This window comes from Lissotriton helveticus, chromosome 12 (genome assembly GCF_964261635.1).
Source record: "Lissotriton helveticus chromosome 12, aLisHel1.1, whole genome shotgun sequence".
Taxonomy (NCBI): Eukaryota; Metazoa; Chordata; class Amphibia; order Caudata; family Salamandridae; genus Lissotriton; species Lissotriton helveticus.
This window is the reverse complement of record NC_136073.1, coordinates 443,190,717-443,767,432: the sequence shown is the minus strand read 5'-3', so window position 1 is coordinate 443,767,432 and position 576,716 is coordinate 443,190,717. Positions and strand designations below refer to the sequence as shown.

At 43.9% G+C, this 576,716-nt stretch overlaps 1 protein-coding gene across 1 annotated transcript; it reads right to left on the bottom strand.

The window, feature by feature from the left end:
* Positions 1-246,061: 246,061 nt before the first annotated feature.
* Positions 246,062-570,695, bottom strand: LPCAT2 (lysophosphatidylcholine acyltransferase 2). Its single transcript, XM_078671525.1, has 14 exons — positions 570,406-570,695; positions 463,021-463,160; positions 448,250-448,467; positions 444,810-444,922; positions 406,630-406,690; positions 381,041-381,099; positions 375,784-375,818; positions 373,760-373,814; positions 365,878-365,960; positions 339,896-340,021; positions 319,366-319,519; positions 283,699-283,797; positions 258,244-258,385; positions 246,062-246,838 (listed from the first exon to the last, which is right to left on the bottom strand). Exons 1-14 carry the CDS (start codon positions 570,532-570,534, stop codon positions 246,651-246,653), a joined length of 1,602 nt encoding a protein of 533 aa, XP_078527651.1. The 5' UTR covers positions 570,535-570,695; the 3' UTR covers positions 246,062-246,650.
* Positions 570,696-576,716: the final 6,021 nt, after the last annotated feature.

Here is a 576,716-nt window from a genome sequence, read left to right as displayed (position 1 = left end):
TGAGACCTGATATAGCTGTGTCGAATTTCACTATAAGGAAGGCCTCTCTCTTGGACAATTTGAGATTCCAGTCACCTCCTCGTAGGTCTTTTCGACCTTAGATATAACTGTCCACTTTAAATCGCTGGTTTGGTGATTCATCCTTGCCCAATGGTTGACCAAGGGCGCATTTTCCACTTTCCTTTTTAATCTTGATTTATGTTGGGAGATACGCTGGCGCACTTCCTGATTAGTTTTACCGATGTATAGGCGGTCACACGGGCATGTTATCCCGTATACTACAAATTTTGATTTGCAGTTACTGAAAGCATCGTGCTTCCACGAAATTCCATTATGTTGGAATAACGACCCTTCTACTGTGGTTTCGCAGCATAAGCACGTGCCACATTTGTGGTGTCCTGTCACTGGAGGCATGCCCAACATTTGACGCAAGGTTGGTTGTGGTTCAACTGGCATGGCAGCTCGTACTATGTGGTTAGCCACACTATTCTCTTTTTTAAATGCGAATAGGGGGAGTTCTTTTAGACTGGCATCTAGATTTTTTACCAGGTGCCAGTTGTGTCCAATTATGCGTTTAAGCTGGTTGGCATTAGGGCAAAATGTGTCTCAATTGTTATAGATTCTGCAGTAGGCCCTGAAGAGAATCCCCAACGACTTCAGTGGGATTCGAAACGCGTAGGCCCTGCCACATTTGGTCTACGTGAGCATCTGGGTATTCAATTAGTTCAACCCGGAGCTCCTTTTTGTACATCACCTTCCAGTATTAATTTATAATGAGTTTGAACCAGTTTGTCTGACATATAGGAATGTACCCGATAAAATAGCCTATTCCACTGCCATTGGAAATCATATGTAGACCGTGGCTGCTTTTTCGGTTTGTTGATATTGGATATTGTTCATAAAATTTCTTCCTTTTATAGAGTGTATGAATCTCTTTTGGTCGTTTGTGATATGCCTGTTTTCTTGAATGAATGATTGAATGCATGCTGAATATTCCTATGTCCCACGTGTTTGTTTAAAAATTACATTTTGTACTATGCATTAAACCTTGAAATACATCAAAAAAAAATTCAATAAAAAGCTATTGAGTAGCAAATTCCCTTTCTTGAATTCCCTTTCTTGTTTTGGATGTACATTGGTTGATTAAAATTATTCATATCAGTACTGGCACCCCTGTTCTGTTAGTTCATTTCCCGGCTCAGCCTTACTGATTAGAGCCAGCCCTCAGTAGTTTCTCGTTGCATTTAGCGGTCTCCTGTCCGCGAGGCTATTTTTTCCAACTCCATTGGATTTGGAGTAAAGGACTATTAAGTTTCCTTCCCCAGGTTAGGTTTGAATTTATTGTATTACTTCAATCCTGTATTATGTTTTTGATACGTTTTTTGATTTGTTGTTAATTTTCTCAATTTTCTTTTTTTAGTTTCCTTTTCTTCAGTATCTTCACGTGATGGCAGAAAAAGACACGTTTGCTTACACTGAGGATCACATCAGAAGCTTGCTGAGCGATCCACCAGTCTTTGCATCGGTTTCCCTGAGTGTGACAGCGGCTTCTCATAACGAATCTGATAAGTTGATCCGATTAAAAAAGAAACAGATTAGAACTGACCTGCATGGCCACTTTTTATTGCAACATCTCCGAGAGGGAACCATTCCAGGTGGGTTGCAAATAAAAAATATCCCAGTAATTTTTACTGAGGACCCTATTTTCAAAAAAGGTTTTTCATTGATTGAAACCAAATGCAGCAGAGACCTTATGGTCTTGACAGTTGAGACAGCAGTTAGGATCTCCAAAGAAGAATTGGATGAAATCGCCAAATTAGAGGCGGAAATTAGCACTAATCCCACTATAGCTGATGCGAAGGCATTGTTAGAAAAAGTTGCCAAGGAGATACAGGATTTCAAAGACTATACGATCACGCAGAAGACCAATCATTTTGAGAAAGATAAAAAAAGCTTTTCTTTGGATAACGTATATCCATATCTACAGGCTGATTTCTACTCGAAGGTAGACTCAAGACGCTATCTCCCAGACAATCAGGGGAGATCTAGAAAACAGTTTATTTCATTTTCTGAAACATCATCATCAGGCACAGATAGTGACACAGGCAGTAATTACAACCGTCCCAATAGGAATCGCAATTGGAATTCCAACCAACAGCAGCAAAATCAACCTCCCAATCCTTTTTTATCGAGAGGCCAAACACGCCCCAGAGGCAGGGTGAGATACACAATCCCATGGGAGATGAAAACACGGAGACAACACTACAAAAATTAGGAAAGTCACCTATTTTCAATCTCTCTAAAAAAGTTCTCACTCTGGAAGAGGAAAATATTTTAGCTAAGGGATTATCCTTTGTGCCATCTAGAAAGACAGACTTCGTGAGAATGAAATCTGAATTCATTGAATTCTGTAGAAAACTCAGACTGACCATGTTCTTCATTGAGAATCCTATTGACCGCTCCGCTGAAGTAACTGGTTCAAGAAATAAATCCAACTTTTGTCCACCAGCCAATAAGATCTCCAAAGAACTTGTGATCTTTGAAAAATGTGTGCTGTCTGCTATCGCAGACATGGAACACACAAAAAAATGTGTAAAATTTAACACCACTAAAAATCAAATGACTGCACTTAATAATCTAAGAAATGACTCCTCGATCATAATCAAGCAAGCCGACAAGGGTGGGGCTATAGTCGTTTGGGATGCCAACGACTATACTGCTGAGATTATGAGGCAATTAGAGGACCCTACCTGTTACCGTAAAATAGGGAAGGACCCAACAACAGATTTACAGAATGAACTGTTCGCACTAATCCAAGACGGATTCGAACAAGGGTTTGTGGGACCCAAAGAGCTTGAATATCTCCAAATTAAACATCCCAAAATACCGATGTTTTATGCACTCCCTAAAATTCACAAAAGCCAGGATAATCCGCCAGGCAGACCCATCGTGGCAGGATGTGGTTCCTTGCTTGAGCCGATTGCCAAGTACGTCGACTGCTTTCTAAAAGAATTCATGAGTCAGGTAGTTTCTTATCTACAGGACACTACGGATTTCATTAAAAAATTAGAGACAGTTAAGTTCTGTGAAGAGACGGACACATTGGTCACCCTCGATGTGACGTCTCTTTACACTCAGATCCCCCAGGATGAGGCAGTGGCAGTGCTTACCTTCTTTTTAGACTCCAGACCCAGACCCATGAGAGTACCCACTAAGTTCTTGGTTGACCTTGCATCCTTTGCATTGAGAAAAAACTATTTCTGCTTCAACAGGGAGTTCTACTACCAAGTCAAGGGGGTGGCAATGGGCTGCCCCTTTGCACCGGAGCTAGCAGTACTCTTTATGTCTATGTACGAAAACACCTATGTACATAATAACAATCCATTTGGCCATCATATTGGGACATGGCTACGCTTCATTGATGATGTCTTTATGGTGTGGACAGGAGGCAGTGACAACTTGTCCCTGTTCCATCAATGGTTGAACTCCAAGACACCTGACATTAAGTTTACTCTCTCGCAGTCAACCACTAAAATTCCATTTCTAGATGTAGAAGTATTCCCTAGAGCAGGGATACTGGCGACCACCCTTTTCATTAAACCCACCGACCGCAACAAAGCTCTACTGTTCGACAGTAATCACCCGAGAAGCCTCAAAGAAAATCTCCCCTACGGTCAGTTTCTGCGTGTTCGCAGAAACTGTACGTATACTGAAGAATATCGCCACCTTACAGAGAACTTGGTGTCTAAATTATGCGACCGAGGATACCCAAAAAAGCTCATTAGAAACTGCATGAAGAGGGCTAGATGGACACCCAGAGAGACACTCCTTGAGCGTAAAAAGAAATCGGATTTGAAACGCCAAGTGTGTGTCACCACATTTTGCCCTAATGCCAACCAGCTTAAACGCATAATTGGACACAACTGGCACCTGGTAAAAAAATCTAGATGCCAGTCTAAAAGAACTCCCCCTATTCGCATTTAAAAAAAGAGAATAGTGTGGCTAACCACATAGTACGAGCTGCCATGCCAGTTGAACCACAACCAACCTTGCGTCAAATGTTGGGCATGCCTCCAGTGACAGGACACCACAAATGTGGCACGTGCTTATGCTGCGAAACCACAGTAGAAGGGTCGTTATTCCAACATAATGGAATTTCGTGGAAGCACGATGCTTTCAGTAACTGCAAATCAAAATTTGTAGTATACGGGATAACATGCCCGTGTGACCGCCTATACATCGGTAAAACTAATCAGGAAGTGTGCCAGCGTATCTCCCAACATAAATCAAGATTAAAAAGGAAAGTGGAAAATGCGCCCTTGGTCAACCATTGGGCAAGGATGAATCACCAAACCAGCGATTTAAAGTGGACAGTTATATCTAAGGTCGAAAAAGACCTATGAGGAGGTGACTGGAATCTCAAATTGTCCAAGAGAGAGGCCTTCCTTATAGTGAAATTCGACACAGCTATATCAGGTCTCAATGAATTGAGTGAAATCTATAGACTCTAATTAGGCAAACCTTGGGTTTCGATCTAATGCACTGCCCAACTCATTCTTGTCCCTGCTACCTTTACCGTCAATTATGTTTGTGTACAGCTACTTGAGGCATCCATAATCATGACACTGGCACGTTTAGGCCATTCCATCCCAGGAAGTTACTACAATCAAAATCGCCAAGCCTAGAAGTCACACGCTACGCCCTGATTGGGCGGTTCTACCCAGAAGCTCCCTTAAAAGGAACACTGTCCCGAGTGCATCCTTCCACGCATGCGCGAGAGATCAGTGCCGAGTCGAACGCCGTATGATTCCTTGGCCGCTTTGGACCCAAGTAAGTGTGTTTATCCCGCTAGTTGTTATACCGCCCTTCAACTTTTATCAATAGTTAAGGCCGTCCCTTTCCTTGTTTTATAGATTTTCGCAACGCCCTTGCCAGGCGCGAGTTCGTTACGCCCCTGTTCGGGTGAAGCACGGGTGCTCTGTTGAAATTGAATTCACCCGGTAAGAATCAGTGAAGCTTTTTTCATGGCCCGGCTGTAATACTCTTGCACGTATACCTGGGACCTCTTCTTTGACAGCTTCCCCTTCTATGCCCTTACAGCTCGCCTTCTATTCAGGCAACAAGTCGAGTAACTAGACCGGGAAAGCTGACGATCCAACAAGATCGGTAAGATGTTCCTTAAAAAAAAAAAATTCCACGTAACTCCAATTCGTTTGCAAATAGCTAATTGTTCTTTTCAAATATTCCACTACTGTATTGTTTGCCTCTCCGCATCGCGTATCAATTGATTCACCGTTTCCGGTCCCTCAAAGTGTTTAAGACCGGTAAATATTTCTTCAACTCGTAACGGTAATTTACACGCCCATGACGCTTCGCTGTCTTTTGTATATATAATAATTCATTCTCTGCATTCACAGTCAATACTTCACCCGCCCTCCATCTTCACCGCGAGTTTCATCTTCTGCCCCGAGATACAACCAAGTTTTGCTAGGGGTAAGAGAGCTCTTAATCATGGTGTTTAGTATTTGGCTAGCAATTGTCTATGAAATAACAGCCCTAATGAAGTTTGTCCACCTCCAGGCAGTTATCGATCCCTTAGTGCGGATGAACCCCTGCTTCGTCTTACAGGCTTCCCCTTCATTAGAACGCACACCCTGAGTTGCGAATAGGTGAGTATATTAAAATTCTCCCTGAGTGGTGACCCGTGTAGTGTATTGTCATATTTAAGAACCCTCTAAAATGATATGGTCGAATTGTCACGCTGTACATCTTCCATCTTACAGGATAAAACCCCCCCATGAAAGGCCAGTCTTCTTAGCACACGTCTACGACCCCCCAAAGAAATTGGTAAGCCTCTACAAAGACTGGTAGTTGCATTGCAAAGCTGTGCTTCTGGTGTGTCCTTAAGTTGACTCGCAAAACTATAAAAAAATTTGCATCACTGATGTTTCTTTTTCTTTTCTTTTTCCCTTGTCTCAATTGTTATAGATTCTGCAGTAGGCCCTGAAGAGAATCCCCAACGACTTCAGTGGGATTCGAAACGCGTAGGCCCTGCCACATTTGGTCTACGTGAGCATCTGGGTATTCAATTAGTTCAACCCGGAGCTCCTTTTTGTACATCACCTTCCAGTATTAATTTATAATGAGTTTGAACCAGTTTGTCTGACATATAGGAATGTACCCGATAAAATAGCCTATTCCACTGCCATTGGAAATCATATGTAGACCGTGGCTGCTTTTTCGGTTTGTTGATATTGGATATTGTTCATAAAATTTCTTCCTTTTATAGAGTGTATGAATCTCTTTTGGTCGTTTGTGATATGCCTGTTTTCTTGAATGAATGATTGAATGCATGCTGAATATTCCTATGTCCCACGTGTTTGTTTAAAAATTACATTTTGTACTATGCATTAAACCTTGAAATACATCAAAAAATGTTTTCAATAAAAAGCTATTGAGTAGCAAATTCGCTTTCTTGAATTCCCTTTCTTGTTTTGGATGTACATTGGTTGATTAAAATTATTCATATCAGTACTGGCACCCCTGTTCTGTTAGTTCATTTCCCGGCTCAGCCTTACTGATTAGAGCCAGCCCTCAGTAGTTTCTCGTCGTAGGGAAGGTTTCAGCTTCAGCAATAAGTTAAATGCCAAAGTCAAATTAGCAGTTTTAGCCTCTTTTATCAGTCTGCAGTAGCAGGCTGGGAGACATGCTTTTCTTTGACATCCTGGGGGTGGCACAATAAGTGCTGCAGTCCATGAGAGACACTTTAGCTTACAGGCCCTGGGTAACCCTGGTACCATATACTAGGGACTTATAAGTTAGTTAATCTATGCCAATTGGGTATAAGATAATTAAATATGTGTGTGCCATGTCTTCAACTAAGAGTGACCCACACAGCAACTCACACCAACCTGTGAATGAGTAAACTGTGATTAGGCGTGCCTAAGTACTAATGTCCCGAGGGCTTTTGCTACCCCAGATCTTTACTAACCTCAAACCTCCAAAGGTATGTCCTGTTGGGCTATGATGGAAATACAAATTGGGGCCAAGGATTACTACATTGCGCAAGCACAGAATGACACAAAGCGATGCATAGACTTACATTGTATTTACTGTCAAGGACAAATGGTGTTTTGCACTAAAAAGGTTCAGTTTTCTCAATATGAGGCCAATTCACACTCTCATGTCACCATGGGCCCTGCTGCCAGGTCTTGGCTTCACGTTGATTTCGGCAGTGCTGGACCACCGAACAACCTCCCCTCACACCCCTCATCTACTGGGGCATTTAGAAAATGAAGGAGCCTCACAGGCATTGATTGGCGGTCAGGACGACTCATGGGTGGCGGGGCGGGTGAGCACATGGGAGGTTGGAGGGGGGTTGGGGGCTACAATCTACAAAAAATAAATAAATAACCCATACCTTGCCGCAGGGTCCCGCGTCTCTGCTCCTGCTCCCCTGCGTCTGACTCCAGTAGCAGGAAGCAGGCAGCCAGGCTCCCTCCCCTAAGCCAAACATAACGCTGCAATGCAGCATTGTGATTGGTCTGAGCGCCGGGACATGGCTCTCAGTGAGGGGCTGGAGGGGTGGGCATGTTTTCCATGCAGGCTGTAATGGAGAACAGGGAAGTGAGCATGACTGTTTTGGGCTGCCCGAGAGTGTTGATCAAACAGTCATTGCGCACTTAGGAGTGGGCAAACTACTCCTCCCCTCCTCTGGGACCCTGCCCCACCTCCTCACGCAATGCTGCCGCAGCAGGAGGCCGAAATAAAATGATAATAATAATAATACGTATTTAAAATTTTATTTTTCCTTTCTTAACTGCTGAAGAGTAGTGGGGCTACGTTCCTCCGCCTTAGCGGAGGGGCCGCCCTTTTTCGGCCTTCTGCCTTGGGACAAGCTTCTAGAGGCCTCTCTCCAATGATGCTCATAACAGTTCAGGCTGTAGTGGTCATCTGGACATGCAGAATACTCTGGTACAGTAGGCTCTCTCCAACAAAGGATGTCTGGGTGCTCCCCGTCCCCGCTTAATGTCCCTCCCCTTCCACATTCCTCTTTACATTTGTTTAGAGAAATACTGATGCACCTCCAAGAAGACGCTTTTAGACAGCTGGAATCGTGTATTGTTCTTTTATCTAGGGATACAAAAACCTTAGGTTAGTAGATTTAGGGCTCCAAAACATTACAGTACATTTAGTGAGGGGATCTTCCTAAATTTGAGTTAGTGCTTTGTTTTCAGACAGCATAGCTCAGAAACAGAATGAGGCATACGATGTTCGCTGTTTCTGAGCTGTACTCGCTGCAAACAAAACAATAACTCATTATTTCACTTTCCACTCTACAAGCGCATTTAAATAGACTTTCCGCTCTGCGTTGTGCCAGCAATGCTCATCATGAAACAATCCACAAAGAAAGTTGTTCAGGATCACACCGAGTATCTGCAAGGAGCTGCTATCTTGTTACTTGCAGACCCGAACCTGTGACGCATGAACACTTTCAATTCTGCACTTCCTGTTCTGTCATGACTGCTGATTCAAGTCACTTCAGTAGCCACTTAATTTTCACAGCTCCTATTTTTCAAATTTGCAGCAGAATTGGGCTATTGCATATTCCAGAAATGACAAGTCTTCAATAGTAGTTTATCTCTTCCTGTTTCTTTTTTCCCGTCCCTAGATCCCTCCCCTCTTGTTATCCCTCTTTGTGTCTCATTATCTTTTGCTCTCCTGCTGTATTGCTTTTTTTCTCGCTCGGTACCTCATATCTCGACACTGTGCTATAAAGGTGATTTTTCCCACCTAGACCTTTAACTACAGACCTGCCCCTACGTCATGACTTACAGTTTTAGCCAATTCTGACATTTTAGCGAAGATCACCACCCACGACTGGATTGAGAGAACTATACTTCCATTGCTAAATGCCAAACTGCAAGATACCAGATGGAAAGTGGTGTTGAGAAAACAGCCAGACCTGAATGAAGGTGTAACAAGTAGACTGGGCCTCTTAGCAACCATAAAAATACCCGCACATACAAAAGCTTGCAATGCGAGAACTTTTGATTCCTGTGCAAGATTGCAGTTCATCATAGAGCATAACATTCAGCATAGCAAAACAGCAGTGTACAATACTTGCTCACATATTCATCAACAATATACTATAATATAACATAGCCTAACATAATTCAATATACTGTAACATAGCAGCACTGCATGGCGAAAGCTGTGCAGCATAACTGCGTACACGTACACACAAACCTACTCATGGTGTAGCCTAATATACACGCCTGCAACCTTGCAAAACCAATGTCAGCTTAACACAATAGCAAAAGGCATAGTTATAAGAGCGCAGCTTAATACCACAGCTGACTGTTCCTTATATTCACACTTAGGTACATCTATAACATAGCGAACTAACATAACCTAGCATAGAGTAACATGGCAGCACAAATAGCAGCATTAGATAACAGTTCACAATACCGGTACTAGTGAACAATGCATCATAGCATAAACGCATAGGTTTAGTCATTTTAGGGTCATGAAAACAAACGACCATATATGTAACATACGCATCTGAATTATATTTTCGGCGTTACTGCTCAAGACGAGATTGGGCTCCTATGTTAATAGAAATAGAAGAAAGAGGGAAGAGCTAACAACGGCTGAACTAAGAACCAAAATAACCCCGGTTGACACCAGCCTGACTCCGCAGAAGGTGAGATAGAGAATAAGGTCATGGTTGGGTCATAGTAACCCATCATGTTCCGAAAGCAGCAGACATCGAAAATGTCAGACTGGCACGATGTATATCCCAGAAAGGAGCCCGGTCAGGTCCCTCAACAAGATTGCACAGCCACTCGTATATACAGAATTCCAGTCATTTATTGTAATTTTATTCCACTAGTATTCCATGTATAATCAATTTTTTTTCTCCAAGGTTCCTGTTTCCATTCTCATACTTCAATGTTATCTATATGTTCACCGTGCCTCGTGAGGCTTTTGCTAAGCACCACTAGAGGGTTCACAATTCCTCATGACGCATCTTTATTGTTTGATACCCAATGCATTTCAGGATGACTCCCTTCTTCAGGAGTGACTACAATGCAAAATAATAATAAACACCCAACAATCGTTTCTGTTAAATGTATATACAATGCAAAGGAGAATGGCCACACAGGCCCTAGACATAACTCACTCAGATTGTTTGTGCTGTTGCAATATGGGCCATAAAGACATTCCATTTCTTAAGCTACAAGCATGCCTACTTGTTCCGAAAATATCGTTGAAACCAGTTTAGCTCGTGTTCACGATGCAGTTAATTTTAACTGAATACGTTTATTATGACTTTTTTTGCAAAATTGTTTTTTTTTAACTTCTGTATTAACAAATATGTTGTACGTTTAGATTGACTTCACATCTAATAACGGAAAACTAAAAAGCAAACTTAAGTCTCTACTGTCCAAAAATAGAGCACTTCTGTTCAGCAAATACATTCAGTAAAGGGGACATTGCAAACTTAAGCCATAGTCTAGCGTGTAATTACAATACTTAAGTATGCGTGGTGATGGTATAGGTGTGTAATCACGAGAAACAGCTTGTTAAGAGAATAGTTTCCCACCACATTTGAATGCATTTCCATCAATGGAGAGGGGTACAACGCGTACTTTAAAACTCCGGTTTATCCTTTATTGTTGGCCCTTATCTGCCACCTGCTGGCCATCAGACCACAGTGCGCCCTCACGTTGACGAACGGGAGATCAAAAATGCCATTCATTCTAGGACACTGCTCATTGCTCAATGATTAAAAAAACATACACCACCTACCAAAATGGACCTATTCTAGGTCACTTGATAAGCAAAGTCTAAGCGTAGATTATATTTCTGGTTCAGAAATCAAATTCTCGCAAAATATTTCTAGCTCGCGTCGCCAAAGGCAGGGCCGGCTTTAGTACTGGTGGTGGCGCCCTTTGCGACAATGTTTGTTGGCGCCCCCGCCCCCAATGATCACCTCGACACGGATACCTTCACTACTACAATTTGACAGTGCCTCCCAAGTCTCCATAACCACTGTCTCTTACATTAATTTAGCTTTATAGCGCCACTCATACCAGTTTAAGGTGTCAGAACACTTTACACCATACATACGCTGCACAGAGACAATCATACGTGTAAATCAGTGTATAGGAAACGTTACATAAGACAACGGCCTACAAGGTGTGGGAGTCACATGTCTCCATACTGGTAGGCAGTATAGTTTAAGAGTCCTGGGTCTGGAAAAGCACAAATTCGGTATTTAAAATGTAACACCATTGTTAGGGGTTTTCTGTAATAATAAGAATTGATTTCTACCCAAATTACCCTTTGGCAATATTAGGATAAGGCAAGACTGGGCAAAAAACACGTAGTTGTAATATATTCCTTGCAGTTTGCATGCAGCTCTTTGAGGACAGTTAATAGCTCACTGCTCTATATTAGGATTTTAACTTTTAAGCTGAAAGTAACAAAAGGATCTGGCTGACAAAAGTGATAACCCATTGACCTATTTATAGTGTATGCAGTTTGTGATCTGAATGGGACACGTTCCTTGCAGGAGGCATGTAAATCTTCTGTACTACCATGAGTCAAATCTTCCACTATCAGACAAAGCTCCTGGTCTCTCTCCAGGAAGAACATTAATCACTGGATTTATTGTGACATCTTTATTTATGCTGGAAAATTGCTGAGACAAGGAACATGGCATCAGGTGCTTTTAAAACAATAAACATGTCATCCCCACCCCAAGTCAGCGGCAGGTGCAGTGGCACCAATCACACGGCCCTAGAGATGGCCCTGGCCAAAGGTTGACAACATATCAGAGTCGCTACCACCCTGACACCAACATGCATTTTGAACAACTTTTTGAGTGATGAGTCAAACATTTATCCAGAAGCTCTGAAGTTTGAGTGACAAGTCTGCCCACCCCACCCCCCTCACCCCAGCTGACCATCTACATTCTTTTGATCCTATGGACTTTCAAAAATGTGGAAAGATGGAGGTCAGAAGGCCAGAATTTAAGGACTTTCTTTTCTTTAGTGAAATTTAAAATATTTATCTATTCCGAATATTGGCTATTAATATTTTGTGAAGCTAATTTTCTTTCTTCAAAGGTAAAGTTAACTGCTGTTCTTGCCCCAGTTACCGAAATCATAGCCCCTGTACTGACAGAGATATGTAATTCAATGTTTCTCTCCAGCACATACCCGACCATCTGGAAAAATACTATACTTAAACCCCTCCTGAAAAAATCCTATATGGATCCCGAGGACACCAAAAACTATACCCCCATTGCTAGTCTTTCTAGTCTGCCTTTTCCGGCCAAGGTGGTCAAAAAACTAATGAACAATCAAATTTCTAAGTTCATAGAAGATTATCACCGACTAGACGATACCCAATTTGGATTTCGCAAAAGTCACAGTACCGAGACTGCACTGATCAAGGTGTTAGAGGAAAGAAGATCTATCCTTGACCAGGGAGGGACAGCAATTCTCATTCTGCTGGACCTCTCTGCTGCATTCAACACGGTCGATCATACCATCCTGATCGGCCGTGTCACTGCAATGCGCATCCAGGACAAAGCAAGAGACCTATTGGCCTCCTTTCTCTCCAAACGGACCCAGACTGTAACACTGGGCAATTTCCATTCTGCCCAGATGACATTACCGTGCGGTGTTCCACAGGGCTCATCCCTAAGTCTGACGCTTTTTAATATCTATGTATCGGACTTATCCAGAGTCATCAAGGCCCATGGGATGGGCCTAACATTGTACGCTGATGATAAACAGCTGGTGCTCGCTATAAAGAACAATGGAGAAAGAATGGCAGCCAGCTTCCAAAAAGGCATGTTGGCCATCAGTAGCTGGATGGCCAGCAATGGTTTCAAACTTAACTCCGACAAAACGGAGGTTATGATTTTTGGTAAGCTTTTCCCCATCTGGTCCAACTCCTGGTGGCCGTCAGATCTCGGCCCTCCACCAAACCCTGTCTCTAAAGTCAAGAATTTGGGCGTAATCTTTGAGGACAAACTGACCTTTGCATCTCATGCGAACGCAATCGTCTTAGCATCCTATCACAAACTTAGAATAATCAAAAATATCCTTCCATACCTTCCTCCTAATTCAGAAAGGATTCTAGTCGCTGCCTTGGTGATGTCCTCCTTGGATTACTGTAACGGACTCTTTTCTAACGCACAAAAAGGGTTTTTCAAAAACTGCAATATATGCAGAATGCAGCAGCCAGAATGCTGTCAGGAACCCCCAAATTCAAACTCATTGCACATGTAATCAAAAAGTTACCACTGGCTCTCTGTGAGGAACCGAATAAAATTTAAGGCACTGTTCATTGCCTACAAAGCCTCTCGAAACCTAGGTCCTCAATTCTTACTTAACTCTCTAGCCATCCATACCCCCAACAGGCCACTCCGATCTTCCAATGCATACTTCCTGTCAGTGCCACAGACCAAAACAGCCTCTTGGGGCGATCGACGTTTTGTTGTCTCGGCTGCAAAATTGTGGAATACTCTCCTGCTGGAGATCAGTTCATGCCAAACCTTGCTGGCCTTCAGAAGAAAAATAAAGACCTGGCTGTTTAATCAATAATTCTGTCTCTCTCTGTCACGTCCGTAGCGTCGAGATGCCCTTGGGCATTTGAGCGCTCTATAAGATTAAAAAATAAATAAACGCTATGACAGAATTTTAATTCAAAAGCATAGCATCTCCATTCCTTTATTTATTTATTTATAAAGTTTTATATAGTGCGAACAAGATCCCGAAGGATATCAGAGCACTTTACGATAAGTTGGTGGAGAGGACAAAATGAAATATACACAGCAATTGTGGAAAGAAAGAAGAAAAAAAAAACAGTAAACAATGGTACACATAAAAGGTACAATATTAGGCAGACAATATGGTCCGTGACTGTTAGTTGTACTATGGAGCTAGGAATCAAGAGGTAGCCACTTTTTGAGTACTACAACCCCTTATGGTAGGAATTTGCTCACTAAGAATCTTTTGGCTTTCAGTTTGAAAGCTGTCGAACTGTGAAAGGCCTTGTTAGAAGTGGGTGGGAATGTCCCACGCCGAAAGTGCTAAAACCCCCTAGTGGATGAACACAATTGCACAGTTTGCATTTCTGGGCTACAGGTGCACTAGCAAGAGGGAGATTGAGCCTGCAATCCCATCACTCAGCTATGCAGTCGAGCGCTGTATATCCAAAAGCTAAGGCTGATGGTGCCCTGACATTAACAGTGTGAAATCATAGTGCACAGTGGTTAATTTGAGCAGGTGGTTTCTGTTGCTTGGCACCAGCCCTTATGTCAATCTGCCACTTGGTGGTGCAATTTTTCTAATTTAGAGATGAGCATAATAACAGATGTGTATTAATTCAATATAGATAAAAAATTACTAATACCTTCTGCCAGACCAGCAGGCCAGGAGAGTGGCAGTCCATTCAGCAGCACAGCAGTCCTTCTTTCTAGCAGGCTATCCACAGGTGCAGAAGTGTGCTGAAGAGTTTGTGTCTGAGGTCCAGTATTTTTGACCCAGTTGTGTCTTTGGAGTGGGAAGAATCTTCTAGCGGCAGGCTTTTGAGGTGCCCTGCCATACTGGCCCTGGCTCCAGACTAACTACAAATGATATGCAGCCCTTTGTGGGGAGGCAGGACACAGCCTATTCAAGTGTAAGTGGGGCTGGGCCCAACTCAGCCCTCACATCCTCCCAGTGATGGCCCATCCAAGCACACCTAAGCTCCCTATTTTGTGGGGCTGTCTAGGAGGAATACACAAGCCCATCTTTTAACTACACCAATTCATAAGACAAGAGACAGGCAGCAGGCACCAAATTTGTAAGTAAGAAAAATACAAACTTTCTAAAAGTAAAAAAAGAACAATTGATGGCTGGGTCCGAAACGGGGGTGGCATAGTGAGCAAAAGAACAATGGATTTAACCAATATCTCTTGAATGGGGGGTGAATGTTTGATTTATTCAGCATTCCTTCCATCATTTGTTTCCGCAGCACTTTTCGCCCAAAGTGGGATGAGTATGCCCAGACATGAGTCCCTTGATCACTGTGCCACTGGATTCAAGCTAGCCTGGCTGATGAGGGATGTTACCCCAAAATCAGTCCCAGGATGCCTATTTCCGGTCCGGGGAGGACCTGGCTCAGCAGTTCGGACTGGACTATTCCCATGAGGAACAGGGTCAAGACGGATTTGCATATGGCTGGGTCCAAACTGGGGTGGCGTAGTGAGCAAAAAAACGATGGATTTAACCCGGATCTCTTGACTGAGGGTGAATGTTTGATTCATTCAGCATTCCATCAATCATTTGTTGCTGCAGCACTTTTCACCCTAAGTGGAATGGGTATGCCCAGACATGGGCCACTTACTGGTTGTGCGACTGGATTCAAGCTACCCTGGCGGATGAGCGTTGTTATTCCGAAACCGGCCCCAGGTGCTTACTTCCTCCGGTCCAGGAAGGACCCAGTTTGGCAGTTCAGGCTGGACTGAGAACCCATGATGAGCAGTGTCAAGAATGATTTGCATATGGCCGGGTCCAAACTGGGATGGCGTAGTCAGCAAAAGAATTGTATATTTAACCCAGATCTCTTGACTAAGGATGAATGTTTGATTCATTCAGCAGTCTGTCCAACATTTGTTGCCGTAGCACATGTTGCCCTAAGTGGGATGGGTATGCACAGATGTGGGTCCCTTTCTCACTGTGCCTCTGGATTCAAACTAGCCTGACTGATGAGGGGTGTTACCCCGAAACCGGTCGCAGGATGCTTGTTGACAGTCTGGGGAGTTGGCAGTTATGGCTGTAATGTTCCCATGAGGAGCAGGGTCAAGACTGATTTGCATATGGCTGGGCACAAACTGGGATGGCTTAGTGAGAAAAAGAACGATGGATTTAACCCAGATCTCTTGACTGGAGTGACAGTTTCATTCATTCAGCATTCCGTCCACCATTTGTTGCTGTAGCAACTTTCAAAAAGTGGCATTTTCAAAATTGTAATTTAAAATACAACATTACCATAAGTTAGGATTTTTCATTAGAATTCTAAAGACACCACACATGGACCACCATTTGCAAATTACACTTATTAAATGTAATAAGGTAACTTCAATGCTATCCTATGGTAGAGGAAAGCCTTACAGGAGTAAAAAAGGGTTTTTCACTACCAAGACAGGTAAAACTTAAAAGCACTTGTCCTACGTTTTAAATACATTGCACGCTGCCCTCAGGGCTGCCCAGGGCTTGCCATAGGGGTGACTTATATGTATTGAAAAGGAAGGTTTGGGCTTTGATGCAAATCAATTGGGGGATGGAAGAATAAATGGAGGGAAAAAGAAATAGTGAAGAAATATGCAATAAAATCTATGAGGCCTTTTCAAGGTAGCTTTTTTTTAATTGCATGGAACACTTAAATCTTTAGAAATTACAGGGACATTTCCTAGAAAATGCACGATTTTTTCACCAATTTATACAAGCTGGTTAACCTTTAACATCCCTGATATAGGGGCTTCACCCCCAATGCGCAGGCTTGTTTAATACACCATGAAAGTATTGGAATATTTCTAAAGTGCACTTTCAGAACCAATTACTTTTTTGCAAATTCATGTAAACATTGTGCTCTAAAATACACTATTTGGCCCAATTCTTACAACATTGTCTTGGCACAGAGCCCCCCCTGCCCCCATACCTTCCTTTGAACTAAGTATAGTGTGAGAGGAGTTTTTATACAGCACAACGCTAATGGTTTACCATTCACCACAATTCCACCAAACTATACAAATGGCACTGGTAATCCTGCTAGCACATCTGTAGCCCCCAAACTGGATTCGTCACTGCATCCACAAACTGGAAGAATTTTCATTACCACCCAAACCAGGCCCTTTCTGTCCACTTATGTTTTGTCAATGCAGGTTTAAGGAACCTATGACAAAAAGCAATGGCAAAGACAAATGGTTTGGGTTTAACAAGCTAACAAATACATCATTAGCACATTAGGGCGAGTCACATGGGATTTCAATGCAAGTACTCAAGTGGAGGCAAAAGGATATATCCAAACAGTCAATAGCATCAAGTGAGAGAATAATACTTTACTGGGCTGATTGACAAAGTCTCAAGCCCATGGCTGATAAGGTCTGGTTGAAAGATGACCCTACGTACTCGCTAAGTATATTATAAGCATTAGATCTGTTTGATAGCTGTACTATCAACAACCACCCCTAAAAAGGAAGGTGATGGTTATTTTCCCACTTACCTGTACTTAAGAAAATACTGCTGAGGTGTGAGCCTCAAATTGGCATATTTCAATAACATCAATAAGGGAACAAGAAGAAATGTTCGGTCCTTCAAATCATCTCCCTTCATTCATGAAAACCTCAAAATGACTGTAAAGTTCCAGCAGGTGTGCATCTACATTGAAGTGACATCAATTACTGTATTTAGGCTACTAGGTGTATCCTTTTTTGGCCGCAATGACATCCTCCCACTGAGATGGCATGCGCTGTCATTGGGTCATTCTTCCCATTGGGTGGGTAGTGCAATACCGAATGGGCCCCTTCAAGCTGGCTCGTTGGTGGATATATTTATCTGCGCTCCTTTTTGAATACAGATATGATGATAGATTGGGGCGTTGGTGGTGTGGTGTTAAAATTCTATAGAGATAGTCCGACTAGAGAGCTCTTTATTCTTGGGCATTATCTGTGACACGATTGAAAAATGGAGGTGGACCTGTAGAACATTAGTTATTCCTAGGTCCAATCAATGGTTGACATGTTTTGCGCCCTCCTGCTCGGGGGGGGCGGGGGGGGGGTGTCAATGTTGATACCAGCTCTCGTCCCAAGTCTGAGTTTAGAGTGGGATGTTCAACTGAAAGCTTATTTTCATTCTAAAAGTCAATGCAGTTGTCAAGTGGATCATTTTCCATCCATCAATGTTTCACTAAATCTGATCACTCTGGCAAAGGAATCATTGCTTTTTTATCTTTGATAGTCAGATTTACGCATGGCACATTTTTCAAATTCAGATTTGTCTTAATGCTGGGATTAAAGACACATTTTCACTATTATGTGGAATTTCAAGTGATTGTCAATCTCCTGTGTACCTGTAGAAATATAATTCAAGAGCATACCCAATCTAGAATCACATCAAGATTGTATAGTGATAGGTGCTACATATCTGTAGAGGCAAGAGCGGGCCATTTATGTGAATTCCTCTCTGTCTGGTGTACTTAGCTTCATAAATGATGTTTTACGCCGCAGGGAGCAGTGCAAGGATATGAGATGCTATTTACTGCAAACTTGAATGACTAGATTGAAGAGCTGGCAGCTGCATTCAGAATTCTCTGTGGTTTTCAAATGAGTAAGTCAGAGGCTGCAAGGTATATATTGCTGGTATAGACGAAGGGGTAGATCTAAGAGGAGGCAGGTTCATCTTCTCGAGGGAATCTAAGGGAATGGAAGCATGGGTCCACGTGGTTATGTTGACCGGTGCATTGTATGATTGTGAGTATGTTCTTTACAAAAGCTGCAGAAAATTACTTTTATGGTGCTTGTTTAAAACAGTATTTATTGCAAATGTTTGCATTTCGAATTTGCACTAATAGGCAATCTGTGTTCTTCAGTTCAGAGTAATATAATTTCTTACCTTGGAATAGAAGAAAGTGGACCAGGTCCACTATTTATTCAGTGTTGAATGATGTAAAAAAAAAACACACTCGTGCAAAATCAACACTCGACTTGAGGTCGTCGGGATACTTAAATCGACATTACAGTACACGAAGGGATACCAACTTTGCAGTCAAGATTTTTTGCAATGTTATGTTTTCTTATGAAAACTTGCGGAGCCCCCTCCTACCCAGAAGACTGTGTCCAGGCACTAGACAACAGGGAGCAGAAACGTTAGGAGGTAGTGAATAATCAAGTCTTTAGAGGTTTTTTTAAGCTATTGAACATTAGATTTACGGCGTGAAGGGAGGTGGTTTGTACCATTTTCATACATGCCAACATTTTAGGACAGGGACGTGGGAGATTTGAAATATAAAATCGGGAGAATGAAAATTCCCCCTTGACTTCTATTGTAGGAAATGCAATTTCAGGCGGGAGACAGCTAAAATAAAGCCATTTTTGGCTTGAAAAATCGGTAGTCTCCCGCCAGAATCGGGTCAATTGTCATGTATGCATTTTCCTGGAGCTAGAAAGGAGAAGGCTTAGCCACCCCAACGGCCCCAAAAGATGCAAAGTGTGACCAAAAGACCCTTCGGAGGGGATCGTAGAAGCCTAGTTGAAAGATAGGGTTTCAATTTTATCTGAGAAGCATTTATGGCCATTATCCTTGTTGGATATGTATTTTAGGAACGCAACGAGGAAGAAAGTTGTAGTCAGTTGTCTTTCCACAAAGAACAAGATTTCCTGATCCTCCAACTCTACCTGACCTTAAGCTCAAAGTTTGCTCAACAATGCACGCTGACAAGGAAAACAACTCAAACCAGACCACGGATATGTTAAAGACACATTAGGAATCAGCAATCACGTTTGTTGCGCTTTTGTAAACCAATCAGCAAACAGCCTCCAGGAAAGCAACCTCTCTGGCTCTGGCCATTAAGTGTCTTTGCGGGTTTCATGATTGAATTTTCAGTGATTTCATTCTGCTGCAAAATAAATACACATGCATTACCACTAATGCTTGACAAATCAGGCCATTAACGCTTAACTGCAGCATATAACTGAATGTAAGAATTTTACTCAGCTTCAAATGTATTAGGGAATAGCCTTGGGGAAAATGGTTGGTTGATTGGCCAGCGAGGAAGCATCTCGGAGTCTGCTTTAGTGCAGAACAGCTCTACCTATAAAGAGACCCATTCACTTAGCTGTCTTCCTTTAGTCACTTCCTCCAACTGCAAGCATCTACAATATGGTACGGTAACCTAACGCTGGGGTCCAAACAATGTAAATATAAAAGAATTGACTTGTGACTTTCACAAAAATGATAACAAATGTAGCTATGTCAAAATCACTTTTGCTGCTGGCCTAGTAAACAAATAGGACGACGTTGCAATTGTTACTGAAAGGGACAGAGGCAACAAATGTGCCTCAAAGCTTTACATCCAACACTCTAAGCACCATAAAAAGAAACAATTTTGACTTTATAATGGACACAACTAAGACATCACATTTGGGCTTAGATCAAAATAAGATTGGTCTCTTTTAGGAATCTCGTTGGAATTCTAGGTTGTAGCGAACACCTCGTGGATGGTTCTATAAATTGAATATTTGCAATTAAAAGCCATATTTCCAGTTTATTCTTGCATAATCAATGGTGAAAAATATTATAGATATTTGTTTGATTTGCTTAAGTTCAGGAATGGCACACATGTTTCCTTTCTTCTACCACCCCGGCCCCAGTACGGGATGTTATAGACGCTTTTGTGGTGGAGTAGCATTGAGGGTTTACAATAGGCCTCACTCCACAGAGGAGCTCCAGTTTGGACTCAAGCACGTGTTCCCTCCTTTCTGTTTTATTAACACCCTTGGGCCGAGTCCGGCACTCGAGTGCATGCCGCGCCACCTGCATCATCCCGTTGTGCCAGGTGGCGCACTAAATACCTCGCCAACTTTTAACTAACGAAACATATTTTTTTACCGACACTGTTTTTCTTCAGTTTACCACAAACAGACTTAGAATTTCTAGGAATGTTGTGGTATGTGCCACAGATTACGGCAGGGGCGCAACTAAACCCGAAAGTCGGTGGGGGGGGGGTTGGCGGTGGGGGGGGTTGTGGTCTAACACTCTCAGACAGTACTGGCCCTAGCACTTGCCGCACACAGTGCCACAGTCTTTTTTGGCACCCCTTTCCCCATTTCCTCCTTCTCCATGTATTCCCTCACTACCACTCACCAACAATGCACCTCATCTCTCTATAGCACCTTTCTGACAAACATTTCATTTTTTTATAGCTCTACTCATAGGTAACTCACACTCAGTTCTGTGATCTGCATGGTACACGTTCTTTTTAGCAGGCTCATTAACTCTCTGCGCTGTGTGGGTAGCAGGAGGGACCATACAAGTGCACAGTACGACAGTGTGAGTGCAGGGTAAGAGGAGTGACTTCAGGGTGAGTGAGGGTACCGTATGAATTTGGGTGCGGATGTAAGTGCAGAGTGGGACAAATGAATGCATGGTTAATGATGAGCTTGTTTGAGTGAGATTGCAGATTGAGCAGTGAGGGGGACAGGTGAGTGAAGTGTCACATGAGTGCAGGCTGAGTAATGTGCTTGTGTGACTGCAGGGTGAGGTACAGGTTGAACAGCACAAGTGCAATGTCAGTGTAGAGTGATCACTGTGAGTCCAGGGTGAGCCGTGAATGGTGTGAGTGCATGGTGACTAGTGTGAGTGCATTGTGATCATTGTGAGTGCAGGGTGAGTGCAAAAGTGAATGGCGAGAATGAGGAGTGTGTTGTCTGAATGCAGGGTGCATTCCCAGACACTTGAAGTAAGTCAGCATGTTATTGATGACGACGTAGGGTTTCAGATACAAAATAAACTATTGCTATTATGACAGTAATCAGGGATCAAGTGTGGTGGAAATAAATAATGTGCTGATTCTGGAACAAACTTTAAGTTTTGTCAATAGGGTTGCCAGCTCATTAATATGATGTCCCAGATGGTACAAAAATAAACAGTCATCTACGGCCGTATTTTAAGCAATTATCTGTGCATACTTCGAACAGAAAATATAAATAAAAAGAACTTTTAATTGTGTTCTAGGGCAGCCTGAATGATCCATGACTGATAATTAAAGGAAACACAGACAGAAAAGACACTTTACAAATGAATACATACTTTTTTCTTTAGAACCCTATTTAGTGTCAAAACGAGGTCTTTGCAGGCTCTTTAAACAACACATGGCTGGCATTTTTCTTTTGGCAACCCACATTTTTTTTTGTTGCAGATTTACATATCGCGAACTGGACCCACAGGTATTGGAGCGCTTTATGTGAGCCACCAGGTACGTTACACAGGGATGTATTCATTAACTTTATATTTACTTTATATTAATTTTCATGAAATGCATTCTCAGACTATGGCAGTAAATGTAAAATACTAATGTAAGAAATAGGCAGAGTGGGAGCACAGGGAGTCAGAAACCAGAAAAAAAACTAAGCCTCAGTAACCAGAACCAGGTATGTAAATATGCGAATGGTCTTTAAAGACCTGAGAAAAACTCAGGCGTGCAGGAGACAAGTCTCCAGACACTCCCCAGCCAAGCTCACAGGTGCTCGAGCTGCAGCAGCCAGGGCTGAGACACACAACGGGGGGGGCTGAAGCCCTTTCAGCCCAATGGGCGTTGTGCGCCTGGATTACACCTCTCATCACCTCAGGCCAGCCATAACGCTTCATGAGAGAGTCCGCTATCTTGTCGGTTTCCCACGGGATGGACCCTCGGTGAGCGCTTCCAACCTCAGGTCAGGGCTGGAGGGAGGAGGGGCAGTAGGAGGGTGTATGTCATCTTACTTGGCTGGTTCTTCCGATTTGTACTCTTCATTGTTTACTATTGTTCCTTCTTGTGATGGTGCAGACTCTTGCATGGGGACCCTTATGAAGAAGTTCCTGTTCAACATCTTCCTTGCGGTACTTACATTCCTTGCCTGCAAACCACTTGCCATGGCGTGTCCTAAATCTGCTTCCTCTTGTCATATCCCCCAGGAGCACCACGTAGCAGTTAGCTCATCCAGGACCTAGAAACTTGACTGGCATGGGCTTTGGTCCTGATCCTCTGGTGTTGTGCCTTTGGAATATTCAGTGCAGCAGGAGTCCCTTGGGGACATGCTGGCATGACATCCCTGCCAGGTGTACTGGACGTAAGGATAACAGGGGCACAATTGTGGTGCATTGAAGTGTCATCCTGTAAGCTCATAGGAAGTGAAGTATGCTGACTGGATATCAGTGTGTTGCTGCAGCCCTTATCCATAGGATATTGTTCAGGTTGCCATGAAGTTATCCCCTTCACTGTCTCCCTGAGGTCCCAGGGGTGATCTTTTGTTGCATTATTTCCAGTTCTGACAGTTATTATTTGAATTCCGCTTGAACCATTGTCTTTTTTTTAAGGGTTCCAGATATTCAATATGCAGGAAATATTTTCTCCAAAATCTGCAGAACGTGGTCGACACTTGTCATGTTTACAATCTCTATTACGTTGTATTTCATGTATGTATCAATCAGTACCAACAGTTCCTTCCCATCTGGAGTGCTCAGAAGTCTGCACAGAGCTTGAGCCAGTCTCAAGTGCCTACTGGGATACCACCATTTTTCCCTTACGTGGAGTTTGGTCTTAACCACCCCTTATTGTCCTTGACGTGCCAAGTAGCCCATTCAATCCCACATGGTTGCTTGCATGATGATCTTGGCCCTTGCAACAGTAGCCCATTTTGCGTCAAACTGCTTTTCATATCGCATCCCCCATATGGCTGCCACTGGCTTTCTGAATATCTGTGTTTGGCTTGAGTTATGACTGTTTCCCATTTATTTAACTGAGATGCTTCTAATTGTTCATGTGGACTTTGCAGTGATCTGTACCATTTTATGCAGGGATTTCACTTTTGGCACCGCTGCCAGTACCATTTATTGGATGTTTTCTTTCACATTGGTTTTGGGAGTGGACCAACGATTTTCTAAGTGACAAGAGGGAAGGATTGCTGAGTAATTGCTTCTGGGGGTGAAACAACACAGTAAACTGGTATTTTTGCAGCTGTAGTATCGACTTGCCTACTTATAATATTCATAAACATTGGGAAAACACTAATGTTTTGTGGGGCACTAACTGAGTGAGTCTATTTTTCTGTAGGTACCATTTCTGTGGTCATGAATAATCCTAAATGTTCTTATTTTTGCTGATTCCATAGGGATGTGAGACACTCTGCGCATCCCTTTTGTCCTGGTGACAGCATAGGCCACGCCCTTGGCAACAATATTAGCGAAGGGGTTGTTTGTTGCTGACAAATGGTGACCAGTTTAGATTTGTCTCGTCCAGTGAGCTGCGCACAGAAACCCCTTATTATTCCTTTGAAGTCGTTGATGATCCAAACTGCTCAGACAACAATCTGGATACAATGTCTTTGCTCAAAGAGAGAAAGGAATGACTAGCATGAGGGCATGCTTTGGAAAATGCAAGAGATCTATAACAAGATCTATACTCCTTGGTGCTACACATACACCAGGGATCCCGAGGCTGTAGAACTCCTAAACTGGGCATATTAGACCTGGCATCTTTTAGCGTGTTTCCCCTGTCTTTTTGCTTTCTGACCTCCCAGTTTTGACTCTGTTTTTGCTGGTTTAATTAACACTGAACAGCAGTGAGAAAGTGCCAGTGCTCCTGTTGTAAATTGTGTTATGGATTGATGTTTCCACTATTGTCATATTTGATTTACTAGTAAGTCCCTAGTAAAGTGCACTGAGGGTACCAGGGTCTGGTAGTGGGCCTCCAGCCCTAAGTGTGCCACCCACACAAGCCACCCTGAAAAGTGTTCTCAAACCTGCCACTTCAGTGTCTGCATGCAGTTAGTAACTGCCATGTCGCCATGGCAAGTGCACCCACTGGCCAGGCCCTAATCTTCCCTTTTTTTACATGAAAGTCACCCCTCTGGTAGGCCCAAGGTACCCCTATGGGCAGAGTGCTGTGTATGTTAAAGGTAGGTCATGTACTGTTGTGTGTGACATGTCCTGGTAGTGAACTACAGTACATTTCTTTTTTCAAAATGGAAAGGCTATCTGTCCCATAGAATAGAATGGAAGTTTACTTATAACATCTTATAAGCATAACTTCCAATTGGGACAAGATAGTGAAATAGAGTTTAGTATGCCTGAACTCAGAATGTAAAAATGCATCTTTTCGTAAAGATGATTTATATGTTCTGTGTTTGAAAATATCGCTTTTAGAAAGTAGTTATTTTCTTGCTTAGCCATCCTGTGTGCCCAAATCCCAGAACTTTAGAACTCGCTGAAATCAAGGAACCTACCAGGAAGAACTGCTATGAGGAGTACTGCTCCTTTGCTGTGTTTTTGCTTTGCTGGGTTGGCCTGCAGTTGCTGCTTCTGCCTTGGGCCGTGAAAGGACTGGATTGAACTTTCTTTACTTGTGCTGAGTATCTCCAAGGGCTTGAAACTGAGCTTACCTCCTGTTCTGAAGTCTCAGGGACCGCAAAGACTTCACTGACCTCTGAGTACCCCTCCTGGAACCGCAGTTTCAGTTGCCACAGAGGGGGGAAAGCAGCCGACTCCATAACTGAGTTTGTCGCCAGCTCCATGTCCTGAAGGCACTGCAGAGGGTACTGTCCGCATCTCGCACTGCAACCCTAGTCTCACCGATGATGACCTATGCTGCCACCACTGAGCCGCTGCTTGCACAGTGACCTGTGGACACCACACTCTGCACCGCTTCGCTTCACTTCGCGACCCTGGTCTCACTGACGCCATAGATGCACAATGACAGTGACTTCTGTGACTGCATCATGGCCTGGGGGCACTGTTCGTAAGTCTCATGACGCACCGCCCCGTCCCACACCGCTGTCCAGACTGACCAACGCCAGCTCCCAGCAACTGGCTCGGTCACCTGCACCTTGATCTGTCAGCATCGCAACGAGCACTGCCTTCATTCCACCCCACAGCCCTGGTCTCACTGATGCCGCTGGGTGACCGTCACCGAGCTGCTGCCTGCACAGTGACTTGAGGGCACCGCAAGCCGCTCAGCTTCACACTACGATGGTTGCCCAGACCGGCCAGCATCAACGTGATCGGCCACCACACAAAAGGTACTGTTCACGAGTCCGCCGACAACTCCGACCGACACGGTGAAACGGAACTGTTGGATTCTGTTGTTTTCAGTGCCGCGGTATCACCGGACGGGGCTACCGACTTCAAGGAACTGCATTTTTTTAAGTATTCTTGCAAAGTGCAAATTTTTAAGTACTGTATTTTGGATTTGTATCGTTTTGAACTTGTTTTAACTATATAAAAATATTGGATATTTTTCTAAACTGGTGTGGTGTCCTTTGTAGTGTTTTCACAGTATTACTGTTGGTTATGTGCAAATGCTTTACACTCTGAGATAAGCCTGACTGCTCGTGCCAAGCTACCAAGGGGGTGAGCAGGGGTTATTTCAGTAGTGTATCCCCCTTATCCTGACTAGAAGGAAGGGTCCCCACTTGGACAAAGGTGCAAACCATTTCCAATTAGAGTACCCCATTTCTAACACAGCTTGTCCCGCAAAACATACTACACACATTTCACAATCTGAGGAAAGAAAGATGTCTGAGTCATAAAATCATACAAACATTTTCCAGAGATGGCCAGTAGGCAGACTCCTCAACTAGGTCTGCAGCTAGCATTGCTTGTATTGGATAAAGCAGTTGTCAGTAAACATTAGCCAAGTCATGGTATGGACCTGGAGACAGTAGTTAGCCATGTTACACAGAGGTGCACTTTGAATGGGCCACGTCTCTAGCAGATTTGAGAAGCCTTGTCTTACCATACCATTGCTTGTCTTATCTTAGCTTATCTAGAAATATACTATATAGCACACGTATTGTCCTAGTAGAATATATTAGTGCTGTACTGGTGATAAACAGAAAACACCCAATTACATCAAAGCTGCAGTGCCATAAGACTATTAATATATGTCAATCACAACAAAAAACTACTGGGGGGTCTTAGGGATGATTTTAAAGACCTGCAGGGTGAATATCGCCTATTCACATATAATCAACTACAGAACACCCTGGGTCTACACAAGAAAGTGAAAGAGAAGTGAGTCAGCCAAACGGAGCAAAAACTAGGGTGCCAGTGTTCCGAGTGGGAGCGAAATATCCTTCTGCCAAGACCCATCAATCACCCAATGTCATTCATCATCTGGGTTTTGGTACAATCCTTATCAAGGAAAACCGATCTTGATAATTGATCGGAAAAAACCTTGACACATAGAAAGACTACGGGATGGCTGGCGTCCAGAGACTCACTTAAGGGATGACATCTAGAAAGATCAAGGTGAGAATTTCCGAACACCGTAGCACAATACGGTGTAAAAAAAGTGCCACCAAACTAACTAACCACTATATAGAGGTGGGACACTCTGATACGGAACTTTATTGGGTGATCTTAGAAAAACCATATATCCCTACTCACATTAGAGATATCCAGAAATTTCTCTTGCAACGTGAACAGCGCTGGGTGTTCCGATTACGTACAGATGTAGATGGGCTCAACGAGGAGATTCCGTGGTTGGCACTACACTGAATCACCATATACATATTCAGTATTACACATATGCACAGAGTACTAGAACAAGACAGATTGGGGCGATATCTATACATAGTACCACCCTGGGTACGACAATGTAGCGAGACTGTATGGGTCTATGACCCAACCACCGTTTGATCTTGACAATAAGTGATTTGGAGGGTACTATTTCCAATCACCAGTACAGGACATATGGCGTAAATAAAGTGTCTATAACCAAAAGAATATATGGAGCTACCAGGTAAACCATGACAAACAGATATGAATTAAATAACATTCTCCTAGAGTTAGAGAACCAATTGATGTATACAGTTCGTAAACAGACATCTGTTAGAACAACACTTTCATTAGTAGAGAAACGAGGGGCTGAGTGATCACTGCCTCGCTTCCGGGCATGCTCGGATCGAGGAATGGATCTCTGTCTCGCCACGAGTATACTTTTTGCACACATGCGCGGTAAGAATGTCATTTGTGCCCATATAACACTTGCACTAGGTAGATGACGTACTACAGAAAATATATGAGCTGCCTTCAAACTGAGCATGCGCGATGCAGTGTATATTGTCACGCGCATGTGCGGTGATGTTGTAATGACTGCACACATGCGCGGTGAACATGTCATTTGTGCCTATATAACGCTTGGACTAGGTAGATGACGTACTACAATTATAGAAGCTGTCTTCAAACGGAGCGTGCGCGATATAGTGTATATTTCCACGCACATGCGCGGTGATGGTGTAATGTCTGCAGGCATCGCCGCAGTCTGCCATGGGATTAAGGACCCAGCGAGGCTGGGCAAGCCTGCTAAACGATATAAAAACACTTAAGAAAAGAACGTCGGTACCTCCGGTCATTACTCCTGACGGCCCGGGGTACCGACGGATAGGTGAGTCACGACGTAGGGAGAATGCTCGCAAACGTAGACTCTTTGATAACGGGGACGTGCTAGTAATCTAGGTAGGGGAATACTCTGCTTTGTGATTCATGCTGTTTTGGACTTTTTAGCCTATCTTAGTAATGAGATACCTTACACAGACAAGGGCTATGAGATACTAAGAGGAAGAGAGGGGGTTTTGGGAAATGTCCCTCATCTTGAAGAGGACGTTACCAGATACCCCCTGATGAATGGGAGTCCCATTCTTTCACAGGATGGGTACTTTCTTAGGATTAGACTAGAGGTGCTGTGCTAACTGTTGGCCCTAGCCAGGGGCGAGTTGAAGTAAATACAAGACTAATGTAGTCGTGGTGTATGTACATCATTGACGGGTTGTTTTGTCCTTGTTATAGAGCGGGGCCTCCTTCCCTGAGTAATGAGCCAGGTTGAGGTGAGGGCGACACCCAATTGTTATGGGTAAGTGATAAAACATTTGTAATGTCACCTTATAAGGAGAAATCTATAAGCGTTCTGTGACGCTAAAATGCTGTGATTGGAAGTGAGTGCAGTGAAGGAGCATTGTTCTGACATATACATAATATTTGTCTATTACAGGTTCTGGTTAATGTATCCATAAAGCATTCGAGGTGGACATGACCGGTGGAGTATTTTCTACACTATAAATTTCGCACAAGTATAATTTTTCACTTTTGTAGCAGCAGCTGTATATATCTATAGCCTGGTCCTGAAGAATGCCCCGATACAGTTAGATCTTAGTGAGGGCAGAAACATGTTGACCTTCCATTCTGGCTGACGTCTTGAAAGTCTCGAGCGTCAGCATTCTGCTTTTTAAATGATGACAAGGGGACTTGAGGAATAAAGTTGTTATAAGTACTCCTTAGCCATTTTTAGAACACCACTTTCTTATTTTTGTTGCGCTGCACATTTCACTTCTTTTTGCCTATACCCTTCTGATCCTCTCACCTTCTTAAGTGAGTCTCTGGACGCCAGCAAGGACTATGTAGGGTGACCAGTCATCCCGTAGTCTTTCTATGTGTCAAAGGTTTTTTCCGATCAATTATCAAGATCGGTTTTCCTTGATAAGGATTGTACCAAAACCCAGATGATGAATGACATTGGGTGATTGATGGGTCTTGGCAGAAGGATATTTCGCTCCCACTCGGAACACTGGCACCCTAGTTTTTGATCCATTTGGCTGACTCACTTCTCTTTCACTTTCTTGTGTAGACCCAGGGTGTTCTGTAGTTGATTATTAATATATGTCTTCAATTATTTCCAGGAGACCAATACGTTATTTGTAAACCACAACTTCACAAGAGGGATATTCCTTGCTTTTGTCACAGTAACCAAAAAAGGTTCTGCTTTCGGAACTCACCTTCTTAACTCTGGGTGTAAAGATCTACTACGCTTAGCTAGTCAACAGGGTACAAGCTATAAATTATGTCTTGGATTACTCCTTAAAAAGTACAGCCATGAGGAAAAGACCACTTTGCCTGTCAGGCAAAATGTCTTGAGTAATATTTGTTTTTCATCAGGGGTCTGTGGACTTGTCCCATTCCTGGGAAAATATAATCAGTCTTCCTGAGATCCAAAAGGGTTCAAGCTGCTGATTTTACAATCACTGTAGCTACTGCGCTAAATATTAAAGGCTTCCACTGTTTACACTGGACATATAATAAAGTCTTGATAAGACCTAAAGTTAATGTTGCTCGGATCTTGGGGATGTAATGTAAAAACAGCAGGATTTCTGTTTAGATCTCTGTTGACTGCTTTTTGAATCTGGGATTTGTGGTACATCCAATTGTCTAACTTAAACTCCAAATTTTTCTCTGAGATGACTGGGGATGGCTAGGGCCTTTGTTCTGCAAGCAAGATCTCCTTAGGCCAACACGATTCAGTAGCACCCACTATTAAGACACCTATTTTAGTTGACTTAAATTTAAGACTGGCTGGTAAAAAATTTCCCATATTCATCTGTCCGGTTTGTGTGAGCTATGAGCTACTTGACATCCACATATATTTAAAAATATAATTTACAAATTAGGCTGTTCAATCAGTGGAGGTGAGATATATTAAACAAGAGTGGTGATAAGGTAGACTCCCAAGGGACACTCAAGTGAGAAGAGAAGGGTTTAACTGAAAAGGGTACATAGATACTGTTATGAACTGGGGTCCATGCTTATCTGCGTATGATGTGCAGGCTCAGAGACATGTGCCTCTGAACTTCGATGGAACGCATGTCATGCACTGCAGAGGTCAGCTGTATATGCAGAGTGTACGGCCGGTTTGGTGTTAGGCTTTGCATCTGCAATGTCTACATTATAGGAAACATGCAAGTGAAATCTCGACAAACTAAATTTCCCAAAGAACCGTTGAGTTCTCACGAGATTTGTAAACGCGTCTGCCATCTTGGATCCATGGAATATAATTCTTTACAGATTCAGTACTTCTTTGCTAAGCAATTCTGATATTTAGGTGCTGCAGCCTGAATCATGTTGTCAGAACTGGAGATTGAAATTAATTGAGCTTTTATCAAGACTGTTCAAGAACTTTGTTCTCAGTGACAAATGAGTTAGACTATGTACTTTAGTATTGGAGCCATCCTCTCAAAGACTACAAAACCTACAGACTAAAGTCATTCTTTTTATGATTACAAACACTATTGCCTTCAATAAGGCAATTACTCAGTAAATCCTCTCTATTGTACAGTGGCGACTCGTCCGCTGCATCGTCCCACTACCAGGAAACAGCAAAAGAAAGGAAAAAATAAAAAAAATAATAACAATGTCATTATCATTTTTTTTGCCCTCCTGCTGCAGCAGCATGCATGAGGCGGTGGGGCTGCAGGGGAGGAGTGACAGAACACTCCTATGTGCAATGAGTGTTTGAGCGGCCCTCTGGGCCTGCCCAAAACAGTCATGGGCACTTCCCTGTTCTCTAGGCAGTCTGCATTACATTCTGCATGGAGAACATGGCCATCCTTCCAGTCCCTGGCTGAGTGCCGTGTCACGGCGCTCATACTAATCACAATGCTGCATTGCAGAATTGTGATTGGCTGCGGGGAGCGTGGGAGCCCTTGCACTTCCTCCTTCCTGTTTCTCACAGGAAGCCAGGAAGAGGAAGAGGATGAGATGGGAACACTGACCAGCAGAGGGGCATGAGCGTACACACAGAGCCTGGTGTTTTAAACATTACCGGCAACTATTGTTTAGATAGTCATGTTTTGTAACCAAGCGCTAAATAGCCCCTTGCTATGTTTTGGCACACGTGTAAATGCGCAGCAACAGAAGGTGACCCATAGCCCTTTAGTTCACACTGTGGTGAGGTGCAATTAATACGCTGGTTTCTACACTCAATTTGATAATTTGGTGTCAAGCACTGAGTCATATCACACACAGTGACAGCAGCGAGCTCAGTCTTGCAGTTTACAGTGTGGTAGCAGGTGCAAGTTTCAACTCTGGAGCTCAGTGTGGTGCTAAGCGCACTGCAGATAGTGATATCAGCTGCAGAGTTCACAGCGACGCATCATGTGTCGAGCAGTGAATGCACAACACCTTGGTGCAAAGTGCAGTGCAATGGATGGATGAGTGGGTTCAACGGTGATGGCCGGCTAGCCGGCCGGGTGGGAGGTAGGTGATTTAAAAAAAATCTGATCTACTCCCCTCCCCCCCCTTCACCCCCAGCTGCCCCACTGCTGCTTCTAGGCGGCAGCCGCGACTGCTATTGCACAGACTTTGTTTATATCACTTGCCTCAAATATTGTATTGAATTATTTTCATTGGTGAGCAAGCGGATGACTATAGCAGCAATAAAAGAACAATACTAGTAGGTGTTCATTATGTTACAGCTGATGAGATATGTACTCTGAGAATCATTCAGATCACATACTTGATTGATAACTTGCTACGGGTAGGTGAGGATAAAAGAATGTGCATTACAGTTCAGGTTATTCCATACATTACTTGCAAAGGTTATGTTATATCCTTCAGGTCTAGGAATTCATAGAGTTATCAACAATCACACAGAGTTTGTTATACATAGATTTCTATAAGGTGTATCCAATTACATGGTGAAAATAGTGAACTGTAATATCATTGATCAAATTATAAAAAAAAAAATCTTGTTGTATATTTCAATGCCTTTGAAGTCCAGGTTGAGGCAGGCTGTAAAAGAAGGCGAGGTGAAGATATCGGGTCTCTCAATTTCTCTCATTTTCCACAATTTCTTTTTTGCTGTCAAAGATTTTTAACTGCACGTTACACTTTACTTAAGCCAATGTTTTGAACTCAGATGATTTTAAGCTGCCAAGAAGCCTGAGGCTACTGTCTAAGAACCAATATGCATACATAGCACGGTTTGAGAAGTTTGGAAACATTGTTTATCGGCATAGAGAACATGGAAATTAGGGCACAATAACAAGATATTTGTATCAATCAATCAATCAGTAAAATTATAGCGTGATTCTAGTCACCCGTGGGGGTATACAGGTGCTGGCAGGTCTACAGGTTCTTTCGGAACTCTGAAAAAGATGGGGCGGTCCATAGATGATAGGGTAGCTCGTACCATGTCTTTGCTGCTAGGTAGAAGAAGGAGCAACCTCCGCATCTGCTACATCAGATGCGAGGGGAGGGTTAGAGGAAGGGACACGGAGTGGAGGTGTTTGTTAGGCTGATGGAAGATCAGACAGTGGTTCAAGTAGACAGGTTCACAGCTGTGTAGGGCATTGTATGCATGGGTTAGTAGCCGGACTTGGCATCTTTCCTGTACAGGGAGCCAGTGGAGTTCCCTGAGGTAGGGGGTGATGTGGGTTTGCCGAGGGAGATCCAGAACAAGTCTGGCTGTGGTGTTCTGTAAGATCTGTAGCTGGAGGAGGTGAGCTGCGATACCTGCATAGAGCGTGTTGCTGTAGTCCAGTGGGCTGGAGATGAGGGCTGGGTGGTGGTGTGTCTTGAGATTGTAGATAGCCATTTCACTATCTTATGAAGAAAGCAGAGGATGAAGAAGCAGGAGGAGGATATGGAGTTGACCTGAGTCATTATGTTTAGCTTGTTGTCCAGAATGATGCCTACAGTCCTAGCGTGGTCGGTTGAGGTAAGAGTAGGTCCGACTTCTGAGGGCCACCAGAATGCATTCCATAGGGGACTTTTGTACCTGAAAATCAGTACCTCGGTCTTGTCCGAGTTGAGCTTCAGTCAGTTGTCTTTCATCCAGTTGGCGACATCTGTCATATTGTTGTGGAAGTTGGTCTTGATGTTGGTGGTGTCTTCGGAGTGGGAGAGGATAAGTTAAGTGTCATTGGATAAGATGTTGAATCCATGGGGTTTGACGATGCCGGCCAGAGGTGTCATTTAAGTATTGAAGAGGGTGGGGCTGAGGGAGGATCCTTGGTGTACTCCGCAGATGATTTCCTTGGGCTCGGAGGTGAAGGCAGACCTTTTGCAGTCTCTCAGTGAGGAAAGAGGTAATTCATCCGAGAGCAGCTGCTTGGATGTCTATGTTGTGCAGCCTTGTGATGAGTGTGTGTTGGGAAACCATATCGAAGGCTGCCAAGAGGTCGAGGAGGAGTAGAGCCCCAGTCTCTCCTCAGTCGAGTAGAGCTTGGATGTTGTCGGTAGCCACAAAGACGGCTGTCTCAGTGCTGTGGTTGATGCAGAATCCTGATTGAGAGGAGTCAAGTAGGAGGCTCTATTCCAGAGGTAAGGAGAGCTGTTGGTTGATTGCTTTTTCCAATATTTTGGCCAGGTACTAGAGCAGGAAGATTGGTCAGTAGTTGCTGAGTTCACTGGAGTCTCCCGATGGTTTGTTTAGTAGAGCATGGACTTCTGTGTGTTTCCAGTCCTTGGGAACAGTGGTTGTGGCAATTGAGGTGTTGAACAAGGTGGTGAGAATGTGGCTGTTTATGGCTTTGTCTAATGTTGAAGATGTGGTGAGGGCATCGGTTTGTTGGGGCCTTTTAGTGGACTGAGTTAATTGTGGACGTAGTGTCTTGTGGGGCGAAATGGTTCCATTCAGTTAGTCAGATATCTGTGGTGGTATCAGGGATTGTGTGTTGCTTGAATAAGTCAATGGCCTTGGGCTGGGGTTTGAGATTTCTGTAGATTTTGGAGATCTTGTTGTGGAAAATGTTTGCAAGGTTGTTGTAGAGTTTGTGTGAGGGGGTAATGTTATTTGTTGCAGCTGAGGGGTTGGAGAATACATTTTGTATACATTATAAAGTCAAGATTCTTACTAAGTACCCTTTCTTTGAATTTATACATACCTGTCTATTACATTTATTCTGTTAATGTCAACATTTTAAAAAATTGTTTGGATTACATGTACAACATTTTGTTTTTTATCCCCTTTTTTTATTGCACCAATTCTTAGTAATGGACACAATAAAGATTACATACACATTTCTCCCAATCTATTGCTAAGCTACATAGATACTCTTTGTATGGTTGTCAGTGAGTTCAGGAAGTGTAGATACTATAATCACTTCTGTCTGAGCTGGATTTTTAGGTTTGTGCAACTGTGAAAGGTACTTTCTAAGGACAACCCTGTAAAAACGACATGTATCATTTTCATGGTGTTCCATGTATATCCACCTTCCCTTATGCACATAGCTCTGTTAGAATTGGGGGTCTCTAGTTGGCACAGGTAGGTACTTATGACAAATAGGGACCCTCTCTTCTAGTCAGGATAAGGGAATTACACTCCCTAAATAACCCCTGCTCACCCCCTTGGTACCTTGGCATGAGCAGCAAGGCTGTATCTCAGAGGCGTTGTAAGTTAAGCATGTGTGTCCACATACAGTAACCCAGTGACAAAACTACAAATGGACACCAAACAAGGTTGCATATCAAAAATAAGTATATTGTATATAGAGTTACCACAAGACCAATAGACAACAAAAAGAATCCACCGTACTATTAGATTTCAAGAGTTCTGGTAAAAAGGCTTAATTCAAGGTTCTGTGCGAGTCGGTAGCCCAGTCTGGCTACAGCGTTGTTGAAATAACAAAGAGTCTAGCAAATCCAGCGGACCGCGTTGGTATGGGCCCACTCAAATGTCGACAGACTCAGTCACAGTACCTTTTACTTGAGGCGGCCGGCACGGATGTGCGAGCCGGTTCCGGTGTTCATCGCGGTGCAGAAAAGAAAGCGTTGCAGGATGCGTTGTCCCTCGATGTGGTGCAGGCAGCGGCCCGTTGACAGAGTCGGTGGATCCAAGGCGTGCATTGAAGGGCGAGACGGTGCTTCGATGCAGTGCTTGCAGCTTGAGGTGCGGTGACAGAGCTGGTGTTCGGGAGCTGTCATCGATCAGTCCGGACAGCGGTGCGAGTCGGGCGGTGCGTCGCAAAGTGTGCGAGGCGGCTCCCAACTCCGGTGCAGACACAGGACTTCAAGTCAGTAGCAATGACCGCGTCGGTCAGACCAGTACGAGTCGGTGTAGTGAGGCGTTGCACGTCGCGGTGTCCGCCAGTCGTGGTGCAGGCAACCGCTCAATGACTGCATCAAGACAGAGTCGGTGAGCTCAGAGCTTGCGTTGTTCGAGGCGGATGTTGCTTGATGCGGTGCCTACAGGACATCTGGCTGGTGGTGAGAGTCAGTTACAGCTCCCTGCCTCTGTAGCCACAGAAACAGCGTTTCCAGCAGCAATTCACAAAGGCTTGTGAAGTCTACTGGTCCTGAGACTTCGGTCAGGGGGCAAGCTCTCTTCCAAGCCCTTGGAGATCTTTTCACAAGTTGAAAGTAAAGTACACAAAGTTCTTTCTCCTCTCTTTGGCAGTCAGGCAACCACTGCAGACCAATCCCCCAAGCAGCACTTCAGCTTGGGAATAGTCTCTGCTCAGTTTCTTCAGGTTCCTCTCCTCAGCAGAGGTTTCGTCTTGAAAGTCCAAAAGTGATCTACTTTCTTGAGATCAGGGTCCCAAAACTTATACCCCCTAATCCTTTGTTCTCAGAGGGGAGAGGGGCCTTTGCCCAGTCAAAACCAGTTCTTAAGCACTCTGTTTACCAGACTTCTCCTTTCCTTTCACAGCGCAGGGAAGGCACATCAGACGCCCCACAGGAGGTGGAGCCAGCATTGTGGAAGGCAAGTACAGTCCTGGAGCACTTTGTTGACAGTCTTCCTTCTCTTCTTTCAGTGTGCAAGGCAGAGACATCAGACGCACCACAGGGGGTGGAGCCAGCATTGTGGGGGGGAGGGGGCACAGTCCTATTCAGGTCCCAGGTGCAACTCCTCCCTCCCATCTAGATGCAGATCTCTCTATTCACCACTGGGCTGCCCCAGCCTGTTTCCTGGAATCCCCCAGTCCTGTCACTCACAAACCCAGACAAAGGAATACACAACCTCGCAGAGGCAGGCTTGATAGATTAGGCAAGTAAATAACTACTTTCTGGGCATACTACACTTGAATTTCTACCATGTTCTCTGAGCCTGTTAGGATTATAAACATGTAATAATCTAACAGACCATTCTGGCCTTTGGAGAACAGCTAGCCTTGCAATAGTGAAAAACGAAAATGGCTGTAATTCACCATTAGGACATGCCACACACATCAGGGCTTGCCCTACCTTATACTTACAATTCACGCTGCCCTTGGGCCTACCATAGGGGTGTCTGATAAGAAGAAAAGGGAAGCTTCTGGGACTGGCAAGTGGGTGCACTTGCCCTGTCAGCATGACAGCACCAAACTGCACGCAGGCTCTGCAATGGCAGACCTTAGACAAATCTTACAAGGCTGCTTCTGTGGGGGGGCACGACCAGTGCTGCAAGCCCACTAGCAGCATTTGGATTTACATGCCCTGGGCACACTCAGTGCACTGTACTAGGGTCTGACAAGTAAACCAAATAGTCAATCATGGAATCACCAATTAATATATTCATTTACAATAGGGAGAGCATATGCACTTTAGCACTGGTCAGCAGTGGTAAAGTGCCCAGAGTCATAAAATAGCCAACAACAGGTCAGAAAAAATATAGGCGGAAGGCAAAAAGTTCAGGCATGACCCTGCAAAAAGAGCCCAGTCCAACAGTTACCATTGTTGAAAGCCTCACATAGGTCCAAAAGGATCAGTGCTTTAATCCCTCCATTGCACTTCCATCCTAAAGTAGTCAAGAATGACACAATAATGTCTATGTACTCTGTAGAGGTCCTGAATCCAGGTAATCTTCTCTGCTGTTAAGAAACCTGTTCTAAAAATATTACTGATACCACCCGATGGTACCAATTTTTCCGCTAGATATCTTGGGGTTTTGTGGTGCAGTGCCTTCTGTGTCATGCCGCAATTTTTAATTGGATTCTTTCTTCGAGAGGTAGCCAGTTCAGGGCACAAAAGTCAGGGGAGATGTGAGAGTGTCTTTTGGAGCCTGTGTTAACTGATTCAACCTAGTTCTCACCCAGATGCAAAATCCTGGTTGTAACTAGGTGTCACTGCCTACGGCAAGACCACCATAGACATGTTGCATTGAAAGTGGATAGGTGAACCTCCTTATCTTTGACGTTTCTGTATAACTCCAACTATTGCAACATCTTCTACTGTTTCTGATGTAGGGGTAGCTGTCATCGGCTTCCAATACTGGGATGCACTGCGACAGGAAGATCAGTACACTCAGGTTTATAAAAAAGGTTTCATTCTCAAAGAGAGTTGGAAATGTACTCTTGCCTAATTACCTACATTTTCACTCCATGTTTTACTTTTCTGCAATCCTCAAATAATTCCAGGAGGCTAACAGGGAAACTGTGAAAGATTCCAAGACATACTTAAATGCATAAACGTATACATTTGGAAATGTGATACAACTGTATTTCTGAAATGCTAAAAATGCTGTGCACAAGGGCATTGACACATGCAAACTCTTTCCTCCATTGGAAAACCTTATGTCCCTTTGAAAAAAAAAATCCTACCTGACAATCTCATTAAATTTTGAGTACTCCCTCCCCTTCACCCTTGACAAATGGATTTACTCCTCCATTACAGAAATAGATCTCCAACCAGTTTCAGGATCTGAAAACTTTGTGCAAGTGTTCGGTGAACACTCACATAGCTTTTAGGCATTTGCTAACGTTTGCCAGTGCCTCCACCCTATAACACCTAGAACACGTCCCTGTGAGGAAAATTACGCAGGCATAAAATCACACCATACTGCTATAAATCCAATTATGAGTTGGAAATCAACATTTCTGAATAAAAAGGTTGAATTTGGATTAAGTGAAACAGGTTGTTTATAGTAAGCATTCCAGCACTAACATTACCATTGTATTCTCAGGGCAATCTGCATTGGTAATTTACCTCTTTTATGACTTTACATTTTCATGATGGCTTCTTTGGTGGCCTCTTCAATCATATTGTAGCTCGTCTCAGCGGCCCGACAAATCTGAAAGATGGCAACATAGAATTGGTATGTCACAGATAAAGGCTAAATATATTATCACCTGAAACTTTAAGCAGCGGAGTAAGATCTGTCACTGTTTGAATTAAAGGTGCAATCAGATATATGCAAGAAGGCTAAAAGTGCTTTTGAAATATATTAGCCAGTGAGTAGGAATGATTGTATATGACTGACAAAACTTTTACTCTGTAAAACTATAGAAACCTCACAGAAAATACATTGCAACGTTTGGCAAAATGGATTTAAACAATAACATAATAATTTTATTTCAGATTATTCCAGTACTTTATTCTAACTGATTCCAAAATGGTTGCTCCCTTGCACTGCTTTCCAAGCTATACAAACTACAAACAAATCAACAGCAATCTAACAAATTGTAAATCGGAGACCTGTAGACTACCAAAATGTTCTAATATAATTGGCTCCTGGATACTCAATATCTCAGGAATTCGAAGCTAGCACCTGACACAAGCCTCCTTAGAGAATCAATCCACATACCACTATGGCTCATACACCTTACAGATCCCTGTGAAGAATATAGAGTTCTACTAAATAATTTACGTCTTCTCTTCACTTACAGAACATACTTGCCCCAGGGGACAGGCTGTTGGAGATAACAGTTTTAGAATCATTCGATTTCCTGAGCCAAATGCTGAATATGTGCAACAAAATTGTTCTAATTTCTAGTGCTCCGTGATCCTGAAATACATTAGTTCCTGAAAACACTGCTTTCCGTGTTTGTTTTATGTATGTGAAGAGTTCATAGTCTTTGAAGATTGTGTAATTCATTACAGTTTTCACTTTGTTTCAAAATAGTAGCCCCATTGTTCTGAATGATTTGTAATGTTACATTTTAAAAATGTGTTTAAATATTAAACCTTGAAGTATCCAATACAGGGTATACAACACTACATTATACAGACAATACGTTTATATTTTAAGTGTGTATTATTTAACTCACAAAAGAAATGTTGAGGCCAGTGCAAATTCGAGCAGGGAGATGCAACTAATGATAAAAGGCAGTGGAAAAAATAAAACAAAATGTCCAAACAGTAACTGATTGAGAGGGTCTTAATACCAATATAAGCACTTATTTATGCTTTTGTAAATATGAGACTTTACTGCAAATTACTTCCTGAACCACTAAAGATTCTACTCCTATATATTTAATGGAAGACTAAAAACCAATGTCAGCAAAAATGTTACTATTTTTATATTAAGGTGGGATTTATGACAGAGGGTACTCTCAGAGGATAAAGGCATTATGCCATAATGACTAAAAGCCTTTACTTTTCTTCACATGTTGCCATAACTTATTCAACACCTAAAGTCTCTTTTACTTTAGTGTGTTAAAAAAAGGAAAGGCTTTAAGTTCAACAGCGACTATTCCATCAAAACGATGCTCTACAGTATCTCATTTTTGTCTTGAGTATAGAGTGCTTGAACTTTAATTGTTCACTAGAACTCTGTGGTGATGTTCAGTAGAAAACTAGGGAATCAATCAATAATCCTGCTTCGGTTGTAAATGTTTCAATCAGCAATATAAACTATTTTTTCTGACATGGACGTGCAGATATTCATACATTTATGGAAACTGTGTACTCATTTAAGCCTTCTAGAGCACTAACAATAATTAATTTATTTGACAAAATTAAACTCTTTATTTTGTTTGTTTAGTAAACACCCCCAAGGGAAATCATTTCCCTTCTGCGACACCTATTCCAGCAATATGGGACTCAGTTTCATCTCACATTTGTCATTAAAATAGAATGTCAGCACTCAAGTTTTTCATTAGAACTCTATGGTGATATTAATGGCAAATGTATCCTAGAGCAAGATGCCGTCTGGCTGACGGCGTCTAAAGACCGCTCCTGATGCCGGCAGAAATACTGTAGACGAAAAGGTGCGCTGATATGATTTTAAAAGTACCATATGGAAAATAAACTCACCCTCGATGACAGAAGTGTATAGTGGTGATTTCTTTCGTGGCGGCGGAGAAGCTTTTTACGGAGATTTTGGTTGCAGCGTCGGCGGTGCTGGAGGAGCTGCAGAGCTACCGCAAGCAGCTAAGGAAAGCCTGCGGAGTTGGCGAAGTCGGCGGAATTGGTGGAGGCAAAGGTAGAAACGGCCAGGGCAGCGGAGCTCCGAGCGTCGTAAGCAGAGCTCTCCCGGGGATTCCAGCGGCACTGCAAGGAGAGGTGGCTGGAGCAATTACAACTCTCGACGGCACCGACCAGCCCAGGATGGCACCGAAAATAACTCGTGGAGGACGGGGAAAAGCCACAGATATGGAACAAGGAGTAATACCCCCAAAAGGTACTTTACAGGCAACGGAGGTGGGGAAGGCGGCTGGTAAGGAGGCTGGTAAGGACGCCGGGAAAGGTGCCAGGAATACCCCAGGGGAGAGCGTTGACACTAAAAAAAAAAACAACGAGATTGGTGCATGGAGTAACACACGAGGGAGAGGGCCAAACCCAGGGGAGGTGAACACAGGGGGGTTTAAGAGCATAATAGGCTTTTTCTCTCCGGCCACCCAGACAGGCGCCCCAAAAAAAGGCTCACCGGCATTAGTCAAAAATACGGTAACCCCTAAAGGGAAGAAGACTGCGCAAGGGGAATCTCGAGTAGACCAGACAGCTACCATTGCGGCAGGACAGAAGGATCTCACCCCTGGATTACAGTGGGGGGAGACAGCAGAAGACAGCGAAGGCATCAAAGTCAACATAGACAAAGATGGGGGGGGCGAGAAAACTGCTGTTCCCCTGGCCCATGAATATACTCAAGAACAACAGGGCCACCAAGAGACACTTGTGGGAGAGAGTCTATCTGCAGACCCCAAGGACCCCAAAGACCCCTCAGGTGGAAAACAACTGACAACGAAAATGTTAGTACAGGAAATAACTGCTAGTAGTAGCCTCAGTGGCCATGAGGATACTCAGGACATTGGGGACAACTTTTACTCAGTAACGGACGGGTCGGAAGTCACCCCCTCGGAAGCTGAAGATAGCGAAATTATATTGCCTACCAGCTCAATTTCTAGCTCAGAGGCGGGCACTGGGTCACCACCAAAGGACACGGTAGTAAGAAAAAAGAGACTATCAAGGAGACAGAGAGATTCCCACTCCCTGGAGAAAGCCAGTAGTGAGCAACGCCGGGCTAGCAGAGTCAACTCTGATGCAATAATGAACAGGGATTATTCAGCCACCAGGAACGTTTACCCAGAACATATGGCACAGGCGAAGGCAAGGACGGATGACGATGCCCCGTCTCTTCGGATGATACTTGAATCAATCAAATAGCTCCAGGAGGAGACAAGAACGGAGGGAAAAAAGAACAGGCTGGCAACTAAGAATATACAAGGGGCGGTAAGGAAGGTGGCTAAAATCTGAACAGACACCAATACAAGGCTGGGCCAAATGGAATATCGCACAAGCCTCCGTGAAGACTGCCAGGCGAAAGACACAGCTAAGCTCAGTACTTATGATAAACAGTTTACAGATGTACAGTGGAAACTGAAAGATCTAGAAAATCGTCAGAGACGAAATAACCTCAGGATCCTGCAAATTGAAGAAGGAATAGAAGGTGACGACATCAGGGCCTACGTCCTGAGATTAATGAAAGGAGCTTTCCCGGAATTGACACAATGGGAGTGGGAATCGGAAATTCAAAGGGTCCATCGCTTGCCGTTGGTTCTGAAGAAAACCCAATCGAGGGATCAGGAGGAAGCAGCAAGACCTAGCGCAATATTAATATACTTTGGGAACTTCCCACTGAGAGAAGAGGTTTATTCTAAGGCCCGTCCAAATGCAAAGCGCTCCTTTGAGAACCAGTCATTCTTTACCACCCACCGACTTTTGCCATATTACAGTGGAGAGGCGATGGCGGCTGAGGGAGCTGGTGGATCCATGTTGACAGATGGGCCTGCAGGCCTATCTTATGAATCCGGCGAGGCTGAAGATAATCTACGAAAATAACACCAGGGTTTTTACATCTGAAGTTCAAGCCAAAGCCTATATGGATACATTAAAACCAGGAAATGGAAATCCAGCATCCCAGTGATAAGATGGGTTACACACGCAGACTTTGCTTTATGCTAACAGAATGAAGAGAACACATGAAGAAGGGGGGGGGAGGGAAAAGGGGAGGGGAACTTTGCACAGTTTAGTATACTATGTTGGAGGTGTTATTATAGGGGGTGGTAGAAGGGGGAACGTTTATTTCAGCACATCATGAAGGTTTAAATACATAAAAAATGCGGCAAAGGGAGGCTGACCGTCAGACTCCATCATAGAGACCTTAAGTCTGCTTGCTACATTAGGTTGGGTGGAGGGTGGGGGGGAATGATGGGGGAGGGATCGAAGAGAGGGCTGGGTCCGGGTGTGAGGGAAAAAGGGGAGATAAAAAATCATCATCATCATCATCATCTAACAAAGAAACTCAGAATAGGGAACACCGGAGGAAAGAAGGGGAACTTAAAGGTGAACATTATGCGGATAGTCACTATTAATATATGTAGGCTGAACGGTGAAGGGTACGTAGGGATGTGAAAGAATATTTAAGAACTGTGTATGCTGATATGATATGCTTACAGGAAACCCACGTTGAGGCCTCTCGCAAGTTTTTATTGGAGCAATTAGGATATCAACTTTTAACATGCACAACACAAGGAGCTAGAACACGGGGGTGGTGATACTTGCACGGGCCAAGGCTGTAGCAGGTAAAAAACAACTTGCAGATACTTATGGCCGTTGGGCTATGGTAGAATGTCAAACACAGGGACTGAACTTCACCCTATGCTCAATATATGCCCCTACAATAGATGATCCGGAAATACTAAATCAAATTAATATACAAATGGCCAATTGGCCTCTCCCAATAATAATGTGTGGAGATTTTAATATTAATGATTTAAATGGCCTTTGGAAAAACGACCCTGATAGGTTTGTAGGTCGAAAGAGGAAAAGTCATAGAGCTTTGATCCAATTAATGAATGACAACGGACTTATAAGTATGTGGGAACAACAAGATGTATGTGGGGGCAGTACATACTATTCCGCACCACATAAGGCAATAGCACGTTTAGATTTCTTTCTGATTTCTCCTACGTTAATCCCCATCTCTAAAATAAGTAGGCTGCCACGGCTAATGTCAGACCATACCCCCCTAATATTAGAGATCTCAATTCCAAAGTCTCAGATACAACCAACTAGCTGGTCATTTGCGCGAGCTCTATTACAAGATAGTAAATACGTGACACATATGGAAGGCTGGCTTAAGGAATTTCTTGAAATAAATAGGGGGACCGCGCAGGCGGGGGTAGTCTGGGACGCCCTGAAAGCTGGTATCAGGGGAGAGACCATGAGTTACGCCATCAGGCGCAACAAGACAGAAAAGGTCGAGATGGAGGGGAAGATAAGATTAATCACCACATTAGAGGAAGAATTGGTCAAGGTGATTGGCTCTAAACATGACATAAAAGAGATAGCACAGAAACTGGCTTTAGCCAAGGCTGCTGTGGGGGAATCGATAGCCTCGAAAGCGGCTAGAAAATGTCTTGCCTGGAAGCAGGATCAATATGAATATAGTGAACAAGTAGGGCGCATACTCGCAGTTAGAACTCGGCAGGCAGCAACTAGAGGGGATATACATGAGTTGATATCAGATGCTGGGGTAATTGCCAACACTCCTAAGGAAATTTGCATAATATTCCAGGATTTCTATAAAAAATTATATAACTCAGATATGGGGATGGGTAGAGAGGAAATAGACCAGTACCTCGAGTCTGCTTCAATTGAGAGCCTAGCAATGGAGGACACAGCGGCATTGGAGGCTTGCTTTTCCCCTGAGGAAATCCAGGGGCAATCAATGATCTCCCCGCCGGGAAGGCGGTTGGGCCCGACCTCATCCCACTAGAATTCTATAAGACTTTTTTTCAGCATTAACAGAGGATTTCAACAACCTCATGATCGAAACTCAGAGTGCAGCAACACTCCCGTTATCTTGGGGGAGGCCACAATGGTGGTATTTCTGAAAAAAAAGCCCTCAATAGACCCAGGTTCTTACAGACTAATTAGCCTCATGAATAGCGACACTAAAATGTATTAAAAAATCCTAGCGAACCGCCTAAGCTGGATAATCGGGAAAGTAATCTCCCCTAGACAAAACAGGTTTATCCCTGGGAGGGGCACGGCAGACCATATCAGGATGGTGTGCACGTTATTTGAAGGTTAGGCAGCCTCACGAGACCCTATGTCCCTAATATTGTTGGATGCTGAGAAGGCGTTCCATAGGGTCTCGTGCGGCTTCCTCTGGTTCTCATTAGAAAAAGAAAATGTTGGAAAATGGTGTATAGGGGCTTTACAGGCACTATACATAAAGCCCAAGATTAGACTCCGAGCAATGGGTGAGGCGAGTGGAGTAATTAACGTTGGACGGGGAACCCGACAAAGGTGTCCTTGTTCCCCGCTACTTTTTGCCTTTTATATCGACTCCTTCATTAGGAGAATAGAAATAAATAGAAACATGATGCCAATAATATCGATCAGGTATGAAACCAAAATTCTAGGGTACGCAGACGACCTTGCAATCACATCGCCAGAAGCAGTATCGGCTCTGGCGGAAATAGAAAGAGAGGCAGATATTTATGGGGCATTGTCTGGTTACAAATTGAACCAAGGCAAGACGCAAATTGTGATCAATAATAAAATTACACTGGCGGACCAAAGAGTAACAGGTTCAGCGGTGTATCTTGGAATAACAATAACTTCGGACTTACAAAGATGTTGGAAAGAAATCTGGCTCCTGTGATTCAAAAATCCAAAAAGGATTTAGATAGAATGAACAATTTGCATTTGACGATAGTCGGTCGCTGTAACATAATAAAAATGATATTTCTCCCTAAAATCCTATACCTATTTAGGACGATTCCACTAAAATTCAATAGCAATTGGTTCAAAGAGATCGAGGGAGTTGCTAACCGTTTAATTTCGGCGTAAGGCAGAACGCGAAGGGCTATTAAGTTCATGTCCCTGGCAAGGGATCGGGGAGGCTTAACAGTACCCGATTTTAGGGCATACTATTGAGCGTCGGTGCTCAAATATACCATAGGGCTATTAGGGGGTACTACTGTAGATAAATGGAGGGGTAGTGAGGGTATCCCAGATATATATGAACTTAGAACCACGGAGACCAGCAAATGGCTTTTAACATTTAGTGAAGCAAATTATTATAAGAAAGTAAAGTTCAAGACACTAGGGGCTGCAATATTGGTCTGGACCTTGGTCAGGAAAAAGTTGGGTCTGGGAAGAATGAATTACTACACCCCCTTATTTAAGAACCCTTCGCTACCGGAGCTCATCCATGACAATGTAATGATACGATGGGATGAGCGTGGAGTAAAGACCATTGGGGATTTTACAGATTAAACAGGTATAATCACTTTCAATAAGGCGCAACATCTATATATGTTAGACCGTACAGACTTTTACAAATACCTGCAGATTAGGTTAGCCTTGCTAAAGAAGCAAGAAGGCAATAAGGTATTTAAAAGAGAAGAAGTTATGGAGCGATTACAAAGCGAGGAGGCATGCTCAATCTCACATATATATGAAGAACTGAGCCACTACAAGGAAGATGATCGGGGAAAGTCTCGGAAAAATGGAGAACGAAACTGAATATAGTCGGGAATGAGTTTGAAACCTCGCTCAAATTGGCAAATACAGTATTGAAGGTAGCGAACCTCCAGGCGCAACAGTACAAAACCTTATTTGAACTATACTACACCACTCATAGAATAGCTCGTTGGGGGGGAACAAGTGGTATAAGCTGACCGCGATGCCAAAGCATGGAAGCAGATACGATTCTTATGTTTGCTTCATGCCCCATTCTAGACCCATTTAAAAGTTCAATAGAACAGTTTTTGGGTAGAGCAATGGGGATTCATATAAATTTAACTTATGAAGTGATGGAATTAGTTGTGACGAAAGAAGGGGTCCCAGTAGCTCACCAGGAATTTATATTTCTGGCTATGGCTATAAGGATATGTATAGCATCGCTATGGAAAGATCCAAACCCCCCAACGTTTCAACAATGGATGTCACGGTTACTGGCTATGTACAATCTGGAGAAGGCATTATATGAGAAGAAAGGATGGAAGGCAAAGCATCTAGGGAAACAAATTTGGGCTCCAGTTACAGAATGGAAGGAAAGGATGGAGAGAAACTAGCGGGGAGGAGCCAGGAGCGTCATATTTGAGGGGAGAAAAGCTGTTTGAAGGGTGGATCAACAGGATTTATCAACAACAATAAGGTCATGGTGTACGGGGGGCTCTGTACATTATGAAGCTAGAAGAAGGTACTTGACAGGGGTACAAAGTCGCAAGGATATGTATATAGCGAAAATTGGCCTGTGCTTATATTTCTTTTCTCTGTATTCTAAATATGAAAGTATATGGATTACTTTATCTATTTTGTGTAATAAGGAAGTGATGAAATAATGAATTGATGATGATTAATAAAAATATATATATAAAAAAAGAACTCTATGGTGACAGTGCAATATAAAACACTGGGGAACCAATTAATAGATTGATTAAATGTTGGAAGTACATGTTTTCCTCAGCATGTTTGACCAAGGAAGATATTACGTGACTGATGCTAAAAGAGGAGGCATTCAGTCAAAGTGCAGGCATACACTGCTTATGCCAATTACTCATTGTAGTAAAAGTTATAGCGAAGTTTTCTATGTTCAATACACATAGGCACAACAACAAAATCTGTACATATATTTCAAAAGTACATTTTAGGTTATGTCCATATTTTGCTGAACAAACTGTATCCTCTAAGCTTTAAAAAAAACATAGTTTTCACGACAAGGGACAAAGATCGCACCATCATTTTTTGTGTGAAATATCACCACACCAAACTCCATAACTTCAATGTGATTAATTATGTTGCACAGCCATTTACAACTACTAAATTCTAAAGAACAAAAATCCTTTGCATATATTTAAAGAAAGTATAAATAGCAGTCTAGCTTCCATCGTGAGGTCAAGTGAAGATGTATATGTAGAGTCTATCACCAGAATGATTAGGAAGGCCATTTTTTGGTCATTTTTGTTATGAAATGGGAAGCATCTTTATTTAACCATTTTATGATAGAAAAGTGTATATTTTACTTTTAATATGTGTCAGCAACAGTAACATGGAATAACAAATTATTATGTGAGGTGTTAATGATTATGGTGAGTTTTTAATTTTTGTGAGTTTAGCTGTGATGCTCAAAAACACTGGATTGCCTCATCCAGTCTGATCTCAAGCATATGTCAAGAATGCACATATCCTCATTGTATGATGCTCTCCATTACCAACATGGTATAGTTATAGTCTGGGACAGTGTACTGCATCCTCACCTACGCCCAGTAGGCTTTATGTGCTAATGTTATTGCTGATGGTTACTTATATAGTAGTTTGATGAAAAAGGTCTTCATAATGAATATCAAGAAGGGCACAGAGTCTAATTACGCTACTTAGGCCTTAACCTTGTTTTGAAAAAAACTTTGTTTTTAAAGTGCATTAGAAGATCAAGAGGGAAGGAATATATAAAAGGGTAAGTAGGAGGGAATTCTAAATTCCCCAGGGCAAGAACAGAAGAAATGCATCAGCCTAGGCTGGATCTACAATATTTAGGCTTGGGAGAAAAAAGGGCAGAACATTTAAGTACTCTGTCTCACATATATTTTTGAAGATGCTTCCAAATACAAGCGGCTTATGAATATGAAAGGGTAATGTAGAGTGTTTTTGCAATAGAGCACTCATTTTTAGCACATAAAATGCAATAGGAAGGGACAAGCATGGCTAAATAGCCTGGGAAATACAGGGTCGGGTAACCAGTCACACAGCCCACAAACTGTCTTCTAACTTAACACATAGAGCCTGATTCACAAAGATAAACTTACACTCAAAGCAAACCAAATCTGTTTTATTGATTTAGATCTCGTTGGAGTTCAACAATATATACAGTCATAAATAACTATTGAAAAATATATCAAACGAGCTAATCTCCACATTAATATACTGCTAAGACATTGGTAAAAATGATTTAAAAATGTTGTATAAATACCACACTTCGCCACAATCAGTCAGATGTTCTTTGATGATAATTAACTTACTCTACCAGACGACGGTTAACGGCCCACGTCGGCCGTCCCCACAGGATGTGTGGGCCCTTATTCACCCGCTGCCAATATGAGTATGGGAAGTTCTGAAGGAGATGTCGGACATAGGGGGGGCATTAAGGTGTTGACATGGAATGTAAACGGCCTAGATTGCAAGATAAAGCAAGGCCTAATCAATAATTATGTCAAACGATCCGGGGCAGACGTGGTATTCCTTCAAGAAACACACCTGCAAGGCACTAAGTGCGCATTTTTGGCGAGGGGTCAGTATAAGGTTCTGGCACACGCGGGGTTTACATCGGGATCCAGAGGGGTTGCAATACTGATTAAAAAACATCCCCCAATGAAAGTGGCGCAGATATGGAGTGACTGTCAGGGTACCTATGTAGGGGTAAGAGGGACATGGGGACGGAGAGAATATACACTTATCTCAGCCTATGCTCCGCCTAAACTACAAGCGGCAACGTTGAGGGGAGTGTCACACATCATCCTCAACACCTCAGACACGACTCAAATCCTTGGGGGAGACTTCAGTGACGTAATGTGTACGGCTGCTGACAGGACAGGTGACCGAGACAGACCTCACACTATGACCCCACTAGCCAAAGCTATGACGACACTGGGCCTTCTGGAATTATGGCGCTGGCTAAACCGAGACACACAGGCATACTCTTTCTTCTCGGGAGCGCACAAAGTCTACTCCCGCCTGGATTACATCTTCATGGCGAGGCAGGCGCTACAAGTGACAGACTCAGCAGAATATCATGCCCAAGGGATCTCCGATCACTCACCTCTGACAGTACAGATTGGTAGGCGAAAGACGGAAGGCCTCACAGTCCTTAGACTCTTAGCTTGGGACTTACAAGACCCGGACATTATAAAGGGGTTGAGGGCTGATGTAAAGGTATTCCTAGCAGAAAACGTGGGGACCGTAGACTCCCGGGTGATGTTGTGGGAGGCGCTTAAAGTAATGCTCAGAGATAGGGCGCACTGTAGACTGGCGGAGGCTAGGAAAAGGAGACAGTCAGAGATCCAGACCTTGGAAGCATTAATATTGCAGTTAGAGGCCGAACACTTACGCAATATGGACCTAGGGACCCAGCGACGCCTTGCGGATGCACAGGCCCAATACAGACACCTAGTGACGGGGGAGGCTAAGACGCAAGCATTGGCCACTCTCCACCGCATATATGACGCGGGAGATAAAACTGGCAGACTTTTGGCATGGCTTAGCAGGAAGGAGAGAGATGAGCATTGGGTGGATAGGATACAAATGGGTCAAGCAGAGTGGGTGTCTACCGATGCCATGATAGCTGAAGCATTTGCTGACTACTATGAAACCCTATACAAAGCCCTTGATCTGGGATCCAAACTGGAAGCATTGCACCACATGTCAGCGATCACCCTTCCAACTCTTGAAGATACTGACCGAATGGACCTTGAGTCCGATGTCACTGAGGAGGAAGTTAGGGTGGCACTGGCTAAACTTAGAGTGGGGAAAGCCCCGGGCCCCAATGGATTCCCGGCGGAGTTCTTTAAAAAGATGGCTGACCTCCTGACCCGTCATCTACAGGGCCTCTTCCGAGATGCGGAGGAGGAGGGGCAGTTTCCGCCAGACATCAGACAGGCCACGATTGTCCCAATCCATAAACCAGGGAAACCGGCGGAGGACTGTGCGTCCTATCGCCCCATTTCATTATTGAACGTAGAAGCGAAGATTTATGCCACGATACTGGCCCTCCGTCTGAGGAGGGTCATCCCGGGGTTGATACATCAAGACCAGACGGGGTTTTCCCAGAAAGGGCAACCAGATTCAACCTCCGAAGAACGAATAATTGGCTCAGTGCGGTGGAAAGCAGAACAGAGCCACACTGGTTTTTGTCTTTAGATGCAGAAAAGGTGTTCGATGCTGTCCATTGGCCTTTCCTGGAGGGAGTGCTAGAACGAATGGGCTTCGGACCCAAGTATAGGCACAAAATCAGTATACTCTACGTAGGCCCTAGTGCCCATGTAAGGGTTAACGGGGCGATGTCAAGAGCCTTTTCCATCCAACGGGGAACTCGTCAAGGGTGTCCCCGATCGCCCCTGCTCTTTGCCTTGACTATCGAGGTGTTGGCCTGCGCTGTAAGACAAAATGAGAGGATAACAGGGTTCCAGATGGGACCGGCGGATACGCAGAGTGAGAAATTGTCATTATATGCAGATGATGTTCTGCTATATGTCACACACCCGGAAAGCACATTACCGGCACTGTTTGACGAACTGACGAAATATGGCTCTAGGTCTGGATACCAGATCAACTGGCATAAGTCGACGCTATATGACCCAAGGGGACACACAGATTGGCTCCAACTGCCACAGAGACTGCAGACGACTGTAGACGGATTCCAATACTTAGGGATATTCATTGCAACGGATGGCGCCCTCTCCTGTGAACGGAGTATTAGCCGGGTCATACGTGACTTCAAGCTTGATGCCTGTAGGTGGCAAATGCTCCCCTTGACAATACTTGGAAGGGCAGCCATGTTCAAAATGATCACACTCCCTAAACTCCTTTATGCCTTTCAAAATGAATATTTCCCAGTGCCACCTAAGATCTTCCGGGATATTGAGGCGGAGCTCCGGTCCTACTTATGGCTGGGTGGACATCCTAGAGTGCCATTGGCAACATTGCAGCGGCATCAATATAACGGAGGGATTTCTCTTCCTGACCTTGAAGCTTACTACTGGGCGGAGCACTTAACCCCCGTTAACGACTGGATACACGCACCTGCCACACACCCCACATATGCTCTAGAGAGGTACATCATGGGCGCACATTCATGCCTCCACTACATATATGGAGGGAAGGGTCAGGCCAGGTTACTACCGGCTACTAAGATCACGCTGAGGGCATGGAATAAAGTCTTGAATATTACTCGGTGGACACATAGGCCTACGAAGCAGAACCCGCTGTGGGAATGCTCCTGGCTCAAAGAACTTGCCAAGCTGAAGGGGTTCAAAGGATGGGATGCTATTGGCATTTCCACTTTGGGGGATGTGGCCAAAAATGGAAAACTTAAAACCTTTACCTCTTTACAGGCTGATTTTGGCCTACACCGCTCCCAATTCTTAAAATACATACAGTTGAGACATGCATGGAGGGAGGAAGTAACATTACAAGAACCACTCCCAGAATACGCGCCGCTAGAGGGTCGCTTATTACAGGAAAAGATCTCTGAAAAGGCTGTCTCCCTGACTTACAAGACAATCATGAATAATAATCCAGATAGACTGAAGGGTGTCCGAACCACATGGGAACATGACGTAGGGGAAGTGGACGACGTAGACTGGGGAGTGGTCCTGATGCACCCTAGGGAAGTGGCCATCAAGTCCGCTTGCGACTGATCCAGTTCAAGGTCCTACATAGGGTGTATTACAATAGGATGCGGCTTCATAAAATGGGGAGAGTGACTGATCCTAGCTGCTTGCGTTGCGGACAGTGGAGAAGCGTGGCTCAGTGGTTAGAGGCGGCAGACCCGGAAGCTGAGATCGACCGTGGACCAGGGTTCGATTCCCCGCCTCGGTCGGGTCTCCGGCTCAAAAAATTCCACGGACTCGATAATTCTCGCTCCGGCGCCTACTCGACTCACGGGGTCACACTCTGCGACTCTGGGCAATAGCTTGCTTAATCTCCACTACAGCCCCTCGCGGTGGGATGCCTGGCTTTCACCTTGTGGACACCCTGCCGGGGTTTCTCACAGGGGAATACCAGGACGGGTTCCCTAAGCAAGCGCTTAGATACCGTGTCGTTGATTTGCGCTATATATATACATGTACATTTACATTTACATTTACATGATGACGGGGGCTTTCTCCATATAATATGGTCCTGCCCAAAGATCCAGGCCTATTGGGTGGAGATTACCACCGAACTGAGTGAAGTGTTGGAGATAGACATCCCATTAGACCCGAAGCTCATCCTCTTGGTAATGACTAATGATGTAGACTTGGCCCGCCCATTGCTAATCTTTCTAGTCTTAGCCCTGGTAGTGGCCAAAAGGGACCTAGCAAGGAAATGGGGGTGCCTGATACACCCCAGCTTGATGAGTGGAGGAGGGGTCTCGATATGTACATGGCGGCTGAAAGGGTCACATACAAAGCGAGAGGATGGCCTAAGAAATTCCAGAGAGTATGGAGTAAATGGAGACGCTATCATGGTTTAGACGGAGGTCTCTGAGGGGGCACGAGCCTATCTACGCTAGCTGGCTGTGGGTCGACATGTTGAATGTAATTTGGGGGGGTGGGGGAAATTATGGGGCAACCTGCTATGAAAAGAACATTTGTATTGTGATGTTGGGACACTGATATATGACGATAATGGAGGAGATGTGGGGTTGGGGAAGCGGGGACACTGCTTGATAGTGACATGCCAGTTCTGTATTTTGCTATGTGGAAAAAACAATAAAAATGTTTTTAAAAAAAATGTTGTATAAATTATGGGGCATACAAATTCATCAGTTGGGGTGACTGTGCTAGGTCAATCAGATCATTGGTTTTAAGCGCAATATATTTGAGACATAAAGGTCTTCAAAACTGCTTCTGTGCTACTAGTACTGGCTTGCAGGGACAAACAAACAGTACATGCTTAATATCTTGAATCCCTCCCTTGCATAGTTCACATGTTTCAGGCTTGTCTCTTTTGTCTGACCTACATTTTGTAAAGTTGTTTAAAGGAAAAATGCGAACTCTTAACATAGTTATGAATCACCTGGTGCTATGATCCAATATAAACTTCAAGTATCCTTGAATCATCTTAAAGGAAGTCCTGTCAGAGTAGGGTTTGTATATTTTCAATCGGAATCAGTAGGCAATGTCCCATTAGTTACTTAGTCTGGCTATCGTACATTTCAAGAACATCTTTATTTGTGCTGGTGTTCATAATTACAAATGGGTGACAGAACATTGGAGATTCACAGGTGCGGTCTCAAGATTAATATAAAAGTGTGAACTCCTGCTTCTTCCTTGAAGGTTTTGTTCTTCAAAAGGTGCTCTCAGAGCGCCTTCAGGTTTATGAAGAAGGTTATATGCCCATCTGATCACGTTAACCAAGGAACAAAAGTAGGCAAAACTCTGAGCGTAATGGCTGGACAGGGATTGCTTGACTCAGGAATACTAATGTCTGAAGGAGTCTCCCTTCAGATGGGTTTAGAATGTTTCACCTACTTATTAGGATATATTAACATGCATAAGAAAGTATAGGGGGTAATTTTGTCCGATAAAATATCTAGAAGAAATTTTAAATGTCTCCTACCCGAGGAACATTAAAATCTTTTCAAAGTGCCTATGTGCGATGATGCCTTGAGCCCTAATGAGTAAAGTGCGAGGTGCTTTCTAAGGTCTGGGAGAATTCCCTCCCTAAGTATGTGCATGTTGCCACATCCAAGGGACTACCGCATATCTTCCAATCAAAGGCACGGTATTGTCTATTCCCTCTGAAAGACAGCACCTTAGTTATGGTATTATTTATGTTGAAGCACTTTAACTATGCATATTCAAAAAGCACATCCAAATTACGCCGGAGGCCAATCGGAGTAAATTAAAAAATGACAACATTATCGGCGTACATAAAAACGTGTACATTTTGAAGTGCAATTTCAGGGGGAAAATTATTCAGGTTATTAAAACAGGCAGGCAGATCACTAAGGAATAAGAAAAACATAGGTGGGGCTAGAATACATCAATGCTTCAGGCCGTTTTGGGTTAAAGTTTAAGGTTTAATCCCTTTTCTCCCCGTATTAGGACTCTGCATCAACTGGAGGTGTGAAGTGCAGCAATAAGTCTAAATAAGTCACTGAGGATCCCCATTCCAACTAGTTTCCTCCTATCAAAAGCAGAGAAGTCGACAAACACACAGTAAACAATTTGCGATATAGCCACCACTTACTTATCAAGAACAGTTTGCATGATTACAATGTTATCAGTCACAGAATATTTGGGTCTAAAGCCCTCTTGGACTTCCAGTATCACTCCCTTTGTGTACACTCGGTCCCTGAGATGGTCTAAAACACTTGATGCAAAAATCTTCCCTGTTGCATCAAGTAATGCAATTTGGCGATAATTACACGGAGTTAGGCAGGAACGTTTTTATGCAGAGGGACTACAACACTTCCTGTCCAAGCGCTTGGAATTAGTCCAGTTGCATAACAGTAAGAGTAGAAGGGAGTGAGGTGCCTACTCCAGCCCACTGGGTTGCAGGCAGGGCCGGAATGGCCATAGCGGGCACCTGGCAATCCCCCAGTTCGCTGCACGGGTGGAGGCCGGTTTTTGGGCCTCTGGGGGCCGTTTTTGTTACAGGGCCGTTTTTGCAGCTTAACTGCAAAATCGGCCCTGTAACAAAATCGGCCGAAAACCAGCCCCGGCAAAGAGCTTGGCGGCACTCCCCCCCCCCTACCTCCCTCCCCCCTGGGGAAGGGGGTGGGGCGGCCGAGCACTTTGCCAGGGCCGGTTGAGGTTCCCAGTCCGGCTCTGGTTGCAGGGCTTGAATATCTTTGTCCCTTGGGGCTGAGGTGGCTATTAATTGTTAATTGTTGAGCAATTAGCTTATTCACCCCTCGAGAAAGTTATACTTCCTTTAACTCCTTTTTTGGAAGTACTGATTCCTTACGAGTTACAAACCTCCTTTGAATCTCATAGACAGCATCAGTGATTATCTCTTCATAGGGCAAAACGGGATTACTTTCTTCAAGAGAATGGTGAAGATGAGGTGACACGACTACTGCATTCTTCTTAGACATATTGTTGGAGTTCCAAATAGTTTGACTATGCTTACAGGTTAAAAAGGCATCCTTGTTTCCTTCTGTTGGGGGCCAAGACGACATAAGTTGTACTTGTAGTTCAAGTTCGGAATACAGGATAGCATGGCCACCACCTAGAACAAACTCAGTTTTGAAGAGCGAATATTCCTGATATAGGTCGGGACTGGTTATGGTGTAATCAATATTAGAGGAGCCAGTGACCCCCTTTCTGATGAAGGCTGCCTGTACATCCCCATCAGTTCTTCCATTTATTATCACACCATTTATTCAATGCAGTGATTCAGGTAACATTCCTCCGTGTTTATCAGCCTTTATCTTTGCCGGAAAGACTGGATAAGTAATGGATCAAGCTTCTTTGTACTTTTGTATAAGTGTACGATTGTTTACTAATGATAAATGTATTTTATAAGTTCCCACTGCTAACTAATATATTTAATGAAATATCTAAGAGTTGTCTGCCCCTATCATGGAAAACAAGTATTATTGTCCCAATATATAAACAAGCATTTACAATGCAATGGTCTCGGAATTATTAACGGTGGAGCTTATGACATTTTTTTTTTTTTTTTTTTTAAACATAAATAAATGGTATTGTCATTTGCAATGGCAATAGCTGTACAGGCAAGTAAGAAAAATCAAAAGGGGGAGTGAAGAGGTGGTGCTGGGTGGCACCAAGGTGGGCACGTCCTCCTCTTTGCTGAAGTACAGTTAATCAATAGGGTCCACCTCGCGTAGAGTGAGTGTATACCCTGATGTTAATGGAATACACACTATTTATTAAAATACCCCTCACACACCAAAAGGGCCCTTGGTGTCATGCTTCATCATCGGGGTCTTCCCGTCCCGCTGCGGGGCGGGGCAGTGCTGCGACAAGCGACAACGCTGGAGCACCTTTAGATGGGGGTGCTATGTGAGTGGAGTGAGTGTCAGTGAGGTCAGGAGTGATACATAAAGTGATGTTAAAAAATACCTGGCCTGGTGGTAAGAAAAATTATTTAATAGGCACCGGCTGGTATTGTTAAAAACGTGTGATGCGGAGAAGTTAAGCTGGTTAATGGGCTTACTCTCCTGTGTGGGTCAACATGTTTCGGGGCGTGGAGCCCCTTCGTCAGGACCGGGAGAAGATCCCCCTGTCACTCACTAGTGTTACACCACAATAAAACATTTTTTAAGTAAGGTGTATGTACATATAAGTGTAAAGAAAATGTCTTATCAATGTGTGTAGCTATATATTTTATATTTACACAGTTCCTACTACTAACAGATTTGCTGATGTAGTATGCTTTTTAGAGTGAGGAGTCAATGCCCCATGAGCCAGCACTAGACAGAAGGGTATTTAGAGGGTCCACTCAACCCCCAGCACGGCGGTGCTTCCTCCTTTGTCCGGCGGCTTCCGGTGACCTCTCCGCATCACCTACAGAGGCTCAGCGGGGCCGGACTTCCTGTCGGACAACTGTGACAACAACGTGCACGTGCACCCGTCTGTGCATAATGTGCATTCTGCAGATTCCCTTTGTAACGCCTTATGGGATCCCAGGACACCTCTGCATGACGGCCTGTTCAAACCCCACCACCTCAGATTTCCTTTCAATACTTAAAATTAATTTTGATAAACTCATTAAAGTTTATTGAATGCTACCAAATATTCTGTGCATCCTTTTCCAACCAGAATACTCCCATACGTTGCTGAAGTAATTGAGCATGTGCCGAAGGGCAAAAATGAGACACAGCAGCGGTTGCATCCACCAATTCATGGTGTGCCCGTGAGGGCCCGAGAGAAAAGGAACCTACTCGGAGCTAAAACAACAAACGCGACACGATGAAAACAGAAACCCCCTTATCAAGTGAGCTGCGGTGGGCGTATTGTAGGCTGCAAGCACACAAAACACAGATGGTTCAAAGAACCTGCTCCACGCCCTACTCCTTTGAAGGATTTTCTGTCTGCGGTGCCGATATTGCAGGCATTTCCAGCAGCCACTTGGGGGAAGGCAAGAAAAACACGAGTGCAATCAGGGGGAAGAAGGCAAGAGGACAGCGAGAGCAGCGACCTCATCAGCCGGAGGGGGCGGGAAAAAGACACCGACAGCGGGAGGGGGGGCGGGAAAAAGATACAGACAGTGGGGCAGAAGGCAAGAAAAAAACAAGTGCAATCAGGGGGAAGAAGGCAAGAAAAAGAAGAGGATAGAAAGGGAGAAGAAGACAGGAAAGGAACGGCTCACCTTCACTGCGAAAAAAAAAATGGCGGACGCAACTCCGAAAATTTTCGGATTCGGGGCCGTGTTTGGCCGTCCCCAAAAGGGGCGGGGCTTAAAAGGAGAAAGAACAGCACCAACACGCCCCCGAATCCGAAAGAGACGGAGCTTCTTTCGAGGGACGCCTCTCTCCTCCAATGGCTGGCCTCCGTTTAGGAAGCCAGCCAATGGAGGAGAGACGAGGAGAGAGGCGGGTTTCAAGCACCCACTGAAAGACATTAATTCTCCGACTTCCGGTTGGCAAGCCAGCCGTCGGTCCGAGACCTAAAAAGGGGGGACAAATCCCAACCCCAGAACTACCGACCCATTTCCCTGTTAGACTCCACTGCCAAATTGCTGGGGCAGGTATTACTGAATAGGCTGGAAGACTGTGCAAGGGAAAATAAAATCCTGATGCCTACTCAGCATGGCTTCCATAAGGGCAGAGGTACGATTGACGAGAAACAACCTTTACAATGCAGTCATTATATCGCACTACCTTTACATAGCAGTCATTACATCACAACATCCTTTACATCGCATGGCATTACAATGCAGCCATTACATTGCATGTCACTACAATGCATGTCACTATAACGCAGGCATTACATCCCAAGTCATTACAACGCATACCATTACAACGCATAGTACCCTTACATTATCCAACACTTACCCTACTGTTGCACTCCCTGGAGTTAGAATAGTCATTTTTACCCCTACACTAGCCAACACTTACCCTACTGTTGCACTCACTGGAGTTAGACTAGTAATTTTTACCCCTACACTATCCAACATGTACCCTACTGTTGCACTCACTGGAGTTCGAATAGTAATTATTACCCCTATACTATCCAACACTTACCTTAAATGCAATGTAATGGTATGCATTGTAATCGTATGCGTTGTAAAGGTATAATGCGATGTAATGGAATGCGTTGTAAAGGTAGTTTCTGAAAATGCGTTGTAATGGCATGCTATTTAAAATAATGCGTTTTAAAGGATGTTGCGATGTAAAATCTGCGTTGTAAAGGCATGCATTGTAAATGTATGCGTTGTAACATCATACACTCATGATTGACCAATGTCTGAACCTAAGTCTGACCATTGCTAACTATTAAGCTGTAAAGGGAGGGCAAATGTACATGGCTTTCATGGACCTATCTGCGACTTTGGACTCCGTAGGCCAGATTAATCTATGGGCAAGAATGATTGGGATGGGTATTGATCCTAGGTTGATTACTCTTATACGTCAAATGTACAAACAGGCGATGGCGTGCATCCATTATGGAAGGGATGGGGAACGTACTTGACCATTTAAGATTATGAGGGGAGTCAGACAAGGCAGCCTTCTAGGCCCATTTCTTTTTTCACTTCACACAAATGGGGTGGCAGCGGACTTAAAAGGATCAACAGTAGATGTCCCTTCTTTTTCCTCAGTTATATTACCGATCCTGGCTTATGAAGACAACGTTGTCCTAATAGCATGGACAGGTGTAGCGCTCCAACACTTAATAGATGCCTATGTAAGCTTCAAGCTATTGCTGGACCTAAAAGTAAATGAGTCAAAAACTTTAATTTTAGTGTCAGGATCACTTCCTCCTAAAAAGACACCATCTTTTTATATTGGGACTCACAAATTAACAGTTGTGGTGACCTCTTCCTATCTAGGATTGGTTTTTGATATCAAACAAGCTTGGTCATATATGGTGGGTAGTAGAGCATTAACAATGGAGTGAACCTTGGCTGCAGTCTCCAGCTTCACCAAGAAACTTAGTTCAAAACCTTTAGCGGCTATTAAAAAAGTTCTGTAGTGTCAAAAGGATATCGGCTACGACATACGGGGCAGGGGTGTGGGGCACAGTCCCAACAGATTCACTCCAGAAAAAAGAGAATGTTTTTTTTAAGAGGGTTGCTTAGCTCCTTCCCTCTTTCTCAAACTAGGTCATGCACTTAACGTTGAATCTACCCTATGTGTCTGATATGGTGAGACTAGCCCAGATCATGTTGTGGCTTTCAATATGGAAAAGAGACACAGTAGATCTAAATCAGACTATTATACAAAACTGCCTGTCATTAGACAACGCACATAAAATTGCTTGACTATATGTTAAATCCACTTTGCACTCACTAGGTGTACTTGAACTATTCACAAATCCAAGTTCTTGTTCTAAATTCCCTAAAAAAGAGGCTTGGGGCTCTATTTAGAACAAGGCAGCCTATGAAAGGAAGGAATCACATCGTGCAAGAACAAATGTAAAACTTTATTACTTGATCCTTTTTCAACAAAGGGTGAATATCTGTATTTGGACGGTGTGAGAAACCTACAGCACAGGTTCATCCTTCTAAGGGTTCATACCAAGCTGATCCCCTTGATGTTGGGCTTTCCTGAGAAAAAGTATTCCTCTAGAGACTTGATAGCATGTGCATGCAATGACCTATCTGTGGAGTCTGATCTTCACCACTTTTTCTTTTAGTGACTTCTACAAAGAACAGGGATCCAAATATATTTTACCTCTTTTAAAGCGACACAATTTGAATCAATGTTGTATTGCTTTGTTTTTTTCTGGAGAAGCTCCATGACCCTTATGAATGTTTTTGTGTGGCATCATTTCTTTGGGCCTGCAAGCGAAGGAGACATTTTTTATAATGGAAGGCAGCGTAAAATGTTAAGTATCTCCTTAATTGAGTCTCTAAAACATATGCTAATTTTTAAATGTTCTTAAATGACTATAAAGGATGGTTCTCACCTTAAGCTAAACTTTTAGCTATTTATTAATCAATTTGGGAATTGGGTCTGTGTAGCATGCTATTTGTTTCTATATTGCATTTATTGCAAAACGCATTGATATTCATGTATGTATGTTTATGGTATAAAAGTGTCCAGTTAAAGCCCCACTGTGCTAGGGTTGTAATTCTTTCTTTTAACTACTAGTTTTATTAGCTTTTATTGTAGTAGAAAGTTGACGTAATTTTGATATGTACACTTTTATGATCTATGTCTCTAATCTTGATCGAATAAAGTTATTGAATTGGATTGGGGAGTATCTTTAAAACTGTGGACTCGCTGCACATAAAATATTAGGACTATCCTATCTTTTAATGTGCGAAGACTCCACAGTCATAAAGATACAACTCATAAAATACCTATGTGAATAGCAAACAATCATTAACTTGCACAAAAGTCTAAGTTTACCTTTGTGAATTGGTCCCTTCATGAGCAATCGTTGTATCAGCACGTTCTGACCTACAGAGTGCACGTCACACCAGGTAAACACATTCTGCTTGCCACCCAGGGATGCCCCTACTCACTGAATAGGAATCTTTGGGTTCAATGTACTTTGCACTATCTTTTTATTTTATTGAATTTAATCTTGTCACATTCAGGATAGCGCCAAAACATATTCCATTACATGAAAACAATAATAAATCCACATTTATCGTGCATAGAGTTTCAGTCCATCATTACAGTCCTTCGGTCCCCCTTTGTTGACAGTTCCATTTCTACCGTTGGTGAAATACATAGTTCTCCTCGATATGCATATCAGGCACCCCATTTTCTGTCCCATTTTGTAGGTCAACCCCTGGATTTGTAGACCTCTTTTTCAGCCGCCATACATTTGTCCATTTCTGCCACCCACCCTATTGTCAGTGGTCGATCTGCTGCTTTCCATTTCAGAGTGATTGCCCTTTTCACCAATGTGTATCCTTGGGTGGCCAATTGTTGCTCTATTTCTGTTCGGTCAGTTGCGCCCCATTCGTTCAGAATCCTCATTAGAGGTGTTAGAGTGATGTGTTTCCCTAGTACATCTTGTAGCTTCTCTGTGGCCCTCTCCCACAGGAGTCGGATCTGGGGGCAGTCCCATAGAATATGATAAAATGTTGCAGTTTGCTTACATCCACACAGACTTTGCCACTATCTTAACCCAAGAAAGAGCTGCCTGATTTACACAAACAGATTATCTTGGTTTAAGACAGTCTTAACATTGTTGTTCTTGACTTAGAGAATCTTAGGACTTTCAGCTCAGAGCTACAAAGCACTTAATTGAGACTGTCTTTTCTGGGGTAAGATAGTGCAAAGATTAAATGCAGCCACAAAATTATTTTTTGCTGACTTAAGACAGCCCTATTACTGCTTCAAGTACTATTACTGCTTCAAAATGTAACCTGCTACACTTTAATGGACCTAGAAATCATCTGTTTTACCGTGGGACTAATGTACATCAGAGAGTGAATTCGCTCAGCAGTTAGTATATTACAAAATAATTATGTGTTGAGCCAATCTTCTCATTACATATTTTATCTGATAAATATGCACAGGAGGAGGTTAACAAAAACTGAGAATTACTTAGCAAAGGATTCCTTTTTGATTAATTTCCTATATCAGCATTGCACTGTCTGCGAGTTAAAGCTATTTAAAACCAGCTCTGGCAATGCAGATAGCGTGACCAACCATTCGTAAATTTCACGGACAGTCCGTAATTTTGACCGTCTGTTCGTTGTCCCTGAAGGTTTCTTAAACAGACGGCATTTGTCCGTAATTTTAACAGCTGTTGGGGGACAGCCAATCATTAGAGTATATCCTTTTGTATCCCTTCCTTATTATATAGAGATAACTCTAATCACTAGTATATGCTGTAGACCGTTGTGCTCTCCACCATTCCTATGTGACTCTTAGAGTGGTAACTAGACATAATATCGACTCCATAATATCGAATGGACAAAATATCGAGTTAAAAATATTGACAATAATAAAATATCGATAACAAAAATATCGTTGGGAAAAATATCGAATAAAATAATGTTAAAAAAATATCGAGTACAAAAATATCGACTCAAAAAAATCGACAAGACAAAATATCGATAAATAGTGAAAGTAAAAAATATCGATAATATGTAGAAAAAATGTGATTTTTTTTATTTTTTATTAATATTAATATAAATTGTAGTTAATGTTTAGGAGCGGGATGTTGGGATAATAGGGGATAAGGGTGGGGAGTAATTTAAAATAATTAATTAATTAATATATGTTTGTAAATAATTTTTATTATTAATTAATTGGTAAATAATTAATATTAATTAGTTAATTAATTAATATAATTTTGTACATATTTTTAGTAGTAATTAATTGGTAATTAATTCATATTAATTAGTTAATTAATTAATATAATTTTGTACATATTTTTTATTAGTAATTAATTGGTAATTAATTAATATTATTTAGTTAATTACATTAAATAGAGTAATTATTATATATATAATATTTTGTTATTGTTAATTAAATAATTGGGAAAACATTATATTAATTATTACATTACATTAATTACAGCTAATGTGCTAATATATTAACTTCTTTGTTATTTTTATAAATTGTAGTTAATGTTTAGGAGCGGGATGTTGGGTTAATAGGGGATAAGGGTGGGGAGTAATTTAAAATAAATGATTAATTAATATATGTTTGTAAATATTTGTAATTATTAATTAATTTGTTAATAATTAATATTAATTAGTTAATTAATTAAAATAATTTTGTACATATTTTTTTAGTAATTAATTGGTAATTAATTAATATTAATTAGTTAATTACATTATTTAGAGTATTTTTTTATATATAATATTTTGTTATTGTAAATAAATTAATTGGGAAAAAATATTAATTATTACATAACATTAATTACAGCTAATGTGCTCATATATTAACTTCTTTGTTATTGTTAATTAATAATTAATTGGTAATTAAATAATAATTAATTTTGGGTAAAGGAGTATTTTTAGGGTTCAGGGTCAGTTTTGGGTTTTTGGGTAAAGGGGTATTTTTAGGGTTCAGGGTCACTTTTGGGTTTTTGGTTAAAGGGGTATTTTTAGTGTTCAGGGTCAGTTTTCAGTCTTTAGGTAAAGGGGTATTTTTATGGTTCTGGGTCAGTTTGGGGTATTTGGGTAAAGGGGTATTTTTTAGGGTTCAGGGTCAGTTTTCAGTTCTTGGGTAAAGGGGTATATTTTTGGGTTCAGGGTCAGTTTTCAGTTTTTGGGTAAAGGGGTATTTTTAGGGTTCAGGGTCAGTTTTCAGTTTTTGGGTAAAGGGGTATTTTTAGGGTTCAGGGTCAGTTTTGGGTTTTTGGGTAAAGGGGTATTTTTTAGGGTTCAGGGTCAGTTTGAAGTTCTTGGGTAAAGGGGTATTTTTAGGGTTCAGGGTCAGTTTTGGGTTTTTGGGTAAAGGGGTATTTTTAGGGTTCAGGGTCACTTTTGGGTTTTTGGTTAAAGGGGTATTTTTAGTGTTCAGGGTCAGTTTTCAGTCTTTAGGTAAAGGGGTATTTTTATGGTTCTGGGTCAGTTTGGGGTATTTGGGTAAAGGAATATATTTTTGGGTTCAGGGTCAGTTTTCAGTTTTTGGGTAAAGGGGTATATTTTAGGGTTCGGGGTCAGTTTTCAGTTTTTGGGTAAAGGGGTATTTTTAGGGTTCAGGGTCAGTTTTCAGTTTTTGGGTATTGGGGTATTTTTTGGGTTCAGGGTCAGTTTTGGGTTTTTGGGTAAAGGGGTATTTTTTAGGGTTCAGGGTCAGTTTTCAGTTTTTGGGTAAAGGGGTATTTTTTGGGTTCAGGGTCAGTTTTGGGTTTTTGGGTAAAGGGGTATTTTTTGGGTTCAGGGTCAGTTTTCAGTTTTTGGGTAAAGGGGTATTTTTTGGGTTCAGGGTCAGTTTTGGGTTTTTGGGTAAAGGGGTATTTTTTAGGGTTCAGGGTCAGTTTTAAGTTCTTGGGTAAAGGGGTATTTTTAGGGTTCAGGGTCAGTTTTCAGTTCTTGGGTAAAGGGGTATATTTTTGGCTTCAGGGTCAGTTTTCAGTTTTTGGGTAAAGGCGTATTTTTAGGGTTCAGGGTCAGTTTTTAGTTCTTGGGTAAAGGGGTATTTTTTGGGTTCAGGGTAAGTTTTCAATTTTTGGGTAAAGGGGTATTTTTAGGGTTCAGGGTCAGTTTTGTGTTTTTGGGTAAAGGGGTATTTTTAGGGTTATTGGTCAGTGTCCAGCACCTTCCATGATATTAGCTTGACTGGAGTAGCAATAGTAAATATTAATTGGTCAGTGTCCAGCACATTTGCATATAATTGTACATTACCGTGTTATTATATTATAAAATAATGCAACATGGATGTTTTCAAAAAACTTTATTAATTTTTTTTTATTTTTTTATGTGTACTACAATACAATCACAATCAAAAAGAACATAAAATGTTTTTGAAATGTAGTATTTGCAGAATAACACATTATCATTTATGTACATGTTGTAAATTATCACACAAAACTATTTAACAACATTTTTTCTGTACATAAACATATTTATCATCATTAACTTTGAGTAACAAGTATTTATATTGAAATAAATAACAAACCAGTTTTTTTTCAGCTTCTTCCATTTATATTTAATAATGTTAATATTATATATTAATATTATTAAATATTTATTTTTTAAATTTACATTTTTATAAAGTAACATGACAATTATTATATTTGCTCAAGATATGGAAATACAAATTAAGACATTTTTTGGTACATATTTCAGACAATGTTTTTTTAAATGAAACATATAAATATATTATGTTGTAAACTTTATAACTGTATAGGGGAAGAATATGTTTAATAATAATATCTGGTATTGGCAAAAGATTATTTATGCAATGATATACTTTTATAATACTTAGAAATGATTATAAAACATTTTGTAATAATTATTAAAAATAATAACAAATATATTTATTATTATTATTATTATTATTATTAATTACTAAACATAATCATTTATCTCTTCTTTTCTGAAAAAAACATACATTCAGAGAAATAAAAATACATTATTTCAGGGTATTGGTTATATATTAAATGGTTATAATTTTTTTATTAATAACAATAAATAAGTTATATTATTTATTATTATTAATTATTACCATAAACAATTATAATGTTTAGTTATAAAGAAACACAAAGGTATTCAAATAAATGTACACAATAAGAAATTATTTACATATATTATTTCAAGTGTTACAATTTTTTTAAATATTATTAATATATAATAATTACTAATTAATATTAAATATATTTATATTTTTTAAACAGTGTAAATTATAATGAGTCTAGTGTATTAATTTGTTAAAATAACAATGTGTATGTATTATATTTTTTTACAAAAACATTGTATTTTCTATGATACCTTTTCTAAAATGGTTTAAGGGGACTACTTTTTTACCGCGTAAGGTTATTGCGCTTCATTCAGGACTGGAGAAGCTCGCGGTTGGGAGTTGCTTCGCGTGGAGAGAGGTAAGGTTAATTTTACATACAATTTATAACAGAGTGGTAATGTTTGAGGGTATATTCGAACTGTGTAGTGTTTTTGTGTGTATGTATGAATTGTTTATGTAGCGTTTAGGTGAAATGTCGTCGTTATAGATGCGTCGTGTATGTTTTAGTTCTAGTGTTATTTTAAGTGTTAGGAAATGTCTTCTTACATGGTTAATGTTAATTGTGAGTGTATTTACAAATGTTATGGGCTATTTGTGGGTGGGTTTCGTTATGTATGTTTTTTTACAGGTTCCGGTTCCTCGCATGAAAACTACATGGAAGGAAGCGTGTTTTTTTCAGGAGAAACTAATGTATGACTTATTATGGTTTTATTTTGACATGTATCTCCTATTTTTCGTGTTTGCCAGGAGCGGATTTGAATTTTTTTTAACATTTTTCGGGTTTTTGGAGGGTTTTGTATTGGATTGATACATTGATATGCGTGACCGTTTTTTTAAAGTTGTGTGTATATCACTTTAAATACTAAAGTGTCCACACTACTGTTTTCGGGATTTCCTGGAGCGTTTATTTAATTTTTACATATTTTTCAGGTTTTGGAGGGTTTCCCCTATTGGAATTGTCCTACATTGCAATGGATTGTATGGATTGTATTTTGCTTCATTACGTCTTTTTCATCTACAAAAATTGTAAGTATTTAAAGTACTTTTTTTATTGGGTGGGAAATGTCGATCTTTATGTAATGTTTATGTGTGATGTAATTATAAATATTGCATATTTGTTCAGAAATAATGTCCCAAATTTTGATAAGTTTCTTAAACAAATATGTATTATTTATAATTGTTTATGATTTTTATATTTACCATTATTGTAAGAAGACATTAGTATATTTTGTAGACATTTTTATAGTAGGCTTTTAGCTATTATTGACAGGTATTCTAATCCTCTAGTTGTAGGATATAGTGTGACTTGACTTTGCAGTAGTCGGAACATTTGTTTAGTTTGTTTAGTTAGTTTTGGACCAATTTGGGTCACAGATTGTTCCATTCTTAGTTCTTGATAGCTTTGTTCTTTTTTCAAAGCTTCTAGTAGGTTATGGAATGTGGGTTTGGCTCTGCTTGTGGTAGCTTGGAAAGCATTATGCCACCCTTCTACACTGTTGTTTGTTTTAGCCTCTTGGTTTAAAGTACTAAGATAGACATTCCACCAAGGGATTTGGAATTTGGGTTGGCCTCGATGTCCAGATCTGTGCAACCTTCCCACCCAAGTATCTTCGAAATAGTCCAGTAATGGGGTTAGTTTATCTTCATTCCTCTTGTAATATGTGCTGTCAATTAATAAATTATAGTGTTCCGCTACATCGGTAACAGGAACGTAGGCCAGTGCTATCAATTTTTTAATTTGATAGGCAAAGGTGCTATCTGTTGAGTATAGAATACTTAAAGTTGATTTCTGGAGATGTCTCCATATGCTCTGATTGAAATGATAGTAGCAACCCTGGATTGCTGTGTGGGGAAATGTTTTCAAAATGCTATTAATCATAGCTAATTCGAAATCAATAATTATTTTTTGTGGAAAATAATTATTGATTTCATTTTTGAGAACATTTAATATTTCTGTATAAGTGTTTTGCTGTTTGTTAGGTAGCAAACAGTAAATGAAAGGGATGTTATAGTTATGGTATAAACCGTGGATGGAATATAGTTGATAAAAAGGTTTTGGGCATGGTTTAAATGTTCCATCCATCATCCATTGGGGACACTGTTGGATTTTTCTTAAATTACTTGCAGTTGCAAACATTATGATTCTGTTTGTACTGCTTTCATTGTCAAAAAGGATAAATTTGTCTTTATTGTGTGTGATGCACATTTCTGGTGAAATAATAATTTCCTCAAAAGTAGTAGGGTTGGGTTGGGTTGTGGTAGTGAGTCTTTTAGTGTATGCAATTGTGCGTTTAAGGGAGTCAATAGAGGGTAGTTGACCTGAAGCATGGCCTGGGACTTTTAACAGTTCTTCTTTAAGGATTTGAGTTGTTGGTTTATCACTTTGTGTGCTAGCAGTTTTTATACTTTCTAAAGCATCTCTTATTTCAATTTCTGTGACATTGGGGGGATGATTGTGTTCCCTGGTAAATAACACATTAGTTTCCTCAGTAGTAGCCCTTCCATAACATTTGTTTGAGTAATATTTGGAACATTTCCAGAAAACTTTTCTACCACTTTGTCTTTCCTGATTATAAACATAACCCATATAACATAACAGTAATTTATTTTTCTGTGACATAACAAATTCTGCACCTTCTGTCATTTTGTTTTACTTGTTCTAGGAAAGAGTAGAAAGAAACAAAATCAAAACACATATATTTCACTTTGTGGTGCAAACATAATTAATGATGTATTTATACTTACAGTTACTAAAAGTAGTAATCACAAATGCAGAACTGTATTTTGAAGGATTTTCTTGTATGTATTTCTTTATTTACTGTTGGTATGAAAATATAGAAATGCTACGTTAATGTTTACACATAACAAACGTTTTTCCTAGGAAAAAGCAGTTTTCTATTTTGCTTAGTAGTACATTTGGGGCTCGATTCCGATCCGGTAAAATAATCCGGCGTACGATTCGTATTCGTAGCAGATTCCGTACGAATGGGAAACTACCGTCCGACCAGCGAATTCCGATCCGTTTCCATTGATTTCCGTACGATTTGCTACGACCCGTACGAATGACATTCGTTTACCCGTACGAATAAGCCTCGTGCAGACCACCGTACGAATCGTTATCAGTCCGTACAAACTCACTATTCCGATTCGGAACGAAATGCCTGAGCAAGATACGTACGGGCCAAAGTATTCACGCTTCTACATAGATTCGTACGGTACATTCGCCTCACTGCAAGCTCCACCAATACATACCACACGCACACCCCTCGGCCGCCAACGGCCCGTACCACTCACTCACACGCACAAGTACGGCACGCACACCCCTCGGCCAAGCCTACGCGAACACCCCCACCCGCCAACGGCCAGTACCACTCACTCGCACGCACAAGTACAACACGCACACCCCCCCAACAAGCTTACGCGAACACCCCCACCCGCCAACGGCCCGTACCACTCACTCGCACGCACAAGTACGACACGCACACCCCCCAACAAGCTTACGCGAACACCCCCACCCGCCAACGGCCTGTACCACTCACTCGCACGCACAAGTACGACACGCACACCCCTCGGCCAAGCTTACGCGAACACCTCCACCCGCCAACGGCCCGTACCACTCACTCGCACGCACAAGTACGACACGCACACCCCCCCAACAAGCTTACGCGAACACCCCCACCCGCCAACGGCCCGTACCACTCACTCGCACGCACAAGTACGACACGCACACCCCCCCAACAAGCTTACGCGAACACCCCCACCCGCCAACGGCCCGTACCACTCACTCGCACGCACAAGTACGACACGCACACCCCTCGGCCAAGCTTACGCAAACACCCCCACCCGCCAACGGCCCGTACCACTCACTCGCACGCACAAGTACGACACGCACACCCCTCAGCCAAGCCTATGCGAACACCCCCAACCGCCAACGGCCCGTACTACTCAAATGCACGCACAAGTACGACACGCACACCCCTCGGCCAAGCCTACGCGAACACCCCCACCCGCCAACGGCCCGTACCACTCACTCGCACGCACAAGTACGACACGCACACCCCCCCAACAAGCTTACGCGAACACCCCCACCCGCCAACGGCCCGTACCACTCACTCGCACGCACAAGTACGACACGCACACCCCTCGGCCAAGCCTACGCGAACACCCCCACCCGCCAACGGCCCGTACCACTCACTCGCACGCACAAGTACGACACGCACACCCCCCAACAAGCTTACGTGAACACCCCCACCCGCCAACGGCCCGTACCACTCACTCGCACGCACAAGTACGACACGCACACCCCCCCAACAAGCTTACGCGAACACCCCCACCCGCCAACGGCCCGTACCACTCACTCGCACGCACAAGTACGACACGCACACCCCTCAGCCAAGCCTATGCGAACACCCCCAACCGCCAACGGCCCGTACTACTCAAACGCACGCACAAGTACGACACGCACACCCCTCGGCCAAGCCTACGCGAACACCCCCACCCGCCAACGGCCCGTACCACTCACTCGCACGCACAAGTACGACACGCACACCCCCCCAACAAGCTTACGCGAACACCCCCACCCGCCAACGGCCCGTACCACTCACTCGCACGCACAAGTACGACACGCACACCCCTCGGCCAAGCCTACGCGAACACCCCCACCCGCCAACGGCCCGTACCACTCACTCGCACGCACAAGTACGACACGCACACCCCTCGGCCAAGCCTACGCGAACACCCCCACCCGCCAACGGCCCGTACCACTCACTCGCACGCACAAGTACGACACGCACACCCCCCAACAAGCTTACGCGAACACCCCCACCCGCCAACGGCCCGTACCACTCACTCGCACGCACAAGTACGACACGCACACCCCCCCAACAAGCTTACGCGAACACCCCCACCCGCCAACGGCCCGTACCACTCACTCGCACGCACAAGTACGACACGCACACCCCTCGGCCAAGCCTACGCGAACACCCCCACCCGCCAACGGCCCGTACTACTCAAACGCATGCACAAGTACCGCAAGCACACATAACGCCAACACCAAAACGACCACAAGGACCATGCTAACGAGTCGCACTACCACACTGAACATGTCTCCTGTGTACACACCTTTGACAATCAATGTCCTGGTCACAGCCAAGCAGCCAAACAGAGGACAACACCAACACCCACCCCATATAACACCCACCCCAACAATTCAAATTAAGCCACACCCACCATTTGACCAATAAAAGGGACCACACATACAACCCATCATCCTTTGCAACATACCCATTCTTGCGAGGAAACAGAGAGCACACCAACAATTGCAGCCACATACCTTCACACATACACCCTATCACATCTACACCAACACCACCCCCTTCACAATCACAAACACACACCCTCATCCATACACACCATCACACCCTCAATCACATACACCTCACACCATGACCACACCCAAGAATCCAAAATTCACTAACCCGGAGATGGAGATACTTACTGATGAAGTCATCAGAGTCGAGCCGCAGCTGTTTGGCGCATTGGTCAGACAGACCAGCCTGGCAGAAAGAACACGCCTGTGGGAGAGGATTGTAGACCGGGTCAATGCTGTTGCACCCATCAGACGCACCAGGGATGATTGCCAGTCCAGGTGGTACAATCTGCGGAGGATGGTGAAGAAAAAGATGGCACAGGATTACGCCAATGCACACCACACTGGAGGCGGTGGTCCCCGCAGACCTCCTGTATACCAGCCCTGGGAGGAGAAGGTCATGGTCCTACTGCCAGCGGTGGGAGTACATGGAATAGAAGGAGCCATTGAGTCTGGTGAGTGTACAAAAAACACAAGTTACATGGGTAGACTAACAACAGTGCCCAGCAGCATGGGGTGGGTGGCCATGACTCCAAGCAGTACACAACCAAATGGTGGTAGTTGCAAGGGGGAGGCACATAGGGTGCAATGTGTAGGGTAAGAGGCTGCTCTCATGCCATATGTCCCAGGGACACACACAAGCATAATGACCAATGCACAGGGATAGGTAAATATCACACAAGATACAACACCACAGCTTCTAAATATTTTAATATTTGCTGACACACCTTACAGAGATGCATCATTTTGTGACAAAGTAAGGCAGTGTAGCAAGAGAGCAAGCACAATCTACCTGTCTCGCCCTCTGTCTCTGTCTCCCTCTGTCTCTGTCACCCTCTCCCTCGGTTGCCCTCTCCCTCTGTCGGCCTCTGTCTCTGTCTCACTCTGTGTCTGTCTCCCTCTCCCTCTGTCTCCCTCTCCCTCTGTCTCCCTCTCCCTCTGTCTCCCTCTCCCTCTGTCGCCCTCTCCCTCTGTCTCCCTCTCCCTCTGTCGCCCTCTGTGTCTGTCTCCCTCTCCCTCTGTCGCCCTCTCCCTCTGTCGCCCTCTCCCTCTGTCTCCCTCTGTCGCCCTCTCCCTCTGTCTCCCTCTCCCTCTGTCGCCCTCTCCCTCTGTCTCCCTCTCCCTCTGTCTCCCTCTGTCTCCCTCTCCCTCTGTCGCCCTCTGTGTCTGTTGCCCTCTCCCTCTGTCTCCCTCTCTCTCTGTCTCCCTCTCCCTCTGTCTCCATCAGTCAGTGTTTGTCCCTCGGTCACCTCAACGCACATCCCTGGGGCACACACACAGTTGCACACAAGCACTGCACAGGCCTCACAAACTCCATAGAGCTGAATGTTAAGGGATGTCTCACAAGTACCAGCAAACATCTGCTATGTGCCTGTAAGACACCCACCATTTGCTGTCAACACTGTACTGTGTCAGGACACACATCTCAGAAAGCTCTATAGTACACAATGGGCACAGGTGTAGGCAGCACAAGTCCCTCCTGTGCTCATTGCAAACACAAACATCAGGACAAGGTCACACATTCTGTGCACCAACACAAATCCACCATTATGGCAGCATGCCACATGAGGGGACAGCCAAATCATGAACAATGGACGCTTGCAATTCTCAAACAAAGTAATAGCATGGCCTGTTGTACACACCCCTTACAGAAACTCATCCCCGGGGGACAGGCGTTGTATTGCAACACTGTCCCAATTGCCATGTACCACAACAAAACACGTACTCATATGAATATGCATACAACTCATACATGCACATAACAGAAGCTCCAGTCCATTGTGCCCCTCTAAAAAAGCTTGTGCCCCATCTCATTACCTTTGTGGATGTACATAAGTACCAACATGGACATGGGTATTGACAAGGTGATGCGTCTTAGAGAAGTGCCAAGTTCTAAAGCCATGAGCTAGAAGTGGGTGTACAGGTCCAGCGGTGTTGGCATTGTTTGGCCAGCATGGAACAGCAAAAGACATCCAAAGTAGTAGCTGACATGCTAAATAATGATGCTCTGTCTCTTACATCAACATGCTGCATCTAAACTCTGTGCATGCTTGACGCACACATAAGAATTTTTACCGTATCCAGGATGTTGCGTGAAACTTACAAATGCTTTACACGTGTGGTGCCGGCAACACAAGACACAGCAATGGCTGTGTCAGTCATTGTCAAGAGACTGGAAGAATGTATATACCCCATCGTACAATAGCTTTTTCTACCACTAAATACACAACTGTACAATGTCAACAATGTATAGCTTGTGGAACAGTGATGCTGATAATGGATAACCAAACCACATGTCACTTGATATTGCCTTAACAGTGTCTGTCTCTCCCACACACAGGGCAACGTGCGGATCTCCCCCCCAGCCAGGGGGGCCAAGGATTCCAGTCCCAGGCTCAGCAGGACCCAGACCCCACCGGCCGCGCCGTCCCTCAACGCACTGTGGATGACCCCAACCAACCTGGCTCCTCTGGATCCCAAACCCCTGCAGCACCTGTACCAGCTACATCTCTGCCAACCACCGGACCTATTCCCACCACATCCCAGCAGACAGGTCAGAGCCCTGCCCATGATTCACAAGAGAGCCAGTCTGAAAATGAGGGACACCCTTTGTCGGGCGCCCCTGAGGTTGGTGACAACCTCCACCCTCCCAGCACTCGGGGGGCCCGTCGATCGGATGTGCCCACAAGCGCAGGCCGTGCTCATGTGGGTTAGGGTGGTGGGAGTGGCGCAAGGCGGAGGCGAGAATCTGGCCAGTCAGCTGCAGGGACCGGTATGGCTGAACTCGGTAACATCCTTGAGGCATACCGGCGGGACACCAGTGAGGTAAGCCAGCTTGCGGAGACCCTCAACCAGCTCAGAGAACAGCAGGCAGAGCAAATAGCCAGGCAAGACCTGCATTATGGACGGGTGGAGGCACACCAGGCTCAGCTCTTGATGGTGCATAGGGACATTTTCCATGTGCTACGTCAGATGGCTGCCAACATGCAGCCCCCTCCCTGTGTCACAAGGCCAGCAACATCACGGCAAAGTGCAACACCAGCCACAGGGAGGGAGGAGAGGGAGGAGGAGGAGGAGGAACCCTCTGACGTAGCGTCCCATGCACCGTCCATGCCTGCACATGAGGCTCCCCCAAGGAAGGTGGGTCGTCCACGGCGAAGACGTTGAGGGCCTGTGGCCCATGGACTTCTCCCAGGACACTGGACCTGGCATATAGCCCCTGGGTGCAACAGCATCCCCTATGAGACTCTCCCACATGGACTTGCTGGTCCCAGTCTGCCCAATGATGTCAGACACTGTGGGCTGGACTCTGTTGACTGAAACAGTAAGGCATCTCATCTCCAGCTGTGAGTTTTGGATTCCCCCCCTTTCTGTACAGCACCTATTCACGTCTCATGCACTAGAGCACCCAATAAATAATGTAAACATCATACGCATTTGGTGAGTAATCTTTGAAACAGCATACATGTATATGTGTCTGCAAATGTCATAAATGCAAGGTATACAACAAACAGCAGTCATCCACACACTTGGATCAGAATCTGAGTGAGGACACACATTGGTCAGAAATTTCCACAAACTACATACATGGATGGTAAGACACACCTGTGTGGGACAGTCAATGCTGGAGGGGGGATTGAATCCCAATACTGCTAGCACAGGCAGGCCCAGGAGAGTCACTTTGAGGAGTACATGTCAGTGTCACAAAAGTAGTAGTCCATGTAGGGAGTACCTACAACTGTGTCCTCAGGTATGTGAGCTACCATCAGCATGATGCATTACTGTGTATGTGATTAATGCCGCACAGGATAACAGTGGCAGGACAGACTGTGGGCAATGGGCTGGAGCACTCTAGACAAGCACACCTGATTAGGTGACCTACCCCTATGGAGCTACAAGTACGATACTACTGTAATGGGAGCAACGCATACAGAACAACGACACACATCAGACAAATACCTACCCCGGAACGGCCAAATCACACCACACCCAAGAGACAGGGTCATGGTGTGTGTCCCATGTGCCAACTTGACTGACTGTGACAGCAATGTTGAAGTGGTGTGAGCATGTTGTGTTCTGGCACGTGACTGTAAGCTAACAGTTTTCTGATCTAGTGGTGTTGACAAGCTAACACTGTACAATATTGTGCCTATGTAAGGTGTGTGTGTGTTGGACACGGCACATGACCTGGTGGTACGTAGACCCAATGTCATGTGAATCTGCATAGTCGTGCCAGTATGTGTTGCACACACACGCATAGCAGCAGCTATGGCTGAGTACAAAGCATTTTTATAGCACAAGGGTGAATGTCTGGTGTTGTCTGTGTGTAGGGTGGCAGGAGCATGCTCTATTAATGGATGGAAGGAGGGTCATCCTGTAGGTGTCTGTGTTCCTGGATAGTGTGCGCTGCATGTTGGCTGTGTATGCAGCTGCAGCAATGAGTGAAGACATGACGGCAGGAGGGGTGTGACTAATTGCTAAACAAACACATAACACAAGGGCACCCGCAATGCACAAAGTGACATGTGGATGTGAAGGCAGGAGTGTCTGCCTCACTCAGGATCACTGACAACAAAATGGCACAGTAATCACCACACATCACAGTCACTGGATCAGGGCCCTTACGGTCAAGTGGGGCACAAGACACACAGCGTCAGCAGGTGTATACAAGAGCTAGTGTGTTCAAATCCAAACTGCACCAACAAAGACATCTACCTCACACACAACATAGTATTCTAGCCTTCACCCACCCCATGCGTGTGGTCAATATACAGTTACACACCTAACAAGCATGAGGTAACTACGTTCAAAATAGTATATGTGCACATTAGACGAACATGTGTGTTGAGCCACAAGCAGGCACTATATTCTGTAGGAGTCAGACGTCATGCACAACATGATAATCTACATTGTGAGCCCATGGAGCTTTCACAATCATACATGTGCATTGTCAATAAGTCCAATTTACACTAATCATGATGTCACCTGTAATGCCGCTTTACGAATACCTACAAGGCTGTCAACGACTGGCCGTACCTTTCTTCATCAGACTGGTGTGATGCTCTAAGAGTTCCACCTCCAAATAGCCCATTGGTCTGAGTACAAACAACAGACACAAAAGGGTGATCAGGCGAGGGAAGGAGAGGATGGGAACTGCTGGGAGGGAGACCTGAAACAGAGGCAAATAAGCATTAGGACAACATTCTCATGTCACAGACACTTCAAAAACCTCATTAGCTACACTGTACCAATCACACCTGTGAAGTGTACTGTCTGGTGAAAAATAATGATGATTAATCATGCCATCACATCAGATATGATGCTGTGACACAGACACATAAAAACTGGGACAGTCTGTCATCCATTAGAGTCATGTGTAACGCTCACAAGTGAGCACCCATGCAAAAAGATCTATGTAGTATAAACACATTCCCAGGCACAGATGAGGTGGACCTCAGTAACAAATGGAAACATATGGAAATCCAACTACCGCTAACTCTAAAGTCTGTATGTGATATTGGTTAGCCATAAGGGCCCTGTAGGCCAACTTGAGTAAATCCACTACAGATGTTAGTATCACATATGATGAGGAAGCTAATGATCGACATGCAATGAAGGCACTCTGTAGCCAGTCTTTTGGTGTGTCAAGTATGCATCACAATGCTAAACATGATATGCATGTACAATAAATATTAAGTGCAAGTGATGTCCATCCAAGCTACATAATCAGACCCTACCATAGCACAGTAATGGTGCCGGCGAGCAGAGATTCATGTGAATGACCGCACTCCACTGGTGCAACACAAAAATTCACATATGCATCTTTCACACTTTTTACTTTGTCATGCTAAACATACATGGCATCATGTGCATCTAAACATCACTGCTACTCACTGTGAAGGCTGGCGTAGCAGTATTCTCAACCTGCACTGAGGTAACGACATGACAGTGACATGATATACTGCTGCAAGGGGCAATGCATCCATGTTAACTGATTCACAGGACAGTTGTCTTAAGATGTGGAACATACACTGGGCAACACCGACACCACATGGTTTCATGGTAATCACACTGGACTGGCCCACAAGCTGGAGGTGAGGATCCAGTCACATTCAAATGCACACAGTGAGGCTGCAATCCCCCACAGAGTCCGTGGTTGTGACCTCTGACACAATGTCATGCCATGGTATGTGCAATGTTGCTGTGGCAATGTCTACACACATTGATGCATTCACCAGAGTATCAAAGTACAACAGATGACAGAAGGGGTGACTATCCTGTCATGGGAGTGGCCATACATGTCATAAGGTACATAATGGAGTAGCATGTATGCAAGGTGACACCACATGCACATGAACATGTACCACACGTTTCTACACATACCAACGCTAAACAGCCTCATATGAGTCCTTACCCAAACTGACTTCTCCACATGTTCAAGCATGCTCCGTTGATGTGGCTGACGTTGCAATCATAATGAGCAGTAGCAGGATGACCACAATGTACCCCAACGGACAACAGGCAGGGCGAGCTGTGGATGAGAGTGGCACACAAGGGGTCAAGTTCGGTATAATGTCATTTTGTCAATGTCTGTTGAATAGCCAGATGTAGTATGACACCTGTACATTACAAGTGCACACATAGCACGTATGTGTGTAGCATTACAACTGAACATGTGACACAGCACAACACACATCCAAGTGATCTTGCTTACAGTCTGTTCCATACACAGCATGCTACCCATGCAACTCTATAGTCCATCTTTTACTTAAAAGATGAAAGGACTCACCATCATGAAAAGAAGTTGCGGATGAGGTGACCGCGGATATCATCTTCACCCTCCTCGTCACTGGCATCCTGGCCAAGGCCTTCATCCTCAACGGGCGGATGTTCCAGCTCATCAGGATCCAGGTAGAGTGGCACAGCCTTCTCCACTGCCATGTTGTGTAGCATGCAGCACACGGTGAAGATGTCACACACCTTGCGTGGGCTGTATTGGAGGGCTCCGCCTGTCTTGTCCAGGCACCTGAACCGGCTCTTCAGGAGTCCAAAGATCCGTTCGATCACCTGCCTGGTCTTCACATGAGCATTGTTGTAACGCTGGTCTGCAGCTGTCCTGGGGTTGCGTAGCGGAGTCATTAGCCACGGCATGTTTGGATATCCAGCGTCTCCTGCAATTTGACATCATGTACAAGAGTGAATCATATGATGCAGATCATGAAGTTGTGACATACTGACATACAGAGCTCACAGTGTATACTCACCAACTAGACATGCCCGGTGGTTGTGCAGCTGCAGCATCATCTGTGGTACCCTGCTACGCCTCATGATGATAGCATCGTGGCACGATCCTGGATAACGTGCACAAACATGTGAGATAATCATGTTGGCAAGACACACCACCAGGGCATTTATCGAGTGGTAGCGTTTCCTGTTGTGATACGCTTGCTCCTGAGCCTGTGGTGGGACAAGAGTAACATGTGTACCATCAATTGCACCAATTACATGTGGCATACGGCCCAGGGCATAGAATTCCCCCTTGACATCTGTCAACTCTTCTGGAGTAGGGAATGTAATGAATTCATCAAGGTGGAGCAACATTGCTCCCAAAACATCACCCAATACCCGGCTAAACATGGTCTGAGACATCCCTCCCACATCAGCTATGGTAAATTGGAAGGTACCTGTGGCAAAGAAATGGAGGGCTGCCATCACCTTTACCTTGGGTGTCAGTGCACTTGGATACCTGTGGCGTGGTTGTAGGTGAGCCTCAAGCCTGCCCGTCAGGTCCTTGATCAACTGTCTGCCGAACCGATATCGACGGATGCAGTTGCGCTCCCTCATGGCTTCCAAGTCAGGCAACGGCCTTTCCAGAGGGGGTGCCCTGCAAGACACAATTTTAAGGAAATGTCTACAACTGTCTGACTAAGACTATAACAATGTACATGGCACAAGCAACACTGCTTCAAATAATGTAGACAATTTGGAGTGTGGCGTGGGATACACACTGATGCCAGGTCCCACACACTCCTCCGTGGCGAAGGAAAATACCTGTAGTGTGTGGAATGGATGTGACATGCATACAAACGATCAGATGTAAAGGTCTTAGTGACCATGACAATGTATCATGTCAGTGAGACACGTCATGTCAATGTCAGTAGGAGTTTGTCTGCACATCCAGACAGCTGACTGCAATACACACACACACCACATGTGCAATCATTTGCACTGTTCAGCCTTAGTCATGTTGCGGTGTGTACTTTCAGTGACAATTACATGACCATCATCATACAGCATGATAATTACATTTGTCACTGATGGTCTGTGATGCCATCACACATGTGAACGGGTCATTACCACACGTGGCATGGTGTTTGTACATTAGTCACCCTGCCATCACAGCAAGGACACAACATAGATGCTCCTACAGCAGATGCACAGTACTTTCAAGGACTAGTTACTTACCTTTTGTAAACCAATATCTGTAAGGAACAGTAGGCAGTAGCAAAGTGTCACATTTCAATACATACATAGCTTAGGACTAATTAGCCTCCCTGGGTGCCATCGATCTGACCAGTGAGTGGTGGCTGTCCAGGCCACACCGGAACAAAACCAGTGTTGTAGATTGGCAATCAACAAGGGCGTGGCCACGTTTTGGCCGTACCTACAACGCATACACTGGCGGCTGTTACACAAACATATCCCACAGAGAGTGTGGGTAGCAGGCAAAGATGCATGTCAAGTAGCTAAACATCACTCCCAGAGTCAGGGAGGATGATGACATCTTTGCGTAGTGCCTGTACCTCTTGGATACCCTCTACAGCATAGCTAACGGGAATGTGTTCTGTGGTTTTGAGGCCTGCATGCAGATGCATCCTAGGATGGGGTGGTAGGACAGGGAACATGGTCAGTCCGGGTAGGGCAGTGGGGGTCTGACAACGTGCCTATGTACAGACAAACATGCTGCGTGGCTGTACATGCTTGCCAATATACATACAGTACTTTCATCAAGATAGGCCTGCAGAGGCTCAGCGTAGCGTTAGTGTAGTTGAAGGACCTGAGTGACAAGTTGGTCCTCACCGCAGCAACAGGGAGATGAAGGGCCATGGTTCCAACCGCCCACATAAACACTACACTGAACGTTGCCCAATCATCCAAATACATCTTTAGAGTTGAGACATCACCTGTGTCTGGCTAGGTGTCCACAACACTCGCATCCCCCAGTCCACCTGTCCTGTGGTCTTGGGACTGACACTCACGTGCCAGTGGGTCTTCATTACCCTCCCAATACTCATTAGCGCCAATTGTAATGAGGTGTGGCCAGCTCATTGATGTTTACATTCCCATGCAGCATTAAGAGCGGTGTTCTGCCACACAGTTACCACAGCGGAGCCGTACAGTGTGTGGTATCGGGGCCAGCACAACCCCAGAATGGCGCCACGGCTGACACCTGGGGGAGATCTGGCAGTGAGGTTGTGAGTTGAACCAGCGGGGACCAGGATGAACATTCCGATCATGTCTGTCACAGCGGTTCTGGGACGTATGCACCGCCTGCGTCCGTCACTCAGCGAGTGATGGCGTCAGGGGCATATCAACAGAGGCGCAACTGCCCCCAGACGGGTACGGTGGGCCAGAAGCTGACGCGGAGTCAGTGGGCGGGGTGAGGGACATCATGGACATGAGGAAGTGCACTTACTCCTCCTGTGTCACATGCAGGGCTGGGACCGTAGGTCGTGGTGCTGGCTACGATGGCTGCAATTCTGATGGAGCCGTGTGGTCGCTGTCACCCTAATCCCATGCAGCATTGCACTTGCATCGTGGTTATTTGTTAATGCAATTACACATCTCTGACTTCTTTTGTTTACCTGACGAGTTTGGCCAGGGGAATGATGTACTAATAAGGGGCTCACATGTCTCCACACCCACACACATGCACTGGTCCTACATCCCAACCATGAGCTATTGTGGTGCTGTGCCAACTGCTGGAGTCTGAGTGGCTTGTGGGACATATCACACCTGGATTCATATGTCAGGTCCCCGCAATTGGAGCAGCTCTTGTTGTTGTGCCTGACGTGAAAACCGTGGAGACACAGACGGTGAGGGTCACTCACCAACATGAGGCGTTTTCATTCCTCACAGGCTTTGTAAGTGACATCCCTATTGGCACGGTCTTGAGTATGACAATAAAAGGTAAATGCTCAGAAGTGTGAAGACAATGATTTAGGGTACAAAATGTGTAAGCTTTAACTTAGACCGGACCTGCGTTGGTGTTGAGAAACAAACAGAGGACCTGACGTGTGCACGCAGAGGTGACATATGACTACTCAGATAACGTCATTAGGGCACACACAACGCCAAGGATACTTGCAGACCCAGAGGATTTACACACCAACACACAAGTGTACGGTATTACGGAAATTGCCATGTCCAGGGTGACATGTGGGGATATTCTGAGGTGAGTAATACTTTACTGACCTGTTCATGGCATATGCTAACAGCATGCACAATGTAGCACATGGCACACACATGACGTGGTCACACAGGGTCATGCTGTGCGGCTATGACACCTCTGTGACAGTGGGCATGTTCCTGTCATCATGTGCCAGTTCCCTGTACTGAATTGTGGCCCATTTGAGTGTTCATGTGCCTCGCTACATGTTGCAGACGTTAATCGTGTTGAAATTGTTGAATGCATGTGATGCACATGTGCATCATGATTGATGACATGTTGTGCAAGCTATTCACACATCAACTGAGGCACAGGGTCACAATCCCTGTGCTTCTTCAATGTCTGCCAAACCGGGCACATACTGATGTATGTGTGCCATGCTGATGTATGCATCCACATGGTTGACATGAGTGTAGACTACATCCCTGCTGTGTGATTTCCTGGTGTGACTCTCCCAATGGTGACATGAAGGTGGACAGGGACGCAGCCTACACAATCGTTCACTTGACCATGTCTGATGCAATGTACCCCAATGGTACGTGCGTGTGTACGCATCGTTTCCCTATCGCATTTAGGCTCTACGCGAGCTAAGCGTACCCCAATGGTACGTGCGTGTGTACGCATCGTTTCCCTATCGCATTTAGGCTCTACGCGAGCTAAGCGTACCCCAATGGTACGTGCGTGTGTACGCATCGTTTCCCTATCGCATTTAGGCTCTACGCGAGCTAAGCGTACCCCTATGGTACGTGCGTGTGTACGCATCGTTTCCCTATCGCATTTAGGCTCTACGCGAGCTCAGCGTACCCCAATGGTACGTGCGTGTGTACGCATCGTTTCCCTATCGCATTTAGGCTCTACGCGAGCTAAGCGTACCCCAATGGTACGTGCGTGTGTACGCATCGATTCCCTATCGCATTTAGGCTCTACGCGAGCTAAGCGTACCCCAATGGTACGTGCGTGTGTACGCATCGTTTCCCTATCGCATTTAGGCTCTACGCGAGCTAAGCGTACCCCAACGGTACGTGCGTGTGTACGCATCGTTACACCATTCAATGTGTAGCATTGGCAATGGCAATGTCACCGTACTTGTGTGTGAATTTTAAAAAATGCATAGGGAATAACTAGGGGAACAGTGTACTGTTCAAAATGCAACCAGGTTGTCATGGATACAGAGTTTTTTTAAACTCCTACAGGTGTCCTGGAAGAATCAGTTAGCAAAAAGTATACAATGTTGCGAAAGTTGTTGTTCAGCTCTGGCTCTATTTTCAAACCATGCATATGTGTGTAATGGGCTTAGGTGTGATGTGATTGGATGGAACATAGGATGCAAATTATGGTGGCCTATCACACACTACTCCTTGGACTCACAGACCCTCTGCAGCACAGATATAAGGCAGCATGTGGCTGTGGGAGGGCACTTGCCTGCACAACATTGGTGTGCTAACCACAGCTGCTGTCTCTGAATCCTCTGGACCCTGATCAGCTGAACATGGAGAGGGCACCTGCATTCACTGATGGTGAGAACAAGGCCCTGCTGGATGCCCTCCTGCCAAACTTCAGCAAGCTGTATGGGAGACCAGAGGATCAGGTGAGTGATGTGTGCAATACCTTGGAGTGTGCACCTGTTGTGTGTGTGACATCATAGCCACTGTGTAGTAATAGTGGATAGATGCAATGTTGTTGTGAGTGAGTGCCAGGGTGCACAGTGTTGTTAGAAGAGAGTTATTTGTTGTAGTGTGGTGTGTGACAGCATGTCACGTGCTGCATTGCACCCAGATATAGCATATATTGTTCAGTGAGTGTCATGCTCAAAGAGTGTTTTACAGCCCTCATGTCATCTGTAGATTTTCTATGTCATGCAAAGCAGTTGTGTTTGCACACAGGCCACATACTCCTGGACAATGATGCTAATGTGTGTGCCATACGTTGCCCTGTTGTCCTCATGTATTTTGTGCACATATGGGTGTCTTGGGAACATGCACCAGGTATACTGATGTTCTGTAACTTTACATTTGTGACAGGTATCTGCCTATGAGAAGGGTGAAATCTGGGTGGACATCGCCAGGGCTGTCCGGAGAGAGGGGGGGCCTCGCAGGAGGCTTCGAAACATAAAGAAGAGGTGGCAGGACATCCGGTGCTGGAGCCGCCGCATCGCCCGAGTCCAGCTGAAGCTGGAAGCTCCATGCCGGCATGGCGGCAGCCGCCAACTCACCCCCAACATGCTCCGGGTCCTGGAAGTGGTGTTCCCAGACCTCCATAGGCAGTTGCAGGAGGGACAGCAGCACGAAGGGGGTAGGTACATGTCTGTTTGTAGTCATGTGTGTGTGAAATGGTACCTGAAGAGCTCTAAGGCATGGTCACACGCCCATAGTTTGAGTGGTGTGGTCAGACAGGCAGTTAATGCATTGGAATTCGATTGTCCCTCTGTCAGCAGCTGCTTCTTTACATGCCTTGCCCTACTCCACAGTAGAGGTTTGCTTTGGCTAATGCTTGTTTTTGACATGTACTCCTATGGTGCAGTGTCTCAGATTGCATCTTCCTTTGCACATCATCATGTTGTAGGGGGGTATGTGACACCTGTTCGTACCTTACATGTAGCACCACATGTGCACTATGTCTGCCCTTCTTCATATTGTGGCACTGTTCTTGAGTCTCAACAAGTGTTTTATGCACAAGTCAGCCTCAGTGGCCTTTGTCCATGGTACACTTTCTAATTATCTTGTGTTAGCTACAGGTGCACAATGTACATGTGCTATATTTTGGGCTTCTGCATACTCACACTGGGCAGTGCGTGTGTGCATATTCTCAACATCTGTTGCATGTTCTTTGTACATAGTATTGATGGTTTGCCACACAATGTGACTTTGGATGTACAAAGCGGTGATGGCAGTGTGAGGTGATGGAAGACTTGTTTCAGGTCCCAGGATGGCATCACATGGCAGTTCGCCCAGGACTTTTCTAATGTGGCACAGAGTCAAAGCTAATCAAACATGACCAGGTCTTGATTTGGGTGGCAGGGTTGGCTAATGAACTGTTATGCATCATCAGCTATCCTGTTGTCAGGCAGTGGATCATGATTGTGTCTCTCATACAAGTATTTTCCTTGCCTATACCTTGTCTCCTACCTTACATTGAGCGTTGTGTCTCTGACATTTCTCCACTAGTAGAATTGTCATTATGAAGAGTTATGTGTCATGTGACTCATGATGCATGCCATGTTGAGGAATGAGGCCAAATGATTTGCAGCTGATATGTCTGATGTGTACAGGTGACTGATATGTTTTCATTCTTCTCCTTGCTCACAGCATCATCATCTGAATCTGGAGGAGACACAGGCGCGGAACAGGCGGAGGGACACACCGACAGTGCCACCTGCTTTGAGGTGTCAGAGGGAGGCAGTGGCACAGAGTGGGAGGAGAGTCTGCAGGCCGGACGACATGTGACTGACACATCTTACCATGCCGACGAATCCGAGACAGACTCTCAGGAGGGGGTGGAATATGCAGCAATGGTCACTCATTCATCTTTGGCTGCCCTCCCCTCCTCCAGTCCCATCTCCAACCTCCCAGTCCTTGGTGTGCCTAGGGTCCGTGCTAGCCCCCGTCTCTCCTTTGTTCCCGGCACCGCAGCCCCTGCCCCTGTGTCCCCTGCTGCCCTCAGTGTTGAGACAGTGGACCTACTCTGGCAGATTGCCGTAGGTCAGACATCCATGCTGTCTGTCCTCCATGGACATACACAACTGATGACACAGGTGGTGTCGTTCATGGAGGGCATGTCATCAGCCATGTCTGATCTGCGTCGGAGTGTGGCTGCCATTGAATCAACACTGACGGCACCTCTCTACACCCAGCAGCATCTGTCCCCCCCCTCCTTCAGAGCCATCCACCTCTGCCTCTCACATACCTACACAGCATACACGCACACGCCACAGGTCAGACACACCCAGCGCACACACACAGCATAAGAAGCTCAAAGCTCCACGCACACAGTCTCAAGGGCAAGTAGGCACACCCACAGGGAGAGGGGAGACACCTCACACACGCATCCACACACCCAGTAGGACAGACTCACAGCCCTGTACCTCCACCCCCAATGTGTCCCCGGGTTCAGGTGGTAGTTTTTCCGCCCTGGCTGAGGTGTGCAGCCAGGTTTTTGAATCTACTTTCGGCGAAGCCCCAACCAGTGTGGATGAATACACTACACCTGCACCCACTCCACCTGTCCTTCCCTCTCCTGTCCATGCGGTGCCGGAGGATTCCACAGATGGTGCCCCCATAGTCAGCACAGCTGATTAAACGCCATGTGCAGGCAGGTTTGGGTGAGATGACACCCATGGAGCCACAAACTGTTGCAGAGACTCTATAGGACTGGCCATTGGCCTTTAATGAGCGAGGACTCTCATTTGCTTTTCTTTTGTGATTCCGCTGAATAAAGCTAATTTTTTCATTTTCAGATTTGTAATTTGTGTGATGATGTCTGTGACTGCTGGGTGCCTGGGAGCTGGTGTGATGTTCACATTTAGGTCTACTAAAATGAGTCTATCTCCTGAGGGTAATGAGGTTGCAATGGTATGTTTTTGATGTACGAGCTGGGCAGTGGTGGGCACTCTGATGCTGGGCAGTGGTGGGCAGTGGTGGGCACTCTGATGCTGGGACGTGGTGGCCACTCTGATGCTGGGCAGTGGTGGGCACTCTGATGCTGGGCAGTGGTGGGCACTCTGATGCTGGGCAGTGGTGGGCAGTGGTGGCCACTCTGATGCTGGGAAGTGGTGGGCACTCTGATGCTGGGAAGTGGTGGGCAGTGGTGGCCACTCTGATGCTGGGACGTGGTGGCCACTCTGATGCTGGGCAGTGGTGGGCACTCTGATGCTGGGCAGTGGTGGGCACTCTGATGCTGGGCAGTGGTGGGCAGTGGTGGCCACTCTGATGCTGGGCAGTGGTGGGCACTCTGATGCTGGGCAGTGGTGGGCAGTGGTGGCCACTCTGATGCTGGGCAGTGGTGGCCACTCTGATGCTGGGCAGTGGTGGGCACTCTGATGCTGGGCAGTGGTGGGCAGTGGTGGGCACTCTGATGCTGGGACGTGGTGGCCACTCTGATGCTGGGCAGTGGTGGGCACTCTGATGCTGGGCAGTGGTGGGCACTCTGATGCTGGGACGTGGTGGGCACTCTGATGCTGGGCAGTGGTGGGCACTCTGATGCTGGGCAGTGGTGGGCACTCTGATGCTGGGACGTGGTGGGCACTCTGATGCTGGGCAGTGGTGGGCACTCTGATGCTGGGCAGTGGTGGGCACTCTGATGCTGGGCAGTGGTGGGCACTCTGATGCTGGGCAGTGGTGGGCAGTGGTGGGCACTCTGATGCTGGGCAGTGGTGGCCACTCTGATGCTAGGCAGTGGTGGGCACTCTGATGCTGGGCAGTGGTGGGCACTCTGATGCTGGGCAGTGGTGGGCACTCTGATGCTGGGCAGTGGTGGGCAGTGGTGGCCACTCTGATGCTGGGCAGTGGTGGCCACTCTGATGCTGGGCAGTGGTGGGCACTCTGATGCTGGGCCGTGGTGGGCACTCTGATGCTGGGCAGTGGTGGGCACTCTGATGCTGGGCAGTGGTGGGCAGTGGTGGGCACTCTGATGCTGGGCAGTGGTGGGCACTCTGATGCTGGGCAGTGGTGGGCAGTGGTGGGCACTCTGATGCTGGGACGTGGTGGGCAGTGGTGGGCACTCTGATGCTGGGACGTGGTGGGCACTCTGATGCTGGGCAGTGGTGGGCACTCTGATGCTGGGCAGTGGTGGGCACTCTGATGCTGGGCAGTGGTGGGCAGTGGTGGGCACTCTGATGCTGGGCAGTGGTGGGCAGTGGTGGGCACTCTGATGCTGGGCAGTGGTGGGCACTCTGATGCTGGGCAGTGGTGGGCAGTGGTGGGCACTCTGATGCTGGGACGTGGTGGGCACTCTGATGCTGGGCAGTGGTGGGCACTCTGATGCTGGGCAGTGGTGGGCAGTGGTGGGCACTCTGATGCTGGGCAGTGGTGGGCACTCTGATGCTGGGACGTGGTGGCCACTCTGATGCTGGGCAGTGGTGGGCAGTGGTGGGCACTCTGATGCTGGGCAGTGGTGGGCACTCTGATGCTGGGCAGTGGTGGCCACTCTGATGCTGGGCAGTGGTGGCCACTCTGATGCTGGGCAGTGGTGGGCACTCTGATGCTGGGCAGTGGTGGCCACTCTGATGCTGGGCAGTGGTGGGCACTCTGATGCTGGGCAGTGGTGGACACTCTGATGCTGCGCAGTGGTGGGCAGTGGTGGGCACTCTGATGCTGGGCAGTGGTGGGAAGTGGTGGATGTGTTTACTTTACACCAGTTAGACAAACGTTGATATAGCAGTCGTATGTCCTATACGTCTATTACACTGGTGTTGTGCGGTGACGTACCGTACCCCGAGGTCGATGACGTAGGTGCGGTACGTCTCCGTATTACACTGGTGTTGTGCGGTGACGTACCGTACCCCGAGCTGGATGACGTACATGCTGCACGTATAACACTGGTGGAGTGCGGTGACGTACCGTACCCCGAGGTCGATGACGTAGGTGCGGTACGTCTCCGTATTACACTGGTGTTGTGCGGTGACGTACCGTACCCCGAGCTGGATGACGTACATGCGGCACGTATAACACTGGTGGAGTGCGGTGACGTACCGTACCCCGAGGTCGATGACGTAGGTGCGGTACGTCTCCGTATTACACTGGTGTTGTGCGGTGACGTACCATACCCCGAGCTGGATGACGTACATGCGGCACGTATAACACTGGTGGAGTGCGGTGACGTACTGTACCCCGAGGTCGATGACGTAGGTGCGGTACGTCTCCGTATTACACTGGTGTTGTGCGGTGACGTACCGTACCCCGAGCTGGATGACGTACATGCGGCACGTATAACACTGGTGGAGTGCGGTGACGTACCGTACCCTGAGGTCGATGACGTAGGTGCGGTACGTCTCCGTATTACACTGGTGGAGTGCGGTGACGTACCGTACCCCGAGGTCGATGACGTTGGTGCGGAACGTCTCCGTATTACACTGGTGTTGTGCGGTGACGTACCGTACCCCGAGCTGGATGACGTACATGCGGCACGTATAACACTGGTGGAGTGCGGTGACGTACCGTACCCTGAGGTCGATGACGTAGGTGCGGAACGTCTCCGTATTACACTGGTGTTGTGCGGTGACGTACCGTACCCCGAGGTATATGACGTAGGTGCGGTACGTCTCCGTATTACACTGGTGAAGTGCAGGGGTGTGTGGTGCAACGTACCCAGACATGACAGTCGTGCAATGGCGATGTGCCCGTGTGGCAACACGTACAGGTATGTTGGAGTTCGTTGTACTCACCTTCTGCGCCGTCGTCGGTTTCTAAATACGAGGTGGTGGGCGTACAGGATAGGGATGACACGGACAATGGCGTTCATGTCCTGCTTATCGTGTACCGGGTGCCGGTTTTGCCGGAGTGTGGGTTTACGGTAGTTAGGAGCTCTCGTAGCAAAAGAGCCGTACGGAGTGTGTTCAACACGGATCGTACTTCCTGGGTCGGAAGGCGCGGTCTATTTACGTACGGACGCTGCGTGGTGCGTCAGCCGACTGCAATTCGTATGCATTTCCGATTTGTACGGTGTTTTTTACGAGTCGTAGGGAGTGACGCTTTCATTTGTGATCGTACTTGCTGAATCGTACGGGGACGCCTACAGGTGCGATTCGTACGGGGAAAAACGCTCCGAACAGCAATTCGGAGCGCTTTTTACCGGATCGGAATCGATACCTTGATGTAAACATTACATATACTTACTTGTTTAAATAGTTGAGTTGTAGTATTTGGTGGAGTACATCAAGGTAGTAAAGTTCAGATCTGTAGAGAAGATAGAATAAATAAATGTAAAATATTATAAATAATATTTGGAACCGTTGGGAAATTTGAAATATTTAAAAGTATACATACTTCTAAATAAGTAGTTTTGTTTGCTGTAGGTAGAATAGATGTATGATGTATTCAGAATATCTGTAGAGGAAATATAAAATAAATAACATGGTGTTAAGAACATATTTTTCGTTTTTTTTGGAAGTTTTAGACAAATTACAAGTATACTTACATTTTTTACAAGGGTAGTCTTGTCTTTTGGTATAGTTGATGTTGGATGTTTTTATTGGATCTGTAGGGAAGATGTAATATGCAAGATATGTTTAGAAAATAGCATTTTTAATATTGGGTGTTTACTAACAAAAACATATATACTTACATGTTTAATTAGTGTAGTTTTATACATTTGTAGTGTTGAAATAGGAAAATCTCAGAATATCTGTGAATAAAATGTTTAAAATAAAGAATGAATCTTGTGAAATAGTGTTTAAAAACAGCAGTTGGTGTATAACAGAGCATTAATATATACTTACTATCTGATTTTCCAGGTGTAGAAATAGGAGCATGTATTAGGAATTTATTTGGAGTAGTTTCTATCAGAAATGTAAGAGGAGATAAAAATGAAATAAGTGCAAGAGTTAGGAGATATAAGTAAAATAGTAGACTACTAATTTAGATTTCTAAATAATGCACTGTAACTTACTTGAATAATTAGCTAGAGAGCTGGATCTTTAAAGATGTTTGTTCAGGAACAAAATTTTCAGAGTGTTGGCATCTTCTTTGTATAGAGTTAGCAGCAACAAATGGTAGAATGCATGTATCCCTTTTATAGTATGTGTATTTTGTGTGCTTTGATTTGATTGGTTGTAGGATGAAATGAAGCATTGTATAGGCTAGTTTGAATTTTTTTATGTTAATTGGTTAGTTTGTTGATGTGAGAATGGTGGTATGTGGTGATTTCCGCATTAAAGCAGGTTCGTTGTTAAATAAAATAGATGTGTAAGTGGAAAGAAATAATGAAAATGTTAGTTACATGTAAAGAATATTTTTCAAATGATAGAACGCATTTAATAGAATGTATAGCAAATGTAGATAAATAGGAATGTTATAAAAGTAATAGGTATTATATGTAAAATGTATTTTGTATAGAGCAATGACTTTTATTGACGATTAATATGGTATTTTAGACATGAAAGGGTACAAAAAAGAACTCGATATTTTATTTGAAACGATATTTTTGTACTCTATATTTTAGTAGTCGATATTTTTGTAGTGTTAGGGGTAATTTCATGAAAAACGATATATTTGTAGTCGATATTTATTAAGGCGATATTTATGTACTCGATATTCTAAAGAGTCGATATTTTTGACTCGATATTTTTGTAGTTGGTGTAATAAGTATACAAAGTCGATATTTTTGTCGTCGATAATTTTTCAACGATATTTTAGCAAGTCGATAATATTTCAGTGATCCTCTTAGAGTATATCCAGTCATATCCCTTCTCTATGTATATAGAGATAACTCTAACGACTAGTCCCTATGTGACTGTTAGAGTATATCCATGTGTATCCCTTCCCTATGTATATAGAGATAACTCTAACGACTAGTCTCCTATCTGACTTTTAGAGTATATCCATGTGTATCCCCTCCCTATGTTGATAGAGATATCACTAGTATAGGCCTAGAGTATATCCATTTGTATCTCCTCCTTGTGTGATTCTATCTCTTGTACATTTGCAATTTTTTCTGTTTGTACCTTTTTTGTAACGCATGTAATCCTAAGTCTGTATGCTTTCAACTGGTTCTTATGTAATGCAAAAATTTGCAATCTTTTTACGCATGTAACCGTCAGTCCTTATGTTTTCAACTGGATCCTATGTACAGCGCTCTGACACCTTCGGGTAAAGTTCGCGCTATATAAAATTGCACAAATAAATAAATAAATAAAATAAATAAATGTGCCTTTCTAATGCTAACCATTTACTGTGGAGACCAAACAAAGCGATCTAGGATGGGCTTGAAAGCCATCAGCCAATCCTAGAGCTTGCTGGTACTCTGCAGGTGTGCTCCCATTGGCCAATGAGAACAGCTTTAGGGTACCCAGCCACAGTACTTCTGGACATGCAGAGCACGTTTTGAGCCTTTCCCTTTTAAAAAATTTCGGGACCCTTACTCGACCCCTGACCTGTAGATTCAGTAAAACGCGTTCTAAAGGGACCAAGCTTCAAGGCGCCATTGGCTGAATTGGAGGCTGGCGAAGCATTAATGTCAGAATCCGAGCTTAATGCATTATTGGAGGTTTCCTGCAGTTCTGGCTATTCTTCAGGAGATCCTCATCGCAGGACACATTAAACAGATAAATTACAGATAAAATATGGTCTCTGTGCGGTGGTGTAACACGAGAGCACTGAGCCCCAGTGCAAGCAATGATAATGTCACCCCGCTGTCTGTTTGCACAGAAAAAGGCAACAGTAATTGGTGTGCAGAGAACCCTGTGTTGACGCTCCTTCTCCACCGTTGATAGCTACTGCCTTGTATCATTGTCATCTTAATGATTTTCGGGGCCCTGTGCATGACATGTTTAGGGGCCCCCTGTTCGGAACATTTGTGAATATTATTAACCATTTTCTGAAAACTGAAGCTTACATAATGCACAAAAATATTAAACTATGTTAAAGTTTTAGAAACTGAATCATGCAGAAACAGCTGATATGTGTCTTCCCTTGGGGCCCACAAGCCTTAAAACTACACAGGAGAGGGGGGTACGTTGAGATAAATAGACATAAATAATATAGAAATAGATTATCTTCCTAGGGGAGTGAGGGGGCTTTATAGCTTGGGGTCCTTGGAAGTTGCACACTTTGCCCTTGCCTTAAAACGCGTAGCTTTCGTGTAACTGTGTACCACAAAAACAGGACAAAATCGATATAGGTGGCTATTGCAAAGGCTCTGGAAGAACTGTCGAACTCTAAACTATGTGCATTAGTGGTGCCCAGGGCGACAATCCTTGTTGGTGCCCCTTCCATGACCTTCTTATTGTATTCCCTGACTACCACCCACCATGGTGCCCCATCATCTCTCCTTAGCCCCTCTCTCACATTTATTTAATGTATAGCTCATATAGCTACTCATGTATTTACACTGTACAACAAATGGCCAACAGAAGGTCGAGCTGCCCTTAGGCTACAGGGCTTGGGATCACTTTTTAGTATATTTCCCTGCTTTAGCAGGTCTTCAGAAGCACTACTATGGCGGTTGCATTGCTACTACTCCACAGCATACATAGAGAAGTCTGCTGTGCAACTGGCACCCATACCTTTACCCCAGGACTACTTATGGCTCTCCACCTCGACTTTCACCAGTCAAGAACGAGGTAAGCATCTGAGGCGGACCGCGGCGTGTACTGAAGGCGGCCAGCAGCCTGTGCCTGGTTGCAACTTTAGGAGTCCCTCAGTCCATTGTGACTGATTAAGGGGTCGTGTTTATTGCCCACAAGTTACTGAACTCAACCTGCCTTCTCAATTTCTGCTTTCATCGATATCCGGAGAAGAAGCTCGCCATTTTAGATTGAGGATGAGGAGTATGTCCGTCCCATGGCCTATCCTAGAACTTGCCTTAGGAACTACAACAGAGGTGAAAATATTGATGGGCCTCTTCTGTATGCAACTCTGCAGATAAAGACTCAGCTCATAATTAATATGAAAATGTGCGCGAGTGACTGAGCGAAAGGATGGATGGATGAGTGAAAGGGTGGATGATGGGCGAGTGAATGGGTGGATAGGTGAGTGAAAGGATGGATGAGTGATAGGGTCAATGGATGGATTCATGAGTGGATGAGTAGAAGGATGGATGGATGGATGCATGGAAGGAAGGATGGCTAAGTGAAAAGGTCAATGGAGAGAGAAAGGGAGGATGGATGGATGACTGAAAAGGTGAATGGGTGGAAGGATGAGTGACTGGGTGGATGGATGAATAAGTGAAAGGATGGCTGGATGGGTGAAAGGGTAAATGGCTGGATGGATGAGTGGGTGGATGGGTGGAAGACTGGATGGATGAGTGTACGGATGGATAGGGTGAAAGGGTGGATGGATGGATGAGTGAAAATTTGGATGGAGGGATTGATGGAAGGAAGGATACATGATGAATTGGTTTGCAAAAGGATGAATATGTTTGGATATAGATGGGATTACTTATATACTATAGTGCGACCTCCTCTGATTTGTCTGTAAAACATACCTTTTGTCCCGAAGTTTTGTCCTGAATTTTGACCTCCTGTCCTGAAGTTTGACCCTTTGTCCTGAATTTTTACACTCACCGTCCTGAATTTGCACCCATGCCAGTTGGTCCCCCTAGATGCAGATAGGTCTGGCTTTACAGGAATGTTGTGCAGTAACGTGAAGCATTGCAAGTAAATAGTAAGGGAATCGGTTTGTATTTGTGTGGAAGCAAATAACTGTAGAATAATATTGGTGTAGGTTAAAAGGTCAGGTGCCAGTTGCACTGTCAAGCCAGACATAAAATTCCATAAAGGTTCATGACTGCCATGCTCCCATCTGTGCAGCTGCCAAAGAAAAACAACATAAATTATCTAGCTATCTAAGACACTGCAATTGCATTCTAATGTCGTGTGTGTGTGTGTGTGTGTGTGCTCCTGAAAGTGGAAGCACACAACTTCTGCCAAAGCAAAACATGTGCTCCTGGCTCCCAGCATGTGGGCGGAGCCAAAGCCATTCTCCACTGTTGCTCAGATAATTGCCAAGCGACAGCTATTCTGTCAAGCCAGACCATAAAATTCATATGTCATGTCACATGCAGAAAAACAAAATGAAAGGCAGGCTCAAATCAAAAACATACTTCCTTCACATAAAACCTCAGTAAGTTTATTGGATTTAAACCAAAATATTTTAATTGATTTATAAAGTTAATTGCTGCTAGTAAGCTGGCTACATAATAGTATGCATTTTTTAGTGTATGGTTCAACAATTATCAAAAACCCTTCAGTGACACAGAGAGTGAGGCCTGGATGAGCTGCTTCATCAATTAGCTTGTTTGTATCAGACACCTTCTGCCAAAGCTTTGAGACCTTACGAGTCTCGTCTAGGATAAGTCTAGAGCACGATTTCCCTTTCACCATGTCTCAAGACATTTCATTTCTGGATTACGGGCATGACTTTGCATAGGTAAGCTTCCATTGCAATGCATGTATTGTGAAAGTTTCTTGCAGTTCAAACAAAGGCTGTTACTAATGTCTTTTCTTTTACATTGTAAAGGGTGCTGTTTATTATGTGAACATCACCCCTGCCGCACACCCCAACAAGCGATTGTACTTCACTTGGTTGTCATATTTGCGAGGGTAAAAATCTATTTTCTGGATGTTAGAAACTATTTGGTGCACCAGACACCATGTTCTGGCATTTGGTGCTAGTCTTTTTCTTTCTGATACTGTGACAGTCATCTTTACATGTAGGTGGTGTCCATGAATTCTGTAAGGAACTCAGGAATAAATCTATATATTTAGGGTTTAAAACCAAATTACATCTAATTTTCAACAATTTTGTTACACAAACTTTGGCTTTGTTAAATGTGATATCTTAAACTCATATTGATTCTCCCAATTCAACATAAAATGGCATACATTTTCCTTTAATATCGGAAGAATGTTCCAGATTTCCAAATATTTGACGAAACAAGGTGCAGCAACCACAGCTGCTGTGCTGTGCTGCGTCAAAGGGAGAGAGAAAAAATGCGACATATCTTTTAAGATATTGTGCACCTTTTCTGTCCCCCAGCGCTTGCTCACCTTTGGTTTCCATGTTCCAACTTGCAGCACAATAGGGAAAGGCTGTGTGCATTCTCTAAAGCATAGGTTTTGTACTGAAGCGACTTCATCTTCCATACATAAACTATCCTTTAAGACTTTTATCATTTTGTATGTGTGCTGTACAATGCAGCAAACATGCAAAGTGATAAGGAGAAATTAAAAAAATTCCTTGTTACACCTGCCTCAAGGAGGCATAAGCTTTTGGGGCAAATCTCTGTCTAAGAATGTCAGCAGATAGGGATTTGTGTGAAAACCCTTGGGTGGCATGTCAATGTACCACCCATGGAACGCCCACTTGTACTAAGTAGACCAAAATAGCACAACTTTGCCTTACTTTGAGATACTTTTGAATGCAAATAATGGTTTGGTTGGATAGTAAATCCCACTGCAGCACTTTGCGCCAGGTTTGCGTCACAAAAAATACCCAAACCCAGCGCTGGTAGATCTGGGTTTCTGTGTCTTATTTTCCACAAAATCTCATGTTATTCACGTTTTGGTTAGAATTGTGTTGTTCTTCTGGCAGGGAGTACATATTTCCATTTTGAGAAGTTTTAGAGCACGCATATGGACTTCTTGGACCAGATACATCAAAAGGTTTTACCCATTCTGTGTCTATGAAAAAATGCATGAGGGCCATTATAATGTGATATGCATGCTATATTAGTTCAAGAACCATGTGACCCCCGGAGTAGGAGCTGAAACTTCCTTTTCAAAGCAGTAATCGTCCTTTTGCTATTGCACTGCGCTATTTCCAAGCCCTGCAGAATCTGTTGCAGTCAATTCAATTTTATTAAATATGTTTTGGAACTCCGTGGAGATCCACATATTATACAATTACAAGACAATGAAAAATTTTGACCGTATAAAACAACTCATACAGACAGTAATTATACAAAAGTAATTTACCATTCTATTAATAAAGTTCCAAGAAACATTTAAAAAAATTACAAATTTTGTTACAAAAAATTCCATTCGGGGGGCTAAAAATAGCATCCAACAGAGCTGTTGCAGAAGAAATACCAAACTGAATACAAGCCGGTTTTATCCAGAGGCGCCGGTAAGTCAATAATGCAGGACAAGCTAACAGGGCATGTTTGGAGTCTTGAATTGCTAGGTTACAGAAATTACATACATTGGATATTCCGTACCATTTGGCCAACAACTTGTTCAGGGGGAGCAAGTCCTGCCTGAGAAGTAGCCAAAAGCGGCGTAAGCCATGCGGGGTGTTCCATGACAGATAGGGTTGTATCTGTCTGATTGAATAGGAATCAACAACTTGAGTGGCCCCCTTTTTTTGTGTTGTTAAATTCCGATCCCTCTCGTAGCTTAGCTTCCATGTAGCTTGTTTTAGTTGTAATTTCAATTGATTCATGGAAAGCTCTAAGATGGAAGCTTCCTCCAACTCCAAAAGAGTGATAGCTTTCCTATAGTTCTTTATTAGGATCGAGTATGCATTTAGGGGGCCCATCAACTCTTTTGTAATAAGAGATCTGAGAGTGGATGGCTTTCCTTTAATCAGACTAATGACCCAGCGAATCACTCCTGCAAGTCCCTGAGCCCAGCTACTCCTAAGGCCGAGTTCTAGACGCAGGGTTGCAGAGCTACAACTATTATTAACCGAGGTTAAATTTCTCAGTAGGGAGCCCTCCACTGTGTCTAAAAAGCCCCATTCCGCTAGGTCAATTAATTCTACCCCGTAGAGCAGAGTCGGGGGAACTTTTGCCCGAAAGGCCTCCAACAGATGAACGAAGTGTCTCTGACCTGTTGATTTATACAGAGTTCTTAGGCCTTTACCCTGTGACTTTGCTTTTCGAGAACTGCTTTCAATGTGTAATTTATTACTTAAATTACTAGTGACTACCATACCTAGAAAGACGTACGATTTTACTCTTTCTAATTTCTGACCTCCCAATTCCCAACTAATGTGGTCCAGTTTTAGTTTGTTTCATCCCTCCAAGCACATTATCTTACTTTTAGAAATATTTATTTTCAAAAAGTGCTCTTCAGAGAAGATGTGTAGTGCATGCAGACGGTTATTAAGACCCTTAGGGGAGAGGTCTAATATTAGAATATCGTCTGCATACATTAGGCAGGGGATGTGTCTTTCGCCTAAACGTGGAGCAATTCCTACACATGTTGATAGAGTAAGGGGAAGGTCACTAACATAAAGGGAAAATAGGAGGGGAGCTAGTAGGCAGCCCTGTTTGAGGCCATTTGCAGATGGAATGAGCCCGGAGAGACCTCTTTCTCCTCCCAACAGAACCTTGCACCATGTATCGTCATGCAGATCCTGGACCAAGCGTAAGAGGCTATGTGGCATTCCTAAGATGTGTAGCTTTCTCCACAATACCTGACGGTCGACCTTTTCAAAGGCCGTGGAGAAATCTATGAAAGCCACATAGACTCTTCCCTTCCTCGCTCTTATGTACTTATCAACTATTACCTGGAGGGCAGTTAGATTATCCATGGTCCCGTGGTTTTTTCTAAAGCCTGTCTGTTCAAGTGGAAGGATATTTGCAGATTCAACCCAAGCATTTATCCGTTTGAGCAGGCATCTAGTAAAAACTTTGCCGATTGCATCCAACAATGCAATCTGGCGATAGTTCTGGGGGAGAAGACGATCACCCTTTTTGTACAATGGGACCAGGATGCTTCCCTTCCAGGAAGGTAGGACCTTTCCGCTGAATATGCAGGAATTAAAGATAGGGCATAAGAGCTTGCTCCATTTGCCCCTGTTCTGCTTTAACACATTAATTGGGACTTCATCGGGGCCCATAGCCCCTGAGCGTCTCATTTCCCCAATGGCGAGTTCTATGTCTTTTTCTGAAAAAGACTCTGTCGGTTGGCTAATGTCTAAAACCCGTACTTGAGGGGAAACTGAATGGTTACTGGCATAGAGGTTAGAGACAAAATCCCTCCATATGTGTTCCTCGATAGGGATAGGGAGTGGAATGGTTCTCGTTCCGCACCCTTCGCCTATAAGGGACCAAAATTGTCTCAATTCTCCATTAGTTGCAGCTTCCCTTATTTTTACCCAGATGGTATCCTCTTTTTCTTTTTGAAGAGCATATAAGAGTCGCCTCCTTCTCCTTTTTAGTGTTGTTATTTGTCGGGATTTATCCTCAGTTCTATTTAAGTATTGGGCCCTTATAAGTTTATTCAGGTCTACATTGAGCAATTTCAGGGGACAGTAGGTTATTTTGGTGGATTTTTTCTTATTCTGCTTTTCAACCCCTGTTATTATTGAATTCAGGAATAAGGAAAAAAGCTCGTTTTCACGGCCATACCAAGAAGGGAGCTCGGAGATTGCTATATCTAGCATATCCTCCAGGTAACGATGAGCCCTTGCATTCCAATAACATCTTCCCGAACTGTTACCAAAATTTATTTGGTTACTGTTCAAGGACCATTGGTCACATTTAGGGGGATGTACGTTCATTAAGATTGAAATGATTTTATGATCGCTGAAGATGGTATCGATTACAGCAATATCCTTTAATAACTCAAATGAATGAGACCCTGTTATAACATAATCAAGAATCGATTCCCCTTGATACGATCTGTGGGTAAAGTTTGCTGGAGAGTCCGAGGGGAGACGCCCGTTTGCGATTATCCCATCGATTTCTGCCAACTCGTTTAGTAATAATTTACCCCGTTTATTTGTTAATATATTTTCGGGGAACGTTGCCCGAGGAATATGGAGTGTTTCTTCTCTTATTTTGTCAGAAAATAGATTTAAGCTAAAGTTGGAGATTTTACAATTCAAGTCCCCGGTAAGGATAATAACCGTTCCAGGATCTTTCTCCTTAATGCTCTGTATATGGAGGAAGATTTTATTTAAAATTGTGTTAAAACCCGTTTCAGGAGGGATGTAGGCATTTATCAAGGCCAGGTGGATTCCAGCTAAAAGGTTGCCTGACCCAAACAGGGAAACTACCTGGAAAAGTTTACTCGAGTCCAGGAAGTGGTTGTAGTCCCAGTTTATACGGTTGGATAATAGGCAGGCTATGCCCCCGCTGGCATGGCCTTTTTTATTCGCAGTGGCGCTGCCTTCTAGAACGATATAGTCCTTCCCTATTTGGATATTTTCATTGCACCATGTCTCCTGGAGGCATATGATGTTTGCTTCTAGGGATAGGAGAAATTGTATTTTCTCCATATTGTTTTTTAGACCTGCTGAATTCCATGATATTATAGATAAATCCGTGCTAAAGGAACTGATTAGATAATGGTTTTCCCGAAGATTTGTCGGCTAATACTTTGGGCAGCCAATTCCAGAGATCCTTTTCCTCTCTGGGAGTAGTTTGATAAGTTAAAAAGGAGGTTTGAGCATATGATACCACACGAGAATCACTAGACTTGCTTATTTTTAATTCTTTGATTTCACCCAAGTTATTTATATTGCCTGCTGCGGCAAGCAGCATGGAAGTCGGGGGATTCCGTTGGTTTAGCGTTTTAACAGCCTTATTCCGACAGGAGGGCATTAAAACAGGAATTACATCTATTCCCCTACTCTGGAGGTCTTCAGCCCGTTGCAAGATGAGGTTAGCTACCAGTTTAGAGTAAAACTTCACCCTCGTAACCTTCCCCACTTCAGACTCTTGTTGCAGAACTATATCTAGGTCGGCTGATTGAATAAGTTTCAGATTGGCGGATTCTTGGAAGTATTTCAACAGGAGGGATCTGTTCAGAATACAGTCAGGTTCAAAAAGGGGAAAGAAGTCTACCCATACAGTATCTATATTGTTTTCTATGTATTCTTTGCCCGAGGTAACCTTTGCAGGAGCTTCCATGGGTGTAATTACAAAGGGATTGAAAGAAGACATTTTTTCGGCGGGGTGATTATGCTCTTGCCCTAATGGAGTTGGTTTATCTGCTTCTTGGTTCATAGAGCCTTGGGGAGGAGCACCCTGAGCTGTTACACCCTGGAAGGCGGATGCGAAGGGATTAAGTGCCATGGTTGCTTGGGTAAGTGGCTTTAAAACCTGACATGGGGAGGACGATTTATGTGCCACTTTTGTAACCCTAGTATTATTGCTTTGTTGGCCAAAAGTAAATATGTTAGTAATTGCTGACAAGGGGGATGTATGGGTAGGTAAGAAGGGTGATTTTGCCTTGGATGTTAAGGAAGTGTTTTCTTTGGCTAACATATTAACGGGGTTTTTGTTATTTCCCGCTGCCATCTGTGCTTGAGGTGACACTTCCAGTGGGGGAGAGTTTAAGTATTTCCTGAATAAAATTTTTTTCCTCCGCCTATTTTTATCTATCCGTCTTAACAGTTTCCTTTTGTGCTTTCCGTTCTTTTTTAAAGGCCCTATTTTCTCTCTATTATCAGTTTCCCCCTGAATAGCTTCCTCCTCTGTTTCCCCGTCCCCCTTCTGTTTCTTAAAAATTGGGAATAAATTATTTCCAGTTTTTAGCGGGGTTTCCCCATGGGGTTTTATTACAAAATCGTGATTTACTGAGCCATTTAAATTGGAAAATGGATAGGAAGCACCTGTTTTCTCTTGCACTATTTTTGAAGTAGTTGTAGCTACTAGGGGTTGCTCATTTATGCCAATCTGATCTGGGGCCGTGGGAGGGGAGGAGGGCCCCTTCCCGCCCGCTTCATTCTCTTTTTGGGACCTCAGCAGGACTTTTAGGATTTGGGTCACTGTGTCAAGCACACAATCAGATCCCCCCACAAATTTTTCCAATAAGTGTAAGATAGAGGCCAATAAATGTTCTAAGATGCAGAGGGAGTCAGAAAGCGGTTTGTCGGGCCCCTTACATTGGGAGGAATTTATTCCGAACAAGTTTAAAGTTGGGCTAGAGGAAAAGTGAGAGTGTGAGGTTTTGGAAGGGGTACTGCTGTAAAGTTGTAGGCCGGCATGGTTTGACATTAGCGGAGTATTCTGGGGTAACTCAACTGCTGTGGGATCGGATTCTAAATACCGTTGACATAGGACTTCATCTAGAATCATTGGAGACAAACCATTGTGAAATGAAGTTTTGGTTAGAGAACTGTTTGCAGGCTGAGTAGCTTCATCGAGGGGAATTGCCATGATGTTTAAATTGTCTTGCTCTATATCTTTTTTTGTTTTTATAATTACCTCTGGTACTAGGTCAATAATATTTTTCAGAGTAGAAAACAGGGGGGGTGAGAACTCACTCTTGGGGGGGGATTGTAGCGTCCTAGCTGGACTTGGGTCCGCCTTAGCTTTTTTAATTTCAAGATTTTCTAAAACATCATTTAGGGTAAAGTCTAAATGGGTAACTCCGGGATCTTTTGGGTCCATTGCTTTATTAGCCAACCCTAAGGCTTTGTTTTTACCCTTTTCCCAGAAGTTAAAAAGCTGGCAGGTACTTTTCATGTTGGTAGATTGGCTATGTTTGTTTCGAAGGGGATTTGATTTTGTTTTGGAGCTGGATCTTCCTACTATTATTTTACCAGATCTTAGTTTCTTTGTCATCTTGACTGGGGAACACTATCGTGAGTGCGCTATAAAGGAGCGAGTTTTATGTCGATCGGGAATTCTGTGATTACACTGCAAGTAAGTGTTTCTAATGGAAAGGAGCTTAAATGCCTACCCGGCTGCAGATTAACTTTAGGTGCAGTCTCACAAGTAGTTTACAATAAGGTATGACTTACCGGGCCTAAGGGGATGGGCCTAGCCTAGCCTTCTCGTGCCTCTGAGGGCCTCAGAGGGCCCGCCCTTGTCCCGGGCTTCTCCCGGGCGTTACCCGCGCGCTCCCGCGCAGCGGTGCACGGAGTCTCTGTTTATTGACTGACCTTAGGAGGGGGCGTGGCCTTGAGGGAGAGCGTCACCAGGTGTGATCGGTGAGGCAGCTGCTGGGACTCTTGGGAGTTGGAGTCCAGCAGTCTGCTCGCTCGCAGCCCTGAGTGCCTCAAGCCCTTAGTCCTGAGATGTCAGTTACAGCAATGAGCTGCTCCGGTGAAGCGGGACCCGCGGAGCGGGTCCGGCGAAAAGTGGCGCTTACAGATGCGCTTCGACAGGAACACAGAGCGCTATACCAGTCCTCCAGCGCTTGATACAGGAACAGTTCAGCAGGCAAAGGTGCAGAAGGGTATCCGCTGTTGGTGGAAATCCGGCGCCTTTTGCAGGGAAGAAGGGGGCGTGGCCTTGAGGGAGAGCGTCACCAGGTGTGATCGGTGAGGCAGCTGCTGGGACTCTTGGGAGTTGGAGTCCAGCAGTCTGCTCGCTCGCAGCCCTGAGTGCCTCAAGCCCTTAGTCCTGAGATGTCAGTTACAGCAATGAGCTGCTCCGGTGAAGCGGGACCCGCGGAGCGGGTCCGGCGAAAAGTGGCGCTTACAGATGCGCTTCGACAGGAACACAGAGCGCTATACCAGTCCTCCAGCGCTTGATACAGGAACAGTTCAGCAGGCAAAGGTGCAGAAGGGTATCCGCTGTTGGTGGAAATCCGGCGCCTTTTGCAGGGAAGAAGGGGGCGTGGCCTTGAGGGAGAGCGTCACCAGGTGTGATCGGTGAGGCAGCTGCTGGGACTCTTGGGAGTTGGAGTCCAGCAGTCTGCTCGCTCGCAGCCCTGAGTGCCTCAAGCCCTTAGTCCTGAGATGTCAGTTACAGCAATGAGCTGCTCCGGTGAAGCGGGACCCGCGGAGCGGGTCCGGCGAAAAGTGGCGCTTACAGATGCGCTTCGACAGGAACACAGAGCGCTATACCAGTCCTCCAGCGCTTGATACAGGAACAGTTCAGCAGGCAAAGGTGCAGAAGGGTATCCGCTGTTGGTGGAAATCCGGCGCCTTTTGCAGGGAAGAAGGGGGCGTGGCCTTGAGGGAGAGCGTCACCAGGTGTGATCGGTGAGGCAGCTGCTGGGACTCTTGGGAGTTGGAGTCCAGCAGTCTGCTCGCTCGCAGCCCTGAGTGCCTCAAGCCCTTAGTCCTGAGATGTCAGTTACAGCAATGAGCTGCTCCGGTGAAGCGGGACCCGCGGAGCGGGTCCGGCGAAAAGTGGCGCTTACAGATGCGCTTCGACAGGAACACAGAGCGCTATACCAGTCCTCCAGCGCTTGATACAGGAACAGTTCAGCAGGCAAAGGTGCAGAAGGGTTGCAGTCAAATACACAACACACTCTTTAGATTTAGCCAACCACAGCCATGTTTCTAGTGGAAGACTTACATTGAGCTTCCCTAAGAGCCAATAAACAAGCAGGGATAAACATCGTAAGTACATTTCAGCCATGTCATCATTCACATCATGATGGGCATGCCAGATATGCTTGCAGAATGCTGCTTTTTCTTGTACACAATTGATCACCTTTTCTAACAGACAGACTTGTAAACATTCTGCATTCGATTGTACCAAGGAAGCCAGGTATGATGTCCATTCTCTGGCTAGAAATTACCGAGCAATATTCACTGCTACTAATACCAGAATACTGCCCGTTTCTTATGAATTATCTTATGCATGGAAAAACAGCATCACTTCTGCATTCAAGGCCCATGCTATGTATGTCTTGAGAGCAGAGTGTTACTTATTTCCAAGTGTATATGATTTTAACTGTTTGTCATTGCTGGGAGTAAGAGCATGTGTGAATGCACCCCTGTCAGTCTGAACTGCATATCATGGGTGGGAGTTTTTCCTTGAATTTCATAGTGAAAAGATTGCTATAAGCATGTTTTTACAACATTACCAATACAGCAGCTGTTTCACTTGCCTTTATCTAGTCAGAATGTGACTCAAGTATTTTATCTTCTCAAGAAAAGACTTTGAGGCCAAGTCACAAAGACGTCTTTGAGTGTCTGAAGTAGTACTACAGGAGTATAGCTGAGTCACAAAGGCATTTACGAGTAAATTAAGTAGTACTACAGGAGTACAGCCAGTCACAAAGGCATTTATGAGTATATTAAGTAGTACTACAGCAATATAGCTGAGTCACAAAGACACTTACGAATATGCAAAGTAGTACTACAGGAGTACAGCCAGTCACAAAGACATTTATGGGATTATTTAGTAGTACTTCAGGAGTACAGCTATGTCAATGGGCGACTAAAGTATTTTATTATCTCAAGAAAAGACTTTGTGGCCAAGTCACAACAATGTTTTTTAGTGTGGGAATTAGTACTATGGGAGTATAGCTGAGTCACAAAGACATTTACGAATATGCAAAGTAGTACTACAGGAGTACAGCCAGTCACAAACACTTCTATGAGAGTATTTAGTGGTACTACAAGAGTACAGCCAATCACAAAGTCATTTATGAATATGTAAAGTAGTACTATTGGAGTACTTCAAAGTCACAATGATATTCAGGAGTATTTTAAATAGTACTATAGTACAACAGCCAAGTCACAGAGACATGTATGAGTATGTTAAGTATTACCATAAGAGTACAGCCAATTCGCAAAGATATGGGAACATAAAGTATTAGTACAGGAGTACTGCCTTACCTACTCACAAATGTCTTTGTGAATTGGAAAGGTCCATCCCATTAGCAGAAGTTATTGAGGGCTCAGTGCTCTTTAATCTGTACTAACTGTGTATGAATAGTAACTGAATATCCACCATTGAGATGTTTTTGGGTCAATTGAAGAAGTCATCAAAGAGTGCCTGAACTTGTCTCGCAGGAATTGGACTTAAGATACTCAGAAACTGAGGCAGAGTTGCACCCTTTCCCCGTTACTTCTTGCCCTGGAGCCCCTCGTGAGCTGGATCCGTAGAGACTCGGTTGTAAGGGGTTTGAGGTGGTCAGAGGAGTGGGAGGATCGCATCTCACTATATGCCGACAACATCCTGTTGTACCTAGCGTCACCAAGGGCCTCAATTAATAGAGTCCTCAATATATTCACCACCTTCGGCAGGTACTCTGGATATGCTATCAACTGGTCCAAAACACTTCTTTACATGCTCAGGGGACAGTGTTCTATCCTGCCCAGTGGGTGCAGAGTGACAGAGGCACTAAATGTTTATGTTTATGTTTATGTTTGGCATTTATAAAGCGCAACTTATACCCGAGGGCGTCTTGGCGCTGAAATTTGCATGATTGTTGTTCAGTACGGCTTGCGATGTCCAAAGTAATTTTAGAGAAACAACTATTGGTTAAACAACCAGGTCTTTAGTTTCTTGCAAAACTGCAAGAGTGACGGGCTTAGTCTAATATCTTGCGGCAAGGTGTTCCATAGTTTAGGTGCCGCTGTCAAAAAACGACGGTCACCCCAAGAAACTGTTTTGGACCGAGGGACCATTAGTTGGTTGAGATTGGAGGACCGGAGCTGTCTAGGGGGGAGGTATCGAACCAACTGGTCCTTTAAAAATAGGGGACCTTTATTGTTTAAGGACTTGTAGACTAAACATAAGGATTTGAATTTAATCCTATTCTGGATTGTCAACCAATGTAGTTCTTTTATTGTTCCTGATATGGCCGCAAATTTTGGAAGTCCCGAGAGTAGACGTGCTGCAGCGTTTTGTATCGACTGCAGCTTTTTTAGGACCCTGACCTGAGTGGCTTCAAATACCTAGGCATCTACATCACCAGAGACCCTAGGCTATTCCACAACCATAACCTCAAGCCTCCACTGCGGTGGCTTCAAAGTGATGTGGAGCTGGAGCACTGGAAGACTCTGCTGCTGTCCCTACTGGGTAGAGTGGCTCTTTTTAAAATGATGTCCCTGCCCTCTTTCTGTATGTCTTGCAAAACTCACCAAACCCGATCCCTGCGACCTATGTTGCAGCAATGGAGAGTGAGCAGAGAGCACTCCTCTGGGTGGGGGGAACACCCCGAATAGCATTCCTCAAATTGGTGTGAGGATGGTATGATGGGGGAATTGGATTCCCAGATACCAAAAGATACTACTGTGCGAAGCAATTAGCTGCTATTAACGAGGGATTATACTGGCCACATAATGACCCGGGATTCCAAATGGATAGGTGGCTCCTACCGGGGGATCCTTTACCAGGGCCCTCTATGCCGGATAGGCTCGAACGCAACTGACAGGGCCGACATTGCACTCTGTCCAAACTTGGCATACAACTCATAAAAGTTTGGGCTGCGATAAGAAAATCACGCAATCTACCCCTCTGTGGGACTCATACTGGTTGGGAACCCTTCGAAACACTAAGGGCTTCGGTAGATGAAATCTAAAAGGACTCTCGAAGGTGGGTGACTTGTGGTGAGGGGCAAAGTGAGGGAATTCTCAGTGCTGCAACAAGAGTATGATCTAGCCGACTCGGAAATATTCAGATACTACCAAGTCCGACATGCCCTGAACTCATGCCTCTCGATGGGGGAAGACACTGCCTGAAGCCACGCCGCTAGAGGACAGACTCCTTGATGGTTACATGCCCAGTAAGTCCATATCCCTCACCTACCGAAAGCTAATCAATCATATACCTGGTCCCCTTATACAGCTTTGAGTGAAATGGATAGACGACCTGAGGGAACTAGATGATGAGGACTGGGTGGAGGCGCTCATCTCTGCCAGGGAGGTTGCAATCTCATAAAAACTTAAACAAGTACAATTGAAAATCCTGCACAGAACATATTTTTCTAGACCAGCCTTTTCCCGGATGGGTTACGGGAAAAATTCAAGTTGCAAAAGAAACTGTGGGGAGGAGCACACTTTCATATATATACTGTGGTAATGTAACAACATTCGTAAGTGCTGGACGGGTGTGCTTCGGTGTATGGGGGAAGTGTTGGGTCAGGACCTAAACCCGGAAGCTTAGGTGTTTGCTTAATTTGTGGGGACCGACTGACCTAATGAGCAAGGAGAAGTTGTGGGCAACACTATGACACATGATAGCCAAGCGCAACCTCGCCAGAATGTGGGGGGGCAAGAGAGGCCCCTGGTTTAAAATCATGGAAACAAGACATGGACTGGTGTATGTATAGAGAAAAACCTGTATATGTTTCCAGAGGATGTCCAAAGAAATGGGCTCAAATATGGTCTAAATGGAATGAATATCATGGAAACATATGTACGCCTCCCCTTCTCCCTACCCTATCCCACCATGATGAACCAATCCTAGCTGACCACTGAGAAAACAAATTGTATGTAAATGTAATAGGCACCTGCACCATCCAAAAATGCCACATGACCCAATACCGACCAAAATTGTAACCATAATTGACTCACTGTCTTCAATACAAAAGATTAAAAAAAACATATATATATATATATATTACCTACTGGCGGTCGCCAGTAGGTATATATAGTTAGGATTTTTTCTCTATGGGATTTTTGAAAATTCTATGTCTAATAACTTTGGCGTTTGTGGACGGAATTGGCTGAAATTTTCAGGAAAATGGAACATTTTGTTTCTGAGCAGCCACTGAAAATTTGGGGGGGTTTCGTCAAGGGGGGGCCGAGAAAAAAGGGGGGTCCCAAAACGCGTTTTTCCCATGTTAATTTCCATGGGGCGGTTGGCCTCACTTTTAGCCCGAACGGCTGAATGGATATGCACGAAACTTGGCAAAATTGTAGGGACTGTTAGCCTGATGTGCCTTTGCTAGGTCTCAAGATATGTGCTCCAGTGGATTTTGAGAAATTAACGTTCAAAAAAAGATATATATCTGTAAGCGCGCTCCGGGCAGCGCCCCGGTTCGCGTACTTGACGCGTAACGGAACTTCGCGAAGCGAAGCTGATTGGCTCTCCGGTGTCTGTCAACATTCTAAACAGTCCGGAGCGGCCGCCATCTTGTCTCTCGGTAGGATCGAGAGACAAGAGGAGGCCAAAACAAAGGGGGAAATGACCATAAGGGGGCATAGTAGATCCTCCCTGACCCCCTAGGTTTGATGTGGAGGCTTTAAAAGGGCCCCACGGGGCAAAAAAAAATATATTTTTTTTCTTTGTTTTTGCGTGGGGAGCGCCCGGTACGCGCACCGGGAAGCGGTCCGAGGAGCGTACTATGAGGAAAAAAGAAAGACAGGGTATAAAAATTTGGGCAATTTTGTTATAAATGGAAGGTAGTTCTGAAAAGAACTGTTTTTAATTCTTTTTATTTTTTTTATTAATTTTCTGAACAATTTTTTGATTTTTTTTTGATTTTTGAAAACTATTTTGTGTTTTTTTAGTGTTTTTTTAGAGGAAATAACAAAAAAGCAGGGTTTGAACATGTCTCAACAGGAGCAAAAAAAAATAAAAAGGATTCATTGTTTTCTCATCTTGATGCATTTATGATTTTCTCCAGCTCGGTTAATCAAAGTAATACTCTTCTCTCTATAACAAATAGTTCCTCCACAATATATACAAACTATTTTGTAGTGTTCAAAAGGAGCTTGAATATTGTCTGGTCCGGCGAATGAGCTTTGTCCACTGGAGGTGCTGGGGATGACATTTGGGGGATTGGCAGCAAGATGGCTCTGCCTTGGTGTTTCTGGCAGGAACTGCCTTACTTGCTCTTCCTCCTCCTCCTCCTCTTCGTCCTCATTATCTTCCTCTCTACCAAAGTCCAGTGTTGGAGGTGGTCCTTTTGGTGGTGGTGGTGGTGGTGGTGGTTGCTGAGAAGCACCAGCTGCAGCTATTACAGAAGCCATTGTGAAAAATAGGTCTTGCTCTCTGGAAGTAGAAAGTAAGAATGAGGTAAAAACAAGGAGGGGTTTTCATCATTTGGGAAAAAAAAATAGTTCTAAACCAATGAAAAGTGTTATTTTTAGGTCACATGACCTAGCCTAACAACATTAGGAAAGCAAAAGTGAAATGAACCAATGAAAAGTGTTATTAACAAGTCACATGACAAATCACATGACCTGTTATGCTTACGGTACGCGCTCCGGATCGCTTCCGGGAAGCTGCACTTCGCGCTTCGCGGACCGGAGCGCTTCCGGGTGCGCTGAAGCGGCGCGTCATATGACGCATTACGCAACAACGCGATACTTCGCGATTACGCGATGCGTCACGATGTTGTTTTCGAACGTGGCAGTTGCGCAAACGGAACGTTTACCGGTTCGCGGACCAGGTTGCGGCAAGAAATTGAGCTAACGGGAAGCTACCCGGTTCGCGGACCGGAAGCGAAACAAAAAAATATATTAAAAAAAATACATTAAAAAATTGTATTAAAAACATATAAAATATATATTTCGATTTAAAGAAGAATACATTTTAAAGCTTTTGATATTTGCTATTAAAAAACCATTGAAATTCACTGAAAAAACCATAGGTTATACACCATATATAGTTAGGAATTAGCATTTACAAAACCTTGAAAATTCACTGAAAAAACCATAGGTTATAGACCATATATAGTTAGGAATTAGCATTTACAAAACCTTATTTTACTCACACAAAACCATTGAAATTCCATATATAGTTAGTTGCACTAACTATATATCGCGCACCCGCAATCCACTGCTGATGATGTCACATATTACATCATTCATGACATGGTCAGTGACATCACTGATGACATCACTGATGACATCTCAAATGACATCACTGATGACATCACTGATGACATCTCATTTGACATCTCAAATGACATCACTGATAACATCATCCAGTGACTGTGTGTTTCTGTAAAGTTTAAATATGTTTGATATATTGAAGAATGAGTGGATGTATAAGTGTCTGGATGAAGGATTTAGTAGGTGCGTGACTGACTGTATGAGTGAGTGAATAAATGTGTCGTACTAAATGCATGGGTTAGTGACTAAACTGTCTGAATGTGTGCATCAGTATGTCTGTTGTGATGTAAACTGCTGCATGTGTTGATCATTACCTATACGAGAGGCTATATGTGTTATTGATTGGTTGCCCAAGAATTTGTATGGGAGATTGAGTTTGTGTGGGGGTGGCTGGGAGGTGTGTGACTCTGTGCATAGATGTGTGAGCAGTTGATTCACTAGGTGTATGAGTTCAAGAGTGCATGTGGAAACACCTGTATGGGCGGTTGACTGTGTGCATGAGTGTATTGGTGAGTGAATGGATATCTCAGTGCTACATGTCAAAGTAAGTACATATGTAAAACAAAGTACATGTGAGAGTTGGCATATATAAATAACTGTGCATGAGAGCTAGTGAATGTGTGAGTGGCTGTATGGATCATTGTGAACTTGTATCAGGGATTGTATAAGAGAGTAAATATGTGTTAGTATATGTTTGAATAAGTAAGGTGTGTATAACTGTATAGTTGAGGAAATGGAGGTGAGATTGTTTCTTTGCATGACTGACTAGGTGTGTGAGTAACTCCATGGATGAGTGACAGTGTGTGAGTGTCTGTATACACTGAGTGTATCTAAGGTTATATTAGAGTCTGAAGAGGTTTATCGTATTAGCACAAGAATGATGTCAAATGAGATGTCATCAGTGATGTCATCAGTGATGTCATTTGAGATGTCATCAGTGATGTCATCAGTGATGTCACTGACCATCTCATGAATGATGTAATATGTGACATCATCAGCAGTGGATTGCGGGTGCGCGATATATAGTTAGTGCAACTAACTATATATGGAATTTCAATGGTTTTGTGTGAGTAAAATAAGGTTTTGTAAATGCTAATTCCTAACTATATATGGTCTATAACCTATGGTTTTTTCAGTGAATATATATATATATATATATATATATATATATATATATATATATTACCTACTGGCGGTCGCCAGTAGGTAGTTATAGTTAGGACCTTTTATCCATAGGAAATCCGCAACATTCTATTTGGAATAACTTTGGTGCCGGTTGATGAATGCGCGTGAAAGTTTCCAAACTTTTGCTCCTTCCCTGAAAGTTTGGGGGTGATTGGTCAAGCGGGGGCCAAGAAAAAAAGGGGGTCTCAAAACATGTTTTCCCCATGCAATTTCCAGCCCGAACGGCTGAACGGAATTACATCAAATTTGGCAAAGATGTAGTCCTCAGTTCAGACTCGTGCCTTTTGCTTATTTGGTGTAAATCCGTTCAGTAGTTCCTGAGAAAATGACAGTTAAAGTCACATATATATCTATGGGCGCGGTGGACCCGCGTATCTATCCGCGTACCCTACGCGCAGCCTACAAGCACCCTGCCGTGCACGAGCTGAATGCTAATTGGCTGACAACTGTCAAAATCAGGAAGTCCTGGCAACCTTCTTACGCCTCGGTAGAACCGAGGCGCAAGAAACCAAAAACAAACGCCGCAAAATGCGAAAAGAGGGCAGGGTAGACACACCTTGACTCCTTAAGCCTGCTTGAGGGGTCCCACAAGGACCCCCAGGGCCAATTTTTTTTCTCATTTTTTTACAAAAATCTCAGGATGCCCATAGGATCCGCGCTTCCTAGCAATAGAAAAAAAAAAGAAACAAGGTCTCCCTGTAAATATGGTAATTTGCCCACGGGGGCCAAATTGCGAGGGCATTATAAAGAAAAAAGTGTGGGGGGGTCCCAATCCCCCCCACACTGCCCCGGGGATCGCTACCCCCAGGGCTCTTAGTTAATATATGTGGGGGCTCATGGGCCCCCCCACACAGCCCCAGGGACCGCCACCCTCCGGGGATTTTTTTAAATGGGTGGTGGGGGCTCTGAGGCCAGGCGGCCCCCTTCCCGATTTTTTTTAATTGAAATTAAAAATTGGGGGCAGACCCTGGGGGATGGGGTCCCCAGGCCTAACAAAATTAGAAAAAGAAGGGAGCTACACAGCCCCCCTACTTTAAAAAAAAACAGGATCGCGGGCGGAGGCCACGCCCCCTCATTATACCTCTCTGCAAACGCGCTCCCTGGCGCGTTTGCAGAGGGGGAACAAATTCACCTTGAATACTGGGGGTCCCTGAGGGCCAACTAGCCCACCAGGTATCTCCAGTATGCCCCACGGGGCTACGTTGCAGAGAGGTGTTCTGAGGCCACGCCCCTTTTTACACCTCTCTGCAACACAGCTCTGTGATGCTTACTGGAGGTAGCTGGTGGGCTAGTTGGACCCCAGGGACCCCCAGGATTCAAAGGGACTTAATTCCCCAACTTGAAATGTGCCACGGGGCGCGTTTGCACAGTGGTGAAGGTAGGGGGCGGGACCTGAGTTCACATGTGTGCAAACACGCCCTGTGGCATGGTTTAAGTTGGGGAATTAATTCCTTGTCAATACTGTGGGTCCCTGGGGACCAACTAGCCCACCATGTACCTCTAGTAAGCGCCACAGAGCTGCGTTGCAGAGTGTTGTAAAAAGGGGCATGGCCTCTTAACACCTCTCTCCAACGCAGCCTCCTGGTGCATACTGGAGGGACCTGGTGGGCTAGTTGGCCCCCAGGGACCAACAGTATTGAGGAGGAATGAATTCTGATAATGATAATGATAATGATATTTATAAAGCGCACAAATACAAAAATGGAGTCTCGGCGCTGAGTACTGTGAGCAGACCCTACCTAGCACCTCTCACTGAAACAGGCAAGTTTTCAAATTTTTTCTAAAGCTCAAAAGAGAGCTAGCCTTCCTGATTTCCGATGGCAACATATTCCACAGCTTTGATGTACCATACTGAAAGCTCCGCCCTCCCCAATGCATGGTCCGAATTTTCGGCACTGCCAATAGGTTCGCATCCGTAGAACGGAGTTGTCTGGCTGGCTGGTGCCACACAAAGAGCTCTTGCAGAAACAGCAAACCCTTCTGTGTCAAAGCTTTAAAGGCCACAAAAAGCGCCTTAAATTTGATCCGTTGCGCCACTGGAAGCCAAGGAAGCTTCCGAATTTCCTCTGAGATAGATTTGTGTCGAGGAAGGCTTAACAGAAGGCGGGCTGCCGAGTTCTGTACCGCCTGAAGTTTCCTCAGACACTGCTTCTGGGCATTCAAATAGAGCCATTGCAGTAATCCAGCTTGGACTGTATGAGGGAAGTGATGGCCACTTTCCTAGTTTCCACAGGAATATTTTTTTTATCAGGAAGTAGGAAGCGGACACAATAGCATTGGTTTGTGGAATGAACGTCAATCTGTTGTCACGCAAAACGCCTACGTTTCTAGTCTTTGCTGTTGGAGTGGGCAGCACGCCCATTTGTGCTGGCCACCAGAGATTACTCCAGGAAGGTTGTAGATTGCCAAAAATCAGCACTTTTGTCTTATCGGAGTTTAATTTGAGGCAGTGACTGCTCATCCAGATGTTAATTGTGGCCATGCAGTTATGGAATTGCACGGCAGGTAAGCTCTGTTTTTTATGAGCTGCAACCACAATCTGTGAGTCATCCGCATAGGATGTTAATGAGAAGCCGTAATCTCTGACAAGCAGAGCAAGTTCAGTAACGTAGACGTTAAACAACAGAGGACTCAGCGAGCTTCCCTGCAGAACCCCACAAGACAGCAAATAAGTCTCAGAGTTGAACCCGTCAAGCGACACTGTTGATCTCCTTTCCTGAAGAAAAGAGGCCCATTATCATCAATAAACTGAGTCAATTGTACGTTCATAATTTTGTCCACAATTTTGGCTGGTAGGGGGAGGTGAGCAATGGGACGGTAGTTAGAAGTGATGGACATATCTAGGGTAGGTTTTTTAAGTAAAAGGAGAACAGTAGTCTCCTTCCAGATGCAGGGGAACGTGCCAGAGGTGAACATCCTGTTGAACATGTCTGCCAGCACAGGGCTCACTAGGTCCTCCAGTTCCCTCAAAAAGGCTGACGAACACAGGTCCAATGGAGAGCCTGTTTTAGAGGCCAGTGTGTAGTGGTTCACTGTATCCGCCGACACAGGTGAAAACTCATGGAACCTACTCATGCTGATATCTGGAGCCTGCATTTTGAGTGCCGGCGGGCACCTGGGCCATCTCTAAAGTTACAGACAATGTCCAACACTTTGCTTTTGAAATTGGAGGCCATATCATCAACAAACTATCATCAACAAACAGTTGGCTTCCCAGTTTATTCAGTGCCTTGGGAACCGTAAGTTTGTTTATAACTGCAAACAGCTCTTTTGAAGAATATTTCACAGAGTCAATCTGATCTTTAAAGTATTTACTTTTCTCAGTGATCACAAGAGCTTTATAGGACTTTAGAGCTGACCTATAGACCTGTTTGTCAGAGTCAAGGTAGTTCACGCGCCAACGGCATTCCATTTGACGGCATTTCTGTTTCTCCTTGCAAAGGAAGTCAGAGAACCAGGGTGCTGATGGCGCCGCCCTGTTGCCTGAGATGTTTTTGATAGGAACCGCTACATTAATGGCATCCAGTAGCCAGCTATTGTAGTTAATGACAGCTTCATCCATGTTAGCGCAGCTCAGAGGGGCAGAACACTTCAGTTTTGTTCGAAGAGCTATCTTGTCCACTTTACTCCAAGCTCTGCAGGGGGCTGCCTGAGACGTAAGCTTGCTAACCTGATAAAAAAAACTCTTGGGAAGAAAGAAGCTAATAAGAGAGTGATCCGACCAGGGAAGTGGGATCCCCTCTTTAAATACAAGCCCATGAAAAGAGGAGAAGATCCCAGCCAGCGTGTGTCCCGCTTTGTGAGTGGGAACCCCGACTAATTGAGACAGCCCTGCTGCACACAGGGTGTACAGGAGCATACCGGTCTCTTTATTTGCAAGGTCCTCTAAATAGAAATTAAAATCACCTAAAATGGTGAATTCTTTATTAGCTAACGCCATCTCAAGCATTTCGTCAAGATTGTTTAAAAACAGGGTTTTAGTCCCAGGTGTGCGGTACACAAGGATACCCTAAATGACAGGTTGGCACTAAGTTTGCCGGTAAAATGTAAAACTTCGCAGCTGGAAAGCGACAAAGGATGAACCGTAACAGCAATACAATCTCTAAAGATAATTGCTACTTCACCTCCTCTCTTACCCAAAGGCCTATCCGCTTTCACAAAGCTGTATCCCTCTGGGGTGGCGGTGATAAAATCCAGGTCCGAAGCAGCATCGGCCTATGTTTCTGTTATAAAAAGTAGGTCAAGCTTCAAATTTTCTATTATATGGGCTATTTTGTATCTGTGTTTCCCCAAGGATCATACATTAACGAGCCCGCTCTGTAATGTAGTGTTGGGCCGCAGGCTGCGTACTTCAGTAAGCACAGTCGCTGTGTTAGTTTTGTTCCTGGTCGAGAAGGCAAAATCGCAGCTAGGGCAATTGCCACTGTCATTTAGCGAACATACACAACATCCCTCAATTACTTGGTTACAAGCGGAGAGTTCCTCCTTAGAGTAGGTTAGCCAGTTTTTGTGAAAACTGGCAGCATTCCGTGCGCTTGGCGTGGGCCAGGCGCGGACGGGTGCAGACGGGCTTGACTTAGGCGTGCCCACTGCGCACGTCCGCTGCGCGTCCGGTGCATGTATGGCTAAGTAACTTCCTTCCGGTGGACGACTAGACCGCGTCCTGCCGGAAGTCGGACTTGTGTGGAAATGGTGTGAACCGCCCTCCGCACAAATGGCACAGCAGCTGCGGCAGACCGGGGTCGGACCCAGAACAAAGAATATGGCAGCAGCAGGCAGCAGCAGGTAAAACGGCACAGTTAAAATATATCACAGTTTTTTAAAATTGCTCCAGAATTGCGGCACCAGCAGGGCTACTCACAGTCCCTACTCTACCTCAAAACGCGCCGCAGGGTGTGCTTGCAGACATATCACCTTAGGCCATGCCTCCTTCCTTCACCACTGTGCAAACGCACCCTGTGGCGCGTTTTGAGTTGGGGAATTGATTATCTTTCAATACCGAGGGTCCCTGAGGGCCAAATAGCCCAAGAGGTATGTCCAGTATGCGCCAGGTAGCTGCATTGCAGACAGGTGTTCAGAGGCAACGCCCCTTTTTACACCTCTTTGCAACACAGCTCTGTGGCGCTTACTGGCGGTACCTAGTGGGATAGTTTGACCCTAGAGACCCTTAGGATTGAAGGGGACTAAATCTCTCAACTTAGAACGGTGACAGGGTGCGTTTACACAGTGGTGAAGGGAGGGGAGTGGCCTGACGTGATGTGTGCAAACACGCCCGTGTGGCGCGTTTTAAGTTGGGGAAAAAATTCAATTTCAAACTTGAGGGACCATGGGGGCCAAGTACCCACCAGGTGCTTCCAGGAAGCGCCACTGCGCTGTGTTGCAGAGAGGTGGTGCAGGCCCTGCCCCTTTTTACATTTTTGTTATGTTATGTTATGTTAAAAATTCTTATAGAGCGCACTTACACCCAACGGTTTCATGGCGCTATGAGCAAAGGGAGAACGGACATTTCAGCAGTGTGGTAACAGAAAAGATATTTATTCATAGGCTTTACGGAACAGTAGAGTTTTCAGCCGTGACCTGAAGCGAGAGTAAGAAGTGGTTAATCTCAGCTCCAGGGGGAGTGCATTCCAACAGGAAGGGGCAAGGAACGAGAATCTAAGGCCACCATGTCTTTTACGATTAAAGGTGGGGGTAGTGAGCAAGGCTAGATGGGAGGAGCGAAGGTTACGCGACGGGGAATAGTAGTGAAGAAGGGAATAAATAAACACTGGACCTTGACCTGCCAGAGCTTTAAATGTAATGCAGCCTAATTTAAATTCGCAGCGCTTGGCCACCGGGAGCCAGTGAAGGGCTTTAAGCAGGGGGCGAACATGATGGTGTCTAGGCTGATGAAAGATTAGCCGCGCAGCCTGATTCTGTACCAGCTGTAGGCGATTTAGCTGGTACGCGGGGATAGCGACATAAATGGAGTTGGCATAATCAATCCTAGATACTACTAAGGCCAAAAGAGCCAGGGTGAGGGCCTGCGTAGTAAGGAAAGGGAAATCTTGCGGATTTTCCGGAGATGGAAAAAGCTAGAGGAGACCACCGCGTTGATGTGAGGCTTCATAGAAAGATCCTTTTTCTGCTACGCAGCTCTGTGGCGCTTACTGGATGTACTACGAATTCCGATTTACTCACCTGTTGTCAGGGGAGACCTCAGTGCAGCATCTTTGAGCCCAGTACTGATCCTGAAAAGTAATTCTAACCATACTTACCACTAACTTGAATTTCCATCTATAGGAATCCATTGTCTGGTGTCTATTTTCACAAACTACAAATATTCCTAAAAAAATTGCCTGTATGACTTAAACGCATTCTTTCAACTGTTTACAGGAGATGCACCAGTGCTGGATCCAGGATCCACCACTGAGTAAGAAAAAGTAATGATAACAATACTTACCTGCTAAGTGAATTTCCTTCCATAGGGTAACATTGATTGGTTTCACTTTGAAATTCTTCTAAGTGTGGAGTTTTCATGACATGGTCAGTGACATCACTGATGACATCTCAAATGACATCACTGATGACATCATCCACATGACAATCTGATACATATTATCATACACTAGTATAACTTTTCAACACTCATTATAAAATATGAAGTACCATATTTGAAACCATTGATACACCAATACAAGTTTCTAAAAACCCACTCAGTGATTCCTACATCTACACACATATCTAAACACTTACCTATAGATTCACTCAAACATGCTAACAAATATCAATAGAACACTATTAAATATACTTATACACCTACATCGACATTACACCCCAGCACACATCCTATTCACTTATGCAGTCATCCTACTCACTTATGCAAACACTTGATCATACTTATATTTACTAAGCTACACACTTACAAAAACACCACTTTATTTATTCATATAGATAGTAACTCATACTTAGTGTGTTATAAAATCACTATTACAAGTATACAGTTATCCATACGTCACTCATACAATCACTGAGTCTTATGTATACTTATTTATATACAGCAACTGTCACATACACTGCCTTTTGTATTTCTAGTTTGTTAGACATGTATCATTGAGAAATATATTTAGACCTCACCACTCCAATAAAGAGATTCTCTCAACCACAAAACTGTTTCCACATACAGTCTTAACCTCATATACCTACTAAATCAACTATTTACACATCTTTGGACAGTCACACACCTCCCACCCAACCACACACACATTCATTCTCTATCCCACACAAATACTCACTTAACTTATTAATAACTAATGTAGATTTTCACATAGGTAGTAACCAACGTATGTAGTAGTTTACACAACAAGAGATAGAGTGATACAGGTATTCACACAGTTTAATCACTATCCCATATACTTAGTGAGAAACTTTAAAATCGTCACTTAGACAGTCAATCACATTGCTACTAAATCCTCCATTCAGACACTTATACATCCACTCAGGCTTCAATGCAGATTGATATATATATATATATATATATATATATATATATATATATATATATATATATATTACCTACTGGCGGTCGCCAGTAGGTATATATAGTTAGGATTTTTTCTCTATGGGATTTTTGAAAATTCTATGTCTAATAACTTTGACGTTTGTGGACGGAATTGGCTGAAATTTTCAGGAAAATGGAACATTTTGTTTCTGAGCAGCAACTGAAAATTTGGGGGGGGGTTTGTCAAGGGGGGGCTGAGAAAAAAGGTGGGTCCCAAAACGTGTTTTTCCCAAGTTAATTTCCATAGGGCGGTTGGCCTCACTTTTAGCCCGAACGGCTGAATGGATTTCCACGAAACTTGGCAAAATTGTAGATATTGTTTGCCCGATGTGCCTTTGCTAGGTCTCAAGATATGTGCTCCTGTGAATTTTGAGTAAATTAGGTTTAAAAAAAGATATATATCTAGAGCCGCGCCCGGTGCGCGTACCGGGGAGCGCTCCGGGCGCGCCACGCGACTTGCGCACGGCAAGCTGATTGGTTCTCGGGTGTCTGTAAACATTCGAAACAGTCCGCAGCGGCCGCCATCTTGTGTCTCGGTAGGATTGAGACACAAGAGGTGGCAAAAATCAAAGGGGGTAATGAGCAAAAGGGGGCAGGGTACACCCCCCTGACCCCCTAGTTTTGATGTAGGGGCCATAAAAGGGTCCCGCGGGTAAAAAAAAAAAAATTTTTAAAATTCGATTTTCGCAGGGGGAGCGCCAGGTACGCGCACCGGGGAGCATACGGGGGAGCGTACCATGGAGATAAAAAATGACACTTTTAAAAAAAAAAAAAATAGCATTTTTTTATAAATTGGAGGTAGTTCTGAAAAGAACTTTTTTTTGTTTTTGTTGTTTTATATTTTTTTAAACTTTTTAAAACGATTTTATATTTTTTGGGGATTTTTGTCAGGGGAAAAACAAAAACAGGGATTCCAAAACTGCTCAACAGGAGCAAAAAAATGTGAAAATTTAGGGACTGGCAGGGCAGCGGTGTTGCTGTTTCTTTATGGCAATGAGTTCAACACTCTGCTCCCCGTAGCAGAGCAGTTCGTCACACTCCGTGCACAGAAATTTGATGCCTGCAAACACCTGCTGAATGTTAGGGACCATTCTTCCACGGGGTGGTCCCGAAGGTGTTGCTCCACCAGTGGAGGTGCTGCCGCCATCTGTGGGTAAATTCCGTGCCAGCTCTCTGACCCTCTCCCTGGCAAAGTTGTTAGGGTGTCTTCTTTTCACATGCCTGATTAAATTAGCATTTCTAAAACTATATTTTTTCAGAGGATTGCCTCTGGATAAACTACTACCACATATTTTGCAGGTTACTTTTGGAGCGTTGACTTTTTTTTGTCCTTCAGGGATGTCATAAAATTTCCAGATGAAATGGGTTTTTTTCTTCTGCTGAGGAGGGTCCTCATCTAAAAATCCGTCTGAATCACTGCTGGATGACTCTCTTGCAGCCATTGCTGTAGATCAGAAAAGTAGGAGATGAACAAAGTACACAGAACAGCTCTTGCTCTCTCCAAGTACAAAGCAATAGTGAGAGAAATGGGTGGGTTTCACACAATTTGGAAAAAAAAAAGTTCTGAACCAATGAAAAGTGTTATTTTAAAGTCACATGGTTTGACGCGCTTACGCTACGCGCCCCGGGGCGCGTCCCGGGGCGTGTTTCGTAAGCGCATCAGGGCGTTTACGTTGCGCGATCGTATGCGCTTCCGGGTGCGCTTACGCGGTGCGTCGTAAGACGCATCTCGCGGCTACGCGATACGTGTCTTATGACGCAAGGCGTGGCGGCTACGCAATACGTCACGATGTTGTTTTCGTTCGCGGCAATAGCGCTATCGGGACGCTCATCAGTACGGGCCCCGGGGCGCGCCGCAAGATTGCGCTTACCCGTGCGTTCACCGGTCCGCGCCCCGGGAGCGCACCAAAAAGAATTAAAAAAAATAAATGACATAATTATACAATATAAAATTCGATTTAAAATGTATTATTTTTTAAAACTATAAAGATTTGCTATTAAAAAACCTATGAAATTCACTGAAAAAACCATAGGTTATAGACCATATATAGTTAGGAATTAGCATTTACAAAACCTTGAAAATTCACTGAAAAAACCATAGGTTATAGACCATATATAGTTAGGAATTAGCATTTACAAAACCTTATTTTACTCACACAAAACCATTGAAATTCCATATATAGTTAGTTGCACTAACTATATATCGTGCACCCGCAATCCACTGCTGATGATGTCACATATTACATCATTCATGACATGGTCAGTGACATCACTGATGACATCACTGATGACATCTCAAATGACATCACTGATGACATCACTGATGACAACATCCAGTGACTGTATGTTTCTGTAAAGTTAAAATATGTCTTACATATTGAAGAATGAGTGGATGTATAAGTGTCTGGATGAAGGATTTAGTAGGTGCATGACTGACTGTATAAGTGACTGATTAAATGTGTCTCACTGAGTGCATGGGTTAGTGACTAAACTGTTTTAAATTGGGCATCATTGTGTCTGTTGTTTTGTAATCTGATGCATGTGTTGATCATTAGCTATATGAGTAACTATATGGGTTATTGATTAGTTGCCCAAGTATTTGTATGGGAGACTGAGTGTGTGTGTGGGTGTCTGGGAGGTGTATGACTCTGTGCATAGATGTGTGAGCAGTTGATTCACTAGATGTATGGGTTCAAAAGTGCATGTGGAAACAGCTGTATGGGCGGTTGACTGTGTGCATGAGTGTGTTGGTGAGTGAATGGATATCTCAGTGCTACATGTCAAAGTAAGTACATATGTAAAACACAGTACATGTGATAGTTGACATATATAAATAACTGTGCATAAGAGCCAGTGAATGTGTGAGTGGCTGTATGGATTATTGTGAACTTGTATCAGGGATTGTATAACAGAGTAAATATGTGTTATTATATGTTCCAATAAGTAAGGTGTGTATAACTATATAGTTGAGGAAATGGAGGTGTGATTTATTCTTTGCAAGACTGACTAGGTGTGTGAGTAACTCCATGGATGAGTGACAGTCTGTGAGTGTCTGTTTACACTGAGTGTATCTAAGGTTATATTAGAGTCTGAAGAGGTTCATCGTATCATCACATGAATGATGTCATCAGTGATGTGATCAGTAATGTCAAATGAGATGTCATCAGTGATGTCATCAGTGATGTCATTTGAGATGTCATCAGTGATGTCATCAGTGATGTCACTGACCATGTCATGAATGATGTAATATGTGACATCATCAGCAGTGGATTGCGGGTGCGCGATATATAGTTAGTGCAACTAACTATATATGGAATTTCAATGGTTTTGTGTGAGTAAACTAAGGTTTTGTAAATGCTAATTCCTAACTATATATGGTCTATAACCTATGGTTTTTTCAGTGAATATATATATATATATATATATATATATATATATATATATATATAATACTTATTTAAATATCGTACCAAAACACATTCACTGGATGATGTCATCAGTGATGTCATTTGAGATGTCATCAGTGATGCCATCTGTGATGTCACTGACCATGTCATGAATGATGTAATATGTGACATCATCAGCAGTGGATGGCGGGCGCGCGAGTTATAGTTAGTGCGACTAACTATAACGGGGGAATTTCAATGGTTTTGTATGAGTGAAATGTCCAACTAACTATAACACCCCTAAAACCTATGGTTTTTTCAGTAAATTTCTAAGGTTTTTTTTAAATGCTAATTCCTAACTATAACATGTCTGAAACCTATGTTTTTTTCAGTGAATACATATATATAATCAGAAACGCCTCAGTGAATTGGTCCCATAGAATTAGGATGAACTGTGACTCTGAGGAGTGGAAACATTCAGCAAAGAATTCCCAGTATTACAGTAATAAACATCTTGTTAAAATGATGTGCTCTTCGGGCACTAAAAGCCATGATGCTATTGTTTTGTTTGCAATCTTAATATGAAGGTGTAAGTTCTGGGTTTTCTTACATGCCCAGCACCAAGGAACCACTGTCTGTCACGTAAGGTCTTGTATTCGTTTTTGTAGCCCTTAATACTGCTTAATGTTTTAGTAATAGTTGAGAGATTTTAATATGTCTGACCTCAGTGCACTACTCTGTCATATTCCGCCTATATCAAGAGGGCAAAGTAAAGTACCAATTGAGCAGGGAGAGCCAACCCCGAGCCAAACCAAGTCAAGCGTCTGGCTCTGCTCTTACAGCCCATGCATGAGCCAAGCCCTGAACATATTTCTTTTGTAAATTAAACAATGAACATCAAGTAAAATATGATAAAGTCTGTTCAAAATACAAAAAGGGTGTCCTTTAACATGTGTACGCTTTGACCATAATACATCACATTACAGCACTGTGAAGTACATATTATTGTGAGAGTTTTTAACCCCTTCCATGCTCATGAATGATCGGTTCCGTCATGAGCAACGGTGGACTTGTGCTTGTGACGTAACCACTCCGTCATGGCACCCACCCATAGGGGAAGCCCTGGCGCAGCCCCCAACAAGCAACCCATCTACACCCCCAAGCAGGGTAGGCAGCGGAAGAGTTTCTGCTGCCACCTCCAAACCCCCCCTTGGCAATCCTGTGACATCAGCGCACACAGCGCGCACCAACGTCATTAGGAAGCGCTGGACACCTGGAAGCCGTTTGCTTCCAGGCGTCCACAGAGGAAACTAGTTGTTTCCTTGCTCCGGTGGGGTGGGCCGGGCAGATCTTCACGCATTGAGGCAAAGAGGAAGGAGAGAGGAAAGAGTTTTTCCTTTTTTAGTCCTTTCTGTTCCCAGGGGGGGCAGAAAACCCCACTAGACATCAGGGACTTCTTTAAAATGAAAATGGAAGCGACCCCTTTGGCAAGGGTCGCTTCCAGGGGGCATATTTTTAAAAAAAAATTATTTTGCCCCCCCTGGGGGCAGATCGGCCCGTTAATTTGTCCTTTCTGCTCCCGGGGGGGGGGGGGCAGAAAACCCACTAGGCACCAGGGATTTTGTCTTGTGTGTAATGGAAGCGACATGGTTGCTTCCAAGGGAGTATAATCTGGTAATGTGTTTTCTGCCCCTCCTGGGGACAGATCTGCCCTTTTTTGTTGACCTTTCTGCCCTAGGCGGGTGGGGGAGACAGAAAACTCTCTAAGGCACCAGGGATTTATTTGTTTGCAAGGGGGGCACATTTCTGTCTGCTGTTTTATGCCCCACCTGGGGGACAGATCAGCCTGGCAGACAACCACAAGATCAACCGCAAAATCACCCCCCATTTTTCCTAGCCCAATTTGAAGGCCCATCTGGCAGATTGACCATTTGGGTAGTGACATATCGTGTTCTAATGTTAATTGTTTTATTTCTTGTGAATTGCAATTGTGACGCCGTATTTCTCCCTTTTTGTTCTAGTTCAAGGCTTTTGCTCTTTAGTCTGTTTCAGGTTGCAGTTTTGTTATTGGTGGTTCTGCTGTTTGTGTAGTTGCATGTGTTTGGTAAGAGATTTTTTTGTACTATGTAAATGAGTTTAATTTCTCTGCATGAATGTGTTTTTTGCAATTGGTGTAATAATAGCAGTATGTTTGGCTTCTGTTTTTGAGTGATACAAAAGGGGGATGATGGACGGAGCGTTTGAGCAAATCAAACACTCACCCCCAGTCAACTGATCTGGGTTTAATCCATCACCATTCTTTAGCCCACTCAGCCACCCCATTTCAGACATGGCTATATGCAAATCAGTCTGACCCTGTGCCTCATGGGAACAGTCCAACCCGAACTGCCAAGCCATGTCTTCCATGGACCGGAAACAAGCATCCTGGGACCGGTTTCGGATTCATAATCCTCATCAGCCAGGCTATCTTGAATCCAGTGGCCAAGTGAGCAAGGGACTCACGTCTGAGCATACCCTGCCACACTTAGGGCGAACAAAGTGATACAAAAGGGGATGATGGACGGAGCGTTTGAGCAAATCAAACACTCACCCCCAGTCAACTGATCTGGGTTTAATCCATCACCATTCTTTAGCCCACTCAGCCACCCCATTTCAGACATGGCTATATGCAAATCAGTCTGACCCTGTGCCTCATGGGAACAGTCCAGCCTGAACTGCCAAGCCATGTCTTCCATGGACTGGAAACAAGCATCCTGGGACCGGTTTCGGATTCATAATCCTCATCAGCAGGCTATCTTGAATCCAGTGGCCAAGTGAGCAAGGGACTCACGTCTGAGCATACCCTGCCACACTTAGGGCAAACAAAGCGATACAAAAGGGGATGATGGACGGAGCGTTTAAGCAAATCAAACACTCACCCCCAGTCAACTGATCTGGGTTTAATCCATCACCATTCTTTAGCCCACTCAGCCACCCCATTTCAGACATGGCTATATGCAAATCAGTCTGACCCTGTGCCTCATGGGAACAGTCCAGCCCGAACTGCCAAGCCATGTCTTCCATGGACCGGAAACAAGCATCCTGGGACCGGTTTCGGATTCATAATCCTCATCAGCCAGGCTATCTTGAATCCAGTGACCAAGTGAGCAAGGGACTCACGTCTGAGCATACCCTGCCACACTTAGGGCGAACAAAGCGATACAAAACGGGATGATGGACGGAGCGTTTGAGCAAATCAAACACTCACCCCCAGTCAACTGATCTGGGTTTAATCCATCACCATTCTTTAGCCCACTCAGCCACCCCATTTCAGACATGGCTATATGCAAATCAGTCTGACCCTGTGCCTCATGTAAGCATGGGCGTAAAATCCGTTCCGCTCGCGGAATTTGCGGATTTTCGACAAATTCGCAACCCACGAACTCTAGCGAATTTGCCGAAAATCCGTCAATTCGCACGCGGCGGATTTTTTTGCTTGGTGATACAATATTGCGGCGCGCGGCGTGGCGCACGGCGTTCACTTTCCGTCATTCAGCGTTTGCCGAGTTGGTTTTCTCGATATTTTGCGAGTGATGCGCCATTTTGGATCTTGCTGCGGGATCCCGCGGGAGTTGGCGCCCGCGAATACGTCATCGCGGCTTGCCACCTTACCTTGCACAGCACGCATCGCGAGAGTTCGCAATTGCGAACACGTAGGTGCGGCGGGCAGGAACAATCTCGCACTCGCGAAATAGAGATTTTGCAATTCTGCACAGGAATTCCACCAGCAAACAGCATAAACCTTCAGAAAATGATGATTTTTTTCAGAATCACTCCTCAGGTTGACATTTGCCTGCACTTTTTTGTTGCAAGGAGTCCATTTTTGGGGAGGGGGGGAGAGGAAGGAAGTGCCCCACAGTCTCCAACTTCCTGTTCCTGTCCAGCAGGCTCCTCCCAGTGCTTTCTTCATGTGCTGGTCACTTTCATTTGGACCTTGACCTGGAAGGATTACTTTTTGTGGGTGCTGATGGATATTTGGATTTGAGGCCTTTTTGACTTTCTTTGGATCACTTTTGGATTAGAAATCAACTTTCACAAGTAAGTTTGTTGGGGCATTACAGTTGCTGCAACTACAATTTTGGAACTTTTTCAGAACATTAAATAAAATATATTGTGGGTAGCCACAGTATCCAGTAGGACCAGGGTTGGTTATGGGTGCATGCATTATACAACTGTTTTGTTGAATTTAAACATCATTGAGGCCATGGATGGGCTGGGATTGTGCTTAATTTTGTGTTTTTTGTCGTTTTTTTGGGGCTGCTGGTGGGGCCTTTTGGCCAGGGGTAGTGAGTGGTGCATGGACTGAGTCTGCCTGTGGGGTCTCACTCTCTTTAATGTAAACATCCTGGATGGCATTGGATTGTGGTGATTTTTGTGTGTTTTTCGTTTTTTTGGGGGTGCTACTGTTGATTTGGACTGGCCATGTGGGTGGTGGTGGTGGCCATCTTGAGTGCTGGTACAGGCAACATGTGCTTGGGGTGCAAGGGGCCATTTTGAAGAGAGGCAGTGTCTGAGGCCTGCACTTATTTTGCCTAGCTTTCATCCATTATGCCCAGGGGTAGTGAGTGGTGCATGGGCCTAGTCTTTCTGTGGGGTGTCTTCTTGGATTTAAACACCATTGAGGCCATGGATGGGCTGGGATTGTGCTGAATTTTGTGGTTTTTGTCGTTTTTTTGGGGCTGCTGGTGGGGCCTTTTGCCCAGGGGTAGTGGGTGGTGCATGGGCCTAGTCTTTCTGTGGGGTGTCTTCTTGGATTTAAACACCATTGAGGCCATGGATGTGCTGGGATTGTGCTGAATTTTGTGTTTTTGTCGTTTTTTTGGGGCTGCTGGTGGGGCCTTTTGCCCAGGGGTAGTGAGTGGTGCATGGGCCTAGTCTTTCTGTGGGGTGTCTTCTTGGATTTAAACACCATTGAGGCCATGGATGGGCTGGGATTGTGCTGAATTTTGTGTTTTTTGTCGTTTTTTTTGGGCTGCTGGTGGGGCCTTTTGCCCAGGGGTAGTGGGTGGTGCATGGGCCTAGTCTTTCTGTGGGGTGTCTTCTTGGATTTAAACACCATTGAGGCCATGGATGGGCTGGGATTGTGCTGAATTTTGTGTTTTTTGTCATTGTTTTGGGGCTGCTGGTGGGGCCTTTTGGCCAGGGGTAGTGAGTGGTGCATGGACTGAGTCTGCCTTTGGGGTCTCACTCTCTTTAATGTAAACATCCTGGATGGCATTGGATTGTGGTGATTTTTGTGTGTTTTTCGTTTTTTTGGGGGTGCTACTGTTGATTTGGACTGGCCATGTGGGTGGTGGTGGTGGCCATCTTGAGTGCTGGTACAGGCAACATGTGCTTGGGGTGCAAGGAGCCATTTTGAAGAGAGGCAGTGTCTGAGGCCTGCACTCATTTTGCCTAGCTTTCATCCATTATGCCCAGGGGTAGTGAGTGGTGCATGGGCCTAGTCTTTCTGTGGGGTGTCTTCTTGGATTTAAACACCATTGAGGCCATGGATAGGCTGGGATTGTGCTGAATTTTGTGTTTTTTGTCATTTTTTTGGGGCTGCTGGTGGGGCCTTTTGCCCAGGGGTAGTGAGTGGTGCATGGACTGAGTATGCCTGTGGGGTCTCACTCTCTTTAATGTAAACATCCTGGATGGCATTGGATTGTGGTGATTTTTGTGTGTTTTTCGTTTTTTTGGAGGTGCTACTGTTGCTTTGGACTGGCCATGTGGGTGGTGGTGGTGGCCATCTTGAGTGCTGGTACAGGCAACATGTGCTTGGGGTGCAAGGGGCCATTTTGAAGAGAGGCAGTGTCTGAGGCCTGCACTTATTTTGCCTAGCTTTCATCCATTATGCCCAGGGGTAGTGAGTGGTGCATGGGCCTAGTCTTTCTGTGGGGTGTCTTCTTGGATTTAAACACCATTGAGGCCATGGATGGGCTGGGATTGTGCTGAATTTTGTGTTTTTTGTCGTTTTTTTGGGGCTGCTGGTGGGGCCTTTTGCCCAGGGGTAGTGGGTGGTGCATGGGCCTAGTCTTTCTGTGGGGTGTCTTCTTGGATTTAAACACCATTGAGGCCATGGATGGGCTGGGATTGTGCTGAATTTTGTGTTTTTTGTCGTTTTTTTGGGGCTGCTGGTGGGGCCTTTTGCCCAGGGGTAGTGAGTGGTGCATGGGCCTAGTCTTTCTGTGGGTTGTCTTCTTGAATTTAAACACCATTGAGGCCATGGATGAGCTGGGATTGTGCTGATTTGTGTGTGTTTTTTTGACTTTTTGGGGTGTATAACTGATGTTCCTCTGTCTTCCATTGCTTGTAGGTGCACAAGAGAACCACCAGTGCCAGGAAGAAGTCCTGCTGCGGTGTGTGCAGCACAACGTCACGTGTGGCCACAGACAACTCTGCAACTTGTGCAACTGGGGCCTGCTGTTCAGAGTGACATCTGAAGAAGATGGCCCCAAAAAAAGTTGCCCGTAGCTCCTCTAGCAAGAAAGTTGCCAGTAAGGAGCAGAAGAAGCAAGTGGCGCCACTTGCCAAGGAGACTGGTGTGATGACGACCGCCACATTTTTTGGGGAAAAAAAAAGTACGCCTGCTGCAGCAGCGGGGTCAGCTGGGGACCAACTGGGAGCAGCACCTCCGCTCCATTGGGCTCAGTGCCACCACCACCACGCCAACTTAGGTCCAAGCCCTTGAGTGCTGCAGAGGCAGCCAGTATAGTTGTTCAATCACCATCGACCAGTGATGTTGGCTCATCGCAAGAAAGTAGCAGCAATGTCCCTCAAGAATCAACACAGGTTGTTGTAACTCATCTGACGAGTGTTGAACAACCACAGCCGCAACAACAATCACATGTGCAAGTAGTACAAGCCCAAGTACATGTGGAAGGAGAGGAGGCGGCGCTAGGAGAGGAGCAAGCAGAGGTGCATGGAGGGGCACAACAAGTGGCCACAATAGTTGTTCCTCCAGAAGTAGTGGCACATCTGGAAATCGACAATCAAGCCGAGGTATCATTCGAGGAAGCCACTCCTCCTGATGATCATTCATTGTCGTCCACATCCCGAGCAAGGAAAAGATCAAGGGTGTTGGTGTCTACATCTTCTTCAAGCCCACCTCCTTCTGATGATATGGATCTTACTTGGGAACCAGCACCACTGCCGTCTGAGAGTGAGGTTGAGGAGGCACACCATGATCTGACAAAGGTAGCAAAGCGTAAAAGGAAGGTCGTCGAAACTCTCAAAGTTATGGAGTGTGATGACGCTCAACAAGAAGTGGCGTATACTCCTGCTGCTGAAGACTCTCACGACGACGACGCAGTCATCATCACTAACGTCACTGAAGCCCCAGCGGGCATGCAGCAAACAGACATTTTGACCCTAGCCCGACAAGCTGCTGAGCGTGATGATGAAGTCGACGAGGAGGCAATGGGAACACCAGAATCATTGATGTTAACTAGTACACCACAACGTGCCGCTTCCATATTTCTTACTCGCCAGAAGGGACTTCCATCCACCTCGACCTCAATTAGTGGTGGTGAAAGTGCACAACATAGTACAGTTCAGCAATACACATCCTCCACTTCATCTGGCATTAGCAGCACGGCCACCCCCAGTATCGCCTCCTCCGGCCCCCACAGACATTTCAAATCCGCAGTTTGGGACTTCTTTGGTGTTTCCACAAAAAGGGAAAACATAGCCATTTGTAGCATTTGTAAGCTTGCAGTTAGTCGTGGTAAGCTTGGTACCAACTATGGGACTGGAGGCCAGAGAGGTCATCTTAAGAGACAGCACACTGTCCAATGGTTGGAGCACCTAAGGCAGATCAAGGAAGCCCGAATGGCAAGTCGAGAAAACGTTGATGTTCCATCTGATGATGACGAGGAGGAAGAAGTCTCACACACTTCACTTACACCCAGTACCCCTGGGAGCCACACTAAGAGTGTGGGACAGAGTGAGACACCAATGCGAAAAAGTTCATCAGCGAGCGTAACTGGGTCGAAGAAGTCATTATCATCATCCCGTAAAATGGTCCAGGGCAACATTAAAACAATGTTGTTTTCAGACGCGCCATATGACCGCAACCACCCAATGGTGCGTCTGTATAACACTAAGCTGGCTAAAATGCTAGCGCTGGATCTTCTACCTTTTTCTTTTGTAGAAGGGGTTGGTTTTCTCGAATTAGTGGCAGCGCTCTGCCCTAAATGGAAGGTTCCTAGCAGGTACTATTTTGCCCGAGTTGCGGTTCCAGCACTACATGAAGATGTGCTGGAGGTGATTGGGGCAGCTTTGCAGAAGAGTGCTGTTCACACTATACATCTCACAACAGACATGTGGACCAGTGGCGCAGGCACTGATTACATGTGCATCACTGCACACTGGGTCTCTTTTTCAGGGGTTAAAGCAAAGCTAAACGCAGGTGCTGACCTGGACCAAGTTTTTAAAGCTGCTCGGAAACATGCAACACTAGCCATGTTTGGCTTGGAGAAACGTCATACAGCAGAAAACATTTTGAATGAGTTCAACACAAAGGTCTTTCACTGGCTGTCTCCCAAAAAACGCGGCATTGGTTATGTTTCCACGGATAATGGCGCCAATGTAGTTAAGGCCATGGAACTGGGTGACTATTTCAGAGTGCCGTGTTTGGCGCACTATATAAACCTGGTTGTTAAAAAATTCTTGAAGAAAGAAAGTCCAGCATGCCAGTTAGTGGTCACCTGCCAAAAAATGTGCAACCATTTCAGCCATTCTTTTAAGGCAGGGAAGCATCTGAGGAGCCTGCTACATGAACGTCGAATGCCAGTGAAAGCACTCATCCAGGAGGTGCCAACACGTTGGAACTCAACCTTCTACATGCTTGAGCGTCTGTATGAGCAGTTTACGGTACTCGATCAGTATTTCTTGACAATGGGTACAGCTGTGAAGGAGGACCTGAGGTTAAATGCGGCGCAATGGGAGCTAGTTAAAAGCCTGACAGACATGCTTCGTCCTTTTGAGTTCTTCACGCGTGCAGTCAGCAGGGAGGACTGTAATTTGGGAAAAGCTATCCCATTGTTGCGCATGCTGGAGCACAAACTGAAGGCGGTGTCTTCAAAGTTTCAAAAGGATGAAGAAAAGCAAGAAGCTTTTGTTTTGGCGGAGAAATTATTAGAGCGTCTACGTGGCGATGAACGTCTTCAAAAGATCCACTCAGAACAGCATTACATTTGTGCTACTATTCAGCATCCACGCTACAAAAAGGCGCTGGCAGGCTCTGCATTTTTTACTTTTAGTGATGAAGATGCTACAAAGTACAAACGTTGGGTAGCCTGGTCAGCCATCAGGTTTGAAAGAGAACGGAAGCAAATTGAAGGGAAAGGCAGTACATCAGCATCAGCAGGCCATCCCCAGTCAGAAGACTCCACTTCTGCACCTGTGGCTGTGGCAGAAGTGACCTCTCAGCCGTTAAAGACACCGGCAACCGCATCATCTGCACCAGACACAACAGAAATATTGGGTGATGAAGAGGATTGGCTAGCTGAGATTGGTTATGGTTCTGAAAAGGTCCGAGCGAAAATTCGCAAAAGTGGAGGAAACGTGGAGAACTTTGAGTCGATGGTGCAGGACTATCTGAATGACTCAACAGAGGTCTATGTTAATGCTGACCCATTGGCGTATTGGCATGGGAAAAAAGAATTGTGGCCAGAGATCTCCCGCCTGGCTATACATTACTTGTCTTGCCCACTCGCAAGCGTGTCTTCTGAACGTGTTTTCAGTGCTGCTGGTGGCATTGTAACTTGCAAACGGACCCACCTCTCGCCCAAAAATGTGGAGATATTGACAATGATCAAGATGAATGAGCACCTCATACCACCAGATTTTAAAGTACCAGATCGCACGATGGAAGAAGACGAGGAGGACAGCAACATAGATGAGGGAATGAGGTTCTGGTGATTCCATCCGCCACCTCACCATGGTGTGATCTCTACTGGCCCGCAGAGCTAGGCCCGGCCCCAAAACCCAGCCTGAACGTGAAGAGCCTGAGGATTAAATTGGATTGTGACCTTTCTATGGTCAACCAAATTTCCTCAGTGGTGGGCAGTTGTACTAATATTATCCGACAGTTACGGAAATTAGTACCCATCATTTCCCAATCTATGCTACGTTCCATTGTTGCAGCCACCGTGATCTCAAGAATAGACTACGGAAACGCCCTCTACCTTGGTCTACCAAAAACTCTGACAAATAGGTTACAGGTGGTGATGAATGATGCTGCCCGTCTTATTTTTAGATTGCCAAGACGAACTAAAGCATCCCCCCTGTTACAGAGTCTCCATTGGCTCCCCATCAAGGAACGAGTGGAATTCAAGAGTCTGTGTATAACCCACAAAGCCATTTATGGTATGGCGCCCGCATACATTAAAGACCGTATGGCAGTGTACAGCCCAAAGAGAGTTCTCAGATCTTCAGACTCTCAACTATTGGTCTGCCCTCGGTATAAACTTGCTACCAAGGGCGGAAGAGCCTTTTCGGTGCTGGTTCCTCAGCTATGGAACACACTACCTGAGTCACTGCGCAGGGAAGAGAATCTCCTACGCTTTAGAAAGGGGTTGAAAACGCTGCTGTTTAGGAGGTCCTTGTGAACCATTTAGGCTAGTGGATACCTTTCTGTTTTGTTAAAGTTGTTGTTTTACCATCGATTCCTGAGCGCTTAGAGGCCTGCAGGTGATTGAGCGCGTTATAAATCAAAAATAACAATAACAATAACAATAACAATTTCTTCTGTGTTAGGTGACACTGACCTACTCCTGCCTGATGATTTCGCAGAGTATGAGGATGAACTCTTCTTCCCTGACACCGAGGCGTGAAAATGAGCCAATGAATTCAGACATTTTCTTTTTCGTACTTATTGACTTTTATTCCTGTGTTTCTGTATTTCTTTGTGTTGCACAAGTTAATATAATTAAAACTTTAATCACCTGTACTTTTGCTTTTTGGCTGTTTGGGGGTCTTCTACTTGTTTTCGCCTGGGTTGACGGCTCTGGGGCCATTGCTGGGAAGGTCTAATACCGGATAAAACTGGTGTAAACAACCTCCACGAGGAAAAAAGGTTTTGGTACTTTTTGTAACTTAGGGTTCGTTAGGGTTAGCCCTAGCAGCAGGATTACATGTGTTTCGGGTTGTTCTTGATTTTTGCAAATGAGTTATGGGGTTTTAGAGCACTTGTGGGAATGTGTAATTTTTGTTGCAAGCGACTTGAAGAAAATCCATGGTGGGAAAGGGGGGATCACTTACTCTGTGAGAGGCACTTAGTGTTGAAAAGATTTAGCCATTTACACTTAAAGGAAGAAAATGACACAGACTTAAGTTTCAGGGAAACAAACTTACGGTTAAACCACCACCCACCAGATTCAAAAGCAGTAGTATGGTGGGAAAGGGGGGATTTGGCATAGTTAAAGAAAGCCTTTGCCACTATTCTTAACTTAGGGCTTGTTAGGCCGGGTTTCAGTCTGTGCAATGGGGAAAAAAGTATGGAGTCAGGCTTCACATTAGCGAGCCGCAATTCAGCATCCGCCAGGCAGGCAGTGGACAGGGTGTCTTCTGGTCACCAACATTGCTGGACGCAGCGTCAGCTGGAATGGAGGAGTGCCGCTAATAAGAGGAATTGTTTGCTGCATGCAACTTACTTACCAAATTCAACAGGACAACTACAACAACATACAGATACAGTATCCATTGTTTTCTTCTCTGAGTGTGACTGCATTTCTTGGATCTCTCTCTGGCTTCTAAATTGATCCCTACAGCCATTCTATAGGTTTTACTTTGGCTAATTTTTAAACCTAATTTAATGTAAGATTTCCCTTCCCTCTATCCTTCCCTGTATCTGGTCGGATCACTTCATGATTTCTTTTAATATTTTTTCTGCCTCCCCTGTTAAAATCCCTTTCACTAAGAATGTGTCAGTCCGCTGCTGGAGCAAGACGGACCTCATTCTTCTTTCCTCTTCCCTGGCCTCCACAGCCCCCGATTTGACGGATCTCCCTCTTGAATTCCAAGCTGACGCCATCAGCTCTTGGCTTTCTTCTTCCTGTGACACCGCCGCCCCCCTTAAGAAAGTCAAATCTGTTCGGCCTCACGACGCCAACAGATGGTTCATGAGTGAACTTAAAGATCTCAAGCTCAGTCTCAGGCGCTCAGAGCGCCATTGGAGACGCAAATACTGTCCCATGCTCCGCTCCAGGTATAAACTCTTACTGAACAGCTATAAGAAAGCTATTGTGTCGGCCAAAACAGCTTACTTTTCAGAGAAGATTGCTCTCTCTATCAATAAACCCCGCAAGATCTTCTCTTTGGTCAAGCAGCTTGCTACCTCTGACCGCACAAATATCAGCTTTGTTCCATCTCAGTCTTTTTGCCTCACTCTTAATAATTACTTTATTGACAAGATCACTGCCATTAAAAACAACATTTCCTCAGTCTCCCAAACTCAAGTTACCTTTTTTCCCCCTCCGCCGCCTGTGCTACTGGATTATTTTCTCCCTATCACTCATGATCAATTTCTTCTCTTGCTTGCCAAGGTTAAGTCCGGCTCTCCAGCTGACTGCGCCCCGGCTCGAATCCTTCAAACTCTCTTCACCTACTGTCCCGGACCTCCTCTCACCTTGCTTAACTCCTCCCTGGCCCTTGGATCCGTCCCTTCCTCCTTCAAAACCGCAATAGTCCTCCCTATCATAAAAAAACCTGGCTTGGATCCCTCTTCACCCCCTAATTTTAGGCCCATTTCCCTTCTCCCCTACTTGGGTAAGATCTTGGAAAGACATGTCACCTCCTGTCTGTCCTCCCATATTGAGGAACACTGCCTCTTAGCTTCCCACCAAGCGGGTTTCCGCCCTGGCCATTCCACAGAGACTGTTGTCACCGCGGTTTTGGATGAGCTCAAGGGCAAGGCGGATCTCGGCCTTCCCCAGGCGTTGGTGCTCCTCGACCTGTCGGCTGCGTTCGACACGGTCGACCACGCCATTCTCCTCGACCGTGTCAGCGCAGCTGGCATTAGAGGTGTCGCACTCTCTTGGATAGCATCTTTCCTCCAGGGCAGAACCCAGGCAGTCCATCTGGCAGGATTCTCCGCTCCTCCCCACCCTCTAGTGTGTGGAGTCCCTCAAGGTTCCTCTCTTTCCCCTCTTCTCTTCAATCTTTATATCTACCCTCTTATTCTCTCTCTTCAGGAGCTGGGGGTCTCCGTGTACAATTACGCTGACGACCTTCAGCTCATCTTTGATCTGTCCACTCCTGACTCTCCCTCTTTCCTCAGTTCCACTCTAATTTTCATTTCGGATTGGATGATCACTAACCATCTCAAGTTGAATCCCGACAAGACGGAGCTTGTCCTCACGGGTGGTCCCACCAATCCTTGGTCCCCCTCTCACTGGCCCCCCTCCTTTGGCCCCTCCCCTCCACCTGCTCCTTCTGTTCGTACCTTGGGCATCAAGGTTAGCAATGACCTCTCAATGCACGCCCAAGTCAGCTCCGTTGTTTCATCCTGTTTCTTGTCCCTCCGTCTCATCCGTAAAATTTCCCGTTTCTTTTCTACCACTGCCCTTAAATCGATCATTATGGCCCTCATCACTTCCCGTCTTGATTACGGGAATTGCCTCTATGTCGGCATCCCGGCCTTCGAATCACGACAGCTACAGGCAATTCAAAATCAAGCAGCCCGTCTCATTTTCCATCTCCCCAAATTCTCTCACATCACGCCCGTCCTCAAGTCCCTCCACTGGCTCCCGGTGCATTTCCGCTCTTTCTTCAAACTAGCCTGTCTAGCCTTTCTGGCCTATACCCACTCTGCTCCTCTCTTTATTGTTTCTTTAGTCACTCCTTACACTCTGACTCGTACCCTTCGCTCCTCATCTCTTCTTCTCCAAGTTCCCCGCTTCCGTAAATCTCGGACTGGTGGCACCCGTTTCTCGGTTTTGGCCCCCCAGTTCTGGAACAGTCTCCCTTTGTCCATCCGGTCCATTCCCAACTATTCCTCCTTTCGTAAAGCCTTAAAAACTTTTCTTTTTCTCCAGGCCTTCCCAGCTTAGCCCTCTGGTAGCACTGTAGAATCTGACTCCCCCAGCGCCAGGAAGCCGCTTGGCCGCAGTGCGTTTTAGCAAGCTCCTTTTCATTCATTCAAGTGTTTCTCTGAGTGCAGAGATAGGCAAGTGAAAACGCTGCAGCCCTGTACTGTCGCATTCTAGTACTACTTACTTTTCAGTAACGATGCATGCAGTAGGGCATGCACTTCCTTTATGTCACTTAAAAGATTTGTGGTTAGCTTTGTACCCAAAGATTTCTTTATCTTCAATTATTGTTTGTCCATGCTGTGCTTTTTTTTTCTTCTCTCAACAAAACCTACCCAAAAAGAAACCCCCATTCCCATCCATTTTCCAAACCCTAACCCTCTTCCCCCGGGCAGTGTGGTTTTGCTTGATGTGTGACTAAATGACATCAATAATTCCACACACTTGCTGGGGAGGATAAGGTCATAACAACAGGCTGGTGAAGGAATCCGAGGATATATTCTAGACTTACTCAGCTTCAGTACTATTTCTTGTAGTAGTAGCCAATGTCAAAGAAATTCAACGCAAGTACTAGTTATACTTGCAATACTTTACCATTTGTTAGGCTACATTGTGGCACTGTCCTAGTGTACTGTCACCTGCTATATTCTCTATCGTACCGTTGTAATGCTACAGTAAGGACAAACCAGGTTTCATTTTCTTTTTTTCCATAGGCATGCAACTGCCACTGTCACACCACTAGTACTACCGCAATGAGGACATTTCATCCGCCCAGGATTGCCAACCTTAATCCCCATTTCCCGTGGAGCCAGCCCTGGGCCTAGCCCTACTTTCAAACACAAATTACAGGTAAGATAAGCGTTTGGTGGGAGGTAGTATAATGGACTATTAGGACTAGACGAGAGATTGACGGTAGTACTACTAAAGTCCTAGGACTCTTCAGGAAAACAAACTTACTGTTAAACCCCCACCCACCAGACTCAAAAGCAGTAAAAAACAGGTATGGTCAGATAAAGTTTCAAAAAGTATATTTATGTAGCCCTAACAAAATAATCTCCCTCAAGACCCTCCCTAACCACAACGATTGTCTTTCAAAAGTCCCAAAAAGAACCCAACTCCCAAATCCCACCCCCCAAAAGTCTCTAAAAAAGGGGCAAGGGACACTAGGTGCTGTTGACTTTAGCGGCCAGGGCATCATACTCCTTGCAGAGGGTGGCATGGTCGAAGCGGAGGCCCTCCACCAAGTTCTTATAGCTAAGGACCTCCTGCTCCAGCTAGGACACTCTGAGTCCTAAGCGGCGCTGGCGTGCCTTGCAACTCCTGTGGGGGGCAGCTGGTGTCTTTGCTGCTCGGAGGTGGCGGTTGGCTTTGGTAGCCCGGCTCCGTACCGCTGGAGCACTGCGCTGGCTGGCAGCCCGTGGGGGCACGGAGGAGGATGCAGCTGTCCCAGTGGATGTTGTTGTTGTCGTACCGGTTGACTGCATGTCCTCCTCCTCCAGGGCCACCAGCCGCCGATATTCGGTGACAGTGGCATCCAGCCTCCATTGCCGGGCCATTCGAGCCTGCTCCCTCCGTGATGGTCTAGTTGATTTGGAAGGAGCAACTATATGAAGAAAGAAAGACATAGTCTGTAACCAATGCTCCTTAAGATTAATAACACAAAGTGATTGAGCACAAAGTTGTGTCACAGTACAAGTAGCAAATTGAAAGCACAGTACATAACTATTGAGGACAGTATCTATCTAACCTCCCACTTCTTCATCCTTGCTCTAACATTAGTGGGAGTTTAAGGAACTAATTCTACGAGCACTATGGACTTCCATTACAGTCGACTATGACAGTACACCACCAGTCTTATTCTTCTTCTTCTCTCTTGTTTAGGAAAATTGGTACGTTATCTTATGCAAGCCGGCATAATGCAGCGCAGTGAACTTGCACCCGAGAAAAACAGACGCACACCATGATGAGTGAGACAGACTTGCGTTACTGTACCGGTCCAGTACATGCAGGTGGTGAAGCTCTTCCTTTTCTATTACGGGTGGCACTGAGAATACTCTGTTACAAGGGCTACTGCTTAATTAATTTAGCTTTCACCCTACAGTGCAAATGAGTACTAGAAAAGGAAAATGAAGAAGCAAATAATTTGATTATCTATCACTTCACATGGGATGTATTTGATGACATATGGGATGACTTTAGGTGCTTTGCTTATTATTGAGTGAACAGTGATACACCCACACATGAATGACGTACTACTACTAAACTAAAGTTATTAAGAGAGGTAGGGAGTGCCCACCGTAAGAACCGGATATATGCTGTGCTTGCAGTTGCAATACAAACTACTGCTACTATTCATGGTAGTATTTGGACAAAATTACAACTTCTTTCCTTGCCTTTCCTACACTGGAACGGACGTGCGGGTGCGGTGTTACCTGCTCTTCAAGGTAACACTTCGTTCATCCAGTGACCGTCTACTCTCTCTAGATACACATATGCTATCTAAGAGTCAGATAATACCATGATCCAGGCATCCATCCATTCAAAGTATATGCACACATACAGTTTCTGTTTCACCCACCCAGGCTGTTCTCCTTCCACCCATCCTTGCTTCATCATTCACCCAGCCATGCACCATACCATTTTCTTTCCTTCCCAGCCACCTCGGGGACCAAGCAAACACATATCATTCTTCTTTGCCAGCCATCATTAAATTTCTCGTCCTTCCACACTTACTTACACCCTTCTTTCGCTTTTCGTTCATCCCATCCATCAAGTTCATCTCAGATCTTATTGGGATTCTTCTCGCCAAAAACTTCACAGCTAAGTCGAAGTACATTTAGAGGAGGCTACTACCTGGTTGATTTATAATACACCCGTGCAGAAAGCATACTATGCAGTCTTCAATCTCAATAAGTAAGGAATATATAGCTTACCTCTTCCCGCCACCACCGTGTGAACCCTCACAGGAACGTCCGGCACTTGCACCGCCTCCTCCCCAGAGTAGTCCCCCTCATCCAACACCACCACCTCCGCGCTGGCCTCGCCACCAGATGTTCCACCTACAAAGTACATTTAAGAATGTTAGAATACACCACTCACTACTATAAAATATTTGGTCTAGGAGGAATAAAGAAATGTGAAAAAAACTAAATACAATGTAATAATGTATTGCATTATTTCGTGTCCATAGTTCTGTTTGTGCAGATTTGTCCCTGCAACAGTAGTAGAATGGATTGTCCTAGTATCCAAACCAAAAGTAAAGTAGTATCTTATTCTTTCTTGGTGGTCATTCACCTTTTTATTGTTGGCAATTGTCAAAGCATAAACATTTCGAAGACTTGAAAAGACATTATGGACAATCCCAGAGGACTGCACTCAGTGCATAGAGCTATTGCTGACTAGAATGGGAGTCCAATGGAATTGCCAAATGTGCAATCTTAGTTAGCTACACAGACAGACTAATAAGAATAATCTAGTAATACCACAGGGAGTCATAGTCGAGGCAGGATAAGAATTTAGATCCAGTCTACAAGAAGATCAAAGACGATTTAGAAAAAATCGAATGAGGAACGCTAGGAAAAAATAGGTACTCAATATTAAAATTAAAACTTACTGGGGCCAGCAAAGGAGCCCTCGCCTGATCGCTCCTGGCCTGCATCCTGAACAGCACCCTCCTCCTCCTTCTGTGTCCTCTTGCCCCTGGGGGGAGCTGATGTACAACATGAAAGAAAGAAAGACCAGAAAACATGGATGATATTTGTCAACCAAATCAAACATTTCAAAATAACAATAACAAAATATTTTGGCGAAATAGCAAATAGATAGGCAACTATTCCACGGGATATATTGACCGATCTCATGTGGTATACTACGTTATTAGTATTGCTTGATTTGCAGACCGTTGACTTTGAAAGTTCCTATGTAACTCACTAAACAGACTACTAAAAAGGTTTACCTTGGCCTGGCAGGCAGCAGTCCGCAGCACGCGAAGTGACAGACAAAGTCCATCGTGCTTGCAGATCAGTGAATACTCAAACTATAAATCCACCGACCACCACCACTATTTCTTCTTATAGCCATGTGTCTAAAGGAAGGACTGGACTTGAGTCTATAGGGGCTGATTTTGAAGCCCCTTGCGGCTCTTTTGCTCCATTGTTGCGTGACTTTTGTGACGCAGCGGCAGAACAAAAGAGGCGCCATGGTGCGGCGTATATTAACAAAGTGACGCATATGGGAGATGCATCACGTTGTAAAGCCTTGCGCCATCAGGGGGCGTTCCGGCGCAAGGGAGGGCGTTCCTGCGCAGGAACGAATCTTAAAAGTGGCTGAGGGAAATCTACAAGATGTCAATCAGTCACTTTTAGGACAATGATGCGTGACTCAAACCCTGCGCCTGCTTGAAGCCGACGTACGGCTTGATGCAGCATTGGGGAGATAGGGCACCCCAGAGCATTGCTGGAGCTGCGCCATCGTTGGCACGCAACTCCAGCAATGCGCCGCCTTTACGGCACAGATGCGTAAGGCTTCTGTGACGTTTTAGGCCCATGGGTGGTGGTGGCATGGCGCACAATTACTGGCGCATCCCTGCTACTTTGCAGGGATGCGCCGGTAATTGAAAATATGACCCTTAGTGTCTAGCATTACACAGTTCTTTACACTACACTCATACATAATTTCTCAGGCCAATGAAATGAACACAAAATACAAAACAAATAAGCATAGTAGCAAGGCTACTGAGAAGGAGAGCAGTGCACCTGAAATGCATAGAAGATTTTGAAATATAATTTACCTGCAATGTAATCGGCAGCATTATTGCTCTTGGTAAAAAACAAACATTTGCAAATAACAGAGCCGGATAAAACAGAGTAGTGATGAAATAGCTAGAAATAGCTACTACTACTCACCAAGCCCGGGGATCTGTACGCCAAGCACGTCCAGCAAGTCGCGTTCCCGGTCCATGACATCCGTCCAGCGGTGGGTGGCCTGGTTATAGGTCCGCCGGACCCCAGAGAGTTTAAACATGGCCCGGCACACCTTCTCCCACCGCTTCCGGCGCTCCCGGATGCCATAGCCGGTTGCGATCTTGCCGCCTCCCATGATGGTCTTGGGGAGGCGGCGCTGGACGTGAAATATTAGTGCGGCCACCTCCTCCGCACTAAAAATCTCCCGAGCTATCACTGTCTCCCCCCTCAAACGCCCGCACGGGAGCCGGGCACGGGGTGCGGGACCCTTCCCAAACTGATCTGGGTTTAATCCATCACCATTCTTTAGCCCACTCAGCCACCCCATTTCAGACATGGCTATATGCAAATCAGTCTGACCCTGTGCCTCATGGGAACAGTCCAGCCCGAACTGCCAAGCCATGTCTTCCATGGACCGGAAACAAGAATCCTGGGACCGGTTTCGGATTCATAATCCTCATCAGCCAGGCTATCTTGAATCCAGTGGCCAAGTGAGCAAGGGACTCACGTCTGAGCATACCCTGCCACACTTAGGGAGAACAAAGCGATACAAAAGGGGATGATGGACGAAGCGTTTGAGCAAATCAAACACTCACCCCCAGTCAACTGATCTGGGTTTAATCCATCACCATTCTTTCGTCCATCATCCCCTTTTGTATCGCTTTGTTCGCCCTAAGTGTGGCAGGGTATGCTCAGACGTGAGTCCCTTGCTCACTTGGCCACTGGATTCAAGATAGCCTGGCTGATGAGGATTATGAATCTGAAACCGGTCCCAGGATGCTTGTTTCCGGTCCATGTAAGACATGACTTGGCAGTTCGGGCTGGACTGTTCCCATGAGGCACAGGGTCAGACTGATTTGCATATAGCCATGTCTGAAATGGGGTGGCTGAGTGGGCTAAAGAATGGTGATGGATTAAACCCAGATCAGTTGACTGGGGGTGAGTGTTTGATTTGCTCAAACGCTCCGTCCATCATCCCCTTTTGTATCGCTTTGTTCGCCCTAAGTGTGGCAGGGTATGCTCAGACGTGAGTCCCTTGCTCACTTGGCCACTGGATTCGAGATAGCCTGGCTGATGAGGATTATGAATCCGAAACCGGTCCCAGAATGCTTGTTTCAGGTCCATGGAAGACATGGCTTGGCAGTTCGGGCTGGACTGTTCCCATGAGGCACAGGGTCAGACAGATTTGCATATAGCCATGTCTGAAATGGGGTGGCTGAGTGGGCTAAAGAATGGTGATGGATTAAACCCAGATCAGTTGACTGGGGGTGAGTGTTTTGATTTGCTCAAACGCTCCGTCCATCAACCCCTTTTGTATCGCTTTGTGCGCACTAAGTGTGGCAGGGTATGCTCAGACGTGAGTCCCTTGCTCACTTGGCCACTGGATTCAAGATAGCCTGGCTGATGAGGATTATGAATCCGAAACCGGTCCCAGGATGCTTGTTTCCGGTCCATGGAAGGCATGGCTTGGCAGTTCGGGCTGGACTGTTCCCATGAGGCACAGGGTCAGACTGATTTGCATATAGCCATGTCTGAAATGGGTTGGCTGAGTGGGCTAAAGAATGGTGATGGATTAAACCCAGATCAGTTGACTGGGGGTGAGTGTTTGATTTGCTCAAACGCTCCGTCCATCATCCCCTTTTGTATCGCTTTGTTCGCCCTAAGTGTGGCAGGGTATGCTCAGACGTGAGTCCCTTGCTCACTTGGCCACTGGATTCAAGATAGCCTGGCTGATGAGGATTATGAATCTGAAACCAGTCCCAGGATGCTTGTTTCCGGTCCATGGAAGACATGGCTTGGCAGTTCGGCTGGACTGTTCCCATGAGGCACAGGGTCAGACTGATTTGCATATAGCCATGTCTGAAATGGGGTGGCTGAGTGGGCTAAAGAATGGTGATGGATTAAACCCAGATCAGTTGACTGGGGGTGAGTGTTTGATTTGCTCAAACGCTCCGTCCATCATCCCATTTTGTATCGCTTTGTTTGCCCTAAGTATGGCAGGGTATGCTCAGACGTGAGTCCCTTGCTCACTTGGCCACTGGATTCAAGATAGCCTGGCTGATGAGGATTATGAATCCGAAACCGGTCCCAGGATGCTTGTTTCCGGTCCATGGAAGACATGGCTTGGCAGTTCGGGCTGGACTGTTCCCATGAGGCACAGGGTCAGACTGATTTGCATATAGCCATGTCTGAAATGGGGTGGCTGAGTGGGCTAAAGAATGGTGATGGATTAAACCCAGATCAGTTGACTGGGGGTGAGTGTTTGATTTGCTCAAACGCTCCGTCCATCATCCCCTTTTGTATCGTTCTGTTTTTGAGTGTAAAAAACTTTTTGCATTTATGCTCGATGTGTATTTTGTTGTCTTGTGAGTAATTGGTTTGGGTTTTTTTTTTCAAGTGGGATATCGTTGGTTTTTGCTGTCTCTCTGCAGAGTAGGTGCTGGTGAGTGTAGCTGTCTCTTGCAAGTGAATCGTATAGTTTTTGAGTATAAAGATCTTTGTAATAAAAGCACACATTTTTTTACTTACTTATTTTGCACCGTGTTGGTTGTTGTTGACTTGTTTGTCCAGTCTCATTTCTTAGTAAGGAAAATGGCTAGCCGCAGTATTACTGCTCAGCAGGTTGTTGGTATGCTTTCTGAGTCGAGTCTTCCTCTGACCATGGTTCAGAGACCGACTCTGCATCTGAGGCAGAGGAGGGAGTAGAAGATTCAGGCAGTGAGTTTTCTCTCCACATAGAATCATCGGATGATGAAGCTACTCTCAGTGCGGGTGAAGCTACTCTTAGTGAGGAAGAAGGGCCTGTTTTAGAGGAGGACATTGATGTGCTGATAGTGCAGCAAGAGGCATCTGGGCTGCAGCCTGGGGCTGCAAGGCTTTCAGTTGGAAGTGATGACCTCTGGGTTGCCCCAGGCATGTTGCATCTGGCATTGCCAGACTTTACTGGTGTTTCAGGGTGTAGAGTGAATACAGAAAATTGTTTGCCAATACAATTTTTTCAGTTTTTTATGGACAATATATTTTTGGCAGAGATTGTTAAGCAGACTAATTTGTATGCCGAACAGTTTTTGAGGGACAACAGTGCCAGCCTTAGGCCTCACTCTAGAGCTACCCGGTGGACTCCCACAAATCTGCAAGAGATGAAGAAGTTCTTGGGTTTAACTTTTTTGATGTGCTTGCTAAGGAAGACATCAATGTCTTCATAGTGGTCTACTAGTCCCATGATGGCAATGGCTATATTTCGGGAAGTCATGAGTCGTGATAGGTATTTATGCTGCTTCAGATGCTGCATTTTGTCGATAATGGTTTAGCATTGCCACAAGATCACCCTGATTGTGACCTTTTTTTAAGATTCGGCCTGTCATTGATCAATTTGTAGATCGATTTTCTGATATCTATGCTCCAGGGAAAGAAATAGCAGTGGATGAGTCTTTGGTGTTGTTCAAGGGCCACTTGGTGTTTAGGTAATATATTCCTAGTAAGAGGGCACGCTATGGAATTAAGCTGTATATGCTGTGTGACATTAGGACTGGAGATGTCTCTAATTTCAGGGTGTACACAGGTAAGGAATCCAGGATTAACCCCCCTGGTTGTCCGTCCACTTTTGGAGTGACTGAGAAAATTGTGTGGGAACTTGGTAAAGGACTTTTTAACAAAGGTGACCATTTAATTGTAGAGAACTTCTACACTGGTGTGCGGTTGTTCAGGGAATTGGCCAAAGTGGACACTGTTGCTTGTGGCACAATCCGCTCTAACCCTAAAAGTTTTCGAAAAGAACTTGTTTGTCAAAAGCTTGTGCAGGGACAGTGCATTGCGTTGTGTTGCGAGGAACTTCAAGCTGTGAAGTTTTGAGACAGGAGAGATGTCTACATGCTGACTACCATCCATGATGAAAGCACTTCACCTGTGACTATTTGGGGTCAAGTTGCTGAAGCATGCAAACCTGTCTGCATTTTAGACTATAATAGGCACATGGGTGGTGTTTCTAGAGTAGATAAGAGGTTGGAACCTTACACTGCTTCGTAAGGCTTTCATTTGGTATAAGAAGTTGGCTATCCATCTTTTCCACTTGGCAATGTTTAATGCTTTTGTTGTATTTAAGGATTCTTGTCCTGAGTCAAAGATGACTTTTGCTAAGATTTAGGAGTCTGTAATACGCATCCTTGTTGTAGTGGAGCAGGCAAGAGTTCCTAGAGTTGGAGTGGTGTAGGATGTGGCTAGATTGAAAAATTGCCACGTTCTTGATCACATTCCTCCCACACCCTCAAAAGTCTTTCCCAGTAGAGATGTAGAGTCTGTTGGCGAAGAGGTACGCGGAAGGAGACTCGCATGTACTGCTCCTAGTGTCCTTCTAACCCTGCGCTGTGTGTGCCTGCTTGTTTTAGAATGTACTGCATGCAAAATAATTTTTGGGCGCATCCATGAGTGGTAAAATGAACTGCCTGGTCTCTATTGTTTTATATTTTTTGTTCCGTTTCAAGGTTGGCATCGGTGCAATGTATTTAGTTTCAGATTTTGTGTTAGTAGATTTGTATCTATTTGCAATGTGTTTGTGTTTTCTTTTTTGTATAAAAAAATCCTAAATGTGATAGTGGTGTGTGTAGGCTGGCACTTGGCTGGTGGTGTATGTGGACTGGTGCTTACCGGGTGGTGTGCGTGGACTGGTGCTTGGCTGGTGCTGTGCATGGACTGGCGCTTGCCTGGCAGTGTGCTTGGACTGGCGCTTGGCTGGCGGTGTGCATAGACTGGCACTTGGCTGGCGGTGTGCATGGACTGGCACTTGGCTGGCGGTGTGCATGGATTGGCGCTTGGCTGGCAGTGTGCCTGGACTGGTGCTTGGCTGGTGGTGTGCCTGGACTGGTGCATGGCTGGCAGTGTACGTGGACTGGCGCTTGGCTAGCGGTGTGTGAGTAATGACTTTGCTGCTGGTCACTACACACACTGCAAGCCAAACGCCACTCCATGCAATCCGTGAGCTCGTGTGGTTGCTGCGTCAGGAATATGGCCATGTGAAAGTGATGGCCCCTTGAATGGCGCTGTCTGCTGCTGTGAGTGTTTTAATGTGCTGGGCCCGCAGCTGGCGGTGTGAATGGTTTTGTATGTGTCACACGTATGAAAGGTATATGAATGGCCTGTGAAGACGTTGATGCCTTGTCGTGGCTTTACAGCTCACGAGCTGTGAATCAATGGTTCAGTTTCTCGTCCTTTCAATTATTAACAGTGCAGGGAACACAGGGTCGTGGATTTTTGTGGCTCCACGCAGATTCCAGAACTTTCCACCACAGAAATGTGCGAAGAATGTTTATTGGGGACAATTCTTTAGGTTTGCAAGGGATTCTGGGTAACAGAGCCTGGTGAGACTCAGCCAAGTCACCCCATCCTGTATTTCCCGGGTTGTCTAGTTTAAAAAAAATGTAGAGGTTTGCTAGGTTTCCCTAGGTTCCGGCAGAGCTAGGGTTAAAAAACTACAGCTAGGCACTTTGCAAAAAAAGGGTCATTTTTCACTGTGAAAATGTGGTGTGTCCACGTTGCGTTTTAGGCTGTTTCCTGTTGCGGGCACTAGGCCTAATCACACAAGTGAGGTACCATTTTTCTCCGAAAACTTAGGGGAACGCAGGGTGGGTGGAATTTTGTGGATCCACGCAGATTCCAGAACTTTCCACCACAGAAATATGAGGAAAATGTGTTTTATAAAAAAAGTTTTAGGTTTGCAAGGGATTCTGGGTAACAGAATCTAGTGAGAGCCAGTCAAGTCAGCCCATCCTGGATTCCCCTTGGTGTCCAGTTTTAAAAAATGTATAGATTTGCTAGGTTTCCCTAGGTGCCGGCAAGCTAGCGTTAAAAACTACAGCTAGGCACTTTGCAAAAAAAGGGTCATTTGTCACAATGAAAATGTGGTTGGTTCATGTTGCGTTTTGGGCCGTTTCCTGTTGCGGGCACTAGGCTTACCCACACAAGTGATGAACCACTTTTCTCGGAAGACTTTGGGGAATGCGGGGTGGGTGGAATTTGGTGGATCCACGCAGATTACAGAACTTTCTACCACAGAAATAAGAGGAAAATGTGTTTTATTCAACAAGTTTTTAGGTGTGCAAGAGATTCTGGGTAACAGAACATGGTGAGAGCCAGTCAAGTCACCCTATCCTGGATTCCCCTGTGTCTACTTTAAAAAAAAGTATAGGTTTGCTAGGTTCCCCTAGGTGCAGGCAGAGCAATAGTTCAAAAACCACAGCTAGGCACTTTGCAAAGAAAGGGGCAGTTTTACTGTAAAAATAAAGTGTGTCCATATTGCATTTTGAGCCATTTCCTGTTGTGGGCACTAGGCCTACCCATACAAGTGAGGTACCATTTTTATTGGGACACATAGGGTAACAGAGAATTATAGAGCAACTGTTATTACCTATTGACTTTCGATGATTTTCTGCCTTCCAAATGAAGGATAATGTGTAAAAAAGAAGTCATTTTGAAAAATGACCTATAATTCTCATGCTAGTATGGGTACTCCCAATTTCAGAAATGTGCAAATATGTACTGTTTCTAAACTCCATATTTTGTTCACATTTCAGAAATACATAGGTGTCTTTCATACTGATTTTTCCATGTATACATTATCCCAAAATAATTGCTGCATACCTGGTATGTAATAAAAAAACATTGCAAGATGCTGCTGAGTTAATGGCTCTGGGTTTGTCGGGTTCTTGGTGAATCTACAAGTCCTATATATCCCCACAACCAGAAAGATCCAGCGGATGTAACTGTATATTGCTTTCAAACAGCGGTCATAATTAGAAGAAGTTACAGGTGAAACGTTGACACACATGTTTTTTTTGTCAACTCATTTCCAATTTTTCCTATATTTAACGGTTAGTTTCTATAAAGAAACCTTGAAGGATCTACTCAAATGACCCCTTGCTTGCTGAATTTAGACTTGTGTCTACTTTTCTAAAATGTATAGCTTTCCACGATCCATTATTGCTTTCAAACCCATTTCTACCATTAACTGGAAGGAGGTTAAAAGCACAAAAAATAGCAAAAATAGGCTATGTCCCAAAAAAAATGCCAAAATTGTGTAAAAAGATTTGGTTTTCTAACAAAAGTGTGCTTGTTCCTGAAATCTGGCAAGATGGTGATTTCTACATCACAACCCCTTTGTTTTGCCAGGCATTTTCAACCTTTGCCTTCTATTCCATTTAATAAAAAATAAAAACGTAGCTGTATTTTGGCTAATTTGTGGCTAATTTGTGGGTCCCCTCCTGGGGAATCTACAAATCCTGGGTACCTTTAGAATCCCCATGATATTGTAAGAAAAGGACACAAATTTGGTGTGGATACCTTATGTGGTCAAAAAGTTACAGGGGCCTAAGCACTAGCCACCCCAAATAGCCAAAAAAAAGGCTTAGCACAAGGAGGGAAAAGGCCTAGCAGCGAAGGGGTTAAATATGAGTAATTAGTTAAATAAGAGGCAAGACCGTTGTCATGTAAATTCTGTACGCGGCCCAGATTATTGTAGACCAACATTATAGTCTATTAAATCAAATACAATAGGTTTTCGTACAACTGATGTTCTGAACTCACATACTTGAAAGTGTTTTCATATGCATTAAAGAAAAAAATGAGTTTTGGTAAAATACTATTTTTGCCTTCGATCTCTGGGAAGCTACGATTTATCCAGGTTTTATGGTTTTATTTTGTGAAAATCTGCTAGTAAATGGGTATCTATCTGCCTTTTCTTATTTTAAGGCTTTGTTCTTACCTCTTTGGCAATTTTTCTATGTTTTTTTACATAGCACAACCTTGACCCGAAGGTACTAGAGTGCTTTACATGAGCACCAGTTACATTACACAAAGTCACATTCATTGTTTGTAGGCATGGGGAATTAGTATTTCTGCCCAGAATCACAAGATGTGTAGCTGATGCTGAGACTCAATTCTGGTTCCCCAGTTTCGAAGTCAGCCCCTCTGGCAGTAATGCCATCCTCGATATAGGGAGAGTAGCAGGCAAAAAATCCACTTGAAAGCTTGAATCATTATGGCTTGAGGTTCGAAGAGGACCTTGAGCTGAGCCAAAGTCAGCCTTAAAGCTTGAACTTAGCTCAAGCTTTCAGTGCCTCACCCACCTCTACCAGCAAAGTCATTAGGCCCAACTTTAATTTGCTATCATATTCAAACATAATTTCTGCTTGCCTGTATTTCCGGGCGAAAACACATTAAAGCCCAAATAATTTGCTTTCTCCTCACTTTCTTCAAGGTAGTAGATAACCAATTTGTCTGTTGTGTTTTGATGGATGTCAATGAAATGTGATTCATTGATATATTTAACAGAGGTGATATAGAGGTTAATTTGGATGTCATGAGTTTGCATCACACTGAATAAAAATGCAAGAGCATAAATTGAATTACACCTTCTTGTACTGATTATGTGGAGACTTGGCTCAGACCTGAAGCCTTGCTCTGGCTCATCTTGAGGTCTTGTTTGAACCTCGACCCATGAATGAGCTGAACTTTCATGTGGCTTCTGCCTGCCATCCATGGTCAACACAGGATGTGACATTAGAACCAAAGCTGCTGACTTCTGAATTGGGTAACCAGATTGAGTATCAGCTCAACATTCTATGATTCTGGTCAAATCACTTAATCTTCCTGTGCCCAAAATAAAATTTAACATGATTTTGTCTAATGTAACTGGTCCTTATGTAAAGCGCTCTTGGGGAAAGTTTGCGCTATACAAAAGCTGCAGAAACATGCACAAACAGGTTCAAAATAAAGTCTTAAGAAAACAAGCGTTTGCAACGCAATAGGCCTTGCATTTTTTTTTAGAGTTCGTACCTATTGGCGTCGTGATGCAAATGTTTTTAACTTATGTGAAAGAATGCATGCGAGTGTGAATGTGATACAAAACGAGAGAGAGATGGTATATAGAGATAGAGTTATTTGCGAGTAGAGTGAAGAGAAAGAATGAGATAGAGAGTAAAAGAGTTAGAAAAAGGCCGTGTTAGAGAGACAGAGAGTGTGTTTAGAGGTAGGTTGTTAAATCTGGTGAGATAATTGTGTGGTAGAGGGAAGAGAGAGAAATACATCCTGTGATTGTGGCCAAATCACTTAATCTCTCCGTGCCTAACAAAAAATGAATGTGTCCTTTCGCAATGTAACTGTGCATATTTAAAGTGCTCCAAATCCTTTGGGTTGAGCTTGTGATACATAATACCGAAAATTAAAAATGTATTCTGATTTGTTTTACTTACGTGTGGCTAGAAGTAACTTTTTCCCTCGTGATTGGCCTGCTCTTACACCCGTCTTACATTGCTTTTCGATTCCGAAAGGTCTTTGCAAGGTAAAATTATTATCCATGCAGAGGCACTTGACAAAAAGCTTGAAATGCATCCAATAAAAAGTTTATCCCCGTATGCATCTTAATTTACAATTTTGAGAGTAATAGTAATAGATTGGATCTTTAATAAAAGGTGTTGGTATCCTAATGAGCAGAGTCCAGAGTCAAAATGTGCCTATTGCAAGTTAAATGAATGTTAGGGGTCTTAGTAATAAGCACTGGTTAGAGCAGAGTTCTTCAATCTGTGGGGCACGCCCCCCCAGGGGGGCGCACCACCATCTCATGGGAGACGCACACTCCACACTAAGATCTTCCCTTTGTTGGTGTTTTACAGTCCCTCGTCGCAAGTCTTCACCCATTTCAAATGTAATTAGGTTTCGCGTGGGTGTGGCAGCAAAGCTGCCCCGCCCTTGGAGCGATCTTGTAAACAAAAAGGGAGCCTAAGCCCCGCCCCTCCTTTCTATTGGGTAGCGTCAGCGTTCATGGTAAACGCTGGCTTCCCATTAGAAAGGAGGGTTTTCTGTTGCCGCTCTGTCCGCATTTGGAACGGCCCCTCCGGACATGGTAGCCTGCATTACGGCCGTCGTGACAACGTTTCTTATCTGAAGCTTCGTCATGCTGCCTTGTTAGGTCTCGCTAGTTTAAGTAGGAAGCAGCGGCAAAGTGCTGCATGGCCACTCGCTACCGTCATTGCATTTCATATGCATTTTTTTTTACTTTTTAATTCTCCATTAGGAACGTGTATTGTAACACTTGCATGGTCCGCGTTTATTTAGGTGCCGGGTCTATTTACTGTCCCAGTCCGACCCCGGGTGCTGCCGTCCTGGAGGGTTTGCCCGTGTGACTCAGCGCCACCTCAAGCAGGTCACATGACTGGCAGTCCGTGCCTGGTGCGGCCACGGACCGTGGGAGACAGCAGTGTGCGTGAGGCAGGTGTGTCTGTCTGAGGGAGATACAGCAGTGTTTATTTATTTTATTTATTTATTTTATGCGTTTTTATAGCGGACTTTACCCGAAGGTGTCAGAGCGCTTCACAATAGGAACAGTGTGTGTGAGGGAGAGAGACAGCAGCCTCCAATTTGTGTATGGGTAACGGAGAGAGGCAGCTGTGTATGCTTGAGGGAGTGTGTGTGTGTGCGAGGGAAAGATATGTGTGTGAGTGTGAGACATCGCTGTATATCTCAGGGAGAGAGACAGCAGAGAGAGAGTGACAGCAGAGTGAGAGTGACAACAGAGTGAGAGTGACAGCAGAGTGAGAGACAGTAGAGTGAGAGTGACAGCAGAGTGAGAAACAGCAGAGTGAGAGTGACAGCAGAGTGAGAGTAACAGCAGAGTGAGAGTGACAGCAGAGTGAGAGACAACAGCTTGAGAGTTACAGCAGAGTGAGAGACAGCAGAGTGAGAGTGACAGCAGAGTGAGAGAGACAGCAGAGGGAGAGACAGCAGAGTGAGAGTGACAGCAGAGTGAGAGTGACAGCAGAGTGAGAGTGACAGCAGAGTGAGAGTGACAGCAGAGTGAGAGTGACAGCAGAGTGAGAGAGACAGCAGAGTGAGAGAGACAGCAGAGTGAGACAGACAGCAGAGAGAGAGTGACAGCAGTGTGAGTGACAGCAGAGTGAGACAGCAGAGTGAGAGAGACAGCAGAGTGAGAGAGACAGCAGAGTGAGAGTGACAGCAGAGTGAGAGAGACTCAGCAGTGGGAGTGTTCCAGAGAGAGCAGGGTATGCTTGGGTTGTTACACGGTGCGCTGACACACAGGAGCAAAAACAATGAACAGCTGAACACGTGTCTTGGGAGCTTCATGGAGGCAGCCGGCCCTCTGTGAGGGGAGCAGCAAGGAGGGGACGCCCCAACCAATCAAGCGCAACTACTCACATGTGACGGTCTCAAGGGGCGGGTAGGGGGCAGATCCTCTAAGTGCTGGGGTCACTGTAAGACCCAGGTCTTGACATCCTTAATACCCGACCCCGGGAGCTGACAGGTAACCTGTGGAAAGCATGACCCCCCCAATCGAAGCACTCCAACCCCAGAGCAGACAGGGAGCACGTAGAAAGCATGAACCCCCCCCAATCGAAGCACCCCAACCCCAGAACTGACAGGGAGCCCTTCCCCCGTCGGCTTCGATTATAAAATGAACTGGTGTGAACTCAAAGAGAACCCGAATACATAAAAAAATCTGCTGCTAACCTTTAAGCCGTGTCACGCTATATTTTACTGTAAATCACACTTGAAAAGGTCAATCTAAATAAAAGGGCTGGACCTTAACATAGTGTGAGGCGTTTAAAACCAGCAACAAAAGATGAGAAAGGTAAGATCACACCACGTGCTCCCATACATGGAAACACAACAAGATGAAAAGATGCGTGTTGTTGGGTCTCAGCACTTTCATGAACACCTTACAGGGCATCAGAGGTAGCGCCTCATTTCATGAATCAGCCTGAATATTGTATGCTGTTCAAGCCCGCACCCACCCCAAGCTAGAGGAGCAGGCTAGTGAAGTACAAGTTCTACAATTACATCCTTTATCTGTAGACATTGCTAAGGTTGTACGGTCAGGGTAAACAAATGATCGGCCCATGCACACGTGCTCGTAGAAGCCTGGAACATCTGTGAAAACTCGAGGTTGCCATAGCAAACCTTCATCCACTTTGCATCTTCTTACAAAGACGGATTTCTGGCTTATGGGTCCCGCCATTCCATGTTCCCGGATGCATTTTATTTAATGAATATACCTTGATGGTACAATGAGTAAGACTAAAAAAACAATGCAATAGGTCTCGCAGTTATGTGAGTTTAAGCTATTGACATTGTAAATAACAATGCCTTTTATTTTTGTTTTCTTTTTACAAACTTAAATAAAAGCCATTGTTATTTTCAATGCCAATAGCTTAAACATGCGTAACTGCTAGACCGATTGCATTGCAAATGCTTGTTTTATTGTAGAGCTCCGGTAACAGAGGGTTGGAGGGGGGAGGAAGGGGAAATAGATAAGGCGTGACAAGCCTGTGCTTTTGTCATGTAAAGAGCTGAGTTAACTGTTCCAGGAGGGGGTTAATTCTTAGAGCTGAAATGCTTCAGCTGCAGTGGGAGGCAGTGAGTCTCCTGCTAAAAACGAAAGCAAACAGTCAGTCCTGTTCCTTCCCGTTTGATTTCATAGCAGAGGAGACTCCTTGCCTCCCACTGCAGCTGAAATGACCATCTGTTCCTTGCTTTCAGTTTTAGCAGAGTAGACATCCTGCCTGCCACTGCAGCTGAAGCATTTCAACTCTACAAGTTTAACCCTGTCCTGGGAGGGTTAGCTCTTAGCAAAAGGAGACAAAGTTCATTTTAAATTTACACAGGCAGGTACGCAACACCCACAGGGCTTCAAGTTGCCAAAAATAAAATGCCAGATAGCCATGTGTTGTTTAAACAGCCTGCAAATTGATTGTCTTTACACTAAATATGCTTATAAAGAAGTATGTATACATTTGTAAAGTGACTTTTCTGACTATTTTTCATTTTATTATCAGTCATGGATTATTCAGGCAGCTCTAGAACACAATTAACAGTGCTTCTATTTATATTTGCTATTCAAGGTATGCATACACAAGTGCTGACAATACAGCTTTGGGTGACTGTTTATTTTTTATTTTTGTACTGCCTGGGCCATCAAAATAATGAGGTGGCAACCCTGATCATAAAACTGGAAGTTTCTTGTAAGATCAGCACATTTATTTCCTCCTCCCTGATCCCTGGCTAATGCCATAAAAGCAATAGTTTAACATATCTGAAACCCTACGCTGCCGTCAATAGCATGCTGAGTTACTGCAATTGTCTGGGAATTCACCCTGTATTGAGACAACTTGCTCCTCATTCTCGCCCTTCACTTTCACGCTCACCCTGCACTCACATCAATCGCAATGCCCTCACACTGATCCCGATGCACTCACACCATTCACCTGCTTACCCTGTACTCACAGTGATCACTCTGCACTCACACTGCAACAGTGCTGTTCACCCTGTACCTTACCCTGCAGTCACACAAGCACACTACTCACCCTGCACTCATGTGACACTTCACTCACCAGTCCTTCTTACTCCTCAACCTGCAATTTCACTCAAATAAGACCATCACTAACCATACTTTCGTCCGTCCCTAACAGAACTTACATTCGCACCAAATTCATATGGTCACCTCACTCACCCTGCAGTCACTCCTCTTACCCTACTCTCACACGGTTGCATGTCTCACCCTGCACTCACTTGGGTACTCCTGCCTCCCACACAGCGCAGAAGGTTAATGTGCCAGCTACAAAGAATGTGTACCATGCAGATCAAAGAACTGAGTGTGAGTAAACAATGAGTAGTGCTATAAAAAATTCAATGTTTGCGAGAAAGGTGCTATAGAGAGATGAGGTGCATTGCTGGTGAGTGATAGTGAGGAAATTCATGGAGGAAGAGGAAATGGGGGAGGGGGCGCCAAAACAGACTGTTCCACTGTCTGCGACCAGTGCTAGGGATAACCATCGATGTAATCAAATACACGCCAAATTTCTTCACAAGATTCTCATTTTATTTCTCAGTTGTGTTTATGTTGAAACCAGTTATATCCAATTTTCAAATGCTTGTTTTCATGTTAACTCTCTGAGCATACCTTTCCCAAAGAACGTAAATAGTGTGTTAGATGAAGTGCATTTTGGGAAAGGTATGCTCAGAGAGTTAACATGAAAACAAGGTGGAACCGATTAATCATGTAGGAGGGTTTACGGGTTAGTTTAAAAAGATCGTATCACGTGGGAGGGTGAAATAGATGACATTTCTGGAAGACGCAGAGTGCACATTTGCATTAGAAAGATTTAAGGTACGAAAGGACTCTCTACTAGCTTTATGATAAAAATCAGCGTGATACATTGATGTTTGATTTTCTTGGGGCAACATGCTAGATCAATTTACCATTGGAAGGTTTCTTGAATGGTTTTAGCGGGAAAATTTTGTTTATGGGGATTCAGAGAACCACAGATAATTGTTGTTGGTAAAAATCTATATATCTATGTAACTGTACCTTTTGATTTTTAACTTTACAGATATGTACACCTGGCGAAGAACAATAATGTGCCCGAAATGCATTGGGTTAAGCATTTGGTATTCAAATATGCAACTGGGACTCCAACATGCTGTACGATTGAGCATGGTACAAGCATTTGAAAATTGAGTATAACTGGTTTCAACATACACACAACTGAGAAATAAAATGAGAATCTTGGCATGAATTTGATTAAATCAATGGTTATCATCACCACATGGTGACAGCATCCCGGGACTGGTATTATGAATACCACCAACCTCTCATTTTAGAGCTAAAAGTGAATCATTTAATTTCAAAGCTGTTCTGAACAGGGGCCCCCACACTATTATTGGCCCAGGGCACCCAAAATCCTTAACATGTCCCTGCCACCACAAAGTCTGTTAGACAGCATTGCTCTGAAGTAAAATAGGCAACATCATTAATTTATCATCAGTTCTAGTTTTTTTTAAACATAAGCCTGACGTGTCCTAAACCGCCATTGCTTCAGGCAAGCAACTTATCGTAACACTAAGGAATTCTCAATTAGGTGTTCGTTCAGCGCCCTCTCTGTGTACTTTCACCTTTGTCTTTGGATACATAACTGGTTGGTGGGCAATTATCCCATTATAATGCTCCCTTAAACGTTTGTTAATGGTTTCTAGCGAAGATTTGTTTCTCATGTACCAACTCTGAGCTAGGGAGTGCTCCAAAAATCTGATAACACTGTCTCCCTTACAGTCACTGGTTTTGCTGAAAATGTCTGCAGAATATTCAGCTTTGAGAGAAACTTCTATCAAAACTCTCTTGCCTTTCAGTTCGTCCTATTTGTGTGAGATTGAGTTCTCAGCACTTGTGGTATTAAAGACTAAATACCGTTCAAGACTGGATGTGGAGCACAACCTGAGGATGGCAGTAGCAAAAATCCATCCACAGATTGACAGTCTATGTGGCTAAAAACCGGCACACTCGTCATATTTATGTTGGTGGTATTAATATTCTTAAACTATGTCATGTGTAAAACAAAGCATCCTAGTAAAAACAATTTGCACACATTTTATCTTGGAAAATTGTGTTTTGAGCTGTGTAATAAGCATCTGTCATTTCACCACACCCACTCACAAACCTGCAGTTTACTAAACACTGTTAGTGTTGAACATTATTTGCCGGACATGGCCGTGAAATGCGCGTGGCGAACGATTATGTAGTGTACCAGATTCCAGAAATTTCTGTCGGGTGGGGGGGGGCGCAACATCTAAATAAATTCAGCGGGGTGGGCTCAACCTACAAAAGTTTGAAGACCTCTGGGTTAGAGGATGATAAAGTTCTGATATAATATTGTGCAGGGGGCCCAATGCTGTGCATATTGTGCCTGGCCTGCTGAAAACACATTCGACCCTCGCTGCCTGGCAGTGGTTCTCACCTTTGAAAACCCAATGAAGGTTTGACTGTCTACAGCCTGAGCTTGCAAGAACCCGAGACAGGGTCTGTGAATGGGCAATTTGTGATGAGGGCAGAGGACCATCGTGGTTGTCAATAGTGATGAGTGGGAGGTTTAAAATACTAGAAGCTGTACTGATGGTGCATTGCAAGTAGCCAACTTCTGATAACGATGTGGATCTCCTTACTGTAAGTAAGATAATACTCCACTCGCAAAGCCTAGTACAATTGAAGTTTATTAGCAGCCCTGAATCCAGCGAGCTTCTTCTTCACCATGGCTTACGTGTCTTACATGAAGAATACCATGGCTTTAAATGAGCCGGGTCCTGCCAGTGTTGGAGCACCAACAGTTCTTAAAAGCAGGCGCAGAGACCAGTGCCTAACGGGCTCTCCATTTTTACCTTCAGGGTGTGGGGAAAAAAAGCTTACCTCTGCAATACCATCCATCACTGCTTCTGATGTAGCTTCAAAAAAACTCTTTTTTCTGTATTATATAGCGCAAACTTGAGCAGCAGTTACATTACATGAGCACATATTGATGTTTTGAATCACAGGATGTTGAGTCGACGTCAGGCTCGAACCTGCTTTCTCATCTTGAAAGTCGGCAGCTCTCGCCTTACACCACAATCTCAACCCCATGAACAGAAGCATTTTCAATAATATATACAAGGAAGTAATAGTTGTTATACATTTATCTTATGCAACTTACAACCAATGGAGGCAATGACAGAAGAAGCACAATACCAGTGGGGCAGCACACCACGCCCTTAATTACACAGGCCACGTCCCTATGAGACCCCCCTCCAGTTTAAAGCTGTGGGGAATACTAAGCAGTGGGACAGCACCTACTAGAGGAGAGCTGTCATCAAAAGCATGATCGCAGTTCCAGGAGACGTGAAATCTAAAGTATAGACAATTTAATCCAGCAATCTCACTAAATGGGCAGATGCCGGTACCTAGGAACTATAATATTCAATGCATCCACATTCAGTATGCGACAATGAAAGGTAGGGTATGTACAAGTTGGGCAAGTTAAATTAAGGCAAAACTCACACCAATAGGGGAGAGATGCTGTGCCCGTTACCTTTGTGTCTGGGTCCGACAATTCAGAGCGTGTCCTCAGTAAAAGGCCGGTTACCAGGGGAGTGCAAACCAATATTAGCCCACAGAAAATCACAGCTGGAAACTGAAGGATACGATGGGGTCATCCGCGCATTTAAATGCTTTAGAGTTGTGCAAGCGCCAACTGGCTAATAAATTAGGTGCCAGGGAATGGCAATAAAGATAAAGGGAAGACTATTACAAGGGAGCGCTACTAAAAGCAAGGTGCTGCTGAATAGGCAGGCATTTTAAAACCTCTCTTCTATTTAAAACAAAACGTTAACCAACCTAGTACGGTGGTCCAGAGAGTACAATTTACAACCATGTAAATTCGAAGAATAAGGCAGCATTAGCTCTCCGACCAGGCGGTGGCACGCCAGCCCCAGAGACATTAAGGCCATGGTGTCCTTCATCCGTGGTGAAACTTGGGGTTGGGGCTAGCTGCTGAATATCCGTGTGTTTTGCGGAAAGAATGTATCCCACCCCGATGGACAGCAGGGAAAACGTGAAGCACGTGAGCGTTCTTTTACTTGCCTATGCTGCGTTTGGAACATATTAAAAGAAGCAGCCATGGCGGGTTAAAATTAGTAGCAGGCTAGTGGCGACCTGGGAGAGGTGGTGAGGGTGGGTTGTGGAGATGGATGAAGGTGCTGTGCTGGGACGCAGAGGAACGGCAAGAGCAAGAAAGGAACGGCCAGTAATAATAATGTACTAGACTGCTCTCGCGTTTCAGTTTCTCGGATTTCCATGTGTGTCATTGCGTGCGTGCGTGCCGCTGCTCACTCCCGTGGAAATACTCCATGAGAGTTAACATTTCAAACAAGCAGCGTGTGCATCCCTGCTCGTTCCCGAGGCAATACTCCATGAGAGTTAACTTGCACAGGAAGGTGGGACATGCGCTAAGCATCATCCATTAGCACACTTTCATTTTTAAATGACACACACGCAAGCCAATCCGAAGTAAAGGAGGAGTCAGACTCCACAAAGTAGAGCTAACAGATCGCCTACAGCGCAAGCGCTGTGTAGGCTCGACCTAAAAATGGGAGATATCCATTTAGTGGCTGATTTGTACCTGGTTACACCAGAAAACCAGGCTAAAATGCGGGTTCCCCACTTAAATTGTGTGATCTTAGAAAAATATTTTATTTAATCAAATCTCCTTTTTCTTTATATTTGGTATGAAAGCACTTTCAAATATGTGAGTTCAGAATACCAGCTGTACAAAAAACCTATTTCGTGAACAGACTCATGTCACTCCATAATAATCTGGGCCACATACCGGGTTCACATGACAAGTGTCATGCCCCTTAGTTCTGGCAAGATGAGACAAGAACGGTTTTCATTTCAAGTACTTCTCAGTGCAGTGCTATATTATGAAGTATTAATGTTAAAACTTCTACTTGTTAAAGAAATACACTTTACATTTTGAAGAGACTTTATAATTGGCTCGGCTCGGCTCGGCTCTGCCCTCCCTCTTATTTGTTGGCTTATCCACCTCTAACTGCAACACTAAGATTCTTCAAGCACCAGCCAGAGCCCTGTCATCATTTTCTTGCCGAGCATCACTTCCAATATGCACCTCATCTCGCTCGTCGCCTCCTCCTTGAGGCTCGGCTTTCCCAGTCGTAATTCAAATCCTCTTTTCGGAGCAGCGCTCGGTTTTTACTAGCCCATTCATTGTAAAGGCACACTCTTAATGGGAAATCTACCAGACATAGTTTTGGAAGGCCGTCGGCTTCCATTCCCAGAAATCTTTAAGCGTACACAGGCTATCTTATGCTGATCTTGTATAATTAATGGCAGGAAATGAAACGCATTCAGTGCAAGACAGTGGTACCCTGAGGCACTGGCCGAAGAGATTAGTCAGACTGTCTTTCTATCCTGTATAATGGATTTATCAATAGACGTATCAAATTACTGATTTTAGGAGCACACTGTTGCCTGTTACTTCAGATCCATAAGTAAAAAAAACTCAAAAGCCTTCCAATTTTATAATGTTTACGTTGATGGTGGTTTAGCAAATGAAACTTCCAAATAAATATATTTATCTACAAATTTCATTTTTCTCCGATGCACCTGTGGTCTTAATCAGATTTTATTTGGAATTTAATGTTGGAGACATTATGTTGGACAATCTTTAAGTTTCTTGCAGCTGCACCGTGGTTTTAGAGAAGGTGAAAACATAAACATGACAAAGGGAGCTGGCAGACCATTTCTAGTGGACGAGATAGATCCCTATAAAGATTTTCAAACAATCTGGCAAATTATCTATTCTCTTTTACAAGGTTTGGGCGTGTGTGACCAATAATTATCTCCAATGAGATCTTGAACCCACATCCCTTCAAGAGACTTAGGAGCCTGGTACAACAAAACAGTCAGCAGAAGCATCCGGACAATTAACGACGATGAAGGGAAAGTGACCATGTAACTTCTAGACCTCTCCTCGCCATCCGAACAGCTTGCGTGAGTGACTGACCACCACACGTGGCTATCCATTGGGCCTTTATGTAGTTTTTCCTTTTTGAGGTGTCCTTAGCCTCCCAGATTGGTTATATTTCTTCCTTCTGGAAGCAGCTTATCACAAAGGACATGTAAATGATGTTTTTGGCCTCCTGTAAACCACTGGATGATGTAAGGGGTGATGGGTTCAACTCCATAGGTCTGCGGGTGACATCTTGGTGTGTTGATGAATAGGGATTTGCTCTTTATACTGTCTAGGGATACACATATAAATTTGAATTATTAAGCACTTCGTTTCAAGAATGGGCATATTTATATTCAACTTTTTTTTATAGATAATGCTTCCTTCACTGCATGCCCTGTGCTTCATGGTCAGTTGTGAACTGCTTGTACCATTATGCATTTGGGAGAACTGGTGCTGTAATGCCAGGAGGTGGGCTCCCCCACCCTTTGTCTGTACTATCGGGATGATGACACTGTGGGATGTGCGTGTGCTGGAGTGGTACCTAATGTAAGAGACATTGAGCAGTATTTCAAGCATCCCAAAATCAACTTGTTACTCTTAGCCAATACAGGGAAAGAATCCAGTGACTCATGTGGCCAGAGTCATACGCACTGGATGTGCCAGCACATGGGGATCACTCCATAACATGTAAGTAATTTAAAGTGACTATAATTTTAAATTTCATCTACTATAATTCATCTGGGAAAATTGGCGCTGATAAGCATTGTGCTCCCCACCTCCTCTGTGTGCTGTAGCATATGTATTTCTCATTTCCGCCATTTCCACCCTGCTCAAAGGAAGCATGATGGAGCAAAAATAAATTAAAGTGTGACCCCAAATCAATTTACTAAAGTGTTACAAATGTTTCAATCCCCCGAGTCAACAATGCTTAGTTACCAATGCTGCATAACAGCATAAACAGCCCATAGGGTATGTCCGGCGCAGAAGACAAATTAGGGGAAAGATCCGTAACACTTATGTATAAACGCTCTAAAGTTCTCTTCCTCTTCTACTACACCCACAATAAACTACTTGAAAGGCAGCCAAGAAGTGAAACCCACATATTCCGGCATATGTACTTGACATTCACACTCACACACTGTTAGAAATGGGTTTTCTAGTCGGCTAGTGTATGCACCTAAGCCAGGCAGAACCCACCACTCTAGTCAGCGTAAGAGACTTACACACATAAAATAACCCTTGCTCACCCCCTTGGTAGCTTGGCAGAGCAGCCAGGCTTTGTCCAGAGGTAATGTGTAAAGCATTTGCCCAACACACTCACACAGCAGCGACACACTAGGCACAGCACAGAAAGAGACTCCACACAAGGTTATTTAAAAATATCATTTGTATTATGCATAAAAACACATTAGACCACAATCATCTAAATCACTGTGCCACTAGGCACTTGTCATGACTTCACATAGAGCATAAAACTACTTTGCCAATCGGGCAATGGCCATAACAGCAAAGAAAGTGCCAACAATAATTACTTGTAGGCAGCACACGTCATAGAAATATCATTACTGAGCATAATCTACACTTCCATCACAGTGCTTCAAATGCCATAACTCATAACATCAGGGCACAAATATGAAGCAGTTTAGGGGGTACATACACAGCATCACTTCTCCCCACATATCCATATTACCAGGCATAACCATAAACAGCACCGGGGATCTTATTATCGTTTAGACGGTACCTCTGTGCACCATGTAAAGCGCAGAAGTCTCTTGGCATTTCCTATATGGATCACGGTAGTCTCAGTGATGTTGTCCCATAGGCAACACGTTCCTAAACGGGGACCCTGTCCTGGGCTTGCCCCGCAATGCCACCAAATAAAAAGCAATGCCCCCCCCAATGGTCAGGCCTGCCAAAGTGGGCCCAAGCAGGCTCTCCACACAGGAGACATTCCCCTACCTCCACCTTCCACTGACCTGGCAGCTGTCGCTACCCTTCCGCTCAGCTGATGACAATGTCGGGCATTTTCTGTCGCTGGCAGTACTGGGGGCAGCTGCCCACGACCTCGCGGTGTAGCTGCCGATGACAATGTGGAACCCTCCGGGTGATACCCTGAGTAGGACTTGCTTCACTCCCCGACAGCAGTGCTGCTCTTTAGGAGTGCTGGGGGCACAAGCAGATGGCAACAGCAGGTCAACACACAAGGCAACAGTTGCAAAAGTGGCAGTCCCCTCTGAAGCCCAACGATCAGTGGCAGCAGACTAGTCCCATCAGGCAAATGCCCCAAATGGTGGATCCTCCTGATTCACAGCATTCATTTAGTACAGCAAGTGGAGCCAGCAGCTTCTGGCTACAAGTCCCACTAAGTGTCCAGATTTTGTGGGGTCACAGCCCCTGTACTTATAGTTATAATGTCTTTCTTCTAGGGGCACTTCAAACTCTAAATAGAAAGGCACAACACCCCCATTCACATCCCAAGCCCTGGCCCCAGACACACCACAGGGGGGGCAAAGACAGCATTGTAGAAAGCAGGCATGGCGCTACTCAGGTGCAGGTGCAACTCCTCCCACCACTCTAAATGCATACCAGGCCTATTCAGGTGTAAGGGAAACTCTTCCTACTACTCTAAATGCAGCCTAGGTCTATTCAGCCTAGTGCTGAGTCACTAAGGAGAGGCAGGACACACCTCAACCCCCTTATGACTATCTAGAGTGAATGTACATCCCCTTTCTCCTTTCAGTCAAAACCAGACAGTGAATACACATCCAGGCAGGGCACCAAAGACTCAAAAGCGCACAGAAATGGCAACTTTTTAGAGTGACATTTCTAAAATAGTAATGAGAAATCCGCTTTCATCAATAAGCAGGATTTATCACTACTATTCCAAACATACAAAACATGGTCACGCTATCCCTCTCCTATCAGAAATTACCACTGAAGCTCATATAAGAGAATCCCCAATGCAAACCTATGAGAGGGCAGCCTCACAGCAGTGAGAAACCAAATAGGCTTTTTTTCACTACAAGGACATGCCATATAGTTAAGGCACATGTCCTACCTTTTACCTACACAGCAACCTGCACATAGGGCTAGCTAGGTCCTCCCTTAGGGGTGACCTACATCTAGTAAAAGGGGAGTTGCAGACGTAGCAGCCACTTTGTATGCCATGTCACTGCAACAGTAAACTGCGCACGCTGTCAGGATACTGTGAGTGCTACTTAATTACACAGGAGCAGAATGACAATAGTTCCCAATGCCCATCCTAGAACACATCTGCAAAAGTTCAATAATATGTTGTGCAGATATGCCCCAAGGGGGAAAAGGGGATGGGGAGAGAGAAGAGACAGCCAAGAAATGGTGTTTTACTTCTATGGGCCTTGTGTGGATTTCTCAGTCTTCTGTTCAATAGGAAAGTGTTCAGGCCCCCTCCATTGGAGTTTAGCTGAAAACTGTAAATGCAATAACAAGTCTGATCTTACATATGTTAATATTTTCTTATCTTAAGTGATATCGCAAATTGTTATTAACTAATACAATTAATTTTTACCACAAAACTCTACTTGGCTAAGCTCCTTTTCTAAATTTATTGAAGTCGTTTAGTAACACTTGTCTATAATACATATTTTTCTTTAATTAAACTTTTAAATAATATACATTGTCTTTTACTTCCAGAGGAAGTACGTGCGTGACTGGGGATAACCGGAGAATGGATCAACTGTTCCTTTGAGTGCCGATAATTGGGTAAGTATCTTATTCCTCTTATGATAAACAGTTCTTTATTTTTAGAATTGAATTCTCTTACTGTTATATCTTTAGAGGACTTGCTTGTCTTTCCTAGAATTAGATAACGACTACTAACGATTCTTTTCAGTCAGATGCAAACAAGCGTCAGACTGAATCAGAGTTTTTTCTTGAGAAACCTTTTGACCGGCCAGAAAAGATGGTCTGCCGAACACTTACATGCGTTCAGCTGACAAGGATATTAATCTTGTTTACTTCCGCTAACCTTCTAAACACCTGAGGACTTGCTCAATAGAGGCACTATTTCTACATGTGCAGATGGTATTTGCCTAAGAATTTAACAATTTTTGAAAACTCAAAGCAACCACTGACGACGGCCTTGACGCATCTTACCCTGAGTAACTCTATTAAATGCAGAAACATCCGACTCTGGAAATCTGTTGTGGTGAAGTGTGCTGTTTAGAAGGAGCACATGCTTCACATTCCAATCATGATTGGAATAACAACTAGTGCGCTGCTGAAAGAGGCGAGTTAGCAGACACCTTGGAATTCCAATGTTGACAATTGGACCTTCATTTCCCTCTACTGCCAAGGTACAAGTGTTTCTTGAGAATTCTTCTTCCAAGAATACCCGCAACAACAGGGTGATTAGTGGAAACTGTCTTAGGGATTCTGACAGTACCCCCTCTCAAGGAGGTGTTCTCCAATCATGGTTTTGTTTGAAATGTTTTGTGGAAAGCTTTAATCAGACGTGGAGCATGAACATCAAAATGTTTTTCCCAAGACATTTCGTCTGGTCCAAAACCCTTCCAGTCTATTAAATAGTATAGCTCACCTCTAACTCTCTTTGAATCCAGAATTCTCTTAAATTTATACTGGTTTCCTCCTTCCACTTCTAGAGATTCTGGGGGAGTGGATAGTCTCAACCCTAGCGGAACTTTCTTGAACAAGGAGACATGGAAAACTGGGTGAATTTTTAAGTGATCTGGAAATGTCAAATGAAATGTTGCAGGATTGATCATCTTCTCAATGGAATATGGTCCACAAAGCATGTTTGGAATTTGCAGTCACCTTTCTATTTTTTCTTTTTTTTAACTCAACAAAACCAAAACCACTTGGAGGTTAGGTTCCTTTTGTCTCTTTTTATCATCAAAATGTTTATAATGATCTTTAGCGAGTGTCCGATTTTGCTCAGCAGATTGATGGACCCTTGTTATGAGTTGGATAACATCTTTTATTGCAGGTACTTCTACTTCCTTACACACAATCATAAAATATGTGTGTCGACCATAATTCATGTAAAATCGTGAAAAACCTGTAGAAACACTCTTAGCGTTGTTATGAGCAAATTCTGCTGACCACAAGTACCCTGGCCAGTCACCTTCTCCCTCTAATAAAAAAAGCCGGAGATATTGTTCCAACTCCTGATTGGTTCTCTCAGTCTGTCCATCAGTTTCTGGATGGAAACTAGTTTAATATCAAGTTTCTATATGTAAACTACTGGTATAAGCTCTCCAAAATCTAGCTACAAACCGGGAGCCCCTATCCGTTACTATGATCTTAGGGATTCCACGAATTCGAATTACATGTTGAATTAAAGAGTTGTGTCAATTGTTTTGCTGTGGGGATTCTCTTTAAGATTTCAAGAGAGAGGGTGCCCCACTGCGACCAGGGAACAGGGCACAAGTGACAACAAGTCAAAGGGAATCCCTGGAGTGAGCTCGTTTGCTCAATGTGTATGTACCATTGGAGTTACACTAGAGCGTTAAGACTACCCACTATACTCTGCTGTGCTATAGTGTCCAGTCAGGTAATAATTTCCACAGAAAAATAAAATTTGTTAACAATCTATTTAATAAAGGATTTTTCATACAACAATAAAAAAGACACAATGTTTAAAATTCCAAAGAAATATTCTTTGAAAAGTAAAAAGACATACAATCAATATCTCATGTGTACAATAATTAAAAAATTCAGAACAAAAGAGTACATATATTACATATTTGCAGTTCATAGACAATAAGAAATTTCACAAAAACACACTATAAAGTAATGAACCCCTGTTGTAACTGTGGCCCCTTGTATATTTTCGCCACTATAGATTCCTCGATCCAACAGCCTAAGATTACTCTCACTGTACTATACAACTGTGACAAAAATACATGTACATCCAGTTTGTACTAGGCTTCCCTTGGATTCTTTGGCTTAAAAAAATGCGTCGACGCGTTTCGGTGCAATTCATCTGATTTTGTGGCACCTTCCTCAGGACTTCTTGATAGGGGTTTCCTGTGTCCAAAAGATTTCAAATTTTGGTTTCTCTGTTTGGGGAGCAAAATAATGTGTCAGTATCCGTACTCTTAAAATGTGTACTGTTCATCATTTAACGTTTCTCCCTATTGCTTAAATTTCACCTTTGTGGGGAGCATTCGTATACCTCCATACAGTGCAATCTAGGGTCACCACCTTGTATCTGCCTAGACTCGTTAAGGCAGAAACCTTGCACCATGTTTTTGATATAGCCCAAGTTTTTTATTTTTTTATTTTTTTTTAAATTACTATGGTGCAGATGTCATTCTCTCATGGTGTCATACTTTGTCTCTTAATCCACTACTTACAAGTATAACATTTGTATATGGTGACTCTTTCTTCCTCCAAATATATTTCACTGTGGAAACCATTACTGTGGGCATTCCCCATATACATTGGGTAATTGGAATAACTAGAGCAAAATTTCTCATGATCTGACCTTTACATGAAGGGTATTCTCCCCATCGGTAGATATGATAGGGGATCCAGGAGGGGCCTCTGCGGCGTGTTATTTACAATCCCCACTGTCTTGCTGGCATAGCCTGATAGGAGACATATGTCCTGGGTCAGGGACTGTTCATTAAAGAAATAACATCAATTCTCAGATAGATAGTGGTGACTTTTGCAAAATTCTCATATTCTCACCTTTACATCAGGGGTATATTCCCTATTGAAAAGGATCCAATCAAAGCCAGTACGGCGTGTCCTTTGATGTCTGCAGTCTCTAGCTGCTATAGCCTAGTAAGGGACATATACACTAGGTCAGGCACAGGTTTGTTAAGAGAAAGCCATAAGCTCACAGGGGAAAAAGGAGTTTTAATTACCTTTTCGTCTTTAGATAAAAGCCTCCTCGTGTGGGGGTTTCTTTTTCAGTTTGTTTGTTGTTTTTTTCGTCTTTGTGGCTTATATGTGCGTGTATCTATTTAAACAAGACGGTACATTCATCATTGCCTTTCCGTTTTTGACTTTTATAGTATTATTATTGTGCTTTTGTCACGTGCGTGTCTTACCTTAAAATATTATACAACTCTCTTCGAACGGGCATACGATGTTTGCAGACCTCACGGGAACTGGATGTGTTCTAGTGGGGTCAAAAAACGTATGGGATGATTATTTAGAAAACGTACTCAATTTAGTTGTTATCTATTCTTTTTTTTCTGGGGCACTATATCGGATGTTGAACTTTTTTTAGGCACTCTCCACTTTAGGACTTATGGTTTTAAAGTTTGCTTAAACCCTCGTTTAAATCTAACTCTCTGTTGCATTTCATATGCATATGTTGTCCCCGAATTCTACACAGAGTTGTGGCAGTGCTTGTGGAGTGTTAGAATAATCACCACCAGGTCATGGATTACGTTGCATTATAATATTCCGCTTTTCTGCTCAAGCACCTTAGCATTAAATTAAAGGTCTACTGTTCTCCCAGTTTTTAACTAAAACATTGGCCCCCATTTGTCTAGTTGGACTAGCTCAGGCTCTCTGCTTCTTACCTCCGTGTATCGGGTGCCGCGTCTCTGCCTCGTTCTGTTCTCTCGCAATTGTCTATGCAGAACGCGCTTCTATTTACGTGTTCGTTCCGCCCCTCAATTGCTCACAGCTGTGTAGTCACTTGTCAGCCAGGGCATTATATGTGTATGCCGAGTCGCCATCTTGGAGTGGTGCTCGTATCATCAATTTTAAACGTATATACTTACGGGGACTCGCCCTCATGTTCATTTAGGCAGCCTATTTTATGTATATGTAACTTTCCCTGGGTGGTGTCCAGGGCGCGGGGTATTTCATGTCTTTTTGTTCACGGTCATGGACTCGCCATCCCGCCCTCACTTTGTATGTGGCCCTTAAAGATCTTACAGCGCCATCTTAAAGCAGTGTTTGGCCGGCAAAAATGAGAAAATCGACGAGATTTATCTGCCATTAGTTGATTTAATAGGCCCCTTGTTATTTCATGAAATTTATGTTTCTTTACCGGACAAGAGAAAATAAATTTGATAATTTTTACTTTTAATTAATAATTTATATTCACTTTTTTCCGAGAGTTGTCTGTTGATTTATAAGAAAATTGTATTAGCTACATAGCTTTTTTTTTATTATTCTTAAATGCGTTCCCTAGAACAAAAAGTGTTATGGGTTTCATTATTAATTTGGTTAGCTCTTTAACTTCGAAGGAGAGATTTCACAGTTTGATTGAATAGGAAATATACCCTGTTGGTACATCAACCTACTCAATTACATCTCAAGATATCTTTTATTTAGACATTGCGATGGTTTAGTACCCCTTGCGGGCAATCACTAGTGAACAATAAGGGTATATATTTTAATAGTTTAATTTATAACTTTTTTTAAGAGGACTCATCATGTATATGTGGACTAATATCTTTAGGTAGGAGGGAGGATTACTTTCTCTCTATTACAGGAGAACCTCCCACTCTTCCCTAGAGTTAAGGCCTTTCTTTATTGTGTTGAACTTAATCATAAACCACTGTTCTTGTTGTTTACGTCTAGTGGTACTGTTGCCTAGTCTGGTCTGCTCTTTTATCCTTTCTAAGATGACCCACCTGAGATCTTTCTCACTGTGACCTTTTTCTTTCCAGTGGGCTACCAGAGGGGCATTTTCTTTATTATTTTTGATAGCGGACTTATGTTCACCAATCCTTAGTCTCACCTCACGGCCAGTTTCTCCTATGTACGCTTGCTCACACGGGCATAGGATCATGTACACTGCATTTTTAGTTCTACAGTTGTTTAAAGTAGTGATGTCGTGTGTTACTTCATTGTGTGTCACCTTCTTTGTTACTATACATAAGTCACAGATGCAACAATTGCCACATTTGTTGTTACCAACTGCTTTAGTTCCAGTGAGGGTAGTTTGACTTTCTATGACATCCTCCCTGTATGTATGTACAAGGTTAGATCTCAAATTCTTATTTTTTCTGTATGCATATAGCGGGCGTTCCAAGATAGTGGTGTCCGTTCCATTATTAAGGATTTTCCAGTTGTGATTGATTATATTTTTCACCTGATTGGCTATCTTCGAGTGTTGACTAACCATCACAATTTTATCCTGTACTCTCTTCTCTTTTTTATTTAGTAGGCACTCCCTATCGTAGTAACGTGCCCTTTTCAGGGAGTGGTCAATGAGTTTCTTAGGATAACCTCGCTCTCTGAATTTCTTTTTCATTTCACCAGCATGTCTATGGAAATCTGTCAAATCTGTACAGTTCCTTCTCAAACTTAGGAACTCCCCAAAGGGTATTGAATCTTTTTGACTTTTGGGGTGAAAGCTGTTATAGTGCAAAATAGAATTGCGGTCTGATTCCTTTTTGTAGAGTTCTACCTTAAGTTGTCTATCCTCGCTTTTAATACAGATATCCAGGAAGTTTACCCTCCTCTTGCTATATGCTGCTGTGAATTTGAGGTTGGGATCTCCCAAATTCAGCCAAGATAGGAATTCTTCCAATGCTTCTGTGGGACCCTGCCAGATGAAGAATATATCGTCAATGAAGCGAGCCCAGTTCCGGATGTTCTCGAAAAATGGGCTCACTTCATTGTATATATGCTTGTCCTCAAATAAGCTGACGTATATGCAGGCCAGACTTGGGGCACAGGTTGCGCCCATGCTGGTCCCTTTCTTTTGAATGTACAGGTCTTTCTTGAAAAGGAAAATGTTGTTCAAAAGTACCATGGAGACACATCTAACAATAAAATCTTTGCTTCCGCCCTCAATCTCTGTATTTTCTAGGAGGCTGTTCACTGCTATGATTGTATCTTTCTGCGGTATATTGGTGTAGAGTGACTCTACATCGAGAGTCACCATGAGCTCATTGTCCTCGTCAAAGTAGGTCCCTTCAACTTTAGATATCATATCCGCAGTATCGCGGATGTACGACTTTTGCTTTTCCACCAGTGGTTTTAAAAACCTGTCCGCATACTGGCTCAGAGGTTCCAGTAGGGAATCGATTGAAGCCACTATTGGTCTCAACGGCGGATTGTTAAGGCTTTTGTGGACCTTTGGCAGTCCGTAAAATGCTGGTGTTTTGGGATTTGGATTGCTCAGGAATTTCCATTCATCCTCGGTGATGTCACCTTCTTCCAAGGTTTTTTGGAGCAAGGTTTCTACATCTTTTTTTAATTTAGTGAGTCTAGATTGAGGGACTCTGGCGTAGTGCTGTTCGTTTGATAAAAGGCATCTAACTTTTTGGTCGTAGTCGATTGTGTCAAAAACTACGACTCCTCCTCCTTTGTCCGCAGGCTTTATTGTTATGTTAGTGTCTGCGGATAAGGAATTGATGGCCTCTCTTTGCTCCTTATTAATGTTTTGTTCTTGGAAATGTTTTTTCTCCAATAACATGCCTATTTCTAATTTTACGATGGATTCAAAAATCTCCAGATTTTTGTCCACCATACCTAGGCTAGGGGTGAATGTAGATTTGGCTCGTAAGCCTGAGTCTGTTGGTGGTTCTCTATTTGGTCTATTCTCAAAAAACCTGCGTAATCTTATTTTGCGAAAGAAAGATCTTAGATCTTTCTCTAGCTGGAACTTGTTTATACCTGTAGTTGGAACAAAATTGAATCCCATACCTAATACCTGCTTCTCTGCGTTCGTTAGGGTTCTCTGGGATAGATTTATTATTGGGGTTATTTCTAGCGCCAGTATATTTTGTTCCTGGTCCTTTTGTATTCCTGAGGGGCCGGGTTCTGTTGGTAGTCCTGCTCCTGTTCTCTTTGAGCAGGTCTCTTGGAATATTGGCCCCTCCCTCTCCCCCGGAAGTTCCCGCGGCTTCTCTGTGGGCGCTGGTCTAAAAAAGGAGTTTCATATTCCCTGTTAGATCCAGCGTATTCTTCCTCTTCTCTGCACTGTTCTTCCTCTTCAATACTGCTTTCTGATGTCCCTGAGAAGTGTACGTGTTTTGGTCTTCTGGGTTGGAACCTTGTCTGGAATCTAGGTTTGGGACCCTCGTTTCTATAGTTCTCAGATTTTTCGGTGTAATAATCCTTCTGTAAGAAAGGGTAAACTACTTCTTGGCTGAATTTATTTATGTCTTTTCTCAGCTTTTGAGTTTTACGGTTGGTTAAATACTCACAGTACCCTTTCATGTCTGTGTTAATTTCCTCCAGTCTTTTTTTGACATCCTCAACTATATTATTCTCTAACAGTGCTTTTTCTAACTCCTCCATTTCTTTTATTTCTATGAGGACAGTGGTCTGGGCGGTTTCAATAATGAGCAGCATGAGATCTCTACTGCATCTGTTGCAGATGAAAGTCCAAGTTTCCAGGAACTTCTGGTTATCTACAAACAGCCCTGGTTCATTATGAATTTGCAATCCTATAGGTATCTTACCCGCCCTTACATACTGTGTCATAAATTCAGCATGCAATTCAGTCCTAATGATTTTCTTTTTTAGATTAATTAATTGATTCCACTTTTCTCCTCCATTGGGGATGACTGTAATGTTATTGCTGCCTCTATTTGAGCTTAATATTTTGTTGAGTTGATCTTCACTAAAGCCAAAGGTCTTTAGTGTATCCATTCTATGATTGGACAAAGACTATTGGGTTTTATTGGGGTAGGAAAAAACTGTAATAGTCACCATAAAAAACCTAGACTCTCCAGCACAGGGCCGTACTTAAAAGATTTCAAGAGAGAGGGTGCCCCACTGCGACCAGGGAACAGGGCACAAGTGACAACAAGTCAAAGGGAATCCCTGGAGTGAGCTCGTTTGCTCAATGTGTATGTACCATTGGAGTTACACTAGAGCGTTAAGACTACCCACTATACTCTGCTGTGCTATAGTGTCCAGTCAGGTAATAATTTCCACAGAAAAATAAAATTTGTTAACAATCTATTTAATAAAGGATTTTTCATACAACAATAAAAAAGACACAATGTTTAAAATTCCAAAGAAATATTCTTTGAAAAGTAAAAAGACATACAATCAATATCTCATGTGTACAATAATTAAAAAATTCAGAACAAAAGAGTACATATATTACATATTTGCAGTTCATAGACAATAAGAAATTTCACAAAAACACACTATAAAGTAATGAACCCCTGTTGTAACTGTGGCCCCTTGTATATTTTCGCCACTATAGATTCCTCGATCCAACAGCCTAAGATTACTCTCACTGTACTATACAACTGTGACAAAAATACATGTACATCCAGTTTGTACTAGGCTTCCCTTGGATTCTTTGGCTTAAAAAAATGCGTCGACGCGTTTCGGTGCAATTCATCTGATTTTGTGGCACCTTCCTCAGGACTTCTTGATAGGGGTTTCCTGTGTCCAAAAGATTTCAAATTTTGGTTTCTCTGTTTGGGGAGCAAAATAATGTGTCAGTATCCGTACTCTTAAAATGTGTACTGTTCATCATTTAACGTTTCTCCCTATTGCTTAAATTTCACCTTTGTGGGGAGCATTCTTATACCTCCATACAGTGCAATCTAGGGTCACCACCTTGTATCTGCCTAGACTCGTTAAGGCAGAAACCTTGCACCATGTTTTTGATATAGCCCAAGTTTTTTTTTTTTTTTTTTTTAAATTACTATGGTGCAGATGTCATTCTCTCATGGTGTCATACTTTGTCTCTTAATCCACTACTTACAAGTATAACATTTGTATATGGTGACTCTTTCTTCCTCCAAATATATTTCACTGTGGAAACCATTACTGTGGGCATTCCCCATATACATTGGGTAATTGGAATAACTAGAGCAAAATTTCTCATGATCTGACCTTTACATGAAGGGTATTCTCCCCATCGGTAGATATGATAGGGGATCCAGGAGGGGCCTCTGCGGCGTGTTATTTACAATCCCCACTGTCTTGCTGGCATAGCCTGATAGGAGACATATGTCCTGGGTCAGGGACTGTTCATTAAAGAAATAACATCAATTCTCAGATAGATAGTGGTGACTTTTGCAAAATTCTCATATTCTCACCTTTACATCAGGGGTATATTCCCTATTGAAAAGGATCCAATCAAAGCCAGTACGGCGTGTCCTTTGATGTCTGCAGTCTCTAGCTGCTATAGCCTAGTAAGGGACATATACACTAGGTCAGGCACAGGTTTGTTAAGAGAAAGCCATAAGCTCACAGGGGAAAAAGGAGTTTTAATTACCTTTTCGTCTTTAGATAAAAGCCTCCTCGTGTGGGGGTTTCTTTTTCAGTTTGTTTGTTGTTTTTTTCGTCTTTGTGGCTTATATGTGCGTGTATCTATTTAAACAAGACGGTACATTCATCATTGCCTTTCCGTTTTTGACTTTTATAGTATTATTATTGTGCTTTTGTCACGTGCGTGTCTTACCTTAAAATATTATACAACTCTCTTCGAACGGGCATACGATGTTTGCAGACCTCACGGGAACTGGATGTGTTCTAGTGGGGTCAAAAAACGTATGGGATGATTATTTAGAAAACGTACTCAATTTAGTTGTTATCTATTCTTTTTTTTCTGGGGCACTATATCGGATGTTGAACTTTTTTTAGGCACTCTCCACTTTAGGACTTATGGTTTTAAAGTTTGCTTAAACCCTCGTTTAAATCGAACTCTCTGTTGCATTTCATATGCATATGTTGTCCCCGAATTCTACACAGAGTTGTGGCAGTGCTTGTGGAGTGTTAGATTAATCACCACCAGGTCATGGATTACGTTGCATTATAATATTCCGCTTTTCTGCTCAAGCACCTTAGCATTAAATTAAAGGTCTACTGTTCTCCCAGTTTTTAACTAAAACATTGGCCCCCATTTGTCTAGTTGGACTAGCTCAGGCTCTCTGCTTCTTACCTCCGTGTATCGGGTGCCGCGTCTCTGCCTCGTTCTGTTCTCTCGCAATTGTCTATGCAGAACGCGCTTCTATTTACGTGTTCGTTCCGCCCCTCAATTGCTCACAGCTGTGTAGTCACTTGTCAGCCAGGGCATTATATGTGTATGCCGAGTCGCCATCTTGGAGTGGTGCTCGTATCATCAATTTTAAACGTATATACTTACGGGGACTCGCCCTCATGTTCATTTAGGCAGCCTATTTTATGTATATGTAACTTTCCCTGGGTGGTGTCCAGGGCGCGGGGTATTTCATGTCTTTTTGTTCACGGTCATGGACTCGCCATCCCGCCCTCACTTTGTATGTGGCCCTTAAAGATCTTACAGCGCCATCTTAAAGCAGTGTTTGGCCGGCAAAAATGAGAAAATCGACGAGATTTATCTGCCATTAGTTGATTTAATCGGCCCCTTGTTATTTCATGAAATTTATGTTTCTTTACCGGACAAGAGAAAATAAATTTGATAATTTTTACTTTTAATTAATAATTTATATTCACTTTTTTCCGAGAGTTGTCTGTTGATTCATAAGAAAATTGTATTAGCTACATAGCTTTTTTTTGATTATTCTTAAATGCGTTCCCTAGAACAAAAAGTGTTATGGGTTTCATTATTAATTTGGTTAGCTCTTTAACTTCGAAGGAGAGATTTCACAGTTTGATTGAATAGGAAATATACCCTGTTGGTACATCAACCTACTCAATTACATCTCAAGATATCTTTTATTTAGACATTGCGATGGTTTAGTACCCCTTGCGGGCAATCACTAGTGAACAATAAGGGTATATATTTTAATAGTTTAATTTATAACTTTTTTTAAGAGGACTCATCATGTATATGTGGACTAATATCTTTAGGTAGGAGGGAGGATTACTTTCTCTCTATTACAGGAGAACCTCCCACTCTTCCCTAGAGTTAAGGCCTTTCTTTATTGTGTTGAACTTAATCATAAACCACTGTTCTTGTTGTTTACGTCTAGTGGTACTGTTGCCTAGTCTGGTCTGCTCTTTTATCCTTTCTAAGATGACCCACCTGAGATCTTTCTCACTGTGACCTTTTTCTTTCCAGTGGGCTACCAGAGGGGCATTTTCTTTATTATTTTTGATAGCGGACTTATGTTCACCAATCCTTAGTCTCACCTCACGGCCAGTTTCTCCTATGTACGCTTGCTCACACGGGCATAGGATCATGTACACTGCATTTTTAGTTCTACAGTTGTTTAAAGTAGTGATGTCGTGTGTTACTTCATTGTGTGTCACCTTCTTTGTTACTATACATAAGTCACAGATGCAACAATTGCCACATTTGTTGTTACCAACTGCTTTAGTTCCAGTGAGGGTAGTTTGACTTTCTATGACATCCTCCCTGTATGTATGTACAAGGTTAGATCTCAAATTCTTATTTTTTCTGTATGCATATAGCGGGCGTTCCAAGATAGTGGTGTCCGTTCCATTATTAAGGATTTTCCAGTTGTGATTGATTATATTTTTCACCTGATTGGCTATCTTCGAGTGTTGACTAACCATCACAATTTTATCCTGTACTCTCTTCTCTTTTTTATTTAGTAGGCACTCCCTATCGTAGTAACGTGCCCTTTTCAGGGAGTGGTCAATGAGTTTCTTAGGATAACCTCGCTCTCTGAATTTCTTTTTCATTTCACCAGCATGTCTATGGAAATCTGTCAAATCTGTACAGTTCCTTCTCAAACGGAGGAACTCCCCAAAGGGTATTGAATCTTTTTGACTTTTGGGGTGAAAGCTGTTATAGTGCAAAATAGAATTGCGGTCTGATTCCTTTTTGTAGAGTTCTACCTTAAGTTGTCTATCCTCGCTTTTAATACAGATATCCAGGAAGTTTACCCTCCTCTTGCTATATGCTGCTGTGAATTTGAGGTTGGGATCTCCCAAATTCAGCCAAGATAGGAATTCTTCCAATGCTTCTGTGGGACCCTGCCAGATGAAGAATATATCGTCAATGAAGCGAGCCCAGTTCCGGATGTTCTCGAAAAATGGGCTCACTTCATTGTATATATGCTTGTCCTCAAATAAGCTGACGTATATGCAGGCCAGACTTGGGGCACAGGTTGCGCCCATGCTGGTCCCTTTCTTTTGAATGTACAGGTCTTTCTTGAAAAGGAAAATGTTGTTCAAAAGTACCATGGAGACACATCTAACAATAAAATCTTTGCTTCCGCCCTCAATCTCTGTATTTTCTAGGAGGCTGTTCACTGCTATGATTGTATCTTTCTGCGGTATATTGGTGTAGAGTGACTCTACATCGAGAGTCACCATGAGCTCATTGTCCTCGTCAAAGTAGGTCCCTTCAACTTTAGATATCATATCCGCAGTATCGCGGATGTACGACTTTTGCTTTTCCACCAGTGGTTTTAAAAACCTGTCCGCATACTGGCTCAGAGGTTCCAGTAGGGAATCGATTGAAGCCACTATTGGTCTCAACGGCGGATTGTTAAGGCTTTTGTGGACCTTTGGCAGTCCGTAAAATGCTGGTGTTTTGGGATTTGGATTGCTCAGGAATTTCCATTCATCCTCGGTGATGTCACCTTCTTCCAAGGTTTTTTGGAGCAAGGTTTCTACATCTTTTTTTAATTTAGTGAGTCTAGATTGAGGGACTCTGGCGTAGTGCTGTTCGTTTGATAAAAGGCATCTAACTTTTTGGTCGTAGTCGATTGTGTCAAAAACTACGACTCCTCCTCCTTTGTCCGCAGGCTTTATTGTTATGTTAGTGTCTGCGGATAAGGAATTGATGGCCTCTCTTTGCTCCTTATTAATGTTTTGTTCTTGGAAATGTTTTTTCTCCAATAACATGCCTATTTCTAATTTTACGATGGATTCAAAAATCTCCAGATTTTTGTCCACCATACCTAGGCTAGGGGTGAATGTAGATTTGGCTCGTAAGCCTGAGTCTGTTGGTGGTTCTCTATTTGGTCTATTCTCAAAAAACCTGCGTAATCTTATTTTGCGAAAGAAAGATCTTAGATCTTTCTCTAGCTGGAACTTGTTTATACCTGTAGTTGGAACAAAATTGAATCCCATACCTAATACCTGCTTCTCTGCGTTCGTTAGGGTTCTCTGGGATAGATTTATTATTGGGGTTATTTCTAGCGCCAGTATATTTTGTTCCTGGTCCTTTTGTATTCCTGAGGGGCCGGGTTCTGTTGGTAGTCCTGCTCCTGTTCTCTTTGAGCAGGTCTCTTGGAATATTGGCCCCTCCCTCTCCCCCGGAAGTTCCCGCGGCTTCTCTGTGGGCGCTGGTCTAAAAAAGGAGTTTCATATTCCCTGTTAGATCCAGCGTATTCTTCCTCTTCTCTGCACTGTTCTTCCTCTTCAATACTGCTTTCTGATGTCCCTGAGAAGTGTACGTGTTTTGGTCTTCTGGGTTGGAACCTTGTCTGGAATCTAGGTTTGGGACCCTCGTTTCTATAGTTCTCAGATTTTTCGGTGTAATAATCCTTCTGTAAGAAAGGGTAAACTACTTCTTGGCTGAATTTATTTATGTCTTTTCTCAGCTTTTGAGTTTTACGGTTGGTTAAATACGAATGCTCCCCACAAAGGTGAACATAAATTTCATGAAATAACAAGGGGCCTATTAAATCAACTAATGGCAGATAAATCTCGTCGATTTTCTCATTTTTGCCGGCCAAACACTGCTTTAAGATGGCGCTGTAAGATCTTTAAGGGCCACATACAAAGTGAGGGCGGGATGGCGAGTCCATGACCGTGAACAAAAAGACATGAAATACCCCGCGCCCTGGACACCACCCAGGGAAAGTTACATATACATAAAATAGGCTGCCTAAATGAACATGAGGGCGAGTTCCCGTAAGTATATACGTTTAAAATTGATGATACGAGCACCACTCCAAGATGGCGACTCGGCATACACATATAATGCCCTGGCTGACAAGTGACTACACAGCTGTGAGCAATTGAGGGGCGGAACGAACACGTAAATAGAAGCGCGTTCTGCATAGACAATTGCGAGAGAACAGAACGAGGCAGAGACGCGGCACCCGATACACGGAGGTAAGAAGCAGAGAGCCTGAGCTAGTCCAACTAGACAAATGGGGGCCAATGTTTTAGTTAAAAACTGGGAGAACAGTAGACCTTTAATTTAATGCTAAGGTGCTTGAGCAGAAAAGCGGAATATTATAATGCAACGTAATCCATGACCTGGTGGTGATTAATCTAACACTCCACAAGCACTGCCACAACTCTGTGTAGAATTCGGGGACAACATATGCATATGAAATGCAACAGAGAGTTAGATTTAAACGAGGGTTTAAGCAAACTTTAAAACCATAAGTCCTAAAGTGGAGAGTGCCTAAAAAAAGTTCAACATCCGATATAGTGCCCCAGAAAAAAAAGAATAGATAACAACTAAATTGAGTACGTTTTCTAAATAATCATCCCATACGTTTTTTGACCCCACTAGAACACATCCAGTTCCCGTGAGGTCTGCAAACATCGTATGCCCGTTCGAAGAGAGTTGTATAATATTTTAAGGTAAGACACGCATGTGACAAAAGCACAATAATAATACTATAAAAGTCAAAAACGGAAAGGCAATGATGAATGTACCGTCTTGTTTAAATAGATACACGCACATATAAGCCACAAAGACGAAAAAAACAACAAACAAACTGAAAAAGAAACCCCCACACGAGGAGGCTTTTATCTAAAGACGAAAAGGTAATTAAAACTCCTTTTTCCCCTGTGAGCTTATGGCTTTCTCTTAACAAACCTGTGCCTGACCTAGTGTATATGTCCCTTACTAGGCTATAGCAGCTAGAGACTGCAGACATCAAAGGACACGCCGTATTGGCTTTGATTGGATCCTTTTCAATAGGGAATATACCCCTGATGTAAAGGTGAGAATATGAGAATTTTGCAAAAGTCACCACTATCTATCTGAGAATTGATGTTATTTCTTTAATGAACAGTCCCTGACCCAGGACATATGTCTCCTATCAGGCTATGTCAGCAAGACAGTGGGGATTGTAAATAACACGCCGCAGAGGCCCCTCCTGGATCCCCTATCATATCTACCGATGGGGAGAATACCCTTCATGTAAAGGTCAGATCATGAGAAATTTTGCTCTAGTTATTCCAATTACCCAATGTATATGGGGAATGCCCACAGTAATGGTTTCCACAGTGAAATATATTTGGAGGAAGAAAGAGTCACCATATACAAATGTTATACTTGTAAGTAGTGGATTAAGAGACAAAGTATGACACCATGAGAGAATGACATCTGCACCATAGTAATTAAAAAAAAAAAAAAAAACTTGGGCTATATCAAAAACATGGTGCAAGGTTTCTGCCTTAACGAGTCCAGGAAGATACAAGGTGGTGACCCTAGATTGCACTGTATGGAGGTATACGAATCCTCCCCACAAAGGTGAAATTTAAGCAATAGGGAGAAACGTTAAATGATGAACAGTACACATTTTAAGAGTACGGATACTGACACATTATTTTGCTCCCCAAACAGAGAAACCAAAATTTGAAATCTTTTGGACACAGGAAACCCCTATCAAGAAGTCCTGAGGAAGGTGCCACAAAATCAGATGAATTGCACCGAAACGCGTCGACGCATTTTTTTAAGCCAAAGAATCCAAGGGAAGCCTAGTACAAACTGGATGTACATGTATTTTTGTCACAGTTGTATAGTACAGTGAGAGTAATCTTAGGCTGTTGGATCGAGGAATCTATAGTGGCGAAAATATACAAGGGGCCACAGTTACAACAGGGGTTCATTACTTTATAGTGTGTTTTTGTGAAATTTCTTATTGTCTATGAACTGCAAATATGTAATATATGTACTCTTTTGTTCTGAATTTTTTAATTATTGTACACATGAGATATTGATTGTATGTCTTTTTACTTTTCAAAGAATATTTCTTTGGAATTTTAAACATTGTGTCTTTTTTATTGTTGTATGAAAAATCCTTTATTAAATAGATTGTTAACAAATTTTATTTTTCTGTGGAAATTATTACCTGACTGGACACTATAGCACAGCAGAGTATAGTGGGTAGTCTTAACGCTCTAGTGTAACTCCAATGGTACATACACATTGAGCAAACGAGCTCACTCCAGGGATTCCCTTTGACTTGGGATTCTCTTTAAGGCCATGAAATGCGTCATTTTGGAGAAGGTGTCTACGCAAACTAAGATTGTGCTGTAACTTTGATTTAGAGGGAGATCAACTACTAGATCTAAAGAAACTGTGTGCCAAGGGTATGGAGGTATGGGTAGTGGTTGTAATAACCCTTTTGAAGCTTGCCATTCAGAATTTCCGCGAGCAAAGATCTAGCAGCCAATTACATATTGATGTATGTCCCGATTCATGTGCGGCCACCAAAATCTCTTTTTGATCAGATCCTCTTTCTTTTGTATTCCTTTATGTCCAGCTAAAGAACTGTTGTGTCATTTGTACATTACTTGGGTCAGTAATTCCTTTGTGAGTACATACAAGGCTTCATCTTGGTAAGGTAATTCATCTCGGAGATCTCTCCTTGGATCTTCATTAGCCCATTCTTTAATTTCTTCCCCTTTCCAAGACTGTCGTATTTGTTCTTTGAAGAGATTGCTCCAATGAATTTTTCTTGAGGTATTATTTTCTGATCTTTAATTGATTTATTATTATTTTCAGTGTCTAACCTGGAGAGGGCATCCACTTTTCCATTCTTGGCTCCGGGTATGTAGGTTATGACAAAATCATAAACCACGAAGTATAAAGACCATCTGAGTTGACGAGAAGTTAAGGTGCGAGATGATTTAAATTTTTTTCGATTCCAGTGATCTGTAAATACAGTCATTGTATGCCTTGCACCCATTAAATAATGCCTCCACTCATTGAAGGCATCTTTTATGGCCAGGAGTTCCTAGTCTGTGATGGTACAGTTGACCCCCTCTAGATTTAATTCCGAGAACGATAAGCCACTGGATACAATTGTCTTGTTTCCTTGTGTCTTTGAGAGAGAACTCCCCCAATGGCTAGCTCAGAAGCATCTGTCTCCAGATAGAAAGGCTCAGTCAGATCTTCATGAAGAATGACTGGAGCTGTAGTAAAACTCCTCTTTAAAGAGTTAAAGGCTTCTTCCACTTCTTCAGTCCATTCAAAGGGTATTCCCTTTCTTAACAGTTTGGTAAGAGCAATGATTTTTTGGGAAAACTCCTGTATGAATCTTCTGTAGAAATTTGTGAATCAAATGAAACTCTGAATTTCTTTCACTGTTGGCGATTTCCACTCTGCGACTGCCTTAATCTTTTGTTTTTCTACAGTGATACCAGAAGGTGAGAGGATGAATTCCAAAAATTCTGTTACATTAAACAAAATTTCTCAATTTTTGAATACAGGTCGTTTTCCCTCAACCATTGTAAAACTGACCTAACTTGCCGTCGATGTTCCTCTTCGGTATCTGAATAGATCAAGATCTCATCAATGTACACAATCACAAATTTATCATTAAACTCGCTCAACATGTTGTTTATAAAATGCTGGAATGCTGCGGGGCATTGCAGAGACCATATGTATGGCAGTACCTGGTACTCAAACAAACCATACTTGGTTCTAAACACCTTTTTCCATTCATCACCCTTCTAGAGTCTAATCAGATGGTATGCCCCTCTGAGGTCCGGTTTTGTGTAAATTATTGTTCTCTTCACTTGATCTAGGAGTACGGAGAAGAGAGGCAAAGGATAACGATTTTTTATGGTAATTCTATTGATTGCCCTGTAGTCAGTCCAAGTCCTCAACTCTCCTCCTTTCTTCGGCACGAAGAAGAGAGGTGAAGAAAATGGAGATTGAGAGGGTCTGATAACCCGTTGTTCAGATATTCCTTAAGATAATCTTTTAAATGTTGGTTCTCTTTTTCAGTCAGGGCGTAAATTTGACTGCATGGTAAGTTCACTTCGGACTCAAAATCTATCTTGTAGTCATAGGATCTAGGAGGAGGAAGCCTTTCAGCCTACACTTCATTAAATATATCTGCATAGTCCTCATATTCTTTTGGAATATCATTAGTTTTTATTACACAGATTGAGACTACATTCTCACAAAGTTGAGTTGCTGCATTCAAATCTAGTTGGAAGTCTTTTTGAGTGCAACAATTTTCTTTGCAGTAGTCTGAATTCAATTAAATTGTTCTAGAATTCCAGTTTATAATGGGATTACATTCTGTTAACCGAGGGAGTCCTAGAATGAGGTGGAATTGTGGGGCATTGATTAGATTTAACTGCAAAATTTCCTGACGTCCCTCTTTGGTCTTTAGTTGTACTGGTTCTGTATGGCTGGTTATGGGTCCTGATGATAAATTGGTGCCATCAACCGCTCTGATTTCTTCACCTCTTTATTTTCTAATGGCAATTAAACCGATGAACTTGGCAAACTTCAGGCCACAAAAGTTCACCGTGGCCCCAAAGTCTATTATAACCGAAATTTCCTTCAGGACGATATCTCGAAATTTCAATGTCATGGACAGGATACGATGAGGGGACGATACTTGTAAGGTATTAGCTAGCTGGTGATTTGTTGGAGTTGTGTCCTCATTTGCACACACCAATCCAACGCCGCTTACTGGTGGTGCTGCAAGTTTTCCTTTAATGGTATCTTCGGTTTTCTAGGACATATCTTCCCAAAGTGCCTGCTTTGTCCACAATAGAGACACAATTTGTTTTGCCCTCCTCTCTCTTTCTCTTTGGTTAGTGGAGCTCTTATAGTGCCTATTGGCATAGTTTCTGGACCAGATGTACCTTCCATAGATCTAGATGAGTCTGACTTCATTCTCTCGAAACAGGGTACAATTGATCTAAATTCTTTTTTCTTCTCGCCTCTTCTTTCGCTTTCACAAAAGTCTATTTCTAAAAATAAATCCACCAATGCTGAAATCACTGTTGGATGATTAAGAATTGGTGCTAGTGCATCTTTTAACTCATCTTTTACGCCTCAATAGAAAGACCCCCTGCTCTTATATTCTCTGGCCATTCTGTTTCCATCACCAGTTTGTTAAACTGGGCCAGGTAAGCAACTAGCTCTCTATTCCTTTGCTTCAGCTCTAATAATTCTTTGTCTGTTGCTGGTGATGCATTTCTTCTGTCAAATATTCAGAGCTATCCTTTTTTTAAATCATCTAAGTCGTATAATGTCGGATCATCCTTCCCCACCAAAGGCATGGACCACGACACTTCATCCCCACTGAGATAGGACAAAATAAAGGCAACTTGAGACTGTGCACCGGGAAAAAATGTTAGGCACTCATTAAATGGAGAGAACATTGAGTCAAGAAAATTTGGGTTATTTTAGATCTCCACTAAAACGCTCAGGGGGGGGGGTAATGGAATTACTGGTGATAGTGAGTGAACTACTTGGGTGGGAGTGAATGACATTGAAATAGTTGTAGGTCTAGAGTCTCCTAGTGTTTGAGTTTTAAAAACTCCCCCTGAAAGAATCTCACCCATCCTATTGGCTAAATCAGAAGTTTCTCTTCTAGAAGTGACTATCTCCAATTTCAAGGTTTTGTTTTCTTCCCTCACAGCCTCTAGGTCCTTCTCAATACTTCCCAAAATGTCACTATGTTTTTTAGGTCAATACCTTCCGCCATTCTGCTTGGGTGTAATTTACTTTGTGGGCACTTAACTCTGTCAGGATACTATGAGTGCTACCTAATTACACAGGAGCAGAACGACAATAGTTCCCAATGCCTTCCTAGAACACCTCTGTAAAGGTTGAATAATATCTTGTCCACATATGCCCCAAGGGGAGAAAAGGGGGATGAGGAAAGAGAAGAGACAGCCAAGATATGGTGTTTTCACTTCTATGGGTCTTTCGTGCATCTCTCCGTCTTCAGTTCAAAAAGAAAGTGATCGGGCCCCCTCCATTGGACTTTAGGAGTTTAGCTGAAAACTGTAAATGCAATAGCAAGTCTGAGCTGTAATATGTAAATACTTTCTTATCTTAAGTGATATCGCAAATTGTTATTAACTAATGCAATTCATTTTTTCCACAAAACTCTTCTTGCCTAAGCTCCTCTTCTATATTTGTTGAAGTCTTTTAGTAACACTTGTCCATAATAGATATTTGTCTTTAATTAAACTTTTAAATAATATTCAATATCTTTTACTTCCAGAGGTAGTCCTTGCGTGACTGGAGATAACGGGAGCATGGATCAGCTGTTCCTTCAAGTGCCGGTAATTGGGTGAGTATCTTATTCCTCTTATCATTAACTGTTCTTTATCTTTAGAATTGAATTATTTCACTGTTATATCTTTAGAGGACTTGCTTGTCTTTTCTAGAATTAGATAACAACTACTCAAGATTCTTTTCAGTCAGACGCAAACACGCATCAGAATGAATCAGAGTTTTTTCTCGAGAAACCTTTTGACCTGCCAGAAAAGATGGTCTGCCAAATGCTTACACACGTTCAGCTGACAAGGATATTAATCTTGTGTTTTTCCGCTGACCTTCAAAACACCTAAGGACTTGCTCAATAGAGAGACACTATTTCTACACTCCGAACATGTGCAGATGGTATTTGCCTAAGAATTTAATAATTCTTGAAAATTCACCGAAGGAACCACTGACAATGGCCTCAACGCTTCCTACCCTAAATACCTCTATCCGTCGGAGAAATACGGAAACCTCTTACTCTGGAAATCTATTCAGGTGAAGTGCAGGGTTTTGAACAAGCACACACTTCACATTCCAATCATGATTGGAATAGCAACTAGTGCGCTGCTGAAAGAGGCAAGTTGGCAGACATCTTGAAATTCCAATGTGGCCAACTCAACCTCCAGTTCCCTCTACTACCAAGGTACAAGTTCTTCTTGAGAATTCTTCTGCCATGAATACTCGCAATGACATGGTGATTGGTGGACACCTTCTTAGGGATTCTGACACACGCAGGCCCTGCAGCGGCAAGGTCCTGAGACAGGTTTAAAGGCTACTTTGGTGGGTGGCGCAAGCAGCGATGCAAGCCCACTAGTAGCGTTTAATTTAAAGGCCCTGGGTATATATGATACCACTGTACATTAGAGTTACAGGTAAATAAACAATTCCAAACAGGTATAAACCAATCTTACCATGTTTACAAGAGAGAGCGTGCTCTTCAGCACTGAACAGAAGTGGTAAAGTGCCCAGAGTTATAAAACCAACAAACTGGTCAGAAAAAAAACAGGAGGAAGGCAAAAATCTCTGGGATGACTCTGCAAAAAGGGCCAAGTCCAACACACACACACAGCAAGGGCATACACACAACAATAACATGTGCCTGCCTTCCCGTCATGGTTTAAGGTTCTCTCCCTGTAATCCGTTTGTTGTTGGAAAATTGCTCTGAAGTTGGCCAGAGGTGGATAAACATACAAAAACAGTAAAAGCAAGTTAATGGTTCCTACCTAGAATGAAATTGCTCTTGTTTCTAGTTCTAATAGATTATTCCAATGTGCTTGGCATGAGACTCCCTCTGAAGTATATATAAACACATTGGCAAAGCTATTTGGTCTCATCTGCTATATCTAAGCAGAGTGTGAATGAAATTGCCAATGCTTGTTTGGTGAGGCATTGGGCATAGTTTATTTTTAAATATACGATTCGGGATCCATCTTGGAAAAATAAATTAATAATTACTTATTACATCAGAACACCTGATGCCATCTTGGAATGCTTTCTGTTGTACTTTCTAAAAGTAAACATTGCAGGGTGGCCTCCTATGTATCAGTATGCAAGCCTGGGCAGCATACTGGAATAATTTGTGTCATAAAGAAAAAGTATTCCAAGATGTCCAACCATGCATGAGTACGTGTGCTGATCACCAAAGGCCATATACTTTGTTATTAATTTGATGTTCAAAGATGGCAGTTGACCATTTTCAAAAGGATACCGAATAAAACATGCGTTCGATACTGCAAAAATGGATGTAAACGAGGGACTCACTAACAATGAGCAACTGCTGGGTATTTCTAAAGACAATTAAAATAATTTTAAAAAATTGACCATCAACAATGTGCCAATGTAGGGGCGGGAAGGGGGGCTGGTGATCAGGGGGGGATGTTGGCATAGGGAGAGAGTGAGAAAAGTGATGCATTTCCATTGAGTGATGAAAGTAAAATTATAAAGTTCCCCCTTGTCAGCAGTAGAAGGTTGTAACTCATCCAATCAGAAAAAACGCAAAGCAGAAATACTATACGGGCAAGGATCAACACAAAAGAGAAGCGGGACATCAAATAAGCAGCATGGAACTGACATAGAAAAGAAAAAAAAACATCCAATTATGAGCAAGAGCTGACCCAAAGCCCACTCACTGTACGCTAAATTATGGGATATATTATCGTCTGTGACAGAAAGTTAAAGCTGTCTGTAGCAAGATGACAAAAATGTCCATTGGATGCTGAACCATGCAGCTTGTATTATGCTAGGTTTGCGGGAAGGCCAAATCGCCAAACCATGAAATACATTGCCCACTCCTTCCGTTTCAGTGCTGGCTGCCCCATCCTCTCTGCTTGTCCCTTTCCAGTTTTCTTGCCTTCATTCTGTTTGGTGCTGGATTCATGACGCTCTTCAGCCAAGATAGTCCCCCTAAAACTGCTTTATTTTCAGTGAAAGGTGGCAAGCTGTTTCCCGGTTATTCCTTCACTAGTGTATGTGCTTTGTGTCTGATCCTCTGTAAAATTGTGTGATACCTCCCTCTTCATTACAGCTGCAAGATATTCTGTCTAAATTAGGTTTTCTTTTCTTGGTACTTATGAAAAGTATGTCTGAATTACAAGTCCTCTAACTGTTAAATCAGATTTCTACGTGGAGCAGTTTGGGGCATAAGAATTTAAGGGAAGGGGGCATGGCTTGCGCCAGCTGGAGAGGATGGCTTCTCTTTGAGCTCTGCTTCGGACTCGACCCGCGGATGCCGTGAGAGCTGCTTTTGCCATTTTTTGAACGGCTGTGACGGCTGCAGTGTTGGCGGAAGGTGCGGAGACCCTGATGACACCGCTGGGGAATGATTTTATGCAGCGGGACGACTTTGGTGACCTCCGGTAATTTCTGCCTCTCCTGAGACGCGGGCGGCCGCCATTTTGTTCGATGAGCCCGCGTCGGTGTTTTTGTCTCATCTATCCACACGGAGCTTCGCCGGTAATGCCTATAACTTTACAGAGATGCTGCGCTGCATTTTTTGCTTGAAATTTTGCCAAAATCCTTCATGTTCTTGAATAGTTCATGCCTGGTACTCATTATTTAGTGTCATATTTTTATTCTGTGACAAGAAATACGGGCGCCATTTTGGGAATGCTGGAACTACAGGGACAGCGTGTTTCTCCCCTGACACATGTGTCACAATATATTTGAAAGTGAAGTGGGGTTTATTATCCATGACATACATGTGTTGGCTTCTGCAGTAACATCCTATGAAGGCTTATAATTCCTATTAGTGTACTACTGCGACCTTTATTAGAAGTCTTTCCTCACAGTGATTAGATGATTCTTCAAGTGTTTTGTGGCCTTTTATTTCAGCATCCTGTCTAATCTGCTCAATTTAGGTGTCCTTATTGCTGTGTGACTGCTTCTGAATAGGTCTTGTCAACAGTATAGACACCTGCTGTGCTGCGTAGTGGTCTCCTCACTCTACTCTTCTCTGTAGCGCTTTTTGGCTCATTTCCACGTTATTAACATGGCTAATGATTCTCCCACTCTAGCGCTTTTTGGCTCATTTCCACGTTATTTACATGGCTAATGATTCTCCTACTCCAAAACTATCTCACACCGGTGCCAAACCTAGGAGGCTTAAAAATGACTCGCCTTCTCCCATTCCGTCTTCCTCAAACCCTGTCCTGGACTCCATTCTTGAGGAGGTTCATGGTCTCCAGCCGTTCATGACCGCTACCAATGCAAAACTTACACAGATTGAGGAGCGTTGGGCTATTATGGAAGGCAAAGTTTTACATTTGGAGCAACGAGTTAGCGATATTCAAGATGCCTCAGCCAAAATTCCTTTATTGGAGCAGGAGATCCACAAACTCAAATTACACACTGAGGACTTGGAAAATCGTAATCGCAGGAATAATCTACGCGTTTATGGTATTCCGGAAAATGTTGAGGTGCCAGACATGGTGTCCTTCATTCGTAAGTTTCAACAGGAACTTTTGGATCTTCAACCTGCGTCACACCCTCTTAACATCCAGAGAGCTCACCGGCTGGGCCGTGTAAACTCCAACTCCACCAAGCCTCGTGGCATTAGCCTGCTTTTTCTAGAAGTCACAGAATTAATGTCTGTCCTGAAGGCCGCCAGGCTTAAACGACGTCTCCAATGGTCTGGTCATAACCTCTTTATCTCACAAGACCTCTCGTCTGCTCCGAATGCCCGATGCAAGGAATTCTTGAATCTTCGTCCTCTCATGAGACAGCTGAACATTCAATATGGGATCCTGCATCCATGTTTTTGCAAGATTACGCACAATGGTCGTACCCGATCTTTTGATGATCCACAGACGCTTCATACCTACCTTCAAAGTGTCTCTCCTTCTACTATGGACACTGCTCGCTAATGTTCTTTCCTTGTTTGATAACTTCACTGTAGCTCTTCTTGTCTTCACTTTGACTTCCTCTAATCTTTTCTTCTAGTCTTTGTTCCGTTTCTTGTAGTTTCGCTCTTACATCCTTTTCTCTTTTCCTGTATATGTCCTTTCTTTGGCAGCTCGTGGGGATATGTCCCCTCTCTGGTGTATCCTCACCCCAGATGTCTTGGTTGTTCTTCTCTTCTCTGATCACACTTCTGTGTCTTGATCTGTCTACTCTTTTATTTCCTCTCTTTCTGTCTCCCCCTTTCTTTTCTCCTCTTCCCTTTCCTTCTTTCACTTGGTTTCCTTACTTCTTTTCCCTTTTTCTATGTTACTCTCTTCCTAAGCAGTTTATACTTCTATTTTTTTTCTTTATGGTGATCTTCTTCTTGATTCCGAGTGTAATTTGCGTCAGAATTCTGAATGTTTTGGGAGTTCCCTTCTCATGTAACTTATATCTTTGTTGTTTCCCCTTTTGTAGTCAACCCCGTGGCATGTGTCTACTCCGTGTGTCGCCCTTCATTCCTTCCTTCCATCATGTGTAATTTTGTTTCGTGGAACGTACGAGGTCTTGGTCACCCAGTCAAGCGTCAGAAGGTATTGTCTCACTTATCTAAACTTAACTCACAGGTTGGTTTTCTTCAAGAAACACATTGTTCTGATGTTGAATCTCTTAAGCTGAAAAGGCAGTGGGTGGGTCAGGTTGTGATTTCTCCTGCTGTTCATAAAAAAGGGGGGGTTGCTATTTTATTTCACAAAGCTTTAAATGTTCGGATTGTGTCCTCTCAGACTGTGTCAGAGTCCACAAATCTTACCAAGTCTTGTCTTGATACTTGCTCAGGAGCAGAAGATGCTAAGTCCCAACGCCCACCTTCAAATTCCTCAGAGTTCAAAATAAATTCAAAACTCTAATTAATTCAAAGGGGGGAAAGGGGAAGTGGATAAAATAATAAAGAACAAGAAGAGACAGTCCTGGACCCTCTGGTTTCCACTTGGTTCTTCTGTCATCTTGTAATCAGCTCACCGAAGATTTCTAAGGAAACTAAAACACAACAAGAATTATAAGCTCTTTTCTCCTACTCTCATCTACTCTGTCTCTAAATATTTATCCAAATAACCTACCCAAGATCCTGGATTAACCTGCTTCTCTTCTTTAAGCGTGATGTACTTCTATTAGAGGTGCTGGTATCTACATCTGGAAAAACATGTGACTAAGGTTATTCCATTCCTTGTTTATGTGATAATATATATTTTAATGTATGGCTTCTCTACCTACCAGCTTATTATCTTTTAATGCTTCTTATTTTCTCTTTTTAAATTGAATTAGAAATAATCTGGAGAAGTCAGTTTGTCCTGTTTCAAGACCTTGCTATATGAGAAGAACTCGTTTATCTCTGTGAAACTCCTCAGGTAAGTCTTTTCAATTAATTAAATGAAGTTTGTGGCTGGAATTATAATTATTAGACGTTGTGACTAAATAAATGTCTTTCTTTTCTCAATCTCTGTATACCAACAATCCTGGTTATCAATGACGATTTTTCAGGTATGCATACGCTCAGTTACGAATACAGTTCCTCATTTCGTTCAGTATTTTAACTCAAGAATTAACTTAGCTTCAATGTGTGTGTCTCTTTCTACGATGCTGCAATACTGCTGTTCCGACGCTCGGCTGCTGAAGAGGCAAGTCTCACTGGAATACTGCTCAGCTGCTCTGCCGCTAAAGAGACCGATGCCTTGCTGTAACTGCACTGCCGCTGAGGAAACCACAGTTTCACCGCAGTGGAGACTCGACGTTCGCCACTAGGTCCCGCTGAAACAGTTAACTGCACTGCCGCTGAGAAGACCGTATGACTGTTCGTCGCTGAGGAGACTCGACGTTCGCCACTATGTCGTTCAACTACCAACATACACTTCCAACCTCGTACTATAATCTTCTAGCTCAGGAAAACTCTGGAGATTCAATTTACTTCAATAACTATGACTTAAATAACTTTTATGAGAGAGAGACTCTTGTTTCGAACCATACCGGGTAAAAGTCTCGGTGAAGTGCGCATTCTTACAGTTGAGCGCGCGTCATCTCGACTCCCACCGGGAAGCTCTTAGAACGACTAGACCGTCAGCTTAGTTCCAGTGGCAGCCATATTGGAATTCCGAATCCGCCACATTTCAGTCCAACTCGGGCTTCCACCTGACTCTACTCTACCAATTTGGCAACGAGGGACTCTCGAGTCGCCAACAGTTTTGCATTGTGTTGTTAAGCCGCCATGGATCCTGACAGTACCCCCCACCAAAGAAGGTCCTCACAATCTTGGTTTGGTAGGATACCGTTGATGAAAAAGCCTCACCAGTCTTGGAGCATGAACATCTGTCTCTAACTCCCAAGAACGCTCCTCCGTACCATAACCTTTCCAGTCAATCAAATAATACAGCTTCCCTCTTAGCCACTTTGAATCCAGAATTTCCTTTACTTCAAACTCCAAACCAGTCTCTACTTGGATAGGTCTAGGAGGTCATTCTTTTCTTAAACCTGGATCTGCCTTTTTTAAGAGAGAAACGTGGAACACTGGGTGGATTTTTAATTTGACTGGCAAGTCCAATTTGTAGGTCACAGGATTTATCTGTTCAACTATTTGATAGGGACCAATAAATCTAGGTTGAAATTTACGATTACCTTTTAACCTAAGATTCTTTGTGTTCAACCATACTTCATTCCCTATTTCCAACCGAGGAGGTTCTTTTCTCTTTTTATCAGCAAAATGTTTATATCTTTCTTTAGCCTGTGCTAGGTTCTGTGATGCAGATTTGTGAACTAGGCTTAAGTGAGACACTAAATCCTTAACTGCTGGGACTGAGAGGTCTGTGTCTTGCACTATGGAATTAGGATGCCTACCATTATTTAAATAGAATGGATAATACCCTGTTGACACATTTTTTGCATTGTTATGTGCGAACTCTGTCCATAAATAATCAGCCCATTCTCCTTCCTGTTTCAATGAGAACAATCTTAAATACTGTTCTAGCTCCTGATTCACCCTTTCAGTTTGCCCATCTGTTTCGGGGTGGAAACTGGTGGAATATCGTGTCTCAATTCCCAGACCCTTCATAAAGGCTCTCCAGAAATGGGACACAAACTGGGTTCCCCTGTCAGAGATAATTACCTTCGGTATACCATGCAATTTAACTATCTGTGTACTAAAATGATTAGCTAACTGCTTGGCTGTTGGAATTCCTTTTAAAGCTACAAAATGAGCCATTTTAGAGTATGCATCCACTACCACTAGTACTGTGTTAACCCCTTGACAAGATGGCAAGTCAGTTATCAAGTCTAAGGTGATTGTGTGCCAAGGGAATGGAGGGGTGGGTAAGGGTTGCAATAATCCTTTAGGAGCTTGCCGTTCGGATTTTCCCTGAGCGCAAATCTCACAGGTTCTTACATACTGTTCTATATCTTTATTCATTTGTGGCCACCAATACTTTCTCTTGATTAAATCCGCCGTCTTAAGCTCTCCCTTGTGTCCAGCTAACAGATCATCATGACATTCGCGTAAGGCTTGTTTTTGTAATGCTTGAGTTGGTAAATATAATGTTTCTCCATGATAAGGCAAACCATTGAGCACTTCCCTCCCATCTTCTTGCAGAGCCCATTCTTGCATTTCATCTGGATTAAGAGCTTGAGCAATTTGTTCTTTGAGATTCAAGGTATCTGTAACACAAATGATCTTTGAATCTGGAATTATGGCTTGGGTCTGTATTAAGTTTTTATCTTCTCCTGTCCCCATTCGTGACAAGGCATCCGCCTTTCCATTCTGGGCTCCTGGTCTAAAAGTGATTATGAAATCATAATCCGCAAAGTACAATGACCAACGAAGTTGTCGAGGAGTCAGGGTTCTGGCTGATTTTAAAAATTTCAAATTACGGTGGTCCGTGAACACTGTCACAACATGACGAGCTCCCATAAGGTAATGTCTCCATTCCTTAAAAGCGTCCTTTATCGCCAATAGCTCTTTTTCCGTGATAGTGTAGTTGACTTCTGCAGGTGTCAGTTTTCTTGACATATAAGCGACTGGATGTAGCTGACCTGTTCTCTTGTTTCTTTGAGAAAGCACTCCTCCGACCGCCAAATCTGAAGCATCCGTTTCGACATAAAAAGGCTCCATTGGATCTGCATGAAGAAGTATGGGTGCCGAAGTAAATTCTCTCTTCAGTGCCCCGAAGGCCGACTCAGCTTCCTCAGACCATTCAAAATGTGCTCCCTTCTTTAATAGTCGAGTGAGTGTTAGAATTCTTTGTGAGAATTCACTGATGAACCTCCGATAAAAATTTGCAAAACCGATGAATGCTTGTACTTCTTTGACACTGGTTGTTGACTTCCATTCAAGGACAGCCTGGATTTTTCGCTTATCCATGTTGATTCCTGCTGGAGAAATTACAAAACCCAAAAACTCCACTTGAGTGACATTAAAAGCGCATTTTTCGAGTTTAACAAACAGTCTATTCTCACGAAGCTTCTGCAAAATTCTTCGAACTTGTCCTTGATGTTCTTGTGTATTTGCTGAGTAAATCAAAATGTCATCAATATACACAATTGCGCATTGGTCTATGAATTCACTGAGGACATCATTTATAAAATGTTGGAAGGCTGCCAGTGCGTTGCATAACCCATAAGGCATGACCTGGTATTCAAACAATCCAAATCGGGTTCTGAAGGCCGTCTTCCACTCATCTCCTTCTCTGATGCGAATGAGATGATAGGCTCCCCTTAAGTCCAATTTGGTATACACTTGCGCCCCTTTCACCTGATCCAACAATACGGAAATGAGAGGAAGTGGGTATCGATTTTTCTTGGTGATCCTATTTATTGCTCGGTAATCTATACACATTCTCAACTCTCCTTCCTCCTTCTTAGGCACAAAAAACAGAGGCGAGGACACCGGCGATTGAGATGGACGAATGAATCCGTTGGTCAAGTATTTGTCAAGATACTCCTTCAAATGTTGATGCTCCTTCTCTGTTAGGGCGTAGACACGACTACATGGCATATTTACTCCGGGTTCAAAATCGATTTTACAGTCGTAGACACGATGAGGTGGCAATTGTTCAGCCTCTTTTTCACTAAACACATCCTTGAAGTCTTGATACTCTTGCGGTATAGGTTGTGTGTTGATCACGCACACTGACACTTCCGCCGAACATAAAGAATGCGCTGGATTCTCTTTAGCTGTGCTGCACTCATCTCTGAAACAATTATCCTTGCAATACGTTGAGTTCATTTCTATGGTTCTGTCACTCCAGTTTATAGTGGGATTATGCTCAGTGAGCCAAGGAAGTCCTAGGATTAATTGAAACTGGGGGGCATCAATTAAGTTGAAATGAATATCTTCTTTGTGCCCATCTTCCTTGATTAATTGTACCAATTCGGTATGACTAACGATGGGTCCTGACGAGAGATTTGTTCCGTCTATTGCTCTAACTGGTTCGCTTTTTGTTTTGGTGATTGCTTCCAGTCCTACCCTGGCCGCAAACTTCAAGTCGCAAAAGTTTCCAGTGGCCCCTGAATCAACCATCACCGCCACATTTTCCAAGATTTTCTGACGAAATGTTATGGTCATTGAAAGTATCAAATGTGGTGAGGATGACTGCAAGGTGTTTGCCAATTGATGCTCTGATGGAGTTGTTTCTAAACTCGCATCCTCCTGTACAACTCCTACTACAGGGGGTGCTGCGAGTTTTCCTTCGGCTTATAAGTACTTTTAGGTTTTCTTGGGCAATTTCGCACAAAATGTCCACTCGAACCACAGTACATACACAAATTGCTGGTTCGTCTTTTTTCTTTTTCTTCCTTGGAAAGTGGACCCCTTATAGTTCCTATCTGCATAGGTTCTGGTACTGATGAACCTTCTACAATCCTTCCAGTCTCTGATTTTACTCGATCAAATCGGGGTACTACATTTCTAAATTCTCGTCTTCTTTCTCCTCTTCTTTCGCCTTGTCTGAAGTCCAATTCCAGTACCAAATCTATCAGAGCTGAGATTTCCGTAGGACGATTAGTTATTTGCGCCAATCCGTCTTTTAGTTCATCACGTAACCCTCGATAAAATATTGCCGTTCTTTTACTCTCTGGCCAATCTGTTTCCATAATGAGCTTATTGAACTGGGCCAGGTAAGCCACCAATTCTCTATTTCCCTGCTTCAGTTCCAACAACTCGTTATCCACTGCTTGGGAAATTCGCCTTCGGTCAAATATCCTTAGGAATTCTTTTTTTAATTCATCAAAATTCTGTAACAGAGGATCATCACGCGATACAATGGGCATCGACCACGCCGCTGCATCTCCACTCAAGTATGATAAGATAAATGCTACCTTGGATTGCGCATCAGGGAAGATGGAAGGGCGACACATAAAATGCAAAGAGCATTGGGTCATAAATATTTGTGCCTTTTGTGGATCCCCACTGAATCTTTCTGGGGCTGCCAGAGGAATTACGGGGGACAGGGAATGTATAACCTGTGTAGTTAACCTGTTCGCCTCTCCCGACGAAGTAGTTGGTCCCTCCCTGTCAGTGTGATGTGGTTGCCTAATCCTCTGTGCTAACTCTGCTGTTTCCTTCCTGGAATTTATGACTTCCTGTCTCAAACTTCGATTTTCTTCTTTTACCGCTACCAACTCTTTCTGTATAGCGTCTAAAACCACCCCCAAATTTTGCAAATTTACTCCCTCAACCATTCTGCTCGGGAGCAAGTTTTATAACGTGGGCACTTCACTCTGTCAGAGTCCACAAATCTTACCAAGTCTTGTCTTGATACTTGCTCAGGAGCAGAAGATGCTAAGTCCCAACGCCCACCTTCAAATTCCTCAGAGTTCAAAATAAATTCAAAACTCTAATTAATTCAAAGGGGGGAAAGGGGAAGTGGATAAAATAATAAAGAACAAGAAGAGACAGTCCTGGACCCTCTGGTTTCCACTTGGTTCTTCTGTTAGCTTGTAATCAGCTCACCGAAGATTTCTAAGGAAACTAAAACACAACAAGAATTATAAGCTCTTTTCTCCTACTCTCATCTACTCTGTCTCTAAATATTTATCCAAATAACCTACCCAAGATCCTGGATTAACCTGCTTCTCTTCTTTAAGCGTGATGTACTTCTATTAGAGGTGCTGGTATCTACATCTGGAAAAACATGTGACTAAGGTTATTCCATTCCTTGTTTATGTGATATTATATATTTTAATGTATGGCTTCTCTACCTACCAGCTTATTATCTTTTAATGCTTCTTATTTTCTCTTTTTAAATTGAATTAGAAATAATCTGGAGAAGTCAGTTTGTCCTGTTTCAAGACCTTACTATATGAGAAGAACTCGTTTATCTCTGTGAAACTCCTCAGGTAAGTCTTTTCAATTAATTAAATGAAGTTTGTGGCTGGAATTATAATTATTAGATGTTGTGACTAAATAAATGTCTTTCTTTTCTCAATCTCTGTATACCAACAATCCTGGTTATCAATGACGATTTTTCAGGTATGCATACGCTCAGTTACGAATACAGTTCCTCATTTCGTTCAGTATTTTAACTCAAGAATTAACTTAGCTTCAATGTGTGTGCCTCTTTCTACGATGCTGCAATACTGCTGTTCCGACGCTCGGCTGCTGAAGAGGCAAGTCTCACTGGAATACTGCTCAGCTGCTCTGCCGCTAAAGAGACCGATGCCTTGCTGTAACTGCACTGCCGCTGAGGAAACCACAGTTTCACCGCAGTGGAGACTCGACGTTCGCCACTAGGTCCCGCTGAAACAGTTAACTGCACTGCCGCTGAGAAGACCGTATGACTGTTCGTCGCTGAGGAGACTCGACGTTCGCCACTATGTCGTTCAACTACCAACATACACTTCCAACCTCGTACTATAATCTTCTAGCTCAGGAAAACTCTGGAGATTCAATTTACTTCAATAACTATGTCTTAAATAACTTTTATGAGAGAGAGACTCTTGTTTCGAACCATACCGGGTAAAAGTCTCGGTGAAGTGCGCATTCTTACAGTTGAGCGCGCGTCATCTCGACTCCCACCGGGAAGCTCTTAGAACGACTAGACCGTCAGCTTAGTTCCAGTGGCAGCCATATTGGAATTCCGAATCCGCCACATTTCAGTCCAACACGGGCTTCCACCTGACTCTACTCTACCAATTTGGCAACGAGGGAATCTCGAGTCGCCAACAGTTTTGCATTGTGTTGTTAAGCCGCCATGGATCCTGACAGACTGATGATGAAGGACGTTGGGCAATGGCTAAGGTGGTCATCCAAAATAAGACAATGGTTTTGCTAAATATTTATGGCCTGGTTCGTCCTGATCCAAAATTTTGGAAAGATATTAAAGTCCTGATCTCGTCCATTGATTGCCCTGACTTTATCATTACTGGTGATTTTAACCAATGGTTAGACCCTTTCTCTGATAGATTATCCTCCAGTAAATTTCAACCTGATAAGTGTCATAAGAGCTTTCAATCCGCCATTGCCTCGCGTCCTTTATATGATTCACAGAAAATGTGTAATCCCGATTTGTTAGAATATACTTTTTTTCTCTAATGTACATCGCACCCGCTCGAGGATTGATTACATTATGGTCAGCAAATCATTACTCCCTTCCATTCAAATATCTGTAATAGGTTCTATATTTATTTCCGACCATGCTCCTGTTCACACTACACTTGACCTCTCCCATATTTCTTCTAAGTTTAGTTGTTGGCAATTTAATTCCTTTCTTTTGTCTGACACCATTTTTATGAAAGAAAGTGTGGAGTTCTTTAACAAATTGTTCTCCTTTAATATTCCTTCTGACACCTCCATTCCTAATAATTGGGATACTTTTAAGGCTGCTTTCCGAGCATTTACTATATCCTATGTTGCTAAGAAAAAGAAACTTAATAGGAAAAAATATGAGGACCAACTTCAGACCATTAAACAGCTTGAACATTCGTATTTTTCCTCTAAATCATCTTCTGCCCTCTAAGACTTAATCCTGGCCAAAACGGAACTCAACAAAATTATCACTAATGAAGCATGTAACATCCTCCTTAAAATTAAGTCCAAATTCCATGGCGGCCAGAATAAGGCGGGGAAAATGTTGGTAAATTATTTAAAAATCAAATCAGAACGTAAAAATGTAGGTCCTATTTTTAACGACTCTATTAATAAACTAGTTTCGTCGGATGAAGACATTGCTGACATGTTTCATAATTATTACCAGTCCTTGTATACTGATGATACCCACCCTTCTGATGCCAACTTAGCATCCTTTTTTGAAGGTCTTCCCTCTCCCCCATCTCTTCTGGATATATTTGCTCTCTTGGAAGAGGAAATTACTCTTCAGGAAGTAACTCGGGCCATTAATTCTCTCAAAAAATCAAAGGCACCTGGCCCGGATGGCTTACCTGTTGAGTTTTATTTTTATTTTCATACCATTTTTGCACCAAAACTCCTGCAATTATATAATTCCTTTATTTCAGAAGCGAAGGCCTCTGGGTCTTTTCTGGATGCGCTAATTATCATAATACCCAAACCCGACAAGGATCATACACATTGTAAAAATCATCGCCCTATATCTTTAATTAATTATGATTGCAAAATTTTTGCTAAAATTCTGGCAATGCGACTTGACTCCATTATTCCCCGTCTTATCAAAACCGACCAAGTGGGTTTCGTGAAAGGTAGACTTGCTGCGGACAATGCCGCTTGTTTTCCAATATCATTGCACACAGTAAAAACCTTAAAGTTCCTTTGGCAGCTTTGTCCTTAGATTCATGTTTCGTACCCTCAAATGGATTGGTTTTGGTCCCTCTTTTATCTCCTTGGTTAAACTCCTTTACTCCTCGCCCCGTGCCAGTACTTTTGTTAACAATCAATTCTCCAAGTTTTTTTCTCAATCTAGAGGCACGCGACTGGGATGCCCCCTATCCCCCTATTATTTATTCTGTGTCTTGAGCCTTTTTTAGAACGTATTCGTTCTAATCCTGGGATTGCTGGTTTTAAACTCTCATCTACTGAAATCAAATTGTCTGCCTATGCAGACGATGTGCTGGTATATATGTCTGACACAGAATCCTCCCTTCCCCATTTTATGGATGAGGTTCGGTTATATTCCTCTATATCGGGGTATAAACTCAATCTATCCAAAACGGAACTTCTACCCCTCAATTCGCTTTGCTATCAATTTATGTTTAATAATACTGACTTTACATGGTGTCCCTCCAAAATCAAATACCTTGGTATATGGTTTGCATCCTCCTTAGCTCATACCCTTAAATTTACCTTTGACTCCCTCTTAAAGAAAATCCAATCCCTCCTTCAAATTTGGTCCCCCTTATTTCTTTCCTGGTGGGGCAGACTAGATACGATTAAAATGATGCTTACCCCCCATGTTCTTTATACTGTTTCCATGATCCCCTTTAAAATTCCCAATTCTTACTTTTCCCACATAAACTCTATCTGTTCTAAATTCTTATGGAATGATAAACATCCTCAAATTGCCTTGCATAAATTGATTTGTCCTAAAAATGAAGGTGGCGTTCGATTCCCCAATTTTAAAATCTATCACTCCGCCTTCTTGATTAAACAATCGTTTTCCTTGGCCTAGGACTTCACAGATAACCCTGTACCTAAATGGGTTGTCCTGGAACGTTCTCTCATGAAAGATTTTTCATTTCCTCTTATTGTCTTTATGTCAAATTGTTCTTTTTTAACTAAATTCCCTATTTTAAAATACACCCAAACAGTATTACACAATGTTTTCTCGGTTACTCTTTCTCCTCTTCAATGCTTTTTATTATCTGTTGTGTGGTACAATAAATTCCTTAGATACAAAGGCAAATCGTTTTATTTTAAACACTGGAAAGAAAAGAATATTTTATTTGTTCATCAGTTTTTTGATGAAGGCTCCATCATTCCATTTTCGGTAATGCAAAATTTATTTCACTTGCCCTCATCATATGTCAATGAATACACCATTATAACATCTGCCATTCATTCACATTTAGCTTCTTTATTAATTCCTGATGTTTTTCCCTCTTTCACTCCTACCACTCCAATATATCCTTTATTTTCTACTCATCAACCTAAAGCTGCTCTTGTTTATGCAATGTTGTTATCAAATGTTAATGATCGTCCCAAATCAACTGTTGAGACTGCTTGGGAAACTGACCTTGATGTTTCCCTTTACATCTCGCTGTGGGATCGTCTATGGTCCAAACTGTTTAAAGTGTCTACTGCCGCTCGTATTACTCAATCTTTATTGTTCATATACCATATACCATAGAGTTATTCGTACCCCGGTTGGTATCCACAAGTTTTCCTAATCTTCCTCTTCGCTATGTTGGTCATGTTCTAAATACTCTGGGACGCTTAAGCATCAACTGTACGAATGTTATCCTGTTTTATCATTTTGGAAGGAAGTTTGGACTATTTGCCTGCGAATGTTTTGTTGCTCCGTCTCACTATCTCTACATAATGTTTAGGATCCTTATCAACTGATATTGATATTGTATCTTCTTCTGCAAGATTGTTGGACCTGTTCATTTCTCTTGCATTTAAAGTTATCTTATCGTGTTGGAAAGATAACTCTAAGATTTCTGTTCATACTTGGTGGAATTTTGTTTGTGATGAACATAGGATTGCTATTGCTTCTTCCTCTTCTGTTCCCCTAAAAATCAAATTCGATCTCCTCTGGATCCCTTTTGCCACTTATCTTTCTTCCAACTCTCCTTGATTACTTTCTACTATTCCCACAGATTCATCTTTGTTCTCTCTTTCTTCTCCCTTCTCTCTTTTTATCTTTTCTTTTCCCCTGTATCTCCCTACTCCCTTTCTATCTGCCCCTCTCAAAATTTACTTATTCCTCATTGCATATGTTTTTGTCATCCTTATTATGTACTTTGTTCCCAATATTTATGACATATGTATTGTTTTTTTTTCTTATTTTAAAATGTTAATAAAAACTTCTTAAACAAAAAAAAAGAATTTAAGGGAATATGTCACCTCAGTGACGCCCAGTCAAACGCTCAGTTTTGGGAATCGGGTGATAGGCAGGTGTTGGTGAGTCAGAGGGCAACGTCAGCAGCCAGGTTAAGCACCGTGTGAGTCCACTGACATGCAGTATGCGTGATCATAATAATAATAATTCCTATTTGTAAAGCATGTGAATATCACCCCCTTGAGGGTTTCAAGGTGCTGGGGGTCATCAGGATGATTAAGTGAGCCATTGCCTAGAGTCACATGGTGCTGAGCTGCCGCACACGCCGGGGTTCAAACCACAAGCCCTGTGCTGCTCTGGCCACTGCACCACACCTCTCCGTATGTTTTGCAGAGAACATCTGCTCATGCAAAAGACGGCGGTGTTTCCTATACTTGCAACACCTCCTGTATGTCCTTGCTATGGGTTGCCCAGTCACTACAGGGACCCAGACGTTTTACCGACAGCACTACTCTAGCCAGAGCAAGCCAAGAAGAACAGGATGTTGCATCTGGATATAGGAAAAACCCTGCTCCAAGGCCCTCAGACGCCACAGCTGGCTTTTATTTATTCATTTGTCAAGACTCTAAGTGTGATTCTGGAGCTCCCCCATGTTCCCTCAATCCATCTGCTCTATGTCACTTATTCCCTCTCTCTGTATGCTGTACTCTCCTTTCTCTCTCTGGGTTTGCTCTCCTCTCCCCTTTTCCCATCTCCTCCTGTGGAACTTGTCCCCTGTCTTGGCCTGATCCCCTCAACATCCTCTTGTTCTCTTCTACTTCTCTCTTAATCACTTTCAGCTCTGATGGCTCATGCTCTCACTCCGTTGTACTGCAACCTTGCTCTGTCGATAGATACTGAGGCCCACTGTCCCTTGCTTCTTCCCATTTTGCCTTCTCCCCTCTCTGTATCTGTTATTACCACCCACTACCTGTGCCATCTTTTCTGCTTTAGCCAGCTCTGGGTCACTCCAGGCTCTTTAGAGACAGAGCATCACAGCCATGTGGCACAGTTTCAAACACATTATTTACAACAAGGGGTGGTGATGGACAGAGTCTCTGAATTAAGCAGAATACTCTCACCCAGTCAAGAGATCAGGGCTAGATCCAACACCGTTTTTTAGCTCATTGCACCATCCCAGTTTCAGAACCTGGCTGTATGCAAATTAGTCTGTCCCTGGCCCAGTGCATCATGGGAACAGGGCAGACCAGACTACAAAAGCCAATTCTTACACTGGGAAGGAAACAAGCTTCCGGGGACCGGTTTCTGGCATTTCAGCCGTCTTCGGCCCGGCTTGCTTGAATCCTGATGGTGCAATGAGCAAGGGACTCACATCTGAGTATACCCTTCCACGCTTAGGGTGGACAAAATTATTTACAACAAGGGGTGGTGATGGACAGAGTCTCTGAATTAAGCAGAATACTCTCACCCAGTCAAGAGATCAGGGCTAGATCCAACACCGTTTTTTAGCTCATTGCACCATCCCAGTTTCAGAACCTGGCTGTATGCAAATTAGTCTGTCCCTGGCCCAGTGCATCATGGGAACAGGGCAGACCAGACTACAAAAGCCAATTCTTACACTGGGAAGGAAACAAGCTTCCGGGGACCGGTTTCTGGCATTTCAGCCGTCTTCGGCCCGGCTTGCTTGAATCCTGATGGTGCAATGAGCAAGGGACTCACATCTGAGTATACCCTTCCACGCTTAGGGTGGACAAAATTATTTACAACAAGGGGTGGTGATGGACAGAGTCTCTGAATTAAGCAGAATACTCTCACCCAGTCAAGAGATCAGGGCTAGATCCAACACCGTTTTTTAGCTCATTGCACCATCCCAGTTTCAGAACCTGGCTGTATGCAAATTAGTCTGTCCCTGGCCCAGTGCATCATGGGAACAGGGCAGACCAGACTACAAAAGCCAATTCTTACACTGGGAAGGAAACAAGCTTCCGGGGACCGGTTTCTGGCATTTCAGCCGTCTTCGGCCCGGCTTGCTTGAATCCTGATGGTGCAATGAGCAAGGGACTCACATCTGAGTATACCCTTCCACGCTTAGGGTGGACAAAATTATTTACAACAAGGGGTGGTGATGGACAGAGTCTCTGAATTAAGCAGAATACTCTCACCCAGTCAAGAGATCAGGGCTAGATCCAACACCGTTTTTTAGCTCATTGCACCATCCCAGTTTCAGAACCTGGCTGTATGCAAATTAGTCTGTCCCTGGCCCAGTGCATCATGGGAACAGAGCAGACCAGACTACAAAAGCCAATTCTTACACTGGGAAGGAAACAAGCTTCCGGGGACCGGTTTCTGGCATTTCAGCCGTCTTCGGCCCGGCTTGCTTGAATCCTGATGGTGCAATGAGCAAGGGACTCACATCTGAGTATACCCTTCCACGCTTAGGGTGGACAAAATTATTTACAACAAGGGGTGGTGATGGACAGAGTCTCTGAATTAAGCAGAATACTCTCACCCAGTCAAGAGATCAGGGCTAGATCCAACACCGTTTTTTAGCTCATTGCACCATCCCAGTTTCAGAACCTGGCTGTATGCAAATTAGTCTGTCCCTGGCCCAGTGCATCATGGGAACAGGGCAGACCAGACTACAAAAGCCAATTCTTACACTGGGAAGGAAACAAGCTTCCGGGGACCGGTTTCTGGCATTTCAGCCGTCTTCGGCCCGGCTTGCTTGAATCCTGATGGTGCAATGAGCAAGGGACTCACATCTGAGTATACCCTTCCACGCTTAGGGTGGACAAAATTATTTACAACAAGGGGTGGTGATGGACAGAGTCTCTGAATTAAGCAGAATACTCTCACCCAGTCAAGAGATCAGGGCTAGATCCAACACCGTTTTTTAGCTCATTGCACCATCCCAGTTTCAGAACCTGGCTGTATGCAAATTAGTCTGTCCCTGGCCCAGTGCATCATGGGAACAGGGCAGACCAGACTACAAAAGCCAATTCTTACACTGGGAAGGAAACAAGCTTCCGGGGACCGGTTTCTGGCATTTCAGCCGTCTTCGGCCCGGCTTGCTTGAATCCTGATGGTGCAATGAGCAAGGGACTCACATCTGAGTATACCCTTCCACGCTTAGGGTGGACAAAATTATTTACAACAAGGGGTGGTGATGGACAGAGTCTCTGAATTAAGCAGAATACTCTCACCCAGTCAAGAGATCAGGGCTAGATCCAACACCGTTTTTTAGCTCATTGCACCATCCCAGTTTCAGAACCTGGCTGTATGCAAATTAGTCTGTCCCTGGCCCAGTGCATCATGGGAACAGGGCAGACCAGACTACAAAAGCCAATTCTTACACTGGGAAGGAAACAAGCTTCCGGGGACCGGTTTCTGGCATTTCAGCCGTCTTCGGCCCGGCTTGCTTGAATCCTGATGGTGCAATGAGCAAGGGACTCACATCTGAGTATACCCTTCCACGCTTAGGGTGGACAAAATTATTTACAACAAGGGGTGGTGATGGACAGAGTCTCTGAATTAAGCAGAATACTCTCACCCAGTCAAGAGATCAGGGCTAGATCCAACACCGTTTTTTAGCTCATTGCACCATCCCAGTTTCAGAACCTGGCTGTATGCAAATTAGTCTGTCCCTGGCCCAGTGCATCATGGGAACAGGGCAGACCAGACTACAAAAGCCAATTCTTACACTGGGAAGGAAACAAGCTTCCGGGGACCGGTTTCTGGCATTTCAGCCGTCTTCGGCCCGGCTTGCTTGAATCCTGATGGTGCAATGAGCAAGGGACTCACATCTGAGTATACCCTTCCACGCTTAGGGTGGACAAAATTATTTACAACAAGGGGTGGTGATGGACAGAGTCTCTGAATTAAGCAGAATACTCTCACCCAGTCAAGAGATCAGGGCTAGATCCAACACCGTTTTTTAGCTCATTGCACCATCCCAGTTTCAGAACCTGGCTGTATGCAAATTAGTCTGTCCCTGGCCCAGTGCATCATGGGAACAGGGCAGACCAGACTACAAAAGCCAATTCTTACACTGGGAAGGAAACAAGCTTCCGGGGACCGGTTTCTGGCATTTCAGCCGTCTTCGGCCCGGCTTGCTTGAATCCTGATGGTGCAATGAGCAAGGGACTCACATCTGAGTATACCCTTCCACGCTTAGGGTGGACAAAATTATTTACAACAAGGGGTGGTGATGGACAGAGTCTCTGAATTAAGCAGAATACTCTCACCCAGTCAAGAGATCAGGGCTAGATCCAACACCGTTTTTTAGCTCATTGCACCATCCCAGTTTCAGAACCTGGCTGTATGCAAATTAGTCTGTCCCTGGCCCAGTGCATCATGGGAACAGGGCAGACCAGACTACAAAAGCCAATTCTTACACTGGGAAGGAAACAAGCTTCCGGGGACCGGTTTCTGGCATTTCAGCCGTCTTCGGCCCGGCTTGCTTGAATCCTGATGGTGCAATGAGCAAGGGACTCACATCTGAGTATACCCTTCCACGCTTAGGGTGGACAAAATTATTTACAACAAGGGGTGGTGATGGACAGAGTCTCTGAATTAAGCAGAATACTCTCACCCAGTCAAGAGATCAGGGCTAGATCCAACACCGTTTTTTAGCTCATTGCACCATCCCAGTTTCAGAACCTGGCTGTATGCAAATTAGTCTGTCCCTGGCCCAGTGCATCATGGGAACAGGGCAGACCAGACTACAAAAGCCAATTCTTACACTGGGAAGGAAACAAGCTTCCGGGGACCGGTTTCTGGCATTTCAGCCGTCTTCGGCCCGGCTTGCTTGAATCCTGATGGTGCAATGAGCAAGGGACTCACATCTGAGTATACCCTTCCACGCTTAGGGTGGACAACATTATTTACAACAAGGGGTGGTGATGGACAGAGTCTCTGAATTAAGCAGAATACTCTCACCCAGTCAAGAGATCAGGGCTAGATCCAACACCGTTTTTTAGCTCATTGCACCATCCCAGTTTCAGAACCTGGCTGTATGCAAATTAGTCTGTCCCTGGCCCAGTGCATCATGGGAACAGGGCAGACCAGACTACAAAAGCCAATTCTTACACTGGGAAGGAAACAAGCTTCCGGGGACCGGTTTCTGGCATTTCAGCCGTCTTCGGCCCGGCTTGCTTGAATCCTGATGGTGCAATGAGCAAGGGACTCACATCTGAGTATACCCTTCCACGCTTAGGGTGGACAAAATTATTTACAACAAGGGGTGGTGATGGACAGAGTCTCTGAATTAAGCAGAATACTCTCACCCAGTCAAGAGATCAGGGCTAGATCCAACACCGTTTTTTAGCTCATTGCACCATCCCAGTTTCAGAACCTGGCTGTATGCAAATTAGTCTGTCCCTGGCCCAGTGCATCATGGGAACAGGGCAGACCAGACTACAAAAGCCAATTCTTACACTGGGAAGGAAACAAGCTTCCGGGGACCGGTTTCTGGCATTTCAGCCGTCTTCGGCCCGGCTTGCTTGAATCCTGATGGTGCAATGAGCAAGGGACTCACATCTGAGTATACCCTTCCATGCTTAGGGTGGACAAAATTATTTACAACAAGGGGTGGTGATGGACAGAGTCTCTGAATTAAGCAGAATACTCTCACCCAGTCAAGAGATCAGGGCTAGATCCAACACCGTTTTTTAGCTCATTGCACCATCCCAGTTTCAGAACCTGGCTGTATGCAAATTAGTCTGTCCCTGGCCCAGTGCATCATGGGAACAGGGCAGACCAGACTACAAAAGCCAATTCTTACACTGGGAAGGAAACAAGCTTCCGGGGACCGGTTTCTGGCATTTCAGCCGTCTTCGGCCCGGCTTGCTTGAATCCTGATGGTGCAATGAGCAAGGGACTCACATCTGAGTATACCCTTCCACGCTTAGGGTGGACAAAATTATTTACAACAAGGGGTGGTGATGGACAGAGTCTCTGAATTAAGCAGAATACTCTCACCCAGTCAAGAGATCAGGGCTAGATCCAACACCGTTTTTTAGCTCATTGCACCATCCCAGTTTCAGAACCTGGCTGTATGCAAATTAGTCTGTCCCTGGCCCAGTGCATCATGGGAACAGGGCAGACCAGACTACAAAAGCCAATTCTTACACTGGGAAGGAAACAAGCTTCCGGGGACCGGTTTCTGGCATTTCAGCCGTCTTCGGCCCGGCTTGCTTGAATCCTGATGGTGCAATGAGCAAGGGACTCACATCTGAGTATACCCTTCCACGCTTAGGGTGGACAAAATTATTTACAACAAGGGGTGGTGATGGACAGAGTCTCTGAATTAAGCAGAATACTCTCACCCAGTCAAGAGATCAGGGCTAGATCCAACACCGTTTTTTAGCTCATTGCACCATCCCAGTTTCAGAACCTGGCTGTATGCAAATTAGTCTGTCCCTGGTCCAGTGCATCATGGGAACAGGGCAGACCAGACTACAAAAGCCAATTCTTACACTGGGAAGGAAACAAGCTTCCGGGGACCGGTTTCTGGCATTTCAGCCGTCTTCGGCCCGGCTTGCTTGAATCCTGATGGTGCAATGAGCAAGGGACTCACATCTGAGTATACCCTTCCACGCTTAGGGTGGACAAAATTATTTACAACAAGGGGTGGTGATGGACAGAGTCTCTGAATTAAGCAGAATACTCTCACCCAGTCAAGAGATCAGGGCTAGATCCAACACCGTTTTTTAGCTCATTGCACCATCCCAGTTTCAGAACCTGGCTGTATGCAAATTAGTCTGTCCCTGGCCCAGTGCATCATGGGAACAGGGCAGACCAGACTACAAAAGCCAATTCTTACACTGGGAAGGAAACAAGCTTCCGGGGACCGGTTTCTGGCATTTCAGCCGTCTTCGGCCCGGCTTGCTTGAATCCTGATGGTGCAATGAGCAAGGGACTCACATCTGAGTATACCCTTCCACGCTTAGGGTGGACAAAATTATTTACAACAAGGGGTGGTGATGGACAGAGTCTCTGAATTAAGCAGAATACTCTCACCCAGTCAAGAGATCAGGGCTAGATCCAACACCGTTTTTTAGCTCATTGCACCATCCCAGTTTCAGAACCTGGCTGTATGCAAATTAGTCTGTCCCTGGCCCAGTGCATCATGGGAACAGGGCAGACCAGACTACAAAAGCCAATTCTTACACTGGGAAGGAAACAAGCTTCCGGGGACCGGTTTCTGGCATTTCAGCCGTCTTCGGCCCGGCTTGCTTGAATCCTGATGGTGCAATGAGCAAGGGACTCACATCTGAGTATACCCTTCCACGCTTAGGGTGGACAAAATTATTTACAACAAGGGGTGGTGATGGACAGAGTCTCTGAATTAAGCAGAATACTCTCACCCAGTCAAGAGATCAGGGCTAGATCCAACACCGTTTTTTAGCTCATTGCACCATCCCAGTTTCAGAACCTGGCTGTATGCAAATTAGTCTGTCCCTGGCCCAGTGCATCATGGGAACAGGGCAGACCAGACTACAAAAGCCAATTCTTACACTGGGAAGGAAACAAGCTTCCGGGGACCGGTTTCTGGCATTTCAGCCGTCTTCGGCCCGGCTTGCTTGAATCCTGATGGTGCAATGAGCAAGGGACTCACATCTGAGTATACCCTTCCACGCTTAGGGTGGACAAAATTATTTACAACAAGGGGTGGTGATGGACAGAGTCTCTGAATTAAGCAGAATACTCTCACCCAGTCAAGAGATCAGGGCTAGATCCAACACCGTTTTTTAGCTCATTGCACCATCCCAGTTTCAGAACCTGGCTGTATGCAAATTAGTCTGTCCCTGGCCCAGTGCATCATGGGAACAGGGCAGACCAGACTACAAAAGCCAATTCTTACACTGGGAAGGAAACAAGCTTCCGGGGACCGGTTTCTGGCATTTCAGCCGTCTTCGGCCCGGCTTGCTTGAATCCTGATGGTGCAATGAGCAAGGGACTCACATCTGAGTATACCCTTCCACGCTTAGGGTGGACAAAATTATTTACAACAAGGGGTGGTGATGGACAGAGTCTCTGAATTAAGCAGAATACTCTCACCCAGTCAAGAGATCAGGGCTAGATCCAACACCGTTTTTTAGCTCATTGCACCATCCCAGTTTCAGAACCTGGCTGTATGCAAATTAGTCTGTCCCTGGCCCAGTGCATCATGGGAACAGGGCAGACCAGACTACAAAAGCCAATTCTTACACTGGGAAGGAAACAAGCTTCCGGGGACCGGTTTCTGGCATTTCAGCCGTCTTCGGCCCGGCTTGCTTGAATCCTGATGGTGCAATGAGCAAGGGACTCACATCTGAGTATACCCTTCCACGCTTAGGGTGGACAAAATTATTTACAACAAGGGGTGGTGATGGACAGAGTCTCTGAATTAAGCAGAATACTCTCACCCAGTCAAGAGATCAGGGCTAGATCCAACACCGTTTTTTAGCTCATTGCACCATCCCAGTTTCAGAACCTGGCTGTATGCAAATTAGTCTGTCCCTGGCCCAGTGCATCATGGGAACAGGGCAGACCAGACTACAAAAGCCAATTCTTACACTGGGAAGGAAACAAGCTTCCGGGGACCGGTTTCTGGCATTTCAGCCGTCTTCGGCCCGGCTTGCTTGAATCCTGATGGTGCAATGAGCAAGGGACTCACATCTGAGTATACCCTTCCACGCTTAGGGTGGACAAAATTATTTACAACAAGGGGTGGTGATGGACAGAGTCTCTGAATTAAGCAGAATACTCTCACCCAGTCAAGAGATCAGGGCTAGATCCAACACCGTTTTTTAGCTCATTGCACCATCCCAGTTTCAGAACCTGGCTGTATGCAAATTAGTCTGTCCCTGGCCCAGTGCATCATGGGAACAGGGCAGACCAGACTACAAAAGCCAATTCTTACACTGGGAAGGAAACAAGCTTCCGGGGACCGGTTTCTGGCATTTCAGCCGTCTTCGGCCCGGCTTGCTTGAATCCTGATGGTGCAATGAGCAAGGGACTCACATCTGAGTATACCCTTCCACGCTTAGGGTGGACAAAATTATTTACAACAAGGGGTGGTGATGGACAGAGTCTCTGAATTAAGCAGAATACTCTCACCCAGTCAAGAGATCAGGGCTAGATCCAACACCGTTTTTTAGCTCATTGCACCATCCCAGTTTCAGAACCTGGCTGTATGCAAATTAGTCTGTCCCTGGCCCAGTGCATCATGGGAACAGGGCAGACCAGACTACAAAAGCCAATTCTTACACTGGGAAGGAAACAAGCTTCCGGGGACCGGTTTCTGGCATTTCAGCCGTCTTCGGCCCGGCTTGCTTGAATCCTGATGGTGCAATGAGCAAGGGACTCACATCTGAGTATACCCTTCCACGCTTAGGGTGGACAAAATTATTTACAACAAGGGGTGGTGATGGACAGAGTCTCTGAATTAAGCAGAATACTCTCACCCAGTCAAGAGATCAGGGCTAGATCCAACACCGTTTTTTAGCTCATTGCACCATCCCAGTTTCAGAACCTGGCTGTATGCAAATTAGTCTGTCCCTGGCCCAGTGCATCATGGGAACAGGGCAGACCAGACTACAAAAGCCAATTCTTACACTGGGAAGGAAACAAGCTTCCGGGGACCGGTTTCTGGCATTTCAGCCGTCTTCGGCCCGGCTTGCTTGAATCCTGATGGTGCAATGAGCAAGGGACTCACATCTGAGTATACCCTTCCACGCTTAGGGTGGACAAAATTATTTACAACAAGGGGTGGTGATGGACAGAGTCTCTGAATTAAGCAGAATACTCTCACCCAGTCAAGAGATCAGGGCTAGATCCAACACCGTTTTTTAGCTCATTGCACCATCCCAGTTTCAGAACCTGGCTGTATGCAAAGCCGGGCCGAAGAGGCTGAAATGCCAGAAACCGGTCCCCGGTAGCTTGTTTCCTTTCCAGTGTAAGAATTGGCTTTGTAGTTTGGTTTGCCCTGTTCCCATCATGCACTGGGACAGGAACAGACTAATTTGCATACAGCCAGGTTCTGAAACTGGGATGATGCAGTGAGCTAAAAAACGGTGTTGGATCTAGCCCTGATCTCTTGACTGGGTGAGAGTTTTCTGCTTAATTCAGAGACTCTGTCCATCACCACCCCTTGTTGTAAATTATTTTGTCCACCCTAAGCGTGGAAGGGTATGCTCAGACATGAGTCCCTTGCTCACTGCACCATCAGGATTCAAGCAAGCCGGGCCGAAGAGGCTGAAATGCCAGAAACCGGTGCCCGGTAGCTTGTTTCCTTTCCAGTGTAAGAATTGGCTTTGTAGTTTGGTTTGCCCTGTTCCCATCATGCACTGGGACAGGAACAGACTAATTTGCATACAGCCAGGTTCTGAAACTGGGATGATGCAGTGAGCTAAAAAACGGTGTTGGATCTAGCCCTGATCTCTTGACTGGGTGAGAGTTTTCTGCTTAATTCAGAGACTCTGTCCATCACCACCCCTTGTTGTAAATTATTTTGTCCACCCTAAGCGTGGAAGGGTATGCTCAGACATGAGTCCCTTGCTCATTGCACCATCAGGATTCAAGCAAGCCGGGCCGAAGAGGCTGAAATGCCAGAAACCGGTCCCCGGTAGCTTGTTTCCTTTCCAGTGTAAGAATTGGCTTTGTAGTTTGGTTTGCCCTGTTCCCATCATGCACTGGGACAGGAACAGACTAATTTGCATACAGCCAGGTTCTGAAACTGGGATGATGCAGTGAGCTAAAAAACGGTGTTGGATCTAGCCCTGATCTCTTGACTGGGTGAGAGTTTTCTGCTTAATTCAGAGACTCTGTCCATCACCACCCCTTGTTGTAAATTATTTTGTCCACCCTAAGCGTGGAAGGGTATGCTCAGACATGAGTCCCTTGCTCACTGCACCATCAGGATTCAAGCAAGCCGGGCCGAAGAGGCTGAAATGCCAGAAACCGGTCCCCGGTAGCTTGTTTCCTTTCCAGTGTAAGAATTGGCTTTGTAGTTTGGTTTGCCCTGTTCCCATCATGCACTGGGACAGGAACAGACTAATTTGCATACAGCCAGGTTCTGAAACTGGGATGATGCAGTGAGCTAAAAAACGGTGTTGGATCTAGCTCTGATCTCTTGACTGGGTGAGAGTTTTCTGCTTAATTCAGAGACTCTGTCCATCACCACCCCTTGTTGTAAATTATTTTGTCCACCCTAAGCGTGGAAGGGTATGCTCAGACATGAGTCCCTTGCTCACTGCACCATCAGGATTCAAGCAAGCCGGGCCGAAGAGGCTGAAATGCCAGAAACCGGTCCCCGGTAGCTTGTTTCCTTTCCAGTGTAAGAATTGGCTTTGTAGTTTGGTTTGCCCTGTTCCCATCATGCACTGGGACAGGAACAGACTAATTTGCATACAGCCAGGTTCTGAAACTGGGATGATGCAGTGAGCTAAAAAACGGTGTTGGATCTAGCCCTGATCTCTTGACTGGGTGAGAGTTTTCTGCTTAATTCAGAGACTCTGTCCATCACCACCCCTTGTTGTAAATTATTTTGTCCACCCTAAGCGTGGAAGGGTATGCTCAGACATGAGTCCCTTGCTCACTGCACCATCAGGATTCAAGCAAGCCGGGCCGAAGAGGCTGAAATGCCAGAAACCGGTCCCCGGTAGCTTGTTTCCTTTCCAGTGTAAGAATTGGCTTTGTAGTTTGGTTTGCCCTGTTCCCATCATGCACTGGGACAGGAACAGACTAATTTGCATACAGCCAGGTTCTGAAACTGGGATGATGCAGTGAGCTAAAAAACGGTGTTGGATCTAGCCCTGATCTCTTGACTGGGTGATAGTTTTCTGCTTAATTCAGAGACTCTGTCCATCACCACCCCTTGTTGTAAATTATTTTGTCCACCCTAAGCGTGGAAGGGTATGCTCAGACATGAGTCCCTTGCTCACTGCACCATCAGGATTCAAGCAAGCCGGGCCGAAGAGGCTGAAATGCCAGAAACCGGTCCCCGGTAGCTTGTTTTCTTTCCAGTGTAAGAATTGGCTTTGTAGTTTGGTTTGCCCTGTTCCCATCATGCACTGGGACAGGAACAGACTAATTTGCATACAGCCAGGTTCTGAAACTGGGATGATGCAGTGAGCTAAAAAACGGTGTTGGATCTAGCCCTGATCTCTTGACTGGGTGAGAGTTTTCTGCTTAATTCAGAGACTCTGTCCATCACCACCCCTTGTTGTAAATTACAGTTTCAAACACAGCAGCTCATTAAAGCGTTACCGTGTTGTTGGTAGGCATCTGGCAGCATCCCTGCCGTGCTGCCACCGCCTTCTGCCCTGCTACTGCTAGGCATTGCCAAATACAACAGGTGTGGCTTACATTCAACATTTCAAACCAATGGATTTTTAAAGACATTTTTGATGGTTGAGGCATACAATTCTGAGCTGTTTGTAAATACACAAGTGCTGCCAATGAATGTCCTGCTCCTTTTCAGTGAGAGATACAGAAAATGCAATCTTGAAAACCCTCTAAGAATGTGCATCAACTCATTAGACGTCCAATGAAAGCACCACACATATATACATTTTTTTATAGATGGGCAAGTGTGAATTACGATGATGGGAATAGGCAATGGGAGCGAAGCTCAAGTTGTCTATGATGCGACTTGGAACCCAGAGGTGAAAAACATCCCCGTATTTCCCTGTTACCCATCTATAATTTTATGTTATGTATGGCCTCCACAATCATCTGCCTCTGTTTTCAACTGCTGTGCAAGGGCAGAGAAGTAATGAGGAGCCATAAACACCATGGCCTCTCCACCCTGTTCCAAGAGTTAAAATAAAAGGGCTGGCCTCCGGCCACCCACCTCCACCCCTTGCTGTGCCGTCTCCTCTAGAAGCTGTGCTCCCTGATTTCCAGCACTGCTCGGACAGGCTTTTAGAGAGACCTGCCAGGGCACCCTGGAATTCCTTTATGAAGTGGCAAAAGTGGGTAATAGCTTATGTTAACTGTTGTTAGTCAAACCAGTGAGTTACTGGATTTGAATCCAGTTATTCACACTATTGGTCTCTACCAGAGTCATACATAACAAATATTTTAAACTGAGCGCTGGAGAAGTGGCAGTAATCTCAGAACATGAATCATCATCTGCTGCATCTCAATACCTGGATGCCACTCATAGAGGGAACTACTCAGTCCCCCAACATAGGGGATGGCCCCCAAAAGAAGACCAGCAGTGCAAGTTAGCCCTGAAATACAGGAGCATTTGACTATATTCATCCCACAAACTATACTGCACTCACAGACAATAGTCAGAGGTGTTAGTCCCTACAGACAAGTGTGCCTATTGTTTGCTTGGATTTATAGAGCACAAACCAAACCACAGATCAAAAGAGTAGTTTAGGGGGCGTGGCCAAGATGGCGACCTAGAAGGCTGCAGGTCCCATGAGCTCCCCGACCCAAAAACCTCCCGCGGACTACTAGGCGCGTGATTCACCCCCCCCCCCCCACTGAGCTGTACTGGGGGTGGGAGAGCTGGAGGACGCCGCAGGGTCGGTGGGGGGACCACCGGAAGGGAGAGATACGGCGTAGGAGTGGTGATACGCTCGGCCACTAACGGCCGCAAAATGTTGTCACACAACGAGCCCGGTGAGCAAGGTGGGTGGTGACCTGACGGAGGAGCCCCTGTGGTCGCGGGGCTCAGCAGTCACGCCAGGGAGGGCGCCGACTCGTCCCAAGCCCCCCTCCAGAGACTACGGAAGCTCTGGGAGACACAGCGGCCCCAGAGTGGCGAGTGGGCCGCGGCGTGGAAATCGAGGGTGGGGTCGCAAGGCCCTGCGTCCGGTGACCGGGCCAGGCTCCTCCTGGCACAGAAGGGACTCCTGGCGCTCTCCCCCATAGGGTCGCTGCTGGTGACTGGCACCCTAATTGCGGCAGGACACTGCAGATAGCGAGGAGGTGAGGAGACGGGGGATGCTCTGCGAGGGAAGGCAGCCCCCTGAGAGGCCACAGGTGCCATTTTGAGGAGAGTTTTCAGCGGGAGGCAAGGAGGACAACCAGCGGTCCCCAGGGAGACGGTACTTTCTTGAAGTCAGTTGGGGCAAAGCGCTAGTTCCGGGAGCACCCGGCAGGCCTGGGAGCTTTAACAGGGCATTGCTGCAGATTCCATAGCGCCACAGGAGGCGGTCAGCACGGTGGTGGATGAACAGCGAGAGTGCTCACTTGGGAAAAGGGGCACTAGACCAGGACCCAACCACAAGTTACATGGGAAGCTGAACGCGCAATCCACAGACCCACGCATCGAGGCGGGGGGCAGGGGTGCCTTCTGGACAGGGGCATACGGGGTGGTGACCCCACGGAGGAGGCCCTGGCTGCTGGGCGCCCTAGGAACAAAGCTGCAGTAGAGGGAAACGAGCGATCTGCCAAGGGGGCACACAAAGTGGTGGAGCAAGAAGACCGGCACTTCACGCACTCGAACGGGGAAATGTAGGCCTCCTCCCAGCTGGGCAGTGGAGATCACAGGGGCAATCACCAGAGGCATTGAGTGACCATTGGGGCAGCTGAATTGAAAGGAGAGACAGCGGCGAGGGCTGCACAAACAACCGCAGGAGGCACAGCATGGCCGGTCTGAGGAAGAAGGGGGTTCACACACTCCCCGAAATGCTCAGCAAGGGCCTGCCGAAAGGGGACAAGACGCCGTCCTCCCCAGGGGTGACACTGCAACACACTGAGCCCAACGAAGGAGAGGTGCCCATCACAAAATCCTTTTTGGAGACCTTGTTCAACTCCCTCCTCGAAGACTTTCAAGCGCTGAAGCAGGAGGTCGCAGGGGAGGTCTGGGAGATCAGAAAGGATGTGGACGGTCTGGGCGAGCGGGTAGCAGCCATCAAAGAGGCAGACCAGGCCAGAAGAGATGAGATAGAGCAGCTCCAGCAAGAAATCATTCGCCTTGCGAGCGCATGCGGAGGACTCGGAAAACAGGTCCAGACGTAACAACATTCGGGTCCGGGGTGTCCCACTCAAGGAAGAAGGTGCGGATATCACAGGCTATCTACATGCCTTGTTTCAAGACATTCTAGGGGAAGCTGCGGACTTCATCATCAGAATTGATAGAGCTCACAGAGTGGGGTTGGCGAGGCGTGAAGCAACCCCTTCAGTACCAGGGCCAGCCCGTAGCATTGTACCAGGACCTCTCGGCCATCATGCTCCAGAAATGGAAAGCATTTAAAGTGGCCACAGACTTCTTACATGACAAGGGGATCCTGCACTCATGGGGACACCCCTTTCATCTGTTTTTCAAGTGGAATGACGCCCTCCACCTACTACGTTCACTCCACGACACGTGTACCCTGCTGGGCATTGAGCGGATAGAGGGGCCTACATCACCAAAGCCCACCCAGCAGTCGTCTAGAGGAGGATGGCACCGAATTAATCGTAGGCGCTCTCCCGCTGTGAACTTGAAGCCGGACTCTCACACCATAACACAAGAGAGGGCCTATGCCATCCAGGAAGTTGCCAGAGACACTTCACTGACAGACTGATTTATTATTCTGAGGGGGTGATTCTATAGCACTTCTGCAGTGTAGGTCGGGGGGCGGGCGGGGGGCCACAGAGGTCGACACGGTTGCTCGCTCAATCAGGTAACATCACCACAGCCCTGCGATGTGGGACAGCAGGACTGGGACAATCTTCACTTGTTGGGGTATTGGATTTGGGGTTAGGGAGGGAGGTGGTGGGGGGGAAGTGAGTTCAGGCAGGGGACGGGAGTTGGTTGGTTGGGGCAGGTGGGTTTGGGGGGTTGGGGGAGGTGCTGGGTTGGGGGGGTGGGTTCTGGTGTGTCGCACTACAGGGGGGCACAGGGAGAGCATGGGGGGCTTTCGGCTCCCTCGAGCATCTATAGAGCCCAACCCGAATCCTCCCATGGCTGATGATGTCTTGAAGGTTATCACCTTAAACGTGAAGGGGCTTAACAACCCTATAAAAAGGAGGGCCGTCCTATCTTTCCTGGAGAATTCGGGGGCTGCAATATGTCTGCTGCAAGAAACACACCTGCTCTTTAGGGACTGGCTTTGCATGCGCTCCAGGGCGTTCCCTCAGCAATACTTCTCCTCCACTACAGAGAAAAAGGCGGGGGTAGCTATCCTCTTTGCTAAGCATTTCAAAGGCCAAGTGGGGGACAAGATTGCCAAAATCAAGGGCAGGCTCCTTGCGTACAATGTTCTGGTGGGAGGTAGGTCCGTGGCTATAGGGTCGGTGTATGCTCCTAACACCAAGCAAGAATCCTTTCTCTCAGGGGCCCTGGCGGATGTCCTTGCGTTTCAAACAAAATATACACGGTGGGGGGTGATATTAATCTGGTGATGGATCAGGATAAGGATAGGTCAGGCCACCGCTATGGCTCCACAGGGGCAATCTCACAGGAGGGTAAACAGTGGTTGACCAGCAGAGGGTTCTTAGATCTTTGGCGGGAGGCCCACCCCAAGTCTATGGGGTACACATTCTATTCTCATGTACACCATACATACGCTCGGTTAGATCACTTTTTTGGGTCTCCCGACCTAGCTGCCTCAGTCACGGACACCAACATTATCCCGGTGGCACTCCCAGACCACGACGCTTTCACACTTCACATTTCAGTCCCTCGCACAAAATCACAAAAAGGCAGGTGGTGCCTACGGGAGACACTATTACAACGCAAGGGGGTCACACAGCAACTACACAAAAGGATCACGGACTACTTGAGCCTTAATGATAATGCAGAAGTACCAGTGACAGCGGTTTGGGGGCACTTAAGGCCGTGGTGCGTGGAGACCTCATAGCAATAGCAGCAGCAGAAGCTCAAGAATGAAAGGATAGGAGGCAGGCGCTATCGGCACAGGTGTTAGAATTAGAACGGGTACATAGCAGATAAGGGGTCCGTAGAATTTGGTGCCAGCTGAAAGCAGCTAGGGCACAGCTAGCGAGCATAGATCTTGATCGCGCAGAATATGCGGTCCTACGCCTCCGACACACATATTATGTGGGAGGCAATAAAACGGGGCGCTTATTGGCCAGTAAGCTTAGACCTAGGGTCCACAGCTCAAAAATCCCTGCTATTCAGGGCCAGGGGGGGGCACATGCTTCTGGAGGATGAGCAGATAGAGGACGCATTTTGGGCCTTTTATGCCTCGTTCTACTCTGCGGACCCAGCCTTGGAACCAGGGCGTGGGATACCTACCTCAACGGGGTGGCAGTTACGGCCCTTAATGAGGCCAGCGCGCTTTCCCTAGATGCCCCGATACGGACGGAGGAAGTGGTATCAGCGATAGCACGCCTCAAACCTCTGAAAGCTCCAGGGCCAGACGGCTTCTCGGCCGGCTTCTACAAAGCCTTTTGCCCACTGCTGGCGCCTGTTCTTACCAAATTGTTTAACTCCTTCCAGGAACCAGGCTCCATCCCACCGGACATGCTCGCTGAGGATATTATCGTACTGTCCAAACCCTGCAAGGACACCTCACAGTGTGCCGCCTAACGGCCCATTTCCCTGCTCAATTTAGACCTCAAAAGCTTCACGGGATTCTAGCGGCTCGACTAGGTCCATGCCTGCCGGGCATCATAGAGCCCGACCAGTCGGGTTTAATCCCCAACAGGCAGCGCAGTGATAATACCAAGCAACTCTTGCACGTTATAGACAAAGCCCATTTTAATGACTCTGACACGGCTCTCTTATCGGTCGACACCGAGAAGGCGTTCGACAGGGTGGACTGGAGTTACCTGGACAAGACTTTAGCACCCTTTGGCATTGGGGAACGCTTCCGGACTTGGGTCGCTAGCTGTTATGACGCGCCCCAGGCGACAATTCGGGTTAATGGCATAGGCTTGCAACCCTTTGACATCCAGCGAGGCACAAGGCAGGGGTGCCCGCTCTCATCCCTGTTGTTTGCCCTTTATATTGAACCATTTGCGCAAAGAATCCATGACAATCCAGATATCGCTGGTGTCACGTTTGGAGGCGAGCCGCATACCATTAGCCTGTACACAGACGACAAAGTTGCAGCGGTAGACAACCCCTCACATTCAGTGCCAGCTTTCCTAACGGAAATGGAGACCTTTGGGAAAGTTTCGGGAGTCAAAATAAATATAGAGAAATCCTTGATTCTTCCCCTGGGCTGTAACGCCCGTAGGACCGCTGGCGATCTCCGGCAGTTTGGGGGGCTGTCCTCCCGCATGTCTCTGCCGTACTTGGGGATCACCCTGACACCCAGCACAATACAGACGGTTGATCAAAATTACAGGGCACTCTTTGCTCAACTTCATGGGGACCTGAAGAGATGGCGGCAACAACCGCCATCTTGGCTGGGGCGCGTGGCGGCGATAAAAATGTCCCAGCTACCCAAGGTTCTTTACCTGCTCTAAACCATTCCAGTAACTCAACCGCTCGGGATGCTTCAGAAAATGCAAGATGCAATACGGCATTTCGTATGGGCGGGTAAGCGTCCGAGACTCCGCAGGGACTTGGCTAGGCGGGCTCCTATAGAAGGTGGCTGTAACTTTGCCACCGTGCCGAATGGCGCCGAGGTCCCTCGAGTGAGCTGTCCATCGTAGTGAGGAAAGGGCGAGAAGATGTTGCATACCCTAGTGTGTGTGGGGCAGGGCCAAATGGGCAGGGCTTAATGGGCAGGGCTTCTATGCAAGTTCACATGCCTCTTGTTTATAAAGGGTCTGAGACCGATCAGAGCAGCAGATGAGAAGCAGCCTCCTGGTCACAGGAAGTACACGGTGATTGGGCTCGAGAAACTCTTGGAGGCAAAGACCTCCATCAAGGATTACATCTAATTGTAGATGGTAGATATAGGGAGGACGCACACCTGCCTAGCCTCGACCGTGCTCACTAGTTGTTTGGGCTGATTATAATGCGTTACTGAATTTGAGCTTTAACTCGGGCATGTGCAAAAAATAAAAAAATAAAAAAATCCGCCCGCGAGCGGATTTTTTTTCTGCAATTTCGCGAGATTCGCGGATCGCGAAATTGCCAAAAATCCGCGAGCGGAACAGATTTTGTGCCCATACTTAGCTGGCTTCATAGGCTCTGGTATATAATGGGTATGGAGCGGATCCAGGCGACTCTCACTCAGACAGCAGACTCCTTCACCACCATATAGGTAATAATAGGGGTATACCCAAATAACCCTCCCAAACCTGGGTAAAGGACACAAAGCTGCAAATAACAGAAAGTGGTCGGGAGAGATCAATCTCAAACTCCTTAAAGGTTAAGGGACTACCAATTCCCCTACAGTGAGAACACAATTCTCTACATTAATTTTTAAACTTTTTAAACAATGATCACATGCCTAGTCGTACTCAAGATTACCAATTTTATTTGTAGCAATCTGTACTTCAAAATAGTTTTTTTTTATATGTACTATTGTTAGTCATACAAAATACACATACATCTATATTTCACAATCAAATACAAATGATATATAACAAACAATATTCTACTACAACGATGATCCTTTTTTCACCATAAAGATTGTACTAACTCAATGGAGTGTCCCCCTATTAGATCAGAGGGTACACTAAGAGGAAGTCCTGTACTCACACAATCAGTTCTAATAAATTCAGAACCTAAATTCAAAGATTGTGTACAACCAAACAAATAGATCAGGTACAAAAATATCAAAAGACTCCACTTGTCTGAAATGGCATGTCGACGCGGACGCGTTTTGGCCTCCAGGAATCTTGTCCTCTTCAGGACAAGGGTGAATAGAGAACCTATATAGATACACAAAAGGAACCCAAAAGGTATTACACCTATTCAATCGAATATCGAGCATCTCTACGCCACCTCGGTGCAACGTGACCACCAAGAGTGAGAGTTCAGGTAAAAAGCATTACCCACAGTGTCAATCATCCCAAAATTTTTTTAAAAGTGGGCACAACAAATAACAAATTAATGAAGAGGACTGAGGTATCATAAACGTGTGTCACCTCCAACCCAAAGACTCCACGTCAGAAGGGAAAGCGATGTAAACACCTATTACATCACACCACCTTTATATCCACGTTTTAGACTCAACCCAAGCAACTCCTACAAAGGTTATACTCCACCGAAAAATGGTGGTGACCAGCAACTTAAATCTATTCCAATATTCACGGTGCTTCAAATTGTAACCAGGGACTCCACCAATTTTTCTCTATATAAAAAGTATAAAATAACATAAGGTTAGCATGAGCGAAAAAGCCCCTTCAATTTCCAGAGGATGATTGCAACAAATTCACTCAATCTCAACACTAATTCATGGGCCAAATGAAGTCTCTTACCTGCCAGACGGACCAAATCACACTCTGTCGGCTTACGTCCTATCGTAATGGACCACCGGCACCCATTATGCTTCTACAGTGTCCAGCAACTCTGCAAACAAACAACACAGGCACACACAAATCACCAAAAGGAGTACAAGTCACAAATGCTGCAAAACCACCAGCACTTCATGCTACCCACTCTCCAGGCACCGGCAGAACTTCACCCCACGTACTTTCTCAATCTGCGATTGAAACGCGGAACACAGCCTTCGTTCTGCGTACTCCGTCAGGGCACACACCTCTCACTCAATCGCGCACCAAAAAAATACTTTACTCTGCGTCTTACGGGATCGCGTCTAAGCGTACCACGTGATCGGCCCCGGAGTCACCAAAAACTAAAAACAGACTACAATTGCGGCTACACACCATACAATCACTCCTCAGAGGACCAGAGCGGGGAAAAAAAGACTACCCAAATAATATCCTCGGCATCTGGTAAACAACAGGGTGCAATCTTTTTTTTTTTTTTGAAGTTCAACAAAATCTTTATTGGCATAAAGTTATCACAGTTTTCACCGCCAATGGCCTACAACCCGGAGGCCGGCCGAACGTGGCAGTAGCACATCATTCCTTCGCACACAGCCATTTAGCTGGCAACCCATGGGTCCAGCGGCATACTTAGAACCAGTTCATGATGATGCGACGTGTGATTCGGACCCACCTGTTCGTTTTATTACAATAAACTTCAGTTTTTGCCTCGTTCGAGGTTATAGAAGCGTAACATTACAAACAGTAACATTTAGAACCTTAGGGCAATTCCACACTCTTTCGCCATTTGTTCGTGTCATGACTTTGGTGTACCAATTTGAGTTACCATATTTCTAGTTGTGCTGAGTGCTCCCTTATTACACTATAATACGGGCCGATTTACCAGATCTAGTAAATGACTATGCCTCCTCGTCTCTTTCAGTAGTTAATAGGTAGTCTGACAAATAACACCAGAAGTCTTTTGGGCATGATCCATTAGGGAGTTCCTCTTCATATGTAAGTAATTTGTCTTTGCAGTATGTCATCTCTTTTAGCCACGTCGTGACAGTAGGCACATTTTTCCCCTCCCAGCATTTGGATATCTGTCTCTTAGCAATCAGCAGAGCAATCGCACAGAACTTTCCCTTCCCCGCTCTCACATTGGACAGGAGGCCCAACAGGCATACCTTCATGGTGCAGTCTATATCCAGTCCCACCATTTTGCCCAATACGGATGTCACTTTTTCCCAATACTCGTGTATCTTCGGGCAGCACCATGCTAGGTGAACAAAATCCGCCCCATCGTATCCACACCTCTTACACCTTGCGTTATCACGCAATCCATATTTATGTAGCCTTTTCGGTATGTGGTATGTTTGATGCAAATATTTCAGATGTGTGATGCGTAGATTTCCATTTGGGGTGAGCAGTTTAAGTAATGTGCAGGCCATTGACCATTCCTTCTCCACTAGCGCTTCAGGCAGAGAATCATTCCACCTCTGCATTGCTTTCTCGGAGCTATGGGGGATTTCGCTTTGGGCTACCCTGTATAATCTAGACACCAGGTGTGATGTAATTGATGAAGTTATAATGAATTGTAATGATTGTAAGGTGGGCGGTTCTGTCGGGTAGTCTGGGTAAAGATCCCGGATCGCCCGTTGCAGCCTATAGTGTGTGAATCTATAGAGGAGTGTAGGGTTGCTTACATACGTCAGATCGTCCGCTGTGCGGAAGGTTCCTTCGTGATATAGATCCCTGAATGTGGCTATACGTATATTCTTTAGCAGATCCATACCCACTTGTTCGTTCGTCACTGACACTTCCGGATGAAATTGTAGTGGAAGCGCCGGTGCATATAATGGCAATTTGTGAGCCATCCTCCCCAGTGTCTTCCATGCATGCGTAGTGTTGTCTATCGTGTTGATATCCCTCGAGTGAAGGGGCGGTCTTCTATGTGTCACTATCGAGGTCAGTGGAATTGGTGAAGCGTCTCCTTCCTCAACCGCTGTGTGTGTTAGGTATGCCGTGGGGTGGTACCAGTGTGACGCATATTGGGCCTGTGCACATAAGTAGTAGAGCTTAAAGTCGGGCACACAAAAACCCCCCCTCTCGTAGGGCAACGTTAATGTGTGTAGATCGATGCGAGCTTGTTTACCTGCCCAGATAAGTTTTAACACTAGAGAAGTTATGTTTGTGAAGATCGCTTTGGGAGGTATGATCAGTATATTATTGAATAAAAAAAGAAATTTGGGCAGTATATTCATTTTAACTATTGCGATTCGGTCCGCCAACGATAGTGGTACCTGTATCCATCGGGTTATTTTGTCCTCCAGTTCCGTGCATAACCTTCCATAATTAGTCCTAAGAACCTCTTCTGGGTCACCGCTGTACCAGATTCCCATGTATCTAGTAGGTTCCGTGTGCCAGTCTAGAGGGAAATCGGGGGTAAAAGGAGTGGTTGAGTCTGCAAGTGGAATTATTGACGATTTATCCCAGTTAATTTGCAGCCCAGAGTGTCGCCCAAAGCGCACGTATTCCCTCAGTAGGGGGCTTAGGTTCTGTTCGGGGTCACGTACGTACAATAGCATGTCATCCGCGTAAAGCAAGATGTGCAGAGGTCTCCCAGGGAAGTGTAAGGCTGAATGATTATGAGATTGCCGGACTATACATGCGAGGGGCTCCAGTGCTAGGGCAAAGATCAGAGGCGACAGCGGGCACCCTTGTCTTGTCCCTCTTGCTATTTCAAAAGGGTCTGAGATGTATCTGTTTACTCTCCCCCTTGCCATGGGACTCGTGTACAGTAGTGTAACCCATGTTATAAACCGTACCGGGAAACCCATTCTCTGTAGAACCGTGCGAATGAAGGACCACTCGATTGAGTCAAATGCTTTAGCAGCGTCCAACATTACGGTTGCTGCTTTGATCTGCGGCATGAGATAGTGAGACAGTGCGAATAGTGTTCTTGTGTTGTGCGACGTTGCTCTCGTGGGGATGAACCCAGCCTGATCGGGTAGTATCAGGTGTGTCATCAGGGGTTTTAATCGTTCCGCTAACAGTTTGGCAAGGATTTTTGAATCCACTTTCAACAGTGATAATGGACGATAAGAGTCACAGAGGTCTGGCTCTTTGCCTGGTTTTAGTAGGGTAACGATCACCGCCTCCCGTAGAGTCGGCGGTAGTACCGTCTGTTCGAACGCCGCGCCATACATCTCGACCAGATGGGGCGCCAGCATATCCGCAAATTGTTTATAAAATTCACACGAGTAACCATCAGGACCGGGTGCCTTTCCGTTGGGGAGTGCATGGATGATCGTGGTAACCTCCTCTACCGTAACGGGCTGCGCCAGGTATTCCCGTTGAGCGTCTGACAACCATGCTAGCGTCACATCCTGTAAATATCTAAACGTTTCTTGCGGTGGTGCTGTGTTACGAGATGTGTACAGATCTGCATAGTGACTAAAAAAGCTGTTAAGTATCCCCTCAAAGTGTGAATGTAGTGTACCATCCTTGTCCTTTATTTGTGTGATTGGCTGCGGGTCTCTCCCTGCGCATATTTTCCTCGCTAGTACTCTACCAGGTCTGCCTCCTTCGCCAAATTGCCTAGCTAAGGGTCGTTTGGTGACGTATTTGAGTTCGTCATCCGCAAATGTCTGATGTTCAGTAAGTTTAGTTTTGAGTTCCCCCAGTAGGTCTACAGTTCCTGTACATGCGTATTCTTGTTCTAGGGCCACCATGTCTCGTTCCAGCCTGGTTATCTGCGCCCGTATGTCCCTGAGTATAACCACTGTTGTGCTAATACATACACCTCTGAGTGTCGCTTTGAATGCTTCCCACAGTGTACAGGGGTCATCTACTGAATCTGTGTTCAATTGAAAGTAATCCCCAATGGCCTCAGTTATGGCTTTGAGATACAATGGGTCCAGTAGCGCCTTTGCATTAAACCGCCAGCTAAACGGCGGGGGGGTGTAATGAGGTATCTGTAGTGACAGAGCCACTGGGTTGTGGTCAGATAGTGTGCGTGGGAGTGGTACAATGGTTGTGGCCCACAACATGGCATTGTCGGTTCCCAACCAATAGTCTAACAGGGTGCAATCTAACCCTGATCAACTCACATTCCTAATATACAAAAAAAAAAGGAATCCATTCAGTATATCAACCAATACAAAGGGGAAAATCAAAAGGAAAAGGTACTACTACAAGTAAAACATGAGGGGGAAAAAAATTAGACAAACCCACACACCTATGGGCAAAAAAAGCCCATGCAAAAACAATCATACTGTAAAACAGCAGGGCATTTCAAAAATACGACAGAATCCTCCCCTAGCCCTACAGTGAGTAATGGCAACCACAAAGCTCCAGAGGGCAGCGCAGAGATGTACGGACAATGAATGTACGACAGAAATAGATATACATATACATAATGTTTAGATGAGTGTAAAAAACCATATCATCAAACCAATTTTTACACATATATTCAAAAAAATACATATACATATAAATATATATATATATATATCCAAACCAGAAGTTTGCCTGTTTAAGAGTAGACCACACGCAGATTTTCTTTGGATACCATTTATTGAGCAAAGGCAATCACAGCCACGAACATGGTTTCACATCTCATAGTCCTCCTGACGCGTTTCGTGCTATTGGAGCACTTCTTCATGAGGTTCTGGACTACCAAGTGAAGGAACCGGCATTGTTTGAAGCACGACATTTTATGATAACTTCCCCGCCCATATGGGCGTGGCCGCCCCCGCGGCCTGATGGTCGATGTAGTGCTCTTCTTTCTACAGTGAGCTGCAAAGTTCCACGCTTGTTAAAAATATAATAAATCCCAAGTGGGGTGTGAAAAGCTGCATGCAGGTTACAAGATTGCCGCTTCATTTCGCTCAATAACCATTTCTGTTCCTATGCCGAAGTGCCGGTTGACACCTCAGCGGGACTGCGCACAGCGCAGCGGGGTCACTCTTGCGACTCAGGCGGGGCCGCTGAATATCCAAACCAGAAGTTTGCCTGTTTAAGAGAAGCTCACTGTAGAAAGAAGAACACCACATCGACCATCAGGCCGCGGGAGCGGCCACGCCCATATGGGCGGGGAAGTTATCATAAAATGTCTTGCTTCAAACAATGCCGGTTCCTTCACTTGGTAGTCCAGTACCTCATGAAGAAGTGCTCCAATAGCACGAAACGCGTCAGGAGGACTATGAGATGTGAAACCATGTTCGTGGCTGTGATTGCCTTTGCTCAATAAATGGTATCCAAAGAAAATCTGCGTGTGGTCTACTCTTAAACAGGCAAACTTCTGGTTTGGATATAGATATATATATATATATATATATATATAAACACACAAACACACAACACATTGCACAACTGTGCTAGAGAATAACCTAACATTTGCTCAGCTACATACAAAACATGTTACAGATATTCAATATGTACAAAGAACGGAATTCATCCTATTCTATCACAGATAGAAAATGGAGGCGATCAAATCAGCGCCCATATTTCATTGCGATCATATGGCAACCTTTCATTACTCTTCTAGCTGAGGAATTCAATGAACTTGCATGTGCGAAATGCCTCAGGGTGCTGCAATTAATAGAGTGGGAATTTCTTAGGTATCAGTCGACATGTTTCAGCCATGAAACGGTGTGATTTTACCTGGCATTCATCAGGATGGCTGAAACATGTCGACTGATACCTAAGAAATTCCCACTCTATTAATTGTGGACGCAATTTCCAGACACATAATTTTAAGTCTTTCCCTAGTGATCATTCCAATAAAGTTATTTTTGATACACTACGGACTGTTCCTTTTACTTTCGCACAACACTGCCTGAACTCACTAACCCGCTCTGCAGTAGATCTGGCGTCGCAGCACACCGAAGAGACACTCTGTCTCTTTGGTGGGCCCAATGATGAAGCATGTCATCACTAGGTGGTGAGTGAGGGCTTTCTATTAACCACTGAAACGTCTTAAATTGAAGCCGTTGTTTTTGCTCCCCTTTTGTGGTCGTGCTTGAACCCATAGCATTGGACACTCTGCTATTGTTTATTTGTTACTACTGGGGTCTAAGAGGGTCACTCTACGTTCCCCACCTCTCCTTTTGTTTAACTGTCATTCTTGGCCAATATAAAGTCAAGGTTAGGGGGCCATGGCCACTAGTCTATGACAACTGGTAAGCACATTAAAATGGAAGAATTTGTTTAGGATGCTAATGCTCCTTAGCTGGCATTCATTGGTCAGCTTGACGGTGAAGTTAAGGTGGTCATGTTTAGACTAATCTGTTCAAACATGACGGCAAATGACATTTGCCCAAGATGCTTGTACTCATTTGGTTAAAACATTTTGCACTCTGTTTGTAGAACTATGGAACTGAAAGTAGTTGACTTTGGTGAAGCCTTAAAATGTTAAATAAGCTTTACAAAGATCAGGAGCAACGGTTGTGTGGCCTCTGTGTTTTGAGAGAAGGCGAGGTTCTCTGATGACAGGTGAGGACGAGATGTTAGGATCACTCAGATCTCCTCTATGGCATCCAACAATTTGTCTGCAGACTGCTGATCATAAAAAGGGCTCTTCCAAGGCAGCCTAACCGGTTCAAGCAGTGCACCACGGTTAAGAAACACCTCTTTTTGTATAGTCTCCCTACAAATATGTAGACTGAAATTGCTGTGTTTTCTACTGTGAAGTGCACTGCCCTTTGCTGGTGAGGCCCCAGTTCATGTGCTCAGACCCCTAAATGGATATCTGCAATTGGCTAATACCGGATTAGCATATTTAACTTACTTATAAGTCCATAGTATGTGGTATTCTGTGTACCTAGGGCCTGTAAGTTACACGTCACCAGTGGACTGCATCCTTTTATTTTGACAACAGGTGAAAACATGGCTCTAGTTCTTCCACTACAACTAGTCAAGCAGCTTTTAAACTGCCAACTCAGCATAGCAAAATAACCCCTTTGCCAAGTCCAAAACTTCCTTTTTAATATGTATAGGACACCCCTGAAGGCAGGCCTTTTAAGCCTTTTAGGCAAGGTTAAGAATGTTTAGAAAAAATGATGTTTATTTAGCGTTTTACATTTCCTGACAGTAACAATGTCAGATTGTCATTTTAACTGTGGTTAGGCTGGAAGGCTCATTGACTAGCATTGGGTTAGATTAGCTCAAACACTGGAAGAGCTAGCTTCCATTTGAAACCACCAAATATTGTACTTCAAGGTATCACATTAAACCTGACATACTACAAACACCAGATTTAAAGTAACTATTAATATAAAGGTGACTTCATAAAGCCCTAAACCAAAGGAGGGACAGAAGAACGAGATATTTTAACAAGGTCCCACACCCGAGCTCCTCCCAAGAGACAGCTCACTAATTATCAATGTTGGGGTAGTTCCTCCAAGCCAAGTGGTCACCAAGAGTTGAACCAGGTGGCTGTTACTCGTGTCCAGGAAGATCTGAAAGTCAGATCTCAGTGCCCTCACACACCTGTTAGGGTGTCATGCTTTATCATTGTGCGCTCCTAGTCAGGCTGGTGCTGCGCAACCTGACGGGCCTAGGGGCTTATTTGTCGGGGATATTCTGATCCGAAGATGCCATATAGATGAGAGCAAGTGAGATGGCTAGATGAGTGAGTGGTGACTAAAAACAGCTCTGGTATCCTAAAGACAAATATTTACAGGAGAAGGGCACCAGGACTAAGTAAAAACAGTGGTGCTATCATGTGGTCTTCAAGTACCAGGATAGATACTAGTGAAATGTGGTCAACAAGTTTCGTGCCTTGAGAGCCCAAGGATCAGGCGGCACCTTGTCAGGACCAAAAATAACAGTCAGTTTGTGCCCCTGTCTGGGGCTACAATCAATCAATCAATCAATCAATCATTACATTTATAAAGTGCGCTACATACCCGTGATAGTCTCAAGGTCCTGGTGTGGGGGGGGGGGGGCGCTACTGATCGAAGAGCCAGGTCTTGAGGAGTCTTCTGAAGGGCAGCAGGTCCGGAGTCTGTCGTAGGTTGGTTGGGAGGGAGAGTGTTCCAGGTTTTGGCGGCGAGGTAGGAGAAGGATCTTCCACCGGCTGTGGTTTTCCAGATCCGGGGGACTGTGGCAAGGGCGAGGTTGGCTGAGCAGAGGCTTCGGGTGGGTGTGTGGAAGCTGAGTCGGTTGTTGAGGTAGGTGGGTCCGGTGTTGTGTAGTGCTTTGTGTGCGTGGATGAGGAGTTTGAAGGTGATCCTCTTGTTGACGGGGAGCCAGTGCAGGCCTTTCAGGTGCGGAGTGATGTGGCTGCGGTGGGGGACGTCGAGGATCAGTCAAGCCGAGGCGTTCTGGATTCATTGTAGTCGACTCAGGAGCTGGTTTGTGGTTCCTCAGTAGAGGGCATTCCCGTAGTCTAGTCTGCTGGTGATGAGGGCCTGGGTGACGGTTTGTCTAGTGTCAGTAGAGATCCATTTGAAGATTCTGCAGAGCATTTGGAGGGTGTTGAAGCAGGACGCGGAGACGGCGTTGACTTACCTGGTCATGGAGAGGGTGGAGTCGAGGATGACCCCCAGGTTCCGTGCGTGGTCTGTGGGTTCCGGGGCTGCACCTAGCGATGTGGGCCACAAGGAGTCGTCCCAGGCTGATGGGGTGGGTCAGAGAATGAGGACCTCCGTCTTGTCTGAGTTCAGCTTCAGTCTGCTGTCCTTCATCCAGTCGGCTACGGCCTTCATTCCCCTGTGGAGGTTGGCTTTGGCGGTGTGGGGTTCTTCGGTGAGGGATATGATCAGCTGGGTGTCGTCGGCGTATGAGATGATGTTGAGGTTATGTTGTTGTGCGACGTGGGCGAGCAGTGCCATGTAGATATTGAACAGTGTCGGGCTGAGGGAGTATCCCTGTGGGACGCCGCAGATGATCCCGGTGGATTTCGAGCAGAAGGGTGGGAGGCGGACACTCTGGGTTCTGCCGGAGAGGAACGATGTGGTCCAGGCCAGGGCCTTCTCTTGAATTCTGGCATTGTGGAGGCGTGCTGATAGGGTGCAGTGGCAGACCGTGTCAAAGGCTGCTGATAGGTCCGGGAGGATGAGGGTGGCTGTTTCTCCTTTGTCCATCAGGATCCTGATGTCGTCCGTGGCGGCGATAGGGGCGGTCTCAGTGCTGTGGTTGCTGCGAAAACCGGATTGGGAGGGGTCCAGGATGTTGTTGTCTTCTAGGTAGCGGGTTAGTTGTTTGTTGACCACCTTCTCTGTCACTTTTGCCGGGAACAGAAGCAGGGAGATGAGCCGGAAGTTCTTGAGGTCCTTGGGGTCTGCCTTGGGCTTCTTCAGAAGGGCGTTGATCTCGGCGTGCTTCCAGATTTCCGGGAAGGTTGCTGTCTCGAAGGAACTGTTGATTGTTTTTCGGAGGTGGGGCGCAATGGTTGTGCTGGCTTCGTTGAAGATGTGGTGTGGGCAAGGGTCAGATGGAGATCTGGAGTGGATGGAGTTCATGGTTTTGATGGTGTCTTCGTCGCTGATGTTGGACCAGGCGGTCAGGCGGCTGGTGCGGGTGGTGGACTCTGTGGTGGGTGCGGGAGTGTTGGAGTTGAAGCGGTCGTGGATGTCGGTGATCTTGCGGTGAAAAAAGGCCTCCAGGGAGTCGCACAGGTCTGGTTATGGGGGGATGTCGTTGGTGTTGGAGCTGAGGTTGGAGAGTTTCTTCACGATGCTGAAGAGCTCTTTGGTGTTGTACGCGTTGTTGTCTAGGCGGTCCTTGAAGGCGGTCTTCTTGGCGGTCCTGATGAGTTGGTAGTGCCTGCAGGTGGCGCTTTTGAGGGCTGCGTGGCTGTCTGGTGTTCGGTCGTGGAGCCATTTCTTCTCCAGCTTCCGACAGGTGTGCTTGGAGATCCGGAGGTCTTCGGTGAACCAGGTGGCTTTCTTGTTGGTGTGGTTGGTTGTGGCGGTCTTGAGAGGGGCAAGGATGTTGGCGCAGTCGTTGATCCACTGTGTGAGGTTGGTTGTGGCGGTGTCTGGATCGGTAGGGTCAATGGGCAGTATCCGGGCGAGGGTGGTCGTCAGTTGGTCTTCGGTGACCTTGCCCCAGCAGCGGCGCGGCAGCTATTGGGTGCGGTGGTGTGTGGTGGGTTTCCTGAAGGTGAAGTGGACGCATCTGTGGTTAGTCCAGTGGGGTTCGGAGGTGTAGTTGAAGGAGACTTGTGGAGAAGATGGGGTTGAGTGTGTGTCCAGCGGCGTGGGTGGGTGTCGTCACGAGCCGTTTGAGTCCGAGGTTGGCGAGGTTGGCGATCAGGTTGGCGGAGTTGGCATCGTTGTTGTTCTCGAGGTGGAAGTTCAGGTCCCCGAGGAGGATGTAGTCCGTGGAGGCGAGGGCGTGGGTGCTGATGAGGTCGGTGATGGTGTCGCTGAACTGTGGTCGTGGTCCGGGAGGTCTGTAGATGAGTGTCCCTCTGAGGGTCGTGTTGGGGTTGGTGTGAATCTGGAAGTGCATGTGCTCGGCGGTGGTGATGGTGTCGTCGGTGTTAGTTGAGATTCTGATGGAGTCTTTGTGGACGAAGGAGATTCGCTTCTTACTCCGTTGGTGCGGTCTCTGCGGGAGATCGTGTAGCCCTGTGGGATGGCTATGGCGATGTCTGGTGCTGAGGAGGTGTTCAGCCAGGTCTCCGTCAGGAAGGCAACGTAGGGGTCGGTGGAGTCTAGGAGGTCCCAGAGTTCGATGGCGTGTTTGCGAGCGGAGCAAGTGTTGAGGAGGATGCAGCGGAGGTGGTTGGGTTCTTTGGCTGGTGTTTTGGTGGGCTGGATGCTGGTGAGGCTCCAGTTGCGGCAGGTGAAGGGTCCTTCGGTGCGCTTCGGGGTGGCCTGGTAGCAGGGGTGGGCTTGTCCGGTGTTGAGTGCCTGGAGGGTGCTGGAGTCGTAGTGCAGTCTGGCCCTGCGGGGGGCGCGGGGTCCAGGGGTTCTGGCATTAGGTGCGGTCCAGGTGCGGTCCAGGCGCGGACAGGCGCAGACGGGCTTGCCTTTGGCGCGCCCGCTGCACACTTCCGCGCAGCGTCCTCCATAAATGGCGGAGTCGGAGGGAGGAGCAGCTGGGAGGCGGGAGCGGGGTGGCCAATGGGCATCGGAGGGAGCGGGCACAGAAGAGAAAAGGGGGACACAGTCACGGAGGGCACAAATAAACAAATAATAGAAAGCAAAGTAAAACTGGCAACAGGCACTAACAGGGCACAATGCAGCAGAAGAAACACTGGGGCAACAACAATACTACTAACCTTCTAATAAAGGATGGCCTAACAATGTTCACCAGCCTACCCCTGGTTGGTTGCCGGCCAACAGTTCCAACTAGAGGAGATGGACCCACAAGGTTGAAGAGTACATGGAACAGATCGTTAAAAATGCAAGTGATCTGTAATAAGTGATGTGTACCTGCTCGGCTAGACAGTGAGGTAACCAATACTCACAGTGCAAAGCGCAACAGACATTAATTAAAAGTCCTAATTCGCAACATGTAGAGGAACCATTTGGGAAATGGTACAAATGCATACATCAAATCCAATCACGTGATCTGGTGAACAACAGTCTTGCACACGTGATGTAGTAGGATCTACGTTTTAGCATCGTAGTGACTTAACTCGAGAGAGGTAGAGTAATGCTCCTTAGGCGAGATGGAGGGTCCCAATCAAGTTGAGGGACACCTTCATTGGAAAGAGAAAGAAGCATCCACGGTCATTGATTAAAAACAAGATCTTAGATGTCCATTAACGTTGTGGCATGGATTCTCACGTCCTTGTTGTTAAGGATAAGGTGCGAAGTACACGTCTCGACACTAGGTGGAATGAGTAATGAGTGTAGTATACTATCACTGTAGTGAAAAATGCCCCCAATGGTGCATGTGTTCCGATCCTTCAAGGTATATTTAAAGTGCAGATACATCATGCACTATTGTCTTTAGATCAGTTCGCAAGGTAGCCAAAACAAAACATCATTGAGGCAGGCAAAAATGGGCAAGGTATTTTGTGTGATAGCTTGATGGGCTATGTAGGAGAGGGCCACTAGGTTGTACCTCCCACTTGGAAGTCCGTTTGGTAAAAAGCCAGCAGGCCCTCATCGGAAAACCAATTAACTAGCTCTTGTAATATGGCACTGGTGTAGGCTTTCCCCTCAATATCCAGCAATGCAATTAGCCTGTAGTTTCTGTGGTCGGTGTAATCTCCCTTCTTAAAGCGCAGCTGGAGTAGAGAGTGTAGAAACCACCAAAGAGAAGAACGGACTCCAGATGGTGGTAGTAGGAAAGTCTTTAATGACAAAGATTAGATCACTGCGACCTCAGCCACAGCCTTGCTTCAGTAAGCCGCTCTATACAGTCCCCGGCGCTCGCCTTGGAATCTTGGTCGCGGTGACATTCTGAGTGATGTCACCGCGAGCATTCCATTACATGCGAGGCGCCGGGGGGAGTTGAGGTGTGGAAGATACCACACATCCCCCTTCCCTGCAGAAAGGAAAACATAAACATCATAAGAACTGTAGAACGCACCAGGTGACACAGAAACACCCAACAGGGGTGTGTAACATCATCAATTCTAGGCCTGGTGTGGAGCTAGACCACAACAGACAGGGAAGCACCGGTTACATCATCACATACTGATCAAAATGCCTAGGAGGTCCGGTCACCCTCCTGCTGGACCTGATGCTTGGGTGGGGGACCACGGTTTGTCTCTTAGTGGTGGAACTAAAGTCCTGCCTGGGGTCTCCCTCCCTTCCCCTTAAATTCACAGGGCCATTCACTGGCGGATGGTACTTGACAACCCTCCCAAGGTTCCATATTTTCCCCTCTTGTGTCTTGACTGCATTTTTGAATAGCTTGGTGATCTTGGTGGGGTTGGTGTACTCCGACCAACTTGCCTTCCCTGTTGGAGCTCTGATTTTGATACTGTCTCCCACCTTGAATTCTACTTCTTTTGTGGCTTTGTGCCGGTCATATCCTTCTTTTCTCTTTTCCATGGCTTCCTTTCGTTTCTTCAAGCTTTCTGTTTCCTTAGATCGGTCTGACCGCCCCTTGTGCCACTCCATCCATCCTGGGGTCAGCTTCGTGTTGGGTATTCTGGCGCGGAGCAATTCAAACGGGGTGACCCCCGTCGTCTGATGTGGCTTGAACCTGTATGCCTCTAGCTGTCTCCACGCCTCCTCCTTCCAACCTATTCCGCTGGCTTTGGCCAATTGGATGCTTTCTTTGAGGGTTTTATTAAAGCGTTCGACCATGCCATTAGTTTCGGGGTGGTAAAGGGCGCAACGCTTGTGTCTGATGCCTCTTTCCTCCAGGAAGTCTTCCATCTCCTTCGAACACAGTTGTACACCGTTGTCGGTCAAAATGTTGCTAGGTAGTCCTTCCCGGATGAACACCTCCCCTAGAAAGTTGATGACAGTTTTGGTAGTGACTTCACTGACAAACTTTATCTCTGGCCACCTGGAGTACAGATCCACTAGCACCAAAATGTAGGGTGTCCGCTGTTCTCCTGACATGGGGCCCACGATGTCCAATGCCAACTCGACCCACGGTCCTGAAGGGGACGGCCTGCACACCATGGGGGGCGTCTGTTGCTTCAGGACTTTGTCGCTGTTGCTGCATGGAATGCACTCCCTGATCTTCCTTTCAGTGATCAGATCCATGCTCGGCCACCAATAGCTCTCCCTGAGTCTTTGCTTGGTTTTGGTGATGCCCAAATGTCCCTCGTGGGCTAGTTCGACCAGGTTGTTTCTCACGGTTGCAGGAGGTACAAGTCTCGTACCCCTGAATAGACATCCGTCTATTATGGACAACTCGTCTTTAATGGCCAGGTACGGCCGCAGGTCTTCATCCTGTTTGTCACCGTGCTTCCAACCGCCTCTTACTCTTTTGTAAATCTCCTCCAAGATTTTGTCTTCTTCTAACGCCTTTCTCCATGTTTCTTCCCCCAGCGCCCTCTGGATGGTGCAGACATCCTCCACCTGAAGGTCCTCTTCTTCTTCATCAGCCTTCTCCAACTTCTCTCTCGCTCCTTCATCACCAACGAGCCTAGATAGACAATCAGCTGCGAAGTTCTGTGTCCCGGGGACGTATTCAACGTCAAAGGTGTATTCTTGAAGGCCGACTACCCACCGCCTTATCCTGCTGGAGATGGCATCTAAGCCTTTCTTGCTGAATACCTCCACCAACGGCTTGTGGTCAGTTCGGAGGGTGAACTGAGTTCCCCAGAGGAAGTCTCTGAATTTCCCTAGCGCCCAAAATGCAGCCAAAGCCTCTTTCTCGATCACCGAGTAGTTGTTCTCGGACTTCTGGAGTGACCTCCAGGCAAAAGCTATGGTCTCTTCCCCTTCTTCTCCAATTTGAGTGAGGACAGCTCCCAAACCTTTTGCACTTGCGTCGGTGGTGACTATGGTTGCCCGGTATGGTATATACGACTTCAAACTGGGAGCCTCTGCGAGTGCCTTCTTCACGTCCTCGAACTCCCTCTGGCACTCCTGACTCCACCGGAATTCATTCTCTTTCTTCAATAGTAGCCTGATGGCATATGTCCTTCCCGCCAGGTTCCTTATGAACTTTCCGTAGAACTCTAACATCCCCATAAATGACTTGATCGCGTCCTTGCCCTTGGGGGGTGTCAGGTTCACGATGGTGTTTTGTAATTCAGCTTTCGGACATATGCCCTCAGTGGTCACCTTGTGTCCCAGGAAGTCCAATTCAGCACAGCCAAAAACACACTTGTCTCTTTTCACTGTGAGGCCTTGTGACTGAAACCTCCCCAGGACGCTTCTCAATCTATCATCGTGCTCCTTATGGTTCTTAGCAAAGATTAGCACGTCATCCTGGTAGCACATGACACCTGGGATGTCCTTCAACATGTTGCCCATGATCCTCTGAAACACGGCGGCCGCCGAGACTAGCCCGAATGGCATCCTTTTGAATTTGTATGCGCCCATGGGTGTCACAAATGCCGTGAGCTCCTGAGACTCCTCATGCAATTTTATTTGGAAATAGGCTGAGGTGAGGTCGAGGGTAGAAAAGACTTTGGCACCTTCTAGCATGCTCATCATCTGGGTGATGTTGGGTAAAGGGTAACGGTCGACCACGACCTCCTTGTTTAGTGCCCTCAAATCAATGCAGAGCCGGACCGACCCGTCCTTCTTCTTGGCTGCCACAATGGGGGCCAACCATTCTGTTGCTTCCACAGGTACGATTACTCCGGCCTTGCACAGTTTCTCCAGTTCAGCCTTCACCTCCTCCTGGATAGCAATGGGAAGCTTCCTGACTTTGGCCACGACTGGCCTGGCGTTCTCTTTCAGTCTTATTTTGTGGCAGTAGTTTTTCAAACACCCTAATTCTTCCCTGAACACCTCTTGGAACTCTGTTACAATGTCTGCTTTGTGTTCAATAATTTCTTGTACTAGGATCTGGGGATCACAGTTAGGATTCAAATAGACCCCTAGCTCTTTCTGTGCCTGCCACCCCAAGATGTTGTCTCCTACTGTGGACACATATACCTTAGATACCGTTGTTCTGTCGCTATACTCTACTTTCCCCAGGAAATACCCCTTCATGGAGATGGGGCGACCGGCATACCCCCCTGGCCTCAGATCCATTCTTTTCAAGGTTATCGTTCCCTTAGACACTCGTGAGAACTCTTTGGCATTGATGATGGTAATCCTTGAACAAGAGTCAAATAATGCTTCCACTTCAACTCCTCCAACCTTTATGGTGTCCTTAGGACTGCTGACTTGTCCTCCCTCGACCTGCACCACTATTTCCGCACACTCAAGGTTGCTGGGACTGGGGGCTAATGATTCTTGTACCTGCACAACAATCTCGTCGCACACCACATTCGTCCTGCACTCTACTCTGTCTGCTGACTCCCTGCCCACTCTTGCAGTACTGCTTGAAATGTCCTTTCTTCCCACACTTGTTGCACGTGAATCTGAGAGCAGGGCATTCTCTGTCGTTAGCTAAGTGCCCCTGCTTGCCACACCTATAGCAAGTGCCCTTAAACGTTCCCCCTAGCCTGCCTTCTTTGTGTTCTTTACTCACTATTTTCTGGCCTTTTACTACAGACACTGCTTCGCATTCAGTCACCACCTCACTGACATTGGCCTTCTCGTCAAGCTTCTTATCCCCTGCGTCTTGTTTTATTTCTTTGACGCACTGGAGCATGTGTTCCACCTGTTTGGCTATAACAAACATTATATGAAAACATCAGCAAGCAATTGCACCCTGTATCTCAATATCACAGTCCCCCTAGGTTCAAACTCTCCCAGACCTCCAATAACTGACAATGCAGCTTTATTTATTTATTTATATATATATTAACATCAGTATGGATGTGGTTCAGCAATCAGCAACCCGTTCCGACTACCTCAGTATCACTCCAGCCATATATGACCTTACTCGCGAGTATTGCCGGTTCCCAAGTCCTGAGTCGCGTATGTCTCCTGATACACTAACACCAGGGAAGTTGTGCGCATGCGCGCCGGCCACAGTGTCGGTTCTACACGCATGCGCGCAGAACGAGTAATCCGGCGCTTGCGCCGTGCAACAGTAGATTGCACTCTGCATTAATGCGCGGTTACGGGCTGATCTTATCAGACCGTTAGTCTATCAAGCAAGGAGCTGCCACAGACTTAAGTGATGTGTCTAAGCCTGGTAGGAAGCGGGCACCCGATCTAATAACCGAAGACCAGCACTGCATCTATAGGTGCTACCTACCGCTCAAACATGGCCGCCCGCTTTATTCTCCTTTCGGGCCCTTGTATATTCGGCGGGCTTTCCGCGCTTAATTGAACAATTATCCAATTACTCTTCTATATATAAACTCGCCGCCCTCAGCCTCCCTCACATCCACGGAAGCCGCAGACGAAGGAGGAAGCACGAGCGTGCTAGGGGCTCAGTAAGTACGGCATAGCCGTTTTCAATAGGATGAATCCTGTATCCTAGCCATACCCTTACCTGGTAATACTTAAATATACAACTGATGGGACAGAATTACAATATACCCCCTCTTCTCCCTCTCTGCAGTTGGGACCCCACCATACCCTTCTGTCTTAAGCTGGCTCATGAGGCATTGATTCCTCCACTGATAAGTATGCATTTGAATACCTCCACCCCTGGCTATTCACATCCCCTATGTGTTACTTATTCTGTGTGTGACTGTGTGTTTTCTGAAGAAATGCTTCAATATCCTTCACTGCTTACGCATGATCCCATACTCCAATCTGGTATATATGTGTGTGTGTCTCTTTTTCCATTACAGGTGACTAAGAGTTAAGCGCACTTTGGGATCGGCGCATTTTTTAATCTATTGTTCTTATCTTGCAGGCATACTACATTATTAGTGTGGTAGCATATATGTGTTGTAATTATTAATTGTAGTTACTCACATAGTCTATTTCCTTTTTTCACTTTTTGTATATACACTTTTTCTACCTCTGTGGAGAAACACCAGTGAGTGACAGGGGGATCTCCCCTAGGTCCTGACGAAGAGTCCCCGCGCCTCGAAACATGTTGACCCACTTAGGAGAGAGAGCCCATTAACCTGCTCCATCTCTCCGCTTCACTTTTCTTTTAATAATACCAGCCAGTGTTTAATAAAATTCCTTTTTTCCACTAGGCCAGGTATTTTTTAACGACCCACACTTATATCACTCCTGACCCCACTGACACTCACTCCCAACACATAGCACCTCCATCTAAAGGTGCTCCGGCGTATCCGCTTGTCGCAGCACTGCCCCGCCCCGCAGCGGGACGGGAAGACCCCGATGATGAAGCATGACACCAAGGGCCCTTTTGGTGTGTGAGGGGTATTTTAACAAAGATGGTGTATTCCAATGACATCTGGATACACATCCACCCAATGTGAGGTGGCCCTTTTTGATTAACCTGTATTCCTGATAAGAGGAGGACGTGCCCACCTCGGTGCCCACCGGCACCACCTCTTCACTCCCTCTTTTGATTTCCTTAGTCTTTAGACAGCGTGCAGCTGTGGGAATCTTTTTCTCTCGAGTTTATCGAGACACCAGTAGTTCTGGACCTACACATAGCACCCCATTAGGCTGCCTTGTGTTTATTTATTTATTCTTCACGCACATCACAGCTAAACACTTACACATAGTCACCACACACTCGTTCTAAGTAGCCATCCATCATGGAGGATGCGGGAGGCCTCACCTTTGATGATGAGGAAGTCGATAGAATCCTAGCCACGCTTCGCCCTTTTGAAGGACTAAGTAACACCGAACCATGCATGAACGATAGTGACTGGGATGAATTGGCTGTGCTAAGGAGAACACAGATCAAAACGGCCCTACACGGTCTATTCATGTCGGAATATCTGAAATCCAAGACAGCCCCGTCTGGGTTAATAGTTAAAAATGAACCTTTCATCTTTACCCACGACCTCGAATTTAAACGAGACTGGTCCTTGATTAGCTGGCGATGCACCAGAGATTGGTTGGTTCTCATTGTAAAGACAGCGACAAAGCTGACCCAAGAACTCAAAATTGAAATTTCAAAACTGGAAGTAAAAATCAAGAGTTACCTATCCCCTACTGCCCTGAAAAAACGACTCGAGGAACTGAACCAAGAAATGACCGAGTTCGAACTCACTCTGAAAAAAAGTAAATCTAAAAAACATAAAAAAGATACAGAGGAGTTCACACATGAGCGGATTTACCCGTATATCAAGAAAGACTATGTGTCAAAAAGTCAAAATAGTGATCAAGACACCAACTTTTCTGATACTAGCTCGAATAGCTCTAACTCGAGCAGAAATAGCAATCAGGGCGCAAACAGAGGGAAACCCTCCTTCAGATGGCAATTCCCAAGGGGCGGAAGAGGGTGGATACCATACCAGGCACCCCCAGGGTACATGCAATACCAACCGGCACCACCCTTTATGGGTCACCCCTTCCAACCCTGGGACCCACAGGCTCCCCAGTTTAACTACTATCGGCAGCAGCCTTTTTTAGGCCAGCGCCGAGGCCCCAGAAGGGGAAGAAATCGAAAAGGAACTCAGGTTCACTGGAAGCAACCACCGGAGACCGCACCAGGTGTATCAATCCGGAGCCAAACAGCCTCCACCAGCCGGGGAACCTAGTAGTGAACCTGTCGGATCAAGAGCTAACGGAGGCCCAAGAGAACGTTCTGTCGAAAGGTCTAGGCTATGTCCCTACGAACAAAATGGACAAATTTAAAATCTGTCAAGAGATGAAAGAGTTCATGCAGAAACTCAAACTCCGAGCTTTCTTTCAGGACTCGACCAATTAGGGTACCGAGCAGTCAGATACAGGGTTAAAGAAAAAGTCGACTTTCACCCCGCTAGACTCCACCATTCCTGTAGAACTGTTGACCTTCGAGAAAGCAGTGATGGAAGATCTTGAGAAGTTACCCACCGGTGACAAGATCTCCTTTCGGAATACTTCTAGACAGGAACAGGCTGCATTGCAGGAACTTGCGAATAACCAGACTATTGTGATCAAACCAGCCGACAAGGGTGGGGCTACAGTTGTACAGGCCTACAGTAACTATGACAGGGAATGCAGGAAACTGTTGAGTGATGGACGTAACTACCAGGTGCTAAGAGAAGATCCAACTGAGGAAGTGAGGATCTCGATCCTGATAATGATCGAGGAAGCCAGAGCTCATGATTGGCTGACTAGAAAAGAGAGTGAATTTCTAATCCAAGACAAACCAAAAGTACCGTACTTTTACACTATACCCAAGATTCACAAGGACGCCCCCTATCCACCTGGGCGTCCTATAGTGTCTGGCATAAACTCAATCTTGGAACCACTATCTAGGTTTGCGGACGCATTCCTCCGGCCAATTGTTCAAACCACCGATACCTATCTTAGGGATACCAAGGCAGTCCTCCAAGTGATCAAAGAGGTTCCCTTTGACCCGGAACATGATCTCCTTGTGGGACTTGACGTGGAGAGCCTTTATACAAGTCTTCCACATAGAGAAACCTTGGAAATAATAGAGGAAGTACTATTCTCCACACCATGGGATTACCACACCCCCAGACAAGTGGTCCTTGAATGCATCTCTTTGTCCCTTACAAAGAACTTCTTTCAATATGAGGACACTTACTACCTCCAAAGACACGGAACCAGCATGGGGAGCACCTGTGCCCCCAGCCTGGCAGGTCTATACGTTCACCACCTGGAATCTACTAAAATTCTGGATCAGAGCAATCCCTACAGGCATCATGTACTTACATGGAAAAGGTACATAGATGACATATTTGTCATCTGGAGGGGCGACCTAGACTCCGTTACCCGGTTCATGAACTGGCTGAACCAACAAGATCAGTTCCTAAAATTTACTCACACTGCTTCCAACGAAAATCTGGTGTTTCTAGATCTAAACATCTACCCCAAAGAAGGTAAACTTGCAACTAGCACTCACTTCAAACCCACAGCCAAGAACAGTCTGCTCCTGTACAGTAGCTTCCACCCACGCCATTTACGTGAGAACCTTCCGTACGGACAATTTCTCCGCCTACGGCGTAACTGTAGCAACATTGATGACTTTAAGACACAAGCGGCGGACTTGGAGTGTAAACTCCTGAACAGGCAGTACCCTGCGAACATTGTTCGTAAAGGCCTCAAGCGTGCACGTAACAACAACAGGGAAGCCCTTTTGGAGGACACCGAAGCGAAAGAACGTGATCCACGCCCCATCTGCGTAACCACTTACAATACTAACTCCAACCAGATCACTAAGATCGTGAACAAACATTGGAGAGTGTTATCCTGTGGCAAACTGAATTTTCCTAAACCTATGTTTGCACATAGAAGAGGAATGAACCTGAAGGATCTTCTGGTCCATACCAGACCAACAGCAACAGGTGTAATTGAGCCTTCTAGAGTCATAGGGGTCAGTGGACACCACCCATGTGGTACTTGTGTATCTTGCCAATACACAAAGAAGAGCAGAAGTATCACATTTTCTAACCAGTCTACATGGGAACAGCGAGCCTTCACCAATTGCAATAGCCGCAATGTGGTGTACCTAATCACATGTCCCTGCAACAAGGAGTATGTGGGCATGACCAGCAGACCCGTGAAGATTCGAATGGGTGAACACCGCAGCAATGTACGCTGCAATAGGACAACAACAAAAATGTCAGCACACTTCGCCACCGTAGGACACAGTGTCCACGACCACGACCTGCAGTGGACAGTCATCGAGGCCTTTTCCAATGATAGAGACCTTCTATCGAAAGAACAACGCTGGGTGTTCCGCTTGGGGACACACCGCACAGGCCTTAATGATGACATTCCGTGGGCCCAACTGAATACCTAGGGCTCGCTGGGTGTGATACAACTACTGACACCTGTGTTTCCAATAGAATGTCTTTTGGAAATAATAGTTATTCAGTATAATGCATTTCAGTATAAGTTTTCCCTAGGTTCTACCCCTTCCAGTCCTCCCTGAACTGTATTGTGTATATATATTTATATGAAAACATCAGCAAGCAATTGGCACCCTGTATCTCAATATCACAGTCCCCCTAGGTTCAAACTCTCCCAGACCTCCAATAACTGACAATGCAGCTTTATTTATTTATATATATATTAACATCAGTATGGATGTGGTTCAGCAATCCGTTCCGACTACCTCAGTATCACTCCAGCCATATATGACCTTACTCGGGAGTATTGCCGGTTCCCAAGTCCTGAGTCGCGTATGTCTCCTGATACACTAACACCAGGGAAGTTGTGCGCATGCGCGCCGGCCACAGTGTCGGTTCTACACGCATGCGCGCAGAACGAGTAATCCGGCGCTTGCGCCGTGCAACAGTAGATTGCACTCTGCATTAATGTGCGGTTACGGGCTGATCTTATCAGACCGTTAGTCTATCAAGCAAGGAGCTGCCACAGACTTAAGTGATGTGTCTAAGCCTGGTAGGAAGCGGGCACCCGATCTAATAACCGAAGACCAGCACTGCATCTATAGGTGCTACCTACCGCTCAAACATGGCCGCCCGCTTTATTCTCCTTTCGGGCCCTTGTATATTCGGCGGGCTTTCCGCGCTTAATTGAACAATTATCCAATTACTCTTCTATATATAAACTCGCCGCCCTCAGCCTCCCTCACATCCACGGAAGCCGCAGACGAAGGAGGAAGCACGAGCGTGCTAGGGGCTCAGTAAGTACGGCATAGCCGTTTTCAATAGGATGAATCCTGTATCCTAGCCATACCCTTACCTGGTAATACTTAAATATACAACTGATGGGACAGAATTACAATATACCCCCTCTTCTCCCTCTCTGCAGTTGGGACCCCACCATACCCTTCTGTCTTAAGCTGGCTCATGAGGCATTGATTCCTCCACTGATAAGTATGCATTTGAATACCTCCACCCCTGGCTATTCACATCCCCTATGTGTTACTTATTCTGTGTGTGACTGTGTGTTTTCTGAAGAAATGCTTCAATATCCTTCACTGCTTACGCATGATCCCATACTCCAATCTGGTATATATGTGTGTGTGTCTCTTTTTCCATTACAGGTGACTAAGAGTTAAGCGCACTTTGGGATCGGCGCATTTTTTAATCTATTGTTCTTATCTTGCAGGCATACTACATTATTAGTGTGGTAGCATATATGTGTTGTAATTATTAATTGTAGTTACTCACATAGTCTATTTCCTTTTTTCACTTTTTGTATATACACTTTTTCTACCTCTGTGGAGAAACACCAGTGAGTGACAGGGTGATCTCCCCTAGGTCCTGACGAAGAGGCCCCGCGCCTCGAAACATGTTGACCCACTTAGGAGAGAGAGCCCATTAACCTGCTCCATCTCTCCGCTTCACTTTTCTTTTAATAATACCAGCCAGTGTTTAATAAAATTCCTTTTTTCCACTAGGCCAGGTATTTTTTAACGACCCACACTTATATCACTCCTGACCCCACTGACACTCACTCCCAACACATAGCACCTCCATCTAAAGGTGCTCCGGCGTATCCGCTTGTCGCAGCACTGCCCCGCCCCGCAGCGGGACGGGAAGACCCCGATGATGAAGCATGACACCAAGGGCCCTTTTGGTGTGTGAGGGGTATTTTAACAAAGATGGTGTATTCCAATGACATCTGGATACACATCCACCCAATGTGAGGTGGCCCTTTTTGATTAACCTGTATGGCTATAATGAGCACCTCCCGCAGTGGTGGGTCGTCCTTGAGCCATAACTCTTCACGCACTCGTTCCATCCTACATGCCAAAACAAATTGATCCCTGATTCTTTCCTCACTTGCCCCACCAAATTTGCAAGTGGCGGCTAACTTCCTTAGATCGGATACAAAATCTTCTATAGATTCTCCCTCTTTTTGCGCTCTCTTCCCAAAATGATACCTCTCCATAATCGTGCTAGTCTTAGGAAGGTAGTGCAAGTCTAATTTCTTAAGGCTCACTTCAAACTCATTCAGACCCCTTGCCTCCTGCGCTCCTAAGTCTGGGAGATGATCCAGGACCTCTTCACCTTCTGCGCCTAGATAATATGCCAGTAACGCTACCTTTCTCTCTAAGCCCAGGTTTGGCCCACATACAGTGGCGTAGTTTAAAAACACTTTTTTCCATTTCTTCCACTGGATATTGGGATCCCCTGGGGTGGTCAAGAAAAAAGGTGGAGGGGTCACACTCTGCATGCTGGGTGCTAAATACTACTCTGCATATACCTAGAGAAGGGAACACTCCCACTAGACACAGTGACACTGAAAAGGAAAAAAGATGTTAGCATAAGTCATGAAAAGCACACCTTCCTTTGATACTAGCCTCCAAGTGAATATTAGCAGGAACATACAGAGAAGAAGAAAAAAAAAATGTTTGCACAGTCCTAGGGTACGGGGAATGCAGAGCGGAAACCTTGAGCGTAGAATAGTGTGGAGAAATACTGCCACGTTCTCCTGATGTCCCACACTACTCCCCAGCACACAAGATCATTGTGGAGTTCAAATACAGGCAGCGCGTTAATGCAGAAAAGTAATCACTACGATCGTGCTGCACACATGTTCTCCTCAACCGGCTGTTCTTCCTCAAGTTCATGTACTCCTCCCATGCCGCGTTGTAACTCGACCAACTGGACTAAAAGTACAATGCTTAGGCACACTACACTAAAATTCTGTACAGCCGCACTTATGTGATCACTTTGCCTCCCACGTCGCGCTCATAGGGTGCTTTGCGATGTGTCTCTCACATTCGTTCCCAGCACAGCAAATGCGCCTCGCTTCCCACGCAGCACACAGGTTCAGTCACACCTCGCCGGAGCCTGGTCAGCCTAACTCCGGCGTCCAACACAGTTGGAGTTCGTCCCTTCACATTCCCTTAATGCGTCTCCCTCGCTGCTTTGAGCGCACTCCCTAGATGCTGGGCGTGAAAACTGACACACAATACCATCGAAGAAGTAAAGAGTTCGTGAGGGGGGGGCGGTGACGTGAGGTTTCACACGCTGATTTCCACTCGAGGAGTTGCCCCGTTACGCGCTGAGGAGACACGCGTTTGAAGTCGTACAGTCTTAAATGGTGGCAGTAATTGAGCTCGGGCGGAGCTCGCGCCTACATTACTCTTTTTCTCTTTTCTAAGTTTCCCCTGCTTGCCAGGCCGAGGCGCATTCCCAAGTCTCACAAGCCAGGGTTCTGTAAATGTCTAATGCCTGGTTTGTATACTCCGTATATTACAATTACAATGCGCGCAGGCGGGGGTCACCTTACTTCAGGTCAGGAGCAGGGCAGTTTCTGTTCGTCTCGCCCGATTTTCCTCAGGACTACCAGCAATTCTTTACACGGGGAGATCGAAAGCTGTCAGCTGGCGCTCAGCTTCCTCGATGTTCAGTCAGATGTGACTCCACCTCGTTCCCCGGGCGTGTTGAGGTCGCAGGAAGGTTTTTCCCTCGTCGCCAGTGTAGAAGCCACCAAAGAGAAGAACGGACTCCAGATGGTGGTAGTAGGAAAGTCTTTAATGACAAAGATTAGATCACTGCGACCTCAGCCACAGCCTTGCTTCAGTAAGCCGCTCTATACAGTCCCCGGCGCTTGCCTTGGAATCTTGGTCGCGGTGACATTCTGAGTGATGTCACCGCGAGCATTCCATTACATGACATCTTGCTCTTCGTATGTCTGCTTTTAAATAAACTCCTGAGCAGCACTGCTGATATTAAACAGAAAGAGGTTTGAATCTGTCAGCAACGTGACTCGTAGACCAAACACTCAAAAAGCTCATCAAATGATCAAGAGGAAAACGAGAATAATGACAATTCTGGGTCAATGATGTAAAGAAGAAACTCAGAAGACAAACAATAACTCAGTATCTCTGAGCGACTTGCTTTATTTATTCCGCATTTGAATGTATGCAACTTTAGTTTCACCAATAAGTAAATATATTAGGTATCAGTAGATCAAAGTCAGGAAGGCCATAATATACGTCAAAATGACATAACATTATGAAGTATAAAACATATAAACAACCAAATACGAAACATAAAAACTCAGTTAAGAGTCCGATGCATGCCCCCCCCCCCCAGCGTACTGAAATAATATGAGCAGGTACGGTCTGTAATTCGTTCGTTTTTCATACATATTTAATCTTAATTATCTTCATTAAAAAGGCACTAACGACATCACAATGTGCAGCTCCAATAAAAAAAGTCAGCATTTCTGTCGGATGGCAGATGTGACTCAACCCATCACCCTGGTTTTTTTTCTTACTAACCCTCACATGCTCTGGTAACCATGCAAATATGCCGACTGGAAATGTGTATTACCTTTCAAATAAACATTTCATATTTATTAATATTGGTAACCAGGATGAGGCAAACACATTAAAATGCATGTACATTTGATATAAAAATACTTTCGTCACATGATTTATACAAAAATGTTTAAGTTTTGATTCAATCCCCCTTTTTATCAGAAGTCTCTGCGGAATGTTCGTCGGACTCGGGAGAAACTACGTTTGTTGTGCTACCTGGCACTGCAGAGTCTTCATGTATTTTATATGAGAAGTATCTTTGATGTTCTAGGTAAGTGGTAAACAGCTTGGCATATACAGGATGCTTCAAAGCAAAATCTTTAAACTCGTCTGAAAATAGAAAAGAGAAAATCTTTCAGAGATGCAAAGTTACACAGATAAATAATATTCACTGTCTAGTCGTAAAAAATGTGATCCTATTTTAATGCTTATTGATCAGGGTACACTGGCAGCCAAATAAACACCCTACAATAATTCAATTAGTTCAAAAGTGTAAAAATATAAATGTTAATTATTTCTGTACTTAATTCTTTAAATTCTAGATTTTATTTTTTAGGTACTTGAATCAAGGTTGATTGCAGAAACAACTACAGGGCATATTCTTTACCTTACTATGGCAGCAGTCAGTTCCAAACTAAACATGAAGCTCATAGCACAGATATGATGGGAAACCACTAGTTTTAAAGATTAGTTTCTTCTCTAGATTGCAAAGATGCTTTTTTCTTGAGTTATCTTGCATCCGTCACAAAGTTCCCCAGGATTACCTCAGTACTTTGAAACCAAATACGAAAACAGGAATTACAGTACTTAATAGCAATTCAATCCTTGTCACTCTTCACTAATTTCTTTTTTTTTTTTGATTATCAAACTACTGCGGTCCAAGCTCTCCCTATCTATTTTATGAAACTGCCACTGACCAGATCTTATTTCATATTCCAGTGGTATCTATATTCTTTCTGCTGTTTAACACTTTTCCCCTTAACCAATGGCAAATTTCTCTTCACATACTCTTCAATAGTGCTCACTAATCTAACATAATCTTCTAACATTGATGGAAAGCCTTTCACTTCTGCCATTTGGAGCACTTCCTTCTTATCAACTCATAATGGTGCAACTCCCTCAAGATAGTTATTGAGAGTGGGTCCTTGGGGTCACTACTGGAATGTACATCTGTTCAATACAAGTGTTGATGGTGGGGCGAACTTCCATCAACAACATGAGGCATGTTTTATCATGGCAGCTGCTCCCTGTGGCACTGAACATCCACTAAGAACTTGTGGAATGACTATAGGCAATGTACAAACAACACTCTTCTCAGTGACAAAGTCACTACACTCCTCCAGTCGTCTAGACCAGCACGCAGTTCTAAAATGGTGCAAATATGCATTTTCAGTACTATTGTGAATCCACATATTCTATCTAAAATCAAGATTGGTTGGACGCTGCTTTTTCTCTATTCAGTCTTCCTTTCCATAGAAGACTGAATAGACTTTCCACCCATCGCCTATACCCTCTTCAGTCAGGAATATGTCACGTCTTAAAAAGGTTCTTCCTGAGGAATCAACATTACAAAGGGCCTGGCTGAATTCATCAAATTCTTGATCTTCACTTCCACTTGTGCCTAACAAGCATTTGCAATGCAACAGGTCTAGCAATTGCGAGATTTTGACCTATTGGCATTGTGAATGACAATGCCTTTTATTTATGTGTTTAAAAAACCTACAATAATAAAAGGCATTGTCATTTACAATACCGATAGGTCAACGTTTATAAATAGCGAGACTTGTTATATTGCAAATCCTTGTTTTCAAGCGCCCCATAAAGCATTTTCACGCAAATAGAGGCCATGCCCCTTTGTTTGGATGAGGGGTGTCTAAAGCAAGGTACGCTGCCGCTGTTAACGGAAGGGTCGCTGTGATCTATATTGGGAATATTTTCCACGCTATGGAGTTGCAGAAATGTTTTGCAAATAATAAAATCTGATTGAAATGCATGTAACTTTTCTGGTTACTTATTTTAGATTCTAAAATGTGGTTCTTGGTAAAAAAAAACATTACATGGATTGGGGGTTGATTGAAGGTGATCTAATGTGTCATGTAAGTGTCAGTAAAAACATGGGACACCTCATAGTGTCAACTGTATTTAAAGATGTACTCCCTGAAAAAACATTAAAACAATTCACTACCAAATCCCTTATTCAAAAATGTCACCAAAACTAGACAAAAAATAGAGCTGCTGAACAAAGATTGTCACTCTTTAGTGTCTGGTCTAATGGCAGTGTCATTTGTGATATTTCCATAGAGAAAGTGACACAGACATCTCTCAGCGATGTTATAAACACCACATACTCCCGGTGTTCTGTCTTGGAGGTTCTCTGTGCACGGAGTTGGCATGCTTTGCCTTCAGGTTAAAGTTCAATTTTTAGAAACAAAAAACAACACTATGGGCTGGAAAAAGTCAAATATACACATCTGTCAATTTCAGGTGGCCACAAGGTGGCAGCAAGCACATACAGTTTGCACTGTTCAAATGGGTAAATTTGCATCACTTTTTTGCTGAGTGAATGGAAGGAGACATCTTAAGGATTTGGGGGGCCCTGGGCCAAATATATTCTTGGAGGCCCCATCAGGCACATCTTTGAATGTATTACTCAATTTCAGCTCTTTCATATTCTCTTTGGTCAGGTCACTGACAGTGCACAGTCACACATGTTCAAATTCTAAATGTGTTTGTAACTAATATACAGGGATAGAGGTGTGTTTTCAATATTCTAACACAGCAGCAGCTCACTAACATTACTGCAAACAATCTCTATGACACCCTCCAACATCTCCTATGTGAGGTCCTATTGTCACCTAAAAAACTTTTTTTATGGATGTTACTTGAAACATTAACACATTTCTCTGCAAAATGTCTGTAATAGACTCACCCATCACCCACATTATAAATACATTAAAGGAAAAAGCATTATTCAAATTCAGCTCTTTCATATCCTCTTTGGCCAGGTCACTGACAGTGCACCGTCGCGCAAGTTCAAATTCTAAATGTGTTTGCATCTAATATACAGGGATAGTGGTGTGTTTTCAATATTATAACAGCAGGAGCTCACTAACATTACTGCAAACAATCTTTATGGCACTCTCCCACTTCTCCTATGTGAGGTCTTATTGTCACCTTAAAGAAACTTTTTTATATGGATGTAACTTGACACATTAACACATTTCTCTGCAAAATGTCTGTAATAGGCTCACTCATCACCCACATTAAAAATACATTAAAGGAAAACGGCATTTAAAACAATCTGTTTAAGAATTATCCAAGGTCTATAGAGCAAGACTCTCTGGAACAGAGCTTTCTCTATGAAGGGGCCACTGAAAGGCCGGGGCCCTGGGCAGAGCCCACTTTGCCCATGGCTTAACGTCTTTGCCCTTGTGGTGAGCCCATGGTGCCCCCCCCCACATTGGTAATAAATATCATATTATTCACTGCGAACTGCATATTTGGTGTATGCCATGCTGTTCTTTATTGTCCGTCTGTCCTGTCTTAGCCTTCTCTTATTTATACACCGACAGAGGCTGGCAGTGCTGTGGGTCTCAGGGCCCCTGCTGGTTCCCACACTCTGCAGCCAATCAGAGCAGGAGGGCAGACAATGGCAGCGTGCTTCCCCTGCCATGCTCCTTTGACCCCAAATAGCCCCGAGGGTATTGACCTTCTCCCAGAGGGGTAGGTGGTGAGTGTGTGCCACATGAAAGGCCCAGCGCCATAGAGTGTGTTGCGAGGTGGGATAGAGCCAACCGCGGAGAGAAGGGCAGATTAATAGCACTCCAAGGACATGCGGGACTACATCACAGCAATTTATGAATGTAGCTGCTGGGCTAGATTTGGCTGGAAACATGCTAATCCCTGCACAGCTGTCTGAATGGAGACTTTGGTCCGTCTGCCAGCAGACGCACATGCTTGCAGTATCACACGCCCACCCGCAGTGGCGAAGCTAGGCTGCCGAATCTTAGAAGGGGCAGGGTAGGGAGGCAGGATATTGGCGATTCCCTGCGCGGAAGTCGCAGGTGAAAGCACTACAGGGGGGTATGCGGGGGGAGCCAGCTACCCCCTCCTTGCTACGCCACTGCCCACCCTTTTTCTCACAATAGCTTTAAATGCAATAAGGCTAATATTTATTACTTTCTTTATTTAAATATGTATACATCACTACCAGGACAAGAGAAGCTATCCATGTTTCCAGAGTGCGAGTTATGAGCCTTAAAAGGGCCTCGCTCTTTAAGAGTGGCTTTAAATACCTTATCGAGCCCAAATAGATATAACGAAATTTCATATTTAGTACAAACTGTTACAAGAGGTAGGCGAAAGTTAGCACGTGCCCAAGATCACAGCAAGGTGCTACTGGTGCATCGGGATTCAGATTGATGCAGGCTAACTCTCGGCGTGCCCTCACCAGCTCAACCCCATTTCACAGGCTGTGGTAAATAAAACAAGCTTACAATTGCGGATTGGGTGTAATCATGTCGTAAATCTCTGGTAGGACAAAGGGCTAAATAATATAGCAAAGACCCAGACAATGTAGGAAGCAGAAGGCACCCTGCCAGTTGCCTCCCACAGTAAGGCTATCCTTTGCTACAAGGTTAATCACGCCTCCCATCCTTGAAAAACAACACAAGCATTGACTACTAAAGTGCGTATGCATGTCAGTGGTGAATAACAAGCACTTAAACATGTCCCCAAACCTCTGTTAAGAAGGTTTTGGGGCTGAACAAATCTCGTTTGGTGCAGACGGACGCAGGACAGAGCACCGAGCCGCGCTGAGCTGAACTGAGGATGAGGAGAGAGGGGCAGACTCAACAGGGTTCGAGCAGGGCAGGCAATGCGGCGCAGCTTCAGAGCTCAGTCCAGAGCCCCAGAGCGACCTGGTGCATGAGTGCATCTATTGAAACAAGCTGCAGATGCTTGTTTACATCGCGCTTTCACTTTGTTTTTCTTTTAAAGTGCCTACACCGAGTAATAAAGGAGACAATGTAACGTCGCAAGTGAAAGATCCAGTCCGGATGGGCTGTCCGAGAAGGAGACTGGGCGGTAACAAAGAAACCTCATTTGAATCAAAAGCCAGCATTTAGCATAAATGATGACGCCAGCCAATAAGAATGATGGGCGGGGCTTCAAGTCCACTTCTGAAATCTCCTGGATTACAATAAGCCTCACAAAGCGAGCAGTGCATGCACGTTGCAACGCAGGTCTGCGAGACCTAAAAAGTTCCACTTCTGAGTAGCCGCTTTTGATAGCTAACACTACTCTTCTGCACACAAGGTGGGGTTAGTGTATAATGCTTGTCCCGGACATAAGGATGAGTTGTGTCTCTGTGATAAATTAGAGGGTCGGTTGAAAGGGTGTTAACCATTCTCAAGCATTAGCCACAATTTATTTCAGGGTGAACCACAAAAGCTACTAAATTAACCTGTGCTTAACCCTCCGGTAGTTTGACACAGAACCAGACAGACTCAACTTGGAGGCAACGTGTAAATTATTTATGCAGCACTCAAACAATAATTAAGTAAAAATAAAAGGGAACTCCCACAGCAAATTTAGAAAAATAAAGTAAAATGTAATCAACTATTTGGCACCAAAATGACGAAAATCCAATCAGTGGAACCGGAGATATGAAATTCAAACTTTTAAGGCAAGTATAGCACCTGAAAAGCACAAAGCGCCACTCATGGTTATCTACTTGTGCGAGACTGGGTGAAAGCACAAGTTCGGGCTGACAGCGATGAAGGGCAGGTTGTATACAGGGATAAGATTCAGCTAATTGAAAAAGTTAAGTTCTAAAGTCTAGCGCAAAGAGTTCTGCTTATGGTGGAGGAGGCCGCAAAGAGTAGGGAAAGCGTCTCAGATGATTGTTGATGTAAAAAGAACAGCATGCCAGGCATCACAGAAGATTTGGTCAGGCGTCACAGATGGGCATTGCTGGAGATTCGCATTAGCAGTCAATGCTGTAGCGCGAAGTACAGATCTTGTGTTGCTGGTCGTTTGTAGTTGCGGTTGTGCAAAGTCAGGTTCACCAGAGCTTTGCGCTGGCAGCCGGCGCATGCAGCAAGATCTTAGCATGAACTGGCCAATTAACAGTCACAAAGTGTCCAAAACCTCTGGATTTTTCTGGTCTGAATCAGAGGAGTGCACTCTGATGCCAATCATGGGTACAGGACCTGTGGAGGCACCTCTTGGATATCAGAGACTCACTCTTGCAGAGGCCAGCATGACTTAGGCAGTTCCAGTTGCAGGTTCAGGTAGAAGGTCAGCTGAACAGATGCAGGAGCCTCTGAACATTGTCTCCCAGAACAGGTCAGCTGACCTTTGGAGTCACTTAGAATGGGATGAAGGGAGCAGGTCCAGACTTTCTTCTCAGCAAGCAGGGCAGACCTCAAGCAGCAGGCCATCCTTCTTCTATAGTATTCACAGGTCTAGGAGTGTACTGAAGAGGGGGTCTGAGGGTCCCCTTTTAATACCCAGTACTCACTTTGAAGGGGGAAAATCTTCTGGAGTTTCCCCCAACAGAGTTGTCTGAATTTCCTGCCTCCCTGCCCTGGTCCTAATCTATCTGGGGGCACAAAAGGCTGGTGTGAAGTCTTTTGAATGTGAGCTGGGCCCTTTTAAGTGCAAGTGTGTTTGGTGACAACTCTGCCCCCTCCCTCCCATAGGCCAGGGTGGAGGATTCTGCCAAAACCCAAACCCTCTATTGTGATTGTTGTAAAGATGTAACTTCACTCCAGGATAAATCTTCCAGTCCTTTATTTACACAACCACAGCTTCAGTCAGGGGATTGGCACAAGGTGACGGTTTGAAGGTTTAGTTAAAAGGGCATTAAATCATCAGGGGAAGGGAGCCTCCATCAGGGAAAGAAAGAAGGGGGGAAAGCAGGATGGGCAAAAACAATTTAAGATATTTAGGATATAACACAGCACCTTATCGAAGGAACAAAACAAAAGAAGGCTTAGTCCATACCCTACATATGAAGTAAGAAATAATGTGTTGATTAACAACAATATTAATAAAGAAGTTACAGATGCAGAAAAGAGAATATGGGAAGGAAGAAATAGTACATCACTCAATCCATCACGAAATCCTTAAGATACCTAGGTGCACAATACATTTTCCACAAATGCTTCTCAGTGTCTACATGAGAGTGATGCTGTCTGAGAGGAATACACAAAGGCCAACTGTGAACTACACCTATTCATGTGGGCCAGGAACAGGCTGCAGCACCACATGGTTAGCACAAGTAAATGGCAACTTTCTAAAAGTGGCATTTTTCGGAACTGTGACTCAACAAGGGTATTAAATCACCATTACTCAGACACCAAACATAACATTCCTACCTGCTCCTACACAAATGTTTAACAAATTGGAAATGGTGACTGGGTGAAGTGGCACACACAAGCCAAGTGTCCAGTAGTAACAAAAGAAGAGAAAGGCAATACAGTACATTTAATTAAATATAGAAGATTTTGGGGGTGCTTCAGGGTGACGTAAAGTCACCAGATTTCCTTCAAGAAAGACAATGTCCATACACCAGCTTGAGTCCCGAGCACTCCACCAGAAAAGAAAGTTCAATCTTGTATAAAAAGCCTTCTGTGTACTTTTTTGCAAGATAGCATGATAATATTCTTGATGCAAAAGTTCTTAAAAAATTAAGCCAATCTAGCCTGTTTTGTCGCTGAATAGTTATTATCCAACAACTTCCTCAGGGCTTTCATGAGTGATAACATATAAAACACTATTTTCAGAATTAAATGAGGGCAAATTCCCAAAATGATCAAATAACGGTGAGAATAGTCTCAATTGCAATAGTTGTGAAAGTGATCTGCCGACTGGGAGAAAATTGGGACTTAAAATCTGACTTTCCCATTAAAGAGAGTTTTAAAAGACAAGTCCTCAGACACCAAACATGACATTCCTACCTTCTCCCACTCAAAAGGTATCACTCACTTATTTAAAGTAATATAGTAACCTAATGTTATTTTATGGGCGAGGTAGGCTTGCAATAGTGAAAAATGATTTTGATAGTTTTTCACTACTAGGGCATGTAAAACTTTAAAAAACATTTTCTCATACTTAAATACAACACACCCTGCCCTATGGGCTGTAAGGTTTATTTTGCAAGACAATTTAAAACTGCACACACAGGCTGCAATTGCAGGTTCTGAGCCCCGTTTAAAAAAGGCTACTTAATTGGGTTGCACTATAAGTTCTGCAGGCCCTCTAGGAACATTTAATTTACAGGCTCTGGGTACATGTAGTACCACCTTACTAGGAGACTTACAAGTACATTAACCGTGCCAATTGGGATTAAGCCAATGTTACTATGTTTAGTGGAGAGAGCATAAGCACTTTAGCACTGGTCAGAACTGGTAAAGTGTGCATTGTTTTCAATCCAACAAAAAAGGTTTCCGAAATCAGGAAGGGTGAAGGTAAAGCATTTGGGGGTGACACTGCTAAGAAGGCCAAGTTCAACAGTCTTGAACTATTTTTTGCAAATCTTTCCTCAGTTTGGTAACCTTTGACACTATGAATTATCTATACTGAGCATTGTCTGCATTTAATTGCTTTGGTACCTTTATATATAGAGTGTTGGATACCATGGCTTTAAGGCTTTTTTCTTTCTCAATTATCTTAGTCAGTGGTTCTTCTGGCAGTTTATCAGTATTGATGTTTAGGATTAGCCAAGTGCTTCTAGTCTTCGGAATTATGTTGTCATGTGTCCCATTCAGATCAATAGGGTCATTGTCCCCTCTTAATGTTTCTGTCATCAGTGTGTCATGCCATGCAGCACTTGTAGGACTCTCAAGGGTGCATCCAGATTGCTAGAGCTTCCTACTTACCACCCAGGAGAGAAAGAGCAAGAAGTATGTGTGGTACTATATAATCTCAACACATTATGCACTTTTCCTTTGTCATAGTGGCATGGTGAAGAGGAAAGGATATTTTTTGACAAAAAAGGGAAATACCGATTATGGGAGTGTGTATTAACAAAGTGCTTTCCTAAACTGGCACCATAATGAAACTCCTATGGCACTTCTTTGCCATAACTTTATTCTAGGTGTAAATACAGATAGATTTCCAGTATCTTGGAAACCTCATACACACACTGCTCTAAAACAAAACAAAAACTGTCTGCAGCTCATCCCCAATTTAACTTCCTGGCTTGTCATCACTCTGTGCATCAGTGCCGACAGGTTCCGTAGTATTAATATCTCTGTGAGTGACACACTTTGTGCACTGGTTTGAGGCTCTGGATGTTGTTTCAACTGGATCCAGCAGCCTCTTTAACATAATTAATAATGGGATAGTCCCTGGATGTTCCTAGTGAATGGATGTGGCATGTGGTAAAGAAAACATTACTTATCACTAATAACAGTTTCACTTTCGGAATTTGTTTTAGATTTTTATGTTCAGCATTATCATACCAGCGGATGAGTTTGGAAAAAAACCTTGATTAAATAACCTGGAGATCTTTGCTCATAAATGAGAAAATCACAATGACACCTACTGACGACGACCCAATGCCCACAAAGCCCAACACAATGGATACATCTTCAGATTGAATTTTCTGTATCTTTACATGATGTTTTAACTATTTTGTTAGCACTTCTCATCAATTGGGAGTTGAGAATGTACCTATAATCTAGGAAAAGCTGAAGATCCAAAATGACTCTTCCAGTTAGTGCACATATCATTTTGCAGCATGCACTATTCTAGACGTGTGATGGTCACAGGGTCCTAAATGCCGCAGTAGCTGGCCTAGGGATCTAGGTGGCGGTAACCACAAGAGCCACAAGGTTTCTGGAAATGGCCATGATGGGTGGCAACATCAAGGGTGTTTGCAGACAACTCAACAAAGCGTTGCTAAGGGGTCCAAATAGCCTTCAGCATACCAGGCACATATTTTAACAAAATTGCATATAGAGAACACCACGACAGTGCATTCACATCAAATAGTTGCTCCAAATACCCTCATCCTAGCCAAAAACGGCTTGATGTACTAAACCTACTTGGTATACCCTAGCACTGGTCCATTAGATTAGAATAGATTACAAGGCCTTATCATCAACATAACCTTACATGATGCAGCATATTGCCTAACTTACAAACACAGTATCACTAAACCTCATCACTGTAGAAGACCCACGCTCTCTATCCCCACCTTAGACTTCAGGACAGTAGTATAATTTTTTCTACTGGCACATCTCAATGGAGGCAAGAAACAAGGTTGCCAATCTCCCTATATCTGCTCTGGGCTCTAATGTTTCAGGGGACTGGGAAGTCAGATTACATCACTCCATCTGAAAAGACTTGCACTGCTTGCCCTGGAGGCTAGAGTTATCGCTGAAACGAAATACACACATTTACTACCTTTCTACTTACAAGACATAATTCATATAACAGGAGGTGACAAAAATGTAACAAGCACAGTCCACTTACTTTTCAAAATTAAACCCCTCCCCCAAAAAACAGGCATCTTAAGTAGAACTGCTCAAGCGAAGCCCCTACATAGTGAAATTGTCTCTCAGAACACATCAAGCACAGATGCAATCAGCGATCCTTTAGAAAAGAACGCCAATAGTAATTGATGTAATAATAAATATATACTGTTTTTTATAAAGTATTTAAACATTCATTTAGATTTTTAGCTATTTTAAAGAATTTCATTTAACATTATTTCCTATAGGGTTTTATTGTAAGTCCTTACCTCTATTTTCTATGGGAGGATGTTGCAGTACAGTGCCAGGCCATGTGTTGTGCTTGACATTCAACAAAAGTGTAACTAACTACAAAATTGAGAGTTATTACAAAGTGCAGAGTGTGAATACTGAAACGTAATAAACGTACTTAAAGGTGTAGGCTTACTCAAAAGTGCAATGTGTGAATCAGGCCCTGAATGTTCTAATGATCCCATGGAAGAAAGCAATTGCAAATTGATTACCAATGGTGCTATTTTGGGCAAAAAAGGCCCTCTGTCCATGAAAGCTTTGGGAAAAACACATTATGGAATTAGAAGATCCAAAAAAAATTAGGCTGATTGTCATGCCCTGTGATCAACCTCCAATGCACCCTGCCTAAAGTTGGATTCAGCTGGAATTGAAAATAGTTGTCAGGGCTTGGGCTTGCAACAAACCTTGCTAAGCATGGCCTAGGGCCTTGAACAAAGGGAGTTTCTTTTATATACGGTAGACATAGTACAATATCACAAAAAGAAATCCCTGAAAAGAAAGGATCAGTTATGGTTTCTTACGCTCATAATACATTCATGTGTGGTTTAGAGCCACAGATTGTCTCTTGAACTCATTTTAAACCAAGAAATGCAACCAAAATCCTCAGAAATTGGACAGATGTGATTTGCTTAACAAACTTTAAAAAGCGCACAACCATGACCCCCTTGACCTTGCCCCCCCTCCCCCCAGTGCACTGCTCCTGAACTCACAATAATTATACCAATAAACAGGACTTAACAAGGCAGCATCATTAAATAACGCCCCATATCCAAAAAAAGCTACTGTACTCATACCGACTTGGAAGCGTTAACTGTAAAATGAATTATAATGTCAGTAGTGACTTTTTTGTGACGTCATCTGTCACAATAAATGGGGAAATTATAAGTATTATTGTCCAATTCTTGTGCCTGCATGTAGCAAGTATGCTAGTCAAAAAGGTACTCAAATATATATTCTTACAGTAGTGAATCTTTCCAGTTTTATCGGCGTCCATGTCCTTAAATAATTTAGAAACATCAAGGTCTGGGACTCCTAACGATGATCGCAGAATAGCAGTGAACTCCTCTTCAGTAATTAAGCCATCTTCATCGGAGTCAAAAAGCTACAAAGATAAATAAATTAAACAAATATTTATGAGTAACAATCAATAGGGAAGAACAGTTACTTAGTACACAGTACAGGGGTTAAATCACAGGTACAATATAATCCCAAATGTACAAAAGGCTAAAAAACGGACAGCAGCAATTCACTGCTTCTCAAATCATAGCATCACAACCTTTTAACAGCATTAATTACATGCTTATAGAAGAAGATACAAATGACATTTCTAGTAATATTTCTGATGGCTATTTTTCTTCCTTCCTCTTCTCCTTTGCGCTGTAGTAGTACCCACTATATAAAGCTGCATATGGGACGGTAATATATTTATATAGCCACTCTACACCACTCCACGCTATTCCACTATATGCCACTCCACTTTACACCACCACACTCTATGCTATTTCACTATATGCAATTCCACTGTACGTTACTCCAATCTAGTGTACTGCACTCCATTCACTGATATTCCATTGGATGCCTCTCCACTCTATGCCACTCCACGACGCTCTATGCCATGACAGTCTATGCCACAATACTCTACTATACAAAACTATGACAACACTGCACTCTACGTCACTCCAGTCAACGCCACTCAAGTCTGCTCTGCTCTACATCCCTCTACACCACTCTATGCCCCTCTCCTCTCCTCAACTCTACTGTACTCCAGTTCTATCACTGCACAACACCGTAGTCCACTCTAAGACACTAAGCAACTTTCTCTACACCACTCCACCATAATTTACTCTACTTTTTTTTAAACAAATTTTATTGACTTTTCAGCACTTGTACCTTCACAGACTAATTATCATTGGATCCATGTAGCATATGTATAAATTACGTTGCCATCCCATACATCAAACATGCATTGTGACACCACATAGTTGGCAGGAGTCGTTGGTACTTTGCATAACTTGTAAACCATTAGAAAACAGGCTAAATCGGCGGCATTTTCACATTTCTGTAAACTCTCAGGGGGGGGGGTAGCATGCATGGGAGGAAGCTTTACTACAAACCCAGTTCCTCAGTGAGACGTCCTTCTAATAAGCAGCCAGGTCACTGAAGCTGTGCCACCAGGTAATGGTGCTCAAAGTTCAGTGCTCCGAGGCCCCCCCTTGTCCAACGGCACTTGCTGTTTGTGCAGTTCCACCCTATGCCCGCCCTTATCCCAGACAAACTCCCTACAGCAGCATGCAGTGAGTGGAACGTGGATCAGGGTATATGTAGGAAGGTGGAAACCTGACTATGGTTACCCCAGATTTTCTGCCTTGTGTTTAGCTGGTTTTCGACTTAGTTGGCCTGGGATCCTGCTAATCAGGCCCAAAATAAGCACTAATAAAAGAGTCAGACAGACAAATGTTAATTTAAAAAATAAATGGTTTTACTGTATACCACCTATCTCTACTCTAATCCCATTCCATTTTTCAATGCTTTCCCCGCATTAGCATTAGTATAATTACTTGTTTTAGTTTCAGCAAAGCAGATGCTAAGCATGTGAGCTTCCAAGCCGCCATCTTAAAAGCACCTGCTCATGCCCAAGAAACTCCCTCCAAGCAACAGCTCATCATACTGCGTAGATGCAGCTGACGCATGCGCAATAAAGATTTCGGAGCCATTTTAGAATTTATTCGAGTTACTCTATTAGTAAACACGTTGGCAAGCTTCTCTGTCTTTTATGTTCAATGTGGTACATATTACACTATTAGAAGGTAAATGAGAGGATTTCTTCCAAGGAAGTCTCTTTTCTACGAGACCTTGCTCCATCAATCCCCTGTCTGATGAAATTTTTGAACCATCACAAAAATCACCCATCACAATCCGATGCTAACTTTAACATATCTCATTTTCCTTCCCTTTTTCGTTCTTGTTGTCATCTTTATTCTTCAAGTCTTCAAATAATTTTCCCTTCATTTCTTCTAACTGTATCTCTTCATATTTTCTTTTCATTCCCTTTCCATTTACTACATATCTTCTTCTTCTCAATTTATTTGTGCAACATTTACACCATATTACTAATGCTAAAACTATTATTGTTATACCAACTAACGGAAGAACTATTTGACCTAAGAAACTTTTCCCTAAATCAGTAAACCAAGTCCCTATTAAAGAAAGACTCTTTGGATATGTAAGTGCAACAATGTTGCCCTTTCAATATTTTACAGACTTCACCTTCTTTTGCCAATAGTATATCAATCGCAAGACAATTTTGCAAAACCATAGATCTAATTGCAACCATTTCTGTATTAATCATCAAGAAACCTCAAGCAGTATCAGTCGAAAGATGACCAACTACTGTTGACAATTGACAGATTCTGTGTGAATTTAGAATGACACCCACTAAAGGTATCAATGCACTAAATATGTCACCTATTATTTCTGAAAAACTAGCTCTCTTTCTTCGTGTTAGTTCATTGGACTTTTCATTGCTTCCAGTGATTCTCTTTACATGATATATATTCGGAAATACTATTCCGTAGTAGCAACTCCGGTACCACCATGCAGGCAGGTTATAGTAAGCCTTATTCCCACACACACAGTAAACTCTAGGAAATATTGGATCTGTTCCTTCTCTTAGTCCCCAACCTCTGAAAATCAGGAAGTTATGTTCACATTCACTGGAACCAATAAATACATTGTTACAGTCTGTCTTTAATCTATGGAGGCAGGTTTTCCCTGACTTTACAAAGTCTAGGGACATCGCAGCATGATTCTTGGCAGCTGTATAAATTTCCTCTTTCTCAGCCCATGATGGTATATGGGTTTTCTGTTCAGCAGCTTTTCTTTGGAAATCCTGTCTCCTTTCTTCAACTAAATTCAAAAACACTTACTCTTCTTCACGTAATGACCATGTTAGGTTATTCTTATGTGCCTTCACTATATCTAGTGACTTCATTGTTAAGAAAAATGCATCCATAAACTGTGCATCTAAACTACTAAGCACTGGATTCATAGTCTTTTGAATAGGAATTTCTGATTTGAATAATAAGATTGAAGTTTTCCTGTTCTAAAAAATAAAGTTGACAATATGCTACATGAAATACCATATGTTAAAGGCAAATTATGGTATTTGACTCCTTCTGCTAATGAAGCTGGTAATTTCATACAAACATAACAATCACTAATCTCCATTGTGTCTACATACTGAAACAACAATGTTGTAAATGCATATAAAGATGTGTCATTATCTGTTACTGTGTGATGTAAGTCTACCTCATTTTTTGTTTCTAATTCTACTCTATTTCCTTTCATAGTAGCTGTCTTTTCATTAGTGTCTGTGTCTTTTTTTCTTGTCTGTTATCATAAGATAAGGAACTGCTATTGTTAGAAATAGCCATACTAAGATCACTAATAAAATACTACATAGGTAAACTCTACAGCATTTCTTTATACAACTTCGTTTTGGTCTTTCAGCAACCCTGTCTCTAGCCATTTTGGCCTAAGAAGATTCCTCTTCTTTTCTTTTCTTTTGTTATGAATTAAGATCTTTAGTACTTCATAGAGTCCTCACTTCCCCTTCGTCAATCTGTTCTGCATTCACTTCTTGTCTGTCTCTTCATCTAAATCTAGATTCTCAAATTCTTCTAGTATCACATAGGTTCATTCAGGACCCCTGAACTTATTTTCAAAACTTTCCATCTTGAACTATTTCGAATGTTCTTAAAAATTGACTGTTCAGACCTAATTTACTTGTTCTGGGTTTTCATTTACTTTTCTCAAATTATATTTTTGCCTTTTGACTCCACCTGCCCAATTATCACCTTTTCTGACCCTTTTAGCTTGCACTGCACTTTCACCTTCTTTGTCTTTCTCAAGAGCTCTTTTATTCTTGTTGTTGTGGCACAATCTGATTTTTCCTTTTCTGAGTATCACTCTCTATCTGCCCTTGTTCAGGTCTTGTTATTGTTGCTTCTCCTGCCTGAACTGATTCTTCTTCCTCTAACTGTTCCTGTTCGGGTCTTTCTTTAAATGGACTCCATGTACTATAGGTACATCACCAATTTGGTACTGGACACCTTATCTTTTGCCACCCCTGGCTGGTCCTTAAATTGACACAACTGGATGTTCACACAGCTGGGGCAAGGTGGTGTAATCACCCCTTGCTTAGATATACTATACCTATGTCTAAACCTATATCTGGACACATATACACCTATAAGTCACTCCTATGGCAGGCCTTAACAATCCTGGAGGCAGAGTGCTTGGTTTTATGTGAGATGGTGCTCTAGCATGAGCTGAGCCTGTCTGCAGTGTTCGGAACCATTACCTTACTGCTGTTCCAGTGATACTGCCATACCATATACTCTTAAGTGCATTATAATCCTCGCGGTTATTGCTAACTTTAGTTTGGCTTTATCAAAACATGTCGTGTTTGGTGTCATACATTTTGGAATACTACCCCCTCGCCAATTCTGGTGACGGGGGTAGCATTCCACCCTTCTAGAGGGAGAAGACATGTTACTTACTGCAAATGCGGTTAATCCTAACCAGAGCCCAAAATGGATGCTGCTGCCACAGACACATGTCTGACCTCCTGCTGCTGACCGAAACTTGGCAGAGGACGCCTGGACAAAGAGTTTCCGGTCACAGGGAGGTGTCACACCACCGCAGACAGGAGATAGTGAATTGTAGCAGGGAGGGTTGAAAGAAACTAGACACTGCCTGGGGCACACAAGGTGTCACTGGGCAGATTCCAGTCAAACCGGTTCTGGGGTACTCCAGCCCCAATCTTGCTGCAAACTGGACAAAGGAAAGGGGTGTAACCACCCCCTTCCTGGGTCCCACCCATAGGAGGGACCTAGCAGGTAATCCAGCCCCCAGATTTGGAATATAGGTGGGAGCAGTGCCAATGCACATCAGATTATCCTGACAAACTTATGAAACAAAACTCTGGACCCTTCGACATCCCACTCGACGTGGAAGACTGAAGAATCTCCCTTGTGGTCAAGGAGTGACCACCCTGTGCAAACAGGCACCATCCAGCACCTCGACGTTTGCTTTGTTGCAGTTCCCGCCAGAACTCGAGCGACAGAGATTGACAAGACCCAGCATGCCTGCCTTCTAACAGCCCGATAACACAGTCCCTGCAAAGCTGAGACCCGTGGAGGCGACCTGAAGCGTGGGAGCGGCCATCTTGGAGGAACAACGAAGCGCTGACCGTGCAGCACCCGAGGTTCCCTCGAAGCTGTGCATTGGAGTTTGAGAAGATACAGCCACGAGCAGCTTGTGTACCGAAGCTCACCCCTCCACACTCGACACTCGACGAGTGCTGCGTGGGGCCCTTTTGCATCCTCCTGCTTGACGCGTTGGTCCGGTCGCTTGCCCGTTGGCTAGTGGCCCAGAACTGACGAACCTAAGAATTTACACAGCTGGTCTGGTTGCTCCAGACTGGCCCTCGCTCCCCTGAAAAGGAGCACCCGCTCTGACCTTACTGGTCCGAGTGTTAAGCCTTCTTCGAATCCTGCGTGGGTTGCCCTTACCAAGGCTTGTTGACTCCGATCCGGAAGCCGACACCGCCGACAGCGAGAGCCTTTGTGGGACAGCTCGTGATCCACTCCAGGACATTCTCGGTGCCCCAGAGTCCACGTGGCAGCGGAGACAAGGCACCCGACATCAACCTGATTGCTCCCGACATCGCCTGGTTCCTTCTTGGTCACTGGCTAGTGACCCAGACTCTGTCCCCTTTGCTTTCAGGTACCCATCTACTTCGATCCACCCTTGGATCGCGCTGGACACTTCTCTTCTGGACGCCTGCAGCTTCTTCATCTTCAGGCACCATCGAACTGCGTGACGAAACCCGACACACTTTGGCACCTATGCACCCGCTTCCTGTGGGTGAGGTAACTTACTAGCGCCAGTGTTCCCACACTGGTACACACCTCTAGTGCCCAAGTCTAAAGTTTGGTAGTCCTAGTCCCGTCGGAAGACTCCTTTTGCAATAACTTTGTAACTTTTACGCACCATTGACTTTACATTGGTGCAAGCCGTGCTTCCCGCACTGCACCCGAATCCCGCGGGCTACTCCCGTCCTAACTGCTGTTAGTCCAGTGTAGTCCCAGCGATTCACAAGGCCCTAGGCCTTACCTGCCATCGATTAGTGATTGTTATACCACTTTTTTGATATATGGTTTGAGTGGCCAATGGCCTCATCCAAAAACGTGCAACTTGTCTATGTTATACTGTGCTTTTATTTAAACGCTTGGGCTTCATTGCTCATAAAGAGTAGTGGGGATTATTCTAAGAATAAATACATATATTTTGATAATATATAACTTGTGTGGTGTCCTTTCATTTGATATTACAGGATTGTATATGGTAAAACAGCTGGCTTCACATGTCCTTTGGAGTTAAGCCTTTAAGGCTGCTTAGTCCATGCTACCCCTAGGATATAAGGTTGACTTGCAACCACCACTATTTGGACTGATACAGGGTGCCCACAGAACTGTGGACATCATATACCAGGCCAACTTCTCACATTGGTGAGCAGCGGTATGGATTTGAGCTTGCTGTTTTACCTTTGCAATCTTTTTATCAAATTGAAAGATCACATTAAGTACCATAGGTACATATAAATAAAAGCTTAGCATATTTGAGTTCTACTGAACTTAGTGGTTGTAGGTAGAAGGGCTTAGCACCCCCTGACTACAACTCACTAGTAAGGGACAGTAGGAAAACACTTGGTGTAGGTAGGTGCATCACTTACACCACACTAGAGTCATGTCTGGCACAGGTGAACCTACAGGCTCTCTACCTGTGAAGGTTGGCCCTCCACAGGCAACCTCCAGCTATGACAACTTCAGCTACAAAGACTTGAGTGCCCTGTGCACTGCAAGGAAGCTGAAAAAGGGTCACAACCCTACCATTCCTATCATGATAGCCATCCTAGAAAAGGATGACCTTGAGAAAGCTAGAGTAGCTCCCTCAGGATCAGGAGATGGAGTGAACCCCCTAGATACTGAGAACACCTCCCCAGAAGTAGGAAATGAGGAGGTAGACCCTGAATCAGAAGGTGAAGAGTCAGATCATGGTCAAGGGGATACCCAGGTCCCAGTGGCAAGGCTTAGCCAGGCCAACTTGGATCTACATGGAAATGGAGAGGGCCAGCACCTCCCCACAGTACATAGCAGGATTCTTCCAGGCAATAGGAGAGAGAGAAGCCCTTTCAGGGATTCTCACAATTCTAGTGCCTCAAGAGAATCACAGAGAGGAATGACTTCCCCTCAAAGAAGAGAGCATAAGGCCAGGATGAGAGCAGTGAATCTACAAACAGAAAGAGAGGAATTAGCCCTGGCCCAAGCTAGACTTGCTCTTGCAAGAGAGCAGAGATTGAGTGGGGAGACTCCCACTGGTGGCAGCATTATCCCAAAGGATAAAGACAGGTCCTATGATCACAGAACCCTGAGTAAGATTGTGCCCCCCTACAGAGATGGGGATGATATCCACAAATGGATAACTGCTCTGGAGAGGGCCTGCATGGTACAGCACGTCCCCCAAGATCAGTGGGCAGCAATCTTGTGGCTCTCCTTTTCTGAGAAAGGGAGAGATAAGCTCCTCACTGTTAGAGCTGAGGATGCTAAAAATTACACTGTCCTGAAGAGTGCTCTTATTGATGGGTTAAGCTTAACCACTGAACAATACAGGTTGTTGTTCAGAGACACCCAAAAAGCTCAGACTCAGGACTGGACTGATTTTGTAGATTGTGCTACTAAGGCTCTGGAAGGTTGGCTACATGGCAGCAAAGTACATGACTATACAGGATTGTATAATTTGATTATGAGGGAGCAGATCCTAAGTAATTGTCAGAACCAGCTTTTACACCAGCACCTGGTGGACTCAGATCTGACCTCTCCACAAGAATTGGGTAAGAGGGCAGACAAATGGGTCAGAACCAGGATTAGGCCTAAGAATCAGGGTAATGACCAAAAGAAGGATACTTCCAAGGCTCAAGAGAAGGGTGGGGATAAATCTAAAGACAAGTCTCCCACAGGGCCCCAAAACTCCAAGGATGGGGGTGGGTCCCAAAACAACTCCTCTACCCAGAAGAAACCTTACTGCCATGACTGTAAACAGCCTGGCCACTGGAAAACTGATAGCAGTTGTCCCAGGAATAACAATAAGGAAAACATACCTCCAAGTAAAGCTCCAACACCTCCTGTTACAGTCGGCAGTAATCCCCAGGCGGTGGGAGCACCACCAAAAATGTGGGTGGGTTTACTTTTGGAACTCAAGTGGATTGTAGTCTAACCAGGTCCCCTAGTCCAGATACTCTTGTCTATGAGAATGGCATGGGGTTTGCCAACTTCACTGATTGCCCAAACACTTTGAGCAAGTATAGACAGGAGCCCATCATCAATGGTCAAAAGGTTGAGGCCTACAGAGACACAGGGGCTAGTATCACCATGGTGACTGAGAACCTAGTCCCCTCAAGGCAACTTTTACCTGGTGCCACATATCAGGTGACAAACATTGATGGAGTTCAGAAAAATCATCCCATGGCAGTAGTAAATCTCAGCTGGGGAGGTGTCACTGGCCCAAAGAGAGTGGCAGTGTCATCAAACTTGCCTGTAGATAGTCTACTTGGGAATGATTTAGAAATCTCAGCCTGGGCTGAGGTGGAACAAGAAACCCATTCTAAAATGGTAAATCTCCATGGAAAGGTTAGTGGGGCTGTAATGACTACAGCCCCAACCCAAGATGTCCTTCCTGAAAAGGTTGGTAGGGCTGTGCAAGACTCAGCCCCATCTTCAGCAGAATCCCTTCCTGAAAAGGTTAGCAAAGCTGTTATGATAACAGCCCATACCCAAACTGAGTCTCTTCCTGAAAAGGTTGGTGGGGCTGTGATGGCCACAGCCCAAACTCAAACTGATTCATGTGTTGTGAAGCCTGAAACTATGGATCACTCTACACAAACAGAGAGCATGGAGGAGGAGGAGAAATCTCCCTCCCACCAGACATTAGGTAAGGGTCAGCCTCCTCAGGGAACTGATCTTACCCCTTGTGAAGGAACTGCCCCAGAGGTAGTCAGGCCTAGCCTGACAGAGCCCCTGATGTCAGTGGGCCCTTCCAAGGTGGGACCCAGTCTGGAGCAGGTAAGCTGCCCCTCTCTACCCTGCCTCAGTCAGCCCAGGGCTACAGAGGTCAAGGAGCCCCAAAGGGCCCCCTGTCAAATAAAGCACCCCATCAGCAGATTAGGGGAACCAAAGCTAGCAGCCCTAGCAAGGTGAAAAAGTTAAAAACTCCTGAGGGATCCCCCTTACCACAAGTTAGGGACCTCCCACAGATGGAAACTGTTGGTGTTAGAAGCGGCTGTCTCTAGTTGGCAGAGGTATACACTTCTGACAAATAGGGACACACCTTTTCTAGTCAGGGCAAGGAGATCACACACTTAGATAACCCCTGCTCACCCCCTTGGTAGCTTGGCAAAGCAGACAGGCTTATCTCAGAGGCAGTGCGTTAAGCATTTATGACCACATACAGTAATAAAGTGAATACACTACAAATGGACACGACACAGTAGTATTATAAAAATAAGTATTTTTATATAAGGCTTAGCACAAGACCAAATAACGACAAAAATATACCACAATCTTAATAAATACTGTTGGAAGGAAAAATAATAGTTCAAGCACGGTTTCTTCTTAGCACAAAAGTCTTTAGTATCAAAAGCAACTCTTCTTCTCTAAATCAAAGTTCTTGGCAACAATGTAACCCACACGGGAGTCACACGACGTCGAGGCAAAGTTAATCCAAAGGTTCGGCGTCGACCGCGAGGAGCGCTACGTCGAGCCCGGAGTCGCACAGACCCCCAACAACACAGTACCTTGGAAAAGTGAAGCACTCGATGATCAGCGGCGTCGAGATGTCCGGCGTCGCGTCTTCGGCGTCGATCGGGCCTCGGAGTCGGGGCGATCTGCAGCGGCGTCGACCGAAGTCAGGCGGGAGCAGCGCTCACGGGATGAAGCAGGATACGACGTCGTTGATGTCGATGTTGCAAGAGTGAGCAGCGCTCACGGCGTCGAGAGGGCTCGAAGTCGATGCGATCAGCAGCGGTGCAGACACGGGGTCACTTGGAGCTGGAGCCGAACTCACTACTCACTGGCGTTGCTGCTGGCGTCGATCGGGCCCGGCGGCCGGCGTCGAGGAAGCGGGACACTGGAGCCGTTACTCACGATGTCGAGCTGGATTCGGCGGCGTCCGTCGGCGTCGAGATTGCTGGATTCTTTCAGAGGTGCTGGATTCACAAATTCCAGCAAATAGCACTTTAAGCAGATGAAGTCCTTTAGCCCTGTGACTTCAACAGGAGACTGGCACTCTTCCAGCCCTTGGAGATTTTCTCAGCAAAGAGTGAGAGTACACACAAAGTTCCTCTCTCCTGGTTCCTTGGCAAAAATAAAGAAGCAATGCAGGATTCCCCCAACAAACAGCACTCTGGCAGAAGGGGTAGGCAGTCCTTAGATCAGCAGGCTTCTTGTCCTTGGTTCAGGTTTCCTTGTCAGAAGTGATCTGATTTCTTGGTTCAGGGGTCCTTCTCTTATACCCCTTTTTGGCTTTGATCCCTTTGTCCATGCAGGGGAATTTCCCCCCATCCTGGGTTTGTTGTGGGTGTTGCCAGGCCAGAGCACCTGGCCTATTCACTGGGCAGGGCAGAGTCCTCAGCCGCTCAGCAGGAGCGGAGCCAGCATTGTTACTGGCAGGGGCAGGGCCATCAGCTGCCCGGCAGGAGGCGGGCCAGGAAAGTCCCAGGCAAGCACAGAGTCATCAGTCGCCTGGCAGGGGGGCGGAGCCAACATTGTATCAGGCAGGGCAGGCTATCAAGAGCTACTCTCCCCTACTCTCAATGCAAATGCCCCACTCATCCCACACTGACTCATTCAGACTCTCTGGAGCCACCCAGCTCCTGTCACACGCACACCAGAACCATCAGAGACCGGTAGACAGTTAGACAAGAAAATAGCTACTTTCTAAAAGTGCTATTTTCAAACACAGAGTCCAAAAACCATCCACACAAACGGATGCGTTATTAAACCCTGAGTTCAGGGATACCAAACTCGACATTGCACCATGCTCCCCGAGCCCGCTAGGATTATAACATTAATAATCCTGGCAGCCCATTCTAACTGATGGAGAGCAGGCTACCTTACAATAGTGAAAAACGACTATGGATGTAATTCACTATTAGGACATGCCAACCTTGTCAGGCTTGTCCTACCTTATGCTTACAATGCACCCTGCCCGTGGGCCTACCATAGGGGTGACTAACATGAAGTTAAGGGAAGGTTTAGGGACTGGCAAGTAGGTGTACTTGCGCAGTCCTCGTGACAGTCAGACTGCACGTGGTCTGGCAATGGCAGACCTTCAGACATACTTTTACTAGGCCGCTCTTGTGGGTGGCACAACATGTGCTGCAGGCCCACTAGCAGCATTTGTATTTACAAGCCCTGGCACTCCTGGTGCACTCTACTAGGGACTGATAGTAAACCAAATAAGCCAAACATGGAAGTCAATCAATACAGCAATTTCACATAGGGAGCACTTGCACTGTGGCACTGATCAGCAGTGGCACAGTGCCCAAAGCATATACCAGCAAAAACATCGTAAACAGAGGAGGCAAACAGAAAAAAATGGAGGAGAGACTCATGCCAATGATGCCAGGTCTAACACGTGTCCCCTCCAGCTGAAATGTGGGGAGAACTACCCTTACCCTAGGGAGTCCTCATCACTAAGGCGGAAAAATCTGGACAGACCATCAGCATTGGCGTGATCTGTGCCAGGGCGGTGTTCCACCGTGAAGTCCATCCCCTGTAGGGAAATGGACCACCTCAACAGCTTTGGATTCTCACCCCTCATCTGCATCAACCATCTGAGGGGCCTGTGGTCTGTCTGCACCCGGAAGTGAGTCCCAAACAGGTAGGGTCTCAGCTTTTTCAGCGCCCAGACCACAGCAAATGCTTCTCTTTCTATCGCACTCCACCTCTGTTCCCTGGGAAGTAACCTCCTGCTGATGAAGGCTACAGGTAAGTCTCGGCCCTCTTCATTCACCTGAGCTAGAACAGCCCCCACGCCATGCTCTGAAGCGTCCGTCTGGACAACAAATTCTTTAGAAAAGTCGGGTGCCTGGAGTATGGGTGCTGTGCACATTGCAGTTTTCAGGGTGTCAAAGGCCGTCTGACAGGCGTCAGTCCAGTTCACAAGTCGTGGCTGCTTCCTGGAAGTCAGCGAAGTCAAGGGGTGCACAATGTTACCATAATCCTTGACAAACCTCCTGTAGTAACCCGTGAGACCCAGGAAGGCTCTCACCTGAGTCTGGGTTTTGGGTGGTGCCCATGCCAGGATGGTATCAATCTTGGGTTGCAGGGGGGCCACCTTGCCGCTCCCTACTTGGTGCCCCAAGTACACCACTGAACCCTGCCCAATCTGGCACTTACTGGCTTTGATTGTGAGGCCTGCTCTGCGCAGGGCCAACAACACTTCCTGGAGGTGGCACAAGTGTTCTTCCCAGCTGGCGCTGAACACTGCGATGTCGTCCAGGTAGGCGGCACTGAAATCCTCCAGCCCAGCCAAGACCTGGTTGACCAACCTCTGGAAGGTGGCAGGGGCATTCTTCATCCCAAAGGGCATAACCCGGAACTGGTAGTGCCCATCTGGTGTGGAGAATGCTGACCTCTCTTTTGCCCCATCAGTTAAGGCGATCTGCCAGTACCCAGACGTTAGATCAAACGTACTAAGGTACCGGGCAGCCCCTAACCGATCGATGAGCTCATCAGCTCTGGGGATGGGGTGCGCGTCAGTCTTGGTGACTGAATTGAGTCCTCGGTAATCCACACAGAACCGAAGTTCCGGTGAAGCACCAGGCGCTGCAGCCTTTGGAACCAAGACCACGGGGCTGGCCCAAGGACTGCTAGAGGACTCAACCACCCCTAGGGCAAACATCTTGGAGACCTCCTCTTTGATGTATGCCCTGACCTTGTCAGTCACTCTGTAAGCCTTGTGCTTGACAGGAGTGCTGTCCCCGGTGTCTACATCATGGACACACCACTGAGTAACACCAGGAATCAAGGAGAACAGATCAGGGAATTGCCCCAACAAATGGCGACAATCCTGCTGCTGTTCAGGGGTCAGTGTGTCAGAGAGGACAACACCATCCACTGACCCATCTTGCTCTTTTGCATACAGGAGGTCAGGAAGAGGCTCACTCTCCTCCTCCATTCCAGCATCTGTAGCTAGGAGCATGCCCACTTCGGACCTTTCTAAGTGGGGCTTCAAACGGTTGACATGCAGGACCCGCAAGGGGTTCCTGGGAGACTTTAAATCCACCAGGTAGGTGACATCGCTCTTCTTCTCCACAACCTCAAATGGTCCAGTCCACCTGTCCTTGAGCGCACAAGGTTCCACAGGGGACATGACCCAAACTTTCTGTCCAGGCTGAAGCTCTACCAGAGTGGCCCTCTGGTCGTACCACCGCTTCATCTCCTCCTGGCTGGCCTCCAGATTTGCCTGAGCAAGATCCCTGAAGCGCCTAGTCTGGTTCCTAAAGGCCAGCATGTAACTGTATACATCCTGGGGAGGTTTCCTGGGAGATTGCTCCCAGCCTTCTTTGACCAGACTCAAAGGTCCTCTTACCGGGTGACCATACAAAAGCTCAAAGGGGCTGAACCCTAGAGACTTCTGTGGCACCTCACGGTAAGCAAACAACAGGCATGGCAAGAGGACGTCCCATTTGCGCCTCATTGGTTCTTCAAGACCCATGATCATGCCTTTAAGGGTACGGTTGAATCTTTCAACCAACCCATTACCTTGAGGATGGTAAGGAGTGGTGAACTTATAAGTTACCCCACACTCCTTCCACAGAGACTTCATATAGTTGGAAATGAAGTTGGTGCCCCGGTCTGACACCACCTCTCTGGGGAACCCCATTCGGGAGAAAACACCCATCAGTGCCCGTCCCACCACGGGGGCAGTCACTGTTCTGAGAGGGATGGCTTCCGGGTACCGTGTGGATGGTCCACCAAGACCAGGATGAACCTGTTGCCCAGGGCTGTCTTGGGGTCCAGTGGCCCAACAATGTCAATCCCCACCCGGTCAAAGGGGGTACTGACCACGGGAAAAGGTTGGAGGGGAGCCTTCTGCTTCCGCCCGCTTTTCCCACTTGCCTGGCAAGTCTGACAGGTCTTGCACTGGATGTCCACATCCCTTCGCATCTGAGGCCAATAGAAATGGGTGACAAGCCTGTCATAGGTCTTGTCCTGCCCCAGATGTCCAGCTAAAGGAACGTCATGAGCCAAACCCAGTAGGAAGGCTCTGAAGCGCTGGGGTACCACCAGCACACGGGCTGACCCAGGCTCAGCAGCCTTAGGCTCGCTATACAGGAGGTCGTTCTCCCAGTACACAAAATGTGACCCTGACTGATCACCTGAGGTTTGGGCTGAGGCCTGCTGCCTCATACCCACAAGAGAAGGGCACACTTTCTGTTCTGCACAGAATTCCTCCCTGGAGGGACCACCATCCTGCTGCCAATGGGTCAGCTCGGGCAGGTCTCCCAGTTCGGCAACTTGTTCACCTGTGGGTTCCAGGGCATCCCCCTCGAGGTCTGCCTCCTCCTGGACCACGGGAACTACGGGGGACGGTTTCCCGCGCCCCCTGCCTCTTCTCTTTACAGCTGGGTCCTGGGCCATACTTTCAGGCTCCAGAACCCCATCAACACCCTTACTTGCTGTCATGGATCGAGTGGTTGCACACACCCACTCTGGCACACCCAACATTTTCAAATGTGTCTCCCTCTCCACCTTAGCCCAAGGGGAGTCTTCCAAATCATTGCCCAGGAGACAATCAACAGGCATGGCGGGCCTCACAGCAACCTGAAGAGTACCCGAAACTCCCCCCCATTCAAAGGAAACTTGAGCTACCTCACACTCTCTCTGGGAGTTGTCAGCAGCTATCACAGGGTAGAATGCGTGGGGAACAACCTGCTCTCTGGACACCAAGTGACACTTGACAGCTGTCACACTCGCTCCGGTGTCTCTGAGAGCTTCCACTCTATGGCCATTAATGGTCACCCACTGCCTATATTTCTTAGTGTTACTAGGCAGAGGGGGTGGAGGGACCAATTCCATGTCTCCTAGAGAGACCAGGGACATCTCCGCGGGACCCTCCCCACCATGGGCAACCATCTCCTCCCCTCCCAGAGCTACACTAGCCAACTGACGGGGTGGTGCACTGGGTAGTGCACCAGACTTCTTCAAGGGACACTGAGGGTCATAAAAACGGTGTCCTACCTGCTTACAAACGAAGCAGGTCAGTGGGCCCCTATGACCAGGTTTACCTGGCGGGGCCTCTGATTTCTTCACAGAGGGAGGCTGGGAACCTTTCCCTTGGTTCCCTTGGGGATTACTTTGGGGCCCTTTCTGGGACTCCTTCTGTTTACCCTTGTCCCCCCCACTCTTCTGCTGGGGACCCTGCCCACCTTTGGCTGAGTCTCCCACTGGACCCTTGTGGACCCTGGTACTGACCCAGCGGTCCGCCTCTTCAGCAAGTTTTCTAGGGTTAGATATCTTGCTATCAATCAGGTGCTGGCGCAGCTCTGGAAAACAGTTATTAGACAAGTGCTCCCAAGCAAACAAATCATAAAGAGCGTCATAACTTTCCACTTTGCTGCCCTTTACCCAACCATCCATGGCTCTGCAAAAATATGACACATACTCCACCCACGTGGTACCAGGCAACTTCTTACATTCTCTAAAGGCCTGTCTGTACTTTTCTGGGGTTAGGCCATACCTTAACATTAAAGCATCTTTCATATGAGCATAAGACGTCCTATTCTCAACAGGCATGTCTAACAGGGTATCTCTTCCCTCATTCACAAAGCGACCCCACAACCCCGCTCCCCAATCCTTCTCAGGGACCCGGTGGGCCAACAATGCTAACTCATATGCTTTAAACCACTGACCAATATCCTCATTCTTCTGAAAATCTTTGATCACATCTTTGGGAAAATAAAACCTACTTTCTGCAGGCACAGATGGGACGCTGCCACCAGAGGGATTCAATTCTAACTCCTTAGCTTTGAGCTCCATGTCCCTCACCATTCTCTCACGCTCAAAAGCTAACTTCTCTCTTTCAAACTCTAATCTTTTGATCTCCAAATCAGCTTCTCTCCTGCCTCTTGCATTCTCTATCTCCAACTGCCCATTTATCTTAAGTTTTGCCATTTCCACATTGTAGGCTCGCTCCTTCGCCCTTTCTTCTCTTTCTTCAGGGGAAAGACCTTTGGAGGAAACACTGCTGCCAGGAGGGGATACAGGCCCAGTCACGGGCACTTCCTCCTCCCCTTCCTCTGTCGGTACCACCACCGGGGCAGAGGGGTCTCTGGCCTCTAACCAGGCCTCCAATGCTTTGAGATAATCTGCTCTCTTGGAAATGCCTGTGGTAGGAACTTTCAACTGCTTGCAAAAGGATTTCAGCTTCCTTACTGGATAGTCGTTTATCTTACTCCTATCAAACTCCTCCTCAACAACAGGTGTAGTGCTTCCAGCATTACTCATGGTCCAAACTGGCAGTTTCAAAAATCAAGCTTCAGGAAAAGCGGAGAACAAAAATAGAATATCCAACCAAAACAGATTGTGGCTGCGCTATGGTCTGCTTTCACTATGTAGCGCACACTAATCACTGCACATGGGTCATAAATGCAAAGTTCAAAATCCCACCGCTGACCCACCAATGTTAGAAGCGGCTGTCTCTAGTTGGCAGAGGTATACACTTCTGACAAATAGGGACACACCTTTTCTAGTCAGGGCAAGGAGATCACACACTTAGATAACCCCTGCTCACCCCCTTGGTAGCTTGGCAAAGCAGACAGGCTTATCTCAGAGGCAGTGCGTTAAGCATTTATGACCACATACAGTAATAAAGTGAATACACTACAAATGGACACGACACAGTAGTATTATAAAAATAAGTATTTTTATATAAGGCTTAGCACAAGACCAAATAACGACAAAAATATACCACAATCTTAATAAATACTGTTGGAAGGAAAAATAATAGTTCAAGCACGGTTTCTTCTTAGCACAAAAGTCTTTAGTATCAAAAGCAACTCTTCTTCTCTAAATCAAAGTTCTTGGCAACAATGTAACCCACACGGGAGTCACACGACGTCGAGGCAAAATTAATCCAAAGGTTCGGCGTCGACCGCGAGGAGCGCTACGTCGAGCCCGGAGTCGCACAGACCCCCAACAACACAGTACCTTGGAAAAGTGAAGCACTCGATGATCAGCGGCGTCGAGATGTCCGGCGTCGCGTCTTCGGCGTCGATCGGGCCTCGGAGTCGGGGCGATCTGCAGCGGCGTCGACCGAAGTCAGGCGGGAGCAGCGCTCACGGGATGAAGCAGGATACGACGTCGTTGATGTCGATGTTGCAAGAGTGAGCAGCGCTCACGGCGTCGAGAGGGCTCGAAGTCGATGCGATCAGCAGCGGTGCAGACACGGGGTCACTTGGAGCTGGAGCCGAACTCACTACTCACTGGCGTTGCTGCTGGCGTCGATCGGGCCCGGCGGCCGGCGTCGAGGAAGCGGGACACTGGAGCCGTTACTCACGATGTCGAGCTGGATTCGGCGGCGTCCGTCGGCGTCGAGATTGCTGGATTCTTTCAGAGGTGCTGGATTCACAAATTCCAGCAAATAGCACTTTAAGCAGATGAAGTCCTTTAGCCCTGTGACTTCAACAGGAGACTGGCACTCTTCCAGCCCTTGGAGATTTTCTCAGCAAAGAGTGAGAGTACACACAAAGTTCCTCTCTCCTGGTTCCTTGGCAAAAATAAAGAAGCAATGCAGGATTCCCCCAACAAACAGCACTCTGGCAGAAGGGGTAGGCAGTCCTTAGATCAGCAGGCTTCTTGTCCTTGGTTCAGGTTTCCTTGTCAGAAGTGATCTGATTTCTTGGTTCAGGGGTCCTTCTCTTATACCCCTTTTTGGCTTTGATCCCTTTGTCCATGCAGGGGAATTTCCCCCCATCCTGGGTTTGTTGTGGGTGTTGCCAGGCCAGAGCACCTGGCCTATTCACTGGGCAGGGCAGAGTCCTCAGCCGCTCAGCAGGAGCGGAGCCAGCATTGTTACTGGCAGGGGCAGGGCCATCAGCTGCCCGGCAGGAGGCGGGCCAGGAAAGTCCCAGGCAAGCACAGAGTCATCAGTCGCCTGGCAGGGGGGCGGAGCCAACATTGTATCAGGCAGGGCAGGCTATCAAGAGCTACTCTCCCCTACTCTCAATGCAAATGCCCCACTCATCCCACACTGACTCATTCAGACTCTCTGGAGCCACCCAGCTCCTGTCACACGCACACCAGAACCAGCAGAGACCGGTAGACAGTTAGACAAGAAAATAGCTACTTTCTAAAAGTGCTATTTTCAAACACAGAGTCCAAAAACCATCCACACAAACGGATGCGTTATTAAACCCTGAGTTCAGGGATACCAAACTCGACATTGCACCATGCTCCCCGAGCCCGCTAGGATTATAACATTAATAATCCTGGCAGCCCATTCTAACTGATGGAGAGCAGGCTACCTTACAATAGTGAAAAACGACTATGGATGTAATTCACTATTAGGACATGCCAACCTTGTCAGGCTTGTCCTACCTTATGCTTACAATGCACCCTGCCCGTGGGCCTACCATAGGGGTGACTAACATGAAGTTAAGGGAAGGTTTAGGGACTGGCAAGTAGGTGTACTTGCGCAGTCCTCGTGACAGTCAGACTGCACGTGGTCTGGCAATGGCAGACCTTCAGACATACTTTTACTAGGCCGCTCTTGTGGGTGGCACAACATGTGCTGCAGGCCCACTAGCAGCATTTGTATTTACAAGCCCTGGCACTCCTGGTGCACTCTACTAGGGACTGATAGTAAACCAAATAAGCCAAACATGGAAGTCAATCAATACAGCAATTTCACATAGGGAGCACTTGCACTGTGGCACTGATCAGCAGTGGCACAGTGCCCAAAGCATATACCAGCAAAAACATCGTAAACAGAGGAGGCAAACAGAAAAAAATGGAGGAGAGACTCATGCCAATGATGCCAGGTCTAACAGTTGGGCACAGCCAAACCTGGGACCTAAGGGCCCCAAACCTGACCTGTCCCTCCAGTAAGCCAACAGAAGGAACCCAGCCTCCAGCTGTAGGCAGCCAGAGGTTGACCCTGAGAGCACAGTGCAACTCAGTCTAGGAAAGAAAGGCACACATGGTGGAAGAGGATTGGAGGAAGCGGAGCCCTGATTTAGTGAAGCCTCACTTCAGTACTCCATCTCAACACCAGCCTTTTACTTTGCCAAAACACACCAGAGGTAGTGATTCCCTATGGTGGAGACCCTCTGATACCCCTAGGGTGAGGGATTGCTTAGTGGACCATGAGACAGGGGGTAACCATGCTAGTGCAGGTACTTCCTTATATGGCCACTTAGGCAATATAGGCTTACCTGGTCAAGGATAGCCTTATCTCCTTTAGTTTGGGGGGGGGCTATGTAGGAAGGTGGATACCTGACTATGGTTACCCCAGATTTTTTGCCTTGTGTTTAGCTGGTTTTCGACTTAGTTGGCCTGGGATCCTGCTAATCAGGGTCCCAGGCTATCTTCTCTCTCTTTAAATGGACTCCATGTACTATAGGTACATCACCAATTTGGTACTGGACACCTTATCAGCCCCTGTACAGTGCACTAAAGGTGCCCAGGGCAGAGGTGCATCCAAGGCCTACCAGGGGCTGCAGCATATCTTTTGCCACCCCTGGCTGGTCCTTAAATCGACACAACTGGCTGTTCACACAGCTGGGGGCAAGGTGGTGTAATCACCCCTTGCTTAGATATAGTATACCTATGTCTAAACCTATATCTGGACACATATATACCTATAAGTCACTCCTATGGCAGGCCTTAACAATCCTGGAGGCAGAGTGCTTGGTTTTATGTGAGATGGTGCTCTAGCATGAGCTGAGCCTGTCTGCAGTGTTCGGAACCATTACCTTACTGCTGTTCCAGTGATACTGCCATACCATATACTCTTAAGTGCATTATAATCCTCGCGGTTAATGCTAACTTTAGTTTGGCTTTATCAAAACATGTCGTGTTTGGTGTCATACATTTTGGAATACTACCCCCTTGCCAATTCTGGCGACAGGGGTAGCATTCCACCCTTCTAGAGAGAGAAGACATGTTACTTACTGCAAATGCGGTTAATCCTAACCAGAGCCCCAGCATCACAAAATGGATGCTGCTGCCACAGACACATGTCTGACCTGCTGCTGCTGACCGAAACTTGGCAGAGGACGCCTGGACAAAGAGTTTCCTGTCACAGGGAGGTGTCACACCACCCCAGACAGGAGATAGTGGATTGTAGCAGGGAGGGTTGAAAGAAACTAGACACTGCCTGGGGCACACAAGGTGTCACTGGGCAGATTCCAGTCAAACCGGTTCTGGGGCACTCCAGCCCCAGTCTTGGCGGCAAACTGGCGGCAAAGGGTCCCTCCTATGGGTGGGACCCTTCCTGGGTCCCACCCATAGGAGGGACCTAGCAGGTAATCCAGCCCCCAGATTTGGAATATAGGTGGGAGCAGTGCCAATGCACATCAGATTATCCTGACTGAAATTTATGAAACGAAACTCTGGACCCTTCGACATCCCACTCGACGTGGAAGACTGAAGAATCTCCCTTGTAATCAAGGAGTGACCACCCTGTGCAAACAGGCACCATCCAGCACCTCGACGTTTGCTTTGTTGCAGTTTCCGCCAGAACTCGAGCAACAGAGATCGACAAGACCCAGCGTGCCTGCCTTCTAACAGCCCGATCCACAGTCCCTGCAAAGCTGAGACCCGTGGAGGCGACCTGAAGTGTGGGAGCGGCCATCTTGGAGGAACAACGAAGCGCTGACCGTGCAGCACCCAAGGCTCCCTTGAAGCTGTGCATTGGAGTTTGAGAAGCTCCAGCCCCGAGCAGCTTGTGCACTGAAATTCACCCCTCCACACTCGACGAGTGCTGCGTGGGGCCCTTTTGCATCCTCCTGCTCGACGCGTTGGTCCGGTCGCTTGCCCGTTGGCTAGTGGCCCCAGAACTGACGAACCTAAGAATTTACACAGCTGGTCTGATTGCTCCAGACTGGCCCTCGCTCCCCTGAAAAGGAGCACCTGCTCTGACCTTACTGGTCCGAGTGTTAAGCCTTCTTTGAATCCTGCGTGGGTTGCCCTTGCCAAGGCTTGTTGACTCCAATCCGGAAGCAGACACCGCCGACAGTGAGAGCCTTCGTGGGACAGCTTGTGATCCACTCCAGGACATCCTCGGTGCCCCAGAGTCCACGTGGCAGCGGAGACAAGGCACCCGACATCAACCTGATTGCGCCCGACATCGCCTGGTTCCTTCCTGGTTCCTTCCTGGTCACTGGCTAGTGACCCAGACAGGTACCCATCAACTTCGATCCACCCGTGGATCGCGCCGGACACTTCTCTTCTGGACGCCTGCAGCATCTTCATCTTCAGGCACCATCGAACTGCGTGACGAAACCCGACACACTTTGACACCTATGCACCCGCTTCCTGTGGGTGAGGTAACTTACTAGCGCCGGTGTTCCCACACTGGTACACACCTCTAGTGCCTAAGTCTAAAGTTTGGTAGTCCTAGTCCTGTCGGAAGACTCCTTTTGCAATACCTTTGTAACTTTTACGCACCATTGACTTTACATTGGTGCAAGCCGTGCTTCCCGCCCTGCACCCGAATCCCGCGGGCTACTCCCGTCCTAACTGCTGTTAGTCCAGTGTAGTCCCAGCGATTCACAAGGCCCTAGGCCTCCCATCGATGAGTGATTGTTATACCACTTTTTTGATATATGGTTTGAGTGGCCACCGGCCTCATCCAAAAACGTGCAACTTGTCTATGTTATACTGTGCTTTTATTTAAACGCTTGTGCTTCATTGCTAATAAAGAGTAGTGGGGATTATTCTAAGAATAAATACATATATTTTGATAATATATAACTTGTGTGGTGTCCTTTCATTTGATATTACAGGATTGTATATGGTAAAACAGCTGGCTTCACATGTCCTTTGGAGTTAAGCCTTTAAGGCTGCTTAGTCCATGCTACCCCTAGGATAGCTTGTCTATAAGGTTGACCTACAACCACCACCATAAGGGATTGTTTGGACTGATACAGGGTGCCCACAGAACTGTGGACATCATATACCAGGCCAACTTCTCACAGTATATGTACTGAGAGGTTATGGAAGTAGTATAATAAATGAGGGAGCACCACCAGTTTGGCTAAGGATACCCTACCCTGTACTGTGAGCAGGAACGTACCCTATAATGTCATTTGGGTTTGGAGGCGAGTAAAAGCTTTAGTGAGGTTTCCATCTATGAGGTCTTGCTTTTCATGGTAAATATGTATGCCTAAACACTGAAATGTATGAGGTTCCTAGCATAGGGGATGTGCATGCACCAGAAGATGTTGTCGTGGGCATGCAGGGTGCAGCTGACACCAGTTGGCCCAGTTAAACCCCAAACCTGAGGCTACTCTGAACTCCGTTAAGACACACTTGATGCTAGTTATGCTGGCACGGATATACCGAATGTAGATTATTGCTTGTGCATGTTCAAGCATCCTTTTCTTTGCAGGGTGCTTAGTACTGCCTAAGTACCAAAGTTCACAGTGCTATATCTACATGCTGTGCACCTCGTGCAAGGAAAGAAGGCATGTAGTTGCAGCACTCTTCTAACGGAATTCAAGTCACCCCTAACAGGATCCATTAGGAAATTTAATATGCACTACACATGTAGCATGTACCACAGGCCAATCTATATATGGACTTATATGGCCCTGTGAACTTTGATAGGTGGGCAGTACCACACAGCCTGCAAAGTAAAGGGTAATTGAAAATACACAAGCAAAAGCTAACTTAGATCATCAATACAATACACCGTAGCTGGTCACTTCAACACCTTTCACAACCAAGACTCCACCAAACTCAAATTCTTTGTAATTGATCAGATACCCAGGCAAAGGGATGGGAGGTGACCGAGCCGGTGCTCTAAAGAGATTAGAGTCTCAGTACATACCTGAATTAAACACTAAAACCAACAGGGTCTCAGTATGGACGAGGAATTACAGTCATTTGGCATGATACTTTTCTTCTTCATCTGTCCTCTAATAGGAATTTCCTCTGTCCTCTTTTAGTGCATTTACTGGAATGATCAGCATAAGATTTCAATCTTTTCTATTTTTTTTAGTCACGTTTTGTTTGTCCCAACTGCAGTTATTCTCTCTTCTTTTCTTTTATCACTGTACTTTCTCACATATTCTATTGTCACCTTGCAGGGTCGAAGAACACAGGAGATCTGTTCCTGTTCAGCTCAAGCGAACAGGAAGCGAGGACACCAATAATTCTTTCTTTCATTTTATTCTGTAATGGAAATGCTGTCATTTAATTATGCTCATATGGCCCTAATTGTTCATTTGCAGTTCATACTTTTTGGTATTTTTGTTGAATAATATTTAGATTGCCATTTATTCTGATGAGTCAATCAATTTGGACATCACATTTAAGTCATGCCTGCCACACAGATATGAATGTGGTTGCTCCTTTTATTAGAACTGATACACACTTGCCTAACTGAAGTTATAATTTCTAAAAGCAACCTAATGTTAGGACATGTATGTATATAGTAGATCCAGTAATGTACACACAAGATACTTATGTGATTGAGCACTTTAGGTCTTGTATTCAAGACTATTAGGCATGTAACAGTAAGCAACCAGATTGCCCTTTGGGGCTGTATATAATTGTGAAAGAGACAACATTCACATTTATGTTTTTTAAATATGGTTTCTTCTCTTATTTTTTTTTATATATTCTCTGGCACTTTGAGCCAGGTTTACTGCTTTATTTGGATTAAGAATGACAATGTGGCCTCTTTCATTTGTTATATGCACTGTCTTAAATCGCCATGGGAATAAAATGTAGGTGCACTTGACTGGCAAGTCGTTTGTTGATTTCTACTCATGTAAGGATATCACTTCTTTATCGATACATGAAGAGAATGCTTTCTCACCCGTGAACAAGGTGATAAGTTCACCAAAACGCGTTGAGTGTTTGATGTTGGGCTGCGAGCACTCGGCTGGTTCACCAAGATAATGCCAATAAAGAACTAAGCCACAACATACTATCAGAGTGGGCGTCTTTCCTCCACGGCATGTCAGTGGAAATTGCATTTGTTGTTTTGCACAACAGTGGGCCACCTCGCCCAGATGCGCAGACAATACCATTTCAGGCCTAGGGAGCTGCATAAATTAAGCAAAAAAGGAAGCAGGTAACTCTGGGTAGTTAAACCAAAGGTGGTGATGGACGGAGCGTTGACAATACAAACACTCACCCCCAGTCAACTGATCTGGGTTTAATCCATCACCGTTCTTTAGCTCACTCCGCCATCCCAGTTCAGACATGGCCATATGCAAATCAGTCTGACCCTGTGCCTCATGGGAACAGTCCAGCCCGAACTGCCAAGCCATGCCTTCCCTGGACCGGAAACAAGCTTCCGAAGACCGGTTTCTGGCATTCCAGCCATCTTCAGCCCGGCTTGCTTGAATCCAGTGGCAAAGTGAGCAAGGGACTCACGTCTGAGCATATCCTGCCAACTCATGGCGAACAAAGCAAAACCAAACGAAATGATGGACGGAGCGTTGATAATATATGCTTTTACTTGACTGCTTCCAACTGCAGAAATACGTTTAAACTGCCACCCCTTGTGCAGATTCTAAGGTGTTAAGGGAAAAATGTTGTTTGTAAATGAAGTTAATTTGACCAAGGAAATTGATACCACACTGATGTAATTTTTTCATTTAACCATTTTTAATTCAAAGGGCAGAAAATACTGTGATGTGACTAATTCATAGGTAGTAAAAGAGGATCAACAGACAATATTGGTGCAACCAATACATGCTACCCTTCTGTCTATGTCAGCAGGCTTTTCATATAAACATACAAATTAGGTAAGAAAAAAACATTAAACCTGCCCAGCCAACACAGCTAGAACACAATATATATACACCATAGAGACTAATTATTGAATCTTTAGTATCAAGATATAAAAAATTTGTTTTTCAAAATCTGCTTGCAAACCCAATAACCTTATTTCGAATTACCATTTTAAAATCCTTATTTTTGTTTTGGAATCAATTGGATTACAAACAGTATTCAGTTCAACAGAGTGCAGTTAATGTCATTTACACTGCACTGCCATCAGTTTTATAGAAAAGATCAGGCAGCATTTGAGACAGTAGTGGATATAGCTTACCTTAAATGCCAATTGAATTGTCTCTTCGGTGTTGGCAGGATTACAAAGGATATTCACGCCTATCACATATTCTCTAAAATCGATGGATCCATCTCTATCCTGCAGGAGAGAATACATTTTTTTCCAAAACTTAAAACACTGAAAATGTATTAGTCAGAAACACATACATTTAGCATACTATGAAAGACGATTAGTAAATAGACATAATATTTCTGTAAAAAAAACATAAAACATGAGTTATTATAAAAAAAAAAGGCTTGAAGGAGAGAGTAATAAAAATGTTTTGTCATTATTTTTTAGAACACAAGTTCATTTAGATGAAATGCAATGATCTCCACAGTTATTGACCACTCATACATAACGAAAACTACAAATTCCCCCAAGTGTAGCTTCCTAGCTAGCCTGCCAGGCTGGGAGCATGCAAAGAAATACACCACACACCGAGTTCTGGATTATACATCTTAATTCCTCAGAACACAATCCTGTTCTGTTCTCTGATTACGTTATAATTGTTAATAACCACACCTTAACACCTCCCAACTAGTTACATACTTCCGAGACTGTCCAAAACTGCAGGGGTCCTAGCACGAAATCTCACAACACTACATCTCCCCTTTAGTTAAATAAAAAGTACAAACAAAAATGATATCAAATTTCTTTGATGAGTCACCGACCAGATTGAATGATAGGTCGACCAGATCGAATAATGGGGAGGGGTTGAAATGCACTGTTCAGGTACCGAAGGTTCAGGTTCTGATGCTTGATCTAGACTGTCAGGCGGGACAGCTTCATCGGTAGGTGTAAGTGTGGACGCTCACAGGGGTAGGTGTTCAAAATGTGATGAGTCCTGTGTTGTGGGCTGTCTGGGACGATGTGCAGTCACCAGGCATCCTTTTCTCATCACAATCCTCAGAGAATCGACAACAAATGGAGTGTCTGATTTCCACTTTCGCTTCTGCCTAACCAGGACTAGGTCACCTTCATTGAAGACTGTCTCATGGTCTGTCCGACACTGATCAGCGTGGGTCTTTATCTTGCACTTTCGAGAGGTGTCGGTGACATGAACCTTGTCGGCACTCAAGGATCTCTCCACTGTCCATTGTGGCAGTTTGATTCCAGAGGCTCTGTAAAAACTGCAAGGTGGAGGGGCTTTCACCGCTTGTGGAGTGAGGAGTTTAACAATAAGCACAGTGGTCTTGACACAGGGCATGTTTTAATTCAAGGCCTCAAGTGATGCTCTCTGAATAAACCTTTTGAGGGTACCCATAAATCGTTCCCAGACACCTTTTGCTTAGGGTCACAGAAGTGTAATCTGTTGATGTTTGACATTCGTTTTGACTAGGAACTCTCTGAACTCTTTCCTGTTGAACGGCAGACCGTTGTCAGATTTGAGAATGGTGTGAATACTCCATGCTGCAAAGCGGGTCCAGCCGCTTAATGACCTGGTCATTGGTTGTTGGTGGCAAATCCTCTACCAAAGGGAAACGTAAATATTCATCAATGACTACCATGAGATGATGTCCTAGAGGCCCAAATACATCAATCGTAATACGTTAAGCCTTCGTAGGAAGGTCAGACATGGTTAGTGGATGTTGAGTCACTTTAGAGGAAAGGCATATGCAAAGATTTCACTCTTTGAGGTCCCCCTCAAAGCGATTATCTAGGTGCGGGAACCAGACTTAGTCTCCTAGAGCTCTTTTGGTAGCTACAATACTACAATGTCCTTCATGGGCTAGTTCAATGACCTGTTGCCTCAGGCTTTCAGGTATGATAATTCTTGAGCCTCTCAAGACAAAAACCCTCTTTGTTCACAGGCAGTTCATCCTGTAAATTGTTTTAATTCTAAGTCAACAAGAGGTCGAAAGTTCCTTTTCCAGAATTAAGCCGGAATGATGTCTTTGAGGATATGCATGTTCTTGTCTGCATTTGTAACCGCAATAATCTGTTCGATTGATATGGCAGCGGGCGTACTGGACTTCACAATGAAGTTCATGTACTCCTCAGCTGGCTTGGATGTCAGCAGGGATTTGGTCTTTACCCGGCTTGTGTACAATTGTGTAATGACACTCCTGCAGCCTCACACCCCACCTCTCAATGTGAGGGGGCATCTTGGCTTTTGGATTTCTGACGATAGTGAGTAGCGCTTGGTGATCTGTGATGATATTGGAATGTTTTCCATACAGAAACACATTGAAATGTTTGCAGGCCCACACTACAGCAAGACTCTTTTCGGACTGAGAATATGCACATTCTGTCTCAGATAGGCTCCGACCAGCATAGGCCAAAAGGTGTCTCTGAGCATTTGGATGACCTCCAGCCCCACCAGGCTGTGATATCAGTGTGTAGTTTGGGGTCAAAAGAAGGCCATCTCAGTTGTATTCTCAAATGCGTGTTTTATTCCTTTGAAATTTTAATCACGTTCAACAGACCACTTTAAACGGGACATTTTGTTTTGACAACTCTCTTAAGGAGCACTTACAGTAGCAAAATCACAAATGTACCTTGAACAATAGCTGCCCATACCTAGAAAGGATCACAGCATGGCAACACCTTGCGGGCAGCAAGTAGCTGACAGTGCTTTTACTTTGTCAGGGTCAGGAGTCATTCTCCCATCAGAAAATGTGTCCAAAGAATTTGAGTCTAGTCTTGTGAAACTCACACTTTGCTGCGCTCAGAGTAACACCTGCATTACCAAGTAATTGGCACACTTGTGTAAGAGCCTTGTCGTGCTCCTTTTGCATCACTCCACGTACCAATGTAATTAAAAGCATCTGTGACAGGTTGAATTATTCATCATATAACATCCTGAAATAGTTCTGCAGCTAAAGACACTCCAAAACAAAACTTTTTGTATCTAAATTAACCAACATGAGTCGAATGTACATGCAATTCTCTTCAAACGCTAGTTGATGAAGATATCCCTGGTTCAAGTAAAGATGGGAGAAAATGTTGGCACTGTTCAGTTTGATTATCATTCCGCTATGCGTAGACCATGATGTTTTTCTCTCTTGATTGCTTTGTTGTCCTGGCACATATCAATACAGATGCCCAAAGCACCATCACTGTCCTTTTTTGAAATGTCCACTATGGCCAACATCCATGGCTTAGAAACAGTGGAGCACTCAATGATGTCTTCCTTCAACAGCGTATCTAGTTCTTGCTCAACAGCTTTTTGCAAGTGGAAAGCGACTCTGCGGTGCTGCTCCGCAACAAGGCGAAAGTCCTCATTGATGTTAAGTTGCACTTTCATTCTCTTGACCCAGGCCTTAAAATAATGACGGGAAGTGACTCATAAGTTCAGATTGAGTATAGAGGTATGATATTGCGTCAGCTTGAGCTATTTCCTTCTGCACTTCTTTTACTCTGTCATCAGCAAGGTTCTTTAAGTGCCTAATGATTTTCTTATCATCTACCTCTTCTAGGGCATCTATGATATCATCAAAGGTCTTGATCCATGCAGTCCATCCAATGCCAATATTTTGCTTCTTGGTGGTGTTGAAAGGTGGTGGTGGTTTCAGAAATGCACCTGCACCGTACTTCATGCTTCTTTTGGCAGTCACTGAAAAATGGCAATATTCCAAACAAGTTTTGGTGCACTAGGTGCCACTTGCCACTTTGCATGCTTTGGTGGCTCAACCAGGCTTGGTCGTTCAGGCCTGATTAGAGGGTGTGAGGCACTTCCCTCGCTCATGCTGGTAACTACGCTTGTACTTTTGTACCTTGTTGCGACTGCCTCTGGCATCTGCTTTGTACCAATGATGGCTCTGTGTTAGGCTGTGGCGCAGGTTTCTGGCAGGCTTTTGAATGTGCTTCTCTGTAGGATCTTCAACTTCTTCGAGGGCTGTATGTGGGCTGGATTCCACAAATGCCAAATTCAAACTAATTCTCATCGAAATAGCTGCATGTGGTACACACGAGGAGTTTGCGGTAGTGTTGCAAACGTTTAGTGAGAGCAGTCTAGTTTCTTAGGGGATAGATCCTGAACTCATCACAAGTTGTAGTGTCCTCCGCAGTCCGGGAGCATACAAAGGAATATACCACACACAGACTCTGGATTGTAGGTCTTTATTTCACATCATTCAATCACGTTCTGCTCTCTGAATACATCATAACCGTTAATACCCACACTTTAACACGTTCCAACTAGTTACGTACTTACTTGGATAAGTCTGCCAGAACCGAAAGGGTCCCAGCAGACACAGTCTCATGACACTACACCAGGCCCTACCAATATTTAATCCATAAATAACAAAAAACTATATTTTGGTAATATTTACATACGTTTGAGTGAGCTCAACCAGTGAAACAAAATCATTTTGAACAAAGCAAAATAATATTGGCAAACATTGTAGTTACATTTGTTTTTGGCTCCTATAGATCCAATTAGCACCAGGAGCAAAACATTGGGGTCAGGCCAGATAAATCAGAAGGCTGTCAATTGCTCTACAGATACTACTACAGGTTCACAAGAGGAGTATACTATGGCTCTCAACATCACTCCGCTGCACTTGAGACCTGTCTTGGTGGGCTCAGACTAAGCAAATCAACAGCTGCTTACCTCATGGTGAGAGAGAGCCTGAAAAGAGCTTCTGTCTCCCTTTAGGTAATGCCACGGAAAGAAAAGCCCTCCTCGTTTTCTTGCTGAAGGATGCCGACTACACCCCTTTTCTTGATCAGAGCAAACTCAATCAACCAACGGAGTACTGAAATGGAAACATTTTTCACACTTATGTGGTTGATTACGCCTGCTTGCATCAAGGTAAAAAGTGGAGACCACATCCAGCATTAGGAAAGGAAGAGCAGCTTTCATTTATAAAGCAGCACTTGAAGAGAAACAGGAGCTGCACACTGTTCGTGGCTTGGAAAAGAGTTACTGCCCATAGATGTAGCCAATAACACTTCATTAGAGTGTCTTAAGTACCATTTAAGGCAAATTTAGGCAAAAGGCCAATAATGGCTGGTATAGACCTGCTCCAACATTCCAATATTCGTCCTTCTGTTTCTCCTTGTTTATTGAAGGACACAAGCTGCCTTAAGTGAGTGGAATGAACTAATAGCCACTGCAACCAGGCAGATCACTAGTAGCCAGAGGTTCAACAGTGACTGTTAGACCTGGCATCATTGGCGTGGGTTTCCCCCGTATTCTTGCCTTTGCGTCCGGTTATTCTACAGTGCGTTGAACTTAGTTTTTGCTGATCTAGATGCTTTTGGCACTTTGCCACTGCTGTTCAATGCCAAAGTGCAAGTGCTCCCTATAAATTGTTGTGATGAACTTGTGATTCCATGATTTACTAGTCAGTCCCTAGTACAGTGCACTGTGTTTGCCCAGGGCCTGTAAATCAAATGCTGCTAGTGAGTCTGCAGCACTGATTGTGCCACCCACAAAAGCAGCCTGTAAATGTAACTCAGACCTGCCAAGGCAGTGTCTGTGTGCAGTTTGATACTGCCATGTCGACTTGGCAAGAGCGCCCACTTGCCAGGCCCTAACCTTTTCTTACATACGAGTCACCTCTAAGGAAGGCCCAAGGTACCCCTGTGGTAAGGGTGCAGGGTAAATGAAAGGTAGGACATGCCCTGATGTGTGTGGCATGTCCGGATAGTGAAATACTGCCAATTTCGTTTTTCACTATTGTAAGGCTATCTGTCCCATAGGATAGGATGTGGAGTTTGCTTACAACATCTTCTAAGCATAACTACCCATGGGAACAAAATAAAGTTTAGTATGCCTGAACTCAGGATATAAAAATGCATATTTTAGTAAAGATTATTTTTATATTGTGTATTTGAAAATATCACTTTTAGAAAGTAGGTATTTTCTTGCCTAACCATCCAGGATGCCTCTGCTAAGTTGTGGAATTACGGTTGGGCTTTGGAGAAACAGGGGCAGGAGATGTGCATTCTGTTCAGACAGCCACTTGGGTGGTAAGGTATGTCCTGCCTTTCCAGGGTGAATCAGGACTGGTCTGACTAGACCTGGGCTGCATTTAGAGTAGGGGAAGGAGATTTCTTTCATACCTGAATGGTCTGGTCTGCCTTACACAATGCTGGCTCCACCTCCTGCCAGGAAGCTGCACCAAAGAGGACATTTGTTTACAACGCAACAGCAACGGTTGCCCTTGACCGACTCGCCCCAACATGTCGGCCGCAACGAGAAAGGGACTGTTCACGAGTCCGTCAACGCTTTAGCTGGCCCATACCAACGCAGTAGGCTTGAACTGTTAAACTTCTGTTGTTTCAGCATTGTGGTAGCCCCAGACGGAGCTACCGACTCGGAAGAACTGTGTTTTCCAGCTATTTCTGCAATTAAAGGTTATCTTGCAAAGTAACTATTTTTGCAGTATTGTATGTAGGATTTTTGTTGTATTTGGTCTTGTTTGATTTAGATAAAGATTACTTATTTTTCTAAACTGGTGTGGTGTCCATTTGTAGTGTTCTCATTGTATTACTGTGTGTGTTCACAAATGCTTTACACACTGCCTCTGAGATAAACCGGTCGGGTCATGCCAAGCTACAAAGGGGGTGAGCAGGGGTTATTTTGTAAGTGTATCCTCCTTACCTTGACTAGGAAGAAGGGTTCATACTTGGACAACGGTGCAAATCATTGCCAATTAGAGAACCCCCATTTCAGACAGTGACATATGTTCTTGACTACAATCAAACAGTTAACGTGGTTAACACCGTAACATTTTAATTTCAAACGATCTACAAAACTTCTGGATCAATGTACAAGGTAATAAAGAAAAAGTTACTGATGAAAGAATTGTCCAGTTCACAGAAAGTGGAGGTGGGACGGTGGAAGAGGTATCATCGGTTGGATAGACTATTCTCCAGAAAGATAGTTAAGAAAGGTAAGTAATTTGTTCTTCTGATTGATACTTCTAACTGCACCTTGTGAATAGATACCATACCAGTACCTCCCAAGGTGGCAGGTCTGTTAAATGGCTCAGATCAAAACCTCCTGCTGGACCGAAATGACAAAATACCTATCTAGACAGACATGAATGTGGAGGCAGTAGTGCATTGTGAGCCGGTGTACCGTCATCCACGTATCCACCCAACAGATCTCCAGGCAAGCACTTTCCATGTTAATGTAGTGGAAGAAGCTTTGGCCCTTATAGAATTAGGACACAACTCCTTCAGGGGGCAGCTTTTTACCAATGTGCATCAGAATTTCATGTAAGAAACAATCCATTAGGAGATGGTCCATTTTGTGCACTGCCTTCCCCTTCTTTGCACTGGAAATTTCTCCAAAAGAGATGATCGTCCACTCAATGCTCCATGGTCCGATCAGAGTAAAGAATGCCGGAAGGGTAACAGCCTGGCTGACATGAAAAAAATGAACCACTTTCTGTAGAAATGAAGACTGGGTCATCAAAAAGAACTAATCTGGGAAGGAGGTGGTATAAGGTGGATTGATAGATAGAGCCTGAAGCTCATACACGTCTTGCCAATGTTAAGGTGATGAGAGAGACTGCTTTGAAGATCAAATGCTTCACGGGACAACCGTGCTGAGGCTCCAAAGTGGTGCATATCAAGAAAGTGAAGACTTAATTTAAGTCCCAATGAGGCATCAGAAAAGAAGGTTGGTCTGGAAACCGCAAGAAAGCCGAAAGAGCTGATGAATAGCTATTAATTGTGCCCAAAACAAGATTTTGCAGGGCAAGGATCAGACAAACAATAAAACTTAAACTTTGCTTCAATTGGGTCAACTTAGGTGCTGCACTGACCCACAAATTTATTCCAACAAGTGGCATACACTGATTTTGTGGAGGGGCACTTCACAGCCAAGATGACATCAAGGATCACAGGGTGCCAGAGGTCAACTGTCATTGATCAATCAAATGATTTATTTGCATTTGATATATGCCTAAAAGTACAGAATAACATTTTCCTAGTGCCATTTGATAAAAAAGGGATCTAAAATCTGTCACTGATCCATCTCCAAGCGTGGAGATGCACATTTTGCAGGTGCGGATACAACACCCTGCTCTGTTGCTACAACAGAAGATCTTTCCGAAGTGGCAGCTTGATCGGAGGACAGATGCTCATGCCCAGGAGTTCTAGGTGCAGTAGTGGCTCGTGGAGGGAGTGCCGTGGGGCGGTGAGGCGGGCGGGGGAGGGGCAGGGTGGGGGGTAGTAAACTCCGGCTCACCGCCGGAATAATGTAAAGAAATAAAACAAATTTCATTGCGCACGCTGAAACGCATTTGGCATTTCAGCGACCTCAATGAAATTTGTTATTTCTTTACATTACTCCAGTCGGCCGTGAGCCGGAGTTTACTACCCCCCACCCTGCCCCCCTGCGGTACTCCCTCCATGAGCCGCTACTGTCTAGGTACCACGCTCTTCTGGCCTAAACTGGTGCCACTAGAAAGACTTGGGCTGGTCATTCTTGTTCATCTTCAGCACTCTGGCAGGAGACAGTAGAAGAAAAGCATGCAGGAGTACTGAACTACACTCTAGATTGAAGGCATCTCAGACAGAGAGAGACGACATGGAAACTCCAGCACACAAGTGCTAACATTAAGCATTCTTGGTGATGACAAAACGATCAAGCTAGGGTTCCCCCTCATTGCTGAAAAACAACCCGTACCATCTCCAAGTGCAAATGCTGCTCATGTTCCACTAGAAGTCGGTGACTGAGTTCGTCCACCCTGGTATTTAGAGATTGCATCATATTTAGAGATTGCATCAGGTGGTATAACACCAGGAAAATCCATCATTGTTCTATCCATTTCCAGAAGCGTAGTGCTGCCTAACACAAGCTCAAAGACTCCACTCTGCTCGGCTTGTTGCAATACCACAAAATTGTTGTTGCCGTCGGTGAGCACCTGCACCAGCCTTCCTTTGATGGACGGTAGGGAGGTCCTCAATATCAAGAGTGATAGCCCACAGATTCAGAAGGTGGATGTGGGGCTGGAACTACGCTGGAGACCAGATGCCTTTGATCTCCACCACTGCCAGATGGCCACCTCAACTCAAAAGGGAGGAGTCGGTCACCACTGTTAGCTCGGGGTGTGGTAGGGAGAGGGGCATCTGCTGACCTAATCATGGTCCAGCAAGTGCAGGTCGTTTGCTGTTTCTCCCGTTAAAGTTTCCAAAGCCAAGAGGAAGATATGAAAGCACATGGGGCACCCCTGACATGCACCATGGCCAATCTGGAAGGAATCAGACAAGAATCCTCCACAAGACCTCCACCGTAGGTCAATCATATAGGATGCAGACCTTACATATGACATTTTCACTCAGACCCATATGGAACATGACAAGTGGCGGCTGAGAATAGATCTCTGGGAAATGTATAGCTAGAAGCTGTATCCTACAAAGCAAGCAACATTGATCCTTTAGGTTGTGCTAGCTACCGTTCGATCTCTATAGGCAATGTAGACCTGAAGATCATGGCTAAAATCCGGGTGATGCACCTTGGTAGGGTGATCCCCAAACTTATTCATGGATACCAGGTGCTTGCTTGCACGATCAATTGATGCTGGGAAAGAATTTTATGAAGCAGAGTGGCAGTACCTCTTTGAAGTTATCTTCAATTCCGAAATTGATGCAGATATGATCCATTGGTCATGCAGGGGGGGGGGGGGCTGAAAATCGTCCCTCCTTGCCCTGTCCTCCAAATCCATCACTTTATGGCTAAAGAATTCGATGTCATGCCCCTCACTCTAGTACTAGTTCTTATTAAGATTCCACTATGTCCAGGGTTAAACCACTTTATCCAGTTGCATAGTATGGAAGACATTTCCTAATGAAAGTAGTTCTTTTGTTGTAAAGTCAGTCATTTTCACATCCATGGTGGCAAGTGTGGTTTCTGTAGCTTAGAATTTATATGGAGTGGCTCCATCTTCTTATCTGAGGGAGTGTGCTTCGAGGCCAGCTTTGAATGGCTCACTGCCTCTGAGAACAGGACCTACAAAGCTGGGGGGTCAATTTGGTGAGGTAGACTGTCCCAGCATGCAGAAAAGTCTCTCCATAGGCCAAATAATTTATGAGTAGATCCCAGAGTCCATTAGATAGGTCAATGTCTGAAGAGAGGAGCAGTCTGCCCTGCAAGGGGCAGAACTGAAGATTATCTCAGGTCCCAATAGGGGAGAGCAGCAGGACCGAACAGGCTTGAAGGGTAGGGAACTGTTTTGAAGCGGTGGGTGCCGGTTCTGCAGCAGTGCTGCAATATTGGCCCCAGTAACAAAAGCAGCAGTGCTTCACACTTGCCCAGGGGGCTGGTCCGACAAAATTCCCAGGGATGCTTTGAGTTCCCAGTCCGGCCCTGGAGAGCAGTCTCAGCAGCAGGAGGCAAGGATAGAGATCAAAGGAGGTAGCTAACAGTAATACAGGCTCACCCACCAATCGTGTCGATCATCCCAACTCCAGGGGAGCACCACAATGGGCACCGTCCTTCATCATGCCCCAGGCTCAATCCAAACTGCTAATGCCAAATATATTAGGCCCGGGAACTCTCTTGCATGCAGTCCCTAGGAGCCCCACTGGGTCCTTGTGGATGGCCCCGGTTTCTGTGCTAGGATCACTAGTCCAGGGGTCAATCCAGGCAGGTCTAGTGCAGTCTTGGCCAGAGCCTAATTCAATTAGGCGGCTTGGCTAGAAGTGCAAGCCACCCGAGGGATGGATGTGGCTGCTGGTTCAAGAACCAACAAGGTGGCAAAAGCAGAAGTGGTAGCGTCTCGGAGCGTGGACAGGCAGTCAGCCCAGTTTGTTAAGAGCCGCTGAATCAATGGACTGAGTATCACCAAGCCAAGTAGGCTACATGGGGACTGGCAACCCAGAGGCAGCCCATTATCGGCTGGAGTAGGGTCCCAAACCATGGCCGGCTGTTATAACCTACTGCCCCGTTAATGTACAACGCAAGGGGCGGCTAGGCGAAGGAGCAGGGTTGGCACCGCTACAGGGCTAAATCAAGGAGCGACAACCTTGGACAACTCAAAGCTCCATCCTCCTTTATGGTGTATTTTAATGCTCTGTGTTTTGCCATTGTGGTATAAAGAATTTTGTGTTCCTGATTTTGCGGGTGGCATACTTGCAAGCCATTCTGCCTTAATAATCTGCTTGCAATGGCTCAATGACAGTAGAATAGGAGAAGTTTGCAGGTGCATTGAACCCTCAAGTGCTTTCATGCCAACGCTACTGATTTAGATGGGAACATCCAGATTTCAAGGCTAAAATTAGTTTTGTTTTAAGCCTTTCCAACTTAAACCGTACTCTACTCATGTTCAAGTTAAGGGGAAGGTTACATTTCCCTCATTTTTCGATTTTCAAATGTTAACATGCATACAGGTGAAGCCCGACCCTTATTGTTTTCTAAGAATGTGACTAGATTCTTGTTGAGACAAGAAAATTATTCATTCCATCAAACAGTCCAAAGAGAAATTCAGGATGAGGAACCATTTGTCGATTAAGAGATCCAGTACATTCTTACAAGACTTTTAAGAACAAATTTGTGCACTTGTGATATCAACACAAAATTGTCAGCCAAGAGCTGAGGGGAGTTTGCAAGAACTGAACTGAGAGGAATGGTGAAGATATCACTGAGCAAAAAAGCAGAAACCTACAGAAAACGGCGCAAGACCAACAACTTCACGAACATTGTTTAGCTTCGAAGCACCACTGCTGTGCTGGTGCAGAACCAGAATCAGTAGATCGTAAAAGAGATAGAAATTAAGATATATAGGGCAGAAGTGGGACTGAGGAAATAAGGGGTGCTGGAAGAAAGATGCAGATAAAGGCAGCTTCGGGAGAGAGATGCTTTTAGCGAGGGATTGCTGAGAGCAAACTGTGCAGGATTGGAGAAAAGTAGGGAGAGGGGGGGAAAGTCTGCAGGGAAGGAGGTTTGTAACCTCAATTACACAGAGAAGCAGATGTGGGGGAGCACAAGAAAGGGGGGACTCTCGAAGACATTGAGAAAAGAAACAAAGCAAGGGGAGAAAAGAGGGGGTGAGCTGAGGAACTCAGAGAAGGGTGTGGAGGGAAAGAAGGGCAAACATATAGGGAGGTCAGAGAGTGATGGGACAGAAATAATGTAGTTGCACATAAATGAGCAATAGTGGATGCATGGGTAGAAACTACAAGTTACTTAACTTTGTGTGCTAACTTCAATGTTTCTGGACTTTTCCTTCTCAGCATCCTCAGACGCTGAGCATGAACAATTGTTGGTTACATGGTGTTCGGTGGGAACTTCTGGAGGAATCTGCTGTTAGATATAGTATCCACATGAATCAGAAATACCGAAGCTAAACAACTTTCTTAGGATGACTTCTGATGGATAATTTTACCTGCAGATTCCTCACCATAGAATAGCTACAAAAGCACTGCCTAACAAGGTGGAGGGTCTGTGGAGTGGACTCAGACCAAACACAAACACAACGTATTCCAAGTAGGCTAAATGTACTTCCCGTTAGACCTGGCTCTCAAGGAGTTGTGCTTCGTGAACATATGCACCAAAGCCCATGTCGCAGCCTGGAAAATACCAAGTTCCATCACTCTGCATGCCAACACAGTATTAAAAGCCTTAGCATTAGTGGATTGTGCTCTCAGGCTTTCTGGGGGCTGCTTCGTGGCCAGTACATAGCAGATCTTAATGCAGAGGGCTATGAACCTTGTCATGGTCATCTTCTGCACAACCGTCCCTTTCTTTGCTCCAGAGAACCCTTCAAAAAGTTGATCATGCACCCACTGCTCCTTGGCACAATCTAGGTAGAAGCTTAGAGTCTAAACAATAGACATCACCTCTTCTTTCTAGGGTTATGTGGGAGCAAAGAATGCTGGTAGGAGCACAGACTGCCCAACATGAAAGAGTCACGCCTTTTGGTAAGAAGGTTGTCCGGATGTATAGGCCACGTTACACCGCATGCGTTTAGAACGCTTGCCATTACAATGTAGTCATTACAACGACTGCGTTGTTACATCGCAGACCATTACAACGCAAGTCATTAGAACGATTTGCTGTAGGGGGGAGCTGGATGTTGGAATAGTACCATTTACTATTCGAACTGCAGTCTGTGCAACAGTAGGGAAGGTGTTGGATTTAAAATCCAACACCTTCTGCCCTCTACCCTAACAACTTTCATTGTAATTGCATGCGATGTAAGAACACAGTAGTTGTAATGACCATGTTGTAACGGCATGCGATGAGTAAAACTTGTTGTAGCAATGTTTACCGTCCGAATCCTCAACACTAATTTGCCAGGCAAAAAGATAGTTTAGGACGTTTGTAATGAAAGTGTCTGTAGTTCACTCATGCAACACGCGGTCATAATGGCAATGAAGGAGATAGTCTTCAAGGCATGGAGATGTAGCAGGCAGTTATGCATCATCTCAAAGAGCACACACGAGGAATGTCAAGCCCAAGTTATGATCCAACTGTGGCAACACAAACAGTTTAAGAGAGAGAGTGTGTCAAACATTTAATACATCTCATACCAACAGGTGTTTTGAACAAGGAGGGTTGGCCTGGTAAATATAGAAAGGTAGAAAAGGTCCGACAAATAACTTTTTACCTAAGACTAAAGATAAAACAAATAAAAGAACATCTGACATTTGCCTATAAGGGGTCTGTGCCTTGGACACTGCAAAAGGTTACACATTTGTGTCAGTGCTTGGCATAAGTGGTTTTCATGGTGGAGCACCTTGCACTGAGGAGAGCATCTACAACCTCAGGCTGCAAATCAAACACAGTCAATTGCCACTAGGCACTCTCCATGCATTGAGCGGTAAACTGCATAGATTAGGGTGAAGGACTCTGCCCTATTGCTAAGGCAGGATGTATGTGTGAAGTGCTAGCCTTATCCAGGACAGATGCTCATATACAGGAATTCCAAGAAGCACACTCTCCTTGCCCAAACAGGGGCCCCAAGGATGACTTGGACCTGGTTATTATTTATCTTCTTTGAAACTTGGGCAAGATAGGAAGTGGCATGTCCATTCCAGCCAGGAAGCGTATCCCAACAAATGTTCTTACGGAAATGTACATTGAAGCTGCACTTTCTCGACAACAGTGAAAAGATCTTGCAAGGGTTACTCCGGCTGGTGAAAGATACCCTGTGCCACCTCAGGAAGTAAGCACAACTCCTGATTTGCAGATAACACCTGCTCAGTTTGTCCACTCTGGCCTTCAGTGGTCCTATGAGGTGGATGGCGACCAAAATAACGCCCTGAAGCTCCAGCCACATCCAGAGATGCAAAGCCTCCTGGCACAGGACCAAAGACCCCACTCCGACCTGTTTGCTGCAGTACCACATGGCTATGGGGTTATCCGCGAGCACCTGCCATTGATGAATGAAAAGAATGTCTTCAGGGACAGACTAACAGCATGCAGCTCCCAGTAAACTAATGTGGAGCCTTGTCTCTATTGTTGACCAAAGTTCTCTGATCTAATCTTAAGGCATTAATGGGACAGAGGTCCAAGACAGGCATGAAGCCCACATCCTGTTATGGGATTCGGATATAGCAAGAGATACAACCACTGCCTTCCTCCGAGTTTACTACCCTCCCTATGGTGCCTTTGGAGAGCAACAAGGGTGGACAGATTTTTTTCAGAAATCAGTTCTGGTGTGTGAGGAATTTTAGTTGGGGAGGAGAGTAAAGGTAGGGAATAACCTTTATGAAAAATATGCACATCCCATCTGTGAGTCCAGACAGATCATCAACGCGGAAGAAAGTGCTGGATCCTGTCGGCAACTGGGTGGGCATGGACTGCTGAGGGCAAACTAATGTGGTTTGGTGGCCGTTGTAGCAGGGGAGGAGCACCAGGAAGCCTGGTGCAGGCAAGAACATGGTATAAAACACGGAGCTATCAGAGTATCTGTGGCAGCAGCATTAAATGGAGGCGAGAGCTCAAAGGTTGCTGGCCCTGGCAGCAGAATTTCTGTCAAAATATTTTTTTTGTTTCAATGGAGGGCAGCTGTAGCCCTAGCACCGTGGCTGCCCTCTGAGTTATCACAGTCTGCATGGGCTTGGTAACCGGCCCCAAGGTGACAGACCGTACCGGGGACGACCCATAAACAGTACCCTGACTGGAGGCCCCAGCATGTTTGGTCTGGCCCAAAGGTGCATAAGAGGGAGCCAAATACACACTGAAAATGTACAAAAGTGTCTCTCTGAAGACCTTAATCTGCTGGGGGCCAATGGAGGCCAAGGGCATTCAGGTTATGTCTGGACAAGCTAAGGAATTAACTCTGTGACCAGTGATCTCAAGGAAGTGTGACTAACACCTTAAAACTCTCACAACTTCTCCTTGGGGTCAGGAGTGGCGGGATGGCATGGAGTACTACTTCGCTTTTATATGCCTGCCTTTGAGCATGGACTTCAACGTACCATAAGGATTAAATGTGGAAGTAGAACAATCATGGACAGGTTGCATGACCAGGACAGAGTCCAGCCCTTGACTTAGGAGTCGGACCTGCATGAAGGCAGGGACTTTCTTGTACTAATCTACATTCAGCCTAGCCTCCTAGTCTCGAATCACATTTGGATGCATGAGAGCCCACTTATCACACAAGTTAAGGAGTTGTATCCTAAGCCTAGGCACCAAAGACAAACCATGTGCGGCTTTTCAAAAGACATCTGCTTCCTGCAGTCACAGCATGACTTGAATCCTTTCATTTTCTATGGGGGGCATTGTTCCCTAGCACACTGTGAAAAAGTTTGAAAGTTGCTGGAAAACAACAAAAAATTGGGCAACTGTGCTATAGAAATGAAGAGTTAATGCATGGAATAGTATGAAGAGGTAAGCTTATTCCGACAAGACCCTCACACGTCTTATACAGAAGCTGGCTTCCAAGTAACTTTCACACACATAACAAGTAACAAGACACCACGGAATGTAGGGGTATGGGGTGACCGGGTGTACCAATGGGAAAAAAGGAATGCGGTTACATCATTGAGTTATGTTGTGTGCCACAATGTGCCATGCGCTATATAATGAGGTTATATCGCGTGCCACATTGTGCCACGCGCTGACCTACCTCATTACAAAAACCAACAAGAAAGTTATTAAGCTACAACTTAAGATGTGAAAAACGTAGCTTTTCCAAAATGACAATCATCAAACTTTTTGGGTTTAATAATAACTGTCAAATCTTCCTATAGCGCCTTGGTTAGCTCTAATGCCATCTAATTTGGAGGATGAGACGTGCTCACCACCATGATGTGGTACATGACTGCAGGAAAGTTCAGGAGACGATGTAAATGCATTAACAACTGTACTTCTTCCACTACTTACAATTTCATTGTTAGGTGTAGATGTTTGAGACTTGGTTAAAGTATCATCTAAATCCAACCACAATTCACTGTTACAATTACTTCTGACCTGGATTTCATGCAGTGATCCTACTCCAGATGTATATTTGGCAAACCTGCTCATGTGCTAGACTTTGCAATCACCGAGATCTGCAGAAAAAGCTTGCAAACCCGTAGAGGACAAGTGAACCTACTCTCACCTTTCCTGTTCTTTTTTTTTTCTAAACAAACTCTTACCATGTCCCCACATTTGAATGGATAACATTTAACTCCATGTTTTTTATTGTACTACTCTTTGTAGCACTTTTGTGCTAAAGCACTTTATTTCCTCACTGATTCTGGTAACCATTCCACTGGTTTTGAAATAGGCATCCAACAAAGATCTTTCTTAAAGCCCGTCAGCTTCTCGTCAACACAAATGGACTTTTGCTTGTGGTGACACTTGGTGTTATTCTGTACGCCCAGATTAACTTGAAGATCTCTTCTTCCAAATTCAAACTACTGTTCCTAGACAATTGTATGCACCCTTTAAGTACTTGGTTGAAACGCTCAACAAGACCATTTTTTTCTGGATTGTACAATGAAGTGGTGTTGTGCTTGATACATTTTCTTTCATCAAAATGTTTGAAGAATGTGGACGTAAATTTGTGAGCAGTTGGAAGTTAAAATGCATTTTGGTAACCCTTCAATCATAAAGAGTTTGTCCAGGACCTTGATTATACTGAAACTGGTGAATTGGGAAATATTTTAATTTCTGGCCATTTTGAGAAATGATCTATCAGAACCAGAATATATTTAATAGTGCCATTGTGACCTAAAGGTTCCACAATGTACAGACCTACCCTCTCCCAGGACATGCTTGGACATTCAATAGGGTTTAAAGGAACTTTAAATGTTTTAAGACTCTTGTCAGAGTCACACCATGCTACGCATTCTCAAACTAATATTTTAATTTGTTTATCAAGGCCAGGCCACCAGTATTTACTTTTTATCCTCTGTTTTGTTTTGGAAATACCAATATGACCTTCATAGAAGAATTTGAGTAACCTTTTCCTAAAACAGACTGGGGGAACTACTTTACCCAACCAAAACAGCAAGTCATTCTTAACACCACCTGGGCGCCCCATTGTGGCTGAGATCCAATCAATCTTGGAACCACTCTCACAATACGCCGATTTCTTCCTAAGAGAATCGGTGGTAAACCAGAAATCGTTTGTGAAGGACACCACGGACATCCTCAACTGTCTTGAGGAAATACAATATGACCCCAGCGAGGAAATCTTTGTCACAATTGACATCGAATCGTTGTACACCTGCATACCCCAGGACGCGGCGCTGGTGGCAGCAGCCCGCGCTCTTGGGGAGCAGGAGTGGTTTTATGATACCACCCAGGCCTTTGTACTCCAATGCATTGAGTTGGCCCTGACAAGGAATTTTTTTAGTTCTAAGAAACAACTGTTCCTTCAGGTGTCGGGTACATCCATGGGGGCTACTATGGCTCCCAGCATAGCATGCATCTATGTGGGCCAATTTGAGAACCATGTCATCTATCCTAACAGCAATCCCTTCCAGAGCAACCTCCGGCTCTGGAAGAGATATATTGATGACGTTCTGTGCATCTGGTCAGGGACGGAGGAGAAACTCCTCACATTCCTGGAATGGCTGAACAAACAAGATGCCAATCTCAAATTTACATGGACTTTTGATAAGTATAAAGCAGTGTACTTGGACCTGGATATTGAATACAGCGAGAACAAGCTCAACACCAGAGTTCACCAGAAACCCACGGATAGAAATTCCTTATTGTCCTATAATTTGTTCCATCCTCGGGCATTGAGAGACAACTTGCCAGTGGGCCAGTTTCTGAGGTACAGACGCAACTGCTCCTCTACTAACACCTTTTTGGAACAGTCAGAGGTCCTGGCGTCCAAATTGGTACAAAGGAATTACCCTAATAAAGTGGTGAGACAAGCCAAGAAAAGGGTGGTCAATATACCCAGAAGTGCACTATTGGAAAAAACTACCAAGCAACGGGATGAATGTATACCGGTGGTGATGACGTACGACCCGGTAGCTACTAAAATCAGACAATCCATTAGAAAACACTGGTCATTGTTATCGAACAACGACTTCCAGATGCCTCCACCTAGATTTGCCTTCAAAAGAGCTGGTAATCTGAAGGACAAGTTGGTACACTCCTGGGGGCCTATAGAACAGAACAGCGTAGCATCAACTATCCCCAAAGGCCACTATCCTTGTGGCACATGCTCTGTATGTCCCCTTACAAAAAAATGCACGAGTGTGACCCTTAACTCTGGTAAAGAATGGTTCCTGAATCAGTTCAGTAATTGTAATTCCACCCATGTGGTATACAGACTGACGTGTCAATGCGGCCTACAGTATATAGGATTGACATCACGCAAAATAAAAGTAAGAGTGCAAGAACACCAAAGCACCATAAGGGCAGGCAAATTAACAACCAAGCTAGTGCAACACTGTTTCACAGAGAAACATACATTTACCTGGACAGTGTTAGAAAAGCTGAAGGGTAGTCCCCAAAATGCAGAAAGAATCCTGCTCGCTAAGGAGTCACGCTGGATTTACAACGAACATACAGATCAAAGGGGTCTGAACGAAATTATCGAATGGAATAAGATTAGGGCATGAGACCTATATCCTTGCAATGTATATTGACAATGCTGGCCATATTTTTCCCTTGGTTTCCTTTGGTTACATTGTTTTTTCCCTTGGTTACACTATTTATTTCCCATACATATATTTGATGTAAGGGGACATATTGGTATGGAGTGACATCTGTAGCCCTGGGAGGTGCCTGATTGTATAATGGGAACCTCGAGGTACAAATTCTTCACTGTGAGTTATTTGGTTTAATGGTGTACAACCTTTACTGGGAGGACAAATGACTAGCTTAAGATGGCCGCCCCGGATGAGGCGGTGGAGACTGGCTGAGTTAATCCCTATGAATGGTTGTTAAGCATATAAAAAATGTAAAAAATGGTCAGACTGATTCATTAACCCTGGACTGGTTTTGAAGAGCGTTTGCTCTGGTGTTGTGCTTTCTGATATTGACAGACACATCTTCTAAGTGGAGTTCCCATAACTTTCATGTTAACTTTCATGTTGATTTGTCTAAAACTTCAACACTCCAAGATGGCCGCCCTGGCTGCCTGGTAAGTCATGTGACTTGCAGCACATGGGCGTGCCACACTGCCGGTGTTTATCTATTGAGCCTGGAACTCGAGACGGCATGGATGAGATAATACGCTCCGTCCGAGCGGTTACGGTGAGGAGGATCTGGGCGCAGGGGGTTTGAGTGTAGTCCCGCTCCCCACACTGGATGGATTGTTGACCAGTTACGCTAGACGCTAGAGAAGCGGGATGAGATGTCCACACTGGACGGATTGTTTACCAATTACGCTAGACGCTAGAGAAGCGGGATGAGATGTCCGCATGCCATATATATATAAAAAAAGCGCACATACTGGCACTGGTGGTATCGAGTCTGCAATATGTGATCCGGCATTGTGCAGGTCGCAGCAATGTTTATTGTGGCTTTTGAGGGGGGCGCTTGACTGGATGTAACCAATTACAACTAGAGTCATTGCACTTGCATGGTTTGACACGTGGTGCGGTGCAGACCGTGCCTGGCTGTTTGATTTTAGCTATCAGTATAGCTGCATGCGTGATTTTGAGCTTATCGCATATTGTGTTTTTGTTTGCCCCAGCATACAGCTACAGGCTGAAGTGATTGTTGGATCTCACGTCCGGATTTCCACACATCTTGTCCATCCCTTAGGCTACTGGTATGGCTAACTAGGTGGCCTGAGGGTAAATATGTTTACACAACTATGTAGGACAGTGCCTCTATTTCGTTCTATGGGTTTACATGATTTTAACTATTCCTTCGACCTTGTTTTTCCTTGACAGCAAACAAAGAGCAAGTGTCCAAAGTTAAGTGGCAGCATAGTGTGCAGCCCTGATGAAACTGCCCAACAGAATAAGGCAGTGAAACATGTCGGCACTGGCACTAGGTTATGGTATGCATGAGTAGCTACCAGCCTTTTTATTGACACAGCACCAAAAAATCGTCCCTATGAATAAAGTTAATTAAGGGAAGTGGTTGCTGTGTGTTTTATGCACTTCTTTATGTTTTATGTCACTAGCAGACTGTTTCTGCTTCTCACAATTTTTCACATATTTGTGTTGTTTGTGTTTGAACACTCTTTTCCCTCTTTCTTTGAGGACCAAGTGACGACCGATGATGAGACAGGGGCCTGTCTGGAAATTGTATACCAGTTACCCCGTTGGTGGTGTTTCCGTGAGGTGTCACTTGGTCTTCGCGCATTTTTTCTCGAGGAGAAAGTGACTCCATATGTTGAAGGTGGAGGTGTATGTTAGATCTAGTAGGGTCACACGACTGGGTGCTCGTTGTTGGTCTGTCAAGGAAAAGTGGTCTTTTATTGTAATTTGGCGCATAGCAGTTAGAGCACTCCCACACTAATTGTGGGATGCCGAAGGGGTTATCAGTACTTTTTGACTGACCTGCTTCCTTACCGACTCATTTTGACGCCCCTGGACAGGGTCTTGTTGTTTTTTCCACAATGTACAGACCTACCCTCTCCCAGGACATGCTTGGACATTCAATAGGGTTTAAAGGATCTTTAAATGTTTTAAGACTCTTGTCAGAGTCACACCATGCTACGCATTCTCAAACTAATATTTTAATTTGTTTATCAAGGCCAGGCCACCAGTATTTACTTTTTATCCTCTGTTTTGTTTTGGAAATACCAATATGACCTTCATAGAAGAATTTGAGTAACCTTTTCCTAAAACAGACTGGGGGAATTACTTTACCCAACCAAAACAGCAAGTCATTCTTAACACACAATTAATTCCGGAGTTCCCAAAAATCTCTTTCATCCAAATTAAGATTATTTCTCTCTGGCCATTTGCCGTTAATGAATTTACAAATGCACTGTAACAAACTATCTCTGTACATATGGTCTTTCCATTCAGATAAATCAATTCCATTCAACCCTTCGCAGAAAAGAAAATCCACTTTATCGTCATCATCCAGATGGTTTTCTCCATCAACATGGGGAAACGGCAATCTGATCCAAAAAAATCAGAAACCCTGTTCTTAACACCTGGCCAGTATTCTACTTCATAAATTTAGTCTAGTAATTAGACAGATCTTTTACTTAATCTTGGGGATGCATTCTGAAGACCCACTGTAGATAAAATTTTGAATAGCGGCTTATGAACAGATTGTAGTGGTACATGGTAACGGAAATGGTTGAGTGCCCACACAAAGGCTAGCAATCAATCACAGAATACTTCTCTTCTGCTGCAGTCAGAGTGTGAAGCGAAAGCAACTACCCACTTTTATTTTCATTGGCTCTCTGAGATAAGACAGACTCTAATCCCTTACTAGCATCAGTGGTAAAAATGTGTGCTGATGGATCAAAACCTTTAAGGAAGGGTGCATTGCATATTTCTATTTTAATATTTTCAAATACATTCTGGTACATCAATGACCATTCGAATTTTACCCTGCTTTTTGGAAGCTGCCTTATGTGGTATGTTTTCTCAGAAAAATTACGAATAAACTTTGAATAGTATTCAGTTAAACCAAGAAACGCCCTGACATCATCTTTGTTAGTTGAACAGGGTGCGTTAACAATTGCTTCAACCAAACCTTGTTTGGGTTTAACTCCATCCCTGTCCTTGATGTGACCAAGATACACAACTTCACTTTGAGCAAATTTACATTTATTGAGTTTAACTGTTTAGCCATTTGTTTTAAAAATCTCAAAAACTTGCCCTAATCGTGCATCATGTTCCGCTTTGTTAATACCCATGACCAAAATATTATCTTGAAAAACTGTTACACCGACAACACCTTCAAAGATATTGGATATTATTCTTTGAATGAGGATGGCGGCAGAAGTGAAACCAAATGGTACCCAGGTGTAACGGTAACAACCAAAGGGTTTTATGAATGGTATACTTCTTACTATCCTCATGCAGAGGTACTTGGCAGTATGACGTTTTTAAAACGATGGTTGAGAACCAATGCATGCTTTTAGTGACCTTAAACATCTCGTTAATGTGAGGCAGGGGAAACTGATCAGCATGCATATTTCTATTGAGATCTCTGAGGTCGATACAGAGTCTGACCTTACCATTAGGGCGCATAAACCACACCAATAGAGAAACCCATTCACTAGACTCCTCCTTCTCAATGATGCCATCAGGGACTAATTTTTTAAGTTAATTTTGTTGTTCATCTCTAATGGAAATTGGAAGGTGTCTAACCTTGTGTATGCATGGTGTTGCATTGTGTTTCATTTTTTATTCTATTTTCAAAGTTGTTTAAAAAACCCACAGTGCCAGAAAATACTTCAGGATATTCTTAATGAACGCCGGAGTTACTTTTGTCTAGATTATTAATTGAAAGAACTGGGTCTGCACAATTGGGATTAAGAATGAAACCAGTTCAGCCTGATCACTCCAACCAAGACAAAAAAGGTCCATTCTTTTCTACAATAGTTTGCACATTGCTTTCCTGTTTTTTAATTTGAATTCGAGATTACAAGTTCCAGTGAAGTCAATGCTGTCACCAGTGAAGCTTTTTGCAATTACATTGGATTTATCAAGACTTGCGCCTAGTCGCTCTACAAAATGCTGTTTCCAGATATCTTTATTAACAAAGCTAAAGGGTGACCCCCGAGTTAGCAACAACATTCATCATTACAACATCAATGTTCACCTCACACATGGGTTTCTTAACCTTAATAACATTTGCATTTAAAATATCATAGTCTATGTAAAATACAGAATTGACATTTAAGGAATCAGAATCCGCGGATTCATCTGAGTTTATAGCACTATTATCGTGTACATGCAGTACTAAACTCCCACGTTTAGTATTTTTCTTCCTACAAACTTTCACAAAGTGCCCCATCATACCACATGATGCCCATTTCTAGTATTTAGCTGGACATTTCCTAAAATTGGCTAGATGGTCTTTAGAGCTACAACAGTAGCATATTATAGCTGACTTATAGTGACCAACCGGTTTTCCTGTGCTCTTCTTTTCACCATTAGGATTTTTCTTAAGGTTAACTTCAGAACTACTACTGTTCTTGTTACCTTGCCTACTGTAATTGATAGAATTGCTCTTATTAATGAGTTTAATTTCATGTTTAATTTAATTAAATTGTTCTAACACAGCTTTAGCATATCTCCCTGCGAGTTCCGCCTTCTTGACCAAAGGAACTACCTCTTTGAGCAGGGAGTCACTGTTGACCCATAGTTTATCCTGAATGTTAGGATTGCTAGTAAGCATAATGATTTGATCACGGATGAATTCTTCCTGCAGATTACCAAATCCGCTAGTTAACGCCAAAGTACTTAATACAGATACATATTTGTCAATATTTTCCATTCTCCCTTATTTGCATTGGTAAAACGAAATCTGCCAATTGCTACACAAACAATTGGTGAAAAATGTGCATTCAGAACCTCCGAGGTGTGTTTAAAGACATCTCCTTCATGTTGTTTTTTCTCAATTTGATTATATGTTTTTAAACCACCAGGCCCTAAGCAATACAGTAAAACTTTTTCTTTACTTTTCAGATGTGAAATCCTCAACATCAAAGGTTTCAATATAGTTGCAAAAACATTCTTTCCATTCATTCCATGACATGCATGGTTCACACCTACATGGAAGGAAAGGTTTAGGATTTGACAAGATCATTAAAATCACAGCACACATGGAACTTTCATGCACAGCAGATGCTAAATGAATGGAAACTGTAAATAGCCAAACTTGAGATCAGCAGTTACACAGCTATAGAATTCAAGTAAGGAGTATACTTTTAATTCTGCACCACTAAATACAAGTTTCCTGTAAGCAAACAAAGGGTCTCTTCTCAGTTTCAGTATTCAATATTGTGCTGTACTGTACCGTAGAATAAAAGTATCCCAGTTGTTTATAAAATTAAGTTCACTAGAAATTCTTTTAATATTTTTCAATGCATGTGGCAAGTTATGTTGATAAACACCTTAACATTCTAGTGAAAATTACTGATGGATTTTTGCTGGTTTAAACTTAAAATAGATTTCTGCACTTACTATGAAAATGCGTTATCATCAAACGATTAATTGTAAACTGAATTAAGGAATTTTAATGTGGTACTGCACACACCGAATTCTGATTTGGTTTCCTTTACACCGGTGAAAGATACACACACACAGTCAATGCAAAGCGCACTATGAGTACATCAAAATGGCCACCAAAGTCAGTTTACGTGAGCCTTCCACAGGCAATGGGCACACACTGAGCAGCAAATGCATGCACAGGCTTCTGTTGATGACGTCATTACTTTACTCAAGCTTTCGCTGTGAGAACATTCATACGAATCTCTCTCAGCCCTCCTGCACTCAACACAGTAGTTACCCTTCACAATGGTGCCGCATGCATTAACATTGCAGTTACACTTCAAAATGGTGTTCGTCAATTTCTCACCGCACAAGACGTCGCCTGTAGCACTTCACACACAAAGTATAATTTCGTAGATCACGTCAGTTCTGCAATTTAATTTTCTCCGTCCATAGTAGTGTTCTGATACAAATTTTTTAATGGATGCTCGTCAACAACGTAAGGGGATAGACATCATCTTCGATGTTTGCCACATTGAAGAAATGAAGAGTTAACGTTTGGAATAGTATGAAGAGGTAAGTTTATTCCGACAAGCCCCTCACAGGTCTTATACAGATGCTGGCTTCCAATTTACTGCCACACACATAACAAGTAACGGACAGCAATGGAATGTAGGGGTATGGATTGACAGGGGGTAATGGGAAAAGAGGAATGTGGTTACATCATGGAGTTATGTTGTGTGCAAAGTTGTACCACGCACTATGTAATGAGGTTAAATCGCGTGCCACATTGTGCCATGTGCTGACCTACCTCATTACAACAGGTGCACTGGTCAAAGTTTTAAGCAAATCCTCCCTTCACTGTAGCATAGGAGCATCTTCCTTGTCAAAATTGTTGACGGAAGGAGGCTTGCTTCTAAGTAGAGTGCTACTTGCAGAAATACTTCACAGAGCTTTTCAGGGCAACAGAAAGGAGAGAAGACAGCGGTCATAGTGAAGGGAACGCCAGCTTACTGTGACACCTACAGCTTAGTGGTGCAGCTTGGAGGGTGTGCAGAATACAGAAACCACAGGCAGAAAAGGTGGTACCAGGAAACCCTTATCTTGTGTGCCAGCTCCCAGCAGACGAGAAGAAAGGGTATTTCTACTCAGAAAGGTGCAAGGGAAAAAGGGTTGTCGGACAACACAGTGTGATTGTGGAAGGTGCAGAGTATATCAGAGATACAAGATTACAGGGAGTGCAGCAAAGGAGTATCGGGTGCCGCTCGTAGTCGGTTTTGAACTTTGCTGCTTGTGCTGTCCGTGCTTTTGTAAAGGAGGAGAAGACTGCATTGGACCCTTGGCCATCGCCGGGAGACCGGTACTGCGAGGACCATCAGGCTGTGCGTTTCAACAGCCCGCACACCTGCCGCCTCTTCCCGTGTCTCCTCCCATGTGCTGTACCTGCTCACCGGCCCATTAAAACGTGACTCGCGGCCCCCGCTCAGCGGGAGCCGCTCGTAGTTGGTTTTGAACTTTGCTGCTTGTGGTGTCCGTGCTTTTGTAAAGGAGGAGAAGACTGCATTGGACCCTTGGCCATCGCCGGGAGACCGGGACTGTGAGGCCCATCAGGCTGTGCGTTTCAACAGCCCGCACACCTGCCGCCTCTTCCCGTGTCTCCTCCCCTGTGCTGTACCTGCTCACCGGCCCCTTAAAACGCGACTCGCGGTACCCGCTCGTAGTCGGTTTTGAACTTTGCTGCTTGTGTTGTCCGTGCTTTTGTAAAGGAGGAGAAGACTGCATTGGACCCTTGGCCATCGCCGGGAGACCGGGACTGCGAGGCCCATCAGGCTGTGCGTTTCAACAGCCCGCACACCTGCCGCCTCTTCCCATGTCTCCTCCCCTGTGCTGTACCTGCTCACCGGCCCCTTAAAACGCGAATCGCGGCCCCCACTCCGCGGGAGCCGCTCGTAGTCGGTTTTGAACTTTGCTGCTTGTGCTGTCCGTGCTTTTGTAAAGGAGGAGAAGACTGCATTGGACCCTTGGCCATCGCCGGGAGACCGGGACTGCGAGGCCCATCAGGCTGTGCGTTTCAACAGCCCGCACACCTGCCGCCTCTTCCCGTGTCTCCTCCCCTTCAACCTGCTCTCTGTATAATAGGTGGCCTAATCACGCGTGAGCGGGACGCGTGTGCGGGACGAAGGCCGGGATGAAGCCTGGACAAAGGGCGGACAGTCTTAGACAGTCCGAGACTGGCCGTGACTGGACTGGGCCGAACACCCTGACCCCTTCAAGATCGAGACCTCTACTCGTAGTAAGACTAAACTGCCCTAAAAATACTACATGTGATATAGGATCATCACTGTACCCCTTAGTTCGAGTATTGTATATTTTGTTGTATATATACCCATTGCACCTTGCGCGTAATCCACCATTTGCTTAGTATGCCGAAGAAATTAGTGCCCATCACGTCCAATACGATGGATAATTATATGGTTCAGTTGGTATCGAAAATAAATAGTGAGAGGAGGCAGTCATTGGGACTGAGTCAATCTCCACTTCTCCCCCTTCAGAGCCCATCTCCTTCATCATCCTTACTGATAGGCATATCACTGCAGGATACCACCAGTGGTGAAGCTCTAGAATCTAATCTGCAAGATGGTGACAAGTACGATCAAAGCGTACCCTTAGTGGTCGATTTAGAAGGTGATCCTGAAATTCACACAGAAAAAGATGATAACTCTGACCCTGAATTACACATTCATGCTAAAGAGGGGGATCTTCTATCCCCAGAGCACGTAATTAGGACTGTCAGAACATGTACTAAAACCCAGCCCAAGCGCGGCGGGTTACGGTCAGGGACGAGGAGGAAAAGGGTTTCACCACCACGGAAAGTCAATGATAAGAGTTTGAATGTTGGAGAGGATAATGCAAAGCATACTAAGAATATTGTGGATGATTAGCTTTTCCTTAGGATAGCTGAGATGGTTGAGTGTAAAATTAAAGCCATTATTAAACCAATGGTGGCTAAAATTGATAAACTCACTGCGGAGGTGAAAAAATTGGGTGGAATTCAAAACAGGGTTGAGGGGGAGGTTGGTAACATAGTGCCATTAGTCTCCAATCTAGCTGAGATAACGGGGGAGAATGGTTTGAGTGTGGCAGAAGCAGGGAGGAATATGACAGCAACTATCCCCCCAGGTCAGGCTTTGGCAAATGCTGATAACCATCCTGTAGTGAGAGTGAATGCTCAGCTACCAATAACTGTACCATCTGTACAATGTCAGAAGATAGATCCTCCCCAATTTATAGTGGAAGCTTCACCTCTGGTGTTGGTATTGGCAAATGTACCATCCTTGGTAGCTGGACAGTTAGAACCCCCAACATCTCTCTCTAGCAAGGCTTTACACTGGCTGTCAGGTAACATGCAGATGGCTTCAGGAGGGAAACAGCAATTAGCAGGGGAGATTCTGTCAGCCAGAAGGGTACCCTGGATAGGGAACAGACCGAAAAAGTTTAAAGGAGATTGTGTTGTGGTGAACATTTCTAATTCGGCTGTGCTCCCTAATGTTCTGTCTAATATACTCCCCTCCACAACGTAGGAGTGGCACTGTTGTTCCACTCACCCTAAAATGTTTCTATGGCGAACAGCACAATGTTACTTATCCCATGACTCCAGGGCCAAGGTGGGATACCGCGTCGACTAGATGGGGTGGGGGTGGGAGTGTTTTAGCCAATGAATGGGGGATTAGTCTAGGAAACAGATTTGGGGTCTTGTCGGGCTTAAACGATTGCGACGGACTTGAGAGGGATTGTAACAAGGCACGTACTGGATTATCTAAGGAGCGTGGATTAGGTGATACTGTAGCTCTGAGGAATACCCTTACACGTGATATTTCCCCATGTCAGACCATCAAAACGAGTGAATGTAACACCTTCGTTGATTTGGAAGGGCCAGAGGGCCTAAATCAATTACCCGATTCTATTACTGGTGAAACAGTAAAAAACAACACTGATTTGAACTTGAAGGTAGTAGATGCTAGCTTACACGGGGGTGCACTACTTACAGGGGGCAGGGCTAGTGCTGATCCTCGCATTGCATCAAATAGTACCAATTTTCCCGCTCAATCCACCTTGGTCTCATGGAATGTGGCAGGGCTGAGAAATAAGGTAACATCTCTGGATTGGTTGGCTTTTTTGGACAATAAAGATATAATCCTTCTCCAGGAAACCTGGCAGGTAACCCCGGAACTTAAGCAGGGATATTTAAATTTTTATAATTCAGCTATCCCTAGCTTACGGGGGAGACCGAAGGGAGGATTGTTGACATGGGTTAAGCAGGATAGTAGATATTCTGTTACTCAGCTGACCACAAATAGCCCAGACATTCTGCTAATTAAACTTAAAAGTCCTGATCATAAAGACCTTTTTGTTTATAATATACATTCTAGGGGGCTTCCAGGTGGTAAATCCACCGAAGCAGTCGAGCAATTAGATATTCTCCTCGAGCGATCCAGCTCAAAAGGGAACACTATTGTAGCCGGAGATTTTAACTGTTGCTTTGAACCCTTAGATAGCAATGATATGGACCTTACAGTGGAAGAGGACCATATCTGGAAGATCCCACAGTTGACATTAACACCTATTAAAAAATGGTCTGAGGCAGCATTACAACTCAAAGTCTTGTGTGGAGCACGGGTTACGTGCCACAAATGGAAGGATGGGTTCTGATAAACAGGGCGCCTTTACCTTTAATAATGGTATTTCCTATAGCCGCATAGACTATATTCTTACAAATAAGGAGAATTGGTCCACTATAGTTGATATGCGGATAGAGGAGCGTGCAGAGAGTGACCACGACCCACTAATACTCTCATTTAGACTTTTTGAGTTATCTAAATGCGAAGGCTTGAGTGACTGCGTTGAGATAGCTCTCTCAAATGACCATAGACGAATAAGATGGGCCAACTGTGTTATGAATGAGGAAGGTGTTGTGGCTATGAGGGACTGGACTGTCCAGGCTATCGTGGATCTAAGGAATAATTCCACTGTGGAGGCAACGGTTTTAAATGTAAGTCGGATCCATGACAGTTTTTTTAATCAGTTAAGACCTTTCTTTATTAAAAAGGTGATCAAAAAACAGAGTAGGCCAGTGAGGAAGGAAGACCAATGGTATGGTAAATCCTGTAGGGTCGCATATAGGGCTCTATCAGACGCAGTAAAAACTAAAGACATAGTAAAGATCAAATCTGCCCGAGTCATCTATAAAAAAAACCAATTTAAGGCAAAAAGTGACTGGGATAATGAATACTGGAGGGAACTCCTGAGCGCTAGTAAAGAAAGGTCTATGTGCTCTTTTTGGGACATGGTCAAATGAGGAAGGGGGATCAAAAGAGGTGAACCCACTAACTATGTTTCACCAGATGCCTGGGTCTCCCATTATGCGTCCCAGTTTGCCGCTGTGGAAGTTGAGGGAGAAGAGCGTGAGGCCCTTCTGAAAGCAATTGAGGGCACAAATCACCTTTCCTTTACTAAAGCAGATGTTATTAAAATCTTGAACACCATTCCAAACGCAAGAGCTCCAGGCCTGGACTTCGTTCCAGCAGACCTTTTTAAGCATGACAAGGATCTATGGGCATCTTACATCCACTTGCTAGCTAATGGCATTGCGATGGGTTCACCAATACCAGAGACCTGGAAGGGTGCCAAGATCATCCCAATTTTAAAAAAAAGGGGAGTGCTCGGACCCGGGGAATTATAGGCCCATCAGCCTTATAGCGTGTATACAAAAGGTGGTGGCAAAGCTTTTACTGCAGCGTATCCAGGGTTGGATAGAGGAAAAGGACATTCTGTCGCCTCTACAGGCAGGGTTCCGCAGCCACACCAGCACGATTGATCAGGTTTTCAGATTTGTTTTATTATATTGGCGTGTAGTGTTACTGGGAGGGGGTAAGCTCTATGCAGCTTTCGTTGATCTTAAATCAGCGTTCGACTTGGTGCCCCGTACTAAGTTGTGGGTGGCCTTGCAAGAACAGGGTATCCCTATGGATTTATTGACACTCTTAGTTAGACTGCATGAGGACAATTTTGCTCGAGTCCGCTGGAACCAACAGGGAGGCGTAACTGACAAATTCCCCATTGCAAGGGGGGTACGTCAAGGGTGCGTCCTTGCCCCTACACTCTTCTCCTTATACATCAACAGGGTGATCAGCTATTTTGAACACCAGCCAACCGATGCCCCGAAGTTGGATGGCAGGCTGATCCCCCTGTTGATGTTTGCCGATGATACGCTCTTAATTTCGAAGACACAGCAGGGCCTTCAAAAGGCCGTTGGAGTTTTTGAAGCATTTTGTAACGACCATGGTCTTGTCATTAATACATCCAAGACTAGGTTCATGGTCTTACATAAAAGCAAACCAGCTAGAGGGAAGGTGGTTATGGGTGGGGTTCAACTCGAGCAGACCAATGTGTTTAACTATCTGGGCATAACCCTATCATCTAAATTAGACTGGAAACAGCATACCAACCAGCTGGTTACGAAGCACGCCCAATTGACTGGAGCACTCACAAAGGAATTTTATTTATCTCATACTAGGCCAATTACCCCGGTTCTAAAGATCTATGATGCCAAAGTTGGAGCAGCAGTCCTTTATGGGGCGGAACTGTGGGGGCTCAGTAATTTAAAGAGGCTAACGAGTGCACAAAATTAATTTTTGCGCAATATCACAGGTCTACCGGCCTCCACTCCACTGATTCCTCTCCATTATGATTTAGGGTCACATGGCTTCGAGGATATGGCCAGATATAGATCGGTTGCCTACTGGAGGAGATTATGGGTCACCCCTGAACTCTCCCAGTATGCACGGGCCTTCCACGATGTAAGAGATCTAGTAAAGGCTCATAAAATACCTTGGATGAGGGAAGTAAAAACAATATATAAGGCCATGGGATTATCTCCACTGTGGGACGATCCTCTAGGAAATCTTTTTCCGCCTAGGAAAATATTTCGGGACCTGTACTGGAATATGCTTGAGGTGAATAAATATGGCCGATGCACCGAACCATCCCTCACGGCAGATTTTCTGCAACTCAAGCATTCTCCGGCCCTTGAGGCTTATTGGGACTCGATCACCATTCCAGGGGACAGGAAGAAATATCATCAGATCAGGGTGGGGACGCTACCATTAAATGCTTTTACAGCAAAATGGCGCAGGAGACAAGGATCGGCCTGTCCGTTTTGTCCCGATCAGAGGGAAGGCATTGGGCATGTTCTCTTTGTCTGCCCAGAATACAAGGTGCCTAGGAGATCTTGGTTAAAGCCCATTTATGTACAGTTAGGTCTCAAAACGGGTTGTGAAGCGGTCAGGATTCTACGAACTGACAACTCCCAGGCCGCAGTCATAGCTATGGCTAAATTTCTTCATTCGGTGTGGATAATCCGGGCCTGTAAAATGATCCTACAGTAATTTTGAACCTGGTTATATGAGATTGTAAAATGTACTGAGTGAGTAATGTATCTAGTGATGAATTTTTCAATATTTTTCTTTTAATGAAAGTAATGAATTATATACATATGTTTCTTTTTCTCTCTTTCTGGCATAATAACATGTTAATGGAAGCTAATTTTAAAAAAATTAAATTTTTTTAAAAACTCATTGTTTAAGTCTTTTGAAAATACCTAAAGGTTGCAATTGTCTTTTATGATTGGAAAAAATCGAAATAAAGACTTTTTGATTTGATTTGAGTATCGATATGTGCAGCAAATGTGAAGTTTGAGAGGTGTAGAGGAAGCTTAGCTTAGTTCTGAGAAGAGAGGGGCTGCATGTGCGTTGATTGGCAAATGTTTAGTGAATTTGAAATGCACCTGAATATGCCAAAAGAGTTTTCTTGCACTTCAGATTATTCACGCACATATTGTACCAAGACTGCAACCCAACATAAAGAATTCACCATCCCCTGCTGGCTGCTAGACATTGCTGTGGGAGATGGTTCTTGCACTGTGGCTATGAGGACAGACCCCAACTTCTCCTACACTTTACTCTCCCTCCAGCATAGACTCATGTTGCGCTGCTATAAAGCTGTCTTGATAGGGCAGGATGCTTGGCTGACTACGGTGCCTCATACCTGCTCAGACACTCACCAGTGTTCACACTGTGCCCTGGAAAGCCACTGTACACCCAAATGGCCCCTGACCTGTGGACGCCACAGAAGAGGCTAAGAAGCACAGGAGGGCTGCATTTCAGAGGCCAATTATCCATGCCACACAAGTGAAATCTACGGTTTGGGTAATTCTGACTGGTAAACACACTTATGCTTCCGATGGTTGCACAGATGGTTTGGTCACAGCACTAAGCAAACATATCTTTTACCCTGAACATAAAAGTTGGCCTTAACATTAAGGCTTAATATTAAGAATTAATTTACCAGCTCCTATCTTTTTAAGGGGAAAATAAAGTACTGTGAGTATCATATGAACTCCATCAACCGTTCAAGTCAAACAACACCTGTAGCTTGAATGGTTTCCAAAGTAGAAACTAACACAATTTGGGTGTCAGTTAGTTTGTGATCACAATATGGTCAAATGGAACGCTACACCAGAATTAAAAGCTGTTCACATGAACCCAGAGACCAAAGAACACATACTCCTTTTGGACAACTATACATTACATTGAAGTGATGGTCCTTTTTTACCGGTGTTTATGATCCTTTCTAGATTTCTCTCGAAATGGACTCCTTCAATATGATTCTGCTAACTCAGTTTTTAATGTGTGTAATACATAATTTGTTAAATAGAATCAAAGTTCAAAACCTAGATCTTGCAATATCTCATGAGTGCTACCACAAGTATTGTAGTTTTGGCTTCACAGAGATGAGGACTGGTGAAGAGAGAATTTCATACCTGGGGATCCAATAACTTCCTTTGTGTCAGGGAAGTTTGTAACTTCCGCACCCATTTAACCTACATTAACTGTAGAACACTTATAGCGGACATAAAAAGGAGTTGGGTTTCGCTAAGTCACCACCACTGCTTGCCCATTTGTAATTGGTTTAGGCATTTCAGCACACTCTCCCTAGGCATGGGGACCCTGTGCCGTGGGGCAAGAAGTAAAGAATAGGGAAGGACATGTGAGGAGCAGCCTTTTATGATACATGTATCAAGTGCACAATGTTGCAAGGTCTACTCTATGTTGGGGTAGCTATCTTAAATTCTGTTGGAGCTCACTGAAATGTGTTTTTCACACTTTGTGGCGACTGCAAATAAGTTGTCATGCTTAAGCAATTATCAATTCAAAATTAACCGGAATGCAAAATGAATGATTGCACAATGCACGTGACCTGATCCAAATGTAACAGACCCTTTAAATCAGGAAAAAATGGACGAGTGCTCACGAGACCAAGTAAGTGGTTGATTGGCACTCACCAACTGGGAATTGTTTTTTGTTTTTTTGCAGTTTTATACAGCCCGAAGGCGACCTGAAGGTATTAAAGTGCTGTACAGGAGCACCAGATACATTACACAAGGGGACATTAATTGTTTAGGCACAATGAGATTAAGTGATTTGCCGAGAATCACAGGATGTTGAGATGATGCTAAGAATCGAACCTGGTTCACCAATTTCAAAGTTGGCAGCTCTGGACATTCACCAGATTCTCTCTGGTGAATTGTTAGTATACAGTATAGGGCTTAGCTAAACCTAAAGAAATTAGGCATTTATACAACTAAGCCTAACAGATGGTTTGGTTACAACACTAAGCAAACTTGTCCCTTTTACCTTAATATTAAGGCTTCATTGACCAGCCCCAAGTGCAGGGAATCGAGAACTATAAAATGCTAATTTAAGTTAATAATCTAGGTAACAAAGAAATGTTAGGGACCTCCAGCAACAAGGTTATATTAAATATTTAGGGCTAGAATTTATCAGTGATCTAATTATCATCATAATCCTACAATCCAACGAAAAATCCTTACCGGTTAAAATCAATATGCTGTTTGATGGGTGGTCCCCCAAATTCCTATCGTGGTGGGGTAGTGCGGAGACTCTGAAAGTGATGTGAGTCCACAAATTGGCATACTTCTTTAATAATAATCATGGAAAAATAAAAATCACTTTTTGGATAGCGGTTTAAATGTTCTTATGGATACGAAGCAGTACATTTTGTGGACTGCAGGAGGAATACTTTAGTAAGTTTATAACCTGGTTAACAGCATGAGAGAAGTGCCAGGACTGGTTAAGGGAGTTGGCTGGGGCCAGGACGTCACAGAAAAGAGAACCAGAGAGAGGAGGACAGCTGCTGCACGGTAAGTATCTTTATTTAATTTATTTAATGTAATTTCCCCGAAACACCCCCCCACACTTGCAGTAGTTGCCAGCCGCCACTGTTACAAATTGGGGGCTATTACAATGTCGGTTGGAAAGGCTCCAAACGCATTTGGCTTGTTAGACTCCTATTCGGAAGCCTTGTATCCGACCGATGCAGAAACCTTTCCGACTGACTAATTACAATGGTTGGAAATCGTTTGGACAGTCCGACTTGGTTCCAACTCGATTCTGAAAGGCATTCTGAGACACCGAGTCTGTCGGAGCCGACTCGTACGTCTCTACGGGCCGCGATTCCGACAGAGTGGTTACAATGTCTGATTCGGACAGCCTTTCTGAATCGGTCTGTCCGACACGGATCGGCTGTCGGAAATTAGACTTTGGGAGACTGCAGCAGGTCCCCCTTCACCCACAGTCGTCCGGTTGGGGCCTGTGGGTGTACCCATGGGTCCCCTCTTGCCAACCATGAACAGTGTGGCAGGCACAAGGTTTTCCATGCCCATCCCTTTTTTCCTGTGGGAGCCTGTATTGTCTGTCTGAATACAGGCTCCTATTGAAGTTAATAGGAGTCCGACCGAGCAGTGTTCAAAAGCATCGTAATTGGTCGGTGGGACTCCCCGAACCAGAGTCGGTCACAAACCATTCTGAAACGAAGTCAGTCGGAATGCTTTCCGACCAACATCGTAATGAGGCCCTAAGTGTTTTTCCATAGAAAAAAGGGTAATGTAGTTTAAGATTTAACACTTGACTCTTCGTAAACTCCATCTGCATCATGCAGTCTTGCCACATTCATTTTGTCAGATTTTATCAACTATAACATTTAACAAACATTTATTAAAAAATCTATTCATTCTGGTACGATGTCACATCAAAAACAATTATCTGTAATAGCACAGATTTTGTTTTGGTCAACAGATTAAATGTTTACCCTGTCGAAAAGTGCAAATAGCTCCCGGAGGATGTCAGATATTGGCAGCTTCAAGTGTTGTGCAAACTCTTCTATTCCAATTCTCCCACCTTTAGAGGCATCAGCAATTTCAGAAAAAGCATCCAGTTGTGTTCGAACATTATCCCATTTCAGACTGCAGAGCGAGAAAAAAAAAACATTTTACACACAGATAAAACCAAATTATCCAGCAGAAAAGCAAATGAAAAAAAAACAATGCAGTAGAAAGCCAATGGCTTCTGTGTTCTTGTTCGTCTAACATACAGGTAGCTGTGACTGCTACCAGCAAAATAACTTTCGATGCAATTCTTTTAAGAGTTAAAGAATATAGTGCTCCCTGGAGAACATGGAATGTTTGGAAGTAAATTTCACTGTGGAGCTCCTGGAAGTAATGTACGGCATATTACTTTTTTTCTATCCCCTTACCTCTCAGACTACTCATCCAAAATATGAAACTCTTTACATCTCATCTGAATGGTTTGATGCACAGGCCTTCCTCACAAGGTTTGAAAACGTAAATTCTTGAACTTCTCATGGCGACTCAATTTATAGCAGACCAATGAGATTACATATGGAGTGATATGAGGAAGCTATGTCCCATTGTACAGCTTGCAGCTCAAGCAAATTGAGACCAAGAGGTCTGCCTTCAGGTGGAATGTAAGTGAGTAGCAGGTTTGAAAGACTGCAGTGGCAGGCTATAAATATTTAGCAAAGCCCTAACATCAGATCGTATGAAAATGCTAACTGTCTGAAAGGAGGGAGAGTGGTTGCTGCAGAGACATATAAATATATTAGAATAAATGAAGCAAGATGAAAAAAAGTAAGACGTTCATCTCATATGGCTCATTCTGGGATGAGAAGGGCACTGAAGTAGAAGCCATGTGGGTGTGCCATAAAGATTTGTCTGGTCCCGGATCGGTCTTCTTCCCATGCTTGTTCGACTGATGGCTAACCTGGTACTAGTGGCATATGTAGGTGTTTCCTGTGTTTTGTTCCAGATGAACCCTGCTGTACCAGTGGGACCGTGGCTAGGATACCAATCCAACAGATACCTGCTGCCCTGTAGAACCTTTTACATGTCCTTCAGCGAAGATTTTCAGCCGTGCCTCATAGCCGTCTCCATTGCATGCCCACTTTTGGTCATCTGGTTTTCGGATACTGAATTTCTAGTGATTTTTGGGGCAGGAAGGCATGGGGAGGGCTTTTTGATCTCATGCCTTGTGTGATGTTGGTCGTTTCTGAAAGCTATACAACCTATACATTTTTATCTGAGCTGCCCTGACAATCTTGTCCCTCCTTCTTTCATGCGGATACCCTATTCCCTCCAGGCATACATCTAATTTCTCAGAATTAGGACGGTTAGGTTACTAGCCCTCTGACATTATGGGACAAAATGTGATAGGAGGCAGTCAAGTTGGCCTTCTTTGCAGGCCCTTGTAATTTCCTCATAACTTGGTGCTGTGGGAAGGGGGCCTCATGCTAGTGGCAACCCTGTGCCTGAACCATTGTGCTGCTGATCCATGCTCTTTCTGCACACTTTGTCTGTAGTCCCTTATAGATCGGTTCAGAGGGGTAGCCCTGAGCGAGTCATTCCAGCATAGATTCTTGCCATGAAGTCCGGTGTTCCATTGGTGAGCGCACCTCCAATTTTCATCTGGCCTTTTTCCTGTGCTGGTAGATACTGAAGCCTGTAAGTGAGTTATGGGAGCCAGAACATCACTGGAGCAATGTCCTTCTAGAATACCTTCCTGTATTTTACCTTTCTCTTCAAATTCCAACTTGGTGTTCTGTGCCTTCATTGGGATTCAGAACTGTGCTTTTGCTAAAAGGCCATCAATGTTACTCCTACTGCATGCCTTTCTTTGTATGTCTACTTCTTTAAGAGTGCGCACAGTCAGGATCACCTGTCCTCCTGTTCACCGCCATAATACCTTCTTTGAGATCACTTGGAACCTTCTTTCATCCCTCCCGCCTGATGGCATAATTTTTGGGTGCGTGCATACTGGAATTAGATTGCCTCTTATGCACTTATTATGTGAAATCTGTGGTTCAGGAATAAACAATAATTGCCCTACCCTTTTGAAAAGGTGCTGCATGTTTGGAAGCCAGTGGACAATCTTTATTTCAGACAGTTATGGCTTAGTATGCGCTTCTAACCTGCCTAAGACTGTATTTAGGAATAAAGGATCTTCAGAACGTTCTTCTCTTTGAAGTGTGTGCTCCAGGAGTATCCATCATGCAGGGCAGCACAGGTTGCCTATTTACATACAAGTAAAACCCCTCCTTCAAACTATTTATGGTGTTGTATGAAAGTGGTCAATATCTCATGTTACAGAGTCTAACAAAGACAAAAGTTTAAAACCCAACTTGTATGGACAGCGCCATTTTTGGACAGCATATAAGTTGTACTCTTATAAATCATCTATATAGTAAAGATCAGTGTACAGACGGGAGAAGGAAATTGGTCAGGGATCCCAAAAGAGGGCTTTCCATTCAAATGCCCATTAGGATTTTTCCCTACTACCTACTACCTACCTCAGAAGCTGCTTACTTAATTAAAGGGAAGACACATCAGATGTGGATTTCTATAAACAATGAAATGACGTTCAGACTGCTTTACAAAAAAATTCAATACAATTAGCACCCTAAATCACATTAAGATTATAGCATAACAGCCTTCATTAACAACTGTCACCAAACCATGGCATCAGCACTTTATAATGGAAAATAAAAACTTAAGTGGCAGAAACGCAGACAGTTCACAAGAGCGAGCATGGAAGGGCGTATTTTCAGGGCTCCAAAAGCCTAAAATATTGTTAGTTAAGGTACCAAGCAAAATACACCTAATATCAGGCACAGCTCCACAATTAAACACTATGGTATACATAGGTTGACAACTAAGGGGATTGCACAGATAATGTAATGGGTGCTTATCTGGACTTTTGAGGCTTTGTGACCTTGACATATTTCGGCATGCACCTTTCCATTTGGCTCAACTCCACTTCCACGCCTGACATGGCCACTGCAATGACAGAAGGATAAAAGATCACCCACCATGACTGCAACAACAAGCCTGGCAGAGGGGGTCGCATCATACAAAAGGAATCCATCCATTGTACCACCACAAATAACGACATCACCCAAGCCATGGAACACCAACTTCCGATTCCAAACCGGCAGCAAAACTTACATCAGGGGCACCCTTGTCTACCGGCCTCCTGGACCATGTCCAGCCTTTTGCAACTTATTCGCCCCCCTTGTCATAGACTCCAAAAACGAAGTTGTCATCTGTGACCTCAACATCCATCGTGCCAGGATACTCTGGTAGTAACAGAGCGCGTTATAAAACGGCTAAATAAATAAAAATGACCACAATATCAACACTAACAAACTACTCTACAGCATGAACAGCGGACTCACCCAACTCATCCAAGACCCCATGCACACAGCAGGCCCCACGCTAGACCTCATCTTCATCCCCCAACGACTGCATCATGTACAGCCACACCACGGAACTCATCTGGACCGACCACTTTATCGTCCACGTCAACATCACCAGCTCATGAACCTTCATCACCAGTCCGCCCAACACCTCCCACCGCAGTTGGAGCAAAGTCTCAAACGACACATGGATCACTGCACTAAACTCCATCCACCCCATATCCTCCAATCAGCAGACCAGAATATCTGAAACTTCAACAATGGGATCATCAACTGCACCGCATCTCTCCCATCGGCAACACCACCCACAGAAGATCCACCAAGCATGCTGGCTGGTACACGGAAGATCTCAGAACCTCTAAACGATACTGTAAGCAACTGGAAAGGAGATGGCACACCAGCAAGAACATGATCGACAAGACCGCCTTCAAGACAGTCCTTAACTTCTACCATAGACTGTTGAGACAATCGAAGAAAAAGGTCTTAGCCAAATTCATTGAATAAAGCTCCAATAACAGCAAAGAACTCTTCAACATCGTCAATGACTTCTCTAACCCCTCAGTTGCAACAAACACCTTCACCCCCTCACAGGAACTCTGCAACAACCTTGAAAACGTCTTCCTCAACAAAATTGCCAAAATCTACAGAAACTTCAAACTCCAGCCCAAGGCCACCCCCCCCCCATCACAGACATATGACTAACTGAATGGAACCAACTCACAAAATTATAAATTCGGTCCAATCAGAGGCCCCAGCCAACCCATGTCTTCACCACACCTTCAACCTAGGCGAAGCTAGAATCAACCACATACTCATCACTTGTTCAACACCTCAATTGCCACGGCACCTTCCCCGAAGACTGGAAACATGCAAAAGTCAACGCCCTACTACAGAAATCCTCGTCAGACCCCAGCGAACTCAACAACTACCAACCAATCTCCCTGTTCATGTTCGCAGCCAAAATCTTAGAAAAAGCCATCAACCAACAACACTGCTCACATTTGGAACGGAACCTCTTATTCGACTCCACCCAATCCGGATCTCGTAGCACCCACAGCGCAGACACAGCCCTCATAGCGGCTACAGACGACATCTGAGCCCTACTCGATCCAGAGGCTGCGGTTCTGATCCTCCTAGACCTCTCGGCAGCCTTTAATATGGCGTCGCACCATACACTCATCACAAGGCTGCACAACATAGGCATACAAGGAGCTGCTCCCATATAGATTGCCTCTTTCCTCACAGGAAGAATGCAAAAAGTCCACCTTCATTTCCATACCCAAGTAAATCATCTGTGGATTACCCCAAGGATCCTCATTCAGCCCCACCCTCTTCATCACTTATATGACACCTCTGGCCACTGTTGTCAAAACCAATGGCCTCAATGTTATATCCTACGCTGATGAGACAACTCATCCTCTCCCTCTCCGAAGACACCACTAAGGCCAACTACCACAACTGCATGACAGACTTTGCTAAATGGATGGAGGACGATGGCCTAAAGCTCAATACGGACAAGACAGAAGTACTGATTTTCGGAAAAAAAAAAAACTTCCCATGGGACGCATTCTGGTGGCCCTCAGAACTCAGACCTACTCTAACCCCCACTGACCATGCAAAAAACCTAGGCATCAATCTGGACAACAAGCTAACCATGACGACTCAGAGGGAGGGTGGGTGTATACAGGGGCCTCTCTGTGGCAGGATTTCTGGCTATGGGCCATCTACACCTCAACCCCAAGTTTTGAAGCAGTAGCGGTGTCCTTTTTCTTGACCCCTTCCCTGCATGGCCATCGCCCTGAGGCTATGGAGGGCTGGGGAGGTAGTGAATTAAGAAAAACTTTCCTGGAGGTTTTGTTTCTATTTGCATAGTCTTCACTCTGAGCCAACCTTTATTAAGCTTTTATAAAACTAGAGAGGAGGTGGTGTTCCAGTCAAACCTGCTGACTTTGGAAGTGGGAAACCAGGTTCCAGTCCCATCATCGACTCAACATCTTGTGATTCTGGACAACTCACTTAAACTCCCAACCTCTAAAGTAACAAGCATTGGCATAGCCAATAGGTCTCGCTTTTGGGACCTTAAAAGTTGTTAGTCATGCTTTACGTGGCCAAGCAATGGGAAAGGAGGCAGATAGCAGGATGTGGTGGCTCACGCGGGGGACATGGGGCAGGGGAGTGGTGTCAAAAGCATTGGTTAGTTGAAAACAGCAACTACGGAATGGGTGGGGGCTTAGAAACAGAAACAGACAAAATACAAGCACAATGCTAAGCACAGATTTTTTGTTTATGTGTTAAGTTATACCCTTAAATACATTGGCCACGTCCCTTTGAGAGACTCCCCAGTTTTATTCATCCGCTTAAAGCCCCGACTGCACTAGAGAGTGGACAAGGGTTATTGTGGCATCTACCCTGTAGGTACGATATTGTACACAATTTCTAATAAGTTGCATTAATAACACCTAATTTTTCACTCCTTATTTAACTTTCTATTCTGTATGATTTGATTGCTCACGTTTTGTCTCTGCTGATTAAAAAGGTAACTTGAATTGTACAGCTGAAATGTCTGTGTTCCTGCCTTTCGCCCTTTACACGTCAGCTTGCCAGTAAGCAGGTGTTTTATAATGTCAACACCCATGCATGCCGAGAAGTGAAAGCGCATATTTTGCGTAGTAGCTTAAAATTTGTGGGTGGGTGAGTTTAACCCCTCCCCTTAGAGGTTCAGACCACGCCCACACTCGGTTGCTGACCTAGCACTGCCTTGCCAGTAAACCACTCGGTGTGTCCGATTTGACAAATTCCCAGGTATTCCATGTGCCCCCCACTAGCCATATCAGAGGGTTGAGGGGGTGGCTGGGATGTGTTAGTCATTTCCCAAAGTACAGGCTCTACCTTCGGAGCTCAGGGCCGGGGCCAAGCTCCAGGCTCTAGATAAACAACAGAGCAAAGGTGAAAGCACAGCAAAGAAACAGGAGCAGCATGGGGTGAGTGGGGATACATCCAGGCGGTGGAAAAACGTGTGGCATGAGGGCAAGAGCAAAGGTGTAATCAGAGCAAAGAGATCGGAGCGGCATGGGGTGATCTGGGGTACAACCCAGGTGGTTGGCAAAGGTATGGCATGGGGTGACACAATTCAATCTCCCCTAAAGAATCTTTACATTTGAAAAAGTAACATAAAAAATGAATGAAAGGTCTACCCCGGAGAAAGTACTTCACTTTATGTGCGGTGCGTTTTGTTGGTTTGGTAACATTTTCTCCAAGTGTTACGGAGAAAAACAAAGTGTTCGTGTCAGGGGTACATATGTGCCTCTTACACATAAATAAATTCACAGTAAAAAGTCACTAAAATGCGGATTTATATTTTTCTTGACACAATGCATTCTCTTTAAGCAAAATATTCAGCAACCAAATATGGTTAAAGAGTGATGCAGCGTATTCTGACACAGGCTTTAAAACACTGCTTACCTTTGCATGATGCAGAAGCCTGCTGCAGCACAGAACACTTGTGAAGGACAGTACAAACCCAGTGAACGCATTCCACTTGTTTACCCAAAAGCTCAATTATTCTTCTATCTGTACACGCACGTGCGGGTGTGTGCGTCTAACGTAGCTATGCAAAACACCTAAGCTGCACTAATGGTGTAATGTTTAGAGTATGCGGGGCCAGCCTCGTACACGTTTAATGTGGTGATGGCAGTGCAATTGGAATGCTGGTGGTGCTCATTAATCGGAAAGCGCAATCAATATTCTTTGAAGACAGAACCCATTTGTTTACATTTGCGGTGGCACGAAGCCAGCAACAGTGAAACTTAATTCTTTTGCTTCTACAAACGGCAGTATGCAAATCACCTCAAAATGGCAGCGCAGAGAGGAGCCGCAGCCAAACATCCGTTTTCTAATTAGGTCTATGACCTATTGGCTTTTTTCTTTGTTATGCAGTTTTGCTGCACGTTAGAAATCAACCTGTTAATACACGTCTCACTGACCTGACTATACTGGTGAAAAGGAAAGCGAAACAAGAGAGTTCCCTCCATAGCAAGTTATCTATTCAACAACTTCCCAGTAGGTTTGCAAAGAAAATAGTAAGGTATTGTGTAATAGAGCAGAGCAAATGTCTGTAGCTTGCACGTTGCATCAGATTTCTGTTTGATGCTTGCATGTTCCATAATCATGTTACTTACAAAACACTATCCTTGAGGTTCGAGCTCGCAGGTTCCCTTCTCTTGTTACAGCTCACACATGCTCGTTCTGGTGTATTTCCTATGAGCAGGCCTTCAATCTGACTGTTGTTACCAACTCCATTATACGTAAGTAAATATGACTAGGAACTCAAATTGTGAAGTTCAGATTCTAAAATAATTTAGGAGATAGAATACAAAGCACTACGCAAGAGCCAAAAAACAAGCGCTGAAACACAAACGCAGCCACGCGGCCGCGAAAGTGAAACGGTACTCAGCTAAGCGGGTGGGGTGGGGGGAGTGCGAGAGAACACACAGCGATTCCCTTGTGGGAGCGAGCAAACATATGGTGCCAAAGCTTGCTCCTGCAAAGGAATCGCCAAACGTGCATGCATTGCCATTGAAAGCAATTCAATGCGTGCACGTTTTTGGCTGAAAAGCCGAAGTGATTTCTATAGGTCTTTTTCCTATGCAACGCATGCGTGCTGCGTAGGGGAGACCTAAAAATTAATTTGGTCTTGTGTACTGTTACTGGTGCTCATTTAAATCGTTCCAATGCCCTAGCGCCAGGTTCCCCTTATGTAAAACTATTTTTTTTAAAGCAATTAGAAAAGATAGCAATTTATACATGTCATAAGATTCTGCAAGGGCCAGAGCATGATTAATAGAGAGCACTCTTTATGTAAAAATATCCATATTCTTTAACTGGAACAAGATGTTTCTGTCTTTGTTTAGTATAACTGTTAGTCATGGATGAGTAAAGCAGTTTTAGAACACATTTTAAAGTGCTTTCACCTTACCATGACTGTTTAAAATACATACTGATTGCAGTAAAAAAAAATACAGACTTGAGGTAACTTTCTTAATTTCTTAACAAACCAGAATATTAAAATACAGCTCATGTTGGTTAAAAAATATCTAGGTGGCAACCCTATCCAGAGCAGGTGTTGTGGCCCTTGGGCCATTTTATTTCACCTTGCTCACCTGGCAGGAATGTAGTACTTCTAGTTTTCATCAATCTTACGAATTCTATATGCTTTAAAAGGCTTACGTTACCAAACATTTCTCTAAAAAGGAGTCCAATGACAGTAACAAAATGATGTTTCATGAAAAGGCACAATCCGCAAATGTGGGCCACTTTTTTTGGACTGTCCGGGCATAATTGCAATACCAATCCGACCCTACGAATCGTAGGATATTTAAATGGCTACTCCGGACGCACCATCACCCAATCAATCAATCAATCAATCATATCATTTGTAAAGCGCACTACTCAGCCGTGAGGGTATCAAGGCGCTGGGGTGGGCAATGCTGCTACTGCTCGAAAAGCCAGGTCTTGAGGAGTTTTCTGAAGGTCAGCAGGTCTTTGGTCTGCCATAGGTGGATGGGGAGGGTGTTCCAGGTCTTGGCGGCGAGGTGGGAGAACGATCTGCCGCCTGAGGTCGCTCTTCGGAAGCGGGGGACTGTAGAGAGGGCAAGGTCGGCGGAGCGGAGCTGTCGAGTGGGGGTGTAGAAGCGGAGTCGTCTGTTGAGGTACGTTGGTCCGGTGTTGTGGAGTGCCTTGTGTGCGAGGGTGAGGAGCTTGAAGGTTATCCTCTTGTTGACCGGGATCCAGTGCAGGTCTCTCTGGTGGGGTGTGATGTGGCTGCGGTGAGGGATGTCGAGGATCAGGCGTGCAGAGGTGTTCTGGATGCGTTGGAGCCGTCTCAGGAGTTTGGCCGATGCTCCTGCGTAGAGGGCGTTTCCGTAGTCCAACCTGCAGCTGACCAGGGCCTGGATGACTGTTCTTCTCCTTTCAGTGGGGATCCACTTGTAGATCCTACGGAGCATGTGGAGTGTGTTGAAGCAGGAGGAGGAGACGGCGTTGACCTGTTTAATCATGGAGAGGGTGGAGTCGAGGATGACCCCACGGTTGCGTGCGTGGTCGGTGGGTGTTGGAGCGGTTCCCAGTGCGGTCGGCCACCAGGAGTCGTCCCAGGCCGAATGGTTGGATCCGAGGATGAGGACCTCCGTCTTGTCCGAGTTCGATTCAGTCGGCTGTTCCTCATACATTCAGCAACGGCCTTCATTCCTTCGTGAAGGTTGGTTTTGGCGGTGTGGGGGTCTTTGGTGAGGGAGAGTATCAGCTGGGTGTCATCGGCATAGGAGAGGATGTTGAGGTCATGCCGACGGGTGACTTGGGCAAGCGGGGCCATGTAGATGTTAAACAGAGTTGGGCTGAGGGATGAGCCCTGGGGTACACCGCAGATGATCTCGGTGGCATCGGAGCGGAAGGGGGGGAAGGTGGACGCTCTGTGTTGTGCCAGAGAGGAAGAAGGTGGTCCAGTGCAGGGCCTTCTCTTGGATCCCAGCGTTGTGGAGGCGTGTTCGTAGTTTGTGGTGACAGACCATTTCGAAGGCGGCTGACAGGTCCAGACCCTTATCTCCAACCAACTGGATCACGGCAATGCTTTCTATGCAGGAATCACAGCTCAGCTCCTTAGACGACTACAGACCATAAAGAATGCCACAGCCAGACTCGTCTTGGACCTCCCTAGACGAATCCACAGCATCCCCTGTCTCAGGCAACTCCGCTGGCTCCCTGTACAGAAAGGATGTCAGTTCAAGCTCCTGACCTATGCCTACAAGGCCCTACACAACTGAGAACCCACCTGATTGAACTACTGCCTGAACTTCCAGCAGCTTACCAGACACCTCCGATCCGCTTTCCTTTTGCTAACCCTCTCCCCCTGCATCCGACATTGCAGATGTAGAGGTTGCTCATTCACCTACCTAGAAGTGAAGACATGGAACAAGCTATCATTTTTTTCTCTGGACCTCTCCATCTCTTACAGAGTTCGAAAATCCCTGAAGACCTGGCTATTAGGCTAATCAACTGGACCCTGCCAGTGCCTGGATAACCTCACGGGTGACAAGAAGCACTCTACAAATATGCTGATTGATTGATTCCAGTTATAGCGATTACTCTGTAAAGGCTGAAACTGCCGCATTGAAAGTTGGGAGCCTTAACGAAGACCCAAGTTTTTGCATTTAGAGAGATATCATAGAGATCATCATAGTACTCTGCCCATTTGTAATGCTATATGGAAAGTTATATTTCTATGTCACAAGTGTTTCTATATTACCAAATGGATTGTACTGCAGTCGTTTTTTTGAGTTTTGGGCACCTTGCTGAATAGCATAGAGTGTTGAAAAACATTGCAGCTTAAGTGGCGTAGATATATATTAGAAAGGCATTAGCAATTTTTGATAGATTCAAAACCACTTGAGCATTCACAAGTAATTAAAGACCAGGTTTTTCTCCTCCTAAGTCTAGCTTGCTTTTCTTTTTCACTGCTGTCATCCTACCTTTTACTAGCGCTGGAAAGTCCCTTTTTGGCGGCCTCCACATGCTCTAGAAATCATTTTAACATAACATCGATCCTCCCTGCAAGCTCATTCTCAACCCCCCACTGTGCACCTCTCCAGCTATCCAACCACAAAAGTACACCATTGCTCCATTGCTAAAGCTTTAAAGACTACACATAACAAAAGTTGGGTCACCAAAGAGCGATGTATGCCTCGTCAGGGGTAGTAAGTGCTATATAAATGCAATTACAGTACAATACATTGCATACACCACATTTACAGTAATACCATAGCATTCAATGTTTCAGCAGTCTGTTGTAGTTCATTCATACAAGCTGAATAACAATTCATTTTAACTGGTTGGCAGTCTTGCACTCACAGATGAAAACTGCTAAGGGTCCTGCCTATCATCCAGAACTGCATCAGGAAACAGCAAGAAACCACCCATTACCAACTGAATAGCTGTGGAATAAATGAAGAGATTGCTCCCCATGCTTCTGTCTAATGCAGCACTATCAGCACTATAATGTAGTCCACTACTGCATAACCCAACTAGCTACATACTACGACTGCTTGTTCACATCTCACAAAATGACAATCAGATATGGCCGATATTAACAAATTCCATCCCAGCAGCTCTCTCCTTTTTCACCTTTAAGTTATACTTGCTCTGGACCACAAGTTTCAAATAAAATATCTCAGAATGGGCAATAAAGGGCAGTAACCAGCAGAGGAATATGAACATAAGGACTACCAAAAAGGGACCAGGTGAGCTGCACAAAGCTGTCATCTTACTGAAACCATAAACGTGCACCTGTGTCTCTCACGCCTTCATCCATCACACTGCTATGTGCTGCGTCCCATAACACAATAACCGCACCTTGGTGGTCATCACACACGACATGGAAACACTTCCCAAACTTCTAACCACACCCTACATGGAGTAGCATGCTACCCATGTTAGCAAAAGCTTCAGCATCCCTACATAGGACTAGTAGGCAATACGTAAATCTTGCAATATATTCTTAACACCATCAATGCTACAGCAATTCTCCCTCAGCGCTGGAACTCATTTAATCCCATTGTTCAGCTCGTCATGAGCACACGAGCAGTGTACTGCATGACGAGCTGAGCTCGTCATGAGCATGGAAGAGGCTAAATATTAGTGACCGGTTACAAAAGAGAATTACAAAACACTATTGAAACATATTGGGCCAGTAACATGGTCTAGAATTGCTCAGCTTTATGAAAAATAACCATAGGGGCTGGGCTTATCATCCAATTAATTTAGAGAAAATTAGTTGCAAATACTGCATTCTATCAATCGCTATTACCAGACAGAGATAGGGTCACTGCTAAGATGGATGTTATTACGCTATGTGAAAGATATAAAATGTGCATTAAAGGGACACAAACAAATAAGCTTATGGTAGTCAAGGAGGGCTCTAAATTCCTGGGAGTCAATGCAGTATCTATTGGAATATATACAGGACAGGAAGGAATGAAGGAAATCCAAGGGCAGTGCTTTTGTGAAATGAACCCCAGCCCCTTACTACCTCTCATAATCATTGAAGTTTGAAGTTTAAAAGTTCTTGATAGAGCGCACTGTGACCAAGCGGCTTCCTGGCGCTGAAAAATAGGACTAAGGAGCTCAGAAAGTAACCAAGAGGGAGTTAACAGGAGTACGCTTGGGAGAAAAGAAGGGTTTTGAGTGCCTTGCGAATTAGTGAGTAGACTGAGATGGACCTGATAGATATTGGGAGGCTATTCCAGAAACGAGGAGCAAGTACTGAGAATCTAGTGCCACCAGTTCTGGTTTTTCGAAATCGAGGAGTATTGAGAAGGGATTGGTTAGAGGAGCGAAGGGAACGGCTGGGGATGTAGGGGCTAATAAGAGAGTTATTGAACCAAGGGGCAGTGAGAGCACGAGCCATTAAGGCAAGGCAGCCCATCTTGAAAAGGGACCTCTGACAGATGGGGAGCCAATGAAGGGATTTCAAGAATGGGGTGATGTGCTGAAACTTAGGAAGGTGGTGTATGAGGCGGGCTGCTTGAATCTGAATAGCCTGTAAACGACGAAGTTCAAAGGCCGGAATTCCCACGTAGAGGCTGTTCCCGTAATCTACGCGGGAAAGAATCATAGCAAGCACAATGATTTTAAGGGCATCAGGGGAAAAAAAGCAGGAGACTTTCCGGATGATCCGGAGGGACAGAAAGCAGGAGGAGACCACCGAGCTAACCTGGGCATGCATGGAGAGGTCCCGACTGACCTTAATGCCCAAGGTCTTTGCTGAGGCCGCCGGCACTGGGGGAGGGCCAAAGGTGGACGGCCAAAAGGCAGCTGACCAAGGGCTGATGTTAGCGCCAGTCAGGACCAACTCCGTTTTGTCCAGGTTAAGCTTAAGATGGTTGTGGTTCATCCATTCAGAAATAAAGACAAGGGAAGAATGAAACTTAGGCAAAGAGTCAGAGGAAGAAAGATCAAACACAAGCTGGAGGTCATCCGCATAATTGTACACGGAGACCCCCATGTCGAAAAGAGAAAGAATCAAAGATATAAAGATTGAAAAGGAGAGGGGACAGGGAGGATCCCTGAGGAACACCACAGGTGACCGGGCGGGAAGGGGCAGAGAAGCCAGAAAGATGGACCGCCTGAGACCGCCCTTTGAGAAAGGAGGCGAGCCAGGAGAGGGCAGTGCCCCAAATGCCCGCTGCGCTGACACGGCCGAGAAGGATGGAATGGTCGACCGTGTCAAACGCACCGAACAAATCGAGGAGCACAAAGTCTTGGGGGAGGTTGGAATCTGCCCTACTCTTGAGCTCGTCAAGGACAGCCAGGACCACTGATTCAGTCGGAAGGCCGCTTGATGGGGGGCCAAGAGATGGTTGTCCTCGATGTATATGGAGAGGGAGGTGGTAATGTGGCTCTCCAAAATCTTCCCTAAATAGGGGAGAAGAGACATAGGCCTGAAATAAGAAGGAAGAGAAGGATCTAGGCCAGGCTTTTTAAGAATTGGAAAGACTATGGCCGACTTAAGGCATGTTGGAACAAGGCCCTGAGAGATAGATGCATTGAGAAAAGAGAGAGGGGGCTCAGGGCAATTAGTGAAAAGCTCTTTTAAGATATGGGCTGGAGCACAGTCGGCCGGCGAGCCAGACTTAACTTTCTGGAGTAGGGCGAGGAAAGGTTCTATCAAGATAGGAGGAAAGTGATCAAGGGAAGAGGTAGGTGAGGGGGGACCTGGAGAGTGAAAAGAAGAAGATGCAGGAGGAATATTAGCTTTGATCTTGACAATTTTATCTATAAAGAAGTCATTGAGGGAGGAACAAAGTGCTTGGGAGGGGACAAGGTTAAGATTGACCCTATCAGATGTAACTAAGTTACGAACTGTCGAAAAAATCTCTTTGGACTTGTTGGCAGATGATATAATTTTCTCCGAAAAATATTTCGTTTTTGCCGAAAGAACGGCTCATTTGTACTCAATGAGCAGAGACTTATATTTGGCTCGCAAGGTGGGTCAATAGTTGTGCCTCCAGTGGCGTTCAGCGCGCCTAAGGTCCAATTTTAAGGTTTTCAGCTCACCAGTGAACCACTTGTGAGCATCGTGCGGCCGGCAGGACTTAACTTTTCTAAGGGGGGCGACCAGGTCGCAAGATGAGGACAGCCAAGAGTTCAGGGCATCTATTTGGTGGTCAAGGGGAAGTTCGGAAAGATCAGGAGAGGAGGAGGAGAGGGAGGCGCAAAGAGAATTTAGGTCAACCCGATTCCAATTTCAGGCAGAGATGTTCCTAGGTAGAAGGGGTTTCTCAGATGCACCGAGGTCAATGGAAAACAAGATCAAAGAGTGATCAGACCAGGTACAGGGAAGGGTGCGAGGAGAAAGAATGGGGCAAGAGGCTGACCATATTTGATCTAGGGTGTGACCATGGACATGGGTGGGGACATGAACATAAGAAATAAAGTTGAGGCCGTGGAGGGTGGCAGAGAAATCTTTAGAAGACTGGTCTTCCTTGGGGTCGCCGGGCCAGAAGTTAAAATCTCCCAGCAGGAGAACAGACGAGTTATTGACCACGAGCGTGGCCAAGAGTTCTTGCAAAGTAGATACAAAGGAGGGCATGTTTTGGGGAGGACGATACATAAGTACTATAGTCAACGGATCCAGGAGGTTGACTGAGCGAGCGACTAACAAGTCGACACAATGTATGGAAGGGTGAGGAAGTAGTTGGAAGTGGAGATTGGAGCGAATGATCAGAGCCACGCCTCCTCCAATTTTGCCGGAGGAAGGAAGGCAGTAGCAATGATAGGTGAAGAAGAAGGACGAGTCACACTAGGGGATGGAGAACAGTGTGGCAAGGGAGTAAGGAGAGTGGGGACGAGCAAATTGGGAGAAGAGACAGAAATGCCAAGCGAGTCAATGCGCTGAAGCAGGGAAGAGGCAATGGGCTGATGTGCAAAGAGAGAAAGCAAGTGAGCAGGGGAGTAAACAAAAAAAGGTGCAGGGTACCTGGCCCTGAGCCCCGGCCGGTCGCGGACGGGTGCAGACGGGCTTAACTTAGGCGCAACTTCGGCGCGCCTTCGTCGCTGCGCTGCGCGGCCGGGGATGGGGTGTTATGGTGTGGGTGAGGAAGGGGGCGTGGTGGGGGGGGAGTGGCCAGAAGACAAAGTCCGAGCACACACTATTAAAATTGAGAAAACGTTGCTCCCAGGAGAGCCCCACGGGAGGTAGATGCTGTGTCCAAATGCAGGATTAAAAGGTGAGGCGAGCGTAGCTCCCGGCAAAGCGCCTCGGGAGGTCTGAGCTTCAAAGTCTAGCAGGAGTGGCCGCTGTTGGTCAGCAGAAGAAGAAGGTTGCCGGGGGGGGGGGGGGGGGGGGGGAGTGGCCAGAAGACTAGTCCGTCAACCCCAAAGCGCCCAAGATGTCAGCCAGCCTCGCCCATCTCCGCTCCAGCAAGCAGGAAGACAGTGGAGGGGGGCGATCAGCGGGAGGCGCTCCGGAGGGCAGAAGCAGGTAGGGAGGTTAAAAACAGCAGCGCGTGCCGATTCAAAGTCCGAGCACACACTATTAAAATTGAGAAAACGTTGCTCCCAGGAGAGCCCCACGGGAGGTAGATGCTGTGTCCAAATGCATTATCAACTCTCTTGGTTGATTTATAGCAAGCCATGTGATAGGAACAAAATAAACTAATGGACAGCCCTGTTGACTAAGTCCTAAAAATGTCTAAGCTGTGTAACCTGATTATTATTATTATTATTGGGCATTTGTAAAGCGCCTGGTTACGCCACTGGCGTGTCCCCGCGCTGTAGTAAGTGAGGTGACTGTCCCCCCCTCTCCCAAGGAAGACTACTTGCTGAAGAGATGGGTTTTAAGCTTTTTCCTAAAAAGAACTTCAGAAGGTTCAAGTCGCAGTTCTAACGGTAGAGCATTCCAGCAACCAGGGGCAAGGTGTCTGAAAGATCTACCCCCCATACGTGCTTTCCTAACTCTGGGGATCTTTAGCAGTCCCGTTTGAGAAGACCGTAGACTACGTGTAGGTTCATAATGGGTCACCAGGTTAGCCATAAGGTCAAAGGCCTGAGTCTGGTCATGGATTCATTCTGGGTTTTAGAAAGCACAGTGTTGCCAAATGGTGTCCTGGTTCTTGGTCAGACTAAAAATCAGCACACTGAATTTCAAACATACTGGGATTAGAATGAAAGATGACTGATAGATCATTCCACAGAATGGACACTTTGAGCAAAATGGCATGATCACTTGATTGACCACTCCACGCGAATATAAGGCCTGAATATGTGTCCATTTTGAAAAACAGCTTTATATATAAACAGAGACTTGAACACATGACTATCGACAAAAGGCAGTGTAGCCTAGCCAGGTAGTTTATAATAGAGGAATGGTGAGGCAGGCCCAGGAGCTGGTGGGCGGACATATTATCAATAACTGAAAGACAGCTGATGAGATCTATTGTGTCTGCCCAAAGTACAGGGCATTATCACAATCCCGCCTGGAAGAGATGGCTGCTTGAATGACCATACATTTACCTTTGACAAGAAGAAAGGGTAGAACTTTACTCAAGGTTTTGAGTAAGGGGGGCATGCTGAGATTGCCGTGTTTATTTGAGAAGATAACTATGCTGCCTGAGAAGTGGGGTTGTAAGTTCTATGCTATCTGAGGGCCATGGTTTAATGAGGTCTAAACCTGTATGCAGGATTAAGCTAGAGACATAATTCTGTGGTGCAGGACAGGCAAGACTATCATCTTTTCTGTTACACCAAAGTCCACTCTGTTTCATGATGTCTGAACCTGTAAGGGTTATTAAACATGAGATACAACTCTACTGTCTTAAAATCTGTCTACAAAAACTGTGCAACATAGCGAATAAGTATGATCTGTAAAGTACACAATTGAAAGATCCACATAACCTGAAGTTAGCTCTGCTCGTCAGGCCTAAATCTATGTGTTTTCCGATCTGTTGATGTAGATATGCAGTGGGAAGTCAAGCCCTACTTGTGGGGTTTAGCTCTGCTGTTTAAACCCAAAGTTGGGTCCGCCACATACCTGGTCATTGCCCTGCTCTTTAGGATTTCAGTCTGTCCAACCTGAATTATAGCTCACCAGTCTGGGGCACGAGCCTGCAAGAAAAATCTGCAGTAGAGTGTCAGAGTCTGAAAGTTCTGTGTCTCCTGAAGCATGAGTATGCTAAGTAATGTTTCAATCTGCATATTTTGTGTAGACTAAGAAACATATTTGATGTTGATGACCAAACACCCAAGCTTTGTGTCACTTGAGAGAGGTCTGCATGTGTTGTCATGTGTGGAGGGTTAAATGAGGATTGTGGCGACAAGCCCAGGGTTACATGTCATGAAAAGCTAAGGTAGGGTTTGGTGTGAGAGGAAGACTTGTTGAAGTTCTTACATTATTCACACAACTCTGTTTAATTCTCGATTCTCATCTTTCTTAGAATCGGTCTCAGCCACATTCTACCAACATGTGCTTCTCTGCGCTGTCAAGGTCCCCATGATGCCTAACCTGGCTCTGTAGGGTTTAACACCAAAACGGAAGCTTGTTTCCTAAGAGCTAGTTATTACATTCCTTGTTGGAAGATAAGTATTTATTTCTTCATACAAGCTCTGCATAGGCCCAGAACTGCTTCAGCCGAAGAGTATCATGTGAGGCCAGTTCCACCATCAGAGCCTTGTCTCCTATGCCCCGTTCTTAGGTCAAAGGGATTCTAATCTAGCATCCTAATTATTCTGTTTTCTTGCTATTTTTATCATTATTAGTAGCATCAGTATTATTATTATTTTATGTTGTATTTCTTTTGTTATCCTATGTTTTACATATGAATTATTCTATGCTTTATGCACAATAGAACAAGCGAGACAAAGCGGTTCATTTTTATCCAACACTGAAGATGTTCTCTATTGTTGGCTATCACAAAGCTCCCAACCACACACATTATAAAATACCACAAAATAACCAAACAGAACACATTAGGCAGTTCTGCTCATATGCCCAAAGCATTTCAGGTCTGACACTTAGTTGGCTACTACAATAGTAAGTAGTTGCAATGCATTTTAGAGTAAAAAATGTACAATCGCTCCTTGGAGAGGAAGCAGCGGCAAGCCAAATCTAGCTTGGGCTTCTTGTGCTTGCACCGAGACTTGTCTTTCGACTTAATCTTGGATTTACTGAGGACAGCAGCATGGACTTGTACATGGCCTTGGAAAGGGAGAAGGTCTGGGACTTGGAGGGTGTCTGTCCTAGCTTATAATGCTCTATGACATACAGCTTCATCTCCCACACCTGGATGATCTTCTGCTGCATCAGGGATCATTTGAGGTCCGACTTAGAATTATTTTGGAAACTAAGCACCAAAGGCAGACATCATGTGAGTTCATGACCAACATCTGCTCTCCTGCAGACGCGATATGGCCTAAAACATGTGGTCTTCGGAGAGAGAAACATTACCTAGCGCACTGCTGAAAAAACATTTTGGAGGTCGGTAAAAGAGCAACAAAAGTTAGGAAACACAGTTTAGGATCGGGCCATAGGGCATGGAAAAAAGGAAGTGATGTCAGTGCACAAGGGTGACACATATGTATGGCTCTGTGCCATCATTTTCAGAGGTGGGATGAGACTGCTGCTAATTCCAATGGCACCACCAACCGACACACAGGGTTAGTTTCTGAAAAGTTTCTAGACCTAGCCTGGCACTCAGGTAAATGCAAAAGGTAATGAATCTGTGGTTAGAAGTATCCGCAAGAAATGACAACAGTTTTATGCATATTACACAAGAGAAGCACACAACGGCGGACCAAGGTTAAGCACTTCAATCCCAGTTTTATAGTGAGTGTTCTGTGCAACTACTTATAGCACTCGCCGTCGTTGAGTGCCACTGTCAGGACAAGATTCTTTGGAAAGCAAGGTGCATCAAGAAATTATTCAAAAGAACAAATTGAGTCCATCAGTCTTCTTTATTCAAAACATTGCTTAAAACTGGCACACATCCAACGTGTTTCATTCCTTTTTGCAGAAGGAACTTCATTAGGGCTTAAAACAAGAAGCGGAGTATTCACTATAGAAACCATGTGCGGGATGAAGAAAAAAGGAGCGTATAGTCCCTGAGTTACACTCTCAGTTGGGGGAAATAGTAATCAGATCCCAGCTATAGAATTTGGGCGCAGTAGCAGATCAAAGTAACGACATGATAACCGGCAGCTGGATATGAGGTGTATGAACACTCCTCATATCCCAAAGAATCCAAGCCGATATCTGATACTACTTACCCTCTATGTGACCCGGATTACATGGATATTACGGACTCAATTTGTTCTCATGAATAATTTCTTGGTGCACCTTCCTTTCCAAAGAGTTTTATGCATGTGCATTCTGTATCCCGGTTCAGAGAATCACGACTAGTGCCATTTGATGGTAACTAAGTGTATTTGGCAAATCACAAAATCTGCCAGCATAGTGGCATTTTTTTCATTTGTAAATTTAATAGTTGTGAGGTTACTGGGAACTCCTGGGTAGCAAACATTGGTGAACACCAAAAACCATGTACTTGTTATGTATACACAAATCCATGTTGAGTAATATTTCCTCCTCAAAATATATACAAATATAGTCCAGCAACAGTGCATTTCTAAGGCACAGATAGGAAAAGTTCACCGCCATATTTAACTGGTCTGTAGTTAAAGACGTTTCCCCACAGAAGAGTAAAAATAAATTTTCAATATGCAAAAGTGCGATAATTTTGTAATATTCAGCATTATGCATCTAATATAAATCCCACATAGGTACATTTTACGCATGTGCATAGTCCTGGATATCTTCCACTGGAGGGGATTTCCATGACTATTCCTGTGATTCGTGACAAATTCAAAGAGTATGGGAGTGTACTCCAAATATAAAGGAGTCATTCGAGGGCAACTTTCTGACTTTCACAGCTGTTCTTTTGTAAATCAGGCTCACGGTGTTTACGCATTTGAAATCTGCATTGATAAAAGCTCAATATAAATTAAAAAGCAGAACCTATGATCTTACTTCAGTTTCTTGCTAATCTTGGTAAATTCCACCAAGCCAGCTTCCATGGGTAATGTCAGTTCTCCAGCTGAAATCATCAGCCTGCAATCTTCAAAAGTATGATCCGTTACAGGCACGTCCAACGCTCTAAAAAAAGACAAGAAACACCTGACATTAACTCACAATTGCTATAGTAGTACATTATGGGTACTTTCTTTCATACGAGCTCCCATTCATTTTAAAGATACGCTGTAAAGAAGCTTGTTAGCTATCAATTAAACTTTCAATAAATTGCTAGGGATAGACTGCCAGGAAGAAATAATGCGAATTTTAGATCACACTGCTTAAACAAATTGTACCACGAGATGGCAGTCAATCATATGGTTTGTTCAGCACATTGATGTTAATCAGTTGTTTTCTGAAATAATCTATGCTGAATCGTAATAGGAGACGACGTAATTTCAAAATTGTCTAGTCAATCTGTTCAAAATATCATGGGGGAAGGATCACTTGTCCTGCATAACCAGGGTATGCAGGTTGGTGCGTTGTGTCTCACAAATTAAAAGACCCTCATGCACGTGTATTCTGGGTATTCGTAGCGGTATATATTGTCTCCCCGCTTTTGTACACGTGTGTGCATAATCCTTGGGTCAGTTTTTATGCAACCTCCACCTGGAGGATTTACCCTTAGTTAAAACAGTAGTGATCGTAAATGGTGAAGTGCCAGGGGAATTTAAAATACCCGTACAGCCAGATATACAATTGTATTAGGTCTGGATTCGGGTAGTTCAAGGTAACGGTTAGGTGTGCCGCTCTGGAATGATTAGGAATTCGAGCGCACTGCAAATGTGATTCTTAAAAAATGGTCGACATGTTTCAGCCTTGTCGCCTATGTAGGTCAGTAGGCTTTCTTCAGGACCAGTGCAAGGTGAGAAGGTGAAGTGATAATAAATGAAATAACCTGTTTTAGGCAGTCCTCGGTATCATTGTACCTATTTGAGAAAAAATTATACATACACAATACAAAGGGTAAAGAGGGGGATGGAAGACACAACAATTTTGTACAAATAGTCAACAAGTTAAAATTGGCAATACTTTAGCGAAGGCTCGTACTCTTGAAAGGTGTCAACTCATTCATTCTCATGCCTGGTGGTGATTGTGGCATGCGGAAAAGTCATCATCCGGTCTCATGAGGTGATGTGAATTATATTAATCAAGCCACAGCTAGTAATGTGTTTGGCTCTGTGTCATTACTCGTGGGCGGGTGGGAGCGCACAAGATTAGGTGCCCCGTTTATTCGGAGTATAAACACTTGCGTATAGATGCTGACCAACTGTCAGGCATCGAAGGTGGTGTCTTTTAACGGCGTTAGATGATCAAACGCGATAATTGTGATAGTTGGCGTGCATTATTTACTTTGAAATTAGCAATCATAAGGAGTGAGTGCAACTTAGGAGATATAGGGTGCCGTGATATTAATAGTGATTGCTCTCGGCATATTGTGGTAGTCTGTATTGTTTGTTATTCAAAAAACGTGGGGAGCGTGGAGCGCATATTCTCTTGTGCATTTTGAGTGCACCTACCTGAGGAAGTGCGATTGTGCACCTCTTCGGGGCAGGGGCAGGGAGGGAATACCTATCTGCCAAAGAGGAGAGATTGTCAGATGTTATACTAAAAATTACTCACTGTTTTCACGGCAACCGGCATTACTGATGGTACCTGTGGCGTGACTCCTCCTGCGTAGCTTGTGCTATCGCTGCCTCTCCTGACCCGGAAATGCTGGAGTCAGCTTCCCGAGTTAGATATGGCTTTCATTAGAAATGGTAGAGCTACTGCGATCGTAAGGTCCGCAATTAGAATAAAAAATAAAAAATAATTCGAAATAGACTGCTGAATTGCGCGTGTTCGTAAAGCAATTCTTAAGCAGCAGTTATTAAGGTGTTACAGATATAGTATCTCAATTTAGACTGTAGAGATGATTTTAATATATATGTTGTGGGGTGCCATGGTAATTGCTCGTAGTTGTGCTCGTAGTTCCTTAGAAGTGTCTTTTGGAGTGTAGTACATGCTCACAGGCTAGCAGATCTTATTCATAAGTGGCTGTATGAATGTAGGTCTAGACTCATTTTTAGATATATATATAATTACTTATTGATGCTCAACCAAGGTATATTATCATTCAGGCCCATGGAGTCCGTTTTCAATCTGTGTACCCAGCGTTGTTCCTTTTCAAAAAAAATTTTCGCTGCGTTCCTGTCTTTTATGTCAATTGCTTCCAAAATAACCCACTGAAGGTCTGTTACAGTGTGGCCTGCTTCTAGGTAGTGGCTTGACATTTTGGTGGTGCTTTTTATACAATGTACATTGCTCCGGTGCTCGCAGAGTCTTTGCTTTGCTTTCCTACAGGTCATGCCGATGTAACGCATTTGGCACGGGTATGTTATCATGTAGATCACATGACTGGTTTGGCAATTGGTATGTCTCCTTAGGGTCCACGTTAGGTCCGGTAGTAGTTGTATTTCTTTGGTTGGCTTGGTGAGACTGCAAACCGAGCACATACCGCAAGGGAAATGTCCTGTTATTGGTGGATTATCCCATAATCCAGTTCTTTCTCTAGGTCTTTTAGGAGGGGGTCTTGTGTGGACCAGGAGATCTTTTAGATTGCGACTCCTTCTGTTTGCAAACCTAGGTTTTTGCCAGGTTAGGGTGTTGGATGTTAGGATCCTCCAATTTTTCTGGATGATTTTCTTAATTTTGTTCGTCACAGGGCTGTAAGTTGTGACGCAAGTGATGATGTCTTCTTATTTTTTATTTATTTTGAAAGTTTTATATAGCGCGAACAAGATCTTTGCAGATATCAGAGCGCTTCACAGCCGAAAGGAACAACGTGTGATTAAATGACAATTGGGGTGGGGGAGGTACATGTGGGAGCATAGTCAGCCAGATACATCAATAATGATACAAGTACAAATAAATGATAGCGTAAACCCACAGGCAGGTCATTAACACGATTAATACAGAATGCAAAAAAAAGATCATTGGAACTGAATGGTACAGCGTCTGTAAATAACATCCCCAATAATAATTAAGTGTATTTAGCCATGACAATAGCTTTTACTTCTCTCTTAAAAAGTATGGTAGAGGTGATGAGCCTTATTTCAGGGGGGAGTGAGTTCCAGATCCTTGGTGCCATTCCGGAGAAGGAGCGTTTGTACGTTTTTTCCTTGCGGAATCTTTGGGGCTTTAGCAAGAGATTGTTTGTGCCTCTAGTGTTTTTTCTGGATGATTTTCTTAATCTTGTTCGTCACAGGGCTGTAAGTTGTGGCGCAAGTGATGATGTCTTCTTGTGGTTGTTTTAGTGTTATCTCTAGTAGGGACTCCCTAGGTTGGTTCCGCGCTCTCTTTTTGCATTTGTTAATCACAGATGGGGGGTAATCGCGTACCTTGAGTTTTTCGCAAAGGTCATCGGCTTGTTTCTTGTAATCTGAGGTTTTACTACAATTCCTCCTCAGTCTGAGGAATTGGCTGTATGGAAGATTTTCACGTAGTGGGCGCGGATGGAAACTATTGAAGGAAAGTAAGCTGTTTTTAGCTGTAGGTTTGAAAAAAGTTCGAGTTTGTAAGGTATTGTTTTCAGCAAACAAGTTAATGTCCAGGAAATCAAGACTTTTGTTGTTTGCCGTATTGAACTTGGCCCCATAATACACCGAGACATTTTGTTCTGGAGTGCTGTAGACTCGCCTTAACAGAGAATTATTTCCAATACAAAGACACGCTCTACCTCCAATGCCAGGGACCTCGATGGGGAGCACATTTGCCCCGAGCTTGGCAGGGCTCTATGCAAGTACTTTTGAAAGCAACCACATCCATAACGAAACAATCCCTACCTCAGTCGTATCCTTTTTTGGAAAAGATATATCGATGATATTCTGCAGATATGGGAAGGAGACAATGCAAGTTTGCAGGACTTCCACATATGGATAAATTCACTGAATGATTGCCTCAAATTTACCTATACGGCCAACAACAAAAGTCTTGATTTCCTGGACATTAACTTGTTTGCTGAAAACAATACCTTACAAACTCGAACTTTATCAAACCTACAGCTAAAAACAGCTGCAAAAAGAGAGCGCGGAACCAACCTAGGGAGTCCCTACTAGAGACAACACTAAAACAACCACAAGAAGACATCATCACTTGCGTCACAACTTACAGCCCTGTGACGAACAAGATTAAGAAAATCATCCAGAAAAATTGGAGGATCCTAACATCCAACACCCTAACCTGGCAAAAACCTAGGTTTGCAAACAGAAGGAGTCACAATCTAAAAGATCTCCTGGTCCACACAAGACTCCCTCCTAAAATACCTAGAGAAAGAACTGGATTATGGGATAATCCACCAATAACAGGACATTTCCCTTGCGGTATGTGCTCGGTTTGCAGTCTCACCAAGCCAACCAAAGAAATACAACTACTACCGGACCTAACGTGGACCCTGAGGAGACATACCAATTACCAAACCAGTCATGTGATCTACAGGATAACATGCCCGTGCCAAATGCGTTACATCGGCATGACCTGTAGGAAAGCAGAGCAAAGACTCTGCGAGCACCGGAGCAATGTACATTGTAAAAAAAGCACCACCAAAATGTCAACCCACTACCTAAATGTAAATGTAAATGTAAATGTAGTTGAGCTTATATAGCGCACAGCTACCCGCAGTGGGTTTCCCGGCGCTTGCTTAGGGAACCCTTCCTGATATTCCCCTGTGAGATAGCAGGGTATCCACAAGGTGAAAGTCAGGCATCCCGCCGCGAAGGGCCTTTGTGGAGATTAAGCAAGCTGTTGCCCAGAGTCGCAGAGTGTGAACCCGTGAGTCGAGGAGGCACCGGGGCGAGAATTATCGAGTCCGTGGAATTTTTAGCCCAGGACCCGCCGGGGCGGGGAATTGAACCCTGGTCCAGGACCGATCTCAGATTCCGGGTCTGCCGCCTCTAACCCCTGAGCCACACTTCTCCTAGAAGCAGGCCACACTGTAACAGACCTTCAGTGGGTCATTTTGGAAGCAATTGACATAAAAGACAGGAACACAGCAAAAATTATTTTTGAAAAGGAACAACGCTGGGTACACAGATTGAAAACTGACTCCATGGGCCTGAATGATAATATACCTTGGTTGAGCATCAACAAGTAATTATATATATCTAAAAATGAGTCTAGACCTACATTCATACAGCCACTTATGAATAAGATCTGCTAGCCTGTGAGCATGTACTACACTCCAAAAGACACTTCTAAGGAACTACGAGCACAACTACGAGCAATTACCATGGCACCCCACAACATATATATTAAAATCATCTCTACAGTCTAAATTGAGATACTATATCTGTAACACCTTAATAACTGCTGCTTAAAAATTGCTTTACGAACACGCGCAATTCAGCAGTCTATTTCGAATTATTTTTTAATCTAATTGCGGACCTTACGATCGCAGTAGCTCTACCATTTCTAATGAAAGCCATATCTAACTCGGGAAGCTGACTCCAGCATTTCCGGGTCAGGAGAGGCAGCGATAGCACAAGCTACGCAGGAGGAGTCACGCCACAGGTACCATCAGTAATGCCAGTTGCCGTGAAAACAGTGAGTAATTTTTAGTATAACATCTGACAATCTCTCCTCTTTGGCAGATAGGTATTCCCTCCCTGCCCCTGCCCCGAAGAGGTGCACAATCGCACTTCCTCAGGTAGGTGCACTCAAAATGCACAAGAGAATATGCGCTCCACGCTCGCCATGTTTTTTGAATAACAAACAATACAGACTACCACAATATGCCGAGAGCCATCCCTATTAATATCACGGCACCCTATATCTCGTAAGTTGCACTCACTCCTTATGATTGCTAATTTCAAAGTAAATAATGCACGCCAACTATCACAATTATCGCGTTTGATCATCTAACCCCGTTAAAAGACACCACCTTCGATGTCTGACAGTTGGTCAGCATCTATACGCAAGTGTTTAGGTGCCCCGTTTATTCGGAGTATAATCTTGTGCGCTCCCACCCGCCCACGAGTAATGACACAGAGCCAAACACATTACTAGCTGTGGCTTGATTAATATAATTCACATCACCTCATGAGACCGGATGATGACTTTTCCGCATGCCACAATCACCACCAGGCATGAGAATGAATGAGTTGACACCTTTCAAGAGTACGAGCCTGTGCTAAAGTATTGCCAATTTTAACTTGACTATTTGTACAAAATTGTTGTGTCTTCTATCCCCCTCTTTACCCTTTGTATTGTGTATGTATAATTTTTTCTCAAATAGGTACAATGATACCGAGGACTGCCTAAAACAGGTTATTTCATTTATTATCACTTCACCTTCTCACCTTGCACTGGTCCTGAAGAAAGCCTACTGACCTACATAGGCGACAAGGCTGAAACATGTCGACCATTTTTTAAGAATCACATTTGCAGTGCGCTCGAATTCCTAATCATTCCAGAGCGGCACACCTAACCGTTACCTTGAACTACCCGAATCCAGACCTAATAAAATTGTATATCTGGCTGTACGGGTATTTTAAATTCCCCTGGCACTTCACCATTTACGATCACTACTGTTTTAACTAAGGGTAAATCCTCCAGGTGGAGGTAGCATAAAATCTGACCCAAGGATTATGCACACACGTGTACAAAAGCGGGGAGACAATATATACCGCTACGAATACCCAGAATACACGTGCATGAGGGTCTTTTAATTTGTGAGACACCAACCTGCATACCCTGGTTATGCAGGACAAGTGATCCTTCCCCCATGATATTTTGAGTATCCAAAGGAGACTGAACGGATCAGTACTCTATCTCCCCCTATTTGATTTTTTGTAGTCAATCTGTTGCCATTATTTACGAGCTCACAACAAAATCCCGAACACATAAAAAGAATCCGAACCAAACTCCTTATTTTTAAGTTTTTCTTCCCCCTCTTTCTTCTGATGGGAACTCTCACTAACCTTGTTGAAGTCCCCCCAGACTTTTTAAACATTCTGCTGCTGGCCCAGAGGTCTGCCTCTTCAGCCACCTTCCTAGTGTCCATCAGCTAGCTGTCCACTAGGTGCTGGCGCAGCTCGGTAAAACAAATATTGAGCATGTGCTCCTTGTGAATCACCTTGTACAACCCATTGTAATTATGAACCTTGCTGCCCCTCACCCAGCCAGGAGGAGTAAGGCCAACCTAAGGCTGACAGGTCTAACACAGGAGGGTTGTTTGGTGTGTGCAAATGAATAACACATGACTTACCTGTGGTAATGCTCTTTCTAGTGGACACTCCATATAACTGCAGAATCTTTACATTCAGAATATCCCCAGGCACCAGTTTAGATCCGTAAGATTTTTCAGCACAGCCCTGTGTGACCATAGGTGGTGTCATGTGGTTCCACAGACTGTGGAAGGGATGATTGGAGCCACATATAGGTTCCACCTAAGCACACTTATTTCAGTTTTTTCCTGAATATCGTCCACCCTTAAGACATGGAGCAAGAAAACAAATGGTTTGTCTCTGTGTGCAAATCTCGATATTGAGCCCTTTTTAGATGGAATAGTCCATTCCACAGAACGGGGACGCTGGAGGGCTGTGAGGAATCTGCAGTTTGAGATTATGATATAATCACACTAAGAGAAAAGCCTTAGGAAGTTCAAATGGTTTGATTCTTTAATGTGACTGTAGGCTTTTTTGTTTGTGTGCTACATGAAGGTTGGATGAAATACGGCTTTGCACAGCCGTTGAGGAAAAGCCCACTGCCGTGCAGGTCCGTTCTGGCTACAGTTCAGGAGCTAGAAATATCAGGAGGAAAATGTGCTGGTTTCAGTTCAGTGCTGCAGCCTGCACAAGTTTGTGTGAACTTCTATAAAGCACAGCAGCCACAGCGCCAGGACTTGCGCATCAACCCACAGGGGTTTTATTTAGCAAAAATGAAATTAATGGAAGCGCACCCACATGGGAGGAACAGAGATGGACTACAAACACCATGAGGCTGTGAGAGCACCACGCCCATCAGGGCAGGTGTTTTGAATTAAAACTGCATCTGCAGCACGACCCTTCATTTTTTATCCTGCCACTGGTGAAAGGATTTGGATTCCTGAAACGTGTCTGGCTTAACAGTGGATGCCTGTGCCCTGGCAAGGTGATTGTTGGCAAGCTGTTCACATTAAAGAAACGAACCATTTGAATTCCCTGAGGCTTTTCTCTTTGTGTGCTATCTGAAGGTTGGATATATATTATATATATATATATATTATATATATATATATATATATTATATATATATATATATATATATATATATATATATAAATATATATGTGTATATAGGTGTGTGGTGTTTGGCGTGCATCAACAAAGGAGGGCATCCTACAGTATGCACCAGAAAGAACATTACTGAACGCAAGTAATTTGTTTTTCTGACGGATACTTCTAACCGCAGATTTTTCACTTTTAGAGTAAATACTAAAGCAGTACCTCACTGGTGGGTCTCTGGAATCGCTGTGACCAAAACGCCCTGCAGGACTGAACAGCCAAAATGCCCTTCCAGATGGACTGGGCTATCAAGGCAGCAACGCTTTGTGTATGTGTGCATTGATGCCCATGTTGCAGCCTTGCAAATATCCAGGACATGCAGTAGTGGAATGGGCCCTCAACTCTTCTTGAAGCTGCTTTTTGCCATTGCACAGTAGATCTTAATGCAGAGAACTATCAGTATGGAGAAAGCGTTTCTCCACCCCTTTGCAGCTGAGAACCCCACAAAGAGTCGGTAGTCCACGTGGTGGTCTTTGGTTTGATTGATGTAAAAGCTGAGCTCTGTTTTGGGGTCCAAAGGATGAAGTCCCACCTCCATTTTAGAGGGATGAGTTATGGAGAGTCCAATATGAAATGATATCATAACTTTGGGGCGAAAAACCACTCTTTTTTACCCAGAAAGAAGGGGTGAAGGAAAGCTGCACTGAAAGAGCTTGAAGCACACTCACACAACGAGCTGAGATTATTGTAAACAAAGACAATCTTTAGTGTCAGGAGATGTAGGGTACAGCTGTGCATCTGCACAGAACGAGTAAACATGAGGAAATGTAGGACCACGTTAATGTCCCACTGTCGCATCACAAAAGGTTTAGCAGGAAACATGTGGAAAAAACCTCTACCTCTAAGAAAATAAATCGCCACAGGTTATTTGAACAAGGATGGTTGATCAGTAAACAAAAAAGAGCAGAAAGGGCAGACAAACAGCCTTTAACAGTGCCCAATGAAATTCCTTGCTGGGGAAAAGGCAGAACAAATAGTACTACATGGGTCAGGTTAGCTTACAACAGGTCTGTGTTACAGGTGCCACACCAAGCCACAACGTTGTTTTTTGTTTTTAAACATCTTGTTATTGATTTTTCAGCAGGAAAAAAAACGTACGCTAGCATCGGCCAACCTTACACGCGACACAGTAAAATTGGTGTAGAAACCGGCATAATTTCCACAACAGTTTACATATCTCGTATATACTTTGCATCAATGTAGTTACTAGCTACATTCCATAAAAGTCGTGCAAACAGTTCAAGCTATACACTATACATTTCACGCAGTTGCACTCCGCCCATACCCATGCCCATCCTAGTGTTGGTTACGTGGCCCTTGGACTTTCGGGACCTGCCTCTGTCGTACTCGCTTCAGCGGATTGTGCATGTAAGTATATCCGCAAGGGCTCCCAGATGTCCCTAGGCTGGGACGTGGGCGGCATCAATTCTGCATAAATAGTTAGCTGGTCCTGGCAGAATATAAGGTCATGCATCCAATCTTTAAATTTGAGTGCCCTATCTGCAGGCTACCCTGCGTTTAGCCAGTAGTAAGCCTAGCAGTATGTATCTTCTGAGGGAGGCTTCAAGATCTTTTGTGCATCCCAATAGTGTAGTGAGAGGGGTATTTGCTATTCGAGTCCCAGTCATTTGACTGAGGGCTTCTAGTACTGTATCCCAGTATGTCCTAATGTGGGCACATTCCCGAGCCAAGTGCAGAAGATCAGCTCCTTCCCTACAGCACTTGTCGCAATTATCATTATCTCTGAGGCGGAATCAGAATAGTTTTACAGGAGTGTAATAAAGGCAGTGGAGATATTTGAAGTGTATATATGCAGTCTGATACTGCCCGATATTGGCCCAGTTTGCTGATCATCCCCAAGAGGTGTGCCCAGGTCTTCCTCCAATCTGAACCGTGCAGTCTGAGCAACATGGGGGTTGTCTATCTGGGTGGTTCGGTATAGCAGGGCTATCACATGAGCCGGAATATGTTGCTGGCGTGCAGTGAGGCCAAAGTGGGTGGCTTAGTTGGAAAGTCAGGGTGGTGGACTTAACATCGTGTCGGAGCCTTGCATACATAAAGAGCTCCAGAGTGGTAGGTTGGCAATCCTTAAAAAACTGTTCACATATGAGAAAAGTCTACCCCCCCTATGTAAAGTGCCCCCAGGATTTAATTTCGAATTTACAAAGCATTTGTCAACATTTCCCTTCCAATGTGACTGGAATATCGGAGTGGCCTGGTAGCGACATCAGAGGAGAGTATATCGTATCCACTTTCATTCGATCAGCAATGGCCCTCCATGCTCCTTTTGTGCACTCCACTGTAGTTGGGTCTTTACAATTTGGATTAGTCTGAGCACTTATATATGCCAGATATGGGGTCGGGACCAGGGCCCATTGTACGACTGCGAGGTGTGGCATGTATGGTGGTGTCTGCAACCAGTATGCAGTGAAATGCTCCTGGGGGAGGACACATGGAGACAGGGCTCTTAATGCCACCAACACATATGAATACACCAGTCGTGCATGCCCATCAAGAGGCCAGGATCGCAACCTTAGCATCATCTCATGGAACATTGCAGGGGTAAATAACATCCGCAGGATTACAGCCACCCATGACTATCTCGCACAGGGGGATATATTATGTATCCAGGAGACTTGGGCGAGGTCCACTTCACCAATTGCTGGCTTCCACGAATATTTCAAATCAGCAACCAAAAGGACGATCTTTGGTCGCCCGTCAGGGGGCCTGTCAATCTTCGTAAGCCACGCCTGCAAATTTAATGTAAAAGAACTACCCCTGGAGCCACCCGACCTACAAGCCATCTCAATAGAAGGAATGAGAGCGGATCAAACAACCCGCCCGCTTTTATTAATCAACTGTTACCTCAACCCTGCAAAACTTCTCTCCCCACATGGCTTGGAAGCATTCACCACCGCCCTGGAAGATCTATTAATAAGCCGCCTGCACCAGGATGTAATCATAGTCGGTGACTTTAACCTGAGAGGCCTGGACCTGCTACCCATGACAACACCTAGCAGGAAGTCAGCTCAACTGATTGAACTTTTAGCAAATTACAACTTGCAATCCACCCACGGGATACAAAAAACGCGCAATTGCACATGGTCCGCCTATCCGACCTTCAGGAATGTCTCCACTATAGACTATATCTTCATCAATGCAGGTCTGACTAACAAACTTCGCAACTTCACAGTGGACGACAGAGCCGAAAGCGACAATAGGCCCCTACGTGTCACATTCAACCTGACACGAGAACAGTCGGACCCCTACGCCGTAATTGGTATGACCACAGGCGAAGAACATCACTTAGTCCTTAAAAGAATAAAATGGTCGACCAATCTTAGCTACAGACTTAATGCATTCATAGCCAACAGGGTGTCAGTACCAAGGTCACAAGATAGTGTATGTATAATACACCTATGGGAAACGCTGACCAATGACGTATTGAAGTGCCTGGGCAACACTCACCAATCAAGAAGCGGCCAAAAAAATGTCATCCCAGGCCACCAAAAAAACCACAGTCTTAAGCTGGCTAAGCAGGCACTTAACAAGGCAGTGAGAGCAAAAAAGAAAGGTATCCAACCGCCAGGGGGGGGCCCCATTGCTGTTTTGCGAGCTAAGTACAAAAAGAACATTTGGGATCTGAAAAGAAAACGGACCGAACAGAAGTGGCTGACAGTGTTTTCCATAATTAAAGGTAAAGATAATAGCAAGCTCTGGCGCTACATCAACAGCTTGTCATTAGGAGGCGTACATAAGGTTAACAGTGTTGGAGGAAAAGTGTGGGAACAGTATGCAAAGGGGCTGTACACCTGTGAGCCAAATCGGATATCTCACTGCATCACCGAGTGGTCCAAGGCGGCGGCAGCTACCATCGGCTCTGAAAGTGCCCCGAACAAAGAATTAAGCCCAACTCGACCGGGAAAATTCTCGGAGGCGGAGATTGCAAAGCACATCAAAGCCATCAGAACCGATGGTGCCCCTGGACCTAACGGGATCCACGCACAGGTTCTTAAGAAGGATCCTGAATTTTTCGCTTCCAAACTTACTCCTCTATTCAACCACGCATTCGCAACCGCATCCCTGCCATCTTCCTGGAAAGGCTCAATCCTCTTCCCTATCCACAAAAAAGGAGACCACTCTAACTCGGCTAATTACAGACTGATAGCCCTCCCTGATATTGAAGCTAAGGTCTATGCCCGCCTCCTACTCAAGGACTTGGAAACATGGGTGAATAAGAACGGCATACTCCCGCCCTCACAGACTGGCTTCAGGGCTAATTGTTCTACGCTGGACAACTTCATAGCGCTCTCGTACCTCGCTAAGAAGGGCAACATGCGGAACAAGCCGCCCTTGTTCTGTTGCTTTATCGACTATTCAACGGCCTTCGACCGTGTGAACAGAAGCCGGTTCTGGGCAAAACTAGAGTCTTGGGGGATCCCTAGAGATCTTCTAAAGGCCATTAAAGCACTTTACGAGGGGACCTGGGTGCAGGTGAAACTAAGCGCCACATCTGCAACCACAAAAATTGCCACCAACTCTGGATTAAAGCAGGGGTGTGTTCTGGCCCCCCTGCTTTTCAACTTGTATACTGCGGACATGGGGCACGCCCTGAAAGACGCCAACCTAGCACCGCCCAGACTGGGGAAGCTGGTTCTGGGTACGCTCCAGTACGCAGATGACACAGTAATTATGGACCATACCAGGGTAGGCCTCCAAAGAGCCCTAAACAGTCTTGCCACGTACAAGGAGAACGAGCTACATATTAATGTGAGCAAGACAAAGATAATAATCTTTGGCAAGCATCCACACAAAACAAAAGCTTTATGGTCTCTGGGGGAACACCGAATCACCACGGCCCCATTCTACAACTATCTGGGCACATGGGTATCAGAGAGGGCTACTGCACACAAACATCTGAAGTCGCTTAGACCAAAAATTGACAAAGTAATTAAATCTCTAAGACGTCTAAGCCACGGCCCGGCCAGTCCCTCTGCAGATCCGATGCTGACAGTACTCAGGGCTAAATTGATCCCCGCCATTACGTACGGCCATATAGCCTATCCTGGGGCTTTTGAGAAAGTGGTCCAAACGGCACAGGTGAAAGCATATAAGATGGTGCTACGAGCCCCCAAACAGGCACGGATTAACAGGGTGAGACTGGAAATAGGCCTGAAATGTCCTGAACTGGTACTACTGGGGGAATTGCTAAAATATTACATCAGAGTTCTGAAGTCGCCCGAAAACACCTTGAAGCACTCGCTAAAATCCATCTTTGGGGAAGTGGGCTCCCCATGGCAAGCCAATGTGGAACTAGCCATTGATCTTCTGAAGATCGAGGGGCGGAGTCTGCACTTACACGAAATCCCATATTCCGCCTGGGCAAAGGCCGTTAAGCGTCAAGTCCAGTCTATCTCCTTTGAGCTAGACCTTTCCTCGCTCCGGCCCAACCCGCTAACGTTGGCCTTGGACAAGTCCTACATTCCTGGTAAACCTCAACCATACTTACAACGCTCACTAACAATCGAAGTAAGACAAAAAATTCTGTTTATGCGCCTCTTGGCCCTCAGGATAACGGACTTTAACCCACGTTGGGCACGCTCGGACGGAGCCACTGCCTGCCGACTTTGCAACTATCTCAGAGAATCCTGGCTACACTTGCTATGACCGACAGCGATTGCTACGTCCGACACTACGTATCTTGGGCCATAGAACTTGCAGAGAGGCCTTGGATTGGTGTTTCTCTGAAACCACAACATGTTTATTAGCCAGGATAGGCAAGTTCCTCCTCAAAGTTAAAATGGCACTCGAAAACCAACTATAGGATACCATCCCGAAGAGCCCTGCGTCCCGCCGCCCACAAGTTGGCAATCCACAGATAACACAGGGAGTCACCGAAAAGAAAATGGTCCCCATCAGTCAAAGGTATCCAATTGGGACCGGCCAAGGGCTCAATGAAGTCCACAGTGCAACTGAGGATGTTGAACTTTTACACGCCTTCCAGACTCTAAAGTAAGCGGGGTCTCAGGATGACTCTAAAAACTTTAATTCTTTTTAACAATGTATAGTATCAGTGAACATAGTCAGTATCGTGACCACATATCTGCACCAATGGTCCCTGACTGGTGTAGGTCGAGCAGGGTGGGGGGTATTTTATTGTATTTTTACTGTATTTTATTTGAACCAAACTGCATTTTTTTATACTGTAATGATTTTAAGTAATCGCACAGTTCATTAATAAATAAATGACTCCTGGGTGCACCAAAAGTACAGCTCCATGTCCGGCACCTTGAATCCACTTTTGTCGAAGGGTAGAGTCAGTGTTTCTCACTTTACTCTAGGCTGCTCCTCCCCACCCCCCAGGTCAGTCGAATAAGCTGCGATTTTAGGGCTTTGAAAAAGTGTTTGCTGGGCGCATAAAGAATGTTTATAAAAAGATAGAGCAGCTTTGGTAGAGTTGCCATTTTAATCAGTGCCACCCGCCCTGCCAGTGAGAGAGGCATAGCGATCCATCTAGTGATGGAAGCTGTTAATGTACCCAGCACTTTGCCGTAATTGACTCTCATAAGGTTTTCCCTGTCTCTAGTGATTACTATCCCCAGGCATTTTATTTCACTATCGCACCAGGTCAAGGGATAGTCTGGGACGTATCTCTTGACCGCATCTGTGAGAGGGAAAATCTGTGACTTGCTCCGGTTGATGTTGACCCCCGAATACCCTCCAAAATGCAGTATAGGGTTGAGATTGTCCTCTGGATTGCGTAGGTATAGTGTAAGGTCTTCAGCATATAAACAGATTAGGATTTCCCTTTCAGGGTATTGGAGAGCGTAGTTGCGGTGATGTTGCTGTTTAGCTGCCAACGGCTCCATGGACAGGGCAAATAGGAGGGGGGAGAGCGGGCATCCCTGCCTTGTTCCCCTTGTGATGTGAAATCTATAGGTTTTTACGCTGATCTAATCAGAATCCCGTTGGCAGAGACACGTAGCGTTTTATACGAAATATACTGTGTCCACATTGAAAAAAGGCAGGTGTATTTCAATAAGAAAACGCTGTACCGGTTTTCAACTACAAGGCCGTGACTTTAAAAAAACTTCAGTCTCAATACAGGCTTCTAGGGGGGCAAGGAAATAGGACCCCATTATTTTCCAAGATCGTCGTTCCAAGTGAAAAAGGAATAATAGAAAGTTATTTAAGCCAATGACCACTACTGGGAATGAGGGATCTATAGACGCCTACTATTTCCTACAGAGAAAATTTTAGAACGATCTGATAAACTCTCTATTGCATGAACAGAGAAACTAAGTGAAATTAGGAATAGCTTGACAGTGATATACGGAATTGGTTACCGAAGGTGGATTAACAATGGATTATGTTGATATGAATGAGCACTTTGTGATTATTATATGTGTTGGGTCCTGAAGGTGTTTTTAACTACATGACACACCGAAACGCGCCGACAAGAGGATAAAGCATTTTTAAGTTTTCCAAAAAATTATGTTCTAATGTTTTTATATTGTGATATGCATTAAGAAATGTAAAATATTTCTGTGATCTTCTATAATCGCAGCCAAGGAAATTACTGCAAAATATATAAATTTTCCTTAATGCTGTTGTTTTAATTTTAAACAAATGTGTTCTATGAAATGTAATATGAAATGTTTTAAATGTGTTATAATTTTACTTGATTTTTTGATACAAAAAATAGTAATAAAAATATAAGAATTTCAATTTAGACTACGTGTTGCTATATATAGGGACATTCATGCTCTTTTTCTTTGGTTCACTGTAATATACACATAATTCTTGTGTTGGAGCAGTAAATATTATCAAAAGGGAAAACTTTATTTTTAGTGAAAACTATAGGAGCACACTTCATTTATAAGCAGCTTGGCCTGTGGTTTAGTATACAATATCTGGATCCAGGCTAGGAAGGGGAGATGGAAAACCCATGCGTTTCAGGATGCTCACCAGGTAATCCTACTCAAGGGAATCAAATGCTTTGGTGCGTCCAAAAAGACAGCCACCATGGATCGATCTGGGTCAGTGTCTTGCATAAGAGCAAAGAGAGTGCGTAGGTTGTGTGACGTTGCTCTGCCCGGCACAAAGCCGGACTGGTAATACTAAGGCATTCATCAGAGGGCTTATTCGATTGGCTAGTAGTTTTGCCAAAATGTTGGCGTCACAATTTATGAGCAAGAGTGGTCCATATAAGTCACATTTGTTGCCTGGTGTTCCTGGTTTCAATATAGATATAATGAGCCCTTTGAGTTTTGTTTGCAGAAGTATGCCTGCCTTTCGAGCCCCTTCGTAAAGGTTTTTTTTTTTTTTTTTAAAGAATCGGGATGAGAAAATCACTATGTTTTATAGAAATCTGCAGTAAGGCCGTGCAGGCCAGGGGTCCGACCAGACTGTAGATACTTGATTGCAGTGCATATCACGGCGTCTTCAAAGTCTGCTAATAGAAGTTCTCTCGGGGTATCCCCCAGCCATCCCAACGCTATATCATCAAAGTGCGGCTCAAACTCTTTTGGCTGCAATCTATGTGTTGTATATAGTTTTGTAGAATGCATGAAATGTCTCTAATATGTCTGAGGTGTCTTTGTTTACATGGCCATCTGAATCTATAACTTTCAAGATGGTGCTGGAAAATCTCGGTTTTAAGGTCAGCTCAGCCAGAGCCTTCCCTGGTCGTTCCCCTTCTCCTTATTGCCAGGCGCGGTGGTGTTTCCCCAAAAATTTGCATTCCCTCTCTGCTGTCTCCTGGTATTCTGTCAGCTTGTCCCCAAGTCTTTCTGTAGGTCAGTGCTAGGGTCAGATTGCAATTGAGTCTCTAGATGTTTAAGTTTAGCCTCTAGCTTCTCAAGCGTTCTACGAATGTCTTTCAGGATTCCTCCCCCTTTTTCAATGCATAATCTCCTTATGGTCACTTTAAATGCTTCCCAGACTGTGGAGAACTGGGGCACTATGTCAATTTTTCTGGGAAGAATTCCATTATATCTTTCTCCAATTCCGTACTGAATGGGATATCAAGTAGGGCATTCGCAGGCAATCTCCAAGACTAGTATGGGGTCATTGAGCAAGGTGAGGTGATTATTACCAATAAAGGTGAGTGATCAGAGTATGACAATGAAAAGAACAGATTTCCCTCAATGGCCACACAACTCTAATGTAAATATATCTCTAATTAGTAGTGAAATATTAGTGACAAAGTGATCAGAGTATGTGCACGGCAAAGCCGTGATTTAGTTAGCCATGTTTTTAACCCTCTGGTCAGAAACCATCCATCTATGAGAGACCATGAAGAATGCACCGTGGAGTAGCATGTACCCTCTCTATCAGTTGAGTGCAAGCTCCTCCGTGCATCCAATAGCCCATGTTCAGTGACTATCTCTAGCACTTGGCGTTGGGCGTTCGTGTAATGATTGGGTTGTGAGTGCTGTCGGTACATTGTCGAGTCTAATGTGACATTGAAGTCTCCGCCACATACCACGTGAGTGGAGCCTATATCCAAAACTTTCCCCCATCGGATATTGAAGAACTGAGGGTTATCGAGGTTAGGGTTGTAGCAGCATGCAATTGCTATAGACTGGGATGCCATTATCACCCTCATAATGCAATATCTACCTTCTGTATCTGCCATTTCCCCTATGGCTACATATGGGATATTCTTTTTAATAAGGATTACTGTTCCCCGAGTGTAGGTGGAATATTTCGAGACGCATCTGTGTGAAGCCCATCGGGACCCAAAAGTGGTCAGAGCAGAGGGGCCGATGTGAGTTTCTGGTAACAAGGCACAGTGTAACTTATGTCTATCTAAGTAGGCCAAGACGTGGCGGCGTTTCTTCGGGTTCCCAAGGCCTCTCACATTCCTTCTGGCGAAAGTTGTAACTAGGCGGGTCTGGGCGAAAATGTTTTTATATACATGTGTATACAAATAAACAAGACTATTACAAAAATATCAAATTTAAATACAATGCAGTCTTTAATAAATAACCCCTGAATGAAGAGTCAGAATAATTCATACATACTACAACACAAACATCCAACCTCCTACAAACTCATACAGCATTCATAAATACATATATCTGGAAAGAGCGAGACAGAGATTGCACAGTCTCCACAACCTTATAGAATGGAGACTGTGCAATCTCGGTCTCCCTCTTTCCAGATAGTAGTGGCAGTGCCATGTTGGGAGAATTCCCATCCTGAAAAATATGTAGGTACTGGAAATGTATGAGGAAAGGTGTTGATTTTAAAATGTTTCACGTAATGCAGAATGGAATCAAGCGATATGCATACAAATATGTTGAGAAATACACAGGTTTATATAATTTTGCCAATAAAGCAAGTCCTACTCGGGGGAGGTTAGATGTAATGGCTACTACCCAAGTGTAATATTACTTCAACCAAGCTACTCGCTTATAATGTAGAGCGGATGCTTCCCATGTATCATTGTTATATTCTTATTTCAGCATACATGTATCCTTGGGTACCAAGGTGAGTTTATTACTATACACAATTTAACAAGTAGCTGCTTCGTGGCTTCTTTGCAACCGCTGAGATGTCTCATTATCGGACAGATGTTTATCTGAAGGATCTCTCAATGATGCATTACCAGTGAATAGTAACGCACCCTTATCACGCTAAGATGTACTATTATTAGACACATATATAAGAGAAGAATCTCTCAATGATACATTCCCAGTGTTATCCCGTATTGCTAATCATGTGGAAGTAGGGGGTCACTGTTTTAAAGAGTCTAGTCTTAATAACACAATATATTGGTTTGGAACCTTTTCATGGATATTGTTAGATGGGGGCTAGGTCTTGAACTGTTGTATCCTTGTGTGATCGTGTGCTCTATAAAACCAGGGTGTTATACTTGGTTATAAAGACTCATAAAGAGGTCAACACTAGTCTCAATACTCTTTCAATGTAAGAGGCCCCACGTGATATTGTCATTAGGTCCCACTCTGTCAGTGAGGAGTTTGTACTCCCACAGCTGCTCTTTTTCCAGAAGTCTGTGTTCCAAATTATCACTATAACACAGGTGTTCAAGTGCTATTTTACGAGTGTTGTCACCCATTACAGTGTGTGGCATGTTCATTACACTATATGAGTACATAGGATAGACCATATGAGCACCCACACTATATGGGTGCTATATTTTGGTAGTTACATGAACAATCATACTAATGCGACCTGCCAGCACTGCTGACAGGTCACTGTTTTTAATAGATCTTTTTTTTCCACTTACAGACATAGATTAATCACTAGAACCGTATGTATAAAGTGCATGTGCATTAGGTGTGCCTGGTTTGTGTCCTTATTACAGGATTCACTAGGAGGGGTACACACTGGGCTGGACCCAGTGGAGTCCTAATGAAGAGCTATGAGGAGAACAGCCCGAAACATGTTGACAAAAACGCATTATTGAGACAACCAGACTCATTAAGGTCAATTTTCTTCTCGCTAAACGACCTCTGATTTTTAACCATAACAACTAGGGGCGATAATAAAAGAGTGGTCAACTAGTTAGGTATTTCTTTTCCTTCCACTCCCCATCACTGAACTACACATAGTATACAATGAAAATAGCTCCTACGTAATTCGCAAGTCGCAGCACACGTCAATTCGTAGAGGATTGAGAGGAACCCCAATGGTGAAGTATGCCACCTAGGGGCAACCCTGGTGGGTGAGGGGTCTCTAGATAGTATACAAAGAAAATTGCTTCTACGTAATTCGCAAGTCGCAGCACGCGTCAATTCGTAGAGGATTGAGAGGAACCCCAATGGTGAAGTATGCCACCTAGGGGCAACCCTGGTGGGTGAGGGGTCTCTAGAAAATTTTTTTTTTCTAAACAGGTGATTACAACGAATTCTTGTTGTAACCTATCTAATTCCTGAGTCCATATTTTCTTCGATACACTCGATTTATGTCTCACTAGGTAGCTGGTGCAATTGTAGTCATGAAGCAACCACTATCCTAAATGTGTCCTATCGCATAAAGAAATTGAGGGGGAGTTGAAGATCTAAAATAGGGCAAAGGCCTCAGCCCTTTTCCAACACTAAGAAATAATGGAAAAACAACCAGATCTGATCGTGGAGGCCGATCCATCGCTAAGTCTCCTTTCTCCAAAAGAACCTAGTATTCCTGCAGCAAAATGAACAAATTGTCCTCCAAAAGCCACACTGATGTATGTAGAAGAGGCAGAAGGCAGAAAGGAACTGGCAATGCACAGCCCCATTAAACCATCTGCAAGACCCTCCTGTCAGATTTTATGGCTTGCCACCTGCAGAGAAAATGAGCAATCCTGACTCCCAAGGGTGTGTGGCACAAAGGACAAACCAAAGTGGCTTGGAGGTTGCTGCCGAAGATGATGGTGACTGGGGAGTTCGCTAATCTGCTGGATCCCATACCCCGAAAGGACGGGGTGCCTGTTGTTGGGATGGTGGGCCTTGAAACTGGCTTAAGTTGAAACCCTAAGCAATGCCTCAAACAAGGAGAAATTGTTGGGGATACTCCCTTACGGGTGTGGAAAGATCAAGGCAGCATGTAATAGCTCTATTTATTTAATATTTAAAGTGCTCAAGGGCAGAGTCAGCTTTCACGCCATACCGGGGAGACAGGTCAAAAAAGTTATATTCATGTGTGGCACTGAAGCAGCACGCAAGTACCGACAACTCTGCCTAAGCAGTCTGTTGTGTCCAGGTCTGACCAGATTACATACTTAGTCGAATCCTGGCCATCTTGAATGGTAATTTGCAAATTGGCATGAAACTTTGGCATCACTGGTAAGATCTCAGCAGCCAATCCCCATAATGTATATCCCTTCCTAGGTAAGGCTAATGGAAGAAAAGATTCTCTTCTCAAATGCCTCAATTTCTTTCAACTTTCTGTCCTGGGGTAGTGTGAAAAGAATTGAAGTTAACCCTGCTTGTGGTTTCCTGTACTATGAAGCTTTCAGGAGGATGGTGCTGTGTTAGGAAGGCAGGGTTACTCAGAGTAGGTCTATGCCACCTGTCTGTTTACGAATGGCAAAAGCAGGGTTTGGTCCATATACCCATGGGGGTGTCAGTCAGTGCGTCACTGAACAGAATTAGGAGAACAGCTGACGACTGTCTGGGCTTTAACACTTCTGTCAGAACATTGGTCTTTACCTCAACGGAAGGCAACTGTAAAGCTAAGACTTTGTTTTCTTTGCCATGGTTACGCTTACTAGACGGGTGATCAGACTGCCATGGAAGGGCAAGAGTGGGACCAGCTCCGTGTCATGTGTCCAGCCTACTGGCCACTTGTAGAGCCATATAAAATTGTCAACATCATATTGTGGGAAGAGTTTGAACTCGCCATCTCTATTGTAGTGCTGTGTGAGTCAGCAATGACGGCTCCTGAGGGACTCTATAGAACTGTGACATGAAGGTTAGAGCATAGCGAAGTGAATGCACGTTTAGAATCTTTGGTTTGTGGTTACATGCAGAAGAATAAAGACTTGTTATACTAAGCTCCATGTGTGGTGTAGTCATTAGTGGGTATCCAGGCTGGGGAGAATGCTACAACTGGTGAGGAGATAGTGTATAAGACACCCGAATATCAACAGTGCTCTCCCAGCGAGTTTGCTGTGGTCCAGCAAACTTGTGTGGATGCACTGTGTACATCAGTCGAAGTGCCAAATCAACGCTTGGAGTATGTGGAGTCAAAACGAAACGCCAGTATGTGTGAAGCATTTGAAGATGACGAAAGCATCACTGATAAATCTACACATTGTTGCCCAAGAGCTTGCTGGGAAGGACATAAAAAGAGGTCTAATATTAGACTGTTGAGATTATGGGCATACATTGTGTTTGGCGCTGAATGTGATGCTGTGCATAATGTGGTTTCTGTTACAGGCTGATGCTAGGTACAGTGTTTACCAGTGGTTAGTGGTTGTACGTTTATAATCTGTTTTACTTTTACTAAGTTCACTCTGTGATGGTCTGACAGTGGTCCAGTTGGCCCTGTCATGTGTAAACAATTCCCTGGAAAATTGCAGACTACTTCTCACAAATGCGTCTACAGCGTGATGGCACCCCTTCTAAGACAGCTGAAGCCTACATGAATTTCAATGTGAAATCCAGCACACCAACTGCTATTTCATTTGAGCAAATTGTCACTGCCATGAGTCAAGATAGTGACATTCTAAAACTGAAACACAGTATTGCACATCAGGCTTGGAACCAGCACACTCGACCTCTTACCAGTGAAAGTGAGTACCAGAAGATTAAAAATGTGAAAGGTGAACTGTCTGTTACTCAGGAAGGCATTATTTTCAGAGGTTCGAGAACTGTTATTCTGGAGAGTCTGTGACAACAGATGATTGAAGTGGCCAAAGAATGACATTATAGAATCGTTGCCACAAAGCAAGCTCTCCAAGATCAAGTCTGGTTTCCCCACCTTGAAGAGAGAGTTGAAAGACAATTGAAGGCCTGTCATCTATGCAATTGCCTGTAATCGAAAACCACAAAACACACTTTAAACATGTCAGAGTTGCCAAAGCATGCATGGGAAAGAATTGCCGTGGACCTCTTCGGTCGTCTTTACAATGGACAACACCTGATGGTGATTCTTGATGAATACTCCTGTTTTCCACTGATACAAAATCTCTCATCCATCACTTAGAGTCATCGAGAGAGTAGATGGCATCTTCACGATATGGGGTGTTGCTGAAACCTTAAAATCTACATTTCAACAGACAAACATTCTCAATCATCTTAATGTGAAGCATCAGAAGACCACACCTCCTTGGCCATAGGACAATGGCCTTGTCGAACGTTTTATTTGTACTCTGAAGAAAGCTGTTCACCGAGCTGTACTGGAAAAGCTCAAACTTAAAACGGTCTAGAATTCTACTCTTCAAGTTACTGTGTGGCCCATCACTCGACCACAGGAAAAGTCCCTGCAATCTTGATGTTCTGAGAGCCATTACAACAAGTTACCTCAATGGACCACCAGAAGATCAAGTCCTGAGGAAGACATTTGTGTAATAGACTTAGGTCGTACAAAGAAAATGAAGGCCTAAACTGACAAGCAGCTACATGAAAAGGACTTTATTTTCCTGGTCTGTCAATCTAGAAAACAGAAATTGGATGCTCCCTTTGATGCCGAGCCCTTTCATGTTGTGACCCAAAGTCCTGGGAAGTCTGTTACTCGAGATTCCTCACATTTCTGACATGTGGCTCATTGCTCATCAGGCCGTTATGGCAATGTAGAAACTGGGTCTGAAAGGACAAGAGAAAACTCCTTGACTGCTGTGTTTCCTACATTGCCAACGTAGGTCATGGGCACTTCTACTGCCTTTCCACAGTTTAAGACACCTTTGGGAGGAGTTATCAAAGCACCACAAAGACTAATTAAAGAGCTACAATTGTGTATTTATCTGTAAAAAAAATGTTTTGGGGATTGGACAGGAGGAGATGTAGTGTTGTGTGATTGAGCAATGACGAAACCCTTAAGGCTTCTGATGGACTCCTTAGAACTGTGACGTAAGTGTAGCAAAGTGAATGCAGGTTTAGAATGTTGGGCTTGTGGTTTCACTCAGAAGAATAAAGACGTGTTATACTAAGCTCTGTGTGTGGCATAGTCACTAGCGGGTACCCAGGCTGGGGAAGACCCCACAACTATCACCACCATTATCACCAAAAGGTGGATGGTTCCGATCAGAGCCCGAGTCGAACAGTTGTTCGAGCACTGGAAAGTGGCTTCCTGACACAGCGATGACTCAGAATCAGAGTATAGGGAGGCCTGGTAAGTAGGCTACAGCTGAGGTCAAGACAGATATGGCTCAGAGTCAGACAGAACAATGAGTGACATCCTTCTCCGGGGTTGGTGGAGCTATTGCAGAGTTGATTCTGCTAAAAATCGGCATAGATAATTGTGCCAGGTGAAAAGTCACTTCCAGATTTGGAGCCAAACCCAAATCAGATTCAGGGGGCACAGGCAGCACCGAGGGTGGACCCGCAGATGTCAAAGAAAGTAGAGGTCTCTACGGTGCTAGGGGTATGAAGGTGCACAAGAGGGAGTCAAAATGCGTAGCATGGCCTCCTCAAACTTCTATATCTGCTGTGGCATTGCCAGCGGACCCAGTAATTTGGGATGCACCGGGATCAACTGTGGAATTGGCTACTCAGTAGGGGATCAACAGCTAGACCTCGGGGCACCTTAACTTCCTCTTGACTTCTTGGAGAGAGAATGGAAAGGGCAGTTTTAGGGCTGCCGCTTGTGATTCTTCGTGTGAATTGTGACCTACCTGAAGATTTGGATCATGACGCCCCGTAGCAGGACCGGCCCCAGAGCTAGAATGTGTATGTCATTGACTTTGAGCCCTTATGTGGCTTCCTTCAGAGCTCAACTATACACAGCTTTGAGCTCCCAAATCGCCTTTGGGTGCATCAGTGTACTGCTCGTATGACTTGGATTGTGGCTCATCCTAGACCAGAGATATACTTCACAGGGTTCTGTCACAGATATTTATTTGAGACACTCCCTACAAGGCTCAGGCCCTGTGGTTTTAGAAAGGGACATATATCCTTGCACATTGGAAAGAAATGATCAGAGAGAAAGCTTTTAAACAGATGAGAAATAGTTAGGCGGAGCTACGCAACGCCACCTACCACCACACAGGGGCTATGATTTAAAAAATCTTGCAAATCAAGTCTGGTGCCTGGGCATATTCTAATGGTGCGGAATGTTTGATTTCATCCAGGGTTAGAAATGCGAGCGTTAGGCTGGCACGTTATCATATTACTCACATCAAAAGCTAGTGAGGGTAGGACATTAGGGAAAGGTGGCCCAGGCTGGTTAAAGCTGGGTCGCTGGGAAAAGTAGACGTAGAGATTCGGGAGCAGGAACAAGAAGGGAGAGTCATGTCATGTCAGGAGTGGATAGGAGAACCAACCTTATGGAATTAATTAGAGATAAACTGAAGACACATCTCTTAAAAAAAAAATATCACCTCACCCATTAAGTAACGTCTTTCTCTATGCCGCGGTGAAGACTTTTTAACATATTAGGGTTTTGTCTTTCTGTTGAGTGCTCCACTGCTTCCCAGTTGGGTGAATGCTATAAAAGTACTCTACTTACACACCAACAGAAAGTATGCCTTCTTATCATTCTAGGATTCTACAGATGAAGACATATCTGACCATCTAGTTCACACCAAGCTGCACTTGACATCGTTCTATTTCCCAAGTATAATTTCTGTGTCCATGTGCACAACCCAAGTCTAAACGATTTTAGAACTTAGGGCTTGAGTTAGAGTTGGGTGCATGGAATGCTCGCTCACAAACGTAACAGATATCCAGTCCGCAGTATCACAAATGCCTCTGGATGTAATGCACTTGAACTAATGCGGACGTCTCACGTTTGTGAAGGAGTAACTAGCCCACCGAAATCTGAATTATGTCCTTTGATTGATATAGCCACATTACCTGAATATTAGTGCGTTTAGCTTTTAAACATTTGAAATGGTGAACTTCATATATTTCCTTTTTTCATTGGTCAACACTGCAAATAATTATTGTGAACTAAGATCGTTTAAGAAATTACATAATTACGCATTGCTAGCTTCCTTAAAAAAATCACTCAACATGTACAGGTACGTACGTTGCCATTTCTGAACGGACGTTGTTTGCAAACAGATTAGAATCTTGTATCTCTTCTGTGGTAGGAACATGGACCGGCATGAACTGTAGTTAAAGTAAAATAAACAAGCCCACATCAGTATAGTAACTACACACAATTCAGAACAAAGTGCTAAAAATATGAGTTGGCAACTACATTAGGTTTGGCTTATAAAAGAAAGTGCCTTTTCAGACACTAGTTAGTTTAGGCAATAAAAACCACCATACATGCATTTTGTCATTCATTCTTGTATTCACTAATGCAACCTTCCCACAGTAACTCATTCCTGCACATACCCATCGTTCCACAAGGAAACCCACTCAGAAATTCAACAATTATATGCAATCTAAATTAAAATAATAAAGGTCAGAAACTGAAAACATGTTCCCACTAAAACATTATAAACAAGAATTCATTATGTTGGAAGTTACTGAAATGTAGTTATTTACACTTAAGGAGGAGACCAGGAGAAGGTCCCATTCATGTACATCTAATGAGAATACTGAACACATGCACTTGGTACGGTCCACAACACATGGATTATATATTAGTGCCATTGCAATTTTTTCCACTGAAACGTGGCAGACACATGCTTACATTTAAAAATAATTACACATAGTAGTGGGTGGCCATCCTGCAATGGCTTCTTTGTACGTGGTGTATATTTTATTGAAATTCCAAAATGGTAACCATGCGTCAAGCATCATGGGGCCATCTTGGAATTGTACATTGTGAATTATGCCACTGCAAGATGGTAGCTGGTTTACAACCTGTGGCCACCCTGTAGATGAAATAAAATCTTCCACTCCATTGACAAAACGAAAGACATGTGATTGGCCTGACAGTAGTAAAAAAACAAATTAGAAAAGGAAAGAAAAAAAGGGACCCATAAAATGAGAAATGTGAAACTAATGGACTGGCCATCAAGCTCTGATACTGCTGCATACTCATTTTCAAGTGGATGTGCCCATGGGATCAGGCAACATGCCATCACTCGTGGGGTTACAGAACCACCACCCTAGGCTGTTATGTGTAGATGCAAAGTGTGAATGACACTCAAAGAGCAATGGCTGAAGAGGGCTTATGAGAGACAGAGTATTATTAGTGAGAGTTTGGTTTCGGATTAATCTTTTGATTACAAGTGACTGGCAAACAACTAACTCGGTCAGGCCCTCCTTCGAGGGTCTAGTAAAGATAATCAAAAGGCAAATCTCCTACAGTCCCAGTTTGTCAAATTAAGTAACTGACACCAAAACCCTTGCCTGTCTGTGAGATTTCATTAAACAAAATACCTGTTTACAAGTAATGCTGATTTACCAATAACAGCCTACTAGCTTTAACATATGCTTTGCACAATACATAAGCCTGCTTTTCATAATAAACAGATTAGACTTATGGCATCCGATATAACTTTTCCCAATGAGCTAATCAGGCCTACAGCCTTGGTCTTTGAATTGCCACCAGAACCAATTCATGCCTACTTCTATAACCTTTTGCACAAGACAACCAACATGCGGTCACAAAATTGCTAATGCATACAAACTACAGTTGGCATAACCACGTGCAACTACTTTTAAGAGATGCTCACAAATATTATCACAGAGTTTGTCAAAAGGCGTGAAAGTCGATGTAACCAAATACCTCTCTATAGGCTTTAACAAAATCAATAACAATTCACCCTTAAATGTCTATTTGCTTTAATATGTGCTTAACACAATACATATATGATGCCTATTGCTTTGTTATGCCTTTTCATCATAAATAGTTCAGACAATTAGCCTTGGCCTTTGGCATGTCACCACAACCATCTCAGTCTTGCTGCATTGGTCCTACGCATTCCCACATGCAGAAAGTGCAAAACAATCATTTTCCTATATTGGAGGCACATGACTTCTGCCCAATCAAATACTGTACTCAAAATAATCAACAGGAGGATGGAGCTAAAGTCCCTCCCTCAGTACTACTACGGAAAGCCTTTTTTGCTGTTGATCACACAGAAAGTAGCAATAGCTATACTGCCAAGCCACTAGTAAAAATAAAAGCAGAAGGAACAAATGATAGACTGAATGCTGAACAATGCAAAAATGCACCCCCAGTCACAAAGATCTGGGGTTAATCCATAGTTCTTTTACTAACCACGCCACCCCAGTTTGGACACAGCCATATACAAATCAGTCTTGACCGTGTTCCTCACGGGAACTGTCAAGCCCGAGCTTCTAAGCCAGATCCTCCCTTGACCGAAAACAAGCATCCTGGGACTGGTTTTGGGGTAACACCCCATATCAGTCAAGCTGTCTTGAATCCAGTAGCTTGCACAGTGCTTGTGAAATCTCTTCTCTTTAATATGTCTTCAAAGGGGGCTCTTAACAGCTCCCATAGCTGAATGACTGATTCGACAGACGTGCCAGGCACTATTGTAGGGGACGCATGTGAAGCCTTGCATGCGGTACAATTGCGATGCAAGACGCCATCATTCCCAGCAGTTGCATGAACTTGGTCATGCTTGGTTGGGTTGAAATTGTAGAAGTATAGCCCGAGTATTGCAAATTCTGGCTACAATGGGAGAGGCTAGAGCGTTGACTGGCTCCTAAGTACGACTGCATCTGCGAATGATGCAGGTGAGATTTCTGGGCATTGATGGTGAACCCCAGTTGATGAAGTAGATCTATTGTGATCTGTGTGTGTTGTAAATAAGACTGGTGAGTGCTGGCTTTGATGAATAGGGGAATATATTGTCTTTTGAGATGAGCAGCGACAACTTCCAGGCATTTGGTAAAAACTCTGGGTGCTGCAGTCACTCTGAAGGGAAGCAACTTGAACTGGTAATGCTTGCCTGCTATCACAAATCTGAGGTATTTACGATGAGCCGGATGAATTAGAACATGAAAATGTGTCTTTTAGATCTATAGTAGACATAAAATCTGCTCTTTGCAAAAGTGGGAGTACCTGTTGAAGCTTCACCATATGGAAGTGATCTGACAGTATATAGTGGTTTAACTCTCTGAAATCCAGAATATGCCTTAGGGAACCGTCCTTTTTGGTAATGAGAAAACACTTAGAGTAGACCCCCGAGCCCTGGTACTGTTTTAGGACATCTCTATTTCTCCTTTTAGTAAGAGAGAATTAACCTCTTGTTGTAGCAATTGCAGGTGTTGTGGAGACAATTTGTGGGTTTGAGGTGGAATATTTGGGGGATTGCTGGTGAGCTCCATGCAATAACCATGTTGGATGATTCCAATGACTCATTTGTCCGAAGTTATGGACTGCCATACGGGGCGAAATTGTTGCAGTCTTCCCTCGACAGGAGTGGTGTAGTCAGGGGGAAGCGTGGGCAAGTCACTGTTTATCAGGGGAAGTGAAGCAACAAGGTGTGTTGCCCTTACCCCTGCCTTGGAAGTTGTTGCCTCTATAACCACCTCTAAAACCTCCTCTGGATGGAGAGGACTGGTTGTTACCTTTATATGTTGAGGTATTCTGATGTGGGATAGGGTTTTAGACCCTCCTCTGTAAAAGGAGCGACACAAGGAGCCCCTGTTGGACGGAGACTGGAGCACTCTCATGGACAAGGCTACTTCAGTGTCATTTTTCATCTCCTCTAACGCTTTATCTATGCTTGGGCCAAAGAGATGTTCCTTATCAAAAGGTGTATTAAGGATGGATTGTTGAACTTCTGGCTTGAACCCAGAAATTCTTAAACAAGCGTGTATTCTGAGCAAGATGCTAGTATTAACTTCCCTAACCGCTGTGTCTGCAGCATCTAGAGCACTATGTACAGAGGGGTTAGGAATGACTTTACCTTCATTTACTAAGTCCTGAGCCTTAGCTTTATGCTCATCTGGGAGATTGGGAGATATTGAAACAGTTGCTCCATCTCATCCCAGTGTGCCCTGTCATACCTGGCTAAGAGACCCTGCATATTGGCAATGCACCACTGAGTCGCAGCTACGCGCTTGCCAGAAACACCAATTAATTTGGATTCTTTATCTGGTGGAGGAGCATCTCCTGATGTTTGTGAATTAGCCTGCTTACAGGCGTTAGACACTACTAGAGAATCTAATGGTAATTGGCCTTTGATAAATAAGGGTTATGTAGGGAAAGCCTTATATTTTTTGTCAACCCTAGGAGTCAATATGCGTGCTCTTACTGGGTCCTTAAAAATCTCATCAGCGTGTCTTTAAGCATGGGAAGGGTTTGTCTTCCCCCGACAAGTGTAGTGTGTGACCTGTGTGTGGATCCTAAAGTTTTGAACCGGAAATCTTCCTCTAATGATTCTTTTTGCAATGTCACCCCATGATATTGTGCAGCCCTGGCAAGGAGTTATTCATGAGATGCATTGTTGTCTGGAGGCAATGGCTTGGCTGGGTAAAGGTCTGGATCAGTATCTGCTGGGGGATCGATTGTATAATCTGTCCATGGATCTGATGGAAGATGTATGCCCCATCATCAGCATCGTCATCTGTATGGTGTGGTTGTGGAGAATCCAGAGGTGTAATTTACAAAGGATTCTCAGGTAGAGAAGGAGGTGGTGGCGGTGATGGCAGACGCAAATGACTTGTGGCAACACATTTTCTTTTTAAAGGGACCTTGTAAGAAGGGTCTTCATCAAGAAGCTTGCGTTTGTGAGGAGGCTTGGTGTGAATACGGCCAGTGTCCGGGTTAATATAAAGTTTCTTTTGCTTCGGATCTGGAGTTAAAGGAACAATGTCTATATTTAGATCTGTAGGGGTGTCTGCCTGTTTCGGCACCAACGTTTTCAGTGTTGTTGGTTTCAGTGCCACTGCATTCAAGCTAGCCTGGCTGAGGAAGGGTGTTATCCAGAAACCGGTCCCAGGATGCTAGATTCTGGTTCAGGGAAGACCTGGCTTGGAAGTTCGGGCTGGAATGGTCCCATGAGGCACAGGGTCATGACTGATTTGCATGTAGCTAGGTCTGAACTGAGGTGGCGAAGTAAGCTAAAGGTTGATGATGGATTTAACCCAGATCCGTGACTTGAGTGAGTGTCTTTAAAGGTTCAGCACTCCGTCCATGATTTCCTTGTGTTTGACATTTTCGGTGCCCGCATGGAGGCTTTCGGCTCGGAGGATTTCAGCTCCGAGCTGAGCTTGTGTTTGGAACCAGATGGCTTTGGATGACTCTTACAGAACCGGAAGGCTTGACTTGGTGTTGCTGAGCCTGGAGGTTTGGCGTTGGAAATGTCGTCTCGGTGCCGGCCTTGGCCAGAAGGCAGAGGTGGTGCCGAAGCCTTCAGGTTTTTCGGATTAGTTTGTGGAGGCAAGGGTTCTTTGGTACTCGCGTCACCTAGTCCCGGCGCAGTTCTTTGACGTCGAGGTCTATCTCGAGCTACGAGTCTGAGTCTTGAATGGAGAAGGCTCCCTCCTTCTCTACCACTGATGCCCCAACGTCTTCCTGACCGGAGTCTTCATTGAAGATGTTCGGTGTGTCTTCGATGCTTTGATGCTGCATCTCTCGACGTCAAGCCTGACAATCGCAAAGAGTTTTTTTTGATCGGAACAATCTGCAAGCGGCAAAGTCTTGTTCTTTGTGCTCAGAATAGATGCGCTAGCTGCACACTTCCTGTGAGTCGTGCGCGGATACTTTGCGTGGCACCGAGGACAGAATTTAAATGGAGTCCGATCCATCGATGGAGAGCTGACTAGGCGTAGTTAGGCCCGAAGGCCGTCCACAAAGCTTTCCGATTGAAAAGTCGATTCCGTTGTCAAAAATGATATGCGTAGAAGTGGGAAATGCGTACGAAAACAATACCGTCCATCGTAGAGAGGATTGCGCGTCAAGGGGTTCTCTAAGAACGTTTTTTTAGCCAGAGCGCAGCAATACACATTCAAACCAGAAGGTGGACAAAAAACAATTTAACAATTGAGTCGATGCCCATGCGCACATTTACCGAAAAAAGGAGTCACTTTACCTCGTGACTAAGAAAGACTTCTTCGAAGAGAAACAACTTGCAAACATACGGATCCAACACTAGATGGCAGGAGTATGCAAAACATGTGTATCTACAACACACATGCCTCGAACATAATCTTTCAACACTAAATGAAGGTAACGATATTCAAGCATGGGGCATTATGGAAGAGTAGGGATGAAAGAAAGAAAGGGGACTTCGCTCTTACCATGAACCCAGTCATCATGTTGCCGTACCCAGTAATGACAAATACAGCCTTAGTACAAGAGACGTGTTGAACTCTCCTCCATACCCCCATCACCTCATTGCTGCAGGAGATGGCCAGCTAGACAAGTAGGGTAAATGTCAATACACCACCACTAAAAACATAGCGAGACATCATGTTCTTCATTCTCTTCAAATACAAATGTCTTTGTCACGGCTAAACTGACATGGTGGCTAGGTATATTATGTACAAAAAGAGCTACCTCTTTTCCAAAAGGGACTGAGATAGTTTCTGGAAGTGTTAAGATTTTGGGCATGGATGCAGGTGCTGTAGCTAGAACTGGGTTGCTCAGGGCAAACTTTCTCTACCTCAAGGCAAGGAAATTGGCATCCTTCTCCAGCCTGAATATCCCACTTGCAGTGAAGGAACCTGATAAATGGTCAACAATAAAGGAGAGTCCATTTTGGGAAAATTTGGAAGGGACAAAAGTAGGTACACTCTGATAATTTCTGATCGCAGAGACCCTTTAATGACTAGACAAAGTACAATTTGATTCAGATACTAAGGTCCTCATTATGCGTGGCCTCTTGATTTCAATGTGGTGTGTAGCAGCAGCATTTACCTGCCCCATTGGAAATGGGACATCTGTGTTGTTCCAGAGAACATGATTTTCTTTATATGAGGAAGTACCCGTGAATCAGAATTACTACTTTGTCATGTAATTCCACATTTCTAAGGGAAACCCACAAGGCCCAACTTGTATTGGCCTGTATTTCCCCCGAAGTTACAGATAACCTGGGTGTCAGCAATTCTGGGTTACAGAAAATCCAGACCTTTTTCTGTTGCTCACATAATGAGGGACTAAGGGCCTGATTTCTGCTTTGGTAAATGGTACTCTGTCTATCAGGGTGGCAGAAGACTTTACCTCCACCAACCTGACAGACTACCAGTCACAAAATCTCAATATGACTGCTGACTGATCAGTCACCTCCGTAAATTGAAAGGAAGCCCTGAGAGTGCAGTGGTTTTCAATTTACAAAAGTTTTGTGGGTGACCGCTTTTGGTTTTGACTGCGGTTCACTAAACGTTTTCTAAAATGTGAGTTTTTTTAGACACAAACTCCGAAATCAAAATATTGTTCCTAAAAAACAAATAATTAATGACCCCCATACCATGGGAACTTTCTACCAGGGTGTAGGGTGATTTTTATTTTTTTTCAAAACAGACAGGTTTTTGTCCTAGCGGGGACAGGAAAAAAATACATAAAACCATCCACCTTACATAGGGATGGAAGCATAATGTCTTTTCTCCGATGACCCGTAAACCATTGGGCGATCAGAGGAAGCTTTCCATCGACAGGCCCAAAGGGGGCTCTGTCAACGGAACACTTATGGCCGCTCTCTCTAAATGAGATAGGTGGAACAAGGGTTTGGTGGGCAGGGACCTTTACCTGATCTGCAACAGAGTACCCTGTCGACCAAACTCTAGATTGGGCTCTAAGTGTGAAAAGTAAGAAGTGTAAAATTAGCAGTAGGAATTCGGAAAAGCAGCTTGATTTCAGAATTTTGGAGTACAATCTTCAAGTACTACAAAAGGGAAGTAAACTGGGAAACTGAATGTGTGGTGTTTGTCTTTACTCACTCTGTTTGGGATATAGCGGTTTTGTCACAGGGCAAAATCAGAAAATAAAAAAATTAACTTAATGTTGAAGGAAAAAAGGGTCAGCAGATTCTCACCTCAATTTCAACATTTGTGTAGAGCTGGCATAGAGTCATCAGCAATGTCTGTTTACTAAGAACAATAAAAACGTATGTTAATGAAAAGTCAATTTATGGGCAATATAATTTGATAAAATCTCTAGCACTGAATACATTAAGAAAAGAAGTCTACGGTTTGTGATGATACTGTGACAAACTCAACCTGAGTTAATGACAATGGCCTCTGAAGGGTCATGGCCTCTGTATTTGCATTTTTGACTGATGCACCTTTGACCAGATAGCTAGAACTGTTGATCCTAATAAGAGGAGTTGTGCTTAAAAAAGCCAAAGATGATCCACTTAAACTGAGAGGCCACTATCAATTATAATTAGAAGTATGAAAGACATCATATTCGACCTTAGATTCTCTTTTATTACGTCACTTTGGTAGCCCACCAAAAGAGCTACATTTTTGCAGATCATTTTTTCACTTTGATTATTTTGGCCACTTTTACATGTCTCGCCTAGGTGCAGATATAACTGTATTTTGTCAGAAACACAATGGACTTTGGGTCAGCCCCTTGCCAATAGTAGATTAATTTTTGCCCATCTCAGTGTCATTGTCTTGATCCAATGGCTTTCTTTACTGTTCTTTTGTTTACCCTGTCCGTGGGACATTTGCTGCTTTACCGTGCACTTCTGACACAAGGAATTTTTTTTTAACTTTACTTTTACTTTTAGAATACCATGTTAGAAAATGACTTTTCTCACTTCTCTTTTTGCTCTTTTCCTGCTGCTTAAGTCCCCTCACCTCTCCTTTTGGATGTTGCTCCCCCACCACTCCCACTTACATTTTATGCTTCTTAACAGTGTCTGACAGCAGCACACTGCTAACAGGACTCTAGCTTTCCTGCTCATCCAGTTGCTCCCTGTACCTCATTCTTTCCGCTACATATATATATTTTTTTTAACACACACACATTTGTTTTTAGGGCCTGGAAGCTGTACAGTGCTACCAGGCTACTCCTTGCTTTTTGTTGCACAACATCTCACACAAATGATGTTTTTTTAAATTTACTGTACCGAAATGACTGTCTATATTGTGGAACAATGAATTAAATTAGAAAAAAGAAATCCAAATTGCTGCAGGTGTGTCATTATGCATGCACCCACATACACGTGCACTCCAGCTGTCACCAAAGGCTTTTTTTACTGATAAATATTCAAAGATAAACATTTGTATGTTCTCAGGAATAGACAATCATTTTGGAACGGTGTTTATCAGAAACTAAAAGAGAAATTTTCTAAAATGATCATCCCTGCATGTGCTTGCTAGTTCACGCATCATTGGCCGTCTTGGAATTGTATTTTATTTTTTATTCTTCACGTGATGCAAAGAAACAATAGCATAGCCAATAGATCTATAGCACAGAAGACGAGCCCTACAGGCTATGCCAATCCTAGTTTAACCGTGTTACTTGAGAAAAACATTCTTCAGGTCTTCTAAATGGTATTAGGTTTACACATATATGTTAGTAGGTGCTGGCATTTACATAGTGCTAACCTAGCTGTCAAGGAACAAAGTGCTGTACATATTATAGAAGAAGGGGTAATTTAGTATTATGTACAATGCGAATGAAGGATGTGTTAAAATTATATTAATATTTTTCGGCACATCAGCATTATTGTGTATTATATAGAGTCATGCCTCTAACAGATGTACTTCATGCACCTACAAAAGGTGAAATGTTACACTCAAAGTGGCCACCCAGTTAATAATTATACAATTATTTCGGTACAGCACTATAAAGGTTTCATAGAAGTAAAGTTGGTTGACTCTAGACCTGTGTTTATTTCAATAACTATGAAAGGCACAAATTTACGGTGGTGGATATAATTTAACAGGGGTTAACAAAGCTCAATAACATCACTAAGGCAAGAATTGACAATACACTGACTTACATTCAGAAAATTCAATTTAAAGCATCCACTAAATAAAGGTAAAGAAAACATAGGTTTGTGTAAGCGGATATATTTTTTACGCAATTCACTGGGTAACTTACACCGTATACCCCTGCCACGTCCAGGTAACTGTATCCTAAAGAAAACAAAAACATTTAAAAATTCAAAAGAAAGGACTTGCACCACTTAAATTATTACTCATAAGTTCACTCCGAAAAAGATAAAAGATGTGTAGGTGTCCCCTAATAGTGACTGTCAAAAAGATGACATTTACCAATATGTTAAGAATGTTGTATTTATATTGGCATGAAGAATAAGTCAGCGTCTGTGTTAAGTTATTCTTTCTACTCCACCCCATTTGTTTCAAATGATCCCCGCAAGGAAGGACCCAGAGCATACGCCTCAGAACAAAACTAGATACCAAAAGAATGCACCGTTCTCCCATGCCACAGTCTCTTTCCCGATTTACTCTCAGTGCACGGAGCCTGTATGGACTTTAAATATATGCACCATGTAGGGTAATCGACAGGAGGTGCATATGAAGAAGGAGGTAGTGAGGAAAAAGGTGTACTACTGTCACCATGCAAAGGAAAAGATTACTTACCTATAACCATAGTTTCCCCTTGTTGGCATGTTTCACAGATATCCAAATTGCAAGGATCTACAGTAAACTCAATTGGACTGTATATGTACTTAGAGAAAATTCATGATTACAAATGGGAGGGAAAACTGCGCTACTGATTTCACTTCCCATGCACATTTCACAGGGAAAAACCAGTTGGAATCTGCGTAGGGAAAAGGGCCTGAAATGAGGGGAAAACATGATTACATACATAAATACCCCTGGTTATTTCCCACTTCAGAGTAATGAGCCACTAATACTTCACCTCAGAATTACCATGCCACATGGTATTGGTAACTGCAGGTGCAGGATTACCGATACATTAACCCTCACAACTTTTAATGGAGGCCTAAGAGTTCAGGACTATGTCATGAAATAATGAAACCAGGACTGTGATACAGTACTACCACAATATATCCGTTGAGTATACCAGTACTATAACATAATCAGTGTTTCATGGAGGGTCGCAGAAACGAAAAGCACGGAAGGTAAGACTCGTGTAAAATGAAACATCCATATGAAAGTGAGCTATATGTGCAGGGAATGGGGGCAGTAAAGGATTGACTACACCTTTCATAGAAGGTCCTATTTGGCCCAATGAGGGAATGCTCTCCTCTCTTTGCAGTGGAGGGGAATCAGACAGAGCTGTGTACTGGCACTTTTTTTGTTTTCCCTCGTTGGTATTTGTGTGGATGGTGCTCTCTGCACTGTGCAGGCCGATGCACCAAACATGGCAGGCAAGCCTGTTCCTCTTATATGTCGACAACGCGGTGTTATCTAGGACAACAAATGTCCTCCAGAAATTGATGAATGCATTTGGGGAATTTAAGGTTTCCCAAAAATGATCATCAATAACTCCAAAACATTTACTATGGTCAGTGGGAAGATGAAGCAGCGATGTAGATCTTTTTTATTGGGGATTCAGCTATTGTTAGAGTTAAAATTTTGTTATTTGGGGATTCTATATTTGTGAGCAATGGCGCATGGTCGCAATAGGTTGCTAATGCTAGGCCCAGGATGACCAGGAATTGCCAGAGGATTTTGGGGTTTTTACACAAGTAAGGCATTCGACCACTTAAAGAGATAGTAGGCATATGTTAAGCAAGAGGACTGTCCACCACCATATTTGGAGGAGGTCTGTGGGATTATATCTCCAGTAGCCCTCTCCAGGTAGAGGAGAATTCCTTTTTGAAGCGGCTGGTATGCCTGTCTGCCACGCCTCAAGGCTAATCAGTGATTATTCACAGGGAAGTTGGACTGCAAGATCTGCTCCTTCTAAAACTCCTATTACTGTGGTTCTCAATCTAGTCCACAGTGGAAGCTGGTTTTGCCAAATCAATAATTTTAGACTGTCTTGCCCTGGAGCCATGTTTTAAATATCCCTAGGCTCTCTTACACCAGTGCATTCTTCAGTAGTTTATTTAATATTGAACCTTGATAAAAGTCCTATCAAGAGATGGTTTCTTAATTATAGGTTGGATCATAGAATGTGTGCTGAGTTAAGGAAGTCGACCGTTGCCTTTTACAGGTCATCTGCCCTACCGATTGGTTGTCAATATTACTTATCTTGTGTGACACATATTCAGCATTGTGTTGTATTGTCTATTTCGCACATCATTTAGGGCCAGATGTACGACACTAAATTGCATGTGCAAATGGGTTTGCGACCCTTTTGCGGATGCAAAATGTTACAGGGACATGGACAATTATAAATTTGTGTCTCATAATTTATTTGTGACTTGCTAATTAGGAATTGCGAGTCGCTATTAGGAAGGGGCGTGCCAAGGGGGTCCTTTCCTAATAGCGAGTCTCTACTCTATGTAAGAATGTTTTGCGACTGCAATTGCAGTTGCAAAACACTCACAAATTACCGCCCTCTTCAAGAGGGGGGTAATGGGGTCGCAAATGGGAAGGGGTCCCCAGGGGGACCCTTTCCCCTTTGTGATAGGCTACAAAAATATTTTTTTAAGGGCAGACAGTGGTCCCAGGGATCACTAACTGCCCTTAAAAAATGAAACTAAAACATTTAATTGTTTTTTTTTTAAATGCATCCAGTTTTCCCTTTAAGGAAACGTGCTGCTTTTTTTCTTTTTTAAAACTGCTTTATTGAAAAGCTGTCCCAGACATGGAGGTCTGCTGAGCCCAGCAGGCCACCATCCCTGGGAGGGCCAGCCATTCCCAATAGGGTCGCAAATTGCGAGTTTCTCGTTAATATTCGTGTTAAAAATTAAGGCTCTTTTGTGGTATAACCAATTGAGCCTCTCCTTTTTCGAGGGACGAGGGGGTGCAAAGAGCACTAGTAAAGTAACAAGATGCCAAACAGGGAAGAGAGTTATGACTTGAGTAAGAAAGCTGCCTGAGTGCTCAGCACCATTTTGATCAGGAAAATGGATATGTAGGGAGGTTGCACTGAAGGTGCCTGTAGTTCACTGGTACAACAATAGGACATAATCACAGTAAGTAAGAAAGACTACATGGGCAGGAAACACAGCGAAGTGCTATGATTTGGCTTGAAGGACAGACTGCAACTTTGGCATCACAAACTGCTTGGGAGTGAACGTGTATCAAACCTTTAATACATTTAATCACAACTGGAAGTTTGAATAAGGGTTGTTCGCCAAGTGCAGTAAGTCCGAAAGGACTGTAAAATAATCTTTTACATTGCCCTCTCCAAGGTATTTCTGGGTTAATGACAATACAAATAAAAGACATCTAACAATTTTGTTTGTAAGGTTGGTGTATTCTGGGCATTGCACAGTGTCATTAATGTGTCCCAGCATAAATGGATGGATGGTCCTCCTGAAGTTCAGCCTGATCAAAGGAAAGATGCTCAGGAGTGCAGAGCACTGCATTCATCTGGCTCAATAACAGGCCAACAGAATGTTTTGGGCCTGGTAATTCACGTTCTTATTCAGACGTTGGAGCAGCAGAGGAAGTAGGAGGATGGCATATACAAATCCCTTGTTACATTCCAGAGAGATGTATCTCCTAGCCAGTGGTCCTGCAGAAACTTCAATGCATAATATTGTTGACATTGCATGGTTGACACAAGTGAAAAGATCTAGCAAGGGTTCGCCAATCAGTGGAAGACATCCTACTTGGAATGGAAGTGCACCTCTTGGGCAACCAGATGACACCCGATAATTTCTTCCAGACTGACATTTTGGCGTTCAGAGACACCATCAGGTGGTTGGAGATCAGAATGGTGCCCAAGGTGTCCAGCCACCTCCAGAGGCGTAAAGCCTCCTGGTACAGGACCAAAGACTGGACTCTGCCCAGTTGTTGCAGTACTGCATGAACGTCAGAGGCAACAAATGGCATGTTATTTGTGAACATTAAAACTAGGCATATTTTGGTTCTGCCCTAGTATGTTTCTTATTGCAGAAATGTTTTATAATAGATGGCATATATTCTGGTAATGACTATATGGCGGCATACTTGTCATAGCCAGTAGCCCTGACATTATTAATGTAAGCTCAGACAGGGGTATAACAATTTAAAGGGTTATGACCTACTGATGTGAAAACTGTTAAAGATGCCTCCAGCACGGATGATCTACTCTGCATTTAGGGGGATTATTCGGTTTCTGTGACGTTTCATTTTAGTGCATTCTGTGACGTTAGCATTTAGATGGTGACCCCAATGATATTTACACTTGCCACCTTGTACATATTTGTAATGTTGTACATAGTAATTAGTTTTACACATATTAAATATTTCTTTTACTTTTTACAAGAAAAAAATACTTACTGGATATTAATTTTGTAAGTACGGTTTGTTGCATTGCAGTGTTCTCAGTCTCTAGTTCCCAGATCCGCCCACGAGAAAGCCTTTGACTGCTCTGCCTTGCTACCCTAGGAGTCAAGTTCTAGAAAGGGTATCTGGTTCCTAATTTGAGAGTCTGCAGAACGATGGTCTGAGGACACCAGAAGCAAAAGACCACCGTTTTAAGAACTGGAGCCTGCCATCTTTTTACTGCCCTGGACCATCTGATACAGATTCCTCACAATATGCTAGAAGGACTATTCTAGGACTATTGCTTAGCCACAGCTGATGTCCAACTCCTGAGACAAAGTGCATATAACAATCTGTTTGAGTCTCAAATTTAGTCCTCTTGACTATGTCTCTACTTGAAGTACATTGCTAACTTTGCCAATAGAAAGCCTAATTGCCTAGTGAGAGGCAGAATTGTATTGTATTACTTTCTTAAGCAAAATCAACATATTTTAGCTGGCAGTAAAAAGAGGCTTCAGGGTGGGAGAGGATCTCTTCAGATCTGAACCATGCCCAGGAGACTCCGAAACATGGAGAGAGTTTAAAAACCCTCACCAGGAGATAGCCCCGAGAATAAAGAAGCCTGCTGCTGACAATTTGTTAAAAGTTTTCCACACAACTATAGATGGACCTTAATTCGTATGACTGAATGCAGGCTAGTGCTGTGTTGATCGACATAGATCTTGCACTTCCTTGAGTACCCTCTGTACTTTGTGAGGCTGACAGACACATGATTTAATTGATTTTTAAGTGTCATTCAGTACTGAACCTGAGGGATACAGATTGTAAAATTGCTATGACTCACTATCAGTCAATGTGAAAACGTGTCTGTCTGTATTGAGCAAACAAGGAATTAGAGCAAAAGAATACAGTCAGACAGCCACTACTTTTCAAAGACCTATCATATAAGGTATCTTATGCATTGACAAAAAAAGTTTGTGCATGGGAATTCCAATGCCTACCAGTCTGTTTGGATATTTAATCAAAATTGGCTGCACTGGAACGCCCGGGAGGAAAGCACCTGCAACAAAATATTAAAGTTATTACAACATACACTGGCATGTATTTAAGAGAAACATGTTAAGAAATATCAGTGGTATTAATAGTGCATCTGCCAATAAGGTCTCCTTAATGATGCAGAAATGGAAGTAAACAGAAGCTCTAGGTTGATATAACACGTTGATATTCATTAATACTATAATATACGATCAGGGAATATCCTCACTTTAAGTTTAATTATTAGTGCTGTGTAAAAAAGTTGATGTGAATGTAGGTGATCACAGATATTTGACCGAATGCATCCCATGAGGCATATATGCAGATGAGAAGCCTGCTTTGATAGAGGCTGATGCAGCCGCTGTGCCTAGAAGCGCAGAGATCATTCGAAAACTTCTGGTGAAATGTGCCTCCTGGCATTAAAAAACACACTGTTTACAGTCGTTAGGAGGAAAAGAAACAGAAGAGATGCCTGTGAAAGACTTTGTGGTGTCCATCATCAAGGACGCTATGCCAGAATTTCAAAGCTGGGATCTGGAACAAGACATACAGAGGACTCATAGGGACCCATTCAGACGGGATTCAAAAAGGGACAAGCCGAGGAAATATTGGTAAACTTTCGTACTTATGTCATCAAAGAGGCGATACTTTCAGCAGCCCTTAAAGCAAAAATATTCCAAAACGACGATTGTTCCTACTCTATAAGATTAGACATAGCCAGTACCACATTAAAACGGCAGTGGGAGTTAGGGAAGCACATCAAAATTCTTGAGACACTAGGAGCAACAGCGCAATTGAAATTCCCTGCCACCCTGAAAGTTATGTGGAAGAATAAAATGCACAACTTCCGAGATGCCAAAGAGGTTGAGAACCTGATAGACCTCATAAACAGTCAAAAAGGTACACATTAAAACACAGAAGAGATAGGAACTCCGGAGTTTCAAGGGGTGCAATGCGACACCCCAAATGGAAAAAGGGAGGGTTCCCCAGGGTGGGAGGAGGGTCTCATCGAGAAAAATGCACATTTTCCCTTGTAAATAGGAACACTAGGTGGGGAGCATTAGGAGAGAAAATAAAGAAAAAATATCCTCATACATGACACCAATAGACACCAGAAAGAAGGTTTTAAAGAACTAAGGCAAAGGGGAGAAGAAAATGAATAATCTCAGAATATTATCCTGGAATGTTAATGGGTTGAGAGTGCAGAAAAGAAGGAGGAAGATCCTAGAACTAATTAAACTATCTGACAATTACATCATTATATTACAGGAGATGCACCTACGAGAAGAGGAAAGGGGAAACATACTTAAACAAAACAAGTGGCTAACACATATGGTATGCTCCAAGCAATCATGCAATGTTAAGGGAGTAGCTATATTATTTTAAATAGTGGCTAATGTCAAAATAGAGGATTGTAAAGTAGATAAAGGGGGTAGATGGGTAATAGCGACCATTAAAATAGACAAACTAGGTCTTACATTGGAAGGATACTATGGACCCACCATAGATGACCCTTCCCCTCTTAATAAACTATAGACATCTACTAGAATCCAACTATAACATTATAATGGCAGGAGACTAATATTTTTATGAACCCTCTACTTGACAGATCGTCATCACAACACATCATAAGTGCTCCAAAAATGTGAAAGAGCTTACAACAACTGATAAAGAGTTTGGGGCTTGTTGATATATGGAGTCCAATTGTCTGCAATAAAAAAGAATTTACATATCAAAATGAAAAGTATTCCCACACCTCAAGAATTGATTTATTCCTAGTGAGCGAGAGATTGAGAGAAAACAACATCAGTGTCACACATCAACCAGAGTACTTGTCTGATCACGCTGCAGTGAGGTTAGAAATGTCTATGAAAGAAAAAGTAACAGAAAATAGATGGACTTTAGACAAAACTCTTCTTGGGAAACAAGAAGTGTTGGATAGATTAAAAGAAGAAGTGGCCAAATTCTTTGACATAAACTCAAACTCAGCAGCACCATATATTGTCTGGGATACTTTTAAGGCTTATCTCCGGGGGAGACTGATTAGTCAGGCTCCTTTTTATCAAAAAAGAGGAAAAAAATATTTTAGCATATGAAGATAAGATTAAAATAGCACAGCAAACTCTTATAGGTTACCGAAATAATGCCTCAAGGCCTGGGCTACAGAACAAGTTAAATGAGGCTAAAGAGCAGCTGACAGAATTCTTGGAGGGAAAAATTAAAGAACAGTGGGAAGCCAGTAGAATGGCTCATTATGAATATGGAGAAGGGTGCGGGAAACTCCTTGTGTGGAAGGTAAAACATGATCAGTTGAGAAACGAGATCAAGAAAATACAGGAGGATGGTTCTCAAATACCATGCGAAGACAACGTAAGTATAGGGAAGGCATTAGGTGATTTTTTTCAAGAGCTATATAGTGAAGAGAAGAGAGATTCCCAACCAGAATTAGATCATTGGCTGGATCAGGATTCCCTGCCTGAGATAAACCCGGACTTAAAAGAAATGCTAAATCAGGAAACCACCACCTATGAGATAGGAAAAGCAATCTCTAGTCTAAAGAGGGGAAAGGCGCCTGGACCGGACGGCATCCCTAATGAAATTTATAGAATCTTAAAGGAGATTTTAACTCCACACTTATACAAGTTATTTAATGGTATACATAGTCACCAGTCCTCTATCCCAGCTTCATGGAATGAGGCCGTAATAACTTTAATATTGAAGCCTGGGAAAGACCCGTTAAGATGTGACTCATACAGGCCAATTTCATTATTAAACAGTGACTATAAAATCTTTACTCACATTTTAGCGGTAAGGCTGGGCAGGACATTGGGAAGTATTATACATTTCAACCAAAAGGGTTTTATAAAAAATAGACAGTTGAAGGATTTAACACACAAGTTAATCACAGCCATAGATATAGCCACTACCACAAAAACACCACTAACAGTTATAATGATAGATGCTGCTAAAGCATTTGATAGAGTAAGTTGGTCGTTCCTGTATAGAGTTATAAAACAAACTGATTTGGGTGACAACTTCTTTAACACTATAAAGGCAATTTATGAAACACCAACAGCCAGGATATTGATAAATGGCTCACTCTCACCGCCGATTAAGATAGGGCGTGGAACTCGGCAAGGTTGTCCTTTGTCCCCTTCATTATTTAATATGTATATAGAACCTTTGACAAGGAGAATTAGATCGGAGACTGGGATTACTCCTTTTAGATATCTAGACTGGGAGATAAAAACAGCTTTATACGCAGATGACTTGATGATATACACACCGAATCCTAGGACACCTTATAAACAAAGATAAAACAGAAACTATGATGTGGAATGGACCAACAAACTCTCCACTAGAAAAGCCAGAGATTGGGTATCTGGGAGTTAGAATAACCAAAGATTTGAATAATATAGCCCTTATAAATTTTAAGAGAGTACAGCTGGAAACAAAGGCCCTATTAGATTCATGGATGCACCTGCCATTATCTATTTTGGGTAGAGCCAATTTGATTAAAATGATGATTCTTCCAAAGTTCACTTTCATCTTCAACGCTTTACCACTACATTTTAAATCAGATTGGTTACAGAAACTGCAAAGTGATTTGACTAGCTTTGTGTGGAAAAACAAAGCGGTAAGAATAGCATGGAAAAAACTACGCAAAAAGAAAGTGGATTGGGGAATTGCCTTACCGGATTTTAAACTAGATCACTGGGCTTTTTTTCTTTAAAAATACTAGGCATCTCCTTATGGACAATGTAAAAAACATGCCACCCTACTTACGGGTGTTAAAAACGGATCTCCCGGCAGAAAGACATTTTTTCTTATTTAAATATGGTCTTCCTAAATTTTTTTAAAAGATCAGGTTCAAGGTATTGCTAGTCGCTTGTGAAGTTTGGGTACAAATCAAACGACTCATGGGTATACAATATTACAGCAGCGAAGCTTTAATCTGGAAATCTCCAGGTACGCCAGAATGTCTCTTGGATATCCTAGCCCTACCTTTACGGAAAGCAGGTTTGGCAACTTGGGGAGATTTAATTGAAGGGATTTGCACGAAATGGGTAACACAGTCAGCACCATCATTAGGGGTATGCATTTTATATGTTAAAAATACTTGTAGGCTAGATTGTGCCAAAGGTTTATCCAGACAGATTAAAATGTGGAGACAAATCTGGGAGATGTTTTTAGATGAAGTCATGTAAATTTATAAAGAGGCGATGATATAGTAAAGTCCAATGATTAAGGCATTCTAACTTGACTGGAGGTTTGATCAGATCGTATATAGCACCAGATGCATAGTTTAAGAAGGCCTTGGCTTCCTGGGCAGAGGCGAAGTGCAGGACTCCCCTATCAGTATGCACGCAGCCCCACACATACGCCGAATGCCATGTATGAGGACCAAAGGGAAAAAAAAGTAGAGATGCCTGCACGTGTGGCGTGGTTCAAAGAAAGAAGACAGACTAACATGCTGTAATACCTCAGGCCTCGCTTTAGAAAGGAACATAAAACACAATCATGTAGCAAATTCGTTTGAGACTAAAACCAGAAGGAATATAATAAAGCTTTGCTTCGTACAACTGCAAAAACAACAGTTGATGGACAGAATGCAGAACAATGTCATACATTCACCCCAGTACAGAGATCTGGGCCTAAATCCATTGGATTTTTGCTCACCATGCCGTTTTAGTTTGAACGCAGCCATATGCAAATCAGTCTTGACCCTGTGCCTCATGGGAACAGTCCAGCCCGAACTGCCAAGCCAGGTCCTCCCTCGACTGGAAACAAGCATCCTAGGACCGGTTTTGGGGTTTCATCCCTCTTCAGCCAGGATAGCTTGATTCCAGTGGCATGGAGAGCACGGGACCCACGTCTGGGCATACCCGTCCCACTCGGGGTGACAAACGCAAAAACAACAGTTGATGGACAGAATGCAGAACAATGTCATACATTCAACCCAGTACAGAGATCTGGGCCTAAAACCATTGTTTTTTTGCTCACTATGCCATTCCAGTTTGAACACAGCCAAATGCAAATCAGTCTTGACCCTGTGCCTCATGGGAGCAGTCCAGCCTGAACTGCCAAGTCAGGTCTGTGAGAAAGTGGCTCTATATGTACTGAACCAAAGTAAGGTACAGTGTGTATAGAGTCCTGTTGTATCTTATATCTTCCTGCTGCTCGGGTAGAATGCATGTGTTGTGGAATGTTGGATGGGTGGAATGCTAGTGGTTTGTGAATGTCAGTTGGGTGAGGGCTGAGCAGCAGGACAGCTGCTCCTGATGGGGTTTTCCTATCTTTTATCATAACAACTTATCTTAAATAAAGTAACTTGAATAATCTATCTTGAAGTATCCAGCTTCTTTCTGATTACATAAAGCCCACAATCCACAGAGGTATAACAGAGGTTAAAGTCAAGTCTGACCTTACTCTCTAAAGTGATAGCTTGGTCGAGCAGTAAGGCAGTACCAGAGGACAGTGTAAAGCATTTGTTGTATATACTCAGTCAGCAAAAGGTTTCACACACTCAAGAACTGAACTCTAGGCCAATTGTTTTCATATCCAAAGATATAGTTGTTACATTTTTAGAACCAACAGGTATCAAAATATACTTTTCTCGATATGAGTACTCTCATGTAATTACTTTGCAAAGAGGCAATAAACTGTGTAAACACAATAGGTACAATGGTTGCAGTAGGCAACACAATGCTAAACAATTGAACATTGAGCTCAAAGGGTTTTTCTACACAAATGCAGCTGCATACTTTATAGGATTACTTTTGTAACTTCAGGACTGGATCCTAGATTCAGTCCTGGGGTCGAAGCTGAAAACAGTTGAGTAAAAAACATTTTAGTTATTGCAATGATTTTTAAAGAATATAAAAGGTATTTTAAAAGTTGACAGAAACTTTTCAGGGAAAAACTAGCAATGTTATCCAATGGAAGGAAATTCAAAGCACAGGTAAAGTAGGTTCTCGTTACTTTTGTAATCCAGTACTGGACTCCTAGGTTCAGCACTGGGGTATCTACCTAAGACAGGTAAGTAATTACGTTTTAGTAGTTGGTACGATTTTTAAGGAATATTTGTAATTTTCAAAAGTAGACCGAAGAAATTTCACAGAAAAACAGTCAATGGTGTCCTATGGAAGAAACTTAGATTACTAGAAAACACGGTTGGGATTACTTTTGCGGTTCAGTACTGGGCTACAAGGTACAGTACTGGCTTCTCTCCTGATCACAGGTGGGTAATTCGAAATTAGTTATTCGACTGATTTTAAATGAATATTTTAAAGTTTCAAAACTTCACACTTAGAAGATTTTTCGAGTCAAACCAGTCAATGTTATCCTATGGCAGGAAAGTGAGTCATCGGTTTTCAGGTGAGTACTCGACTGGTGAAGTTGAGGTTCAGGGCATAGACTCAGGGGTCCCCCAGGGTCAGGTAGGTACAGTTGGTACACCCTCAGCGGCACAGGGGCAGCAGGGTGCAGAGGTAGTTAGGCCCAATGTTATCCAATGAGAGGCAGGGGGACATCGGTTGGTGGCTGCTGGCTAGCAGGCCACGCGGCTTTGGGAGCTGGGCTCCTGGTCACTTGTCAGGGCAAATGGGGAAGTAGAATAGGGTACAGGTTGCACTGCCAGGGGCACTCTGGCAGCTGGGTGCAGGGCGCTTTGGAGCCATCGGGCGCTCAATGTTATTCAATGGAGATCTTGAAAAGGGAACAAAGGCTGCAGGCTCGGGGACGGAGGATCTTCTGGAGTGACCAACACTTCGAGGGGTAAGTTGGGATCTTGCAGGAGTTGGGCACAGGGGGCCGTGGGGCGCCGGGATGTCTTTTGAGGTCAGTAAATCTTACCCCTGCTGGTTGCGGTCGGAGGGGTCATTTGTCCTGAGGCTGCAAGCATCGTCATCGAGGAGGGTCCTTGGGCACTGAATTCCAGGTCAGAATCGCTGGGGGTACGTCTCAGGGTCTTGATTCACTCCTGCACAGGCCAGGCTTGGCGGGTGCAGAGCGTGCAGGGTTTGTGGTTCCGGGCTGATGCCAGGGCTTGTTACTTGCTCTGAGCACTACCACTGCTCGTGGGAGATCCAGGGAGTCAGAGTCACAAGGCAGTCGGGTCCTCCGGGGTTTTTGAGGTTGCTGACCACTGGAGATGCAGGGGTTTAACAGGAGCAGGTTCGAGGGTCAACAGGCCGGTAGGGCTGGGGCCAAATCAGTTTGTGTCTACCTCTTTTTAGCAGCTGCACGGCACGTCTTCGTGTTCCTTGATCTTCTTTCTTGTTTCGTAATCTGGATCTGTGGAAAAAGGTTCAGGGTGCCCCATAATACTTGGGTGGGTACAACCCCTAGTCCGCTCCTCTCCTGTGGGAGGGGGCAGGAGCCTAGCTGTGATTGGGCAGGGCTCCCCATCTTCAAGATGGCCGGGGCCCGGGGTCGTGCATCACCTCGCCTCTCCCACCTGAGGGGTGGCGTTAGCACAGGCTGGCACACCCACCTCTCTGACGTAGGATTTCCCATCAGTCTTCCCGCCAGAGTGGGGGTCAGAACTGGTGGGGGCCAGTTGCTGAGTACAGCAAGTGGTCTTTAGAAGCTCACAAATGCGGAATGCCTTTAAAGCTTCCCCTGCCCATCCTGGGGGAGGAGGCTTGGCACCTCATCCCAGGATGTGCATTGTTGAAGGCCCAGGAGAACATGTCTGCTGTGTTGTGTGGCAGCCTAGGCAGCCTCTCAGACAAGACGTGGATTGTAGGTTTAGGTTTCAGGGGGCATCTCTAAGAAGCCCTCTGTAATGCATTTTACATTAAATCCCATAGTGTGGGTTTAATGTGCTGAGAAGTTTGATATCAAACTTGCCATCCTTCAGTGTAGCCCTTATTGTGCTGTGGAGTTCGTAAAGACAACCTCCCAGCACCATATACTCTTAAGGTTATCACTGCACTTACAGTGTCCAGGAATGGCCCTGGGTACTGTAGGGGCACAGGGCTCATGCACCTGTGCCCACACCACTGGGTTAGGGTACCCATCTAGAGGGGTGGCTGATGTATGCCAGGGCAGTGGGTTTGTGGGCATGGCACACAGGGATGTGTGCCATGTCGACTCTTTGTTTAGTTCTGCACCAGGACACTCAGCCTGCTAAGGCAGTGTGTGTGTGTGTGTGTGTGTGGCAGGGTACAGGCCCATAAGGATGGCACAATAAGTGCTGCAGCATTTAGGGGACTTCTCTGGTCACAATGCCCTGGGTACCTAGGGTACCATTTACTAGGGGCTGACATGTGGCCATAGGTTTTAGCACAGTTTTTAGGGAAAGAACACAGGCCTTGGGTTCCAGGGCACACCAAGGAAAAGTGCATCAGGTATCAGGCAAAAAGTGGGGGGTACTGCAACAGAAACTCACTTTCTCACAAGGTCCTCCCTGGACTGGAAAACAAGCATACTAGGACTGGTTTCGGGGTTTCACCCCTTTTCAGCCAAAGGCGAAAGCGAATAACAATTGTTTGGCTTTCATAAGGCCTTGGTCCAAGTGTAACTTAAAGTTAAGCTTGCAATCTAGCTGAAAGCCTAGGTATTTATAGCACACAACCCTGGTCAGTGGTTGCTCACCCAATTTCCAGGAAAAAGTATGCCTTTCGGTGTTTTATTGGATTTGGAGAAACAGATAACTTTTGTTTTTTTGGTGGTTAATCCATTCTAACCTATTGTTATTTTGTAAACCATACCACATCAATTTGGGCCCAGCCATAAGCAAATCAGTATTGACCACTCTCAAATTGGAATAGTCCAGCTAAAAATGTCATGCCTAAACCAGAAAACCAGCATCCTAAGTTCAGTTCGCCTTCATTGGGACTCATCAGTGTAGTGCTAGATGCACTCTTGTGGTTGACACCCTGACCTTTGACTACCTTTATTTTAATTATCTTTAGTGTGTTATTTTACCCCAGCCTGAATGTACAATGTCCTGCAAATGCCTTGCTTCTCTTAAAAGTTTCTTTCTTATAATCTTGCAGTCTTTCAGTGGGAGCTGTCACGGAGTAGGACAGTCATGCCAAGAACAGAACGTGTGGGATATGCATTTGAAAGCATGAGAGGGAGAGAGAGGTGTGGAATGTACTTTTTGGTCTCAAAGTGCAGTGTAGAGAGCAGTGATGCACAGATGTGCTCGGTGTTGTACATTGAGAGATGAAGTATGTGATGCTTTAGGACATTGAGAGATGAAGTATGTGTATCTATAAGCAGTTGTGCACAACTGTGCATTGTTTTGTACATTGATGAGAATTAGCAAGTTCTTACTATTGGCTTTGACATGGCCTCATGTCATCCTGAATTCTGATTTTGACTTGCTTGAGCTTTTCTGGGTGCACAGCAGCGCTTGCAAGCTATTTGAGTTATTCAGGTTCAAGGATTGTTTTTGTGAGAGATTGTTTAATGTACCCAGAAGGCATTATGAGCTTCGTCAAGATAAAGGCTGGAACATGCGAGATTGGAGAAGGGAACGTGGGAACTCTTTCCAGCCAGGGAATGCTCGTTTGGAACCTGGCCAGTTCTGGTAGGATTCCTCTGGTGTGGGGGAAGGTCTCTCTCCATCTGGTGTGTTTTGAAATTATAAAGCTGAGGGTTGTTGACCGGGAGTTTGGAATCCGAACTGGGACGGATAGGTCTACTTCGGAGCGTGGAACCCTGGTTGCTGAGCTCTTGACCATGGCTATTTAATTCCCCCAGTCAGGAGTGGGCTAAGATGCAGTGTTTGCACCAGGTGAAGTATTGAGTTTTGACTAGTGCCATTGTGATGCGTGGTTCCAATGGCTGTGGTCATTTGAAGTGTTGAGTTTTGGTTATTACCATTGTGATGTTTGGCCAGTGGCTTTGATTATTTGAAGTGTTTTCTTTGTGATGTGTGAGTGAGTTAAGGTGCACATCCAAAGTAATCATTTGATGTATATATATCTTTCTGCTCTCTTGCAGGACGTCCCAGTATATTTGCTTGAGTCTTATCTCATATTATTTGCTGCTTGTTTATATCATTGCTTGCATATAAACATATATATCTCTTTGTGTATTTTAATGTTGTGCCTTTGGCATCTGGGAAAGCCTTTCGGTTAGAGAGCATTGTGTAAAAAAAAAACACAAGCCTTATTCTAAAAGAGAGAGTCCGTCCTTGCATTTTTTTAAAATAAAACCCTTTTCTAAAGGTGTTGTTTGTTTTGTGTTAAAGTCTTTTGCTTCACTGAGTGTTGAGCCATCTTGTGGGAGCTGTATTATTTGATAGGCGAAAGCAAGACAGTCAGTCAAGAATAGCTTAGTTCTGGTGGCACATTGAGCACAGGATCCACATCTGAGCACACCCTTGCCACTTAGGGATTTACATTAAGCACACAAATGGTGATGGGAGGAATGCTTAAAATAAGTCTAACCACTGCCAATTGCATTCCAATCCATTGTTCTTTTTTCCACGTCACCTCAGTTGGAACCCAGCCACAGGCAAATCAGTCTTGACCTGGCTCAAATAGGAACAGAAGAATGATCCAAGCACTCAAAACTAAGAAAAAATCAATGTCCATCCAAAATTAGTAAATACAAGTCCACGTGTAGGCTGAACTCTTCTCGAATTCCATTTAGGTTTGGAATTCTCATTGATTATATGAAAGTCAATTTTGTTTGAGCTGAAGACTTCTAAATTACACCTCCTTTGGCCTGAACATGGATTAACATGGACTTGTATTCATTAATTTTGGATGGTGTAGAAAGGAGGGATCCTTCTGCATGGTTACCACCACTTTTTGCTTGATGTATTGCTGTTTCTGACTAGTCTGACTGGGATCCTGGTAATCAGGACCCCAGTCTCTCTGCTTTCTCCCCTAAATTGTTATGTTCAGTACTTAGGTACACCCCAGATTCGATACTGTGGTACCCTTATCAGTCCCTAGTATATGGTAGTAAGGTAGCCAGGGCATAGGTACCCCAGAAGTCCATTCAAACTGTAACTACAGATCTGCCATTGCAGCCTGTGTAAGCACCACTCACAAAAGATATAGGTTTCCTACATCTAGGGTCACTGCAATTGAAACCTATAAGTCATCCCTATAGCAGGCCTGATCAATCTGAAGGCAGGGTGCTTGGTTCTAAGTGTGAGGGTGCCGCTACATGAGCAGGGCACCCCTACAGCCTACGGAGTCCATCCTCCCGGGTTGTAAGTAAAGCAGCCATTTACTATATAGAGGGGCACTGTGTGATTACGCAATGACCATCTGGAAATCGGCATCAACGAATCATATCATGTTTGGTATCAAACATATTGGAACCATACCTCCCACACCATAAACGGTGTGGAAGGTATGATTGCAAGCACTGGAGGAGCCCTCCGTTAGGCTGTCAGTGCTCCCAGTACCAGTTTTCTGGACCCGGACAGCACAACATGGCTGCTGCCGACCAGACACGATTCTGCCATCCTGCTGCTGAGCCAAACTCGAGCAGGGAAAGGCAGAACAATGGGTATTCTGTCACAGGGAGGTGTAACACCTCTCCGACAGACTTTAGAGTACTGGAGCCCGGAGGGTGCACACGCCAGCGCCACTCAGTCTGCATGAGGGTCATATTTGGTGCCCCTTGCATAATCCAGTTCAGACCAGCTACTCTTGCGCGAAACTGGACAAAGGACATGAAAGTATCCTCCTCACTGTCCAAACCCTCCCCTGGGAGGGTCCCCTGAATCGTCCCAACCCTTTCCTTAGGTTACTTAAGGGTATACCTGTGTGCAAGTCCCTAAATTCGTCACGGGACACGATTCAATTCAGATACCACTTCAACTTTCACCGTCTGGGCATTCTGGGCTCGACTTTGTCCCCCTTTCAGTCTGCTGCATCGTCTGGACCTATGCATTATACATAAACGTTCCAAGGCCTGTGGGCATCCAAGACACCTGAAGGAATCTCCCTTGAAGCAAAGGAGTCACTTCCTTGCATCGGTAGGCATCGCAACTAAGCTGACCGGTCTGCTGATCCTGAGCTCCGACAGACACTGAAAGGTTTAACAACACAGGTGGTTTGTCACAGCTCTCGAGGCCTGCTCCACCCTCTCACTAAGTTTGAGGCCAGTATCCCTCACGGGAGCCGCAGGAACCGAACCCCTGTGCACCGCGTCGACTTGCTGTTGCAAAGGCTAATAGGCTAATAGGCTTACTTCCACCAAGAACTTCGGGCTCCAAGTAGCCCCAACCTCAAGCATCTCCAGTGACCAGAATCTTTGTCCATACCGCACTGCTTGCACCGTGGTCTACATCTTTTGGTGAGCTTCTTTAGGTCCTCTTGCGACTCCAGGCCAGCCTCTCACAGATGGACATTGAATTTTTCTTACCTTTTGAGTGCTTGGAACATTCTGCTGATTTAGTTTGCCCCTCTGTGGAGGAGCATATTACAGTTGTTTGGTAACTGACCCGGTTTTTCTTTAGCGCCATTCAAGATACTCGGGCTGTATTACTTTCCCCACACTCATTGCAGAGCGCCTATTGTTGTTTTGACCTGGTTACCATTACTCCAATAGGAACAGTCCAGTCAGAACTGCCAGGCAAGTTCCTCCCTGAACAGGAACTTATCTGGCAGTTCGGGCTGGACTGTTCCAACTTACAGTGGCATGAGGGAAAAGAACTATGGATTGGATGGAATGCAGCCTGAGCGTTTACAAGTGACTGGGATCAATTCAAGTATTCCATCCATCATATTACAGTTCTATTTTTGAACATGGACTCAACCGCACAGTAGAATAGGGTCTTGCGAGTTGATTGCACCACAGATCATTCCGCTGTGACCTCATTTCCACAGTACTGTAATTGCATTTATATAGTGTTTATGGATCCTGACAGGGTCTCACCACGACAAAATAATATGGGGTCTATGTATAAAGATTTGCATAACACCACAGGTTCAATTTGGTGTATAAACTAGAATTCTTTATCCACAGACATGGTCATTGATCTTCACCACCAGATGATAGAATGATAAGAATTTCTCTCGGATAGTTACTAGCCTGAATTTCATCTACTAAAAATCCCACAGCTTTGGCAGCGGATAAGAGTAGAATGTCCAAAAACAGGACCAAGTATTTCTTTTAATGTCCACGGATGATTGAAGGAGAGCCTGGGGTGCTGAGCACCCAGAGACCTGATGGCAGAACTAACAAGTGTTGACTTCCATGTATGCACAAGAAAAACAAATTTAAATCTCTGCTATGAAGCGTAACCTGAAGCCCAGTGAATGAGATTGCTGAAAGAAAAACTAAAGATGAGAAAACATATACAAAAATAAAAGTACAGCACGTAGTGAAAGTGTGAGCACCGGGTCAAAACAACAAACTAAAGATATCTTATAAATGGGGTGGGAGGTGGGGTGGTGGTGGTTGGTGGGGAGGGAATAGTACCCAGGTGCAAAGGAGGTCAATCAAAGATCTTATAAACACAAACCTTGCATGTGTATAAAGTATCCAGTTTCTTTCGCCACAGGGAGACATTTTTTTAACAATATAGATGAATAGTCACAAGGCATACAGTAGGAGTAGTTTCTTACCTGTAACTCCAGTTCTGTAGTAGGGGTATCTCAGTTATAGTCATAATCTTGTGAATAGTCCCGCCCATATGCGGGGACCCCGGAGCAATCAAAATGGTCTCTTAAATTGTCTTCCTCTGCAGTCCTGCATTGACACTTAAGAGAAAATCAAAGACAAATAATGCAGCCTAAAACTACAAGGCTACATTGGCCAGCACTTCTTCTGGGAGTGAAAAAGGATAGCCAAATAATGCCTAAATATACACATTTTGTTAGGTTTCACACATAGAGAAACTCCCCTTCACAAAAATCCTTTGAAATGATATAGAGGAAGGGTTAAACAGACAAGCCCCCATAGGCTGCCATTATGTGTCTGGAAAAGGGATACTGTGCCTTTAAGGAACTCTCCAGAGACACTCAGTATCCCAGGATGCACAGTCAAAGGCCTTTTACTTTCAGTTCTTTTTGAAGCTGTATAAAGCCAGGCCTGTAGCATACAGTACAAGTATCATTTTCTCCACCGGGGAGGAGGGTGGGCGCTTATGACTATAACAGAGATACCCCTGCTACAGAACTGGAGTTACAGGTAAAACACTACTCCTTCTGTAATAGGGGATCTCTGTGTATAGTCATAATCTTGTGAATAGAATGGCAAGCCCATCCCCACAACCAAACCAGCAGTGGAGGAAACAGACAGCACCCCTACTGTGCAAACAGATTTCTCAACAAAGCCTGCCCAACCTGAGCATCTGCCCAGGCATCAGAGTCTAGACAGTAGTGTTTAGCAAAGGTATGGACCAACTTCCAAGTGGCAGCCCTACAGATATCTGCAATGGGAACATTACATAGTAAAGCCGTTGTAGCCGGTTTGCCCCTGGTAGAATGAGCCTTAGGCCTACCCCCTAAGGTTTTGTAAGCCTTTTGGTAACATAAATGGATACAGGACACAATCCACCTAGAGATGAACTGTTTGGAAGTGGCAAGACCAGTCCTGATCAATCCGTAATTGACAACCAATTGGTCTGACCTACGAATATCTTTGGTCTTATCCAAATAGAATGTCAACACTCTTCTGACAAACAGGGAATGAAGAGACCTCTGTGGTAACGAATGAAGAATCAAAATATTGTGGGTAGGTTGAACTTCTTTTAATCCACATTAACGCCGGGCCATCGGAGCAGTGCAGCAGCAACCTCAGAGAAAGACCGTCAACTGTCCGTCCTAGAACCCTGGTATGGAACACCTATGCTAAGGTATTCTCAGACAATAACATTCCATAACAAGCATAAGTCACTACATGGGTCTTTCCTTAATACAAAATAAAACAAGGAAAGAAAGAAAAGCCAGAACAGAAGAGAAAAGAACAGAGTAGAAGGTGAAAAAGAACAGTAAGAATAGAGAAAGAAAAAACCAAAAAGAAGAGAAACAAACTTAAATCAAAACTAACATTAACAAAATTGAAATACTGATTATTTCCTATACCGATGAGGAATTTGCTCAGTCCTAACACTGCGCCTCAGGGTAAGTTCCCCCGTACAATCTGAACGGAAATCTGAACGCGCACAAGAACTAGAGGCAGAATTGCCCGCACAATCTGCACTTTTCTCAATGACCTCAACATCTAGTCGAGTGTTAGGAACAATTATTTTAACCAAAAGAGATTTATTCCACCACTGCCCATTGCTGAGCTTGACAGAACTCCCTCTTACATCTATCACCCTAATCGGTGAACTAACCTTAGAAGAACCTTTCTGTACATGGACAGGTTTTTTTATACAAACATAATCGCCTGATCTTATCTCAATATCTTTAGTACACATCCTTGCGTCAAATTAGGTTTTTTGTTTGTTCTGAGCTAAATTCACTTGTTTTCTAACATTCTCATCAGACCATTTTGTACCCTTGACCCATTTGCTCATCCAAGCAGGACAAAAAGTTGTGGCAGCCCTACGTCCCCTCATCAACTCAAACGGTGACACCCCTGCAGTTGAGTGAGGAGTTGTACGGTAAAACCACAACATACTCCTCACTGAGTTAGCAACCACACACTTGTTAGAAAGAGCCCATTGAATGCATTCACAAAGCACCCTGTTCATACGTTCAACTAAGCTGTTAGTTTGAGGATGGTAAAGTGAACTCTTAAGATGTTTTATACCACAGTTGTGAAGGAAACTTTCAAATTCAGAAGCAACAAATTGTGTCCCAATATCTGTTACCAGAAATTCTGGAAACCCTTCCTTCAAAAATGCATCATTAAGGGACTCAACAACTGTTTTGGCAGTTACTTTTTTTACAAACTTGATCTCAGGCCACTTAGAGTAGTAGTCCATGAGCACTAGACCAAATTAATAGGATGAATCAAGAGCATGGAAAGGACCTACAATGTCCAATCCCAACATTACCCAAGGTGCAGAAGGTAATTTGATGGGAGAAAGTGGAGGAGTGTGCAATTTAACAGCCTTATCACAACTTGAACATATCACACATGATTTAACAAACTCATCCACAAGGTTATCCATAAAGGGCCACCAAAACGACAATCGCACCCTTTTTTTTGTTAACGTGGCACCAAGGTGTCCTTCATGAGCATCTCTGACTAAATCTGACCTTAAAGTAACAGGAGGGACAAGCTTATTCCCTCTAAGCAACAGACCATCTTCAATTGTCAATTTATCTGCAACTTGTAAAAACGTTTTAAAATCAAAAGATAAATTCCTCTCCTTAGGCCAACCTTTTTCAATAAAGCTCATGACTTGAACCAAAGAAGCAGCAGCACTAAGAGCTTGACGCCATTTCTGCTCTGAGTCTGCACATAAATGTGGTAAATCCACAGCCGCTACAATGAAATCTTCTTTGTCTTCTTGCCTTAAGTCTAGTTCATCTTCCACAATGTTTGAAGAACGAGACAAAAAATATGCACATCCATTTTTGCAACCAGGAATATATTCTGCGGAAAAGTTAAACTGAAGAAGCTTAGATGACAACCCTGCAATTCTGGGAGTGAAGCTTCTAACATTCTTTCCACTAAGGATAAAAATCAATGGTTTATGGTCCATTTGCAGGCAGAACCTTCTTCCCCAAAATAAATTCCTGAATTTCATGACAGCCCATCAACATGCCAACAGTTCTTTTTCGGTAACCGAATATTTTACTTCCGAAGGAGATAGAACCCTAGATGCAAATACAATGGTCCTAACTTCACTTCCTTTTCTTTTGGGAAAGAACAGCTCCCAAACCAACATTGCTTGCATCCACTGTGAGAGTACAAGTAAGGGATGGATCATAATATTAAAGAACCACAGGAGAAACTAATTGTTGTTTAACCCAATCAAAAACTACTTGACACTCACTCGTCCATTCAAACACCGTTCCTTTCATTAACATTCAAGACAAGGGTCATAATTTACTCGCAAAATCCTGAATGAATCTTGAATAGAACTCACATAATCCAAGGAAAGACTTAAGAGTGGCTTTGTCAGAAGGTGCCTTAGATTTAACAATGGAATCAACTAGACTTGCTTTAGAAAGAATGCCTTTCTCACTCACTGAATGTCCCAAATATTCAACTTCTTTAGCCATGAAAACACATTTGTCTCTGCGTAATACAATACCATTTTTTTTTAAACCTGGTCAGTACTTCTTTTAGAATGTTATCATGTGTGCAACTATCGGGAGCAAAAACAAGAACGTCATCTTGAAATACAGACAACCCATCAATCCCCTTCAAAATTTTTGACATAAGGCGTTGAAACACTGATTCCGGTGAGGCAAGCCCAAAGGGCATGCGTACATATTGGAACGTGCCAAAGGGTGATACAAATGCAGTGAGGAATCTTGATTCAGGAGCTAGTTCAACTTGGTGATAAGTTGGCGTTAGTTCTAACTTTGTAAAAATTTTAGCATCTTTGAGGCCAGCCAATAGTTCATTAATGTTAGGAAGGGGATGCGAGTCCACCCATATCTCTTTGTTCAGGCACCGGAGATCAACACAGACTCTTAATTCACCATTTTGTTTTCGTGCAACCACTAAAGAGGATAACTACAAAGAGGATTCTACAGGTTCTATTATACCTTTGGCACACAAAGAGTCAAGTTCCTTTCCAAGATCCTCCCTGATGCTAAAAGGAACATTCCTCCGCTTATGTTTGATAGGGCATGCACCTTCCTTTACAATAATCTCATGTGGAAAACCTTTAATTTTTACGAATTCACCTGAAAACACATGAGGAAATTGATTAACAAGTCTTTCAAGATCAGGATGATCTCTTATAGCAAGAACTTGATCTTTGGTTCCCGGTCTGAGCACCATACCGAATAATCCCTGGTGAAAACACCCAAAGATATTTAAGCCTTTGTGTGCAACATAGATTTTCCCAGCAATCCTCCTACCCTTGTATTCAAGGATATCTTCAATGTAACCTGACAAGTCAATTTCTCGTCCTTCATATGATACAGCCTTACGATCAGGAGGTAACATGGATATATTAGGCCAAGTTGCTTGATACAAATCCAAAGTAATCTTAGAAATTCGAGCACCTGAGTCAACAAGGAGTCGTAATACTTGATCTCCAACTAAAATGTCTACATAAGGATCCACACACAATTTAGAATCTCCTACAATAACCCCATCATCCCGTACTACAACTACTATGTTGCTCAAATCTTTGGTAACATTCTCTTCCTCTTCATCATGGACAGTTTGATCAGAAATACACTTTACTGTAACAGGTTTACTCCGTGTGTTGTTTCTACTAGTCTGACATACTTTGGCAAAGTGTCCTATTTTATTACAATTTTTACACGTTAACAAATTTAGCTGGACACCTAGCGCCAACGGCATGTGGTTTGTAACCACACCTAAAACAAATGTTACTTCTTGAGAAGAAAGAATTTTGATTATTCCATTAATTTGGGCGTTCGTGCATTTTGTTTTCTACACTTTTGATGTCCTTAGTTTTAACTGCAGGGACAGGTTCACTTTTTGTCTCTTCCAATTCTTTGGCCAACAATTGTGACGTCTCAATGCTTTTTGCCACTTTGATTGACTCTTCCAAAGTAGGATTACCCATTGAGAGTAGTTTGTGTTTGATAACCTTGTCAGTGCAATGGCAAATGAACTGATCTCGAACAAGTTGGTCAGTAAAGTTTTCAAATTGCCATTCAGCTATAAGCCTTCTAAGATCAGTAATGTAGGTATCGACATCTTCACCTGTGTTTTGCTTTCGTAAGAAGAATTTGTGACGGAGCAAGACAAGACATCAAATCTGGTTTGTAATTTTTTTTAATGTTTCCTGGTATTCATCAAGCGGATTTTCTTCATCAACAGTTATAGCAGGAAGAGGTTTTAAATTTCTCTTCCTTCATATCCTAATGAATATAATAGAAGGTATTTTCTTCTTTCGGCTCTGAACCAAGTTGCACCAATTGCGCAGAGATAGGTCTCAAAACCATTGTACCATTGCTTCCATTTGATGAGTGGATCACCTGGTGTCTCTAAAAAAAGGTGCAGGAGGAGTAACACTTTGCATGTTTCTATTTGAAGGCAATATTAATGTCTACTAGAATAGAGAAGAATGTATATAACAAGTTGCTTAGTAAAATGAATTAAAAAAATGTAATATCACATTAAACCACAAGATGGCAGTATTGTAATAAGCAATGACAATAGTAGCTAAATTTGTAAATTGAAAACCTTATATTACACTGATACCAATCCAAACACGAAATGATGTTGATAAAGAGAAGGAAAATAATGCTGTGTGTATCAGCGAAGATAAAAATGAAAATCTTTTTAAATGGCCGACTGACACACTAATGTTGCAAGAAAAGTGTTATATGGCAATGGGAACTGTTAATTGAAGCAGTGCCGTCAGCAAACTCTGTGTGAACATTCGATTCCTTATTGTGCTTATATGCGTGAACAGGATATCTGTGCTGTATGACCAGATTTAAGCACCATTTAAAATGTAAACTTGCTCCTTCATATGCTATCCAAAAATAATGATAATATTATTCAATTGACAGTGAAAAATAATCTCTCCAGGATTGCTTGTTGCTCCTTTTTCATGCCGCCCCCTTTGTCTATTGTGACGTGGGGCTAAATGTCTGCCAGAGTCTCTGTGTTCTTTCTAGGAACACTATTGAACAATGGACTATGACGAAATCACTTGAAGTCCGTGCGTTTCATTGTTGAAGCGCAACGTCAAATATGCAAACGTGCATGCTATACGATGCGTCTGACATCACTCGCGTCACTTTTACCGTTGCTGGAACGCACGTCTTTTCTGCTCTGCTCCCACTACTGTTTTTTAATGCCGTCCACATACCGGATGCAATCTCCTTACTCAATTTGTGTTCCAATCGTCAGATTGATTGTGTAGCAACACTTCCTTAGGCTCCCCGGTGGTTTTTGATGGATCCAGATGTCGTGGGTTCTCGAGGATGGCCTGGCCCTCGTCGCCATAAAAGGTGTGGTAACGAATGAAGAATCAACATATTGTAGGTAGGTTGAACTTCTTTTAATCCACATTAACGCCGGGCCATCGGAGTAGAGCAGCAGCAGCCTCAGAGAAAGACGGTCAACTCTCCATCCTAGAACCCTGGTATGGAACACCTAGGCTAAGGTATTCTCAGACAATAACATTCCATAACAAACATAAGTCACTACAACCTCTCCCCTGGAGTGAAAGGATGTTGAAAAAAAATAGGTAAGGTTATCGTCTGATTGACATGGAAATCAGAAATCACTTTAGGAAGGAACTTCGGGTGAGTTCGCATCACTACCTTAGAAGCATGAAATACAGTGTAAGGTTCTTGGCAACACAAGGCCTGGATTTCACTCACCCTGCGGGCCGATGTAATAGCCACCAGGAATGCAGCCTTCCAGGACAGATGCTGTAGAGAAGCCTTATGAATAGGTTCAAAAGGTTCCTTCATCAAGTGAGACAGCACCACATTCAGCTCCCATGAAGGCGAAGGACGCCGAACCGGGGGAAACACTTTCTTCAATCCCTCCAAAAAATCTTTAATCACAGGAATCTGGAAGAAGGACGTTTGTGAAGGGCATTTCCTATACACAGTTAATGCTGCGAGGTAAACCTTAATAGGATGAAAATTAAGGCCAGATTAAGCCAAATGCAAGAGATATGGAAGGATGACATCTTCTTTGCAGGTGGTAGGATCATAGTTCTTGGACTTGCACCAGATGCAGAACCTTTTTGATTTGTAGGCATAGGAAGTTCTTGTGGAAGGTCGCTTCGCCTCCTTGAGTATCTCCATGCAACTATCAGGTAAATTCAGGTGTCCATATTGCACTCTCAGGAGCCATGCCGCCAAACTCAACGATGAGAGGTTGGGGTGTACCATCTGCCCCCCGAACATCGTGAGAAGGTCCGACCGACACGGCAGCCGCAGGTGGGGTTGAAGAGACCGGTGGAGCAGGTCTGTGAACCTCCACTGTCGAGGCCACTCCGGAGCAATGAGGATCATTCGTGCTCTGGACTGAGACAGCTTGATGAGTACTGCCAGAATCAGGGGAATGGGTGGAAAAGCGTACAGAAAGCTGTTCGACCAGCTGATCCATAGCGCATTCTCCAGAGTCCCCGGTTGGTAGAACCTGGAGGCGAAGTCTTGGCATTTTCTGTTTTCGGCGGCGGCGAACAGATCTATTTCTGGAGTGCCCCATCTGTCGAAGATGTTTCCTAGCACCTCGTTGTTTAGAACCCACTCGTGATTTTCTTGGACCAGCCTGCTGAGTGCATCTGCCTGAGCATTCTGCACACCTGGCAGATGAGTCTGCGCTTCTTATGACAGTGTGCGCGATCTCGTGCCCCCCTGCTTGTTGAGGTAGTACATTGTGGTCAAATTGTCCGTCTGTACAAGCAAGGAGTTTGTCTGGAAGGACGGATGAAAGGCCTTCAGTGCCAAGTGAACAGTTCCAGAAAAATTATGTGATACGTGGATTCCGCCGGGGACCACGTTCCTTGGATCTGTAAATGGTCCGAATGCGCTCCCCAGCCATGGAGAGAAGCATCCGTCACGATAGTCTGAATGGGAATGTCCTTGTGGAATGGAACCCCCTTGAGGAGAATCTCTGCTGAGCACCACCATCTCAGGGACTGTTGAGCGTGTAGAGACAGTCAGATCCTGTTGTCGCAGCTCCCTCGTTTCTGGTCCCACTGATCCTCCAGACATTCCTGCAGTGGCCTCATGTGGAGGCGTGCATGTGGCGTGAGGAAGATGCAAGAGGCCATCGACCCCAGAAGAGAAGACACCATCCTCACTGTCGTAGATGGAAAGGACATGAGAGCCTGAGCCTTCCGAAGGATCGATAAGCGTCGCTCCTCCGAAGGGGACACGCTTGCTGAGAGAGTATCGATGGAGGCTCCCAAGTACTGTAAGCACTGAACAGGAGTCGGGACAGACTTGGACATGTTTATGTGCAACCCCAGCTGGCTCAACAGAACGGCCGTCCTGTTGAAGTGCAATTGCGCTTCCTGGACCAGTCATCCAGGTACGGGTAGACAAACACCTTGTTCTTTCTCAGGTGCGCTCCCACCACTGCCATGCATTTTGAAAAAGTCCTGGGTGCAGACTTCAGTCCAAACAGTAGTACAGTGTACTGATAGTGATTGGTGCCAACTAGAAAGCGCAGCAACTTCCGGTATTTCCGTGCAATGGTCACATGGAAGTATGCATCCTGCAGATCTATTGCGCAAAGCCAATCTCCTCTTTGCAGCAGAGGATACATCTGGTGCAAAGACAGCATGCAAAACTTCTCCCTGCGAATCCATTTGTTTGCTTGTCGCAAATCTAGAATGGGCCTGAACTCGTTTTTGTCCTTCTTGCGTACTAGAAAGAACCTAGGAGTATAGACCTTTTCCCCTTTGAGACAGAGGGACATCTTCTATTGCCCTTTTTCTTAACAGGGTATCTGACTCCGCTTGAAGCGCGCGCAGCTGGAGTAGGGCTGACAAAATGAAGACTGTATCCATTGAAAACAATATTCAGCACCCACTTGTCCTGAGTAATTTTTCTCCACTCTGCCAAGTAATTTTGTATGCTTCCCCCCACCGGAGCAGGTAACGTACGAGGGGAAAGTAATTCCTCAGGGCTTAGACCCGGCTGGGCCCTTGTTCTCCCAGGAGGACTGCTGGCCGCCTCTGCCCCTCTGACACTTCTGGAAGGGCTGCCGCTGGTATTGCTGCTGCTGTTGTTGCTGCTGGCCAGCTTGACGACCTTGCCCTCGGCTATGGGAACTGTACCGCCTCTGGAAAGGACGGAAGAACTTCCATTGTTCCTTTGGTTTCTCCAAAGCAACAGCCTTCAGCGTCTCTACTTCTGCCTTCATGTGGGCCATTTCCTCATTCGCATGTGTCCCGAAGACGGTCGATCCTGAGAATGGCAAATTTGCGACCCTCTGTTGAGCCTCTGGCTTAAGAGAGGTAAGTCGCAACCAGGAATGACGCCTCAAGTTGATGCTATGGCAGTACCCATGAGGAGCCAGGAGAGAGGCGTCTGCCACCGAGCTGATGACTTGATTTGAGACCATCATGCCCTCCTTCAATTTCTCCTGGAAGTCTTCTCGCCTATCCCTCGGGCGGAGCTCAATAAACTGTTGCAGGGACTCCCACAAGGAGCGGTCATAGCGACCCAAGAGCGACGAGGCACTCGCCGCTTTCATCGAGGTGGCAGCTGTACTGCAGACTTTCCGTCCAGCTGAGTCCATCTGACGGCTGGGACAGTCAAATGCTGCTTCTTGGCCGCGGTCACGATTACAGAATCCGGGACAGGATCTGACCTCAAGAACGCCGGATCAGAATCCGGGGGCCTGTACTTCCTTTAAAGTCGAGATGGCACCTACTTCACCGAAGCCGGCGTCATAAACAGCTCCATGGTCCGTTCATCTAGTCCTGGCACCAAAGGCAACAAAGGGCGAGAGAGATGTCTTTTGTGCAAAGTCTCAAAGATCACAAAGGTAGAAGGTTTGGGTACCGTCAATGTGATCACCAACTTCGCTGCCCCCTTCAGCAGCACATCCTGGAATGTCACAATGTCGTCCACAGGCGACACTCTCGTAGAAGTAGAGTCCGATAACGTGGGAGAATACCTCCCGTCACTGGAAGAGTCCGTGTGACGGGACCGTGACCTTTCCTTCCGAAGGCGAGGATGGGACCTTGTCGGGGAGCGACGCTCGCTGCGAGAGCGATACCTCCCTCTGGACCTTGACCTAGACGTCCTGGGTCTCGCAGGTACCGCCGGCCTTTGAGGAGGCAGAAGTGGAGGAGTCTGAGCCGGAACCCCAGGTTGTGGTTTTGGAGGCCGGGGAGGCGGAGGCGGTGGAGGAGGAGGCGGAGGTGGTGGAGGCAGAGGCGGAGGCAGAGGCGGAGGCTGAGGCAGAGTCTTCCTAGGAGGCAGTGGCGGAGGAGTAGGAGGCGTAGGAGTCCTGGGCCTAGAGGGCGAATAGGTCTGTGAATAATCAGATTCCGGTGACCTAAGCAATCTCCTCTTCTTACAAGAAGGCCTCGAGGAGGATGCTCTGGAGGCAGACCTCTTTGCGGACGAGCGCTGCCGCCGCCACCGCGACCAGGAACTCGCCGATGAAGATGATAGACTAACTACCGAGGCACTGGACACCGTCCTGGGCCGTGACTGTCTCCTCGACATCGATTTTTCTCTCCTTGACGTCGACCTCTATGACTTCCCTGTTCTCGACGTCGATCTTCCAGATGTCGACAAACTCCTCGATGTCTAATGTCTTCTCCTCGACGTCGACTTGTCTCTCCTTGACGCCGACCTTCGCGTCGACGTTGACGGCGAACGGCGGTGTCGCCTCGAAGGCGAGCGCCTTCGCCTTCAGGACACATCACAACGTCGATGGTGTTTTAATGCCGGTGAAGTCCTCGACGTCTACCTCGTCCGAGGTCTCGACGTCCTACCCCTCAACGTCGAACGGTGACGCCACTTCGACTCAGAGCCCTGGGTCGACAGGGAGCATATGGCGGTCATACCTCTCAACGCCGACGTCGAAGCCGCCAATGTCGAAGCCATCAACGTTGCCCAGGACCGGTGCCTTTTCTGGGCTTTTTCTTGACTGGGGAGCTCCCCCAGAGGCCGATGCACAGGCAGAGGATGATGGGAGAGTACCTCCATGCCCAGAAGTCCCACCTGGTTCTTGGTGTCTCCTCTGCTCTATGCCTTGGAGACAAATTTTCTCCCTGTCACGCAGGGTCCTCCTGGAGAAAGTGTGTCAGATTTCACAGGAGTCAGGGACATGGGTGGAGGGGAGGAAGAGTATACATAGTCTGTGGGGGTCAGATTTAGCCTTCTTCCTACCACATTCAGTGCACTTGTTGAACAAAGCTGGCATTTTTGACAAAAAGAGGTGGCAAAACTGGCTAAAAAAAACAGCAACTGGAAGAGTAAGACCCCAGACGTCGAGTGAAACACTCAAAACACTAGAAAAGTGCCAAAAATTGAAGTAATACCCAAAAAGGTAGAGCTCAATGCTCCAGGGTCCTGCTAGAAGGAGCCGGAAAAAAGAACTGAAAGTAAAAGGCCTTTGGCTGTGCATCCTGGGATACCGAGGGTCTCTGTAGAGTTCCTTAAAGGCACGGTATCCCTTTTCCAGACACATAATGGCAGCCTATGGAGGCTTGTCTGTCCAACCCTTCCTTTCTATCATTTCAAAGGATTTTTGTGAAGGGGAGTTTATGTGTGAAACTTAACAAAATGTGTGAATTTTGACATTATTTGGCTATCCTTTTTCCCTTCCAGATGAAGTGCTGGCCAATGTAGCCTTATAGTTTTAGGCTGCATTATTTGTCTTTGATTTTCTCTTAAGTGTTTATGCAGGACTGCAGAGGAAGGCAACTTAAGAGACTATTTCGTTTGCTCTGGGGTCCCCGGACATGGCGGGACTATTCACAAGATTATGACTAAACACAGAGATCTCCTACTACAGAACTTTCATATTCTGTTGCACATAAACTTGACCCAACTAACCAGTATTATGAAAATCTCACCTTGTTTGAAAGTTATGAGACAGGAGCGGTTTGTACAGGTGCCTTCTGGAAAAAGAAGTATCTAGGACAAAAAAAGATATAGTAAGAATACCAATCCAAACTGGGATATGTAAAATGACCCCACACAGAACCCAATTTAAATGAATGAGAGCAGGATGTAATAGATGATTAGATTGACAATGACAGGGTTTGTTTAGTTTTCTGAAGCAATGTACTTGTACTCATTTTACCTACACAGGAAGCAAGGATTAGGTAAGGAAGAGCAATGTCAGTCTATCACAGCTCTGGTAAAAATCTGTATCAATGGAGGCCTTCAGTTAAAAAGATGTTATTACTCATATGAAATGCAGTACAAGAGATTTAGCATTCACACAGCATTGATATTAGCATCCTAGTTCTTCTCTCTCTGCATCCTCTATGTCAACTCCCCATCCTTAAACCAACCACTCACCTCGCTTCAGTTGTCATTCCTTTAAATCCTATTTGTTTGCTTCAAATGGGTCCCGGGGCCTATATAGGTGCCACTACTGTGTGCTTTCAATTGGATTCGCACTTGTCCATGCCCCCAGATGCACAGCCCCAAAAGCATATAGACAGGCAGTGTGCAGTTTCCTAGACTTGGGATCTTATTAATGGATAGAGTTCTATCACAGTATAGGGAGAATGGGAGGCTCAGTGACGAACATGCGGCTAAATAGAGTTGTTAATAGAAAGGGCATTACTAATGATAAGTAACTTGTCTTTTAAAAGAGACTTCTGGCTGCAGATTACTCACCTTCTAAATGGATACCAAAAGCAGTACCTGTTTAGATGTGGGTGGGTCTGTGAGTGGACTCAAACCAAAAAAGTCCTGCAGGACCGGGCGGGCAAACTGACCCTCTCCACAAACCAGACTGCTAAGACAATAGTGCTTCCTGAATATGTGGCAGTATGCCCAAGATGCTGTCTGGCAGATGTCTAGGACAGGGGCTCCAGGTACTAATGCAGTGGTAGCAGTGTTGGCCCTGGTAGACTGAGCATGCAGTCCTTCTGGGGGCTGCCTCTTACCCAATGCGTAGCAAATCCTAATGCAGAGCACTGTCAGCAGGACATTGTTCTCTTCTTGCCTATTTCATGCCAGGTTGTAGGATGTTAGTCAAAACATTGGTTTAGACCTCTATGGTGGGGAGTTTGATAAGAACTTAGGCTCTCCTATGCACATGTAGGAAGCAGATTCCTCTGTGGTGAGTCGTGGAAGAGGAAAAAAGGGCTACCTCTGGAGAAGTGTTGATGCCACTATCCTTATGCAAGTCATCGCACCAACTGTCATCAAAGCAGGACTGAGTGAACTCATCAAAGTCATCAGAATCTATGCCAAAAGTGGAGTGTGCAACATCAGCCGAGGTCAGACCGATGATGACTCGACGTCTGTTCCTTCTCCTCCTGTGTCAACAGAGTCAGCATGAGTGTCGAGGACCCAGGGCCAGCACATTTCTGTGGGTCAGAAGTTGAGCCGGAGGCAAAACAGGCTCTGAGAGTCCAACTGGTGCAGAAGGCAAACCTGCCAGATCATTCTTTACCGGAAGAAGAGGAAACAAAACTTACAAGATATTTGGGGTGTTCGAAAATGATCTTGATCTCTATGTGTTTAAACGGAGCTCTGTCCTATACAATCCAAAGACCATGGACTGCAGACCATAGGGATGAGTGCCCCATTAGAAGAAGAGGAATAGGTAGTCACTGTGATAGGGATGTAGAGCATAAAAGGGGGCCATTGGCGAACTCTATGAACCACCAAAGAAGACATTACAACATTTCTTTACAAATTACTGTTTTTGGGCCCAGTTTCTACATCCTGAATGAAATTCTGAGCCAAATGGGACTAGAGGACTGCAGGAAAGAGTTCCTTTTTGCATGGTTACCCCCTACTTTTTGCCTGACATCTGATGCTACCTGAATTGCTGTGCCCTGGGTCCCTGCCAATCAGGTTACCAGGGCCTGTGTTCTTTCCCAAAACTGTACCTTTGTACCCACGATTGGCACATCTCTGGCCACAGGTAAGCCCCTTGTAAAAGGTATCATGGGTGCCAAGAGCAATCCAGACGTCTTACTAGACGCACAATACAGGGAGGCCTTATCGGGGCGCATTTTGCAGTATTTTATGGAGAACAGTGGCACCGCGTCCTCCCCGCGGGTGGAGTGGGACGCCTTCAAGGTAGTCACCCGGGGTAATTGCCTAGGCATGCAGGCAGGACTGCGCAAGCAGGTCGAGAAAGACCTGATGACAGTGGAGACTGTCCTCATGAAGCACGAGCAGGAGGCGGTGGGGGGTGATGACACACCACTGGTGACGACGAGGGAAGAACACGCTCGGCTACTGGATCGGTTGAAGAATCTCAATTATGCCGCACATTCGGCACGTACTCACCACACAGGGGACAAGCCGGGCAGACTGCTCTCTTGGTTGATACGGCGAGACACCCAAACGGCCCCGGTCCTTTTCATCCGTACACCTGGGGGCATGGAGGTCTATACACAGAGGGACATACACGAGACGTTCACGACCCACTATACATCTCTGTATGGCTCCCGCTTGCAGGTTACCGATGACGACATAGCGGAGTATCTATCACCACTGCGCCTGCCTTCGGCAACCGACGCTCAAGGGGGGGGAATTAGGAGCGACACTTACGGAGGAAGAGCTACGTGCCGTTATATATTCTCTCTCCAATGGCAAAACACCGGGTCCAGATGGACTATCGGCGGAATTTTATAAAGCCTACTCTACCATTCTAATACCCGAATTGCTTCGGATGTATGGTGCAGCTATAGAAGATGCCATACTTCCACCATCCCTGAATGAAGCGAATGTGATCTCTCTACTGAAGCCGGGCAGGGATGCACTCGACTTGGGATCGTATAGACCACTTGCACTGCTCAACACGGATTATAAAATCCTTGCGGCAGCGCTGGCTCAGAGGTTGGCGCCCTTGGTCCCTACCCTGGTACACGCAGACCAGAACGGCTTTGTACCAACTCGTAGCACTGCCTATAACATCCGACGGCTGTTTCGGGTTCAACGATACGCCGCATCTAGATGGCCCCGCTCGGGTTGCGTGATCCTCGACCTGGAAAAGGCGTTTGACTCGGTGGAGTGGCCCTATTTATTGCGGGTGTTAGAGAAATTTGGCCTCGGGGATGCATATATTCAAATGGTGGAGCTGCTGTACCACGCACCTGAGGTACGAATTCGTACGGGGAGGCTGCTCTCCGGTAGTGTGCGGATTCGCAGAGGCACTAGACAGGGTTGCCCCCTGTCCCCACTGATATTTGTGCTTATGATGGAACCTCTAGCGGAGCAACTCTGAGTTTCCGAAGAAGATTGGGGTATTCCACTGGCGGACGGGGTGTATTCGGTGTCCCTGTACGCTGACGATTTGTTGCTCTATGTCAGGGACTTGACATGCATGCCACGCACTCTCACTGACATCTTCAGGACGTTCGGTGACATGTCGGGTTTGCGCGTGAATTGGGTGAAGTCCGGAGTGTATTCGTTTTCAGCTGACATGCCGGAGTGCGATGTCGAGGTAATGGGGGAGAGGCTCATATGGTACCAGACTGTCTTCCGATATTTGGGGATCCGAATTTACCGCGACCCGATAGATTTACTAGAGGGCAACCTGGTCAGGGCCATCTCGGCGCTGTCGGCTCAGGTCACATTCTGGAACTCTCTCCCGTTAAATGTCCCAGCCCGAGTCACACTCACGAAAATGATTGTACTTCCGAAATTGCTGTACTATTATGCGACTCTGCCGGTGTACGTCCCAACCCGGATCTTTCGTGAACTTGACTCCCTAACCAGACGCCTAATTTGGAACAAGGGGCGCCCTCGGGTGGTGTTGAAAACCCTCTATGCGGCGGCAGAAGCTGGTGGATTGGCAGTCCCTAACCAGGAATTGTATTATTTAGTGGCACAACTGCAATGGGTCACATACTGGCTTAGTGGCAGGAACTTAAACGATCTGGCCACAATGGATTCGGTGCTGACTGTGACACAGATACATGTGCTGTTCCATCCTTTAGCCAAGGGCCGCTGCCCCGACCAGATACACGTAGCGGTGGCGAGGAAATGCTTTGTGAGGAGCCTTAAAATCACGAATTCTATAAAACCCTATGCCCCAAATCTGCCACTCTTGGGTACCCCTTGGGAGGGGGGGAACACTGACGGAGGCCGCACTGACCTGCTGGACGGCTGTGGACCTGGAAGGATTGGGAGACCTGTATGAGGAGGGTGCTCTTCTCTCCTTCGAAACCCTGGCAGCTAATACTGACTTGCCGCCAGGACAATTTTTGGTTCACGCAAAACTCCTTTACATACTGACGAGGGCCTGGGGCGACCTCTCTGAGGAGCTGCCAACGCACCTATTGGTGCAATATCTGCAAGTGATGAGAAAACTGTTCCCACGTAGTGCACTGGCTCGCCCAAGCGCTGCACTACCACATGCAATTTTCGTCTCAAAAACTGAGAGACAAGTGGAAGGCGGACAGAGGTCACGACTGGTCCGATAAGCAGTGGGCAATGGTACTAGCTGGGGCGGGCAATGGTCCGCGAAACTCACGGTTTAGGTTAATCCAATATTATATAGTGCACCGGGCATATTTGACTCCGGATAAACTGAATCGCTATTTCGGCCTCACCACCTCGGCGTGCCCCAGGTGTGGACTATTGGATGCGAACCTGTTGCATGTCCTCTGGGGGTGCCCTTCCCTCTGTAGCTACTGGGTAGCGATATCGACCTCATTATCGGCAGCGACGGGGGGCTCCCTGCCGCACACGTGGGAAGCTTGTCTTCTGGAACTATTTCGGCGAACGAAACAAACGAAAGCTCAGGAGCGATTCTGGGACCTGGGACTGATAACAGCGAAGCGCCTCATTACCAAGCGCTGGAAGAATAGTGCCCCCCCCCCCGAGCGATAGACTGGCGCAATTCCTTTAATAACTGGGCCAGGGCGGAGAGCGTGGCGCTACATAGAGAAGAAACGGCGGGGCTTCGCATGTACCCTATAGCACAGGACTGGGACGCCACCCTGTCCGCACATCACCAATCGTGTCAGCAACTGGGCATTGCTTAGACGCCAGACTGACGTCGATTACTCTGTTGCCTGCGACTTCCCTACGAACCCCACCTTGCTCCCCCCGCAGAGCCCCTTCTCCCTTCCCCCCTTCCTTTCCTTCCCCCCCTCCCTGCTGTCCTCCCCCATTGCCCTTGTTCTCGATCTGCCCCCCCCATCTGCTCCGCGCTGGCCTTCCGCCCCCCCCCCCCCGACACTTTCCCTATAGGCAATTCCGCTCAACCCCTGCGTTGGTATCACACCGGACACACTTGCTTCCACCGCCTCACACCGCCTTTCCATAGAGTGGTGCATGTACACGTATACTCTGCTCATCAGTAGGTATTAGGTCTCCTGTTTCTATGTCTCTATGATTTGTTAAATATTGTCACTCATTGTTTTCTTGAGTTTAAAGTAAGATTTGAATATGTATAGTACCAAGAGTATATGTGTGAAACTTTGCAATTGCCTGTATGATGTATCGAGTGCTCTCACTATGCCACTCCGGAGAAGAGATATGTAGAAGCAGACGATAGTTCCTGTGGATTAGCAACCGCTGTTGCTTCTGTTATCTGTTGAAATATGGACAGTATTTGTAACTATTGCCAAGTAGACTAATTTGATTTGTTATTAAGTCAGGTGTGACTGTTTTTTTTTTTTACAATATGCATGTCCAAGAGAACGGACATGACACATGTCCAATTGAGTTCCCTAGTCACTGTATAAGCACTGTCTAATGGCTTACTGTCTGCTTTTTGAACCAATACAAATATTCAAACAAAAAAAATGGGTGCCAAGAGCAATGTGACCAGGGAAGGCTTCCAAGGGCTGCAGCGCCAATTGTGCCACCCTTAGAGGCCCTGTACCTTAACACCCACACACTGCCATTGCAGGCTGCATGTTTTGGTACAGAGAAAAGTGAAGACTCGACATGGCACACATCCCTATGTTCTAAGTCTACAACCCACTGCCTGAGGACTAGGTAAGCCACCCCTCAAGCAGGGTGCACGAGCTCACAGGTGAGAGTATAGTGGCATGAACCCTGTACCCCTACAGGGTCTATGTCTTTACTGCACTTACAATGTCTAAGAATGGACTAAGACTATATTGTCTAGGAGTTAGTTGTTACGAACTCCACAGCTCCATAATGGCTTCACTAAAAACTGGGACGTTTGGTAGCAGACGTCTCAGCACATTATACCCACACTGATGCCGGTGTGGGATTTAATGTAAAATGCACTCAGAGGGCATCCGAGAGATGCCCCCTGAAAAAAAACAGCCCTGGTGTGGTTTCTGAATGGCTGCCCACCATTTGCCACCACCAGACAGGTTTCTGGACCCCTGGGTAGAGAGCCTCTGCTCTCTGGGTCCAGAAACAAAGCCCATACTGGGCAGAGGTGTCATGGCTCCTACCCCAGGATGGGCTGGGTCCACAAAGGGGAAAGTTCAAAGGCCTGCCTCTTATGGAAGCTGTTCCTGCCTTTCGCTGACCCCAACAACTGGCTCCCACCGGTTCTGCCCCCCCCACTTTGGGCGGGGGGGGGGGAAATCGGCAGGAAAACCAAGCTAGGAAAAGAGGTATGCCCACCTTTGCCAATCTCACCCCTCAGGTGGGGGAGGCAATGTGAAGCACATCTATCAGTCCCCTCAATCTTGAAGATGAGGGGACCCAGCCAGTTAGGGAGAGGCTCATGCCCCCTCCTACTGGAGTGTGGCAAAACAGGGGGTGTACCCACACCAAAGATGGGACCCATTGGTTCCGACCTGCCTGCCCCTTTTAATGCCCCATATATATGGAATATAGCGGCAACACTGAACTGTAGTGTAGTTCCTATTTCCCTTATAGGCTCTACGCATTGGAATAATATACACTATAGTTTTTTGCAAAGGACTGAGGTCAGTATGCCTCCATCGGGTATATTAAACTTAATTACTTGTGTGCCAGCTAACTCAGAGGTCACTAGAAGCTTCTCGAATAAACAAGAAGGGAGTAGTTTCTGACAACCGCATAAACAGGACAACTTAGTTTCCCTTAGAATCCGAACAGTCTCAGAATCGTGGAAACAAAAGATAACCGTTTCACCTAGTCAATCGTGCATGCTTAATTTCTTCAGAGTTTCACAAAAATAGATGGACGGGCGTTTCAATAAAAGGATTTATTGAACAGTCTTATTTCTCGTGCAAGAGATATGAGCTGTTACAATCGCAAGACAGTATGCACAATATAATACATACAGTGTGAGCAGTAAGAGGAAGAAATACTGCAATCGCATGGTCTTTTAGCTATGACATATATTCATTTAAACATACATAAATAACACAGGCTAAAATGTGAATACTCGTCTGGTGCAATAGTTCTACCCCAGTGTACATAACCTAAGTGTAGTACGAGGTAAGAAGTAGGTGCTGTTTTCTATAGTATAGTTAGCTATAGTTTTGTACTGCCAAGAGTCCCTCTAGTTTCTAGTTTGCTCCATACCTTAGAATGAGAAAGGTGGTAATCTCTGTCCGGATCTCAATCCCTAACACCCAGTGAAGGGAGTCAGGACACTGGAAGCTGGATTCTCTGCGAGCAGAATGACTGCATCTGGTCAGTGCATCAGGCGGGGACTCTAATTCCTTCCTAACTTGCTGTGGCGAGCCATATCGAGTAATGTAGCCGAGACGTGGTTTGCCATGGTAAGTGAAAGTATATTTATACCTGAAAGGTGCCTAGGATTGCTAGCATTGATGTAAAGTCGGGCAGAGGAAGAAGTCATGAATGAACCCCTAAGGAATAGTTGTTCATGCATAATAAATGAGTTCTTGGAGAAATCAATAATCCAAGCAGGTAAAGTCCCAATGGCTTAAGGGTCTGGTTTCGAAGAACTCGTTGTGACATGGGATGGACGGATGTAGGTGACCATGCCTGTATTTGGATAGCATGACTGATGCCTAAATAAGGACTGGGATTCTATGCCTAAATAAGGGAAATTTGAGTTGTGCCCATATAAGGGCATGATTCTGGAAACCTATGTATGGGTATCTAAATCGAAACACAACAGAACCTTGCCTCCTGAGATTCGAGGAAGAAAGAAGAAGGACCGAAGAGCAGTACTGACCCTGGAAGAAGAGGACACCTACTGCTTTGGCCCGACTTTAACCTGTGTACTTCAATGAACCCCGGCAAGTCCAGCAGCCAGCAACTAACAGGGCACGGAGGACCTGCCCTGTACTCATCTAACAGGCCTGGTCTCCCATGAGCACTGGATTGGCTGAAGCCACGACTCATCCCCAGAATCCTGATACAGGTGGCTTCGCGATTCTGCACCACTCTGAACTGGACGCCCACGGCCAGAGTTTGAGTGGCCCAACACCATGAGGAGGTCTCCCCAGTGAGCCTGACCTGGGATCTGGCAATCCGCGACCTCCTTCAAGCTTCAATAAGACACCTGCAGCCTCAGCCTGAAGGGTTCCCCCAATGCCAAAAGGCAACCCTGCACCCGATGCCCCACAGCCTTGGGTGGCCCAACCAACAGTGTCCAGGCATCCCCCAGGAACCCAACTTACCTCTCCATCCGGTGGTCACCTTCAGGAAGCCTCCCTACCTGAGCATGCAACATATTTACCCAATCGAAGGCCTCCATTGGAATCCACAGGGTCCCCAAGGTCTTCTTGGCACACTACACCAAGCCGCACCTGTACCGCAGGTGGTGCAGCTCCTGTGCCATTTGTAGACCCCTGCAGTGCTGACCTTAAACCCAGGAGCTTTGCTCCCACAGCCAAGTGGCCTTCTAGTAAGCAGTCCCTAACCAAAGACCCCCTTAGCCCCATTGGCAAATATTGGGCACCTGTACTGTGTACCCGGCAGCCCCAGTGGTTATGCAACTTGAGTGCCTACCTAGACCTTGGTCCTAACCCCCAAAACTCCAGCTCGTGAGTCAAGTACTTACCTGTGAAACCGATAACATTGGTCCCTAGGGGAAAAAAATGTTTATGTGTTTTTGTCCCTAAAAATGTTGTGTTGAACTGATGTTTGTATGGAGAAAAAGTAACTACAATGCAAATATTTAAAAGTCTTACTTATTGAATATTGTGAGATCCCTGGCGTGGTATCTAGGCATACCACCCCGTATATTCGATATAATCTAAAAGTAATCAAGAAGTATTCCAAAAGTAGTTACTGTGTAATTTAAACTGCTTTTTGAACCAATACCAACCTGTAACAAGTGCAATTTCAACTACATATCCTTGTTAAGTCTTGCATTTGAGAGTATAGTTTACTTACTTGTGCAAAGTCCTGCTTTGTTCTAAAAATAAAACATAAGTATACTTTTTTTAAACGTACCTAATTGGTCTGGATTCAGTCTCTACATGTGCCATCAGTCTGGTTTGACTGAATACAATAATTGCTTAACACACCTTTTGGATAAGCCTAACTGCACGCCCACACTACCACAAAGAGAGCTGTTAGTACTAATTTAGCCTCGGCTATACCTTTGGGGATCCACTGGACTGTGCACACTACACCTTACTTTGGTATAGTATATACAGAGCCAGCTTTCTACAAGAACCATCATCCAAAGTGAAGCCCTAGGTACGAAATTGAAGCATACTGCCTTCAATTCACTTCTATGATGCCACCACATGAAAGTTGCAGAAACTTAAAAATATTTCCATGCCTGAAACACACTTTTTTAATTTGAAAATACGTTTTTACTAACGTTTTCACAAACAAAAGAGTCATCAGCAAGTGAAAAAAATCACTGAAGCAAACTTGAGGTGGCAGCATACATATGTAGACAACAACTGTTGTGGCAAGCAGAAGTTAGAAGTATTGATGCATTAGCTGACTTCCTGCAAAATATCAAACGTTATAATACTAGCATGCTTTTGAGGAGGGTCAACATAAATAAACACATTACCTTTTCTCTGAGTGTGAAAGAGGAAAAAAGGGCAATTCCCTCACCTTCTGTCATGGTGACAATACGGTCCAGAGTTAGAAATGTTTGAAAATGTGAGATTCACAGAGGAATCTATCACTATATATACACTACCTTGAACTTATGAAACAGAACCAGTAAAGAACTTTGCTGGTTAATGAGAAGTCTCAGATGATAAAGAGCATTAGTATTGCAAACCAGAAGGGGGTGCTCCTGACAGGCAATGAGTACCTCAGCTAAAAATAGTGAGTCATCTGCATATAAGAGAATAATTATATCCTTTGAAGATGAAGTCTGCCAACCCCCACTATGGCCCTCATTACAAGCAGCCTGGTTATTTGCAATATGTGCTGTAACTTCTGTTACCCCCCATATTTCACAATTATGGGTTTTGAGAAAAACATTGGCAGGTCAAACTTGTTGGTATTTGTCGAAAGAAAAATGTCCAGTATTTACAGGAACATGAGACATTTGGTGCGATAATCACCAAAAGCAGCATGCTTTCCCCCTAAAAGTCATAACTGGCTGTTGTTTATCACACATGATAAATTTCAACTCAGCAGCGTTGGATTTTATCACTTGTGATAAAAGCTATATAATTTACCAGGCCACTAGTAATGAGGACACAAGACAACCTTTTTAAACACGGTGGGGCAGTGGTTCTTAACTAGTAATCTGCAGCCCTTGGTGGTCCGCAAAGCATGCTCAGAAGGTCAGTGACTTAAAAAAATTAAATATGAACAGATAATCAATTCAGTTCAAGGAAGCTTTATTCTATTGTAAAAGCAATCATAAAAGCATACAAACAATTCATTCAAAACTAATTTCTTAAAAACCGTAATAATAGCATTATACAAGATCAAGTTAAAAAAGAAATTACAATATGAATACTAAAATTTCAGACATCGTACTGTGCAAAGTAAACATTCAGATAATCATAGATTTCCTCTGACGGAGAACTTTTTTCAGAAAGGATAACATTCTCAGAACAGAGTTGCATCGGCTAGTAACTGTAAAAGTAACAGTGCCTGGCGACATTGTCGTAATCCAGATCTCTGTAAAAAAAGGGACTAAAAACATCTGCCTATCACTAGAGTAAAACTTGCAAAATAAGATGATATGAATCGTGGACTGGGGGAAATGGAATCACAAGGGCAGAGTTGAAGATCATGTGACCAATCGTTCATAACAGGGAAAGTAACTAAAGTATGGAATGTTCCCAACCTAAAGCGGGTTAATAAAAATCTATCATGGGCTCCTGGGACGAGAGACAAATAGGGTTGAATATTAAAAGTTGTTAAAATTAATTGATGATTAAGGACCGAGGGCTTTAAAATCTCTATTGTAATTCTCTGGGTATCAAGCAGCGTTAAACACTCTTTTCTCAGGTCCTTTCTGGATACTATTTAAATGCAAGAGGGATTTGTATAATAATGTAACTGGCCCAAATCTTTAAAAAAGTTGTGCACATATCTCAGCCAGGGAATCTTCATGGCTCCTTCCAATTTCAATATGTCTGAAATGATGTCTCTGTTTAAGCTAGTCTGTGGTTTTGTCCACAGGCTGTGCCATAATAGCACAGGCACAATCCTAATAGAGTCAGTAATGAACTGAATACCCAGTTCATCATGGCAGACACATCCTGAAGCACTTTTCGGTACAGCTAAAATGTATTTAAGAAAGGAGTTCTCAACTATCTGTATAGGGGAAAGATCTGCAAACCCTCATATTCCACTCCCGTAAAGTGCAGCAGAAACACATTTAGCCTTATATACTTTAATTAGTTCTGCTGGTGGTCGCTTGCCAAGCTTCCTGGCGAAGATAGTGAGTGCAGATGTAGAGCGTAAAAAGGCTAGTCATTCTGGGAAAAAAGGATGCCCAGATAGGAGAATTTTTTTTGTATCCTTGATCCTTTTGCCTTCAATAAAAATATCTTTGTTAATCCAGAAGCCTGTGCCACAGCGCATGATAAAGGTTTTAGTGTAATTGACCCTTAGACCAAGGTCTTTCATAAAAAGGGTAAAGCTGTTCACGACTCGCTGTAACCCCACCTGAGTATGTGCCATTAAGACAGCGTCGTCAGCATATAGTAGGGCTGGTATTGGACGACCGTTAACCTGAGGAAAGTCCTGGTTACCTTTACATAGGGCTTCTTCCAGCCCGTTTATATATAAATTAAAAAGAAAAGGGGCCAGGACACAGCCCTGCCTCACACCACTCTTAATCGGGAAGGCGGCTGTACACTCGCCCTTTACCCCATACTGTACGCGTGCCTTGGCATCGGAATAAAAACTTTTCAGAAAATAAATAATATTTACATCAACCCCCAGGTCTCCCAACAAATTACATAATTTCGAGTGGACCACACACTCAAAAGCGGCTGAGAGGTCCACAAAGGCTAAAAACAAATTCCCTTTCTTGGCCCTGGTGTATTTGCCCACCAATAAGGAGAGAATCAGACCCTGTTCTATTGTCCCTAGTCCGGCTCTAAATCCGTATTGCAGGTCGGATAAAATTGAGTTAGCATCAGCTCAGTCGAGTAAACGCTCTAACACGTCCCGGCCTGCAACCTTCGTGATGGGAGTCCAAAAGGAAAATGGTCTGCAACAACCCGGATCATTCCGGTCTCCTTTTTTAAATATAGGAACAATTACAGACTCAACCCAGGTCGATAAGGGTCCAGAACTACAACTTGCGTTGAGGACCTGGACAAGAAGAGGCCCCCACAGAGATGTGATTGATTTAAACAGATCAATGGGGACCCCGTCTGGTCCAGGAGCCTTTCCGCCCCGGCCGGCATGTAAAGCCCTTTCGAGCTCCTCCAGGGTGAAAGCTAAGGAGATAGACTGAAAAGAATCACTAAGAATTTGAGTTCCTACAGAGGTTTCAGCTCCTCCATATACCGGAGTAAAATGCTCTATCCACCAGGTTTCCGGGATAGCTGACTCTATAGTAGGGTTAGTATCGCTGGATAAAAAAGTGTTCAGATTGCCTTCCAGAAACCTGCGCTGTCATTGTTTACTGAGGCTAAATAGAGAGCCTCCCAAGTCTCGTCCCTAAGTATGTTCTTCCTGTCTTTCAGGACTTGATTATAGGCTTGTCTAGCTCGCTTTACTTCTGAAGCGATCCTTGGCTTCCTAATAAGTTCTTTTTTTAAAATTGTGTGTAATTTGGTACACTTTGAATCAAACCACCCCACCTGTACCCTCTTGGCCTTGTGTTGTCTACCAAGACATTCCCTGATTGCCTTGGTTACCTTCTGAAAAGACACTAATAATACCGCAGGAGGAGTGTCTTTGTTGAGGCATGTATCTATATCCGTGAGGGATTTAACAATGATTTGTTCGAGCATCTCTGTCTGGTTCACCATTGCACAGCGCAGAGAGTAACCATTAGTACTCGCGATAGATAAATTCTCTAACAGTCGATCTCTGTGGTTGGTAACTACAACATTCTTAGATGGCAGGGTGACAGACAGAGCGAGAAAAGGTCACAGAGAATTATCAGGGACATAAAAGGAGTAAAGTCTAGGAGCATAACTACTAGAGGCCAACATAAAATCAATAATGGAGTCCGAACCCCGACCACTAAAAGTTGATGTCATAGGGACAGGTGGTGAGCATAGCTCGTGAACAAAACCAAGATCAAAACTGTAAATAAGTTCATTCAGTAGATCCCCTAGAACAGTGTGATTAAAATGTAGGGGGCAAGCGCCATCTTCACATAAAGCCCCACAAAGGTTAGTCCCAGCATTAACACACACAGTGCAATTAAAATCCCCCACCAACAGTAGCATGATATCTTTCCTATTGCTTTTGCTTAGCAGGCTCAATGATGGATGACATTACAACGTATGCTTTTACCACGCATGCCTTTACAACGCGGTATTTAAAACGCATGCCTTTACAACACATAGCGCTTTGGGGTGCTGGATAGTGAATAGTTTAATTTACTATTCCAACTCCAGTCCCCGTGGATAGTAGGGAAGGTGTTGGATAGTAAATTAAATCTATTCCCTATCCTAGAGCACCCCCCAACGCAATGCGTTGTAATGGTTTGCGTTGTAAAAGTTGCGTCGTAAAGGCACTGCATGGTAAAATTTGCCTTGTAAAGGATGTTTGTAAAGGATGTTTCCCCTCAATGATTTATGCATGTTCTTAAATACAGCGCACTGTTGCCCTGGTGATATATTATTATAAATATTCACCATAGCTAAAGTAAATGTTGAATCAAAGTCCAGGACAAGAAGTTGGTGATAAGAATCAATAGCAAGCTCAGTAATCAATTTCAGGTTTAGAGTGTTCGACACATACACGCACAAGCCACCCTTTGCTCTGCCACTCCGGGATTCCACAGCAGGGATGTGGTACGCCCTATTCCAGTTTAAATGGATGGCTTCTTCAGCCCAGGTCTCCTGAAAACAAAGGACTTCATAGTGGCGAACAAAGTTCCACTATAATTGAACATTCAATTTAGAGCCAATACCAGCGTTGTTCCACGATACAATTCGACAGACCTATTTCTCTTCAACAGGTGCAAGAGGTACAGGGGAAATTACGACAATCAGAGTAATAGTAGTGTGTACAGATTGGACTACAACGTTACAGCTATTGATTTTACTGTGTACGGGCTCGTTACCAGGGTCATGGGTCAAAGTGACTTTCTTGTCGTTCAGACTCTGTAAATCACCACTTCCACACCGTCCCTTAGATTTAAAACAGGACACGTAGTTAAGTCAATCATTGGCCTCCAAACCGCTAAAAATGGTTAGAAGTTGGTAGGTAGTGGCTAAACGGTCTCATTTCCCAATGTCTCTCTGGGGCACGATTAAAATCTATATTCAGAGCAGGTTCTAAAGGACGATAAAAATATCCTAAAGGTAGGATGTTTATGTCGTGTGGGGTAACCGGCCCATTCTGCCCCCTCTCTATAATTGTACGTACCAGGTGTGAAGCCCTGAAAGTTATAACTACACAGGCTTCTCTTAACTATTTTGGGGAGGGGCCGACCCAACCAAACCTGCGGATCATTTTAAATTCCGCAAAGAGACATTCCTTCAGGCCGGTCCTGGAAGTCAAAAAGTGGAGAGCCTTGTTCCTTAAAGTAGACCAATGTTCAAAAACATTAGTAGCCAGTTGTGGAACATTGGTCAGAATCACCGTGTATGGTGTTGCTTCAGGGGGTAAATTTAAGTTTTGTGAGGGATCATAAGCAGTATCGTGATATTCCTGCTGATTTTTGTCAATAATGATAACGTCAGAGCTTCCCCCTTTCTTCCCCCCTACAATTTCCCTACTCTCAGAGCAGTAGGGGCGATTGGTAACTATAGCAGAATTCACGGTCTTATTCCTCGATTGTTCTACGATTAGCCCATTAGAGGTTGAGCCCATAGAAGACTCTTTCCCTATGCCAGATAGTGTATGAGCTACTGGTTTAGAGGAAGCGGGCTGTACCAGTTGATGGGTACCTTGTGCCAGCTTTGCTATCTTTGATAACCGGGATTCTATAATGGAGATTTTTACATGGATGGGTTCCAAAGCAGTTACCGAGATGGACTTCAATTTGCCCCAAAAAGCATCGTCCTGTAATAAATTTACGTTAGTAGCTGTTTCTGTCTGCTTATTTGGACTACCCATCTCGCTTACACCCTCTGCCAGTTTCCTTTTCTTCCCCTTCGAGCAGATAGCGTTCTTGCCCTGCTTGGGGGTATTTTTTCTTTTGGCCTTAGTAGAGGTAGAGGGAAGTTCCGAATTGTGAATATGTGGACGTTTACATTTAGCCTTTTGGCCTCTCGTTGTGACAGTATGTCTAATCGGGCTATATTCAGGAGATATTAGGGAAACGGGGTTCTCAGGAGAATCTGTTACAGTTAGTAGTGGGGGACAGGTAGCAGTTTCATGGGGTAAAGGAGACACATTATTAGAGTCTAAACTTGGTGCCCTAAGGTTAGGGGTGAGGGAGAGTCTGCTCTGAGGGCGTGACGGTTCGAATGACAACCTCCATTCGGTAAGTTGAATTTCTCGAACAAGAACAGACTCAGCCCTCACCAGAAAGGCATCAAGTGTCCCCACCACGGTCCTGCCCTTCTCTTTATTCATACTGGAGAATACTTCTTACTGGAACCCCAGCCCTATACTGCAAATTTGGCGACTTCCTGGAGATTGAAAAACCACCCTATATTATGTGCTAAAGAGGACAAGCTAACAGGCCACAGATACAATTAGACATTCAAATGAATAACCATAAAGTAAATAAGTATGTCAACAGTAAACCAAAGTTCTAGGGTACAATTTTGAAATAAATCGGCAAGTTAACTGAGATAACCCACTGGCTGGAGCAAGTTGAACGATCTTATAGCACAATGCAGTGCAAACAAAGTCCCCCTTTTATTCAAAGGGAAAGAGACAGCTTACTTCGTGTCCGAGATGAAAATGTTAAGGGGGTGGCCCAGCCCTGCCTAAGCCTGCTGCTGACGGGCGCAGACGGGCGCACCCTTGGCCCGGGCTTCGCCCGGCACGTCCAGCGCTGCGAGGTAGAGGCTGCGCTTTATGCGCCGAGCTGACAAGTGCCTCCCCCTCGTCAACAGGACACGCAACAGCTGCGGGGAACCACGTTGCACCCTGGGCTTTGTAGTCCTAAGGGTGATGGTGCAGCAGTCAGCAGCAGGGCAGAGACTCCGGGGCGAGCGTTGGCAAAAATCGGAGCCCACAAGGAGAGTCAGCGTGTCTTTTCCAGAGATGAAAGGGCGATTACAGGGACCCGCACTGCGGGGGTAGAGGCTGCACTTTATGTGCCGAGCTGACAAGTGCCTCCCCCTCGTCAACAGGACACGCAACAGCTGCGGGGAACCACGTTGCACCCTGGGCTTTGTAGTCCTAAGGGTGATGGTGCAGCAGTCAGCAGCAGGGCAGAGACTCCGGGGTGAGCGTTGGCAAAAATCGGAGCCCACAAGGAGAGTCAGCGTGTCTTTTCCAGAGATGAAAGGGCGATTACAGGGACCCGCACTGCGGGGGTAGAGGCTGCACTTTATGCGCCGAGCTGACAAGTGCCTCCCCCTCGTCAGCAGGACCCGCAACAGCTGCGGGGAACCACGTTGCACCCTGGGCTTTGTAGTCCTAAGGGTGATGGTGCAGCAGTCAGCAGCAGGGCAGAGCCTCCGGGGTGAGCGTTGGCGAAAATCAGAGCCCACAAGGAGCGTCAGCGTGACTTTTCCAGAGATGAAAGGGCGATTACAGGGACCCGCGCTGCGGGGGTAGAGGCTGCGCTTTATGCGCCGAGCTGACAAGTGCCTCCCCCTCGTCAGCAGGACCCGCAACAGCTGCGGGGAACCATGTTGCACCCTGGGCTTTGTAGTCCTAAGGGTGATGGTGCAGCAGTCAGCAGCAGGGCAGAGCCTCCGGGGCGAGCGTTGGTGAAAATCGGAGCCCACAAGGAGAGACAGTGTGTCTTTTCCAAAGATGAAAGGGCGATTACAGGGACCCGCGCTGCGGGGGGTAGAGGTAGCGCTTTATGCGCCGAGCTGACAAGTGCCTCCCCCTCATCAGCAGGACCTGCAACAGCTGCGGGGAACCACGTTGCACCCTGGGCTTTGTAGTCCTAAGGGTGATGGTGCAGCAGTCAGCAGCAGGGCAGAGCCTCCGGGGCAAGCGTTGGCGAAAATCGGAGCCCACAAGGAGAGTCAGCGTGTCTTTTCCAGAGATGAAAGGGCGATTACAGGAATAAGGAGTCAATCGGTCACAATTGCTGCACCGATACGTTCATGTTCAATGATATATATAAAGAAGCAAAATGTAAACTTGAAATGTTTAAAACGTTCTGTAAATGTGAAGAAATGTAAAATTGGAAGATGAAAATTAAGATAGAATCCTCATATTGATTTGTGGGAGCACTGCAAGTGCATCAATCATAATACAGTATGGACAATGAGTGACCTCAATAAAATTTAAGAAAGCTCAAACCTTCCTATTAGTATACATTTTTTATATTGGTTTGTGAATTAAATTAAATATTTTATTACTTGCGTATTTGTTTGAAGAATGCCTTTTCTGTATTCAGTGGGGGTCCCTGAATTCAGTAATGATTAAGCAGGGGTCCACAGAAGTAAAACGTTTTAAAACCACAGCTGTAGGGTCAGTGCACAGGTCTCAGGGTAGAGATCTGTGTTCAGAATGATGGTTGACAATGGCAATTCTAAAGAAATGACGTTGCTCTTCCTTGATCAGAAAATATAATCTATCTTTTTCAATATCTACAGAAGTGATTCAACTCCTTATCTGCATTGCTCACAGTATCAAAGATAGAGCTCTTATGCATAAAGAATCTACCCAGAGGAACTGAAGCAAGTCAAAAAGATGGAATATTGCTGTGATATCCTTGGTCTTTTTGTTAACAATGAGCTACCAAAAGTAGGCCCGCTGTGTTTGTTGTGTCCACTGGCCTAGCAAGATCTCTGCTCACAGTGGTTTCTTAGTCTCTTCCAGAGGCTCTGGAGATGGCCTTGGAAATCTTGGATGATATGCAGGTGGAACTGAAGGAAGTTTTAGACCATACCCTTCCTTGATAAACCTGAATACCCACTGATCCGGAGTAATATACATCCAACAAAAGAAACATTTGCGATGCAATAGGTATCACATTCGTGTGATTTTGAGCTATTGGCATCGTAAATTACAATGGCCTTTATATATATGTTTTGAAATCCTGTAAGCAACGACTAGAAGTACAAAGTGTTTATAAATAAATGCCATTGTCATTTGATTGGAATAACAAGCAGAAAATTACAACAGCAGCTTTCCATATGGTGATAGAGTTAACCAGTTAAGTTGGAAGAAACTTAGTTAGGGTTAATACTGCTATGTTGGGTGATTAAAAAATGGTGGTAGATCAGGATTGCAAAGCGTTGTAAAATGTTGTGAGGTCCGCATGCAAATGCCCTGTAGGAGGATCGAGGGGTGGGGTTTTGTGAAGTTGTTGTTAGATTTTTTTTTTATTGATTTTTAATACAGTTGGGCAAAATCAGAGTACATGACTGGTTCAGGCATTTATTTTCAATTGTTTCGTTGTCAATTATCAGCCTTTCAGTTTGTGTAAATAGGTAGATTAGATCCTCATTACGGCAAGATGTATCTTTTTTTTAAATCTTTTTATTATAATCAAGGCACAAGTTGATCAGACAGTATGTACAAACATTGTATCCAGACGTCAACATTTTTATGACAATTTGCATATGGATAGTGCACACAGTATAGCAGATGACAATATTCCACTCATTAATTTCACGTCTCCCCGCCATTTTCTTCATCAGAATCCTCCTCCGCCCGCACCCTCGGTGGCTCAAAGATGCATCCTCTGAATTTAATCGATGCCCCCCAAACTCTGCTCCACTTTTGAGGACAGCCTCGATTGACAAACACCGCCTTCTCAGCCACCATAGCTGCGTCCATATCTGTTGGTGGCTCTTCTGCACCCTATTTTTGTGCGATGTTGCGCTTTGCAACCATTATCTCCAATGGGGCCCAAACCTGTGCTGGGCTAGTAAGATCATTTGGTTCCCAAACATTTAGCAAGCATCTCTTGGGTTCTGGCACTAGTGACACTTCCTCTGCTTGTGATATTGTTCTCATCACCTTTACCCAATACTCCATGATCTTCGGACACTGCCACACGGTATGGTAGAATGTACCCTCATCCCTGCATCGCCTCAGGCAGTATGGGTGCGATTTTGTCCCTATTTTACAAAGGGTGAGCCTTGTATAGTAGGTTCTATGTAGAATTTCGAGATGCACTAGTTTGAGTTTTGAGGGTATTCCCACCTCCCCCGGGAAGTCAGTGCCTCTTGCCATTTGGAGTCTTCGAATTCCCCCACTTCCCAGGACCACTTTTCCCCGAGTGCCACGTGTGGATCAGGTAAGTTGTTGACTAATTTTCGATAGGTGAGGGAAGTAGCCCGTTTGAGCATACAATCCTTCAGCAGTCTGTCCTCTGGGTGGTGGCCTCTGGGACATCGATACCGGATGGTATGGCAGCTTGCAGCGCATTTTTTATCTGCATAGATCTAAATATTTCTGAGGGCGCTAGCTCGTACTAAGTTTTAAGACGTTCAAATGCAATTACATCCCCCTTTGTGCCACATCTCACCCACCGTGGATATAACAATTGCGTCCCACTGAGCAAATCCCTTATAATTCCTAAGGCTACCCAATCATTGTGTATCCCAAAGAGGAGTAAGTTGGGTTAGAACTCCCTGCCATCCTAATTTAGGATGTGCCCCGTGCCATATGATGACCGTCTGCTTAGTGTGTCCGAGAACAGTGGGGGCTCGCTTCTTATTATAAAGTGCAGACATCATGCCCTCCACCCCTAATCCATGCCTGTCTGCTTTGAATGCATGGTCAGTTTGTGGGGCATGTATCCGTTGATTGACAACCTTCAGCTGGGCCGCCCAATAATATAATTGTATGTTTGGGAGTGCTATTTCGACATCATACCACCCTTTAACCAATTTGACCTGCGCTATGCATGCCGGTTTGCTCCCCCACAACAGACCGGAAACCTGAGCCACTGTCTTTTTGAAGTAGCCTGGTGGCACTGGGAAGGGCGTATTTTCAATGTGTACAGGAATCGACGGAGCGCCATCATTTTAAAAAGTGCAGGGTCAGTGGTAATGTGCCCCAGTGTACTGCATCCCTTTTTAAAAGTTCCAGGGGAGGTACGAGATTTCTTTTAAAGAATTTATCAGTCAGCCGTGATATATATACCCAAATATTTGAATGCATCCTCCGTGATCTGCAGTGGACAGTCCTTTGAGAGTTGAGGTGGTGAGCCATGAAGTACAAATAAGATCGATTTGGACCAGTTTATGGTGTACCCAGATGCCCGACCACAACGTTCACATATATTTAGGAGTACCAGAATGGATCGTCTAGGGGAGGCCATGTACAATAATAAGTCATCCGCATACAGCGAGATGGGGTCTTCCCACCCTTCCGCCCATCTAATTCCCTGGATCATTGGCTCCCATCTAATCCATGCTGCTAACGGCTCCAGCACTAGGGCAAAGAGCAGTTAGTGAAAAGTCTTGGGATATAGGACATTTAGCCGTCACATACGCCAACGGTTTCGTATATAATAGATGTATCCATGGGCAGAACTTAGGGCCAAAGCCCCCAGGTGAGTTAGCACAGTGAACAAGAAGGGCCACTCGACCATATTGAACGCCATTCTAGCGTCCAAGGAAAGCAGAACGGCTGGTTCCTGAAGATATGGTATTCAGGCCATCACTCCATGCAAACGCCTCAAGTTCAGCGCTGTATTTCTGCTTGGCATGAAACCGGACTAGTCTGGATGTATCAGGGTCGTTAGGTGTGGGGTCAGTCTTATTGCAAGGATTTTAGCCTCTGCATTGATTAAGGATATGGGCCGATACGAGGTACATTCTTCAGGGGGCTTTCCAGGCTTTGGAATCGTCACTATAGTGGCTAGTCGCTGATCTGGTGGGAGTTCACCTTTTTGCAGGCTATCACAGTACATATTTAGCAGGTGTGGGGCTTTTGGCCCTGCCGTCTTTTTATAAAGTTCTATGGGTATACCATTAGGTCGCACCACCTTCCCAGATTGCAGTGAGCCGATCGCCACTTGCAGCTCTTCAGCCGTAAGATCGGCCTCAAGTGTAAGGGCCACCTCCAGTGTGAGCTTGGGCAAAGCAATATCTTTTATGGACGTTAGCGCCTCTTCCATAGTCCTCGCTGACAGTGATGTGTAAACCTGTTGAAAGTGTTGCGCTAACGTGTGCACTATTGTCTGCGGGTCAGTCACCACCTGATTGTCCCTCGTTCAGGGTTGTGCTATCCACTTTTTCTCTTCCTCCCTTTTATCGAGCCATGCCAGAATTTTTCCGGCCTTATCGCCGGTTTCATATATCTTTTGTCGTGTGGCTGACAGTTGCAATTTAGTTGCCTCCCTACGATTTCCCCTATGCTCTGGTTGTTTAAGACGCAAGCATTGGGCCGTAGCCGGAGTTGGGTTGCGGGTGTATTAGGCATCGGCACTATGTAGCTCTAGTTCTATAGTATTGAGCTCCTGCTGCTTTTCAGGCTTATGACCTACAATGGAAGCCATTGCCTGTACCCGGAGAATGGTTTTGTAGGCCTCCCACAGGGTGGTCGGAGAGTGGACCGACGAGATATTTTCTTGGAAATAGTGTTGTGTTGTAGTGACAATAGCTTTCATGATCTTGGGAACCCGCAAGTATCCAGGAAATATGGGATAGATTTGCTGCCGCACTTTGTGGTGATATGTGTATGTTAAAAGCACTGGAGAGTGGTCAGAAATACCTCTGGGTCTATCCTCAATCTTTACCACCTTTCTGAAACTATCTGGAGATGCAAGAATGAAAAGTAAATTGTCGTGCTGCGGGGTGGCGATGCCTCCATATGTCGGTGAGACCTAGCGCATCCAGAAAGCTCCCCAGGTGAGAAACACCAGTTGCCTGTTCCCTTGTGGGGTGCCAGTCCAACGTCCCATCTACTGTGGCATTAAAGTCTCCCCCAATCAGTAGTTCCCCGTCTGGGAGATCAAGTAGGAAGTCACTAAGGGCTGGGAGTGTGACGACATGAAGGGTTGGAGGAATGTAGACTGATACTATATTGATAGGGAGCCCTTCCCATTGACCAACAAGAGCCGTGAAGCTGCCGCCTGCGGCCGTCTTCGTTTTATGTATTATTAGCGGCGACTGTTTTCGAACTAGGATACCTGCACCTCTTGAACCCGAGGAAAACTCTGAGTGGGCAACCATTTTAAACCCCCACCTGTCTAACGCTTTGCAAGTGGTACCGGTGAGATGCGTCTCCTGAAGCAGAGCCACAGTCGGGGAGCATCGTTTTAGACATTGTATGACTAAGCCTCTCTTTATTTGGTCTCCCAGACCATGGACGTTCCACATAATTAATGACAGGGGAGCGACCTGTGTTCCGGGGAACTGCCGTCGGTCAGATGCCTGTGGGTCCTGTGCGGTCATGACTATCAGTGTTTAAATTGCATCACGGAGTTATATGAGCAATGAATTTGTTGACCAATATACGGAAAGGTGTCATACATGCGTGCCTTTTGGCTGACTACAATCAAGAAAAACCACAACCATAATAACAAACCCACTCCCTCCACCCCCCTCCTTGCCTCCCTGCTAGACGAACTTAAAACTACCCGCCACTCCCAACATTGCAGAGCGCTCCATACCCAATCCCAATAACAGTACTTGTGTGTAGGGGTGAGAAGTCCGTGGAGTGCTGTAGCTTACCCCCTCCTCGAAGACCAATTGCTAACAGAGTTCCGCCGCAGCTTTTCAGCAAGTCTCTCTGCAGCGGTCCTTGGTGTGCCCCCAATCAGGGGAAGATGAACATGTTAATGTCAACGTATCGTTACTCATTTATGGGCAAACCTTAGAAACGTCACTCAAGTCCGGCGAATTCCAATTGCGCCACATCACCATCATTCTTCGGCCTCCGACCGCTGCTTACAATCGTCCTCTTGCTCTTGTCTGCGATCCTTAGGGTCCTCTTTCACCCTCAGCTGTTGCTGGAGTCTCTCCGACCGTCTGGACCCCTCCACTCGCCGCCACCCTTTGAGCCAGTCATGGGCCTCCTCTGGCATTTAAAAAAAACAGGACTTTCCATCCGCACTCCTAACAGGCCTCTCACTCATTAACTTTCCCCACCTGCACATTGCTGCTTGGAACAAAAGCAGACAACGTTACAGGCGCTGCTGAAAGTGTCCCGATGTCAGAAAAAGACACTGGGACCAGTTCAGCATATGAGGTGGCACTTCACTGAAATCAGGAATCTTTGCAGCAGTGTAGGCGGCGTCTACCCTCGGAAAATAGTGGATAGACAGCATCTACTAGTGACTCGAGCCCTGTTTATATTAAAAATTATTTGGGAACCCTGAGGCTAGCTTAATAAAGCTGTCCCTCTGCCAGTACTAAAATCCCAAAAATGTATTTTAAAAGTTGTAGAGGCCACCAGTGGAGTCAAATCAAATCAACTTTATTCGGATTCACAAAAATAAAACCATAACAGTTGCATAAAATCCATAGTACATTAAAGCGACAATACATTAAATAACACACTATTTAAGATATGAAGAGTACCCACTGCACAACCTCTCATTACAATCTATAACAGTTAAAAACAGAAAAAATAAAAGCATCACTCTTGGTTGGATTTTCCCTGCAAGGATACACTGGTCCTCCTCCACCTCTAAGATCTTAATAAATCATTAACCAAATTGCTACATATCCAAGCAGGTCCTGGTTTTCACAGTGGATTTTAAATAACCCACAATAAAGAAGATACAGTCCTCCTTCAACAATTGAAGATACAGGAGGTCAGGACGAGCCTGGGTAAAGTTCATCCTCTTTAAAATAGGGACTAAAAAACGCCTTAGGGATTGCAAAAAATTTACAAAAAAGCACAAAGTGCAGCAAATCCTGTGGAGACTGTCTGTCGCAGCCACAGGGTGCTAACACTTGACCTATGCTGCATCTTTTGGGCCTGGCTAGCAGAAGGTGAAAGAGCTTCATGCGAAACCTCATCAATAAAAACCGCTCATGTAAGGATAAAGACACCAAAAGATAAGGCTCGGTATAAAGAGTTGTTTTAAGCAATAAAAAGGTACGTACAAGTTTCCGAAGATCCTGCTTGTTCCTTTCCATTTTCCTGAGTGTGAGGAAGGACTCCCTAATTAAATCCACGTCGTTTTTAACAATAGTTTCAGGATTGGAATATAAATCAGCACGCCCTAGCCCTGCGAGGCTACTTTTAATATAGTTAAGCCACGGTATATGAGATGCATTATCTAAGGACATAATCATTTGATTTTAAAAGAGTGTAAGTGTTAGCGCCTGAATCAACCAACACTTCAACCAAAACACCAGTGGGCGGAATGCCAGGGTATAGCTTCAAAAGGGGAACCCCCCAGTTCCTCATGGGCCGCCAGATTCGACATACCATGAGGCACACACAGCAAGCGCTTCAAAAAATTATTCTCAGTCACCTGAAGAGAATCCACTGCGATATACCTTCATATTTCACTTCCATAACTAGCTATGGCAACACTTTTCACTTGGTACACTTTCAGCAGAGCTGCAATTGGTCTCCTCCCAAGTTTAGAGGCAAAGTTAAAAATGGCTGCATTCACCCGGGCCAAGTACCCCCATTTCCTATTAATTAGAGGCCCCAAATTGATTTGGTCATCCAAAAGGACCCCAAGATGAGAAAAAAGATCAGTGCGGGGGACTTTAATGGGGCCGACTCGAAATGCAAAACTTTTTGGGGGGGCCGGGACCCCACCTGCATTATATATGATTTAGAATTGTTGATTGATAGGTCCTGATCTGCCATGAAGTTGGAAAATGCATCTAGCAAGGATTGCAGGGGGATAGCAGTAGTATACAAAAGGACAGCATCGTCAGCATAAAGTAGGACAGGAAGGCCACAACGCCCTACATATGGATAATCTACCCCCAGTTCCTCTTAAAACTCTGTCCAATTCATTCATATAAAAATTAAACAAAAATGGGGCCAGGATACAGCTTTGCCGTACTCCCCTCTTGATCTCAAAATCCCAAAAAAACAGGGCGGTCCTGGGAGAATCTAATATTAGCCTTGGTTGACTTATGAAGATCCTCTAAAAAATTAAGAATGTTATTCTCTACCCCCATTGCCCTCATGGACTGCCACAGTTTAACCCTATTCACGCAAACAGATGCGGAAGACAAGTCCATGAAGGCAAGATAAACAGTACCTGGGCGCGCAACTGTATATTTACTCAACAACATGGTTAAATTGAGGCATTGGGCCACGGTTGATCTCCCAGGGCGAAATCCAAACTGAACATCTGAGAATATCTTCTGCTCCTCTGCCCAGGTGGATAGGCTTTCTAAAAGAATATGCCCACAATCTTAACCACCGAATCAAGAAGTGAGATTGGCCTATAGCAATAAATGCTAATCCGCTATTCCGATCACCCTTCTTGAATACGGGGACTATAGTAGAGGAGGCCCAAGACTCAGGGCAGCCGTTCAATGCAGCAGCATTAAACACAGCCACGAGAACTGGTGCCCAAAAAGATGGATCAGACTTTCACAAATCCAGAGGGATACAGTCTGGTCCTGGAGCTTTGTTGCTGGTCAACCCTGCAATGCCAGCCTCAACCTCACCCTTTTCAAAAGTCATTACAGTGGTGTTCAAATCACGACACGGCTAATCAAATTGCTCCATAGGACTTCCAAATATTGATTTAAAATGGAGCACCCACTCCTCCTCGGTAATATGCAAATCCAGAGCCCCCAGCTTCATAATCAAAAAGCAGTCTGTTAATAAGGCTCCAAAACCTTGAGAGTTATTCCATGGGTGTTTGACTCAAGCAGCTCCCTCCAAGCCTCCTCCTTCAGAGCGCCCTTGAAGTTTATCCAATATTATTTTATATTCTTTGCGGTATGCACAAACCTCCGATTGATTTCTCGGCTTAGCTGACAGGGCTTCTCTCAACCTTTTTGCAGCCTGAGAGCATGAAGAATCAAGCCATCTGGGAGTAGAGGTCACTACTCCACGGGCTGGGGAACTTCAAAGTTTGCCAACTTTGGTAGAGACAGCTTTATAGTAACTGATCACCTTGCTAGGGGATGTACCTACAGAGGTACACAGAGCTAACTCAGAGGCACAGGATTCTCTCACTGCATGATTACAAATTATCTGGAGAAATCTGGGACCATTTGAGCAGATGTGTACCATCAGTTGGTCTAAGCATACCCTTAATTGCCATGCTGCTAATTCGTGCTAAAAGCGGACCACACATTTGGACAGAGTCACTGTAGACACTCTCCACGATATTGAATCCACAGAATAAAGTTTGTAAAGAAGAAGAAATTAAAATATAATCTATAAAAGAACCCCTGCCTCTCCCTTTAAAGATGGGAACGGAAAATGTACTGTGTAGGTCGGATAAAGACATCAAGGACATCATATTAAATTCATTTAATACGTTATTTAGTCATTCCCTTCTGAGCAAGATGTTCAAAGTGAATTCCCCACATCCGTGGGCAGCCTAACTCAGCAATGCAGGTTGACCGTGGGTCTCCGTAAGGGTGGATGTTAAAATCTCCGAGAATCAGGAGGTTCTGTAAAATGGAACCATAAGACTGCCTTATAATTGAACCCAGGGCTGTAATATTACAGGTAGCTGGAGGGCATGCCACAGAATTATAAAAATTAATATGACCCAAACTAGTAGCCCCCTTTTTTAATATCAATGCCAATATTCCTGGGCTAGGGGACGGAACAACCTGAATCTGGCAGTCGACTGCCAGGGATATATATGTAACTAGACCACCCTTTGGTCTTCCACCCACCGAAGGGGATGCTGGCACAAAAAAGCAAGCCTTGTATCCTTCCAACAATAAATCACAATCCACCACCCACGTTGCCTGAAAGCAAATCACAGGGAATTGGTTCACAAATTGCAACCAAGTTGGGTCATGAAACTTGTTAGCCAGGCCCACAACGTTCCATGTTAGAATATTATTCCCAAACATACAAGAGTCCCCCTCAACTAACACTAATATAGGTACTTCTCGACGGTGGGAACAGAAGAGGTTCACAAACTGTAACAGCGCCAATCTGATCTATCTGATCACATGCTCTTGCCAATTGAAATACGTTGGCATGACAACGAGGAAGGTGAAAACGAGAATATCAGAACATAAAAGCACAATCGGATGTAAGAAACAAGCGACCCGCCTCACAAATTATTTCCTAACGGTGGGTCATAAACCAACTGATTTTACCTGGACTGTGCTAGAACAGCCACACATTCCTCCTCATGTCACTGATATTTCTAAACACCTGTTTAAGATTGAGCAGAAATGGGTATATCGTCTGAATTCTGATAAAAGCGGCCTCAACGAAGATATCCCTTGGATGACCTTGTAAGAACAATCTGGTCCTTGTCAGTACATGTGATCTTTGAGGATATACGACTCTCTATGTGACACCAGATTTCATTAACAGAATTACGCTATTTGAAGCAAATGCACTATTCTAACAAGTGCAGATGTGCCTAGCGATCACTGTATCCTTTACGCTAGAGCGCATACAATCTAGATGGACATAGAATCAATGACATGAAGATTAATTGTCTATTTTTTAAGTATTGACAGTATTTAAAATTCCTGTTATATAAAGTGACAAACTATCTGTTTATAATTAGAGAGGCTGATTTTTGCAAACTGCAACTGATTTCCTAGGCCCTTCCGATCCAGCATCAGTACTTTTGATCTAGTACAAGTGATCAGGTTGATTAGCCTGGAGATAGCATGGGATCTGTACATGTAAGCGAGGGGTTGATTTCTTATTCCCTAATTAAATGACCATAGGTCTCCCCTCAAGAACAACGACAGAATACTACTATTTAGAGAGAGATTGCATCTTGATGAGTTTTTCCTCGCACTTAGTAACAGTTACACAACGATAATATTGTAGATACGTCATTAGAGACTACATTTCCCATGAGCCTCTAGAGCGCACACGCATGACGCTCCAACACTGACCAATGGGAGGGAGTTACCCTCATGCGCGTCATTTCGATGCGCTGCCGATCACGGGATGAGCAAAGTCAGGATCTCTTCATAAGGAGGCGAAGTCGGGCGTTCGGGTGCCTCCCCAAACAGCCCGGATGCCCGCTTGGCGTATTGACGGACAGGTGAGAACCTCCGTTGATCTCGAGGGTTTTGCGGGAATATCCAGCAAACCACTCGTGCAAAACAATTACGCTCGCGTATGACCATTAGAAGTAGGTGATAACTACTGCGGGCGATTATTTCAAATATCACTTAATAGATGCTTTGTAATTTGACAGCGAGATTCACTACTAGCCGTCAACTATGGAATCACTATATTAGACCGATTTGGGTTTTAAAATTTTTTGGCAGATTCAGTGTACAGCAGCGACTGTGTGTGGGGTCCTCACTGTTTTCATTTCTGGTTTCTCTAATTAGAGCAATGCGCCTTTTTCCTGAGCTGTAGCCAGGTGAGGAGCGGCGCGTATCCTCCATACTCTAGGTGAGTGAGAGATAACCTTATTAATTCATTTAGAGGTAGGTAATGCTGGATCATACCTAGCATGAGCTAAGCTACACAGCTCATTTGATTGATAACATTCCTAAGTGAATTGTTGTCTCACTATTTTTGTGTTCTGTGTTCTTCTCTTTTTCTTTCAAAATGGGACGCATGGATATGATTTCATCCTAAACAGAGATGCGAGGACCATATCAGGTGAAATCCTTTTTTGTTTCCTTATGCACTCACCCGTTTGTTTAAAGCAGTAGCAAGGTAAAATATTGGTCCTGAAGAAGCAGTAGACACCATTAGGGTCATACAACTGCAGAAACATGTCGACCTGAAAACATTCGCAGTAGATATTTGTTGAAACTACTGTTACTTTGCATGTGATATATATTAAATTTGGAAGTGAATCGATGTCACAAATAAAAGAAGTTTTTTCAAATTCATTATCCAATTTTAACAGTTAGCACTTTCACTCACTTTTTTTGTTTAGCACTGCTTTTCAGTTATAAATAGTAAGGACACGTGTAAGTGCAGGGTGGATATACCACTCTGTGTAATGGCCCAAATGATGACCAGGGCGGTCCAGAACAGATAACTGATGGGAACAATATCACACCGTGGTTAGTCCCTATGCAACTCACTGGTTATATTTGATTACATATTGTTGCAGTATACACACATATAAACACAGAAATAGTTGTTACCAGACCCACAGTTATTATTTTTGTTAATACAGTGTTCCTTTAGGGGATTATAACTGTGCTTGGGTCTCTAAATATTCCCCTGGACCCTCCTTCTCTCCGTATTTTGTCAAAATAACTAAAAATCCCTCTTAGCCCTCTGGGCAGGGAAGATCACGCAGGCAAAGTTATCAGTGTGTTATGAATGTCGAGCAATCAAGAGACAAGCCCAGACCATCACACGACACAACTCCTACCTCCTTTGTCACTGGTAATGCCACTCAAGATAACAGTTATCAGATCCTCCGGCAGCCTAGATGATCGTAGTCACCATAGACTTGGCATCAGGCCCGGTTCTAGAGGGTGGGCCGGGTGGGCCAGGCCCACCCAAACATGAGCCTGGCCCACCCAAACCGGAGCTTTGGCTCTCGCAGTGAGGGCTTGAAGGAAGGCGCGCAACGGCATTTGGCTCAAAGGGTTGTCTGTGTGTGTGCGCCCGGGCTGAGACAGCTTCCCGAGCGCACACACACATAGACAGTTCTTTAGCTTATCGCAGCCTCACCCGAGTACTTTACAGGTCTTTAAAAGGCCATTGATATGTTAACAAGGCTTTGTTTATTTTTTCACCCCTTCATCTTCACTGGCGAAAGGCGACAACGGTCACCTTTGCCTACTGTTCTGCTGTTTCATTTTCTATGCGGTGCAGGAGAAAAGTTACTTTAATCCTATTCACCTTTCCTGACCCCTGCAGCTGCTTATCAGATCAGGCTGTGACACAAAGTTTGTTTGATCGAGTAGGTAAGAGAATGTGTTACTATTTGTTTTTCTTTTTTTAAATCTGCACAGGCCCAGCAGGACACATACTTCGTGGCACAGTAACTACACTTTATTAGATGCCCTCATATTTTTTTACAGTGGTTCTTTTTTTAGCTGTTTGCTTTTATATTTTTTACTTTAATTATTTTAATTCAATGTACAGTTAATAAATAAAGTCAGTGTGTGCTTAATTTGAACAGTTTTTATCATTATCATGGCTGACGCAGGACAACAATAAGACAATAGAAAATGCCCAGAAAACCCTGGTGATTAATGATCCTGCTGGAGAGCAATCATTTGTCTGTTAGTCGTTTTTAAATGCAGATGAACTGTATTTTATGTGGAAGCTCAGTGGGTTAATGCATTTTTCACAGAGATCCTTGTGTTACTTGCAGTTCAGAAGTTACAACCCTAACATAAAACAGTGACCAATGAACCGTCACCAAAGAGCTGCATATAAACATAAACAGTAGTTAGAACTTTGCTTTTTTTGTTTTGTGATATAGTTAGAACTTCCTCAGTCTTTCATTATTCTAATGTTGCTAAAATGAGTATTTTTGGGCAGATATACATTTTTATCAGTAAAGCTGACCCTCATGGAGTACTCTTTAAATCCTACGGTTGTGTTTTCCCAGACCAAACCCTCTTAAAATATACTGCCCACCAGTATGGATGACACGAATCCTGCACCTTGTAATCCTCAATAGTTTAAGTGACATTCCCTGCAGACTGATTTACATACCTGCATGATTGATTGTCTCTGTATAATGTGTGCGTGATGTAAAGTACTGTGACACCCTACACTGATATGAGTAGCGCTATACAACAAATGAAATGCATTTGAGGGAGGGGCTACGGAGAGATGAGTGGCGCTGGAGGAGGGTGGTAGTGAAGGAGTCTGAGGAGGAGGTCAGGAGGGGGAGGGGCTACGGAGTGATGATGAGCTTTGTTGGAGGGTGGCAGTGAGGGAGTTTGAGAAGGAGGTCAATGGGGTGGCTACGGGGAGACGAGGGGCACTGTTGGAAGGTGGTTGTAAAGGCATTTACGGAGAAAGAGTTAATTGGTGTGGCACCAAAAAAGACTTTTGCATCAGCGCTAAAGCCAGCCCTGTCATGGCCTTTCTGTTGTTTATTTATTTAGCAGTCGGGTCATAAGGGCTACTGTGGATCATACTTTAAAGTGCGTACTAATTGTATTTACTGCTACATTCAATATTTTAAGTTTGAAGGCAATTTTATTAGTGTTTTTACCCGGAAAAATGAAAGTGGAGCCCAATGGTGCCTGATATGTGGCTGGGGCCCAAGGTTAGCTGTGAGATAAGGTGCACTGGAGAGGAGTAGTGGATAATCAAACCTGTAAGGGAGTGCGTGGCAGAGTCCGGGGTCAGGTCGAGGTAGTAATGAAGGGGGATTCTCCATGAAGGCTCGCACAGAGGGAGCCCGAGAAGTGTCACTTGCCTGATACTCCCACCTCAGAAACCTCCTCTTCCCATCAAAGGAACATTACATGGAAAAAACACTTTTTGAGAGTGATCATATTTAGAAAGAGATTTGGAAAAGAGTGCGTCTTACTGGGGCTTGTAAGACTAAGAAGTGATAAAGGCGGGCTCTGAAGCAGGCCTGCCCAGACATATATGTGACAAATCGAGCCCGCAGTGGCCCACCCAAATGCACCCTTGGCCCACCCAAATAAAAATTCCTGGAGCTGGGCCTGCTTGGCATGCAGGAATCCCTGGGCTACAGACCAAGACGGGGAAGCCCAGCCCAGCCCATCCCAGCCCAGCCCGGCCCAGCCCGGCCCAGCCCGGCCCAGCCCAGCCCGGCCCAGCCCAGCCCGGCCCAGCCTCGACTGGCCTCGACTGGCCACGGACGGGCGCAGAGAGGCCAGGGACGGGCGCAGAGAGGCCACGGACGGGCGCAGAGAGGCCACGGACGGGCGCAGAGAGGCCACGGACGGGCGCAGAGAGGCCACGGACGGGCGCAGAGAGGCCCGCCCACGCGCGAGCCGTGCTGCGGGAGCCCTGGCGTTGCTTTAAGCTCCTTCTAGCGCGTCTGGTGATCGGCCCGGTGTGCGTGCCGCTGAGGCAGCCGATAATTGCAGTCCCCCTCTGCTCGTGGCTCTGTGGTGTGTGCGACACGGAAAGTTGCTTCAATGGCTAATAGGCATCCCAGTATCCCGCGGACACAGGCAACTGCTAAGTTCAAATGAGCTCCCCAGTGGAGTCTTTGGTGGTCTGCCAGTTAATGAACCTATGGTATATTTCACAACTTTCATTTCGGAATCCCTAAAAAAAAAAAAAATCTGTGGCTTTTGCTGCGCTGCAAATAGATACATTTGTCCATTTATGAAAATATGTTAGGGTACGGGAATGCCCTTCCAAATCTCCTTGTAGAGAGCGAAAATTTATGGGCCTTCTCACTGTGCTACTAAAACAGTTGTAATGCTGCCGTAGATTTGAGTTCCACTAGGACCCGTTATCAAGACAAAGGGCAACTGTCACCCATAACCTCCGACAGTCTACCGAAAAGCAAATGGCTACATTGATTTCTGTCCCTGCTGCCCTTGCCAGGAAAATCTCTGCTGTGCTCTGGAGAACATGGTATCACTACCTTGTATACCTCTGCAGCGTGGACGCATTTTCCGACTTGTGAAATAAGTAAACACAGAAGGGATTTAGCGGTTTAAAGGAAAATTAGCACACGGATTACCAGACCCCGGCATTTCCCTGTGTCCCCCCTTACATCACTGATAAATAGCGGTCATGTTTAAAGTCGGTCGGGGCAGGGAAGCATGTGAGACCGCTTGGCAGCTCCATTAGACAGCTGCCTCAGCATGAAGGCTCGGATCTGCCTCCATCCCTTTGTCCTGCTTGCCCTCGCTGCCCTGTCCCACTGTCAGTGTCAATGACTGTAAGCACAACTGGGGACCCTCGACCTGTCTCTGGTAGTTCTCACAGCCCTGCTTCTCTGCCGGACACAGTAAGAGCAACGAGGGCCGCCTCCGTTTGACCCTGCTTCACTGTCCAATCTCACTTCCCACCACTGTAACCACCACGTGGGACCCCAACCTGCCTCGGTTTCTGCTCGCTCTTACTGTCCTATCTCACTGCCAACCACTTTATACTTGGCAATGCTATCTAAAGTGAGTACCATCAGAGACCCTTGTCCTACCCATGCTCTCCATCACCCACTGTCCCACTGCCAGCTACTGTAAGCCCAACGGGGGACCATTAACCTGCCCCTGCTCTCCCCGACTGCCCTGTCCCACTGCCAGCCGCTTTAAGTAGACCAGGGGCAGGTGGAAATCCATGAACCCCTGCCCCACTGTCCTGTCTCAGTGGTTAATGAACAGCACGCTGTGCCAATTCTCTCGTCGTACACAGTACGCTTTAATTGGGTATCAGCAACACCTGACAGTTATAACGACTGGACATGGCAGGTGTACCTCATGAAGCGCTACATAAAACAATGTTTTATGTTCTATCACAGTGTATCGTTTATGTTGGACTATGTTGATAGGAGCAATTCTGGACGGTTGGAAAATAGTAAACAAAACAACAGCAAACAAAAAGTAAAGTCTCTTCACTTTGATTCTGACAAAGCACTATAATGTTCGGTAAATAAACTAGTCATAAAAAAATGTTGACCGAACTCCATGAGGTGTGATAGGAAAGGGAGGGGTGCAGGAGGATGGGAAAAGGGTCTGAGGGGAGCAGCGTTGCCTTGGCCTAACGTAGGCAAAACACAATAAAGAAAATAGTACACGTCCCGTGTAACAACCAAGTAAAAGGGCCAGTAGCCATGGGAGGTTCCAAATGAAGACAAGGCCATACTAAGGAGGGAGTAACGAGCCTATTAATAAATCCGAAGGCAGCATTTATGAAAGCCAATGACACAAGCCAATTAGAAATATGGGCTGACAATGGAAGTGGCTTCTCTACCATACTCTACTACAGGCAATTAAACGTTCTGCAGTGGTATTAGTTTTGCATTTCTCCAAAACTTCACTGGTAAACAATAAAATAAGAGTCATAAAATTGGGACAATCATGGCCATCTCTCCTGAATGCCAGAGCACAGTGGGGATATTAGCATTGAGGCAAGTCTTTGCTCACAAAGACTTAACCATCCCTGTAATGGTAAGGTAACGGAGGCCTCTGTTAATCTGCATCGACTACAATTCAGACTATCTGCAAAATAAGTTCTTCTGGAAAGTCCGATCTGTAAAACTGACTCAAATCCTCCCAATTACTTCTAGGCACTATTTCATACAGAGTAATTATCTCATAAATAACAAATTAAATGCAATAAAGACAACATTTATTTAATATAAAAATATTGTTGTACATATAAGTCATATGAGGATAAACACCCACTTAGTTAAACTATTGCTCCTTTAAAAAACAGCTTACGCTACGTAGATCACTAATTATACAAACTACCTAACCATACACTTTATAAGACAGTAGTTTGCTCAATGAACAATATTTCCAATTCAACAGTAAATGACTTTTGTTACTAACTACAGCTACGTCTGAGAGAACAAGTTACTTACCTTTGATAATGTTTATATGGTAGAGGCTTTATTTAGACACAGATTACTTACTTTACAATATTACCAGGCATCAGACTGGATCCAGAATTCTTTGGAGAAACCCCTAGCGTGCCGGCAGGTGGTGTTCTGCTCTGCGTGGCATCGATGGGGTTGTCCACGCAGGAAGTGACATGCACTGTGCTTGGGTAGGCGCCACCCCTGTGCTCAGTCCTCAGTTCATTCTTTTCCATGCCGTCAGCGCAGATCCTAATCAACCTCCCTTCGGTATTTTTTTGACTGACTTTGACCTTTTTGTTAATGAGTCGTGTGTCTTTTTACCTTTTTGTCTATTCCACCGGAGACACCCACCAGGTTCAAACCTCCAATAGCCCCTGGTTCAGCCCTGTGGGGCTGTTACACAAGGTTGCCCCAGAAGGGGCCACTCCAGAACACAAGTTCTGTGTGGGCTACCGGTGAATAGATTGAGTCACCACTCACATTCCATCCCCCAAACTGATACATGCATCGGCATGCTGGGCGCTGTGAGATCCCTCACTACCTTTAAATTGGCATCAGGGTACTGTCAGATGGCTCTGACTGAGGGAGCATAACAATGACCAGACTTCTCAACCCCTGAGTGCCACTTCCAAGTTCAGGTACTGCCCTTTGGCTTGAATAAGGACCTTGCCACCTTCCAGAGGTTGGTTATCCGGGTCCAGGCTGGAAAGTAGACCTTCTGTGCTGCCTATCTGAAAGACATCGCTGTCTACAGCTACAGATGGGTGGAACACGTGCACCACCTCCAGGAGGTGCTTCAGGTCATGCAGGAGGCAGGCCTGACTATCAAAGCCAGTAAGTGCCAGATAGGGCAGGGTTCTGTGGTGTATAAGGGCCACCTGGTAGGTGGGGGAAAAGTGCAGCTCCTCCAGACCAAGATTGAGGCTATCGTACTCTGGTATCCCCCTAAAACTGAGACTGGGATGAGAGCCTTCCTGGACCTCACTGCATACTACGGAAGATTTCTTTAGGGATATGGCACTATTATTGCAACCAAAACAGAAAGAGCTGACTTTGAAGACGCAGCCCAGATTGGTAATTTGGTCAGAGGCCTTTCAGAAAGCCTTTGATGTGACCAGCACCTGTACTCAAGGCTCCTGGGCCTTTGAAGTTAGGGAAACTTCAAAGACAGGCCTTTGAAGTGCACAGATGTTCTCCCTTCCTGCCCTGGCTCCAGACTCACTACAGGGGAGTTTGAAGTCCTTTGTGTGTAGACAGGGCACAACCTATTCAGGTTTAAGTGAGACTGTATAAAATGGAATGGTTTGAGCCTGGCAAAAGGTTTATTTTGAAAAGAAAACTAGATCACTGCAGTGTCCTAGATACAGTACGTACAGCTGTGCCCCAAGGCTTCAATGTACACCGTTTTTGTAGAACTGATGTCTAGTTCACAAATGTTACATCACGTTTGCTGACAACAAAAATATTGTGTCCTTAACAAAAGGAGAATTTCTGCAAGCGGCATTACAACCATTGTACTGATTATAAAAGGCTTATTTTGCCAGGTCAACAGGGCAGTGAAAACTGCGCACACATGGCAGGCCTGAGACATGGTTAAAGGGCTACTTAGGCTGGTGGCACAATCAGTGCTGCAGGCTGCTAGCTAGTAGCAATTAATTTACAGGCCCGGGGTGCAGATACTACCACTTTACAAGAGACCTAAAAGTAAATTAAATATGCCAATTAAGGATGATCCAATATTACCATGTTAAGGTGAGACAGCACAGGTACTTTAGCACCGGTTAGCAGTGCTTAAGTGCACAGAGTCCGAATACCAGCAAAACCAGGTCAGAAAAGTAAAGGAGGCAGGCAAAAGTTGGGGGGGGGGGGGAAGACCACCCTAAGATTGTCGGGTCTAACAACTACAATGCTATTTCTTCAAAAGACTTTTGTCTTTCAGCTGCTCATGGTATGGGTAACACATTTAGTTGTGCTGCAGTATAACATACTTCAGGGACGGTGAACTCCACTCACGGAGTTTGCGGACTATTCCGCACTCTGCGGAGATTGCAGAGTTTTTTTACTTGCTCGCGTTCACCAACGCCAAAGTGGAGAGCGCGAGCGAAGAAAATAAACTTCCCGGCGAGAATGTTCCTCGCTCGCGATAGTCAACATCAAGTTGGCGAGCACAAGCGTGGAAAATAAACCTCCTGCTCGCGTTGAGAAACTGCCCGTTCAGAAAGCTGCCACTTGAGTAAAAATCTACTCGAGTGGCAGAAAAGGAAAGCCTGTGCTGATCACGATGATCGCATAGTGCGGACAAGCATCCAGCACTGTGCAATCACCGCGAACAGCATTTTTCTGTCAAACTCCGCTGTTTCGGAGATCCACGTAGTGCGGCATTTTTTTTTACCACTTCGCGGAGTTTCGCATAGCGCAACTCCACGAACTCCACCCAGGGTTAGTTGAGATGAGTGTATGAAGATCCAAAACTCAAAAATGGGCTGAATAAGAGAATATATAGATACATATGGAAGCTAGACTAAGGAGTCCTGACCCAGTTCGAACAGGGGAACACATGATTTTATTGGGCATGATAGGAAGAGAACCATCAGTGATCACACACAAAGAGAATTATTTGTGGCACTAGGCAGACAAACGTTCTATGAAAGGCCTATGGCAAAGTCCAAATACCGTGACAAGGGAGAAGAACAGTGTGAGAATAGTAATGTCTGAACAGTACCCTCTCAATCAAAATAACAAAAAAAATATATAATGAACCTAGACTACGGACACCTGCAGAGAACTGAGTTAACAGTATTGGATGATTAAAACAAACAGAAATATGCAGTTGCAGGGTGAGGAGTGTATATGACGAGGTTCACAAGAAAAAGTATGCATCATTTCTGAAGTGCTTTAGCATCAAAGGAACTGAATTTGGCTTTGATAAATGATATTTAATGGAAAACAACAAAATTAGAAGTTTCCAGTTCTCTCAGCTCTATAACAAATGGAACTGCTCACCTGCGGCCACTTCCCTCCTGAGTGGGCACGTTTTTGTATCTCGTTTAATGTGTTCTTTCTGGAGTCTGAATCTTGTCGAGAAACCAGCACTGGCTGAACAGCCTGAAGTATTCCTTAGCAAAAATAGAAACAACTACATTTAGTGTGTAAGAAGCAAATTCATATTTTGATTACAATTTTCTCAACTGATAGCAATATCTAAAATAAAATTTTCAGAACTATAATAATTAAGACAAGAAAAGAAGCCTGTAGACCTGCCGTCTTTTGGCGAGGTCTCTCCTACCCTTTTTGGCTGCCGACCTCATGTTTAGGCATTTGCTGGCTTAGGACTTTGAGCGCTTTTGACGCTGCCATTCCATGCCAAAGCCCTGTGCTTGTCATATACATACTGGCTATTGTTGTATACACAAATGGCTAATTCGAGTGAACTTTAAGTCCCTTGTCTAGGGGTAAGACATATACCCAGGGCATTTATCTTGAATGCACCTCATGGGCCTGCAGCTCTGGTTGTACTTGCCATCCACGGAGGTAATTCATTGATCGTGCCACAGGTTGCCCTGTTGGGGCTTGTGTGTGCAGATTACTGTTACTCTGCTTGCTAGTTGAAAAGCTACGTGCCAAGCTTCTGCGTGTCTCTTGCTATATCGGAGTTCTACCTGGGGACAGGGTGCGGTCCTGAATGGCACCGGGTGGTGTGTTTGTTACAACGGGACCTGCTTCACACATTGGATTAACATGGGGGAAGGTAGGTAAAGGCTATTGAGCAGAATTTTCTACATGCAGAATGGTAGCAATAGAGTGTTTTATATTAATGAGTTTGTACTGGCTAATCCTCTTCTGTAGTGCGAGAGGATTCAACATTACTTAGGTGGAAATATCTCTTTGGGAGAGTGGGTATTTCGATTCTCATGGCGGTGTGTGCCTATGGCCTGTCTCCAAATCACATCTGTGCGCTCAGGGAATAGCTACATCTGTGCATTCCTGATAGAAGGCCATAAACTAGGGGATCAAGGGAAGCTGCAGAACACTGACTTTTAAGGGCCTTACTGGGACAGTTACGTGGGTTGGAATTGGGACCTGTATTTCAAGAGGCTGGGACTTGGCTGCACTAATGATAGTGATCAAACCTCCAGGTGTAGGATGGCAGACAAGACAAAATTTAGAGAGGGCCTGTGCATTACAAAGTTGGCCTTTTGAACCGATGCATCTTCAAAGGCCATTGTGGGTATAACTACTGGGGCTCTGGCCTCTGAATTTAGAGACGCTTTTGAATTTGGAATCATACTACGCTGGTTCGCCGCTGGGACATCAACACTAGGAATTATTAGGGCAGGAGGTACTGCAACTGGGATTAATCAACAGACTTGTGGTGGCCTGGAGCTAGTCGTGCTCCGGGAAGGGGACTTTCAATTGGATGGATTTTGCCTGGACGGGACAGAGGGGTTTCCTTTGCCTTGTGGGCACCTACGGCTGGCTGTCAGTAGCTACGGTAGCTCGCTCCCCCGCTTGAGGGGAAATTTCTCGAGACTTGGAAGACCACCAGCTTCCTGGTTCACAACCTTTTGTCTATGGGGGATATCGATCCCGCACTCGTGCAGATGTCACTGGGCGCCAGAAAGTCTAATCTGGATGGACGAAACTAAGTAACTGTTTCTTTCTGGTTTAGGTGGTTCCGACAATCTCATCAACGGGGTGCCAGCAGCGTCAACATATAGCGTTGGCTGGTGTGGTTGAGTGAACGAAGGCCTGGGACATTAGGCGTAGTCAAAAACCTGTGATTGATTGACCATTGCAACTGTTGGTGGTATACAACACTGGGGAATGTTGTGTTGGATGAAGGCCTCTGATTAATGCATATATGTTCTTGCTGTTCTGCTGCTAATGGGAAAGTTTGACAATTGCATATAACTAATGTGTATATACAATGTGCATCTCGTTTTTATTTCAATGTGTGTGTAATACTAATACCAGTGTTTTATACACATGGTGTGGAGTCTTTTTGTGGCGTACGCAGTGTGTTGCGAGGGTGGTGTTGTGCCAATACATTATACTGGAGCCCTGAGGATAAGCCCGACTGCTCGGTGCCAAGGGGGAGCACAGGTTATCGGACACGTTTATCGTGCTTGTCCTATCTAGGATTGTGGATTCTGACTGGCTCTGAGGCATCGAAGCCAGTCGGAAACTGCTGGGTCTAACAAAGCCCCATCAATAGTTTTGGCAGAATAAATACTTGTCAAATAGCACCAAAATGTACAACTATACACATAAATTAGAGTTGCAACCTGACTCGTATTAGATCAGTAATTGAACATTGCAAGTCAACGACAGTAAGAAATAAATAGAGGCAACTTGATTGCCAGTGTTGCTGAAAAATGCCCCTTGTGGTCAGAAAAGCATGTACTACTGGCATCATGCCTGCAAGCAGACTTGGCAGTCTGTAAACAAACACAAATATTTGGACAAGTAAAATGCAAGTTTCTAATAGGAAGGTCACAAGCTTTCAGTCGGCCCGTTTTATGAACTTCAAAAGGTACATGCTGTAGCCTCCGAAATACCTTATTTAAGTCTGCCCTCAGGGATTTGGACTGTCTAATTGGCTGATACTTGAGGCTGGTTTAGGGGCGGGCCAGTGACGACCTGCATCCTGTGGAATGCAAACAAGGCATCGATGGCCTTTGTGACTGGGGAGTGAAAGTGGGGAAGCACCCTCCAGAGAAGTAAAATATTCATGCTGGAACTGCACAATGCCCAGGGAGTGGGAAGATGGACTGGAGTTATTGAAGGTGATGGTGAGAAAAGGTTTTGATTCATGACTTTTCTGGTTTTAAGGAAGGTTTTTATCCCTGCTTTTATCCTGATCTTTTATTCTGACGATAGGGGCAAATTTGCAAACATTGTAAGTCAAGTGGGGAAGTTTTTTTTTCTATTTTAAGCACAACAGCCATTTTGAAAGGGCTAATTCATGCAATTTCTAGGAGCAAGCAAGACAGAAAATGGATAGTGCTCCTAGTCTGTGTAGCCGGTGTGCCAGCAGTGCGCCAAAGGCAAGGCCTTCTTTGCCCAGCCACTCCTTCACGTGACCAGCGGTCACAAACTCTTCACCATTCACAGCAAACCTAGGCAACAAAGTAAAGAGCCTAAATTATACTCAAGAACTGAGCAAACATCTGACTTGAACTAATCACCTCTTAAGCCATGGCATAGTGGTCAAATTAAAAAAGGAAGGTACTACTCCACTATCACACTGGACAACAGAGTAGTAACCTTGCATTCCAAAAGAACACCACATGCCTGAAGGCAAAGCTCTGTGATGTATGATCAGAAGTTACGCATCAACATCTTATTAAAATCCAATCTCTTGATTATGATCTAGATGTTATGTTCTACAGAGACCTGGATCTCAGAGTACTATTATAGAAAATAGTTTTTTAAATACTTACTACCCAACAGTGGGACAGATATGTTTTCAGACCTAGAAACAGATGAAGGCATTCCAGCTACAATCCAGGCTATTGCATCAAAGTAAGTTGAGTGAGGCGCTACAACAAAAATCGGGGCTTCTTTTGAAGTTGAGCGTCGACCTTTAACTTTAACATGAAACCCCATCACAAAGAAAAAGCATCGGCTCAAGGGACCAACAGTGCATTCAATTAGTTTCCTGAAACGCAAAAAGAGAAACAAATGACTGATTGGGGTACAATTTTACCTCACAAAATTAGAATCACAGTTTTCAGGTCAGGTCATTATGAATTCGCAGATTGATTGCAAAGGTCAATTACTATTGTAGAAAACTATGTTAAGAAAATGTACATTGTACTTCAGTCTCTGGATTAAGCATGCTTTTCGGCACTGAATGTGTCCTCTGGAATCTGACACAATCACACACATTTTAATAGCTGCTTTTTCTTATTCTTGGAAAAGGACAAAATATTCTGAAAACAAGTTTCAAAATCAACTTGCCTGTATTGTGCATTAACTCAGGCGAACCATTAAAAAGTAGTGTTTATCCATAAAGTATTGGAGTCACTAAAATGATAGGTGTGAATCATAAGTTTCTTTATGGCTATAAAATGCCTTCAAAACACACCTATCTTGGGAAATTCCCAAAGCATCCAACTGTGGCATTCTAATCATAAGTCATTCATGGAAGTATAACATGTCACGTATATTCATAGATCAGGTTAAGAATGACTGGGACACGGACACGGACACGGACACGGACACGGACACGGACACGGACACGGACACGCACACGCACACGCACACGCACACGCACACACACACACACACACACACACACACACACACACACACACACACACACACACACACACACACACACACACACACACACACACACACACACACACACACACACACACACACACACACACACACACACACACACACACACACACACACACACACACACACACACACACACACACACACACACACACACACACACACACACACACACACACACACACACACACACACACACACACACACACACACACACACACACACACACACACACACACACACACACACACACACACACACACACACACACACACACACACACACACACACACACACACACACACACACACACACACACACACACACACACACACACACACACACACACACACACACACACACACACACACACACACACACACACACACACACACACACACACACACACACACACACACACACACACACACACACACACACACACACACACACACACACACACACACACACACACACACACACACACACACACACACACACACACACACACACACACACACACACACACACACACACACACACACACACACACACACACACACACACACACACACACACACACACACACACACACACACACACACACACACACACACACACACACACACACACACACACACACACACACACACACACACACACACACACACACACACACACACACACACACACACACACACACACACACACACACACACACACACACACACACACACACACACACACACACACACACACACACACACACACACACACACACACACACACACACACACACACACACACACACACACACACACACACACACACACACACCTTTATAGGTGGCCCAACTAGTTTTATCTGTGGCCCAATTTATACCTCCCTAAAAAACACTTCTAGGGCCGCCACTGAAGGGTCCTGATAAAACCCAGCCACCCCACTTCACCTCTACAACATCTGCCCCAATAATCCGGCTCACTCTGCGCAGAGCTGTTCCACTTGAATGTGGGCTTGGAAGGAAAGTGATGGAAGGTGCGTGCATAGGAGAGCATCTATCTCGCCCATTCCACGTTATTGTTTAAAACTGTCTTTACCCCCCCTTGGATCCTTAAACGCAGATTATAGCTGATCCGTGAATGCAGCAGCACGGTCATTTGCAATTTATTTTATTTATTTAACTCATTTGTATTGCGCAGCGAATCATCCCCAGAGGGATCTCTCGGCGCCTGAGAGAGGGACACCAAATAGGCAGTAGAGTCTAAAACAGCCAGGTCTTAAGTAGCTTCTTAAACCGTGCGAAAGTAGAGCAGGCACAGATCTCCTCTTCCAATACAGAGGGGCAAGATAAGAAAAGGCCCGTCCATCTAACTTAACCTTTCTGATCCTCCGAGTACAGAGTAAAGAGCAATTGCTAGATCTTAACTGCCGTGTTGGTCGGTACACTTCAAGTTTTTTTTCCAAGTAGGCAGGGCCGTTCCCCTGTAGGGACTTAAAGACCGTACATAACAATTTAAAGATGGCCCGCTTCCTGACGGGGAGCTAGTGCAGTTGATGTAGGAGAGGAGCAGATGGCGTATATGCTGGCTTATTCAGGGCTAGGCGGGCTGCCGAGTTTTGCACTACCTGCAGTTTTGATGCCAGGTCTTCCCTTATTCCCACAAAGTAGGGAGTTGCCACAGTCTAGTCGACTGATCAAAAGTGCCTGAATCAGAGACTTCCTGGCCGCAAGGGGGATCCACCGGAATATCTTCTTAAGCATCCTCATTGTTCCAAAGCAATCGCCCGAGAGTGATTTAACATGATCTTCCATCGACAATTTATTGTTGACTCGGATGCCTAGATCCTTCGCTCATTTCTTTGGGGAAGGCGGCGCTCCCAGTTCTGAAGGCTACCAATCAGAGGTCCACAGCTCTTCTGCTGTCCCAAATAGCAATACCTCGGTTTTAGTGGAGTTCAGCTGAAGAAAATTCTTCCTCATCCAGCTTGCTATAGTGGACATGCAATTTTTGAACTTTTGCTTTGTTATTATGACATCTTCCTCTATACGAACTATCAGCTGCGGGTCGTCTGCGTAAGATATGGTCTCAAAACTGCAGCTTCTGATAATACCGGCCAAGGGAGCCACGTATATGTTAAACAAAGTGGGACTAAGGCTACATCCCTGGGGTACTCCCTTGTCCACCGTAGTCATTTGAGACAAAAGAGTCCAGCTGAACACATTGTGACATGTGCGACAAATAGCTTTGTATCCATTTCAAAGCCGTGCCTCTGACACCAATCCCTCGCAACCTATCTAATAGGAATCGATTAGAGATGGTGTCAAAGGTGGCTGAGAGATCGAGAAGGCCTGGCATCGTAGGGGTTCCCTTGTCCAGCGACATCATTATGGAGTCAGTAACCTCCAGTAGGGCAGCCTCTGTACTAGGAGAGGCCCGAATGCTAGATTGTGACGGGTCCAATATGTTATTTTTTTCTCCAAATAGTCGGAAAGGTGCCTATTAATTATGGTCTCCAAGATTTTTGAACAAGGGAGAAGAGAGATCGGCCGGTAGTTTTCCAGATCATTAGGGTCCACCAATGCCTTTTTACTCAGTGGTTTAATTTGTGCATTTTTCCACTTCCGGGGAACTGTGGCCGTGGTTAGTGAGAGGTTATAAACTGCAGCTAGCACATTCGCCAAGACCGGAGAAAGTTCTTCTAAAACTGCTGGAGGGACCAGGTCAAGTGGGGAACCTGATTTTACATGCATGATTAAAGAACCCACTTGCTCACTCCTTATGTCAGGAAAAGATCCTAGGCTAGGGGTGGGGACCTCCTGTGTAGGATCTTCCTTGTCCTATATCTCTTCTGACCCAAAGGACCAATAAATTAAAATCGATCTTGTTCGTGAAGTGACTGGCTAAGTCTTCACATAGTTCCTGAGTGGATGGCAGGGATGGGTTGTTAGCACTAGGGTATGTAAATTCCTTCAGAATCTTAAAAAGCTACCTTGAGAAGTTATTAGCTTCTGAGATTCGAGAGCCCAGGTGTGCCCTTCTAGCTGCATTGCAGCTAGTTAGGTCGGTTCTATGAGCGGTTCGATACAGCAATTCATCTGGCTTCAATTTCGATTTCCTCCATTTCCTTTCTTTGGCCCTGCAAAGGGTCTTTTTTCTCTTCAGAGTATCGGAGTACCAAGATGCGGTGGATGCCCTCTCCTGCATCCTAACCTTTTTTAGCGGGGCAATAGCATCAAGGGCCTCTATAATTGAGGCCTCGACCTTCCCTAGGGCTATATCACAGTATTCACAGTCTCTATGTGAGGGGGCCGTAAATATTTTGTCAAAGGAAGCTGCAGTCACCTTTTTCCAAGATCGACGATACTCTATACCGTCGGTTGGGCCGCTTAGAGAGGGCCCAGTAAAAATGTAAGGCCGTATGGTCAGTCCAATCTAGTGATTATGGGGGTTTCACTACCAATTCCTGCATATTAGAGAAAATCGTGTCTAACTGTTGCCCGGCCCGATATGTGGGACTGGCATCTCTTGAGAGGAGGCCTAGTGATTCCATGGCTAACACTAAGCTAGCGGACTCTGTGTTGGAGGAAAGATCTATATGATGATTAAAGTCCCCTACCAAAAGGAACGTATCCGTACGCAGTATATATATGGGGCCAGTCTTTCTAAAAGAGATGTACAGATCTCTTTATTTACTTCTGGGGATGATACACTAGGGCTCCAGACCAGGCGGTTGCCTAAGATCCACCCTAAAGATCAACAGGTCTAAATTGGGATAGGAGACAGTGTCCAGCGTCTTAATAAGATAAGGTGTACGTACAGCAATCGCTAACCCTCCAACCCTCTTACCTACCCTATTGAATCGTATCACAGAGTTTTCGGAACAGACAGCATCTCCTGGCAGCCGGCAGTGTCTAGGCACTGTCGGGCGCAGACGGGCTTTCCTTAGGCGTGCCAGCAGCGCGCCCTCTGCATGGCTGCTGACGCAATTAAGTTATACCCCCAGGAGGCCGGCCACTAGAGCGCTGACCTCCACAACTGGCATCCGACGTGAGTGACAGATACTAAAGAAATCCTCTCTCCACTCAATCAATCGTCTCGAGATTACGGTGGACCTGAGAGGCTGCCTGGCAGTACACAGTTATAACAGATATGATTGCGGCTCCCCCACTCCCTCCCAAACACAGCATCACAGTCGCACAAACAATACAAGTTATGAATGTTAAAGTTAGTTGTAAAGAAGTTCGTTTTTAAAAAGCTCTAAAATTCCAGCACCTTCATGTCTTCCTTTCTTTTAATTTGTAATAGCGGCAGCATAATGCCATCATTACCGGGTGAAGCCAGAAACAAAACAAAGAGCAGCCGAGCTGCTAATTACAGCTCCAGCGCTGCAGTGTTTAGCAGCCATGTATCATCTCAGCACAGAGGCTCCCTCATCCACTTTCTCAATGTTAATTCGAGTGACAGAAGCAGTCTGCGCCATTAGGCTGTTGGTTCAACACTGGTGCTTCCTGACAACAACCCCGGCTTTTCTGCTCTGCAAACGGGCCACTCTCAGAACAAAGCTTGGCAGGCTGCCTTCCCACAAGTCTCGTCATCTACATCACAGCTTCAGAGGGGCTTCCATTGGCTGTCCTTGCCCCCGGGTCTGTGGCTGGTAAGGTTTTGAATGTTTTTGTAATGCCTTTTTGTAGAGATTACATTTTGTACAATGCACAAATCATCAAACAGAACAGAAAAGACGTGCGCAAGCATAACAAACAAACACTGGGAGAAGCACTTTAGTGCAAGCTCAAACAAGCATTTGCAATCCGTAGTGCACCCACATGGCGATCCTCCAGCTGCTGCGGGTGGGGGTGAACACAGATCAAGCAGTGCTCTTGTCTATCCTGCCTGCAGCAGTACCTGCGGATTGAGAAGGCACAGACAGCGGGAGTGCAGAGGAGAGAGGGGCGAGAGAACACAGACAACAGGAGCAGGAAAGCATTGCGAGAGGTGCAGACAGGGCAGTAATGAAGGGCCCAGGGGCTGCGGCTCGGACGTGGTGGGGACTGCAGGCACTCAGCGCACTAGGGCAGCAGATATCCACGCAGCTCTCTGTGATCTCATTGCGCAAGTACTGCGGCAGCAGGTAGGCCAGACATGAGCAATGCGGACAGGGCGGTAACAGAGGGCCCGGGGGCTGCAGTTCAAGGCACAGAGGACATTCAGAGGTGCGCGCATGCGCTGCCTATGCAAGACTAAAAATGCAACAAAGTAGTTCTTACATTGAAAGATACCGCCCTACAGTGCAAGTTCACTGTAGTTGGTCGATGCTGCTTCCGGACTACATGGAAGTAACGTATAGGATCAACAGCCAACAGAAAGCAAAATAAGAACAACAATGCCACAATTAAATGAATAGCAAGTGGTATGACAAATTACACAGAGTTTCACCCAACATACAGATTACTTTATGTCTCGCTGAGACAACGCATGCATGCGCTGCCAAGGCGAGACCTAAAAATCACGCTCCACATGCTCATTAAAACTAGGTGGGCCGCAAACTGCATATGGTAGACACACTCTGGTCAACATGTTTCAGCCAAAAAAAGACTCAAAACTGTGTCATGGCTTTCGTCAGGACCATAAAGGAATGCTGCTGCATTATAGAACAACCTGATAAGAAAAAAAAGAAATATTCACAATACAAAACCAGTAATCTCCCATTCGTTGTGGATGATATACCGAGTGTACCTGCAATGACAGAGAACACATACAAGAGAACAAGGAATACAGCAGTCTCCTTCTACATACAGTTACAAACAGTAACAGGTAACGTGTGTGTCCAAGTCCGCATCACAAGACCGTTATAGAGTCCAAACTGTACGAGAGTAGGGTCTGCTTCCTAGGGTTACCCCCACTTTTTGCTGTGTTTTTCGACTTTAGTGTGGCTGTGGGCTTGCCAATCAGACCCACAGCCCAGCTGTTCTCTCTCTAAATTAATACCATGTACTTTAGGTTCATACCAGACTGGTTACTGGGTCACCCTTGTGAGCCCCTGTATAGTGTACCATAGGTACCCAGGGCATAGGTGCACCTTAGGCCTACCAGGGGCCGCAGCATGTATTGTGCCACCCCTGGTTTGCCTTCCAAACTGACACCACAGGTCTGTTCACACAGCCTGGGTAAGCTGGTGTAATCACCCCTTACTTAGATATAGTATACCTATATCTATATCTACATATAGACACATACACCTATAAGTCGCTCCTATGACAGGCCTTAACAATCCTGGAGCAGAGTGCTTGGTGTTATGTGAGAGGGTGACCTAGCATGAGCTGAGCCCCTCTGCAGCTTACGGAACCATCTCCTTATAGCTGTTCTATGATATAGCCATACCATATACTCCTAATAACATTATAATCCTCGCGGTTAATGCTAACTTTGGTTTGGCTTTATCAAAACATTTTGTGTAAGGTGTCAAACTCTTTGGAATACTGCCCCCCCCCCACCAGTCCTGGTGGCGGGGGTAGCATTCCACCCTTCTAGAGGGAGAAGACATGTAGTTACTGTTAAACCAGGTTCAAGTTAAACAGATCCCCAGCATCACAAAATGGATGCTGCTGCCACAGACACAAGTCTGACCTCCTGCTGCTGGACGAAACTCCAGCAGGGGAGGCTTGGACAATAGGTTTCCTGTCCAGGGAGGTGCCAGCACCTCCCCAGACAGGCTTGTAGTGTATTGGGGCAGGGAGGGCTTCATTCAGTGAATGCTTTCCAGACACTGCCTGGGGCAAACAAGGTGCTCCACGCATAGCCCGGTTCAAACCAGTTGCTGGGGCAATCGGCCCCAGCTCTGGCACGAAACTGGACAAGGGGTGTAAAACCCCCTGCCCAGGTCCACCCATAGAAGGGACCTTTTCAGGTAGTCCAGCCCACAATCTTAGTATAAGTACAGGAGCTGTGTCCCTAGGACTTCAGATTACCATGGACGAATCTTTGCAAGACATATCCTAGACCTTCGACATTCCATTCTGACTGGAAGAGGGAAGATATCTCCCTTGTGGTCAAAGAGTGACCACCCTGTTCAAACAGGCACCAACAGCAACTTTGCAGGTCTGCATTTTTTAGGATCCCGCCGGATCCCGAAGAATCTGCGACACAGGACATGGACTTCCAGACATCTTGGACCCAGACCCACATCCACAGCAAAGCTGAGACACGTGACAGACACAAGAGACATGGGACCGGAACTCCTGGACATCCTGCATTTTGCAAGCTGCACTCCTTCTATGAGATCTCCTGAAGCTGTGCATTGGGGTGCTTGAAGCCACAGCCCCGAGCACCATCTGCACTGAAGCACAGGCCCCCATACTCCACGAGTGTCCCGTGGGCCCCGCTTTTGCATTTAAGCTCTATGCGTCTTCCCGGTTCCTTGCCTGTTGGCTAGTGAGCCCACTGAAGACTTTTCTATACAACAAACTTGCTTTCCGGGTTGTTCCAGGCTTGCTCCAGCTTCCCTGCAAAGGAGAAGCGCCACAGACCTTGCTGGTCTGCAACAGAGCCAATCTCGACATCCTGCGCGGGTTGCAGTGCCCAAGGATTGTTGGGTCCAATCCTGATACCGACACCGCAGTCAACTAGATCCTTTGTGGAACAGCTCGAATCCAGCGCCTGGTCATCGTCGATGCCTCCTGGACCTCGTGGCTGAAGAGAAACTCGACTTCTTCACCTGAAATCACCAGACATAGCCTGGTTGCTTCCTGGTCACTGGCTAGTGACCCAGACTCTGTCCCTTCTGCTTTCAGGTTCTTCAGATCTTCGATCCATCCTTGGATCCACCCGGACACTTTTCCTCTGGTCGCCTGCAGCACTTCTTTGCAGCTCTCCATTGAAAACGATGACGAAACCCGACACGAAAAGACACTTATGCACCTGGCTTCCCTGGGTGAGGTAACACGAGTACTCCGGTGCTCCCGTGGGTCTTGACTCTCGAAGTGTCCTAGTTTAAAAGGGTTCCATCCTAGTTCATCCTGAAGTGTCCTTAAATTGTATATTTGTAACTTGTACGTTTCCCATAGAAAGTCAATGGTAACCCGCGTCTGTGTTTAGACACTGCACGCGTCTCCCGTGGGCCTCCTACTTCCTAACCTTTGGTTGTTTAGAGTAGCCCCAGCGATTCCACAGGCCCCAGGCCTGCTTTCTAATTCTCTTGTGGTTCTTATACCACTATTTTAGTATATGGTTTGTGAGGGCCCTAGGGCATAACGTATACTATGCAACTTATCGTATATTAACTCAGTGACTTGTATTGTATTTTTACCTGACCTCATAAAGAGTGCAGAGGGGTTGTGTTTAGAATAAATACATATATATTGGATACATACATTGTGTGGTGTCCTTTCATTTGGTACTCAAGGGATTATAATTGGTAAAACAACTTGCTTAATACACTCTCTGAAGTGTTAGCCTGATGACTGCTGGTCCATGCTACCACTAGGATAGCTTCCTATAAGGTTGACTTTACAAGCACCATCAATAAGGGTCGACTGGACTGGTGCAAGGTGCCCACTAGAATTAGTGGATATCATATGCCAGGCTAACTTCTCACACAAAGGAAAAAAGAAATAATGAATTCCTTACCCGTAGTTTACGGATACACTACCTCACCTCAACCTGGCAACGGCTCAGGGGAGAGGCACTACTCTGGAAAAAGGAGGTATGGGGAGTAAACAGAGTAAAAAACAAGCCTGTCTACAGTCTACCATCCCTTAAGAGAGAGAGATCTGTATTCTCAAACCCAATGTCAGTATCCACACAAACACAAACACATACCACTAAAAACAGCAAAAAACCTGTCCTCAGAGTTTGCTCATTGCGAGTCGTCTGTGTCAAGGCAGACAAGTATAAAAGCCTAGTGGGAGTCCTATGTCAAGGGAGCTGGATAACAACTTTATTCTATTCAAGCATCACCTGACTCGCTGTGGAACCTCCGCATAAAAAAAGTTGGTGAAAGACAGTACAAACGTTATTGGCACTAGCCCACAAGAGTGTGGGTCTTGTAACTATGTATTCCTGCACATTTGTTGTTGCGCAGATGTATCTAAAATAAAAACACACCTACGCTTAAGCGGTGGGTCATCGAATGCAACGATGCCTTGTGTAATGAAGCTTACTCTGCAGTTTAAGTTAAGCAGAAGTAAAAAAAAACAGGGAGTTTGATTAAATCGAATGCGCTGCAGAACAAAAGGGCTAAGTTGTTACAGAACACCCGCAGGTTAAAGAAACTAGTCAACATGCATCATCTCACTGTGCTGAAAAAAGCCTCTTACCTATCCGTCGGTACCCCGGGCTGCAAATGAGTCGTGACCAGAGGTAACTGACGACTGGGCGAAGCCGGTTTAAATAGTGAGAGCCTGGATTGATGCAACTATGCGTCATGACTAATTATAATTTTAAAGCAGCGCACCAGAGTGTAAAAACATATATAAACTACAGGTTGCTGAATGCGTGCTGGGAGGAAAAGTCTCTCTTAGAAGCGCAAGAGAACTACTCAGCCCTTCAAGGATGATGGGAAATGTAGTGCTAGAAGACGGGAGAGAAAATCTCAAGACGGGGAAGAAAATCTCTTAAAAGCGCGCAAGATCACATGAGAGAACTACTCAGCTCTCCAAGAATGATGGGAAATGTAGTGCTAGAATACGGAAAAGGTTACTCATGTAGCCTAAAGATTAATGATGTATCTAAATCTACGTAGCTATCAATGAGTTTCCATTTTAAAGTAGCACACCTGTATAGCAAAACATATATAAACCACAGGTTGGACAGTGCGGGCTTAGATGAGAAAGGCTCCCTGAGAAAACCTCAAATTCGCGCAAGATAACTAATAATAAAAAGTTCAGAACTGATGGGAAATATAGCTCTAAGATTGCGGGAAAAGGTTATTCATATATCCTGGAAATTAATGGTGCATCTAAATCTACAACGACAACCAAGAGGACTAGAGAATATTGGATTCATAAGACCTCATCATTGGGCTTGTTTGCAATGGATGTGGTGATAACAGTAGTTACAGCGATATATCCCTTCTTATAGAGAAATCCAAGGGATACCATAGTTTAGGCCCGACACATCCATTCTGAGTTTATGTACCCAGCGTTGTTCTTTCATGAACTGATATCTGCATGTATCTGTGACATGTGGTGAGATGTAAGGTTGCTCTAAGACAGTCTAGGATAGTTCATCCGCAGAGTGTTTCTCCAACAGGAAGTGATTAGTAAGCTTAGTCGCTTGTTTCCTACATCGAATGGTGGTCTTGTGTTCCATGATTCTCGTTTTCACCTTCCAGGTGGTCATCCCTATATACCGAAGTTTGCAGGGACAAGTCACTAAATAGATTAACTTCTCACTGCTGCAATTAGTAGATCGATGAAGTATCCACGGTCTGTCAATCCCGATGTTGATACTTATAGTGTGGGTGGTCCGAGGACATTCTGCGCATGTACCACAAGGAAAATGTCCCTGTATGGCCAGTAGACCACATAATGTGTCTTGGGTAGGCGCTTTCATGGTTCTTGGTCTGATATGTACCAGTTGGTCTTTCAGGTTGGTACTTCTCCTGAAGGAGAACATCGGTGGAGGAATTGATACATTTCCGATGTTCAGAATCTTCCAGTTGTGCTCGATTCTCTTTTGGATTTGGTTAGTTTGGGTGCAAAAGGTATGTACACACGTGGTCCTCGAAGTTTGTTCTTTGGGGGGGGACATTTCGAGGATGGCTTCCCGGTTGTTATTGGCGGTCAGCGATTGTTTCACCAGTTTCGCTGGATAGTGTTTTTCCTTTAGTTGGACAGAGAGATTCTTTGCGTGTTCCTTGAACTTCTCTTTGGAAGAGCAAAGATGACTAAACCCAACACAAAAAAGGATCAAGATAAGTAATATGCACGTGAACCTGCAAAGTAAGGGCATGAAAATTCTTTAAACTACAAGTTACTCATTAATAGAGCCCACATATTTCATGTGTTATATAACGAAACACGCCAAATAATTGGCTTGAGCTGGCCTTACATGGTTTAGGATTATATGAGAGTACGTGGAATTAAGACATTTTGCTCACTATGTTGACTTGGATGGCCACAGGATTTACCTATGCTACTGGGACTGGAGGTGTGATTACTTGTGACATTTCATATTATTTTCATTGCAGATTGCAGCGGTACATTAACATGCAAACAAACTTGAATTTAGTCTGTATTTAGGCCAACACTGTGGTGAGTGAGACATCGCTTGGATACTTACTATAATCAATGTTAGAAGAGTGACCAGGATACTGTATTTACTTTGGTCTCTCTCCTAGATACATAGTAACTACACATGGAGAGTTTGTTGGTTGATATTAGGACATTGACTATAACAAATTAAGGTAATCCATGTTATTGATTGTGGCTTGATGACTGGGAGTAGGGTGAAATACAGCACAAACTCTGCATGCTTCACTTTACACCCTGGAGGTGATTCGACTAGGTTTTTCCTCTTTTCGATCACTGTTTATTTTTTAGATATTTAACTATATTAATAAACTACTCCGTCCTATTCCTTTCTGCAATTTCAAATAACTGAGTTTAGATTGTGGTCTATCAATAGGGTTTCTTCATTTACTTCAAGGTGACTAACATATCATAATCACTGTAATTTCACATTCTAATACACATGACTCTTGGTGATATGGAGATGGGTCTAGAGTGATCCCATGACTTCTTCAATTCCTGATGATACTATTTCATTTGTTTTAGCCCTGACGAAGTCTTGTTTAAATTAACGGACAAAACACGAGTTGGCATGAAGCTTTTTTTGTTGACTAAGAATATGTACAGAAGAATTATGATTAAGGAATGAGAAAACTTATATCGGAATAAAAGACATTGGACCTCAACATACGAAAACAAACTCGTGATTTAATCTTGGAGTCCTTCGAGCTTATTCTGAATGAACAGTGCAAAATGACACCTTTATGGAAAGTAGTGTAGATACTACAGTAAAAGCGGACCACTTACGCCGTGCTAAAGTATGTGGGGAAAACATAGTAAAGCAGGTGTAAAAACCGAGCCCATTATCATACCTACACATTTTAGCAAGATTTTAGTAATTCGCAGTAAATGCAGATTTACAGACAAGTACTGTAGCAGTTCAAAATTTGAATGAAGGTAGCACCCATGGCCTTAGTAGCTATGCTTCGATGACCTGAAAAGCTTACCTTGGGATGCTGGACTATGGTTATGCCAAATTACTATTCTACGCATGACGCCAGGCAAAACAATAAAAGAAGTTAGAATCTATTTTACCCACACATACATAATGTACACCAGCAGTTGCAATGGTGTTTGTTGACTTATGGGAGAGTTCCACTTTCTGTGGGAATTTATCAGCGCAGCACTTTAGGGGACTGTATTTTTCTGGATTATTTGTGGCATATTTATTTCTTGATCATCAAGCTATTAAAAGGGTTTACGGCATGTTGTATTACTGCACTTAAATACAAGGCTAAAAGATTTGCTCCCTAACTGGTTTGTCAATCGAGGAGGCAGCGGGGCAACTGTGGTTGAGGGGATACAATCTTGTCAAGCTTTTCAGTGACAATGCAGTCCTGGATGCATCTTATGTGCAATGCTGTTAAAACTGAACCAGTTAAATATTTTTTTGTTATTGTGTAAACAATAAAAATAATGTTAAAAAAAAAAAATACACAAGACTAATAGTTCCAGTTCTGGTTATTTTCCGGATTAACTGCATGCTCTACTTGAGAGCCTCAGCATACAAGACTGTATGTTACTTGTGGAATTAATGTGCATGCTACCTCCGTTTAGCCCATTGCTGTTCCCGCTACCCTGCAATTTTGGGATGTTGCAATTTCTCAGCATCTTGAGTTATTTCCTCCGGGTTTCCTTAGTACCTCATGAGGTTCCGTGGTTTTCGGGACCGGACTCCCATTTTGTTTGCGTTGTTCGTGACGCCATTTTGTGTTGCCCTCACGTAGACCGTGGAGGTAAACGAACGAACAAAGTTGCATGGGCTTCGTTGTTCATGTACGCATTAACTAGACCTTTTCGACTTGCGAGTGAACTGCAAGACGTTGACCCCGTCACCTGAAACTGACCCTTCACGAAGCCAATTTCTCTAGCTGATCGTTGTCGGATATTGCCAATCAATGTTCAGGATATCGTTAACTTTTAGTTCTTTGCACATATCTTATCCTACTCCGCATGTGAATTGTTTCTTTCCTTACGACTTTTCATTACATGGGTAGTGCTTTCAATTATGGGTTTGTCCGGCTTGTGGTAATCGAATTTGGGACAGTCCTAATAATTAACTTGTGGGTTGGTACAATGTAAATTGAGCTTTTTGGAATGTAATAACGTGTGGGAAAATGTATTTCATTTGTCAGAATTTGTCGCAGTGGGTGTGCATTCGTAATGAAGCAAAATGTGGATAAAAAGTGATGTCCTGCTCTACGAAAATTGAGCAGTCTCCTGAGTTGTACACCGTGTTGTATTGCTTGGATTACTGTTACTAGCTGCAGCTAATAAATTTGATCTCTGACGCCACCTAGAAGTATTCCGTGTCTCTGTATGCCAGGACAGGGGAACTCGAAGACTTTGGGCGTGTCCCTGGCGCCGCTGGGTTCCGAAAAAAACGGTTCTTCACTCAGGAAATGGGGTTAACTAAATGCAGCAGTAATTGCCCTTCCCTCTAAGAGCTATATGTCAGAACAAGAAGGCAAAAGCATTGCAAGCAAGGCAGGGCAAAAGTGTTGCAACAGAGAGACCAATGCCTCCCTGCAGAAAAAAAGGACTAAAACAAGAAGCAATCATTAAGTAAAACAGTTCAATCCTAGCAATAGAATGTTTTGTGCAACCACAGACGTTTACCTTCGCCATCGTGCGATTGGCCGAGAGCCATCGCAAACATAGCCACAAGTGGCAACAACTGCAAACGGCCATGTTAGCAGCAAAATTACAGCCATACATATGGCTCGTATTGGAAGCAGAATCGTACCAACAGCACACATCTGAAAAATAAATGAAAGAAGCCAACATTAATTCACATAGAGTAATGATGAATAAAAACAGTTACTGCTTAATTACGGAGGGCATTTTTGATCAAATAACAGGTAAAAAAAACAAAAAAACAGAATTGTGGTTGCAACAGTTGCAGCAAGGGATAACACCATTTTAATACACAAAAGGTATCCAGGTTAGCCTTTCTAGGATGATGCCCACTTATCTCCTAGTTACCTCTGCAAGAGGAGTCCACCAACATCCCTTTACGCCTCCTAAGCTCGATTGGCATCTTGCTGCTTTCCCAGGCTACTTACCTATTGCAACTTTTGTAAAATCAAAAGGCTGCATTGACAGCTTCTCTGTACTAAAGAGGAAAATAACTGGACATACACTCGGGATTAGTGTTTCAAGAGACAAAACTTCAAATCTCTCTTAAAGGTCAGATGATCAGAGGTGACACAGAGAAAAACACAATTCAAAGAGAAGGCACTGCAACACAGAAGGTCCCTTGAAAGTGAGGAACTGTAAGAAGTGATCAGGACGAGCCGTGAGACAACTGTGGTACATAGTGGATCAGTTAAACTGAAGGAAAAGTGAGCTTCATCTTGAAAAGGATGGTGGACAGTACAACGAGCTTTGAATTAGACTTTACGGCTAAACACCAACTATTAAAGAGAGGTACGGGTCACTGAAATCTGCAATTAAACCAATTTAGGAAGGAGTGTAATAGTAATGTGATGCCAATATAATATCTTCAATTCACATTAACATTTATTCACAAAAAAAAGTCTTCTGGATATATTCAATGATGTCTTTATTCTTTGAATTCTGTAGTTTTCAAATGATTACAAATGTAAGTTCAACAGCCAACGCGTTTCGTCCCTTAATGAGACATCCTCAGGGCTCGATTACGTGTGTTTACAGCCAATATGTCAAAATTATCAACCACTCCTGTATCTTCACACGTATTCAGAAGGCGACTCAGAAAATTGTAAAAAGCAAATCTGTATATCCCCAAATGTATTCCTCTTCACGATCCTTATGCTAGAAAAGCGCTCGGTCCAACTTCTAGATCACTTGTTGATTCCTGAAAGCCCCACTGTATTGAAATCTGGTTTTAATGTATCTGTACTGATGCGTTTAAATGTCTCTCCCTTGTAACCTTCTGGAATATCCAAATCAAATCCCAAAATCGCCACTACAATTTTAATGCTCGTCGCCTCCACCTCCGTCCTTGCACAAACCCGAAACTGAAATCTGAACCCTGCAGAACAGGAGTAGAATTAGATGTGCTACTGCATTGTGAAGCCTTATAATCCATAAGTAAGGTCTGACAGAAAAGTACAATTACATAGTGTTGACAATCAATCCTGGACAACACCGGAGAGATATCACATTGCATACTATCTATCAAACTATTCTTACACATATGGACAAAATGGAGCAAGATAGTATGAGGGTACAAAATTCTTGTCGTAGGCTTCAGAGCTCAATAAGGCGATTGGCAAAATCCCAGACTGATTTTGGAGAAAGGGTTGTGGAAATCGAAACTCGTGTTTCCAATATTGAGGATCAGTTGGTACAACAGAAGACCACCGCTGAACTGTTGAGTGCAAATAAAGAGGATCTACAATGGAAAATAACAGACTTTGAAAATCGCGCTCGCCGCAACAATCTGAGAATAATGCAAATTCCAGAGGGAAAAGAGGGGCAAGATACACGACGATTTATTGTACAGTTATTTCATCAAGCATTCCCGGACATTACCAAATGGGATTGGGACAGAGAAATAGAAAAAGCGCATAGGCTCCCATTTAATATTCGTTTACAGGCGGGGGCTGCTGAGGGTAGGCCAAGGCCTATTTTGGTTGCATTCAATAGTTTTCTGGCTAGGGAGGATATATATATGAATACACGACCCAACAACAAAAGAAAGGGAGACAGTTTTGAGTTTTTTGCTATGCCTGATTTCTCTAAATACACTATGGATAATAGATGGCAGCTACGCCAGCTGATTGCGCAATTTCAGAGCAAGGGCGCGCAAGCTTATATAATGAACCCAGCTAAACTCCGAGTGATGTATAACGAAAACTCTCGATATTTTACGAATGTAAAGGCTGCAAAGGAATACTTACAGGCTATGCAAAGCAAATAGGAGGTGCAGCTGTGGTCAACACTGTATAACACTGATTAATAAGTGAATTAATTAAATTAATTTAAAAAAAATAGTTCATTAGTGATAGTTTTCTCTTATGTGTTAATTGAGATAAAAAATTCTTAGGATAATGATGTCCCTCCAGGGGGTGGGCTGGTGGCATGGGAAGCTCCACATCCAAGGACAATAAGTCCTAAAGCCTCAGTAAAAGGGTGGGGAAGGGGGGTGGTGGGAAGGGGAGAGGGGTACTTAGGGCACTGGGGGGGGGGGGTGAAGGGGATGGGAACACGTTGGGGGTAAAATGGGGGAAAAACCCGGTTGAGGACAAGACAGTACAGGAAGGTAAATATCTCTGTAGGAAAGATTATGATCAACAGGATGTACTTGGTTATAAGAAAGATTTGCACCAAAGTATGGCGTGTGAGGATGAATATACTTCTTGATGGCTCGCAATATTAAAATACGTTCTTTAAATGTTTCTGGTTTAAATAATGTGAAAAAAAGACAAAGTTGCTTCAGAGCTTCGGTACATTTCACCAGATGTTGTATGTCTACAAGAGACACATTTGCCCTGAAACAATCGTTTTGTAGTAGGAGATCTGGGGTATACATTACTTTGTGCATCACAACAGTCCACAATGACCAGGGGAGTTATGATTTTAGCGAAACCACGAGTGTGTACATTAATCCGCAGTTTAACAGATAAATGGGCAGGTGGGCTATTGCTGAAATAAAAATCAAGTCGGCTCATATAACGTTGTGTTCCGTATATGGGTCAAATTTAGATGAACCAGAATTGTTAAGCAGCTTGAATATGGAATTCGCAATCTGGACAATACCGCTGATAATATGTGGCGATATGAACATAAATCTAAAACATACAGAGCTTGTCCGCGGGCCAGATCATTATCTGGAACGTAAACCAAGGGTGTTTAAGGCTCTATATAATTTGGTAACTGATCATGGCCTCGTAGATATATGGGGTAATTTGCATGCCGCATTACCTGGATACACTTACTATCCTTTTCCACATAAAAAAATGGTTCGTCTAGATTATTTTTTTCTCCTCTATCAATACTAGATGAGGCTTACCTTGAAGTATTCCCTAAAGTAACATCAGACCATGCGCCACTTGTTTTAACTTTACCAGACCGGACGATGGTTTAGGAGGCAAGAACGTTCACTTTTGATAGAAAATTATGATATGACGATGAATTTAAGGCAAACATGATTAAGTGGATAACAGATTTTATTAGTATTAATACTGCCACAGCCAGTACTGATCTAGTTTGGGAAACTTTTAAGGCGTGCTTTAGGGGGGAGGTGGTGAGTTATGGTAATTATCGACAGAAGAAGATAAGGGGGAGATGCAGAGATCTATATAGGTTATTAGGTACTGCACAGAAGGATTTACTTAAGGAAATTAAAAAAACAGGGATTCAACGGAATATAGTAGATGCGGAAGAGTAGATCGCTAGGTGCCGAGCGAAGATAACAGGGATATGGAGTAAAGACAATGCTAAAAAATATATGGTACACAAGCGACAAATGCATGAATACGGTGAGGCAATTGGGAGACCACTTGCTCTTAGGATAAAGATGCAATCAACTTTTAGATCTATAATTAAAATACAGGATCAACAAGGTAATATATATCAGGACCCTGATAAGATTCTTGATACATTTCAGCAGTATTATACGGAATTGTATACATCCCAAAAAGTAGAAAGCACCTATGTAAGATTTGAGCTAGAGGAGCTTGGACAATTGAGCGATACTGATAAGAAATGCTAGATAGCCCATTTACCCTGGAAGAACTAGATTTGGCGGTGAAAAGTTTAGCTAACGGTAAGGCAGCCGGACCAGATTATATACCAGGAGAGATTTATAAATTGTTTTTTGAACAAATAAAGTATATTATGTTGGACACATTTAGAGCAGTACAAAAGGGGGTGGTGATGGACAGAGCATCCGAACCAATCAAACACTCACACCCAGTCAAAAGATCTGGGTTTAATCCATCACCGTTCTTTAGCCCACTCTGCCACCCCAGTTCAGACATGGCTATATGCAAATCAGTCTGACCCTGTGCCTCATGGGAACAGTCCAGCCCGAACTGCCAAGCCATGCCTTCCCTAGACCAGAAACAAGCTTCCGAGGACCAGTTTCTGGCATTACAGCCGTCTTCAGCCCGGCTTGCTTGAATCCAGTGGCAAAGTGAGCAAGGGACTCACGTCTGAGCATACCCTGCCACACTTATGGAGGACAAAAGCAGTACAAAAGGGGGTGGTGATGGACAGAGCATCCGAACCAATAAAACACTCACACCCAGTCAAAAGATCTGGGTTTAATCCATCACCGTTCTTTAGACCACTCTGCCACCCAAGTTCATCACTGGAGTCAAGCTATCCAGGCTGAAGAAGGCTGATAGCCAGAAACCGGTCCTTGGATGCTTGATTCCGTTCTAGGAAAGACATGGCTTGGCAGTTCGGGCTGGACAGATCCAATGAGGCACAGGGTCAAGGCTGATTTGCATATAGCCATTGTCTGACCTAGGGTGGTGTGGAGTGCAAAAAAAAACGATGGATTTAGGGCCAGATCTTTGTACTGGGGTGAATGTAAGACATTGTTCTACATTCTGTCCATCAAGTGTGGTTTTTGCAATTTTCACCCCGAGTGGGCTGGGTATGCTCAGACGTGAGTCCCAGGCTCTCCACATCACTGGAGTCAAGCTATCCAGGCTGAAGAAGGCTGATAGCCAGAAACCGGTCCTTGGATGCTTGATTCCGGTCTAGGAAAGACATGGCTTGGTAGTTCGGGCTGGACTGTTCCCATGAGGCACAGGGTCAAGGCTGATTTGCATATAGCCATTGTCTGACCTAGGGTGGTGTGCAAAAAAACGATGGATTTAGGCCCAGATCTTTGTACTAGGGTGAATGTAAGACATTGTTCTACATTCTGTCCACCAACTGTGGTTTTTGCAGGACACATTTAGAGCGGCACAGAAAGGCAGAGCCCCCAGATCATGGAATGATGCAATGATTGTTGTATTTAACAAAAAGGGTAAACCCCCGGAACTTCCGGGATCTTATAGACCAATTTCCCTACTAAATTGCGACAGCAAACTATATTCAAAGATACTAGCTAATCCAATTTCAAAAATCATAACTCCTTTAGTTTCGTTAGACCAACATGGATTTATTCCTAAACGCGGTACTGTGACGCATATAAATAAAGTTATTACCTTACTGGACATTGCTCAGACTGAAAACCGCGATTTAGCCTTAATACTACTCGACGCTGAGAAAGCGTTTGATCGTGTAGAATGGCAATATCTTTGGGAAGTTATGAGAAAATCAGGTTTTGGTGATAACTTTCTAACCGCAATACAAGTACTATATACTGCTCCTAATGCAAGAATTGCTGCTCTAGGTCGGAAATCAGATATTATTAAAATTACAAGAGGGACGAGACAGGGATGTCCTTGCTCCCCACTTTTGTTTGGTTATTTATTAATCCGCTATTAAATAGCTTTTCTAACAATCCTTTGATTAAACCTTTTATTGCGCAAAATATACCGCATACAGTATTCGCATATGCGGATGATGTGGCTGTCATGACGATTAACCCCTCTGAGGCACTATTAGAGATTGAAAGGTTGGCCTTAGCTTTCGGATCCATATCAGGCTACAAATTAAACTCTGGAAAGACCCCAAGTTTTATGCACTGAGAACTTGCGATTTTGTGATATCGGAGTTGTTTCTGAAGTTACATACCTTGGGATTTTAATTAAAACATCTATGAAAGACATTGTGGAATTTAATTGGCGCAGTACGTACCAACATATTCAACAATCGCTAGACAGGTGGGGACGGTTGCAACTATCATAGGAAGAGGAAACATCATTAAGATGAGTGTTCGGTCTAAAGTTTTCTATATTTTTAGAGCTATACCTCTCGAATTTCCACCTCAATATATACAACAGCTACAATCAATCTGTGCAAAATTTTTATGGTCTCCAGGGAAGCCTCGGAGGGCAATGAGATTGATGACGCTCCCGGTTGAGAGAGGGGGACGGGCAATCCCTGACTTCCTATTATATTTCTATGTATGCACTATACAAAGAATGAGATTGCTGTTAACGGGGGAACCAGTAGAGGATATGGCTGAAGCACCTTCTATATTTTATTTAATGCTGGGAACATATAGTAGACGTAGTCTATTTAAAGAGCTGGAGGGCAACTACTACAAGAGAACTCGCTTTAAGGTAATGGAAGCTGCCTTTAAGGTTTGGAAAAAGATAAAAAGAATGATTAAGATAGGGAAAGTATCATACTACACACCATTTAATGCAGAGAAAATACTACCCCCGGTTTTTCAAGATCGAGTAGTGTCAGATTGGACACATCGAGGGATTGTACAAATAGGAGACTTGTTTGAACTGGATGGATCAATAGTTACTTTTGAGAGTTTGTCTTTAAATTATCATTTGACTAGATCCTCCTTTTTTAAATATCTTCAATTAAGAGATTTCATTATTAGAAGAATGGTCAGCGGTGAAATCAATCAGATAGTAGAAGCAATCCGCAAAAGTGAGAAAATAGGGGTTTTGTATAACTTAATAATGGAATATAGACTTGACTATTTGCAGAAATGTAATTTGTATTGGCAAAATCAACTGGGTGAACCAAGTTTACAAATAAAGGACGCAATTTATATGTATAAGGATGCTTACCTTTCCGCCAATTTGAAAGCTCAATTTTTTAAGACTATCTTTAGATTATATTATTATACACCTGAGCGTATGAGAAAGTGGGGCTTACAATATGATGGGAAATGTTTCCGTTGCAAGTCGGATAACGCGGACATTATACATATATTTTATAGCTGTTGTAAATTGCGTCAGTTTTTGCTTCATATCGAAGATTTTCTATCTATGATTACACAGATTAATGTAAAAATATCCCCAGCTATGATGCTCTTAGGTATAGGTAAAAATGTAACACAGGATCCTGATTTATATCGATTTAGATATTTAATTTTTGTGACTATGACAATTGCTCGCCTTTGCATTGCTTCGGAATGGTTATAAGAAGAACCTCCCGGGTTTGCATTTTGGAGGGCGAAGTTATACCATATTTTTGAATTGGAATGGAGTTTGTATTCTTTGGAGGGGGGTAGAAAAAAGCGACTGGGTATATTGATTTGGGGTGCAATTCAAGAATATTTGGAGAACTGAATATCTAGTACTGAATAGTATGTATGATGAGATATAAATACATTATTGTTTATTACGTGTTTATTATACCTGTACTGATGCCTTGTCCCTACGGGGAAATAATAAATAAAAAAATAAAAGTGGTTAAGAACCAGGGTCCCTATTAAGACCCTGGCTGGAGACCAGTAGAAAAATGGTTAGGCCCCCTCTCAGAGGAAAGAGGGGGGGAGATTATAAAAAGAAAGATATTCCCAAAGAGTCCCCAAAAGTAGCCCAATGTGGGGGTTTGGGTGTGGGCCTAAGACACATCCCCTTCAAAGGGGAAGGGGTATCAGAAAAAGATGTTTAAGCCGACTTGAAGACAGGGCTGTGCTTTGACTGTAACCAGCCCGGCCACAAAGGGGATGCAATATGCACCAATAAGGCACCCACTGGTGACTAGTCCAAAGGTTTGGCGAGTATAGGGATTGGTCGGGAAGTTGCCCCTAGAGATCTCAAAGGGAACACAGAGGCGACCTTAGTGTTCCTGAGTGGAAAGAACATTGAACCTTTGGCCCACTGACCTACTTGCATGGAGAAGTAAAGGCAGTTGTCAAAAATCAATGGGGTAAAGGTGAAGACACGGAGGGATACAGGTGCCAGTGTAACCATGGACATGGCTAAACTGTTTTCAACAGACCCGACACTACCTGAGGAGGAGCACAAGACTCAACATCACAAAGTCACACCCTATAGCTGTGGTTGATATTAGGTGGGGAGGAGCTACTACTCCAAAGAAGGTAGCTATGCCCCCTACTATTCCAGGGGAGTGTTTGCTGCGCAATGACTCAGACATTTCTGCTTGGACAGAAGTAGAGAGCAAGACACATGCAGTCATGCTGGGTCTACCGGAATCAGTGTGTGTCACAACCAGAGCACAAAAGGCCCTAAGAGAGAGTCATGGAATCCTGGAGCCTGAAACTGGACCAGGTTCCTAAAGCCAAGAGTAGAAGTAAGAAAGTTGGCAGTCCAGCCTCCAAAGGTCCGCAGGTCCAGAAGGAGCCCAACCTTCCCGAGGAAGGCCTGGTGTCTGAAGAAGAACTGGCCCCTGGAAACTTGTCAGATCTGGCAGAACTCCAAGGTGCAGGTGTTCCTCTAGGGAGGATTTGAGCAATGGGCATGTCCTACTGTAGAAAGCCTGCAACAGTTAGTTGTTAAACAGGCACAAGAGGATACCAGTTAAACCCAAACGGTAAACTAGGAGGAGGGGTCCTGTACAGCCAGCCAAGGGACCCCAAAACCAGGGACATACAGGAGACTGATGGTCCCTCAACAGTAAAGGGAGTTTCTCCTTAACCTGGCCCATGATATCCCCTTGGCAATTGTTCTAGTTGGAGCAGGGTCAAGACTGATTTGCATATGGTTGGATCCAAACACTTTGTGGTCAATAGAACGATAGTGGAGTGCTACCATGAGCGATTGCCAGTGGTTAGGCTTTTTGCAAGCATTGCTCACCTTCACCTTTTGTGTGTTTGCCATATTGTTTTATCAGTAAACTGCTTGTCAGTGGAAGGTTTGTGGCCATTTCAATGGAATATGTGCAGTTTACAAACAACAAATTTAAATACGAACTCAGAAACCTTCCTGCTGCTGCCTTGATGACAATGATATTACTGTACTAGTAGGCAAGTCAGATGGCATGTGTACCCTATATGTGAGATAGATTCTGAATATACATGGAGAACCTTTAGTCTATTAAATCAAGCAAAATCATTTTTAGGCCGAGCATTAGCGCAGATGCGCTGTCTGCAAGTCCTTCTCTCATCAATAATCCAACTATTTCCCCACGTGCTACTGACTATTGGTTCAGGCTACAGTCAGTCTTCTCTGCTGCCTCCTCACTCATTTGCTTTGGCCACACGTCATTTCCCTTCTCGGCTAACGTGCACCGGTAGAGTACTGTATCCTTCCACTTCCATTGTTGATAGGTTGCTAGGAGAACTCTTTTTTGAGTTTCCAGCTCCATTACTTCAGGTGCAGCCGTCGCTGTGTCCAAGTGCCATCTTGCTTCAGTGTAACTTGGAGTGATCCATCTGCTGTACGGAGTCAATTCCAGCAAGTGAATGCTGTTGAGCAGTGTTGTTGGATTTAGAAGATGTGGTTTTCTTTAGCTTCTGCTTTAGTGCCAGACAACTTGAAATACTAGCATGTTACAATTGCCGTATTCAGTAGATAACGCACAAGTGCAACTGATCAGCAGCTGCCTTGCATGCATGTGGTAAGATATGCACATTGTAGGAGTGCCTGATTACCAAACACTCCGGAAGTTCACCGCGGCAACCTCACAAGCGCACCATCCACTTTGATATGTTAAAGAGGGGGAACATTTAGACGGTCTTTACAGGCAGATTGGCATGTCACTGGGCATCATTGTTATCCTGTGATCTCACATAATATGCACGCTCTCCCAGCATGTCAACTGATCCAGGTAGTCCAGTAACTAGTCTTCATCTGTTTTGGTAAGAATCTTTAGCATGCTCCAGCCAAAAGTAGGATGAGTAAGGGGAACGGTTGCCTGTCAAACTGGTATCTTTATGGCTCGGTTTACAACCTTTACTAGTTTATCCCACAGCTTATTTGAAGCTGCCACAATGCACTGCGTTCCCCCGATATATTTGTACTTGAATCACTGCAGTAAGCCCCATCTCTCATTACAATAATACAAATTGGAGATAATGCCGTGAAATGGCTGAAGACAGGTCTGCAAATTACACTAATGTTCTTATCTCAAGCTCACGGTGAAACTCAACCTTTGTCAGTTAGTTCGACATTTGACTTCAAGTGATTCCTGGCCTCTCTTTTGGTGCACATCACGTACATTAACACCCCCCACACACACTTTATTTTCTTGTAGCTCTCCACTCTTTCCAGGTTTGTTTAATTATTTTCCTCCCATCCTTATTGCCTTTTATTTTTCCCTTTTCTGCTGCGCTGTCTTCCACCGCCCATGATGGAGCAAGTATTCGCCCGTAATGCGACTTGCTTGTAATCAGTCCTCTCGACATAACGTTAATATACTAATCAACATGTTTTGTCCTAATAATATTGCATTATATGACATCAAAGTGAAGCTTGCATGTGTGCTTTTACTAACGATAATCCGCTTGCATTAATATGGCCGCTGCGTCCGGGAGTTCTTACTGCGCATGCGTCTGTCACACTCACGTGACATAACGTACTTACTTGTTCGAGGGAATCTTTTGCTTCTGCGCACTAGAACTTAGATGGCTGCTCTATGTCCTCACATGCAAGAAGCTTGCACCGCTGCTTATGCCATGCTGTTATTTCTGCCTAATTTCTAACGCAATAGTTAAAATAAAGTAATGGGAATAGAGTAGAGATAAGTGGTATACTGTACATTCAGTTATTCCTTGTTCTAAAACGGTTTCTTTTCTATTTCTCAAATGTATCAAACTTTGGCCTGACTCACATTTCTGAACTCCATCTCTGGAGGAACTGCGACTGCGCAGAAAAGCTCAAGTCCATGAAGCACTGACATTTGAAACTTGGCCAACTCCTGACTTGCCAGAAGATGTTCATGGGAACGTCAACTCCTGACCCCTGAGAAGGAAGCTGAACTAAAATATAGACTACATTGTAATACTTATTGATACAGTCACTGCCGGTTGGAATTAAAGTGCATGGGAAAATAAAATTGACGGGTGAGAACGCAAACATTAATATTCATTCTAAAAGTTTCATTTTGGTATGGTGTGATGACCTTTCCTCATCCTTTTGTCCAATCGAAATTGGGGATCCTTACACTTGCAACATTGGGGAGTGGTACACTGACCTGGAAAATAGTATAACTAGAGTAGGCTTAGCTAATTAATTTGGCCGACTTGTCCGAATAACTGACCCGTCACTGACCCAACGCACTGAATAGGTGATCGGGAGCAGAGGTGCTGGCGGAACCCTCGGTCTGAAAGTTCGAAACCCAGATCGGGGTTTGAGAGCTGAAGTGCTGGTGAAGCACTTTGTCGGAGAAATCGATAACTCCTACCGGGTTCTGGCTGTTAGCTGCAGAGAGGGAGTAACGCAGGCGTTGCAACTTTGACTGCGTGTGCTGGCCTTAACCCTTGGTGGTCCTGTCCTGATCCAATTTGGCTTTACCTGTCCTGATTCGGATCTGCACCTGCTTGCCTTTATGGTGCCTGCACTTTTGGGGTTCTGTCCTTTAAACTGACCCGTGGCCAGGGTTAGTTCTTCACACCATTCTAGGTAAATATTCAATGCGAGTAGGTCTTTGTACGGTTTCCTTCTCTCTTCCCACCCTAATGTCAAATGCGTAAAGACTGCTTTATAAAAACTGCATATTTTCATTCTAATCGTTATTTTTCCTAATTGAGAATTTTCTATTGTTCAAAGCTTGGATTATGACATTTGAAAGATTTTAGATAAAGAGTTTAAACCTTTCCCGAGTTGTGGTTATTTTATTAGTGCAAATGTATTTATTCTACCTATTATTCTAACTCCTTTGATCCCTTAGGACTTCAGATACAGATGACGAGGATTGGTAAGTCAATGATTAGAGTAAGTACACAGGTTACCTGATTAAATCTCAGCATATGTTGTTTATGGGCCCAGGTGAGTATGGTAATATGAGTCGGGTGACCTGCGCGCTCTATCACCCATCCTCCTGACCATTCCTTCTCGTTTCCCTGCACGTTTTGCCTTGGCCCTTTGCCACCTCTGCCACGGTCTTCCCGTTCCGCTTACTCCTTCACTCTACCCTTCTCTTGACAGCCTTCGCCTCTTAACTTTCCACCCTTTACAGATTCTTCCTACTGTCTTACCCAATTCTTTTATTTTTTTTGTGGACATTTTATATAAGTTCTAATAATGCCCTGAAGGCATCAGAACGACTCACATTTCGCTTATAATGCAGAATAAGAGGTGCAAATGAAGAGCTATTTCCATATATATTTTAACAAGAGTGAATTCCTGAGATACAGAGGCCGCTTGGATTGCCATCATATCACCAACTTCTTAGTCCAACTTTAAGCTTAAGCCAGATGCCGGTTTGTGGCTCATGCCCTCTTGGAACCTTGAGTTCAAAACGAGCAGAGTTTCATGTGGTTTCTGCTTGCTGCTCGCGCTTTACCCTCCTGCACAAAGTTAACAAGCATTTGCAATGCAATAGGTCTCGCATTTACGCAAGTTTAAGCTATTGGCATTGTAAAGGACAATGCCTTTTATTTATGTTTTAAAAACGAAAACAAAAATAAAAGGCTGTTATTTGCAATGTCGGTAGCTCAAACTCGCGTAAATGTGGAACCTACTGCATTGCACATGCTTGTTTTGTACAGCAGACATGCTGAACTCACATATTTGAAGATGCTCTCATATGTGACAATGAAGACAAAGGAGACTCTGAAATAAAAATTCACCTAAGATCATACAGTTTGAGATAAGTTTATGGGTCAAGTGCATTACAGTAAAGTTGTGTACATTATTCAAGTCACTAGGCATGCAGGTTGAGTTTTCTTATCCTATATTGTTGCTATCTTGACAACAGATGAAGATTACCCCTGCCTGCTGATATTGCCGGGACTCTAAACTGCCTTCAACACAATTGTTCATCCAAGCCTCATACGCATCCTGGAGTCTTGAATGGGATTCATCTGCAATCTCCTTCCCTGGTTTTCATCCCACCTTCCCAAATGACATAAGAGGGAAAAGACATTCACAACGACTGATTCACAACAAAGAACCTGAATCACGAGTTTTCAGTAGATGGCACTCTTGGATTGTATATGAAAGATGTATTACGATTGCTAAAATGGTAGATGGCTACATGTTATATGGTTTTGCAGAGTGGATGTTGTTTTTTTTAACAAAATAAGTTTAGGAAACCATTTTCTAAAATAGTGTTTATGTCAAAACGTGTTTGAATTTTGCTGTAAATGCGGTAAAGTAATATTCGCAGTAAAAAAAAAAAAAAGTATTTTGGTAAGTATTGAAGTTATTATATATATATATATATATATATATATATATATATATATTCCAACACAGGTTGCCCCATTGAAGGTGCTGCATACGAAGGGGTAACGCACAGGAAGCCGCTGGCAGCAGAGATCACAGGATGCCGCTCGCTCTCCTAGTTCAGCCATACGCGTTTCGAGCATACCTCTGCTCTTGTTCACTGGCACTACAAACACAGAGGAGGCGGACTGTTTAGGAATCACATATTTATTCACAATAGGTCCCGCCCTTGTGGGCTGTGGCATTATGGTCCTGATAGTCCTTAATATAGCCAAATGACCTTGTAGTTCCTGTAAAAGCCAAGTGGATACCGCTTCCTCAGTGGTTGTTAAAATTAATGTCTGCTAGCGAAAAGCATCGCACGCACCCCTGTAGAAACCGCCAATATCAAACAGCGGCTCAGGCCCCCTTCATTCTCCAAAAGTGCTAGTGATCTCCAGCACCAGAGAGCCGCCATTACAGTGCAGCAGAGCACCCTCGCGACCGGACTAGCCGCTTTTGTATTCCAACACAGGTTGCCCCATTGAAGGTGCTGCATACGAAGGGGTAACGCACAGGAAGCCGCTGGCAGCAGAGATCACAGGATGCCGCTCGCTCTCCTAGTTCAGCCATACGCGTTTCGAGCATACCTCTGCTCTTGTTCACTGGCACTACAAACACAGAGGAGGCGGACTGTTTAGGAATCACATATTTATTCACAATAGGTCCCGCCCTTGTGGGCTGTGGCATTATGGTCCTGATAGTCCTTAATATAGCCAAATGACCTTGTAGTTCCTGTAAAAGCCAAGTGGATACCGCTTCCTCAGTGGTTGTTAAAATTAATGTCTGTTAGCGAAAAGCATCGCACGCACCCCCATGGAACCCACTTGGGGAAAAAAGTTGAACTTTACACGAATGTCTATCAGCACCAACAATGGTTTTTTATGGACTACAACACCCAACAAGCATTGAGGCAAGAAGTCCCACTGGGGCGGGGTGTATTGATATTTAGTCCACACAGCTGCCGATGTTTCTGTGAACAGCCAGTGAGCAAGGGCGGGAGCCCGAAATGCATTTGGCATTCTTTATGGGAGAGAGATGTTATGCTGTGCCTGCTGCCTAAAATAAATTATGGAGATACTCACCAACTGTGTTGGCGTTTCCTCAAGGGCAACCTTTTCGTTTTGGATACAAGTGCGGCGCGCCTCGTCGCGGAAACGCTCCGCCGCCTGACTAGCGGTCCATTGGCACTTGAAGAATCGGGTGCCATGAGGAGTTGGTGAATCCGATATTTTGGGACTGAACACTTGCAGGTACTGAGGTGCATCTCCCCCATGGAACCCACTTGGGGAAAAAAGTTGAACTTTACACGAATGTCTATCAGCACCAACAATGGTTTTTTATGGACTACAACACCCAACAAGCATTGAGGCAAGAAGTCCCACTGGGGCGGGGTGTATTGATATTTAGTCCACACAGCTGCCGATGTTTCTGTGAACAGCCAGTGAGCAAGGGCGGGAGCCCGAAATGCATTTGGCATTCTTTATGGGAGAGAGATGTTATGCTGTGCCTGCTGCCTAAAATAAATTATGGAGATACTCACCAACTGTGTTGGCGTTTCCTCAAGGGCAACCTTTTCGTTTTGGATACAAGTGCGGCGCGCCTCGTCGCGGAAACGCTCCGCCGCCTGACTAGCGGTCCATTGGCACTTGAAGAATCGGGTGCCATGAGGAGTTGGTGAATCCGATATTTTGGGACTGAACACTTGCAGGTACTGAGGTGCATCTCCCCCATGGAACCCACTTGGGGAAAAAAGTTGAACTTTACACGAATGTCTATCAGCACCAACAATGGTTTTTTATGGACTACAACACCCAACAAGCATTGAGGCAAGAAGTCCCACTGGGGCGGGGTGTATTGATATTTAGTCCACACAGCTGCCGATGTTTCTGTGAACAGCCAGTGAGCAAGGGCGGGAGCCCGAAATGCATTTGGCATTCTTTATGGGAGAGAGATGTTATGCTGTGCCTGCTGCCTAAAATAAATTATGGAGATACTCACCAACTGTGTTGGCGTTTCCTCAAGGGCAACCTTTTCGTTTTGGATACAAGTGCGGCGCGCCTCGTCGCGGAAACGCTCCGCCGCCTGACTAGCGGTCCATTGGCACTTGAAGAATCGGGTGCCATGAGGAGTTGGTGAATCCGATATTTTGGGACTGAACACTTGCAGGTACTGAGGTGCATCTCCCCCATGGAACCCACTTGGGGAAAAAAGTTGAACTTTACACGAATGTCTATCAGCACCAACAATGGTTTTTTATGGACTACAACACCCAACAAGCATTGAGGCAAGAAGTCCCACTGGGGCGGGGTGTATTGATATTTAGTCCACACAGCTGCCGATGTTTCTGTGAACAGCCAGTGAGCAAGGGCGGGAGCCCGAAATGCATTTGGCATTCTTTATGGGAGAGAGATGTTATGCTGTGCCTGCTGCCTAAAATAAATTATGGAGATACTCACCAACTGTGTTGGCGTTTCCTCAAGGGCAACCTTTTCGTTTTGGATATATATATATATATATATATATATATATATATATATATATATATATATATATGACACGAAATTTAGCTGGTCCCAAGCCTCTGTATCGGCGGGCTCACGGCAGGGGTAGCCACCCCCTTTAACATCTACACATTCAACCAGCGTGTTCCTCCCTTCAGTCCCGGAAAAGAACAACACAGGAGCCATGGCCTCAGTTCGTGGTACAGTTTATTTCAGACACAACGTCCTACGCGTGATGGAGTAGTTTACTCCGAAACACGTCACTGACCATGTCATGAGTGATGTAATATGTGACGTCATCAGCAGTGCATTGCACGCGCAAGTTATAGTGAGTCCAACTAACTATAACGTGAGAATTTCATTGGTTTTAAGCGAGTAAAATTTCCAGCTAAGTATAACTGGTGTCAAACCTATGGTTTTTTCAGTGAATTTCATAGGTTTTGTCAATGCTATTTCCTAACTATAACATGTTTAAAACCTATGGTTTTTTCAGTGAATATATATATAAAATTTCTATGGCAAAATGAAACCCCTCATTTTGTTCCTTTTCAAATTAAATGTATTTATTCCAATCAAGATGACTTCAGGTGTGCCATACTTTTGTCATAAGTAAGACTGTTAGCGTTCTAGTTGTTCTTTAGAACACTCTGGGACATTCTGTCATTGGGCTATAGTTGGGCTACATCTGGCTGATATTTGGGCTACATTTGGGCTCTTTTGTCTCTGGTGGCCATCTTGGGAGACTGCATATCAGAATTTTTTTAATGAAATATAAGAGGATTTGTGAAGTCACTCAAAATGTGCCCATATTTTTCTTTCTTCAGCACTAATCATAATTTCTATGGCAAAATGAACCCCCTCATTTTGTTCCTTTGCAAATTAAATGTTTTAAGTGTTAACACTTTATTCCAATCAAGATGACTTCAGGTGTGCCATACTTTTGTCATAAGTAAGACTGTTAACGCTCTAGTTGTTCTTTAGAACACTCTGGGACATTCTGTCATTGGGATATAGTTGGGCTACATCTGGCTGATATTTGGGCTACATTTGTTTTTTTTTGTCTCTGGTGGCCATCTTTGGGCTACATTGGGCTACATTGGGGCTCTAACATATATATAGCCCAATGTAGCCCAATATATATTTCTTCAAAGTTAATTTTCTCAGCAACTACTGAACAGATTTACACCATTCAAAGAAAAGCGTAATCAGCGAGCCGGACTCTACCTTTCTACCAAATTTCTTATAAATCCATTCAGCCGTTCGAGCTGTAGCCGTGTCTAAACGTCCTATGGAAAATAACATGGGGAAAACACGTTTTGGGACCCCCCTTTTATCTCAGCCCCCACTTGACGAATCCCCCCCAAACTTTCAGGGAAGGAGCGGAGCAGGCCATCTTCTTTGAGAAATTCGCAAAGATTCGTCCACCGGCGCCAAAGTTATTCTCAATTGAATGTTGCGGATTTCCTATGGAAACTAGGTCCTAACTATAACTACCTACTGGTGACCGCCAGTTTATATATATATATATATATATATCGCGTCTCACACAACGCTCCAAACGGTCGCGTCTTGCACTCCAGTTCGGCAAAATCACCAGTCAATTACTCCAGCTTGTCGTATATCATATACTATTTTATTCCAGCATAATACATGGTGCAATGGAAACCAGCCCAACGCGTTTCACCGAGGGTTCGGCTTGATCACGGGTGAATAGTGTTTGTTCAAACAGAAATTAAATAAAGTTTAACACACCACTTCCTTGTGTAAAAATCAACAAAGGACTACAACCTTGGAATATCGCGGCCATGTTGGAGCGGTAAACTCGCTCCCAAATATTGCAGTGCCAAACTTGTAATTCCGCAAGTGCGTAAATTATAGCATCTAATCTCTAACGGTATTGTAAGCATACCCAGTATTATCAAATTAATGATATTAAACCCCAGTGGGTCAAGCAAGATTATTAATGAGAACCTACATTGCGGTATTGAAATTAACATTGCAAACAATTACCATCCAAATTAGATGAACCATCCATAGGCACTATGTCTAAATGTCATTGTATACCAGAAAATACTAGAACTCAACAAAATATACATTTCATCTGTAACCCAAGTGGGAAAATAGTTCACATTAGGTGTAAGAAGAGTCACAATGTAATCTTCTTGGTGATCATATACATCATTTCAATTCTCAAGTGAGAAATTTCATATAATTCTTCCTCTTCATGATGGCAAGTACCTGTGAAAAAACACAACATTGCGTTCTAAATTACTGGTAGACAAACCATGGCCTTCATTTCAACCAAATCAGTGATAAACAATAATAAAAAAGTGAAAATTAATAAAGTGATGATAGTGCTATTATCTTAGTTACGTTAAAAACATACACAGAAGACTGCGAGTATTTACAGCTTTGTACTACAGTTACAATACAGATTTCACTCCCCCAAGTGCCACTTCATTTCCTCTTCAGAGTTGAGGCCTCCAGGAATGCGGGTATCTAAGTCAAGAATGTATTTACTTTCTAATTGTCGCAATCTCCGGATTCTATCTCCACCTCTCTTCATTGGTGGTATCTTATCTATTACAAAGAACTTTAAAAGATTGCGATTGCTGCGATGTAGTTCTTCAAAATGTCTAGCAACCGGTGAATTCTGATCTTTATTCTCGATTGCCCTCATGTGCTCCAGAATACGCTTCTTCGCTGGGAACAGTGTGCTTCCCACGTACTTTTTAGCACAGGGGCAAACAAGAATATACACCACGTATTCAGAAAGACACGTTAAATGTTGTTGGATAATTTTCTCCCTGTCTTCAATAGGATAGTATACAGAAATAACATCATCCTTAGAATCATTTCTGTATGATCCCCAAAGGGATCATACAGAAATGATTCTAAGGATGATGTTATTTTGCCTTCAAAACAATTTCTTTATCTTTAATGAGGTCTACTATAGACAACGGCAAGGGACGGCGATGGGAACTTGTTTTGCTCCCAGCTTTGCCAATCTGTTCATGGCGGGCTGGGAGCAGCAGGTGGCTGAAACCCATCCACTATACCGCAGCCATGTGAAAACGTGGCTGCGGTATATAGATGATTTGTTCATCATCTGGGATGGCTCCCAGACATCGGCGGAAGGCTTCATTCGTGATTTGAATAAGAATGATGTTAATCTGATTCTGGAAGGGAAAATCAATGACCAGTGCATGGAATTTTTAGATCTGAGAGTGGAGGTAACGAATGGTCAACTTGTGATGAAGTTATTCCGCAAAAGTACTGCTGGAAACACACTGCTTCATGCAGAGAGCAGCCATCCTAAATCCCTAATACGGAGTATTCCATTTGGCGAATTCCTCCGGGCCCGGAGGAACTGTAGCAGAGATGAGGATTTTGTTTTGGAAGGGGAACGCATGAAGGAGCGATTCAATGAACGTGGATATCATCCACAAGTAATTGAAGAAGCATTTAAGAAAGCTAGTGTCATCAATCATGAGTCATTACTGATTCCTAAGGAACAGGAAGTGTGTGAGAAACAGGAAGTGGTAAGGTTTATAACTACATACCATGCAAAATCTTGGCAGGTACAGAAAAGTATGAAAAAACATTGGAATGTTTTAAGAACAGAACTCGCACTATCTGATGTAGTGGGTTGCAATCCAAGCATTACGTACCGGAAGGCAGATTCTTTGAAGGACAGACTCAGCAAAAATGAAATAATCAGTAGATCTAAAAAAACTTCAGATATACAGGGGTTTTTTACGTGCATGTCATGTAAGGCGTGCAAATTCAGCCAGAATGTTAAGTCTGTATACTATCCTATTGAAGACAAGGAGAAAATTATCCAACAACATTTAACGTGTCTTTCTGAATACGTGGTGTATATTCTTGTTTGCCCCTGTGCTAAAAAGTACGTGGGAAGCACACTGTTCCCAGCGAAGAAGCGTATTCTGGAGCACATGAGGGCAATCGAGAATAAAGATCAGAATTCACCGGTTGCTAGACATTTTGAAGAACTACATCGCAGCAATCGCAATCTTTTAAAGTTCTTTGTAATAGATAAGATACCACCAATGAAGAGAGGTGGAGATAGAATCCGGAGATTGCGACAATTAGAAAGTAAATACATTCTTGACTTAGATACCCGCATTCCTGGAGGCCTCAACTCTGAAGAGGAAATGAAGTGGCACTTGGGGGAGTGAAATCTGTATTGTAACTGTAGTACAAAGCTGTAAATACTCGCAGTCTTCTGTGTATGTTTTTAACGTAACTAAGATAATAGCACTATCATCACTTTATTAATTTTCACTTTTTTATTATTGTTTATCACTGATTTGGTTGAAATGAAGGCCATGGTTTGTCTACCAGTAATTTAGAACGCAATGTTGTGTTTTTTCACAGGTACTTGCCATCATGAAGAGGAAGAATTATATGAAATTTCTCACTTGAGAATTGAAATGATGTATATGATCACCAAGAAGATTACATTGTGACTCTTCTTACACCTAATGTGAACTATTTTCCCACTTGGGTTACAGATGAAATGTATATTTTGTTGAGTTCTAGTATTTTCTGGTATACAATGACATTTAGACATAGTGCCTATGGATGGTTCATCTAATTTGGATGGTAATTGTTTGCAATGTTAATTTCAATACCGCAATGTAGGTTCTCATTAATAATCTTGCTTGACCCACTGGGGTTTAATATCATTAATTTGATAATACTGGGTATGCTTACAATACCGTTAGAGATTAGATGCTATAATTTACGCACTTGCGGAATTACAAGTTTGGCACTGCAATATTTGGGAGCGAGTTTACCGCTCCAACATGGCCGCGATATTCCAAGGTTGTAGTCCTTTGTTGATTTTTACACAAGGAAGTGGTGTGTTAAACTTTATTTAATTTCTGTTTGAACAAACACTATTCACCCGTGATCAAGCCGAACCCTCGGTGAAACGCGTTGGGCTGGTTTCCATTGCACCATGTATTATGCTGGAATAAAATAGTATATGATATACGACAAGCTGGAGTAATTGACTGGTGATTTTGCCGAACTGGAGTGCAAGACGCGACCGTTTGGAGCGTTGTGTGAGACGCGATACTATTGGCAGGGAGTCCTCTGACCCTGTATTGCACCGCAGTCTAGGTGTCCCGGTTCTTTCGGAGGGAGTGAGGTGGATATATATATATATATATATATATATATATATATATATATATATATATATATATATATATATATACACATATATATATATATATATAGTGGCTCCAATTTCCTCTGAGATGCCCAGCCCGGTCTGAAGAAATACAGCACTCACGGGGTTTACAGCATTCAGCAATAGGATTTATTAAAGAACAAACGCGTTTCGGGAATGAGATCCCTTCGTCAGTGTTCACATCTGAAAACGCTGCGCAGCACCATTATCTGTGTTTGTTAGGGTCATAGAAACAAACAATGGACTTCAGCAAACAATCAATTTTGCGCGCCATCTTTGAATATGTTATACCTTACAATTCATCATTATAGGTTCCAAAGAGGCTATTCTGCCATCAATTCACGCCGTGTATCGGCTAAAGACATAATGCCAAACATAATCTCCAATGAAGATTCATTTACTAAAAACTTATAAGCATTGCTCATCCAAGCTTCAGATTCCTGAGAAAAATGACGTTATGAAACCACAACGTCCCTGTAAATAAGTGTATCGTAATTTTTCAATAGCAATTTTTTGCAAAATCTTGCCATGTATCGGCAATCGCAGCCTAAATGGCTGCCTAAATTTCAGGTTAAATTATTGGATGAATGGATGTAAACAAGCCACAAACATTTCTAATGCCCAACATAATTCACAGCTAGGTGCATCTTCTCTAATAAAAAACCCTTCTTAGACTCATATTCTTCATATTACTACAAAGTGTAACAGTTATTTTACAATTCATTTAAACATCTTAACAATCACATTTTCCAATATTAATCTCATTATCCCAAATGGGATGCCAATTCCTCTCCCATATTAAGACCCCCTGGTGCCCTAGTATCTAAGTCGATAATGTATCGAGATTTCAATCTCCTGAGTGTCTGTAATTTATTACCTCCCCTTGGATTTTCAGCAACACAGTCCAAACAAAAGTATCTCAGAAGGTCCCTGTTATTATTGTGTTTGATTGCAAAATGACGGGCCACCGGATATGAAAAAGCTTTATTCACGATGGCCCGCATATGCTCCAACACCCTCAGTTTAACAGGGTTGATGGTACTGCCAATGTACCTGAATGGGCAAGGGCACATTAGACAGTAGACCGCATGATCTGTGTGGCAAGACATGAATTTATTAATTCTCTTGCCTCCTTTGCAGCCTTTTACATCATATATCAGAGTTCTCTTACTAGCTGAGCAGGCTTTGCATTTTCCACACGGGAAAAAGCCTTTGGCATCTTTCAACGTCCCTTGCTGTTTATCAATCGGCTTCAAATGGCTGTGGACCATATGGTCACGTAGTGATCTAGCCTTTTTGAAAGTTATGAGCGGAGTGCTGTATTTATTCAGACCCCTCTGGGCATCTCAGAGGAAATTGGAGCCACTATTTGTCACGCGGGACACCACCACGTAACAGCACCCGCTTTTTAAGAGTGACTCGTGCTATTGGTGTAACAGTTGAGCTTTGAGATTATATATATATATATATATATATTCACTGAAAAAACCATAGGTTATAGACCATATATAGTTAGGAATTAGCATTTAGAAAACCTTATTTTACTCACACAAAACCATTGAAATTCCATATATAGTTAGTTGCACTAACTATATATCGCGCACCCGCAATCCACTGCTGATGATGTCACATATTACATCATTCATGACATGGTCAGTGACATCACTGATGACATCACTGATGACATCACTGATGACATCTCAAATGACATCACTGATGACAACATCCAGTGATTATGTGTTTCTGTAAAGTTTAAATATGTTTTACATATTGAAGAATGAGTGGATGTATAAGTGTCTGAATGAAGGTTTTAGTAGGTGCGTGATTGACTGTATGAGTGAGTGATTAAATGCGTCTTACTAAATGCACGGGTTAGTGACTAAACTGTCTGAAAGTGTGCATCAGCATGTCTGTTGTTGTGCAAGCTGCTGCATGTGTTGATCAGTAGCTATATAAGTAGCTATATGGGTTATTGATTGGTTGCACAAGTATTTGTATGGGAGACGGAGTGTGTGTATGGCTGGCTGGGAGGTGTGTGACTCTGTGCAGATCAATGTGTACTTGTATCAGTGATTCTATAAGAGAGTAAGTATGTGTTAGTATATGTTTGAAAATGTAAGGTACTCTATGTTTAACTGTGTAGATTAGAAAATGGAACTGTGATTGATTCTTTACAGGACTGACTAGGTGTGTGAGTAACTCCATGGATGAGTGGCAGAGTGTGAGTGTCTGTATAGGTGTATGAGTGCATATGATAGTGTTGTAAAGATGAGTGATTGTATGTATGAATGATTGTATGGGTGAATGAGTGAATGTGTGTGTAGACGTAGGAATCAGTGAGTGCGTATGTAGTAACTAGTATTGGTGTGTCAATGGTTTCAAAAATTATACTCTGTATTTAACACTGGGTGTAACAGAGGTTATATTAAAGTGTGAGGAGATGCATTGTATTGTCACATTAATGATATCATCATTGATGTGACCATTGATGTCAAATGAGATATCATCAGTGATGTCATTTGAGATGTCATCAGTGATGTCATCAGTGATGTCACTGACCATGTCATGAATGATGTAATATGTGACATCATCAGCAGTGGATTGCGGGTGCGCGATATATAGTTAGTGCAACTAACTATATATGGAATTTCAATGGTTTTGTGTGAGTAAAATAAGGTTTTCTAAATGCTAATTCCTAACTATATATGGTCTATAACCTATGGTTTTTTCAGTGAATTTTCAAGGTTTTGTAAATGCTAATTCCTAACTATATATGGTCTATAACCTATGGTTTTTTCTGTGAATTTCATTGGTTTTTTAACAGCTAATATCTGTAGCTGTAAAATGTATTCTTCTTTAAATCCAAAAATATATTTTATATGTTTATGAATAATTTTTTTTTTTAATATTTTTTTTTCTACGTTCCCGCTTCGCGAATCGGGAAGCTTCCCGTTAGCTGACCTTGATGCCGCGAAATAGACCGCGAGCCGGTAAACGTTTCTTTACCGCAAGTGCCGCATTAGAAAACAACATCGTGACGCCTCCCGTCCGCATGACGTTCCACGTTGTCGCGTGATACGTCATATGACGTGCTACGTTAGCGAACTGGTACGCGAAGCGAGTCGCAAAGCGCAGGTTTCTGGAAGCAAACCGTGAGGCCCTGCAAAGCGCTTAACGTAAACACAGCAAGTCATGTGACTTGGTAATAACACTTTTCATTGGTTCATTTCACTTTTGGTTTCCTAATGATGTAAGACTAGGTCATATAATCTAAAATGAACACTTTTGATTGGTTGAGAACTCTTGTTTTTCCCAAATGATGAAAATCCCTCCTTCTTTCCTCACTCTGACTTTCATCATTGTGAGAGAAAGACCCTTTGTGATCACTGAGCAATGGCTTCTTTAGTAGCTTCAGCTGGTGCTTCCCCACCACCTCCACCACATCCAAGGAAGAGTGGACCACCTGCTCAAGTTATAATTCAACAAGAAGAGGAAGAAGAGGAACAGGACGACGAGCACGAAGAGAGGCAGTTTTTGCCTGAGCAGCCCAAGACGTCTCACCGGAAAGAAAACTTCATTTGGCAATTTTTTAAAATTCCCAAAGGTCAGAAAAAAGTAAATGCAAGATACGTAACTTGCCTTATATGTCAAGATAGACTGTCCAGAGGAACCGAGAAAAAATACAGTTTCGGAAACTACACAATGCATCGCCATATGACTAGGTGGCATCCTAACAACTACAGTGCTGCACAGTTTCGGAACGACCTAGATAATCTCCCTATTATGGCCAGAAGATCTGTTGTACCGGAAGTAACGGGACCAGAGGGCAGGGAGATGGTGCCAAATATACAAATGAAATTTGGTGAAGTAAAACACACCTGCGTATTTTGCGATGGATTCATTTCCTACGGAGAAAAAAGCATCACTCTGATCAACAGAGCTATTGACTATCATATGCAAGTTTGTACGAAACGCCCAAAATAATAAATACTTCTTTTTTTGTTTTGTTGCTCCTGTTGAGCCCTTTACAATGAATCGTTTTCATTGCCCCCTCCAAGAAAAACCCCAAAAAATATAAAACCTCAGAAAAATTCAAAAAAAGTAAAAAAATGTTCCGAAAAATAATAAAAAAAGTATAAAACAACAAAAACAATAAAAAAAAGTTCTTTTCAGAACTACCTCCCCGTTATTAAAAAATTGGTACAATATTTGGAACTGTGCCAACCTCTATTTCTCTTAGTTCGCTTCCCAGTTCGCTCGCCAGTACGCGAACTAGAAGCGAACCAAAAACAGTAAGTATAAGGGAAGGAAACAGACACTTATGTTAAAAGAAAGACAGCTATAGGGGAGTAAACTAGAGATACTATTACCCGTAATCCACTGCTGATGATGTCACATATTACATCATTCATGACATGCTCAGTGACATCATCAGCAGAGGATTGCAGGTTTTTTGGCAACGTGCCTTATCCACGGTTTAATAACGCTGCCTTTTGCTTTATATAAGTTTTCAAATTGTATGAAATATATACCAATAGGTCGTTATGAACCTTTAGGTAGTGCTTTTCTTCATGAGGTCTGGTCGCTTCCATACACATACAGATGTTTCAAAGATGATCAAGAAGTTTATCTGAATGGAGAGGAATGCACTGAGACGCCAGATCATTCACTAATGTGTAGGCACATACAGTTACACGGTTCATGCAACAAACACCGACCAAATATGGCTTGCGTGTTGCAAGGCACGCCAGTTCCTGCTATCATCCCCACGTTCAAGTTGTTGGAAAATGGTAGTTATTTGATGCTCAATAATGAAGATTGTTCTGAGTTAATTGAAAAGGGTCTGCACCTCTGTACGGGTGTTCGCTATGTGAAGCACGAAAGTTTCACGGGCCGAACTCAAGGCCACCTCTCTCTGAGACAAAAGAGCTCTTATTCTTGCCATGCCGTTGAAATCTGTCCCAAGGTTGGTATTTGTGGCCAGATTGAAAACTCCCTATGTTCATGTGTGGGAGGAAATAGAACATTTCTGCAGCAAATAACCCGTTCACTTACTGTTACGATAAAAGGAATACTTTTAATTCAGATTTGCCTTTCAATTTCAGCAAGATGGTTCCGACTATCTTTAACGCATCCTCCACAAAGACCCTGGCGCACTTTTTTAAAGTTGTTACCAGTGGTCTCGTGACTTCATTTGAGAAAATCTTTGGAGTCATCCCTGCTTCCTTTCATTCTATTTTCTCCACTCTGGTTCGTGGATTGGCATTTTTACTTGCATTACCAGCGGACGCTCTTGTGCTTTTTTACATTTTTAAATATGGATGTCCCTCCTATGCAACCTCCCACCCTGCAGCTGCTGACACTGTTCCGCAATCGCATGCTAGAATATTATGGCACAATGCCGTTGGCGATATTAAGCACGGCATATGGATTATCTTTTCGATTCTCCTACTTCACCTGTGTCCAGCCTGTATTTCACTGCCTGACCTGTGATTTCGATTGGGCCATTGATTTGTGTCTCTGCGGACCGGTTTCTCCTGACGTCGACTTTAATCAGCTGATGACTCCTATCATTACTCACGAGTTGGTTTGTCCTGGCGAAAGGATTATGGCTGTGGCATTGATGCATGGACTACTTGGCCCCTGGAATTTACTGGCGGCAGCACAGTCTTTCTTGGAACAGAGCTTTCTTGAAAACCCACCGAGCTGTCCTCTGATGGTGATAGAGGATCCGGTGCTGGGAGAGCACGTATGTTCTTTTCCGCTTTTAAATTGGATGGCTGAACTGTTTTCGGATGAAGACGGTGACTTCCTATTGGAGGCTGTTGCAGCTTATTTTGCATACACAGTTATGTCATAGACCTTTTTCATGTTTGATATGCTGAGTACTAGCATTTCATTGACAATTCATTGACTTATTTGTCAAGTTTTTATTATTTACCTTGCCTATTGGCTTAAGACTCGATAAAGTACTTGGCTGTTTTATTTTTCTTTAGCATTAAATTTTCCTAGTTTTTAATGCTTTACCTTTCGGACCGTCCACATATAAACTTGCAATCTACTCTCATGAGATGGCACTTCTATTATCTTATTCAGTTCGTTTCCGGATCATGGGGAGGTGTCATCTAGGTCCTGGATATCTTTACACCGTGTTAAGTTAGCATGGGCTCATTACCGGTTTAAACGCCATTTTTCCTTTTTTGCAACTTCTGCACACGACACTTAGTTGTTGCTTTAGCTTTCCACCTAGTAGTTCATCGTGGTTTACATGAGAATAATATGTTATTGCTCTACTATCTGCTTTGCTTGTTAAACTATATCTGTACAGCGAGTGCTAAAGTTTCAAGAACAACACGATACAGAATTGTTATGAGGTCTGATCTCCACGACTTCATACTCATAACATAAGTGCAACTTCTGCCAATTCTGGGCATGAGGCGGGTTTTATATTGCTTTGCCGAACACACATACACAACAGTTGATGCGGTTCACATGAAGAGAGAGCTGGTGTATGCTGATGTGATTCCTTCAAATCTAAGACACTAAAGTATGGGCACGCCCTAAACCAACACAAAGAGACCTTCTTAGCAAATAATATAATATGTGTATTAGGGAGGGTGAGATATAAGCAGCCGCGGGCCGTGGAGGGAGTTACGGTGAGGCAGGGAGGCGGGGAGGCGGGGAGGGGGAGAAGCAGGGTGGAGCCCTCTCTACCTTGCCCCTCCCCCTCCCCGCCTCCCTGCCCCACCGTAACTCCCTCCACGGCCCGCGGCTGCTTATAAGTGTTGCTAACTCTTATTCATTTACAGTATGTTAACATACTGTCACCATTCGCTTTTTATGTACTAGTAACTATGCTGGTAATTTTGCTACTGATAATATGTGTACTTGTATAATCTAAGATACTACGCCTCAGAAGACGGCATTAGTAAATAAACATTTCAAATACACATGTGTTCTTCTTAACTCCATGTTCTGGTTTCTAAGAAATATATAACGACCGACTGTTCATGAGTTCCACGTATCCTGAGGTACTATAAGTTCATATTCTGGATTGTCTAAACATTGAGAGTTTGTTATATCCAATGTGACACTGTACCTAGCTTGCTAAGGAGTTTTTGATTACTAACGTGAGTTTTGGGACACCCTAATTCGCCGAGGTTCCAATCCTCTGTCCACAGTTCTGTGTGAGAACAGAAACCCTGCGACAGGGGCACCCCCGACCCTTGCTGGAGCTTCATCACACTTGCGATACAACTCCAGCAATGCGCCACCTTTACGGCACAGATACATCACGCATCTGTGCTGTTTTTGCCCCATGATGCGCCGCATTGTAAATGCAGCACACCATAGGTGACGGAACAGCGGCACAGAATGACTAACACATCCCTGGTGATGCGCCAGTCATCATAAATGTACCCCTATGCTTCTTATCTTGTTAGAGATGAACCGCCATATGTATCATCAAAGTTTTTTGCATTTCCTAAATAGCGAACTTTAAGGAATAAATAGCGATTCTTTACCATTCCTAGTTTGCGATTAGCTATTTGCTAATTACAAATTACCCATTCATTTCCTTCATTTCCATAGGGCGGTTGGACTCACTTTTAGCTCGAACGGCTGAATGGATTTGCACGAAACTTGGCAAAATTGTAGGGACTGGTAGCCCGATGTGCCTTTGCTATGTCTCAAGATATATGCTCCAGTGGTTTTTACGAAAATTAACTTTGAAAAATATATATTGGGCTACATTGGCCTATATATATGTTGGAGCCCAAATGTAGCCCAATGTAGCCCAATGAAGCCCAATGTAGCCCAATGTAGCCCAAAGATGGCCGCCAGACACACAAAAAAACAAATGTAGCCCAAATATCAGCCAGATGTAGCCCAACTATAGCCCAGTGACAGAATGACCAATCCGCTTCGCAAACCTCCGTTACGCGAGGCGGAGCGCTGTTACAGATATATATCTTTTTTTGAACGTTAATTTCTCAAAATCCACTGGAGCACATATATTGAGACCTAGCAAAGGCACATCGGGCTACCAGTCCCTACAATTTTGCCAAGTTTCGTGCAAATCCATTCAGCCGTTCGATTATTATTATTATTTTTTTTTTTTGCCCCGCGGGGCCCTTTTAAAACCTCCACATCAAACCTAGGGGGTCAGCGAGGATCTACTATTCCCCCTTATGGTCATTTGCCCCTTCGCTTTGGCCTCCTCTTGTCTCTCGATCCTACCGAGAAACAAGATGGCGGCCGCTACGGACTGTTTGGAATGTTGACAGACGCCAGAGAACCAATCAGCTTCGCTTCACAAAGCTCCGTTGCGCGAAAAGTACGCGTCCTGGGCCGCTGCCCGGTCCGCTGTTACAGATATATATCTTTTTTTAAACGTTAATTTCTCAAAATCCACTGGAGCACATATATTGAGACCTACAAAAGGCACATCGGGCTACCAGTCCCTACAATTTTGCCAAGTTTCGTGCAAATCCATTCAGCCGTTCGGGCTAAAAGTGAGGCCAACCGCCCTATGGAAAACTCAATGTTAAAAACACGTTTTGGGACCCCCCTTTTTTCTCGGCCCCCACTGGACGAACCCCCCCCAAATTTTCAAGGGCTGCTCAGAAACAAAATGTGTCATTTTCCTGAAAATTTCAGCCAATTCCGTCCACAAACGTCAAAGTTATTAGACATAGAATTTTCAAAAAACCCATAGAGAAAAAATCCTAACTATATATACCTACTGGCGACCGCCAGTAGGTAATATATATATATATATATATATATATATATATATATATATATATTTTCCATGGTTGGTTCCTTTCGCCACTCCAACAGCGCTCAGTACGGGTGCGGCGCCCTGCAGCTGAACCACGCTGCTGATATCTTATCCACAGCTCCCTCACAGGAAACAAATGGGTCGCACTCCACGGGTATTCTTTTTGCAGTTTTTTTATTTTATCGTTTTAAGTTACATTTCCACAGGCTGCCTGTGGAAATGTAACTTAAAACGATAAAATAAAAAAACTGCAAAAAGAATACCCGTGGAGTGCGACCCATTTGTTTCCTGTGAGGGAGCTGTGGATAATATATATATATATATATATATATATATATATATAAAAAAGCTCATTAGTTACCCGCTCTTCTAGGAAAGACAACTTAAAGCACTCCGGGTATGGCAGAAAATTTTATTCACGGCACACGGCAGATGATGACAAACGCGTTTCGGACAGCAGTCCTTCCTCAGTGTCGCCGACACTCAGTTCGCGGCACATTTTTGTATACGCCCCCATAGAAACTAAGGGCGGACGTATTTACAAAGGTATTTGAGCATGATGTCAAAACAAAGGTTAAGTGTGGCAGCCGCCTGAGCCCGGCTACAGCCCTGGTTGACGTTAGCAGGCGCGGGTAAATCCGTTGAATGAGAGAGTTGAGTGACAGCGAGTAGGAGAGGCTGCAGTAATTGTCCCCGCAGACACGCTCATTTGCGTGTTCCCCCACTTGAGGCCCAGATGCAGGCCTGTTTGATGTTAGCAGGCGCGTGTTCGCCCGCTTGAGGCCCAGCTGCAGCCCTGGTTGATGTTATCAGGCTTGTGTAATTAGTGTACTGATCCGCTGCCTGAGCCCGGCTTTAGCCCTAGTTGATGGTAGCAGGCGAGTGTAATTTCGTTGAATGAGAGAGTTCAGTAACAGCGCACAGGAGAGGCTGCAGTAACGTTACTTACCAGGCCTCCAGGTGAACGCGTTTGTCATGCCCCAGCACATGGCCACAGCAGACGATCTTCTGATTAATGTACGACCCACATGGCATGAAGGGCGGAACATAGCACACGCCCCAGCGTTTCTAAAGCCCCCAGCGTGTCCCTTGATGCGGCGCAATTGCGTTCACATGGCATGAAGGCCGGACACACGCCCCCCAGCGTGTCACGCCCCCAGTGTACCCCTTGATGCTGCGCAGTAACGTAATTGGCGCTTGTATGTATGACTCACATGGCATGAAGGGCGGACACACGCCCCCAGCGTTTGTCACGCCCACAGCCCTTGATGTGATGACTGTACCACACGCTCCCAGCATTAGTCACGCCCCCAGCCCACACCCACAGCACAACGCAGACACGCCCACAAGGGACTACTTGGCTGGCACGGTTCTTTTACCTTTTAAATGTATAGAGGAGTTGGCCTAACGGCTAAGGCGCTCGACCTCGGAATCTGGATTAGAGTCTTGGTAACGACGCCAAACATCCTGTGATTCTGGGCACATCACTTATTCTCCCCGTGCCTAACAAAAATGAATGTGTGTCCTCATGTAACGTAACTGGTGCTATGTAAAGCGCTCTGATACCGGATTCAGTTCGGGTCAAGTTCACGCAATATAAAACTCTGCAAAAAAATGAATACAAATATGGTGGCTGTCTGCATAGCCTACGTCCTTCTGCTGCAACTGCCCTTTCCAACGCTGTATTGGGTGTTGTGATTGGTGCTGTGGTTACTGAGATTACCCGCCTCAAAGGTTTGGGCTCTCTCTTTATAATATTAGTATGGATATGGATATGGATGGATATATAGTAAGTGTAATTGTAAACAGAATTTGTACAGCAGACTGTAACCCAACAGGCATCCTGGCGCTAGAAGAGGGAAGCAGTAATGAACCACTGGGATCTGAACAGCTAGAGGTTGGAAAGAGCCAAGTTTTTATTTGTTTGCGAAAGGGTAAGAGAGCATTCGTCTGTTGCAGCTCTGAAGGCAGCTTATTTCAGAGTCTTGCAACAGCAACACTGAAAGCTTGACCCCCCCAACTTAGCTCTTCTGGTCCGGGGAATTTTCACCAAGATGGCTGAAGAGGACCAAAGGCAGCGGGGAGGAACATACCAGCAGAATTTACTCTGCAGTGGTATAGGGCCCAATCCATGATGAGCCTTGAACACAACATAGAGCAATTTAAAGTGAATTCTCTGCACTATGGGGAGCCAATGCAGCAAGAAGGAGCTCAGATTTATATAATATTTATTTAAGAATCATGTCTGAGTCAGATTCGGAGTCACTCAATAGTAACACTATTGAATCAAATTTTATTGGTGATGCCATCAAAAAACTTATACATAAGGAGATGAGATCTTGTATGTTCTCTACCTTATCACAAGTTATGTCATCTAAGAGATCATTGATCCATGATAATGATGATCTTTCGGATCCGGACATAGCAGAGGTTAATGATCTAACGCAAGAAAGGGGCAAGAGGCATAAAAAAAGTAAAAACATGGATTATACCCCAGAGAGCACGGGAGGTCCCAGCACCTCAAGTTTAACAGGAGGTCCTCGCACCTCATTTGCCTCAGGTGTCCCTCGCCGCACAAACTGGAAAGGTGTCCTTAGCGGCACAAATTTGATGGGTGACCCTCGCGGCACAATAAATCAAAGTGCTCTAGACAATGGTGATGGCTCAGAATTTCCTGACGAATATATTCTTGATCTTGATGATGACGATCAAGATATTGAATCCTTTCTCTCAAATGAAATTGATGGTCCTTCATCATCAAAAGATAATATTTTGGATCCTTTGGGAGAGGAAATGTTCTCCCCCTTTAACAAACACCCTAGGAGCTCTGAGTGGACCCCACACGAGCACGTATCCAAATTCATAACCAAATGGATTAGGAATCCGTTAGAGAGAGAGAGAGACTCGGGAATCTCTTGAGAGCGGAGTGTAACAGACCTTCTATTGAAGGTAAAAAATGTCAGACTCCGAACCTTGACCCGGAATTGATTACCTATCTCTTTAAATTAGGAAGAGACCCACGCAAAGGCTTGGAAAGATCACTTAAGATCTGCCAGGATAAAGTCGTTGACATCCTAGGTCCTCTAACAAAAATAATTGACGCAGCAGAGGAGAGTTACCTTAATGGTTGCCCTCTTGATACATACTCCATTCGCGGATGGAGCCAAAGGGCTCTAGTCCTTCTAGGAAATGCAAATGCAGGACTTAATTGCGAAAGAACAAGAGTGGTTCTAACTAAAATCAGCCCCAAACTAACCGATATGGCTGAAAACGAAACCTCCATCAATCCAAAAGGTTTACTTTTTGGAGAAGATTTAATAAGAAGTCTGGGCAAATATGCATCGACCTTTACAGCCTTGGATAAAGCGCACCAAAACATGAAAGAAGTTTTCAATTACAAGAGTAACCTTTTTGGAAGGGCCGGGAGAAGGGGGCAATCTTCCGGCCGCTTTAATCGACGCCCCTTCCCAAGAAACAGAGGAAATTTTGGTAGAGGTTACCAACCATCCAACCAGCCACAGTTCTATCCACCCAGAGGAAGAGGTTTCCGCTCGAGAGGATTCCTGGCCAGAGGAGCATCTGCTGAATCTACCCCTCAAAGTGAGTACTCCTCCCCCTCCCCTTTCTTCCAATCTAAAAGTGGGTGGGAGACTGAAGTTCTTTTACAACAATTGGAGAAATATTACACAAGACCCCTTGGGTTCTAGATACCGTTCTTGGTTTTTCAATAGATTTCATCCAGATTCCCTTCCAGAGCTTGTATCCAAGACCGATTCCCCTCACACTAGATCAAGAAAAAATCATAGAAGAGGAAATTTCCTCAATGCTAAAAAAGGGGGCAATTTTAGAAGTTCCCATGGAATTCATGAAATTCATAAGTACCTTATTCCTTGTAGAAAAGAAAGACAAGGGTTGGAGACCGGTAATAAATCTCAGGGAACTCAACAAATTGCTTGTCTATCGGCATTTCAAGATGGAGGGCATCCATCTTCTAAGAGACCTCTTACTAGAAGGCGACTGGTTGGTCAAATTGGACCTGAAGGACGCCTACTCTACAATTCCCATGGCAAAGGAACATCAACCCTTTCTTCAGTTCCATTGGAAAAACCATCTCTTTCAATTTCTGGCTCTGCCTTTCGGCCTCTCCTCTGCCCCATGGTGTTTCACCAAGGTATTGAGAGCAGTTGTCTCATGTCTAAGAGAAAAAGGGATTTGTCTCATCATTTACTTAGACGACATCCTGATTCTTTCTCAGGATTATACTCAGATCATCAAAGATCTCAAGACGGTTAGAAAATCTGGGTTTTATCATAAACAGAGAAAATTCCATTCTAGTTCCCTCAAAGAAGATGGAGTTCCTGGGTTTCACAGAATACAACAAAATGTCTTCTCCTTCTCCCTCCCAAGAAGATTGCCAAAATCATAAAGGAGATAAGGCATGTATTGAAACAAAAAAAACTCACCCTAAGAGAACTAGCCAGACTTTTAGGCCTTCTATCTTCTTCCATTCAGGCCATTTTTCCGGGACCACTGAATTATCGAGCCCTTCAGAGAATAAAAGCAAGAGCTCTCAGGTCAGGTCTTTGGTACGGAGATCGAATTTCCTTAAACCCAGAAGCAATCATTAGACAATCTAGATGCATGGAATGGGAGAGCGATTAGACAATCTAGATGCATGGAATGGGAGAGCGATCTGTGGTTCAGCACCAGATTTTATTCTAGAATCGGATGCCAGCCTTCATGGCTGTGGTGCTTGTCTACAGAACCAGAACACTGAAGGAATTTGGTTGCAGCATGAGTCCCTGCACCACATCAATTATCTAGAATTAACTGCAGGACTTTATGCTCTAATGAGCTTCAAGGAAGATCAGTCATATTGAAAATGGACAACATGTCTGCCGTCGCTTACATAAACCGTCTAGGAGGGACCAAGTCAGAAGACCTCTCCAATCTAGCAAAGAAGCTTTGGTTTTTCTGCCTAGAACACAAAATCGCTCTCAGAGCAGAATACCTTCCCGGGAAATCCAATCTTTGTGCAGATTGGAATTCAAGATTAATCTTGGATTACAGCGACTGGAAACTCAACACTTCTGTTTTCAACTCCCTGAATCATTTCTGGGGCCCATTCCAAATAGACCTATTTGCGAACAGATTGACTACCCAATTGGTATCCTATTTCAGCTGGATACCCGATTCTGGTGCTCTAGCAGTGAATGCCTTTCTCCAATCTTGGGAAGGGATCAACGCTTATGCCTTCCCTCCATTCGCAATGATCCAGAGACTCCTTCAGAAAGTGAGACAAGAACACTCCTCAATTGTCCTAGTAATTCCGTTTTGGCCATCCCAAGTATGGTTCCCAACAGCTCTGAAACTAACCTACGATTTTCCCTTCCTAATTCCTCCTCTGAAAGATCTTCTCACAGACGCAGACGGTCAAATTCATCCTCTTGTTCAGACAGGGAATTTGAACCTTCTTGCTTGGAAGGTGTCAGGAGATCTAACGATCTCGCAAGACTTTCGTCAACAGTTTCAACTCTCCTTGGAGAGTCGTGGGCCCCTGGGACACATTACCGGTACAACAACATTTGGAAAGTCTGGTCACGTTGGTGCTTGGAAAGGGACTTGGATCCCGTGGAGGCACCTATTGTTGATATAGTTAATTTTCTTGGAGAACAATTCGACAGAGGTTTAAGTTACAGATCTCTCAATTGTTTTAGATCTGCTACTTCTGCTGGACATTCTCTAATTAACAATAAAATGGTAGGTAAATTCCTATTATTTGTAGAATACTTAAGAGTATCAGACTTAGAAGACCTCATCAACCTAGATATCAATCTCTATGGGATGTTAATTTAATTCTCAACCTTTTCTATTCTTGGCCAGTTAATTCTCTTCTCAGCAGGAAGAACCTTTCTATCAAATTAGCAACTCTTCTTTGCTTAATTTCATGCAGAAGAGTTTCTGATGTTAAAGCTCTTGATATTTCTAATAGACCTTATGATATGTTTGGGGTTAATTTTGAAATACATAGAAGAACAAAAACTATGTCAGATTCTATTTTCTATCCTCGTTTTGATAGTTGCACTAAACTCTGTGTTGTTTAATGTATGAAAGAATACGATGTTAGAATGAACTCTCTTCGTCCTTTGAATGAAATCCAGATTCTCTGGTCATGTTAATATGAGAATCGCAATTTAAAAGTGAATTCTCTGCACTATGAGGAGCCAATGCAGCTCCACAAGGGCCTGGGAAGAGGAGGAATGTGGAGGATGCGACAGAGCCAACTTAGCTGCCATGTTCTGAATTCTCTGCAGTCTGCCAGGTATAAACTTAGAGGATTCTAACAAGAGGGAATTGTAATAGTCTAATCTGCTCAAAATCACGCTCCTACCTACCAGGGGGTAAAAGAGAAACAGTTCCAAGTTTTTATTAACGTGAATCTTCAAGGTCAACTTTTTATTAAATAAGACCACTAAATTGTGAACATACTTAAATGGTAACAGTGGGGGGTCCGCAGAAATAGGCCAAAATCGGCCGGAAGCTGAGGTGGCACTCTCCCACTCATAATACATAGAATTTCAGTTTTATCTGCATTGAATTGCAGAGAATGGTCTCTTAACCACTGAGCCACACTCTGCATGCAGTTGTGAAAATTCGCCAAGGAGGTGGACTGTTCTCCCACCAGTGAAAGAATCAGCTTCGTATCATCAGCATAGTTAACCACCCCTAAGCGAAAAGATCTAAGGATGTCCATCAGGGGGCGCATGTATACATTAAAGAGAAAAGGGCTAAAAGCAAAGCCCTGCAGCACACCATGATGGACCTTAGTAAACTGACTGAAAAGGGTGGAGAGCTACAGCCTGACATCTGTCAGATAAATAGGAGTGGAACCATTTCAGTGCCTGACCAACTACCCCAACACCTTCCAGCCGTGTGTATATTATATTATATTATATATTTGCAAGTATATTTTTAAGGGTAAGTATGGGTTTTTGGGTGGCAAGGGTAAATGAGATTTAAGGTGGGTATGGATGTTTGGCTGGCAAAGTTCCTTTTTAAGTTTTGGGTGGACATGGGTTTTTAAGTGGCAGTGGTTGTTTTAGGGTATAGGGTCGGTATGAGTTTTGGGTGGGACGGGTATTTTTAGGGTTGCGATGGGTATGGTTTTTGGGTGGCAAAGGAAATTTTAGGATTTAGGGTGGGTATGGGTTTTTTGGGATTGCAAGGGTAATTTTAGGGTTTAGGGTGGGCATGGTTTTAGGGTGGCAAGGGTTATTTTAGGATTTAGGGTGGGTATGGGTTTGAGATTGCAAGGGTATTTTCAGGGTTTAGGGTAATGTAGTGCAAGAGGCGCTCTTGTGGTCTGACACCCTAGGATGACCTTTGACTACCATTATTTTAATTGACTTTGATGTGTTATTTTACCCTAGCCTAAATGTACGATGTCCTGCATATGCCTGGTTTCTCTTAAAGGTTTATTTCTTGTAATCTTGTTGTCTTTCAGTAGGAGCTGTCACAGAGTAGAACAGCCTTGCCAAGAACAGAACGTGTGGGATGTGCATTTGAAAGCATGAGAGAGATGTGTGGATTATACTTTTTGGTCTCGAAGGGCAGTGTCATGAGCAGTGGTGCACAAATGTGCACTGTGTTGTACATTGAGAGATGAAGTTGTGATGCCATAAGCAGTGGTACACAAATGTGCATTGTGTTGTACATAGATAAGTATTTTGAAGTTCTTACTATTGGCTTTGACATGGCCTCATGTTATCCAGAATTCTGTCTCAGCCTGGCTTGAGCTTTAGCTGCGTGCACAGGCACGCTTGCAAGTTGTTTGGGTTAATCACGTTCAAGGATTTTTTTTGTGAGAGATGGCTTAATGTACCCTGGAAGGCTTTCGTGAGCTTCGTCAAGATAAAGGCTGGAACATGCAAGACTGTAGAGGGAACGTGGGAACTCCTTCCTGCCATGGAATACTTGCTTGGAAGCTGGCCAGTCCTGGTAAGATTCCTTTGGTACAGGGGGAAGGTTTCTCGAACCTTCTAGTGTAAGTTTTGAGACTATAAAGCTGGGGTTTGTTGACAGTTGAGTTTGGGGGCTCACTTACAGAGTATACGTACTGCTGTAAGACAAACGGAACTAGAGTCCCGGTCGAGAGTTCAAGCCAGCTGTGAACGGGCCCCCCAGCGAGAATTGGCAAGGATAGCGAGTGAACAATCGGGTGAGGTGATTTGTTTCGGACTAGTGCCATTGTGATGCTTGACTCCAGTGGCTGCAGTCATTTGAGGTGTTTTCTTTGTGATGTGTGACTGAGTGAGGTGCACATCGAAAGTAATATTTGATGTATCTAGTGTGTATATATATATATATATATATATATATATATATATATATATATATATCTTTCTGATCTCTTGCAGGACGTCCAGCATATTATATTTGTGTGAGTGTTATTTCAGATTATTTGCTGCTTGTTTATTCATGGTATTATTCATGCATTTAACTGTTGCATGTTCCAAGTGTGTTATTATTGCTTGCATATAAACACATATGTGTGTATATATATATATATATATATATATATATATATATATATATATATATATATATATTCACTGAAAAAACCATAGGTTATACACCATATATGGTTAGGAATTAGCATTTAAAAAACCTTATTTTACTCACACAAAACCATTGAAATTCCATATATAGTTAGTTGCACTAACTATATATCGCGCACCCGCAATCCACTGCTGATGATGTCACATATTACATCATTCATGACATGGTCAGTGACATCACTGATGACATCACTGATGACATCTCAAATGACATCACTGATGACTCCAGTGATGTCATCAGTGATGTCACTGACCATGTCATGAATGATGTAATATGTGACATCATCAGCAGTGGATTGCGGGTGCGCGATATATAGTTAGTGCAACTAACTATATATGGAATTTCAATGGTTTTGTGTGAGTAAAATAAGGTTTTTTAAATGCTAATTCCTAACTATATATGGTGTATAACCTATGGTTTTTTCAGTGAATTTTCAAGGTTTTGTAAATGCTAATTCCTAACTATATATGGTTTATAACCTATGGTTTTTTCAGTGAATTTCAATGGTTTTTTAATAGCAAATATCTATAGCTGTAAAATGTATTCTTATTTAAATCCAAAAATATATTTTATATGTTTATTAATAATTTTTTTTAAATATTTTTTTTGTTTCGCTCCCGGTCCGCGGACCGGGAAGCTTCCCGTTAGCTCAATTTGATGCCGCGACCCGGTCCGCGAACCGGTAAAAAATCAACATAGTGACGGTATCGCGTTGCCGCGTAATGCGTCTTATGACGTACTGCGTTAGCGCACCCGGAAGTGCCCCGGGGCGCGGACCGAGGCGCGAAACGCAGCTCCCCGGAAGCGATCCGCGGCGCTTCGCGAAAACGCGACGTATCGCGTTGCCGCGTAATGCGTCTTGTGACGTACCGCGTTAGCGCACCCGGAAGTGTCCCGGGGCGCGGACCGGGGCGCGAAGCTTAGCGACCCGGAAGCTAACCAGGGCGCGTTCCGCAGCGCGTAACATGAGCGTGAGAGGTCATGTGACTTGTTAATAAAACTTTTCATTGGTTCATTTCACTTTTGGTTTCATAATGATGTAAGGCTAGGTCAGGTGACCTAAAAATAACACTTTTCATTGGTTGAGAAGTATTGTTTTTCCCAAATGATGAAAACCCCTCCTCCTTTCCTCACTCTGACTTTCATCATTGTGAGAGGAAGACCTATTTTGCTTGTTGGAAAATGGCTTCATTGGTAGCTTCAGCTGGTGGACCCCCACCACCACCTCCACCTCCTCATGGGAAGAGAGGACCACCTCCCCAGGTCATTACCAACACTGAGGAGGAAGATGAAGAAATGGATGAGGAGGGAGAAGAACCACAGTTCTTAGAAGAGGTGCCCCGGGTTTCCAACACTGAGGAGGAAGATGAAGAAATGGATGAGGAGGGAGAAGAACCACAGTTCTTAGAAGAGGTGCCCCGGGTTTCCAGAAAGAAAGCCAATTTCATCTGGCAGTTTTATTCGATCCCTCGTGGCCAAAAAAAAGTCAATGCGAGGTATGTCACCTGCCTCATATGCAAAGAACAATTATCAAGAGGGACGGACTAGAAATATAGTTATGGAAATCACACAATGCACAGGCACATGACAAGGAAGCATCCACTAAATTACAGCCGGGCGGAAATAAGGGATATGCTTGACAATCCAAGACCAACTCCTGTGGCCAGACCAACAATACCGATTTCTCTAACACCAGAAGAGGCACGGGAAACTGTGCCAAATATTCAAGAAAATTTTGGGCACATGATTCACTTATGTATGCACTGTCGTGCATTATTAGCTTGTGGCAACATGAGCATCAATGCACTCAACCTGGCGTATGAACACCATGATTGCCCTAACCGCCCCCAGTCATTTTTTTTTGCTCCTGTTGAGCCCTTTTCAACGCCTGTTTTTTGTTGTTTCCCCCCCCAAAAAAAACCAAAAAAAATATAAAATACAAAAAAACAAAAAATGTTCAAAAAAAAAAAAAATATATAAAACAACAAAAATATAAAAAAAAAGTTCTTTTCAGAACTACCTTCCCTTTCAAAAAAAAATGCTAGAATGTTTAGCACTCTGGCAAGCTCTATTTCTTTTGGTTCGCTCCCGGGTTAGCTTCCCGGTACGCGGACCGGGAGCTAACCCAAAAAATTTTTTTTTTAAAAAAAGTGTAAGTATAAGGAAAGTAAACAGAGAGTGATGTTAAAAGAAAGACAGCTATAGGGAGTAAAGAAGAGATACTGTTTAATAGATCTATTTACCGAAGAAAAGACAGAAGAGGGTATAATTGTGGAAAACAAAATAGATAACGAAGTGAAAGAAAAAAAAAGAGAGTATAACATTAACAAAGAAGAGTTTCTTGGAGAATGTGAGTGAATGTTCAAAATAAGATTAAAACATGAGGAATAACAGTGAGAAAAAATAGAAAACAGAAAACAAAAAATAACAGAAAAAGATTAATTGAAACAGCAAAGAAATGTAAGTAACATAGAGCCATATCATCAACATAGGCAATAAAAGTTTTGCAGCTTTTATTGGCAGAAATGTGTCGCTAAAGCTGCTTTTGTGGCAGAAAACTGCCGCTAAAACCACTTTTGCACCAGTTTTCTGCCAATAAAAAGAGCAATAATTTTATTGGCTGTGTTCATAATATTCCCCTTAGTGTGCTTCAACTACACAGAGAAAGCATTATGAACAAGTAGTGATAGAGTGATCAGTCAAAGACACTAAGAGTAATAGAGACGGAGTGAGTGAACAAGAGTGAGGAACTATGAGAAGAGAGGGACTGAGGAAAAGAGTGGAAGGAGTTGAGTAAGTAGGTAATAGAGAAAGGAATGAGGAAAGTAGCAAAGGCAGGAAACTGAGGGTTAAAGAAATGAAGCTGTGGAACTAATAGTAGGTGAATGTGATAGAAATTTAACGAAAAGAATACAAAACATTTATCTTATAATTGTCGTTAAATTACTCACTTTTTGTTTTTATACTTTCAATCTGTGAAAGAGAGAACAAACATTTGAAAAATATTAAAACATGTATTTAAAAATTAGAAAAGACAAGGGAAAAGATTGAAGGACAAACAGTTTTTCAACAACTTTGACACTTACAGAAGCTTCTGCTTCTCCAGGCCCCCTACACAGTCCTAAAGATATACATTTTAAACTAACAGTATCTTGATGCAGATGAAGTGAGGCCTATCTTAAAACATGGTGCATCTTTTGCATTGCTGTTGTTTCAGAAAAGTGTCGCAAGACACTAAAATGTTAAATAATTGCTTCAGGATGCCAATAAGATGTCTACTATCCAGAGGTTTGTTTGAGGTGAGGCCTACTCAGGGTTGCAGATGAGATTTACACTTGTTGAAGAGTACAGAGGAGATAATACATGTGAAGGTCTACCAATGAAGTGAGTCATGTCCACTGCACTCTTCAACAAAGTCCAAACCTCCTATGTTTCCCTGGACAGACCTAAACTTGATCTGCACAATGTGATTCGTAATGATAGGAAACACAGGTGATGTAAATGAAATACGTGCAATTTATTTTGCTCATTTCACAATCACATCACTTGTGTTTCCTTTGGTTAGGTATCTCATTGTGCAGATGTAGTCCAGCATATGAAAGAATACGCAGAAGTGCAGCACTGCATGCAACAACTTTGACACTTACAGAAGCCTCACCTTCTCCATGCCTCCTACACAGTTCTACATATACATCATAAATGCAAACAGTACAGAATTAATTATACATGTTAAATGGTTTATTTTTGCTGTTCTCAGAATGTATCAAAATTCACTAAAAACAGTGACTTGAAGGTATTCATCATATAACAGCGGGGAAAAAAAAACACAATCAAAATGATTGTGTTTAAAAAACCCATACAACATAAGAAATCAAAATTCAGAACTCCTTAAAGTTAACTTACTTTCCATGACGTCCAAGGATGTCCTATGAACAGCTTACACTCTTTTGTGCTGTTATTACTTTCAGCCCGCCACTTTCTGAAAGAAAATCTCCATCGTTTTTAAAAACACGTTACATGCAATAAATGACTTCTTGCTCTCTACCACAAGTTTCCACAAGGCCAAATCTGGTCAGAGCCATTTATAACTCTTGGATTTCTTGTAAGCCAATCCCGTCATTTGGCATTTCCGCAACTTTCAGAATTAAAATGTTGAAGATCATTTTCACAATCCTGGAATAGTAATATCTTCCCCTTCTTGCTCAGTCATGTTCTACATTTCCTATGACACTGATACTGCTTACTATGAAGCAGACTTACTTAATTCTCTACATCACTTTCAATCACAAAGCAATGTAAAACAGTAGACAGCGTTGCAGACTTACATTCCCTCTACTCTATGTTTTGATTGGCTGCTTCAATTAGCTTATAAAAAGAAACAGTTTTTCTGAACTCATTCAAAGTGCATGTATTTCTCCATGACGTCCAGTGTTATGGTAAAAAGTTATGTCTCTGTACTACACTTATCCTCAAGGCCAAATCGTGTAGGAGCCATTAGAACCTCTTGAAATTCCACAGAGCACATCCCAAGATTATTTCCCTAAAATTTTGGTTTTAAAAACACCAGGTAAGAGTTTTTAAGGTCATACGGCAATTTTTTTTTGAAAATTAAAACAGAATCGTTGCAGAATGACCAGCCATTTCTAGACTTTAAATAAGCTGTGTAATGTCCTGATGTTATTGAAGGGCCGTCATGATATATAATTGCTGCAGTTACAAAAGTCCTTCCTGATATTGACAACTGCGAAGCTACAAAATGTTTAATTAAAGTTGTCAATTTTGTTCCATCAGGCCTACATCGTTGGAACATTAAAATGACATACTGGCCATATGTTCGGATAAATAATGTTGACATCATTTCAGATTTACATTGGCTACACTCCATGTTGTGATCAGCTGCTTTTACTAGCTTATTAAAGGAGACTGATTTACTGTCTGGCAAAGTTAAATATATAAATCTTTCTGAGTCTACACTAGTAGTACTTGATACCATACAGTTCTCGCAGTCATGCTGCCATTGATAAGAAAGCCCAAACAGCTGATCTACATCTACACCTTCAGCATGCAATACATCAAGCATATACATTAAAAACTCCTGACAATCTTGCTGAATATTTTGAGAGAATTGTGTTTGGCCTGAACATCTGTCTAACAGATTTCGAATTTCAGACACACTTTCTATGTTTCTTCTATCAGTGCTACATTTCTCTAACACAGAATTTAACAAACTGCAAAATCTTTGATCAGAATTGACCACAATCTCTTCTTTTACATTTTCTAGAGAAAACAAAACATTAACCACTACATTAGCATAGCAGTTGACACCAGAACTGTTTTCAAATTGAAAACCAACAACATCTTCAACAGAATCCTTTTTGTTTCTGCTTGTAATTTTAGGTTCATCGACTTTTCGTCTTTTTGCTACAACCTCCCCAGTATTGGTCACATTTGTTCGTTTCCGGCCTACCACACGTTTCTCAAACAAAGGATACTGAGGCAAATGTGACGCATACTCTCTTCTTAACCTATTGTATTCCTTAACACAATCTAGATCCGCACAAATGTTTGTGACATCACACTCAATCAAGTACAATCCCGATAAAGTTCTAACTCGTGACAATGCCACGTATGCCATACCCTCCTTGAACACAGAACTGCCAATATTCACCAATGCACAGTCTACACTTAAACCTTGCGATTTATGGATTGTCACCGCATATGCCAAGCAAACAGGAAACTGCTTACGGCGAACATATAAGTCTTTCACAAGCAAAAATCTAGCAGAGCAACGACCAATTAGCTGTACTTCCTCAATGCCATCAAATTTAATTTTTAAAAATTCAATTCCATCTCTATTTCTGTATTTTACAAAATCAACAACATTACCCATTGATCCATTTACCAGACCTCTTTCAACATGTAAATTCCTTCTTAAAATTATACGGCAGTTCAAGCACACATTCAGAGTCTTTTCAAAACCTGCAGTTTTAGATATACTCTTCTCTAATGAATCCAATTTTGTTTTCAGATTCTCAGACAAAATAATTGTTGATCCCATATGCTCTACTCTGTCAATAGCTTCCAGTTTCACAATCTCTTGCTTTTCTAAATGCAACATTTTGTTGTTGAATTTGGCACATTCTGCAAGAGTTGGCATCAAACATATTCCAGATTTCTTATCAGTAATTTTCTGAAAAATATTCTCAGGCACAACATCTTGTTCTGGATATAAATTTGACAGTAATCGTGCATGTAAAGCTTCTTTCCCATGCTCGGTCACTTTTCCAATTCTAACATCTTGTAGAATAGTCTTGTAAACTTCATCCTTCGCCTGACGCATATTTTCATGCAGTTCAGCATAATTGAAGTTTAACCATATATTGACGTTGCCAATGCTGCCTAGGCACTTCCTGGTATCTTCATGCGTGAGCATTTTGAACACAGGTTGCCCTTTCACTGGTGTCAGCTGCAGAAGATCTCCGAAAACAATGATGTGTTTGCCACCAAATAACACATCATACTCTGTTTTGAGAACTTCTTGCATCCTCAAATGCACAAAGGCAAGCATGACATTGGAAACCATGCTTACTTCGTCAATGATAAGAAGTTTCATTTTCCTCAAGATTCTTGAAACTTCAAAACAAGCATCTCCAGATAGCTTGTGATATTGTAATTTGTTGTCATGCTCCACTGGCAGCATCAGTAAACGATGTAAAGTAATCCCTTTAAGGTTATGTGCTGCCAGTCCAGTTGGAGCGGTGACAACACAAGACAGCGATGACTCTGTCCTTTCCTGCAAATAGCATGAAATTGCTTTAATGAGGAAACTTTTTCCAGTTCCCGCTTCTCCACTCACGTACAGTCGGCCAGGCTTCAACGACGTACATGAGCATTCTTTCTTGTCATGACTTAATCCATGATCAATTTGCATGGTAACTTCGTCATATATTTTCCTCTGCTCAACGTTGAGTTGTCTTTCCAACTCTTCTAAGTTAACCGCATCCTCCTGAGCATGTGCCATGGCTCTTTCCACTTCATTCATGGCAGTGGCAGCTTCATTTTCGATAACAGGTCCTCCTAGTGGATCCTGACTCAATGAAGCAGAACTCTGACTGTCCTGAGAACTGTCTCTGGCAATCTCGGCTGCAATCGTTGCTTCCTGCTCAATTTCCGCATTCAACATTTCTACATATTTGGGAAAAGCAGGACATTCTATGGTCTCCTTGGCGGCATTGAAAGAGTCTTCGTAACAGAGGAAATCTCCAAGCAGTTCCTCTTCTGCACGCCAAGGCTTGAAAAGTTGCAAAAGTGCTAAATAGAAAAACTCCTTTTTTTCAGGAGATTCGCCACTCAATTTTCGATGGTTTACCAAGTGGCATTTTCTTTGCTTGACCAGACATCCCTCACTTCCTATTACAGCATACACTCCTTTCTCAGTATCTTCTTTGATGTTCCTCTTGAATATGTAATTTTGAAGAACCTCATACAGACAAACATTGTTGAGGTGACTGCTTCTATTTGGATAATATGTATCCAACATGTTGGTCTTCAAAATGTCGGTACTGTTTGGCTCCTTTTCCGCCAAATACTCAATTTCCCGCACAGGTTTGAGAACTCGATTACGCGTTGCAGCAAGACCAAGACTCGCCCAAACGATACTCCTGGACTTGGCATAGAGACTTGCTGAAGACAACCGGTCAGAGCATTCGTAAGCTCCAATTTCTCGATGCAACAACATCTTCAGACTGAAACTGTACAACTTCTTGCTGAGGCTCTTTTCATGGGAAATGTCCTCCCACATATCCTTCAATTCTGTCTTCTCTTTTTTGGTGATGTAAGACGTCACATACCGAGCCACAGCCATACAGTTATCAGCCACAAACTGTATATCCATGTTAGCATTCCACATGGACAAAATCACCGGGTTGTAGTCGTTGATGTACTTGGACTCTTCGTTCCTCTTCAAATTGTATGTGTTTTTAGGTGATTTCTTCATGACATTATGTCGCAGCGAAGACATCAAACTGTTTACTCTTCCTTTAGAAATCACCGGTCGTGGAAAACCGAAACGACATTTGGTGTAGAACTTGTCCTTGTTTCGGAATTTACGACGGCAGTACTTTCCACATCGATGGCTTTGGAAACGCAGAACTTTTTCTCTTAGGCTTTTCTTCTCCTTTGCGTTTGGAACAGCACACGTAGAATACTGTTGGATGAAACTCATCACTGAGTCTTCTGGATCCGTTCCAAATTTAGGTGCATCCTTGATCCACAGCAACATATGTATATGAGGAGCACCTCTTGCTTGGTACTCCTTTCTCCAGAAGAAATCCAACACCTCTCCAAGAGGTGGATTCTTCTTATTCATGATGAAAGACATCATAGCTTCAAATCTATGAATGAAGTACCTACATACATTGACTGGATCCAAAGAGCACAGTTCTCCGGGTGTCTTGAATTCGATGTTATCTACGTTAGCATTTGCCTCTCGTAGAAATTCAAGTAAGTCTTCCCAGCCATACTCGGCACAGCTCAGAGTGAGGAACCATGTGGGAGTACCTAAGTTCCTCAGCATACATTTTAAATCACCATGACGACGGTACCAGTACTCATTAGTACCACGCTGACACGCCATGAGATTAATCAGGTGAGAATCCAAAATACTGTCTTGGACATTGACTTTATCCATAAAGTCACTTGCCGAGATGTTTTGCATGTGTATACCACTTTTCAAGATGTGGTTCACTGCATATGACAGTCCAGACAGATCGCTTTCAAACAGGAGATGAAACAAATAGGGAATGCATTGTCGAAACCTAGCATCTCCTGCATACAATCGCAAAGTCCGGTATTCAGAAGCAGGAATTTGATGAGGTCGCTCATCATATCTTCCTCCCTGACCTGTTGGAAAAAGCTGTGGGAAACACCGAGCTTCCAAACTTTCCTCCCAAACACTAATGGGACTCCCTTTGGCTTGTTTCATTTGAAACAACTCAATAGCATTCCCCATGACTTCCTTGGAATGCAAAGGATGAACACTATAATGTTCATATATTTCTTCACTAGTAGAGGGTTCTACTTTCTCAATTTGACCAGCACACAAATCGCTATCCTCTTCCTCACTTACTTCCTCTTCTGCAACATATACATTCTTATAGTATTTATTATTTTTTTTCAAATACAATGTTGCCTTTTTAACTTTCCTAACATCTACTAAATCTTGCCATATTTTCTTATTCTTTGTCGGAACCCCATTAACTAAGATAACCAGAGGTTCCTCTTCCACTTTTTCTACTCCAATTGTGTTAATGTTTTTCTTCAAATCTAGAGGCAAATAAACAACTCTTCCCTTTAATCCTCTCTGTAAATCTGATGGAGGCAATTTCCCTGTCTTTGGCTCCATTCTTACAATAGCCTGAAAGGGATGGATACTTTGAATCAAAATAGATTCATAAGTATATAAATCCTTCAATTCAGAAGGAATCTCAACCAATTCCAGATTATTATGAACTGCTCTAGCAGGCATCTGGTTTTGATTTAATTTGCAACAACAATAAGTACACACACGTTGATCCAATCCCAAATCAAAAAATTTTCTACCATCAAGTATGTTGCGAAATCCTTCCATTCACTATTATTTTCCCTTTCACTTTTTGCATATAAATCCACTAACTTAGTCTGATTCTTATAATAAGTGCGTCGACAACACACACAAGTGAAATTAGGCCTCTCACTTGATTTCACCTCAAACGTCGCAATTTCCCTCTGGAAATTATCTGTACTGGAAACCTGTACACTATCTTCCACATGACCCTCTTCTTCTTGCTCAATTTCAACATTCTCCTCTTTACTTCCAAAGTAACAAAACTCAATTTCTTCACATATATTCTTCACATCTATTTCAGAACCATGCAAAAGAGCAGCGCATAATTGTTTAAGCATAATTGCTGGACTCTTAGCATAATACAACATTCTAACTAATTTCCTCACTTTATTATGATGCACTGCTAGCATCCTGAAATGATGAAAAACACTCTGGCATACTCTCCTGGAAAGACAAGCCAGTGAATGACCATGCAAACCTGTCACTTCTCTTACTCTGCAAGGATCTAATTCTTGCAACAACCTTATTTTCTGCTTCAAACTTTTCTTATTAAATGACCGTACAAAATCACAAAGCAAATTGATGGAATCCTGTCGCACACTGCAAATACTACTACACTTCCAGGTGTACACAGGACCCTTAGCACATCTTCCTAAAACCTCATTACCTAACACCTCTTCTGCCTCTGTTGTCACAAGTTTTTCTTTTTCAACTGGACAACCATCTTTCACTTCATAAGCACGACCACTGGTGTCAACTGCATGCACCAAATCATTATCCTGGAAATAACTCTCCTCATTAAAAAATGCCTCACAGCTTGAACTATGCATCCATTCTCCAGAAAAAACTTCACAAAAATTACTACGATTAACTATTCTCTTCCATCTACTATTTCTTTTGAAATCATAAATTGCCTTGTTTAGCTTCCTAATTCTATTGATTATCAAAATAAATAACTTACGTTTAATTTCAAATGCCTGATCAATAACTTTCTCAACTTTTTTTTTTCTCTTATAAAAAACCAGTTTCTGTTGACCTTTCTTAATATTTTTTAACAAATTGCCAATTATCCTGTTGCGGAACATTCGTTTACGAATCTCCCTAAACTGTTGTTTCCTTCTACTATCATGCACAGAGTTATCTCTTGCTCTAGCAGTAACATTTTTAATTTGCCTTTCCTTTCCATTTGAATTCCTTCTCGTTTTATGGACTGAAACATTTTCTGTAGTAATATTTTTTTTACTACACATATTTCTTATGAAATATTTTGTGCTCTTACCCGGTGCTTTCTTCGTGACTTGACAAATCTTTTTGTTAGAGGACTGCTGCTTATTTTCTTTCACCTGCTGTCTTTGACGTTTTGCAGCCTTTCTCTGTCTTTCTATTGTTGGCATGGTGAAATCTTGAAATGATCTGCAGTTGAATCAGTGGTAAAATATAATAAAAAATGTTATTAACCATTATTACCAAACAGTAAAACAATAACAGTGATCAAAAACTTAACACACTACTTGACATTTTAAATAGAAGATTTTTTAGTCCTTGCAAATTTACAATACAGAAATAGCAGAAAAGAAATGACATTTATATTTATGTTACCTGTGCTATTTTATATGTGAATCTGATCTAATTTTATGAGCATATTTTAATATTTTATTGAAGACACTACACATAACCTGCTTTTGAAGGTGTCTTTATTTTTAAATTAAACGGTTTACCTTTTTACTTTTTATTAACTATAAATTTTAAAAATAAATGTTTATATTTCCATAGGCTCAAGCAGGTCAGCTTCCCATCCTATGTCATATAATTCGGACAAATCTGCATCCTCATCACGCTCTTCTTCATCCTCAGGATTTAAATCATCCAAGGGATCAACATCCACTGATGTTTCAATTACAAGTTCAATGATGAGGTCAAAATCAACTGATTGCAGATTGTCGCTCATGTTGAGGTTGTCTTTATCTTTAAAGAAAGATAACAACAATGAGATGTTGCAGAGTAAGAGACAAATCTCAGAGATTATAATAGTAAAATTGTTTAACAAGAGTAATATTTTGCAGCTATTATTTAGCCATGTCCAGCAATGCTGAGCAGGTGAAGACTATGTCTAAATTTTCAGTGAACAGGACTCATCTCTTCTTAACCTTGGATAAGCCTCACCGACTCTGTGTCCCCTGCACATACTTAAATGTAAAGGGGCAGATTTATGTTAAATGGCACATCCCCAGGCATGCACCAGTTAACGTGCACCACTACTCTGCCACCCATGGTGTGCCGTATTTACAATCAGATAGGAGAAAGCTTCGTCAAAACCCTGCGCCTGCTTTAAGCAGGCATAGGTCTTGACGCAACATTGTGGAGATGGGGCACCCCTGAGCCTTGCTTGAGCTGCATCGCACTTGCGATACAACTCCAGCAATCACTACCTTTACAGCACAGATACGTCACGCATCTGTGCCATTTTTGCCCCACGATGCCCCGTATTCTAAATGCAGCACACCATGGGTGGCGGAACAGCGGCGCAGGATGACTGACACATCCCTGGTGATGCACCAGTCATCATAAATCTATCCCTAAGCTTCTTATCTTGTTACAGATGAACCGCCATATGTAGCATGAAACTATTTTGCATTTCCTAAATAGCGAATTTTAAGGAATAAATAGCAATTCTTTACCATTCCTAATTTGCAATGAGCAAATTGCTAATTTCAAGTTACCCATTCATTTCCATGGGCTAGGAGGCTCATAGGAATGAAGGTTTAATTTGCGATTAGCAATTTGCTCATCACAAATTAGGAATTTTTCCAAGGGTGCAGGGGTGTCTCAAGAACACCCTGCTGCACCCCTGAAAAAGAAATTTGGGGGCATATGGCACACATACATGCCCTAAGGGCATGTGTTGGCGTCATATGGCACCTTTTGTTTTTTTGAAAAAAAGCTTTTTGAAAAGAATTCACAAATTACCACCAATTTACCACAATAGTTTCCAAATCCTTAATGTCATTTTTTACATATTTTTTGTTTGATACATTGCATTTAAGTAGTCACAAAATTTGCAAATCCTTCAGTGCAATTGCAAAATAAGGAATAGCAAATTTTGCTACTCCTTATTTTGCATCAAACTTGTTTGATACATACAATTTGTCTAATTAACATTTGCAAAGGCCGAAATTCGTAGAATTTTGATCTTTGCGAATGCTAATTAGCTTAATACATATGGCCCCAAGTGAGGCCTGTCTTGAGACATGGTGCATCTTTTGCATCACTGCTGCATCGGTTTCATGTGGTACGTTTTTTTTTACACCATGACATATCTGCCTAAATGCATCAATTTGTAATGTTGTCGCCTCATAGCAAATCTTTTGCACCGCCGCTGCATCATAAAAGTGACGCACAGTGGCACAAAAGAGGCATACACCTATCATAAATCTGTCCCTAGCATTTTAAAAGATTAATCCAGGATGACGATAAGGTGTGGCCTATCCAGAGGTTTGTTTAAGGTGAGGCCTACTCAGGATTGCAGATTAAAGTTACGCTTGATGAAGAATACAGAGGAGATAATACATGTAAAGGCCTACCAATGAAGTAAGTAATGTGCACTTTATTGCGCCAGTCATCATAAATGTATCCCTAATCTTCTTATCTTGTTACAGATGAACCACCATATGTACCATCAAACTATTTTGCATTTCCTAAATAGCAAATTTTAAGGAATAAATAGCAATTCTTTACCATTCCTAATTTGCAATGAGCAAATTGCTAATTGCAAATTAGCACCGCCGCTGCATCATAAAAGTGACGCACAGTGGCACAAAAGAGGCATACACCTATCATAAATCTGTCCCTAGCATTTTAAATGATTAATCCAGGATGACAATAAGGTGTGGCCTATCCAAAGGTTTGTTTAAGGTGAGGCCTACTCAGGATTGCAGATTAAAGTTACGCTTGATGAAGAATACAGAGGAGATAATACATGTAAAGGCCTACCAATGAAGTAAGTAATGTCCACTTTATTGCGCCAGTCATCATAAATGTATCCCTAAGCTTCTTATCTTGTTACAGATGAACCACCATATGTACCATCAAACTATTTTGCATTTCCTAAATAGCAAATTTTAAGGAATAAATAGCAATTCTTTACCATTCCTAATTTGCAATGAGCAAATTGCTAATTGCAAGTTACCCATTCACTTCCATGGGCTAGGAGGCTCATAGGAATGAAGGTTGCAATTTGCGATTAGCAATTAGCTCATCACAAAATAGGAATTTTTTCAAGCGTGCAGGGGTATCTCAAGAACACCCTGCTACACCCCTGAAAAAGAAATTTGGGGGCATATGGCACACATACATGCCCTAAGGACATGTATAGGCGTCATATGGCACCTTTTGTTTTTTGGAAAAAAATGCTTTTTGAAAAGAATTCGCAAATTACCACAAACTAGAAGTTGGTGGTAGTTTCCAAATCCTTAATATCATTTTTTACATATTTTTTGTTTGATACATTGCATTTAAGGAATCGCAAAATTTGCAAATCCTTCAGTGCAATCGCAAAATAAGGAATAGCAAATTTTGAATTAAGGACATTTTAAGTAATTTCCACATGTGCAGTGTTTTCAAATTATGATTTGAAAATCGTTTTTGGGGAAAAGTAATGGTTTGCAAATTTATGACAAGGACATAATGGTGTATGCTTCTCTATAAGGCATTTCAGTGTCTCTGATGCCATTTTTCCCATATTACATTATAAGACCTTTCCCCATGGAGCACATTCCTTGTAAATATGCTCCCACCTGTGCATGGTGAATTTAGATTTTGACTGTTTGAGTCACATAGCCATGTTAAAAGTCACCCCAAAAAATTGCAAACGCTTTAAAAAAACACATTCATGTGTCTTAAGGACATTTTAAGTCATTTCCCCGTGGACAGTGTTTTGTAAGTGGCGCAAAAGAGGCATACACCTATCATAAATCTGTCCCTAGCATTTTAAATGATTAATTCAGGATGACGATAAGGTGTGGCCTATCCAGAGGTTTGTTTAAGGTGAGGCCTACTCAGGATTGCAGATTAAAGTTACGCTTGATGAAGAATACAGAGGACATAATACATGTAAAGCTCTACCAATGAAGTAAGTAATGTCCACTTCATTGCGCCAGTCATCATAAATGTATCCCTAAGCTTCTTATCTTGTTAGACATCAACCGCCATATGTATCATATAACTATTTTGCATTTCCAAAATAGCGAATTTTAAGGAATAAATAGCAATTCTTTACCATTCCTAATTTGCGATGAGCAAATTGCTAATTGCAAATTACCCATTCATTTCCATGGAGCAGGAGGCCCATCAGAATGAAGGTGCAATTTGCGATTAGCAATTAGCTCATCGCAAATTAGGAATTTTTCCAAAGGTGCAGGGGTGTCTCAAGAACACCCTGCTGCACCCCTGAAAACGAAATTTGTGGACATATGGCACACATAAATTTTAATAACATTCCTTTACCTCAAAAACGATTTTCAATTCATAATTTGAAAACACTGCCCACAGGGAAATTACTTAAAATGTCCTTAAGACACATGAAAGTGTTTTTTTATTGCCTTTCCAGCATGGTTGGGTCACTTTTAACATGGGTATGTAACACAAACATTTAAAATCTAAATTTCCCATGCACAGGTCGGAGCATATTTACAAGCAACTTGCGCCACAGAGAAAGGTCTTACATTAAAATGGGAAAAATAACATCAGGGACAGTCAATTGCCGTATAAAGAAGCATACACCATTATGTCCTTGTCATAAATTTAAAAACAATTCCTTTTCCCCAAAAACGATTTTCAAATCATAATTTCAAAACACTGCACATGGGAAAATTACTTAAAATGTCCTTAAGACACATAAAAGCGTTTTTTGATTGCCTTTGCAGCATGTTTGTATCACTTTTAACATGGCTATGTAACACAAACATTCAAAATCTAAATTTTCCATGCACATGTGGGAGCATATTTACAAGCAATTTGCGCCACATAATTCATAATTTTCTCCTAAAAGCACACTATTCTCTATCTAAATTAAAGAAATATTTTCTCACCTTAGCAAATACTTTGAGTTTGAAAACAGTCTCAGAAACGCACCAATTTCTCTTCAGCAGAGCAAAAGGTATGCACTCCAGAGTCTGCAGCTATCAAAAGCACAGAAATGCTGTAATTCTTCACACATATCTCTCATGTCACCCAATCAAAACTCTTCCCTCACTTTTTTTCAAATGAAAACCCTTCCCCCCTCTGCCCTTTCTGCCTTTTCTGCATGGCAACCACCTCTTGGAAGACTTCTGGTGTTTGCAAGTTCACACAACTTTGTTGCAATTGAACTCCGAACTCTCAGTGCACCTGCATATCCAGTGCATTCTTTCATTTAATGATTTTTTATTGACCATTCAAAATAAATCTTTCAAAGAACACATCCGTGCACCCTAACTTTCTGTTTTCAGCAATCAAAATCCACCAATCACTGTTACTGCTTCATGAACACAGAAACTCCACAGTTTTTTTCATTTTAAACTCTCATTTTTTCAACTGCCATTTCATTGCCACACTTCATCTGACTGCAGGAGAACCTTCTCTCACCATGTTTTCTGTCTGGATTGTTGGACATAGTTATATTCACTGGGCTCAAAGGTACGTTGAAAACAGGAAATTACCTAACCTCAATTTACAAGATGTGGAAATTAAGTGGTTTGGCCACAGAGGATTAAAATGTCACCAATTGATACCATTGGTGAAAACCTTTATGCATTTGCCCAAACCTGACCTGTTAATTGTGCACTGTGGAGGTAATGACTTGGGCACTTTGACTGGTGTAGGTCTGGAAATGCTTTTAAAGGACACCTTTGAGCAATTAATGGCACTTTTTCCTCAGACTGCCTTGGTATATTCAAATATATGCCAAAGACAGAAATGGAGGTGGTCAAACCAATTTTGTCCACAAATTGAGAAGTCGAGGAAGCATGTAAACAAATCTGTTTCAGCTTACATGAGAGACCATGGAATGGGCTCCCTGTACAACAATAACTTGCGTTACTACATGCAAGATATCTACAGAGGAGATGGAGTTCACTTCTCAGATGAGGGCAACAGAGTTTTCACTCTGAATTTAAGAATGTGCATTGGTACCTACTTATAAGTACCTAAATGTACCATAAACCCAAAAGCTCTTCTCAGAGCTACCCTACATCTGATCACTCACAATTATTATTTTACTCTAACATTTTTCACTAATTTCCAACAAAGTACGCTCCCTGGGGCGCCACCCGGTACGCGAACCGGGAGCTAACCTCGCGAATTTTTTTTTAAAAATTTATTTTTTTCGCACATATAAGCCTCCTCAGCCACCCTCAGAAAACCTAGGGGGTCAAGATAACTCTACCGTGCCCCCTTCTACCCATTCTGAACATTATTTGCCCTCCATCTTGTATCTTAATTCGACCGAAACACAAAATGGTGGACTCCCGGAACGCTTAAGGTTCGCGAACCGGGGCGCTCAACGGTACGCGTACCGGGTCGCTCCCTGGGAAGCGCACCATCAAAAAAGGTGGGAAAGTAGTTCACAGAAAAGCCACTGGAGACAATTTCACCAAATATAGATTAGCTCATACTACATACCAATCCCTACCATTTTCACAAATTTGATTGGAATTCCATTTAGTCATTTAGCCTGTAGACCTCTCTAAATACCCTGAGGTAAATTACTTCACAAAACACATCTGAAGTGTTGGAATTGAAAACCAATGAAAATTTTACTTTCATTTTCTACTTTTTTTACCTGACATTTCATTGGTTATATACCTGAATATATATAAAGGAAGAGAAGAAAACACAGCCATTTTGACTACTACTTCTTGCTGTACATTTCAATAGTATTTTCACTAATTCCTTCAACTTCTTTCTAAAGGTAAGTTTTTATTTTTAAAACTGAAGTATATTGTGCACTATAAGTTAATATGGTAAACTTTTTCTGATAGATATATACTATCCCTCTGTAGTAGTTATAGATTTAGAGAGACTTCTCTGTTATAGTTATGGATGGAGTTAGGCTTCTCTTGTATAATTATGAATTTACTTACGTTAAATCACATACACTTTTTTATATTCCTACTTCCACTCTGATACTATACACTGCCCAAAGATAAATTCACTGATAAAAAATGCCTATTTAAAATTATTCCCAACATTGCCCTATCTCTACTAAGATATATTTTTTTAATCCAAATTTCAGGCAAAATGGAAGGCGAAAACCAAGTTTCTTTTGAAATGGACCTGCAAGAGAGCAGCCAAGAATTGATTGATACAATTGATAAAATTGACATTGAATTTTTCGATGAAACTTGGGACAATGAACTACTGCAATGTGTACAAGCAGTAGATAACCTCCTTGCAAATGAGGACATTTTACACCCTCAGAGACTACAATGTATATTCCATGATAATTATGAAATTTCTGACAATGAAATGTTAGAAAGTTTAATAAATTATGAAACACAATCACAATAAAAAAAATGCTTAAAAAATATAAAAAATAAAAAATAATCAACAAAAACAACAATCAATTAACATACAGCATTTGAAAAGTCTATCATTCATTTTTCATTGCAGTACACTGCCCAGAACGCTTCCCGGTTCGCGGACCGGGCGCTCCCCACGCAAAAAAAACAAAAAAAAAATTTTGTTTTTTTTTGCCCCGCGGGGCCCTTTTAAAACCTCCACATTAAACCTAGGGGGTCAGGGAGGATCTAGTATGCCCCCTTATGGTCATTTTCGCTTTTGTTTTGGCCTCCTCTTGTCTCTCAATCCTACCGAGAGACAAGATGGCGGCCGCTCCGCACTGTTTAGAATGTTGACAGACACCGGAGAGCCAATCAGCTTAGCTACGCGAAGTTCCGGTACGCTTAAGGTCCGCGGACCGGAGCGCGCTTACAGATATATATCTTTTTAAACGTTAATTTCTCAAAATCCACTGGAGCACATATATTGAGACATAGAAAAGGCACATCGGGCTACCAGTCCCTACAATTTTGCCAAGTTTCATGCAAATCCATTCAGCCGTTCGGGCTAAAAGTGAGGCCAACCGCCCTATGGAAAACTCAATGTTAAAAACACGTTTTGGGACCCCCCTTTTTTCTCGGCCCCCCCTTGACGAAACCCCCCCAAATTTCCAAGGGCTGCTCAGAAACAAAATGTTCCATTTTCCAGAAAATTTCAGCCAATTCCGTCCACAAACGCCAAAGTTATTAGACATAGAAAATTCTAACTATATATACCTACTGGCGACCGCCAGTAGGTAATTAATATATATATATATATATATATATATATATATATATATATAAATAATATATATGAATGTGATTCATTTTGGCATCTGGGAAAGCCATCCTGTTAGGGAACATTGTGTAAAATAAAACCCCAAGCTTTATTCTAAAAAGAGTCTTTGCATTTTGTCAAATAAAACCCTTTTCTAAAGGTGTTGCTGTGTTAGGTCTCCTGCTTCGTTGAGTTTGAGCCACCGTGTGAGAGATTCGTGTGGGAGATTCTGTATTATCTGAAAGGCAAAGCAAGACAGGTAGGGATGGATTTTTGTGTAGATAAGTATTTTTTGGGATTAGGGTGGGTGTGGGTTTTTCAGGAGGCAAGAGTAATTTTAGGGTTTATATTGGTGCAAGGGTGTGCGTGGAAAGGTAATTTGTAGGGTTTAGGGTGGGTATAGGTTTTTGGGTGAAAAGGGATTTTATAACATTAATAGTGAGTATAGGTGTGTATATATGTGTGTATATATATATATATATATATATTTATTTTTTTTTCACTAAAAAAAAAACATAGGTTTCACACCAGTTATAGTTAGGAATTAGCATTTAAAAAACCTATGAAATTCACTGAAAAAACCATAGGTTTCACACCAGTTATAGTTAGCTGAAAATTTTACTCGCATAAAACCATTGAAATTCCCACGTTATAGTTAGTTGGACTCACTATAACTTGCGTGTGCAATGCACTGCTGATGACGTCACATATTACATCACTCATGACATGGTCAGTGACATCACTCATGACATCACTCATGACACCATCCAGTGAATGTGTGTATTTTTAAAAAATAAATGTGTTATATATGTATATGTAAAAGTTGATGGAAGAATAAATGTTTAAATAAGGGTTTACATGGATTTTTTAAAAACAATTGATTGGTTCACTGGCTTATTAAGTGTAGCTTAGTGTATACATATATTAGTGAGTAATGTTTAAATATTTAAATATAAGGATTAGTGTTTCACTTTGTGTATAAGTGGCTGCATGGGTTGGTGAGTAGCTACATGTGTATGTATATGGATTATTAGATGGTTATTTTTTAATATCAATATGAGTGTCTATATGTTTGGTGGGGATATTACTTAGAACATAAATGCATGAGTGACTGACTCTCTGTTTGTATGTGTTTTGAAGACAGCATATGTGCAGGACTGTATGGGTGGATGACTGTGTATATGTGTGTGTTACTGACTAAATGACTGTCTCACTAGTGTCTTTATCAGTAACTACATATGTTTTGATGTAGTATATGTGAATATTGATGTATATAAGTGAGTATATGTGAGAGTAAGGGATTGTAAGAGTTCCTGTTTAAATAAGTATGTGTTTCTATAAGTGATTGTTTAAGAGAGTAAGTAGGTGTAAGGTTCCTTAGAAGTAAGGTGGTAGTGTGTGTATAGCTGTATATGCAAATAAATGGATGTTCAATAGTTTATTTGCATGTGTGAGAGTATCTTTTGGATGCCTGTCGATGTGTAACAGGATGTATAGGTGTATCACTACATATGATGAGTGATTATACGTATGAGTGATTATATAGAACTGTTGGTAAATGAGTGGATGTGTATATAGATGGTGGAATTATTGAATTGGTTGTTGTAACTGGTATGGGTATCTACATTTTTTTGAAAATGTTAGTTTCTATTTTTGAATATGTGTTTCAAGGGTTACATTACAGTGAAAGGAGGTCTGTCACTCTGTCACAAGGATGGTGTCATCAGTGATGTCATCAGTGATGTCATGAGTGATGTCACTGACCATGTCATGAGTGATGTAATATGTGACATCATCAGCAGTGCATTGCACGCGCAAGTTATAGTGAGTCCAACTAACTATAACGTGGGAATTTCAATGGTTTTATGCGAGTAAAATTTCCAGCTAACTATAACTGGTGTGAAACCTATGGTTTTTTCAGTGAATTTAATAGGTTTTTTAAATGCCAATTCCTAACTATAACTGGTGTGAAACCTGTTTTTTTCAGTGAATTTCATAGGTTTTTTTAATAGCAAATCTCTATAGGTATGAAATGTAATATTTTTATAACGAATTTTATATTGTATAATTATGTAATATTTTTATTTATTTTTTGTTTTTTGCCCCGGAGCGCTCCCGGGCCGCCTACCGATGCGCTCACCGGTAAGCGTAGTGCTACGGCGCGCCCCGGGGCGCGTACCGGTGAGCGTCCCGTTAGCGCTATTCCCGCAAACGAAAACAACATCGTGACGTATCGCGTAGCTGCGTGATGCGTCATATGACGCACAGTGTAAGCGCACCCGGAAGCACGCGAGCGCATACGATCGCGAAACATCCTGACGCGCTTACGCAACGGGCCCCTGGGCGCGCGACTAGGGCGCGCCCTGGGGCGCGTAGCGTAAGCGCGTCGGGTCATGTGACCTGAAAATAACACTTTTCATTGGTTAAGAACGCTTTTGTTTTCCAAATGATGAAAGCCCCCACCTTTTTTCCTCATTTTCACTTTGTTATTTGAGTGAGGAAGACCTGCTTTTTCCTTACAGAGATGGCTACAGTCATATCAGCAGCTGGAGCATCTGCCCCACCACCACCACCACCATCAAAAAGACCACCAGAAGATTACATTGGTGGTCAAGAAGAAGAGGAGGAGGATGATGAAAAGGAGGAACAGACAAGGCATTTCCTACCTGAAGATAATCAGCCCTACAAACCAAAAGAGCACTTCGTGTGGGAGTTCTACAAAATCCCAAGGGGTTTCAAAAAAGTCAACGCTGCGAAGGTGACTTGTTTGATTTGTGGTGCTGAGCTGTCCAGGGGGAACCCTAACAAAAAATATTCCTTCGGGAATCATACCATGATTCAGCACATGATGCGTTGGCACCCAATCAACTATTCTGCTGCAGAGGTAAGGGACCTCTGCAGTAAGCTACCCCCATCAACATCCAGACCCTCAACATCTAAAGAACCAACTCCATCGGGTTCAGAGGCAATAGAGACGATGCCTATCATACAACCCAAATTTAACGATTTTAAAATCGTGTGCAAATATTGTGGAAAGACACTTTGCTATGGTGAGCAAAGTATAAAACATCTGTGCTGGGGATAACCATAAGTGCCCGAAAAAACCCACATTTTTTCTGTGTTTTTGTTGCTCCAGTTGAGCCATTTACAATTCCCTGTTTTTTGTTTCTCCCCATAAAAAATACAAAAAAATATATAAAACGGTTCAGAAAAGCCAAAAAAAGTAAAAAATGTTCAAAAAACAATATAAAACAACAAAAAGAATAAAAAAACAGTTCCTTTTAGAACTACCTTTAATTTATAAAAATAAACCTATATTTTTAAAGAATCTCTGTCAATCTTTTTTCTGCAGGGTACGCGTACCGGTACATGCACCGGGGCGTGCACCGGGGCGCGCACCCAAAAAAAAAAAAAAGAAAAGAAAGAAAGAAAGAGTGAGCATGAGGGAAGAACACAGAGAGTAATGTTAATAGAAAAAGAGCTAGAGGGAGCAACACAGAGGGATTGTTTATAACATAGTAAAAAACAGAGAAGGTGTAATTGGGTGTAAGTGAGAAAAGGAAAATGAATAAGGGAGCAATAGAAGGGAAGAGAGAAAAAGAAGACTAAAGTAGAGGTACTGGTAGAATGTGAGTGGGTGTTGAAAGTAAAAGGAAGGACAGTAAAGAATGGGGAATGAGGGGTAGTGACGGAACCAGAATAAATGAACAACGGTGAGGGAGGGTGAGAAAAGAGCAGTGAGTGTAAGTAAAGAGGGGTGAAAGAGGGTGGATAAAAGTGAATAAGGGTAAGACATGGGGAGTGACAGAGAGGAAGAGAGAGAGTAAAGGAAGGAGTGACTGAAAGAGTCTGAGTGAAACAGGAAAGAAAGGTAAGTAAGGCAGTGTGGGTGACTTATAGGGAGTAAGTGGGTGTAGGTGGGGGTGTGGGTGTGTGGGTGTGTAAGGTGTGTGTGTGTGGGTGTGGGTGTGTGGGGTGTTTGGGTGTGGGTGGAGGTGTGGGTGTGTGAGATATGTGTGGGGGGTGTGTGGGGGTGGGGGGTGTGTGGGTGTGGGGGGTATGTGTGTGGGGGGTATGTGTGTGGAGTGTGTGTGTGTGTGTGTGTGTGGGATGTGTGGGTATGTGTGTGTGAGGAGTGTGTGTGAGGAGTGTGTGTGTGGCTGTGTGTGTGTGTAAGGTGTGTGTGTAAGGTGTGTGTGTAAGGTGTGTGTGTGTGGTGTGTGTGTGTGTGGGGTGTATGTCAGAGGTGTGTGTGTGTTGGGGCGGGAGGTGTGTGTGTAGGAGTGAAGTAAATGATTAAGGGATAGAGAATGAGTGAGGGAGCAAAGGAAGGGAACAGAGGGTAATGGAAGTAAAGAATGGGGACTGAAAGAAGTTGAATGTAGGAGGGGAAATAGGGAAAGGGGAGTAAACATGGAGAATATGAATAAGTGAGTAAAGCAGAGTAAAGAAACAGGAGTGAGGTAGGTTGAGAAAATAGTAGTGAGGTTAAAGCAAAGGGTGATGACAAACTACATTTTTTTTGTCACACTTACCATATAATAAATGTAACTTTAATTACATTTTTTTACTATATTTTGTATCTGTGAAAGAGAGAAGAAAAAATAAGTTATAATTAGTAAAATATGTATTTTAAAATAAAATATACAAATGAAGAGGTTAAAAATCATGACAGTGTATTTAGAAATAAAGTAAGAGTGAAGGACACAGAAAGGGAAATAAAGTAAGGTAGAAGGACAAAAAGAGGGAACAAGAAATAGAAGGAGAGTAAATTACTAAGAGTAAGGCATATAGATTCACTGACAGAAAGGAAGAAGAGAAAAATGAACTGAAGGTAAGAAAGATACTAAAAGAATGTGAGTTAGCAAAACTAAATCAGGAAACAGGAGTAAGTAAAAAGATAATGACTGAGAGGGAAAGGAGTCTAATTAAGGATGCATTTAGAAGAATGAGGAATGGAAGATAACAGAGTAAGTGAAGGAGAGTCATAGAGTGAAGGGATGAAGGGAGAGAGGATAATATAGAAGGATTGAGGGAAAAGGAGTGAGGAAGTTAGTAGACAGAGAGACTAAGGGAAGGACTGAGTGAAATGGAGTACAATGAGTGAGGAAAGAAAAATGAGTAAGGGAGCAAAAGAAGGAAAGAGGAGAAGAGGACTAAAGCAGTGGTACTGAGAGAAAGTGATTCGGTGATGAAAGTAAAGAGAAGGACACTGAAAGATAGGAAATGAGGGGTAGTAATGGAACCGGACTAAAAGAAATGGGTTGAAGAACGATGAGAGAGGAGCAGTGAAGTTGTTGTAAGAGAAATGATAGAAGGTAGATAAACACAAGTGAACATAACTCAAGGAGAGTGAGGGACTGAGGACATAGAGGTAGTGAACGGAAAATAGAGAGAAGAGGTCAAAAGAAAGGAGCAAACAAAGATAAACGAGGGAGAGTGGGTGATTTATAGTGATAGAGTACGACAATACTGCTGAGTGAGTAAAGAGGAATTACTAAAAGAGCAAAGGAGGTAAAGACGGAAAAGGGAAGTAAAGCAGAGAGACAAAGCTGAATAGTTATGCAAGGGAGAGAGGGGATGCAGACAGTTGAAATGAGAATGAGGGGTTGTGAAAGAAGTGGAGTAAAGGAACGGGGCTGAAAGAAAGACATAAGTGAGTAAAAAGAGCTGAAAGAGGGTGGAAAAAGGAAAGTGAGTGTGAGACAATGGGAATACAATTTAAATTACACAATACAAACTATAGAATAACTTGTACAACATGTTACATAGTTTATTTTTGCTGTTCTCAGAATATATTGAATTTCACTTAAAAAAGTGAGTTCAAACTACTCATCATATGACAGTGGGGAAAAAACACAATCAAAAAGATTGTGTTTTAAAAAAAAAACATCTAAACTTAAAAATCACAAATTTACACTAATCTTTGATTCACTTACTTTTCCTTTAGGCCAAATAGTTTATCATGAAGGTCCTTTTCGTTGGAAAGTACTCTGCTGTTCACTAAAAAAAAATCTATTTCATCGACTTTCTAGAAGAAAAGCTCCAAGAACATCTGAAATATTTTCATTATTTTCATATACTTTTTTTTTCAGTCATGACTCTTTGCTCATTCCTTCACTTTTCCTTAAGGCCAAATATGTATCATTATATTTTCAAATTAATTAAAAGAAACTCTGAAAGTACAGTTTTTCCGACATTCTGAAAGAAAGGCTCATACAACATTTTCACAATATTTAAATATTCGTAATTCCATCTCTGACGCACTCATGTTCATCATTTCCTATAATACTGATATCACTTACTATGAGATCCACTTACAGTACCTATATGACAACTCAATTTTTTATATTATCTTGATCACTTTTACTCAGAATATAATTTTAAACAGCAAACCAAGCTTTATTAACTGCTCCCGTCTTCATAGGCCAATTACCTTTACTTAAATTTTGGTTCTAAAAACACTAGGTATGAATTTTTTAAGTCAAAAGGCAAATGTTGTTTGAAAGTCAAATGAGTGTCATTACAGTGGGTCCAACCTTTACGACTTTTTAAATAGCATGTGTAATGTTCTGATGTTGTTGAAGGACCGTCATGATAAATAATAGCTACAGTTGCAAAGGTTCTTCCTGAAATTGATAACTGAGAAGCCACAAAATGTTTAATAGAAGTTGACAATTTACTTCCATCAGGTCTACATCGTTGGAACATTAAAATCACATATTTACCATAAGTTTGTAAAAATAATGTGGACAGCATTGCACACTTACATTGGGTACACACCATATTGTGATCAGCTGCTTTAACTAGATTATTAAAAGGCACTGATTTGCAGTCTGGTAAAAATATATAAATCTTTCAGTGTCTATTCTAGTACTACTTGATAAACTACAGTTGTCGCAGTCATGCTGCCATTGAGAAGAAAGGCTAAAAAGATGTATTATATCTACACCTTCATCTTCCAAAACATCAAACATATACATTAAAAATTCCTGACAATCCTGCTGAATATTCTGTGAAAATTGATTTTGACCAGAACATATGTCTAGAAGATTTCTAATTTCTAAAACACTTTCTATTTTTGCTCTATCACTGCTACATTTCTCAAACACAGAATTCAATAAACAGCAGAATGTTTGATAACGATTCTCAACAATCTGTTCTTGTAAATTTTGAAGAAAAAAACAACATTAAGCACTAAATTAGCATAGCAGTTTTCACCAGATCTGTTTTCAAACTGAAATCCAACAACATCTTCAACAGAATCCTTTTTCTTTCTGCTTACAATTACAGTTTCATCTACTTTTTGTCTTTTTGCTACTACCTCACTGCAATTATTCTCATTTCTTCTTTTTCGGCCTACCACACTTTTTCAAACCGAGGATATTGAGGCAAATGTGGAGCATACTCTCTTCTTAACCTATTGTATTTTTTAACACAATCTAGATCAGCACAAATCTTTGTTTCATCACACTCAATCAAGTACAATCCTGATAAAGTTCTGACTCGTGATAATGCCACATGAGCCATACCCTCTTTAAACACAGAACTTCCAATGTTCACCAAAGCACTATCTACACTTAAACCTTGAGATTTATGAATTGTCACCGCATATGCCAAACAAACAGGAAACTGTTTTCGGCGAACATATAAGTCTTTCACAAGCAAAAATCTAGCTGAACGACGACAAATTTGTTCTATTTCGTCAATGCCATCAAATTTAATTTTTAAAATTTCAATTCCATCTCTATTTTTGTAATTCACAAAACCAACAACATGACCCATTGCTCCATTTGCAAGACCTCTTTCAACATTTAAATTCCTTCTCAAAATGATACGACAATTTAAACACACATTCAGAGTCTTTTCAAAACCAGCAGTTTTCGATATAGTCTTCTCTAATGAATCCAATTTTGATTTCAAATTTTCAGACAAAATAATTGTTGCTCCCATATGCTCTATTTTCACAATCTCTTCATTTTCTAACATTAACATTTTGTTGTTGAAAATGGAACATTCTTTCAGAGTTGGCATCAAACATGTTCCAGATTTGTTCTCGTTAATTTTCTTAAAAGTATTCTCTGGAAGAATGTTTTCATTTGGATACAAATTTGAAATTAATCGTGCATGTAAAGTTTCTTCCCCATGCTCATTTACTTTTCCGATTCTTACATCTTGTAGAATATTTTTATAATCTTCATCCTTTGCCTGTCGCATATTTTGAAGTAGTTCTGCATATTTGAAATTTAACCATATATTAACGTTTCCAATGCTTCCTAGGCACTTCCTGGTATCTTCATGCGTGACCATTTTAAACACTGGTTGTCCTTTCACTGGAGTCAACTGCAGTAGATCTCCAAAAACAATAATGTTTTTTCCTCCGAATAAGACATCATAGTCTGTTCTAAGAATTTCTTGCATTCTCAAATGCACAAAAGCAAGCATTAGATTTGAGACCATGCTTACCTCATCAATGATCAGAAGTTTCATTTTCTTCAGGACTCTTGAAACTTCAGAACAAGCATCTCCAGATAGCTTGTGGTATTGTAATTTGTTATCATGCTCAACTGGTAGCATCAATAAACGATGTAAAGTAATCCCTTTAATGTTATGTGCTGCAAGCCCAGTTGGAGCAGTAACAACACAAGACAACGCTGATTCAGTCCTTTTCTGCAAATAAGTTGCAATTGCTTTAATCAGAAACCTTTTTCCAGTTCCCGCTACTCCACTCACATACAGTCGGACAGGCTTAAATGATGTACATGAGCACTCTTTTTTTCTCATAACTGAATCCATGTTCAACCTGTTCTGTGACTTCGTCATATATCTGTTTCTGCTCAATGTTTAAGTGTTTCACCAAATCTTCTAAGTTAACTACATCCTCTTCAGCTTGTTACATAGCTCTTTCCATCTCATCCATGGCAGTGGCAGCCTCATTTTGAATAATTGGTCCTCCTAGTGGATCCTGACTCAATGAAGTAGAACTCTGACTGTCTTGAGAACTGTCTCTCGCAATCTCTGCAGCAATTGTTGCTTCTTTTTCTATTTCTTCGTTCAACATTTGCAGATAATTTGGAAAAATAGGACATTCTATGGTATCCTTGGTTGCATTAAAAGAATCTTCATAACAGAGAAAATCTCCAAGTAGTTCATCTTCTGTACGCCATGGTTTAAAGAGTTGCAAAAGAGCCAAATAGTAGAATTTCCTTTTGTCTGGATTTTCGCAACTCAATTTTCGATGATTAATCAAATGACCTTTTCTCTGTTTCACTAGACATCCTTCACATCCAATGACAGCATATATTCCATTATTGATATCTTCTCGGATGTTCCTCTTATAAATATATCTTTGCAGAACTTCATAGAGACAAGCGTTCAAGGTAAGGACTTCTATTTGGATAGTATGTATCCAACATGTTTGTCTTCAAAATATCTGTACTTTCTGGTTCTTTCTCCGCCAAATACTCTATTTCTCGTACAGATTTCAAAACTCGGTTTCGTGTTGCAGCAAGACCAGACTCACCCAAATGATGGTTCTAGATTTAGCATAGAGACTTGCTGATGACAATCGATCAGAACATACATATGCTCCAATTTCTCGATGTGACAACATATTCAGACTGTAACTGTATAATTTCTTGCTTAGACTCTTTTCATGTGAAATATCCTCCCACATTTCGTTCAGTTCTGTCTTTTCTTTTTTTGTGATGCAAGACGTTACATATCGAGCCACAGCAATAGAGTTGTCAGCAACGAATTGAATATCCATGTTAGCATTCCACATGGACAAAATCACTGGGTTGTAGTCGTTGATATACTTGGATTCGTCGTTTCTTTTTAAATTGTATGTATTTTGGGGTGATTTCCTCGTCACAGTATGTCGTAGAGAAGACATCAAATTATTTACTCTTCCTTTAGAAATCACTGGTCGTGGAAAGCTGAAACGACATTTTGTGTAGAAATTCTCCTTGTTTTTGAATTTTCTACAACAATACTTCCCACAACGATGGGATTGAAAGCGTAAAACTTGTTGCCTTAAACTGTTTTCCTCTGTAGTTTTCGGAACAGCACATGTTGAATACTCTTCAATGAAACTCATCACTGTCTCATACGAATCTGTTCCAAATTTGGGTGCATCTTTAATCCATAACAACATATGTATGTGAGGAGCACCTCTCGCTTGATACTCTTTTCTCCAAAAGAAATCCAAAACCTCTCCAAGGGGAGGATTTTTTTTGTTGGTAATGAAAGACATCATAGCTTCAAATCTATGATTGAAATATCTGCATACATTCACTGGATCCAAAGAACACAGTTCTCCAGGTGTTTTGAATTCTATATTTTGTATGTTTGCATTTGCCTCTCGTAGAAATTGAAGTAAGTCATACCATGCATACTCAGCACAGCTAAGAGTGAGGAACCATGTAGGAGTTCCTAAGTTTCTTAGCATACATTTCAATTCCCCATGACGACGGTACCAATACTCGTTTGTACCACGATGACATGCCATGAGATTGATTAGATGAGATTCCAAAATATTGTCTTGCAGATTGACTTTCTCCATAAAGTCCCTCGCCGAAACATTTTGCAGATGTGCTCCACTTTTCAGTATATGGTTTACTGCATAAGAAAGCACAGACAAGTCACTTTCATACAGTAGATGAAACACATATGGGATGCATTGACGAAACCTTGGATCTTCAGCATATAATCTTAAAGTCCGGTATTCAGATGCTGGAATTTGAAGTGGTCGATCGTCATATCGTCCACCTCGACCTGTTGGAAATAGCTGTGGAAAACAACGAGTTTCCAAACTTTCTTCCCATACACTAATGGGACTTCCTTTTGCTGATTTCATTTGAGACACGTCAATTGCATTCCCCATTACTTCTTTGGAATGCAAAGGATGAACAGTATAATGTTCATATATTTCTTCACTTCTAGACACATCAACTTTTTCAATTTGGCCAGCTGAACAATCACTGTCTTCATCTGCAGCGGTTTCCTCTGCTCCAACACATACATCTTTGTAGTACTCATTGTTTTTGACCAAATACAACGTTGCCTTTTTGACTTTCCTAACATCCACTAAATCTTGCCAGATTTTCTTACTCTTTGTCGGAACCCCATTAACTAGAATAACCAGAGGTTCCTCTTCCACTTTCTCTACACCAATTGTATCAATATTTTTCTTGAAATCTAGAGACAAATAAACAACTCTTCCCTTTAATCCTCTCTGTAAATCTGAAGGAGGCAATTTCCCTATCTTAGGCTACATGCGAACAATTGCCTGAAAAAGATGGACACATTGAATCAAAATAGACTCTCATGTATTTAAATCCATCAATTCAGGAGGAATGTCTACCAACTCCAGATTATTATGAACAGCTCTAGCAGGCATTCTGTTTTGATTTAATTTATCATAACAATATTTACAAATACGCTGATCAGAACTCAAATCAAAAGAATTCTCCACCCACAAATAAGTTGCAAAATCCTTCCACTCATAATTATTTATCTTTTCACTTTTTACGTATAAATCAACTAATCTAGTTTGATGCTTATAATAAGTTCTTCGACAACACACACAAGTAAAATTCGGCCTTTCACTTGATTTCACCTTAAACCTGATAATTTCCTGGTCAAACTTTTCTGTACTTGAAATCTGTACTTTGTCTTCCACATTACCTTGAATTTCTGTGTCAATTTCTACACTGTCTTCTTTTTCACCAAAATAACAAATCTCAATTTTTTCACAAATCTTCTTCACATCTAATTCAGTTCCATGCAAAAGAGCACTGTTTAATTGTTTAAGCTTAAGTGCTGGACTTTTTGCATAATACAACCTTCTCACTAATTTCCTCATTTTGTTATGATGCACTGCTAACATCCTAAAATGATGAAAAACACTCTGATAGACTTTTCTAGAAAGACAAGCCAGTGAATGCCCTTGCAAACCTGTGTTTTCTCTCACTCTGCAAGGATCTAAGTCTTGCAACATCTTCATTTTCTGTTTTAGAGTTTTCTTACTATATGTACGTTAGAAATTACAAAACAAATCGATTGATTCCCGTCGCACACTACAAATACTACTACACTTCCAAGTGTACACTGGACCCTTAGTACGTCTCCCTAAAACTTAATCAGTTAACACCTCTTCTGGTTCTCTAGGCACAAGTTTATCTTTTTCAATCGGACAACCGTCTTTTACCTCATATGCTCGACCACTGGTGTCAACTGCATGCACTAAATCATTCTCCTGAAAGTAACTCTCCTCATTAAAAAAATGGCTCACAACTTGAATTGTGCATCCATTCTCCAGAAAAAACTTTACAAAAATGAGTCCGATTAATTACTCTTTTCCATTTACTGTTTGATTTGAAAACATCAATTGTCTTGTTAAGTGTCCTAAATCCATTGATTATTAAAATAAAATAAAAATTCTTAACTTCAAAAGCCTGATCAACAATCTTCTCTACACTTTTCTTTTTCTTATAAAAAGCAGATCTATGTTTACCTTTAATATTTTTTAACAAATTTAAAACCACCCTATTTCGAAACATTAGTTTACGAATGTCCCTAAATTGATTTTGCCTTCTATTCCTATACATATTATTGTCGCCTGCTGCAGTAGTAACATTTTTTTGGAATCTCTCCTTCCTCTTCAAAGTTGCGCTCTCCTTCTCTTTTTCTACATTCTGTCCAACATTTTTTTTGATCTACATATGTTCCGTAAGAAAGACTTAGTTGTCTTACCAGGAGCTATTTTCCTGTTTTTTGAAGTATTTGTTGTAGGAGACTGCTTTAATTCCGTTGCTGTTTTTGAAATTTTCCGCTTAGCATCTTTTCGTCTCCTTTGCCTTGAGGGCATATTTCCTTACTATTGAAATCTTGATTTTAATCTGTGGAAAACAAAAAATAAATTAAAAAAATCATTATAGACCACTATCACCAAACAACAAAACAATGACAATAAGCAAATAATATAAACACTATAATACTTATACATATGACCTTATCTCTGTTTTTTAAATACAATTCTAAAAAAATATTTCGGGCACATGAATTGGTTTTACATTATTGACAAGGATTAGATAGTATCTGCATGATTAAAAAAATATATTTGCACATTTCACAATCATATCACCTGTGTTTCCTCAGATTAGTAAGCAGATTGTACACATGAGGTAAGGACAGTCCTGGGGAGCATAGGTGCTGAGGACGGTGTCTAAGAGTGCACTGGACTGCACTTCATGAAGCCTCTCTCCCACTGCACTCTTAGACACAGCCCTCACCTTCTTTCCACCCCTGGACAGACCTCTCTTCCACTACACTCTTCAACACAGGCATCACCTCCTATGCACCCCTGGACAATCCTCACCGCATCTGCAACCCTGAATAGACCTCAACTCATCTGCACCATTAGACAGGCCTCAGTTCATCTACACCCCTGGACACGCCTCATCTCATCTGCACCCTGTTACCATCAATTATACTCAATGTATTGAGGCCTGTCCAAGGGGCACAGATTAGATAATGCTTGTCTAAGGGTCAGAGGAGGTAAATCCTCTCAATTGCACTCATGGACACAGACCTCAACTCCTTTGCGCCCCTGGACATGCCTCACCTCTCATCTGCACAATACACTTCCTAATTTGAGGAAACACAGGTAACATACATTTCCTCTCTCTTGCAAACATTCCTACCAAGCATTACCAAAAGAATGACACAAACCAACAGCAAAGAAGCTCAGTCTGCTTCCTAATCTGAGGTAACACAGGTGACATGATTGTGAAAGGTTCAAATATTTTTATGTAATCATGCACACACTATTTATTCCTTCTCAAAAATGTAAAAGCCATTGATTTGCCCCAAAATCGTTTTTTGAATAACATTTTAGAAACAGAGCGCAGGTCCTATGTACAAGCATTCCATTTCAGTACTGAAAACTCACTATTTTACAAAATACAAATCCTATCTTGCAAATATTGATACCATGCATTTTCAAAAAGCATGACACAAACCAACAGCAAAAAAGCTCAATGTGCTTCCTAATCTGAACTCTCTATCTATATTGAATGAATCATAACTCACCTTTACAAATGCTTTGGGAGATTGAGAACAGTGTCAGATACAGACACCAATATTTCTTTAGCAGAGCAAAAGGTATGTACTGCAGGCACTGCAACCATGAATGGCACAGAAAACCTCCAATTCTACACACCTATCTCTCATGTTAACCAATTAAAAAACTCTTCCCTCTCTATTTTCAAACCAACACCCTTCCCCCCCCCTCAGCCCTTTCTGCCTGTTACCATAGCAACTCCCTCCTCACTCACCTCTCAGGGTTCAAAGTTTATTCTACAATGTTGCAAATGAACTCAGCAAGGATGTTTGACCTCTCAATACACCAGTTTATCAGGTGCAATCTTTCTTTTAATGACTTTTTCTTAACCAATCAAATTACTTCTTTCATAGAACAGAACCATGCACCCTAACTTTCAGTTTTCAACTATCTGAATCCACAAATCATTGCTTGTGATTCAAGAGCACTGAAACTACACTTTTTTTTTGCAAACTCCTACTGTTCCAACTGCCATTTCATTCCGACACTTCATCTGACTGCACCAGAACCTCCTCTCACCATGTACTCTGTCTGGATTATTGGACATAGCTGCATACCTTTGAGCCCAGTGAATGTAGCTATCAGAAATTTTCACAACCTTGATTTACCAAATGTGCACATAAAATGGACTGGCCAAAGAGGATTGAGATGTCATCAATTGATACCATTGGTGAAAACCTTTTACCATCTGCCACACCCTGACCTCATAATTTTTCACTGTGGTGGAAATGACCTAGGCACTTTGACTGGGGTAGGTCTGGAGATGGTTTTAAAGGACACCTTTGGGCAATTGATGACACTTGTTCCACAAACTGCCTTGGTATATTCCAATATATGCCAAAGACAGAAATGGAAGTGGTCCAACCAATTTTGTCCACAATTTAAGAAAGCACGGAAACATGTGAATAAATCTGTTTCTGCTTACATGAGAGACTATGGAATGGGTTCAATATACAACAATAACTTGCGTTACAACATGCAAGATATCTACAGAGGAGATGGTGTGCACTTCTCAGATGAGGGGAAAAGAATATTCCTCTTGAATATAAGACTGTGCATTGGAACCTACTTGTAGGTACCTAAATCAGCCACAGAACCCAAAAGCTATTTTCAGAGCTACCCTACCTCTGATCACTCAAAATGATTACTTTTCTCTAACTTTTTTTCATTATTTTTCACCAAAGTACGCTCCCCGGTATGCTCCCCGTTACGCGTACCGGGCGCTCCCCCCGCGAAAAATTAAAAATAAAATGTTTTTTTTTGGGCCTATATGGGCCTCCTAAGCCCCCCTCAGAAAACCTAGGGGGTCAGGGGGTGTCTACCGTGCCCCCTTCTACCCATTCCCAACGTTGTTTGTCCTCCATATTGTGTCTCAAATCTACCGAAACAGAAGATGGAGGACTCCCGTTGCGCTTACCGGTACGCGTACCGGGGCGCGCACCGGTGAGCGATCCCCAAAAATTTTAAAAGTTAATTTACATAAAAACCACTGGAGAGACTTTCACCAAATATAGAATAGGCCCTACTACATACCAGTCCCTACCATTTCCCCAAATTTGGTGGAATTTCATTGAGCCATTTGAGCTGTAGCCCTGTCTAAATATCCTGAGGTAAATTACATGACAAAAAGACATATGAAGTGTTAGGATTTACAACCAATTAAAATGTTACTTTCATTTTCTACTTTTTTTCCCCTGACATTTGATTGGTTATGTACATGAATATAAATGAAAAATGAGAGGGAAACACGGCCATTTTGACTACACCTACCTGAGGTACATCTTGAAAAAATATTCTCCATTTATCTTCCTCACCTTTTAATAAGGTAAGTTGTTAATTTGTAAGGGGCACTTTATGTTAATTTGTAAAAACGTTTTCTGGTAGTTATTTACTGTCCCTCTGTTATAGTTATAGATTGAGATAGGCTTCTGTGTTATAGTTATGGATCGAGTTAGGCTTCTCTGGTATAAATATGAAATTACTTAGGCTTCTTCACATACACTTTTTTGATATTTCTACTTCCTGCCTGATACCATACACTGCCCAAAGATAAATTCACTGTTAAAAACTCAGAAGTACCTGTCTAAACTTAAACCCAACACTGCCCTAACTCTACTGATATATTTATTTTTAATGCAATTTACAGCAAGAAAAATGGAAGGAGAAGCAAATATTTCTTTCGAAATAGTTCTTCAAAACAATCCTGAGGAAGACTTTGACTTTATGGATCAGTCTCTAGACGAAGAGTTAGTTAATTATGTGGAAGAAATTGAATCATGGACTGAAAATGAGGACATTCCTGACGATATAATGTTGGAAGTGTTATTAAATTTTGAAAAAATCACAGCAATAAATTATTATTTAATAATTAAAAATTGTTCCAGACATTCTTTTTTATATGTAATTCATGAAATAGTACCAAAATGAATATAATATAATGTGAGACTTTTAGTATACTGTGCAACTTTTTTTGTTACATAGTAATTTTGCTCATAGTTACTTCCTTTCTCCCACTATATTATCTCCAATGTGTATTTGACATCTTTTTCATCTCCTGCCTCCATGTTGTTTCTACTTTCCTGACAAACTATGGTATGGATTCCATATACCACAATAACTTCTGTAACAACATGCAAATTATCTACAGAGGAGACAATTTACATTGAATTTAAAACTCTGCATTGGTACTTATATCACCCACACAACACAACAACTCTATGCAGACCTACCCTACCTCTAAGCACTTTAAATTATTATTTTACTGTTTCACTGGGTTTGCCTTTTGGTACGCTCTCCGGTAAGCTCCCCGGAAAAAAAATAAAAACATGTTTTTGTCCCGCGGGACCCTTTTATGGCCCCCACATCAAACCTAGGGGGTCAGGGGGGGTCTACCCTGCCCCCTTTTGGTCATTTCCCCCTTTGTTTTTGCCACCTCTTGTGTCTCGATCCTACCGAGACAAGATGGCGGCCGCTCCGGACTGTTTGGAATGTTTACAGACACCCGAGAGCCAATCAGCTTTCCGCGCGCGAACTCGCGGTGCGCGCTGGTACGCTCCCCGGTGCGCGTAACGGGGCGCGCTTATAGATATATATTTTTTTTTTTAACCTAAATTATTCAAAATCTTCTGGAGCGCATATCTTGAGACATAGCAAAGGCACATCGGGCTACCAGTCTCTACAATTTTGCCAAGTTTGGTGAAAATCCATTCAGCCGTTCGAGCTAAAAGTGAGTCCAACCGCCCTATGGAAATGAACATGGGGAAAATACGTTTTGGGACCCCCCTTTTATCTTGGCCCCCGCTTGACGAATCCCCCCCAAACTTTCAGGAAAAGAGTGGAGCGCAGCGAGGCAAATTTGAGGAAAATTACAGGCAGATCCCTCAATCTGCGCCAAAGTTATTCCCAATAGAATGTTGCGGATTTCCTATGGAAAACAATCCTAACTATAACTACCCACTGGCGACCGCCAGTAGGTAATATATATATATATATATATACACACATACATATATACACATATATATATATATATATATATATATATATACATCCATAAATACACATACACACACAAAGAAAAATTCCCCAAGCCACCTCCAATCAATTCGATCGGCGAAGCGTAGAAAGGAGACGGACCACCAGATCTGGCCTTAGATGTTTTGCTGCTGCTGTTTACCTGCACCATTAGACGCGTTTCGGGCTCGTGTGCCCTTGATCAGTATCGGCTTCAATCTAGAGGGGGAGTACATCAGTCGAGTGATCAGAGTAGAAAACGTTGTTTACCAAAAAAATTAAACATATGTTCATCACCAGAAGTCCAAAATGATGTAGTGGTCCCTCTAACCCAGCAGGGAACAAGAGAAGGTAACACCTTAAATACAGAAGAAACATATCCCTCTATGAGCCGGGGCACGCCATATCCTTCACGGGAGAGCTGAGCTCATCACTACATCATTTTGGACTTCTGGCGATGAACATATGTTTAATTTATTTGGTAAACAACGTTTTCTGCTCTGATCACTCGAGGATGTATTTCCCCTCTAGATTGAATCCGATACTGATTTAATTGGCGGCCCCATTGGGCTTATGAAATATTCTATAGGAGGTTTCTCCTGCATACATTGTCTGGCCCTTCATCCATAGAGACCGTTCTGGCCCTCACATTAGGACACGGCATCTTGCCTAAGGGTAGCGTCATCATCTTTTTTATACTACTAATTATTTGAAGGTCGTGTGAGCAGGACCCTTACTATTGGATCATTACTTATATACAGAGAACTGGATTGACGAAGCCAGTATTTTCAAATTTTTGCAGTTCGAAAGAAAATAAATGTATTAGGCTTAATGATATTTGTCCATATACCATCAGCATCCCTGAAGAAGGCTGGTACATGAAAATTGCGAAACGCCTTGGCGCATTGTGTTGTGGTTATGTATGTTTATGATGTTTTGTGAACTATATTATTTCTTTGACCGTTTGTGATTTCTGTACATCTATCTTTTTGTTACATGTACCTCATTTTCTGACTGCTTCGTCTATGTTTGTATTTTTATAAATTTGATCTGGATGTTAGTATATGAATTTTATGTAAAGTATATTTATTGAAAAAGAACCAAAACATTGACTATTGAATATAAGAATTATGGATATATATATTTTTTTGAATGAAATACATATAAAACGTGATTTATTTGCGACACGGTCTGTGTGGGACTAGCTCAATGTGAAGTAAATTGGGTGGGCCTTTTCTAATGTTTACTGTGTTGTTGTTTTCCTGATTTTGCCCCCTGAGAATTGTTTACCGGGCCCCTCTACTGTTTTTTATAAGATTTAAAACTCAGTCCCCTGCTTGGCTTCATTGACCAGTCTTCAAAGAAAAGAGCTTGGTCTTTCATCCATGACATCCTTGGGTTGGGAGCCCTGCAGCATATGACAAGAATGACCTGAACATCTTTGCTTGGAAGCTGGGGCCAGCACACGCTCTTGGAACTCAGTCTCCTCTTGACAGCTTCCAACAATTGTGAACCCTGGTTGTTCAGCTGGCACCTCCATGCCCCCACTCCCTTGACTATGATCTTCTTCTTGCTGCTTAACCCTCCAGCTATTGCGGCCCATTTCCTGGACCACTGGATAGTGCACTAACTGGGCACTTGTAGGTTTGGCATCCCATTTTTTCAAGGACACTAATTTGAGTTTGAATAAGAAAACCTTGGCTAAGGGAAAAGGATTAGTTGTGTGAAGTAACACAATGTTAGGGACTCATTAACATTTTGGACTCATCTCAGCAGATGTGAAAGGATGTACATTCATATTCACTAATATATGGTACCAGTGGTACCCAGGGCAGGGAAATTAAGAATGCAGCACTGTTTGTGCTACCCTGAGTGACCAAGGCCTGCAGGTCTGCAATTGCAGCCTGCTTTAGCTCGACTCTGCACACATCATGTATAGCAGAGTCCCCCCACTGCCAGTACTAAGCATAAGTCACCCCAAAGATAGGCCTCCTATAGCCAGGAAAGAGTGCAGTATAGTAATGGTGCAGAACTATATGTGCAAGCATCAATGGCTCTACAGTAACCTTGCCATTAAAGTTTACTACAAGTAAACAGCGGTCCATAGGTTAACATGGACTGGCTACCAGGCGACACTGAGACATCAGCTCCATTATGGTACCACTGAATCCTGTTGTGTTTGGTATCAAACACTGCTTTTTCACCCCCGACACAATCCTCTTGTCGAGGGTGAGCTGGCATGAACCTGAGTTGCATCCTTAGAGATTTCCTCCAAGTAGCCACAGTCTCCCTCTGCTTTGGCAGGCATTCCAAGCAGGTTGCCGCCAAGACAGAAGTCTGACCTCCTGCCGGGAAGTGCCATCACTCCCAGTAGACGAAGACAAAAGGCCTGGGCAGGAAGGAGGTCACACGTCCACTCTCCCAGGATGGCTAGTAAATGACACATCATGGCAGGAAGTTTTGAGGAAGGGACGACAGTCTCGAAATGAATCGGGCCTTCACAACAACCACATGGAATTATCATTTATGTGTTGTTATGCATTGCTTTTGATTCATATCATATAAAACATGTGAAGATTGTTGACATCTATTTCGAATAGATACATTTTCATGGTCACATTTAAAAGATGCTTGTATAATTTAGGTTTAAAAAAAGAATATATTTTTGGATGAATTCAATTTGAATAAGTGTTGAGTTATTTAGCATTTCTTGCTAGTATCTTATAGCATCAGGAAGCTTTGAAAGCCACACCGCCTCTGATATGTAAGTGACTGGTCTTCCAGTGGAGATAAAGGGCCCCACCCCCGTGCACTCGTGTTTTTGAGCAGGCGGGAATTTAGGTAATCAGGAGGCGTACAATACCCGAAGGCTAGCCACATCTCTAGCATAGACCCACTGGTCTGTACATCCGAGGCTGGCTGGTGCAATCTTAAAAAGTCCCAATAATAGTGGGTTCTGGGTAGTTTGGTGACATGCACCTGCGGGATGTGACCCCCTAAAAGGCGGATTAGCCAAGGACACCCCTCAACAGTCACTAACTCCAGGATTAAAGGGGCACCGTTGACACTAGAACTCCAGATCTGCTCTGGAGAAGAATGGACAAAAAAAACCTGTGTCTGCACAAGGCAGGACTCCACAAAGACAAGGTGCTAGGTTCTGCACCTGCGGCAGCCCACTGCACCCACCGGACTACGACTCGTCCCGGACCAGAAATTGGTTCAAAAAGGAAGATGCACAATTGGCTCACCTACTAGTAAATCCTCACATTCCTCAATTAGTGCATCTATGCGATCCAGTACGCAATTACTGCCAGGATGTTTAGTTGCCTTGCTAGTCTTTTTCGCTTTATGCGTTCTGCCAACCATAACACCTCTCCCCCCACTTGCCCTAACTTCCATAGTCTTTCTTTTCCCCAAGTCTGTGGAATAATTGTAGTTCACAAGGGAGCTTCACAAGTTTGCTCAACTGGACTACAAGCGAATACAGAATTTCCACTACATACAAGTAGGAAGGACAAGCAAACAGTACCTCTATAGCCAGTATTGTGTCCTTGTAGCAGTCTGACTGTGTAGCAAACGAAAGAGGGGTGGCCCTGCCCTGCCTTGCGTCTTCCTGGCGATGATGGGCAAGGACGGGCCCAAGCTGGTCCCGCGCGCGGGGGGGTGGGGGGACGAGATGCAGCACTTTATGCCAGATGGCAAACGCCTCCCCCTCAGTAGCGGCAGCTGTGGATGGTGCACTGCTCCCAGGGACTTGGAGTTCCATCCAACGATGTTCTGCACCAAAAAAGACACAGGCAGTCGGCGTTCTGGGACTCCGGTCTTGCCAGGTAGATGGAAGCCCCGTTAGCAATGGGGCACTGGGGCAAGCGGTTGGGTGAGTAGCAAGATGTCCCGCGCCACAGGGGAGAGGCAGCGCTTTATGCACAATGGCAAATGCCTCCCCCCTCATTAGCGCCAGCTGCGTATGGAGCACTGCTCCCTGGGACTTGGAGTTCCATCCAACGATGTTCTGCGCCAAAAATTACACAGGCATTCGGCATTCTGGGACTCCGATGCCGCCTGGTAGATGGAAGCCCAGTGAGCAATGGGGCGCTGGGGCAAGCAGTTGGGTGAGTAGCAAGAGTGTTTATCAATCTACTTTGCCCAGGATTGAAAGTAGAGTCAAAACGTTCCACTTATTGCCAAGGAATCCAGTCAGAAGTAAGAAAGCTGTTTGCCTTGGCCCAGAGGTTCAGTTTCCTGACTTTTCCCCAACAGGATTTTATACGGAACCCGAATTGCATCCTTTGAAAGAGGCAGTATATCCAATGATCCTTGAGGCGATAGGGGATGAACTTGTGGACGACTTTTCTTGAGTACTTGTTATATTGATTTTCTTTTTCATTGCTATCATTGAACTGCAACCCTTCAACGATTTTTGTTTCTTCTTTATTTTTTACCTTGTTCTTTGTTGAGCGTAACAAGTGTTGTTTGATTCAAAGGTTTGCTTTTTCTATGAAATTCTCCATTAACTAATACATGCATTGGACAAACTATGGACCCTTTTTTTTTTTTTTTTTTAAAGAACATGTTTGTGCAGCATTTTAAACAGACAATACAGTTAAAAACATTGTTGACTTTTGGTCGCTAAATATGGAGGAAGAGCACCAGGATATTCAACACCTTACGTCAAGAGAAAAAAACGAAAACGGATGTCCATTTGTTTAGCAGCAAGTTTAATTAGTGTTATAGGAATTTGTGCTATAGTTTGGTTTCTACATGTGAAATTTCCTGTGCTTTCGCTTGTACTTCCAACATCCACACCGTCTGAAGATTACCATTTTACACCACCAGCGTTGGATGAAAGACAGACTCTCCTATAAGAATAATTAATTTATTCAAATGTTGCATTATACTCATAGCATTACTAATATTTCTAATTGTTGGGTTTGCGGATTGTTACCTGAACACCAGGGTGCAGGGGGAACTCCTCTCACCCCCACTCGCATTCTCCCACAATGGTTCTTGTCGTGCTTGGTTTGACTTTTGTGGGCTGCAGAAATTAGGGGCATTTCTAGTGCGGATGTAGGGGGTCTTAATAAGAAATTGAATACGGTATATTACCCAGACGATAATGGTAATCCGCAAGAAAAGGGATCGGAATGGGAAACTGAGGAATATACTAGAGGTACCTCAGGCACGAGATAGGTCTTTGCAAGGACATGGACCAGACTAGAGAAAGGATTCCCTATTATAACAGTAACAGACACACGAGTTCCCCTATGTGTAAAAAGTTTTGGTCCCACTTTTGTATGTAATAGTGATTTCAACACTGTATTGACTAGAACAGGCCAAACAGGTCAGACTCTTAGTATTTTTATAGCATCCCATAATACCCATTTTATTTGTGGGAATAAGGGTTCTTTCTATCTAGGATGGTCAGGGATATGTTGCGTATCATTCCTCCTCTCCTCCGTTTATTTAGCTCCAGCATCTTATCATAAGACTGGATTATCTCCTCTCAATCCTTTATTAGCCTCGGAACAAGAGAATGATAGATATTAAGGCAGTAGATCAAACTGACACCTCGTAGGAATAAGTTGACGTGAACTTGGGTATGTTTTTCTTTGTTGGTCCACCTCTTAATTTGTAGGAACATACAAAGACTCACTAGAGTAGTTGAGGCAGTAGTTAATCAGACTACGACAGCTCTAGGCAATATCATTGCAGAACTCCAGGCGACAAGACTTGTAGTTTTGCAGAACGGTATGGTTCTACATGTTATTCTTGCAGATCGTGGAGGTGCATGCCGAATAATCAGTGCTCATTGCTGTGTTTATATACCTGACATCGCACCTTCCATTTATCAGGCCATTTCCAAATTACATAATATAGTGTCCGAGATACACCAAGACACTGGAACATGGACCTGGTCTAGTTGTTTTTGGGGCATTGTTACGTCATGGGGATGGAAACTACGTTATTGCTGCCTGTATATTAGGCGCTATTCTAGGATGTTGCCTTTGTATTCAATGTATGCCTATCATATGCCCCCTCTTTACTTCTTCATGCATGTACTGTATCCCTTAGAAAGTGGATATTCGTGATGTTAATCAGCTCATGATTCAGCAACAAAAAGATGAATTTATGAAAATAGATACAGAAAGCTTGAACGAGGCAGATAGTGCACCTTCAACCGTAGCTTTTGCTTTTTATTCTTCGCGTTTTCTGTATTCACAAAGGTTTATATATATGCGTTTAAAATATACTCTCGATTGGACAAAATGTATGTAGCTGAGGCTAAAGGGAGGGAGTATTAAACGGAACAAAATTTAATTTTGTTAAATTAGCCTCTGCTCTCAGCCATTTTGTCTACCAGCCCCCATTTGTGTTTCTGCTGGGACTCTGGTGAAGTCAGAAACTTTGTGTTCACTGAAAGCGGATTGTATTGAGAAGGCTCGCGTATCACAGTAAGCAGCCCTGCCCTGCCGAAGGACCTAACTGCACAGATGTCTAATCTGTTTGCCCACCAACGCCTGTAACCTCCTTTGCCTATCTACAAAGAGGACGCGGGTAGGGGTTTATCAGGATTCCACAGTTCTGCATGTAAGCATTGTGTAAGGAGTTGCGTAAGCATTATGTAAAAATGCCATAAGAGGGTTATGTAAAGTATGATGTAACCATGATAAAGGGGTTTTGGAGACTTCCTATGGTACCCAAAATGTATAAGATGCAGGTTTGAAACGGTTCTAGTTCCTTCCCTCTCTGTATGATGGAGCCATCTCTTGAGATATAATAAACTTGCGTTTTGTTCCACTCGTGTCAATCCTCATTTAGTGAACCCGTAGACAAAGGGTGTCCCTGCACCAGTGAGACTGGTAGGAATCTCACTTCTACAGGGACCGGTAGAATTCATGCACCCCTTTTAAAGTAGCTTGTGGGACTGTCCACATGCAAGACGCGGGGCTGAAGGCAGAGAGACAAAATGGAGGCCAAACACCAGGGAGGGGGAATCCTCCAGCAAGCAGCTGCAGCACTTCAGGCACCAAGGGGACCCCCAGCCCAATGCCAGCAGTTATATTTTAGAGGGGAAGGTGGCTCATCTGGGTCAGGGACATTATAAAGCCTCTTCTCAGCCCCCGGGGCCTTAGCAGGCAAAGTGCTATTCCCCTACTCACTGCGATCTTCGCCGTGCACGGTCACCTCCTAGGATCGTGAAGTTCAGCACTTCGTTCCAGGAGTTCTCTCTGTCAATGTAGGACAGAAGCTCCTCCAAGTGCGAGCCAAGCCGGGCGAGGTGAGAACTCCCGTGGGGAGCACCCAACCAGAGGACCCCCTCGCAATTGATGTCTAGGCCTGGGGATGGCACATCCAAAGTCGAGAACACAATAGGCCGCAGGTAGGCCCCAGGAGCCCAGGCATCGTAGGGAAGATAGATCCTAGCTGGTAAGAACCTGGCGATCGCCGGTTGCAGTTGTGCACCACAGGTAGCACCTCACGGGGCACATGTAAGCGCCTCAGGCCTCAATGCGGCTCCCCTCCAGGCTACACACAGAGCAGAGTAGCCAGGTCAGTAAATGGCCCCTCTCAGTAGCACCAGGGGTTAAGGGACCCCCGCAGTGTCCAGCAGCAAGTACAACCAGGGGTCCCGCACTAGCACTGGAGGGGCCCCCGTATAGGCGTTCATCACTCGGCGCGGGAGGATAGGGTTGACGGCCAGTTGACACGCAGCCGTCGCAGTCCCCACATAAAATGGCAGCTGGAGGGATCCGAGTTGCAGCCAATCGGGGATTGCTGTCATCCCAGGCCCGCGGGTCTGTTATCTGCCGACGAAACTGATGCCACCGCTTCTCCGCAGTGGACTATGCGCCTTGCCCCAGTTAGCGGTGGGGAGTAACAGCTATAGCAGGGCACGGTAGTGCGGAGACCCAAAAAGACACATCTCACTCCATTCGTGCCGAAGCCACATTCACCCCTCAAGTGACAGAGTGTCACTGGGATTTTTCCCATGACCGCAAGGGTAAAGTCTGACAGCTCTGCTAAGTGTTAATTTATTGAATACTGATAACTCTGATTATACAAACCTTTATTGACTTCATTATAGTGTCTAACTTTACATACAAATAAGATCTATTTTTACAAATTGGTGTTGGATTTTCTTTGAGACGTGTCCATTACTTATCGTCCATAATGACACTCTGAAATACTTTTCACATGTTCCTCTAAGTAAGCCGGACTGCTCTTTGCCACTCTATCAGGACTGAGACAATGATTACTAGTGTGAATCCAAGATGCACTTTTGTGTATTGTGTTATTATATGGTAAGGCTTCCCTGCCATACCACATACTATTTCCACCTTCTTACAAACATCCCTTGGTGTGAGAGGAACAGGAGCGCTGGATTCTCAAACATGAGGCAGAGTTTCAGTGGCAGACAACTCCAAGATAACTGACACTGATATGCAACCTGAAATTCATAAGGCCAGGCAATGCTGCCTTCAACCCCCTTCCAAAAAAAAAAAAAACAATTATTGACGTTTGGTCCATTGTAGAACCTTTACCTATCATCTGCGATTTGTTTCCCTCAGACCACAAGTTGCCACAATTCAATCAAACCCTAGGGATATCAAGAATGGCCTCAATCTATTGAAAGATCTACCCTTTTGCCTTTCCACTGGTCAACTGGTGAGTCTCTAAACACAAGTTCTTTATAAGACCATCCTCCAAGAATCCATCTTAAAAGTGGTTGAATTACTTTTATGAAATGATAGATGAGAACATGACACCTTTTTGATTTATTATCAAATGTGCAGCAAATTCTATAAAGGAAATGTATATTTATGTTTGAGGATTCTGTCACCAGATCAAGGACACAGCCTTGGGAAGAACCTTGACTCTTACGCGTCTTTATATACACAGCTTTGAAACCACACCGAAAAAGTCTTGCCAACTGCATATCAACATATGAGGATGTTATGTTAACGATATACTAATCATCTGGCTGGGCAGAGAGGAAGAGGTTACTGAATTTGTACAATGGCTCAATAGACAAGATCAACATCTTTTGTTTACAGGCACCATCAGCAAGCAATGGTTAATATTAATGGATGAAAATCACCTCTGAGGGTGAATAAAAAAATAAATTAAAAAAATTTAAAAATAAAAATAAAAATAAAATAAAAAGGAGGTTTGCACAAACCCATGGATCTGGATGCACATTTGGGCCTCAATAGTATCCTATGTCCCCAGGGGACAGTCTGGTTTAATAGCAATACTGAGGTTGAGGTACAATGCAGAGATATTAGTTTAACTGACAAACTATCTGAGAAACAATAGCCAGTGAAAACAATCAGGAGACTCAACTAAATAGTAACATCAGGTAATCAATATATACATTAACATGAGTAACAAGATTCACTGACAATTATTATGGGTTGATAAACAAACAAACACTGCGGCATTACACATACTGTACAATATGAATGGTGACAAAAACAAGGTGATGGATGGAACACTTGAATTATTCGCGGTCACCAGCAATTGCTTGGACCGCAGCCCAATCCATTGTTTTTCACCCTTGTCACCTCAGTTTGGACCCAGACATATCCAAACTAATCTTGACATTACTCCAATAAGAACAGTCAAGCCCAAACTGCCAATCCAAACCCTCCTTGAGCTAGAACCCAACAATGCCCGAGTGACCACGGTGGAATGGACTCTGCAGAAGCCCTGACCAGAGAAATATCTGGTACCTAGCAGCATATCCTAGGGCTTGAGGGCTTCAGAAATGACCAAAAAGAGCTTTACCAGGTGTTTCAGTGGAGGACCAGGAAAAGGTGCTGTGTTGTACCCTTAGAAGCCCATCCAAGTGGCGGGGGGGGAAGCAAACCAGGCGAGTCCCACTGACAGCTTTTTGCAATGTTAAAAGAATGGGTTCAACAGGGCTTGCAGTAAAGATATCCAGCCTCTTGGAGAATGTCCGATTACAGCTGGCAGCCTGCACCACTAGAGGTTAAAGAACTGAAAAAGTGACTAAGTCAGAAGGCAAAACCTTCGACAGAAGGAGATGGCAACTCAAGCTCAGTGATTCAACGACCACGGTGACTATGACATCAAGCTTTATCCCACTCAGAGCTTTTTGGCCCCAAAACAAACTATCTCAGCATGAGCCCGGGAACAATGTATCCAACTTTTCTGGACTTATGCCTGCCTCAGTCTTGGACCTGTGCCATTGAAGGTTTTTTCCATTCAAATTCTGTTGGAGTTTCACATCAAAGGGGGTAACAACAATACAATGTAGGTATCACTGCAAATGAAAAACACATGTGATTAACAGACATAATACTGCAACAGTCCCTTTAAACAACACAGGCATTCCTATGTAAGAGGTTGAGGTGTTGTGTTTATATCTAGGACCCTAATTCGATATTCCCGATTTATGCCCTTGTATGGTTATAATAAATAATATCCTTATAAAGGCATAAGAACCATATCCATATTTAGTAATAGCCAATGCAGTCCAAATACGGCAAGGCTACTCCCCTAGACTCCTAGAAAGTACAACGAGTTCTTTAAACAAACCAAGCCTCCAGCAGCCCGGGAATTCCCCCTGCTTTGGTTTTGATTTGCACAAAAACTCCAGGAGTCCAGAAAGAACAGTTATTTCTTAGTGACGTCTTATGTCCAACCTTACGTCAAACCCGGCACCTTTCATGTATAAATATTCCAACGTTGCCTTAAGCAAACACACGGTGGTTTGGAGCAGAGCGGCTATCTACTTACCCGAAGCACAGCTGATGAGAGAGCCGAAGGAAGCCGCCCCTCCCCTTTGACGCACTGAGAAAGACGCTGTCTTTTTCTCCAGCCAAGAAAATTCCAGCTCCAGTGTTTCCAGTCACCCTTGCGGGTTGCTGGGAGATCGAGTCCTGAGAGAGAGAGATACAAGACCTCCTACATTCTATTACCAAGGTACGGAGCTGACTAAATCCTTAAGAGAATTCTTGATTCAGATTCCTTGGCAAAAAACTAACTTAACTTCAACTGCAACTTACTTACTCCTTCCCAAGTATTAGGCTTAGGTCAGGTACAACGGGGTAGGCGTATCTTAGAAGCACCAGTTGAGTACGTTAGTCAATGTTTTTATGTATGTATATATATTTTAGTCATTTTAAAGTATCATATGGCTAAGAAACCATATCAATGCTTTTAGAGTATTATTTCATAATACTACTTTTACTGTACGCACTTTACTTCATGATAAGTATTGCAATTGTGGCAACTCACTTCTCTTGAATGAGAAAGAAGACTGCTCAATAAATAACACCTTTTATTGAAAACGCCCGTCTCTCTATTTCTCTGCACTCTGGTGAAACTAAGTACGCACGACTGACTTCGTGAAATAGCGGTCTATTGTTTTCACACGACTCTAGAGATATACTCTTTATTCTGAGTGAGCAAAGTTGTCTTGTTTATGCGGTTGTCAGAAACTAATCCCTTCTTGTCTAAATCAAGAGAGTTAACTCTTTCCTGAACATTCGGGAAAGTTAGTGACCTCTGAGCTAGCTGGCAAAAACTAATTAAGTCTAATATAGTCAGTAGAGACCTAGATGACCTCAGTCCTACGTCTACACTGCTGTTTATATTATTCCAATGTGCAGAGCCTATTGGGAATATAGGAACTACACTACATGGCGCCCAACGTTTGGTAAGGCGATAATCTAACGCAAGACATTAGAGTAACTCAGTCGTGCTTTTTCACACAGAGCCCTTTTCCCCGTAAAAACTCCAAAAGACGTCTGGAGTGGATAAAAGGTTAATATCCGCCGGAACTTAGTAGGAAGAGATTCCTATGCATTAGTTTTTGGTTTAGTCAACGTTGAAGGATACAGTGTTCCAAAATATTGTGCACCTAATCTTTGTTTCCTTGAAACTTGCTCTGCAACAAAAAGCTTTCCGTCAGTAAAATGACAGATAGTGAAGAGGAAAGGGAGAGAGCTAGAATAGCAGCTCAACACCTAGCGGATGACACAACTATCCAGCAAAATGACCAGAATGTTACACTCATTCCGGTCAATGTAAGAAGAACTATAACTCTTAAACTTATAGAAAATTGGCTATCACCAAGAGGTGGTACAGTCACATTTGTGGTAGAGGCCCATGAATATCGGCAGACAGAGGTATTCTATTCATGGATACACTTTCCAGCAGCAAACGCTGTAACACAAGACTTCCACGATTACAAAATAGAGGAACCTCTGGATGAATACACTCCTTTCGAGGACGTTGAAATCCCACTAACTTACCAAGAGCACCTGCTCTGGTTTAAAGGAGCCCTAAAACATAAAAATCACATCACCAGGCTCGGTCCACTAGGTAGACCAGGTGCCACATGGCCGGTTCTAGCCAGCTACACACCAGAATCCGACATAGAAAAAATGTCAAGCGAAGACCTTTTAGTTAAAATAAAAGAATTAACAAAGGCATATAGAGAATTAGTTCAATTGGCAATGGACGACATAACATACCTGCAGAAATTGAAAGAAACAGATATAGCAGAACAACCATTTGAACTTGCCAGAATCATAGAAAAGTCCTATGAAGAACTAGGTAGAGATAGTTTGGGTGGGAAAACAGTAAAACCCCAACTAACTAAAAATTCCAAAAAAAACCTTTATTAAAAATAATCTAAACACTCCAAAAAAGAGTTGGGATGGTAATACACAATCCACTCCCAGAGAAAAACGGTTTCAGTCCGGAGGAAGGTCTCCTCAACGGAGAGAAAGAACTCCGGACCGAGGAAACAAGTCTCCCCAGAGGAAGCCCTCTGAGAAAAGATACAACCTTAGAAATAGGGATAATCTAAAGAAACCTGATAGATATCAAGATATTGATACACGTCCCTCTCGATCTTTTCAGACTTCCTCACAGAAATCGGAAAGAAGAGGACGGTCAGAAAACAAGGAAGAGCACGTCAAGTCCAAAGACAAGGAACCTGCTCAAAGTAAAAAACTTACAATATCCAAAAAAGAAGGTAGCTAGTATTAAAATAAAACATGCCGAGGATTCTGCGGACACAACTGAAAAACGGAGAGTGGGCCCAGACAATGCTAGACAGCGCAGCAGAAGTGACCATAGCTCGCAAGATCCTGATTTAATCTTCTGGAGACAGTGGACACTAATGAATACATTCAGGTGGAAACTGCGGACACCAGAGCTAGCAAACCCCATAAATGATACGAAATAACTATGTATAGAGGGGGACAAGACTAGGAAAGTAAGGGGTCTCTTTTGGGATAACCTTTCGAAAGGCTATGACATCCTTTTAGCTGAAAAAGACTGGCCACCGGAGTTTGTCAGAGAGTGCCCTCATGGCGAAGAAATGATTATGCCTGCCTTCTCAAATCATATTCCAATTCATAAAAAATATACATTTGCAAGAAAATGAGCAGTGGCCCAAGCTCCTGCATTATATAAAAATCATGTAGGATGGGATGAAGATTCTCCTCCTCACAAAATCCAGTTTAAAAAAAAAAAAATCAACCCACTGCACAAAGGCAGTACCAAGTTAAACAAGAAGCTAAAAAGCAAGTCAGGGAGATCTTAGATCAACTTGAATACCAGGGGGTGATTGAAACATGCACCTCACAAATGAACAATCCTTTGTTTCCTGTCTCCAAGCCAGACGATTCATATTTATTTATTTATTTATTTTGTGTACTTGTAGAGCGCGGTCCTGTCACCCAAAGGGCATCCTGGCGCTTGAACTTCGGTCAACAACACTTTTCACAGCTCAAACATTTCTAGGAAAGAGATGCGTTTTTAAAGCTTTCCTGAACGGAAGGTAATCCCTATGGCTTCTCAGAGAGAGTGGCAGGGAATTCCAAAGTTTGGCCGCTGCAACACTAAATGAGCGGCCGCCCATCCTGACTCTCTGAAACCTTGGGACCACGAGCAATTGTGCCGAAGAAGAGCGGAGAGGCCGCGAGGCAGAGTACAAGGCAAACATGTTCTGCAAAAGCACTGGACCCTGTCAACGTACCGCCTTAAACACCAGGCACGCCGCCTTATACAATACACGCAAGTGCACCGGTAGCCAGTGAAGATCTCTTAAAGCTAAAGTAGAGGAGCTAAAGTTAGGGCGAGAAAGAGCCAGCTTGGCGGCCATATTCTGCACCCGTTGTAGCTTCCCCAGCAGGTTTTTTGGAGCCTCCAGAAGTAGCGCATTACAGTATTCTAAACGACTTAGTATAGTCCCACGCACTACTTCCGGCCTGGCCTGAATCATCTGATATCTGATATCATCTAGTTTTGGACTACAGACACCTAAACTCCTGTTGCAAAACATTTGCAGTACAAAACTCACACAGTGCAGCACTAATGAATAACATCGTGCGCAAAAAATATAAAACGACATTAGATATCTCTAATGGATTCTTTTGTCAAAATATAGCACCTGAAAGCAGGTATTTGACCGCTTTCTCAGTAATGGGGTCACAAAAACAATTCTGTCGACTCCCACAGGGATTCAAGAACAGCCCAGGATTATTCTCAGCAAGGGTAACAGAGTTACTACAAATATATGATGATGAGGCATTATCCTATGTCGATGACATCTATCTCACAGATGATGACCTAGAGACACACTTGAAAAGAGTGAACACCATAATACTTGGATTCGCAGCTGAAGGGTACAAATTCAACTTTAAAAAGTCACGAATTGCCCATCTAACTGTCCTGTTTTTAGGATATGAATCAGCAAGTGAAGGCAAAAGCCTAGCAGACAATTTCTTAGAGAAGTGTGCTGTACTCCAAGCTCCAAAAACGCTGAAGAACTTACAATCAATACTAGGTTTCCTGAATTTCGGAAGAACATACATTCTAAATTATGCAGAGAGGGTTAAACCTCTCTGTGAATTAATAAAACCTAATTTCAAACCAATAAATTGGGCTCAGAAACACACAGAAATTTTAAGATCATTGCAAACAGACATGTTAACTAAAACAAAATTGCAAACACGCGAAAACATACGCAACCTTGTAATCAGAGTCATCCCAGGAAGATGCGGATTCACGTACCTGACCTCTAATGAGGGAGAAACGGTACCAATAGCTTACAAATCTCACTTGTACACACAAGCTGAAATGAAATACAGTTCTACTGAAAAGATTCTAATAGCGGTTCAAACTGCTGTAGCAAAAGAAAGAGCCCTAGCCCAAGGCAAGAGGATATCTGTTTTAACAGCAGAATCAGCCCTTGAGGCATTAACAAGCCCACACAATTTGAATGCTCCGGCACTAGATCCAAAATGGATACAATGGGAAAATTCTCTTGCTGCAGAAGACGTGAAGCACTATTTTGACCCGAAAAGCAAACAACTAGAAGATCTACAATATGAAGAAGAATATCCTCTGCCAATCAAAATTCTGCCTCTCGAACAGTACACCTGTGTAATCTACATTGACAGATTTGCACAACACTACGATGTAGAAGAAAAATCCTACAACGCAGCGTGCGCGATTGTTAAAGGTCGCTGGCGCTTTGGTAAATTCAGACCAATAATCACAAAAACTGAATCACTCAGAAACTGTACAGCTCAGCGAGCTGAAATAAGATCTTTAAAGATGGCGCTTGAAAATGCCGATCGTGAATTCCCGACACCGATAGTGTGCGATTCGCATTTCTGCCTCAAGTCTTACAATAATGACATGCAGACATGGATCAAAAATGGTTACAAAGATGACACAGGTGCCACAATAAAGCATAAAAAGCTCTGGGAACAAGTAGTTCTTTTGCAGAAAGAACTACGAAAGACTCACGTGATACATACACTGAGTCATCAACGTGATGGCGTTCACGTTGCAGGGAATTCATTGGCTGACAAAAAAGCGTTCTAAAAAACACATGGACGGAGAAACTATGCTGGCGGTAAAAGCCTCATTAAAAGGCGACTATGCAGCATTACCTCTCGACTATCCACTCAATAATACATACATAAATTGATGCAAACTCCATTTCTTTTGCTCAAATCCCTGGAGTGGGGGACAGAGTAATTTCAAACACGAACCGGAGGGCTTACTTGATTCAAGAAGCACACATGGGAGAGGGTCTAAGGCACCAAGAGATCATGAAATCTCTAAAAGAATTACAATCAGAATACTGGTGGCCGGGGATGAGACTGCAAAATTACAAATTTGCAAAGGATTGTCCAGACTGCAACAGAGATCGCAGTTGTGAACCGGACCAGACTACTGCCAGGACTCCTTTATTAGAAAGCATCAGGCTATCTATACGCAGAAACCCAGCCGGAGAAGTGCGTTCCCACAAATATTAAAGACTAGATTCACGTAAAATGTAGACCCCAGCGCTCGGCTGACGCCAGAACTGTTATAAAAGATTTGCGAGTCTTTATCGGCACATACGCAATTGGTATGCTACATTCTGACCAGGGTCCTGCGTTTAGCGCTCGGGCTTACAAGGAGTCCATGGCCAGCATGGGCATTGCATTGCGGTACTTTTCTCCCTTCCATCCTGAGGGAAATGTGGTAGTGGAAAGAAAAAACCGTGACATAAAGCAATTTATAACGGCGAGGGTATTAGGTTCGGGTGATGGGTGGGTCAAACATCTAACAAGTGTCCAACGTAGTCTTAACAGTCTGCCAAGAAATTCTCTAAAAAGGTTTCACTCCCTATGAACTATTGTTCGATACTAGGATGCACATTCAGGACTTAGATAGTCACACTTCAGTGGTAGAAGAAAAAGCCTTTGATATCAAAGACCGTTTGGCTGTTTTACAGGACTTAAACGAAACAAGAAGAAGTCTAAGTAACATAAAGTTAAAGCTAACAGCCACTGAAGAAAAACCATCTGTCCCAGCAAGACCTGTCTGGATTCCAAAGATTGGGGATCTGGTCAGAGAAAAGATCGCGGTGAAGAAGGAATTTGGGCCTTCTTACAGAAAAGCAGTACCTGTCTTAGCTGTCAGTGGAACAAGATTAGTAGTACTACCGCCCCTTGCTGGTAAAAAGGAGAACAGAGTTGTATCCATCGACCTAGTAAAACCACAATCATGTGGCCAATAATAAGTAGTAGGCCCAGTGGACTCCCAAGAAATAGCAGAAGACCAAATTTTGCTACAATCCAAGAGGTTCAAACTGAGAGACTAATCACTTTTGATAAACCTGCAGTGAATAAAGAAGGACTATGTAACAAAGCCATGGAACCTGTGCCTCTTGAAACCCAAATTGCAACAGTTCATCAAGAAACACCGGTCTACAACGATGTAGCCTCAGACTATGCTAATGAAACAAAGAAAGATCCAAAGGCAAATGAAAATCCGGAAGCAATTCCAACAATTGACAGAACTGCATCTGGCTACTTCCTCAATTTCGATGACTTTTCTGAAGATCCAAGAGAGCATGAAGAAATGCCAGCAACAAAAACTTTCAAAGAAAAAATGACTGAACTTGTTCACCAACTAAAAGAAACATATCTGATTTCACCATGGATTGAATTTTGGATTGCGTTAGGTGTACTTTTCCTCCGGGTTTGGCTCATCATGGTTTTATGTTTGGGTAGATTTATTGATGGAAAATATAGTACAATGGACACAGCAAGCCAGGACATCAACTTGGTCCTAAAGCCTCACAGATCCTCTCACATCGAGAAAACAGAACTGTCATCAGTGAACATCACAGCCAATCCAATACCCAGTGGGGTAGCATGGGACAAAACAGATTATGAAATCTATGGCCAGATTGAGCTCTTGAAATATCCACACCAGTTTAAGGTTTCCTTAAGTGACTTTCTGACACCAAGTACTTTCTCTGATGATTGGAACTTTGAAAACATTAATAATATGATGTCAGACTTAGTAATGTCTGCAAAATTCACAGAACATGATTATTTGCAGGGTTCATCAAATTATGAAGTGTTATATTGTTATAATCATTTTGGCGATCACTATTTGCATAAAACTGCTCAGCCTAGAAATGTTTTTTCTTATAACCAAATGGGAACATTGTCCAACTCTGCCAAAAGGCAGCTCGCAAACATTTTATGAGAAATTCCCATACTTCTCAGGGCTTAACAACAGTGATCCAGAAACGTTTTATTTTAAAATGTTAAATAAGACAGGAATGAAAACAATGTTGACAAATACTACATTGATTTATTCTGAAAAGTTTTATGACAAAAAGTCTACATTTGGTTTTGAATTTTGGAAAAACAACATTGAAACAAAAACCATCTGGGGTTCAAATGATTGGCAGGTACAAAGCCTACAAGCATTATTGAGAGCCTGCATGATCCCAGAACAGATAATATTCCTGAATGACACAATTTAGCAAACAACCTGTCTTGGTTTAGCCAAGATAAAAGACTAAAATAAACCGTCTATTCCGAAACCAATACCTGATAGTAATAGCACTACAGATGTGGAGATAGACGTATCCCATATTTTATACCAAAACAGAACAAATCCTGATTGTAAAAAATGGTTGATCTGGCCCACAGACACTAATAACTGTCAAGATAGATACCTGAACAAAACGCAGGGGTTCAAACAGAATAGGGCAGAACCAAGATATTCCCAGAGACAACATCCAGGGATAGTTACAACATACAGTGTAGGAAAACTATGCCTTGAATGGCTACAGAAATCCACACTGGCTGAAATTAAGCAACACTTGACTTTACTTAAAGACGGTGCTGACCTGCGTGATTTCCTATTGGGACCTCGCAAACAGCGTCAAAAACGTTTCATAGCGGCCGGTATATACGCTGCATACAACGAAACTTGGAAAGAAACACAAATTGAAACAGCAGAAAAAATACGAGAAATTGACCGTATTAATTTGGAAAAATCACTTTCTGTAGAGGACAATGGGTTAATGACTCTGTCCTCCAGAATATATTCACTGGACAGCATTGTATCATCTGCTATTGATATAATAGAGCAGGACTTGCTAATGTTACAACATGGTCAGTCCCAATTGCGTTCTATTGTACAACTTGGCTGGACGTTGCAAAACCTGCGTTCAGGCTACGTGCCATGGCGTCTAATCAACACAACGTCATTATTCTCTATCTTTAACCTTACTGATAAACAAATCAGTTTGGCACAAAAAGGAGCAGACTATACGATTCTGAGCATTGAAAAACTTGAGAGATTACCATTGACAAGGTCAGAGAGACCTGTCATTGAAAGGATAATACACGGAACAATTACAATTCCGATAACAACTTTCCAGTTTAAATATTGCCAAGAGTATATACCAGCAGGCCAGTATGAAAGGTTGGGTAAAGGATACATCAAATCAACCTGGGATTTACCTTAGACACACACAAATGTTATAGTGAAGGAAAAAAGGAAGTATTCCTTAGTGGTAACAATTGTAAAAAAATCACTAAGTGGTACACTTCTGTGTCAAGGTATTAACTTGCATGGAGCCTGCGAAGGGTCTTCAAATAACCTTTCATGTCACCTGCATGGCACTCCTGCAACACGAATAGAGCCATTTTTCAGACAGCTTTCCAACGGCAGTTATGTTCTAATAAGTGACCACAGCTGTTGTGGCATGGTGCCAGGAAAAGCCTATCTCGTAACCGTCACTTCCAGGGTAATTTCCTGTATGCAAGTATTATATCCACACAGCAATCCAGACATGGAGGCTGCGTTATGGCCTTCTTTGAATATCTCTTCTATTTGAATTGATACTTTAAGCAGAATGAAGTCTATTCTTTTACAGACAACTGTGCCTTTAACCTCGTCCAAAGAGACGTATGATCTGCAAGTTGCAAGGACAGCGGCAGAGATACATTCCCTATTATCAACAAATTGCCCCGTCCATTTCGTAGAAATGTTAAGTCAAATTTTAAACATGTCCGATACCAGTGGCATCGCACATGTATTTAAGACAATTTTTTCGGGACTGTTAGCACCCTTTGAAACAGTTCTGGGCATTTTCCCGAATTTTGTCCATTCGTTATTTGGCGGTCTGTCTCTACTTTTGGGACTCGTAGCAGGAATTTTATTTTTGATCCTTCTGCTCCGATATGGCAAGCCAAGCCACAGACAAGACTCCAGCAACGATGGGAGAAACGATCCTAGCTATACGCTACCGAGACCGCATCACTAAAGTCCTCGGATTAGCCCGGCTAAGAGATCTAAGTACAACTTGGTTTCTTTCATTCAGACCAATCTGGCAAGATTGCATCTTACCTGTGCTTCGAGGTCTGCTATGCGCAGAAGAATGCGTGTTGGACGTCTGTCTTGCACTACCATCAGCAGTACCAATGGATATAGACACCTTGCTAGGTCCGGTAACGACTCATGCATCGTGTTGTCCCCAGCGGCTACCTATTCTGATGACGGCATTCGTTGAGACTTCACCACTACGAGTAGGTGGCGGTGAAGTACGAGAGGAAAGCAGCACCAAACAGGTACAACCTTCTGTGAGCATTGCTGATTCTGACATCGATGATAGCAATCATTCTCACATATGTACAATTTCAGCATTTTCGAACTTGGTCGAACTTTCACCTGATGTTGTAGACCAATTTTTTGCAAGCCGGTCTGATATGATGTTCTCCCCTGAAAAACGAGAATAACTTTAAAACAACGAGCACACAGCGTTCCTGAACTCTGAATTCGGCCTTCAGTTTTTGATAAACAAAGCTACTGAAAACATTTTGAACTATTTTTTCCCTGAAAGCAAAATATTTTTTTTTTCACTTCCAAAATATTTACCTTTTTTCTGGCACATGGTACTCTGCTTAAAGTAGAACTATTCTTAGAGAACATAGCTTCTATTTTTAGGATAACTAGAGACAATATTTTACCTCAGCCTCTAGCACATGTACGGTATTGTATAAATATGTGATGAAATGGTCTCGACCTTCTTTTCTGTATTCAGAGCCATTTCATGTGTAATTTTCGCAATTCATTCAGCTGATATATATATATGCATTTACCTGAATGATACCACTGCTTGAAAAACGTACAGTACCAATGCTCATTTTTCGTGTATTTACCATATACCACTTCAAATGAGACTTATGTATTTTGGGGTGGGTTGGAAAACACACATGCATCGTTATATGTTTAATATTGCTTAGTTTTTAGTAATGATGGACATTAGTACGTGGAGTGGGTGTTGTGTTTCTATCTAGGACCCTAATTCGATATTCCCGATTTATGCCCTTGTATGGTTATAATAAATAATATCCTTATAAAGGCATAAGAATCATACCCATATTTAGTAATAGCCAATGCAGTCCAAATACGGCAAGGCTATTCCCCTAGACTCCTAGAAAGTACAACGCGTTCTTTAAACAAACCAAGCCTCCAGCAGCCCGGGAATTCCCCCTGCTTTTCTTTTGATTTGCACAAGAACTCCTGGAGTCCAGAAAAAACGGTTATTTCTTAGTGACGTCTTATGTCCAACCTTACGTCAAACCCGGCACCTTTCAGGTATAAATATACCAACGTTGCCTTAAGCAAACACACGGTGGTTTGGAGCAGAGCAAACACACGGTGGTTTGGAGCAGAGCGGCTATCTACTTACCCGAAGCCCAGCTGATGCGAGAGCCGAAGGAAGCCGCCCCTCCCCTTTGACGCACTGTGTAAATGTAAATGTAATGTAAAAGTAAATGTGCTGGATTTGTAGAGCGCACGGCTGCCCGTGAGCGTCCCGGCGCTTGCTTAGGGAACCCGTCCTGGTATTCCCCTGTGAGAAACCCCGGCAGGGTGTCCACAAGGTGCAAGCCAGGCATCCCGCCGCGAGGGGCCGTAGTGGAGATTAAGCAAGCTATTGCCCAGAGTCGCAGAGTGTGACCCCGTGGGTTGAGTAGGCACCAGAGCGAGAATTGTCGAGTCTGTGGAATTTTTGAGCCCGAGACCCGCCGAGGCGGGGAAATTAACCCTGGTCCACGGTCGATCTCAGCTTCTGGGTCTGCCGCCTCTAACCACTGAGCCACGCTTCTCCAAGCGTGGCTCAGACGGCGTCCTGAGAAAGACGCCGTCTTTCTCCAGCCAGGAAAACTCCAGCTCCAGTGTTTCCAGTCACCCTTGCGGGTTGCTGGGAGATCGAGTCCTGAGAGAGAGATACAAGACCTCCTACATTCTATTACCAAGGTACGGAGCTGACTAAATCCTGTTGACTTAGCTGTGTGATTTCACCCTCTTGAGGCTGAAGCCGGGAGGTCCTCCTTTACTGCTTTTCTCCTGAGTGTTTTAAACTATTTGCCACTCGTAGCCTTGCTTGATCTAAAAAGCATTTTATTTTATTTTTATTCTGTGTCTGGCACCTCAGCTTGATTTACAAAGCGTTTGACCCTGCCAGTTAACTTTTCACATCTTACCACTGCCTGGGCCACTCTCTGCTGAGCATGGACGCTGAGAGCTCGGTCCCGGGGAGCCGAAGTTTTTACAGCGGCCATATTGGGGGTGTTTAAGCGCTCTGATGCGCTCTAGCTGCCTATAAAAGGGGACAGCCTCCCTCCGCGCAGCGGACGCGATCAGCGGACGCACCGGACTCACGCCGGAGTCATGCCAGAATCCTGCCCGTTTGCGCCCGTCAGCGCCCGTCAGCGCCAAGGAGGCGCCGGCTGATCAAGTCTCTAGCCATCGGGTAGGTAGTTTTCCATACTCCCTATAGTGATTGATATCTGCTAAACCCCCGCCCATGCATTGCCATCATACTTTCACCCCTGAGCGGGTTCTGGAAGCCTTTGCGTGTCAGTGCATTGGAAATCTGGCCCCTCGCAATAAACACTCTAGGCCTGTCAATCGCATACCCTCTTGGTCGACTACAGAGAACGGGTTTCTGATTAATGTTAGATCGCTCAGCAAAAACAACTTTGCCTTTAGGGAATTTGTCTCCGAAAGAAAACCGCTTTGTGTGTTCATTACGGAGACCTGGGCTACCGACCATTCCGGACCAGACCTTTTGAATGCCATTCCGGAGGGCTACTCTTTGTCCAGAATGGACAGAGAGAGGCGAAGGGGGGGGTGGAATTGGGATTTTACACAGAACTGCAGTCAGATGCAAAACTGAGCACTTATCCTCCCCCAGTGATCCCTATCAGGCCCTTTTCTTCGCCCTGAACCCCTCCCCCTCCATTACCTTCGCCGGGATCCTGATCTACAGGCCTCCCGGTCCCAGGTCAGAATTCTGTCAAAACCTTATTACGGTTCTGGAGCCCTACCTAGACAGACCTAAGTTTACATTCTTGGGGGATTTTAATTTTCATCTCGAGAAGGACAATTCTACTGACACTGCCCTCCTGCTGGACCTACTAGCCTCATACGGCCTGAGCCAGAGAGTGGATGGCTGCACCCACACAGCCGGACACACCCTGGACGGGGTCTTTACCAACGACCCTAGGGTGCAGACAGGGACTCCCCTCCCGCTCTCCTGGTCAGATCATATGGCCATTCCCTTTGTTTTTATATATTCAAATTCCATCCTAGCCCCTGCAAACCCCAGTAAGTGGGAACTTAAAAAGAAATTTTAAAGGAATAAACTGTGACACACTAGCTCCTCTGCTGTCCAACCACGGCCCGCTACCTATAAGGAACACACATAGTGCTGCGCTTGACTTGCACAACTCTATCCTGAAGGCAGTAGATAAACTGGCCCCTATCAAGCCACACTACTCTGCCAGAAAACGCCCTTCGGCGCCCTGGTTCTCTGACACCCTCAGGTCCCTTAGGCAGGGATGTAGAAGACAGGAGAGAGCTTGGAGACTTCATTTAGATCCTGAAGAAAAGCAAAAACATAAGATCCTACTTAAACAATACAAATCTGCGGTGCTTGTGGAAAACAACACTTCTCTAAGATGACCACTTCCCTTAGCTCCACCAGGGAGTTGTTTAAAATAATTGACTCCCTGTCAGCCCTGCAATCGCCAGACCCTACTGTGGCATCTCAGGAGCTCTGCATCCAGATATCCACTTTCTTTCATGTAAAGACAACCAATATCTATTCTAGTCTAGAAGCTCTTAATCAGGAGTCAGAATCCCCGGCTATCTCGGTTCCACATTTCGCGGATGAAGATCCCGCCGAAGTATCTTATGACACTCTCAACAACTTCCTTCAGCTTACGCTAGAACAACTTAATCTGCACCTAGATAAGCTGAAGTCAGGCTCTCCCCTGGACCCTTGCCCCCTTAAGATTTTTAAGGAATGCAGAAATGTTCTTCTTCCTGCTTTCCTTGAAGTAATCAATCTCTCAATTCTGGAAGGTGCCTTTCCCACGTCCTGGAAAATGGCCATAGTTAAGCCTCTTCTTAAAAAAGCCTCATTGGACCCCGGTATCTTAAAAAACTATCGGCCTATCTCCTTGCTTCCTGCCCCTGCAAAAATGTTAGAGGCCCATCTTAACATCCATTTGAGTGCCTTCCTGGAGAACGCCTGTCTTCTTGACCCCTCCCAACACGGTTTCCGCAGGGCGCATAGCACAGAGTCCGCTCTCACAGTTGTCACCAATAACATCCGTGCTAAGGTCGACAGTGGCCAGACTACCCTTCTGGTCCTGCTCGACCTTACAGCCGCATTTGACACCCTATCTCCCTCCATCTTAGTTAAACGTCTCAAGGAGATAGGAGTGAACGGGCCGGTGCTCAGCTTATCGAAATCTTTTTTGGACGACCATGTACAAAGGGTCAAGCTGGGCGACTTTCTCTCGCCAGTAAAGCCGGTGCAGTGTGGGGTCCCTCAGGGGTCATCCCTGAGCCCCACACTCTTCAACATTTATGTGACACCGCTTGGCAGACTCGTAAGATCTTTTGGGCTGGAAGTCTTATCCTATGCCGATGATACCCAGATCATGGTCTCTCTTTCACACTCTGCCGACATCACAGCCCGGAATTTCAGAAACTGCATGGAAGCAGTTGCTGGCTGGATGGGGAGTAATTTCCTCAAATTAAATGGGGAAAAAACAGAGGTGCTGATCTTCGGAGGCAAGGAAGAGATATGGTCAATGGACTGGTGGCCTCCTGCTCTTGGGGTTTGCCCTAAGCCCTCTCAGTCCGCTCGAAATCTAGGTGTAATTTTTGACAATAAACTCTCTTTCGACAAACAGGTCAGCAAGACGATCTCCACCTGTTGTGGAGCCCTTAGAACCCTGAGGAAGTTGGTGCACTATCTTTCCCCAGAGGCCCGGAAAACTGCTACAGTAGCACTAATCTCCTCTAGGTTAGATTATTGCAACGCACTGTACTTGGATATCAATAAACAGCAGGTACAACGCCTGCAAGTGGTACAAAAGGCAGCTGCTCGGTTTGTCACTGACGCCCCTAGACTTTCATCAGCAACCCCCATTAGGAGGGATCGTCATTGGCTCTCCATGCAGGCCAGGATAGAGTTCAAGGTTCTTGGTCTTACTCACCGTGCCTTGTATGCCGGTGGATCAGAAGATCTCAAATCCTTGCTAACACCTTATACCCCTGGTAGGGTCCTTCGATCGGCCAACAAAAATCTTCTGGTTATCCCCAGAATCTACAAAGCCAGATGGGGCGGGAGGTCTTTCCACTCCCTTGTCCCCAAGATCTGGAATACCCTTCCAGCGGATATTAAAGGTCAGTCGACCTAATCCCTCTTTCGAAAGTCCCTAAAGACCTGGTTCTTCAGGGAGACCTATCTGTAATTCCTTCCCCTTTCCTCACAGCCTATTCCATCGTTAGCGCCTTGACGCCTACAGGCAATGTCGTGCTGGATAAATCCCTTTTCAATTCAAGAGAATTCTTGATTCAGATTCTTGGCAAAAACCAACTTAACTTAAACTGCAACTTACTTACTCCTTCCCACGTATTAGACTTAGGTCAGGTACACCGGGGTAGGCGTGTCTTAGAGGCACCAGTTGAGTACATTAGTCAATGTTTTTATGTATGTATATATTTTAGCCATTTTAAAGTATCATATGGCTAAGAAGCCATATCAATGCTTTTACAGTATTATTTCATAATACTACTTTTACTGTAGGCACTTTACTTCATGATAAGTATTGCAATTGTGGCAACTCACTTCTCTTGCATGAGAAAGAAGACTGCTCAATAAATAACACCTTTTATCGAAAACGCCTGTCTCTCTATTGCTCTGCACTCTGGTGAAACCAAGTACGCACGATTGAGTGAAATAGCTGTCTATTATTTTCAAACGACTAGAGATACACTCTTTATTCTGAGGGAGCAAAGTTGTCATGTCTATGCGGTTGTCAGAAACTAATCCCTTCTTGTCAAAATCAAGAGAGTTAACTCTTTCCTGAACATTCGAGAAGGTTTCTAGTGACCTCTGAGCTAGCTGGCAAAAACAAATTAAGTCTAATATAGTCAGTAGAGACCTAGATAACCTCAGTCCTACGTCTACACTGCTGTTTATATTATTCCAATGCACAGAGCCTATTGGGAATATAGGAACTACACTACAGAGGCACATAGCAGAAGCCTAGGAAAGGCAAGGTCCGGCCCAATACGGGACTATATCAGGGCGTCTGTTTAAGTTATGGGGGATAAACAGGGGGTGAATGACAGTGGGGGAGGGGAACTAGTGGAGGAAAAAGGAGGGGCGCCAAGGATCCCCAGGGGGCTCCTCAATGTCTTTAGTCGTGTGGGGTACCAGAGTTGCTTACAAAATGGTGGTATGTTGAGCATGCTCAGTCGGGTCCACAAGGTGAAGGAGGAGGCACTCTATAGAGAGTTATCAAAGAAGTGCAGCCCTTGTAGTCTGGGGGGTTGGAAATATAAGTGTTCCAGGCGAACCAGGGGGTGACGAGAGATGATGAAATTTCTGTGTCATCTGCTTCAATGCAATAGTGTGCCAGAGTCCGTATGGGTTATTGCGGCCAGAGAGGTAGGGCGAATGCCTAGGATGACTGTGTGCTAGTCGTCTAGTATTGGGTGTCTCAGAGTGCCCCTGATGTGGCTCAAGATCTCCTTCAAGAAGGTTTTCAGGGAAGGACATGCCCTCATATGTGATGCAAGTCCCCTTTCTGGGCCCCACAGAACCAACACAAGGCAGGGACACTGACATGCAGACGTGTTGGGGTGTAATACAATTGAAACATGACCTTGTAGGCTGCCTCATGTTGAGCAATGCTTCTGTGTATTTGTGGTATGTCTAGCCAAAGCTGCTTCTACTGTTTCTGGGTGATCGTGGATGTGTCTTCTGGGAACCACTTCCATTGATGTGGCTGGCAGGGGAAAATGCGCGATTGGTGCAGGACTACATATATCTTAGATACCAATCCACGGGAGCCTGTAAAGCTATGAACTAGGTGTTCACAGAGGGTCCGGGGGCAAGTAGCTGCCTCTGCATTGGGGGGTGGAGGGTCCAATGCTGAAGCTGAAAATATTGGTTAGGAGCGCATTCCGACAGCTGTAAGCCACTTTTGCATTGATCGAAAGGCTTGATCGTCGGACCTTAGAAGAGATCTTGCAGGAGCCTACCTTCGCCCGATACCCATTCTGGGAAGGACTCCGGAGGGAGAGCAGGAGAGAAGTCAGGATTGCGTACTTGGCAACGGGAATGTGGTCAGTCCACGTCTTACAGCCAGTTTGACCCAAATTTCGAGTACTGTGCGCGTCGGACAGGCGGCATAGGCACTGCGTGGCCGGGGGTGTTTGGGCAGCCAAGCAAAGTCCCACTGTGGCCTGCAGGCGACTGCTCTGTCCATATGAACCTAATGTTTTTCACTCTCCCGCACCACCGACTCAGAGATGTAGTATAAGTGTGCAACCCAATAATAGTCTAGTTAATTCAGCATGTCTAAAACCAAACCGTGCTTGATTTTCCTTGATGTTGAAGTCATTCCACATGAAGAAAGATTGAGGACTACCCTACATCGCAAACTAACAGACAGAAACAATCTTACACTACCACAGTTCCCATGGAGAAGTGTGGCTCAATGGTTAGAGCGGCAGACCCTGATGCAGAGGTCTAGCCCGGGAGCAGGGTTCAATTCCCCGCCTCGGCGGGTCTTGGGCTCAAAATTCCACGGACCTGATAATTCTCGCCTCGGTGCCTATTCCAATCATGGAGTCCCACTCTGCAACTCTGGGCAATAGCTTGCTTAATCTCCACAACGGCCCCCACAACGCTAAGGATGCCTGGCCTCCACCTTGGGGGTGCCCAGGAGTGGACACCTCACAGGGAAAGCCAGGATGGGTTCCACAGCGGTATTCGTACAAGCGCCTTGAGACCCTTGCGGGTGAGTAGTGCGCTATACAAGTATCAATTTACATTTACATCCAAGAAATCTCAGGGATAACCTCCCTTATGGCCAAATATTACGGATTAGAAGAAACTTTGCACAAAAAAAAAAAGGAAGACTTCATGATCAATGCAGGAGTATTCTGTGTCAAACTATAGAGAGAGACTACCCTAGCAAAATGCTTAAACATGCAACAAAAAGGTCATGGTATACGCCTCGATAAGAGCTGCTCATCAAAAAAGAAAAGAAACCTATAGATAAACTAGTCTGCGTCTCCACGTTTGGCCCACATACTAACACATTACTACTGATGATTTTTAAAAACTGGCATCTCCTCATGCAATTAGAATGCCCATTTGAACAACCATTGTTCACAATGAAAAAAAAAGTTAAACCATTGGTCAAAAAATCATAAGGGCAGATCCCACATCGTCCACCTAGAAAAAAGGCATGATAGCACAATGGAACATGAGACCCATTGAGGGCCACCATAAATGTGGCAATTGCTCTGTTTGCGACAACACAATTGAAGGTTATGAATTCACGTATGAGTCAATAAAATGGACTCAAAGAGTTTACAAATTGTAAAACCAATAACACAGTGTATGTGTGGAAACCATGTTACTGAAAAAAAGAGGCATATTTATTTTTAAAATTCAATTGTACCCAGAGAGGGTTAAACTAAATGTCTGAATTGAATAAAACCATACATTACCAGATCCCTACTCAAAAACAGAAATATTGTGCATTAGGACTTCACAAGCTGAAGACATGTATTATTTTTAACTACATCGCCTAGAAACCACCAAGTAAAGCACTTCCTGTTCAAAAGTAGAAAAAAAAAAAAAAGAAAAAATATGTGCTGCAAACCGAAATAACTGACACGAAGCGATCAGTCGACAAAGAAACTGTGGGGCAGATTTATGATAACTGGCGCATCCCCAGGGATGCGCCAGTTATCTTGCGCCGCTGCTCCGCCACCCATGGTGCGCCGCATTTATAATGCGGCGCACCATGGGGCAAAAACGGCACAGATGCGTGACGCATCTGTGCTGTAAAGGTGGCGCATTGCTGGAGTTGCGTCGCAAGCGCCAGCAAGGCTCGGGGGTGCCCCATCTTTGCAATGCTGCGTCAAGACCTACGCCTGCTTCAAGCAGGCGCAGGGTTTTGACGCAGCATTGGCCTGAAAGTGACTGAGTGAAATCTTATAGATTTCACTCAGCCACTTTTGCGAGGCGCACCTGCCCCGGAACGCCCACCCTGCGCCGGAACGCCCACAAGCGGCGCAGGGCTTTACAACGTGACGCATCTGCCTAGATGCGTCACGTTGTAAATCGGTCGTAGGGATGCGCCACGTTTACGCCACCTTGCGTGACGCAACAGCTGCGTAAACGTGGCGCAAGGGCCTCATAAATCTGCCCCTAAACCTCAGAGGACGCCCGTAAAGTTAATAGTGAAAATCCTAAGTAAGTAAATGGAAGCAGTAAATCTAAAGAGCTCCTGTACTTTTGATAAACCAGCTTCAAAAATGAGGTTCCTTTCTCCTGCCTCAGATTTAATTCACAAGCGTCACTACACCCTTGACAGAACAAAACAGAACTTGACTACAATGTTGCAATTCTGAGTAAGTTTCTGAGAGCGGTCTCGCAATTTCAATTAAAACAACTTGTCTCACTATGGAATATTTGTATGAAGATACAATGTTGCCTCTTACTATTGCATAAGTTTTTTAATTGAACTGGAGTATAAAAAGAACCAGCAGCTTTGGTCTAAGAAGCTCACAGTGCAACCAAGAGGCCTGCTACAACACAAACTTTATCAGACATAAAGCAACTCTTCAAGTAAGCCAAAAACGTATTTCTTTTTTGTGAAATATTTTTTCATTCAGAACAAATACAAGAACAAACAACACTGTCTGTTCATTATTTAAGAGAGTTTAAACAGTGACAAAAACCAGAACCCAGAAAAGAAACTTACCTTTAAGTCAGGAAGATTGTTTACCAACACAACTCAGGTACCAGAGTTTCTTTCCTATACTTAACAAGCAGTGATAGAGAGAAGGGACACAAAATACTGAATATTTTCTTTTTCTTCACTTATTTCAGATTACACGGTGTTATTGCCCTGAAGTGCACTTTCTTTTTTCTTCCACATTTATGGAGACTGATTAAATTAATCTCAGAATCTGTAGAGGGAACATGATCATTGAATTATCCCCACAGACACCGAATATTCTGCTCAAGGAGTGCAACTCTTTGACCCCTCTTGAGCTCGTCATGAGCCACGGTGCTCCGGTGCGCCCGTGGAACGCTCGCACGCTGGGATGATTCCCCTGCTGTGCTGAGCGTTCCATTAAACAGGGGTGGTCATGACGAGCTCAGCTCGTCATGAGCACCGGAGCGCCGTGGCTCACGATGAGCTGAGCTCGTCATGAGCACCGGGGTGCTGTGACGCCCCCCGCCCCCAGCACAGCAGGGGAATCCTGCCAGCAGCGAAGGGGTTAAAAGAGCAAACCTGTTGGGTTCAAGGAGAGTGCTCCTTAATAGAATAGATGTAAACATCTTAAACTGGTGTAATTGTATAACTATTAGGATGATTCACACAGGCACTGAATTTAAGTATAATTGTTTTGATTTACACAGGTACTGGATTTAAGCACAATTTTTGGGACAAAATGTACTGTTTATGTATATCTTATTTTTTGACCGTTTGAAAATCAGCACAGAGCAATATTGATTTGAAAGTGTATCACCACATGTTTTCAGACTTATCAAATTGTAGAAATGTTTCCTTAAAAAAAATGCACAAATCATGGCGAAATAATGTAGCCAGGACCAAGGATTATAAATATTGGCCCCTAGTCTACTGAAATAAATAGCAGCAAAAGAAAAATTGTTGCCGGGTTGTATTTTTTGTAAAGCTGGTAAGTGATGAGGCGGAAATGTTTCAATTAATTACCAGTAATCCCTTTATTCTGAGTCTACTTCCTTGTTGTTGTCCTTAAAACACTTGCCCACTGTGCTCGGCTTTGATCGCAATTTAGTGAATGGCTTTGGTAGTCAATTCAGGTTATTTCTGGGTAGAGGAGTTAATAAGCACATGTGGATTGTGAGGAGTTTTTTTTTTGTTTTGTTAAGTAGGAAGCAGGGTGAAGTCACCCCTCATGATGAAAAGACTGAGATGAGGAAGTAGAACCTGAGTAATGAGATTAACACTAGGTAATGTAAGTATACCAATGCATTTTTAATGCTTCACTATACAAGTCTCTTTAAATATCAAGCACAACGTACTCGCTAAGCAAACAGAGCATCACTAACCAAATACAAACACATAAGACCTCCATAACTGGTGAATTACAAATCCCTAGTGCAGCACAGCAAGAGTGCCAAAGTTTCCAAGAGTGCTTGGAGAACATATAAATGTCAGATGAGACACACATATAAAGATGGTCGTATAATGGTAAGTAAAAGGTCACATGTATCAAAGTTAAAATGTTACCATTACATCGAATACTCGAGCACCAAAAACATAACCGTTGACAAATTATATAATGGCAAGCTAACACAATGAGAACCTCGACATCGAATTAATGCACAAAGGATTACTTTAACAATAATAGTAATTATTGGACCGGCTAAAATGTAAAGGATAGACACACACCCATTCTCTGCTGCTCGAGCACAAGTGGCTCACCCTATCTCCTGGTGGATCAGCCCACGTTGTTATATTGGGACGTCAATAACGCAAAGGTGGCTGAAGAATATGAACCAAAAGCTGTCGAAATAAATATCATACTTTTTATACATATATTTAAGTGCGCAGTAAGGTAGTAACAGCAGGTCTGCAGTTCGCATTTCTCCCTTGCAGGCCCGCCCATACAACACCCTCTCTCTTCTTACTCGCATTTTGTCGGTCATCGTAAGCTTCAAATTGTGTACAAATGGGTTGGGAATGGGCGGTGGGATGAACGAGAACTGCCGAGGAAGGGCCTGTAAGGGAGGCCGCTGCTGAGGCTGGTGCTCCGCCATGATCCTCTTTCCGGATAGCGGCTCGAAGCGTCAAGATGTTTGTTTTGTAGGTGTATTGAAATTCCCTGAGTACCCCATGACAGCATAGGTTCCTGTTGCTTTTTATTATTTCACCCCACCCATTTAAAGCCTCGCTCCTCCTCAAACATGGCGCACGGCCTAAATCCTGCTCAAAGGCCCGCCCACAATCTGTGTGAACCACCCATTGTGTGCCTGAAACGAGTACAGACCCGCCCATAGTCTGTGTAGACCGCCCACTGAAGCACCCGAAACCACCCCAAATCCACTTGGCCCGCCCACTCTCTGACAGAGAGCTGTACTCGATACGTAAGTGTTCGTGCTACTAATTCGGTGTCGGGCTGAGCTTGGATTTTGTGTGTTTGCAGTTGTGGTTAATGGAGACTTCTCTTCCGTTTCCTCCTTCCGCGCGTTTCAAGAACGCAACTCTCTGCTTCTTGTGTTTGGTACTGTTGACTTAAGTAGTTAAAGTTTCTTTCCTGTTTTTGGCATGTTCCGGCTCGCCCCTGGTATTACACGTTTTCTTTAGGTGACGCTGGGCAAAATTCCTGACTTCTAGGGAGTGGCAGCAACTTGTGTTCACTTTACTGTTTTGCATTTTGATAGCCGTTTTGGCGAAAGACAATTGAAAACCCTCGAAAATAGGCATACATACCCGAAGGTGCTCCCAGTCTTTACAGAAAAACGTGTGAAAACATTCAGAAATTGTTTCGCTTTATGGTAGGAAAACGTGTAACACTTTGTGAAAAATCACATACTTTTTTGTAGTAGTTTTCTTCAGCATGCACTAGACCCAAAAGGTGACAATACACTTTACTTAATGTCCGGATTATCATTTGCAGATTACAAGGGACTGACCCTTTCCAAGCTTTCACGTTTTCAAGTTTAAATTCTATTAAGGGCAGGCACTGGAGGTGAGGATTGTGCATGTTTGCATCTATGTCGTAAGTAACCCATTAGCCACGGTTAAAATTACGTATCATAACATGATATGGCACCAATGCACAGAAAATATAGTACGTTTGAAGGCACTGTACGGCCGTTATGACTCCCTTTTTTACAGACAGACAATGTATTGACCATCTGACTTTTATTGTGTCGCCTATTTTCATATCTGAACCTAAACGAGAATAAACCGTACATTTGCTATTATGTCGTAAATTGTAAGAATTCAAAATATGATCACCAAAATAACATTGTTATATTGTGCATTCTCTTTTGGTAAAGATTTTAAATAATCAATCAATAAACATTATTATTATTATTAACAAAAAAACAAAACAAAAAAAACACTGTAAGGGGGAAAAAAAGAATATTTTATGAGACATGACATCATGAACATGCTATAGTAGAATAGTACTTGGGTGGGATAATACTCTCCTTTATGTCCTTAATAGAATAAAAAAAATTGTATGTGAAAGCTAAGAAATATTGCATTCTTTGGCAGGCCTGAAGGCAGGTACTTTGTTTGTTCATAAGAATCCCAATTTTTTTAGGTTCTTTTTGGGATGGAAAAGTATCTCTCATGTTAATAGATGTGTACCCCTGCCCTGAGTGCTTCAGCTGCAATGATGTCTGGATCCCTGGTGCTGATTTTTGTTGTTGGCGAACACAGATCATGCATGCGTGCAACACATAGACCTGACAGACGCATTGTTGTCTTGTTGGACCAAGAGAGGTGCCCAAAACGCTGCCTTCATAATGATGAAAGGCTACTTCCTTTGCCTGGAGTTAATCATCACGAGCACTGTAGTGGCAGCATACTGTGAAAAAATCAGTAGAAGTGAACAGGTCTTTTTACCTGTGTCATTGGAGTGGGGCCTATAGGCTCACTCATGTAAAGTGCTTCTCACCCTTGACTTACCCTACATCAAGTTATATACAGCGCTGTGTATGTGTGTGTGTGTTGTATGTTTGTGCTGTTTGTATGTGTGCCTGTAAATGGCACGCACAATACATGTAAGATCTGGGTTCCATTTTTGAAGGAGCATGTGAAGGTAGAGGAGGTCCCCCCACGACCGATTTATGGATTGTTCCATACTTGTTAGCTGGGTTGGACACACACTGGTGATAGAAGAGAGAGGCTCTTCAACACACTTCAAAGAGTGCTCTTTGATTCAGGGAGAGGTCCCTGGAAAGTTGCCTAGACCACATCTCAGGAAGCAAATGGGGCTGATAAGAGATTCATAAATAAAAGGGCATGGGCCCTGTGCCAACCCTTTATGCACATACAGTCCTGTCAAGTACCACTCATCAGGTGTTAGACTCACACATTTTAGGGTGGTGGTCGTATCACCACACTAAAATGCATTAGTCACGCATTTTTAGCACCACTGGTGAGGTACTGGGTTTTTAAGAACCGGCACAGAACCGGTAACCCAGCGGTGCCAGGGAATCAACACCCAGAGACCTCGGGTTCTTCCTGATCCAGACCTACAGAAACTCGGAGTCTTCTAGGTGAAGTCAAAGATTAGTTTATTGGCTGCAACCAAGGTAACAAGTGTCCTAGAAGTACGATACGGGTATATTCTCAGGAGACTGCACACTTTTACAAAGTCAGGCTTCTCTTCTTATACACAATTTTGGGCTCCAGGCAAAACATTCCTGGTTGTAAAGTAAATCGTTAACATGCTTTCAGTACAAAGAGAAAGCAGAGTCATGATGACATGTCCATATTTCACTTCGTGCTGCCTACAACAAATCATTTGGCAAGGCCCAACATTTCATCAGATATCACTGGACCCCTAATAAAAACGGGCACCTCCCCACCATAAAGTAAGTGAAGGAAAAGAGTGGAGATAGATGTGAGCGAGATATGGCAGGTGTGCGCGCTGAAATGGTTTTATGGTTTGTTGAGCCTAGATGCTATCTTGCTCGGCCACTGGGAGGGAACTGACCTAACGAGTTCGGCCTGGGGCAATGGTTCCAACTTGTACTGAGGTCAGGGAAAAGTCGATTAAGGAGTATGTGTCCTTGTGGAATCAAATTCAACTGGATTAAGGCCTATGTAAAGGGCAACATATAAATGGAAGCCAAGGGTTCAGAAGGTAAATGACGATTTCGAGGTGAAATCGTCGCTCGAATATGCTGAAAATATATGCACATGATGTACGTCGTCATTCTCGGTCTTTTGATACCAAATTCGTCATATTTCGACAAAGTTTTAATTCTGGAGTCCAGAATGATTATACGAATCCAGATTTTCAGAACCTCAATCCCTCCTTTTGCCCTTACATAGGCAATTAATCTATCCTCATGTTAGTCTGAGTCCAGATCTATATTCCTAAAGTCATTGAGATGTTGCTGTAACATCATTCTAGTACTCAGTTCATCTCTTGACACAGGCTTCCTTACACATGATGTAACACAGAGGCCACATATTGCAGGAGCACACTGTATGCACAGACAGAACAGGAAAAGAATGGCTAAGACCATCCCAATGACCATCAGAATTTTCCATCCCTAGGCAGATATCAGTTCCCAGAACCATCCCATTAACGACCAATCTCCTTTATCCACATGAATGGATTCAGAAATCTTATGTAGTTTGGAGATGGCCCTGTACACGGTTGGAGCATTATCTGGGATGAAAATGCAACAACTAGACTGTATCAATTTGCATACTCCACCTCGGTCTGCAAGTATAACATCCAAAGCGACCCGGTTCTGAAGGGTCATAAGTCGATCCGACTGGAGCTCAGCAGTTCGGTTACTAAGGGCACCAGCAGTTTCAGTCACGGTGGACTCAACTACCCTTGTTAATTGCCTTATGTTTCTACTGTTAGCCATGGATCCCCAGAACGGCAGAAAACCCTTTGCAAAGTCCCCAAATTCTTGACCTGCAGTGTCTTCTTTACTCAAGACACCTCTAACTACCCTTGTCCGGTGGTAATCCGCCGCTGCTGTGTAGGTGGGAGGTAACAGGAAAGAAACAAAACATGAGCCCGAGAAGTCAGGGGCAACCATGTATAGGCTCTATCATGGCAGATGAAATAAGTACCCTTAGCGGCTAAAAACGCAGGGGAAGTCTGAGATCCAAAAACATACGTTTCTGTACAGATACTCTTCCCTAGCTGAGCTCTGGGATTCTTGCCAATACCTTGCAGACACAGGTGACCTTGATGGGGTACGATCCAGATAGGGGACGATCTTTTGGCTTGCTGTTTCTCACTTAATGTAGTGCCATATCCGGTCACGTTCCAACCTACATATGCAAGTATCTCATCATCTGGAGTATCTTCATAAGAAGTTACTTCCTTGATCATGTCAACTATACCTTTGACTAGGGCGCTAGTCTTGAGGTTGTCTTTTACAGAACGTAGGGGTTGGATTTCTCGTGCATATATGAACATTGTCCTATATGCCTATACTGAACCATTGTGACTAAATGGCAGGACCAAATAGGGGATACCTCTATCCGTTGTGTGAGGCATGAGACCGCACACCCAACAGTTAGTTGTGTTCATTACAAGTTGGTGTTGGTGTAATAACTGAACAAAGGAGTTATTAATGAACTCTAATCTCCTATTCGATTCGTGGTCAGGCAGAGGGTGGAAAGAATGAGAGGAAACAGTAGGAGGAGGTATGGGTGATGCAGTGGGCGCAAATGTTACATTGAAAGAGAATAAAACATAACTTATCAAAAAGATCATTACGCTGGATAGCATAAAAATACACAATATTATAAAACTTTTCTTTGTCATCGTGTTACACAGTCTCTGCTTAAAGTTCATTGGTTTGGCAGGTCTCTCCACATCAGGAAACTCCATCCTCTCTAAGTTGCTGCCCGCGGTGGTAGGTTGCCTCTGCTAAAGGATGCTTCCGTCAGTCTAGGGCAACTCCCTTGGACCAACCAGAACTACCGACCTAACGTCGTCAGCTGCACCCAAAAGACTTTAATCAACCGCGGCCCTAGCAGCGGAACCCGGATGGCGGTTCGAAAAACAAAAATAAGCAAGTTACCTAGATGGGAGATCTGCACTTTCAAAAATAGGATTTGGGGAAAAAGGTACGTTTATTAGTCCATAGGTCTAGGTCTCAGATCATAAAAAGGAATCACTTTTGTTCGTTCGTTCTTCTAGGTCGCAAATTGTAGCGTCTTTTTCCTGGTATTGTCTGGTCCTGAAACAGCAGTTCAGGCTCCAAAGAGTTCAATTGTTCTGGTGGTGGCACAACCTCTAGAAAAATGTTCTCGCTTTCGCATTCAGGGTTAGTTCCTTTTACACGGTCATCGCTGACAGGTACGATACTTGGCACAGTTGTGAGGTCTGAGTCAGTGACACCCTTCTGGACCCACTGGTCATGTGGCGGAGGTGAAGGGATTCTCTTGCAATGGACCCCGTGGATCCAGTTGGCCTTCCCCTCCACTCGAACTGCTGACCTCGTGGAAAGAAGGACGAGGTGTGGCCCGGTCCACCTGGGCTGGTCGTTCTTTGTCCTTTGAAAGTTTCGCACGAGAATCCAGGATCCAGGGACAATGGGGTGACCTGGAGTCTCAGAGACCAGAGGCAGGGTGTTGTGGACCTGTTGATGCAAAACACGCAATTTAGCCGTCAATTCATACAAGTAATCAAGCAAAATAGGGTGTTGCAGCTCGCTGAACTTCGTGGGCCTAGGCACTCCCCATATGTTGGCTGGCCGGCCAAAGACAATTTCGTAAGGGCTGAGTTTCACTCGCGAATGCACAGTCATTCTGGTGGATAGGAGTGCTAAGGGTAGAGCGTCAGGCCATTTAAGACCTGTGCTCGCTTGGATTTTGGCCAATTTAAGTTTTAAAGTGCCATTGTAACATTCTACTAATCCAGCTGATTGGGGGTGATTTGCAGCGTGGAACTTCTGCCTCTTCCTAGCCCTTCACACACTCTTTTCATCACACGACCCACAAATTCACTTCCGTTGTCAGACCAGACCATTCTAGGCATTCCAAACCTGGGGAAGTACTCTTTCACAAGGGCTTTCGCTGTGGACAAGGCAGTATTGTCTTTTAGGGGATAGGCTTCTACCCATCTTGAGAAGGCACAAACAACAACGAGCACGTATTTTAAGTTGTTGCACCTCTCCATGTGTATGAAATCTAGCTGCAAAACCTCGAACGGATACGTAGGAGGTGCAAAATGACCAGCTGGAGTTGGGGTTCCCCTACCAGGATTGTGCTTCAGACATAC

Bases quoted from the DNA above. Each gene is read 5' to 3' on its own strand.
- LPCAT2 (XM_078671525.1), bottom strand. From the start codon at position 570,534: ATGGCGGAGCACCAGCCTCAGCAGCGGCCTCCCTTACAGGCCCTTCCT. The intron at 283,798-319,365 runs GTAAACATTTAA...TCTCTCCTGCAG, and splicing joins TATTTGCACTTTTCGACAGG to GATAGAGATGGATCCATCGA. The intron at 258,386-283,698 runs GTAAGCTATATC...TTATCTTTGTAG, and splicing joins CAATTCAATTGGCATTTAAG to CTTTTTGACTCCGATGAAGA.